At 34.3% G+C, this 576,716-nt stretch overlaps 1 protein-coding gene across 1 annotated transcript; it reads left to right on the top strand.

The window, feature by feature from the left end:
• Positions 1 to 109,224: 109,224 nt before the first annotated feature.
• On the top strand, positions 109,225 to 557,481 carry AOPEP (aminopeptidase O (putative)). Its single transcript, XM_051996910.1, has 16 exons — positions 109,225 to 110,094; positions 129,213 to 129,379; positions 162,293 to 162,446; positions 177,028 to 177,276; positions 300,488 to 300,677; positions 308,914 to 309,020; positions 343,406 to 343,508; positions 344,450 to 344,557; positions 371,650 to 371,693; positions 401,180 to 401,240; positions 444,357 to 444,419; positions 445,100 to 445,174; positions 517,557 to 517,673; positions 550,310 to 550,396; positions 552,534 to 552,678; positions 556,101 to 557,481. Exons 1-15 carry the CDS (start codon positions 109,310 to 109,312, stop codon positions 552,672 to 552,674), a joined length of 2,451 nt encoding a protein of 816 aa, XP_051852870.1. The 5' UTR covers positions 109,225 to 109,309; the 3' UTR covers positions 552,675 to 552,678; positions 556,101 to 557,481.
• Positions 557,482 to 576,716: the final 19,235 nt, after the last annotated feature.

Below are 576,716 nucleotides of genomic sequence, written 5' to 3'. Positions count from 1 at the left end.
AAGTTCTTAGTAAATAGTTACAGTTTTGCAAAATGATACAACACTGTATGTGGTATGTTGGTAAATGTTTAATGACATAAGCATACATACATACATATATGTGTATATGTACATTATAATAAATATAACTATACAAATATATACGACAGTTTTAAATTTAATCTGAATGATTAACATTTTCTCCATCGTTTTCTTAAGTCTAGAGAATCAACAAAATAATAAATCAAATCCTTATTTGTAGTGTTTACAAGTTTTCAAGATTTAAATGCTCACATTGAAAAATTAACAATTAGTCCTCACCAATATGAGCTATTTCCAACATACTCTTGCTTAGCTGCTAACTTTTGAGAATTCCTGGGTACTTTTTCATCAGTAGACCTAAAAGAAGCAAGGAAGTGACTATGCGTACAGCCATATTTCTGATCTGCATAGAGTTCCATCAAAAAAAAAAAGCTTGTTTTGTGTAATCAGCCCTTGTGTTTCATTTTCTGCATCTGTATGGGTTTTTCTACCCAATAAATCCACCATTTTAAAAGGAAGAAGCAAGAGACTATGTCCTGCTCTCACTTATTCAACCTAAATCACAGATTTATGTAAAGTCATTTGTAATGGGAGGTCACATGGTGTTGACTAGAAATCCTCTGCTATTTTCTAATTGAGGCTGTCAGCAAGTCACTTAACTTTTCTGAGGCCCAGTTTTCTCATCTGTCAAATGGAGTTTAAAATAGTTCATATTTATGTGATACACTTTCCTTGCAGATAAGGAAACTTAGAACATGAGGGGCTAGGTAAATAATTCATGGACACACAAAGGAGGGATTTGAAACCAGGTCTTCAGTTGCAAAAAACTTCTGTTCTTTTCAAATTATGTAGGATAATAATTCTTGACCTATCCACTTTACAGGATTGTTATGAAGAAAATGTTGAGAGTTGTATAAATCTTAGCTGTTAAAGAAACACAAAAAATGACAAGCTTCAGTAAAGTGAAAATAGGGTTTTAGATAAGAACTAAGATGATATACATCTTTCATTCTATTTATTGTTGTTTAAGTCTCCTTAAGCCAAATAAGATAAAGCACCAGAGATCCTAATCAATGTTTCTTGGTCTGATAGAGCTTTAAAATAGTAATTTATGGCTCAATTTCTCTATGTATGAGAATTATAATTCTGGTAATCTAACTCTGACTGAGATGTTCATCATACCACTTTGGCTTCTCAGATGGAAATCATTTCATTAACATAAATAACTAAATATGTTATAAACATAGACTCATGTGTTTCATAATCAACACATATTTATTTACACATTCTATAAACATATGTATATAGAGAGACAAAAAGGCTTTTTTAAAAAAAGGAAACCATGAAGGGTTATGGCATCTTGAAATACAATAGTATTTATAGTGTTTACAGATATGACTTTTTTTGCTCAGATGACTAACCAGTTCCATATACAAAAGCCAGCTAGGCAAATGTGTCAAGTTAGCTATGCTCTGCCTCCCTGCTTCCTCCCCAAATTTTGATACAAACTCCTTCCTAACCAATCCACCCTACCTTCATTTTCATTTTCTCTTACCAAAGTCTCTTTTTTTTAGTAGTGATCATCTTTAAGACTTTTCTAATTCATTTTCCATATTAAAATGTATTTTTCCTATCTTCCATTCTTCCATGGCAGAGATAATTATACTAGCATTTATGCAATACTTTAAGATTTGCAAAGTAGTATATAAATATTATCTCATTTTATCCTCAAAACAACCCTAGGCAGATAGATGCTGCTATTATCCACCATTTAACAGATAATGAAATTGAAGCAGATATTAAGGGATTTGCCCAGGATCATAGATTTGAATTCAGGTCTTCCTTAACTTCATGTATTTGAAACTTCTATTTGAAACAATCTGATCCCACCTTCCTCCCTCCCACCCATATCAGCGCCCTCCTCTATCCACGAAAAAACCTAAAATTTTTGGGTCTTATCATTAAGAAAAAAAAACCCAAAAAACCAAATACAGCCCAACCATTTGTATCATAATTTGTCTTAATTGAAGCCATTGGGTCCCAGCCTCCACCTTCACACATAGACACATTCAATTTCCATCTTCCTGCCTGCCCAGAACTTAATTTCCACTTAGTGATCTGAGTTTTTCATAAACCAACATTACACTTGTAAAAGTCATATCTTTGATTTGGAAAATGGGCAAGAAGAATGCTCTATTATTGTCTATGCCAAAGGTTCCCAGAAGGTGGCAGTGTTATACGGATCTCAAAACTCCAACCTCCAAATGGATACTCCTTCAGTGAAAAACATTAACTCTACTCCAGAAAAAAAGAGCATAAATTAGAAAATTGTCAGAGTCATAATTTTGGTTCCTGCAGTAAGAAAAACAAAATACCCTCTTAACTGGGTAAAACTACAGAAAAGACCATTTGTATCAAATTTGTAATTTATGATATTGAAAGACAAAATCAATTGAGTAGGCATGGGAAAACTACTTAAGTTTTTCACTCTCTAAATGTTAATGCTCTGAGGCAAGCTTCTAGTTATACCTCTGAAACCTTGTTAAGGTCCTTTGGGCCAAGAATCTATTTACTACTCAGACAGATATGTTAGTTCATGTGCATATTTTCCTGCTTCACATTTTGATATTATTGAATAGTCTTTGATTCTTATTCAATATAGAAATTTGATCATCTAATCTAGGCTCTTTACTTGAAGGAATACAGATGGGCCTTCATTATTTATCTGTCATTTCCTGTATCTTTTATTCTTTATTTATGGAGGATTTCATTTGGGCATCAAAGATCCATATATTATGTACTTTTTTTTGGGGGGGGGCTGAGACATTTAGGGTTAAGTGACTTGCCCAGGGTCCCACAGCCAGGAAGTGTTAAGTGTCTGAGATCACATTTGAACTCAGGTTCTCCTGACTTCAGGACTGGTGCTCTATCTACTGCACCACCTAGCTGCCCCATATTAAGTACTTTGTAAACTGTAAGATGGCATTTTAAAATATATCTTTATTATGACATTGAGGGGAAGCTAGGAAATATTATATTACACTTAAACTTCTAAGATCTTACTGTTATTATAAAATTAAGATCTTTAGGGGTCTTTTCAATTCTAAGATTATGTGATTCTATGGCATAATGCTGATATTTTCATAGAACTTTGAGGTTTGCAAAGTGCTTAAATGTGTTATATATGTGCATGTATATGTATACATACATGTATAGATAGAATTGTATGTGCATGTATATGTATACATATTCTTATATGTATTCATATAAAATCTCATTTGAATCTCAAAACAACTGTGAATGTATATTGTAGTATTAGTTTCTAATGATTTTTGTATCATAGATTCTTTTGGCAGTCTGGGGAAGTCCATGCACCCCCTTCTCAGGTTTTTAAATGCATAAAATAAAATACATAGAAAAGGAAAGTGATTACATTAGTGTTGGAATATAGGGGAGCTGTGGGAATACATGGGAGCCACCTGACAGTGGCTGCTGGAGATCCAACACAAACATGCAGAATGGAACTCCTCTTGTGAGAGGATGATACAAGGAGGCTGAGAAGCAGTTGCTTTGTCTGACCTCTCTCCTCTTCCTTCTGCCTCCAATTTATTTCATTCCCAGTCCGCAACACCTGTGTCAGCAAAGGCTGCCTTGCAATTCCTTCAGATGTCTATGATCCACAGCTGTGGAGGCTTTCAGAGAATTGATTTGTCTCTTAACATATTAGCATACAACTATTCAAAGTTTTTTTAGTTCAAAAACCTTATATTAAGAATCCCTGGGATTACTCCCACTTTAGATATGAGGGAACTGAGATATTAAAAGGTTAAGTGACTTTCCACATTAATACAACTAGTAAGTGGCTGACTCAGAATTTGAACTCTGGTCTTTTTGTCTTCAAGTCACCACACTGGCTCGAACAACATATACCCCAGAATAGAGAAGAGATTTTTCCAAATTCAGACCCCTAATTCATTCTTGGAGTTATCAGATAGGTTATTTTAATGCAAAAAAATACAGGCCAGCTTCTCACCAGGTTAGAACTTGGTAAAGCCCTTTTACATAGTACCCCATAGTCAAACAATCAAACCTACAATAATTTGTAGGTTGCTCCCTATGTTTAATGGGTTCTTAATATGTCCTAGGGAGTTTATTTCTCATCTTCCTTCCAAGGAATTACACTTCATTCCACTGATTAATAACCCAGTCAATAAGCCTTTATCAGGTACTTACTATGTGTCAGAGTGCTAAGTTCTGGGAAAACAAAAAGAGAGAAAAGACAATCTCTGAAGGGGGTCACAATCTAACTGGGATTGTGGGAGACCATAAGTAAATAAATATGTATAAACAAGCTACCTTTAGAATAAAAGAAAAATAATTAACAGAAGGAATAGAATCAAGAGGAGTTGGGAAAAGTTGAAAAAGTAGGATTTGGGATTTAAAGGAAGCCAGTAGATGGAAATGAATAAGGAAAACATTTTAGGCATGGGGCCAGCATGAAAAAATGCCCAGAGCCCAAAGAACTGGAACCTGACTGGATGCCCATTAGTTGGAGAATGAATGAATAAGTTATAGTATATGAATGTAATGGAATATTATTATTCTATAATAAGGTTGATTTCAGAAAAGCTTGGAAAGATATACATGAACTAATCATGAGTGAAGTGAACAGAATCAAGAGAACAGTGTGCCCAGAAACAAGAAGATCATGTGATGATCAACTGTGTTGGACTAGATTCTTTTCAATAATGTGGTGATTCAAGACAATTCCAATAAACTTGTGATGGAAAGTGCCATCCATAACCAGGGAAAGAACTATGGAGACTGAATGTGGATAGAAGCATAGTGATTTCACCTTTCTTGTTTGTTTGCTTTTTCTTTCTCATGATTTTTTCCCTTTTGATCTGATTTTTCTTGCACAAAATGACAAACGTGGAAATGTGTTTAAAAGGATTGTATATATTTAACCTCTATCAGATTGCTTGCTTTCTTGGGGAGGAACAAGGTAAGGGAAGAAGGGAGAAAAATTACTTAAATGAATGTTGAAAACTATCTTTACATGCATTTAGAAAAATAAAATACTATTGAGATTTTTTTAAAAAGGAAGAAAATGCCCAGATTCAGGCCATTACTGAATGGAAGTATGTATAGCATGGAATAAGGGTAATAAGCATGGAAAGGTCAAAGAGGATTAAATAAGGAAAGGTTTTGAATACCAAACAGGATTCTGTATTTGATCCTGAGGTCAAGAGAGAACCGCTGAAGTTTACTGAATTGTGGGGTGACAGAGTTGCTCCTGTGTTATTAGGAAAATCACTTTGGTGGCTGAATGGAGGATGGAATGGACTGGACAGAGAGTTGAGGTAGACAGACACACTAGCAGGCAATTGTAACAGTCCTTGCATGAGGTGATGAGGTCTGCACTGGAATGGTGGCAGGGTCAGATGAGAGAGAATTATATCTAAGCAATATTGCAAAGGTGAAATCAATAGGTTTGAGCAACAGATTGGATACGGATGGGTAAGATCTGATGAGGAGTCAAGGATAACACCTAAATTATGAGCATGAAGGACTGAGAGAACAGTGTTACCCATTTCAATTAAGGGGAAGGGAAGAGGATTTTTTTTTTGGGGGGAAGGAGAATAATGGGTTTGGCTTTTGACATAGTGAGTTTATATTTCAAAATGTCTAAAAAGCTTATGGACATGAGATTAGAAGTTAAGAGAGAAATTAAGATAGCATGGGAAAATTTGAGAATCATTAGCACAGGATGATAATTAAATCCCTGGGAACTGATGAAATCAATGAAAAAGAGAAGTAGTAGAGAGAGAGAGAGCGGAAAAAAAAAAAAGAACAAAGGTAGAACACTATGGGATAACTATAATTAAAGGATGTTATCTGGATGGGGATCCAATAAAGGAGACAGAGAAAGAGCAATCAGCTAGGTGGGAAGAGAAGCAGAAGGGAGTGCTGTCCCAAAACCTAAAGAGGAGAGACTATCAAGGAGAAGGTGATCAACAGAGTCAACAATTGAAGAGGAAAATATTCTGCTCACTTTTTTTTTTTTTGCTTTTATTGAAAATTCAACTTTTTGCATTGTTTAGATCCATGTAATAGGAACTGTTAAATTTAACCTATTTCAAGTGCTAGTGTGATGAACAGAATTTTCTTTTCTTTTTTGCTTTCTTCTGATGGCAATCTTGAATTTTTTTGAATAATGCTTTGTTGTTTGTGTTGTGAGGTTCTGCACAATTTTTTTTTCCAGTATTATTTCCTATATTATGTTAGTCAATTAAAAACATATTTTTCATGGTCAATAAGTTATATCTGATCATCCTGTTTTCAAAGAGAATCAACCACATTGGTTTGCATTGAAATCATATGTTCTTTACTATTGTGGCTGCTTGCTTTTTTTTCTACCGTATTTTCTTCCACTTCAGTACTTTCATATTTCAGATTTGTTCACCTCTCTTCCACTCCTTTAGATAGATTCTGTTACATATTCAGTTTTTCTTTTTTAATATTAAAGATTTTTATTTATAAAACATATGCATGGGTAATTTTTCAATATTGACCCTTGCAAAACCTTCTGTCCCAAAATTTCCCCTCCCCCCCAATGGCAGGTAGTATAATATATTCAGTTTTTCAAATACTATAAATACATTTTATAATTCTGAGTTAAAGCGCCAAGTTCTGGCTTAGATTCATCCTTACTCTCTTCTTTTTATGGACTTATCTCTCTTTTGAATTATTTTGCAATTTCTTCTCTGCTCTCAAAGTTGTTCTAAGTAGTTTGTTTTTCATCATATTTTAGTTTATGTTCCTTCACATTACAATGCTTATAAAAATGAGTTTCATATATATATATATTTTTTTTTTTTTGCTGAAGCAATTGGGGTTAAGTGACTAGGTCATACTGCTAGAAAGTTTTTAAGTGTTTGAGACCAGATTTGAACTCAAGTCCTCCTGACTTCAGGGCTGGTGCTCTATCCATTGTGCCACCTAGTTGCCCCGAGTTTCATATTTTCTTCGAAGTTCTACTCATAATTACTAGACTTATCATCTCCATTGATTTGTTTTGAATTGGTCTCTTATCAAAGCATTTTTTTTTTGCTTGATAAATGTTGGTGTTTTAAACTTTTTCTTTCCTTATCACTCTCTTTCTGGTTCCCCTCCCTTTGCTGGTGGATAGATTACCAAAGCTGGCCTGTAAGTCTGCCTCAGGATTTTTTTTTTTAATATTCAAATGAAAGTACATTTTTTTGCTTTTTTTTTATTATAACTTTTTATTGACAGAGCATATGCCTGGATAATTTTTTACAACATTATCCCTTGCACTCACTTCTGTTCCAATTTTCCCCTCCCTCCCTCTACCCCCTCCCCTAGATGGCAAGCAGTCCATCTAGGACTAGTGGCATGTTAGATATGCCACAGTATATCCTAGATACAATATATGTGTGCAGAACCAAACAGTTCTCTTGTTGCACAGGGAGAATTGGATTCAGAAGGTAAAAATAATCCGGGAAGAAAAACAAAAATGCAAGCAGTTTATATTCATTTCCCAGTGTTCTTTCTTTGGGTGTAGCTGCTTCTGTCCATCCTTGATCAATTGGAACTGAATTAGATCTTCTCTTTGTCGAAGAAATCCACTTCCATCAGAATACATCCTCAAATAGTATCGTTGTTGCCATGTATAATGATCTCCTGGTTCTGCTCATTTCACTTAGCATCAGTTCATGTAAGTCTCGCCAGTCCTCTCTGTATTCATCCTGCTGATCATTTCTTACAGAACAATAATATTCCATAATATTCATATACCACAATTTACCCAGCCATTCTCCAATTGATGGGCATCCATTCATTTTCCAGTTTCTGGACACTACAAACAGGGCTGCCACAAACATTTTGGCACATACAGGTCCCCTTCCCTTCTTTAGTGTCTCTTTGGGGTATAAGCCCAGTAGAAACACTTCTGGATCAAAGGGTATGCACAGTTTGATAACTTTTGGGCATAATCCAGATTGCTCTCCAGAATGGCTGGATTCGTTCACAACTCCACCAACAACATGTCCCAGTTTTCCCATATCCTCTCCAACATTTGTCACTATCTTTTCCTGTCATTTTAGCCAATCTGACAGGTATGTAGTAGTATCTCAGAGTTGTCTTAATTTACATTTCTTTGATCAATAATGATTTGGAACACCCTTTCATATGAGTAGAAATAATTTCAATTTCATCATCTGAAAATTGTCTGTTCATATCCTTTAACCATTTATCAGTAGGAGAATGGCTTGAATTCTTATAAATCAGAGTCAATTCTCTATATATTTTGGAAATGAGGTCTTTATCAGAACCTTTAACTGTAAAAATGTTTTTCCTAGTTTATTGCTTCCTTTCAAATCTTGTTTGCATTAGTTTTAAAACCTAACAATTCTTAAATGAGCTGATACATGTTGAAGTGAGCAGAACCAGGAGAATGATTTATACAATGAGTAATGTTATTAAAAAACAATGCAATTCCAAAAAAGAAAAAAGAAAGAGAGGAAATATGTTGTCAACAAGGAAGAAAAAAAAGGGGGTGGGGAAGGGTATTCTACTCTTATCAGAATTTAGGGCTGCAAGAGATGTAAAGTACATGTTGGAAGGCTGCAGTTCAAGGATGATTTCTTGTTCACCATTCAAGTCTGTGTTTATTTTTCCCTTAACCCATCTCTCACAAATTCTTCTTTATAAAACATGCTCCTTATGCAGGTATGCAGCGTTTTGGGTTCAGTAATATCTCAGCCAATCAGGAGTCACATATACTGTTTTGAAAGCAACTTTTAGAACACCATAGGGCTGCCCCTAGGGAAAGATATGGGTTTCTTCTTAGAACTATTTTAATTTGATCTGTAGGATACACAAATGGGGTGAGGTGTTAGTAAAATGTAAGTTTTTCACTGGAGTTCAGTGAGAAATAAAAGCTTCATTCTGTTAAATTTTGAGTCAGGTGTAATAGGAAGGTTATTGGAATGTAGCAATAACTATCCTGAGTTATGGGCTACTGACTTGCACTGCATTATCATTATTGGCATGCAGAGTGGCATGTAGCAGACTAATTAAGGAGGAAGAGAGCATTATATTGCTAGTAGTTATAGATTTGCTATTATTTTAAGTCATTTCAGTTTCCTTTGGAAAGCATCTCTAGTTCTAGTTGAGTCTGGGTTTCCAGGATAGTCTGATCATAGTGTAAAGATGCCTGGGAGACTTTCCTAATATGGGTATGTCATTGTATATTCTTCATGGGAAGTATGTATGTCTGTTTCTTTCTTCTTCCTCTGGTAATCTTATGATGGTAACTAGGTTTTATGCTTTCCTATTCAGTGAAAGTCAGTTTTCTATAATTCAGCAAATCAGTGATGATAAAGTTTTATTATTGAGTTAGCCTAAGGTAGTATCAGTGGCATGGCATCTTCTTGAGACTTCATCCCATCAACCTCCGGGATAATAAGAGAGCCCTTGAAGTAGAAACATCATTTTTTGGATCTAGGGAAAAATTTTTTTTATTTCCTTTACAATAAGTTGAATTTCCAAACAAATCTTTGTGAAGATCATGGAATTTGAAGATTGAAGAATTCGGAGCTTAGGGTATCAATATAGATGTCAAAGTCCCCTAGCATAAGGACTAGAGTTAAGGAAAGAAAGGCAGTAATTCAAGGGCTAAACAATTTCTTCTTCTTTTTTTTTGAATGCAGGAGAGATTTATTTTACGTTCTTGCAAGAATGGGTGCCTAGATGAGTAGGCATACCTTTGAAACTCCAAAGGCAGTATTTTATTTCCTATCCTGATTTCTCCCGATTCCCCATTACTTTGAATGTTACAGAAGTTAGTGTGAATCTTCACATCTCATTACCTAGCCAGTCTCTGCCACCAAGGAGTTTAAATTCTAGTAGGGAGAAAATAACAGAGGAGGGCTAAGAGCAGAGAAAAAAAGATTTTTTTCAAATCTCAGGCCACCACCCTTGGTTACAAAAGTTGGTCCCTGCTTCCAAGGAGTTTACATTCTTTTTGGGGAAGACAAATTCCACTCTTAATTATTCCTTGATGTCCTTGTGGATTTCAGTTTTCTAATTTAAGTTTCATTTTTCCAATTTAATTTTCTGTGGAAACCAAATAATGCCCATTCATTTCTCAAACTCCTTCCTTCCTTCCTTCCTTCCTTCCTTCCTTCCTTCCTTCCTTCCTTCCTTCCTTCCTTCCTTCCTTTCTTCCTTCCTTTCTTGCTAATAACCTGTCCTGAGTCATTCTATTTTTCCATTGTGTGGTTCAGAATGATGAGTAACCACCATATAATAAAAAAAAGCTGGAGATATCTCTAGAAGCAAAACGAAAGTTTATTATATATTCTCGTCAGAAATGGCGTCCCTCAAGTCAAAAAAGCAATCAAAAGGAGGAGGCTCTTTGGAGACAGGTTTAACAGTTTAAATAGTCCCTAATGCAAATACCCCTCCCACCACTGATCTTCACCTTCATTGGCTGAGGGTCTTAGATTCTAAACAGCTGCCCATATTTGATTGAGATAGGAAGTGGTAATATGTAAGAATAGCAGGAAGAGGAAGTAGGTATGTCCTTGGGTCAAGGCCCAAGAATTACCTTCAGGCTTACTCCAACTCTGGGGAAAATGAAGCCTTACTGGATTTTCACAACTGTCTTTTAGAGATCTCACTCCATCTCATTCACCATGCCATTCTCCTGGTGGCATTTCACTATTCTGCTCTTCCCTTCACTGTTTCTCTGGTGTAACTTATTCAATAATATTTATTCACCAGAGTAGGAATGACCCAAATCTAGAACTAGATTTCTAGCCTTGAATTCAGCAGTTACTATCCTTTAATTAATTCTTCCTGATTTAATCTTACTTTATTCAGTGAATGCTAGGGTAAAAGGAATAGCCAATTGGATCAATGAACAGGTTTCCACTCAGTTCCTAGGCAAAGTAAGTTTGAGAATGCTGTCTCTACAATGTCACCCAAGGTTTGCTTATACTCATCCCTGAGAAATTGCCAGAGCTATCTTCAGTTACATGGAGCTAAATTTCTTAAGAAAGGAAAATGAATTCCACTATGACTTTTTATTTGAGATTTGAAAAAAATCTTTTGTTCTTTGCTCTTAGCCAATCCTCTTAGCCCTCCTCTGTTATCTTCCCCCTACTAGAATTTAAACTCCTTAGTGTCAGAGACTGGCTATGTAATGAGGTGTGGAGATTCACACTAATTTCTGTAACATTCAAATTAATAGGGAAACAGGAGAAATCAAAATAGGAAATAAAATATTGCCTTTGGAATTTCAAAAGTGTGCCTACTCATCTAGGCACCCATTCTTGCAAGAATGTAAAATAAATCTCTCCAAGGAGAAGGAGAAGGAGAAGGAGAAGGAGAAGGAGATGGAGAAGGAGGAGCCTTGAATTTAGCCCTTGAATTACTGCCTTTCTTTCCTTAACTCTAGTCCTTATGCTAGGGGACTTTGACATCTACATTGATACTCTAATTTTTATACTATTAACTTTAAAGGAAAGGTTGCTGAAAGGTAGTGGCAAAGGGAAGTGTGAAATTGACAGTGGAGAGCAAGGAATATTCCAAATTCCCCTCCAGGACTAATGTGTTTGGGAGGATAAATGAAGATGTTATAGAAGGTGACCAGATGTGGTGTTTTTCTTCTTTAAAATATATAATGGTTCTCTCTGGGAGCAGGTTTCTTGCGGAGGTTTTCTGGAGGCAGCCTCAGTATCAGTTCAGATCAATAATCACTCCAAATGCAGCCCAGGTGATAAAATGCAAACATTTATTTTCTCCTTCCAAAATAGCTCGGTTAGTTTTTCTTAGAGGCCTATCTCTCTGCTTGCTTCTAAGAGCTCTTGCAGTTGTCCTTTGCCTCTGCTTTCTTCAGCCTCCAGCCAGCACAAAGGTGGAAGATGGAATGAATTTTTCTTGCCTCCGAGAGAGGGCTTCTGGCTGAACTCACTTGACACTCCCCTCTCAATCTTTTCAGCTGAACTCCTGACTGAGCCTCTGTCTGCTTCTTATATATGATCTCCTCTGAGAGAGTGGGATTATGGGATCTGAGAGTGGGATTATGGGTTTCCTCCCAGAGTGCTCTCTGGCCCTAAGAGCTTCTTCCTTATATGAGCGCTCTAAAGATGTGAACACAAGCATTGTTTTTATCAGTTCCACTTAGTACCTTGTTTCTTCTGGCCCATAATATTTCCTTGTAAGATCAGATCAATTGTACTGAACCATGCTAAATTAGATAATTATTGTCTCTATCAACTCTAATGACGTAACACTTTGTAAGGATTCCAACCACCAGAGATTCAATGTTTTCTGGGGAAAAGAGGTCGCTGTGAGGGCAAAGAATTATAAGAGAAAGAGGTCCAGAATTAAGGGAAGTTTGTTGACAATGACAATCCAGAGGATACAGTGGAAAGGGTAGGCAGATTTGGAGAAAGATATGGTGAAGATTGAGAAGGATAGGGATGAGAACAAAGAAGGAAGGGTTTGGGGCATTATTTTTTCCTAGGTACCCAGTAATTGAGTATTACAGAAATGAAAAGAGAAATAGATCATGAACATTTATTGGGTAGAGGGATTGTTTGTCCAAAAGATAATTTGTCACATAAGGGTCAAGGGCATAGAGCCCTAGTTGCCATTCTAACCTGTGGCTGTGTACGGTTGGTAACAAAGAGTTAAATAAGTACCACAGAAAGAAGAGAATTGTTCATTTTCCAAGTACATCAGTGTGTACTTATGAGTTTGTATTTTAAGTATTTCTTTACTGATGAAGGAAATAAATAGTTGTTCTATAGCTGATATCTACTACTTTGTAAATTTAGGAACTTTTCTCAAATGTACCCTAATTAATCTCTTTTAAGGAAGTCCCTAAACATAAACTTTAAAAGATTTTTTTTATTTTAAAAGATTTATTTCTAGGACTTTAGGGTAGAAACAAAATGAGCCAGAGAATTCAAGGAAAACCTAAATTTCCTCTATTGGGTAACAGGTTCTCCTAGGACTAAACCTGACCTTATGAGTCCACAACCAAGGCCTTTGTGGAAGAGTGTTCTCTTCTTGGCAGCATGTGACATTAATGTAATGGATATTCTGGATTCACTTTTTCAGAAAGGGGAACTCCACTACCCTCTTAGGATTCTAAGAACACCCCTGAGACATTGGGTGTGTGTGTGTGTGTGTGTGTGTGTGTGTGTGTGTGTGTGTATTTATTTGTATGTGTGTAAAGGGTCTTGGGGAACCTTTAAAGGTTCCCTGTAAAGAGTTGGGAACCTTTTTTCTGCCAAGGGTCATTTGGATATGTACAACATCATTCATAAGCCATAAAAAAATGATCAATTTATGGAATGTAAGCAATGGGAGACTGTTACACCTTTCTTTCAGCTCATTTTACACTGTGGTTGCCTTAGCAAGTTGCCTTAGATTTTGCCTGTGTTATATGGTTTGTGGACTGAAAGTTCCCCACCCCTGTAACAGCATTAGCTCAAGTTTCTATGGGGGACCACAGTAAGATATCTGTGATTAGCAGCCTAGAATCATTTAACCAATTAATATAAATTAGCATTTACAAAAGGATATTTACTTTGAAGATATAGTAAGAACAAAAAAACAAACATTTCTTTCCAATACTTGACAAGTACACTTTTCCCTATACCTTGATTCCTAGGAGAGGAGGCTCAGACTTAACATAATTATCATTGATCCTAATGAGTTTGCATCCAAATGCAGCATTGAGACCGGATGAATTCTTGTCTCAGCTATTGAGGGGCTGGGTCTCAAAGGCTTCTCCTTACTCTCTGGGGACTTGATGATGGAATGACAGCAAAATCCAGTGTGGACTCAATTCATGAACTTCCTGGTGGCTTACTCTCCTAACTTTTTAAAACTTACAAGGTAACAGCCAACTTCAATTTCCTTCTGCTAAAATAAAATAATAGACACCAAGGCAAAAACTGAGGTCCATATTCATATGCCATACATTAGCCTTGGATGGAGAGGGCTGGAGGTTTCCCACCTTAAAAAATTGTCTCTTTTTCTCTCACTAGAACACATGCAGGCTGAAAAGAGTCAGACTAAAAAGGATTTGCTTTGGTTGACTAATCATTTGAATGAGCTCTAGGGCATTCAATAACAATAGTAAAACAAAGAAATTTTATTTTACCCTAAAAATGATGGGAAACCATTGAAACTTCTTGAGCAGAAAAATAGCTTTGATATATCTGGGTTTCAAAAATATGAATTTGGTAGCTGCGTGAAGAACACATAGAAAGTTGGGGAAAGATCAATTTGAAGACTATTGTAACAGTTCAGATGGAAGATGATGAATGTTTGAAATAGAGTAGTTGTGATGTGAGTAGAAAGGAATTGAGGCAAGGGACTGAGGAAGCAGAATCAATGATTTGACAACTGATGGGATAAGAAGAGGCAAGGGAGAATATAGAGTCAGATATGAAATCAGATACCAGAAAAAAATAGTTTCTAAGATCGTATAAGCAACTACAAACCATAAACTGCAATTGCTAGAATTTTATGGGCAATGTAGACACAATGATCTGAATCACATAGTTTATCTCTTCCATTTAGGCTAAGATTTAATAAATCCAAAATTTTCTCTCATTTTATTCAGTCTCTAGTGAGGTGTGGGGAGGGAAGCATTTTGTACAATTTTAAACTTCTGCCTATTTTATCATTATACCACAAACTACTCACTGACATCCTTTATTGTAACACCCCCTACACAAAAGTAATGACAAGCATGAATCATATGGCAGATATGAAATTATAATTTTATATGAAAACATGGAGGATTAAAAACTACACATAAGAGAGAAATTATGTTGAAAATGCATTGGAATAAGTAGAGGGGAGTAAAATCCTCACTATCCTTTGACTGACCTCAAAGAATCTGTCTTAGCCACATATTCCTTCTTAGGAGATTGAATAGGCAGACTAGCAATCAGGAGAGCGGTCCAACTGCATTGGCATCCTAAGTTTTAATGTCCATTCAAAATGACTGCTGAAGCATTTCCATCACCTCAAACTGTTGGGACACAGCTAATAATCACATTGCTGCCACTATAGTTGCATTTCTCAAAACCCAAGCTGAATATTATGCTTAGCCATTTTGGCTTAGTGTTAATTCTTCATTGCTTTCTGATCTTTCACCATCATCTGGAGAGAAGCTCAGACTATCCATCAGAACTACAATTTCCAAAATTTCATATTACCAGATCCCAGAACCTTACCACATGGAAATTCAGTCTCAATGCCCATTCCTCCCTTGATTTTGGTATTTTGGGATCTTTTGCAATATCAACTCTACTACTTTTGATATCTATAATTATGTAGCACAACATCAAAAGAAAAAATCCAAGCCTAATAGAAAAAGAATGATTAACTCATGTTCCTATACAATCAATCACCTTAGAGTTCCATTCCTAACAAATATATTTCAGCAAAACTTGTAATACAACATAATATGTAACACAAGTACAATGCAAAGCATCTCTTGACAGGCTACTTAAGCAACTATAGGTCTAAATTTCATACAGAATATATTATATAGATGTGTCACAATAATCCATGCACATCATATTGCACTGAAGCATATATGAATTATAAGCAAAAATAAAATAATAACAACATATAACAAAACTTGCAACATATACATAAATGGCAGAAATTATGCATAGCACGTTACAAAAGCAAATAGACAAGATAATGAAAACAAAAACATATTCAGTACAACCAGTTATAAGCTGTTAGACTCTGATAATTCCACTAATCAGCAGATTTTTGAAATGGTCTTTGACACCACTCATCACAGACTAGGAATTTTTCCAAGATCTTTCCTGAATTAGCTGGGAGTCAGTGATCTAGACTTGTTCTTTTTACACATCCCACATTACCAATTATGCAAAGAGAACACTCCTGTGTTCTTTCTGAGCTTCTGTCTTTGACCATTCCTACTATTTTTCAGATTCAAGGGAATTCCCAAAGTCAAATTTCTCTGGAACCATTTCCAAAATTGAAGAACCAATGCTCTTTTAATATTTGTGTTCACTGTTTGATCCTATAGTCCAGTAGGGTTGAAAATAAGCTGCATGAAAGAATCACAATCTTTAGATATTAGATCCTAATTTTTTGTTTGTGATTTTATATTAATAATTTAAGTCATCTGGAATTGGTTTCAATTAGAGCTGACAATTAGTTAAAACAGTAAAATTAAGAGTATCCATTTTGCCTCGCTGGTAAACCAGTTTCTTTGGGAAACTGCAAAATCACATCAACTAAGTGTGTTGGTTGGCCACATCAACATATACCAAGTATTGGTGATTTTTGGTCACCTATCCTCCCAAGGCCTTCTAGAGGTTCTTAAAGTATGTTCTTCAAATATCTTATAAAATGTTTGGAATGCATATAGTTGGCTCTTGTGTTTCACTGTTCAGGATAATAGTCCATATTCACAAATTTCAACTCCTTTCCATGGTCAAGCCCAGTGCAAAGATTATTCTACAGTAATAATTTCTTACAGAAAGATAGATGGACATGAAGCTGAGTGATAGCTTAGAGTTATGGGAAAAAGGAACCCAATTTTGCCTGAAAACAGTTAGGGAAAAATCAAAGCAGCCCAGAAACAGTGCAACTGGAAGCTAGGAGGCCCAAGTGGTTCTAGTTACCTGCCAGGAAGGGAATCAATTTCAAGAAAGGCACTGACCTTGTTTTAGATGTGAGGAGACAAATTACCTGGCTCGGTACTACAGATAGCCCAGGTTGGGGCAAACAGTCGTGTAAGGACAATAATAGCAAAAGTAGCTAGAAAGGAGGCAGAAAATGTCATCTGAGGATTGCAGATGGCCAAGAATCAAGAGGAGAGTTTAGGAAACTGAGGAAGTCTCCTGCCATGCTTATCCTCACAGTGGGAATACCCTAGTAACCTTGAAAGGGGAAAATGAGAAACAGAAAGTTCAGATAGTCTCTGAATCTTGAGAGAGTTATATTTCCTAGGGCAAGCAAGGGATCTGAGGATAGATTTCAGAGAGCCTGAGTGTCAATGGGGGGGAGGGGAAGAAAATCACATCTTTTAAGCATTCATGAAATTTTCCTCAATCATTTAAAAACTTTATTCTGAGAAGAGGTTGGTAGGTTTCATCAGACTTCAAAGAGTCCATGATATACACAAAAAGCTAAAGACACCTGGCCTAAAAACCTGTTGAAACTGGGTCTATCCCACCACAGGAGAGGATTGGGGTTCCTGGGGTATAAAACCATTACCTCCCCTTGGCAGCAGAGGGCAGTAGAGGACAACTAGAATGGGGCGCTATTTCTAGGACAGTGCTTGGGGGTCGTATTTGGCCCTTTTGAATGGCCCATTGATGAATAAAATTTCCCTCAGCAGAGAACACCATCTTCCAAAATGAAGCCAGTATCATTTCAGGACCTTCCCCAAGAGTGCTAGCCACAATTAAGGACCAACAGGCTATCCACGCCTCATCTACTAGATTAGTATAGAAAGTTAACTACCACCAAAAACATTTTCTGCTTTTCATGTCCAATATTCTTATTCTCAGTCCATATTCATAACTCTCAAAATCCTCAACACCCTCCAGAGAAAGTCATGCTCCTTGAAAAAATTATTCTATATTTGGAGAATTCTATAGTAGTATATTTTATATTTCTCTATATACAATTCTGTATTTGGAAAAAGAGGGATACTATGAAGTTGATGCTGGAAAGTCAAAGGAATAGACTGCTTGTTGGATATAAAAATATCCTTTGGAGATACTGAATTCTAGGATACCATGGAGAGATATAGGAGAGTGTAAAGTTGGACTATATTTGGACTAAGGTAGATTTGTGGGGACTTGTGAGAATTAGGGCTGACCAACGAAAGGCGCTGGATGACATCCATACTTAATTCAGACATTGTAAATACTGGATAGGGCTTCAGGCCTGGCCAACCAGGCCAGGCAATCTTTCAGTGTTTATTCATTATTCATCTTCTCTTTGTCTGACTTCTTTCTGGTATCAGTGTTTTGGTGAAAGAAGAGAGACTGGGTTGTAAGAGGAGAGGCCTTGGTCCCTTGCCATCCATTGGAGGTCAACATGTATGCTGTGAATACAAATCTTGGTTCTCTTCTTGGTATTTCTTTTATTTTAGATGAAAGGAATGAATCTGAAGACTACAACTTTGTGAGTTTTGAAACGTCAGGAGAGCAAGCTACTCGAGGTCCAGGCATCTGGAAGGCAAACCCATGATGGGTTTTAGACCAGCCTAGCATCGATGCCACAAGGAACAAGAAATAACCTTTGGGACCCAGCCCAATAGATTTACAAAAGTTATATAGTTGGAAGCAAATCTAGATGAAGGAGGTAGAAGTTAATTGAATTTTATTGGTCAAACAAATTTGAGGTACAAGTCATTGGTGACTAAAAATGTGATAAACATTCCCACTGGATATGGGTTGGAGCTTTAGCCAATAGCATTAGAAAAGAGACATACTAACAGGATAACATTAATGTAGCTAAGTGGCACAGTGGATAGAGTGTCACATCTAGCGTTAGGAAAGCCTAAGTTCAAATATGGCCACAAATACCTTCTAGTTGTATGATGCTGGGGAAATCACAACCTCAATTTCTTTCCCTGTTAATAAGGAGACCTACTTTCTAAAGTTATTATGAGTATCAAATAAGATATTATTTCTAAAGGGCTTAGCACAGTGCCTAGCACTTAAGTTCTGCATGCATTTATAAAAATAAACTTATAAATAAATAAAGTACATTTATAAATATAAATTAATTTCAAGGAGAAAGTGCTTAAAATCAAAATACTGACCTATTAGTTTTTTTTTAAAAAAATACTTCATATTTTACTTTACCACCCAAGACAGCATAATAGAAGTTATATATTACTGTTTTATGTTCAAGTCTCTGTCAATGCCTTCCTATGAGTCCCTCATATTTTCAAATCTCTCTTTTTAAATGGAAGAATTATGTAGCTATCCTGTACCAGCTGTATATGGTACTCTGAGTATATTTTTACTCCCTGTTTTTTGTGAATCTCACACCAGAACTAAACCTAAACTTTAAGTGTTTTTCACCAAGCTAGATACTATTAAACCACATAGCTAGAGCATGGAGAACCTGGAGGTAGTCTACCAGCTTTAATAGTAACCACAAAATGTAAAGAGCACTAAAGGAAGGTGATCAATAGCATATAAGATCATCCTTTAGAAGTAATTAGGAGTCAACTGTTACTTAGAGAACTATGTCCTTCACAGTTCATAAACCAAAACCAAAATACAAAGCAATCTTGGGACCACTGCAACATTTGTAAGATTTATAAGATGAAGTATGGTTGTCCATAGTAGAATATGCCCACAATAATTTAATATACTCAGCATTCAGATCAGCCAAGTTCCAGGTCTAACAGAGGTACAGGCTGAATCTCTATTTACTAGATATTCCAGAAATGCAGCAACCATCTGCTTCAGAAACAAGCAAGTAATTGTTTAAATGGTAAAGGGAATCCAGACAATACAGTAAGCTTTTGTTCAATTATAAGAATTGTTTTAGGGCAGATGCTAGATCTGGGGACAAGGTCTAGTATACCACACACATTTACTCTCCCAGTTCCTCAATGAATAACATTTCAGACCTATTATCATCACCAGATAGTTGAATAAGTAATGCTGTATAATAGAGATGTCCAGAGACTGGAAAAAATTATTAATCAATTTTAGAGTTTTTTATTGGAATAAAGATAAAAATAAATAACAAATTAGAGGAATAAAATGGGAAGATAGTGAATAAAACTAACAATTAGATATAGATATACAATTTATTTTATATCATACTATGTGATATTATATTTTATCATGTTATAGTATCACATTTATATATCATGTTATATGTTATAAATTATAATCATGGCATTTATATTTATAATAAAAGTTATATATATACACAAATATATTTTTATAGATGTATATATATACATATACAACTACATTAGTTAGTAAAGTAAGGTGTTAATAAAGTAAGGGTTAAACTTTTTATAAAATTTTATTTGTAATTTATGAAATAAAACAAGCATTTCTATAACATAGTACAATAAAAAAGATGATTGCACATGAGAATGCAAATCTACAATGTACCACTTGCTATTTCTTTCAAATATATAACAAAATCATCATGTGAATGCACTTCCCCCCTTTTTTCCTTCTCTACACCCCCCTTTTCTGTCTTTCCAATCCCATGCTCTAGAATGGCTAGATTTTTAGTTATGAATTCCTATTCTCAGAACAATGTTGTTAAATGTAAAAAATAAAACAGAAGATTACAAAGGAAACCAAGTTTATATTGAACTTGCATTTCAAAAAATCTCCCTATCTTTTTCAGGCAAACTGCTGTCTAATTGGGCTTGCTGCAAATTTTTACCTTTTGTTTTTTATGTTGATAAATTTCCTCTTGCAATTGTTCCCACCCTCACTTCCATACACAAAGAGTCATCCTTTACAATAGTTTTTCCATCATGTATTTGTGGAGATGATTATTTTATCTAAGTGTAAGATTTTACATTTATCACTAATAATTTTCATCTTTTGTTAGATATATCTTAATGTTTTAAATGTGACTTTTTGTGCATCCTGATTTGATCATCAAGTGTTTTAGTTATCTCTCGTACCTTTGTGTCATTTGCAAATTTGTTGAAGGCATGACTGTATCTCAGAGACAAGGGAGGGAATTGTAAGATCTTAGATGCAGAGTTAGAAATGATCTGAAAGTCCCCTTAGTCCAATCCCCTTATTTTAAAGATATATTTTGAAATGAAGGAGTTGTAAAAAAGAAATCAATAAGATTTATTTTTTAAAAAGAATAAGACGGGAAAAAACAATTAAGCAAAACTAACCAGTACGTGAACCAATAATACATGCAATGTTCTGCATCAAAAAGAGTGCTACATCTAAAAAAAAAAAAAAAAAAAAAGAGTGACATATTTATCTCTTCTTCAAAGCTAATCTTGGCCTAATTATGTAGCATTCAGCTTTTTTGTTGTTCTTTTGTTTACAGTATTATATGAATTGTGTATATTATGTCTGTTTCTGCTTACTTTACTTTGCATCAATTCATATGTCTCCCCGCTTTTTATGTATACTTCATCATTTCTTATGTCCATATCCCATCAGTCATGCACCACAATCTATTTAGCCATTCCTCAACTGACAGGCATCCACTTTTACTTTGAGATTTTTGTGACTACTATAGTGCTACTACAAATATTTGACATACATGTTACTTCTTTTTTAATGACCTCCTTTTGTAGTAAGACATCTGGATCAAAGGGTATGAACATTTTAATCTTTCTCTTAGAATAATTTCAAGTTGCCTTTCAGAATTATTGGACTGATTTATAGTTTTACCAACAATGAAATATTTGACATTTGTCTTTTCACAACCCCTCCCATACTGAATAAACTTTGTTATCTTAGACAATTTGCAGTCAGAAAAGGAACTTCTGAATTGTTTGATTTCATAAGTGATCATTTCTCTCAGTTATTTGGAGCAATTTGTCATATACTTGTTAATTGTTTGCAATTTGTTTTTTAAGAGATGTTTATATTCTTTATTCATTGCTTAAATTTAAAGCATTCATTCTTCTTTTATCAAATGGAAAATTGCAAAAGTATACATTATCAAATCCTATCAGTGGCAATGAATTTTTTTTTCACTTAACTTTTAAAGGGAAGAATATTTTTGGCTTGTTAATGTATTTCTAAAAAATATTTCTCTATCAGAACAAATGTTCTTCAAAATTTTGATGGGGGCCGCTAGATGGTTCAGTGGCTAAAAAGGTAGGCTTGGAGTTGAGAAGACCTAAGTTCAAATCCAGCCTCAGATACTTGCTCATGTGTTAGTTCAGACAATTTGTTTAAGCTCTGCTTGCCTAGGAAGTGGCTAGGTGGCTCAGTAAACAGAGTTCTAAACTCAGGGAGCCTTGAGTTCAAATCTGACTTCAGATATTTACTAGCTACATGATCCCGGGGGCAAGTCATTTAACTCTGTTCTCCTAAATCTACTAGAGAAGGAAATGGCAAACTACTTTGGTATTAAACAAAACAAAAACAAAAAATGAAAACAAAAAACTCCACCTTTGAACAGTGGGGTTCATAGGATCAAAGAGAGTTGGACAACACTGAGCAAGAACAACTCATCGCTTTCTTCATATAAATCCTTCACAAGGGCTCTACTTAATATTCTGTGTTCCTTCCTCTACTTCTCTTAACATTTTGTGGTTGCCAATGGAGCAAATGGATTCCCAACCACAGAAGTTCTTAATCTGAGGTTCATGCCTTTATTTTAATAGCTGCATTTCAGTATAATTGGTTTCCTTTGTAATTCTATATATTTTATTTTACATATTAAAAGTTATTTTGAAGGGTCTGGAGAGACTTATAAGAACTGATGCTAAGTGAAGTGAGTAGAACCAAAAGAACATTATACATGGCAACAATGAGGTGATTCAGGCCAGTTCCAATAGACTTGTGATGGAAAGAGCCATCTGCATCCAGAGAGAGGACTATGGAGAGACAGAATGTGTATAGTCATAGTTTTTCATCGTTTTTGTTATTGCTTGCTTGCTTGGTTTTTTCTTTGTCATTTTCCCCCTTTTGATCTGTTTTCTTTTTTTTTAAATTATAGCTTTTTATATACAAAACATATGCATGCTTTGTAATTTTTCAATTTTGACCTTGCCAAAACTTCTGTTTCAATTTTTCCCCTCCTTCCCTCTACCTCCTCCCCTAGATAGCAGGTAGTCCCATACATGTTGGATATGTTAAAGTATATGTTAAATATAATATATGTATACATATTTATACAGTTATCTTGTTGCACAAGAAATATCGGATTTAGAAAAAAGGTAAAAAATAACATGAGAAGAAAAAACAAAAATGCAAGCAAACAATAACAAAAAGAGTGGAAATGTTATGTTGTCGTCCATATTCACTTCCCAATGTTCTTTCTCTAGGTGTAGCTAGTTCTGTTCATTACTGATCAATTGGAACTGATTTGGATCCTCTCATTGTTGAAAAGAACCATGTCCATCAGAATTGATCAAGTGTATAGTGATTTTGATCTGTTTTTTTTTTTCTTGTACAGCACTTCTCTCTCCTTTTTTTTTTTGCTAAGGCAATTGAGGTTAAGTGACTTGCCCAACTGGGGTCACACAGCTAGGGAAGTAGTAAGTATCTGAGGTCAGATTTGAACTCAGGTCCTCCTGACTTGAGGACTGGTGCTTTATCTCCTGCACCATCTAGCTGCCCCTCTCTCCATTGCTTTTTGAGTTATCCCAAAATTTTGATTCCTTGTTGGAATCAACATGTAGTCCCTTGATGTAGTTCTACATATACCACAGAACAGATACTAATGTTAAAAAGGACTTTTGTTTCAGGAAAAAGCTGCAACTTGTCCAAAAAAATCCTCCTCTTATTCAGTTATGGCCCCTGTTTATTGCATATATTTATGATATATGTTCCAGGATGCCTGCTGATGGATCAGCTCTATAGGCTGTCAATCTAAATGTGTATCATAATCTTCACAACAGGTATTTTTTCATCTACTTTGCTTTTTTCCTTGTGAATATTTTAGCCAACAGAAATACTACTTCTAGGTCTATATCCTAAAGAAATAAAAGGAAAAGGACCATATGTACAAAAATATTTATAGAAGCACTTTTTATTGTGTAGCAAAAAATTAGAAACTGAAGGGACACCCATCAATTGAGGAATAGCTGAGCAAATTATGTTATATGAATGTGAAGAATACGATTGTGCTATAAGAAATGATGAAAGGGAGGGTTTCAGAAAAACCTAGGAAGATTATATGAACTGATGCAAAGTGAAGTGAGTAAAACCAGTAGAACAATCTGTATAGTAACAACAATATAGCAATGATAATTAACTGAGAAATACCTTTAATAACTCTGGTCAATACAATGATCCACCACAATTCTAAAGAACTCATGATGAAAAATGTTATTCATCTCAAAATAGAAAAATGATGAACTCAGTGCAGATTGAAATATCTATTTTTCTTTTTTTTAATTGCTTTTTTTTCAGAATATGACTAATAAGGAAATATGATTTGTATGATTATATGACAAAGGATATCGTATTTCATTCTTTTTCAATAGGTGAGGGAGGGAGTGGAGGCAGAGAATTTAGAACTGAAAATAAAAATAAAATTGAAAGAAATTTAGCCAAACTCAAATATAAGCCCCATTAAAGAAGTTCTTCGGTGTTCTAAAGCCTTAGGTAAGCAGCACAATTTCTGTATACAAGAGCCTGTGGAGAACCTTATTCTCATAGGAATTCCTCTTTCATTTGGATTCAGTTTTGCACATACTCCAAACACCTTTGGTGAGGACACATTTCCTTATTTCATTCCTCATTAGCATTAATAATAAGACAAATTTATATATATTATAACACTTTTTAAGGAAATATGATTTGAAATAGATATAAAAAACATATTGTTGCAGGAAAGCCCTTAATAATCTTGATTTTTTTTTAAGTCTGATAACTGTAATATATACAGGAGGCTCTAGGATAGGAATTTTCAAGTATTTGAAGGACTTGCATGTGGATAAAGCATTAGACTTGTTCTTTTCAACTTCACAATGATAAATACCATAAGGAAAGGGTAGAAATCACAAAGAAGCAAAGACAAGTTTGACATAAGGAAACATTTTCTAACAATTAGTACTGACAAGAGTGGGACCACTAGGTGATGCAGTGGATAGAGCATTAGATTTGTAGTCAGGAAGACCTGAATTCAAATCCAACCTCGGATATTGACTGGGTCTGTGAACCTAGGCAAATCCCGTAACTTTCCTTGCCTCAGTTTTCTCATCTATAAAATAAACTGGGGAAAGAAATGGCAACCCCCTCCAGAACCTTTGTCCAGAAAACCCCAAATGGGGTCACAAAGAGTAGGACATGACTGAAATGACTAAACAACAGAAACAATATATAGGCTGAATTTAAGAGGTGTAGAATGCCATATGAATTTTCCAGGCTTCCATACTCTCTCAATTCTGGTAGAGCTGTGAAGTACATATGAGATTTCATTTAAGTACATAGTAACACAACTGAAGAGCTATATAGGACTTCGGCACCCATCTAGACTAATCCATTCCCCAAACCACCTCATTCAATACATCTGTCAAACGGTCATCCAGGCTCTACCTGAAGGTCTACAATAAGGAGACACCAATCACCTGAAACGGCCCATTCTTTTTTGTTGTTTGGGAATTCCTGAAGAACAGCAAGAACAGTTAGCATCTATTTACACATTAACTCACCAGAGGAATATGAAGTAAAGGAGATGCTAGACTACAAACATAAGAACCTAGTATTAGGTGAATGTATGGAAAAGAGCATGGTCCCAAGCATGATCTGATACTAATTAAAAGACAGTGTGGTGCAGTGGCAAAATCAATGAATTTGGAATAAGAGGATGTGCGTTCAAATTTTATCTCCACTTCCTACTTCTTTGCTTCCTTCAAGTCCCAACTAAAACCCTGATTCCCCTGAATGCTAGTCCCTTCCTTCTAAGATTCCCTCTTAGAACATAGTTTTTGCATGAGGTTTCCCCTATTAGATTTTTAGCTCTTTGAGATTAAGGACTATTTTTTGCCTTTTTTTCTATCCCTAACACTTAACACAATGCATGACACATAATGGGTGCTTAATAAATGCTTGTTTACTTGCTCTGCAAATAAGTATCTATGGTTCCATTAACATCAGAAATAGTTATTTCAACTAGTTTTGCAGTTATCTCTTCTACATTACAACTTTCCCCAATGCAGTTTCGATATACTGCAGGTCAGCATAAGAAATTACTGTAAATGGGAATTGGAGGGATTCTGAGGATGCCCAAAGATGATACCGGAAGGCCAACAGAACACAGAAAATGCTTAGAAACCAGAAATGCATAAATATGCCTACAATCAAATACTTAACTCAAATTTTTCAATAAGGCACTGAAAATACTCCTTAAAAGAAAAAAAAAAATCAGGCTTTAGTTCAAAAGAAGGGCCAGAATGTGGATTTTCTAGATTATAGGGTACCAAACGCCTATCTCCCACAATGTGGAAGAGATAATTCTTGCTACTTTCAGTGATGATGAACCCTGCTCAGACCACTGAAACTTCTGTGCAAGTTCCAATGGAGTGTGTGAAAGAGAAACAACAATAACAGTCAGCATTAATGTAGCATATGTAAAGTATTTTACATGTGTCATCTCTTTTGATTCTTACCCTATCTTTGTGAGGTAAGGGCTATCATTAATCTCAGCTTACAAAGAAACTAGGGCTCAGGTACATAATGTACCCAAAGTCACATGACTTAATAATTGTCTAAGAGAGAATTATGAACTGATGTTTTTCTGACTTCAAGTGCAATTTTTTATCCTCTAACCACCTAGCAGTTCAGTAGGGAAAAGGGTATCAGGTGAGTTTCTGAGAAGCTTAAAGAGGCAAATGTGTGTTGGATTGTGTTTTTTCCCTCTTTTCTTCCCAGGTGAAATTCCCAGGACAGCAGTCAGTCCAGATCTTACATAATGTGTGTATTTTTCCCTGTAAGTCTTCCGTGGTATGGTAAGAAAAATAATGACCAGGGTTTCTATCGTGCAGATAGTATTTTTTTTTTCTCTTACGAGGCTAATATCTTTTTGTCTTATAAAGTCAAATAGTCAAAAAAGTCTTTCTAGAGCCTTGAATGATCCAGAAGGCTAAAGGTATGAGTTGTTATTGTAGCTTCCTGGTTACCTAAAGACACAAGGAGCCCATAAGGAGTCCATGCCCCTTAAACATGACAAACATCTCATTGCTATTCAAATCCTCATTGCTTGTTGACCTGAATAATGTCTATATGGAGATGATGGGAATCATATCTACTTGAACATATACTTTCTATACTATGGCTAAATAAACTTTTTTTTGCTACATGTTCAATTGTATGTTCAGTAGTTCAATCGATGTTCAACGGTATCTCATTTCATTCCAGTTTTGAACTCAAACTGTCAGGGTGGCTTTTAAAATATGTGCTTTATGATTAGGTCCTATTACTATTTATGAACCAAGGCACAAAGTATATCCAAGGAAGGATTTAAAGCCATGATAACATATCCTTCAGATTCTGCCTTCTAACTGAATAGAATGAGTCCTTCACAACAGATCTTAATGCCCCATGACTGAGGACGATTAGTTGTAGTCCTCTTCATGACTGACAGCAACAGGAGCTAATTTCTGTCTTGGGAGGAGCAGAAGCTACTGATTCTTGTACACATGGGTACAAGAAGGAATTTTCCTTTGAAATCAGATTAATATAAACATGTGAAATGGCTTTTCCTCAAAGTTCCACAAAGTGAGGCTGATTCATTTTTAGTGTAGTAGAAACAAAAAATTGAAGTCAGTAAAGCTGGGTTTGAATCTCAGCTTTGCTACTGTGTAACCTTAAAATATTTCTTTACCATTCTAGGTTGCAGTTTCTACATCCATATAGTAGGGAAGAAGAGAGAGATGTTAATAGGAGGGGTGCATCCTTGATCAATTTTATGAATTTGAGCCCTAAATTCTTATTTAGGGGATATTTTGAATTCTCTAAGCATTATGATCTCAAAAATCAACCTTTTCCCCAGATGAGAGAGATGTCAGTTAATTTTAGCACTTGCCTTATAGGTAATTCTAAATTTGAGAACTGAGGGATCAGACCTTTTGGAGAGAGAAGAGACTTCCCAAATAAAGCAGCCTCTTTGGAGAAATAGAAAGATTAAATACATATTGAAGTTCTTACTGGAAAGCAAGACCAGTAAACTACTCAGACAATATAAATTACTTGTTCAACAGCCCCAAAGAATATTTACCTTCCAGCAAAAGTCTACAGCTAGGTAGTACGGTGCATAAAGCATAAATGTATATGTAAGGAGACTTAAGACACGAGCAATACCATGGGTATTCTAGGAGATGTTTCTGGAATAATTGGGCACAATAATTCCAAAGAGAGGGAAAGATCAGCTCCTAAATTCAAAGTCAATCATGGAAGCTTAAGAGTATTTAAGGAGCCTGGGCTGCAGGCTATCTCTGCAAAATAAGGCATTGTCTAGGTTATCTAAGATTCCTCCTAGCTCTTAAAGTGTGATTCTATGTTTTGACCACAAAGAGGGATGTATGTTCATATTTAGCATCATGTTACTCTAGATAAAATTTTCCCATTTTGCACAAAAGAGATTATAGCAGTTGATTCAATTTTTCTTTTGTTTTGCTAGGCAAACTTAGGTTTTAGTGAAGCTTAAAGAAGGTACCAAGATCCTTTTAGGCCTAAAAAAGCAAAACAGAAAGGGAATATGTTACCTCCTTCTTTATTAAAAGCTGGAAGGAAATGTCAGAGTCTAGGCTGGTCTTTCAAATGAAGCTGAGACCCAAAGAGTCTATGAATCTTGGTCAAGGTTACACAGCTAATTAATGAGACAAGACTAAAACTTGGATACTCCCAGCCCTATGCTGTTTTCACTATATCATCTGGGGTCATAATTCACTTCAACCTTTGAAAAGCAATCAATTTACATTGTTGAGGCCCTAAAGGGTAAACTGGCCTTTCTTAAATTGTATCAACATTGTTGGGGAAAACTGTTTCCTAGACTATTCAAACAGGCTGTGCTCTCAAACTCACTTAGATTATATTGGGTGGTAGACCCCGAGGCTTTAGTATAAGGGTATATGCAAGGAGTGGAAGGTTGGGAATTCATCTGTTTTTCATCTTTCCACTTCAAAATCAAGCCATTTGAGAGACGCCCCGATAAAACAGACATTAACCACTTAAGGGCCTCAACTCAATGTCCCATTTTAGGGTGCACTAAGATCTATTAACCAGATCTTTTGTGATAACAACCAGGCCTGCCTGTGATGAGTAGTAGCATTTTGCTTGGGAGGCCAGGGAAAAGCAAACGATATCCATCTCTTTCCTACCTACTTATTCAAAAGAGGAAGAACAAATGGAACCATTAAAGAAAGTGAAAATCTCTTACAAAGCTGCTGAAACTTGGTTAAAAATTTTAAGAGAATATTACTGGTTTTGATTTGAACAGTCTCAGTGCAGAAAATGTCTAAAGCAAACTATTTCTTTTACTTAAAATGCTCGGGCTTTAAGAAACTGCAATCTGTCCCTATCACTCAAATTAATTTAGCTAACACTTCATCACTGCACAGAATTTGCAGCACTTGGTATTTGAGCGTGACTGCTCCTTCATGCAGTGTGCTCGGATTTACCAAGGAACTGGGCTAATGAAGCTATATAATTAGAATGATAAAATTTATTCTGTGATTAAGTGTCTAGACATCCCTATTTAGCTGTATTAATGCCCTGCCAGGAGTCACCAAAATAGCAATGATATCTATTTACAAAGTTCTTTACTATTTTTCCCTTGCCATGACTTACTGCCCAAGAGAAATCACAGGTGCAGTCCTGAGCTGGGGAACACTCATTCCACAAGTCTTGTCAAAGAGTGGTGCTGACTGTTGATGTGTCATGAGATGACTATGAAGGGTGACTCAGCTGAAAGCTCTCTTTCTCCAGTGTGAAAAGCAATGTTATAACTCTCCTGTGTTAACAGCAACTAATAGCATCTCCTCTAAGGAGTCCTTGACCTGCTTTTGTTGTACACTTTGTTACCCCAATCTGGGAGGTGTAAGGCTAAGTCCAGTACATAAGATCTATGTTTGGCTGGGATGGGGCATGGTAACATGATTATCATCCCTAATAAGGACAAGGTCATGATGTATTTTTGTAAGGTGAGTGTCACATACACTAAGGCATTTGCTGCTCTGCTTTTCTGGTTGTTATTTAACTTGAAATTCTGTACGCTCCATCTTTTAACCATCCAATTCACATAGAAAATTTAAAAGGAAAGCTATATCAAAATTAGAGATAAGCCTCTTGACCTTATAACATGGTCCTTTAAGCCAGAAAGCATGCACTCTGCAAACAAAACATGCCAAATGCAATGGGAAACTTCACTGAGTGCTTTTCTGGCGTCTTGCCATTTTGTGAATACCTGACCAATTATTCTTTCACTAATATGGTCTTTTCTTGTCCATGATCCAAAACAGATGACTTTGGAATTGGGAAAGATATATGTTAAGTTGCAGTTTTCTTTCACCAATAATATCTTCATTTTCAACTAATGGCAAGCATTTATATTCCTTTAAATATTAATGTTAGTTGCCAGAAAATACAAGATAAATGCAGCACTGAGAGTCCAATCAAATAAGTCAGAACTGCTGAATAGCTACAGGCTAAGGGTGTTTTTCCTCAACTGAATCAATTTATTTTTCTAGAAATGCCCATTCTGGGAGATCATGTGGGCACAAGAGAGAATTAAGTTAGCTTGTCAACAAAGCTAGCTGTCATCCATTTACAATATATTTCAGAAGCTTAGCATGTTTTGAATAATTTCCTATTCTTTATATGGATGTTTTTCACACTTTCTGGAAATCTAAAAGACAACCCAGGTCTTCTACAATTATAGATAATCTTCAATTCCTTCACTCCTTTACTTCTTTATAATTATCATTCAGGATCTATTGAATACTAACTCTATGTAATAAACAGCTATGCAATAAATATAAAAATAATAACTTTTTTGGTTTGATTCATGATTTCATTTGGTATAAGGAGCTCATAGTGAGGAAAATCTCTCTACCAGTGCAGATCGGCAACAGTTTTGCTACTAATAGTCTGAGAAATTTTCCTGGAGCACTAAAAATGTAAGTGACTGGCTCAGATTAAAATAGCTCATGTATATAAGAAATGGAACTTGACCCTAGATGGTCATGACTCTAAAGCCAGTCTTCTCTCTGATATGTTACACTGCCTCTGTAAGAGAACATTATGAAGATTAATATAAAGAAAGATACAGTCCCTATTCTGACAAATTTAGTTTAAATGAGTTTTAAAATGATCCCACCATTGGTTTAACTGATCTATCTAGTGAATTGGATGAATAAACTTTTGGTGTCTCAATGCCCAAGATAGACACATCATGATATTTAAGATTTTAATCAATAAATCAGCAAGTTCTTTTGTGCTCAGCACTGTGCTAGGTACTGAGAGATCAGAGTGATACAGAAGCATAAGATATATTTTTTCCCCTTATGAAGTTTATAATATAGTTGGGAACCAACAATAAATGACCAAAGATGATATAAAAACCATACAAATTATGCATAAAGATAGTTTAATATCTTTTCCCACTGTCTAACTTATTTTATATATCCTTGAGAGAATAAGCACAATAAGATAGATGAGGATGGAGAAGAGTAAATAATGTGATTCAAGTGAAAATAGCAGAAAAGAAAAAAAGTAAAAATAGTCCATGTGAAAGAGAGAGAGAAAAAAAGAGACATGAAGAACCATATTTTTGGAAAAGCAGTTTTTTAATTTCATTTATCTGTGCCAGGAATTCTGTTCTCTATCTCATCTGTTCTCCAGATCCTCCTCTCTTCAAAACTGTAAAGTACAACACAGCTTATAATTGATATAAAAACACTTTTCAAATATTTCAGCATATCAATGATCCATGTTTTAATCAGTGTGGTTATTTTTGTTTATTTGTTTTTACTAGCATAGATTTTTGTTTTTCTGTGTATAGATGGTGTTCAAGAGTTAACTGTATCTGAAAAATTCATTACTGTGTGGCCAACCCAGTGATGTGCCTCTCTAAATTTAGCAACACTGATCTTCATATGATAGAAACATAGTCTGTCACCTGATCCAGCTATACAGACACACGACATTACTATTAATACTATATTACTCCCTTTCCTTTTTCTTTAGCTATTTATAAACATGACAATTAAAACACAATGGTGATTTCAGATGGTAAAATGGGAAAAAACTAGATTACATTTATGAAGGATCTTGCTGAAATCCCAAAACACCAATAGTATTTTTCAATTACTCCAAAAAAAGGAGAATGATCTCAGTAGTTCTAAAGAGAAACTCATTCTCTGAACCAAGAAGTGAGAATTCTTGCAAGAAGATTGAACTCATAGAGTTCACATTTGTTTAACTTCATGGGATAAAAATAATGGTTTCCAAGCAAAACATAAGCTCCTTGAAGACAGGAACTTTTGTTGTTGTATGCCCAGTGCCTAACCTATGTTAGGTGCTCAAAAATAATTTTTAAATTAAATGTTCTTCAGCGTAATTAAGATTAAGAAAATATGCTTGTTTATCAAAGTGTAAATCATGAATTTTACAAATGACACATCTTAATATTATAACTGAAACTACAGTGTTTTGTAGTCACAAAGCACAACACATACATTATTTCATTTGTATCTCAAAACAACCCTGAGATACTCAGAACGTGTATTATCATTTTCATTTAATAGAAAACTGAGAATTCAAAACCTCAAATTATCCAAGGTCACACAGCTAAGGAATAGAACCAATGGATTTAAACTTAGAGCAAGTCCACACTATTTTACTTAGAGCATATCCTTGATTTACCTTTTAGCATTCTAAGACTGATATCTTTGAAGGAGGTTAATAAACCTTTACCAAAGCATTCTGAATAGAGACTTGTCTTTTGTGGCATGTTATTTGCTCTGAACAATAAAATCTGCACTTCATGACCAAACCTTATGATGTGGCTTCAATGTCTGATGTTTCAACTGTTCACTTAATGATTTTTCTGCAAATATGAGACTTGTCCAATTAGACAAAACAATCAGAATGTTCAAAAATGTATCATATAGAGCTCAAATAATGTTCCAGGGAGACAAGCGAAGTGTAAGTAATATTACAAGGAAAGGAAGACCAACGCAGACAGCCACATGTATGTTATGTGAAAGGCACAAGACAATATAGCCCAAAAGCAGCAGCTATTGTACTTAAAACATCTGTAATGCATTTTCTTATTATAAAAAGTAAATCAATGGTCTAAAATATTCTTTATGAGCAGAAAATCTATAGTTAAATAGCATGAGTGATGCTTACAATGTTTTTGGATCTTTACATCTTAAACAATTCATGACATCAAATATCAGAGAAGATTAAGTAACTATTTGTCAAAACACATCAAAATATGATTTTCTCATAGCTTTTGTTTAGCTTTATGGAGTGATGCCATTAAAAGGTCAGACTACAAAATGATAAAAACAGCACATTGCCAGTACACTATGGATATTTCTGGGAATGTATAAGGACAATGCAAACCCTCATAAAATTTTAAAGAGTTACAATAAATTGCCCTGTGTAGACACAACATTCATTTTTACAGTAAAGTGGCAATAGAATAAAAGAAATCAAAAAATAAACTGATGTAGTTCTATTTTGTAAACATGTCCCTTTATTTTATCATATTTTTGTGAACAGGTCCCTTTAGACCAGCAATAATGTAGTAGTGAAGAATAGTTTAATAGATCAGTATTGGATAACACAACAAACCCCAAATTTTGAAGGTGATTCATTTAGAAGGAACAATAGTTATTATTAGTCATCACACAGTAGCCTATAAATGATTCTCCTCAAATATTTACTGTATAAACTTTGGGGATAAGTTGTATGCCCCTAATTTCCCATCTTGATATTGATTTCTTGACTTTCTATATAAATTATATGGCTCTTAGTGATAAAGAATTTATTTTATTTTTAAGAGTTTTTTCTTTTTTTTATTAAAGCCTTTTTATTTTCAAAACATAAGTATGGATAATTTTTCAACATTAACACTTGTAAAACCTTGTATTTCAATTTTCCCCCTTTTCCCCCAACTCCCTCCTCTAGATGTCAAATAATTCAATATATGTTAAACATGGTAAAAATATGTCAAATCCAATAAGTATACATATTTATACAATTATCTTGCTAAACAAATCAAATCAAAAAGGAAAAAAAGTGAGAAAGAAAATAAAATACAAGCAAACAGCAGAAAGAGTGAAAATATTATGTTGTGATCCATACTCAGTTCCTACAGCCTCTCTCTGGGTGCAGATGGCTCTCTTCAAGTGATATAGAATTTAGTAAATGCATCTCTATGCTACATGAAATTTCAGAAATTAAGCATTTTTGTTGTTGCTTGTCCTTTGTTCTTGAAGAGGACCATCACATCATGAAGATGATACTATGACATGCAAATAAATTGGATTTAAGGGAGGGCTGGGCACGATCACCTGCCTCAGTTTCTCCTCTATAGACCTCTAGGCCCAATAGTCAGATACAGATCAGACCTGAAGATGGCTCAAGCATTACTTATAATTTATTAATCAAGTGCAACTTATATCAGGTGAGTTTTTATTTATTCATTTGTTTCTTTGGAATGAGAGACTCTATTAAGAGTTTTCCAGTAAAAGAAAAAAAAATATCTGTACGTGTAGTATGCTTTAGCATTATTCTGAACCCTTTTCAAGATGTAAATATATTTGTAGTATAATTGAGTAATTAGGCATCACTATTATTGCACTTATAAATGCCAAGACACTGGCATGGCTACAGTGGGGAATAGAATGAGTAAAAGACTTCTACCGGCTTAAATACAGAATGAAATCCATGTTGGGAGACAAGACACATATAGTGACCAAATATCAGAATGCAGCTTTATACTTATCAGAGCAGAGTCTCAGAATCAATCTCAGATTAAATATGTCAGTGAAACAATCTTTGAAAAGCCTTTTCATCATCCTCTTGGTCCTTACTAGAAACTGACACTGCTATTCATGGACCATTCCAGGCACTGACACAAGATGTGAAGATACCCAGATAAATGATATATAGATACATACAATTCACTGGGATTTAGCAAAATAATAAGTTAGAATTGGTTAGTGATATAAAATTTCCAAAGCACTATATATATATATATGCATCTATGTCACAAACACATAGATGCATGTAAAAGATTTTTTTAGTGTATATGTGTGTATGCAAATGTGTATAATCTCATTTGATTTTCCCAACAGAACTGTGAGGTAAGTGCTCGTATTATCTCCACTTTGCAAATGAGGAAATTAAGGTTCAGAAAAGCTAATAGACTCCTCCTGGGTCAGTTAGTCAATAAAATTTTACTAAACACTTACTAGGGACCAAGCTGTCTACTGAACTGTGGGTATACAAAGAAACACAAAAAGATGATCCCTGCCCTTGAGGAACTCAAAATGTAATAGGGGAGACAACAATGAAAACAATTATGTACCAACAACCTATGTTCAAGATAAATAGAAATAATCATCAGAATTAAGTCATTATTTAGAGCTTAATATTTATGAATCAATATAATATTGGTTAATTATTTGATAATCAAATTTACTAATTATTAATAATTAAGAAAGTTTTTCTGTATAATTTGAGATTTTTATCTAGAACTTGAAGAAAGCAGGGGAAACAAGGAGGCAGAAATGAGGAAGAAGAGCATTCCAGGCTTGGGGACAATCAGGGAAAATATCTAGAATTGAGAGAGAAGTGTTTCTTTTGAGAAACAGCAAGGAGGCCAGCATCAATGGATCAAATAATAGGGATGGTGTGTATATTGTAAGAAGACTGGAAAGGTAGGAGAGGTACTAGGTTATTAAAAACTTTGAATGCCAAACAAAGGACTTTATATTTGATCCTGGAGATGATGGGGAGCCATTGGAATTTATTTAGTAGCCACTGACATGGCTGGATCTGTGGTTTAGGAATTCATTTCAGCTGCTGAGCTAGTATCTGAGATCAATTGAATCTTAGATGTTTTTCATTCCATTTCTGGCATTCTGTTCACTACATCAGAGATTAAAATTTTTCCACTCATGATTCCTTTTCAACCCAATAAATTTTTACTTGACTCTGGATATACAGGTCTATAAAATAGGTATACAAATCAAACATTTACTGATAATAAAGCATAATTTTTTTTTTTGTCACAGCCACATTCAGTTATGAGACAGTTATGGTCAACAACCACAGTTTAAGAAGCTGGATCATATACTACTTAGCTACCTACCTTTACTAAAGACAAAACACAAAGACATATCCACTTCTTGAGAAACCCAGCCTAAGAAGCTAAGAACTTTCTGTGTTCCACAGGCTAAACTGAACTTACCTTCACATTATAAACAAGTCAATTTATCCAGTAATACAAAGGGTTGGTCAAGCCTAATTAAATCTACTAGCTCCAGTAGTATGATCTTTCTCTTCAAATTTCTATAATAAGTGCCTTCCCTCACCCTCACCAGGTAAAATGAAAAATCATCCAAGAACTTTCAGCTATGCTTCAACCTTTTGTCACAGAACTTTGTTCTCAGCACTGTGTTAACACTAAGCTAAAAAAAATGCTACAAGTATTAATCCACCAAAAGACTGAATTTCTGTCATTCAGGATCCACTAAGCTAAATTTAGCTCAACACTAAAAGGTAACCTATGGTAATGGTTGTCAAACTTTTTTGATCATGCATCTCTATCAGCAAAGAAGTTCTTTATCATGAGCCCATTGCATATATATTATAAATTTATATTACCAAGCTATTATATTATGTAAACAAAAGAGATTAAAACAGTGAGATAAATATTAAACAATATTTGATTGTAGGATCAAAATGGATCCACTGGAGTTTATTGAATAAGGGAGTAATATGGTTAGATCTGTGCTTTAGGAAAACTACTCTGGTAACTATATGAACAATAGATTAGAGTAGAGACACTTAAGATAGGGTGACCAAATTAGAAATGTACTGTAAAAGTCTAGGCAAGAAGTGATAGGGTGATTTCTTTTCTTTTCTTTTCTTTTTTTTTTTTAAGAGCTTTTAATTTCAAAAACATGCATGGGTGATTTTTCAACACTGATCCTTGCAAAACCTTGTGTTTCAAATTTCCCCTCCCTTCCCTCCCACCCTTTCCCCTAGATGGCAAGTAATCCAATATGTTCAACATGTTAAAAATATATGTTGAGGCAGCTAGTTGATACAGTGGATAGAGTACCAGCCCTTTAGTCATGAAGGACTTGAGTTCAAATCTAGTCTCACACTTAACACTTCCTGGCTGTGTGACCCTGGGCAAGTCACTTAATCCCAATTGCCTCAGCAAAAAAAAAAGAAAGAAAAGAAAGAAAAAGAAAAGAAAAGAACCCCACCCCCGCTCACCACACACACACACACACACACACACACATTGCTGAGGCAATCGGAGTTAAGTGACTTGCCCAGGGTCACATAGCCAGGATGTGTTAAGCGTCTGAAGTCACATTTGAACTCAGGTCCTCCTGACTTCAAGGCTGGTGCTTTATCCACTGCACCATCTAGCTGCCCAATATATTTGTGTGTGTGTGTGTGTGTGTGTGTGTGTGTGTGTGTGTGTTAAATCCAATATATGGATACATATTTATAAAATTATCTTGATGCACAAGAAAAATCAGATCAGAAAAAAATGAGAAAGAAAACAAAATGCAAGCAAACAACAACAAAAAGTGAGAATGCTGTGTTGTGATCCACACTCAGTTCCCACAGTCCTCTCTCTGGGTGTAGATGGCTCTCTTCATCACAAGATTATTGGAACTAGGCTGAATCACTTCATTGTTGAAAAGAGCCATGCTCATCAGAATTAATCATCATATAATCTTGCTGTTGCCATTTCAATGATCTCCTGGTTCTGCTCACTTCACTCCAGCATCAATTCATGTAAGTCTCTCCAGGCCTTTCTGAAATCATCCTGCTGATCGTTTCTTACAGAACATAATATTCCATAGCATTCATATACCATAAATAATTCAGCTATTCTCTAACTGATGGGCATCTACTCAGCTTCCAATTTTTTGCCACTACAAAAAAAGCTGCCACAAACATTTTTGCACATGTGGGTCCCTTTCCCTCCTTTAAGACCTCTTTGGAATACAGACCCAATAATGACACTACTGGGTCAAAGGATATGACATTTTGATAACTCTTTGGGTATAGTTCCAAATTGCTTTCCAGAATGGTTAAATCAGCTCACCAACAATGCATCAATGTCCCAGTTTTCCCACATCTCCTCCAACATTTGTCATTATTTTTTCCTGCCAATCTGACAGGTGTGTAGTGGTATCTCAGAGTTGTCTCAATTTGCATTTCTCTGATCAATAATGATTTGGAGCATATTTTCATCTAACTAGAAATGGTTTCAATGTCTTCATCTGAAAATTCTCTGTTCATATCCTTTGACCATTGGAGAATTGCTTGAATTCTTATAAGTTTGAGTAAATTCTCTCCATATTTTAAAAATGAGGCCTTTATTAAAACCATGATAGGGTGATTTCTATGTGAATAAAGAGAAGGGTACAAGAGCAAGAGATGTTGTAGAAATAGAAACTAATTAGATTTGCTGGATGCTGATAAGTAGCAGGTGACAATGGTTCTAAAAGCATGGGTGACTGGATGAATGATAAGTGCTCTTGAAGGTAATAGGGAAAAATATTTGGTGGGAGTGAGAGTAGGGAGCTAAAAGGCATTATGGATAGAGTTAGACCTGACTCATCTGCTTGAATTCAAATTCTGACACTTACTAGCTGTGTGACTGAGCAATTCATGTAAGCCTAGCTGCCTTAGTTTCCTCATCTGTAAAATAAGTTGGAAAAAGAAATAACCACTCCAGTATTTTTGCCAAGAAAACCCCAAATGGGGTCAAAAAAAGTCAAATATGATTGAATGACAAACAAGAGATAGTGTGCAGATGACAGTCCATTTCTGCTCATCTTTTCTGACTCACCATGTCTCACTAAAAGCAGAAATTGGATAACAGGCTTTTTCCATCTGGGTCACTGCCATAAAGCTCAGACCCTACCCTGAAAAGAGTACTTATCAACCACAAGATGGTCTGAGGGTCAGGATATGGGAATTGTGGCATATCTGGGAATTTTTCTTTTTGCTGCTGCTGTAGGTACCTGGGTTGAAGTTAAGTTATATATTTATTACCCTTTAGGGGATGAATATCTATGCCCATAGAAGGCCAGTAGAGATAGAGTGAAATATTAATCAACGATGGTGAAATAGGTGATACACTTGTGTTTAAGACAAATACTACAACTGACTATTCCAAGGTGGGATAGGCTATGATTTAACTTCTCAACTCCCAAATGGTTGATCACATACCTCTTTGGATCATACCATGGTGATCAATTTTTTTCAGCCACAGTAAGTAATGTGGATACATTGCAATATGCTTCAGTAAAAGGTTAGTACACTGTAAACATCATACCTCCTTAAAGAATTGAAATATTATCATTATAATTAACATTTTAAATATTTAGAAGCCAGATGAGTAATAATAAGTGCCATCATAGACAGTCAGATGGAAAAATCATTGTGAACTATGATGATCAAGAAAGATTTCACAAAGGAGAATGCATTCGAAATGGACTTTGAACAACAATGAATAGGATTCAAATAATTAAGGAGAAAAGAAAGGTAAAATCTGATGAGGATTGTAGAATGTATAAAAAGTGTAGAGATAAGTATGTTTGTGAGACATAGAGTAGAATGGTCTAACCAAAATGAGTAATTCAGGTGAGGCAAATAGTAGAATACAAGGTAAGTTGGACACAAATTGTAGAGAGCTTTCAAGTCAGGCTAAGTGGTTAATTTATCCAATAGAAAGTAGGGGGTTATGCTCATAGTCTGAATGTTTTAATTAATTTTATTGGACGAGGAGACAAGATAACAATGTTATATATTGGGCAAGACATACTTAGTAAGACCTCTAATATTATTAGGCTTGCCTCCTCTGATCCCCATTACCTTGAACTTATAGTTATGTAATAAAGCCTGTATCACTAGGCTCTAAAATTGTTTTTGTATCTCTAAGAGCCAAATGGAATGTTGAGGTGGGGGGAAGGAGAGAAAGCTGGTCTGGTAGTTTGAAACTATAGTTGTAAATGCCATTCTACTAAGATTATTTTAGTTTATTAAATAGAAAAAACTGAATAAACTAGAATGGGGGGGGGCTTAAGGCTACTGAATACCTAATGAAAAAGATTTCAATTATATTAATAGGAAAATATTCAAACATTCCCCTGGATTGCTCTAGATCTTAGAATGATAAAATGAAATACGAGAATAATTCAAGTGGCAGATGGACCACATAATTCTTACGTTTTGTCTCCTTGACAGAATACAAGCTCAATGAGGGCAAAAATGGTTACATTTTTGTCTTTGTATTTCCCTTGCCTAGTATAGTGCCTGGAATATAGTGGGTAGATAAATTGATTAATAAGCCACAAGATAAAAAAGCAAGCTAAGAGGCAAATGTAAGACAGCCCTCCTAGATTATACACAGCTTTAAAAAAGTCCTATCCTAGCTCCCATATGGTCTTTGAAATGATTCTTCATACAAAAACAAATCCTAACCTATTCAAGATTAGGGGGAAAAAAACTACATACAAAAGCTGTTAGTCACAGCTAGGAAATAATGAGAAGCTTTGGATTTTGAATTTGCACCATACAGATTCACCAAACAGAAGGAAACCAGTGTCCGGTCTTCTTGAGAGAGAAATGAGATCGGCCCTTAATGAAAACTATGCCGCTTGTCTTCCTTTCTGAGCTGCCAGACTCTGGTCTGGAAGTCCCACAAAAGCAGACTCCTTGTTGTCTTCAATAGGGAGGAGGAAAGCACTGACTTCAGTAGAAGCTTTTGTGTGTTTGTGTGTGTTCCATTTCAGTCCTTGCTGGTCAGAGCTCATTGAGAATGACAAAGATATCAGTGGGCAAATTAGCAAACCTCTGACAGGCCTCCTGCCAGTTGCTTGTTTTCTTCAATGAAGTCACAGCTGTCTGTGGTATCACAGTTCACTGCCATAGAAACAATTGTAAAGGTTTAGTGTCCCAATTGCTCTGAATTCTCTGGGGGTAGGAGACTGTTAGGATTGTCCCCACACCTGGTTTCCCACTTAGGTGGTCTTGCCCTCTCTGGTCCCCTGCACCTGCACTAGTCATTGCCTTTGCAAAGCAGCTCTGCCTCCGAGGGTAGAGGTGGAAGGTGGGGGATGGAAATAAGGAAGACAAGAATAAATTTCTGAATGAATCCTCAGGGAAAAGATAATTGGTTAGAAAGGGGACAATTTGACTGAGTTTGAGTGAGATGTAATTTATAAAGTGCATTTGAGCATGACAGAGATTCTCAACCCCAAGAAGGCCTTTCTTACATTGGAAAGGCTGTTTAAATTCACATTAGTTGACTGTGTTGTAACATCTCTGAAATGGGAAGGGAAAGGCAGTTTTTAGTCAGAAAGGAAAATAAATAGAAAAGCCCACTCTTTCTCCATCAGCCTATGTTTATTTGTATTCAACTGTCAACCAGACCAAAAAGGCTTTATTATAACTTTTCTCTAGCAGTTTCCTCACTTGGAATGATGGAAATTGACTTCAGGCTTAAAACAAAAGTTCAAAGGAGTTACCACCTTCTCTTTCTAATAATAGTCAGTTTGTCCTTCTGGAGTGTGGTGTGATAAAATGCAGAAGCTGATGAATAAATGATCTATTGAGGATGATATTTTATGTTAGGAAATACATTAATATGAATGGGTAATTGATGTGAAAAGGAGTAAATTGCTTAGCTCAGTGTAAACAAATCCTGAATTTAGAAAGAATGACAGAAGCAAGAGAATATGTAGCAATGAAAAAGGTATAATGCATCTGAAACAGCCCAGTAATATATTTGTTCATGTTCCCATAATATATTTCTGGTTCATAGCTACTTGAATTCATTGTCTGAACCCCCATTCCCTCTGAATTTCATCTTCGTGACAAAATGTGATATTAAACACTTGATTATGGTGGTGGTAAAAAAAAGGGGGGGCAATTTTCTTTAGATAATTAATATAAAATCAGGAAAAGATATTAATGGAGTAACAAGTTTATCTCATGGAATATGTAGCAGAACTGTCTTAATGGATCCAGTGGATCTAGGAACAGGTTTAAGATCAGCTTTTAGCTGCTTGAGGCCCTCACAGTGTGAATGACAGAGAAGCTGTTGACGCAGTGGATGCACAAAAGGGACTAAGGAAGACTTCTGTTGTACTTTTTCTTTCTGAATTCAAAATTCATGGAGACTATTTTCCAAGAATCTTCCATCCAGCTTCAATGATCTCCAAGATGTTCTGAGCTGGGATTTGGTCTGGCTGTTTTGTATTTCTTTTCCTGAAGCAATCTCAAAATGAATATGGCTAAAAGGTGACATTTTCAGTGCAAAAGTCCTCATGGTCTGCTAGTGACATGGCCGAATTTATGGTGGAATAGTGGCAGCCTCCACCTTAACAGTCGGTTGTTGCCGTAGCAGAAGCAGGAGTGGTTGAATGAGAGTAGCTGGAGTTGATATTATTATTTGTTGTTCATTTTTTCCCCCAAAGGCAATTGGGGTTAAATGCTTTGCTCAGGGTCACACAGTTAAGTATCTGAGACTGGATTTGATCTCTGATCTTCCTGACTCCAGGACTGGTGCTATATCCATTGTACCATCTAGCTGCCATAATTTAATTTTCTATAATTAAAATAATTTCATTTGCATGGTGACAGGAAGTATGACAAAAAAAGAGCCTAGTTCTTACCAGAGGCAGACTCCCTACAATTAAATTTGCTTTGAGACAGCTCAAGGAAGATCTCAGATCTTCTCATTTCAGATCCTGTAAACTTAGCCTTACTTAACTGCTTGAATTGCTATTCTCAATAGCACAAAACCAAAAAAGCTGCTATCCCTCCACCTCATAAAACAGAAGGTTAAGAATCCAGACTAGTTTTGATTCACCCTAGCCCCATATGACTCCTGAATGTTCAGGGTCTACTTTTAGAGAATAACATATGGTGAATTATTTTCCTGCCCATTAGATGGCCACACCAGTACCCTCAGTGCTGGAAAATTTAGATAGATTGAGTCAGGGAGGTCCTTTCCCTTGACTAAGAGTTTGTTTTTAGTCTGTGTCATCTATAACATTCACTGTAAATGACTTTTTTTCATTTAGTTTTTCATGTGCCAAATTTCTAAATTTTAACAAACCATTTTTGCCTTCTTAAAGTTTAATTTGCCTTCTGTAAAATAGCATTTTGTTGAGCCCTATTCCATCTTCTCCACTCAGTCTTTATTGGTTGCTCCCATGATGCCAACACATTCCATTTCCCCTATTCTCAAAAAAAGCCTCATTTGATCCTTTCACTCCTATTGGCTATCATCCTATAACTCTCTTCCTTTGTGACTAAACTCCTAGAAAAGGTTATCTACAATTGTTGCCTTCATTTCCCCCCTCTTATTCTCTACAGTTTGACTTCTGATCTCATTATTCAATTGAAACTTCTTTCCCCAGTTACTAATGATTTTCCAAATCAAACAGCTTTCTCAATCCTTATTCTTCTGGATCTTTCTGCAGTCTTTAGTATTTTCTTTCTAGGTTGTCATGACTTTTTTTCCTCTTCTTCCCTTTCCCCCTTCTACTTACCTGACTTCTTCTTAGTCTCCTTTTCTGCATCTTCATTCAGGTAGCACCTCTTAATTGTAAGTATCTCCAAAAGGTTCTGACTTGGGCCCTCTTCTCATTTCACTTGAGGATTTCATCATATCCATGAGATATTCTGTTATCATCTCTATGTAACTGATTTTCAGTTCCATTTATCTACCATACTTCTATCCTGACCTCTAATTTCATATTCTACCTGTCTATCAGACATCTTAAACTGGATTGGGTAAATATCTTAAAAGCAACATGTTCAAAACTTACCTCATCATATCCCCTCCCCCAAGCCCTTTCTTCCTCCTAACTTTTCCATTACTGTACGAATACCACCATTTTCCCAGTCACCTAGATTCACCAAATGTTACTCTTCAAATCCAATGTGTTGCCCTTTAAAATCTGTCCCTTGCTAACTTTACAGTCTTTTCTAATGCATTTCAACTATCTGTCCCTCCTGCCTACAATTCTCTTGTACCTCATCTTTTCTCCTGGCTTCCCTGACTGCCTTCAAGTTTCACCTAAAATTTCACCTTCTAGCCTTTCCTTGTCTCCCTTAATAGCAATGTTTTTTCTATTAGATTACCTTCAACTTACTCTATATATTTCACTTTTTTATATATAACTGTATACGTGTTTTCTTCTCCATTAGAATGTCTTTCTGACTGAAAGCCCAGATTGCCCTTTGAACTTTGGGCATTCTTCCAGAATCCAATGACCATTTGTTCTATTACTCAAGTATCTACTAGATTCTTTGGATTATGTGAGTTTGGGAAAGTTGGGGAGATACTTTCTCCTAATTTGGAATCTGGATCTTGGTGTTCTTCAAAGGCCTTCATTACTTCCTAAAGTCCACAGTAGTGCAGCAAGGGGGAATAATACTGTGTCAAAATGGGCCCAATAGGACTTTCACCCAGATCTGATCCAGAAAAAACAACCATATACCCAGTTTTCACATAAGATGGGAATTTACCTCAATGACCCAGTCAACATGGATTTTAAAAATCATCTAAAAATTTTTGCTCAAAATCTCTTGCTTCATTTGTTTAAGGAATTCTAGTTGGATTTTGCCCAAGCTGTTTTGTTTTTGCTTTATTTTTAGACTTTGCTTGTAGATTTTTTTTGATCTTTAGCGTCTCTATCATTATAAGACTCTTTATGAAGGGATTTTATTTTTTGTTTGCTTATTTTTCCAGTCTACTTTTTGACTTTGTTCTTCATGTTACAATCAAACTCTGAACTTCTGGAGGAAAAGACTGGGCTGAACTTGTATCTTCTTTACTCCTGCTATTTTCTCAGGCTATTGAGTTTTGTGTTATTTTGGAAACTCAAGAATGGCTTAGATTAGGGACCTGCAAATTTTCAGTGCTCCCAAAAAGGTCTGTCCCAGGGTAAAGTTTGAATATTGCTCATACTGGCCTAAATTCAAGTTCCTGATCTCATTTTGGAACTGTGTAATATAACTATGGGCTTGTTCCCTATTAGATTGGCAGTTGACAAAAAAAGAAAATGAGAAATTCTGAGGGACTCTGGGTAACATAGTGTACTTTTGGTGCAATTGTCAATTGATGAAGCCATTCTGGAAAGCAATTTGGAACTCTGCCCAAAAAGCTATGAAACTGTGCTTATCTTTGATTCATCAACTCACTAATTAGGGCCATACTACAAAGAAACAAGGAAACTACAAAAATATTTATAACAAATTTTTCTGTTGCATTAAAGAATGGAAAACTGAGAAGGTGATCATCAAATGGGAATGGTTGGACAAGTTATGGTATATGAATGTACTGGAATATTATTGTGCCATAAGAAATGATGAACGGAATAGTTTCAGAGAAACCTGGGAAGACTTGTATGAATCTGATGCAGAGCAAAGTAAGAAGAATCAGGAAAACAAATTTATACAATATTGCAGATAAACAACTTTGAAAGATTTAGTAATTTTGATCAATGCAATGACCAATTACATTTCCAAAAGATAAATGATGAAATCTGCTATTCATCTTCTGATAAAGAGATGATGAACTTAAGAGTACAGATTGGGATATATATTTAATCATAATTATGGAGAGAATTTGTTTTGCTTAACTCTACAGGCTTATAACATCTTAGGTGGAAAACTTTGTAGGTAGGTTCAGAGTAACAAAATTTCAGGTTTTCCTTTTGTCTAGGCTTGTCTTTTTTTTTTTTTTTTTTTCCTGCAGGATTTAGATTGTGCTGGAGACTTTTGAACATGCTCTTTGCTTAGGACACAACCTAGATCCATGACTATTCTTTACTTGAAACACTACATACCTAGAAACCTAAGCATAGGTTCCTTCCTCAATCTATTCTAAATCTATGTCCTGGGACTCTACAATGAACAAGAGAGTTTCAAGTTTGCAGCTCTCAGTTCCTGAGGGTTAGAATGCTCTACTTGGCATGCCAGGGGCCAGAACCTTGTTTTTCTCTTGACTGAGTTCTCAACCTCCTGTACCATGGCTAAATTCATCATCCTAAAGTCTTGGGCCTGCCCCGAAATTCACACTTTGGAATTAGTGCCTCTGCAGTCTCAGTGTGTCTGTGTCTGTCTCTTTGTCTCTTTGTCTCTCTGTCTTTTTCTACCTTCCTCCTTCCCTTTTTAGAATTTCCATTTAAGAAGGGTTCTCAGGCCAGTCATGTTTCATGTCTCTCCAGGCTGCATCCTGGACTTCCTATACCCCATCCCAGTGTTATATAATTTTTTGCCTTTTCCTCATAAAGCTTTTAAAGCTTCCTTTTATGTGTTATCTTCCCTCAACAGTATTTAAGATCTCCCTTCCTAAGATGTCAGGGAGGGTGTGACCACCTTCTTTTTAGGGTGTTTTCACTCCTTTTTTGAGCAGTCAGGGAAGGTGTGATCACCTTCTTTTTGGGGTTCTCACCTCTTTGAGAAGTCAGGGAGGTCATGACCACCTATATTCTAAATCAAAAGGGGGAGATGTTAGAATCCTAGTGTTAACTAAATGGAATTGATACAATGCTTGTGTTCATACCTTTAGAGAGCTCATATAAGCAAGAAGTATTTAAGTACTCATTGGAGTTCCACACGTTTGGGAGATTTCAGGGTTTAGTATGAGATTTCCAAATTCACACCTCCTTTGAAGCTCTTGGGGCCAGAGAGCACTCTGGGAGAAACCCATAATCCCACTCTCTCAGAGGAGATCATATAAAAGAAGCAGAGGCTCTCTCGGGGAGTTCAGCTGAATTAGATTGAGAGAGGAGCACAGAGGGCAAGGACCATCTTTCTTTCTATTGTATTCCCAATGCTTAGTATAGTACCAAGCACCTAGTAATTGCTTAATATGTTCTTGTTGATTAGCTGATTCAGTCCCCAGTATCAGCAGACATGCTGATTTTGGCTAAAAAGATGACTTACTGAGTTATTTTCTTGGATTTCCAGATCAGGAGTTGGTCTGTTTCTAGATCTTTGTGGAAGAGTTATGTTAGAAACTTCAGATGTACTTCTTCCTACTTTTCTATAATCTTGTTCTGCTTTGATCATATCTATCTGGAAGTGTATAAAATATTACATTCTCATAGTTCTGCACATTTTAAGAGGAAAAAGAAATAGTTTCTTAATTCTTCTCTGGCGCCAAGCTTCTTGGTAATTTTGATTACACATCATTGAATTCTGGCCCTTTTCTTTTCCCCATTTATATTGTTAAAATTATTTTGCATATCATTACAAAGATATGTATTATTGTCCTTTTCTAGATAGGAAAATTGAAGCACAAAGTTAAATGACTTAATTAGTATTGTAGAATCAATTAATGCCCGATATGAAACCAATTCTAAACCTTCTGCTTGGGGAGCCTCTTCTTATTATAATTCTAAAGAGTTTTTAAAACTTCTCATTTAGCTGTGATGATGAGCTCCAGGTCTGGGTTTTTTTTTTATGGTTAACATATTTGGTATTTATCTTAGCTATTTGTTGTTTGTTTAATAAGTTTTGTTTGCCTTCCCAGATGTATATTATTTGGCAATACATAATCACATTTTGTCATTGTTTATGGCATTTACCATTTGCTTTCAAGTTTTGCCAAGTACTTATTGTAAACTAGCTGTCTGTAGCAGCTAAACTGTTAGGCTATAAAAGGTCTATTAGGATCTACATAAACAAAATTATATGAAAAATTACCCTCTGTTAAATCAACTAGCAAATAAACAATGCACATCTAGACAGACCACCAGCCCTGTGTAGCAAATGGAATTGTGATATACTAAACAGAATAATAGCCTAGGAATCCAGAGACCTAGCTTCTGCTTCCAATTCTGACTACTTACATGTGATTGTGAGTAACTTACAGAACTCTTAGTTTCTTTCCTCATAAAGCGAGGGAAACTGACTAAATGAATTCTGAGCCATTCAAACCTCAAGTCCTGTGATTTCTATTAATTCCTTTATAGAGGTAGTTGATGAATTAAAAGAACTATATAATTTGCAAATATGAGGAAACAAAAAAAAACCCTTCAATTTGCTATAAAAATTTATATCAAAAGAAGCATTCTTCTAACTTCATAGATTTTAATGTGGCTTGATATGGGAGGCTGACTTCCAAAGAGAAAGTTAAAATACTTGTCTCATTTCTAACATTTTGATTGGGCCCTTATCTTGGAGCCCCAGGGAAAATAAATTAAACTTTAGGTTTGCCTCCTGTCTAGCATCTTCCCCAAATGAAGAAGCATAAAGGTACTAAATATAAAGTGAAGAACAGATATAAGGCAGCTATTTATTTCCTCTACACAAAAGACTCACAAGTATATACTGACAGAAAAGAAAGCAACAATAAAAATATATAACTACTGATATACACTCTTGAGAGGTTGATATTTTTAAAATACTAAAATATGCATTTTACAGGTCTGCTGAATAAGCATTTTACATTTAAACTTGGTTCTATACTGTCTGAGTAATTCTTTCCAGTTTCTTGTCTTCTGACCAACAAGACCAGGAGTTGGGATTATTCTTCTGTTAATAGTCCTCTCCTCCAAAATGCACTGTGATTTATATAAGAAGGTGCCTCCTACAGTACAGCTGTCACTGAATTGAGGACATAAAATTTCTCTATTTCTACAACTTATAAGACGATTTCCAAGGAGGAACATATGCCTATCTCAGTCAGGCGTATGTTTTCATAGTGGATCCCTTATTCTTTGTCATATGGAAGTAGCTGCAATGCTACTGGAATGAAAAAGGAAAACCCCCATCCTAGTCTCCCTTAGGAAGTCATAGAGATATATGATGCCACTTCGGGTAAAGGAAGTGAGTGGGTAAAATTATTTTTTTAAATCCACTAAAAGAGCTACTTTTTTTTTTCTAGGCTCACTGGCTAATCCTCTCTGATATAGTCTGCCTCTTCACCTCTCTGTACCTGAGTTAAGGTACCCAAGGATGACCCAGGGTTTGCCACTCATCCTTTACTACTGAGCCACATGTGTCCCTAAAAGTTGCTGGGAAAACTGAGGCATGAACTGTTTGTGATAACCCTGAAGTCTCATCACTACATATTCTCTATGGGGTTCAAACCCTGATGCAGTTATTAGGCAGACTTTTCACTTCTGAACAGAAATCTACTTTAATTCATTGCTCTGATTAAAAACAAAAACAAAAAAAAGCCAAAAACATGTTACTTATGACGGGAAAGAAGTATTAATATTGCCATGAAAAGTGATGTCATTTCAGGACTAAAATAATTATAATATTAAATAAAGAAATAAAACTACATAGAGACATTTGTATATATAGTATTTATACAATTACATACACATATATAAAATATATAAATATACATGTGTATAGACTATATAAAATAAATATAAAATACAAATATATTCCTGAAATGGTCTATTATTTTTCATGGCAACATTAGTATCTCTTACCCATCATAAAGCAACACTTTTTTATTTTAAATCAGAGCAATGATTTAAAGTAGATTCCTGTTAAGAATTGAAAGGTCTGCCTAATAATTGAATCAGAATTTAAACTCCACAGAGTATGTGTAGTAAATTATAATTTTTTCCCTGATGGAATAATTACTATTTTACAATAAAATACAATTACAATTACAATACAATACCATAACACAGACAGAAGTCAAATCACAGTGACTCCTATATAGTGCTATTGAGAATACTCCATAAGTTTCCAGGTGAGGAACATCTGAATTAAGGACCATTGATGAACACAGCAAAACCTTGACATTTTAGACCTAAGTTTCTTCTGATCAGGGAATACCAAGTATATTGGAAGTTGTTTTTTTTTATATAAAAGTCATCATTTAAAATTCTTTTCCTGAAAAGCCTTCTTGACTCTATTTTAGGTGTAGCTACTCCATCCCTAGTTTCTTAGAATGTATTACTCTAATCCAGGTATGACAAAGATGTAATTCTTAGTTTATTTAGCTTTTATTGGGGATGCAATATTTCTTTCATGGAGTCCTAATCTAAATGCATCTTATTCTACTCTCAGGAGACTGGGACACTGACAGGACTTTGAACATGAGTGAAAATCAAATGCTGATCTAAGAAATTTTCCTCCACAGTTCTCATTATTATTAGACCGATATTATCTAACAGTTTATATAAATTGTGGGCAAAGCTACACTTTCCTCCTTTTTCTTTCTTTCTTTTTTTCTTTCTTTCTTTCTTTTTTTTTTTTTTGAGAAGAGGACCTATAGAACTTTAGGCAACCTAATGATAACTCGGAAGCTAAGAAAAAATAAGAAACACCAAAGCTATAACATTAGAGGACCAATAGATTGTTACTAATAGAAATACTCTGAAATCTACTAGTTGGTTAATGCCCAAGCATATGTCTAAATTGCCACCTGGCATAGAAAGTCCCTGTTTGGTGACAAGTAAATTTTTAAAAATTCTTTTATGCAATATGTTCCATTTTCGTAATTTGCTGTGAATCCCAAGATTTTCTTTGGTTTCCTGGAAAGGACATTAGAGAACCTCTATTTTAGTGGTATCAAACTCAAATAGAAATGAAACCACTAATCTATATATAAGAATCCTTTTAGGCTTCATATTGATTTAATTTAAATATGTAATGTTATCTATTTTTATTTGTTTAAATATGTAATGTTATCTATTTTATTGTATTTTTATTTGTTTTGTTAAATATTTCCTAATTATATATTAATTTGGTTTAAGCTGTACTCAGAAGTGTTGGAATTTGCAGGTCCTATGTTTGATACCTCAAGTCTAATCTAATCCCATCATTTCACATATGAAGAGATATGAAAATCAGAAATGAGCAACTTGCCCAAGATCATACAAGTAGCACTAGGGGTAACAGTACAATTTTGAAACAAGATGTAATATTCTCTCTACTATACAAGTACTCATTTAACTGTTTAATACTTAATGATCTAGTCTCACAAGCCTTACCTCATCAAGGCTTTTCAAGGAGATCAAACATTCAGTTCCTTGAGTTGAAATGTCACTATTTTTGGTGTACACAAAAAGGCAGTCTGGAGAGATCAGAAGAACACACCTGCAGACCTTGACATTAGTAGAAAGGTGAGTTTGAATTGTGCCTCTGACACCAGTTGTGTAACTGTGCATGTCTCCGAGTCTCAGTTTTTTTGTCTGTAAGATGAGATTGATAGAATCTGCTTTACAGAGTTAGTGTGAAAGTCAAATGAGATGATATATGTAAGGTGTTCTGCAAACTCTAAAGTGCTATATAAATGTTATCTATTATTATTAATCTGCTATTATTCATCTTCATGAATTGCTGGGGAAAAATTTTCAACTCCCTTGGTCAGTGGTGATAAATTTTTCTTAATGTTACCAGGCTGAGTGAAACCACTGATATAGACATTCCATTACTTGAGCCTGTACTTTAAGTTTTTTCAACTCAATAAAAATCTTCCAAAGCTTGGTGTTTTGCTAGGGTAGCCCTAGTATGATGAGCCCAATTGAATAAAAGTTCCACAGATATGTATATCCAAGAGCATTAAAACAAAAATGGGTCAAATGATTTACTGTTTTTGGAGAGTTTGTATAGTTTGAGCTAAAGCTATACACTTTAAGGTAACTGAAATCACTCCTACCCATGTCTAAGGAAAAAATAATTTACAAATTAAGGACCTTGAAAAGGAAACTGTCTAGTCTCATTAGAATCAATCTGCTTAGAAATAAAATACAAAATTTATATATATTCTAAAAATTAAATTATATGCCTACCAATCACATAGACTTTCAGGTTAACAATGTAAAATAAAAAGATGCTGTAATTATTTATGAATACAGCTATACATTTGGCAAGGCTTATTTAAAACTTGATAAAACATCCAAGCAATGAGTTATATTCATATCTAATCATGCTAGAATAGGACAATGTCACCCTTGCATGTACATTATTAATTACTACTATTACTAATGCTACTTTCTCTAACTTGAATGCTGATATCAAATATTCTGAAAATAGGATGAGTATAAATATAATAGAAAGGAAAATTTAAGTTGCTTCATCACCACACTCACTCTTAGGGCAAAACTATCACAGCGTTAAAGTTAGACAGGATCTCGATGCCAACATATGGCTTTTCTCTTTTTAAGAGAGGAAAGAAACAGGATGGAGAAAGGGATATATTACAGAAGAAACAAGCACAGAGAGAAACATATAATTTCTCAAAATTTGGATGTGCCAGAAAGAGTATACAAACATAGAGACTAAAGTTGGGGGACTAAGCATCACATGAACCTCACTATTATCTAAACTAGACATAGGGGAGGTGAACACATACACAAATACTCATGGATAGATTTTGTTTTGGAATTACAGTAAACTGGAAAGAAATGGAGATAAGAATAGGAAAAAGAGGTTTCAGGAAGGCAGAGTAGAATAGGAAATAAAAGGAAAACTTTTTTCAACTTTGGAAGGTAGATCATCAAGGGAGGTTAAAATGATAGAAATAAAATATAAAAAACAATGCTAAAGGTCTGGGCTATCTGAAGGTCTGGGCTGGGAGAAGAGAGAAAATGGGAATAGACAATTTAATTCATAGATTATTAGAGTTGATCATAGTCCTTCGTCTTTGTAAAGAGAGGGGACAAAGAAGGGAAAAAAGCAAAATAATATATTATGGGGGGAAATATACAATTAAAAATCATAACTGAAATAAAATGGGATTTTTATCACCAAAACAGAGCAGAATGGATTCACAGAAGAATAGATTATAAAACTTTGAGAATTGATCTATTGCTAGGTTAGTTAATCTCTGGCTAACAAAAATGATTGTTTGACCACCAATTGACCAGTTATATACTGGGAAGTTCCTGTGTAACTTCTAAATTTACACAAGAAATGCAAGGCTCTACTAATCAAAATCATTTTAGCAAACTTCTTATCCATATATGTAAGATTAACACACTTTCCTAATCACAATACCTTTGTGGCTAACAATAAATTGGGAGGGGGAAAATTGAAATCCAAAAAACACACTGATTGACTGCCCCCTAAGATTCTCACCTCGTAACTTAGTCCCTGTGAATGTGCCCCACAATAATCAGATATGAGAGCAGAAACCAAAATTTAGCTTGTTTGAGGTATGCTTCCCACTGTATTCCTGAGTCTACTCATGTGTCCATGGGATTATAGAACTGGAGAGCTTCACATTTACATGCTTATGAGTAAGAAATTGCATGGTTTGTGATCTTTTGAGTATTCTTGTTCCTTCATAGTACCTCACAATCACTGTGGTTCAGTCTCCTCGCAGAAGCACTATCATGACATCAGACAAGACAACAAGAAAAATAGAGATGTTTAGATAAGTAAGAAAACTATTAAATTTTAAAGCATCATAGTTTGTGAAAAAAATATCAACAAGTACGCAAAAATGGAATATCATCTCTGTTGTGAGCTTTTTCTTCTCAAAAAGCAGCCAGGTGATAAAAGTTCAGATCTTTTATTGTTTCCAATATAGCCCGGTTAGCTTAGAGGCCTATCTCTCTGCTTGGTTCCAAGAGCTCCCTCCAAATGTCACCAAATCCAAAGGTCTGGTCCTTCAGCCTCTGCCTCTTTCTTCTACCTCCAGCCAGCTCTACTCTTCATGTCATTCCGCTGAAATCTCGACTTGTAGCGTCTTCCTCTCTGAAGAACACTTCTGCCACCAGCCAGCCAAGTGGAAAATATTCTGCCTTGCCTCGGAGAGAGGGCTTCTGGCGTAACTCTACTGAAATCTGACCGAGAGCTTCTGTCTGTTTCTTTTATCCAAGAGGGAGGAATTGTGGGATACGAGAGAGAGGGATTATGGGTTTTCTCCCATAGTGCTCTCTGGCCCAACGAGCTTCAAGGGAGGTGTGAACTCATTGAACTTAGTTCTACTTAGTACCTTGTTTCAGGTTCTGCCCAAAACATCTTCTTGTAAGATTAGATCAACTCTAATTACTTAGCAGTTAGTAAGGATTCCAACATCTCCCCCTTTCTTTTGTTTTAAAACATAGGGGGTTTCTGAGGGGGTACACATAAATCCATCAATATGGGCCAGAACTTTGTAACAGATATACATGGTATACATAAATCCATCAATATGGGAGGCATTATACATAATTTACAAAAGCACACAGCAATATAACACAGGCTAGTGGTAATGTAACAAATAACATGAATCAACATGAAAATTTAACTACTGCAAAAGTCTCATCAACAATCTTTCATCTCAAGAAATCCAATGATTCTTGCAATTGCTTAAAATACATAAGCACATAGTAATATAACACAGGCTAGTAGTAATGTAACAACATAAATCGACCTGAAAATTTACAAATGTCCATAAGTCCTAGAAATAGTCCATAAGGAATCCATTGTCCATTAGTTCATGCGCCAGGAATCTAATAATTCCTGTAAGCTCTGAAGTATTGCAAAAAGTCTCATCAACAATTTTTCATCTCAGGGAATCCAGTGATTCTTGCTGGTTTTTCAGGAACTGAAAGCTGAAGATTTTAAAGTTCTTTTGACAGTCTCATTGTTAGCCATCTGATTCCTTTTCCACCTGTGGAAATATAAGCAGATCCTCTTCCCCAAGCAGTTAACCTATCTAATTCTCTTCTATTTACCACTTTTGGGATTTCTCCTCATCATCTGGTAATTACATTGGAGCTGTTTGCATTGGATATTGTCTTGTTGTCTTAAAAGGCCTGTATTCTTCCCAACTGTAATCCTGATTGCTTTTCTGTTGGTTGATGACATCAGAGTTCTGAATTTCTAAAGTCTCTCTGGGTGTAACCTCAGCTGCTATTATGCCCCACCTGTCCTTTGATTGATACTTTGGAGCTGGGTCCTGCCTCTCATTCTTCTGGGTCAATATACATTTAGAGGCCCAGTAAAAGCCTTGATTACATTTTGGACATGGAGTTTTGGGTTTTCTCTCACCCTGTCTTCTCGCTCTATCTCCATTTCTACATTGAGCTCTCAAATGTCCAATTTTTCTGCACTGAAAACATCGACGAGTTTCTCTAGAATTCCTCTGCCAAGAAGGACCTTGTCTTTCCATGTTCATCATAGTCTGGGCATAATAAGCATTTGTGCCCACTGTGGCACAGTGTCTTATGATTTCCTCTAAAGGAGCATCTTTGTCTAGCCCCCATATAATTCTTCTGCAAACCTCATTGGCATTTTCCTTAGCCAAATGTCTAGTCATTATTTCTGTTGCTGCATTGTCTCCAATGGTTCTTATTACAGCTGTTTGTAAACGTATCTCCAGTATAGCCCGGTTAGCTTAGAGGCCTATCTCTCTGCTTGGTTCCAAGAGCTCTTTTTCTTCTCAAAGCGCAGCCAGGTGATAAAAGTTCAGATCTTTTGTTTACATTATATGTATTAATTATTGAGTTAGGCCCATTTTTATCATAGAATTGACAAAGATCCTCTCCAACCAATTTCCATTCATTTAAATCTAATTCCTTATCAAGAGAGAAACAAGGACATATATCCTTTACAGTTTGTAAAAGTTCAGTGATTTGCTGTAAACTTATAATTAAACCTTGGCTTTCCATAACTTTGACAATGCTCTCTAAACATTTTCCTTGAACAGAAACAGGCTGTTTTCTAAATATCTGTCCCATCTTAGCTGAAATTCTACTTTAACTCTTTCTAACAAAATTTCTTTGTTGTACTCACTCTAATTTCTGGGTTGAAGAGTCTTTTCCACTGGATCAGGATCAGAGGCTTTTCCACTTGAATCAAGATCGGAGCTTTTCCACTGAAATCCACTGAGGGGTCTGTTAGTCCCACGTTGAGGGCGCCAAAATGTTGTGATTTTTTTCTTCTCAAGACACAGCCAGGTGATAAAAGTTCAGATCTTTTATTGTTTCCAATATAGCCCGGTTAGCTTAGAGGCCTATCTCTCTGCTTGGTTCCAAGAGCTCCCTCCAAATGTCACCAAATCCAAAGGTCTGGTCCTTCAGCCTCTGCCTCTTTCTTCTACCTCCAGCCAGCTCTACTCTTCATGTCATTCCGCTGAAATCTCGACTTGTAGCGTCTTCCTCTCTGAAGAACACTTCTGCCACCAGCCAGCCAAGTGGAAAATATTCTGCCTTGCCTCGGAGAGAGGGCTTCTGGCGTAACTCTACTGAAATCTGACCGAGAGCTTCTGTCTGTTTCTTTTATCCAAGAGGGAGGAATTGTGGGATACGAGAGAGAGGGATTATGGGTTTTCTCCCATAGTGCTCTCTGGCCCAACGAGCTTCAAGGGAGGTGTGAACTCATTGAACTTAGTTCTACTTAGTACCTTGTTTCAGGTTCTGCCCAAAACATCTTCTTGTAAGATTAGATCAACTCTAATTACTTAGCAGTTAGTAAGGATTCCAACAATCTCAGCACTTGAAGTAAAAGTTAATTGAATTATAGGGAGAAATAGAAAGCAAAAGTATCATAACTAGGGTCCTCAGTTGTTCTTTCATACCTAAAAAAATCTAAGAATCAGAAAGAAATTAGGCACCTGAATAAAATTTTAGAAAAGTTAGCTATGCTACATCTGTGGTTGATTGCTGAATATGGTAATTGAGTACACATAATTTTTAGTTTTGTGTGGTATCTTTACAAAAATTAGCCACATTCAAGAGAATTAAAAAACTCAAAACAATTGTGGAAAAGCTGATATGTATAACATAAGATTTACTGATCCCAATACATAAAAATTTATAATAAAAGGCATTTGAAGAAAGAAATTGAATTTATATTTCCTTTTGCTTGCCCCAACCCTGTACTGGTGGTACCATTCTTTCCCAACTCCTCCTTTTAAATATTCTAGTTAACTCCTTTTGCTTTATCCTGCTGGGGAAGGGTTTTCCTTTCAAGATTACTACAGAAAAAAAAATAGGAAAGAAAAAAGTCAACTTCTATACTACCCTACTTGCTTATGGCCTCTTGGTTTGAAAAGTTAAAACTTGTAGCAGCCCTTTTTATAGTGGCAAGGCACTAGAAATTGAGTGAATGTCCATTAGTTGGAAAATGGCTAAGTTAATGTATATAAATGTAATGAAAGTATTCCATAAGAAATGATCAGCAGGATGATTTCAGAAAGGCCTGGAGAGACTTACATGAATTGATGCTAAGTAAAGTGAAGAGTACCAAGAGAATAGTGTACACAGCAACAAGTTTATGTGATGCGATGTTGTATTTTCATTTTTGTTGTATGCTTTCTTGTTTTTCTTTTTTCTTTTTATCTGATTGTTCTTGTGCAGCACAATAAATATGCTTAGAGGAATTGCATGTGGGCACTGAATATGGATCACAATACAGTATTTTCATCTTTTGCTGTTATTGTTTGCTTCCTTGTTTTTCTTTCTCATCTGATTTTTTCTTGTGCAACATGATAAATGTGGAAATATGTTTAGAAGAATTGTACATGTTGTACAAGTGGAAAAGGGAGTGGAGTTGGAAGGAAGATACTCTTTTTGAGAAGTCATAAGAACTGCAGCTGGTAATGACTTGCCCTAGTACTTTGAATACCATATCCCAGAAAGTACACTTAAGCAATCAGCCCTCACGGACTGAAATTCCAAAACTGAAAATATCTTTCAAGGTGAAGATGTTTCTAGAGCATGGCAAAGAAGTCAGGAGAAATGTAACCTAGGGTGTAAAGTCCTTAAAGGCAGGAATCGCTTTTATTCAGTTAAAATGTTTAAAATTAAAATGTTATTGATATCATTTGTTTTTTTCTATCACTTACATTTCCCAATGTAACTCTTCCCTCTATCTTTCCAAGAGAACCAATTCCTTATGTTAAAGAATAAAAATGAAGGGAAAAAAAGGTTCTGAAAATCAACTAATACATTAAAAACTTCTGAAACAATTATTCCACTCCTGCAAACAAATGGGGAAGGTGCTTTCTCATTTCTCTTCTTGGGGCTGTTTAGTTATTATAGTTTTGCAGCATTTTGTTCAATAGCTTTGTTTCAACAATGTTTGCATTTTATTGTGTGATAAGACATATTAGATGGTAAGCCTGAGTCCAAAAGAACTGGATATGAGTCCTGAATCTAACACATAATGGTTATGCAATGTAGGCAATCACAACTTTTCAATACTCCCAGGCAACTGTCTAAGTCTGCGGGGTCCTCAAACTTTTTAAATAGGGGGCCAGTTCACTGTCCCTTAGACTGTTGGAGGGCTGGACTATAGTAAAAACAAAAACTTTGTTTTGTGGGTCTTTAAATAAAGAAACTTCATAGTTTCTTTGTGTGGGGGATAAACGTCCTCAGCTGCTGCATCTGGCCCACGGCCATAGTTTGAGGACCCCTAAATTGTGCAATAGGTGGGATCTCCATTGCTTGAGTTTCTTAACCTGGGATTTCCTTTGCAAATAACATCACAGGTCTGGTTAAAAAAATATAATATATATTGCAAAGCATTGTAGTAGGCCCTGAAGATATCTGCCTTCAAGAAGCTTATATTCTACAGAGGGATATAATATTTAAAATACAAAACTAATTTCCGGAAAGAGAAAGAGCAACTAAGGAATTAGCCCAGTCTTCAAATAAGAGGTAGCACCTATAGTAAATTAGCAATTTTTAAGAGACTGAAATGAAGGAGTACATCCCACACAAAGCAGTTTATACAAAAGCACAGAAATAAGGGATGGAATCTTTATTTTTAGGAATAGCTAGTAGGTCACTTTGACCAAAACACAAAGAGTGGGAAGAGAAATAAATGAAATAAATGTCCATATAAAGGAAATAATCCAAAAATATAAGTCGGTATCAGATATGAAAGACTAGGTAGAAACTTTTGTTTTATCTTAGAGGCAATAAGAAATCATCCAAGATTTTTGACCAGGAGAATAGAGGCAGGTTAAGTGGTTGCAATGAATAAGAACACAGGACTCGGGGGTAAGAAAGGTCAAGTTCAAATCCTGCCTCAGAAACTTACCAGACTTCTTGGTCAAATCTCTTAAGTCAGACTCAGTTTCCTCATCTGTAAAAAAATATAATATGCCGTGTTCTTCTCTGCACCCAGGGAGGCTCTGCTGATATGTGCAACAGCCATCTCCTCTGGTGTAATACTAAATAAGACAAAATCCGGAAAGCTCTTTATGAACTTTGTATGTTACTTATTTCTCTTTTTGCTAAGCCATCTGTAAGCCCTATTCACAAGTATTCGAATAGAGAAGATCCCTAAACTAGAGCAGGCACAGAGCCAGGGAATAGGAGCAGGAGGGAGAACGACGTACCAACTGTAAATGAATGAATCAGGAGGCGGGGAAAGGAGAAGCGTCACGAGCAGTGGGCGGGGCCTAAGCACGAGGCGCTCTCGGATGACGTCAGAGCGACGGAGCCCGTGGGAACCGCGTGAGGAGTCTGCGGCCCCCGGCCCCGGGTAGGGCGCAGGTAATCAGCCGCACCGCCTCCTCGCTGTTGATCCCCAGCCGTCTCCCGCCTTTGCTGTGCCCCTCTCCGCGCCCGGGGCGGGACTGGTGATGTGTGGAAGGAAGCACAGCAGCCCCCTTCTCCCGAGGCTGAATGGGGATCCTCCCTCAGCTGTATTCTTCTCCTCGCAATGTCCGGGGCCGTCTCCCCGGGCTTCCCCCAGCCCAAATCTTCCCTCTCCGAGAGGCGCAAGTTTCCTTGCCTTGGCAAGGTTTGAAAGGATTAGGGTCATCTTTTAGGATAAATGACCCGAAGGAAGGCAGCGGAGGGGGTGATACATTGGAAAACTCCCTCTCAGGCTTCCGAGGGTGGCAATTCAAATCCTGTCCTTAATTCCTTGGGACCTTGGGTAAATTGTGTAGCTTTTCCTCTGTAAAATGAAGGAGATGGACTAGTCAGACTCCATCTAGATCAGGTCCCTTCCATCTCTGTTTTCATATCAAGTTATAAGTGGACCAGCTAGATACTTAAGCACTCGGGTAACCACAACCACTCGCTCCTCACCGTGACAGCTCCCCCGTTCTTACTTGCAACCACTTCTCTTTTATCTTCCCTACAACCACACAGCTCACATCCTCCCTCTCCGCCTCCATCAGGTCTCCCTTCCTCCCCCGTATCCACTGTCTCCAGGTCCTCCCCGTCCTTCCTCCCAACATCAGCTCACCCAGCTGCTTCCCAAGCCCCTTGCAAGCACCTGAGACACCAATGCCTTTAATAATGGAGTGCTTTTCTGCTATCCTTTGTGGACATGCATTTTGTCTTATTGACAATGGGCCTTTAGGTTTGGCGGAGTTCCTAGGATTTCAGTCAATGGTTGTCTTCTGCTGTTTGTTTAGTTTGGAAATCTCAGCTTTAATTCTTAGTAGCGTAATGTTATCATTGAAAAATAGCAGTTTCTGTAGTGTGAGTGCAGGAGACATTTGGGACCAAGATCAGATGCTGAGGTGCTTCAAGCAGCAATTGTAATTTTTAATTAAAATGCCCCTTTTATTGGAGTTTTGTGCCTGGCAGCTTTAGTAATGAATTCCCTTTATAGTAGCTTTATCCTTCCAGTCATTCGCCTTGGTTCCTTACCCTTCCCCCCTCCGCCCCAACCTCCTCTCCGTCCCCCTCCCCCCTTTCCCCCCACCTCTTCCCAAAAAAAGCGAGAAAAACTCGGGACGTGGTAAATTCATAGAATCATAAAAAAGGATCGTAGAAGCAATGGAATCCAGTTTCCTCATTTTACAGATGAGGAAACAGGTTCAGAGAGGTTAAAAGACTTGCCCTGTAAGACCTAACAGTGTGAAATGGTAAGATTTGAACTACGGTGCTCCGACTTCAAGTCCTGTGCTTTATCTGCTATGCCATCTAACAGCTTCTTAAGTAAAGGGAGACATATCTTGTGATATGATTTATAAATATAAATTATGTTCTAGTATTCAGGAATTTATATTAGAGTGGAAAATGCTTTGACTGGAGACAGACGACTTGAGTTCAATCGCTGCCTTTGACATTGCTTGGGGTCACCTTGGGCTTGAAGTCGACCTCCCTGGGTTTTCAGTTTCCTCATACTTAAAATAGAGTATTTGGACTAGATGATCTTTGAAGTCCTTCCCTGTTCTTATACTTTGACTTTAGTGGGTCAAATGACCTAAATGATTGGATGGATATCTTGTATACTAGTAATTACGAATGCTTTTAAACTGTGTCAGTGGAACACAATCTTTGGCAAGTCCTACCAGGTAGAAAAGGCTTACAGCAGGGTAGATATTTGACTATATATATATATATATATATATATATATATATAACATATATTACATATATACATATATACATACATACATATATATATACATATATATATATATATATATATAATATATATATATATATATATATATGTATATATATATATGTATGTATGTATATATATATGTAATGACCGCGTGTTTAAAGTCAGCCGGAGTCAGGAATTCAGGTTAAGGGAAAAATCTTCAATATTTATTGAAGTGAAGAGGTGAATAAAGATTGCTATAGCAAATATAGGCAAGAAAGATTGCGATAGCAAATATAGACAGTTGCGACAGGAAGCCAGCTAAGAGAGAGCGAGGCAAGCCGAGCCAACCGTGGAGCCAACTGTGGAGGCAGCCGTGGCAATGGCCGTCCCAAAAGTCTCTCTTCCCCTTCCTTTTCCACTCCCCTGCCTCCACCCACCAAAATCATCCTTTCCTATACAACACATCAGGACTTGCACAAAGAGTGGGTGGGGGCCATTCTTTCTCCAAGTTTACGTATTAATAGAGTATGGTCCAATTACTATTTAGCCTCATGTGCTTGGGACCTCAGTGCATCAACTCAAGCCTCAGCCCATTACACACACACACACACACACATATATATATATATATATATATATATAAAATTTTTTAATCTAAAGACTAGTCTAGCTAAGCTAATATAGGCTTACTTTCAGTGAAGCCATAAGAGGAGTATTTTTGCTCTATCAGCAATATGATTACTTTCTCTTCCTATTTAATTGCTTGAAGGGCTTCTTGCCCCATACCAAATAATCCCAGTGTTTAGGTTGCCTTTTCTATGCATCTGTTATCAAACTGTTAGCTGCTTTTTCCGGCAACTCTGCCCACCTCTAGTAACTCTCCAGCCTTCTAATTTATTGCTCTTAATCTGCTATGGATTTGGAAACCAAATACTGTAATCAAACTTGTAGAATTGTATGTAAGTATATGGTAGGTAGGAACTAATTTAAGTGCTTGAGGTAGAAAGGCCATCAGACTCGGTGTCAGAGAATTGTAACTAGGACTGAATCCTAGCTTACTAGCTGTGTAATTTGGGGGCATTTTATTTCTCTTTGTGCCTATTTTCCTCTTTTGTAAAGTGAGGGATTTGGGGTAGTCTAAATTGTCTTCAAGCTGTAGGTCCTATAATGTATGGGAGTATTAGTTCTTAAACTTTGTGACGTTTTAATTACACAGAACCCTTTTTTCTTTTCCCTTGTTTTAAAAACAATCTAGGACTTATTTGTATTCTGGTATGTATATTACAGATTCTCATATAGATTCAGTTCTACCTTTTACAGCCTTTTTACCAAGAGTATACTGTTGTGATAAGTCATCTGAACAGATTCAAAGTTATTTAAAGTGTTTTCTAAATCATTAAAGATTAAATTATGTTCAGAAGAATTTTGGTGTTAAATATTTCACTATATTCTCATTTTTTGAAGAATTTTAAATTTGTGTGTGATATAGTATATTAAAATATGTTAATCCTTACTAATATATTTATTTGCATACTGGTATATTTGATTTAATAGAACATCTTATTCCTCAGCCATTGTGGATAAAAGATTTTATTATAGCAAAACTTAAAGGAATCTCGTTTTTGTTGTATGCTTCTTATTTTCACATATAAGGACCCTCTTTAATGTCAAAAATTTTAGCAGATTCCCACAGAATAGCAATTTTATTAGCATCTATTGATTGAGAAAATAACTTCTAAAACTTCTTTGATTTCAGTAACAATTTTGATGGAATTTATTATCAATTTTGATGGAATTTATTATCAATCTAGTGATTGTAAAATTTAAAATAAGTATGTATAAAATATATTATTTACAAGATTGTAGGATCCCTTGAAATACTACTCTGGCCTCTCCAGAAATCAATGATTAGAAACTACTGAAATAAATTTTATTGTGGGAGGTGTGTGGAATGATCCTCAAAAATATGCATATAAAATTATTGAATTTTTATGATTACTTAAAATTTGGGCATTTTATTAAAATGAAATCTAAGTAAGATCTAGAGAGTAATTATTAGGCTACAAATATAAAATTTTTTATTGTTTATGAGGTATATATGTATAGTACATAACATATAGTACCATATTTAGCTTTTTTTTTTTTATCAATTATGGTTGATAAGAAAACATTTTATATGTACCAATGTCATAGTTTAAAAGTAGCAACCATCCATCATCACACATAGCATGGTCATTGCTAAACATGGTAAATACAGTGACAATAGACATACATAGTTATTGCACTACAGAAGCCTATAAAAATTGTACATATCAACAAGTTGAAATTGGATTTCCTATAAAATTTAAAAGCATATGCATATTTAAAGTTTTATTTTCATCTTGTTGTAATGCAAAACTATGTTATAATTATGGAATCCCAGAAAATAAAAAGCTAGAAAGGACCTTAATGACTCTAGTCCAACCTCATCATTTAATAGATGGGGAAATTAAAGGCCAAAGTCACATAGCAAGTAGGTATTTACTCAAGTATTCTGATTCAAAGTCAAGTATTTTCTCTGTCACACTAAGCTGTCTCCTAAAATGACTTCACTGTTATTGATTTCTGCACTTAGCTTCATAATTGGAGATTTCATTGTCTGAAGACATAAAATGAAATATATATTTCTTTTACCCTGGCATTTGAATATAGCGATATTGATATATTTGTTAAAAATTTATTTAGCACTATACCCTGCCCACTTCCTAAATGCATTAAAGGCAGCTAAGTATTGATATGAAAGTTGTCTTTAAATGAATAATCTGTGCAGTTTCTTTGAATGCCCCTGCTTTACTTCTTTGCATATTTGCATAGCACTAGTATAGTGCCTTGTTATACAGAGTCAAGTATTTAATAAAATATTTCTTGATTTGTTCATGAGATTCTAAAGGATGGAATCTAAAACTCTTGAAAGAATTTTCCTGTGGTGTATCATATGTGTGTGTATCCATTGGCATAGCGGACAGAGCTTAAATGGTATTATAACTTCATATTTTTTCCTTCCAACTCTCCCAGGATATTTGTATCATTTCAGTTAACTAAATCCAACTTCAGCAACAACACAAAACATCTAACACCTATTTTTATATGTTTAAGATGCAATAATATAAATTTACTTTTCAAGATTTTGAGACTATGTACACTACTGTTTATTAAGCATGTTAAGCATTTACTATGTGCGGCAGTGTGCTGATTGCTGAATATACAAATATAAGCAAGACAATCTCTAACCTCAAAGAGGCTTACTTCATTGTAGCAGAGAAAGAATAGTCATAGAAGACAGCATGCTAATTTTGCTGAATTGACTGTCTCTATGTTGTTCACATGGTGGTCCTCCAGGGTGGTCTTAGGTCAAGAATCAGGGAGGAGCTACTGTTCCTTGTGGCTTTTTGTAATTGGCAACCAAGAAATAACTTAATAGCTTGAGCCTTTAATAATCTGAGCCAATTAAGTATCAAGGACAGTATTTGTACCTTTCAAGGAAGAAAACTAGTTTAGTTCCTATGGAAGAGGAATCTGATACATTTTTTTCTAATTACACCAATCAGTTCTAAGACTTAGTTGTGGAACACTGATCATTTTTAATTGACAAAGGGAAATTTCTCACTTGAATTTTATACTCCAATAAAATAACAAATCTATATCAACTCCCCCTAAAATATTCTCCTACTTAGCAGATATTTTTATAATTTTTAATTGACTGTAATTTTATTCTTAACTAATTTTGCTTCTTATGCAGTAATTAGCTTCTTTAATATTAATCTGCTTTTGTTCATTTTAAAATTTCTCTAACATTTATAGTAGTGAAAAGTTGGATATTGAAATTGATTAAACATTGAAATTGGTACAGTTTTTCAGAAGTGGAATCATGCCATTTTGTCAAATTAGGTAACATTACTGTTTTCCTTTGCATAAGTGCATATTTCATATATCTGGAGGCACAAACTAATTACACTCTGGTGGTAGGTAATACATTATATTTACAAAGTATTTCATTAAAGGAGCTTCAGGTTTTTTATACTTATTAACTTGATACATTCAACAAATATTAGGTGCTTACTGTATGCAAGATATTGTAATAGCTATTGGAAATACAAAAATACAAAGACAAAAATCAGATATCATTTTAGTCATAAATTAGTAGATACAAAGTAATTTCAAGAGAGAGAGAGAGAGGGAGGGAGGAGGGGAGGGAGAGGAAAGGAGAAAGGAGGGAAGGAAAGAGGGAGGAAGGGAGAAGTAAATAGGGAGGGCGAGAGAATTTTAAAAATTAGTGCATTGGGAAAAGCTTTAGATAGAAAGTAAGATTTGACCTGAGTCAAATCTGAAATTGGAAGAAACCTCAATAAGCCATTTAGTCCCATCCATAAACAACAGAAATCCCCACCTTAGCCAATCCAGATATCCTTTGTAACTTTTGACAGTGCCCATCAACCTTTCCTCATGGATTCTCTCTGTGCATGCCAAAAGGTTGTCCATTTTCTCCTTGAAACACCGTACCCCATTCTACTTTTGGACACTTAGGAAGTTTTTCCTAACATCAAGTGCAAATTTGTCTTTTTGTAACTTCCACACATTGCCACCTGGTTCTGCCCTCTGAGGACAAACAGAACAATTCTAATTCTTCAGCGTGATAGAGTTAGAATACTTGAAGATAGCTAGCATGTCTCCCCGTGAGCCTCTTCTTCTCCAGGATAAACATGTCCAGTCCTTAAACTGATTTTCAGATGATACCAACTTAAACTCTTTTACAATGGTGATTGTCCTCATTTGGACCCTACTTATCAAAGTCCCTCCTAAATTAAGGCCAGGGGGATACACTATTACAGATAATGTCAGACAATTGTAAAATACAGTGGGACTATCACCCCTTTATTCCTGGAAGCTTTGCTTCCCTTAATACATGCTGATGGCCCTAGCTTTTGGATGCCGCAGCATACTGTTGTCTCATGTTGAGTTTGTAGTCCAATAAAATTCTCAGCTCTTACTAAAGAATCATCTTCATAGAGATTGAGTATTATACCCATGGCTATTCTTGACAGTATCAAAGGAAAAGGTTATATGTAGGGAGAACTAAGAAAGTAGAGCCACAAAGGCTAAGGAATAGAGGAAATCTAAAAGAAGGATAGAGTTAATATTGTCAAAAGATATAAAGCATCAAAAGCTACAAATCATAGTTTGATTTCATTTCTGCTGCTTAATACATGTGTAATTTTGACATGTCTAATTGGTGCATTGGATAGTTTGATGCACATGGAGTCAGGCAGACTGTAGTTCAAATCTGACCTGACACTTGAGAGCTTTGTGACCATGGCCAGATTACTTAACCTGCCTCCGTCAAGATTCTTCATCTCTTAAATGGGGACAATAAGTGCTATCACTTACTTCCAGTGACTTTGTGAAGATAAATGAGATATTTGTAAAGCAGTTTGCAAACTTTAAAGTACTATATAAATTCCAATTATTATTATTGTTATAGTTAGTTGTTATCACTCAGTGTCCCAGTTTCTTCATTAGTAAATGAGAAGATTGGACAAGGTTCTTTCCATTTCTGTGATTTTATGAATCAGACCACTATGCTGTCAAGTGTTGGTATATTTCTTTTGCTCTTATGGGGATTTTCAAAACTAGTTATTTGGTGTAAACAAGTTTAACTTTTCACGAGTACATTTTGTAGGCTACTGACTTTAGTATGAAAGATTCTGATGTGTTCTTAAACTTCTGAATTGCAAGGATTTAGTTTTTTTTTTTTAATCTTTCCTATTTTGTTCTAGATTTCCTCTTTATTTAAGGAAAAGTTTAGGGAGCCCCCGTATATCTTTTTTGTTTCAGACAAAGATTGAAAACAAAATGATCTTGGGGGCAAAAATACATTAAACTAAACAGGGAAATTAGTGGGAACAAGGAAAAAGGGAAAAGGGGTGTTTAGGAATGCTAGAGTTGGGGAAAGAATCATGAAAAGCAAAACAAGAAAAATAAAGAATAAAAATCAGAGATCAGATCTGGGTTCAATGAAAAGAAACAGGGCAATAGATTTAGAAGCAGATTACTTTAGTTGTAGATTAATAGCATTATCGAGATTTTTTTTCTTTATGTTCTTTCTTGGGAAAGTGGGCAGGAGGAAAAGAAAAGAATACAAAGGAAATACAAAATTAATGATCATAACCATCATTGTGAATAGGATAGATTCATTTAAATGAGGAGAGTAGCAGAATAGATTAGAATCTATTCCAGTGTTACTTATAGAAATAGTCTTGAAACATAAAAGTTAACACAAAGTTAAAAGGAGACACTATGGCAGAATTTTTCATGTCTCAAATATTTTAAAATTAAAAGTAGCAATTATGGTATCAAACAATGCAATAATAAAAATAGGCATGGTTAAAAGAAAAAAAGGGAAATTTATTATGCTTAAAGCCATGATAACTAATGAAATGACATCATTAATTAACATACATGTCCTAAAAGGCATATTGCCCTACGTTTTTAAAAGAAAAATTGAATTACAAGGAAAAATAGATAGTAAAACTATATTTTAAAGAAATCTCAATGTGTCCCTTTCAGAGCTTGTCAAATCTAACAAGAAACCTCCCCCCCAAAAAAGGAAAGAAAAAAAAGAATGTAAGGATTTAAATAGGATATTACAAAAGTTAGATGTGATAGATCTTTGATAATTCCTGAATGAAAATAGAAGAAAAATAGAGAGATAGAGAGGGAGAGAGTATCTCAGCTATGTGTAGCTTTTTTTTTTTTTTTTTTTTTTTTTTAACAAAAATCAGCCATTTAGCAATACAATTTTTTTTTTCTTAGTAAAGACAGTGGAATGATTTGCCATTTTCTTCTACAGCTCATTTTTACAAATGAAGTAACTAAGGCAAATAATGCTGAATGACTTGCCCAGAACACACAGTTAATAAGTGGCTCAGGCTGAATTTGAGCTCAGGTCTTCTTAAACTTTATCTATGCATAATCCATTTTTGCCTAAGAAATTTTTATATGACTCTGGGCACATTGGTATGTAAAATAGATATAAAAATCAAACATTTAATCATAATAAATCATAATTTCTCAACCTCCACATTCAATTAAAAGACCCCATATGAGTTTATGATGCACAGCTTAACAAACTTTGTCCTATATAAATAATTCTAAAAAAAAAAATCTTTAATGTGTATTTTAAACCACTTACTACAACACAATTAAAAAAATGTATAGGGCATTAAATGAAGTAGTAAAACTTAAATGGTGACTGAATCATTTAATCCTCAAAATATGTGGGACAAGACACAAATTATGTAGGTAATTTTGTCAAAGTAATTAACAACTGATTCAAAATATTTATCAAAACTTTTTATTGTAGCCATAGCATCCCTGAAGAAGAAATTTATATTTATAAATATTTTTATCAGCAGGAAAGAAAAAGAATAGAATGGTGAAATAATCACACAACTAGAAAAATAAATGAAATAAAATAAAATAAAGTTGAACAGTAAAAATCCTACCAAAAACCCATTAACTATTAACTGATCCATAAAACACAGAACTGGATAAAAAAAATTAATAAAATATTTAAACTGTTATTGAGTCTACTAAAAAGAGAGGGAAATCAAACTGTCAATATCAAAATTGAAAAAGGCAAACACAACTAATGAAGAATAAAGGAAATGATTATATATTAAATATATATTCAATTATGAATCAATATAGAAATTTAGTTAAATGGATAGGAAATCACAAAAATATAACATTTAGATTAATAGAAAAATCAGTGGAGAATTTAAATGACTCAATCTCAGAAAAGGTAATGAATTTACACATAGTCTACCATATATTCAAAGAACAGTTAAATCCAATATTATATAAGATATTTACAAATACAGAAGAGAAAAAAAATTCTATCAAATCCATCTATGTTTCAGACATGATCCTGATACTTAAACCAGGTAGAGATAAATTGAACAAAGAAAATTAAAAGAGGAATATCTCCAAAATGCTGCAAAATATTGGATAGAATATCATTAGAGTCTAAAACAGCACTAAAAAGATTTTGACTCAATTGATTTTATACCAGGAATTATATTGTAAATTCAATATTAGAATATGTATATATCATATGATAACCTCAAACAACAAAATTCACACCCTTATATCAATGGATGCAAAAAAACTTTTGATACTATACCTATTTTATTAAAATATTGAAAGGGAGGAATAAATGGGTCTTTACTCAAATTGATAAATAGGATTGATCTAAAACCAAGAGTCTGTATTTTCTGTAATGGAGAATTCTTGAGACCTTTTCAGCAATATCAGAGTAAGATAAGTATGTAACTTATAACTATTGTAAACTAAGCCAATATCCAGAAAATGCAGAGGCCAGTTCTCAAGACCTAATCCCACTTTTTTCTAAAGGAAAGAAAAACTAGAGGAAGAAAATACCTATGAAGTTTAAAAAGGATTTTTATTAAGCAGGGGAGAAACACACACACACACACACACACACACACACACACACACACACGAGAACTGTCCAGCTTATACTGAACAAAACAGCAAGTGATGGATGGAGAGTGTTACATACTTTTTAAACAAAGGAATGTAAAGAATTTTGGGGGAAAGTAGGCTTAAAAAGGAATTGAGTCAGTGAGCCCCATTTCCAGTATTCCAGTTCCCAGTTCAAAGTTTGAGCATAGACAAAGAGATTAGAAGGTGTCTTAAAAACAGAATATGTCTGAGAATCCCATAACCAAAATTAGGGGAGTCTCTGAAAATATGTCTCCAAAACCCATAAAATTGGATATAATCAAGAGTTCAATAATCTTCAAGAAAGTCTTGAGAGAGAAGAATATCTCTTGAAGATTCATAAACTACCAAAGGGCTCAGGGTTTGTTTCAAAGCTAGTATAGTCTTGACTGTCTTCTGCACATCCAGCTGGTTTCACTTTTGATCAATGCAAAGGATTGTTGGTATGTTAAGCCACTCTGTCTTAGATAATATAGTCAGGCCTCATACAGTTCTTTACCTGGATAATTGGGGAGCTTAAGCAAGTCAAGGTAGGTAGTATACTGATTTATAGATGTACTCATATATTATTATTATTTGATATAGTTCTAAAGTTACGGTCAGGTATAGGTAATGATACATCATTTTTTATTTTTGCTTTTTAGGGATGAAATGTTACCTCAATGTTAGAGATTGCACCAAAACTTTATTGAAACTGTCACTTCATTAAAGTAATAGGATAGAAAATAAGTCCTCCAAATTTATCAACTTATCTGTATAGAAACAACAAATCTCAGAAAGAGGGAAAAAATTCCATTCAGAGTAACTACTAAATGTATAAATATCTTTTTACAGTTTTTATCAAGTATTTGGTAGAACCATGATTTTATTTGGGCTTATCTCATTTCCCAAGAACACAAACAGGAATTTTATGAATAATAATACAAAATTCTCTATAGAATAAAGGAGAGAGAGAAATTACCTGTACATGATTGGATTTTGCTAATGTAATAAAAATGCCAATAAATTAATTTATATAATAAAACATAATGCAATAATATAAATATATACATTTAGTATAATTAGTATAAGTCATATATAAAATATAGACATTTAATTCCATACCAATTAAATTATCAAATAGTTACTTTATAGAATTAAACAAATGATATCAAAATCTGTCTGGATAAATGAAGTGCCAAGTATTTCAAGGCAAATGATAAAAAAAATTGTGGAAAGAATTCGAACCTAACAGGATCAAATCTCAAACCATACTGCAAAGCAGTGATCATTAAGACTATTTCATACTGATTAAATAGACAGGAAGTCATCAGTAGAACAAAGTAGTTGCTTAAGATTCAGAAGGAGCCAAACACAAAAGCATTATGATCAGTAAACAAAGAATTACTCAGACAAAACTTGCTATGAAAACTGATGTGCATTTTGGCACAAAATAAATTTAAGGTGAATGGTTTACAGTTATTGACAGGGGTAGAATTCTTTTTTTTTTTAATATTTTATTTTATTTTATAATAACTTTATATTGACAGAATCCATGCCAGGGTAATTTTTTTTTTTTTTTTTTACAACATTATCCCTTGCACTCGCTTCTGTTCCGATTTTCCCCTTCCCTCCCTCCACCCCCTCCCCTAGATGGCAAGCAGTCCTATATATGTTAAATATGTTGCAATATATCCTAGATACAATATATGTGTGCAGAACTGAGCAGTTCTCTTGTTGCACAGGGAGAATTGGATTCAGAAGGTAAAAAACAACTTGGAAAGAAAAACAAAAATGCAAATAGTTCACATTCGTTTCCCAGTGTTCTTTCTTTGGATGTAGCTGCTTCTGTCCATCATTTATCAATTGAAATTGAGTCTTTGTCAAAGAAATCCATTTCCATCAGAATACATCCTCATACAATATCGTTGTCGAAGTGTAAAGTGATCTCCTGGTTCTGCTCATTTCACTTAGCATCAGTTCATGTAAGTCTCTCCAAGTCTCTCTGTATTCATCCTGCTGATCATTTCTTATAGAAAAATAATATTCCATAACGTTCATATACCACAATTTACTCAACCATTCTCCAATTGATGGGCATCCATTCATTTTCCAGCTTCTAGCCACTACAAACAAGGCTGCCACAAACATTTTGGCACATACAAGTCCCTTTCCCTTCTTTAGTATCTCTTTGGGGAGGGGTAGAATTCTTGATCAAGCAATGGATAGAAAAGGTAATGGGATATAAAATGAATAGTTTTTTGACAACATAAAATTGAAAATGTTTCATACAATCAGAATCAATGCAGCTAGATTTAGCAGGATTAGAGTTGAGTGGGAAAATGCATTTATTTCTTATAAAATCTTATATCCAAGATATGTAGGAAATTGGTACAAGTATATAAAACTAGAACTATTCTTTACTAATTAAAATTTTTTTAAAGAATGTGAACAGGTGGTTTTCAAATGAAAGACATGTTATCAACAATCATCTCTGTCTCTGTGAGTATATATATGTATGTATTATACATATGATACACACATATACACACATATATACTCCGTATTACTAATAAAATGTAAATTTTAGCATTGAAAAAGATAAAAAAGGTAAAAATAGTAATTATTGTAGTGGCTATAGGAAGACTAATGTACTAATTTACTGTTGGTGGAACTGTGAATTGGTCTAACCATTCTGGAAAATAGTTTAATAATTTGAAAAATCACCAAACTTAGAAGAAAAGGGCTTATAGGAATGAGATTATATCAATTCTTGTTCTTTTCATAAGGAAATGAAAAAAAAAAAAAACTAGGTCCTCATCATTTGAGAAATAAACACATTTTAAAATATTTTATTAATTTTGTGCCTTTTTACAGTTTTTATCAAGAACCATAATTTTGTTTGGACTTTATTTCTCTTCCCCCTCAACTCTTTACTATTTATGCCACTTCCTTTCAAATATTCCTGCTGACTTTTAATTTGATCATGACATATTAAAAAAAAATCTGTCTTTAAAAAAAAATTGAGAAATAATTGAAAGTACTTCACAAGGTCCTGACATATTTATATTAATGTCCAGCAGCTTTAGAGGATTATAGTTCCTAAAGTCATATCTTTAGATAGAATGCAGATGAAAAAGCATAGCTAAAGATGATTTACCAAGGAGTTGTACTTCAAAGAATTGGCAATATTATTTTCCAGCAGATGCTCTTACAGTAACAGATGGAAGTGTTTTGACGGGATGAAGAAATCAGGAATGACCAATATGAAAGCATATATATCACTGAAATCTAGCCATTGATTCTACAGTGCTCACTTCTGAGCAAATAGGTATTTAAGAACTATCATATAAATATATTTTATGTAGAACTTGATAGAAAGCATTACCTTAGTATTCTTGTATTGTTACAGTTTTAATTTTTTAAATAAGGAAAAATATGAATTATTTTAAGAATAAGATCCTAATTTTAATACTGCTCCATATATTGTAGCATTTAAGCAATCTGTAGCATAAATGCTACATATAAAATGTGCTCAGTTACTTTGTTCCATTTTAATAGCATGCTGTTATTTAGTTCTGTCCAACTCTTAGTGAAGCTATCTTGGTCTTTCTATCAAAGATACTTGACTAGTTTGGCATTTCCTTCTCCAGCTTATTTTATCGATGAGGAAACTAAGACCAATAGAGTTAACTGATTTGCCCAGTGTCGCACAACTATTAAGTGAATGAGGCTGGATTTGAGGAAGAAAAGTCCTCCTGACTCCAGGTCTGGCACTTTATTCACCATATCACCAACATTCATTTTCTAGTTTTAGATACTTTCATGTTAGTGTATATCCTAATCTTAGTACATATATGAAAATAATAAATCTAGACTATAGACTTATACAAAAAGAAATTTCTTAAATTAATTTAAATTGAAATTTAATTAGTTAAAATTTTTTTAAAACTCCTTTCACCTTGGAGTTGAACAATCAATATTGATTATTAATAATCAATGAAAAATAAATGGAAAACAGATTGTATTCATATGGATATATTTTATCTATTTCTGAAAGTAAACAGTAAGTCTAATAATTTTTAACATACTATGTTATTTTACAAGAATAAGATTAACCTAGGCTTTTGTGATTGTATGAATCACAATGTGACTGATTTTTTTTTTTCTACAGAAATGTAACATTAAAAATGGTACAACCAAAAAGTACAACCTTAGCACTCTAAGGGAGTAAGCCACTCATTTGATTTAATTACTCAAATCATTACTTAAACTTACTTAAGTTTAAGTACTTAAAATATTAAAAATGCTTTGCAGGTATTCCTACATATCTTTGAAGTTGAACTTGAATTTTGGAAAGAGTGAAGTTTGCTGATCAGGATAGAAATTTAAATTTGGCAACATGTATATTAAGGACTGCAAAAATGTGACTTCATAATAATGAGATTTGTTTTCTACTAGTCCTTCTTTCTTCTCCATACTTTTCCCATACCAGTTAATTTTTTTATTTTATAATCTAAAAAGGAATTGTTTATAGATGGAGAGCATTCCGACTATGAAGAAATATTAGATCATTTATCTTTATTTAAGACACTACTAGGAGACAACTAGGTGGTTTTGTGGATAAAGCACTGGACCTAAAGTTAGAAATACCTATGTTCAAATTTATTAACTGTGTATTACTAACTTATTAACCCCTGAAAAAGCCATTTGATCTCTGCTTGCCTTTATCCACTGGAAAAGGAAATGGCAAACTACTCCAGTGTCTTTATCAAGAAAACCCAAGGACAGTATAGTTCATAGGATCATGAAAAGTCAGGCATGAATTAATTAAACAATTAAAGCTGTGGGATGTCTTTGTAGTTGAACCCTAAGTACTATTTAAGGTAGTACTTACTACCCTAACTAAAACTAAGTAGTTTTGAAGTGTCTTTACACAAAAGATTAATCTTATCTGTTTTCCATATGTTGAAGAAAGTCCCAAAGATTAAAAAAAATGTTTTTGATTGTTAATAATCCTGGTGGAAGTGACAGCAATTTTAAAAAATGTTATATTTGAAAAATTTTAAAAATACATTTTAAAATTGAATCAAGTTCTTCTAATAAAATATCTATTTAAAGATAACTTTTTGCCTCCTATGTTTCTGAAATAGAATATTGAGGCAAAAGAAGCAAAGTAGCACATTCTGACTTTGACACAGTTTTCCCATTTAATCTGTTCATTTTTTGCATGTAAACGTGTAGAATTAAAATTCTATACAATTAAATAGCTTTATTATAATAAAACATTTTTAAAAAATAACTTTTTATTGACAGAACCCATGCCAGGGTAATTTTTTACTGCATTATCCCTTGCACTCACTTCTGTTCCGATTTTTCCCCTCCCTCCCTCCACCCCCTCCCCCAGATGGCAAGCAATCCTTTACATGTTAAATAGGTTACAGTATATTCTAGGTATAATATATGTGTGCAGAACTGAACAGTTCTCTTGTTGCACAAGAAGAGTTGGATAACTCGGGAAGAAAAACAAAAATGCAAACAGTTTACATTCATTTCCCAGCGTTCTTTCTTTGGTTTTAGCTGCTTCTGCCCATCCTTGATCAATTGAAACTGAATTAGATCTCTTTATTGAAGAGATCCACTTCCATCAGAATACATCCTCATACAGTATTGTTGTCGAAGTGTATAATGATCTTCTGGTTCTGCTCATTTCACTTAGCATCAGTTCATCTAAGTCTTGCCAGTCCTCTCTGTATTCATCCTGCTGGTCATTTCTAACAGAACAATAATATTCCATAACATTCATATACCACAATTTACTCAACCATTCTCCAATTGATGGGCATCCATTCATTTTCCAGCTTCTAGCCACTACAAACAGGGCTGCCACAAACATTTTGGCACATACAGGTCCCTTTCCCTTCTTTAGTATCTCTTTGGGGTATAAGCCCAGTAGTAGCACTGCTGGATCAAAGGGTATGCACAGTTTGATAACTTATAAAACATTTTTTTATCTGATGGAATATCATTTGATATATGGGACAGTATCCTAATAGAAAATAAGAATTCTAAGCAACAGGTTAGAAGAAAGCATCATCTAAACATGGGAGAAATAGAGAGAAATAGTCACAGAGATGGAAATGGAAAGCTGAACATGGGGAATAGCAAGAGCTATGATTTGGTTATTCTATAGCCTGTGTGAAAGTTGAATCATGTATATATTAAAAATCTAGAAAGGTAGATGCAGAATAGAAGAGTATGTATTTGATGCTGAGGTGAGATGAGGATATAAGCTTCTTGAATAGGGAGTAACATGATCAGATCTGTCATATTACTTTGGTACCTCTGGATAGATTGGAGGAAAAAGACATTTAAGGGAGGTCACTTAGGAGATTATTGTAGTTGTCCATAAAAGAGTTTAGGAGAGCCAGAAAGAGATTGGTGATCTTATGAATGGAGATAAAGGAACAAAATATAGGAGAGATGAAGGTGGAATTGACAAAACTTGATTACCAACTTTGTTTTGAGGGCACTACCATTTATTCTAGATAACCAGGTTTATAAGCTTGGAGTGACTCGATGCTTCAGCCTCCCTCCCCCAGCACAGTCCTCAATAGAATGGATTGAGAAGGGTGGCTTTCTGGAAAAAGAGAATGAATTAGTTTAGATCTTTTGAGTGAGATGCCTATAGGACATTGAATTTGAAATGTCTAAATAGTTGGTGTTTGAGATTAGTGCTCAGAACAAAGACTTCTATATTTTGCACGTGTATGTATTTTATGTGTATGCGTATATATAAATATGCATATAAAAACTCAGAGAATAGAGAATGTCCAGAAGGAGAGTGTAAGTAAGAATGTCAAATTCTACATATAGTCCTAGAAAAATGAGGATTCAGAAAAAAGCCTTTGAATAGACAAATAGGAAATCATTAATTACTTTCATGGGAACATTTTTAATTGACTAATCAGACTAAAAGATTTCTTAGGATTGAGAAGTAAATGAGAAATCAAGGAAGTGAGTCGAAATTTTTTTTGTGTGTGTCTATGGAAACGTGGTATATAATAATAGCCTTTAATTTACCCCACAGAAATTGCAGGACTAAAGGTTTATTGGAGCCCATTAATAGACACAAAAATAAAAAGTACTGAAATAACTCATTAGACTGACCTAAAGTCAGCCACACTCTGGAGGCTAACAAATATTCCTTCCCCCACTCCTTTTTAAAGTTTTATTTTTTAGTTAATAGAGAAATCTATTTTTTTTTGTCCTTCATATCTCTCACCCCTTTGGGGAAATGAAAAAAAATTCCTTGTATTAAATATGCATAGTCAAGCAAAACAAATTTCTTTATTGGCCACATTCTACACACACACATACATCATTCTGTACCTTGAATTCATTACCACACTATCAGAAGGTAGTTGCTTGCTTCATTAGTGGATCTTTAGAATCATGAATGGTCTTTGTACCTTTTTGATACAAAGTTCTTTTAAATCTCTTTTAAATCTATTTTGCCATTTCTTATAGCACAATAATTTCTTGTTACATTTACATAGTATAATTTGTTAGCCATTCTCCATTTGATTGAAACCCCCTTAATTTTTCAGTTTTTGGACAGCACAAAATGAACTGTTATATTTTTGTACATTTAGAACTTTTGTATCTTTCTTTGATCTATTTTAGGCATGGGTCTAGCAGTGATATAGTTGAGTCACAGGGTATACATTGATATTCTAGAACTAGAGATGCTTTCTAAAACACTTAAAATAATTGGTTATCCAGCTTCTGCTTGAATACATGGCAATAGGAATCCTACTAACTCTGGATCAAGACCAGTCTATTTCTGAGCAATTCTAAAGTGCAATAATTTTAGGTAGAACAATTCTAGTCCTTGTCCATCTGAGAGGTCTTCAAATACTCTAAGATAATTATCATGTATCCCTTAAGTCCCCTCTTTTTCAGATTAAATACCACAAATTTATGGAGCTGGTAAAAAATATTGAATAGAAAAAGCCCAAAGACTGTTTTCTCCAAGTTGAAATACTTCAGTGAAACTTTGATTTCATTCATTAGTAGTTACTCCCACTAATGGTCAGATTGCAAATCATTTATATCTTTTTATTCTGTGTGCTTTGATTTGTGACCTCCCACAAATCTTCCATAGGTGGACCACTAGTTAAAAATCATCCTCTATGTTTTTTACTATTATGTAGGTATCAAAGAAGCCCTCAAGTAAGTGGCTCAATGGAAAGGGCACTTGGACTTGAAGTCAGCAAGATGTAAGTTCAAATCTGGCCTCAATAATTTACTAGGCATGTAAACCTAGACAATTCACTCAATCCAGTTTGCTTCAGTTTCCTCATCTGCAAAATGAACTAGAGAAGGAAATAGCAAACTATGCTAGTATTCTGCCAAGAAATCCCCAAATGGGGTCACAAAGAATTAGACATGATTGAACAACAACTACAGAAATACTAATGCTATCTAATGTCTGTCATTCTTACTACGAGAATATTTCCTTTTCCTGTCATATATCTATATCTATATCTATATCATAGATGTTATCTTTGATGACTTGTACAAGTAACTCTTGTTAATGTACTGTATCCTTATTATGTCTGCCATATGCTTCATCATATCTCTTTCTTTAGTTCAACTTTTTTCACAAATCACAGTCTAAAGACAATCCCTAAAGGGATTATGGTATTCCATGATTTGCAATCATTATCATCATTAGAAGAATATTTATATTAAAGATACATTTTTTCTTCCAAAAAGCAGTTAACAATATTGAAATCACAACACAGTTTCTTTGAATACAAATATTTTTCTTTTCTTTATCTTGCACCATTTTTGGTCACACTCTTTTCACAACTGTACTTTGTATCTATAATCTCACAGGATTGTTGAGGGGGAATCAATTAGATAAATAAGTGTTAAGTTTAGCCTTGTTCTTTTTTCCCTTTCCTATTATCTGTCTGAAATATTTGCACTGATGGACCAACTCAATGGATTTTTCTATTCATTTGTATATGATAGTCTGAAAAAATTTTATCTGCTTGTATTTTCTTCTATTCTTAACCTATAGTTTTGACTGATTGTGAATCACTTCTAGGAGATTCTATCGTATCACAGTTCAGTAGTAAGCAGTATCACCTATAAACAGATGCAACTTGATAGACCATGCTATTTTAGGAATAGCAACATTTTATTAGCTGTCTTGTTTAAGACTGTATTTTGATTTACTCAAAAGTTTTTTAAAAATAACAATCTTTGGATATTGTATTCTCTGTACCATTTTTTTTTTTGACTGTGAAGATATTAGACTTATAAAAACTTCCTAGTTTTTTTTTCTCATTTTTTTCATCATGAGAATGATGAAGAGTTCCAAAAGAGCAATGTTCTTTATTATTGTCCAGGGGAGCAATGCCTTTGGCAACATTGGATTTTTTTGGGAAAGGTAATGTCACGATTATTTTTTCTAGTTTTTTTATATTCCAATTTCTCATATATCTTGACAACCGATTCTTTTTTTTTAAAAAAATAACTTTTTATTTACAAGTTATATGTATGGGTAACTTTACCCCATTGACAATTGCCAAACCTTTTGTTCCAATTTTTCCCCTCCTTCCTCCCCAGCCTCTCCCCTAGATGGCAGGATAACCAATAGATGTTAAATATATTAAAGTATAAATTAGATACACAATAAGTATACATGACCAAACCGTTATTTTGCTGCACAAAAAGAATTGGACTCTGAAATATTGTACAATTAGCCTCTGAAGGAAATCCAAAAATGCAGGCAAGCAAAAATATAGGGATTGGGAATTCAATGTAATGGTTCTTAGTCATCTCCCAGAGTTCTTTTGCTGGGCGTAGCTGATTCAATTCATTACTGCTCCATTGGAACTGATTTGGTTCATCTCATTGCTGAAGATGGCCAGGTCCATCAGAAGTGATCATCATATAGTATTGTTGGACAACTGATTCTTTAACACACTCAAAACTGTATCACACACACCATGAACCTTTTCTTCATGTGTTTACTCTGATTTAGTTCTTCCTGATTTTTTTTTTTTTTCTTTAAAGCATGAATAGAGAACCTTTTTTTCTGCCCAGGGCCATTTGGATATTTATAATATCATTCACAAGCCATACAAAATTATCAGCTTAATGGAACTCAAGCAGTGGAAGGTTGTTGTAGTTGCTTTCAGCTCATCATTGCTGGTGATTGCCTTAGCAAATGATTTTGTGGGTCTTATACATCCCATGGGCTGGAGGTTCCTTAGCCCTGCTTTAGAGCCATTTTTAATTCTTCATTTAGTACTCTGGGAACTGAAATGGTCAAAGCTGAATGTTTAAGTTATGTTGTCATTGATGAAGAAGAAAGTTTTTTTGCACACAAGTTGAAAAAAATTATTCATTTTTTGCCTGTTTGCTGTCTTCTATTTTGTTTTATGTTTTAATTACTTTGGATTGATCTGGCCTAATTGGGTCTTCTGACATAATTTCTGCAAGCTTGCTTTTTATGAAGTGTTGCTGATTGCTATTTTACCACTCTTCTTGTGAGGTTTTCCAAATTCCAAACACCCAAATTGGTGTTGCCCTTGGCTGCAATGTCTTTTTGCTTGGCAAAGCAATCAAGTGTTTGCTCTCTGAGGCAATTTTTGGGCTCCTCAAGCTTTCTTACAGTGATTATTTTACATTGATTAAGTTTTGGTAGATAAAAATTTTTTAAAAAAATAGTATCTTGTTTTTCCAATTACAAATAAAGATCATTTTTAACACTGATCTTTAAAAGATAGTGAATTCCAAATTTTCTTCCTCCCCTGTGTTTTCCCTAAAAAAAGTAAGAAAGTAGGTTGCATATTTGCAATAATATAAAACATATTTCCATATTAGTCATGTTGTAAAAGAAAAAACAGACTAAAAGGAAAAAAGCTCCCCCACCCCTCCACAAAAGATAAAGAAAGTGAAAATAGTATGTTTTCTATCTGCATTTAGACTATCAGTTCTTTCTCTGGATATAAATAGCATTTCTTATCATGAGTCCTTTAGGATTATTTTAGATCATTGTATTGTGAGTAAAACTAAGTTATTCATAGTTGATTAGTGCATAATGTTGTTGCCATGTACAATATTCTCTTGGTTCTGCTCTCTTCACTTTGTGGCACTTTAATCAGGTTTTTCTGAAATCCTCTTGCTTATCATTTCTTATAGCATTGTAATTTTTCTTACATCTATGTATCATAGCTTGTTCAGCCATACTCCAATTGATTCGGCATCCTCTCAGTTCCAATTCTTTGCCATCACAAAAAGAGCTGCTGCAAATATTTTTGTCCATATAGCTCTCTTTTCCTTTCTTATGATCTCTTTGGGATATAGACCTATTAGTGGTATTGCTGGATCAGAGGATCAGTTTGATTGCCTTTGGGGCTTAATTCCAAATTGCTCTCCAAAATAGTTAGATCAGTTTACAACTCTACCAGCAATGCATTAGTGTCCCAATTTTCCCCACATTCTCTTCAACATTCATCATTTTATTTTTCTGTTATATTAACTAGTCTGATAGGTATAAGGTGGCACCTCAGAGTTGTTTTAATTTGTATTTCTCAGTAGTGAGTTAGAATATTTTTTTTCATATGTTTTGATATGAAAGCTTTGATTTTTTAATCTGAAAACTGCCTTTTCATATCTTTGACCATTTATCAATTGAGGAATGACTTTTATAAATTTGTCTCAGTTCTCTATATATAATTTGAGAGATGAGGCCATTATCAAAAATTTATTTTCCTTTCTCCATTCCACACTTTTCAGTATCAAATAGTTTGTATGGATAAGCCATTTTGAAACTTTTGTGATCCCACATTGTAAGAACTGATCATTATCCTTTCTTCTAGATAGTTAATTTTGATTTTTGTTCTATTGAAATGGTGGTCATGATGCCTATATTTGTTGTCTGATATCCTCTAAGTTGACTTCAAACCAATACTGATTACCTTTTGAGTCTATATTCAGCCAGTACCAAATTCACCTATATGTATGATCATTTAGTACATATCTTTAGCAGATGGAGACAGACTTACTAGATGCCTTGCTGAAATCCTCATGTACTACATTTCTGACATTTCTCTAGTCTATCAATCTCAAAACTTTGTCCAAATGAAAAGAGATGAAAGCATGAATTGTTATTTACCTTTAAAATGAATTTATCTAAAGATAAATTTCCATTTTAAATCTTTGGAAACTCATGATAAAATAAATCATGGGATATGATTTTCTTTAGTTTCCATCTGTCAGCTTAAAAAAAATTAACTGTTTTATTAAATTTTAAAGATAAATCATGATTTAATAAAATTATTACCTTAAAGGAGGATTGAAGAGCTATCAAACCTATTAAGGAACACTAAGCCGAAGTAGTATATTAAAGGCTTTATAAAAATGAAAAGTAAATTTTATTAATTAAGTTTGTGATGTTTCCCTGAGAAATATAAGATGTTTAACTTTTAAAAAGAGGACAGGGATTGAAAATAAATTTTTGTCTGTCCTAATAAATCATCCCTTAAGGAACTATCTAATATGCTAGAGTCTTCCTAGTTCTTTTAATATTGTGAAAGTAATAGTATTTGGGCTGTTTGTATCCTTTGCCCTTTCTACATGAATATTACACCTTTTCTAACAATGCATTTCCTTGGTGTCTTTTAATTCACTGTCAGGTATTATTATGTACTATCATCTATTTAAACCTATCATATCGTACAGTTGAAAGAACAATGAATCTGGACTCAGTTGACTTTGATTCAAATCATGTTTACTATTTATGACCTTTGGCAGTAAGAAGCCTCTAAGTTTCCTCCCAGCTTTAGGTATAAGATCCTATAATCTTGTGATCTTGTTATCTTTTAGGTTATTTGCAATTTTGATTCTTTGAAAATAATAGTTAACATTTATATAGTACTTTAAGATTTGCAAATCACCTTAAATGTATTGTCTCTTTTTATCCTCCAAACCCTGGAAGATAATCACTATTATCATAAACATTTTGTGGAAGAAAAAAATTAAAGTAAACAGCAGTCAAGCAATTTTCCTAGGGTCATACAATCAATAAGCATTTGAAGCCATATTTGAACTGTTTTTCCTTGAGATCCAATTCTCTATCCACTCTACTTCGTGACTATTTATACATGGAAATTTTGCTTTTATATGATTAATAATTATAAAGTATCAGCATGAGAATATTGATGTTAAAAATGAATTTTTGTGCAGGGACTGCTTTGCATCATTTAAAGTGATGCATAGTTTATCAAATGTAGTCCATCCTACTCTTCTATTTAATTCTGGATCCAGTTTATTGTCCTTTTGTATTGCCTTTTCATAATATGTACTGAGTAACCAGGTGTACTAATTGCCTTTTGTAATAAGGATAATTATATTTCTTCATCCTCTTGATTTTTCTTGTGTGAATTCCTAGGTCATTCTCTTCAGTAGCTGTGGATTTTGTTTATGAGACTCAGTAGCATTCTAGGGCACAATGCTGTCTACAAAAAGGAATTCTTAAAGCTCTCATTATCTGTAGGGAATCTTTCTTCTATTTGTTTTCTTTACAGGACTTCCTTCATGGTAGTGGTAAACACAAGGCACAGTGGTAAACAACAATTTAGCAGAGGTCTTTATGTTTTATTCAACATGTATGGTTGCAGATATTAAGGAATTTTTTGTGATTGTAATATAGCATGATTCAAATTTTGTTAGAAGAAAACCTTATAAGTTCAGTTTTTGTCTACTGAATAAAATAAAATACTTTAAAAATAATTAACACAACTAGGCTAATATTCTTTGCTTTTTTTTCCCCCTGTAAATTGTTTGGTTGTAAACATATAGTCTATTCTGGAAAATATTGTGTGAAAGGCTTTTTATTATTGTTTCTTATATTTTTCATCTTATTTGAGAGAAGACTTTCAACAACATTTCAGAGAAATGACAAAGTAAACATATGTCAGTGGTTGCTGATGTCTATTTGATAGCTTTTTTGTGTAATAAAAAGTTTGTAATTTTCCCCATTCATTTGCTGTCTTCTTTCCTTTGAGATATTAAAAATGTTTCATGAATACTTTCAAAATTTTTGTTTCTAACATAATTCTCTTCATAGTTGTGGTAGGATCAAGCCATATTTCTTTGCTTCATCTTCTCAAGTACCATTTCCTCTTCCTTATATAGCAATTAGATATTGAGTTTAAATATGATAGCATTATGGTCTTTTAAAAAAAGTTTTATTGGTGTGCTTTATTGTGTATTACAATAATTTACATATTATCCTTACTCCACGAAGAGTCTGTTTTGTTTTTAATCAAAGAAAAACAAATAAGCAAAACTAATAATGTATTGACCTTGTCTAAAAGAGTGTGTAACATTCCACACCTGTAGCAGCCCCCAGCTTTTCTTTTTAAATTTTACATTAAATTTAAATTAATAGGGGCAGCTAGGTGGTACAATGGTTAGAGCACTAGCCCTGAAGTCAGGAAGACCTGAGTTCAAATGTGATCTCAGACACTTAACACTTCTAGCTGTGTGACCCTAGGCAGTCACTTAATCCCAATTGCCTTAGCAAAAAAAAAAAAAAAAAAAATAATAATAATAATAATAAAATTAAATTAAATTACTAGAAATCTGTTTTTATTCTTTTCACTCTCTAACACTTTGAAAAAAAAAGAAAAAATGAAATTTCTTTTAACAAATATTAATAATCAAGCAAAACAAATTCTCTAATTGGTTGTAAACAAATACATATACACATACACACATACATGGCTCATTCTGTATCACCAAACTATTAGATCCCTGTCAGGATTTGAATAATATGACTCATCATAGATAATTTTGGAATCATGGATAGTAATTGTGTTAATCAAAGCTATAGCTTTTCAAAATTTTTTTGGTCTTTATGGAATTGTTATTTTATGCATTTTCTCCTGACTCTGCTTTTTCCTTCATCAGTTTATTGAAGTCTTCCAAATCACCTATTTTTATAATACTGATGTTGCTGCATAAATTTTTTTTCTGGATCTGCTTACTTTACATCAATTCATACAAGTCTTCCTAGGTTTTTCTGAAACCTCACTCTTCCTTATGTCTTATACTACATTAATATTCTCTACACATTCAAATATCATAACTTATTCAGCTATTCCTCAATTGATGGACAGCTCTTTAGTTTCCATATTTTTTTTTTTTTGCTACTACAAAAAGAATTGCAATAAATATCTTTTTTGCATATATTGGACCTTTTTCTATTTGATCTTTTTTGGTTATAGGCCTATAAGTGGTATAATTGGATAAAAGGGCATACTGAGTATGCTATCATTATTTAGGATGATATAACTGAAAGAATTATGGTAAATCTTTTCTATTTTTCATCTATTATTTCCTCTTTTTATTCTTAGTCCAGTTTTATTTAATATTGTTCTTGGATTATCTGACTTTGCAGGATTTTGTGCCAAGCTTTCTGCAAGATCATTTATCCCTTTTATTATTTTTTTTTCCAATGGACCTGACAATTTTTTGCCATCTTTTTCTGTTATGTTTTGTTACTGTCAATGTATGCTACATGAGTGTTTGCTTAGCTGCCATGTTTCTCTACTTGGCAAGGAGATCAAATGTTTTCCAGGTTCTTTTAACCTCCTCATTATAGTAACTATTTGCAATAGTCAACTTCTTCAATAAATGTGAAAAATCAAAATTGAATGTTTTACTTTTATTCCTTTTCCATTCTCAGAGGTAATAATTTGTTTAAATAGGTTTGATTGCAGCTGTTGTAAAATTATACAGTATCTTTTCATCTTAATCCTTTTTCTTAATTTGATATCAATCTTGACCTTTACTTTTTTTTTTTTTTTTTTTGCTTTTTTTTTTTTTCTGAGGCAATTGGGGCAAAGTGACTTGTCCAGGGTCCATAGCTAGGAAGTGGTAAGTGTCTGAGATCAGATTTGAACTCAGGTCCTCCTAACTTATGGGGTGGTGCTCAATTCACTGTGCCACCTAGCTGCCCTTGACCTTTACTTTTTAAAAATTTCTTAATATTTTATTTTTTCCAATTATGTCAAAATAATTTTCAGCATTCATTTTTATAAGATTTTTGAGTTCCGAATTTTTCTTTCTTCCTCTCTTCCTTGCCTCCTCCCTAAAACAGTAAGTAATCTGATATAGGTTATATGTGTAGAATCATTTTAAACATTTTCATATTAGTCATATTGTGAAAGAAAAATCAGAACTAAGGGAAAAAAACACAAGAAAGAAAAAACAACCAAAAATGTGAAAATAGGATTCTTTGATCTTCGTTCGGACTCCATAGTTATTTCTCTGCATGTGAATGATATTTTCCATCATAAGTCTATTAGAATTGTCTTGAATCACTGTGTTCACTGAGAAGAACTAAGTCTATCATTGTTGATCATCACACAATGTTCTGTGTACAATGTTCTCGTGGTCCTGCTCACTTCATTCAGTATCAGTTCCTGTAATTGATTTTCAGTTTAGTTAGTCAGTGGTCTGCCTATGTATAAATAGCTAACCCTGAAATGATTGCCACTTTCCTTCCATATTAATGTATGGTCAGTTAAATTCTTGTGATTATTTGGAATTTATGCTTTATCTAGTGCCTTTCTACTGTCACCTTGCCTACACATCTTTGACTTTTTTCATTCTTATTCACATACTATATTTTCTAGCATGTTTTTCATCATCATCACTCTCCATGTCTATCTTCACAATGAATTCAAATGTCAAAGAATGTCAAAACTTTGGTTTGGCAGACCTTACCAGTTTTTTTTTTTTAATAGAATTTTTCTACTTTATTGGTTCATTCTAACATTGAGAAGATGTTAAACATTATGAAATATCCTTAAGTCACATGTCAGTTTTTCAAATTAGTGTTAATTAGTTCTTTTAAACAGTTTATCTTTAATAGACTTCATTTGGATAATTGTGTAATATTTTCTGTCTTATAAAATACATTTATAAAGATATGTTCTGTTTTTAATTTGCCTAAATTTGCTTCCATTCTTTCCTCCCCTAATAATTACTGTTTTTTAAAGGTAATTAAAGGAAAAGTACAATCTTAAAAGTAATCAATTCATCAAAAAAAAAAAAAAAAGAATCTGAAAACATGCAGTTTTGTTTACCTGTATACTAATCGCCTCAGCAAAAGAATGTCATAAGTTGTCTTTTCAAATCTCTTCTTTGAGCCTATTCTTGTTCTTTTTAGATTGGCAATGTTAATTTTTTTCAGTTGTTTTGTGGATGTTCTTTATTTCTATTTGCATTTTAGTCTCTGGATATATATATATATATATATACATATATATATACACACACACACACACACACACACATATATATATATATATTTGCTCCATTTTGTTTTGCATCAATTCATATAATATCTTTCCATGATTCTCTGTATTTATCATATTCATCATTTCTTAAAACTTGGTAATAATCCATTGTAAGAATTTACCACAGTTTGTTTAGCCATTCCCCAAATGATGATCATCTACTTTTTAATTCTTTATTGCAAAAAAAATTTCTGCTATATGGGGACCTTTATTTCATCACTAACCTTTTTTTGGCATATGTGCCTAGAAGTAGAATCTTTGAGTTAAAGGGTATGGACATTTTAGTAACTTTTTTTTTTTTTTTTTTTTGCATAAGTCCAAATTGTTTACTATAATGATTATACTAAATCACAATTCTACCAATAATGTGCAGATCTTACAACCTCTCTTACATTTACCAATTTTTTCTTTTGTCATAATTTTCACCAGTTCATTAGGTGTGAGGCAAAACTCATTGCAGTTTTAATTTCTAGTGATTTTTAGTGCATTATTGACGATTTGGAGGATCTTTCATATGTTATTAATTATTTTGAGAACTGCTTTGCTCATTTCTGTTGACCATTTATCTGTTGGGGAATAGCTTTTTGTGTGTGTGTGTGTGTGTGTGTGTGTGTGATCCTGGACAAGTCACTTACTTTCTCTTACCTTCAGTTTGATCTGTAAAATGGGTATAATGTCAACTCAGACCTTTTTTTTTTTTTTGAGAAATATGCTTATAAAGAATGTTATAGTATAAATGTGAAACTTCGTTGTTATAAGAAATCTTTAATTATTGATAACATCAGGGAAAAAAGTAACCAGAAAGATGAGTTAGGGATAGAAAGATTGGGCAGCCATTTAAAGTATAGCAGAGGAAAGTTACCTCTGGACTCTTATAAAATTACTTTAATGTAAGTGGACACATCGTTAATGTTTTTTTTTTTTTAATTTTTTATTTTCTTTAAATAACTTTTTATTGACAGAACATTTTTAATGTTAAAACATTCTTTTCCCCATGAAACTTGAAGAAAAATACAATAAATCAAATTACTATGTAAACAGGAATGAACCAAAACTTTTAGTATATGCTAACAGACAAGAGGTCCAATTTCAGATTTTGTTGAAGGCACAAAAAATGTGTAGCCTAGTTCTCGTCACTAAAATTAATCTTGTAGGAAATAGTTAATGTTAAAATAAAACCTGACACTGTGGCATCATTTTTCAGTATATTGGCTAATTTTTTTTTTTTTACTGATTATAACTTCAAGAACCATAAATAAATATAGAAGTTAAATCTGTTATTTCTCTTAAGAAATAGCAATATCTGTTAGAAATCTTAGCTCAAATAATTTCTTTAAATTGAAATGCAGTTTGATTTTTGCAATCCAACAACTGGTGATTACTGTGAATACTAACATAAATACAAAAGAGAAATGATATCTGTTCAGTAAAATGTAATTGATCTATATAGCCAAATACATACAAACTATTATCAGTTAAAGTGAATTTCATCATAGCAGGGTAATAAGTATTATGTAAATAATTTACAATACTGATACAAATCATTTTCAGATTTAAATTTCTTTCATCTTTAAATATAAATTAGGTTGTAGCTAAATAGGGATTTCTTTTAAATATAAAAATGATCTTTGAATATTACTCTTGACTTATTCAATTGCTTTTTATCACAAACTTGTTTTATAATTTCTGTAGTAACATAAACTATACTTTATTGTGTAATTACTCACAATTGCATATTATACGCATATAGTACACTGTAGCATTCTATAGATAAACAGGTATATAATAGCTTGCATCATGTGATCAGAATTGTTTTAAATAATTAAATTATTCTTCAACCTAGATGAGAGTAAAGTTCTAGCTTTCACCTTAACCCACTTTTTTGTATTCTTTTAATGTTCCGTTTTTATAATATAATTGTTCCCATTTATCTTTTCCTACCCAAGTTTTGTTTTTACCGTCACCCATCATACACAACTTAGCCCCAACCTTTCTTTCAAACTACCTTACTAATGACAATTTTTTTCATATATATATATATATATATATATATATATATATATATATATACACATACACATATATATGTATATGTACATATATGTACAAAATTAATAAACAGTTTTACCTTAATGAGTGAATTATAATTAGATTTCAATGTTTTCTTCATATTTCTTCTGGATCTTTTATTTCAAGTTCTGGTTTTTTTGTTGCAAATTACAACTGAGGTACTATTTAAATTTGTCATAGTCCAAAGTTTTTCTAGGTTAACTTGAACTTGGGATTTAAGTTAATATTAATTGTAGGTAGTTGTCAAAGTGGCTTGTTTTCTTTTAGAGTCTTGGAAAAAGAAATAGGAATGTCCTATCATTGTTATCTTGCATTATTTTCTAGATTATATATGATATTGCCTAGCATGTTTGCATAATGAAAAGACCTTATTTATTATAGTGTGTGTGTGTGTGTGTGTGTGTGTGTGTGTGTGTGTGTGTGTGTATATTTGAGGGTTTTAGAATCATAGTTAATTTTTTTTTAATTTTTAAAATTTTTTTAAATTTTATTTTATTTTATAATAACTTTTTATTGACAGAACCCATGCCAGGGTAATTTTTTACATTATCCCTTGCACTCACTTCTGTTCCGATTTTTCCCCTCCTTCCTCCACCCCCTCCCCTAGATGGCAAGCAGTCCTATATAGGTTAAATATGTTGCAGTATATCCTAGATACAATATATGTTTGCAGAACCGAACAGTTCTCTTGTTGCACAGGGAGAATTGGATTCAGAAGGTAAAAATAACCCGGGAAGAAAACAAAAATGCAAATAGTTTACATTCATTTCCCAGTGTTCTTTCTTTGGGTGTAGCTGCTTCTGTCCATCATTGAGCAATTAAAACTGAGTTAGGTCTCTTTGTCAAAGAAATGCACTTCCATCAGAATACATCCTCATACAGCATTGTTGTTGAAGTGTATAATGATCTCCTGGTTCTGCTCATTTCACTTAGCATCAGTGCATGTAAGTCTCTCCCAGCCTCTCTGTATTCATCCTGCTGGTCATTTCTTACAGAACAATAACATAACATTCATATATCACAATTTACCCAGCCATTCTCCAATTGATGGGCATCCATTCAATTTCCAGTTTCTAGCCACTACAAACAGGGCTGCTACAAACATTTTGGCACATACAGGTCCCTTTCCCTTCTTTAGTATTTCTTTGGGATATAAGCCCAGAAGTAACACTGCTGGATCAAAGGGTATGCACAGTTTGATGACTTTGTGGGCATAATTCTAGATTGCTCTCCACAATGGTTGGATTCGTTCACAACTCCACCAACAATGCATCAGTGTCCCAGTTTTCCCGCATCCCCTCCAACATGTTCATAGTTTCAGTGAGAATTTCTTGGTATTTATAAATACTAACAGGGGTCCTCAAACTTTTTAAATAGGGGGCCAGTTCACTGTCCCTCAGACTGTTGGAGGGCTGGACTATAGTAAACACAAAACTTTGTTTTGTGGGCCTTTAAATAAAGAAACTTCATAGCCCTGGGTGAGGGGGATAAATGTCCTCAGCTGCTGCATCTGGCCTGTGGGCCATAGTTTGAGGCCCCCTGTAACATGTAACTTGATGCTGTTCTAACTCTAAATACATTGTATGCAAATTTCACCTTACCCTCAAAAGCCAAGAAATTAAAATGTTAAATGTGAAATAGAAATATTGAATGAATATAAACTTCTATAAAAAATAATCACGACTCTCTAAAAGACCTCTAATAGATTCAACTAGTACAGAAGGAATAAATTATTGCTCTTTGGAGCTTATGAATTCTTTTAGTTTATTAATTATTTAAGATGAAATAGTTCTCTAATTTGTTCTTGGTTATGTTGTCTCTTTTGAGATAGACTTGAAGAATTTGTTGCTGGAGAAAGCTACTGGTCTCTTTTATGCTTTACTTCTCATGAAAAAATTTTATTGGTTAAGCAACTATAGGAAATCTTGATAGAATCAATATCTTTATTTTATATTTCATTTGCCATAATTCACAGGTTTCTTTAGTTGAAGTCATAATTGCATATAGTGCTGTGTCATCTTTATCTTTCCCCCAATTTGGTGTTATTTCCTTCAGTCAGTCTGTGATTTGACTGCACTTATTGATTTTAACAAAAGCACTTGAACCAGCAAACAAAATATAACCTTGAAGGCTTTTTTAATATAGTGTGTCTCCTACATCTTTAGAAAGAAGACAGATGTGGTTATTTGCTGAGTACTGATATTAGGATGAATGTCAGACAGGGAGTTTTATTTTCATCTAACATGTTTGATTGTTCATGGGTGATTTTCTACATAAAGCAACATTTTTTAAAGCTTTCTGAATGCTATTTGCAATTGATCTGATACTAGATTTAATTTCATTGAAGCTCCATCCATTATTATAAAGTTTTCTCAGAGAAAACCACAGGAATAAAAATAATGTAGATTAACCAAGAAAAAACAAAATGGACAAAAATTGCATGTTGTTTGGGCATACATCAATTGAAGAGTCCATTGTATGTATGTCTTAGATTTGTATCATAGTTGAACAATGGAATGAGTATGGAATTAATTCGGGAAAGGAGTTGGCTTGGCCACATTCAGGACCTTACATGGTATTTTCAGTGATTCCGTGATGTATGTTTTCACAAAAGTCCTTCTCCTTAATACCCATATATTCTTTCAGTAAAATTACATCATTGTGAATATTCCTTTCTCAGAAAAGTTATTATTCCAAATAATCCATAGGGCAATGGAAAGCATAGGAAGAATAAATCATATTCTCAACAATAACTTGCATGTGAAATGTAGGACAGGAGACGTCATTAAATACATTGATGAGTTGAAAAGAAGGTAGATTGGTCAAGAATAATAGATATGATGATAGATTAAGACTTTTTGGGATATCTGCACACATATATTGTATCTAGGATATACTGTAACCTATTCAACATGCAAAGGACTGCTTGCCATCTGGGGGAGGGGTGGAGGGAGGGAGGGGAAAAATCGGAACAGAAGTGAATGCAAGGGATAATGCTGTACAAAATTACCCTGGCATGGGTTCTATCAATAAAAAGTTATTTAAAAAAAAAAGACTTTTGGGATACTCCTACAAATGTAGTAATGAATGAAAGTAGAGAAAATCATATAACCATTCTGAGTCCATTACAAATGTTCATTGCACAGTCTATACTAGGCTCTCAATGCTCCTAGGTAATACTTCTAAACCTTTCTTAATCAATTCACTATCACACTCTCTATAGCAGCTCTTCTATAACATTTCCCCCCATTTTAAAACATTTGATAGTATTTTTTAAGCATTCAGTTTTATAAGATTTTGAGTTCCAAATTTTCTCCCTTCTTCCCTTTCCTTCTTACTAAAATAGTAGGTAATTTGTTATGTTATACATTGCTATCATGTAAAACATATTCCTGTATCAGTCACAGTTGTGAAAGATCAAAAGGAAAAAAAACCTTGAAAAAATTAAGTAAAAAAAATTATGCTTTGATCTGCATTCAGAGTCCACCAGTTTTTTTCTCTGGACGTAGATGGCATTTTCCTTCATTAGTTCTTTGAACTTGTTTTGATTCATTGTATTGTTGATAACAGCTGGGTTATTTATAGTTGATCATAGCACAGTGTTACTGGTATTATGTACAATGGTTTTCTGATTCTGCTCATTTCACTCTGTATCAGTTTTACATCTTTCCAGGTTTTTCTATAATCTGCTTGTTCATCATTTCTTATTGCATGATAATCTTTTTTAAATAAAGCTTTTTATTTTCAAAACACATGCATAGATAGTTTTCAACATTCATTCTTGCATTCCAATTTTTTTTCTCCCTCCCTTCTCTCCCTCCCCTAGACAGCAAGTAATCCAATATGTTAAACATGTGCAATTCTTCTGTACATGTTCCCACAATTATCATGCTACACAAGAAAAATCAGATCAAAGGGGAAAAAATGAGAAAGAAAACAAAATGCAAGTAAACAACAAAAAAAAGTGAAAATGCTATGTTGTGATCCACATTTAGTCCTCACAGTCCTCTCTGGGGATGTAGATGGCTCTCTCCAACACAAGACTATTGGAACTGGCCTAAATCACCTCGCTGTTGAAAACAGTCATGTCCATCAAAACTGATCATCACATAATCTTCTTCTTCCTGTGTGCAATGTTCTCTTGGTTCTACTTACTTCACTTTGAGACTCACATAATTTATGTAAGTCTCTCCAAGCCTTTCTGAAATCATCTTGCTGATTGTTTCTTATAGAACAATAATATTCCATAACATTCAAAAATCATAACTTTGTCAAGCCATTCTCCAACTTATGGGTAGACACTTGATTTCCATTTCTTTGCTACTACAAAACGAGATGCTACAAATATTTTTGCATTTATGGGTCCTTTCTCCTTTTTTATGATCTCTTTGGGATACAGGCCCAGTAGAGACATTGCTGGGTCGAAGGATTTGATAGCCCTTTGGGTATAGTTCCATATTGCTCTCCAGAATGGTTGGATCAGTCACAATTATCTTCCAAATTTTTTCATCTCTCTTCAAATCTCCCATTTACTTCCACTCATTCAGCTGAAAAACCTTCCCTTATTTATTACAGAAAAATATTGAGGTCATTCACTGAGAACTCCCTTTTTTACTTCTTCCTCATTTCATCACTCAGATATCCTTTGCCATTCTTTCCTTCACCCATGTTCCATATGAAGATGTCTCTGCTCCTTTCCATGGCAATGCCTTCTATCTGCAAAATAGCCCCATTCCATCCCATCTTCTCTAGTAGATTATCCCTTCTGTCATCCCCATTTCACTTTTCCCCCAATCTTTTCTACATCCTAATTGCCTGCAGGGAATTCCACTGGCTCTCTCTCCCCTCTAGAATCAAGTATAAAATTTTCTAGTATTTATTGGTATTTAAAGCTCTTCATAATCCGCTTCCTGTTCTCGCTCTCTCTTTGGTCTTCTTGCACTTTATACCCACCTCCCAGGCCCCATATATGCTTTCTTCTAGTGACACTGGCTTCTTTGCCATTCTTCAAATAAGACACCTCATCTCTCAACTTTGAGCATTTTCTCTGTCTTTCCATGCTCTGTCTTCAGTTCTGCCTCTTGACTTCCTTCAAGTCTCAGATAAAATTCCACCTTTTATAGGAAACCTTTTCAAATCCCTCTTAATGTTAGAGCCTTTCCTTTATTAATTATTTCTTATTTGTTCTATAGCTTATTTGTATGTTATTTGTATGCTTGTTTCCTTCATTACATTGTGAACTCCTTGAGAGCAGGGATTATGTTTTGCCTTTTTTTGTAGCCTAGTATTTAGCACAGTTCTTGGCACATAGTAGGCACTTAATAAGTGCTTATTGATTGACTAACTTACCTAATTGTGTTTGATGGTTCCTTCATCTGTAATAGGAATCTTAGGAAGAAGAGAGGGCTTGTTGGGAAATTATAATGAGTTATTGTTTGTACATGTTAAGTTTAAGAGGTCGGTAGGACATGCAGTTAAAATTGTCCAGTGTAAAGTTGGAAATAGGAAACCAAATATCTAGGCAAGGGTCCTCAAACTATGGCCCTCAGGCCAGATTCGGCAGCTGAGGACTATTATTCCCTTCACCCAGGGCTATGAAAGTTTCTTTATTTAAAGATACACAAAACAAAGTTTTTGTTTTTAGTATAGTCTGGCCCTCCAAAAGTCTGAGGGACAGTGAACTGGCCCCCTATTTAAAAAGTTTGAGGACCCCTGAAAGGCTAGATAAAAAGATCTGAGAAATATTAGAATAGAGATGATAATTCAATCCATGGGAATTGAAGAGACCACCAAATAAAATAGCTTAGGGGGAAAAGAGAAGTCACAGGACCGAGCTTTCAGAGATACCCATAGTTAGTGGGTGTAAACGGATGAAAATCCAGGAAAGAAGCCTGAAAATCAGCTGAACCATAAGAGAATTATTCCACAAAAACCTAGAGAAAAGAGATTATCAAGGAGAAAGGGAATGGTTGATTGTACAATGGCTCCATATTACCTGTAGTATCAAATATAAAATTTTGTGTTTAGCAGCAGTGTACAATCCAACTACACTGATTTATTTTCTGTTCTTCAAACACAGCAGTCTATCTTCTAATTCTATTTCTTTTCACTGCCTGTCTTCTATAACTGGAATGGTTGTCATCTGCCTTTCTGCCTCCTGGGTTCCTTGACTTCCTTCAGACCTTAGCTCAGATACCATCTTCTTAAGGGAATGTTTCTCACTACTGGTGTTGTCTCTCTGAGATAACTTTCCATTTATATTATATTTCTCATACATACATAGTTTATTTATCATTGTCTTTTCCATTTGAATATGAGTTCCTTGAGGACAGGGATCTTGTAGTTAATTTTGGGTCACACATTAGATGGTAAGATCTTATCTTTGTATCCCTAGTACTTAGAATTATGCCTGACATGTGTCATACAAAACTGGCAACATAAAACATTACATAATAATTGAATGACCAGCATAAATCCAATACTATGTGAGATACAAGGATAGAATAGAAATCTTTAAAGTACAGATTTATGCACATTGGAGTGAAAACACTAGTAGTATATTTACTCAGAATTATCTACTTCCAACTTACCCATTGGAATAAATTCAATGTTTTTGGTGCTGTAGAGATTATAGAAAGGCAGTTGCAATTTATGGTCTTTATGAACTAAAATATAGTTATTCCATGTATAACTTAATATTTAGATTCTTTTAGTATATTATGCAATACATAGACCTCAGTCTAGTTAAAGAAAATTATAAAATGCCTTTTTGTTAAGGATATTATACTCTTATTGTCTTACATTTTAAAGAATTTAACAGGCTCAAACATAGAAACATGTAAAAAGAATGAAAATTTATATAAAAAATTTATATGTCTCTGTACTCATTAATATACCTGTTGAATTATATACAAAACCAGGATGATACATCATGCAACCTAGTTGGTAATAGGAATAACCATTGTCTCTTAAAAGGCTTACAAGTACAAGTGTCCTTTCATCTCTTACCAAATCATTTCTAGAATTAAGAATTTATAGTCTGCTCATAAAGTGGTGAGTGCTATGCAAAGCATACATAAAGAATCCTTCCCTTCTAAGTACTTAACAGAGAAAAACAGTCAACTAATTTAAAACAGACATCAATGTATACTTTTAAAATATATATATAAAAGTGATGCATGAAAGGAGAAAGAAAGCTATGCCTTTATTATAATCAATAACATTTTATTTAATGTTTGTCAAGCATTGACTTTGTGCTAGAGACTGTAGAATGTATAAAAGACAGAACCTTGGTTTTAGAACAAGTCTCTGTGGTTTGGCAAACATTCTGTGATGCTCTTAAAGGATGAGATTTATATTGCTCATTTATGAAATTTATATATCCACATTACATGCATACTCCCCTGTGATATAAAGCATTGGTGAGGCTATGAATTACAAGATAATTTCTTTCATGTAACATGGATCTGTTTAGTATTACTTTCTACATGACTTTACCCCACTTTCATGTGAAAAAAATTACTGAACATAAAATCTTTTTGAAACCTTTCACAGTGTTGTTGTGCCAATCACTAAAATATTTGAAAAATGAACCATAAAGCAAACTTATTTTGGACTCAGCAATAGGTTATCCTTGAGAATATTAACTAGATGTTTGTTGAGGAGGGGAACGTTGGAAAGAAGGAGCAAAAGAAGAATGAGAAATACATAGATGGCAGTTTGTGTGTGTGTGTGTGTGTGTGTGTGTTGTGTGTGTGTGTGTATGTGTGTGTGTGTGTGTTTTATGGAAGGGGATAGAAAATGAGAAAATTATTCCAAATAATAATTATAATAACAAGCAAATAACTGTGAAAACTGCTGGTTGACATTTTATTCAGAAATATGGATATCATTTATTTTCCATTCATGGGTAGCTTAATACAACCATTTGTAACCAGTGAACTCACTTTTGCTCTGTATGTAAGGTTATAAAAGCATTTGACATCAACAAGAATTATATGTCTCTGTGTGTATACCTTTTATTATGTGAAGGATAATCAGATCATCCGTGACTCCAAAGACAAGTGGGACATACGTATAATAAGTTGCAATGGATATACATAGTGTGCATATTATGGTTTAGGTTGGAAACTAGGTAAAAGTGGCCTAACAATAATTCATCAAGCTCTTTGGGGCTTGCTTAAATACTCTTTCTTTTTCCTGTACTGTCAAAATAAGAAACTATTGCTGTTTTATGTAGCATGACATGGAAACCAAAATAGCATCTAAGTGAATCTTCTGAAAATATATGCTGCTCAGCCCCAGGAAAATAGCTCGAGAAGTATTCTAGACTGCAACCTCTCTCCTGCCCCATCAAAATTCTTAGAAGCAGTAAATTCAGCATGGGAAGAGAAACATTGAAGAAATCCATTATAAGGTCATTGTTACAGAAAAAGTGACTGAAGAGTAGTTTAACAAACTAGTATTCCAGGTCTTTCCTTCCCCATTTCCCAGTACCCCCAGCTCAGGACCATGTTGCCTCTGAGTATCTCTGTCATTAGTGGAGGTTGTAGATTTAGGCACAGACTTCTGAAATTAACCCCCTAAGGGACCTTCTCCTAGGAAAGGTTGAGGCCCTATTTTTCTTGGTTTTTCTCATGCCCCAATCCTATATCCATACTGGCTCAGGGCAGCTCTTTCTTCTCTGTGGTTAGTCACAGACTTTTGCTTTGGCAGTTGGCTAGAGAGCTTGCTTCTAGGGCAGGTTAAGATCCATAAATCAAAGCAACCACAAAGCTCAAGAGGAAGGAAAGTAAGTTGCTGTGGAGTAGTGTGGGGCCTAGATGACAACATAGCAACAGCAGAAGAGGCCCAAAAGGGCAGTGCTATTTACATCTAGAGTAGTGCAGAGGAAGAAACAGGAAACTAGCAAAAAGAGGTAAGTATGGAAAAGAAATCCAATTGCAAAGACATCTTACAGTGCCGCCTCTCCCTTAGCAATGCCCCACATCATCTTTAAGCAAAGATTAGATGACCATCTCTATGTTATCATGGGGATTCCTTAGTGTAGGATTTGGAGGAGTTGGCTGCTCAGGTTACTTCCAGTTCTTAAATTCTATGATTCTATGACCATCCCTCAACTTCCCTTTCTTCTTCCCTCTCTCCCTTTCTTCCTTACTTTTTTCTTCCTTTCTTTTTTTCTCTCTAACTTCCTACCCTTTTCCTCCCTCCTTCTTTTATTTAGGTTTCCCTATCTTTCCTGGAATGGAAGTAGAGAAACTACTCATAGACCCAATTAATATGTTAGTTATGAATTCATATATTAGCTTTGACCAGCTCCATTTCTAACCTGAACAAGTTCATTTCTCCTTGGACAACTTGGTAGACCTGATTCCTAGGGCCTTACCTTTTGATATGTTAACACTTGATTCAGCCCACTGTTTTCAGAACATCTGAGCTCTAGAGGTCTATCAGGTTTGCTCCCTGGTAGCTAAGATCACAGATATACATTGCCTCAGCTTTACTTTTATTGACAAAAATTTTTTTTATCAAAGGGAATTGAATCAAAATCTCCTGAAAGAAGGTGAAAGTATTACAAGACTCATGAAACAGTGCAGCAATCTTTAGAACAATCAAAAAATTAAGTGAAAATGATAAAGATAAATAAAAACAGAAATTAGAAATCTCTACCATAGGGTTGAGGGTTAAGAATAATAATGTGCAGCTGAGAGGGGAGAAAAGGGAAAAGGAGTTGCCAGGAGCTTCTAAAAAATTGGTAGGAGGAAAGTCTTTTGACACCAGGTTTCTCTGCCTCCCAGTGCCTAATAAGATCTTTTCAAGAGATGGTAAAAAGGGAAGGTTTTTAGCAGCCCATATGTGCTAAGGTCCAAAAATCCCAACATGTTTAACAAGAGACTAGAGAACAAAAGACTTTCTATAATGGTAATCTCTCTGAAAAAGAGTAGTAGAATCGGAATGCCAAAAATGCAGAGGAATGAAGAAAATTAATAGAAAAATTTAAAAAACAAGTTTGGAAGAATACTTAATATGATAGAGCTACAAAACAAGAATACTGAACTTGAAGATAAAATGTGAAGAGTTTATAAACCTACCAGAAAAAAGACAAAGAAAATCTGAATATCATATTTTAAGAAAAAAATTTTTCAATAAGTCTTAGATGCAGATAGCAATGTACATCTTTAAGAGACACCACAAAAACACTAATAGAGACAAATCTGAAATTTATCTCCCCAAGAAACATTATAGTCAACTTTTCAAAACTAAAATATCAACATTTTTTAGGGAGGAAAACCCTTTTTCACTTCAAAGAGAACAGATAAGAATAGCACAATTGAAAGTGTCATAATTAGCACAATAATTATAGGAGATTTCAGTATTTCCCTCTCAAATCCAGATAAGTCCAAATACTTTAAAAGAATAATATGAGCCCATAGTTATAGAATTCCCCTGTTGTATTAATTTAATGATTCTGTCAAAATAGAAATTAGAACGTCTGTTATAAACTTCTTGATGAAATCACACTAGCTTTTTTATAAACCCTCTAAACTTTTCTTGATGCCCACTAACTATTCTTTAATAATTCATTCTAGAATTTTCCTAGAAATTAAAGTAAAATATGCTTTTTAGCCTTTTTGAGGTAGGCAGATGTAATGTTCTTAGTTTGGTTTTCTGGAGGTCTTTGGGGCAGCCTTCTTTTCATCAAATTAATCACTCCAAGGATAGCCAGATGTTAAAGTCCAAAAGTCTTTATTGTCTCCTTTGCCTGGTGCTCAGCTAGCTTTCTCCTGGCCTTCAGAGGGAACTTGGTTTCAGTGGAGAAAATGCAGGAGGATAGACTAGCCACCAGGAGCCTGACTAAAGATGGAACTGAATCTCTGAGTTCCCCTGACTTATATGCTCTATTCTAAGTATAAACCAATCATTATATCACTAGGAAACCATTATTTGTTGTAAAATTAAATCAATCATACTGAACTTAGAGAACTATTAATCACCCTGCTAAACTAGATAACCATTGTTTCATCAATTCCACTGACTTGACACCTTGTAAGAATCCTTGTTTCAGAGTTCTGGCCCATAACAAGCAGACCATTCAATAGGCCATTTTAATTATTCAGACATGTGGTAATAAGATCCTGTACCAGGATAATAGCATTCTTAGAGGAGAGAAGTAACCATATGAGAAATCTTAAGAAGATAGAATTGATGGGATTTGACAACAAATTAGACATGGTAGGTTGAGACATAGTGAGGAATCAAGTTATCACACCAACAGTTGACCCCCCCCCCTCCAAGTGATTGGGAAGATGGTAGTATTAGAAGTATCTGGAAAAATGAAGAAGAAAGAAGCTTGGAAACATAATGAGTTCATTTTTGAACATATTGAATGTGTCAAGTGATATGTTAAATACTAAGAAAAGGAATTCAAATAAGGGAATTCAAACAACTCCCCCCACCTTCCTCCCATAATACTACTATACTTAGAATGAAGCCTTAAAGGTGATTTAATTGAAAAAAAGTTCAAAATTTTTGAAAAAATTATATTTTTTCCCAATTGTATGTAAAAACAATTTTTAACATTTGTTTTTAAAATTTTGAGTTCCAAATTTTTCTTTTCTACCCCCTCTTTCCATTGAGTTCTCCCAGTTCTTTCCCTAGTCTTAGTATTTCCCTTAATCATTATCCCCAATTCACAGTATGCATATATATATAACATGCAAACAATTATGTACTATATATATAGTACATAATTGTTTGCATGTTGTCTCCTTTATTGGGTTGTGAACTTCTTAATAGTTTTTTAACCTTTCTTTGTATACACACCACTTAACATTCAGTAATATAGGTTATACATGTGTAGTTATGCAAAACATTTCCATTATAGTCATGTAAAAAATAGACAAAAAACTTCAAAAAATATATAGAATATAAAAAGTATGCTTCAATCTGTATTCAGACACTATCATTTCTTTCTCTGGAGATGGATAGCATTCCTCATCATAAATCCTTCAGAGTTGTCCTGAATTACTGTATTGCTGAGAATATTAAATCATTCACAACTGATTATCCTATAATATTGTTGTTACTTTGTACACTGTATTTTTCACTTTGTATCAGCTCATGTAAGTGTATCCAAGTTTTTTTGAGAGCATGCTGTTCATAATTTCTTATAGCTCAATAATATTCCATTTTAATCATATACCACAGTTTATTCATCCATTCCTCAGTTTATAGGCATCCTCTCAATTTCTAATTCTTTGTGTCAGAAAAGAGCTGCTATAAATGTTTTTATACATATAGGTCCTTTTTCTTTTTGTTTTTGTCTATTTTGGGATGTAGACCTTGTAGTGATATTGCTAGGCCAAAGGGTATGCATAGTTTTATGCCTTTTGGGCATAATTCTAAATTGTTCTACAAAAAGATTAAATCAGTTCACATCTTCACCAACAGAGTATTAATGTCTCATTTTCCCCATATCCCATCTACATTTGTCATTTTCCTTTTCTTGCCTATTAGCCAATCTAATAGATATGAAGTAGTATCTTAGGATTCTTTTAATTTACATTTCTCTGATCAATAGTGAATTACAACTTTATTTCCTATGTCTATAGATAAATTTGATTACTTTATCAAAAAGTGTTAATTTATTTTGATCATTTATCATTTGGGGAGTAGCTTTTATTTTTATAAATTTGACTTTCTATTGTTTTTCTCTTTATCAGAGAAACTTATTTTAAATTTTTTTTCACATTTACTTTTGCTAACTGCATTTTTCTCCATTCTCTTCTCCCCTTTATTCTCTTCTCTTTCCTTTCATGTTGTCCCTCCTCAAAAGTGTTTTGCTTTTCACTACTCCCTCCCCTAATCTGCCCTCTCTTTTATTATTTATCTCCCCATCCCCATCCCTTTCTCCTCCTACTTTCCTATAGAGTAAGATAGATTTTTATACTCAATTGGTGTGTATGTTATTCCCTTTTTGTATAATTCTGATGAGAATAAGATTTACTCACTCCCTCTTCTTCCTCTTGTGTGGGACATAAAAAAAGACCCTTTCCCCAAATGACTACTCAGAGATCACTCAAAGTAGAAAACAGATTGTTTATTATAGCATCTCATGAGAGGCAGGGCAGTCCCACTGAGAGATAGAGACTCACAGTAGGAGGCCCACTCACTTGAGAGTATGCACAGTTTTTATACATTTCAGACAAAGAACCCCAGAAATCCCACCCTCTATATGTTACTATTGGCTACATAAGTCTTTATTCCCTTATTTGGCTAGTAGAATGCAGTAAATGAGATAATGGTATAGCTCCTTCGGCCATGTATACTTTTTTTTTTTTTTAAATAATTGTAACTTTTTTATCGACAGACCCCATGGCTGAGTAATTTTTTCCAACATTATCCCTTGCACTCACTTCTGTTCTGACTTTTCCCCTCCCTCCTTCCACCCCCTCCCCCAGATGGCAAGCAGTCCTATACATATTAAATATGTCACAGTATATCCTAGACATATGTGTGCAGAACCAAACAGTTCTCTTGTTGCACAAGAAGAATTGGATTCAGAAGGTAAAAATAACCCGGGAAGAAAAACAAAAATGCAAATGGTTTACATTCATTTCCCAGTGTTCCTTCTCTGGGTGTAGCTGCTTCTGTCCATCATTGATCAATTGAAACTGAGTTAGATTTTCTCTTTGTCAAAGAAATCCACTTCCATCAGAATACATCCTCAAACAGTATCGTTGTTGAGGTATATAATGATCTCCTGGCTCTGCTCATTTCACTTAGCATCAGTTCATGTAAGTCTCACCAGTCCTCTCTGTATTCATCCTGCTGGTCATTCCTTACAGAACAATAATATTTCATAACATTCATATATCACAATTTACCCAGCCATTCTCCAATTGATGGGCATCCATTCACTTTCCAGTTTCTGGCCACTACAAACAGGGCTGCCACAAACATTTTGGCACACACAGGTCCCTTTCCCTTCTTTAGTATCTCTTTGGGGTATAAGCCCAGAAGTAGCACTGCTGGATCAAAGGGTATGCACAGTTTGATAACTTTTTGGGCATAATTCCAGATTGCTCTCCAGAATGGTTGGATTCGTTCACAACTCCACCAACAATGCATCAGGGCCATGTATACTTTTAATTCCTTCTTTGAACAATGGAATGTAGTGTAGGCCTTATTTAAAATCATATGACTCTGGAGAAGCTGAAACTGAGGCCTCGAGCTAATTTAACAATTACTGATCAATATGTGCTTGAGCTGTAAGTTCTTCACCTTTCCCATACAATCTCCCTTGTTACTTATAAACATATATATATATATATTTTCTCATGAAGAACTAGGATTGTGGTCAAATTCAGTTAACATCTCTACATATTGCTAGTTAATCTCCTCATCCAGATCACCCTCTGCTACTGCTTCCTATCCCTCTTTTTGTAAAATCATCATTTTATTAGCATCCTCTGTATATAATTCTTGACAGTGATCTTTGAAGTATTCTTAACAATGTAATTATACAGGATAAACATAGTGGTGACAGAATAATACCAGTTATTGCAATAAGTCCATACCATAAGAGCTGTTTCCACCAGCTACCATTAAACCAAGACCACCAGCTATTTGTGAAAGGGAGATTTCCAAACTTGTACAGGCACATGAACTATCCTGTGAATGCCCTTAGTAATTTCTTTGACTATTTATCTGTTGTCATCAATTTGCATACAACAAGTGGACATGTTTTGTTTCCCACGGACCCCTCCTTCCCCTGCTAACAGATAATCTAAAACTAATCTATGTTATAAAATAGCTTTCCTTGTTTGGGTGGCTTGATTGCTCAGGCTCTTGATCTATTAGGCAGTTACCTCTAAGACTACTTGCAGTCAAATTAATCTCTTTAAATATATATTGGTGTCTGATATCCCCATCTATCATCTTGGGCCCATGTCACCAGTCCATATTCTTTGATAATCTGTTCTGGGGGCCAGGCATCTCCCCACCCATTAGCATCACCAGTTTGAGTATATTACGGGGTGCTTGACAAGTAGGCTTCTTTCTAAATTCCTTCAAATATTCCTTATTACCCTGTAATGAATACTGGTGGACTCAATTAAGCACCGACTCATCATCACTTGGATAGCATTCCTCATCTTTCTTCTTCAAATACTTTACTTTCTCTTACTTTCTAAAATCATCCAAATCTTTAATTGCTCCTACCAATCAATTCTTCATAAATCTCTTACATTCTCCTCTTATCTGTCCAGGCAGAGCTTTTATGGCCCAACCCCTGAGCTTAATTTGAATTTTATTGTTCTTTTCCTTTAATCCTATTAGCAGGCTGCTTTCTTTCCCCCCTTTACTTACAAATTAGTACATCAGATTAAAAAGTTTAAAATCACAAGCAATTTTTATACTAAGTACAATGGCAACATTGAAATAACCAATCCCCAAATTTCTTAATCATTGTTTTTTTTTTTTTTTTAACACGGAGACTAGGGGCTTTTCCCCAGGAATAGTCTGGAGAGAAGTTTGTTTCAGCTGGAGAGTTTTCCTCCCAGAATCCAAACGGAGGTTCTCTAAACTTCCAAACCCATTTGGTGCATTTCTTTGTCTTCACAGAGAATGCCTAGATATTCCATTCAAACTTCTTTTCTTTAGTAATCCAGGAAAGGGTTAATCACCAATTTTTGCTTTACCTTGAGATTTCCCCCCCTCACCCCCACCCTCCTCTTCCACACCCTGCCCCCTTCCTATAGGATTCCATAAGCCTGAGTTCTGATTACAAAGTTACAGGTCCCTTGCTTACAGGAGTTTTAAAGTGATAGCACACTGCTCTTCTATTTTCTCAAAACTTTCCAAACTTTCAATCTATATTTTTATTTTTCCCCTTCTCTCCCCCTTTCCCACAAAGCTGCTATAATCAGCCTGAGGCAGATGGAGAGAAAGAGTAAAAGATTTTCTTTTCTTGCATAATCCTAATCTCAAGAAGCCCAAAATTAGCTCCCAAATTACCTTACCATGATCAAAGACCAATACATTCTGAGCCACTCTGAATTACTACTCTGAATGAATTCCAATTCCAACAATTCAGCCTGATATCTTTCTAAGTCTGCAACATAGAGGTTGAATTCATATCTCTTACAAGCTTGCTAACTTTTAACATGGAACACAAAATGCAAAGCAAACAAACATACACACAAACACACACAGAACTCTATTTTCACCTTTCACATTTACACCTATTTACATCTATTTATACCTTTACAGATTTAAGTCTGATATAGTCCTGGGAGTATCCTCCCTTTTATATCTGGGAAGTTCATCCCAGTCTTTAAGTCGACTCCCAAGAGGGCTGTTGGCTGGAATTTCCTAGCAAGCACCCTGACACAAATTCTAGGACTGCTTCTATCCCATTTTACAACCTAGTCCCAAACCAGGTATCAGCAGAGATCACCCTCAAGCCTGCAGTCACCCAAGAGCTTCCTCAGAAAGTCCTTTATCACTGGGGTTGATAGCAGTCCCCATCAAAACAAATTTAGGAGGGCTAATCCCTCGGGGTCTCCCTCGCCCCAGCCAATAGACCCCCAGATTCTCAAGAGCTTTACTTCGAGTTATACATGTAAGTCTTTCAGACTACATTGCCGGCCATCAGGACTCTACTTCCTTCAGTCTTCAATTCTGCTTTCTACCGGGTACCTTTGCCTCAGGTTGTTGTCTAAGAGGGAGGGAGGCTGCATACCCAGAGCCAGAGACTATGGAGAGAACTGCTCTGTAGGCACCCCTGTCCCTGTTCAGGGTACACAGCCGTCTTCCCAAAGACCCCATCCCGGACGAGCCCCCAACTGTGTGGGATGTAAAAAAAGACCCTTACCCAAAATGACTACTCAGAGATCACTCAAAGTAAAAAGCAGATTGTTTATTATAGCGTTCAAGAGAGGAGGGACAGTCCCACTGAGAGATCGAGACTCTCAGTAGGAAGCCCGTTCCCGTATGTACAGTTTTTTATATATTTCAGACAAAGAACCCCAGAAATCCCATCCTCTATATATTACTATTGGCTGCATAAGTCTTTATTCTCTTATTTGACTAATAGCAGTAAATGAGATAATGGTATAGCTCCTTCGGCCACGTATACTTTTAATTCCTTCTTTGGACAATGGAATGTAATCTAGGCCTTATCTAAAATCATCTGACTCCGGAGAAGCTGAAATTGAGGCCTCAAGGCTTCAGCTAATTAAACAGTTACAGATCAATTGTGCTTGAGCTGTAAGTTCTTCACTTTTCCCACATACCCTCCATTGTAAAAGCTTTTTTTCTTGGCTATTTTACAAGAAACAATTTACCCCATTTTCCTCTCTGTTTCCCTTTCTCCAAATACATTCCTGTTTTACTCTTTAGTTTTATTTTATGAGAAGTTATCCCTTCATATTCAACTCATACCTGTGCCCTCTGTCTAACTATCCTAATTATGAGAAAATTCTTATGAGTCACAAATATCATCTTCCCATGCAGGGGAATCTTCTTATGTCCCGTATGATTTATCTTGGCTGTTTACTTTTTTATTCTTCTCTTGAATCTTTCATTTAAAAGTCAGATTTTCTATTCAGCTCTGGTCTTTTCATCATATATGCTTGAAAATCCTCCATTTCATCGAATATTCTTCCTCCCCCTCCCCCCCTCAAAGGATTATACTCAGTTTTGTTGGGTAGATGATTCTTGATTGTAATCTAAATTCCTTTGCCCTCCAAAATATCATATCCCAAGCTTTTAATGTAAAAGCTGATAAATTTTGTGTTATCCTGACTATTACTCTACAGTATTTGAATTGTTTCTTTCTGGATGCTTGCAATAGTTTCTTTTTGATCCTAGTAGCTCTGAAATTTGGCTATGATATTCCTGGGAGTTTTCATTTTGGGATCTCTTTCATGAGGAGATTGATAGATTTCATTTATTTATTTGTTAAAAATAATAATAACTTTTATTTACAAGTTATATGCATGGGTAATTTTACAGCATTGACAGTTGCCAAATCTTTTGTTCCAATTTTTCCCCTCTGGAGGCTGAAGAAAGCAGAGGCAGAAGCAAAGGACAAAGTGGCAAGAGCTCTTGGAACCAAGCACAGAGATAGTCCTCTCAGCTAACCGGGCTTTATTGCAGGCAATAAAAGATCTGAACTTTTATCACCTGGCTGCATTTTGGGTGATTATTTACTCTTAACTGAAACTAAAGCTGCCTCCAGAAAACCTCCCTGAGTCTCTCTCCCAGAGAGAACCTTTATATTATTTTAAAGAAGAAAAAGAACACCACATCAGTGCTGTAAAATTACCCATGCATATAACTTGTAAATAAAAAGCTATTAAAAATTTAAAAAAAAACAGTCTTGGTGAAGTTTTAAGCTATTAAAACTTAAAACTGAATTAAGACTTTTAGGACATCTTATGTTATTGAGCAATAAAATCAATTGTGATTCCTGTTATGCATAAAAACTTAAAGTTGATAGCTTTATGAGTTGTCTCAAAGCTAATAAAAATAATCAGATACCTATTATGTCTTTGTAATCAAATAATTTTTAACAGTTGTGATCAAATTGTCAAATATGAAACTTTTTCAAAGTCCATTTTCTTCTAATGTAGCTATATCACTTTAAACAGATGCAAACAGAAATAGTTTTTTTCTTAAAAAAACAAGGAAGTAATAGAATTTGGGGGAGTAATAAAACAAACTCACGCTGATTTTTAGAAATGCAGAAATATACTAACATTATTGATTTCATAACATTTAATTGTTTTGTTGTTGTTGTTGTTGAGACATAAGTTATATTTTCCCTATATTTGGCTAACATAAGATCTAATTATGGCCTGTTGTCAGTATTATTTTTTAGTTTGTACCTATGTTTATTGTTTTTTTTCTTAGAGCTCTCATTTCAGAAGTATACCTAGCATTCTAAAGATAGCCTATATTCTGATCATTACAGGTTTTTTTCATTCATATTGCTTTATTTAATATCATATACATTTTCTCCCTAGATTTCTTATTATTTTCTTCAAAGGAAGAAAAACAACATGATAAAAAAATTACACAAAGAATAAAATACTATCAAATAATTTTTTTGAGTTAGATTGTTACAAAAATATAAAATATGCTTTGAATCAAAATTTTTATGGTGAACTTATACATTTTGTTGTAACAGCTGTTGCTGCATTTTAATTTCTTTTTTCCTATTATAGATATTTGCATATTTTCTTTTCAAAAAAGAAAACCTTTTGTTTGCCATAAGAAAGCTATTATCTGGAATGTTAATGGGTTTTCAGCTATTAAGATGTAATGATATACTTGAGCATTTAACTATAAATATGAAAAATCTCTATGAACAATCTCAAAGGAATACTTAGAATGTACTTCTACTAAATTGGCTCATTTTCTTGTAATATACTAGAATTGTTGATATAAGCTCAGTCCTAATGTGAAAAGTACATTAATCCTTAGAGTTATATTGTATGTATTACATTATTATTCTCAAAGAATAAAATATATGAAGCTACTTAGTCTTTATCCTGATTTGTTACTTAGTATCACAGGAGAAGAACAATCACTTTATTTGATGCACAAAATTAGAAATGATGCATTTAACATTTAAAAAAACTGTGAAATAATCTATTAAGTTTTCTTTTACATAACAGATCTTTAATAAAATAAGAGTTGTTATAGCTAAAAGCAAAATCTTTTGGCCTTATTGCATACCATTTCATTCAATGATGAAGAGAAATACTTATTATATATTCATTAGACCACTTTCTTTTATATTAATAAGATAAATTTGTTTTCCTCCTAGTTAAACTCTCCGTATTGAAAGGAACTATTTATGGACAGTATTTAACTCTTAAAAGTAGCAATTCTAATAGTGACTTGTTTTTAACAATTTCCTCTAATTGTCTTTTTCTTCTTGGTTAAAGGATTGACATTTGTGGAGCTATAATTCCTGCATCAAGGATTTATTAACAAACAAGGATTTGGATGGAAGATTAAAAGGGTGTGAAAGTTGAAATCAGCAGAGCTGCTGCCCAACATAGTAAGACAATGGAGAATGTATTAGACCCTTCCAAAGATGACCTGCCTCTCATGGCCAACACTAACCACATACTTGTAAAGCACTATGTGTTGGATTTGGATGTGGATTTTGAAAGCCATGTCATTGAAGGTGCCATCATCATCTTCCTTGAGCCTGGAAGTGGATGCAAGAAACTGAGTGGTGCTGATGGAGGAGCTGGCCAGTTGGAGTCAAATCAGTCCAACAAAGTTGAGACGTCTCAGCCTTACCACATTCCAGGTGGATTTTCATCCGAAATGGGATCTCAAGATTTTGCTGACTGTGATAAAAGTGAAAAGAACGCTTCTGATAGAAATGGTAACCATAGCAACAGAGAACAAACTTACGGGATTTCTAGTTCAAAGAACTTCTGTGACCCAGGGAATCTTGGAAGTGAGGATTTTTTGCTTATACTGGACTGCTGTGATTTAACTGTGTTAAAGGTCGAGGAGGTAGATGTTGCTGCTGTGCCAGGTATTGAAAGATTTACAAAGTCTACCAAGCAAGCTGATGTTTCTAAGGAGCTTAAAAATCAGATTGTGCATGAACTTGTAACTCTCCCTGCAGATCATTGGAGGGAACAGTTATATTATTATGCTTGTTGCAGCCAAGCTCCTGGCTGTGGAGAACTTCTGTTCACCTCTAGCACCTGGAGCTTAGAAATCAGGAAAATGGGGGTTACGACAGCCACTGACTTTCCTCACATCCTAAGAATATGGTACAAAACAAAGCCTGAGGGGAGATCTGTTACATGGACCACAGACCAGAGTGGCAGGTAGGTTAACTAAGAGTTGTGCAATTGCTTAGAGTAAGAGGCAGGGATTCACAATGATGCTCTGAGTCAAAGGACTAAATCAAGATGCTCATTTTATTCATTCTGTAGACTGTCATTCATACATACGACAAAGAAATAGATTGACTCCTATGTTTGGTAAATACTTGATACTACTGCCTCCCTTAAGCCTAGATGAAAAGATATGTTAACCTTATGCATTATTGAATAAGAACATTGGGATGTAAGCAATATTATTACCTAATATTTAGGTTAGGTTAGGTAGAATTATCTACCTAACATTTCATTTGGAATTTGGTGTTTTTCTTGCAGAGGTGGGTGATATATACTCCTAGGAAGATATTTAAAGTTCTGTGCTATTCCTACTTTGAGATATAAATAGCCATGAAGATTGGTATCTATGATTCCAGGAAAACTTCTGGAAAGTCTCTTGTTATTTGTGAATTTCTTATTAATAATAGCTCCTTGGACTTTATCTATTGCTAGCATTTAGCATGTTAAAAATTATTTTAAAATCTCTTTTTTAAAAATAAATCTTTTATGGTAATGAGATTTGGAATTTGGTTCCCTTTATTTGGTAGCCTTTGACATGAGGAACCTTATGAAAATTAGATACTTTCTCCATTTCCATTTTTTAAAAAATTTAGAATTGTTAAAATAGATTTACAGATTGCTTTTATTTTAAAAATGTTTAGCCATATATTGGCTACATAGGTAATAAAAATAAAAAAAGCTATCTAAATTCCTCTTCTTCATCACCTTTTGACAGCAACTGACAGTTTTGAGGAACTATTCCTGATTAATACTCCCTTCCCTCAGTATCCTATATACCTTGTTATATCTATCTTTTTTCCCTTTCTGATCCTTCTTGATTTTTTTTTATTAGATTAGAACCTTTTGCATAATTAGAGGAAGGGACACCAATAAATGTTGAATTAATTTGAAGTTCATATTTTGAATATAAATTAAATATACTTCTCTTTAATTTTTGATTCCTATGTCACTCTATTTTGCATAGAAATACATTTGAGGTACACTTAAAATTCACAAATGTTATGAACTTTTTAAGAATGCATTTTATTTGTAACATGGGACCACCTTTCTAACCACAACTGGCAGGATAGTTCCCCATAGGGTGATCACTACTTCTCCATCACAGTTGTAGAGTATTCCTGATGAGTGTGTGGGATGTTTTTCTGATGCTGTATATAATTCCCTAACCTCCATTGGTATGTCTCTCCTCATACTATGATTATCAATTGATATGTTTTCATCCAGAAAGATATTTACAAAGATAGATTAAAAGAAAGGCATTGTTTACTAAAGTAAACATAGTGGGTGCTAAACATATCCTAAAAGACTCCCCACTAATTCACAGAGAGTCCAGGGGAAAGTAGATTCATGCTTACAGAGCTGATGTCATCACTCAGATTTTGGAAGTTCTTTTCTAAAGTCCTTAAAATGTTCCTGTTAGGTATAATAAATGTTGCCTTTTTGCTGCTTGTAAAGCCTTGAATCTACTTTTTCTCTTCATACCCAGTCTATTCTGAGCTCCTGATGCAAATATTGTTGAGAATAGTGTAAAGATGACTAATGAAAAAAGCAAACTCCTCCAGTCCTCTGAACTTAAGGAAGTCCTTCTCACATCAAGGGGAAAAGGAGGATCCTAAGACTGAAGCTGAGACATCCCCTTCCCCACAAGTGATTCTTTTATATGAGTGGTCTTCTTTCCCCTTCTTCATCAGATACTTTAATCTTAGGTTTCAAACTAACTTGCTGGTTTCATACAGACTTATAAAGGGCATGATTTAAGAAATTCAGCCTCTGATCAGATTTCTTCTATAAAATTACACTAGTTTATTCAGTGGCTTTCAATGATAACTAAATTGATCAATTTTTTTTTATTTTTAGGCTAAAGCCTGCCATTGATTGATTAGTCCATTCAAAAATGAATGTTCAGGTCTTGTCCACACTTACTGAACGATTTGAAGTATGTTCTTACTTGGTTAAAATATCAGGGTTGCATTGTATCATTTACTTTAATTGGGGAAATGGTAGTTGTCTAGGATAACTACCAACTTTAAATTGCAGTTTTGAATTGTTTTGAGTTTCCACTTTTTTTCTTGAGAGTATAGAGAGAATGGGAAAGAGAATGTTTATTTGTGAGTGTAGGAATAGGAAGTTGGAAATGCATTCCTGGTTATCAAGAGAATACTTGTATTGGTCTGACTATATTCCATACCAACACTACAGACCATATCCCTAAAATGAAACTCTTTGAGAGAAAAATATATAAAGGAATGCTTAAAAAAATCATAAAAAATTACTTAAGTTCTTAATGCTCCTGATCTTGTGGCTGTTCCCTTCTACTGGTGCAGATTCCTATCTAGCCACACTTTTTCATCATGTGTGATTCTTATTTGTGTCCTTCCTTAGGTCTTTTATAATCTAAGGAATATGATGGAAGCCTTCCCCTAGAATCATTTGATATTTCATGGATACCAGTGCAACACTTAAAGATGTGTGTGCTTTTGGCTATTTCTTTCTTACTACTCCTTTTGTGATTATGTATTTCATAGATAGTATTTTATGTATCACTTTGTTGTGTATAAATAATTATTAATTATATGCAGCACTCTACTTATGCTCCCTCTGAATCTCTCAAGTTTCCCTAGTGATCATTTGTAATATTCATTCTTTGGTCACTACAATTTCTGAATTACATGAAATTATTCTATCAACAATTTTTTCATTGGGAAGTTTTTTTTCTTTTTTACATTTCTTTCAATTCAATCAATTAGCAAAATATTAATTGTCTCTTGTGTTCCTCAAGCATGTTGCCAGGCATTGGAGATACAAATATGAAGAATGAGATAATCATTTCTTTAAAGAAGCTTTCATTCAAATAATGTTGTATTCCTCTTCATCACCACTTATTTCTTCACCTTATCTTCCTAGTCTACTTACATTTTACTTTCATCTAGCTAAAATTGCCTACTTGTCACTTTTTTGCAGGTGATACTCAACTCTAACGTCTGTGTCTATTTATTGGATGTCCATTCTTTTATGCATAGAATAGTCTTTTAAAATTTTTGCTTCTTAGTTTCTCTGGATATTTTCACAATTCAGCTCAAATCCCATCTTCTTTGGAATTCCTTTGCTGATCTCCCTAGGAAGGCATTAACCTTCTCCTCTAAGATTACCTTTCCTTCAGCTCTCCCTTCTGACCAGGAACCCCCAAATCCACCTCCTGCAAGTGTCTGCAGCCAGCAACGTTCCGGTGCTCTCCCCACCCCACCAGAGTGTGCTGGTTTCTTTTCACCCAGGGCCTCCGCCCCCCTCCCCCCATCCCCCCCAGCTTCTACAGCACAGCTGGGCCTGATGTCCCTAATTAGCTGAGGTCCCCTGTCTTCTCTGACTCAGACCCACTGTATAGGAGATAAAAGTTTCTGTGGTTTCTGTTGAGGCTCCACAAACCCAGCTAAACCCAGATGTCCCCACTGGGTGTTTCTATAAAGTTAGCCTGGAGGTGTTTGCACTTTACACTGGTTAATCCCCAGTCTGGGGTCTTTTTTTCAGTCTTCTGTTTTGTCCCAGAAGGACCCTTGTTCTGTCCAAGTCTTCTTGATTTTTCTCCAGTCTGTTCACCTTGAGGCACAAATTTGTTCTGTTTGTGGTGGAAATCTGGGGAGCTTGAAATTTACTGACCTATTGCCTTATTTCCTCATTCTCAATCTCTACATCTGTAAAATGGTCAGGTTTGTTTGTTTGTTTAGGCCTAAAAGAGAGAGCATATTCAAAGCAAACTTTAAAGAGTTATATTCTTTTTCTTCTTCTTATTATTATCATCAACAGTAGTAGTCATAATCTTAGTGGCAGTCATTGTAGTTGTAGTATGTCTATTATTGGCGTACTCTCTGATGATCTATGTTAATTAGCCAGAAATCTGAAAGCTAAAGATGTGCATTTAGTATTATATCAGTTGTGTGTTGAAATCAGATAGTAACTGCCAAGCTAATATGAAGTCCTAAAATCTAAGCAGGAGACCATTTCCTTGCATAAAATTGCTGGCAGTCTCCATAGCATCCGTTAAGTAAACTCTAGATTAAAATTTCTAAGGCTTCTATCTAATTCAGTGACTTCAAAGGTAATTTTTATTCCATTTTATTTTTGTTTTCCAAAAATATTTGCCTATGACTTTATGACATCTGTCTTGGTTAGTCCCCCTAAATCTTTTCTATATGGAGGTTGTGATAACAAAAATTCCTTCTTATTTATTTTTTTTAATTTTAAGCTTAGTTAAAATATTTTTTAAAAATAGATCAGAGAAAAAGGAAAGAAAATGACCGATATGGAAAGGGGGAAAAAAAAACTTTAAAAAACCCATAGAAGTACTATAATCAACATCAGATTTACATTAGTGGAAAACAGGATTATACACAATTTAGGCCAAATGGAAATAAAATCTTAAAAAATAATTGAATTCTCTAAAGAATGAGGAAACATGCAAATCCAAATAATGGACTTGGAAGATAGATCATAAAATGCCACCCTAAAGATTAAAAAAAATCTCAGAGAACTTGGAAAGACAAAAGAATCTAGACACAACATTTCTGGAAAGTATCAAATTTCTCTAAATTGGAGAAAACAACCAATGAAGTACAATTAGTCCATAGACCCTTTATAAGAAAGAACCCATGACTTAAATTGAAACATTGGACTAAGGGGTTGAAAACATTAAATGCATAGAAACAAAAAGGCTTTTCCTTAACATGATCAACAGTATTTATCTAAAACAAAGAGCAAGAATTATTTGTGATAGGAGTTAAACCTTTGGAACTATCTTTAAAAACAAACCTAAACACACAATAATTATATTGTGAAACACCATTGATAAATCAGGACAAAATTCTAAAAGCTACCAAGGAACAATAGATAGGATCATAGTGGACTTTTCTTTTTTGAAAAATACCCATAATCACTACTGATACTGTGTTTGAAAATCTGACTATAGCAATTAGAAGAAAAAAGGAAATTGAGGAAATATTGACAAAGAAAAAAAAAGTTGCTTTTTTGTGATGAGAGGGAAATTAGAGAAACCTAGAGAATCAGTTATAAATTAAGGAAAACAAAAATTCTTAGCACAGTTTCAGGATATAAAATAAATCTACACAAATCATCAACATAGCTGTATTTTAAAGACTGCTACTTAAATTAACTGCATAATGTGGCACAATAGATAAAGCATCGACTTAGAGTCTGGAAGACCTGAGTTCGAATCCCAGCCTTAGACATTTACTAGTTGTGTGATTGTAGGCAAGTCACTTAACGTTTGTTTAACTTAGTTTACTCAGTTGGTAAAAGGGGGTAATAATAACACCTATCTCACAGGGTTGTTGTGAGGATCAAATAAGATAATAATTGTAAAAAGAACTTAGTACAGTGCCTAACACATAGTAAGCATTGTATAAATGTTTTCTTGCTCCTCTTTTGCTTTCTTTTGTTCAGATGGGCCTGACACCTTCTAGAATCTCTGGTTACAGATTTGGACCCTCACCCACTTTCTAGTCCAATTAGGAAACTTCTTTACCTGAGTCTGATATCAGTAAATAATATGAGGAATATTCCCCCTACATCTGGATCTGATTAAGAATATTCCCTCCCATATATAGCAAGGAATACCTCCACATAGAGCAGGTATGCAGTGCCAGAACTCAAACTATCCTTCAAAATAGTATTATTCATCAAAAGAATTTTTGTGCTAGTAAAAACAACTCTACTAACAGTGCATAAGAATTTCATTTTCCTCATAGGTTCTCCAAAATTTATCATTGTCCTTTTCTGTCATAGTAGGTAAGCTGATAGATGTGAAATGTGGTACTTTAGAGTTATTTTAATTTGCATTCTCTAGTCAATAAAGATTTAGAATTTTTTTTCATATGACCATTGATAGCTTTAATTTCTTCATCTGAAAACTGCCTCCTTTGATCATTTATCAATTGAAGAATTACTTGTATTCTTATAAATTTGATTCAGTTCTCTATATATAGTTGAGAAATGAGGCCTTTATCAAAAACACTCACTGTAAAAGCTTTGTTTTCCTTCTAATGTTGGATGCATTGGTTTTGTTTGTGCAAACCCTTTTTAATTTAATGAATTAAAATTATCCATTTTATATTTCATAATGCTCCCTATCTCTTGGTTGGTCATCAGTTCTTCCCTTCTCCATAGATCTGACAATAAGCTATTCCTTGCTCTCCTAATTTGCTTATGACACCACCCTTTATGTCTAAATCATGTACCCGTTTTGACCTTATCTTGGTACATAGTGTGAAATGTTGGTCTGTGCCTAGTTTCTTCCATACTGTTTTCTGTTTTCCTTGTATTTCCTTATTAACTAGTGAATTTTTACCCTAGAAACTAGTTTTGGGGTTTATCAGGCAATAGATTACTACTATAGTTATTTACTTTTGTGTCTTGTGTACCCAACCTATTCCACAAATCAGTCATTCTGTTTCTTAGCCAATATCAAGTAGTTTTGATGATTGTCACTTTATAAATAGAATTTTAAATCTGATATGAGTAGGCCATTTTCCTTTGTATTTTTTCTTCATTAATTCCCTTGATATTCTTGACCTTTTCCAGATGAATTTTATTTTTTTCTTTAAAAATTTTTAAAACAATATTTTATTTTTCTAAACACACACAAAGATAGTTTTCACCATTCACTTTTTTTCATTTTTTTAAATTAATATTTTATTTTATTTTATAATAACTTTATATTGACAGAATCCATGCCAGGGTAATTTTTTTTTTACAACATTATCCCTTGCACTCGCTTCTATTCCGATTTTTCCCCTCCCTCCACCCCCTCCCCTAGATGGCAAGCAGTCCTATATATGTTAAATATGTTGCAGTATATCCTAGATACAATATATGTGTGCAGAACTGAGCAGTTCTTTTGTTGCACAGGGAGAATTGGATTCAGAAGGTAAAAAACAACTTGGAAAGAAAAACAAAAATGCAAATAGTTCACATTCGTTTCCCAGTGTTCTTTCTTTGGATGTAGCTGCTTCTGTCCATCATTTATCAATTGAAATTGAGTCTTTGTCAAAGAAATTCACTTCCATCAGAATACATCCTCATACAATATCGTTGTCGAAGTGTATAATGATCTCCTGGTTCTGCTCATCTCACTTAGCATCAGTTCATGTAAGTCTCTCCAAGTCTCTCTGTATTTATCCTGCTGGTCATTCCTTACAGAACAATAATATTCCATAACATTCATATACCACAATTTACCCAACCATTCTCCAATTGATGGGCATCCATTCAATTTCCAGTTTCTAGCCACTACAAACAGGGCTGCCACAAACATTTTAGCACATACATGTCCCTTTCCCTTCTTTAGTATTTCTTTGGGATATAAGCCCAATAGAAACACTGCTGGATCAAAGGGTATGCACAATTTGATAATTTTTTGGGCATAATTCCAGATTGCTCTCCAGAATGGTTGGATTCGTTCACAGTTCCACCAACAATGCATCACTATCCCAGTTTTCTCGCATCCCCTCCAACATTCATCATTATTTTTTCCTGTCATCTTAGCCAATCTGACAGGTGTGTAGTGGTATCTCAGAGTCGTCTTAATTTGCATTTCTCTGATCAATAATGCTTTGGAACACTCTTTCATATGAGTGGTAATAGTTTCAATTTCATCATCTGAAAATTGTCTATTCATATCCTTTGACCATTTATCAATTAGAGAATGGCTTGATTTCTTATAAATTTGAGTCAGTTCTCTATATATTTTGGAAATGAGGCCTTTATCAGAACCTTTAGCTGTGAAGATGTTTTCCCAGTTTGTTGCTTCCCTTCTAATCTTGTTTGCATTAGTTTTGTTTGTACAAAGGCTTTTTAATTTGATCAAAATTTTCTATTTTGTGATCAGTAATGGTCTCTAGTTCATCTTGGTCACAAATTTCTTTCTCCTCCACAAGTCTGAGAGTTAAACTATCCTGTGTTCCTCCAATTTATTTATAATCTCGTTCTTTATGCCTAAGTCATGGACCCATTTCGATCTTATCTTGGTATATGGTGTTAAGTGTGGGTCCATGCCTAATTTCTGCCATACTAATTTCCAGTTATCCCAGCAGTTTTTATCGAATAATGAATTCTTATCCCAAAAGTTAGGATCTTTGGGTTTGTCAAACACTAGATAGCTATAGTTGACTATTCTGTCTTTTCACCATTCACTTTTACAAAATTTTGTATTCCAAATTTTTCTCCCCCTTCCTAAAAAAGCAAACAATCTGATATATATTAAATATGTGCAATTCTTCTAAACATATTTCCATATTCATCATGCTGGGCAAAAAAAAAATCAGGTCAAAAAAATAATGTATCAAATTGAATTCTGGAGTGGAAGAATTAACAAAAAGTTGGGTTGAGTCATTTTCCCAGCCCAAGACAACTTAGGAAATCTGCAAGAAAAGTCTGTGATACTTGGGTTTGGATCAGCTTGAAATTCAGCAACCATAGCATTAGCAATGGGCCTTGTAGTTGATTATAACAGTGCCAGCAGCAGTCTCAGGATATTTCAAATCAGAGAAAAATATAAATTTCCCCAATCAACAGAAGAAGAGAACTTCAAATGCTTAAATAACAGTTTCTTAAGAAATTAAATAAGCTATAAATGAATTTCCTAAGAAAAAATTCCCAGGATCAAATGGATTTAAAGGTGAATTCTGCCAAACATTTAAAGGACAATTAATTCCAATGCCTTATAAAGTAACTAAGAAAAGAGACAAAGGAGTAGTCCTAAAAAATTCCTTTTATGACACAAATATGGTTTTGATGCTTAAAACAGGGATAGCAACAACAAAAAGAAAACCATAACAATATATAACAAAGTCCAAACTCTATGACCAGGTAAAATTTATACTGAGAATGTAGGGCTTGTTCAATGTTAGGAAAATTTTCAGAATAATTCACTATTTCAATAACATAACCAAAAAAAAATCATATAATTATTTTAGTAGATGCAGAACAAACTTTTGACAAGATACAATGCTTATTCATATTAAAAACACTAAAAACCACAGGAATAAATGGAGTATTTCTTCAAATGACAAAGAGTATCTAATCTAAAACTATCAGTGTGCTACAAACCTTCTCAGTAAGATCAGGGGTAAAGTAAGATGTCCATTATCACCACTATTATTCAATTAGCTTTAGCTTTGTTAGCTCTAACAATTACACAAGAAAAAGAAATCAGATGAATTGGAATAGGCAAAATGAAAACACAATATCACTCTTTGCAGATGTCATGGGATACTTAGAGAAATCTTAGAGAAATCAATAAAAATAATTGAAATAATTAACAACTTTAGCAAAGTTGCAAATTATGAAATAAACATACATAAATTATGAGCATTTTTTATGCATTACCATCAAAATCCAGCAGCAAAAGATAGAAGAGAAATCCCATTTATAGTAATTGCATACAATATAAATTAAACCAACTGTGAGTTACTTATCAGATTTATTAACATGATGAAAAAGGAAGAAATTTGGAAAAATTGGGACACCAATGCATTGTTGGTGGAGTTGTAAACTGAGAAACAATTTGGAACTATCCCCAAATGGTATCAACCTGTGCATACCTTTTGATCCAATAATACCACTACTAGGTCTGTATCCCAAAGGTATCAAAGAAAAATAAAAAGGATCTCTATATACAAAAATATTTATAGCATCTCTTTTTGAGTAACAAAGAATTGGAAATTAAGAGGATATCTATCAATTGGGAAATGTCTGATCATTTTTTTTGATCAAAATAATATTCCGAGACAGATCCAAAGGACTCATGATGAAAAATGCTATCCACTTCCACAAAGAAAACTGATGATGTCTGAATGTAGATGGGAAAATAATTTTTTCACTTTTTCCCCAAATTACTAATACAGAACTATGTTTTGCATGATTTTACATGTTTAATTACTATCGCATTTCTTCCCTTCTTGATTGGAGAGGGGAAGGACAAAGGGGAAAATTTTTGAGAATTAAAAAAAAATAAATAAACATTTATTTAAAATAAAAACAGAAGAAGGCACTGAATTAAGATTTATTATGCTTTCAGGAAATTCAACACACAACCCAAAAGAGAGTGACTCAAAAATATCTACAAAAAAATCCTCCAAGAAAAACACATTTTTGCCACAAACTTAATTAGAATTCCTAAAGAGATAAAGCAAAAGTTTGAAAGAGAATTAAATAAATGTCCATTGTTGTTGTTGTTGTTTTACATCAAATGAGAGAACTTAAGCAAAAATTGGAAAAGAAATGAGAGGTGTGGAAAAACTGGAAACCAAATTAATAGTTTGGTACAAAGGATATAAAACTTTGCCCAAACAACAAACTCCCTGGAAATTAAAACGAACCAAATAAAAACCAATGACTTTATGAGACAATAGGAAATAACAAAAGAAAGTCAAAAAGCTTTATAAAGTAGAAGATAAGGTAAGGTATCTCATAGCAGAAAACAAACAAACAACTTACCAGGAAAACAGATTAAAGAGAAAAAAAAAAATAGATGACTGAACTATTTGAATGTCACTACCAACAAAAGAGCCTAAATATCTTATATCAATATCTATCCAAATCTCTTAGAACTTGAGGGCAAAATAGAAATAGAATCTACTGTCATTTTGTGACAGAAACCTCACTATGAAAACTTTCAGAAATATAGCCAAATTCCAGAACTTACAGGTTAAAGAAAAAATATTGGAAGCAGCTAGAAGGAAAACAGTTAAATACTGAGGAACCACAGTCATGATTAGATGGGATTTATCAGCCACCACTGTAAATTAACAAAGAACTTGGAAGTTTATTTCAGATGGTCCTATAGCCAAGAGTGATTTACCCTGTAAAACTGATTATACTAATACTCAAGGTATATTAGTAATACTGAGGACTTCTAAGCATTCTTAATGAAAACAACAGAGCTGTGTAGAAATTTTGAAGTTCAGATAGAGAAATTAAGGGAAACATAAAAAGAGGAATGAATGAATAATAAAGAATAAATGAACAATACAGAAACTAAGCAAAGATAAACTGTTCACATTCAGATATAGGGAGATGATACATTTATTCCATTTCAACTCTGTCATCGGGAGTCGTAGAAGGAATTTAATTAGACAGAAAGCCTGAAGTGGATACACACACGCACACACACAATTTCTTTGAAGAAATAAATTTTATTCATTGGGGAAACAGCAAGGAAAGGGGATTGGTACCAAGCAAAGCAAACTAAGGTTATATAAAAATATTTTTAGCTCTTTTGAAGAGGCAAAGAATGCAAATCCAAGAAGGTATCCATAAATCAGGGAATGCATAAACAAGTTATGGTATATTAATGTAATGATACTGTTATTGCAACAAATGGCAAAGAAGATGGTCTCCATGAAAACTGGAAAGAGTAAAATGAACAAAATCAGAACAGTTTATACAGTGACAACAGTATGGTAAAGTCAAACAGCTGTGAAAAAAAATAGGAACTCAGCATAATGATCAGCCACAATAACAGAGGATTAATGATGAAACATGCTACTCTTCTTATAGAAAAGTGAAGTACTCAGAGTACAGAATGTGACCATTTTAAAGCTTTTTATTTTCAAAACATGATCAATATGGAAATCTGTTTTGATTGACCATATATGTTTGCATGGATTTTATTTTTTTGTTAGTTCTCAATTCAGATGGGGAGTCTCAGATTGTGAGTGAAGAAGACAGATTTTTATTGATAGAAAAAAGCATATATATAATTTTATATAATTTTAAAAACAAATTTATAGGAATGAGGGAGAAATTACCCTCATATCTCTGAATGGGGAAGATTTCATGAACAAAAAATGGATAGAGAGGATCAGAGAAACAATGGACAATTTTAGTAACAAAATTTAAAAGTTTTTGCACAGATTATTGGTGGTAAAGTTATGAAGGAAACAATTAACTTGGGGGTAGGGGAAATCCTTGTAGCATTTTTCTTTTATAAAGATCTCATTTCATAGGAACTAATTCAAATTGGTAAGATTATGAATCATTCTAGAACTGATAAATGATAAATACAAACATGTAGATCCTAGAAAAGAAATCCAAGCCAGCTATAGCCATATAAATAAAATGCTCTGAATCACTAATTCTTAGAAAAAAATATAAATTTAGGCAGCTATGAGATTATATATCTTAAGTTGGCAAAGTTGATGAATATGGGAATTACAACTATGTGGATCTGTACAAAAACAGGAACACTGTTCGGCTATTCTGAAAATTATTTTGGAGCTATACGCAAAATGTTATTAAATTGTGTATGGACTTTTTGTCCAGTATACCATATTACTAGGTTCACACTCAAGAAATCAAAGAAAGAGGAAAAAATCTTATATACATACATACATGTGTGTGTGTGTGTGTGTGTGTGTGTGTGTGTATGAAAGAGGAAAACTTAAATTGTTGTTAATTAAATACAATAAAATTTAATTTAAAAAGAAAACAGAAACAGAGAGGAAAATTAAATTACCTAAATAAAAAATGATTGATGAACTAACAACAAGCAGGGAAGAAATAAAAATAATCATTAAAAACTACTGTACACATTTCTATATCAGTCAACCTAAGAATCCAAAAAAAAAGTAATAAATGTTTATTAAAATCTAAAATACCCAAATTAACAAGTTAAGAAACAGAGATCTAAACCCATCCAATCTTAGAAAGAGAAATTGAGAAATTCACAAATGAATTGACAAAGAAAAAAAAGCCCATGAGCTTAATGGATTTATAAGTTGTTTCTAAATATTTAAAAAGCAGTGGATATCTGTGCTGAATTAGAAATAGAGATAAAAATATAGTCTATCAAACTTCTTTTGTGAACATAATCCTGATTGTCAAACAAGGAAGAGTGAAAACATCAAAAGAGAACTAAAGTTCAATATAACTAATGAATTATAGATGTAAAAAAATTAAGAAGCATATATAACAGTCATATATAATACATTATATAGATATATAACAATATATACAAATTATTCATTATGAGCTTGTTGACTTTATACTAGGAATGCAATGATCCTTTGAAACTAGAAATGTTATTGGCATAATTAATCTCTATAGTAACAAACCTCACAAAATTCAGATGCAGAAAAAAGCCTTTGGAAAAATGGACCTCTCATTTGTTAAAAAAAAAAAATTTAAAAAAGCATAATAATCAAAGGAGCATTCCTTAATATAATCAATATCTAAAACCAAGAACTAGTATTATTTGTGATGGCAAAACATTGGAAGTTATTCTAATAAAATCAGTGTGAAAAAAGGATGAGTACCCATTGTCTCCACTATCATTAGACATCATCAGAATTCTAGCTATAAGTAGCCAAAGAAGGAAATTTGATTAGTAAGTTCAGATAAAGAGGAGGCAAATTATCTCTATTTGTAGATATTATAGTATTTTACTTAGAGAATTCTAGAAAAATGATTCAAAAATGAGATAGTAGATTCAGTATATTTTTATTCAGGATAGGAAATCTACAAAAATCATAACTTCACTACCACAAAAAGCAAATAGATGAAGGATAACAATTTTCCTGATTATGATTTACTGTTGGATGAACAGCCTGTTTTATGGAGGTCCTTCTTCACTACTTCTCTCTTGGACAGGCCCTGCAACCAAGCAGTGATCTGTGCTCAGAATTTAAGAAGATTAAGAAAGCAGGAGCTTTGGGATTATGTTTGGGAAATTATAGTGTTTGTTTGTTTGTTTTTTAAGGATCCTGAGCTTTTCCCTGAAACAAAAGCCTTCTCTTTTAACACCAGCATTCTTTTTATGATTTCTGGCTCTGAGCCATAGAATATACCATAGTCTCCAAAAAATTAAAAGTTGCTTGTCACCAAGTGGGTAATGGAGAAGCTCGTGGTTATCATGAGCAGGTGGTCACATACTAGAAATGAACTGTGTAGAAGAAATGGTAAAAAGATGTCATGAAGTCATTTTCTATAACCAGAAAATAAAGACGTGCTAGTTATAAAACAATACTGATGGACAATTCATATATTCCATTAGTATGTATATGATTGAAAGACGACTACAAGAGAGAAAAGAGGAACTTCTTCATAAGAAGAGGAGCAAAGGGAATTAAAGGAAAATACTTTGTTTTATTAGTTATATCTCTGGAAAACTTTTTTTTTTTTAAATAACTAACAAGCCCGACTTAAAGAAACAAGTTCAAATATATCCTAACAATAAGATCCACATCAAACCACTGATTCTCTAACAGTACTCAAATACATGTTAATGTTCTAAAGAGGCTCCTTCTGAAAGAATTTTAAAAATTTGAAAAAATATAAAAAAATATTTTTTTTGAAAATAACTGATTTTGAGGAAAGAGGTAAAGCTTCATACTTTTCTTCATAAATTGAAACAGAACAAAATCAATGGTAGAATGCTCTCTTCCCTCTCCCTTAAAAAAAATCAGCTAAGGGAAAAATGTTTTCAATTTTCTGTTTTCCTTTCTCCAGAGCTCTCCACTGAAGTAGAATAACAGGTTGTTCGTGTTAGCTGACACCTCACTAGGACTAGTCAGCCTCCTCCCACCCTTACTCCATGAATAATATAAATATTTCACGAGTATCTGATGTAATTGTTGTTCTGACAAGCTCTTCCTAATTTAAAATGGCTTTTAATGCTACAGAGCCATTTTGATGGCAGCAAGCCATGGGCCTGCCCTTGAGCTCTCTTTTTCATCTCTTTTCCATACCCCTTTTTCTCCCTACCTCTCAGCCCCTTTTTATTTTCCCACCACACACAGAACTGGTATAAATTCCCTAAGGAGTTTCATGTGTGAATGAGTCTCCTTGGGGTATGTGAGATGAGCCATCATGAGAAGATTTTTTCCTTTATGTGTTGGAAGGAATTATTTGGTCTGGAAATAATGAAGTTATAAGCATTAAAGAATTGCAGGCTGGTGCCCACACACCCTACTACATACATTCCATTAGCATTTTAGCAATGTGGCTGAGATACAGGGCTGTGCATGTAGAAGTAAACACAGCTGCATATATGTATTTCAGTGATTATACATTCAGATAACTTCCTGATGTGTTTAAAAATATACATAGATTATGGGGTTGGAAGTGAGAAGAAAAAAAAGTCTTCTTTGGGTGGTGGTTTAAAGGTATGATCAGGCCTGTCTTCATTTAGGGATCTACAAAATTCCAATATTTTGCTCTTATGACAACTAATATTTGAGCTTGATTCATTTTGTTTAGGCTTGATCCTTACTAAAATATAAATTTCCCCTGGAAAATTAATCCTATCAGTCATTTACATCTCAGTGTGAATTGGGTGATTTTCTGACTGAATTCAAACTTCGAATACTTTTTTCTTATATTTTTTATAATTCTTGCCTGATCTCCTTCCTCCTCTGACCTCACTCAGTTTAACAATGTACTCCAAATCCCAACAGCTTAGTCCAGAGGCTTCAAACATGCCTGCCTACCCTAACTCTCGCCATCTTTAAAAGACCTTCACTAGACCCAACTATCCCCATAACATATCATTCTATATCTCTCCCCTTTCTCTCAAATTCCTTGAAAAAGCTATCTATTCTTGACTTCTTCTCTCGTTTTTTATATCCTCTGCAATCTGGATTTTAACCTCATCACTCAACTGAAAGTGTCTTTTCCAAAGTTACCAGAGATCTCTTAACTGCCAATAGTGATAATCTTTTCTCAATTCTTATCCTTCCTGAATTCTTTACAGAATTTGACACTGGTGGTCACATTTCCCTCTTGTATATGCTCTCCTTTTTGGGTTTTTATGTATTAGGAACTTTTGGTTGTCCTCTTTGCTTTCTAGCTGCTCCTTTTCAGTTTCCTTTACTGAATTATCATCCAAGACATTTTTACTTTGGGTAAGAGTGCCTCAGGACCCTATTCTGACTCCTCCTCCCATCCCTTAGTACTCTTTCATTTGGTAGCCTTATTAGCTCATATGGGTTTAATTATCATCTCTATGTGATGACTCCCAAACCTCTCTCTCTAGTCTCTCTTAACCTCCAATCCCCCTGGATTTTAAAAAAATTAACAGTTTAAACTCAGCTCTCTGAAAACTGAACTCATTGCCTTTCTTCCCAAACCTACTCCTCTGAATTTTTCTATTTCTCTCAAGGGAAACACCTATATTTACTGTCTTGACTCCTCATTATCCCTCATCCCACACATCTACTCTGTGACTAGATCTTGACTTTTTTATTTCCTCATTTCTTTCATCTTCCTCCTTCTCTTTGGCTTTCTTCTGTCAGAAATCCTGATTCAGGTCCACTTCTCATCTATTATTCTTTTATAATAGTCTCTGAATCAGTTTCATTGTCTCAAATCTTTCCCCTCTCTAATCTCCTCACTCAGTTGTTATAGTGATTATCCTAAAGTCTAAATCTGGTCATATGGCTCCTCTACTCAATAAACTCTTATGGATTCTTATTGATGGTAGGGTCAACTATAAAATCCTCTCTTTGAAATTTAAGGATTTCTATCACCTGCCCACAATCTGCCTTTCAACCTTTATTGCACATTCCCTTTCAATGCCATATGATCCAGTCAAACTAGCCTTATTTTTCCTCATACATGTCTTGCCATATCCTAACTATATGTCTTTTTATTGGCTGTCCTTAAGCCTAAAGGGCCCTTCCTCCTCCCCTCTGCCTTTTAGAATCCTTGTTTTCCTTCAATTCTTAGTTTACGCTGTTTACTACATGAAGCCTTTTCTGATCTCTTAGAAGTTAATGTTAAATCAAGAAGCATTTATTAAGTGCTGGGTACTGTGCTTAGTGCTAGAAATGTAAATGTGAATAAAAAAGAAAGACAAAGACTGTACTTGGAACTTAGTATACAGATACAGAAACAAAATAGTACCTTATCTCAAAGAGCCTTCACTCCATTGGAGGAAATAATAAATACTTTGGAAATTCAAAGGTAAGACCATAAATTTTCTTTAATGTCAAAATTTTAATTCAGAATTAAAACATGAACAAATTGATGTCCAGGGTGGGATTTTTTAAAACAGTTCTAACTGGGATGTCATGTCAGGTTTCTTTGTAGTAAGCAGGGAATTCTAGTTCTTCAGATACAGACTGGATGGTCACTCAACTATGAATTCCAGTGACACAGTACTCTGTTTACTTTTTTCCTTACACCAATGGTATTAAGAAGATGTTCTCTCATTTGGGAAAGAACTAGATTAGAAGGTTAAGAGGATATCAGAATTCTATAAGAACATAAGTCTGGGGATTGTAGTTTATGTTGGGTTGGTCATTGCACATTACCACAAAGAAATTTCAAAGGAAACAGAAGTAGGACCACACTAGGCAAGAGAAATTATAAGCACATAAATGACTTTTTGGAAGAATCCTTGTATTCCTGCAGAAGAAAAAGAAAGCCAAAAGTAGGCTCAAGTAGCAGGAAAAAACAGGTTCAAATATGTTTATGAAGATTATGCTGCAAAGAGATGTTAACTTATAGCCATATCAAATCTTTATGCTCATGGTCTAGTTCCTGATTAGTGAGATTTGGACCAGAACGTGTAACGTGGGAATAGCTGAGAAGATTTTAGAGGCCACAAGAGCTGTCCATTTTCTTTTCCTTCCAGATCTACTTCTGGCTTACCCAACACTCCAAGTTCAGGCAGGGTTAGTGCTGGGTGGTGGTCATCAAGAGCAAATCTGGGAAAAGAGGAATTCTCTCTGCAATGATATTTCAAAAAAGAAAACTAATTTAGTGGAGAGAATCAGAAGACCTCAACTTAAGCTGCAGTGCTGCATTTTCTAATTAGCTAAGTTGGTTGAAATTTTCTCATTTACAAAAATGAAAACAATAATACTCTTGTACTTCTTGCCCCATATGGCAGTTGTGAAGATCAAATGAGAGAATGTATGTTTGGATTTGTAAATCATAAAATGAATACATAAATGTCAGGAATTATTTTGAGCAAACAATATTAAGGAACATTCACAGTAAGTAAAAAGTGAATTAAATAATATAGCCTATGTCCAGAAGGATACATTGTTATACTTATTTTATTTACTAGATATAAAAAATTGTTAAAATAACTCTTTTTTTCATAGCTTCTGGTAACCAAGTAATATAAATATTTCCATATGGTTTTCACAAAATTTAGCCTTGTCTTTTATTCTCCCTTACCAAGAGAATGTACTCCATAATCTTATAGGGCTTCTCTATTTCTGTCAACCATGACTAATCTTTCAAGAGGAGACTGATTATTCCTTCTTTTAACTCTGTAGATATATGCAAAATTCCATGTATGTACTGGTTTTTATTAAAATTAAAACAGAATGAATATATAATATCATGCTATCAGTTTCCTAAACTTGCATTGATTTTTGACAGTACGAATTTCCATTATAATCTATGTATATTCCTACCTCAGTTCTTGGCTCTTGTGCAAGGATTATCTACCCACAAGAGTTCCATTTGGGATAGTGGTTTCTGATGGAACTGTCCTTCTGCAAGCACAGGACTTGAGACCACCAGCTTATTTTTCCAAACATTTAATACTTTAGTGCTCTCTAGACACATTTTTTCCAGAATACTTTCCAGAGGGTTTTAAAGGATGTTTCTAAGCTCTTTAAAAAAATAATAATTGACGCATAGAGGTTGGAGGGGCCAGACTAATATATTAAAAGTTGGCAAACAACTATTTGAAACTTCATCCAAAGGGCATTTTCCCCTTCTAACCAAATATTAATGTGCCACACCTCCTTCCTTTTTCCTCTCTACCCTCACTAAAAATTGATCCAATCCTTTACATATTTAAGCAATTGGTACAATAAAAGATTACCACCTGACTTTCCAAGCACCATTGACATTTTCAGTCATGTGTTCCTTGAAATGTATAATACGCAAAGCTTTTTAATAATCCCTCCCCTACTTACCCCCCACCTCTCCACAAAGCTCAACTTCATTAATATAGTAGTAAAGGAAAGGATACCTCATTTCAAAGATTTTACCTTCACTTTCTTTCTCTTCCTCAGGCCATGTGTTTATACTATGGGATCCCCAATAAACAACAGAGCCCTTTTTCCATGCCAGGAGCCACCAGTTGCCATGTCAACATGGCAGGCTACAGTCCGAGCAGCTGCATCTTTTGTTGTTTTAATGAGTGGGGAAAATTCTGCCAAGCCAACACAGCTTCAGGAAGGTACAGTACATGTGTTCTTTGCTTATTTATGTATTGCAACTAATACTAGACTCAGAAACCCAAAAAGGAATGTTTTTCTAAACTTTAAATAGTTCTTTAGTTAAATTGGAAACCAATTCATTATTAAATAAATTGTCAGATAATGAAATGGGGGACCCCTTGTTACCAGTTAATATTTTATCTAAGTCATTAGTTGGTTCTGTGTCATGTGTTATGAAAAATAAGTTGGTTGTCTCTTGGTTTGATGTGGCAGCCTCATAGGGTACCACATTATAGGAACACCAATATAATACACTTATTTAACTGAGGTTGCCAGAGAAGCAAAGTAGTCTTTTTATATATATATAATATATATGTATATATATTTGAAGATGCAATTTTTGCTAAATAAGCTTTTTCCCATGCCTCAAGAAATGAAGAAATTAATGAATGAAAGAGTAGTTGTTAAATGAATACTGCAGGCACTATTCTTTTTTTTTCTTTAATTTTTTGATTATTATTATTATTATATCTTTTTATTTACAAGACATACACATGGGTAATTTTTCCAACATTGACCCTTGCAAAACCTTTTGTTCCAAATTTTCCCTTCCTTCCCCTCCCCCGCAGCTGACAGGTAGTCCAATACATATTAAATAGGTTAAAATACATTTTAAATCCAATATATGTATACATATTTACATAGTTATCTTGCTGCACAAGAAAAATCAGATCAAGAAGGAAGGAAAAAACTGAGAGAGAAAACAAAATGCAAATAAACAACAAGAGAGAGAGTGAGAATACTATGTTGTGTTCCACACTCTGTTCCCATGCTTCTTTCTCTGGGTGTAGATGCTGTCTTCATCACTGCACAAGTGGAACTGATTTAAATCCTCTCTTTGTTAAAGAGAGCAGCTGCATCTTTTGTGGTTTTAATTTCCCTCCTTTAAGATATTTTTGGGATATAAGTCCAGTAGTAATACTGCTGGATCAAAAAGTATGCATAGTTTCAAACTGCTCTCCAGAATGGTTGGATCCATTCACAATTCCACCAACAATGTATCAGTGTCCCAGTTTTCCCACATGTCCTCCAACATTCATCATTATCTTTTTCTATCATTTTAGCTAATCTGACAGGTGTGTAGTGGTATTTCAGAATTGTCTTAATTTGCATTTCTCTGATCAGTAGTGATTTGGAACACCTCTTCATATCACTACAAATAGTTTCAATTTCATCATCTTAAAATTGTCTGTTTATATCCTTTGACCATTCATCAACTGGAGAATAGTTTGAACTATTCTAAATTTGAGTCAATTCTCTATATTTTGGAAATGAGGCCTTTATCAGATCTTTTGGATATAAAAATGTTTTCTTAGTTTATTGCTTCACTTCTAATCTTGTCTGCTTAATATAATCAAAATTTTCTATTTTGTGATCAATAATGGTCTCTAGTTCTCCTTTGGTCACAAATTCCTTCCTCCTCCACAAATTTGAGAGGTAAACTATCCTATGTTCTTCTAATTTGTTTATAATATCATTCTTTATGTCTAGATCATGAACCCATTTCGACCTTATCTTGGTGTACAGTATTATATGTGGATCTATTAGGCACTATTGTTAATGCTGGGAATACTACTGCCTGTGAGGAACTTGTATTCTAATAGAGGAAGAGACTATCTATGTGGGAGTGATGGCCACAGAATTGAATATTTGGAGTATTTTCTTTTCCTCTGTCTCTGGAGACATCAAGTTTGTGAATGCACAGAATCAGGACTTTAGGCCATCTGGTCTAACCCTCTTAATTTAATATAGGGGATTGTGATTTGCTCAAGATCACAAAGAAAGTAAATGTCAAAGGTAAAGTTTGAATGTATTGACTCCCAAGTCTGCGGGGTTTTTTCTTTTTAAATTGTAATCAACAAATAAACTTTTCAATATACAAAGAAAAAGAATGAAAATTTCACAAGAAACATGAATTGAGGAATGATTGAACAAATTATGGTATACAAATTAAATGGACCATTCTTGTGCTATAAGAAATAATGAAAGAAATGAATTCAGGAACATCTGGGGAAATATGAACTGATTCAGAGGGGAATGACAAGAACCAGGAGAACAATTTACAAAATAATAACATGGTAAAGAAAAACAGCCTTGAAAGACAAGAACTTTAAATCTTTTGATCAGTGAAGTGACCAATCACAGTTTCTGAGTATTGGTGAGGAATTATGCTACCCCCCTCCTCTAGTTGTGGACTCAAGATGCAGAATAAGACATATATTTTCAGATAGGACAATATGTGCATTTGTTTTGTTTATGTATATACATTTAAATAAATTTTTGTGTTTCTCATATTTTCCAGTTTTGCTAAGGGTGAGAGACAAAGCTGTACTAGTGATAGAGTAGCCAAAAGGAAAAAATGAACAAAAATGAAAAGAAGGTTATTGAAGTACTTTTTAAAAAATGCACAGAAAAGAACAGGAAGAAGTCCAGAAGGAATCACAGACAAGTGGGACAGCTTTTAAACTTATTTTTTGAATTTATTATGTCACATAATTTATTATAATCAATATATTATAATTATAATAAAATATAATTTGATTTTTTAAAAAAATAAGCTATATATAATAGAAAATTGCTGTTTCATGTATAATCCTCCATTTCTGTTCTATCACATATATCAAAATGCTCATTTTTATTTGGTATTTATTTCACAAAAAAATTAAAAGTAATTAAAATTTTTTTGAACTTAATACTAGAAAAGCAAAAATTACTAGCAGATTTCTATGTATGATTTCTAGCAGATTACATGTAAAACTACTAAACTCTATTGCTTTTTGTTGGCTTTTAAGAAAACAAGCAAATAATATATTGAACGTGTTAACTTTTAGAACTATCTTACTTATCTCCATTTTCTTCTGAACTTCCTTCTTTTATCTTTTGTGCATTAAAAAAATATTTTCTATGATCTTTTTTTTTCTTTTTTAATATAACCCTATTGTCAACTCTCCAATCCCCTCCACTCGAGGGGAAAACACATCACATATATTTTATAACAAACAAGCATTCAGAACAAATGTATACATTTGCCATGTCCAAAATGTGTATCTCATTCTATACTTTGAGTCTTTCACTCCTGTCAGAATAAATAACATGCTTTATCATTAATCCTCTGGTGATTGCTGTTCATTTGTTTTTCAATTGGATCTGACTCTTCATAATCACATTTTGGGTTTTCTTGGTAGAGATACTGGAGTGGTTTGCGATTTCTTTTTTCAATTCATTTTATAGAGGAGGAAACTGAGGCAAACATGATTAAGTGATTTGCCCAGGGTCACATAGCTCATAAGTATCCGAGGTCAGATTTGAGCTCATGATGATGAGTATTCCTGAATCCAGCTTTGGCACTTTATCAAACTATTTTACTTAGCAGCTTCCAAACAGTCATATTGATTAGAGTTCTGAAATCTTTTGACTTTTTTTTAAAGAGCATTTTCTTTCCTATTTCTGTTCATTAAGTCTCTATCAGTTCATAAAAAATTTTCAGATTACTCATAAACAATATCTTTTGTAATTTAATTGTAATAATGTTACCTTATACTAATATACCATAATTTATTTATCCATTCTTAAATTAATGGATGCCTGAGAAACTTATTCTTTCTCTTAATTGAGATGCCTAAGGATTAGATAGAAGGAATCAACATCTCATGAATTTCATTTTTCTAACTGGACTAAGAAGGATCAAACACCCATGCGCATGTGTATGCGTGGATGCTCACACACACACACACACACACACACACACACGCTTATCTATAAAATAGAAGTACCCAAATTTAGTTGACAGATAAGTGGGGGACTAGGGAAGGGAAAAAAGAAAATATTGAGAGGGAGAATAGAGTCAATAATGTAAGAGATTGAAAAAGAACAGTTTTTTTTAAGAAGAGTTTTTATGAATAGAAAACAAATAGAAATAGTGGAAGCAGATGATTACAATTATATAATTAAGCTTTAACAGCTTAAAACTACAATAAGACTTTGGGAACACCTGTATATTACTGTTAGCATTGATCATATTTCTCCCCTTTCACCATCATCTTCTACTGATATGTAAATAAGAAATAGGAGAGGGGACAAAGGAGAATGGACAAGAATGGAGTAAAATACAATTAACAGCTGTAACTGTAGAAGCAGCTTTTTGGTGCAGTGGATAGAGCCCCAGCCCTAAAGTCAGGAGGACCTGAGTTCAAATCTAGCCTCAGACACGTAATATTTCCTAGCTGTGTGACCTTGGACAAGTCACTTAACCCCAGTTACCTCAGCAATAAACAAGCAAACAAAAAAACAACTGTAACTGTAAATATAAATGGGATTAATCCACCTATAAAACAGAAGATTGTAACAGAATGGATTTGAAAATAGAATCCAATAAGAAAAGCACTTGAAATATAAAGATTTGTACAAAGTTAAAATGAGGGATTGGAACAGAATTTCTCCTACCTCAGTTTAACTTAAAGAAGCCAAAGTAGAAATCATGATTTCACAAAAGGTAAAAGTAAAAATAGATATAGCTAAAATGGAAAAAAAAGGAATTTACATTATGTTTAAAAGTACTATCGATAATGAAATAATATATATATATATAATTTATGCATACACATACATACATACACACTTGCACATAATGAATGATATACCATTGTATCCCCCAAAATATTAACCAAATTATGGAACAGACAAAAAAACCCATAATATTTGGAAGTTTCAACATAATTCTTTTAGGTACAGACAATTCTAACAATAAAATAAAAAGAAAAAATGATGAATAATTTTTTTAGAAAAATAGACATGATTGAATTCTATTAATGTCTGACTAGGGATAAAAGGGCATATGCATATTTCTTGGATTTTCTTTGCATATTTTAAAAACGTCACCATGTTCTGGAGCAGGGCTTCTTAAACTATTTTCTACTCATGACCCCTTTTTGCCTGAGTAATTTTTAACATGGTACCAGATATAGAGATATATAAAATAGGTATTCAAATCAAATATTTATTCATTTAATCATAATTTCATAATCCCCACAGTTATGTGACCCCATATGGGATCCCCCATATTTTAACCCCCATACTTAACTTCCAGTGATTAAGACATTGCATTCTAAAGTATAAAAAACCTCATAAAGAAATGGAAAAAATGGCAATAAATATTAATTGCATCCTTTACTGACCATAATGCAATAAAATTATAATCAACAAAGAGTACTTGAAGAAAGAATTTAGAATTTAATGGATCTAAATTATTTGTACAGAATATATGGGTCAGAAAACAGGTCATAGGAGTAAGAACTCGAAGAAATTGGCCACAATTGACAGATACTGCAGGGAATAAAACACTGGACTTGTAGTTATAAGACCTGAGTTCAGAGTCTGCCTCAGCCACTAACAGTGTGGAGCTGAAGTAAATCAATTAACTTCTCAGCCTCAGTTTCTTCATTATTAACATCATTAAAATGAAAAGATGGAGATAGATTCTATTGTCCCTTACAGCTTTAAATTTATAATTAATATATCAATACTTTTGGAATGCAACACAAGTAGTTTTTATAGGGAAATTTACATCTCTAAACACTTTTTATTAACCAGATAGAAAAAGAACAGACCAATGAATTAGGTGTACAACTAAAATAAAATAGAAAAGTAAAAGATTAAAAATTTCAACCAAGTACAATAGTAGATATCATTAAAATTAATGAACAGATAAGCAAAATTGAAAGCAAAAATTAAAATATTGATAAGTAAATCTAGGAATTTTTTTGTTAAAAAAAAAAAAAACTAACAAAAATGGATTAAATGGATAAGCCAAAAATCTGATCAGAAGAAATGAAGAAAACCAAATTGCCAATGTTGAAAATGAAGATAATTCATAAAATGAGAAGCAAATAAAGCAGATTATTAGAATATAAAACTGAAAAAACTTGGATAACAAAGAGATAAAACATTTATGGCCTTTTCCAAATGGAAACACTAGAGAAAATAAATAATTAGCATCTTATGTCCTTTAAAACAATAGAATGTTGATTAAAGAGCAGAGAAATTACAAATAAATGTTAAAAAGCAGAAATTCTAAACACACACATACCATAATGTAATAATAATTAGGATGATCAAAGTGGGGAGCACAAGCAAAATTCACAAATCTAAATGAAGACTTCATAATAAAGTCACAAGTAATAAATTAGAGAAGAAATCATAGAAATCCTAATAATTTCATGAAATGCAATGATAATCATAAGACAATATATTATAATTTCTGGAAGGCAGTTAATATAGTCCTTAAAGAAAAAAAAATTATGTCCTTAAAAGCTTATATTAACAAATAGACTAAGAGATTTAATGAGATGAATATTTATTTTAAAATAAATAAGTCAACAGATCAACTTAAGGTAATCACAAATATGTAAATGTTAAAATTAGAGAACATCTATTGATTGCTTGAAAATATAGAAAATAAAAAAGAACATAGAATGGATAAACAAAATCAGTGGCTGATTCTTTAAAAAAAAAAGGTTTAAAAATTGATAAGCATTTAGTCAACCTGAATTTAAAGATGAAAGAAAATTGAATTAATACTAAAAACAAAAACAAAAACAAAAAAAACCAACCCAAACAAGACAAAATCACAACAAACATCAAATAACAAAGAGTTATGAAAATGTATTATATATTGTATGACATACAATATGCAGGGCAGCTAGGAGGTAAAATAGACAGAGTACTGGACTTAGAATCAGGAATCAGGAAAACTCATCTTCATGAGTTCAAATTCAGCCTCAAATTCTCACTAGTTTTATGACCTTGGGCAAGTCACTTTGCCTCACTTCTCTGATCTGTAAAATGATAAGAAGAAGGAAATGGCAAATAACTCCATCGTCTATGTCAAGGAAACCCCAAAAGGTATCACAAAGAGTCAGATATAACTGAAACCACTCGATGATAACAACAACTACATATTATTATATGCTAGCTGAGACTGAGAATGCCAAAGAAAGCAATTTTCTACAAAAATATGTAATGTCCAAATTGATTGTCTTATATATTCTATTCTCACTTATTTCATTGTTAGACATCTATTCATCAGATGAGAAAGCAAGTCCTATATCCATCCAAAACAATTATAGCAGTACTTTTGGTAGTAACAAAGATCTACAAACAAAACATATATGCCCATCATTTAGGAAGTTGCTAAACAAATTGTAGTATATGAATATAATTTAATATTTCTCTGCTATAGAAAATGAAGAATAAATGAATTTAAAAGGAAGCACAGGAAGACTTATGTGAACTGATACAAAGTGAAGTAAGCAGAACCAAGAAAACATATAAACAGTGACTACAAAACCAGAAATCAAAACAGTTACAAACACTTGAAATTGAATTGCTTCAAAATTTATAAAAAGATTTGTCCCATAAAAAGATATAAGATCCGCTTCTTTGCAGAATTGAAAGACTATGTATGATTAAAGTCTTTTTTGATATGTTTCTTTGGTGGATTTTTTTTCTTCTACCACTTCTTTTAGTTTTTATTATTGAATAATTTTAGGAGAAAAAGATGTAGTGGGAAATGTAGGCAATATATATAATTTTATAATTTATAATAATTATATAATAAATAATAATATATAAAATTTATTGTTAAAACAGTTATATGAAAATATAAGTAAGATTATGTTGATACCTTGTAAAGGCTCATAGCTGTCACACTCTTCATAGATGAAATCTGGAAGAGATCTGAAGGTGAATATTTTACATCATTTTACAGATTAGGAGATTGAAGTTTTGAGACAGTTAGTGTCCCAAAGTGATATCGGCAGTAAGCAGTAGCATTGGGATTTAAACTTGGCTTCCAAATCCAAACTCAGTGCTTTTTACACCACATTATCATGTTTACTTTATTCTTTACATGCAAAAGCCACTTTGGGGCTCTGGCCTTTGAGTCTGAGAATTTTTACATTGTAAATTCACAGCAAGATTGATTCATCCATTTTAATCCATTATGTTTTCATCATCAGTGCTATGGCATTCCATAATTATGTTTGTTGATAATAATGATAACACTTTTTTTATTCCTTTAGTTTCCATAGCTTTTATATTTTATGAAACTTTTCCCTCATACCAATACTGTGTGAGGTAGGTAATGTAAATATTATTATTCCCCTCTACAGATGAGGAAATTGAGGCTCAGAGAGGTTAAATGACTTGTCTCCACTCACTTTATCAAATAGTAGCATTAGGATTCAAATGCAAGGTGTTCTGAGTTATAGCTAGGGATGAATGGGCTGTTTAACAAGGACTAGTATCTCTGGTATGAGAGCTTGCTGAGCTCTTTTCGAGGCTGCTCATCTACCGTTTGTGTCTATCTAGCATTCAGCTCTCATCTGTGGCTCCAAGAAGCTGTGGCAAGTACAACAGCCATACGTTGGTAAGCTGTCTAGGCTGAAAGGCTAAACCAGGCGGAGGGTAACCAAAAGGCCTGAAATCTGTTGGTGATTTAGGAGTGTATGTACTCAAGCATGTAAAGACTTCACCTGGCAAAATAAGCAGACAAGAACAGTTTGTTTCATGACCATGAAGATAACTGAAGCAGGGACTCTGGAATGCTTGGAACTTGGTCAGATATCAAAGACTCCAAAGTCATCTATTGCATCCTGGGTCATCTCTGGTCCTGACTTTTGTCTTGATACTGGAATTTGATGACTCTGGAAGAGATAATGAGGTTGATGACTTTGTGCAACTCTACCTTGCTTTTAAATCCACTTCACCCATGAGTGAGGACATCACCTGTAGAACTTTCTAAATTCTTGTTACAAAACCATACTACTTTTTTGATCTTTCATCTTTTTTTGATGTTTATGAGATCTGTATTTTACAAATAAGAAGACAAAAAATCCTGCAAATTCTATTATAAATTAACTTAGAGGGAAAGAAAAGGCAAACTTCATGAAATTGGAGCTTTTCAATGCTGTTTTCCTCACTCATTTCTGTGTCTTAGTTTAGTGGTATATATGAACAATTTCTTATTGATCTAGTTATAATTAATTCCCTACAATGAAAATTATACACAATCGTTGTTTTCTGTGATGATCCCTATTCAAGCAAAAGTCACTCTATATACTTTAAATACTTGATTATTAGATATTAGAACTGCAGATATCCTCTTCCCTTCTCTCTGCTCCTGAAACATACCAACCTCTAGAAATAAAAGCTTGTTTATTCAGCTGAATAAAATGTTGAGATCAGTCTGTCTATATATATATATATATATATATATATATATATATATATATATATATGTATATGTATATATAATACTTTTCCCTTACTGATTTCTGTGGATCCTTTACCCTTTACCTGAATACTATAGATGTGATTTGTAGAAAATTCAAAAAGTACAAAATAAAACTTCACTATAACAAAATAATATATAGATCCCAAGGAGTTTGTTATTTAAGATATTGCCTAGATAATACAAATATATGTTTAAAAGTTAGGGTGCGTTTAGAATGTTCTTCATCAGAAGGATATAAGTGACTAGAAAAAATCATTCTTTCTTTAATAGATTGCCAAAGTAGTTCATGACACAAAAAAGTTAAGAACTCCTCTATGTCCCTAACGAAGTTGGTTGAGGTGATTGTCTCACAGTGACCTGAGACCTGAAACCTTAGGTTTTTTGTTTTCATACCTAGCTGGCAGATCTGGATCTGCTTCCCTTACACTGACTCCCTTTGTCAGTCACTGAATATCTCCACTATACTAATGTAAACATTCCCTTCTTTTTTTTTTTTTTAATTTTTTTACAAGTTACATGCATGAGTAATTTTACAGCATTGACAATTGCCAAACCTTTTGTTCCAATTTTCCCCCTCCTTTCCCCATCCCTTCCCCCAGATGGCAGGTTGACCAATATATGTTAAATAAAAAGTATAAATTAAATACTATATAAGTATACATGTTCTAACAGTTATTTTGTTATACAGAAAGAATCAGACTTTGAAATCGTTAAACATTCCCTTCTATTTCTTCCCCTTGCAAACACACACACACACACACACACACACACACACACACACACACACACACACAGCCTATGGTGAATTGTCCTGGTTTGTCATATGTAGGGATGATTCTGAAATTAAGTATAGAATCCTAAAGTACAAAAGTATGGTAAACTAGAATTTAGTTAGGATTTTCTTGTATTTACACCACCTTTGGTTTATGTGGTTTCCCAGAACTAACTTTACAAGTGTCTTTCAAAATATGGGAAAATTGAGCTTGACAAGTATTACTTAACAGTCATTAAATATTCTGTGCCAAATACCATTATTCCTTCTGCATCCAGCAGCAGGTGTTCACCAGACGGACAACCAAGATAATAATATTAGCTTCCTTGCCAGCTTAACCAAAATTTTCATGGGATGGGATAATGTCTATGAATCTCTTTGCACTCCTTAGAGAAAAGCAGTATGCAAATACAATGTGATACATTTCCAAGAAAAAAAATTGTAGATAGATTGTCTCTTTCCATAGGATCTCAACTTTCTCATGGCATGTCTATTGTAAAATAAACTATCCTAGAGATAGCATAAGAAGAAAATTCAGCAGCTCATAATTCTCATTATAGTCACACAGAAGCCCACTGATTCCACATATCCACGCTAGCATGCTACTAGTTTCCATACTATGAGAAAGCAAAGCACTGGGCAGGTTATTAGAAAATAGAATATGCGAGCATCATGATAAATTTAACAGTTCATTGGAAGAAAAAGAACAAACATTGAATCTTGACTAACCTTGACTAAAGAAAAAATCTTGATTAAAAATAAAGACTAAAGGAACTAATTCTTGTCACTTTTTAAAAATTAATTTGATTTTACAGGATAATTATTTGGCCAGTATTTAATCAATTTAATAGGTTATAGCATACTTTCCCCTCTTAGGGCTAAGTTCTGCCACTAGCTTCAAATTGTCTTGTGTAAATAATTTATCATCTTGCTTTGTTCACATAGCTTTATTCATGCAGATTGCAATCTTGCTTTGCACTGTACATAATTATATTGAGGGAAGTGATATCCATGGAAGAAGTATTTAAAATTGCTATTGATAGTTTTAGAAGTGACATCAGTGTTCAGAGTTCCTGGCAGCAACCAGATGGAAGCTTAGTCATCCATGCTGTGCCTTTACCAGCACAATGAAAAAAAATTGAAAAATGATTTTTAAATTGGTAGGGTAATTTTTTTTTCTGAGAATTGTAAGCAATTTTAGCATCTTTTCCCAAAGACATTCAATATATTTCCATCTTTTGGAAAAGGAAAAAAAAACTGCTAGCATTAAGATCAAGAAATAGAATCATAGTACCTAATTTTAGCTCTTTTCAAAATGGAGAAAAATGCATGTGAGAAAAAAAAAAAGGTGTGAAATGGCTGGGTGTTCCTTTCCATGGAATTTTATTACATTTCTCTATGGTAAATAGGAATGTAGACATTACTTCACTTTAAGCAAAATGCTACATTCTGGTGTGCCCAGATATATCAGCTATGTCGTATTCTTTTCTTTTTCCTTTTTTTTTTTTTTTTTTTTTTTTTTGTGGAAAGTTCCAGGGGAAGGACAGAACATTAGAACTGGGATTCCTGATGTGCAATTAGAAGCCAAATTCTTTCCTTTCCTGTTCACTTAAAACAGCAATGCATTCAATTGTTTTCAGAATTTACTCCTAGTAATTATCTAAATTCATATATAAATGGTAAATTAGAAGATATTTAAAAGTATGTAGAAATTTGATGGTTTTGTGACAACTAGTGGACATATAAAGTAGACACTATTTCTTGAAGTAAGGAAACATTATGGTATGACAATGCACATACTAGTTTTCAAGAAACACAATGATACCACAATTTGTGTGTGTGTCCATACACATATATAGCTTGTCTTCTTTGGGGAAACCCTATATGTTATAATCCTTTATAAGCTCTCACAAAGTTGAGCACAGAGTAGGTCCTTGATAATTTTAAAAAATTTCTATTGAACAGAAGCATTATTTTTACTTAATTGCTTCATTTAGCCTTTTGTTCACATCACTTTGTGTATTCTAGACTTTAAAGTTCTGTAAAACAAGGACTAGTTCTATTTCATTTTCTTTATATTCTGCCTAGCCTAATTGCATGAGCAGTGAGGTTCATGATGAATGCTTTCAGTTGGTTATATTATAATTTTTCTGTATAAAATAAAACAAACCTGACTCATCAAATTTGGACATGGACTTAACATTGACATGATAAATAAAAACTATAACAATAATAATAACATATCAGGCCTCCTCTTTCCCTTTCTTTCCTTCCTCTCGATAGCCTTCTCACATTTATTTCATCTTTGGGTGCTCACTGAAACCTGGCTTTTCTCCTGAAGATTCCCTGTCTCTTGTTAGCATTACTAACAATAACATGTTCAGATCCTTGCTGCTGTCACCAGTGGATCTCCAGATTGCTTTTACTCCTTTACTTTCACTCCTTTAAAATTCAATGGTTGGTCAGAGTTGCATCCTTTCCCCCTCATTCCCTTTGATTCCCCTGCCCTCCAAGTGCCCTCAGACTTCCCAGCTCCTATAACCTCTTTGTCTAGGTCCTCTTAACCATGCATAGAAAGTGGTCGTGGTTCTTTAGACATTTCTCTGCCATCCCTCATCCCAGGTGCCAGGGAGCCTAATTCTGACTTGGTTCTGTGAGGTAGGCTTTATTATCCCCATTTCACAGCCAAGGAAATTGAGGCTTCAAAAGTTGAAATGACTTAGCTAACATCACACAACTAGTAAGTTGACTATCCAGGATTCAAATTCAATACTCTACACCCAGTTCTCTTTTCATGATATTACTGTGGTGTTCATGGATTCTATCATAAATGCTAACTAATAATGATAGCAAAACTTTACATAAGCCCTGTGTTTAACTGCTTTGTAAATATTATTTCAGTTGTTCTTTATAACAACCTTGGGAACTTATTATCCCATTTTACACTTGAGGAAAATAAGGCAAAAAGAACATATGAAATATGTGCCAGAAAATATCTGAGACAGGATTTAAACTTAGGTCTTTTTGACTCCAAATTCAGTGATTTGGTGATGAATTGAATTGATTTAAATGGATATAAAATCCACTGACTCATTTCTTATTACAGATTGAAGAATTTGTCTTCTGGTCTGTATCACACAGGAGGAAGTAGTGTCCTTGGTTCAATAGATGGCACTCTTCCACCTGATTGAATGGTGGTCACGCTATTTTGGCTTTCTGTGCTATAACTAATAAGTAGCACAAAAATAGGAGCCTTGGAATAGGGACTCGACAAGCAACAGGATGCAAAAGGAGGTGACGTTAAGCCAGCACTTAGTATTTGTTACAATATTTAGATCCATCCCAACTTTTGAGTGTCTTCTTGTTTCCTTTGTTCTTCTTCCAACATAACCGCTGAGTAGCAGCCAAAAATAACCTAGGAAAGAGAGTCAGATTCAGAGGGATGGCACCAGCTAATGCTTCTTGTGTTTGGAAATTTGGCCCTTAAAACTTAAGCAGGAGAAAAGACTGATATCAGCTAAAAGATATAAATCTCAGAAATAAAAATAAAGAGGGAAAGCATGACCAATCATTGATGTTCTTTCCAACTCTGATGAACTCTCTGTATAATTTTGACTAAGTTAATAATTAATAGTAGTTGTAGTAGTTGAAAGTTATAGAGCTCCTACTTTATGCTAAGCACTTTAAAGTTATTATATCATTTGATCCTCATGACAATCCTGGAAGGTAGGTGCATTTATTATCCATATTTCACAAATAAGGAAATTGAGGCAAACAGAGATTAAATGATTTGCCTTGGGTAAATATCCAAGCTTGTAAATATCCAAAGCTTGATTTGAATTCAAATCTTCTGATTCTAGGCCTGGTGCTCCATCCAAAAATTACTTTCTTGATTTTGAGCCTCAGTTTTTCCAACTGTAAAATTAGAGGATTAGACTAGATGATAGCTAATTATAAATCATAAAGCACTGATTGTGCTTTATGAACCAGGCCAAAATTTAGTGTAAATATGATGAGGTATGATGAACCATAACTATAGAGAGAGAAGATTGAATTTTAGAATCATTTGGGAAGATTACTAAAGAAGAGAAGTATTTGATAATGATAGAAATAAGTGAATATTCAGAAATTAGGAAAAGGATAAAAATAAGGAGTTGTATCAAATTAAATTAAACATGGATCAATCCACTGTTTAGGATTAAGAAATTAAAGAGATTATTTTAATATTAATTTAAAACAAATTTTAAATGCTAAGTGAAAGTATTATATCGTTGAAAAAAACATAAGACCACCCTGAACTAACTAACACTAAAACTAATGTGTGGTTAGGTTATATTATAATAGTAAATTTATCCCCCAAAGCATAATTTGAAGATAGAGACTTTCCATAAGATTTGTAATCCCTATACAGAAATTTTCTTATATAGTTGTAACTTCCCTCTGCCAAATCCTGCTCTTAATGTTCCATCCTGGCATTGAAAAAAGCCCAAGGTTTTTAAAATGTATGTAAGCACAATTCCAGTTCTAGCATGCTGGAAAAGCTTTAAGAATGATCTAGCTTGGCAAAGAGAGGCTTATCACCAGTTGACTTGACATTTGATGATGAATTCTATGATAGGGCAAACTGTGAAGTAAAGAAAAAAATCAAAATGGTTCTTTTCTGTATGCAACCCCCAACTGTATCTATAGTGATAGTGACAAAATGGCAGAAATGGGGACAGAGTATACTAAGAATCACAACTACATGCAAATTTTAACCTATTGGTACTTTTTATGTGAAATCTTTGTCCAGTGACCAACAATTGAACCATATCACATTCTCTCTATAAATAAAATCAACAGTAACAGATAAATGAAAGAGTAGTTCTTAGGTATACTCTGAAGAGAAAAGTGAAAGAAGTTCAGAGTTCATTTTTTTTTTTTTTTGTGCTTCCCAAAATGACAAGAAACATAATTTCATGGGACATTTGGTCCATGTATATTATAGTGTTCATGACAACTAATTATAAAATGGCCACCAATAAAAATTGTAGCTTATGCATAATCATATTTGATATGTTGAAGAGGTAGATACATTTTCTGAAGGACTAGATGAAATCATCTAAACTAAATTAGCATGTACTTAGATATTCAATTGGAAGGTGCTGGCATCACAAGCACCAAAATAGCATTGTAAAAAATTTTTAAAATTACATGTTTATACACAGGAAATGGCTTGTACTGGTAAAGGAATTTACCAATCAGCTGTTTACAGTTAGACCACTTATTTGAAGAAAAATCACAGTACAAAGTTGGAATGAAAATTTTAAGAAAAGATTCTAGGATCATGAATCATAATTTTAGATTTAAAAGGGAATTTAGAAGCCATGATCAGACTTATGCTTTATTAATATCACTTTGGCAGGTATGTAGAAAAAGGTCTGAGGTAGGGAGATTTGGAAACTGTTGCAGTTTTCCAGGTAGCAGATAATGAGGGCCTGAATTATAGTGATAGCTATGTGAGAAGAGAGCAGGGCACATGCTTCTATATGTCTTTATTTTATAAGTAAGAGGTTAATTTCAAACTCAACATGTCCAGGTAGGAACTCACTATTGTCCAAAACCAGCCTTCTTTTGTATTTTCCTATTGTTGTTGAAATCATCACCACCTTCTAGGTTTATGACTTAGGAATAATTTTTAATGCTTCATCCTTCTTAATTCCTTCCCACCTATCTAATCAGTTACCAAATCTTTTTTTTTATTATTATTATTAAACTACAGCATTTCTTGTGTATCTCTATTCACATGGTTGCTACTTTAATTCAGGCCCTCATCATCTGTTGCCTGAATAATTGCAATAATCTCCAAGTAAATCTCCTGCCTCAAGGCTTTCTCCTAATCCTTTCTTTACATACCTACCAAAATGATATTAAAGCACAAGTTTGACCCTGTCACTCCCTTCTGCAAGAAGCTCTAATGCTTCCCTATTGCCTCTAGGAGGAAATACAAAGTTTTTTTTCTCATTTAAAATCTCTCCTAATCTTATTCCAGAGGGTATTTTCAGGTCTATTACACATTACTTTCCTTCATTCATACAGTTGCCCTCTTATTATTCTTCACATATTACACATCCTGTAGACTTTTATCTTGTTTTCTCTGCCAGGGATGCTTTCCCTCTACCTGTCCATCCCAAAGAATCTCTAGTTTCTTTTAAAGTTAATTTCAAGTACCACTTCCTATGTTGGGCCTTTATCTCCCTGTCAGTGCATCCCCCTGAAATTACTGTGTATTTCACTCTTTCTCTGTCTCTCTCTCTCTCTCACTCACAGACATGCACATTATTTTCCCTCATAAAACGTAAGCTTTTTGAAGTAGGGACCGTTTCATTTTTTGTCTTTGTGTCCCCAGTATCTCATGTAGTGACAGGCACATAATACATACTTATTAACTGCTTGCTGATTAAATGAAAGGCTTTAGATATAGACTGCAGTAATTTCAAATGAACATATAACAGATAGAAAATAATTCTCATTGCAAGAAGACCATAAGAACCTAAAAAGTGACTTAATCAAAAAACCCTTAACCTATTTGCCAAACAAACAAATGTCAATCCATAGTAGCACTGGTTGTAAATAAAACTTTTTTGTAAAATCTCACAGAGGATGATAACAGAAGAGCATGAGCAATATATTGCCCCATAAAACAGAAGCAGTGGAGGGTAAACCCATTTTAAAGCAAGCTTGCCAAGAGATCTAACTAAGCAAAGTCCTTCTGACATTATTTAAAGCTGAAGCTGAAAGGAAGACAATAAAGAAAAAATAAAAACAAGATAAAAGTGTGAAAATGTTCAAAGATTTTATAACAATTTTTTTTGGCAGCCCAAGACCACAGTGCCACTATGTTTGGACTCTAATATCAGCGTCCCAGATGTACTTTTAGTGGAATTGTTAGGTAGGAATGAATGAATAAATAAATGAAAAATCACTTATATGCAAACTAAATTCAAGGACTCCTTGAAAAATATGGAATTCTTGGACAGTAAGACAATTTCTTCTCTCAAAGCACCCTAACTAGGAAAACAAAACATACTAGTATTTCAACTGTAAATGGAAAAGCCTCCTGGTCCTTAGGATATAGTGGCAGGTCAGATACCGATACCTTTCCTTTAAAACCACAACTGACACTAAACTCATTTGATAATTGCTGAAGATTTTGAATGGTGAGAGCTTTCTTTTTCATATCTGCAGTACTTGTGTCTGCTGAGAAGGCAGAAGCTGCAGCATCTGAAAAAGCAATTCCCAAGTAGTATCTAGAAAGTTGATTTCTTGTATGATGGCTATGATAGATTGAAATGGAAACAGGAAGGGAGGGAGAGGGAAAGGGGAGAAGGAAAGGGTGTTATTCCCACAGAGCTCCTATCTGGATCCTGTACTCTCTCCATGAGAGTCTGAGAACAAGTGGTTTCAGTGGTCTAAATTGCATGGTGTATGCTGCCTTCTATCTCTTATCAGAGAGAAGTATAATGATGAAAAGGACTGGATTAGACCAAGAAGAGATGTGTGCTGGAAGCAATGCATTTGTGAAAGTATTGAGTTCTACACTGGAAATGAATATAAACTGCTTGCATTTATGTTTTTCCTCCCGGGTTATTTATACCTTCTGAATTCAATTTTCCCTGTGCACAAGAAAACTGTTTGGTTCTGTACACATATATTGTATCTAGGATATACTGCAACCCATTCAACATGTAAAGAACTCTTGCCATCTGGGGGAAGGGGTGGAGGGAGGGAGGGGAAAAATCGGAACAGAAATGAATGCAAGGGATAATGCTGTAAAAAATTACCCTGGCATGCGTTCTATCAATAAAAAAATTATTAAAAAAAAAAGAAAGTATTGAGTTCTATTTACAAGATATCTAAAAGAGTGAAAGTTTACTCAAGAAAAAAATCTTAGACCTAATTAGCATGAAAAAGGCAACAACTACTAACCTATATGTTTACTTTCATACTTCTATATAATTTTCAAGAGATCCTTCTACACACATATTGAAGGCATGTTCATTGATAGTATTAGAAAAGAACAAGTAATGTTCTACAAACAGTATTCCACAATAGATTATATATTTAATCTCATGCAATTGACTGGAAGATGGAAAGAATACAAGATCCCATTATGCAAGGTATTTGTGGACTATTTTAGAAATGCTAGTACAAAATGCTGCCCAAAATATATGTCCTTCAACATAAAGAGAGTTACTTATGCATCAAAATTATTCAAGTTTCCTTGGAAAATATAACAGAAATAGCTTTTTCTGATCATCAGCACCCAACAAGACATATAACAAGAACAAATATTTCAGCACTGTCATGGAGGAACTCTAGCTCAGTCCAAATTAAAGATGGATTTTCTTATAGATGACAAGTGCCTACAGATATTTCTGTTTGCAGATAGTGCTATGCTGATTTTATCAAGTCCAAGAACATTAGAAGTTTCTGGGCACCTAACACCTAACAGAATTTGTTCTTATTATTCACACTTAAAAAACCAAGTGAATGACAAGTGTTTATTGCCCAGATTATGACTTACAAGTAGATGGACAGCCTAAGTTGAACTCAAAATTAAATTGGAAGAAGTGAATGGATCACACTGCCTTCAGTAAATCACAAAGCTCTTCTAGTGATCTCAAACTTTTCCTGGAAACCATACTAATTATATTGTTTTGTGACTCTAAGAGAGTCATAACCTTTGAGGGCTTCAGTTTTTTTTTATCTGCAAAATGATAGGTTTGGACTGGATGACCTCTGAGGTACCTTTTAGCTCAAAATCTAGTGTCCTATGACCTGTCTTTCTGATCCCAATATTTCATGGTGTTATATAGCAGTGAGTCATGGAATTCTACAGTATTTGTTGAATTTAAAATGTGTATCATGCAGAGGACAATGGAATGAAATATGATTGATGTGAGCTAGTTGAACCACACACATATACACCCTCACACTCACACTCACATTCACTCATATATACATATGTGGAGAGACAGAGACAGAAAGAGAAAGGGAAGGAAGAAGGGAGGAAGAGAGGGAGAGAGATTTGAAAATATTTGGGGTAAATAACATTAATCATTCTGTCAATTAACAATTATTTATTAAATGCCTATTATGTGCCTAACAGAAGTGCTAGGTACTGGAGATAAAATCAAAGAAGAAACGTAACCTGACTCCAAGGAGCTTAAAGGGGAGTAAAGGGGAGACTATATATAAAATAGATCATGTTAATTATTTCCCAGAGGGAAGGCAAAACAGCTAGGTAGATCAGGAAAGGTCTCATGTCGAAATAGTGTTTTATCTGAATCTTGAAGGAGACTAGAGATTGTGAAAGTTGAAACTAAGGAGAGAATGCATTTCAAGCACAGAGGACAGTTATCATTAGGATTTAGAGACAAAAGATAGATGTCATCAAAGAAATATATAAATAAAAATGAGAGGCTGTTCATATTCAAAATGAGGAATAACAAGTGTTCCTAGGAGAAGTTCAGGAAGTGCTGTGGCACCTTGCATCGACTCCTTGTGACTAACTTTCGTTTGGAAATGAATGAGTCACATAGAATGAGAGTTCATGGATCAATTGTGATCTTCCTTGGAAATAATATATGAAGCTTAGATTCCAAATTGAAGCTATCATAGATGCATTTTAGTAGTTTGAATTATAACTTTGATGTATTAAAAAGATACTGTTTTAAAAACTAAATAAGAAAATATATTGTGTGTTAGGATGAAAATTTCTCTACTGAATATGAACTGACTTCTGTACCTTCTTTTTTGGTCACCTAATAGTTTTTTTCTGTGTCTATATAAAATAAAATTATCTAATTATTAATAAGTCTTTATTTTAAAACTCTTAGTGGACAAATGTTAAAGTGATTGTATGATTTTTCCATAGGGCTCTTGTCTTTTTTACACTACAGAATATAATATTGTCTTTTGCCATTTGAAAAAAATTACCCGTTTCAGATTCTTATCTTTGTGGAAAAAATAGAATCTTCTTTAAGGTAAATTATACTCCTGTTTCAGGTATTAAAATACCCATTTACATTTTATAGAATCTGCTTTATTTGACTTGACAAACATATAATATGATTTTTTCTTATAATAATAAAAATTTAAGCCTAACTGCATTTTATTTTTCTAAAGATGTTCCAATTTAAGAAAATAACTTAAAAACCTTAGGAAATTATGATCTTTTTTTATTATGATCTATTTTTAAGGAGGTCAGGGGAGCAGACTTCAAGGTAGGTGGCTTAGAAAGGAGAGTAAGTTGGATGACTGCCCAAGCCTGACAAGTTAGGGGGTGTGATTTCCTTTGGGGCTCTCCTCTGTCATGCTAACACTCTGCTGGTTTTTCTAATAAGCCCTGGTGTAACTAAAATGATTCAATAAGATGATGAGCTACTGGCCTTGAGAGAGTAGAAATACCAAGTTTATTTTAAATATAATGTATTCCTCTTACTTTATAGGTAGTGTGGCCAGAATCTAGAACAAGTAAAGAGGGAAAACTAAAGAAATACACTTTGTTCAGTTTTATTAAGGATGACTTATTTAAAACTATTTAAAACAGAGTCCAAATGGCATATTTTCCCTGAAAGTATTCACAGTACACCCTTCATTTTATTTTAAAAAAATACACTTTATTTATGCGTGTGTGTGTGCGCGCGCGCATATATGCATAGCCCACATGTATAGTCTACATCACAATCTTTTGGAGGAATCTTCTCACCCTACCTGCAAGCCCACCCCCAGTTAGGGCCCATCTCTGTGACCAAGGAAAACAATTTTAAAAAATATGCTCCAGTGTGACTGTATCTAACAAGGAATGCAGAATTTTCCTCTGTCTACTTTGCCACCCTTCCTTCTATCATGAGGAGAGTAGTATATTTCATTGTCTTTGGTTTTTCATTTACTCTGATTTCACTACTTTTTGTGATCTTTCATTTCTGTTGCTTGAGTCAATGTATGGTATAGTTATGAACCATTCATAAAATGAAGGGTGTACTGTGAATGCTTTCAGGGAAGCTTATTTCATCCTCAATCAATCCATTGGTTGTCCTGTGAGTTTCTGTTATTCATAATTTTCATTTCTTAATGCACAATAATATTGCCTATTATATTACATTAATATAACATAGTTTCATCAAGCCATTTACCCACTTTGTTTCTGTTCTTTGGGACCAGAAGAATTTATGAGATTTTGGTGTAGAAGGGAAGTTTGTTTTGGTCCTTGACTTACTTGGAGGGTATGCCTACTAATAGGATCTTTGGTCAGAGTCTGAACAGCTTAGTTACATTTTTTTTTTTTTTAATTCTAAATTACATCCAGAGTAACCGGCTCAGTTACACATACTTTATTAGTGTGATTTTAGGTGTGACTGTGAATTTTTCCAACTATTCTGTCATTTCTATTTTCAGTGGATCACTTTATATAGTACTAATGATATATAACTTCAGAACCCTAATCTTGGGCCTACTCAGGCCAGGCTTCAATAAACACATGGCAACCATGTCTTCTATACTCTTGCCTCTGCTTTCAGAAAATTAGCACAAGCAACAAAGAGAGAGTAATGGCAAAGATGTTATCTGTACTTCTTATTTAAGGCAAGTGAAATTAATACTCAGTTTTCTGTATTTGTAGTGAGAAGCAGAGTTATAGATTCAATTAAATTCAAAGAACTTTTAAAAACTTTATTTATTGATTTTTTTGTTTTTATAACACATTCATTTCTGAATATCTTTCCCTTCTTTAATAGAAATTCATATCTTGTGATAAAGATTTTTTAAAATAAAGAACATAAAAAGTACTTCATCAAAACCAAATCATTGGACCACATCTTATGGGACAGCTAGCTAGGTGGTGCGTTGGATAAACTATCAGATCTAGAGTCAGATCTGAGTTCAAATATGCCTTTATTAGTAGTGTGACTCAGGGGCAAGTCATTTAATCTCTGTTTGCCTTGGTTTCCTCAACTGTAAAATGGGAACAATAATAACAGCTACCTTTCTAGACTTGTTGGTAAAAATCAAATGAGACAATAATTGTAACATGTTTAGCACAGTGCTTGGAACAAAGTAAGTTCTATATAAATGTTAGCTATTGTTATTGTCATAATTGTTATTATCATAACAGTTGTATCAAATTCAGATAGAAATGGAGGCCACCAAACTATACATAGAGATCACTATGGGCCATGTATTGACATAGAAACCATACATTAATATTATTTTTTTGTATTTTTATTGAATTTGTCAAATATTACATTTTAATCTGGTTTAGGCTACACACAGGCGTTTTGTAGGCCACATATAGCCTATGAATCATGTGTTTGAGCCTCTGTCTTATAACCTGTGAAATATTCCACACCTGTATTCACCACCTCATCACTGAAGCTAAGAAAGATACATTTTCTCCTTTTCCCTAGGGCCATGCTAGGTCACTATTATTGGCACTGACTTTCACTTTTTTTTTTTTTTAAACATTGTTAGAACCATATATTGTGCTTTCCTGGTTGTTCTCACTTCACTATAAATTAATATATGTCTTTCCATGCTTTTCTGTTTTTTTTATATTTGTTGTATACCACAGTTTGTTCCCTAAAGCCATTAACTTTATTTCTAGGAATTTGCTACCACAAAAGTACTACTACAAATTTTTTGATCTTTCTGTCTTTACCCTTCTTAAGATATATGCCTAGTGAATCATATCTTTGTGTGAAATAGAATGGATTGATGTTGGAATCTTTACAAACTGCTAACTCATTAGAGTTGATAGATTATTGATCTGATCTTACAAGGAGATGTTTTGGGCCAGAACCTGAAACAAGGTACTAAGTAGAACTAATTGATACAGTGCTTGTGTTCACACCTTTACTCATTGGAGTTCACACCTTTGGGAGATTTCAGGGTTTAGTATGAGATTCCGAATTCACACCTCCCTTGAAGCTCTTAGGGCCAGAGAGCACGCTGGGAGATATCCCACAATCCTACTCTCTCATATATAAGAAACAGACAGAGGCTCTCTGGGAGAGTTCAGCTGATTTTAGATTGAGAGGGGAGCATCAAGTGAGTTCAGCCAGAACCCTCTTTGAGTGAGGAGTTTTATTTCGGAACATTGACTGGGGTCGGAGAGGAGCACTCTGGGAGATTGAGAGCCAGAAGCCCTCTCTTGAAAGCAAGAGAGATCCATTCCATTTTTCCAGTTGGCTGGCTGGAGGCTGAAGAAAGCAGAAGCAGAAGCAAAGGACAATCTGCAAGAGCTCTTGGAACCAAGCAGAGAGATAGGCCTCAACTAACCTAGCTATTTTGGAAGGAGAAAATAAACATTTGCATTTTATCACCTGGCTGAGTTTTGAGATGATTATTACTTTCAACTGCAACTAAGGCTGCCTCCAGAAAACTCCCTGAGAAACCTTCTCCCAGAGAGAAGTATTACATTATTTTAAAAGAAAAAAATCACCACATTTTGGCACCCTGAACATGGGACAGACAGGCCCCTCAGTAGATTTCAGTGGACAAGCTCCAATCCTGATTCCAGTGGAAAAGCCTGTGATCCTGATCCAGTGGAAAAGTCTCCTCAACCCAGAAATTAGGGTGAGCACAACAAAGAAATTTTGTTAAAAGAGTTAAAGTAGAATTTCAGCTAAGATGGAACAGATATTTAGAAAACAGCCTTCTGTTTCTGTTCAAGGAAAATGTTTAGAGAGCATTGTCAAAGTTATGGAAAGCCAAGGTTTGATTATAATTTTGCAGCAGATCACTGAAATTTTAGAAACTGTAAAGAACATATGTCCTTGTTTCTCTCTGGAAAAGGAATTGGATCTAGATGAGTGGCAATTAGTAGGAGAGGATCTTTGTCAATTCTATAATAAAAATGGACCTAACTCAATTTCCAAAGACATACTTAATACATATAATTTAATACACTTTAGGAAATTTTATAAGTATTAAAATAAGGAAAAAGAAGAAACAGCAGCAAGGGGAATTGCCAACTATACTAGGTGAAAAGGAGCAATAATCAGATAACAATGGAGTTAAGTACAATTCTGAGTGTGATACTTCACAGCAGGAGGAATTAGATCATTCTACATCTCATGACCCTCCCCCCTCAATTAACCCTTCATGGGTGGAGGAAGAAGTAAGAGGGGAAGAGGAAGTATTGCAATCAGAACCACCTATTGAGGCATCTCCTGTGAAATAGAATATGACAATATTAGAAAAGCCATTAATTAAGGCAAAAAATGAAGGAGAAGATATATCTGATTTTATAAATGCATATCCTGTGATTGAAAAGCTTGACTCTTCAGGTAAAAAAGAGAGAAAATATATTCCTTTTAATTTGGAAAAAATTAAAGATTTGAAAAAGGATTGCACTCTTTATGGGGCTACATCCTCGTATGTGAAGATGTTACTAGATAATTTGCCTTATGAAATCTTAACCCTGAATGACTGGAAATCCATAGCTAGAACATATCTAGAATTGGGACAAAATTTGTTGTGGCTTTCGGAATTTCATGAATTATGTAGGATTCAAGCCCAATGCAATAGGCAAACAGGAGCTATTGGACAAATAACTTTTGACCAACTAGCTGGTCAAGGTCAGTATGCAAAGAGTTCAGAACAGATTTATTATCCCATAACAGTATATGAGCAAATTTCTAAGGCTGCAATAAAAGCTTGGAATTCTCTCCCTGATAGAAAGATGGAAGTAAAGCTTTCATAAAAATAGAGCAAGGTCCCAATGAACCTTTTGCAGATTTTGCGGGATGTTTGCAAACAGCTGTAATAAGAACCATTGGAGATAATGCTGCCATAGAAATAATGACCAGATATCTGGCTAAGGAAAATGCCAATGAGGTTTGCAAAAGAATTATATGGGAACTAGATAAAGATGCTCCTTTAGAGGAGATCATTAGATGCTGTGCCACAGTGGGCACAAATGCTTATTATACCCAACCTATGATGAACATAGAAAGACAGGGTCCCTCTTGGCAAGGGACTTCTAGGGAAACTCATAGATGTTTTCAGTGTGGAAAAGTTGGACATGTGAGAGCCCAATGTAGATACAGAGATAGAGTGAGAAGACAGGGTGAGAGAAAACCCAAAACCCCATGTCCAAAATGCAACTGAGGCTATCATTGGGCCTCTGAATGTAGATTGACCCAGAGAAATGAGAGGCAGGGCCTAGGCTCAAGGTATCAATCAAAAGATAGGTGGGGCATGATAGCAGCTGAGGTTATATCCAGAGAGACTTTAGAAGTTCAGGACTCTGATGTCATCAACCAACAGAAAAGCAATCAGGATTACAGTTGGGGAGAATATAGATTATTTTAACCCAACAAGGCAGTGTCCATTGCAAACAGCTCCAATGTAATTACCAGATGATGAGGAGAAATCCCAAAAGTGGTAAATAGGAGGGAATTAGATAGGTTAACTGCTTGGGGAAGAGGGTTTGCTTGTATTTCCACAGGTGGAGAAGGAATCAGATGGGTGCCAATGAGCTGTATTCGCCTTGTCCATCAGAGAGAAACAGAAAAAGAGAAAAACCTCAAAACAAAGGAGAAGATTTAAGAAACATCTGACACTGAAAGAGCATGGCTGACAATGAGACTGTTAAAAGAACTTTGAAATCTTCAGCTTTCAGTTCCTGAAAAACCAGCAACAATCATTGGATTCCCTGAGATGAAACAGAAAAAGAGAAAAACTTCAAAACAAAGGAGATTTAAGAAACATCTGACACTGAAAGAGCATGGCTGACAATGAGACTGGTAAAAGAACTTTTAAAAATCTTCAGGAATCATTGGATTTCCTAACACAAGATGAGACTGTTTTAGTTCTTGAAAAACCAGCAAGAATCATTGGATTCCTTGAGATGAAAAATTGTTGATGAAACTTTTGCAGTACTTCAGAGCTTACAGGAACTATTGGATTCCTGGCACATGAACTAATGGACAATGGATTCCTTTTGGACTATTTTTAGGACTTATGGACATGTGTAAATTCTCAGGTTGATTCATGTTATTTGTTACGTTACTATTAGCCTGTGTTATATTGCTATGTGCTTATGTAAATTACATGTAATGCCTCTCATATTGATGGATTTATATATATCATGTATATCTGTTTCAAAGTTCTGGCCTTTATTGATGGATTTATGTGTACCTGTTTCAAGTGAGCCCCTTCAGAAACCCGCTGATCTGATTTGACTTCCTATTTCCTTTGGTGTTTTCATCTCCCTTCCTGAGATGTCAGGGAGGGTGTGACCACCTTCTTTTTATGGTGTTTTCACTCCTTTTTTTGAGCAGTCAGGGAAGGAATGATCACCTTTTTTGGGGGGTTCTCACCTCCTTGAGAAGTCAGGGAGGTCATGACCACCCTATCTTCTAAAACAAAAGAAAGCGGGAGATGTTGGAATCTTTACAAACTGCTAACTCATTAGAGTTGATAGATTATTGATCTGATCTTACAAGGAGATGTTTTGGGACAAAACCTGAAACAAGGTACTAAGTAGAACTAATTGATACAATGCTTATGTTCACACCTTTTCTCATTGGAATTCACACGTTTGGGAGATTTCAGGGTTTAGTATGAGATATCCAAATTCACACCTCCCTTGAAGCTCTTAGGGCCAGAGATCACGCTGGGAGATATCCCACAATTCCACTCTCTCATATATAAGAAATAGACAGAGGCTCTCCGGGAGAGTTCAGCTGAATTTAGATTGAGAGGAGAGCATCAAGTGAGTTCAGCCAGAAGCCTTATCTGAGTGAGGAGTTTTATTTCGGAACATTGACTGGGGTCGGAGAGGAGCACTCTGGGAGATTGAGAGTCAGAAGCCCTCTTTACGAGGCAAGAGAGATTCATTCCATTTTCCAGTTGGCTGGCTGGAGGCTGAAGAAAGCAGAAGCAGAAGCAAAGGACAATCTACAAGAGCTCTTGGAACCAAGCAGAGAGATAGGCCTCAACTAACTGGGCTGCCTCCAGAAAACCTCCCTGAGAAACCTTCTCCCAGAGAGAACCATTATATTTTAAAGAAGAAAAAGAACACCACAGATTGCTTTAGTTACTTCCAAACTTTTTTCTAAAATGATTGGACCAAAATGAATGCTAGCAGAAGCATGGCTATTTATCTTACTAAAACCTAATTCTCACAACTTTATATATGAATAGATTCAATAATCCAATAAAATGATAGAGGGGCAGATTGGATAAAAAAACAAAATTCAACAGTCCATTGTTTATAAGAAGTGCATTTTTTTTAAAAAAATCATATAAAGAATAAAAAATGAAGGTCTCAAAAACAATTACTATGCATCAAATCAATAATAAAAAAATCTGAACTTGCAATCATTTTATATGAAATAAAACAAAGTTTTCAAAAACTTAAAAAGGGATAAACAAGAAAACTAGATTATACTGAAAGACACCATAGACAGCCAACCAATAGCACACTCAAATTCTTCAAATTCCTTAGCATCTAAATTCATAAAGGAAATATTAAGTGTGCTACAAGAGTTCATAATAACATGATATCAAGAGGAGATTTCAATGTTTTTCTTTCAGCTTCTGAAAGAATTAAGTCTAATAGAATGATGAAGGGGTAAATGTAGTACTTAAGAAATAACTGTAGAAACCAGAGCTAAAGGACTTAAGGCATGTTCCAAATGGAACGGCTAAAGAATATTTCTTAGCACTATCTGAAACTTGACCATATAATTAATCATGTAATAAACATAATAATATTTTAAACAGTTATATAGTAACAAGTTCAGGAACTACAAACTAAAGTTATAAGCTAACAAAATTGAGAATAGAAGAAATAGAGGAATACCTTTAAAAAATACTCAAAATGAAATACCCCTCCCTCCCTCCCTCTCTCCTTCCTTCCCTTTCTCTCTCTCTCTCTCTCTCTCTCTCTCTCTCTCTCTCTGTCTCTTTCTCTCTCTCTGTTTCTCCCTTCTTCTCTCCCCCCCCCCTCTCTCTCCTCCCCCTGCCTTTCTGTCTGTCTCTGTCTGTCCCTTTCTCTCTCTCTCTCTTTTTGCTGAGGCAATTGGGGTTAAGTAAATTGCTCACAGTCATACAACATAGCTAGGAAGTATTAAGTGTCTGATGCCAGATTTGAACTCAGGTCCTCCTGACTTCAGGGTTGCTGCTCTATCCACTGAACCACCGAGCTGTCCCCTGCATATCTTAAATAATTCAATCTCAGGGGAGTATTGATGGAAGTTGCCTAAGTACTTCATAGTTTCCCTTGGAAACAATGTTCAATCAAATCTCTAAACGTTTCCTGGAGTGACAAAATCTTCCAAAAGGTGGAGCAAAAACAATTTTTCAGCTTTAGACAAATTAGAAAGACTTGAGGAAATGTCTGTCTCAATGAATAAAAGGGGAGCACAACCCAGCACAGGGGCAAGTCAGCAGGAGACTCTTAGCCATAGCACAGATAAGCAAATGAAGCCCTATAATCCTGGTTTAGCAGGCCAGTTGAACAACAGGCTAGTTTAAGGCTTTCAGTCCCAGTGCAGAAGGCAAACTTCTATTCCTAGGACCCCTGGCACAACAAGTGAGAATAGACCCCAGTGCAAGGGAAAAGCCTCTAGCACCTGAGGCCCTAGTGCAGAAAGGCACTGACCAGGCCACTGGCCTGGAGCAGAGATAACCATGATGACAGGGAAGATCAAAACACAAATGCAGAAGAAGACAACAATGTTAAGATACCTACATGGGAAGTCTCAAAAATGAATAAGAATTAGTTTCTAACCCAAAAGACCTTCTTCAAGGTGCTCAAAAAAGGGTTTTAAAAATCAAAGAAGAGAGGTAGAACACAATTACAAAATATTTTTCACACAAATAAAGTCAGATTTAGGCAACTGAAAAAATATTTATTGTTCATTGGTAGACCAAGCTAATAGAACAAAAATGATAATTGTACCTAATTTAAATTAGTTATTCAGTGCCATATCAATTAAATTACCAAAAATTATCTTCTGGAAGGATAAAAGATGTAGAATATCAATGGCATTAATGTAAAAAATGCAAAGGAAAATGGCTTAGCCATACCAGCAACCATCAAAATTATTTGGTATTGGCTAAGAAAGAGAGGTGAATCAGTTAGTTACAGAGGACACAATAAATAAGTGATTATAGTAATCTATTGTTTGACAAACCCAAACACCCAAACACTCCAGCTTCTGGGATAAGAGCTCACTATTTGACAAAAACTACAGGGAAACCTGGGGGGGAAAAAACAAAAAAAATAATATGGCAGAAACTGGGCATTTACCAATATCTCACCAAAATAAGTTCAAAATGGGTATATGATTTAAACATAAAGAATAATAATACAATTAGCAAATTAGGAGAGCATGGAATAGTTTACCTTTCAGATCTATGGCAAAGGAAAAATTTATGGCCAAACAAGAGATAGAGAATATTATGAAATGCAAAATAGATAATTTTGAATGCATTAAATTAAAACAATTTTGCATGAACAAAACCAATGCAATCAAGATTAGAAGGAAAGCAGAAAACTGAGAAACAATTTTTACAACCAGTGTTTCTGATAAGGGCTTAATTTTTCAAATTTACAGAGAATTGGGTCAAATTTATAAAACTGCAAGTCAAACCATTCTCCAATTGATAAATGGTCAAAGGATATGAACAGACAATTCTCAGATGAAGAAATTGAAACTATTTATAGACATATGAAAATATGCTCCAAATCATTATTAATCAGAGAAATGCAAATTAAAACAACTCTGAGATACCACTACACACCTGTCAGATTGGCTAGAATGACAGGGAAAGATAATATGGAATGTTGGAGGGGATGTGGGAAAACTGGGACACTGATACATTGTTGGTGGAATTGTGAACACATCCAGCCATTCTGGAGAGCAATTTGGAACTATGCTCAAAAAGTTATCAAACTGTGCATACCCTTTGACCAAGCAGTGTTTCTACTGGGCTTATACCCCAAAGAGATATTAAAGAAAGGAAAGGGACCTGTATGTGCCAAAATGTTTGTGGCAGCCCTGTTTATAGTGGCTAGAAGCTGGAAAATGAATGGATGCCCATCAATTGGAGAATGGTTGAGTAAATTGTGGTATATGAATGTTATGGAATATTATTGTTCTGTAAGAAATGACCAGCAGGATGAATACAGAGAGGACTGGCGAGACTTACATGAACTGATGCTAAGTGAAACGAGCAGAACCAGGAGATCATTATATACCTCAACAACGATACTCTTTGAGGATGTATTCTGATGGAAGTGGATCTCTTCGATAAAGAGAGCTTTAATTGAGCAAAGATGGACAGAAGCAGCTACACTCAAAGAAAGAACACTGGGAAATGAACATAAACTGCTTGCATTTTTGTTTTTCTTCCCGGGTTATTTATGCCTTCTGTATTCAATTCTCCCTGTGCAACAAGAAAACTGTTCAGTTCTGCACACATATATTGTATCTAGGATATACTGTAATCTATTCAACATGTAAAGGACTGCTTGCCATCTGGGGGAGGGGGTGGAGGGAGGGAGGGGAAAAATCGGAAGTGAATGCAAGGGATAATGCTGTAAAAAATTACCCTGGCATGGGTTCTATCAATAAAAACTTATTAAAAAAAAAACTGCAAGTCATCTCCAGTTGATAAATGGTCAGTGGATATTAACAGGTAGTTTTCAGATGAAGAAATTAAAGCTATTGATAGTCATATAAAAATATTCCAAATCCCCATTGATTAGAGAAATGCAAATTAAAACAATTCATATCTATTAGATTGGCTAATATGACAGAAAAAAAAGATAATTGTTGGAAAAGATGTGAGAAGATTGGAACTCCATTCTGGATCTATCCATTCTGGAGAGCAATTTGGAACTATGCCCAGGGAACTATAAAATTGTGCATCCCCTTTGATCCATCAATACCACTCTTAGGGCTATATCCCAAAGGGATCATAGAAAAGGGGAAAGGACCCACATATACAAAAATATTTATAGCAGCTCTTTTTGTGGTGGCAAACAATTAGAGGGGATGGCCATCAATTGGGGAATTTCTGAACAAGTTGTGATATATGAATGTAATGGAAAACCATTGTGCTATAAAAATGAGCAGGCAGATTCCAGTAGAACATGGAAAGACTTGAACTGAATGGAATCAGGAGAACAGTGTACACACCAATGGCAAAATTGTGCAATGACCAAATTATGATAGATTTAGCTCTCCTAAGCAGTACAATGATCCAAGAAATTAAAAAAGACTTGTTATGAAAAATGCTGTCCATATCCAAAGAAATATGGTGTCTGAATATAGATCAAAGCATATTATTTTCATTTTTTTTGTGTTTTCTTTCTCATGGTTTCCCTTTTGTTCTGATTCTTCTTTCATAGCATGACTAATGTGGAAATCTTGTCAGATTTTTTGTAATGAAACACAAGAGACAAAAGGAAATCACGTTCCAATAACTACTAAATACATAACATCTAGATTGTTTACTCAAATATGAAACAAAAAAATCTTCACAGTACAAGGAAGCAGTTGGATGGGGAAAATTTTTTTAATCAAATTTTTTTAGTAATGATTTGATTTCCAAGGATATGGCATTTGGAGGGGTTCTGGGAATATAACTGGGGCATTTTTGGTGGAGTTGTAAATCAGTACAACCATTCATAGCAATTTAGGATTATGCAAAAGTACAATATTTTGAGCTGAAGATTCCATTCCTGGGCTTGTACGCCAAGGAGGCCACTCATAAGAAGAAAATCATCATGTACACCAAACTAGTTATAACATCACTTTTTGTTTTAGCAAAGTAGATGTAGATGGCTAAATAAAGTATAGTACACTCAATCTAATGGAATTAGGTTGTGCTGTAAGAAATGATGAATGAGATTAATACAGAGAAACATGAAAAGAGATACTAGAACTAATGCAAAGTAAAGTAAGAAGAGCCAAGAAAAAAATAAACATAGTTACTATAACAATTTAAACAGAAAGAATAATCACACACAAAAAAATCAAAAGTGATTTTTCAAAATTATAAAAAAGAAACATAATTTGTAAGAAGAGATTCTAGAAGATATATCCAACTCACCTCTTTCCAGAGATAAGATGTCTGCACATGTTGTTCATTGCATCAATTTTAAATCTGTTATGCAGATTTTCCCTCTTTTTCTTTTTGTATCTTTAAAATGTTATATTATGTGATGACTCTCTGGATGGGCCAATGGAGAAGATACTGGAAAAAAAGCATGCTAATGTACAAAACAAAAGACATTAATGAAAACATTTAAAATGTGAAAAAATGTGAAAGATTTAAGATTTAATAAGTGCAGTGATCAATCATGATTTCAGAAAACCAAGATAAAGTACTCCTGACAGAAAGGTAGTAGACTCGGGATGCAGAATTTGGCAAACATCTTTGACTATGCTCAATGTAAGAATTAGTTTTGCTTGACTATACATATTTCTTAGAAAGGTTTTGTTTTCTTTTTATTCCCAATGGAAATGAAAGGAGGTGGGAGGGAGAAAATAAATATTGTTGATTTAAAAATTAAATTAAGTTTTGAAAAAAAAGAAATGACTTGAGCTTAGGTTTTATCTCTGACATCAAATTGGTAAGCCATATTTCTGAACCCAAAATAACATCCTTAGAGATAAAATAACCTCTATAGGGGTATTTTTGTTGGTTTGTCTTATTCACCTCTTCAGCTATGTTTAATGGAAAAGAAATACAGCTTTAAGATCATTGCTTATGTTTGTATGACCCAGTGTTCACTTTTTGTAGGGTATTTGAGCTGGAATTATTATGTGACCATGCCAATGCCAGCATCTACCTTCACAATTGCAGTTGGATCCTGGAAAGAAGCGAAGCTGGAGCCCTGTTCACTGAATGAACCATCAACTGTGACATCTTTTTCATCTTCTGAGGCAGACTCTAGGTTAGTGCTTGGGTTCTTACTGAATAATACACACTTGAGAAAATAATAGAACCTCTTTTTCTTAAGCCTTTATGAATGTGAGTTATTGTAGCGAAGGAACTCTAATGGAGGTTTGTTTAAAAAGAACAGGATAAAATGCTACTGGAAAAATAGGGAATAAGATTTATTCCTTATGCAGAAATAGATGTATACGGTATGGCCCAAAAGTCTTAGTGCAAGGTTGAGCTTTTGTAATTTAAACTCACACAAGGCCTTTTAGCACACTCAGGATACTCATACATCCATACACACATATCTCCACGGAGTCACATATAGAGCCTACAGAAACAGAAACGCACAGTGGAGAGTCAGCTTCAGGGTCAGGAAGAACTGTGTTCTAGTCTTGCCAGATGCCTGCTAACTTGGTGAAGTTACTTAATCTCTTTGTGCTCCAGGCATCTCTTTAAGACTCTAATTTGCTGGATTTTTGCTGATTTGCTTTGGTAAAGGGAGCTTTCCAGCTAAGAGTTCCCAATACTAGTGAAATTACAAGTCTAGATTAATACTGAGCAAATAACTATGGAGGTAAGCCAGCATTTTTCAAAATTGGAGCATCTAAGACTCTTTCTGAATTTTAACTCTAACCTTACTAGCTGTGTGTCATTGGGCAAGTCACTTAACCCTATCTGCTTTAGTTTCCTTATCTGTATGAGTTGGTGAAGAAAATGACAGACTACTCAAGTATTTGTGCCAAGAAAAATCTCAATTATGGTCACAAAGAGTCATGTAGGACTGAAACTGAAACAACTGAACAGCAACAATAATGAAAATTTCTTTCACCATCCCCTCCTTCCCTGATGTCATTTTGTATCACAAATTTACTTATTGATGAATATGTAGTATCTTTCCAATAGAAGTATAAAAGTATATGCAGGACAAGTTGGAAATATTCAATATAAGGAAAACTGCTTTTTGTGAAAGACTGTGTAGAAGGTGGGACTTTAACTACAATTTTAAAAAAGCCAGGAGGGAAGCCAAGAGGCAGATATGAGAAGGGAGAAAATTAGAAGCCTGGAGAATCACCAGAAAAATGCCCAGAGTCAAGAGATAGGGGGGAAGCAGAAGAAAGGGAACATTGATGCATTATGCATGAGGTATTATGCTAAATATTTTACAGATATTATTTCATTTGATCTTTACAACAATCCTGAAAGAGTTTCTATTATTATTTTCATTGACAGTTGAGAAAACTGAGGCAGACAGGTTAAGTGTTTCACCCAGCATCACTGAACTAGAAAGCATCTGAGAAAGTATCTAGATTTGAACTCACATCCTTTCTGAAACTAAGTCTAGCACTCTACTCACTACTTAACCCAGCTACCTAAGATATATTATGTGAGGAACAGCTGAAAAGGGTAATGTCACTAGATCAAAGACTATGTTTGTGAGGGATAAAAAGTGTAACAAGATTAGTTACAATGGTTATGACAGAGCCAAGTTATGAAGAGCTTTGGATACCAAACAGAATGGTTTTTAATTGAATCTTAAGGTGATAGGAAGCCATCATTAAATGGAGTGTGGAGAAATTGTGACATGGTCAGACCTATGCTTTAGGTACAGCTGAGTGGAGGATGAACTAGAGGAAGGTGAGATTTGTGGCAGGGAGAATTGTAATAGTCTGAGTATGAGCTCTTTCACTAAGCTAGTGGCAATGTCAGAGGAGAAAAGGGAGTATATATGAGAGATATTATGAAGGTAAGTTTGACAGGATTTGACAAAAGATTGAATATAGGAAATGAGGGTGAGGAGTTAATCATGACGCATAGGTTGCTATACCTGATGACTAGAAGGGTGGTGGTGACCTCAAAAGTAATTGGGAATTTAGTAAAAAAAGGAGGACATGGGGAGGAAAGCTATTAAGTTCAGTATTCAACATATTGAGTGTCAGATACCCAATTCAAGCTGTTTACTAAGCAAGTTAGTATGCAAGACTGGAAGTTAAAAGACTGGAAGTTAAACATAAAAGCTGAATAAATATGAGAATTATTAGTGTAGAGATGACAACTGAAAACACAGGAACGGATTGGATCATCAAGTGAAACAATATGAACAGAAAACAGGACTCAAAAACAGAGCCTTAGAGGACATTCACCATTACTGAGTATGACTTGGATGAAGATAGAGCAAAGGGAGACAAGAGAGAGCAGTCAGTTGGGTAGAAAGAGAATCAGAAGAAAGCAGTGTTCCAAAAGAGAAGTGTCAGGAAGAAGAGAATGATCAACAATATCAAAGATTGCAGAAGGGTCAAGAAGAAGGAGGATTGAAAAAGAGCCTTTGAATTTGGGAATAAAGGTACTATTAATAACTTTGGCAAGAGGTGAATAATGAAGATTACCAAAGTAAAGAGTTATAAGAGAGTGAGAGGCAAGGGACTGGAGGCATCAATTGTAGAAAGCCTCCTCAAAAAGTTTAGCTATGAAAAGGTACAACAAGCATAATAGCTATTAAGGATGGATACATCAAGTGAGGTTTTTTTTTGGGGGGGAAGAGGGAATTTTATTTTTTAATTAGTATTTTATTTTCCTCAATAACATAAAAAATCCTGAGATGGTAAAAAAAAAAAAACAACCTGATGTTATATACATATGCAATCATATCAAACATATTTTGCTATTAATCATTTTGTGCAAAAAAATACAAACCAAAAAAAAAAAAAGGAAAGAAAAGAAAGTGAAAACATGCTTTGGTCTTTATTTAGATCATCAGGGTTGGTTTGTTTGCTTTTGAGAAAAAATGAGGAAGAAAAAACAGGCAAGCAAACAACAACTACAAAAGATGAAAATACTAGATTGTGATCTACATTCATTCTCCATAGTTTTATCTCTGGATGCAGATGGCTCTCTTCATCAAAAAATCATTGGAATTACCCTGAATCACCTCAATGTTGAAAAGAGCCACGTTTATCACAGTTGATCATCACATAATCTTGTTGATGTGTACAATATTCTGTGAGTTCTACTCCCTTCAGTTAGCATCAATTCATGTAAGTCTCTCCAAGTCTTTCTGAAATCATCCTGCTGATTATTTCTTATAGAACAATAATATTCCATTATATTCATATGCCATAACTTATTCAGCTATTCTCCAACTGATGGACATTTACTCAGTTTCCAATTCTTTGTCACCACAAAAAAAGATCTACTACAAACATTTTTGTACATGTGGGTCCTTTTCCCTCTTTTATGATCCCTTTGGGATACAGACTCAGTGGAGAACACTTCTGAATCAAAAGATATGCACAGTTTGATAGCCCTCTGGACATACTTCCAAATTGTTCTCCAGAATGGCTGGATCCCTTCATAACTCCACCAACAACATATTAGTAAACCAGTTTTCTCACATTCTCTCCAACATTTATGATTATCTTTTCTTGTCATCTTAGCCAATCTTACAGGTGTGTAGCAGTGCCTTAGAATTGTCTTAATTTGTATTTCTCTAATCAATAGTGATTTAGAGCATTTTTTCATATGACTAGAAATTAGATCCAATTTCTTATGTAATATGTGAATATAAAAAACTCAGCAGAAGTGATAGGAGGAAGGAGAGCTATGAGAGGTTTCAACAGGGATGAAAAGGTTTGGAAAACCATTGTGATAAGTGGGCTATTTAGTCAATTAGGGAGGTGTTAAAGGATTGCCTTGTCATAGGGAGGATCCAGTTGAAATTACATAACATGCCTTTAATATCAGCATGATTTTGAGATTTTTTTCTAGCTTTATTTAGAAGCATGTGAATAGCAACAAAGATGTGAGTAGGGACAAAGATAGTGAGCAGATGATGAGATTAATCCTAGGCAGAAGCTTGGCAAGGCACAAAGTATGAAGTACAAAGGAATCAAAAGAAGAGGACAAAGTAGAGTGAACTTCACTAAGGGGTCAAAATGGGGAAGAGAGAAAGGTATAGTCAGTAAAGTGATATCTCTCACCCTACAATCAGGAAGAGGTCAGGAAATAGTATTCTGCATTTTTTTGTCCATCATGAAGTTCCTTAACTTTAGTGGACCTCAGTTTTCTCAGATGTAAAATTAAATGTGTCAGTGATCCTCAGCCTTTGTGATCCCATTTGGAGTTTTCTTGGCAAAGACACTCGAGTGATTTGCCATTTCCTTCTCTGGCTCATTTTACAGATGTGGAAACTAAGCTAAATGAGGTTAAGTAAGTTGCTCAGGCTCACATAGCTAATATGTGTCTGTGGTTGGAGTTGAACTCAGGAAGATGATGAATCTTTCTGACTCCAAGTATGGTACTTTTTCTACTGTGCCACCTCCCAGCTCTTCTTTTTTTGTGGTGAGGAATTATTTTCAGGCTATTTGAAATAGAAGTAAGAGATTTTTGCTGAAGGGAAAATTGTCTGATTGGTTGGGAGGGGACCATAAAAATGTGTGATTGAATGCCCTTTTCCTGGGCATTTATAGTAGGAAAGTGAACTTTCTGGGTGTGTTCTTCAGCTACACCTCCTATCTCTTCTTCTGAGCTGGATCTTTGATTTGTTGCTCATAGGCCAAAGGGAGAAGTTGTAAGGGCTTTTATCCTCATCCTACTTGCATTTTTTCATTCACTTTGTTTCTTGGTCTAAATGATTGGATTTACCTCTTTCAAATGATTGTATATTTCAATGAGGAGATTTTGTAGCATTTGGGGACTTGATAGAATATTACCTCTATTTTAGATTAGAATTTCAAATATTTTGGGCTACAAAGAAATGTGGATATAGCTAAAAGTGGTAGCCTTATAAGCAAACCTACTTCCTTGGATCTTGATTTACCTTCATTTATCATAGTTAATACAGCCTAGATGATCTCTAAAGTATATTATCTAATTCTGAGAACATGTGACTTGAACCTTCCTTCATTTATTGATCTACCTCTGTTAACCAAAAATGCTCTGATGTAGTTATAATTAACATAGTTTACATTTGCTTAGTCTCATTCATGTTGTATTTCTAGTCTGCTTTTCAAAGTTTTCCTTTAGAAGTTTTAGGGTGATGGCATATTATAATTCACAAAATCCTTGACTCTTTGCTACTTTTTCTAACAAAGGTATCCTTTGGTGCTAAGAGTAGTGGTGTTTCTGATTATGTTCACATCTGGTCTTCTTTGCCTTGCTACTCCCACACTTCACCCTCCCTAAGACCACCAAATCATTTCACATAAATGTAACTTTTACAGGGAGTCTAATATGCTACAGGTTTTCTTTTGCCTAATGTTTTCATCTGGAGTCCAGAAATTTGGCCACAGTATTTATTGGTCACTGAACTTTTGATCATTCTTCATATGGATTAAATTAAAGAAAGAACTTTTTTTCTCCAAGATCAGCTCCATGAAGTATCTCCCCACTCCAGCTGAACATTTTAGTAGATAATCAGTAGTAAGACTGATAAAGTCCAAACCATTTATTTTATTGAACTTTATGAACAGAAATATAATGTGCACTAACCATGAGGAAATTCTTTTACTTACGTTAAGCATTGTGACACTTAAAAAAAAAACCAAAACATTTTCTTTACTTTGGAATCATTGCCCAAAAGTGCATAGGTACTTATATAGAATCCTCTAAAAGGCAGCAAAAAATGATGAAAGTTGGAAAATCCAAATTATGAAAAAGCCTCAAAGGTATTGAAGTTATTGAGTGGGGTTTGGGTTGATCATTAAGGTTATGTCTTGAGAGTAAAGGAACAGTAAGCTCAAAGTGAATGAACAATATAATTCTTATTTTGATTTTAATCTGCATTAATAATATCCAGAAATAGTGAAGCAATAAATACCCCTACTGGACTTTATCCTGATGAAACTATGTCAAAAATATTATACTCAGTTCTGCTGCTGCATTATAGAAAAGACATTAAGTTGGAGACTGTCTAGGGGAAAGCTATTAGAATGGTACATTCATGCCATATTGGGATTGTTTGGAGAAACTAGGAATACTTGGCCTGGACAACAGAAAATTTATAGCCATTTTTAAATACAACTACCCAACTTCCCTTTCCAGTCTTATTCATTATTATAACTTTTCTCATATTCTTTAGTTCAGTCATATTGAGTTTCTTGCTGATCCTCATACATGATCCTCCATTACATATCCAAGCCTTTTACTGGCTAACATCCATCAATCAGTCAGTAATCAGGAAATATTTATTACATGCCTTCACTGTGCTAAATACTGGGGATAGAAATACAAAGAATGTAAAAATCCCTACTCACAAGAAACTTACATATAAAAACATGCACACGCATATATATGTGTCTGTGTGTGTCGACATATATGTGAATATATTCTCCCCTATATGTGTGTGTATGTCACACACATATGAGACAATTAGAAGATTATTATAAATTTGGAGAAAGTTCTTCCAATGGAATGATAAAGTTGGAAGCCTGTCTGCAAAGGGTTTAAAAGGGAAGAAATGGAGACACCTAATATAAATAACTTTTTCAAGGAGTTCAGCGGCAAAGGGGAGGAGAAATTTGGAAGATAGTTAGCAGGGATGGTAAGATCAGATGAGATATTTTTTTAAAGGATGTAGGAGACCTGAGCACATTTGCAGGCGGTTAAAGAGGATATCAGTAGATAGGGAGATATCGAAGATGAGAGAAAGTGAAGGTGATGATAGTGTCAACCTGTTGAAAAAGATGGGAGGTAATGGGATCAGGGGTTTATGCAGAGGGATTTTGGCTTGGCAAGAAGAAGGACCACCATTTTACCAAAGATCAGAGTAAAGAAGAAGATCGTGGGGAGAGATCTTTGAGTGATAGGAGATGAGATGAGAAGCTTGAGTTTTCTTGATAAACAGATCTCAGTTTTTTCAATGAGATGAGGTTCTCAATCAAGAGTGTAAAGAGAGGGGCACTGAGTAGGAATGATATGGATTCGAACATTGTGAATGAGATTGTGAATTGATAAGAAAGAATAGAAAAATTACCTTATTGTAGTGAGGGTCCAAGTGAGATTAAATAATATAATTTTGTAGAAGACTCAGTTTTTAGAAGTTTCTTCATTTCTTCCAACTCCTTTCAGCAATATGTAACTAGGAGTAAAGAAGATAGGTAGTTGGAATAAAATAAAATTGGGGCTTCATTCACTAAAGGTTAAGATAGGAAATAGGGGAGGATAGCCAATGTAGAGGTAATAGCCTAGTAAAGAAATGAGGAAGTATGATGACTTTTGGCACACTTATCTTGTGCCAAAGGAGTCTTGTGCAGTGGTCATAATGGCCTAACTCAAACACCTTTGGAATAGGACCCTTTTAGGATCCTAGCCTGGTATTCCTTTTTCACTTTACTGCATCAACCAATGATACTTCGCAAATCAAAAAACACTCTTGCCTTGGTGAGGATGACTAAGTAATAGGCCCCAGCCATGACTAACATTCTGACTAAAGGTCTAAGAAAATAGTGGACCAGCCTGACCATGTTTTGGATCCTATAAATTATTCCATATGACCAAATCCTTGACACCACTTCTCACCCAAAAATGATTCACCTCGGTGGCTTAGTAGCCCGTGCCTCAGTTCTTCCTGGTCATATGCGTTAAATAAACCTGTTTTCTCTACTTGCATCCAGCCCCAGAACCTCCTACTGAACACCTTATGGGAATTTCCCTACCAAGGCTTGACTCTTAGTTCTGCATCCTGGTTTTCTAGACTTTTAAGCTTTTGACCAATAACTAGATTAAAGGTCCCTGCAGCCTCACTTGTCTCACAATATTCTTAGGGATTTCAGAGAACAATAACTAGAAATGTGAACTCTATGTCCAAAGGGGAGAGACTCTACTTTTACCTAATTGGTGGCTAAACTGGGACTTGGGCTTACTCTGAATATGTCCTTCAGTTTCCCACCTTTCTGACCTTATATAAAGATCCAGCAGTAGCAGACAGGGGTAGAGGGAATGGAGGTCTCACTAAGGATGATGAACCAAGGAGAGAAATAACCATAGGAGAAAATGGAAAGCTAAAGATTTTGATCAGGAAAAGGAATTTGTGAGTTCATGAATATGAAAATATTTGGTGAGTAATGGCAAGATTAAAAGTATTATCATCCCTTTGTGTAGCTGAGGTGATGAGAAGGAATAGATCATGGGCATTCAGTAAATTTAAGAATTAGAAAGTTAGATTATTCAAGGTACTATCAGTAGATATGTTGAAGTCCATTAGTATGAAGGCACGAGTTGAGAAAAGAGTAAGATTGTGAATCAGGCATTGAATTCATTGAGGAAATAAGAATTTCTAGAAGTTTCTAGAAAAAGGCTACCAAAATCTGAATTCGGTGATAAATTAGGATGGACCCTAACAAATAAAAGGTTGCTGGAAGATATGGATAGAGAGAGAGCTCGAAAGTGGCCTTAGATCTTCCTGACTCCAGGGCAGGTGCTTGATACACTGTGCCATCTAACTGCCCTTGAAAGTAGCATTAGGTAGCAAAGAAGTGTTATGACTCCTTAATAATTTAAGTTACTTAGTTTCTCATTAACTTTTGACTGTTGAGATCTACTATTAAATATAATTTTTATTGTATTATGGTCAGTAAAATATTGATTTAATATTTTTTAAACTTGTTAAAATTGTGATATTTTTAATGCCCAAACATCAATGAGATTAAATAAGATAATATTGACAAAAGTGTTTAAAATAGTGCTTGGCAAAGCTAGTAGATGCTATATAAATCCTGCTTTCATGTGGTCAGTTTTTGTAAAGATACCACATATAGCTTAGAAATATGTATACTTCTTTCTCTTCCTATTCAGTAATCTCCAGAGGTCTATCATATTTAACTTTCTTTTTTTTTTAAAAATTTTTTATTTAATAATTACTTTATATTGACACTCGTTTCTGTTCCGATTTTTTTTTCCCCTCCCTCCCTCCACCCCCTCCCCTAGATGGCAAGCAGTCCTTTATGTGTTGGATATGTTGCAGTATATCCTAGATACAATATATGTTTGCAGAACCGAATAGTTCTCTTGTTGCATAGGGAGAATTGGATTCAGAAGGTATAAATAACCCGGGAAGAAAAACGAAAATGCAGATAGTTCACATTCGTTTCCCAGTGTTCTTTCTTTGGGTGTAGCTGCTTTTGTCCGTCATTTATCAATTGAAACTCAGTTAGGTCTCTTTGTCAAAGAAATCCATTCCATCAAAATATGTCCTCATACAATATCGTTGTCGAAGTGTATAATGATCTCCTGGTTCTGCTCATTTCACTTAGCATCAGTTCATGTAAGTCTCGCCAGTCCTCTCTGTATTCATCCTGCTGGTCATTTCTTACAGAACAATAATATTCCATAACATTCCATATTTAACTTTCTTAAAATACTATTCTGATCCTTAACATTTTTCTTGTGTTTTTTAAAAATTATATTTCTATAAGTCTTATAAGAGCAAAATGAGATCCCCATAATTTATTTTAATAATAGTTTTATTGTAATCTTATTTCTAAGTAGAGGAAAGATTAGGATCTTTGCAAGTTGGGAAGGGGAGAATGAACAAGTGCAATTCCCTGAATTCAGGAGGAAAAAAGTGTTTTCCTCCCTGCAAGTGACTGCGTTCAAAAAAACATAAAAGTTATAAGTGTTCGACCAGTATAGGGCCAGTTTTTAAATAAAACAAATGGGTTGCTTGAGATGGATAATTGTGAGAAAATTTCTTGCTTCAGTCTTCAGATTTTATTGTCATACTGTCATATGTTCAGTATACCCTTATTTAAGGGTTAACTCTAAGTACTGGGTACAGGTGGTATAGCTTCTCTATGCAGGATTAGAATCAAACAATATAATAAGATTTTCTGATAATTCCCACAAGTGAATCAAGACAGAAATTGTATTGGACCCATAAATTAATATAAAGGAATCTGAGCTAGCTACAGAATTGAGTCATAAGATGGGATCAGTATGGTCACTGAATTTCCACCTTCACTTGCTACTTCAATCCCCTCATTTCCCTCAGATTCCTCTATTCCATTCTTTGCCTTTTCCCCTTTCGCTATTGTTTCCTTGTTGAATGAAATATATTTTGGCTCCTCAAATTTATCTATTCTTTCCACCTTTGACCAGTTCATATGAGAGTGAGGTTCTTGTGTTACCTACTCCCTTTCCCCTTCTTCATTGTTTTTTAGTCTTCTTTTTGCATATCTGAATTTTGTAAAAATAATTTCTTCTTTTTCTACCTTTCTCCCTTAAACTTTTCTTTTCCCTTTCATTTTAAAACTAATTATATTCCTTATTATTATTATTAGACTCCTTCTATTAACCTGTAATGATGATAGGGTTCTGAGAAGATGCATGTATCATCTCCACATATTAGAATGTAAACAGTTCATCCTTGTATATTCATTTATGATTGCTTGTTCATATTTACTTTTTATGTTTCTTTTGACTCCTGAATTTATATTTCATAGTTTTTATAAAGCTATGGTCTTTTCATCAGGAATACTTCTGTTTCATTATGTCCATTTATGGACTTCTAGATTATACTATTTTAGTGGGTACATTATTCTTGGCTGTAAACCTATATCTTTTGCCTTTGGGAATATATATTCTCCATTTCTTTATGGTGGTGGCTATTATATTTTGTGTGATCCTGACTATGATTCTTTGGTATTGAAATTCTTTTTGGATGCTTGTATTTTTACTTTGACCTGATGGTTTTAGATTCTGGCTTTGAGTTTCTCAAAGTTTTCAATATGTAGTTTCTTTTAGGAGGTGAGTAGTAGATTCCTTCTATTTTTACCTTGGATTCTGTTTCTGAGAGATCTGGATAATTTTCTTTTATAATTTCTTAAAATATGATGTGTAGGCTCTTTTTAATGTTGTTTTTGGTCATGACTTCATGATAGTTCAATATTCTTAAATTATCTCTTCTTGAGCTGTTTTTCAGAGAGGAGGAGAGTGTTAGTAATGTGAATTTATTTTTTATTTATTTACATTTATTATAAATATAATATAATAAATATAATTGATGTTAAATATGAAATTAATGTAATCATTAAAATCTAAAGCCTTTTTAAAATTATTTTGTTTGTCTCATAGAGTCATTAACTTCTATTTTTTCATTCTAATTTTGAAGGAGTATGTTGCTTGGATAAGGTTTTGTACTTCTTGTGCCAAATTTAAATTTTTTTCCAGTTCTTTCTTTATAGCTCTCACTTCTTTTCTCATTTTTCCTCTAACTTTTTTCTTTTATAATTTTTTCCTCTAGTACTCTCATTTCATTTATGAAATTATTTTCACTCCTTTTTAAAAAAAAAAACTCTTTCTTCATCTCTTTCAGGAGTTCTAGCTGAGCTTGACTCAAAACTGTATCTTTCTTTGAAGCTTTGCATGTACAGTTTGGGACCCATTCTCTTCTTCTGAATTTGTGTCTTGAGTCTATTCTTCCAGCTTTACTTTCTGATTTCAGTTTTTGTGTTAGAGTTAGGCTCTGCATATTTTGGGGGGAATACCTGTATTGTACTTGGTCCTGGTTATATGTCCTTTGGGGACTTATTGCTGTTTTCTTAGAGGATTGAGTTGTACATTATTCTGGGGATCTCAGGGACAGTTTGGATTAGGCTCTAGTACCTGAAAGTCTTCATTTCCTCTATATCTCACTCCCCCAGACCCTCAAAGAAATATGATTCATGGCAGAATCTGAGCTCTGTCTTCCTGATCTGAGGTCTTCAAATTTGTGACTTAGGGGTTAGACTGAGCAACACAGTTGTGAACTCCAGCTAGATTCAGTCAGCGTCAGCCCAATGGAAGGCTCTGCAAGTTCAGAATGACAGAACCCTAGGCTCTTCTTTCATCTGGACTTATTATTTTCTAAGTAAATATGTATGGCTGCTGAAAGATGAAATGACCTAAGGAAACAAAGGTTTGAGCTTCTGAGCATTTTGATTTAGTAAGCAATACATGCCAAATGCCAAAACATTTAGGTACTTTTGGCATGAGGCCCCAAATATAGGGGGAGACAGATTTTTATGCATTAAAAACAAGGGAGCAGTAAAACCAGTTAACTAAAAGAAAAAAGTATCAACCAGAATACAAAATTAGTTAATCTGATTTCTAATTGGAGAAAAGATAAGGGACTTTCCAAGTTGGAAAAGAATGAACAGGTGCAATTCCCTGAATTCAAAAGAAAGAGTTTCTGTATTCAGTGAGGTCAGTTTTCAGATAAAACATATTAAGATGTGTAATTGTGAGAAAACTGAGTTTTCAAATCTTACTGGAATTTCTGTTCAGGATACTCTAATTCCTTAAAGAGTCCCTAAGTAGCAGGTTGAGATGGTTCAGCTTCCTGACCATAAAGAACTAGGTTCAAACAATGCAAATAAAGTTTTCTCACAATTTCTGTGACAGAAGTTAAATTAGACCTTTAATTGAATAGAAAGGGAATTAATCACAAGGTGGAGTCAGTTGATTCACTCATTTTCCTCAATTCCCTCAAATGTAGTCACAGCGATCCTTATGGATCATTAGTAGCCAATAGCTATTTGAATTTGATACCTCTGCTTTAGAGATTCCATATACTTCTCTGGTTTTAGTTATCATTTGCATATGGAGCACTGCCAAAACTCCACCTTTAGTTGTGAACTCCAGTTCTAATTTTTCTGCTGCCTACCAGATATTCCTACCTAGATTTCCTGATTACATCTCACACTCAATATATCTAGAGGATCTTCCTTTTTAAAAATTCAAGATCTGCTCATCTTTCCTAGTGATGGTGATCAACAAGTGTTTTTCAAGCGCCTTCTCTATACCAAGCACTATACTGAATGTAGAGGGTAGAAGTACAACAAATAAAGCAATCTCAGTATAGAGAGTAGACTTTTGTTTTTACTAAAAGAACTTTGAGAGGATGAAACTCCCTCCAATATAGGTAGGTCAGCAACTTCTTAGCAATTTATATATGTAGAGACCTCTAATGTACCGAGAGGTAAGTGGCTTTCTTTATGTCACATAGCCAATCTATTATAGCACAAGTGGGACTTATTATTAGCTGTAAGGCTAGTCTTCTCTCTACTATGCCAGACTGCCTCTTATATCCCTCTTACCTCCCCTGTTCTTTTGATGACATTATCATTTGTCCAGTCATACAAAGCTTGAAACTTCAAAAGTTTATCCTTCCTTTTTCCTTCTGTCAGCTCTACATATTTGTCATTTGCTGATTTCTGTGAATTCTGTTTCTACATCTTTCATTTCCATCCCTCCTTTTCTACTTCATCAATCTAGTTTAGGTCCTTATTATCATTTTTTAAAACGTTTTATTTTTGCCTTTGCTTTTATCCATTCGTTCACTAAGCATTTATTAAGGCTTTACCATGTGCCAGATTCTGAGCAGTGAGGATAAGAAGAAAAATTAGATAGATAGATAGATAGATAGATAGATAGATAGATGGATGGATGGATGGATAGATAGACAAAATAAATAAGTATATGCAGGATAGATTTAATTTGAAAATATGTGTTTTTGTGTCATTTTTCCTAAGAGTAATTTATAATATAATCTTTGTGCTTGGATTTAATTTCAATATTTGTTCTTAGATTTTCCCCCTGCTCTCATCCCAGATGAAAGTTTTATGCACCACCATTCTTTGTTTCCCAAGAGTGTAATGTGACTAGAACAGGAAGCTGATTGCCCTTGACCACTTGATTTCACTGATGGGTGAGGCTTATTTATATAGCTGATCTATGAATCTCCTGAGGGCTGGACTTTGGTGGATAAAAGGCATTTCATAAATGCAAGGCTCATTGTAACTCAGCTGAAAACAACCGGTGGTGATCAGATGGTACAGGTTGAGCCCTGATCTGTTTCTTTAAAGTGTTTGCATTGTCAAGCCTTTATTGTAAGTTGATTGAAAATGACTGTGTCAGAAGTGATTCTCATGTTCCTTCTTTGATAGAAATAACATTTAGTGGCTTTTGTAAAGCTCATAGGTTTCTTTTTAATAAAAAGGCTTGTCTTGATTTGAAAAAGACCATAACTGCATTAATTTGGTTAATTGTTACAAATGTCTCCTAAGTCTTTTATTCCAGGAAATTTCAGAATGGCATCTTTAGTTTGCTCTCTACTGTCTCTTTTTCTTTTCTTTTGGGTCACATATTATATGCCACTTCTGAGGAAATTATTTCCATAATGGGAGTTAAAAGTACATCGCTGAAGATAGAATTTGTTCCTGGCTTTTCATTTTTTCCTTTGAATTCATTTTGAGTCCCAGGATTCATTCTCTCTCTCTCTCTCTCTCTCTCTCTCTCTCTCTCTCTCTCTCTCTCTCTCTCTCTCTCTCACACACACACACACACACACACACACACACCATTTATTATCTACAAAATATTGCAACTTTTCACTTAGCTGGAATTGAAGTAACCAAATCAATTCCACTCAAGCACATCAATACTGTTGATACCCTGTATTTTTTTTAAAAGCTATTGTCTTGACATTAAAAAAACAAGACTACAAATGAGATGTCTTCTCTGAAAAATCATCTATATTATTGCCTCTTATGTTTCTTCCAACATAAATATTATCATTATCAGATTTTCTACAAAATTTACTTATTTTATGTCCCACTCAGGTGTCCCAGTTGGGCGTGTGGCCACATGGAATACCCCTGCCACTTCCAGAATCCTGGTGTTGCTTCTCAAGCAATTATTCCTTATCGGGTATTTGCACCAGAATGTCTCCAACACTTCTGTGAAGAGATCCTGCTTCAGCTTATTCCTCGATGCCTCTCAGCAGCACATGCAACCCTGGGAACTCACCCTTTCTCTAGGCTTGATGTGCTAATTGTCCCTGCCAATTTTGCAAGTCTGGGGATGGCCAGGTAATTTACCTTTTTTTTTAAACAAATCTGTTTTTTCTATATGGTTCATGTGATTCTTTCAGTATTTTTATCAGTGCAGGAATCACCGGACCCCCTTTAAAAGATGGAATTAGGTGCTTCTTGTACCTAATTGACATTGGCATCTCTGTCTCTATAGCTTTACAGATACTGTTCATGTAGACTCAGTCACCAATTGTTCTTGTATTTTTAGGCTCTGAAAAGGGCCTAAAATAGGTGATAGTGGAGTCAGTCTGAGCTTCCTTAAACACAAAATAACTCATACAACTTCTAAGATTTTAGAACATATTGTATCTCACAGAAATTTATTCTGTATTATACCAAGTCTTTGATTCAGATAGTTTAGGTGTTTAGAGCATGATAATGGGACTATGGTCATCACTTTAAATTCTGTACATGTTATTTAGCTTTAATATGTTCTATGACTATACTCTTAACCCTGGCCAGCTGTCTCTTAAATTGATGCCATTGTTCACAAAGATAACTATTTGAGAATGTGCTATATTTGAAAGAATATAAGATGGATTGATCTAAATTTATCATCACTCCTGGAAAAACAGCACAGAATGTATGCCTTACTAATGGTGATTCACTAATATCATCTTTGTTTATGAAAGACATCATTATGACACATAAAAACAAGTCATACCAACTAAACTTTGACTAAATTTGTTTATACCTAACTCCATTTAGTAACACCAGTTTCCATTCAGTGGTTGCTGGTTGCGTGACACTCAGCAAATTGGTATTTTAGCAAGGGTTTTTTATTTTATGTGGTTAGGCATCTGTTTGCTGATCATAGACATTAATGGGGCATATGCTTTATTAAGGCTACAAAAAGTAAGCTCATCAAAACATGTAACTATATTTTTGTCCATTACTCAAAAGCAAGGTTCCTTCTTGATGCCAATTAATTTCCATGCCCCTGTGCATCTGTTATTTGCTGTATTTTGACTGAAAAATACTCAGATTCTCAACAAAAACCATGAGTGTTAAAGAACTAATCAAAGATTTATCTTTGAGATTTATTAGATATTTATCCTTTTTTTTTTTTAAATCTGCCTCAAAAGTCTTAATTTCTGAAAAATTTTGGGAAAATTATTTTGTCTTGACTTTTTAATTCTTTCTTTGCTGAAATAATTAATATGTTAAAAAAAACTAGAATAATATACTTTGGTTATGTGCACTTCATAATTGACCTACGTAAATATATTAGGAATTTGGTTTAATCATAATGAGAAAATGTTCATTGATCACTACTCTTCTCATCTCCTTCTGAAGTTTTTGAATTAGAATAAATATTGAAGATGGAAATCTCTTGATTAAATGTCTCCAACTTGTACATTTTGGGAGATAACTTTGCCTGTTTTATATTTTTTGGTACTCATGATAGTTACAGTGGCTCTCAGTACACTTACTAATAGTATTTAAATTCTGACTTTACAAAATTAAAAAAAGATATTAAAAAAGAAAAAGAAAACAGATTGCTTTATTCTATGTAGCTCCTTCTTCTTGCTAAATTTGTCAAAAAACATAATTTGTTGACCTTCAGGCCATGGTACAGAACTTTTTTCTTCATATTAAAGTGTTCAAACATGTAGGCCATGTATCTGCTGCCTTATTTTAAAGGTGTTTTCAGTGATTTAATACTAAACTATATTTTTAAAGTGTGCCTGTGTGTCCTGAGGGCAGATGGCAAGGGTTATAAATGCCAAAAATGTCATGATAATAACTTGGGATAAAAACAGCCTTGTTACAACTAAGAAAGGAAACAATTTTAAGAATTTGTGGTAAATCCCCAAATGTCCTGTCTTGTTTTTCTTTTTAGAGTGTGGAAATTAACTTCATTCTCATCTTGATATTTTTTTGGAATTGTTTCAGTCACTATATTTGAGTCAGGAGTGGTAATTGTGGTATTTTCTATTGGAAGTTATAGAGAACACTTGATTTTTCTTATTTCTGGCTTTTTGAGTTAGTTCCTCTTACTTGTCTTGGCTATTTCAGGACTTGTGTACCTTAGTCCACAGGCAGCCAAAGGGAACTGTGACTGACCTTGCTTTTGAGGGCTAGTTATTTTTTGTTTGTGATGAAAGATGCTACTGTACAGGAAAGTTTGAAGAATAAAGAGTCTTTACCATGTATGGAAGTAAAACAGAGGAAACCCCAGAATGAAGACTATCCTTCCACAAAGACCTTAGGATGTTCCATTGAACTTCGTATTCAACTCTTTATTACAATACTCCTGAGGAATCAAAGAATATTTTTTGATACATGTAACAACTTGTCCCAGAGTATCTGTTACATATAAACATATATGTAATGTTATAAACTCTTTTGCTTCTGTATTTCTTTTGTTGCTAGGCTTTATTTATAGTAAATGTGATTTTCGGACTCCTTTTTGGTAAGCTGAATGAATGTTCCCATGTGAACTAGATAAGGTAAATTATTAATAGTCTTTCAAGGATTTTGCTTTTTTTGGATGTTATCTTCAATGATTTCACTGTATTTAAATCTAAATACCATTTGTTTGTGTAAGCATGAAACTTTTAATTAATCTATTCTTGACTTGATATTTATTTTTTTAAAATAGAAAAAGTTTTCATCTGAAGTATAAGTAAAAACAGTGTCAACATGATTAATAAGATAGTAAACATTATCATGAACAATAGCAAAGTTTCTGAGCTTTTAAAACATTGACAGTGAATTGAACAAATTATGCATTATACCTAAAATGTTGCTTTTGTGGTTTCTTAGTAAAATGATCACTGGCCTATTGACTCATCCTCCTTTTTCTGAATCACTCTCTTAAGAGAAGAGGAATATTTTACTTTGCTTCAATTTTAAACAAAATTTAGTCTTCCAGAGCCTAAAATTCCACTTTGATTCAAATATGTTTGTTTACTAGGTAACAAGCTTTTAAAAATCTTAAATCATGCATATTTAGACTTGATAGAATTAAAGTTTGTTAGATCCATTTATACATAGAACTAAATATATAAATTGGTCTCTGGAGTTTTGAACAACTGCATTCAGTATGGCACCATCATTATTATTATAAAATGCTTATTTTATTTCAGAGACTAATTATTTTTCTCAATTCTATTTTATCCTTGCATTGTATAGATGAAGCAATATGATGGAATAGAAAAATTGAGATTTTAGTACCAACTTCCTTACTTATTTACCTCATGATGTCAACACCTCTATGGGCTTCACTTTTCTGTCAAATGTAGATAAAAGTTTCAGGGTATTTCACAGGGCTTTTGTAAATATCAACCTGAGAAAAGACATGTAAAGTATTTTGTAACCACAAAGTGCTAAACAACAACAACAATAATATCTATTATTTATATAGTGGGTCAGTGAAGTAGTGAAAGGAAGGGTGAAAGATTGCCCTGCTATAATTCTTACTGGCCAGCTGTCTTGGTGGGGAATCTCAAAAACAAAAAATACATGAAAAGGATTCATCAGTCTTACATTGTATGTAGAAATAGCTATAATATTAAAGGAATAATAGGCTACAACTAGATTTATGATTATTGTTTAACATTTCAGTCTTACCTCTGATTTTATTTGTAAGTAAATGCTTTGCTTTACTATTCCTCTGTCATCAGGCACCTTGAATAGTAGGTTTGTGCAATTGCCTAATTAACTATGGATTCATCCAGACAAGTTCTTTTTGCTCTTTCATTCCCGGCCTAAGTATCTCTCCAAGAGAGATCTGATACAAGTGTGGTCTTGTGGGAAGAACACTGAATCAGGAGCCATGGCCTCCACCGTTCTGCCTCCCAGCTGACACACGTCTTGGCGACTTCAGACTGTGGAACTGTGACCTTTGTTGGTAGTAGAGAGGACTTTGACCCGGTAGTGATGGTGATGATTGGATGGCTTACAAATTGGATCTTCCCCATGACCTAACAGCCCTCCTTTTCATCTTTCAGGACGCCCGTTGAAGTTTTCCTAGCATTCTTAACTTGTTAGCTTCTTTATTGAACTTGCTAATGAGGGTAAAGGGTTTCTGTGAATTACAGGGACAAGAAAGCATCTGCAAATCCTTCAAAACCTAAAAAACAAGTTTTAAAGCATTACTTAAGTTAAATCCTTGTTTTTGTGATCCACTATGTACAGAGACAGCCATGTCAATCTATAGTTTTCTTTCCTGTCCTTATATAGCTTCACTAGACCAATAAATGGAATTGATAGACTGGCACGTTCTCCTTAGGTGGCTCCATGTAAGAGGCAGCTCCATCCCAAGAGCACTATAGGTTCTAGAGAACCTCTCACAGTGAGACTTTGCAGGACTCTTCACATAACAAATATTTGCTAAGAGCCATTAATCAGAGAATCCAGCCTACAAATAATGGCTAGCTTCAAAAACCACCTGATAGCCAAGCACATTCATTCCTAAGAAGAATGAGGACTTGTTATAGCCTTCATCATTCATCTCCTGCCTGAATGAGTTTCTCCCATATCCTAAGGAAATAGTTAGAGGCCCTTTGTTTTCCTGTCTCATACTTCACTGGATTTTGAGCCACCCTTACCTGTACCTCTTCATGGATCCTGGCATTTCTTTGTAAAATCTGTCAAGGATGATCTGACTCTTAAGATTATTTTCACTAACAGCCCTCTCTCTATAATGTGAAGGATACAGGATTTGGGAGACAAACAGAGGATCTAAGAATTGCTTGGGATATGCTGAAAAACTGCCCTGAATAGTCTATGCCAACCCTCCCCCAATCCAGGATTTTTGAAGGTCTCTGGGACTCACATTGTCTTCAGCCGTCCCCTATGTGAAGATGAGAAAACTTTTTGCTTTGTGTCCCTTCCAATGGCTGTGAACTCATCCTGAGACCTGCATGTTGTGTAACAAAAGATGAAAAGCTAATGTACCTGTGTGTGTATTTGCTCTCTTTCATTTTCAGGTCTTTTTTCATTTAATAATTCATTCAGAAAGCTACAGCTGCATAATGAAATGAGTAAACAGAGAGCTTTAAAAAATCATTATCACTTACTTAAAGGTCCACAATAGAGGAAAACCATGTCAGCCTGTGATAAATTGCTTGTTTTTCTTTGACCTGATTGCATAACCAGCGGCTTCTAAATGTTGTAGAGGACTCCTGGCTAGTTCCTGTCTATTGCCAGTGCAATTTTCTAAAGTACTTCAATTTGAGGATAAACTGTATTCAGGCACATGCCCAAGGATAAATTTAACCAGCTCCTTACTCTTTCTCCTGGGGTTAACCAGGGTGTTTTACTGTTTATTCTTATCTCCCAGCCTATCTGTAACAGAACAAGCAAATCATTGCATGTTGGTACAAAGAGTCTGTTGTTTTTAGCCTTCTAATTGTACTCCGGTCTGCTGGGAAAGGAAGCAGTCATAAATTTCATTTATTATCTTAAGTATCAAGGCTTCACAGCTTTTAGATTTTGTGTGTGTGTGTTCATTCTTTTTAAGATCACTCTTATTAGGATTTGTAGATCCCAAAGCCTCTCTCTTCCTCTCTTTTCACTCCCTTTTTGTTTTTTTTTAATCAGAAAAAGATGTTGTCCCACAGTCAGTGCAAGATAAAATGATATTGATTCTTTCCTGGAGAAACATAAGTAGTCAAATTAATTGAATTAATTTTTGTGCCTTTCTTTTGTAGTTTCTACCAGCTCCACTATATATTTCCCCTGCTTGTTTGTCAAGTTGATTTGGCAGATTTGTGCATATTTTTTTTTTTATAAAAATTTATAAAAATTCTTATATCTGAACTGTGGTGTGAGTTTTTAGGTGTTGTTGATTTTTTTCAGTGGTTATTATTTAAATTGAGAATGGGAGGAGATATTTTTTTGGTTGTTTGTTTTGTTTTATTCCTTTACTAACATATTCTTTTTCCTTTGAGCTCTGATTTCTCTTTGTAGGTACTCCAATTAATGTCTGTAAAAAGAAAATAATAATAATCAAATAGGATTATAGTTCAATTGAATTGTGCTACAAAACTATCTCTTTATTTCCGTCATATGCTTAACTTCTCAATTTTTTCCTGTTTCTTTCTTTGAATTTAAGTACTCAGTCTATTTCCTCTGAATAATACATAGAAAACTTTTCCCTTTTGAGATAACTTCTAGTTGTTTTTTTCTTTCCAATGATGCCATCTTTTCCTTGAAATAATATCTATTATTCATGAATTAAACTCTCAGGTGCTCCCTATCCTTTCTATTGCTGAAGTGGGTATTGGAGTCCTTAAAGCTTGGTCATTCATCAGAAACACCAAGGTCATCCACTGCATCCTAGACCATTAACAATCCTTTTTCTTGCCACTAGACTTCAGACTCTAAAAGAGAGAATGAGGCTAATGACTTGTACAACTCTGCCTCACTTAAATCCAATTCATGTGCAAGTCAAGAATCACTCTGTGATATAATTGGTCCTCTTCAGAAATGAACAACAGTATCATATGGGGATTGAGATGCATCTAGGAACTGAATTCTGGAAGTCTTTAAATGCAAGGTAAAGGAATTTGTATTTCATCCTATAGGCAATGAACAGCCACTGCAGGCATTTGAGCAGGGGAATGACTTGACCTGACTTGAGACCAGAAGAAGCTTCATGAAGGAAATAGTACCTGAGCTGGGCATTGAAGGAGAGAAAGGATTTTAATCTCTCCCTTCCTCATGTACCTTTCCCTAAGCTTTCCAGCTGTTAGTGTTCTCTTTCCTTTAATATTTCTTAAGGTCCTTTGGTCTTTTGCTCACATAACTCCCTTCCTTGTGTCATTTAGGAGTTTATGATCTGAGAGTTTGTTAGTCCAGTCCTGTGTGTCATCTTCTCTAAAGACTTGACCTATTCATCTGTCTTCCATTCAGACATTAAAAATTCCTACTTCTCCCTTGTCCTTTGTTTTAGAGAAGAGGAAACTAAGATCTTGAGAAATTAAGTGATTTGTCTGAAGTCAACTAAAGACACGAGGATGGGCAAGTCACCCCTAATTCTGTGGGCCCTTCCCTTAGCTGGTTTTCAAGAGCAATCTCAGCTCTAAAATTGTATGATTCTTGGTTTTCAGTTTGTCTTTAGTTTTTATTTTAAATATTAGGAACTCAGTCTTTATCCATTACAAATAATATATGTCTATTTTTGTTTTTGAAATAAAAACTAATCTGATATTAAGTGCCTTGATTTATATTTTCTTTATCCTCATTCTCTTTAATCTTTCTGCAGTTTGCAAAACTGTTGATCACTGTCTTCTCCTTGATATTCCCTTTGCTCCAAATTTTCTGGATTCCATTTTCTTCTTGTTGTTCCCCTACCTATTTGACTGCTCCTTTTTTTCTCCTTTGCTGGAACTTCTTCTAGAACACACTCCCCAAACAAGAGTTCTGCTATGGACCCTCCTTTCTTTTCCCTCTATACTACTTAACTATTTAGTAGCTCCATGGATTTAATTTCCATCTTTATGCTAATGACACTTATATCTACCTATTCTGCCCAAAACTCTGCTGATCTCCAAACTTGTATCTCCAATTGCCTTTCATACATCTCCAACTAAAATGCCTAGTAGATATTTTAAACTCAATATGTCCAGAATGGAACTCATTATCTTTTCCCCTCTCTCACCACCCATCCTATTACTATAGAGGGCAATACTATCTTCCTAGTCTCTTGGGCTCACAACCTAGAAATCATCCTGGATTCCTTACTCTCTATATCCTCCCCCCACTCCTGACTTCCCTATGTAAGCTGTCACCAAGGCCTGTTGATTTCATCTTTGCGACATCTCTCCAATATGTACTCTTCTCTTCTGACAGTGCCATCAGTCTAGTGCAGGCTCTCATCACTTCACATCTTATTTATTGCAGTAGTCTGTTAGCAAGTCTACCTGCCTCAAGTTTCGTCTCATTCACTCACATCCATCCTTCATTCAGCTATTAAAAGTTTTCTTAAACCACACAGGTCCAACCATATCATTCCCTCACTCCCTTCCCAGTAAACATCAATGGCTCCTCCTTGCTTCCAGGTTCAAATACAAAATGCTCCGTTTGGCAACGAAAGGCATCCATGACCTAGCTTCTTCCTTCTTTCTCAGGTTTCTTATATCTTACTTCTGTACTTACTGTCAAGTACTCATCTGCCTAGTGATGCTGGCCTTTTGACTCTTCTACAAACAAGACACTCTCTTTGACTTACTTAATTCTTATCTTGATTTGTATATATTTGTTTTCGTGTTGTCTCCCCTTTTAGATTATAAATTTCTTGAGGACAAGGATTGTCTTTTGCCTCTTTTTTGTGTGCCCAGCACTTAACACAGTGCTTAGCATTTAAAAAGTATTGATTGATTAGTTGATCTGAACTTAGTCTATTTTCTATATACTCATAAATTAAATACCTCACCCTCTCCCCAGCAAAAATTTCAGAAAGATCCTTTTAGTTACTGTTTATTTTATTATTTTAAAGAACTTATCTCCCCTTTTTCACTCTTCTAGAGTGGAAGTATTAGCTACTTATAAACCAAATCCCATTCTTTTTTTTTTTTAATTAAAGCTTTTTATTTTCAAAAACATATGCATGGATAATTCTTCAACATTAACCCTTGCAAAACCTCATATTCCAGTTTTTGAGTCCCTTCCCTCACTCCCTCCCCTAGATGGCAAGTAGTCCAGTATATGTTAAACATGGTAGAAATATATGTTAAATCCAATATACACATACATATTTATACAGTTATTTTGCTGCACAAGAAAAATCAAATCAAACTCAAAAGAAAAATGAGAAAGAAAATAAAATACAAGAAAACAGCAACTATGTTGTGATCCACACTCAGTTCCTACATCCTCTCTCTGGGTGTAGATGACTCTCTTCATCACAACATTATTGGAAATGGTCTGAATCATCTCATTGTTAAAGAGAGCTTCATACATCAGATTTGATCATCATATAATCTTCTTGTTGCCATGTACAATGATCTCCTGGTTCTGCTCACTTCACTCAACATCAGTTCATATAAGTCTCTCTGGGCCTTTCTGAAATCATCCTGCTGCTCATTTCTTATACAACAATAATATTCCATGATATTCATAGACCATGACTTTATTCAGCCATTCTCCAACTCATGGGCATCCAGTTTCCAGTTTCTTGCCACTACAAAAAGGGCTGCCACAAACATTTTTGCACATGTGGATTCCTTTCCCTCCTTTAAGATCTTTTTGGGGCAAATCCCACTCTTGACATGAGACCTTTGACCTTTTTTTTCACCTGGACTGTTTTGCCTTCCTGTATGTAACCTGGTGACTTCTCTTCCCTTCTGTAAAATACCACATTAACAAAGTCCACTAAAGCTCAGAACTCCAGAGCTGGAGATTCAACAACTCCCCATAGCTTACCACAGCTAGGATTACAGGATGGGCCATCATGTCCCACTTTACCTACTGTTAGCAAAAATGAACACATCTTAGAGGCAGTGAAGAGGAAGAGCTCTTTCTTTCCTAATAATTATCCAGCCACCCAGGGCATTCATTGCTATTTCTCCATCAATAAAAATTTTCAGCCGCTATCACATACTCTATTGGTGGTATACTTTTTTAATGACCATATTTCTTCTTTTGCCACAACTTTAGCATTCATACCCCTTCTCCTCACACCCTAAAAGGTAACAACTAGTTCTCCCTCCCCTGTTTTGTCCTTAAGTTATTTCTAATTTCAAACCAATAAGTTGCACCTACATATATTTGAACAGTTGTCAGGCATGTCTGCCTTTTAAACTGTTTTGTTTAACACAAACAATAACAGAGAACCGGGGGGAAGAGGGGTGAACACATTTTACTCATTGCCCCATGCACTGTTGTTTTGACCCTTATAGTCAGTTGTAAATGACCATCAGGCATCTTTGTGTGCTGTTGGTTTCACCCACCTGGAAGACATTACTTGGCCTATAAATTTTGTGCCTCAGCTGGCATTGTGTCCTTGGATTTCCTTTTCGTTGGTTGAGAGCTGGTACTAACACAAAAACATTTTGTTCACAATTATCTCACTAAAAATATTTACTTTACTCTTACCTTTTAAACTCTTTTTTGCAACTTCTTTACACTAGAATGCCACTCTTCTCTGGTATACTCTCTTATTTTCCTATCATCCCTCCCCACTTTTTGCCTTTTTTGATTTTAAATCATTTTTTGTGGCCCTGATTTCTTTGTGCAGAGTAATAAACAATGAAGAGCTATATATTACTTATTGCCTTACACCAAATTTTTGCAAATATTTTTAGGCTCTCTGGAAACAGATCTTCAAGAGAGCTTGATTTGAGTCCTCAGTTTCTCTAGTTACTCCAAATCACTCTTACCAACATAAAAATATACACACTTATCTGAAGGATTGAATAACAGTGGGAAACCACTTCATGTTTTGAAAGAAGGAAGGGCACAGAGGAAGTGACCTTTCTTGCATTATCTAGGGCTACCTTTAGAAGACAAGAAATCCATTTGCTTTATTTTTATTAGTGTCATTTTTCCTGTCTAGTTTAAGCTAGCTAATGGAAATTACTTGAAAATGATACCCAATAAAAAAAGAGTGTGTGTGTGTGTGTGGGGGAGTTGGGATTGGGTGGGTGTGACAGAGAGAGAGGGAGAGAGAGACAGAGACAGAGAGAGGGAGAGAGAGACAGAGAGAAAGAGAGACAGAGACAGAGAAGGAGGGAGAATGTATCTATAAATGATACTTGTGCTAAGTATTGGGCTGGCACAAATATGGAAAAGATAGTAAAGGCTCTTGAGGAGCTTACAGTTTAATATGGGGAGACTACCCAAAAGACAGGTGAAAAACAGAAGAATTGAGGTTGAGGTTGCCTGTGGTAAGCCACAGGTAAGCCTGTGGAGAAATCCAAAGGTGTACAACTGGATGCAAAGTAAAGAGATGACTGGCCTGAGTATCCTTTTTAAGTGACAATTCTGGGAGGAGTTTTCCTGCCTCCAATCAGAAGAATGTTTGTGAGAGAATTGGTTGAATGGGATGAAAAGAGGGGATGGCCAAATGGGAGGAACACATTAAATATGAACACATGAATACCTTTAAATTATTTCAGTATATAAGTTACACATTTTAAGTGGGCTATTGCCACCCACATGGTTTCAGTTTTCCAAATGGTCCAAGAAAATATCTAGTATGAGATTTATTCATACCGAATAAGGAGGAGTAGCTGGAAGGTGTCCAGAAAAAAATATGCAAAATCCATCATTTTTCTAAGACCTTCCATCAGCATTAACCAAATAATAGTATAGTCTTAGAAATTCATTTACTAGCCTAGTGTTCTATTAGCCAATTAGTTGTTCTTTCTTGATATACATGCTGGAATGTTTGCTTGTCTAAAGGGTCATCAAGAGTGAGAATGAGAAATTAGTTCTGCCTTCAGATTCTTGGTTATCATAGGGATATGATATTGACAGATATTTTGAATAATAATGTTAAATTATTCAGTTTTCTTTATCTTTCAAATTGATACTTAATAAAATAAAATTGTCCATGTTAAAAAAAATCATCATCCTTTGTTCTTCTACCTGTCAGCTATAGATAGAGAAACAAGTTGAGGTCTTCTGAGAAAAAGGACTTGAAATGGAATTGCAAAGAACAAAGAAAAGGAATTGCATTTTGGGGGTAGTATAGGATCTTGGAAATCATCAGCTTTAAACTTATCATTTTGCAAGTGAGAAAAGCAAAGCCCATACACTTGAAGCAGTTTGAAGCACTAAATGCATTTGGTAGTATGATTCAGGTAAAAGAACACCAGCTCTGGGTCAGAAGACCTGGATTCACATTTTGGCACTGTTGAAATCTGAGCTAATAATTTAAACTCCCTGGGCTTTGGTTAGATGGCTTGAGGTGCCTTCTATGTTTTGATCTGTGATCCGATATGGTGCCAAGCCTGTGACTGGAAACGGAGTTTCCTGACTGCAAATCCAGTATTCTTTTTGTGATGTTATGCTCCTCTCTTATTCCACTTGATGAGATTTAGAATATTTCTCTATGGCTGACTGGCTAGGTCACATGCCTGGGTCATTCCCATAGTCTTTCCAGTCTAGGATTCAGTTATTAAGAATAGCCTTAGGCGGGGGGTGTCCTTCAAGTGAGCCTTAAAAATTAGATACTTCTAGGATGTAGAGATTTCTTTATAGTGTGAGATGCCAAAATCCCTTTGAGAGTTTAGGGTAAGATTCCAGCTGCCTAGTTTGCCCATGCAGGAGGGGAAATAAATGATTAGTATAGACTTTTCTATAGGGCTGGAGAGATGGGGAGACTAATGGAAGAAAATCTTTGAATCCCCATGTTCAGAGATGGCTCAGGCTCACCCGTTTTGTTTATATGTGTTTTGTTAAGTGAAAAAATAAGCAACTCTCAAAAGCCATGGGGGAGGGGAGTAAAAATGGGAAGGAGACTTCCTTTTATAGCAATCACCTGTCTCCTTAGAGCATTTATTGCTATTTCTCCATCAATTAAAAAAAGAGCAACATTGTCAAATACTGTAGTGGTAGAATGCTATTTCTCTTTAAAATTTAATTTAAAATTTTTTCAGTCAGCAAAAATCTGCCTTCTCTCTTTTCCCCTTTTATTTGAGAAAGAAAGAAAAACAAAATCACTGTTACAAACATGTCAAACAAGACAAATTTCTGCACTGGCCATGCCATGTCCAAAAAAAACCCAACCTCATTCTGCATTCTAAGTCCTTCAGTCCTCTGGAATTATGTTTGGTAATTACATTCATTGAAATTCTCAAGTGTCTCAAGGTTATTTGCTTTTATAATATTGTCACTATTATATAACTTGTTCTCCTAGTTCTGAAGAAACTTCAGAACTTCACTTTTTACCAGTTCATACCACTCTTTCCAGTTTTCTCTGATAGCATTATCTTCATCATTTCTTACAGCACAATAGTATTCCATCACATTTATATGTCATAGACTTGTTCATCTATTCCTCAACTGATAGGAACCCTATAAGTTTCCAATTTTTGCCACTTCAAAAAGAATTAAAATATTTTTTTTAAGTTTGTTTTGCTTAAGAGTATTCCTCCTAGGGGATATGGGAAAACGGGGACACTGATACATTGTTGGTGGAATTGTGAATACATCCAGCCATTCTGGAGAGCAATTTGGAACTATGCTCAAAAAGTTATCAAACTGTGCATACCCTTTGATCAGCAGTGCTACTACTGGGATTATATCCCAATATATATATTAATATATAATACTATATATTAGTATAGTATCCCATACTAAAGAAGGGAAAGGGACCTATATGTGCCAAAATGTTTGTGGCAGCTCTGTTTGTAGTGGCCAAAAACTGGAAACTGAGTGGATGCCCATCAACTGGAGAATGGTTGGGTAAATTGTGGTATATGAATATTATGGAATATTACTATTCTGTAAGAAATGACCAGCAGGAGGAATACAGAGAGAACTGGAGAGATTTACATGACCTGATGCTGAGTGAAATGAGCAGATCATTATATATCTCAACAACAATACTGTATGAGGATGTATTCTGATGGAAGTGAATTTCTTTGACAAAGAGAAGATCTAACTCAGTTTCAATTGATCAATGATGGACAGAAGCAGCTATACCCAAAGAAAGAACACTAGGAAATGAATGTAAACTGCTTGCATTTTTATTTTTCTTCCCGGGTTATTTTTACCTTCTGAATACAATTCTTCCTGTGCAACAAGAGAACTGTTCAGTTCTGCACACATATATTGTATCTAAGATATACTGCAACATATTTAACATATATAGGACTGCTTGCCATCTGGGGGAGGGAGTGGAGGGAAGGAGGGAAAAAGTCAGAACAGAATTGAGTGCAAAGGATAATGTTGTAAAAAATTATCCAGGCATGGGTTCTGTCAATAAAAAGTTATAATTATGAAAAAAAAGAGTATTCCTCCTATTCCCTTTAATTTATCTCTTCTTATTTCTCCCTTCTTCCTTTCCTCCTTTCTCTCCTTTTTTCCTGTTGAGTGAAATGTATTTCCATATATAATTCTGTGAATATGTATTTTTATTTCCTTTGGTAAGTTCAGATCAGAGTGAGGTTTAAGTATCATCCATCCTTCTCTCCCTGACTTCCTTTTTATGTATATAGATTATATTTAAGCACTTTGGCAATATGAGGCTATTTTCCCTAACTTTCCTCTCTCTTTTCTCCCCAAGTTTATTCCTTTTACTCTCCCTTTATATTTTTTCTTCTAAAATCATCCAGGAATAACCACTCCTAGATCTAATTAGACTCCCTCTGTGATCCCTGATGATGATGATAGTGTTCAGAGAGAACATATTTCCTACCTTCCTATTTTAGTATGTAAGCAATTTAATCCCTTATGATTCATCATTATTTTTTTATTTTTTTATTTCTTGAAAATTAAAATGTTTTTAACTCAAAATTTCTATTCTGCTTTGGTTTTTTTTTTTTTAATCATCAGTAATGCTAAGAAGTTCCCTGTTTCATTAGATTCATTTCCCTTCCCTTAGGATTATAATTAGTTTTTCTGGAGAAGCCATTCTTGACTGTAAGTTTATATGCTTTGCTTTCTGAAATATCTTATGCCAAGTTATGCACTCCTTTATGGTACTAGATGCTAAATCTCCTGTGATTCTAATTTTGGTTCCTTGATACCTGAATTCTTTCTTTTTGGACTGTTCCTGAGAGTTTTCATTTGGAGATTTCTTTCTAAAAATGATCATTGAATTCTATTTCCTCTTGGTCCTTTGGTTATGAGAGATCTAGACAACTTTCTTTTAAGATTTCTTTTTCTTTTCTTTTCTTTTTCTTGAGGCAATTAGGGTTAAGTGACTTGCCCAGTCTTTTAAGATTTCTTGAAACATGATGGCTAGAGTGTTTCTTTTGGGCCCATATCCCAAAGAGATCTTAAATGAAGGAAAGGAACCCACATGTGCAAAAAAGTTGTGGCAGCCCTTTTTGTAGTGGCAAGAAACTGGAAACTGAGTGGATGCCCATCAGTTGGAGAATGGCTGAATAAGTTATGGTATATGAACATCATGGAATATTATTATTCTTTAAGAAATGACTAACAGGATCATTTCAGAGAGGCCAGGAGAGATTTACATGAACTGATGCTGAGTGAAATGAGCACATCTAGGAGATCATTGTACATGGCAACAGCAAGATTATATGATAATCAATTCTGATAAATGTGACTCTTTCCAACAATGAGATGATTGGTGTTAGTTTCAATTATCTTGTGATGAAGAGCACCATCTACATGCAGAAAAAACTGTGGGAACTGAATGTAAATCACAACATAACATTCTCATTCTTTTTGTTGTTGTTCACTTGCATTTTGTTTTCTTACTCATATACTTTCTTTTTTTGATCTGATTTCTCTTGTGCAGCAAGAGAATTGTATAAATATGTTTATGCATATTGGATTTAACATATATTTTAACATATTTAATATATATTGAATTGCTTGCCATCTAGGGGAGGGGGTGAGAAGAAAGAGGAGAAAATCTGAAACACAAAACTATGCAAAGGTCAGTGTTGTCAAATGCAAATCTGTACATATGTTTTGAAAATAAAAAGTTTTATTAAAAAAAGAAAAAAGAAAAAAAAACATGATGGCTAGACTTCTTTTTTGGGTCATTACATTCAGGTACTTCAAAGATTTTTAAATTTTTTATCTTTTCTTATACTTTCTATCCTTATCCTGATTTGTTTTCCATATCAGTTATTTTTGTTATGATACTTTACATTTTCTTCTATTTATTCAGCCTTTTGACTTTGTTTCAGTATTTCTTGTTTTGTTATGGAGTTGTTAGCTTCTAGTTGCACCATTTTAATTTTCAAGGAACTTGTTACTTTGGCTACATTTTATACTTTTTGTTTGAAACTTTTAATTCATTTTCCAATTCTTCCACAGCTCTAATTTCTTTTAAAGAAAAATTTCCCTAATGTTCTCATTTCATTGATAAAAACTAAACATTCTTTTTTTTTAATTCTTGCTTTGTCTCTTCTAGGAATGATAGTTGAATTTGTGCTCATGCTATGTTTTTCTTTGAGATTTTGCTTATAAATTTTTTAGAGTTCTCGTCTTTTGAGTTTGTTTCTGTTGCCATAGTAGCTTTTTATGGAGGGATTCTTTTTTATTTTGTTCATCTCATTCTTTCAGTCTGCTTCCTGATTTCAGATTTGATATTAGGGCCAAGCTTTGCACACTTCTGGAAAAAAGCTGCTGTTTTGCTGCTGTTGCTTTCTTATTATGTTATTAAGTGTTATGTTGTTTTTATTCCAGGATTCCAGGGACAGTTTATGCTTAGGACCTGCTTACTTTCAGAGCTACCAGAGAGGCCTGATTTAGGGCAGAATCTGATCACTATCCCCTTGTTTTCAGCTTTGCAAGTTCCTAATCATATTTTGGGTCTAAGCAACAGACCTGTACACTTGCTGCCTTTGTAGTTTCAGTAGACTATAGCTAGACTTAGTCACTATCAGACCTCTGAAAAGCTCTGCAAGCTTTCCTTTGGTCCTTGCCCTGGTCATTCCAATGCAGGACTCAGCCTGGCCTGGGGGCTGAACTGAGACCTCATTCTGCACTTGGAGTCAGAGCCACATAGCTGTTGTTTGCTGCTTGCTCAGTACACAATTAATTGCTGAGCCACACTCGTTCCTTTCTTAGTACACACTCCAGTACCTGTGACCCTTCCTTGCTCCTCAGCCTATAATGTCTTTTCTTAAGGGCAGGATCCTTTTTCAGTTTACTCTGGCTCTGTTATCCAGATTTGGGTCATGGGAATCATAATTTACATAAATTTAGGCCTCTCTGTACTGGTTCTGGGGACTTCTTTTTGCTTTCCCACATCACTTCTCCCTTCCCTGTCACATAACTTTTCCCTGCAGTAGAATGCTCCTTAGATGTGCTCTTGGTCAGACCCAGTCTCCACTATCTATGGACTAAATTTCTGTCTCCCTGGTGCTTGCCTGAACTTAAAATGTTTCATTGTAGCTTATTGCTCCCTCCACTATTTTTGCTGTGTTATTAATATGCTTTTTCAATTACTGTCTTCTTCCTTTTGCCAAATAATTCAATATATATTTTAATTCAAACTCCTTTCTACCTCCTTAAATTGAGGAAAAGGCAGTTTTTTCTTCTGTATTCAAATAGTATCCAGAGTGAAGAGAATAATGGATTCTATATTGGATCAACTATATTTGGAATAGTAATACTAATGTTAACAATATTATTAATAATAACTAACATTTACATAGTATTTAAATGTTTGTAAATTGCTTAATCTTTCATTTGATCTTTATACATCCCATTGAGGTATATTATCATTTCTCCCACTCTATTGATTAAGAAACTATGTGTTGGAGAGAACAGGTGATTTACCTAGAGTCATAGAGTTAGTACATATCAGAGGTAAAGTTTGAATCTCAATCTCTCTGATTCCAAGCACAGTTACCTATCCTCTAAGTTATGTTTCCTCTTATGGGTTCAACTCTATGTGCCTCATTTTAGGAAGGACATTAACAAACTGGGACAAGTCAAGGAGAGGGCTACCAGGATGATGAGATTATTACTGGAAATCTTTAAGTAAAAGCTTGATGATCATTTCTGGAAGATATCAAAGAGTCTCAGAAGTTTAGAGCTAATGAATACATTAGAGATAATCTAATCCAGTCTCTTCATTTTACAGATAAAAATAAACACAGGCATAGAAGTCCATATTTCCTTTTATGTCCTTGTGTGGCTATGCTGCTGTGACATAACAGAATTCTGATCCCTACCTCCCATAGTCAGCAGAGGTAATGATGAGCAGCAGAGCTTTGTTATTGCTGAACAGTTTGCCTACTCTACTCTTTTAATCCTATCTCATTTTGGACAGTGGCTTTTCCAAACCATTTTTTTTTCTTATTCCACAACACATGCCTAACCTCTGTCATTTAAAGAAATGACCATGACTCCTGCTTCACTGATAAGACTGAAAATATTACCCTGACTCCCATCCATCATTCCTTAGACCTTCTCAATATCAATTTTTCTTGTTCTTTCCTCTACTCAAAAGAGTTCTTCCTCCTGCACCAAAAGGCTCAGAGAGCTTCCACTTATAGCCTTCATCCTATTCCCTCAGGATTCCTCTAAGGTTTTTATCCAATTTTTTTCTCATCAACTTCTTTAATCCCCTTGCTATTGGTTCCTTCATATCTACTTACAAACAATCTGAAAAAAAAAAAAACCAAACACAACAAAACAACTTGTCTTTGATCTTTCTAGATAACTATATCTTACTATAATTTTTCTGTTTTTTCTTTCATTGCTAAATTTCTTTAAAATATTTGTGATGAAAAAAAATAAAATAAAATATTTGTGATGACTTGATAAACATGAACATTTAATATCCAAAGAACAAGAAAAAGAAGATTCCATATGAAACCAAAGTCTTAGGCAGCTAGGTGGCACAGTGGATAGGGTGCTAGAAGAAGGAAGGTCTGAGTTCAAATGCTACTTCAGATATTTATGAAATAATCAGGTTGTTTTTGTGTCTTCTTTTAATTGATTTTATTTACGGTTAATTGATTTTGTCATATATGTATCTAAAGTTATGGTTATTTTCTCTGAACTAGTTGACAAATTCAGCTGTTCTGTAATGAATTAAGTTTTGAAACTCAGTTCTCTTGTTATTCACTGTTATAATAAAAAACAAAAAAAATATACAGAGATAATTTTCAACATTCATCTTTGTAAAACCTTATGTTACAATTTTTTTCCTTCCCTTTCTCCCACCTCCTTCCCTAACCAACAAGTAATCCAGTGGATGTTTGTTAAACATGTACAGTTTTTCTATACATATTTCTACAGTTATCATGCTACACAAGAAAAATCAGATCAAAAAGGAAAAAATGAGAAAACAAAATTCAAGCAAACAATAATAAAAAGGTGAAAATACTATGTTGTGATCCATATTCAATTCCCATTGACCTCTCTGGGTGCAGATGGCTCTCTTCATCACAAGTCTATTCAAAGTGGCCTGAATCATCTCACTGCTGAAAAGAGCCACGTCCATCAGAATTGATCATCGTATAGTCTTGTTGTTGAAGTGTATAATGATCTCCTGATTCTGCTCATGTCACTCAACATCAGTTCATGTAAGTCTCTCCAGGCCTCTCTGAAATCATCCTGCTGGTCATTTCTTACAGAACAATAATATTCCATAATATTCATATACCATAATTTATTCAGCCATTCTCCAACTGGTGGACATCTACTCAGTTTCCAGTTTATTGCCACTACAAAAAGGGCTTCTTGTCACAAATATTTTTGCACACATGGGTCCCTTAGAGGAACAAAGTTCTAAGAAACCTCCCAAACCCAGCATAGCTCCTGGGCTTAAGAATTGCATTGACATTAACCAAGAGGGACTTATAACAGTTGATATTCATCATCTATGCCATATTTGGAAATGAACTTTATGGGATGAAGGCTTATGGCAGCTGCTTTAAATTGAAACCCATTATTTCCAGGGACCAGAATTGTATAAGGAGTATGTCCCAAGGTTTTGGGGAGGATATTTGTATTTTTGTCCTTAGTATATCGTCTCTTTCAATTTCCTTTTATCAGAGCTGAATGATGTTAATTGATTAAATGAAACTGGGGCACTATTTATTGATGGTTAACATTGGGAAAAACACACTGAAATCAGCACTCCATCTGGTAGAAAATGCCACTGTCCCTCAGATAAACCCTAGGACTCTGAGGTTTGAGAGAAGTGGCCAGCCCTGCTCTGAGAACCTGATTTTTGTGAGAGGGTTTTGAGATAAGGATCTCCAGAGTTTATGTGGACTACATATGCATCTTTTTTTTCCTTAAGTGTATTATTAAATTTACAATGAGAGTATCCCTCATTTGCCATTTTTCCTATCCCTAGTTTTGAGAGGTATATTCTTCCCTTCTCTCTAATTATTTGTTATGTAATATTATGTAACTAAGCCATATATCCTTTTGGAGTTGTATTTGATGAGATATTTAATATTAATCTAATTTCTGCCAGTTTTACTGTTTGCCAGTTTTTACATCTGTTTTTGTCAATAAATCTTACTCTAGTACCACTTATCTTTGAGTTTATAGAATACTGTGCTGTTATTCTATGTTCTATTATTTCTGAGTGTTGTTTACCTAATCTATTCCATTGATTGATATTTCATCATTACCAAATAGTTGTAATGATTTACACCATTGTTTGATGTTGGAATCTTTACAAACTGTTAAGTCATTAGAGTTGATAGAGACAATAATTATCTAAGTTAGCATGGTTCAGTATCACTGATCTGATCTTACAAGGAGATGGTTTGGGCCAGAACCTGAAACAAGATACTAAGTAGAACTAATTGATACAATGCTTGTGTTCACACTTTTACTCATTGGAGTTCACAAGTATGGGAGATTCACAAAGCAAACTTTATAACTTTGTGAATTTACACCTCCCTTAGTTGTGCCTCCAGAAAGAGGAGTCAACCTTTGGGAGATGATATATAAGAAGCGGACTCAGTCGGGAGTTCAGCTGAATTTAGATTGAGAGGGGAGCGGCAAGTGAGTTCAACCAGAAGCCCGCTCTGAGTGAGGAGTTTTACTTCGGGGAACATTGACTGGGGTCGGAGAGGAGCACTTTGGGAGATTGAGAAACAGAAGCCCTCTCTCAGAGGCAAGACAGATTCACCCTTGTGCTGGCTGGGCTGAAGGACAAACCTTTGGATATGGAGATATTCGGAGGGAGCTCTTGGAACCAAGCAGAGAGATAGGCCTCTAAGCTAACCGGTCTATATTGGAGTCAATAAAAGATCTGAACTTTTATCACCTGGCTATGTTTTGGATGATTATTACTTTCAACTGAAACTAAGGCTGCCTCCAGAAAACCTCCCCGAGAAACCTGCTTTCTCTCAGAGAGAACCATTCTTATATATCATAAAGAAGAAAAACGCCACATTTTGGCACCCTGAACATGGGACTGACAGAATTCAGGACTCTGATGTCATCAACCAACAGAAAAGCAATCAGGATTACAGTTGGGGAGAATACAGGATTTTTAATTCAGAAGAGTAGTGTCCAGTGTGAGCAGCTCCACTATCTTTAGATAATTGCCAGATGATGAGAAATCCCAAAAGTGGTAAATAGAAGGGAATTAGATAGGTTAACTGCTTGGGGAAGAGGGTTTGCTTGTATCTCCACAGGTGGAGAAGGAATCAGATGGGTGCCAATGAGCTGTATTCGCCTTGTCCATCAGAGAGAAACAGAAAAAGAGAAAAACCTCAAAACAAAGGAGAAGATTTAAGAAACATCTGACACTGAAAGAGCATGGCTGACAATGAGACTGTTAAAAGAACTTTGAAATCTTCAGCTTTCAGTTCCTGAAAAACCAGCAACAATCATTGGATTCCCTGAGGTGAACAGAAAAAGAGAAAAACTTCAAAACAAAGGAGATTTAAGAAACATCTGACACTGAAAGAGCATGGCTGACAATGAGACTGGTAAAAGAACTTTTAAAAATCTTCAGGAATCATTGGATTTCCTAACACAAGATGAGACTGTTTTAGTTCTTGAAAAACCAGCAAGAATCATTGGATTCCTTGAGATGAAAAATTGTTGATGAGACTATTGCAGTACTTCAGAGCTTACAGGAACTATTGGATTCCTGGCACATGTACTAATGGACAATGGATTCCTTTTGGACTATTTTTAGGACTTATGGACATGTGTAAATTCTCAGGTTGATTCATGTTATTTGTTATGTTACTATTAGCCTGTGTTATATTGCTATGTGCTTATGTAAATTATGTGTAATGCCTCTCATATTGATGGATTTATGTATACCATGTATATCTGCTTCAAGTTCTGGCCCATATTGATGGATTTATGTGTACCTGTTTCAAGTGAGCCCCTTCAGAAACCCGCTGATCTGATTTGACTTCCTATTTCCTTTGGTGTTTTCATCTCCCTTCCTGAGATGTCAGGGAGGGCATGACCACCCTATGTTCTAAAACAAAAGAAAGCGGGAGATGTTGGAATCTTTACAAACTGCTAACTCATTAGAATTGATAGAGACAATAATTATCTAAGTTAGCATGGTTCAGTATTACTGATTTGATCTTACAAGGAGATGTTTTGGGCCAGAACCTGAAACAAGGTACTAAGTAGAACTAATTGATACAATGCTTGTGTTCACACCTTTACTCACTGGAGTTCACAAGTATGGGAGAGTCACAAAGCAAACTTTGTAACTTTGTGAATTCACACCTCCCTTAGGTGTGCCTCCAGAAAGAGGAGTCAACCTTTGGGAGATGATATATAAGAAGCGGACTCAGTCGGGAGTTCAGCTGAATTTAGATTGAGAGGGGAGCGTCAAATGAGTTCAGCCAGAAGCCCGCTCTGAGTGAGGAGTTTTACTTTAGAACATTGACTGGGGTCGGAGAGGAGCACTCTGGGAGATTGAGAGCCAGAAGCCCTCTCTGGGGCAAGACAGATTCACCTTTGTGCTGGCTGGGCTGAAGAACAAACCTTTGCATTTGGAGACATTCGGAGGGAGCTCTTGGAACCAAGCAGAGAGATAGGCCTCTAAGCTAACCGGGCTATATTGGAGGCAATAAAAGATCTGAACTTTTATCACTTGGCTGCGTTTTGAGGTGATTATTACTTTCAACTGAAACTAAGACTGCCTCCAGAAAACCTCCCCGAGAAACCTGCTCTCACCCAGAGAGAATCATTCTTATATTATATATTATAAAGAAGAAAAACACCACAGTTTGAGATCTGGTACTTCTTTTAGTTTTCATTATTCTTGATATTCTTGAACTTTTCTTCTTCCAAATTAATTTTATTATTATTTTTAGTTCTACAAATCTAGTTTGATTAGCATGATATTGAAATAATAAATTAATTTAGGTAGTGTTTTCATGTTTATGATATAGATAGGACCCAAACATGAGCAATTAATATGCATCTATTACTTTTCTTCTTTTATTTCTCTTGTACTTCATATCAATCGTATGTATCTTCAGAGGCACAATTACATATTCTGTAGTTATTCTGAATGGGATTTCTTCTCCTTTCTTTCTGATGGATTTTTGTGGTAGTATATAGAAAGGCAAGATTTACTGTTTAAACTACTTTACTGAAGTTATGATTTCAATTACAAATTGATATTTCTTCTTTGTCTATGCTTCTATTTTTCTTGCCTTACTTCTATAGCTTTATTGCTATCAAATATATCAAATAATAGTGGTGACAATATACTAACTTGTTTTGTCCCTGATGTTACTAGAAAGACCTTCATTCTCCATTATAGATTATACTAAATATAAATTTTCTATAGATACTGTTTACTATTTTGAGGAAATGTTGGATTCTTCCTATGATTTTTAAAAAATGTTTTGACATAATTGTGTACTTTTTTGTCAAAAACATTAAAATAACTATTGATTTTTATTGGTTTTGTTGCTAATATATTTTATTAAGTTACTTTTCCTAATGCTGACCAGCCTTACATGCCTCATTTAATTCCAACCAGATCCTAGTGTGTATAATCTCTTTAATATGTTTCTTGCTGTTTTGATGGTACTTTATTCAATGCTTTAATAATCCTGTACTTTAGATATATTGGTCTACGACTTTGTTTCTCTGTTTTATGTCTCCTTAGTTTCAGTAATAGGGCTATATTTGTCTCCCAGGAGAAGTTTGGTAGGATGCCTTCTTTCTCATTGTTTGCAAACAGTTTAAGTAACATTGCAGTTATATATTTTTTAAAGATTTTGATGGAATTAGTTTTTAAATCCATCTGGAACTGAAGTATTTTTTCTTTGGGAGTTCAATTATGGCTTATTCAATTTCATGTTCTGAGATTAAGTGTTTTAAATTCTTTTTTGATTAATATGGATGTTTTATATTTTTGTAAATATTTATTTAGTTCACTTGTCAGTCTTGTCAGCATTTAATTAAGCAAAATATTTTCTAATTTCCTTCACATTTTCATCTGTTGTGAATTCTCCATTTTCATTGTTTTTGTTAATTCAATTTTATTTTCTTTTGGGTCCAAATTAGTTCATGTTTTTTCCAATTTCATTAATTTAAAAGAAATAATTCTTTTTTCAGAAATGAATTTTTCCCAAAATTTATAATCTCTTATTTTCAGAATTTCTATTTAATTTTGCTGCATCTACTTCTTTTTTTCTCTCTCTTCATCTTTCTTTTTATTTTATTTTATTTTTTATTATTATAGCTTTTTATTTACAAAACATATGCTTGGGTAATTTTTCAACATTGATCCTTGCAAAACTTTGTGTTCCAATTTTTCCCCTCCTTCCCCCACCCCTCCTCTAGATGGCAGGTAGTCCAATACATGTTAAATATATAAAAGTATATGTTAAATATAATATATGTGTACACATTTATACAGTTATCTTGCTACACAAGAAAAATCGGATCTAGAAAGAAAGAAAAAAAGCTGAGAAGGAAAACAAAAATGTAAGCAAACAAAACAGAAAGAATGGAAATGCTGTGTTGTGGTACACACTCATTTCCTATAGTTCCCCTCTGGGTGTAGCTGACTCTCTTCATTACTGAACAACTAGAACTGGTTTGAATCATCTCATTTGTTGAAGAGAGCCACGTCCGTCTGAATTGATCATCGTATAATTTTGTTGTTACCATGTATAATGATCTCCTGGTTCTGTTAATTTCACTCAGCATCAGTTCATGTAAGTCTCGCCAGTCCTCTCTGTATTCATCCTGCTGGTCATTTCTTACAGAACAATAATATTCCATAACATTCTTATACCACAATTTATTCAGCCATTCTCCAATTGATGGGCATCCACTCAGTTTCCAGTTTCTGGCCACTACAAAGAGGACTGCCACAAACATTTTTGCACACACAGGTCCCTTTCCCTCCTTTAGGATCTCTTTGGGATATAAGCCCAGTAGTAACACTGCTGGATCAAAGGGTATGCACAGTTTGATAATTTTTTGAGCATAGTTCCAAATCGCTCTCCAGAATGGTTGGATGCATTCACAACTCCACCAACAATGTATCAGTGTCCCAGTTTTCCCACATCCCCTCCAATATTCATCGTTATCTTTTCCTGTCATACTAGCCAATCTGACAGGTGTGTAGTGGTATCTCAGAGTTGTCTTAATTTGCATTTCTCTAATCAATAATTATTTGGAACACCTTTTCATATGGCTAGAAATAGTTTCAATTTCTTGGTCTGAAAATTATCTGTTCATATTCTTTCACCATTTATCAATTGGAGAATCAAGCCATATATTCTTAAATTATATTATTTTGTCTCCAACTATATTTAAATACTTTGCTGTATTGATTACAACTTTTGTTGCATTATTATCAATAAAGAACATATTTAATATTTCTGCTTTTTTCATTTGTTTAAATCAGTAATCCACATGTTAGTCTTATGAGTCAATTAAGTTTTAAATACAATTTCAATACTTTATATTGCTAGTATACTACTACTATATTCCCTTAATATGCTCAAAATGCTCTATTCGGTTGAAGATACATTTTTTTCTTTTAGAATTATATTCATCTTGTGGAACAAGTTACTCTTAGTTATAATCTTTTTTCTTTTGCCTTTCATTTAGAAGCCCTAGAGTTTGGCTGTTATATTTGTGAGATTGTTATTGTTATTGTTGTTTTCAATTTGAAATTTCTTTCTGGATAATTTTTTAGATTTTAAAATTACCTTCTAGTTCTAACAGTTCAGAGAAATTTTCTTTCATTATTTCTTGAAAATGGTATCCAGGTTTTTAGCCACCATATTTAAAAAGTCTCATGACTCTTACATTATCTCTCTTCTACCTGTTTCCCAAGTCATTTGATGTGATAGGAGATATTTCCTCTTTTTTTTTTTTTTTGACTTTGTTTTAGAATTTCTTGTTTCATTAGATCATAAAATTTTATTTTACTTTTTTACTCTATTCTAGTTTTCAAAAAGTCCATTAATTGAGTACCTTTTTCCACTATCTATTCTAAACTAGTTATTCTCCTAAATTTTTTCCCTCAAGGACTTTATTTCTTTTTTGTCACTTACTCTATCCATTCTTGTATGAATGACCAAGCCATTCTTTTTTCTATCTTTCTGAAACTTTACTTCTGCTTATTGTGTTCCCTAATAAGTTTACTCCTTGGACTTTGATTAATTTAATATATAGTATTTCTTTATTGTATTTAAATTTTTCTTCTCTTTACTTTTAAGCCACAGTTATTAGATTTGGATATTGTGTTAGGGCAGATTAAAAATATCTCTTGAAATTATGGGTGGTTTGTGCCTGCCTGGTATGGTTTCTTCTTCAGGTTGACTGCTATTCTAGCACTGGCATAGTTCCAGATAGAGTGCATGGTTCCTAGGCTTGGAATTCAGCTTTGGAATCAAGCACTGTTGTATTGTAATCCCTGATTTCCTCCTCTCCCTAGTAATGACCCATTATGGACAATAGTCTCTGCAATATCTTTGCCTTCTAGGGCTTTGTTCCCTGCTAAGATCTTGATAATCCCCAAATGGATTTTGGTGATTTCTGCTAGTTTTAGGCCTCCTAGGGGATACTAGAATTATTCTTTCTCATATCCAGTTTCTCGATGAATTTATATCATCACCAGATACTTAAGAGTTCTCTAGTTTACTTTCTAAGCATTGCACTTCCTGATATAGGCTCCCTAGTCTCTGTGCCTCTCTATGCTCTTAAAGTTATTGGAGATGGTTTTGTTTCTTGTGAGATTTTGAGATATTGTTGGAGATCTGGATGACATTAGGCCTCACAGAAGGTCCTAGATATGCGTGCTCTGTCTTGTCTTGTTCACATTTTAATCTACCCAGAGCTAATTTTATTCCTTGTAGTATCTCTGACAGGCCAGGACCAAAATCATGCTGGTTTTTGTTCCTTCTTGTGTGTCCCTTTTTAGAGTGCCTACAAACTTCTGGATGCCTTCTTGTGTGGTCTTAGCTTAGCTAGATGAGTTTATTGGCATTTTCCTTTAGTTTTATTGCTGGAGATCTGGCAAAGGCAAGAAGTAAGGGGACCAGGAAAGGCCTCTTGTGGAGGTGTGGTATTTGAAGGAAGTTGAGAATTTTTTTTTATTAAAGCTTTATATTTTCAATTATATGCATGGAAAATTTTTCAACATTGATCCTTGCAAAATCTTGTGTTCCAAATTTCCCCCCTCTTCCCTGCACCCTCTTCCCTAGATGGCAAGTAATCCAATATATGTTAAACATGTTAAAAGTATATATTAAATCCAATATATGTATACATAATTATATAATTATCTTGCTGCACAAGAAAATCAGATCAAAAAGAAAAAAAATGAGAAAGAAAAAAAAAACAAGCTAACAAACAACAACAAAAAAGTGAAAATACTATGTTGTAATCCACATTCAGTCCCCATAATCCTCTCTTTGAATGCAGATGGCTTTCTCCATCACAAGATCATTGAAATTGCCCTGAATCATTTCATTGTTGAAAAGAGCCATATCCATCAGAGTTGATCACCATATAATCTTGTTGCCGTGTACAATGATCTCCTGGTTCTGCTCACTTCATTTAGCATCAGTTCATAAAAGTCTCCCCAGGCCTTTCTGAAATCATCCTGCTGATCGTTTCTTATAGAACAATAATATTCCATAGTATTCATATTCAGCCATTCTCCAACTGATAGGTATCCACTCAGTGAAAAATAATTTATTAAGTTTACTATATACAAAGCATTGTGCTAAGCACTGAAATAGAAGAAGATAGTCCCTGTTCCTAAAGAGCTCACATTCTAAAAATGGAGATAACACATGGAAAAGGTTTCAGTTGAAAACCAAATGGAAAGGCTTTATGGATCATTTGTAATGCATCAACTCTAAAACTGTATCCATTTCTGTTTTTGTTTGTTTTTTGCAATTCTTCTACACATTTTCACAGTTATCATGATGCACAAGAAAAATCAGATCAAAAAGGAAAAAATGAGAAAGAAAGCAAAATGCCAACAAACAACAACAAAAAAAGGTGAAAATACTAAGTTGTGATCCACACTCAGTTCCCACAGTTCCCTCTCTGGGTATAGATGGCTCCCTTTATCACAAAATCATTGGAACTGGCCTGAATCACCTCATTGAAAAGAGCCACATATTTCAGAATTTACATTCATTTCTGATTCTGAACTATTTGACTTTGGTGATGAGAATTTTATTTTCTGCTTTATCAGTAGGCATAGCTGCTGAGGAGACTGGGGCTGCTCCACCTGAAGAGGCAGCTACTACATGGTTACTCCACAATGATTGCTAATCCTGCATGGTGGCTGTAGCAGCTGGGAAGGAAGCAGTGCTTGTGGTCTAGGGGTAAGGGGTGTGGGGGGGTACTTTTGGGCTGTGGTACCTGAACTGTTTCCCGGGAGATAGTAGCTGAGGTCCTAGCAGGGTTTTTTACTTGGCTAATACATGCCGTATTCTGTCTTTCCCTTAGCGATCTTTGCTGATTCAGCTGGTTTGCTTTATCTATCTGGAGGTAGAGTGGTGAAATGTGTCATGAGTCTAGGAAAGCTGATGAGAGTCAAATTGTGAAGAAGTTCAGATGCCTAACAGGAGAATTTGTGTTTTCTTCTGGAGATAATAGGAAGTCACCAGGACTTCCTGAGCAGGGAATTCATATTATAAGAGTTGTACTTTAGAAATGTCACTTGGACAGTTATGTGGGAGACAATTGGAAAGAGAAGAGACTAGAGTCAGAAGACCAATTAGGAGGCAGGTGCAGTAGCTCAGGTGCAAGAGGTGAAGGTGTAAACTAAGGCTGTGTGAATGGAGAGAGATAATTGGCAAGACTTGACAACTTATTGGATACAAAGAGTGAAGGAGATTGAAGGGCTCAGGGTGACATCTACATTGGTAACCTGACTGACTGGTGGTTTCTTCTCTACTTAAGTGGCAATGCTTCAAAGCACTATAGCTAAAAGTGGCAGAAGGGAAAAAATCTCCTATTTCTGAAAAGTGATTTTTTTTTCCCCCAGAGTGATTAGACTTTTCTTGAATTTTTAATTCTTACTTGAGCTCACTTCCTGAGCTGGTGAACTCAACTTTTTAAGGTCCATAAAGAGGGTGGCCTGTGTTTGTCTAACTAATTGTGTTAATTGTTCAGACTAGACATGGAAAAATTGTTCTTCCTAAGTAGTCGGATGAAAGGACATTTTTGTACTTTGCTCATATTTTGTACATATCAATAATTACCTTTGTTATCTACCCTTTGTTTTCTATGAGAGCATCAAATTGTGGGGGTAATTGATTAGAAATTAAGTACTCCCACACACATACACACATACACATTTAAAAAAAGAATCAATAAAATGTTTGTTTTAGTGTTTAGAAGGGAAAAAAAGTACAAAAGACAACCAAACAGAGCAGTTTTGTTGCTATAATATTAAAATTCTTACAGATATATAAAAAATAATGTATGTAAAAGAAATTCATTTTTATAGTCTTCTTCCATGTTCTTTGTATCTTTAAATGTTTGTTTGTTGCTTATGTCAAATTCAGAATTAAAATTAATTTTAACTAAGGTTGTAGTCTCCCCAGTTTTTTCCATTATGTGTATATAGATTCAAGAGTCAGATTATGCTAGTAGTCAAATTCTTTTTGCTTCCTTTCCATTCTGTAGAACCCTGAGCTAAAAGTGGCCTAATCTTTAACATATAGTCCCAAAATCCTGATCACAGGTTCCTACAGAACATATTGTTGTCCTATAGTAGCATTATTCTATTGCTGAGGCCCAGAGTTAATAATAATAAAAATGATGATGATAGGTAGCATTTATATAGTATTTTAGAGGTTTCAAAGTACTTTATATTTTATCAATAGGTGATATTAATTGTCCTCATTTTTACAGATGAGCAAACTGAGACTGATTTGCCCAGGATCACACAACCAGTTGAAGAGGGATTTGAACTCAGGTCTTTCTGCAAGCCTAATAATTACCTATTATACCTCCTACCTGCTATTATTGGCTAGTTTGCTAAGACTTCATATCTCCTCCCTACCATGAACTGTCAATCTGTCTAGCACTATGTGTTTTCCTTTGTTCAGTTAAGCATTTTGCTATTTAGTAAAGGAATATTTCAGTAGGTACTGACATTCTGGATCAGGCAATATGGATTTGCTTATCAACTTGAATTAGTAATGGCAAGTGGCTACAAAGTCAGTTGTTTGCTTTTGTCAAGGTATAAAACTATATAGATAGTTTAAGAGAACAAAAGACTGAATGGGAAAAATAAAGCAAAGAAAACTCCTGTGAATTATTTTTATTTTGTTTCCTTTTTTTTGCATGTCACTGCAGTTTTGGGGAAATTTAGTCTTCAGGGTGGAAAATCCTATAACAACAATGAACATCATTGTATTGTGCATCATCATATGAACTAATAGAATCATAGAGTATAATACAGAAGGCAAATGTGACAATTATAATAGTATGCTTTTTAAAAGAAAAAACTTTTTAAAGAAATTCATCTGTGAAATAAAAATGTGACTCATTTAGACATACTGCTCATTTAATTTATTATGTTGGAAGAGCGAAGCCAGATACTTTTTTCCCCAGTAATTTTCCAGTAGTGATATTTAGCTGTTACCAGTTTGCTTTCTAGCTGGCAAGGCTATCTGTAGAGCTAAAGTTTAGAATAAGCTTGAATCATTGGAAGTAATAGAAGTCAATTCATTCTTTTAAAATCATCTTTGAACATTTTCCTTTTCAATTTGACAGATCAAGTAGAATGGGGTTGTTGATGCTATTTACAGTAAAGTAGATCGACCTTAACATTGATCAAATCATGGTAGGATAGGCTTGTGTTTTAGCTTGTAAGAGAAGCAAGCCCCTGAACACACAGGAGCTCAGCTGAATATTTCTATTGGCAGAAATTGGACTAGATCATCAAGGAGTAAAAAGTGGTATAGAAATTTTTTAAAAGTATGATTTGTAAAAAGCATACAGAAAAAAAGTTCTTCTATGCCCAAAGGGCTATAAAACTGTGCATATCCTTTGATCCAGCAGTGTCTCTCCTGGGCTTATATCTCAAAGAGATCATAAAAATGGAAAAGGGACCCATATGTGCAAAAATGTCTGTGGCAGCCCTTTTGTAGTGGCAAGAAACTGAGAACTGAGTGGATGCCCATCAGTTAAAGAATGGCTGAATAAGTTATGGTATATATGATTGTGTGTGTGTGTGTGTGTGTGTGTGTGTGTGTGTGTATGGGTATATAACTATAAGTTATGTAATGTATATAATTGGCATAAGAATATGGTATATGGTATATATCATATGGTATAGGAAATGCAATAGAATGTTATTGTTCTATAAGAAATGATCAGCAGGATGATTTTAGAAAGACCAGGAGAGACTTGCATGAACTGATGCTAAGTGAAGTAAGTAAAACCAAGAGAACATTCTACACAGTAACAACAAAATTATATGATGATCAACTGTGATGGACTTGGCTCTTTTCAACAATGAGGTGATTCAGGGTAATTCCAATGGTCTTGTGATAGCGAGAGCCATCTGCATCCAGAGAGAGAAGTCTGAAGTCTGAATGTGGATCACAGCATAGTATTTTCATCTTATTTGTTGTTTGCTTGCTTGTTTTTTTTCTTTCTAATTTTTCCCTTTTTGATATGATTTTTCTTGTGCAGCTTGATAATTATGGAAATACGTATAGAATAATTGCACATGTTTAACCTATATTGGATTACTTGCTGTCTAGGAGAGGGGGGAGTTGGAGAGGGAGGGAGAAAAAATTTGGAACACAAGTTTTTGCAAAAGTGAATGTTGAAAACTATTTTTGCATGTATTTTGAAAAATAAAAAGTTATTATTATAAAAAAGAAAAAAGTTCTTGAAATACATAATACCAAGGAGGATGATAAAAAGTTATGCTCCTTTTCAGAATAGGAAAAACTTTACCTCAAACAATACCGAGAAGTCAGATACTTCTGTGTTTTTTAATGTAATTTTCTTCATTCTTTAAAAAAAAAAAAAAAAAAAAACTAGCTGCATTCTGTGATGGAGAGTGTTGGATTAGAATCAAAAGTTTTATAGCCTCTGCTTATTATTATTATTACCTGTGTAACTTTTGGCAAACCACTTAGCATTTTGGCAAGCCTAGCATGGTCCTCAGTTTCCTCATTTCTAAAATTATAAGAATTGGACTCAAGTTCTAAGGTCTCTTTCAGCTCTAAATTTCTGATCCTGTGATCTGAAAACCAGAACAAGTAGCACATGGAATGATGAGATGACAGAAAGCCAAGTGGAAAGAATTAGTAATGGATAATGTAAACAAAATGAATGCCTCAAAAACCCCAGATCTTGATATGTTCAGATCTCCAGAATCCATAAAGCATTAACTAAAGTTATTGCAAAGCCACAAACTCATTTTAAAGGACTTGGTTTAAATTTCATAACCTTAGAAAAATACTAAAACATCTTCCAAAAAAAGTGCATTTTAAGCTGTTAGAGAAAAAGATGCTCTTCTGTCATAGTTTTGTATAAAAGAAGTTCTGAGTAGATTAATCCAGTTTCATTATGCAACAAAAATGGCAGGGAAGTGATAGATGTTATTTGCTTAGTATTAAAATTTGCTAAGGATGTTCTCTCCCACATCACACTAAAGAGAAAAAATTTTTAAAAAATAATATAGAACAGCACTTCAAATTATTTAAAAATATTGATAATCTGGGTTCATGTTCCAAGTGGACTTCCAGTAAGGTGACTGAATTGTTATATATAAGTGCATTTTATCTCTTTTGTCACAAAATAAGGAGAAATATGGCAGGTAAAGTAAAACAACAGTAATAAAAAGGGAAAGGAATCAAATACTTTCCAGAAATCTATCACGGGGGGAAGACATCCAGAAGATTAAAGGAAATGAACAAATAAAAAAACTTGAAATTAATAATTAATATCAATTAGAAACAAAGCATAAAAGCTCTAAAATAAGGGAATCATAATGAAATAACTAAATATTTCAGAAATGAGAAAAGAAAGAATTCTGAATAAAAGAATTAAATTAGAATTCTTAAAGAAGAATGCAAATAGAGAAAATCAGTTCTTTAAAATATATGTTTGGGAAATTGTAGTTAAAGCCTTGGACACTGAAGAAAAGCATGGCAGCCATGAAACAAACAAACAAAATACATATATATTGTTATTTTAACAACTTATGGTCTTTCCATATTAAAACAACTCACTGAAGAGTTTGCCATGAAAATTTAAGAATCTTTCTTCTTCCACAAAAAAACCAAACATGAAGAAACAGAGTTTAGAAACAGTATTTCAGTTAATTCTGCAAGAAATTTTCCTGTGTGTGTGTGTGTGTGTAGTAACATAAAGAGGGGACCTATAAAATTAATTATATGTTCGAGAGGAGGTCCAAATTTTATTCATCCCTTATTGTAGTCTCTAAATTCCAGACCCCCAATGTCAAAGAACACTAATAGGACTATTCTTAAATGATGAAAAGTGAAAGAAAAGCCTGGAATATGAAAAACCAAACTGCCAAAGCAGTCAACTTGTGTCCTAGTATAATATCTTGCAAATAATGTAACGTGTACTTATGTGAAAATAGATGGACCCCCAATTAGATCCTTTCAGAAGCAAGTAGAAGTAAGCAAGATGTTTGAAAAGAAAACTTATTGCACCAAAGAACTAATAATGGTAAATATATCCATATAGTATCAAAAGACTAAATGATTCCTTAGGATCCTACCCTTGGAAGTCTCACCTTATCTGAGAGTTTTTGAGGGAACAAAGAAAAGAGTTATGGACTAGTCCCACAGGGGGCAATCTGATAGAAATATGCTAAAGGATGAAAGAAGAACTAGGGAAACAAATATTAGTTTTTCTTGAAATAGGAGCACCACAGTACAACAAAAGAAAGATTGTGGTATTGGAGGTAGGGAAAAGGGAAAGTTTAGTTCCTTAATTACACTTATATAAGCTAGGTTAAAGAAGTATAAAAATAAATTTCTAATTGCATGCAAAAAGGTACAGAATGAAACTAGTAATGCCATAATTACTATATATATATAGATAAGCATTTGTAACATAATATGTCACAATTGCAGCATATATAATAACATAATAAACAAAATAATTAAAAAGCAATAAACTCAGGTAAAATATTAAAAGGTACCAAATTATTAGAATGAAAATATACAGAGTATCCTAGAATTAAAACTGAGAGAGATGTTTTAGGTCATCTCATTTAATCTTTTTATTTTATAGTTGAGGAAACTGAACCTTTCTATTAAAAAAATCAGTAATTTGGAAAAATAGAAAGTGATCCATATTATAGATAATTGACTCAAATTTATAAGAACATAAGACATTCTCCAATTGATAAATGGTCAAAGGAAATGAACAATTTTCAGATGAAGAAATTGAAACTATTTGTAGTCATATGAAAAGATGCTCCAAATCACTATCGATTAGAGAAATGCAAATTAAGACAACTCTGAGATACCACTACACACCTCTCAAACTGGCTAAGAAAAGAGAATGATGAATGTTGGAGGGGTGTGGGAAAACTGGGACACTAATGCTTTATTGGTGGAGTTGTGAACCGATCCATTCTGGAGAGCAATATGGAACTATGACCAAAGGATTATCAAACTGTGCATACCCTTTGTCCCAGCAGTGTTTCTACTGGGCTTCTATCCCAAAGAGATCTTAAAAAAGGGAAAGGGACCCACATGTTTAAAAATGTTTGTGGCAGCCCTTTTTGTAGTGACTAGAAATTGTACACTGAGTGGATGCCCATCAGTTGGAGAATGGCTGAATAAGTTATGGTATATGAATGTTATGGAACATTATTGTTCTGTAAGAAATGACCAGCAGGATGATTTCTGAGGCCAGGAGAGATTTGCATGAACTGATGCTAAGGGAAGTAAGTAGAACCAAGAGAACATTGTACACAACAGCAGCAACATTATGTGGTGATCAATTCTGATAGACATGGCTCTTTTCAACAGAGAGGTGATTCAGACCTCCAATGGTCTTGTGATGGAGAGAATCATCTGCACCCAGAGAGGACTGTGGGGACTGAGTGTGGACTACAATATAGTATTTTCACTATTGTTGTTGTTGTTTTCTAGCATTTTGTTTTCTTTCTAATTTTATCCCTTTTTGATCTATTTTTCTTATGCAGCATGATATTTGCAGAAATATGTATAGAAGAATTGCACGTGCTTAACATATTGTATTGCTTGCTTTCTAGGGGAGGGAGTAAGGGGAAAGGAGGGAGAAAAATTTTGGAAGGCAAGGTTTTGCAAAGGTGAATATTGAAAACTATCTATGTATATTTTTTGAAAATAAAAAGTTTTTAAAAAGAAAAATAAAATGACCCATATTCTGATAGAGTTGCGACTAGTTTATCAAATGGTTTGGCTCAACTGTTTTGAGGGGAAGAGTATTTCCTTTGGAAAAAGTGTTTATTTAGGTGTTTGTTGGGAAGTGTCTGTTATGTCCAAATAAAAACTAAATAACGCACAAAAAATCTACAAACTATAAAACTTTTAATTGTTGTAAAAATATGTATAATCCCTAGCCTTATCAATAGTGAAAGCAAATATTTATACATGCTGAACCTTTAGTTACCATACTAACAGAGCACATATTTCTGTTGCCATTATTATCTGTTTTGTTTTGGTTCTACTGCCAAAATCTTTCTTTTTAAAATTTTTTTATTATAGTTTTTTTATTTACAAGATATATGCATGAGTAATTTTTCAGCATTGACAATTGCAAAACCTTTTGTTCCAACTTTTTCCCTCCTTCTCTCCACCCCCTCCTCCAGATGGCAGGTTGACAATACATGTTAAATATGTTAAAGTATAAATTAAATACAATATATGTATATATGGCCAGTTATTTTGCTGCACAAAAAGAATAAGACTTTGAAATAGTGTACAATTAACCTGTGAAGGAAATCAAAAATACAAGCGGATAAAAATAGAGGGATTGGGAATTCTATGTAGTGGTTCATACTCATTTCCCAGTTCTTTCGCTTGGCATAGCTGGTTCAGTTCATTACTGCTCCATTGGAACTGATTTGCTTCATCTCATTGCTGAAGACGGCAACGTCCATCAGAATTGATCATCATATAGTATTGTTGTTGAAGTATATAATGATGATCTCCTGGCTCTGCTTGTTTCACTCAGCATCAGTTCGTGTAAGTCTCTCCAGGCTTTTCTGAAATCATCCTGCTGGTCATTTCTTACAGAACAGTACTATTCCATAACATTCATATATCACAACTTATTCAGCCACTCTCCAATTTCCATTCAATTTCCAGTTTCTAGCTACTACAAACAGGGCTGCCACAAACATTTGTGCACATACAGATCCCTTTCCCTTCTTTAGTATCTCTTTGGTGTATAAGTCCAGTAGAAACACTGCTGGATCAAAGGGTATGCACAGTTTGATAACTTTTTGAGCATAGTTCCAAATTGCTCTCTAGAATGGTTGGATGTATTCACAATTCTACTAACAATGTATCAGTGTCCCTGTTTTCCCACATCCCCTCCAACATTCTGCATTATCTTTCCCTGTCATTCTAGCCCATGTGACAGGTGTGTAGTGGTATCTCAGAGTTGTCTTAATTTGTATTTCTCTGATTAATAATGACTTGGAGCATCTTTTCATATGGCTAGAAATAGTTTCAATTTCTTCATCTGAGAATTGTCTGTTCATATCCTTTGACCATTTATCAATTGGAGAACGCCAAAATCTTTCTTAAATCTTACCTCTTCTTTCTTCAGAAACAATCACCTCATCACTTCTCATTTGGACTATTGCAGTGCCCTTCTAATTTGTCTTCCAGTCCTGACTTTCTTACTCCTCTAATCTACGTAACTATCAAAGTGATTTTCTTTAAGAATGGATCCTATCATGTCACTTCCTTACTCAGTAAAATGCAGTGACTCTCTGTTGTCTCTAGAATTAAATATCTTTCTTTGCCTTTAAAAGCATGTTACAATTTGGCCTCAGCCTCTCTTCCTAACCTTATTATACATTACTTTCCTTGCCTCAGTCTGCAAATTAAATGTCCTCTGTCTTCACATCCACTGCACAGAATCTTTCACTTCCTTTATGATCATCCACCAAATACCACTTTCTCCATGATGCTCTTCCTAATTCTCCCAACTGCTAGTACCTCCTCAGGGTATATTCAGGGAAAACTAGCACCCCCAGTATGAAGACTTGCTACGCCCTTTTCAAGACTGCTCATCCACCTTTGGTAACCCCCTTCACCCACTGTGACTCCAAGAAAGTAAAGCACATACAGTCACCAAACCACAGTAGAGTCATCTGAGGAGATGGACTAAAGAGTTTGAGGGCAACTGACAACCTCAAGCCTAATGGTGAGTTTGGGGGATGTGCACCCTAAGCACGAGAAGAATTTCCCAGACAGAAAGAATAGGCAGATGAGGACAGTTTGTTCCAGTAACCTTGAAGATGACTGAAACAGACACCACTGGAGTTTGATGGCTCTGGAAGATGGAGTGAAGCTGATGACTGTGTACTCGAGCCAAGCTATCCCATCCCGTGATGTGATCCTCTTCAAAAAGGCAGGATGAACCACAACAATAATAACTACTTTCCTACCACAATGCTACTGTATTTATAACTATTTTTTTTATTGAGTTTAGCATTTATAATGCATATATTTATTCTATAAATGATGGTGATGATAGTTATCATTTATGTAATATCTACTCCATGCCAGGTATTGTGCTATGTGCTTTACACATAATTCATTGGATCTCCACACAAAATCCAGGAGGTAAATGCTGTTTATTATCCCCATTTCACAGATGAGAAAACCAGAGCAAACAGATTAAATGAAAGATCACACAGCGAATAAGTATCTAAAGCCAAATTTGAACTCAGTCTTCCTGACTTCAAGCCTAGTACTCTATCCATTGTACTACTTAGCTGCCTGTAAACATATCTTTTTCAAAAGAAGATAAATTCCTTGAAATCAGAGCCTATTTCATTTTTATTTTTGTATTTCAACACCTAGAATAGTGTAGATGCTTAATAAATGCTTGTTGATTAACTGATATTTCTCCTTGTACACAGAAGCATGCAGACCCAAATGGTCCTTGCCTCCAGTTTTGCCTTCACATTTTTTTGGTTACTTCCTTCTATTGCAGAAATAGTGAGCAGGATAGAGGTAGAGGCAAAAGGAAAATCATCATGGGCCAGGATAGGATAGTTTCATGGTCATTACTCAGTCAATCAGGCATTTCTTAATTGCTTTCTATTTTCCAGACCCTTCAGTAGGTGCTGTGAATATAAAAACCATTCCTGTCCTCAAAGACCTTACGTTCTAATAAGAACAACGAACCACTTCTACTTCCCCACCATACCTCCTGAGACCTTAAGCAAGATCACACAATCTTTTCAAGGAAGTGCATTTGAAAAAGATTGAAAATAAGTAAGAAACTAATTTTTCTTAGACTGGTTTTTGACCAGATGAAAAATACACATAGTTGTGTGGTTTAGACCAAATGGTGTAACTAAGTGCCAGAAAGAATAAAAAGAAAATTCTTTTGTAAAGTTAATCTCTCTTCTGTTACAGCTACAGCTCATTTCATAGAACCACTAATGTTAAACGTTGGAAGAAAAATCATCCAGTCCAATCCTTTTAATTTATAGATGAGGAAAGTAAGACCTAGAAAAGTTATGTGATTCCCCAGAGTTATATAACTATTAAGTCCCAAGGCAAAGAATAGGACTCAGGTTTCCTGTTCATTCAGTATGTTTTTTTCTGTTTCTTATATTTGCTTTTCTTCTATTTTCAGTGCAGCAACAAAACAGCTAAAAGTCATCTGTGATATACACTTTTTTTATTTAATTAAAAATGATTATTAGGTCACCCTTTCCCATCCTCTTCTCTAGATTTCTCTTCCCAATTCCTTGTACTGCTTTCTGTAGTCCATTTTCCAACTCTTTAATCATCTCTGTTGTTTTTTGACCTATCTCCAAGTTTCTGTCTTTACTCATATATTTGGGAAGTCTATAATTGCAGAAAACTGGTAAAGGTCTAGTTACTACTGAATCAAATAAAAAAAATAACCTCATGCTTGCCATACATATCACAGTTTTAAACTGTCTATGAATATGCTTGTATTCTCTATTTTGCTTATCTTTGTTAATTAATTCTACATATTGTTGAATTCAATTTAGAAGAACCAATATCAGAAATGAGTAACATTTGTATGAATGTCAGTAACATTAAAAAAATTTCCTGTATTAGGATATCCAAAATTTAAAATCTGTCATATTCTTCTGAGAGACTTATAATCCTTCAAGGTAAGTTTTTATTACTTTTCATAAATGCACATATTTTTGTGCCAGAAAATTCTGCTGTTCATGATCCATAAGTATTTTGTGATGTCAAGGTGGATATGTTACAGAAATTCAAAGTCTTGGCTGGACAGTACCACAACTGGCTTTATAACAAGGAAAGAAAATAGGTCATATGGAGATTTCTCTTCATCATTCATGAAGAGGGTAGGGGATGAAAAGTTTTTCTAGTTTTCTAATCTTTTCTAGGAAGTATAGATAGTATCTCCCCTCAAACCTTTAGTCTCCACTGTCTGCTGAACCACCTTGTTTAGTTTTTTAAGGCCACCAGGAATATGACTGATCCAATGGTTAGCCACCTTATAACTTTATTAGGTTTAATTGAAGGTCCTCTCATGTTTCCTAAAGGAACAAAAAAGGACAATGCTTATTCTGACACTTCCTTTTAAATCTACGAATGAATTACTCCCAGTTTCAGACCCTTATTGTCAGGAGACTATACACTTAGGGTGTGACCCAATTAAGACTTAATACTCTTTTTTTTTTTTAATTAAAGTTTTTTTATTGTCAAAACATATGTATGGATAATTTTTCAACATTGACCCTTGTAAAACCTTGTGTTCCAAATATCCCCCTTCTTCCTTGCACCCGCTTCCCTAGATGGCAAGTAATCCAATATATGTTAAAACGTATTAAAATATATGTTAAATCCAATATATGTATACATATTTATACAATTGTCTTGCAGCACAAGAAAAATCATTTCAAAAAGGGGACAAAATGCAAGCAAACAACAGCAGAAAGTTAAAATGATATGTTGTGATTCATACTCAGTTCCCACAAGGACTTCATATTCTTGACAAACTGTGAATGCAACCAAGCAAAATATGGGAAGGATGAAATCACAACACCTTATTATCTCTGCTACCTTGTGGATTCAATTGATTAGGGATTTCCTGATCAGGCCTTCCACCACCACCAATAACTTCTCCTGCTTTGTGTATAGGCCACTAACCCTACTCCTAAAAGTAGGTTTTTGAATTTGCAAACTGTGAATGCAACCAAGCAAAATATGGGAAGGATGAAATCACAACACCTTATTATCTCTGCTACCTTGTGGATTCAATTGATTAGGGATTTCCTGATCAGGCCTTCCACCACCACCAATAACTTCTCCTGCTTTGTGTATAGGCCACTAACCCTACTCCTAAAAGTAGGTTTTTGAATTTGCAAACAGCCAATCATTCTCTTTCTCTGAGTATTTATATCTGTTCAACTTAGTTATGATGTATTCTAATTCAGTCCTTCTAGGTACTAGTGTTCCTATTTCAACTTGTTCTCATTTTCAAGCACTGAAAAAAATGCAGTAAATGTAGAACTCCTTTCAGGAGTTCAGGTCAATTAAACATTGCCTCTTCAAATACACTCCATATTTCCCCACAATCCCCATCTGAGTATGTGAAAAGTGTATGTTATGTAACATATTTTCTCTAATTTTAATTTTCTCTTAGTGTTATGAGTTAGATTGAAATCTTAATTATTATCATATTAATTAGACAACTAAAAAACAGAATGGATAGAGCAGTAGACTTGTAGTTTAGAAGACTTGAGTTCAAGATTGACCCCAGATGCTGGCTATATGACTGGGTAAATCCTTTAACTTCTGTTTGCCTCAGTTTCCTCATCTGTAAAACATATTAAAATCACCCACCTCCCCAGGCTACTATGAGAATAGAATGACATAGTTTTTGCAAATTCTTAGCAAACCTTAGAGATGGGAGGGAATATCAAATATTCTCCCCTTATTTTACAGGGAAGGAAAAGAGGCTCAGGATCAACACTATTTATTAAATGCTTATTATGTACCAGGCACTGTGCAAAGTGATGAGCATACAAATAAAAGCAAAAACATAATTACTGTCCTCAAGGGGCTCATATTCTTGTGGGGCAAATATCAATCAAATAACTCTGTATAGATATAGGTTTACAGTGTGTAGTAATCTGGGAGGGAAAGCACTAGCAGTTGAGAGGTAGGGGAGACTAGGAAACATTTCTTACAGAAGGTGACATTTTAACTGAACTATTAAGGAATCTAGGGAATCTAGGAGACAGAGTTGAGGAGAGAGAACTTTCCAGGAATGAAGAGCAGCCAGTCAGTACAAAGATATGGAGAGGGGATAAAACTATTCCTTGAAAGAATGGGGGATCCCTTAGCTGACTTAATGTTAATTATGAAGTATTGGATAAAGAGAGGGAGAACTATTCCCCCATTCCCCATGGAAGAAAAGTGCAGTCCTTTATCAAGGACCTCAGATGAAGCAGACAATTAGTATTAAGTACTTAATATATGTCGACTTGAAGGGGTTTCCAGGTAAGGGGGAGTGGCTATATCAGGGAATACTGAATGGATGCTTTTCAAAGTGAAAGTCAGTCAACTTCTTATTTCCCTTAGTACAGAAACTTTAACCCATGATGAGGATTAGTGACTATACTGAAAATATCAATTTGTGCTGAGGCCCATGTTCCTGGAACTTCTCCCATAAATTATCATTGCTTTACTTTAGGAATCCACCATGAATTTACTGCTACTGCCATTAGATTGTGATCTGTGATATAGTCTGTCTGAGGGAGAAGAAGTGAAACTAGGATTTCTGACTTTGGTTCTTTAGGGGATTGTTCGGTATTTTTTGGTTTACTGTTCTGATATTATCTATACTAGGCTTCTAACATCATTTAGTTCAGAGAAGGCCAGTACTGGTAATTAATGGCCCTAAAGGCACTTAAATAGTAATAGATTATCTGAAAGATCTGTAAGACCTTGTCACCAAGATATGGGATGGGGTAGGAACAATATCTAGTTGGAAATCATGGCAGTAAGACTGGAATGTCCTTGCCATATACACTGATTTTCTCCCATAAAGTCTTTAAAACGTTCTAGAGGACCAAAGTTCAAACTATTGGGGTAGCTTCCTTTTCATTAGTAGTTGGAATTTCTTAATCTTAATGGACTTCCCAGTTTCATGGAAGTTGATATGTCTTTGTGACTTGGCATATACCTTGGCAAATACAGCAGCAAAGGGAGCTGTGCCCAATCAAACCAGTGCTAGATCTTTGCCGAATATCATTCCCAGACCACTGCTGGGCAAACTTTTGTTAAATGATATATGGCAATATCTAATTTAGTTCCAGTCTTGTCTAAATTTCTGGTCAGAGTTGATTCAGAACTTACAGGTTCTCCCAGATCTTTCTCAAACCACCAAAGAGATAATGACCTTGCCTTGCCTTTTTTCTTCATTTATTTCATTAGAATTTCTTTCTTTCCTCACTGTCATCATGGCCTCTTTCCACTTGGATATATCGAAGTGTTGAAACCAGCCAAAGATTTTCTCAAATGAATCCTTTAGAATTATAACTGTAATTATGAGTTGATGTGCACTCTGTTTATTAATTCAGTACCTCTTAGCTGCTGCTGGGAATATTCCCTAATGCCGACTGGAGTCAAAAAAGAAATTGCTACCTATGCAATTACTCTTCTCCACCCGGTTGTCAATTTAAGATCAAAACAAGATTTTGAGTATAGCAAGGCAAAGCGTATTTTTTTTTAAAAAACTAGGTTGTTTAGCTGCTCAGTTAATCTGTAAATCATGAGAATCTGTTCCTGAGAACAGTTGTTATAGGGTGGATCCTGGGGCAATTATCTTATACTACTAGCAAGAAATTATTTAGTTAATTATGGAGTAAAGGAATGAAATTTCTATCACCTGAATTCAGTTGCCTCCTAAATGAAATTATGCAAGTTTGCTTTTACCCAGAAGAGAAAAATAATTTTAGAAATAGAGCAATTTAACTTTTTTTCTTTCAGTTTTACTCTCTAATAATGATAATGACCTCGAATCTTGAAAATACAACTGCTTTCCATTTAGTAAACATCTCCCAGCCCCCAGTCTTTTCATTTGGCACATGTGCTTCTCTGTGTTTTTGATGGCATCAGAATTAACGTGGCTGTTTTTATTTAACAGGAACAACTTCAAGTTTTATATCACATATCCTGCCAAAGAATCCTTGGTTTTACCCTGGCGTCTCCAACAATATTAGTGTGACTCTGAAAATAGTGTTCTTTAACTGCTGTTGCAAAGACAGCAGAGGGAGCATTTAAAAAAAATAGTTCTCACAAAAAGGTCCTGTTTTAAAAATTGTTCATGCCTATTATGGAGATCACTTTACAAATCCTACTGTATATGTTTTTGACCTCTATTTATATTTTCTGTTGAAAGGGTGATCGATGCTTTGGTGGGAGACAAACCATCTGTCTCTTAACTTTTTTCAAACAGAATATAATTTTGTGGATGCCACAACTCTGCCTCCTCAATTCAGGACACCCAAATTGTCAGAAGGCATCTTGCCAAGAGGAATCAGTGTTTTTGGTTGCCAGGATATTGGATTTAGGAAATACACATCATTATCTAGTACAGAGTCTTATGTATATGCTGTAGCATAGAAACTCACTTATTTAGAATAAATACAGAATTATATTGCAACTGATGAACATCCTGATATGTCCTGTAACTTTGAAGAAAGAATTTGAGTTGGAATGTAAAGCATTTTTTCTCTTGATATGAGACTGAAAAAAATGTTATTTCTTAATTTAGTAATTGGATAGTTAATATAATAGAGTTCTTTGTGATGCTACTGTAGAAGAGTGGCTATATTTTATTTAATTCTGAGAATATAATTAAAATGGTGCCCATTGGCATGGTTAGAGTTAAGGCTATCTCAGCTTTTCCAGCATAAAATCATATTTCAGGAGTTTACACCGTGGCTATTAAAAATTTATTTCTAGCTAGAGACTTGACATAGCCAAGGGTAGCCTAGGAATAACACACACACACACACACACACACACACATATATATATGTTTTAAAATTTTTAAAGGATAATGAAAAAAAATTCGGTTTGGCTGTTTATAATCTTTAAATCTCAGGGAAGTTGAGAAAAAATTTTAAAAGCTTCTTTCTTCAGTAAATAGCTGGGATCTATTGTTTTTCAAAAATGTATGTTAGTTACTACTAAAATGCATGTATGTTAGAAAACAACAACAAAATAGGGAAATATGCAGTGCAGAAAGTGCCTTTTCTCAATCGCCTCCCTTATTTTCAACTGTGGAAGCCCAAATAGCTGCTTCAGATTCATTGTAATAAACAAAGCCCATATCAGAAACTGCAACTGCAGCTTTTTGCTGGTATTCTTATTTGTTTGTTTTCACAAATAGTAGAATTGCCACTGCATTGAGCTTACTCTGCCTACCTATGAGATCCAGAAAAGTAAGTCTTTCTCCAGCCCTAACTTCATACTCTTTCTTTTCCTATCTCATAGGGAAGGAAAGACTTTTGCTTATTATATATGGAAATTAAATTCATCCCCTTATGCAACCAATGTCTCTGTACGGGGGTTGCATTTATACAGGCCAGGATATGTACATGACATTGTTTTCACTCATGATTCAAACTCCAAGCTGCTCAAACAAAAGCTCTCTGTTGTTTGTTTTATGCCATGTTGATCAGTTTTTTGTAGTTTTGTTGTTTGTTTGTTTTTCCCAAAAAATTTTTTAGTGATTACTGGAGCAAAATAATAGAACCGTGTTGAATTCTGGTTGGAGAGTCTAAGCTTTGTAGTAGAGCAGTCCCACCTTAGATTAGCTGCAGAGTTTAGGAGGAGCTGGCACCTATCTGCTAACCCCCTGCACAGCTGACCAGACTGAGGACTAGGTTGCCTTCCAAAATCTCATTGGCCAGTCTTGTCATTTTGTGTTGAGTTTGTTTCATTGGTAAAGCTCATAAAATTGCTCAGAGAGTAAAATGTGACTTTTGTGGCAAGCCTAACTGGGAATGAATGCTCTAGGCTTTCTTACCTCATCCAGAATGTAACCACTTGATGCTGGGTGGAGACATATGCAGGTATACTCTGTAACTTTGTTCTTTTATAGGACTTATAGATTTGTAGCTGGGGATAGTGAGTTTTAAGGAATTTCACTAGAACTATAACCAGATAGGGCAAATGGAGCTTTGTACAAGGTGTGGCTGAATTTAGAAGACAGCAAGTTAGCTCTGGATATGTGGCGATAGGGGAGGTATGTTTGCCATAAGGAATCTAATGGAAAGAAGGAAGGAATGGCTGAACTATAAAGGTTTCCCAGAACTTAATTTTATATAAAGGTGTAAAATCCCTAGCTACTGCTGCAAATGCTGTAAGCCAATCCTTCTCTGTTCTGGAAGGTTCAGAGCCTTTCCCCAAACCCTTTCTCCTCATCAGGAGAACAAAATTAGGGCTACGTCTAGACGCCAAGGTTAACTCCATGAGGCCCACGAGAATGGGGCTCCCTACCCCACACTTACATTGGAGGCAAGACTACTTGGGCACATTTCTTTGGCCTTAAGTTGAGTTGGTGGTTTAGCTCTTGATCCTCTTGCTTTTTTGTTTTCAGTGAAAAGTAGATATTTTACAGGAAGTCTTTCTCCATCTCCTTAGTTTTAGGGTTCTCTCCTTACTATGCATTTACTGACTGTTTACAAGCAGTGTCTCTCTTTCTCTGGTAGGATCTAAGCTTCGGAAGAAAACTGCTTTTCAGGGACAGCTAGATGGTGTTGTTGATAGAACACCAGCCCTGAAGTCAGGAGGGTCTGAGTTCAAATTTGGCTTCAGCACTTAACACTTCCCAGCTGTGTGACCCTGGGCAAGTCACTTAACTCCAATTGCCTCAGGGGGAAAAAATAGTGCTTTCCCCATTTCTAGTCATATGAAAAAGTGCTCCAAATCTCCACTGATCAGAGAAATGCAAATTGCAGCAACTCTGAGGTACCACAATATACCTCTCAGAATGGCTAAGATGACAGGAAAAGATAATGATAAATGTTGGAAGGAATATGGGAAAAGTGGGACATTAATACACTGTTGGTGGAGTTGTGAAATGATCCAACCATTCTGGAGAGCAATTTGGAATTGTGCCCAGAGGGCTATCCAACTGTGTATACCTTTTGATTCAACAGTGTTTCTATTGGGCTTGTATCTCAAAGAGATCTTAAAGGAGGGAAAGGGACCCACATGTGCAAAAATGTTGTGGCAGCCCTTTTTGTAGTGTCAAGAAACTGGAAACTAAGTGGATACCCAGCAGTTGGAGAATGGCTGAATAAGTTATGGTATATGAAGGTAATGGAACATTATTGTTCTATAAGAAATGACCAGCAGGATGATTTCAGAGAGACCTGGAGAGACTTACATGAACTGATGCTGAGTGAAATGAGAAGAACCAGGAGCTCATTATACACAGCAACGAGATTATACGATGATCAGTTCTCATGAACATGGCTCTTTTCACCAATGAGATGATTCAGGCCAGTTCCAATGATCTTGTGATGAAGAGAGCCATCTATACCCAGAGAGAGGACTGTGGGAACTGAGTGCAGATCACAACATAGGATTTTCTCTTGTTGTTGTTGTTTGCTTACATTTTATTTTCTTTCTCATTTTCTTTCATTTTTGATCTGATTTTTCTTATGCAGCAAGATAATTGTATGAATATGTATGCATATTCTGGATTTAACATAAAAAAGAATAGTATTTTCCACATAGTAAACATTTAATGAATACTTGTTGGTTTCAAAGCTATCAGTTTGCAGGGTTGATCTATTACTCCTACTTCACATGTCCCGTTTCTGTTTGTCTCCTGACCCCAAACTGAGGGTGCTTTTCCTACCTCTTGGCCTGAATTCAAAAATGCTTTGTTAATAGTTCTGGCTTTAGGGATCACTATAGGAGAATGGAACAATTCAGTGGGTCAAATTATCTTTTTTAGAGCTGAGTTAAAATCTTAAAGTTAATGGGAACTTTGAATCCAGGGATGCTTAAAATTTTTTGTGTGTGTCATGGACCTTTTGACAGTTTGATGGAGCACATGGACCTTTTCTCAGAGTAATAGTTTTAAACATTTAAAGGAACTGCTAAATCTCAGTAAGAGATTAATAAAGATTTATTTTTTGCCTATGTAAATTCACAGATCTCCTCCCCACCCCTCAATCTATTGTAATCCATGTTAAGAAACTCTAATCTGGTCTAAACCTTCTCTTTACAGAGAAGAAAACTGACCTTTCCATCCCTCCAGTGTTTTCACCAAATTGCATTTTATATGCTTTATATATGTGGAATCTTTAAAAAGTCACAGTGTGCTTTTAATATTTTATATCTTAAAAATATAACTTTTGGAACAGCCTGCATTTTGTATTTACTTATATGTGTTCATGTATATAGTCCTTCCCTCTTTCCCTCTCTGTTCAATAGGACTGTTTCATTTTTGCCTTTATATCTCAAATGCTTAACATAGTGCCTGGCTACAAAAACCACTCAATAAATGCTTATTTACTAAGGGAATAAATGAATGATTTAAAGTCATCCTGGTAGTTATTGACAGAGCTAAGAATTAGAACCCAAGCCCAACGTTTGGAATTTTTCCTATACCACTGTCACCATTTTTTCGAGATAATTCTTGTTAGCTTTCCAACCCTTTTTTCAAAATCATTCTATCATGTTCATCTCTTCTTTTTCATTGGATTGGGGAAAGGATTCATAAGACCATGTGAATATTTTTGTTTGTTTTTCCTAAGTCAACATGAGGGCAAAAAATTCTCTCAGACCCTACATATTTCCTTATACTGTTAGTGCACTCATATGACCCTTCTTTAAAATCATGTGGGAAATATTTTAAGACTACTCCCTCATTATTTTAAGCCTGGAACTCTGAAGTGATCCTTTCCTGACCTGGCTGGCCTTAGGCCAGATAGGACATTGGACAAGCCAGAAACTGGTCCCCAATAGAAATAAGCAAGTGGAGATAAATATTTACCTTACACTCTAATGGGACCTCTAGGTTTTCAGGATCAAAAGCCACTTTGTGTGCCTCTTACTTAGATGTTATTGATGGTATGAGTACCGAAAGTGGGTGATCTGTAAACTTTGGATTCTCTAATGTCTAAGTATTTCAGCCTTCATCTACATTTCCTTATGATTCTTTAAAATGGAATGTCTTTAATAAAAGTGACCATTAACTTGAATTCTCTATAAATACCTTACCCTTTAAATTTTCAAAGGAGAGAAAAGGGAAAGTGGAAGAATGGAAACAAGGAATAAGATAAGGAGAAAGATGGAGGCCAACATCCCCTGGGACGCTTTTGCATAGGGCAGCATCTGGGGCAAGGAAGCAGAAAGTGCTTTAGACTTAGTTTTCCATATCCAATCTGGGAGAAAGACTTTCAAGCCAAAAGATTTTTCTCACCATAATAGTATTTTATCCAACCATTAAAAGTTTTTCCGGGGGATACCAAGATGGGAAAATGCAAGTTCAAAGGAATAAAGTTACAGCTAATTTGGGGACACAGAGGTTTGAAGATGGGGATGGGAGAATGAATTAGGTCTTATGAGCACAGAGGAGTAACATAATCAAGTTTTGCATATTGTTGCTGTTCAGGCTTGGTGTGTGTCCAGTGCTTCATAATTCTGTAGGGAGTTTCTTGGCAAAGGTACTGCCATTTCCTGTGGCAAACAGAAGTTAAATGACTTGTCCAGGATCACACAGATAGTGTGTGTCTGAGGCTGGATCTGAACTTGGGTTTTTCTGATTCTAGGCCTAATGCTAAAACCCATTGGTGAGTTAAGAGGATGTTTACCACAAGCATGTGAAGACTTCTCTAACAGAATGGACAGATGAGAACAAATCATTCTAAGAGCCATGAAGCAAACACTGACACTGTGGAACTCTTAGAGTTTAGGCATTGAAGATGTCAAGGTCATTCACTCCATCCTGGGCTATTGCTACTCATATTGATTTTTGTCTTACCACTCGAGTTTAATGACTATAAGAGACAGTAAGGAGGATGATATTTTTTAGCTTTATTTTTTTTATTAAAGCTTTTTATTTTTAAAAACATATGCGTGAACGATTCTTCAACATTAGCCCTTGCAAGTTCTTGTGTTCCAATTTTCCCCCTTTTCCCCCACGCCCTTCCCTAGATGGCAAGTAGTCCAATATGTGTTAAATATGGTAGAAATGTGTTAAATTCAATATATGTATACATATTTATACAATTATTTTGCTGCATCAGAAAAATCAAATCAAACCAGTAAAAAAAAAAAAAAAAAAAGAGAGAGACGCAAAATAAAATGCAAAGAAAAATAACAAAAAGAGTCAAAATGCTATGTTGTGAACCACACTCAGTTCTGACAACTCCTCTGGGTGTAGCTGATTGTCTTCATCTGAACAACTGGAACTGGTTTGAATCCTCTTATTATTGAAGAGAACCACATCCATAAGAATTGATCATTGTATAGTCTTGTTGCCATGTACAATGAGCTCCTGGTTCTGCTCACTTCACTTAGCATCAGTTCATATAAGTCTTTCGAAGCTTCTCTGAAATCATCCTGGTGATCATTTCTTATAGAACAATAATATTCCATAACATTCATATATCACAATTTATTCAGCCATTCTCCAATTCAAGGGCACTACAAAAAAGGGCTGCCACAAACATTTTTTGTACATGTGGGTTCCTTTCCCCTTTTTTATGATCTCTTTGGGATACAGACCCAGTAGAAACACTGCTGGATCAAAAGGTATGCACATTTTGATTACTCTGTGGGCATAATTCAAAACTGTTCTACAGAATGGTTGGACTAGTTCACAATTCCACCAAGAATATAATAGTGTGCCAGTTTTTCCACATCCTCTTCAACATTCGTCATTATCTCTTCCTGTCATCTTAGCCAATCTGAGAAGTGTGTAGTGGTGCCTTAGTCATCTTAATTTGCATATTTCTTATCAATAGTGATTTAGAGCATTTTTTCATATGACTAGAAATGATTTTAATTTCTTCATCTGAAAATTGTTCAAATCCTTTGATCATTTATCAACTGGAGAATATCTTGTGTTCTTATTAATTTGAGTCAATTCTCTATATATTTTAGAAATGAGGCTGATGGTTTTGTGCATCTCTGTTTCATTTAAAACCAATTCACCTGCAATTCAAGATATCACCTATGATGTCATCAATCCTCTTCAAAAATGAAGGGTGAATAACAACAATAGCAAGGGAATGAGATGAATATTAATCTTAAAATATTTCCCATGTGATTTTATTGGGGATAAAATTCAGCAAGTGATTATAAATGTGAGGTGAGATGAGAGTGAAAATCACTCTAAATTTGCAATGCTGAATAACTGGAAGGATGGTATGCCTTTGACAGAGAAATGACAGTTGACCATTTGAGACTAGAAGCTGAGGAAGATGAAGGTTAAATATGTAGATTTAGGAATATCTACATAGAGGTGTTAGCTGAATCCATTGAAGCTTATAAAATTATCTAGTAAGATGGTGGAGAAGAAGAAGAAGAAGAGAGGTCCCAGAACAAAAGCCTTGGGTTATAGGATGTAAATGACAGTTATACCCAAAACACCCAGTCTTTTACAGAATAACAAGAAGATCCCTCTGGTAGGAATTAGTAAAAACAATGACTGAGCAGTTTCCAAGAAAACCTAGAAAAGATAGAGTATCTAAAATGAAGGCGTAATCTACATGTCAAAGATATGGCTCCTAAGTGTTAATGAACTAGATTAAAATGTAATTGGTAAATATTTGACAAAATAAATAAAATTGCAGTAGGACATAAAGTTAATATGCCATTTTCTAGGCCACTGTGCAGCCTGCACCCATTTCTATTTGAGTTTGACACCATTAGTGTATTGTGTCAGACCATGAAGGAAGGGGTCAAGAATAAGGACTAAGGAGGGAAATTGGATTCAGCAATAAAGATATGGATAATCTAAGAATTAAACATGAGGCACCTAAGAAATTACTTAAACTTTTATCAATTTGTTTTTCTGTTTGAATTTTACATGTAGGTATAAAATTTCCAAGGGATGCTGTTATCTCTTTATTTATAGTTATTCCCAACTTTTATTTCAGAATCTGGGTTTAATTGAATCTTAGAGAAACTTTTTTATACATAAGTGTGGTTACTAGTACTTTTATCTTTTCTTGATTTTTCTTTCCCTCATCCATAACAAAAAAGATGTAGAGTTGTTGCCTAAAGGGTTTTAAAGTGGCTGTGCTACCCCTTCCAAAATGATATTTCTGCTGTGTACATTTGATTGCATTTCTTCCATTGTCTGCTTTTTTGTTATTTTTCTAAATGAAGTGTGATTGCCAGGTAATTTAAGAAGAGTGTGATGAACATGTTTCAAATCTGGAAAAATATAGTGAAGTATTTATTATGGGATCAAATTTTGAAGTTCTCCCTCCCCATCAGCCTCACAAAGACTTAGTAAGAAATACAGAAAGAAAAGGAAGCTCAGGAATGAATAGGGAATGAAAAAAACATTTTTTAAATATTTACTATATAAAAACAACTATATCTTAAATATAAGACATGTGGGATATTTAGAACAAAAATGCAACACAGTAAAGAAGAATAACAGTCATTTCAATAAAAGATGTATAGGTTTCATTAAGATCTTCTCATTTTATACCCTTCTCCCTAATTGGGACTTTCCTAAATGTCTATTTAGATGGCTTGAACAGTCATTTAGAATGATATATATGTTGCTTTTGCAAGCCATGGTAGCAGAACTGGGAGAATCATATTTAACAATTTACTACTACCATAATTGATTTCTTAGCTTCCTTGGCTAATGCTATCTTTTATCAATGAATTGTTAGTTAATATAAAACAGATAGAACTTTAATTGAGATTTTTGATGGAGGAGTAATATAGAGGGTCACCTTTCTTCTTGGGTTGTATATTCAGATAGGGCAGAATCTTCCTGACCCTTGTTAAACTCAATGACTACTATCTGTTTCTGATCATTGTGTGGAGACAAATAATATATCACAAGACTGAATCTGGAAAGCACTTCTAGAAATTATGAAATTTTAGGTAGAAATCTGAAGCTCTTAGGGAAATTGTATATTTGCTAGCAGAGCAGCTGATAAATTCTTGGCTTCTTTTAATGATAATTTAATTCTTCAAAAGGTCTGAGGGTAGTAACCACCCCCTATTTGAATTTATGAGAGGGCAAAGGAAATTTGGCATTGTGTGACATGTGCTACATTTGAGTAAAATGAATTTCAAAGAGTTCAAAAAATGGATAAATAGAATTATGACCTAAATTTCTGCAGAGGAAATTGGTCCCAAATTCTATTGCATATGAAACTACTGCATATGGGTAAGAGAAAGTTTTTCTATTTCTACATCTAAAAAAAGGTGTACTTCCAGTATTATTTCAGGCAAAGTTATTGGCTTCTACAACATTTTAAATTACTAAATATGCAAATGAGATATTTGTTAAAAGTGCTTAGCATATGAATTCATTATTGATCAAAGAAATGCAAATTAAGACAGATCTTAGATACTACTACACACCTCTCAGATTGGCTAAGATAACAGGAAAAGATAATGACAAATGTTGGAGGGGATGTGGGAAAACTGGGACATTAATACATTGTTGGTGGAACTGAACAGATTCAGCCATTCTGGAGAGCAGTTTGGAACTATGCTCAAAAAGTTATCAAACTGTGCATACCCTTTGATCCAGCAGTGTTACTACTGGGCTTATATCCCAAAGAGATACTAAAGGAGAGAAAGGGACCTGTATGTGCCAAAATGTTTATGGCAGCCCTGTTTGTAGTGGCTAGAAGCTGGAAAATGAATGGATGCCCATCAATTGGAGAATGGCTGAATAAATTGTGGTATATGAATATTATGGCATATTATTGTTCTGTAAGAAATGACCAGCAGAATGAATACAGAGAAGCTTGGAGAGACTTACATGAACTGATGCTAAGTGAAATGAGCAGAACCAGGAGATCATTATACACAGCAACAACAAGACTATAGGATGATCAATTCTGAAGAACGTGGCTCTCTTCAACAATGAGATAAACCAAATCAGTTCCAATTGTTCAGTAATAAAGAGAACCAGCTACATTCAGCGAAAGAACTATGGGAAATGAGTGTGGACCACAACATAGCATTTCCACAATTTCTGTTATTGTTTGCTTGAATTTTTGTTTTCCTTCTCAGCTTTTTTTCTTTCTTTCCAGATTCGATTTTTCTTGCACAGCAAGATAATTATAAATGTGTATACATATATTGGATTTAATATATATTTTAACATATTTAACATGTGTGGGACTACCTGCAATCTAGGGGAAGGAGTAGGGGGAAGGAGGGGAAAATTTAGAACAGAAGGTTTTGCAAGAATCAATGTTGAAAAATTACCCTTGCATATGTTTCGTAACTAAAATGCTATATTTAAAAAGTGCTTAGAATAGTGCCTAGCACTAAGTATGTATTATATAAATGCCTATTTCTTTCCCTTCCATAGACTCTTAGTACTAGAAGGGAACCTAGAAGGCATCTAGTCCAATTCTTACATGAAACATGAGTTCTCTCAACAACATTTCTGACAAGTGGTCATCTCATCTCTAGTTGAAAATCCATAAGAATCAGTTTGCCAGCTGAGATAGTCCATTCTATTTTTTGATAACTAAATTTGTGGGAAGTTCCTCCTTATATTGATCTTAAATTTTCCCGTTTGTCATTTCCACTTATTCTAGTTCTGATTTCCGAGGTTATCTCTCTTCCACATGATATCCCTTCAAACTTAAGGCATAGAGGAAATATTGATAGTTCAGGCAAGACATAAGAATGACTTGACCCAGGATAGTAGCCATGTGAGTTAAGAGAAAGAGAGAAATGTTAGAAGTTTTAGGATTAAAAATAAAAAGATTTGGCAACTGATAAGCTGTGTTATATGTGAGAGAGTAAAGGATTGAGAAGGACACTTTCCTACCTAAGTGACTTGTAATGATAATGGAACTCTTTAACAAAAATAGATAACCTCTGAAGAGTTTGTGGAGAAGATAATTATCATTTGGGAAAATAATTAATTTTGGGGCATGTTTAGTTTGAGGTGCCTACTATCTACTAAGAAATTTCCTGTAAGTAATTAAAGATGTTGACCTGGAACTTGGGAGAGAGACTAAGGTTAAATATATACATATATCTCTATCTATATGAGACTAAGGTTAAATATAAATAGATATAGATATACCTGGGTTTTATGAGAAAATAATTAAAACCATAGGAGCTGATGGAGTTTTCAAGTGAGAGGGTTTATAGAGAAAGATACAAAGACAATCCAGGGAAAACATTCACATACAGAGGGAGAGAGAGATGGGTGATAAACTGGCAAAAGATAATGAGTCGGAGCAGTCAGACATATTCGTGTCACAAAAACCCAGAGAGGAGACAATAAAAGAAGGCAAGAATTTTCAGCAGTGTCAAATACTGTGTAGCTCAAATTCTTATCCAAAGAAAAGAGTAGATCACAAAAGATAAAACAGGTAATTTTGACTACATGGAATTAAAAAACTTTTTATCAATGAAATCAGTGCAGATTAGAAGCCCAGTTCAATTAAGGGAAAGTCTTTTCATCAAACATTTCTGATAAATGTCTGGTATCCAAAATATAGAGAAAATTAATGTAAATTTATAAAACATAATGATTCATCAATGGATATGTGATTCAAGGATATAAACCAACAGTTCTCAAAAGAAGAATTATAAGCTTTTAATAACCATATAAAAGACTGTCACAAATCACTAATAAGAAGATAAGTGCATACTAAAACAATCCTCTCCCAGCAAACTGGGAAAAATGATGAAAGTCAATTTTGGAAGGCCGATGGGGAGACAGATAAACTAATATGGTTTTGCTAGAACTATAACTTGGTCTAGTCATTCTGTAAAGCAATTTGGAATTATGCATTTAAAAATGTCTATATCCTTTAACTGAGAAATATTTAAGTGAGGAAACTAAGCCTGAATAAGTTAAGTTGCTTATCTAGGATTGCACAATAACTTTCTTGTGTGGGATTTAAACCCATGTTTTCTTGACTTCATGTGTAATACTTTATTTTTTATACTCCATAATTCTAAGTACCAAGTGAAGTATTGATTTCCATAATGACTCTCATGGTCAAAATAACTGACTATCTCTGTGATTTCAGTGTGAAAGACAACTTAAGCATGTAGGTATCCACATAGCTACATTTATTTTCTTTCATGTTCATAGATATTCTGAGGGAATCATTCCTATTATTTATATTGTTGTAATTATACATATTGTCTTCTGTATTCTGCTTACTTCACTCTGCATAAGTTCACATAAGTCTTCCATGTTACTTATAATTTTTCATGTTATTATTTCTATACTTTCATATAACACAACTTGTTTGGTCATTTTCCAGTTGATAGGAAACTGATTTTGTCTCCAATGCTGCCCTGCATTTTTGTATACATATAAAATTAAATTTATGGAGCAATTTAGAGTTTGGTTGTGTGCATATGTGGTTGTGTGCATATGTGTGCGATATAGAGTTTGGTTGGGTATATATGGTTTGTGCCTTTGTGTATGTGTGTGTGTGTGTGTGTGTGTGTGTGTGTGTGTGTGCCATGATAGTCCTTTTGGTATTCTCATCGAAATGTAGCACCAATGAAATTAAGCTAAAATTGTGGAAGTTAGAACCAGGAAAATGAACTAACCTCTGATAAGGCATTATAAGACTTATGGTTAGTATAGTCAAGTGCCCTGACCAGAGCAGAATAAAGCTTAATAAATAATAAAGCATAATAAAGTCCTTGAGAAATAACTTCTTTGAAGGTTTGCTATCCACAGAATGTGCTTTTGCTAGGTAAATTAGAAAGACAAAGGGAATGTCCATCATGTACCCTTGGTAGTTGTTTCCATTTTATTTATTTATTTTTTTAAATAAATCATTACTAAGTGGCAGTCATAAGGTGCTAACTCTTTGTTGCAGTGGATTGTCAGATCTGGCCCAACACAGTGTAGAATCTTTCTTTTTACTTTTGACTTCTTTGGTATAGATTACTTGGCAGTGAGATCTCTGGGTCAAAAAGTTATAGATATCTTCATCATATACATCTTAAAGATGGATGTTAGCATCCATTAATTTCCTTATTTAAATTTAGATTAAAAAATTAAAGATTAAATTTCCTTATTTAAAAAAGAGAGAGAAATGCTTAAAATAGAATGGTTATCACGTGGATGGAGAAAAATGGAGAAATAGATCAAAAGTTGTTGAAATAGAAATGATAAGATTTGGCAAATGATTGTTATGTGAGATAAGGAAGAATGACTGGAAGGATTATGATAACCTTGACAAGAATAGGGAAATTTGGAAGAGAAATGGATTTAGGGGAAAAGATCATTGTCTTTGAGTTTTGACTTGGATACATTGTATTTGAGATCCCCATGGAATATACAGAGGGAAATAGAAAACCGGTATTATAGGGCTGGAGCAAAGGAGATAATCTAAATTGGAAATAGGATAGAACTAAAGTAAGTCTGTATACAGGTGATAATTGAACCCAGCAATGAGAGCAAATGAGATCACTGTATGAGCTCCTTGGAAGAAAGCTGTAAAATGAAGAGATTAGTCCAGATTATTTACTAAATCCACTTCTAGTATATGTTCTTATGATCATACAAAATGGGAATTTTATGCTGAGTAAGGCTTGATGGAATTATGAATACAATCAGGAATTAGTGAAGCCCAAGAAATCATCTGAAACAAAGAATATAATTTTATTGAAAGCCACCAATATCTTTAGTTTTCTGTTTTCTGGGAAAATGGTGAGAAGATTAGTTATAAATGTGTTCACAGATCTATTTATGGTAGGAAATGTCCACTTTGACCTACAATTACAGTTATCTCTTCTACATTGTGGGAGTTGGGGACAAAGCACCTCCACAATCTACAAAATCCACATAAAATTTTTTGGCCTACCCTTTGTACCTGAGAGGAATTCTAATTTTTTTCTTTTTCTTTTATGGGGTATTTACAGTACCTTAATGTAAAATTTAGTTTAAGTTTTTGGTCTTAGTGTCTGTGTCATCTGCTGGCCTTTGTTGTGTCATCTGTGGCTTCCTCAAAACACCCCCCCCAAACTCCCATTTAATTTCTTATGACATTTGCAATATATTGAAACCATGATGGGCCAAGTCCCAATGTGGAAGGGATAACTGTTTGCTAGATATATATTGCTGTTGCTATCCTCTTTGACTGGAATACTTTTACATTGTTTCTCTAACTCTAAAATCCTGCTCATCCTTCAAGGCTTAGTATAAGACCTATAACTTCTCCATGAAGCAGTTTTTGATCACTCCAGATTATGATGATCCCTCCCTTCTCTGGACTTCTCTAATCTGCATTGTACCATTTAGCATATAATTTTATATTGCCTTGTTTTCTTTTATTATCTAACGCCTGCATCTAGATTATACAAATTTGTTTTGATTACATAACTGATCAAGTCTTTACAGGCACAATCACACAGGGTAGAACTGAAGTCCTTTTCATTTTGGTTTGAGGGACCTTTTTTAACAGCCTCACAGAAGGTAGGGTAGTTTTTTTGTTTTTTTTTTCTCTAAGTTTAGCCACTGTGAAAACAGCGTTGATGGACTGTGGCAAATTGGAACTAAATCTTCTGAACTGACCATTCTTGTTAGGGACACTGCCATTGTCAAATGAATTGTTCTGTGTAAAGCCAGCCTTTGCATTATGACCTTGGGCAAATCAAGTACCCTTTCTGAACCTTACTTTCTTTACCTCTTTACCTCAGATCTTTATCCTCTAAAGTTGCTCCTAACTCTAAATCTATTATCTTATCACTCAAAAATACTTCTCAAGCATTTTTTTCAGAGTTTGTAGATTACTTAAATAATTACTTTCATAATCATTCTATTTTGATTTTTCTTTTGGGTTGCACAAGTAAATCTATGACTTTTTAAAAAAGTCTAAAAAAACTTTTAGCTGTTAGCTAAAAGTGAGAACATTGTATTTATATTTTGTTACTGCTTTATTTCATTACATTCCAACAGAATTTGCTAATAGAGAATTTGCTTTGCTCATACATGCACACAGATTTCATTTAGATCTGAAAGTTTTAACATGTTTTTCTCTAAAAGTTTATAGTTGAGTATGTTTATATTAAGGTATTTCTCTCAAGTATGCATTTCATTTATACATTGTAAATGCACATTTTTGGAGCCATTTAAGCGTATTAAAGCCATTAAGAAAAATGCCGTCTACTAATGGTTTATATTTAATAAAGCAACATAATTTATAAAACTCCTAGAATATGTTAATATTTTATAAACCTTTCCTCTGGGAAGGAATTTTTTTTTATTTCTCTGGTAAAAAATTGGGTTATTTAACTTTTATATAAGTACTTTATTTTAGCAAGAAATGTTGCATAGAGCAGTTTTGGTTTCTAACAGTGTTTCATAAAAACAACAACAAAAAAGTGCCACAGTTTATGGAATTGATTTGATAAACTTTTCTGGTCAAATACAGCTAGCACTGGAATTACTTACATTTAAAGAGATGGTTTTTGAATGCTTCATTAACCCTTACTTGAGTAATTTTCCAGTTTCTAATGTTAATTCTCAGCTGTTTTGTTCCATGGGTTATCATTTCTTATATATAGTGAGTCCCGCTACCAGTGGAAAAAGTAAAAAATGTGCCCAGTTTTGGTAGACCTTCGTTTACTGAGTGCTGGAAAATATCTTTAGACTTTAAACTTTAAAACTTTAATCAAGTATTATATAGAGAGACTCCTTTTAAAAATAAACCAGAACTTGATGGTGGTGCTGGTGGTGGTGGGAGGGAAACTAAGAAATCTGACCAAACAACTTTTCCTATTAGAAGGTTTTTCATGTTTTTGTCAAAATCATCACAGCTTGTTTTAATTTTTTTTTATTTCTTTTCCAACATTTGACATTCCATTGCTTTCCAGTTTTATGTACACTATTCATTTAATGAGCATTTTTGGCTTCAAAAGGGTTGAAATCCTACAACAGAGGAACTTTTTAGTTAAGGTAGTCTATAACTTAACTACTAGTGTTTTTAGCCTGTTGGTAAATTGGTATCTTAAATTCTAATTAATATGTATTTCTTTAGATTACTACTTAAACAGCTTGAACAGCAGCAGTCTTAATTGATAATGTATCATTTGTTGGCATTTTGTTGAAGAGTTGTATTTTGCTTAAAATTCTCAGCCTCATTATTATATTTTTTATTTTAAACATGACCCTTTGTTGTCATTATATGCAAGAGACCATTTTCATTTAATCTGAGACAGCTGCATATGTTTATAGACTCTAATCATAGAATCTCACAGAAATCTGACCTAAAATGAACAGATGTTTGAACTCCTATGTAAAGATCTATTCTAAACAGTCTGGGCTACTGCTAGACAAGAATGCCAAACATTTCAAACCACAAATTATGCTTGATAATAACCACCTTGATAGCAGAAAGAAGCAAACTCCCAGTTCTATTATATGATTCAGAAGAAGATATCAAGTCTTTGGTATTCTAGCTTAGATTTGCTATATTTATAAATTAAGTCCATATGTAAATCTCATTATTGTGAAAGTTATGAAAACTGTGGTTCACATATGCAAATTCTGCAGGCACAAAAATTAATTCATTTTTTTCCATTTAACTGTAAGCATTACTATTTTGTTGATAGTAAAACAGAAATTATTACGGTGAAGAATAATTTAAAAACATTAGTATAAGAGGAAAGACAAAAACAATCACATTTATTTTTCCTAGGAAGTACATTATAAAAACTGTTATAATAAATTTATTAATCAATTTCATTTTTTGTAGAGTATTATGGAGTGTGCCTATTTTAAAATGTGATCATTGAAATTTGATATATTTCCTTTAACTAGTTGGTGATATTTGTCATCTTGGAATTTAATTCCATCCTTCAAGGTTTAATCCAATTAACTTTAATAAACAAGAAGAATACCATTCTCCTTTGTAATTTTCACCAGATCCAGTGTCTTAGTTTGACCAAACAATAGAATAACAGAATCACAAATTTGGAGTCATTTAGTGCAACTTTTACCTGAACCATGGACCTACCCTGTTGAAGCTTTGTAGCTAAAGAATAAATATCAGTCATCATTTCAAATGTGAAATTTTCAGGTGGTTTAATCTGTGGAAGATTGAGAAAAAAAAAAGCACATAACAACGAATTCCTAGACTGTTGTTTTTTGTTGTTTTTTAGAAGAAAAATCTTGTGGAAAAAAATCAATACTTTGGTAAGCAACACCATCCAACTTAACTCTGACTTTTGAGCCTCAACTTCACCAAATAGAAATGATCAAGGTTTGAGTATAATCCTGTTGAACTCTACTCTTATTATTGCAATCAGAAACTAAAGCACATTAGTCTATGTTCCATTATTTATCTCTGAAGAAAATAATGCTGTCTTTTTCTCTTTTCAGTGGGGATTAGATTTGGTCAGTAAAGTTTTGATTTGCTAAAAAGCAAATTCTTCCCTTTTTAAAGAATTTAAATATGGAGTTTTTATCTGTTTCCTCAAATTAATTGGGAATTTTAACTATTTTATTCAAACTTTAAATCTATAAATTATTATTTAACCTCTCATTCTGAGAGACTGGATACTTTTCATAAAAAGTCTAATTTTAATAGCTGGTTATTTTGATCTACAAAAACTAGTCATTTAGTTTTATGTAATAATTCCACTGGGATATTTACTTTTAAAAGTCATTTCAGTGTTATCTTCCTTAGTTCACATATGAGTCCATTACATAATTTCATCATTTTTGAAGTTAAAAGAAAGAACTTTATCAAGTTAAATCTTTTCCTTTTCCCCTCCTCAGCTTAAGTTCTTTGTGTGATTTAAAATAGTGATTAAGCTTACCTCTCATTCTTAAGATTAGATTTACTGTCCTATATTTCCCCACCTATTAGTTTCTACACTTAACTGTTTAGCCAGCACATCTAAAGGCCTCATCTGCCAACCTCAGTTTTGAAAGTCCAGTACTTAGCCAGCAGGGGATGCTGCTACAGTGGTCAGTATTGTCTAACCATAGACCTCAAGCAATATCCCAGCTGTGATCATTTCTATTCCAACTCAACAAGGAAGAGACTCCCCTGGTCTTCAGCACTGATACATTCTCTTTCTACTGCTGAGTAATTTGAGCCAGTTTACCTTTCATTTCAACCACGTCAAAGTATTGGGGGAAAAAAAAAAACATCAGAGGAGCCAGGAAAGTGAGAGGGGCTGAGCAGTAATGTGTTTATAATATAAATCCTTCCTGTTTTCTCAACCCTTGGTCTTCTGGCATTTTTCCATCCTGACAGTCAAATGAAAAGTACTCTAGAAGTTTGCTTACAGATGCTGGCCCCATTTTGAAGATTTTTTAAAAAGTATGGCTATTTTATTAGGAAAATTCCAAAGTAGTAAATAAACTTAACAGTGGTTTTAAAAAAAAGTTGATTAAATGCAGCAACCTCTAGGATCATATCAGCCTTAACTGGAACATTTTTGGAAATCCGCAGTATGTCACGCATTCCAAATGAAACAGGTTCAAATTAATGACTTCATCTTTTGTTGTGGCCGAGATTTAATATGACTCACTATTGTTAGAGCTGGAAACAAGAATACCTGGGTAGTTTTCCCAATCTAATGTCTAACCTTGAGGATCTTCTTGTTTTCTGACTTTAGAGAGCATAAGGTAACGATTTTACTTGTTTTTGTAATGGTCACTATCATATATATTTCTTAAAGAGTTTAAGATATTCATAAAATATTTGTAAAGTCTTGTAGAAGGAAGGACTGAATATAAACAAGAAGAAATAAGTTTTAACCATAAGTCAAAAGCTGATTAATCTAAACTTTTGAGAGCAAGCCCTTCATGAGTTCTCATGGGATTGAGGGAACACCTGAGCTGCTTGAACAGAATGGAATGGTTTTTCTCATGCTTACTTTGCTCTTGTATCCTGATCCTATATTGTAATTATTTCAAAGATATAGAGAAACCCACCAAAGCAAAAAGTGATAAAGACTGCTGTTGTTTGGTCAAAAATTTATAAGATCATAGGATTTAGACCTGGAAGGGAATTTAGGGATCATTTAGTACAACCTTTTCATTTTATAGAAGTATAACCCAAGTTAAATGTCTTGTCCAAGGTCAAAAAGGTCATAAGTGGTAGAACTGGTCTTAAAAATCAGATGTGATAATTCCAAATTCATTCCTCTTTCCACTATGTTATTCTGCCCCTGCATTTCCTTTTCCTTGAGCTAAAACTAGATAAAGTTTCTCCACTCAGGAAAAAATGACATTGGGAAGCAAAGGGCTTTCCCTTTTATTCTTTTTAAACCTCCATGGGATATATTTTATATTATTCATTGGAGTTGAGACCTAGTGAACAGTTGATAGAATTTATCTATTAATAATTTTCTTTATTTTATGTATAAAAAGAATACATATATGTCTATTTGTTACTTAGGATTCTTTGAATTGACAATCCAGGAAAAAAAAAAAACTTAATACTTGGATGACAAAAAGTTAAAAATTGCTCTCCTTGCTATCCTTTCTTTGTCCCTCTCCAATATTAGCAATGGTGAGACCTATTTCCTGATTTTTAAGTTGAAGTAAAAAAAAAGTATGACATCAACATGGGCAGATGAGAATGGGAGAAGTTATATATTTATATACATTTTTAAATATATTTTACATTATATTTATTACATTATTTATTTTATAATTATTATTATATTATAATTATTATTATATTATTATAAATAAATATATTATTTAAATATATTATATATTTAATATGTATATATCAAATTGTTAAAAAGTTATGCCATTGAACATCCTCACAATTGAACAAGAATGTTCATTGATATAGGGTCAAGGACAGATTTCTAAGGCTTTCTCTACTGCAGATCTCATCCCAAGTTGACATCAAGTCATCAATGACTACTCTTTGAATCTGGCATTTAATTAGTTACAGGTTTATCAAATGTAGTATCATCTAATCCACATCTTTTCATCTTGTCCACAATAAGAGCATGAGAGATCTTATCAAATGCTTTGCTAAGATTTAGGCGAACTCTATTGCATTACCATGTTCTACGGTAATGTTCTGCCAAAAAAAAGTGTGGGGGCAGTGAGTTTATTTGGGGAAAACTTATTTTTGATGAAGCAATACAGTTTTGTGATCTTGGCTTTCCCTTCTACACGAACACTGAGAATCCTTTTTTTTTTTTTATGACATATGCTAGAATTTAAAAAAAAAATCAGAACATTTACCCTATTCCAATCATATGCTACCTTTCTTGGTTTTTATGATTATTTCAAGGAGCATTGATAGTGGCTCAGCAATCACACAAGAAAGTTCTTTCATTATCTGATAGTACAGTTCATCATAGTACAGTTCTCATATTTATCATATCTGAGATATTCTATTGAATTGATAATTCTATTGAATTGACAATATGAGATATTCTATTTCATATTTTCTAACTCACCACTGGCCATTTTTATTTTGTCCTGTTTGGTCCAAAGATGATTTTCTAGGAAGAAAGCAAAAGAAAAATGATATTTTAGAAGCTGGTCTTTCTCTGTTATTGGTTTGACCAGGATATATCTTCTATAAACTCATTAACACTGTTCTTTCTAGATATAAATTAAGCAATGGCAAGAATTTTGTGATGCTACAAATGTAGGTAAACATATTGTTCCTCCCAACTCCCAGTCTGGTGCTCTATCTACTGCATCATCTAATTGCCTCTTCTTCAGTTACTTTTCAGTGGAGTTTTTTTTTATGTGCAGTTTTATATTTTTTTAATTTAACATTTTTAAACATTTAACGACCAAGAAAGCTGTCCCCAAGACTTGAAAGTCCCTAGTGGCTAAGTTTTATGCTAACTAGCTGTTGATACAGTTTCCTGGTGGTCAAGGGCCATATGACTGTGCCATCCCATGAAGACACCATCCCATTTCAAGTTGGAGCCTTTCCAACTTGGTGGATAGATGTCCCCAGGTATGCATTGCCACATCTAGCCCAGTTAATCAGTCACATTTCTATGCTTCATAGTGATGTCTTTATAAAGTATGAACTTCTTTCTTTGATAGAATTAAGGGGAGTCTCATTGGAAGGCTATAACTTGGACAAACTTTTACAAAGCTTTAAGTGACTGAGTTAGAAGATTTCAGAGAGTTGTGAAAGAAATGAGGAGGGGATTTTTCTCTCCTCTGCTTTAGTCAAATAATCTAACAACACCTTGTTCAGAGGGAAACAAGCCATCTATCAATTCTGTAATTCTAGTCATGACTCATAAGTTGTATGTAGTATTAGGAAAGTATTCACAAAGTATTCCTCCTAAAACATGGAAGTAATAGCTACCTAGGAACTCAATGTGTAATTGTAAGAGCCAGTTGGGGAAATATCTTGAGGATGGAGTGTATTGTACTTCATTTTTTAAAAAAGTGTTTTGTAATTATGTTTATGTAAGTCTTTGAGTGTGTCTTAGTAAATTGTCTTCTAGATATTTTATGTATTTTGTAGTTATTTTGAATGGATTTTCCTTTTCGGTTATTTCTTCTTTTTGTCAATATTCGTGCCTTTAATTTCTTTCTCTTGTCTAGTTATCATTGGTATTTCTTGTCAAATGATACTGGGAAGAGAGGCATCTTTGATTTATTCTTATATTTATATTGATAACTTCCACTGTTTTTCCTCTTATCTGAAATTCTACAAATAGTGAGATCAACTTCATCAAAAACATCCTTTTGCCTCCACTATTTTTAATTGTTACTGTAGCTTCCTTTCTCACCATCTTGCAATCCATTTTTCATGAAGCTGCCAAAAATAATCTTCCTAAGTGAAAAACTTGACCATCCCTCTCCTCTGCACAAGTATGTTCATTGTTTCTCTATACTCACTAGGATTAAATACAAATTTCTGAGTCTGAAATTTAAGGTCCTCAATAGTTTATTTCCACTCTTATCTATCTATCCATTCTATCTTTTCAATCATATTTCACATTACTTAAATCTACCCACTTTGTATTCCAATTAAATTGAATTGATCATTCTTAAGATTCCATCTGCTATCTTGTGAATTCACACAATCTGTCTTTTATGTCTAGAATGCACTTTCTCTTCATTTCCACTTTTCAGATCCCTTATCTTTTGTCAGGTTTCAATTTTGGTCTCTCTGGTTTTCCTAGTTGCCAATGATTGTTTCTTATCAAATTATCTTATAGTAAGCATATCTATGTGCATGTTACATGCCCCCAAGAAAATAAAGTTCTTTAAAGGCAAGGATTGTTTCATTTTTGCTGTTCTTTTGGGGGAGGAAAAGATTTGATGGATAATGCCTAGTGATCTTTGTGAATTCTAAATACCTCTCCTGAGTCAGAAGAGAGAAGGTCACTTAACAATTTTTTTTAAGGCTATGCCTTTGCAGAATTTTAAATAGCTAAGCCTTGGAGGGAGCCTAAACAGATTGGAAAGTCAGAGAGAGAAGTCAGAGTCCAGATATTGGGGGAAAAAACCAATCTTCACTGGTGTTGTAGATCAGTTATGATTGAGGGCAATTAGATGCTTCACTTTTGAAACTGAAATCAAATGAGATACTCATGAATCATCTAACAGTTAACAAATAAAGGCTTATTAGCCCTAGCATAGTATATTTAGCAAGTATGGACAGTTGATTTAGTTGAGAGCATCTTTCCTGTCTTCCCAGAAGAGCATTAGACTTATACTCCCAAAGGCGTGATACAATACCTTACAAGTAGTAGGTGCTCAAAAAAAGTTTAATTAAATTGAAATCTCTCCAGAGATTTAGTCTTGCCCCTCTGTTGTCCATTTTTTATCAGTGATGTCATCAAAGACAAAGATAAATCAAATATGTAGTTGATATATTGTAGGGAACACAAAGCTGGGAGAGGGTAAGATATGATTACAACTGAATGATAAAATCAGGATCTAAAAACAGTTAACAGAAGACAACTCTAAGGGATCACTTCATAAGATAATGATAAATGTTGGAGGGGTGTGGAAAAACTGGGACATTAATGCATTGTTGGTAGAGTTACGAACTGATCCAACCATTCTGGAGAGCAATTTGGAACTAGGCCTAAAGGGCTTTCAAACTGTGCATTTGATTCAGCAGTGTCTCTACTGGGATCTGTAACCCAAAGAGATCATAAAAGAGGGAAAAGAACACACATGTGCAGAAATGTTTGTAGCAGCCTTTTTTGTAGTGACAAGAAATTGGACACTGAGTGAGTGCCCATCAGTTGGAGAATGACTGAATAAATTATGATATATGAATATTATGGAATATTATTGTTCTATAAGAAACAATCAGCAGGATGATTTCAGCGAGACCTGGAAAGACCTACATGAACTGATACTAAGTGAAGTGAGCAGAACCAGGAGATCACTGTACATGGCAACATGTATTTGGAGAAATAAAATATTATTTAAAATACATATATATGCATATATATGTATACATGTATATGTGTACATATGTTTTAAAAAATCCTAACAACAATCTAAAATGATGAGCTGATTCTAATAAGCTAAAATGTAACAGGGATAAATATAAAGAACTTGGATTTAAAAAAAAAAAATCAGTTGTACCAGTATAAGACAGGGAAAGCATGCTTAGAGAACTTAGCATTTAGAAAAAGTCTTAATGGAATTCCTGTTCAACATGAGTTAGTGGCCAAAATGGTTGACTCAATCTTGGGTTACATTAATGGAAACATAGTGCCCAGAACGAAGTAAGTTACAGTTGATTTGGCCCTGGCCAGATTACAAATAGAATGCTGTGTTTGGTTCATAGTTCTGTTATTTTCAAATGAGGCCATTGAAAAGCTATATCTCATTGTGAGGAAGTTAACTAGGTTGGCAATTAGAACTAAAAAATCATGTAGATAGAATGGAGATATTTAGAATAACTAGAAGAAAAGAAAATTAGTATCATGAAGGATGTAAACTATCACATCAACAGTTGTCCTTAGGAGGAGAAGGAAAAAGGGCAAAAATCTGGAACTCAAAAATTTTTAAAAATGTTAAAAACTTTTATGTAAAATTGGAGAAAAAAATGAAATACTAAAAATAGTTGTCTTGAAATAGTTGAAATGCTGTCATATATATGAATGAGGGATTAGGCTTTTTTTCTTGGGCCTCAAAGTACTGAACTAAGAAGAATAAAAAATAAGTTTAGACTATAAGGAAAGATTTTCTTAAGAGAAATGTTAAGGATGGAATAGACTATTCTAGGAGATAGAGAATTTTCAAGCAGATATATTGGTCACTGAGATAGAGATGTCTATTGAGGTATGGGCTAAACCTTTGAGTTATCTTTCAATATCAAATTCTGTCTTTCATATTTTTGTGTTAAGCATTGTGCTTTCCCTGTTTTATCACTAAAATCTCAAAACTCAAGTCAGCTAGCTCAAGTCTCTGACAGCTTGCTTATGATGGTACTGTTGGCTTATCTTTCTGACAGAGTGAAATGAGGATCAGTACTTTGGAGGTAGGGAGAGGAAAGGAGGGGAAAGAGGAAAAAAGCACATAGGAAAAAAATTCACCTCCAAAAAGTGCACAGAAAAGGGAGATTGGGAACCTTAAAAACAAATCTCACCCACTACACAGTTTTTTCAAGGCCAGCCTATCAGTAATTTATTGGTGCTTAGAATTTTGTTTCCATTGTCCTGGTGTACGTTAAAAGTTTTAAAACAATGTTTGCAAGGCAATAAGTACTAGGAAAGATGAGAAAATGAAGGACACTAGTGGTTGTGGGGTTTCTTTCTTTGGAGAGGACCAAAAATATAAAAACAAAGGCCCACTAATGGGTTTCTGTTGGCCGATCTTAAAGAAATACTGCTCAGCTGAATGCCTTTTCAGTGACAAATCCTTGGAGAAATTAGCACCCCCAAAGCTCAGACTTTGGTGTAGCTCATAGGTTATTACCTCAAGTAACTAACTTTTTTTTTTCAATAAAGGAAATATCAGCATGCTCTGTTGAATTAAAGAGATAAGGTTCTATGCTCTATTCATTCCCCTTTCTCTCAGAGTTCCTCAGTGACACCATAGTAGTCACACATAGCAGTCACACCATAGTAGTGCCTAAGTGACAACCCTCTTCCCTGGAAACATTCATGTATTGACTTTCCTATTTACTTTTTACTTTGAAGAGCATTCTGAAAATAGACAGTGAGTGCCTCATTCCAACACCATTTTTCTAAATGGGTCAGTGAACTGTCTTGCAAACTACTATGAAAGGTATATGGGACTTGGGTTCATCTTCGCATATGCATCTTAGCCACAAGAATAGTTGAGGCTAGTCTGGTGATCACTTACTTGATCTACATTTGTATTAGTTCCTTTCTATTTTAAACTTTTCCTTAATTGATCATCCACCTCAGAACTACTGGAGGTTGATCACATAATTTTCAGATTCCCAGTCATCTGCATACAATGCATTCACAGCATTTTTAATGGTGGATGATTTTAATCTTCAAAGTCTCAATAAATTTGACACAAGCAAAAAAATGTCTTTGATATTTTAGCCTTTTCTTTTGCTCTACATAAAGATTACTTAACTTAAGGACATAGCCTTGGTATTTCTATTATCATTACTAATTTGGAGTATCAGACAGGCATTCTAACAAACTTCATTTTAGCTTCATATTTGTCCAGGACAGGGAATTGTGGGTCTAGAATTCTTTCTCACTCTCTGTCTTTCTATATGTATATATAAATACACCTACACCCACACACATATATGTGCATACATGCATATACATATGCATGTATAATTCCAGATTTGATTGATATATTATTAATCTTGTGGATATGTTTTTTTAACCTACTATCTTAGTCTTTGTTTTAAGGATTGTCCTTTTGGAAGGGGGAGGAATATAGAGGACATCCCAAAGTCTTAATCCAGTTTTAGGCTTATTAACACTAAAACTAGACTAAGACTTTTGGGATACTCTGAATTGAGAAATGTAGGTGATGTAAAAACAAAAGAGTTCAACGAGTTTTTTTAAAAGAATATTTTATCATTCAGCTCTCTGTAGATTCCAATACAAATGTATAAAAGACAAGTCAACTGCTCAGCATTTGCTTATTTATATATATTGTGTTTGTTGTTTTTAATTGTATCCAACTCTTCATGATCTCTGGTATTGTGTTGAAAAAGACACTGGAATGATTGGCCATTTTTTTCTCCAGCTCATTTTATAGATGAGGAAACTCAGAGAAATTGGTTAGGTAAGTTGTTAAGTGTCACACAGCTAGTTATTGTTTGAAGCTGTATTTGAACTCAGGAAAATGAGTGCAGGTTCAACATTCTATCCACTGCACCACCTAGCTGCCTTATTTGTTGCATTAAAAGCTAATTAATATATTCATCATCTTGCACTTTATGAAAATTGATAAGGGATATAGTAAAATTAAAAACTGACCAAAACAGGCACTTCAAGGCTCAAAAAGACATTTATAGGCAAATAAAGGTTTTCATGACACTGAAATGAATAGCAGGGGTGTCCATCATGATTTTCCTCCGATGAGCTCACATTGCTTCACATTTATTCTGGCAAATAACACTCTGAACTGAATATGTGCATTAAAAAAACCATATGAAATAGGGACTTTTCCGTAGTCAGGGAGCTTAGTTAAGAGAGAGAGAGACATGTGTTTTTTACATAGACTCAAAATTAGAGATCTGAACTCTCTTTGTCCCTGCTTTGGTGTGGCCGGGATGAGTAAGTGAAAAGAGCATCGGACTTGGGGAAAAGAAATATGGGATCAAATCCCACTTCCATCTCTTCCTGTCTATATAATATTTGTTCACTTTTTTTACTTTACTTCTCTACTAAATCCCAATTTCCTCTTCTGTTTTGCCAGCCTCATAAGAGTGTTATAACATAGAAAGGCACTTTGTCAATGATAAAGCATTCTGTATTGACAGAATAATTGTTATTTGAGATTCGTGCTTATTATAGATACTCTATTACTTATTCTACAAGCACATAGGAAGATAGCTGAAACTTCCATTCCATATAAGTTTCTTCTGATGCTACTATGATCAGATTATAATAGTTGACCACTAATTTAGAAGTCAGTATTTAAGTTCTTATAATTTTTTAGCCATTCCCTAAATGATTCTGCTTCCTGTTTTTGAATCTTATAGAGCTCAAATATCTCAAACTCATTTATTCCAAATCCCATTACCTAAAATTAAGATATACATAATTTTCATGAAATATTCCCTCTTGATTTCTGAAACCATAAATGTCTATATATGGCCCCTTCCTATAAGACACTCAGTCAAAAAGTATTCATTACCTTCTGTATAGACACTGTGAAATACACAGAAGCATAACAAAGTATCCTTAACTTCAGGAAATTATGGTCTAATTGGATAGACATGATTAAAACACATGAAATAATAGCAAATTTTATCATTTGCTGAATGTCATTATATGATAGATTATTCCACCATATTTTAATTTCAAAAGTGTATTACAAGCTAAATATTAAGGTATAGGAATTAGAAGAGATGAGATCAGTGATTTTTGAGTTATGTCAGGGAAAGTTTTGTCAGAGGAGGCCAATTTGGCCCTTGAAGGATAGGAGAAACATGAAGGTGGCAAGAGAACACAGAAGACAACATTGTCAAAGAGGAAGAAAGGGAGCAGAGAAATTCATGGTCTAAAGAATGTATTTGGTAAATGAGTAATAATAACAGGAATGTAAATCAAGGGGATACCAGAAGGTAGTGATCCAGAAGGAAAACATTGAAATGGGTGGAAGAGGGAAAAATGGAAGAAAAAAAATGAATGACTTAATTTAAGGTAGGAGAATTATGGTCAATCGTTTCCAGGATACTACTTCTAGTCCAGTTATCTGTCAAGATACATTGGTTTGGTAGCCAAAGGAAACTTAGAAGAAGAATCCTCCCTACCAAAATATTTTAATGCTTTCCCCAAACCTCTGCTCTTGGTTTTCTAAGTTGAAAGAATATAAAAGGTATAAACATTCTACCTCCAAACCACAAACTAAAGATTCATTTTAGCTTCTAAATTGAAATTTATCATCTTGATATTTTAGGGAGATAATTAACTTTTTCATATTTTAATGCTCTTTAAAAAGTTACTATTACAAGACTAGGGGGTAAAAAGATTCTTTGGGGATGAACTAGGCATTCATTTCTTATGGGGGAAAATGAGGAAAGAAAGAAGGGAGGCCTTTCTCTATTCTATAAATCTGGCAAATTCCACAAGAGTAATTTGCTAACTAGTAAAATATGAGCATTTAAATTTGTCCAAGCAGGAAATTAACTATTTCATTCCACTAGTAATTGTACTATAGTTAGGTATGGTACATTCTGATAGAAATCTTTATCCAGATGAGAAAATTTGCTTTAAAATGGTTTTGTTTTTGATTTTTTGCTTTGTCAGGTTTTTTTTTTTTCTTTCTTTGTTCCTTTTTTTTTTTTTTTTCAAAACTGCTTTTAAAAATATTTAGGCTTTTACTATGATTCTATGAAAGATTCCAGGTAGTAAATGATCTATCTCAATGATAATCCAATCCAATTCATGAACTGGAAGGAACAAAATTATGTGTTAATATATCTTTATTTTCAGAGTCCTGTGAATAAATGTTATTAGCAGTTGATTGAACACATTCTTTCCTGTATGTACCCATAGAAGGCAAATCCCGCTTTCCTTAAAAAGAGAGGTAATCATTAGAAATACATAAAATCCATCAGAATGAATTATATTTGACGTTGTAGTCATAGAGAGGTATAGATTTGTCTTTCTGTAATTGAATAGAAGCCTTCCTGTTTGTGATCATGAAATTCAATTAGAACGCTTTCAAAACTGTATGTTCAAATTGCCCTGTGGAGTATGCAGTGGCCTAAGCAGACTCAAATAATTTTTGCCCTCCTTTTTTTTTTTTTTAACCTAAGAAAAATACTCAGGATTTAAGGGAAAATACTAAAGATTTCATATTAATTTACAAGAGCATCCCATTTTTGGTCGGTTTTATTTTTGTAAGGCAAAGAATTGAGACTAAACAGCAACCAAAAAAACCATTCCTTTAAAAAAAAAAACACAGAAGTAAGTTAATACTTTATACAGATCCGTGGTCTTTCATCTGAGAACTTCTAAGTACTTTTAAAACACTGACTCATCAATTCATGACAGTCTTAGAAGATTGGACAGTAATTCTGCTTTCACTTGGTTTCAAAGAATTCACTGTGCCCTAAGACATGTGTACTTTTTTCCCCCCATTTCTTTTCTTTTTTTGTTAGAAAGGCCAGAGGAAATATGGCTTGGGCCCAGCCCACCAGGAACTAAATATGATGAAGGAGCCATGGAAAAGCTCTACAGATTCCATATAACACATGCTAAGACTTAGAAACCAGAGACAGAAATCTCAGCATATTTTTTCAAGAACTAGAAAGGCATTCAAAAGATGTTGAGCCTAAATTATTCCAAGATACAAAAGACAGACTTGCTGTGATGAATTTACATTATAATGAGTGTTTTCATATTTTTTCATAGGGTAACTGTAATAATAATACAGGAGTAACTATATAAGGATAATACTGCCAAATGTACATTTATGTTTTTCACTTGTGTGGGGAAGAAGAATCTCTGGCTGAAATCTGGAGCTGAGAAGCTTCTGAAACAGGTTGGAATGACCTTGGAAATAAATAATTCCTCCATCTCATCTGTAAAAATACATTGCCTTTAATTATAAAGTTCATGAACCTTTAGTTTTTTGTTAATTGTCCCAGAGCTTGGGCACATTTATCATCCTAATGAACTTTTAGGATCTTTGAACACATGCTTTTGCCTAAGCAAGTTGTTCTTTCTTAGGATGATTTGGATTAAATCAGAATAGTCCCAAGGATCAAGACTAAGCTAAGCGACAAATCTGAATTATCTGTTATCTAATACAGAAAGTTCTTGATAATCAAATATTTAGACTAGTTGAACTCTTATGGATTATTAGTTTTTAAAGAATAAAAAGACTTTCACTAAAATTAAACTTCAATATGTTATCATGATGTAAAGATAACTGTATCTTTGTAAAATATGCCAATGAGGACAGACTTTCTTAAGTCCTATGATGATGTGATGTCTTTTAATATGGGTCTGATAGGAAATTATATCAAAGAGAATTTATTACCCCAAGTCTGGTCACCAAGTTATGGACTCTTTTAGCTATAGCAATTGATTAAATTAAGACATGGTTTTCCAAAGTATGAGACATAAGACCGTATGGGCATGGAGGTCAGTCAATCACTCAGTGAATATCACAAAAACAGGCAACTGCAAATAATACAAAAACAATGGCCAAAATAATTGGTTACATTTTAGTTTTACTTCTACACAAATATGTCCACTTTTTTTTCCTATGAAAACAATATTCAACTCAACATTAACAAAAGCTGGATGAAGACGCTTCACCTGGCAGAAAATATAGCAAGCAATTATTTAATACAATATACACAAAGTCCCATGCTGAATTGAGTTCATGGGCTTATTGTCAATCATAACAGATGAATTGTGGTATCATGCTGCTTGTTGTATTTGAATGTGAAGTATCCAAACTCAGTTAAATTATCTCTGTGTGAAAGTTAAAAGTACCATATAATATCTATTTTATTTTGCAGTGTCATTCATTTTTTTTTAAATTTAAATTTTATTTTATTTAATAATAACTTTGTATTGACAGAATCCATGCCAGGGTAATTTTTTACAACATTATCCCTTGCACTCGCTTATGTTTCGATTTTTTCCCCTCCCTCCCTCCACCCCCCCCCCCCAAGATGGCAAGCAGTCCTATAAATGTTAAATATGTTGCAGTATATCCTAGATACAATACATATTTGCAGAACCAAACAGTTCTCCTGTTGCACAGGGAGAATTGGATTCAGAAGGTAAAAATAACTCGGGAAGAAAATCAAAAATGCAAATAGTTCACATTCGTTTCCCAGTATTCCTTCTTTGGGTGTAGCTGTTTCTGTCCATCATTTATCCATTGAAACTCAGTTAGGTCTCTTTGTCATAGAAATCAACTTCCATCAGAATACATCCTTATACAGTATCGTTGTCGAAGTGTATAATGATCTCCTGGTTCTGCTCATCTCACTTAGCTTCAGTCCATGTAGGTCTCTCCAAGCCTCTCTGTATTCATCCTGCTGGTCATTCCTTACAGAGCAATAATATTCCATAACATTCATATACCACAATTTACCCAGCCATTCTCCAATTGATGGGCATCCATTCATTTTCCAGTTTCTAGCCACTACAAACAGGTCTGCCACAAACATTTTGGCACATACAGGTCCCTTTCCCTTTTTTAGTATCTCTTTGGGGTATAAGCCCAATAGAAACACTGCTGGATCAAAGGGTATGCACAGTTTGGTAATTTTTTGGGCATAATTCCAGATTGCTCTCCAGAATGGTTGGGTTCGTTCACAACTCCACCAGCAATGCATCAGTGTCCCCGTTTTCCCGCATCCCCTCCAACATTCATCATTATTTTTTCCTGTTATCTTAGCCAATCTGACAGGTGTGTAGTGATATCTCAGAGTTGTCTTAATTTGCATTTCTCTGATCAATAGTGATTTGGAACACTCTTTCATGTGAGTGGAAATAGTTTCAATTTCATCATCTGAAAATTGTCTGTTCATATCCTTTGACCATTTATCAATTGGAGAATGGCTTGATTTCTTATAAATTTGAGTCAGTTCTCTATATATTTTGGAAATGAGGCCTTTATCAGAACCTTTAACTGTGAAGATGTTTTCCCAGTTTGTTGCTTCCCTACTAATCTTGTTTGCATTCGTTCTGTTTGTACAAAGGCTTTTTAATTTGATATAATCAAAATTTTCTATTTTGTGATCAGTAATGGTCTCTAGTTCATCTTTGGTCACAAATTTCTTTCTCCTCCACAAGTCTGAGAGATAAACTATCCTATGTTCCTCTAATTTATTTATAATCTCGTTCTTTATGCCTAGGTCATGGACCCATTTTGATCTTATCTTGGTATATGGTGTTAAGTGTGGGTCCTTGCCTAATTTCTGCCATAGTGTCATTCATTTTTGTAAGTGCAATGTAACAATTTCATTTCCAAAAAATTACAACTTTTAAAAAATTGAAATAACTTGAGAATAATTATAGGTAATAGAAATTTTCTACAATTAAATTTGACTTGCATTTTTATTTCCCTAATATTTTAAAAATAAAATAATATCCCTTCCTAATGGGCACAGAGACAATTTAAAGATAAAATTCTACAGGAACAATTAAAACTAATAAAAATAAAAACAAGTAGCCACCTGGTAAGTAGCAAAAATATAGAAACACAAAGTAAAAAGTGCAAATCCAAAAAATATATAAATCCATTATATTATTATTGGATTCACAATTGATGTAGAGGAAAGATCACATATTTGCTTTGTATTGGTGTTTTAATTATAGATAGTATGAAATCTAATGAAATAAAATAATATTTTGAAAATTTACATGCATGATACATTGGTAATGAAAGCATTTTCTCAGAGAATACTAGATGCTTTTAATACGCAGTCTGTCAGGTAATATGTGCTATGTGCCAAGACCTGTGTTAAATACTGGTGATGCAAAGAAAAAAAAGGGAAAGAATACTCCCTACCCTCTCAAGAAACTTATAGTCTTAAGGAGAAGTCAACAGCCTAACAACTGTGTACAAACAAAATATATACAAGATAAATTGGAAAATTATCAGCAGGCACTAAATTTAAAAAGTACTCGGAAGGACTTTTTGTAGAAGGAACTTAAGATGAAACTCGAAGGAAGCCAACAGGCAGCAATGAGGAAGGTGAACATTCTAGGCTTGAGGGACAGCCAGTGAAAAATGCCCACAATCAAAAGATAGAGTTCCTTGTACAAGGGACAGCAAGGAGGTTAGTGTCACTGAATTGCAGAGTCTGTGGAGGAGAATAAGGGAAGGCTGGAAAGATAGGAAGACATCATGTTATGAAGGATTTTGCAAGCCAGAGGATTATCCTGGATATGATAAGGAACCACTTAAAATAAAAGATGGTATAATTTGGTCAGTTATGCATTTTAGGAAAGTCAGTTTGACAGCTGAGAAAAAGGTGTATTGAAGTGGAGAAAGACTTATGTATGGCAAAAACAAACTTTTTAAAAACAATATGACATTGAACAATTATATAAAGTTGCTTCCAGAAGTTCTAATGAATAAGAAGCTTCATTCAGTAGGGAAAAATTGGGGCTACTTAAAGCTATTGATATTGTCAGTGATGCTTGGTGAATCATCCAAAAACTATAAAAAACTACATGAAATGATTCTAATTACAGATAATTCAACAGGAAGGAAAATTACCCAGATGCTGAAAACCTTTGTTTGAAAGGGAAGAGCAATAAATTTTTTTTTATTTTAAAAATTGCAACAGAATGCTATGAAACTATAATGAATAAGCTTAGCCCCAAAGAAAAAAAAACATGAGAAGGCATATCCCCAGTCTTTAAAAGGCAGGTGATTATAGATATAGAATATTGTATGTGATGTCAGACTTTTTCAATGTGTTAGTTTTTCTGAACTTTCTGCTATTTTTCCTTTTTTTACTTTTTATTATAAAGAATTATTCTCTGGAAGAGAAAAGCATATATTGAGAAATAGAAGTGATGTCACAACAAAAAAAATTATTAAATATTTTTAGAAAAGAAAAAAATCCTGAGGCTATGATGCCAGTAAATTTACTATTTTCCCTTTATTGTAAAAATGCTGGCAGGCAGAAAACTTCCCCCCCCCCAACCCCCCTTTATGAGAAGGATGTTAGGAAATCTAAGTACTTTATGAGAGGCTCCACCCTTCATTTACTACTGCCAGTTTGTGTTAGAAAATTGCTTTTTTGGAGCTTATTTTAAAAGGTAACAATGCTATATGTACAACAATGATAAGTCTTTCTTTTTTTTACATAATCATAGATGATTTTTGTATGGTGTTTCTTTTAAAATTGTTTCCCCTTAAAGAAGACAACATTAAAGTTCATAAAAATATTAGATCTGGAAGGAACAATTTTAGAGACCCTGTAGTTCGATACCCTTTTTTTAAACAGATGAAGAAATTGAGCCCCAGAAAAAGGTGACATCCCCCAAAAGGCAGTCATTAGCAAAACAGGGTTTTAATCTTAGGGTCTCTGATGGTAAACTCAATTTTAAGGGCTCTTGCTATGTGTATATAGACCAACATCTCACACTGTTTATATTAAATAAGGTCAAAATGGGTACATGATTTAGACATAAAAGAAGATATTTAGGGGAGCTTTCCTGATTTGTAGATAAGAGAAAAATTTATGATCAAACAAGAGATAGAGAGCATTGAGAAATGTAAAGTGGATAATTTTGAATACATTAAATTAAAAAGATTTTGCACAAAGCCAATGCAGCCAAGAGTAGAAGAAAAGCAGAAAACTGAGGGAAAATATTTACAGCAAATGTCTCTGATGAAGAACTCATTTCTCAAATATATAAAGTCAAAGGATATGAACAAGCAATTTTCAGATAAAATCAAAGCTATCTATAGTCATATAAAAAATGCTCTAAATCACTATTGATTAGAGAAAATAAAATTATAGCAAACCTGAGATACCCACCTCACACCTTTCAGATTACCTAAAATCACAGAAAAAGGAAATGACAGGTATTTGAAGGAAGGAATGTGGAAAAATTGGGACACTAATACAGCGTTGGAGGAGTTGTGAATTGATCCACCCATTTAGAAAAAACGTGCAAAGACTCAAATGAATTGATGCAAAGTAAAGTGAATAGAACCAGAAGAACATTGTACATGGTAATTGATTGTTGTTTGTCTTTCTTTCTTGAAGAGGATCATGACATTGGGAAAGTGACTTATGACTTGCAAGTGAATTGGATTTAAGTGAGGCAGAACTGTGCAAAGTCACCAGCCTCACTCTCACTTCCAGAGCCATCTGGGACTTTTGGCAAGATATATATCAGACCCTCAGAGTTTCTGGCCAAAACAAAAACAATGTAAACAATTGCTATTTGCACTCATCTGAGTCATCAAAGACCAAACAATGACCAAATAAGGCTTGGGCTGGACCTATTGTTGATCAATCCAAGAGAGCCTGAATGATTTGGGTTTTAAGGTATGGATGTTAATAAAGAAATAGTCCATATCTCAAGATATCTTGGGAGATTTTAGCCGTCAAAATTTATATTCCTTTGGACAGAGCATTCACAGATAAAGGTAGTATTCCCTGTGTGAACAGAGGAGAGGTAGACAGAAGGGAAAAGGGGGAGAAAAGAAAGCTAGATGGATGTACATAGTAATGGCAATATTGTGATGACAATTAACTATCATACTTAGCTATTCTCAGCAATATGATGATCTAAGACAATTTTTAAGGACTTATGATAAAAATTGTTATCCATCTCCAGAGAAAGAACTGCCAGAGACTGAATGCAGATTGAAACACAATTTTTTTAAACTTTGTTTTTCTTGTGGGTATTTTTTGGATCTGTGTTTTCTTTTGCAACATATGGAAAAATATTATTTAATTTTCTGTTTTCATTCTTCTAATTTTTTTAATAGTTTAACAATTAATATTAAGGTCATGTACCTGATGAGGTCTTGGATATCCAGGTGAATGTAGCAGAGAAAGGCTCAAGTACAGATAACATTATAATACTCCCTAAGGCAAGGGCACTAATCAGATCATCATAAGTAGGCCTTTCATTCAAGTGGAGTTTCAGTTACAATCCCCAGTGGAGATCTTTGAAAACCCCACTTTACTGTATCCCATCAGGAAATGAAGTTATGATGTCCAACTCCCAGGTTAAGTTTTCCCTATAAATCTGCCCATGACTTATTTCTGCAAAAATCTCTTTTTAGCTGTCATGGCATCTTGCCTCATGATGTCTGTCTTCTCACCCCATCCCTGCCCCCTCCTGTCTTACAAAGACCCAAGAACTTTGTTATAGCTAACTCTTTCAGGATGCTAAATCCCTTTTAGGGTTAACCTGTTAATAGTGTAATCTGCTTCCCTTGCACTAAACTCCTCTATGGATTTAGCCTGCCAGTCAATGGTGTACTCCCAATTCCATGACATATTCCTTTTTACTGGTTAATTGTGAATTCCACTAGAGAACTTGTCTTTTCTATTGTTAATTATTAAAAGCCCTTTCCTTGCTAACTATAATATTCTTTTTGTTACTCTTCCAAATATGTTTCATATTTACCACTCCTGGTATCTCTTTTACCTCTTCATTTTGTCCATAACCTTTTCTCATAAATAAAGGTACCTTTTGGCAAAGAGAAGACCATTATGAAATCTTTAAATATGCCTTGTATCTTGTGCTTCATATTTTGAACTAGAAACTGCTACCCCCATTCCATCACATCTATATGGAATTTTTTTTAGTATGATGTAATTTGTTAGTCTAAGCCTAATTTCTGCCAGACCACTATCCGGTTTTTCTAGCAGTATTTAATTAAATAAGGATTTTTTTCCCTAGTAACTTATGTTTTCTACTTTATGAAACACTGGACTATTGAGTTCCACTGTTTTGACCTCCCTTGTACAATTTGTTTTATTCATCTATTTCTCTATTCTTTAATCAATACTTGATGAAATTGATGGGCTAGCTATTACTTATTTTGGTATTTTTGCTAATTTCTAGTATTGCCCAAGTAAACTACCATATTATCAGCTATCAGGGATAGTTTTTACCCATCTTTATGCCTTTTGTTTTGTCTCTTGATTTATTGCTGTTGCTAACATTTGCAGAACTATGTCAAATGATGGTGGGAAGAGTAAGAATCTTTGCCTCAATCCCTATTTATTGCTACAGGTTTTAGTGTACTCTCATTGCATATGATACTTACTCTTGATTTAGCCTCATTGCATATGATACTTACTCTTGATTTTAAGTAGGTAGTTTCTTAGGATATTAAAAAAGTTTCATTTATCCCTATGCTTTGTAGAGTTTTAAGCATACTCTCCATATTTTTCCACCAGATATGATTAAAAAGTGGTTGTATTTCTCTGGTGTTTTACTTCATCAATCAACAAACATTTATTCAGTGCTTAATATACAAGAGATATTGAACTGAAAGAAATTAAAAGATTTGGCAAGTTGATAGGCTGAGCAGGGTGAATGGAAACGTGATTTTAAGGAGGATACCTATATTAAGAACCTAGGTGACTAGAAGAATGATGATATACTTGATAGTAACTAAGAAGTTTGTAAAAAGGGTGTGTTTGGGGAGATTCTTGTGGAATATCCATTTCCAAGTATTCACTAGATAAATAGGGAAAAGGAAAGACAGAGCTCAGGAGAGAGACTAAAGCTAGATGAATCTGGGAATCATCTGCATAGAGATGATCATTCAACTAATAGGAGCTGATGAGATTAACAAGTTATAGATGTGACTTTAAATTATTTATTAATGTGACTTTTAAAATAATGGTCATTAGGATAATTGAACTGAATGAAGGCAGTATTTTACAGTGAAAAACAACATTGGCTTCAGAGTAAGAGGAGTTGGGTACAAACTTGCCTCTAATCCTATATATCCATAAACAAGCTCTCCAGGCCTCAGTTTTCTTATATGTAAAAATAGGTGAGTTGGACTAGATGACTTCTGAAATACCTTCCAGTTCTATATCTATTATCATATAATACTATGAAATGCTTTTGGTTGTAAGATCACTGCAGTTGCCATGAACAATTTTCACCTCTTTTTCTTTCTCTTCAGTGATTCTGCTTGTCAATAGTATAAAAAAATGAAGTTCCACAGTGATTCAAATCTTCAGTTTTACTTTTAAAACATTATAGTTTCAAGAGAAAAATACTGAAATTTGGTGGTTAGAATTTAATCTAAGTTAACAATAGCTTTGTGATCAGACTGCAGGCAAATTTCACTTAAAAATAAAGAGATTTTCAGTTTCCTCTCTCTAGTCCATGGATGGGTAGCTTTCTCCCTTGAGCAGGAAATATAGGCACATGTTTCTGTCAGAAGTTTGGTCTTGAAGGATGATCTTTAAATCAGGAATGATGGATTGTTCCTTTGCGTCTGGATTTGGGGGGGGGGATTCATATTCTTTTATCTCTTTGCCATTGCATGCATCAAATTGGAAACAGAAGAAGGATGATGTTATCCAATCTATCTTCCTGCTAATTCAGGGTACTATTTACAATGGAGGAACATTTTTTCTGTAACTGTTCAATTGTCACTGTCTATATGACTGGCCTTTGTGATTTATCTTATGTATGAAAAATTGCAATCAAAGGCATAATCATTTTTTTAAGAGTTGCAAGAGAGGAATTATGGTATAGTGAAAAGAGCCCCTGGACCATACATCAGAAGAACTGGTTCAAATTGGCATCTGTCTCTAATTAGCTATGTAACTAGGCAAATCCTGTAATTTTTTAAGTCAGTTTCCTATTTTCCTTATTTGTAATATAGAAGAAAACAAAACTGCTTAGAATCTTGTTTACAAATTATCACACACTATGTGTGAGACCTAGTTTCATTATCCTTCTAACTAAGGGGCAAATGGGGTACTTGACAAGGAATTTCAGGCTAATCATTCATCTTCAAGCAAAAGGAAGAAAGTACACTGTCATAATATGTCACAGGTTCAATTACTTTTTAAAAAGTATTTAAGTGTCTACTATGCTCCTATGCTAGATGTTGGAGTTTCAAGAGAAAATATCAGATAAACCCCCCTGTTAGAGCTTACAATCAGAACATAAGGAATGGGAGAACAGAAAGAGTCTTATATAATTATAATCCTAACAGAAGCCAGGATAAAATTAAATGAGAGGTCTAGATTAGGGCAACCAGGGCATAAGGATAATTGTAAAGAAAATTATAAAAATAGAAAAAACTAGGACGAAACAGAAAAGAGAGTAATATGTTTGGCTTGTTTATTGGTTATATGAAGGAGTGCTAGATGAGGCTAGAATAAAACACTGTAGAAGATCTTGAATGGCAGAATTAGGAATTGTTATTTTGGTTGTTGCATTAATTTCAATAGGGAATCCTGAAGATCTTCAAGTAATCAGATTGGTAAATTAGGTAAGTTAATTGGGCAGTGCTGTGATGCCTGGATTGGAAAAGGTATAGATGAAAGTCAAGAAGATAATAAATGAATCCTTGTCTTACTTTAAAAGTTAGTTCACATATATCCTACATGAAGGTTTTCCAATTCTCCCAATTGTGTGTGCATCCCCTTAAAAATATTTTGTATTTATCATATACATATATGCATGTAAATATATATATATTTGTGTATATTTTATGTTTGAACATATTATCTCCAGTTGTTTTTGTATCTCCAGCTCCTCACACAGGGACTGGCACATAGTAGATACTTAATATGAGCTTGTTGATTGATGATGGATCTAGATGAAAAGAGTCAGAGACTAAACTAGTGTCCATAGGCCCTATCAAGCTATAACTTCTTTGATTATAGGCCCAGTGAGTGGCCTCTACTGTGACTGTGGTCAAACAACCAATCTAATCAACTTTGCAGAGAGAATCGTAATGTTGTTTTAATATATCAGTTCATGAAGATCATCTGCTAAAGGAAAATGATTGTGAAAAATGTTTTAGAGGCAGAGGACAGAATACTGCTGTTGATATGATACTTAGCAATAAGAAAGAAGGAAAACTCAGAGAGAGATTCTTTGGTATATATGTATATATTGATTGATTTAGGTCACTAACCTCTTGGGGTATTTACTTAGAAGTGGTAGTATCTCTGGATCAAAATACATGGTGATTGGAAATACTTGATTTGCACAATTCTAAATTAGTTTCCCGAATTTCTAGACCAAATTAGAGCTCTACTAACAATGCATTGAAGTATCTCTCTTTCCACAACTCCTCTAGCATTGACTATTCCCTTCTCTGAGATTTTGAACTTCAGTGATTAGAAAGATAATGGTACATCAAGAGAATTAAAGAAATTAGGGAGAGAGGCAGATGTTGGTGAGTTGATGGTTTGAGTAAAATTTTAGGCATGTTGAGTTTGAAGTACAAATGAAATTAGTTGGGTATAGGAGACTTAAGTTCTAGGAAAACTTTGTGAGTCATCGGTATAGAGATAATTGAAGCTGTGTGACTATAAAATCAATAAATACTGAATAAACTGGATTTGTAGTCAGAGAACTTGAATGCTGGTTGGGTCATTTAATATTGGCTTGACCTTTGATTCTTATCCTTCTATGAGAGGCTTGAACTAGATTATTTCTAAGCTATAGATAGCTTTATATGATAGTTAACATTTATATAGTACCTTGTTGTTGTCCTTCATTTTTAAAGATGACCAAAATGACATTACTATGTTAGAATTGAGTTCCAGGGTGTCTGACTGTGGCCAGACCAATACAAGTTCAGAGTACTCTGCACAGGTCAGACACACTAGTCTCTATGAACATTTGGAGCAGCTTCTCTAATTTTGCATATTTCATGTTTCCTTTGGGCTAATTCAATTCTGCTTGGCTCATAGAGCACAGCACCTTCTCTGATGAGGGCACACTATGCTGGCTGGTCCTGTGCCAGTCATCCCATGTCATCCAATCAATCCTAAAGTTCTTAACAGATACTCTGAGAGTGTGCTTGTATTGCTTTTTCTGACCACCTTATGAGTGCTTGCCCTGTGTGAGTTCTCCATAAAATAAACTTTTTTGGCAAGCATACATTTGGCATTTGAACAGTGTGGCCGGCCCAATGGAATTTTGCTATTCACAGTAGAGTTGGAATGCTTGGCAGATTCGTTCGAGAAAGGATCTCAGTGTCTGGTATCTTGTCCTGCTGGGCGATCTGCGAAATCTTCTTAAAACAATTCATATGAAGTAGGAAAAAAATGTGTGTGTAGTACCTACTACTGTACTAACTACTTTACAAATATTATCTTGTTTGATCTTTACAACAGTCCTGTGAGGTAGGTACTATTATTATCAGATAAGGAAACAGGCAAACAGGGTTAAAGTGACTTGCCCAACGTCAAACAACTAATAATTATCTGAGGCTGGGTTTGAAGTGAGGTCTTCCTAACTCCAGGTCCAGTGCTCTGTTTATAGACTGTGTCATCTCACTGCCTTAGTGATTCTAGGAGGAAATAGTCAAGGACAGACCCTTGGGAAACATCCAGAAGAGGGTAAGGAGTCAACAACAGAGCCAGAGAAAGAGCAGAGAATTGAGAAGAAAAATCATGTGAATGTCATGGAAGCTATGGAAAGAAATTATAACAAGGAAGAAGAAAAACTGTGTGGTACTACAGACAGATCAAAGAGAATGAGGATAGAAGCAATACCCCTGGCTTTGGCAGTAAGGGAGGGCATCATTAGTGATTTTGAAAAGAACATTTTCAGTAGAACTGTGAAGATCAGAAGACATATTACAAGAGCCCCTTCAAAGGAGAGTTGATTGGCAAGGTCAAATCACTGGCTAAATGAAGCTGTGACCAGGAACTAGAATTTACCACATTCTTGAGGTTATGTGGTAGGATTCCAAAGCTAAGATGTAGTATGAGTTGAGAAGTGGTAAAGCATCCAGTCTAGCATTGTACCTCATGATAATCACTTAAATGTTTAAGTTGAATTTGTTTAGCTGATCAGAAATGGCACAGTTGATGTATTTGATTCTATGCCACTTCAAACTCGTTGTATAATATAATCAATAGATCTTAAGTTTGTGGTTCAGGCAGGAGATAATTATAAACTAGAATAGGTGTCCACAAGTAGTCCAAGGATCTGGATATAGAGATCAGGACAGGGTATTACAACTGCTCCTGAGACCAAGCGAAAAGAATTTGGTTGAAAGCCAGCCAGATTCTGACAATAAATATATTCCTCCACCTCAAGTATGTTTCATGATATATCCTGCTTATCAAGGGAAGCTGATGTCATTAACCTGTTACTGGCAGGATATGTATATTGAGCTAAACTTGGGTTCAAATCCTGCCTCTAATTCTGATTAGCTGTGACCAATACAAATCAGTTAGCTATCTGAGCCTTAGTTTCTTCCTCAGTAAAAGGAGAAGTTTGTGCTAGATGGATTCTAAGGCCCTTTCCAGGCTCAAATCTAAGATCTTGTGATTTTACTGAGATTTTACAGAGTTTGCATTGAGATAGTCCAACAAATAAATAGACATGAAAGAGGATAAGAATATAATCAATAGTCTTGGAAAAATACGCAGTTACTTAATTTATATAGACATTGAGCCTATAATTTTGGCTTCACTAGTACCACCTTTTAACTAAATGATGTTTAAGGGAAATAGAAAAGAATAAGACTACTGTCTATTCTATGACATCTCTCATCATTTCTTCTTTCCTAATATAATAAAGGGTCTTTTTTTCTTTTTTCATTAAAGCAGGGGTGAAGAACATCAAGCCTGAGACCCCTATCATTTGTTAAGGCAACCCCAGGCAATGATAAACTCTCACTGTTTGAGTTCTCTAAGTTTATAATTTTGTATGGCCCCAAGAATGCAGAAAAAAAAGATTCCCCCCTCCTGCTCTAAAGTCATGGTAGAGGTGACCCCACATTCTTTTTTTTTTTTTTTAATAACTTTTTATTGACAGAACCCATGCCAGGGTAATTTTTTACAGCATTATCCCTTGCATTCACTTCTGTTCCGATTTTTCCCCTCCCTCTCTCCACCCCCTCCCCCAGATGGCAAGCAGTCCTTTACATGTTGAATAGGTTACAGTATATCCTAGATACAATATATGTGTGCAGAACTGAACAGTTTTCTTGTTGCATAGGGAGAATTGGATTCAGAAGGTATAAATAACCCGGGAAGAAAAACAAAAATGCAAGCAGTTTATATTCATTTCCCAGTGTTCTTTCTTTGGGTATAGCTGCTTCTGTCCATCTTTGATCAATTGAAACTGAATTAGCTCTCTTTATCGAAGAGATCCACTTCCATCAGAATACATCCTCAAACAGTATCGTTGTTGAGGTATATAATGATCTCCTGGTTCTGCTCATTTCACTTAGCATCAGTTCATGTAAGTCTTGCCAGTCCTCTCTGTATTCATCCTGCTGGTCATTCCTTACAGAACAATAATATTCCATAACATTCATATACCACAATTTATTCAACCATTCTCCAATTGATGGGCATCCATTCACTTTCCAGTTTCTAGCCACTACAAACAGGGCTGCCTAGGTGACCCCACATTCTTAAAGGCTACATTAGCAAAACACAAAATCAGATAGGTCTCCTGAAAGGGAAAGAACTTGCCTTGGTCTGTTGTAAGAGACCCAGCTTAGCTAAGTGTGGAGAGACTCAGGATCAGAAAACTGTTTATACTGGAGGACATTTTTTGGCCATAACCATGGAGACCATCAACTAAGGCATGTTTGTGTTGAGATCAGTGAAATCATAGATCTTTTATAAAATAATATTCTTTTGTTTGTATTTTATGTAAAATCAAATAATGTTGGAGTCAGTAGATACCTTAAAAATTATCCATCCCTTAACTGTATAGTCTCTAAACCAAGGCCACTGCATAAAAAGATAAAAATGATTTGTTCAAAGTAACACATCTAATTCAAATAAAGACTAGAACTCAGATTTGAGATTTTTTTGTAAATAGTATTTTATTTTTTTCCAATTACTTGTAAAGAAGAATGACATTCATTTTTTATAAGATTTTGAGTTTCAATTTTTGTCTCCCTCCCTCCTGCTCTCTCTCCCTAATATCCTTCCCTCTCCAAGAAGGCAAGTAATCTGATATAGGTTATACATGTACAATAATTTGATACATTTTTAAAAGTATTTTTATATCAATTCCCTAGGTTATTTATTGAACACTTACTATTTATTCAGTAATGCACAAGATGTTACATAGAATATAAAAGACATGTTAGATAATTGCTTCATTCAAGGAGCTTTTAAGTCTTACTTGGCAGGTAAGATACTTTAAAAAATTATAACAATGCCGGATACTATAAAGATAAAGTGCCAAAAATGAGTGATATGGATGTTAAGTGCTATAGAAATTTAGAGACAAAAGAGATCTTTACAGAAGTGAATTTCAGTGATTTCATGGAAAGTTTAATAAGGAAGATGAGACACTTGATTCTTGGAGGTAAGATTGAATATTTGAAAAGGAGAAGAAAGGCATTCAAGAAGGAGAATAGAAGATGAACAAAGTTTTTTTGTTTGTTTGTTTTTTGGGTTTTTTCTTTTTTAAATAAACTTTATGCCCTCTTAACTTTTCTGATCTTGATCACCACCATTGGTCAGTTTGAACTGAGTCCTAACATTTTTTGTGCAAGAAAAGAGGAAAACCTCTTTATCTAAGACCACTGATCAACAGGAAAAATAAAATATTAATAAAGGTCTAAATAGAAGAGGAAGGTGTTTCAAGGCAATCCCAATAAACTCTGGATAAAAAAATACCATCTGCATCCAGAAAGAAAACTATGGAGATTAAATATAATTCAGCAAGTGCTATGTTCACTTCTTTTTCTGTTTTTTTTTTCCCTCTCCTGTGTTTTTTTCCCTTTTGTTCTGATTTTTCTTTTCCAACATGATTCATAAAGAAATATATATTTAAAAAGTTAATATACATGCGTAACCAGAAAAAAAAAAAAAAAAAAAGAGGAGCAGCTAGGTGGCGCAATGGATAGAGCACCAGCCCTGAAGTCAGGAGGTCCTGAGTTCAAATTTGACCTCAAACACTTCACACTTCCTAGTTGTGTGACCCTGGCCAAGTCATTTAACCCTAGTTGCCTGGGGGATGGGGGGAGGGAAGAAGGCATGTGATTGTCAATGCACTTATTTTAAACATTTACAATAAGAAACATAAAATATATATTCAATAAGTATGACAAAATGGACTGTGTGTATCTATACAGAGTGTACCTGATGTCTTTTTTAAAAAAAAATTTCCCAGCATTTAAGGACATAACAGGTATCCTGAGATACTTGAGAATATTTCCTGGAAGATTTTGCCTTATGTTTATTCAAAATGACTAAACCTTCAAAGGGATAATCAAGACAAATAAGATTGGAGGACTTTGTCATTTTGGTAGGAGGAGTCTTATTACTGACAGTCTCAAGAAGGGAGTTTAAAATATTCCTGAATACAGACACTGCAATGACAGAATTAATGGCTTAGACAAAGTGGAACAACTGAATCTTTAGATAGGACCATTCCTGAAAATTTCAATTTGACTACTCTTTTGGTTTTACTATTACCAAATGTGATAATTGTCAAATAAGGTAATATTTTGCATACATTAAAATTGTGATTTGGGGCAAATCAAGAACTATTCTTATCCTTATTTTCTTTATCTTTAAAATGGGGAGGTCTGCAAAAGACAAATCTAATGAATGGCCTTTTTTCATTCTTCACCCTTCTTGATCTCTTTGCAACTTACATAATGTTTGTTAGTCACCCTCTTCTTTCAGGGTTTCCATGAAATTACTCCCTTTTGTTCCTCCTCCTATCTGCATGACTGCTGCTTCTTGGTCTCTTTTACTAAAATTTCATCCAGATCATATTCTCCAACAGTGGGATATCCCAAAGGACTCTGTCTAAGAACTTCTGAGCTCTTTTTCCTCTATACTATTTACCTTGGTGATGTTATCAACTCTTATGGTTTCAATTATCATCTCATTCTCAGATTTACTTATCTCTTTTCACCTTTACCAGTTCATACTCCTTGGACTGGGTCCCACCCTACCCAAGTAAGCCACCTCATCAGGAAATTCATCCTTAGAGAATATACCAGCTTTGGTACTGATATTTCATCGCTGCTTTTAGTATCTCTGCCCTTCTGATTGCAAGGTGAAACTAAGAAATCTTCCCAAATCTTTCATTTTGTAATGCCCTCTTCATTCCTCTGACAGAGCCATCACCCTGGTGCAGGCCTTCTTCACCTTACGCCTGCACTATTGCAAAAAATTGAATCTCTATGCTGCAAGACTCTCCTCACTCCAGTCCATCCTCCACTCAGATGTCAAACTGATAATGTTATATTCTGCTTCCCTCCACCCCACCCCATCGTCTAGTACACTCTAGGGGCTCTCTATCATCTCCAAGATCAACTATAAAATCCACTGTTTGGTATTCCAACCCCTTCACAACCTTGCCTCCTACTTTTAGTCTTCTTACCCCTTACTGTCCACCATGTCCTCTACTGTCTCCTGATGCTGGCTGTTCTTACCACAAAACATTATCTTCTCTCTCCCAACATTTTCACTGACTGTTCCCTAGACCTAGACCTCTCTGTTCTGGCTTCTCTGACTTTCTTGAAGTCCCAGTTAAAATCTCATCATCTACAAAAAGCTTTTTCTGCCTTCCCTATATTTATTATCTCTAGTTTATCCTGCAAATTGCTTATTTGTATGTAGTTTGCATATCATCTCTGTCATTTTTTAGACTGTGTTTCCCCTTAAATGGGACTGGTCGGATGAAGTTTTCTCTGTATTGAGACTAGGCCTAAATCACATCATCCCTATACTCAGAGTAGGAAGATGAGATCTTAGGGCTCAGGTTTCAGGAAGTCACATGATCCCTATTCCCAGTCTTGAATCCTGAGTTGCAAGGAGTCACATGGTCTCTAAAGGTTAAACCTTCAAGAAGTAGCGCCCACAAGAAGTGACATGACCTCCAGAAAACAGACAACATTGGTTAAGGATGGTTACTTCCCTTTAGTCTATCCAATGAAAAGGCTTGCGTCTTTTCCTATTTAACCAGGTGTTCTAGTTCAGGCTGGTCAGATGCAGGAACACATGGCAGGAATTGGGGTGGCTCCCAGGTGCGTCTGGGTCTCTCCCTGTAGGGATTAAATAAATGCTTTCTTTTTATGTCTGAAGATGTTTCTGATCAGTTAATTGGGGAAGGAGGGTCTAGCATCTCCCACACACCTTTCTTTGTATCACAGTCTGACACATAGTAAGTGCTTAATAAATGTTTTATTGACTGACTAGGTGACCTTTAAAGTCTCTTTTAAATCTTAATTCAAATGATCTTATAATGCTCAGATAGATGATGAGAAAAGAAACTTAGAAAATCAAGACAAAAACAGGCCCTAGTAAGGAATCATCTAGTGGAGGAAGTAAGTTCTGACAAAAGCTTGACATGTTTAGTGTTTCAGTTTGTGTTACAAGGGTTTGGAACCTTATACAATTGTGGGCAGAGATGTTTAGTATTCTGCTACCAAGACAGGTTATTATAGGGGTAGAATACGAGTTTTTTTTGAATCATTCATTATTGGGCCACATCATTTGAAGCTAAAAAAAGTACTTTATTAAAAAAAAAATGCATACATACAAGCAATTGAAAGCAGTTGGCCAGTAAGCTGCAGAGCCTTATGAATAACAAGGTTCAAGTCCTATGCTTCACACTTCTGGGTTGACTTTGGCCAATTCACTAAAAACTTTTAGTAACTGAGCAATCAAGACTAAAATTGTAGACTTCCTAGTAATTGTTCATTTGAATTGTTAGAGGCAGTTTCCATATTGGATGTTCCCTACATCAACAAAATTATAGATCTAAGTGATAGAAAATAATGGCAGCAGTTTTGTGGTAGCAAAGAACTACAAACAAAATCAGTAATCACTGATTGGCATTGTAAGCAATCTTAAAATAATGTTTGTTGAATTGAGCTATTCTTCTGAATTAAATTTTGCTTTCTTGTTATTTGCAGCAATTGGAAAATGGCAAATTATGGTTTACAAGTATAATGAATATATTATGATGACATAAGAAATGATAAATATAAAGAATTCAGAAAACCTAAGGAAGACTTACACAACCTGGCACAGAGTGAAATAAGCAGGAATAGGAAAACAATATACACAGTGCTTACAACAACATAATGGAAAGAACAAGAAAATTTTACTCAGTGTTATGTAATTATTCTGACCAATGTTGTCCCAGAAAAGAAAATGTACAAGCTCCTTTCACTAGAAAAATAGGAGACTGTGGATGTGCTATGTTGTATACATTATAAAATATGGCTGGTGTTTTGGTGGGTTTTGCTGGATTTTAAAAAATCTTTTTTAAAAGGGAAGCTGCTAATTAGGAATATATTTGGAAACAAATGTAATGTGAAATTAAAAGGCGTTTATAAGAACTTTTTAAAACGAAAAGAAATAACTATGGATAGTATTCACTAGGTAAAATTCAATCACTGACAATTTCAAGCAATCCATCAGTCTCAGTCTAGAGCAGAGATTATAAAGCTTCACTATCATGCAAGGGCCAGTAACTTTATTTCAAGTGGGAACTTGGTAAAGTAGAAAGAGGACTGAACTTGAAGTCAGAAGCCCAATACAAAACCGCAGCCTTGCCATTTGTAATATTCCCTTTAAAAGATCAGGTAAATCATTTAAATTTTCTAAGTTTATAGTTGTAAAATGAAGAGACTAGGTGGTAGGCTCCAAGGAGCTCTTGCTCTCAATCTATGATCTTGAGTTCTTCAAATGCAAATACATTTTGCTTTGTTTTTGGTTGTTAGGAAACCTGTGAGAATTCAAAAGAATGTATCTATATGAGATCTATGGATTCAGATTTACTTGCCATTTAATTATTGAGGAAAATGCTAATAAATGGTATCTGCATGATGCAAATACTGTTTCAGTATTATCCTATTTTTCTTCTTCACTTCTCTCTCTGTATCTCTGTCTCTGCCATTGTCTCTCTGCCCCCATCTGTCTGTCTCTGCTCTATCTCCCCCACCCCCCTTTCATGTCTTTCTCTTTCCTTCAATACAAGATAAGCCAGTTCAAACCAGAGCACATCAAAGCATTTCGGGCTATCTGGATTCTCTAAATACTTTTATTGGAAAGATTTGTGTAATCACTTATCATTTGTTTCAAATATCTCCTTTAATAATGGCCTTGTATTCTTCTGCTTTAAGTCTCCACTATACATTCTCCCTAAAAGTGCTTGAAATATAGTACTTGAAATAATACAATCATCATCTACCCAGCCTTCTTAAAGTATGTAATATGTAAACAGAATAATCTGGGGAGAAAAATTAAAAGTGGAATAGTAGCATACAATGAGAAGCATTATAGTATAGCAAATAGAGAACCATTCCCTCAAATCCAGGAAAGCCAGTTTTAAATCTCACCTCTGACACTGCCTTAAGAGACTCTCCGCTAGTCAATTAACTTCTCAGTGCCTGAGGCAAACCTCTAAGACTAAGTTTCTGTGAAGGGGACTTATAACTATAGGGAGAATTTCCTTACATGGAAGTGAAATTACCTTCTCAGTCCTTATATATCCTTATGGGACTGGTAGAAATAGCAGTCAAGATAGGAATACACTGTAGGAGCTCAGGTTATCCCTTGCTGAGTGCCAGTACAGATTAGGAGTTTGAACATTTCTTGATTGTTTTGGAAATGTTTATTTAATTTCTTCATCTGAATTAGAATTTACTAGGGTAAGGTAAGAAAAAGTGGGTTCAAAAAATAAATTCGAAGATGACTCATTTGGTTGTAACCTGGTTTTGTGCATTCCTATATCATTTAAGGTGAGAAAGCTATCTGGCAAGCATCAGGCACCTGCTTCTGGTAGAAAAGATCATGAGTTCTTCCACCACATAGGTGGGAACAACCCCTTTCCATTAGCTTTATAGACAGAACAGACTGTGCCATTAAAAAATAAAAACAAAAACAAACAAAAAAAATCCAACCCACCAGACAGGGAAATTCTCATTCTCTTTTAACCAGAATCCAGGGATTTATTGTTGTTATTGTTCAATCATGTCTGACTCTTCATGATTCCATTTGTGGTTTGCCTGGCAAAGATACTGGAGTGATTAGCCATTTCTTCCCCCGATCATTTTACAGATGAGAAAACTGAGGCAAACAGAGTCAAGTGACTTGCCCAGGGTTATGTTAGTAAAGTATCAGGCCAGATTTGAACTCAGAAAGGTGAGTTTTCATGACTGGCACTCTTTCCACTGTGCCACCTAACTGCCCAATATCAGGGAATGAAGGTCCTAATCACTTGAAACTTAAGGAACCAGGCACTGAGCTCTACAATAGATGGGGAACATGATTTTTCTTGACTTAACCTTCCCAACATTGCTGTGGCCATCATTTCTATTAGTCTTCAATTTATTGAACACCTATTAGGTACCAGGCACTGTACTAAGTTTTAGTATTATGACAACAAAAACTAAAGCTTTCTCTGCCTCCAAAGAACTTATATTCAGTTGCTAAATGTGACTTATTAGGACACTTCAAGTTAAACTAACCTTTAAAGAGATGACAAGGATTCTGAAATTCTCTAGTTTATAAGAATTTTGCTTGGTTCTTGTTGATCTTATTTTCATTTCATTTAATTTCATTATATTCATTCAACTTGTACTTCAAGTATATTTACTAAAACTAGTAATATAGTATTCTAAAATTTGCAAAATGCTTTATATTATATTATCACCTTTGATCTTCAGACTAGACCTGTAAGATTGATCCTTGTATTAGCTGCTTTAAAGATGAGAAAGACAAGTCTAAATGAAATTAAGTGATTTATCCAATGTCACAAAGATCACGCTGAAGCAGGTTTGGGTATAGCTATTGTTGACTTTAGTTCTGTATCTTTTATGTCATACTGCCTTTTCTAGACAACTAAAACAAATCTAATTTCCAGCAATATGATAAAGATGTCTTCTTCTTCTTCATAAAAAAAAGAGTGTTTTTATAGTACCTTCTACAGTTTATAATAGGTTTGGTGTACTGATAGATTTTCCTTATCTTTTGCTTGAGCTGCTATCCATGCTTCCTAAGGAAAAAGATATTATTCCAGTTTTAGCCATTATAATACAGTTCTGTTTAATATTACATTATCTATGGGTTGCCATAAACTTGTTACAAATTGGAGGGCTGACATAACACCAAAGGAGGCATTTCCTCTGAATGTAGCTTTGTTTTGCTTTGAACAAATTAGTATGTTGACATTTGTTGCTGATGGGTTTCTCTATTTGCTGAAAGGTTTTTAGGGGGTTTGACAGCATGAATGGTTTGTCCTACAGACTTTTGAGAATTGATAAAAGCATCTTTGTTCTTGGTACAAAAGCATAACAGATATCTTATTGAATGACACATACAAAAAGGGACAGCTTGTATAGCTTCAGCACAAAAGCTAAGAAAATAATTTTGAAGCCACTAAGTAATGGCTTTTTTCGTATTATTCTCTAGCTCTATACTTCTAAACACCTTTTTCTTGATTAAAAAATTATGTATCATTAATTATAATAACAATCAGTATTTGATGCTCTTTTAGTAAATTGATGGTTTTCTTTTTATTGTACACCTCTTACATATTATTTGTAGGAATGGATGAAATAACTGCGTGGCATAAGGCTGGAGCTGGAATGAGGAAGACCTGAGTCCAGTGTGGCCTCAGATACTTAACTAGCTATGTGATCCTAGTTAAATCACTTAATCTTTATCTGCCTTAGTTTCCTCATCTGTGGAATTGATCTAATAATAGCATTTACCCTACCTTATAGGGTTATTGTGAAGAACTGGTGAGATAATAATTGTAAAGTTCTTATTCCAGTGCCAGCCACATAATAGGTACTTAATAAATGCTTATTCTTTTCACTTTCTTTGTTCTCCCTTGATTAAAGAAATTACAAAAGCAGATGTTTTATGGTGGCAAGATTAAATTGGTATCTCAAATTTTCAGGTGACAGAGATTAAGATAAAGGCTATTGAATATTTAGAAAATAAACTTTTATACATAGAAAATTGGGGGGAAGGAGGATAGTACCATAACTGAATTGATACTAAACTCACTTTTGGTTTAATATCTGATAGCATGACATTAGTGGGGAAAGGGCAGCGCTGGGAGGTGATACAGTAAAATACCAGGCCTGAAATCAGAAAGACTGAGGTTCAGTTCAAATCCAGCTTCAGATATTTGCTAGCTGAATCATTAGAATTGAGAAGTCACTAAGAGTCAAATTCAAAAACAACAACCAGCCATTATGTACCAAAAGTAGGTCTTCTTGATTCTGTGGTCACCTCTCAAGATCCACTGTTGATGTTAAATCATTTTTCAGTTGTGTCTGATTCTTTGTGATCTCATTTGGCATTTTCTTGGCAAAGATAATAGAATGGTTTGCCATTTTCTTTTCCGGGTCATTTTACAGCTTGAGGAAACTGAGACAAATAGGGTTGAGTGACTTAACAGGTTCACATAGCTTGTAAGTTTATGAGGCCAAATTTGAACTCAGGAAAATGAGTTTTCCTGACTCCGGGCTTGGCAATCCACTGCACTATCTAGCTGCTGTTACTGGCTTTATGATTTTAGGCAAATCATTTAACCACTCTACTAGTCAACTTTCTAAGATTCGATAGCAGAAGTAATGCTAGTATGCACCAGGTAGAGAATGTTCCTTATATCTAATCTTTATTCCAGTTCTAAGCAGATGTCCCTTTGTGATTTCTTTTCCCTCAATCTTTTTTAAAAGTGCTAGACAACTTTCCTAATTGTATTAAAACCTTTTTGTTCAATTAAATTGATCCTTTGTAAATTATTCATTTTATCACACCTTTGCCTCAACACCATTAACATCAGCCATAAAAAGTACTCTGTGACCCAAGGATAACTGTGGCCATAAGTAAGAATCATGATGAAAAGCTATATAGAAATAATGGATTCATCAATAATAAGATATCATTGAATGATCCAGAACAATCTCTTTCATTATTATAATTTTCTTAAGGATATTTTACTTTTTCCCAACTACATGATAATTTTTAGCATTCATTTTTACAAGATTTTGAATTCTAAAGTTTTCTTCTCCCCTTCTTTCCTCTTCCCTCCTCCTAAAATGGTAGGCAATTTTAAATAGGTTATGCATGTGCTATCATTTAAAACATTTTCCCATATTAGTCACAGTTGTGAAAGAAGAAGCAGATCAAAAGGAGGGAAAAACATGAAAAAGAATAAAGTCAGTGGAAAAAAGTATGCTTCAATCTACATTCACAGTCTGTCAGTTCTTTATCTAGATGTGTATAGTGTTTTTCTTTGTGAGTTCCTTTGTATTTGTCTTGGATCATTGTGTTATTGAGAAAGGCTGAATCAAAAAAAAGAGAGAGAGAGAGAGAGAAAGGCTGAATCAGTCATATTTGATCCTCACACAATGTTGCTGATACTGTGTACAATATTTTCCTGGTTTTGCTCATTTCACATTGTATCATTTCATACAAGTCTTTTAAAGGTTGTTTGAAATTTGCTTATTCATCATTTCTCATTACCCAATAGTATTCCATTACATTCATATACCACATCTTGTGTAGCCATTCCCCTATTGATGGTCATCCTGTTAGTTCCCACTATTTTGCTATCATGAAAAGGGCTGCTATTAATATTTTTGCACATGTAGGTCCTTTTCCATTTTTTTTTATGATCTTTTTGGGATATAGACCTAATAGTAATTTTGATAAATAAAAGGATATGCACAGTTTGGTTGTCCTTTGGGTATAGTTCCAACTTGTTCTCCAGAATGATTAGATCAGTTTACAACTCTACCAACAGTGCATTAGTGTTCTAATTTTTACACATCTTCTCCAACATTTATCATTTTCTTTTTTTGTCATATTAGCCAGTCTGATAAGTGTGAGGTGGTATCTTGTTTTTATTTACATTTCTCTAATCAAAAGTGGTTTAGAGCAGGGCTTTTAAAAGTTTTTCCACTTGCCACCTCTTTTTGCCCAAGAAATTTTACATGACTGAGTATATAGGTATATTAAATAAATATACAAGTCAGACATACTCTGATAAAAATAATAATTTCATAATCCTCTACATTCAGTTAGGAGACTCTATATGGAGTTATGATGCACAGTCTAAGAAAGTGGGATTTAAAGCACTTCATATCTATAAATTGCTTTGATTTCTTCATCTAAAAATTGGCTGTTAATATCCTTTTGATGAAGGGAGCCCTGAAACTCTAAAACTCCTTGAAGGATAAATTTTCCTTGAATCCTGCCTCTGTAAAAGACCCTGCCAAGAATAAAGAGCTTCATTCTGTTATCTAGGTGGAATTGGTTGAACCCTGAGTTGGAGATTCTAACCCCATTGAATTGGAGAAACACCCATTCAATTCTAAAATTTTCTATTCAATTCCAGCTCTAGCTGAAACCCAGCCCCACCAAGAACTGCCTTCAGCTTGTAGCCAAAGGCTTCTATTATAAAAGAGCCAATTTTAAACTTACTCCTCGCAGAGGAGCTAATATGCCATGCCAAGGAAACTCTCTCTCTTCCTGGCATAGCAGCCTCTGCCTGATAAAATGATATTCTCTTTCAGAGTTACCCTTTCTTTATCTCCCTCACCTATTTCCCTAATGAGACTTTATATCTTTCTGCCAGAATTTCTCTACTAGAAACTTTACTTCTCTGCCAGGACTCCTCCATTAAGGATTTCAACCTTTCTATTCATGCATAGCAAAGGCTGACTTCCCAATGCCTGAAATAAACTTCTTTTTATCAGTCTAGCTTTTTGAGTTCATAAATTCCTTTATGAAGGACCTCTGTGCCACCAGAAGGGGGTTCCTAAAACTCCTTACCAATGTGCCAAATCCCAAGGGGATTTAGGAGAGCCAAAACTCTTCATTTGGTTCCCTGAACCTTGAATCTGCCACTAACTCCCTGACCACTAGGCACCCTAATCTCATTTTGGTTCCCTGAATCTAAATCTCATCACTTTGACTATTTATCAATCAAACGACTTGTAATACATTTGACATCTCTATATATTTGGAAAATGAGGTTTTTGTCAGAGACACTTACTGCAAAGATTGTTTCCTAATTTTCTACTTTCCTTCTAATTTTGGTTGCATTGGTTTTGTGTAAAAGCTTTTTAATTTCATATAATCAAAATTATCTATTTTATAATTCATAGTGATCTCTATCTCTTATTTGGTCATGAACCTGTAGCTCACTTACGTTTTCCTTTAAGAATTGGGAAGCTAAATTCACTTGGTGCATATTTGTTTAGTTTCGGTATTACTTCATTGTCTATGATTCCTTTTAACAAGATGTAGTTTCTTTTTTAATTTCTTTTATTTAGGTAGTTTTTGCTTTTGCTATGTCTGGGATTAGGATTGCTACCTCTGCTTTTTTTGCTTCAGCTGAAGCATAATAGATTCTGCTCTAGCCCCTTAACCTTTGCTTTGTGTGCATCTCTCTGCTTCAGGTATGTTTCTTATAAACAACATAGTATAGGATTTTCCTTTTTGATCCATTCTGTTATCTGCTTCCATTTTGTGGGAGAATTCATCCCATTCATATTAATAGCTACAATTACTATTTGCCTTCATCCTATTTTCCCTGTTTGTCCTCTCTCTACTTCTACCCTTTTCACTCCTCAACAGTGTTTTGCTTTTGTTTATCCCCATCACCCCTGACCTTCTGCCCTCTCTTCTTTCATCTTCCCTCCTCTACCTTAATTTGTCCTTTTCCTTTCATACTTTACTATCAGGTAAGACTGATTTCTATATTCATTATTCTGTTTTGAATTAATACTGATGAGAGTCAGTACTGATGAGAGTTCCAGCAATGCCCATCCCCCACTCTCCTATTTCCCCCTCTACTGTAATGGGTTTTTCATGCCTCTTTATGTGAAATAAATTACCTCATTCTACTTCCTTCTGTCCTTAGTGTATTCTACTTTCTTATCCTTTATTTATTTATTTATTTTTGGCCATTCCTTCCAATTCACCTTATACCTGTACTCTCTGTTTATGTATATTTCTTCTGACTATACTATTATTGATACAATTTTTGGTAAAAAATTTGGTACTTGGTACAAGTATCATCTTCCTATATCATCTTCCTATGAAGTAGTATAAACAATACAGCTCCACTGAATCTCTTGTTTTATATTCTTTTTTTAGGCTTCTTTTGAATTTTGATATTGGAGATCAGATTTTTGTTTTGTTCTGGTCTTTTTTTTTTAAATCCTTCTATTTCATTAAATGACTTTTTTTTGTCCTTGGAAAATTATGCTAATTTCATCATATAGAAGATTTTTGGTTGTTGTTCTAGTTTCTTTGCTTTCTTGTCCCATGACCTCCAATCCTTTAATATTGCAGCTGCTAAATTCTATGTAATCCTGCTTGTGGCTCCCTGATATTTGAATCGTTTCTGGCCACCTGCAGTATTTTTTCCTTGACCTGATAGTTCTGTAATTTGGCTATCATGTTCCTTGGAACTCTTATTTTGGGCCCTCTTTCCTGATATGATGTTGGATTCTTTCAATGCCTATTTTGTCTCTGGTTACAGAATATCAGAAGAGTTTTCCTTAACAATTTCTTGAAAAATGCTATCTGGGCCCTTCTTATGATTTTTGGCTTTCAGATAAATTTAGTGATTCTGAAATTGTCTCTTCTGGATCTATTTTTCAGGTCAATTGTTTTTCCAAAGAGATATTTTGTGTTTTCTTCCAATATTTCCATTCTCAAAAGAAATTTGATACATTCTTGGTGTCTCATGGAGTCATTATTTTACCCTTGTCCAACTCTGTTAAAGAATTGTTTTCCTCAATTATCTTTATCCTTCTTTTTCCATTTGGCCAATTGTATTATTTTCTTCATTGGATTTTTGTATCTTCTTTTCCTTTTAGTCAGTTCTATTTTTTACAGTTATTTTCTTTTTCTAAGCTGTTGACTCTTTTTTTTCCATAATTCTTTTACATGTCTCATTTCTTTTCCAAATTTGTCTTTTATTCCTCTTATATGGTTTTTAAGCTCCCTTTTGAGCTCTTCCATGAGTTCTTTATGGATTTGAAACCCCTTCCCATTATTCTTTGGGATTTTGTCTATAGAGGTTTTGACATCGTTTTCTCTCCTGAGTATGTGTTTTGTTCATCATAATAATTTTCTATGGTATGATTCTTTTTCTTTTTGGGGGAGTGTTATTTTGCTAACTTTTTTTTTTTTTTGGGACTTTTAAAGTTTCTTTTAAATTTGAGCTCTGCTCCCAGGGTAGAAGGGGCATTCTCTCAAACTTCTAGTGCCTGGGGCTGCAGGCCTTGCCTATTTTACCTGATGCTGCACTGATGTTGCCCTGTGGTTCACAGAGGGACTTTTTTGTCTGATATTACACTGAATGGGGATTGGTAGGCTAATACTGCTGGAGACCAACTGGCAGTTTGCCTGGTTCTGAGCTGGGATCCCATTGCTAGTGTCTCTTGTTTGTCAAAGCTGATGGGGTGTTTCTGTGTTTCCCCAGGGTTATACAGCATAACAGTATTTTATTCTCTTTATCAATTAAGTATAGTTTTCAACATTTATTTTTGTAAGATTTTGAGTTCCAAATTTTTTTCCTCCCTCTCTTCCGTACCTCTTCTTTCCTCAAGACAGCAATCAATTTGATATGTTATATACATACAATCATTTTAAACATACTTTCCATATTAGTCATGTTGTTAAAGGAAAACCAAACAAAAGAGGAAAACCATGAGAAAGAAAAAAAACTCTCCCAAAGTGAAAATAGTATGCTTTGATCTGCATTAAGTCTCCATAGTTCTTTCTCTGGATGCAGATGGCATTTTCCACCCCATCTACTGAAATTGTATTGGATCACTATATTACTGAGCAGAGTTAAGTCTGTCATAGTTGATCATCCACCTTGGTGTTATCATGTGTATTGTTCTCCTGGTTCTGCTCACTTCACTCAGTTCAGATAAGTCTTTCAAGTCTTTTCTGAAATCAGCCTGCTTATCATTTCTTATAAAACAATACATTCCATTATATTCAAATACCATAACTTATTCATCCATTCTCTAATTGATGGGCATCTGCTCAATTTCCAATTCCTTGCTGCTACAAATATTTTTGTACATGTGGGTCCTTTTCCATCTTTTATAATCTCTTTTAGATACAGACCTACTAGTACTGGGACATGCTCAGTTTTATAGCCCTTTGAGCATAGTTCTAAATTGCTATCCAGAATGGTTGGATCAGTTCACAACTCAACCAACAATGCATTATTCATCCAATATTCATCATTATCTTTTCTTGTCATCTTAGCCAATCTGAGAGGTGTGACTTCCTTAGGGGCTACACTGAAGAGCATGGTCATCTGGCCATTGAAGGCTTCTACCCACATTCCAATCATTCAGATATTTTAAGGCAGCCAGCTCCCCAGCTAAGATTTCTCTTCTCCAGGCTAAACACCTCAAAATCCTTTAGACGGTCTTTTCACATCATGAACCTAAGGTCCATTATCTATATTTCCCTTCTCTGAATCCTCTCTAACTTAACAGATTCCTTCAGAAATGAATGTCCAGAACTAAAAATGATACTCTAGATGTGGTCTAATCAAGCAGGGTAATAGGAGAATTGTCATATCCCTATTCCTGAACCCTATACCTTAATGTATAGTAATAAATCACTGGATAGAGAACAGGTTTAATTTCCCTTTCTGCCCTACTCTATCCCATCTCCCTCCAGGGAATAGACTTCCCTAGATTTATATTATCATAATATTGAGTCCCTCCCCTACAAGAAAAAAGCATTAATATTTGCTAAAGAGTTTATTAGGCTTATAGAGTCCATTTTGCTTACAGAAGTGACATTTCCTCCTCCACATTTTGGCTTTGCTATTTTGCAGCTTCAGCCCTCAGGTTGGCTCAGGAACAGTTCCCATCTGAAGCCATTTTATGCTCTCTTTCAAGGGTGACTTCTTTGAACAAGTTCCTGAATTAATTTTTCCCACTATTTCCCACCAGCCTTCTCCATTCCCCCACACACAAAAAAGGAACCTTTAAAGTTTTTTTTGTTTGTTTAACCATACCATCACATTTTTAAAGGAAGATTCCAAAGTTATGCTTTTGTACACATACTTCTACCTAATTTTTTTTCTTACTCTACTCACTATCCTAACTTCTTGAAAGCCCTTTTTTCTCAAGTTAATTAAGATATCAACATATCCTTGGAGCCAGGAAATTTTTCTTCCTTCTATATTTGTGAGAAGCCAAAAAGAGATATTCTTCCTGGATAAACATGAATAAGCTCTCTACTTTTACAGATGAGGAAATGGAGGCTCGTAGAGATACCTTAACAGTCCCAGTTCATCAGAATTAGCTTCCGTGATGGGGGAAATCAGAACCTAGATCTTCTGCTTGAATGTCCATTACTTTCTTTACCATGTTATGTTCCCCTAAATCATATGATTTGGATATGATTTGGAATCCTTTCTTTTTCAGGATTTTATTATTTTAGTCTAAGCCCTGTCTCTTATTAATTATGTGAACTTGGAAAAGTCATTTAATCTTTGTAGGCTTTGTTTTCCATGTGTATAAATTGGACTATATTATCTTTAGGTCTCTTCCAACTTTGAAATGCTATGTTTTTTCAAATTTAAGGTTTCCACTTCTCCAACCAATAGCAGATTGTTTTTCTCATTACTTGTGGGCAAAGAAGTACAGAACATCAGGCCATGTATACGTACCACCAGTGTGGCTACCTTTTGATGGAAAATCGGCTTCCTTCTCAAGTTGCTTGGCATAGCAAGAGCTTCTTGAGAACACAGAAATACAATGTTTTCTTATGGTTTTTTTTGACGTCATTAGCTTAGTGGGTGGGAGTGAGTGGGCTCCTTGCTCCCTTCTTCCTAGTAGAATTTATTGCATAGATTTAAAAAAAAAAAATTAAATCTTGGTGTGGCACACTCACCTAGAGTATAAATTTAATTGAGTACTTTTCCCAACTAAGTAGCAATAGAGAGAACTGAATTTTAGTTTTAACTATTGAATCCTAATTTGTTCATTTATAACTTGAGAACTTCATATTGTCACCTTAAAGGAGTTTTGGAAGAGTAGCTTTTGAATGTTATAAAAACACTTTGGAAAGATAAAATATAACATAAATATGCGATTTCCACTATAGATAATAGTCTCATTTAAATTGTCTGTCTGTTTACATATTTATCTAATTTATAGCCTTGAGCACTTCTAAGCTTAGATAGGAAAATGAAAAACAATAACAACAAAACAAAAAACCAAAAAACCCAAGAAGGTCAGAAAATAATGAGGATGAGAAGTCAGTAAAAAGAATGCAAATCTTAACATTTGTGACCCTGAACAAATCACCTAACCTCAGTAAACTTCAGTTCCCCATCTCCAGAATAAGAAGATTAAACTGGATGGGTCTCCATAATCTTCTCTGATTCTTAATCTATGATCATATATTCTTGTAAACTAATTTAGATGTAAATTTCAACAGAAAAGGAAATTTTTTTGTGTGTCTATACTGGGAAAAGCATGTGTAAATAAAATGTATTAGTATACTTTAAATATTTTTATATGTTTATGTGTTGTATAGTTTTATTAATTTATATTTATTATTTGATATATTGAGTTCATTAACAATATTATCACATAATATTACTTTATATATTTTAAATGTATTTAGTATAACACTCATACTTCTGGATATCAAAGCTTTGCTTGAATAATTACAATGTTAACTATATTCAAAGAGTTTTTTCCTTAAATTAATAAATTAACATCTCCTCTTCAGTACTTTTTAGGCATTTGTAAGGTTTTGTAGATGAGAAATCCAGAGGACCTAAACTTAGTTGCCAAAATAAACATACTTGATTCAGTCTTACTCACTTTGAAGCTTCCATTGGGCTGTGAGTAGCAGTCACAGGAAAATGCATGTATGGAAATCAAACCACATGAAAAACTGTGATTCAGGTCTGTTCTCATAAGGACTGAGGTAATGCCTGTTAATATTTTATTTTAGATAGAAGTATGTTTGCAATAGCAAACACACTGTAGTTAAGGTTACATGCTTTTATGGCTCCATTATAACCCGCTTTTCCCTCATGCCAAACTTGCCAAAAATCTTCTTTCTGAGCTGAATTTTTCCACAGCTGGTTTCTCAACTCAAAGCTTAATGAAGGTTGGGAGGGACATATAAAATATTAGTTATATATATAATGCATATATATAAATATATATATAAACTCAGCCAAACCACTTTAATAACAAAATGTGAGACTTTGAAAAATAATTTCAGATTTGATGTATTTCTTCTTTTCTTTCAGTTGTTTTCTCCCACATTAAAAAAAAAAAAAAGCCCTCCCAAAATGAAGGAACTTTAAGAAATCAAAATTTTCCTTATGTATTTTCCTAACCTCTCTGTAATTCAGAATTAATGAAACAACAGAATGTACATAATTTAAGAACTGAAAATCATCATGGAATCATCTTAATATCACATTTAAGAGGCATTTAAAGAATTGATTATTAATATAATAGAAAAGACTTTTAGATCCATAGTTAACATAAGCAAAGTTAACAACATGATCAAAGACCTTTAGAGGAAGAGATTTTTATATTGTATAATTAACTGTTTATTGGGAATTCTATGAGTGCAGAGACTATATCTTAATTATATTTGTATTTCCCCCAGTGCCCAACCCAGTATTTCACATACTTCTTTAGGTCTGGACCTGGGTTTTCCACAGTGTGGGTAAGTGCTCCTGTAAAAACTGCCTCTATTAATGCATAGCAGCAACTCATCTGTATGAACTGGCTTTAGTCCTGGTATCAGAGGCAGACCTTGACCCAGGTTTTCCTGAATCCAAAGTATATTTTCTATCCTCTATGCCTTGATTGACATAGAAACACAATTTTACAGTAAACAACCAGATAAACAGCTATATGACTGACCAGTATCTACTCTCAATAGTCATTCTTTTCCATGAAAAAGAGAGGGTAGTTGTAGCCTTCCTCTTATCTGAGAATTTGTTTGATTCCCCGAATGTAGTTCACTCTTGAAACTAAAATGTTTAAAATTTGCTTTCTTCTTTGCCTCATTCTTCTTATCTTTGTTTTGAAGCAAGGAATTGTTAGCAGTGGCTATTTATTTCCAAGATAGGGATGCTGAGTGATCAATGGCCTCAGACAATGTGCTCTGTCATATTTTCATTTAAAAAAAGATTAGTTGCAATAAAAAAGCCATTTTGCTAAATAAAAGTAGTGGGTTTTCATTGCAAAGTGGTGTTTCTATCAATGCTGTCATTGCTTCCCTATGATTTCTCAGAGAGGCAACTTGCTTGGAGTAGCTGAATGATGTCATCTTAATCATAATGTAATTTTCCAGCTGCTAGAGAGGGAAAAGAGGTTTATTATTATGGCATATTTTTCATTATGTCTAAAAAGAAGTGAAACAGATCTGACCATTTGACAGTATTAGTTTGTTTTTACAGGTGTGTCTGGAGGATACAATGCACCTTTGACCAGTAACATAAATGAAGCCCTATAACTAAAATGATATAAAAAATTCTGTCATCCATTAGATATTTTTCTAAAGTATAATGAATACTGGGAAAATGGTAGTTAGTCACAGGGCTAGTGGAACTTATTCTTAAATAAGGATACCTGTGTTCAGGTTCAAGATTCATTACTGACTTACTTCATGCTCAGCTTACTTTTTTGCCTCAGTTTCTTCATGGGTAAAATGAAGATATATTTACTTTCCACCCTGTTCCTTTCACAGATGTTTTAAAGATAAGAAATGCTCTTTAAGCTTAATAGAAGTAAAAGTGATATTCCATATTCCTAGTTCAAGTTGCTTATAACATACTTTCCAGATATTGATTTACCCTACAGAATTGAGAGCATAGAGAAGGGAGTGTGGCAGTGTGTATCATGTGCTTTTAAGATCTCAATATAATTATACGTATTATTAGATAAGGCAATGTGGTATGGTAGAATGAGCCCTGCATTTGAAGATGAAAGAGTAAGCTGAAATCCTGGCTCTTCTACTTACTACCTATGTAAATTTAGGTAATTATAATATTTTAAGCTTAAAAAAACACTCTCTTCACAGGAACCTTATGAGATTGGCAGGGCAAGTATCATTGTCCCTTTTTTTTTTTTTTTTTTAGATGAGGGAATTGAGATCTGATTATTTGCCCAGAGAGGTTAATATTGGGCTAGGACTAGAACTTAAACCTTTTAACTCCAAGTAATTCTGTTCCACATCATTGAACCTCCTTGGGCCTCAGTTTCCTCATTTAAAAATTTTAAATATTAAACTAAATTATTTTTAAGGTCTTTTATGTTCTAATCCTATAATCTATGATCTAGTGAGAGACAAGGAAAGTTGGAAGTTTAGTGTAGGGAGATGATGGAGTTGGTTTAAGTAGAATTGGTTATATAGGGGAGTTCATTTTCTTATTTCTTCTCTGGGGCTGTTTGATGATCATATTAAAAGTATTCATGTTTTACATTTCCATTTATATTGTTGCAGTCACATATATTATTTTCTTATTTCTGTTTACCCATGAAAGTTCTTGTTAAATCTTCATGTATTTCTTTGAATTCATCTTATTCACTGTTTCTTCTATTGCAGCAGAATTCCATGACATGAATGTCCACGATATGTTAGCCATATTGTGACTAATGGGTATCTACTTTGTTTCTAAGTCTTTGCTACCACAAAAAGTGCTGCTATGAATATTTTCATGTATATATAACCTTTCTTTTTCTTTAATGGGCTATGTGTCAATTGGAATCCCAGTGAGATCTGTATGTCAAAGGGTGTGGACATTTTAATTGCTTTTTTCACACAATTCCAAGTTCTTTTCCAGACTGGTTGAATCAGATCCTTTGTGAAAATAAAAGTAACTTTAATTGAATGATTTTCTCACACATACATACACACACACAAACATGCCACACACTTCTAAAAATACTATTCTTTTGTCATGTTACTACTTGATACCAATTAAGTCAGAGAAAAAATGTTAGCAAATTATTAATTCTATTTATCAGTAACCCTTATAACGTGCCAGTTGTTTAGCTAACAAATTCTACTTTGACTATATAGACTTTTAGTGTCTCTCTCTCTCTCTCTCTCTCTCTCTCTCTCTCTCTCTCTCTCTCTCTATATATATATATATATATATAAAGCTATTATTAAATAAAGATAATAAACACTAATTGTGTGTTTGAGGTATAACTTGGAGAAAAGTCTTTCTGGGTTGAAGGCTGGCTCACTGTGCATCACGCCTCTCTGTATTGGACTGAATTGAAGTTTTTGCACTCTTTTTGACTCAGTCAATCAGGAAGCATTTATTAAGTACCTGTTATGTGCACACATTAATTGTTAATAAAATTTTGTTGAATGAATGAATATTAAATGAATAGTTGATAAGTATTAAGTTAGAAATTTAATTACAGATAAAAATTCTGTTAAAATATTTCAAAATATATGCTGTAAGATTGGTACCTGACCAGTTAATTCCTTATCCCAATCTTCTTATTGGATCAATTTCTGGTGAAATTTTTACCCTGAACCAGATATGGGAACTTGTTTCAACCATTCTGAATTCCTCTTATGACTCCATCCCTAAAATCTGGTGATTAACTAGTATACACTTGATGGGCTTGCAGAGAGCAAAGAGCAGTTGACTACATCAGCTTATCTAATACTGCCTGATAGTTGTTGATTGCACTCCAGTTCTTCATCCTATCTCATGTTACTAGAATGGTACTTTACAACAATCTAGCTTGATCATATGTAATGGGCTGAGGCTCGAGTTGATGCACTGTGGTCCCAAACACGTGAAGCTTAATTGGACCATACTCTATTAATATATATGCTTGGAGAAAGAATGGCCCTGCCCACTCTTTGTTCAAGTCCTGATGTGTTGTATAGGAAATGACGATTTTGGTGGGTGGAGGCAGGGGAGTGGAAAGGGAAGCCGAAAGAGAGACTGCTGGCTGTTTTCTACACACAGCTGCTCACATTGCTATCGCAACCCCCCTTTCACCTGCAATCCCTCTTCACCTCTGCTGGCTGGCTTCCTGTCGCAGCTGCCCATATTGCTATCGCAATCCCCCTTCATCTCAAAAAGAATAAAGATTGAAGATTTTTCCCTTAACCTGAATTCCTGACTCCGGCTAATTTTAAATACGTGGTCATCACAAATCATAGACCTCATTTTGCCTATTGATTTCCAGACTAGACTAGCAGCAAACCCACACAATATCTTAAAGTCAGATTTCTTAGGGATTTTTCACTCGTCCTATCTGTCATTCTCCCTAGTTATTCTGAATTAATGAGATTTTTATTTGTGTTTGAATTTCATACTCCCAAGATTCCCACATATAGAATGACACTTGGTTAGACAAATGCCAGAGTTTAAGGCATCACTTAGAGTAATTTCTTGTTGAACAGTCATTTTTCAGACATGTCTGACTCTTCATGACCTCATTTGGAGTTTTCTTGGCAAAGATCCTGAAGTTGTTTCCCATTTCTTTCTCCACCTCATTTTACAGATGAGGAAACTGAGGTAAACAAGGTTAAGTGCCTTGCCCAAGATTACAGTCAGTAAATATCTGAGGCTGAATTTGAACTCATGAAGAGGAGTCTTCCTGACTTCTGGTCTGTCACTCTATGCATTGTGTCACCTAGCTGCTCTTAAGGTAATCAGCAAGCATCAATTTAGCAAACAACTACTAAGCATATACTGTGTTGTTAAACATGAACTAGATACTAAATGATGCAAGCCCTGCCCATTAAATAGATTATTATCTAATGTGATAGGAAAAGTATTTGATACTTGACTTTTTCTCTTAGAAGCATAGGATTTAGGTTTGGAAGGAACTTTAGTCCATAGTCTTCACTAAAAGTATTTGTCACACAAAAAAGATTAAGAACCTTTTTGCTTCTCCTCCTTCTCTTCTTTCTTTTCCTCTCTTCCTCCTCTCCCTCCTCCTCTTTCTCTTTCTCCTCCTTCTCTTTCTGCCTTCATCCTTTCCTCTCTCCCTTTCTTTCTTTTCCTCTTCTTGCTCTATATTTCTTTTCTTCTTTATCTTTTTTCTACTCCTCCCATCTTTCCATTTTACTCTTCCTTTATGGGTCTCTGGTGTTTCTTTCTGTCTCATCTTTTCATTTCATCTCCCTTCCTCAATCTAATTTTTTCCCTTTACTTGCTCCTGGTCATCCAAATATGGCTGTGATTATGGGGGTAAAGTATATTTTTAGCATAATGGTTGTGCTTATTGAAAATGTTTTATGTTCCATGTACTTAAAAAACATATATTATGTATATTTTATAATTCTCTTGATTAGTTTACTTTTTGCATGTGACCCTCAGTTTTCTTTCCCCATGACTCAGTAGTACTCAGTAGAAAATGGATTCTCAAAACTAATGCAGATGTTATTAATTTTATGTTCACTGTCACTGATTTTCTGTGTTTATGAGTATAGTTGGAAGATACATCGATGTTAAATAAGTCTCTTTTATCTTAGTTTCACATAAAAAGCTGAGCTTTAGGGCAAGCTTTCAAAGCCAAATGGACATTATTTAAACATACGTATGCATATATGTTTATATATGCTTATATTCATAGTGTCCAATACACAGCAGATACTTAATTACTTATTGATTTTTCTATCTGATTAATTCAGGTTTTTAGATTACCAACGTACATGTAACTAATTCTTAGACATTTAAATTACATTGCAAGAAGTAACTTATACTATATAACAATATAATGTGGCATATTGAACTCTAGAGTGGGAATTAGACAACTTACACTTGAAGGCTCCACTTACTAGCTCTGTCAAATCAGTTCTCACAGCTGTAAAATCAGGGTAATGACACTGACACTACTTATTTGATGGGGGTAAATTGTGAATAATATACTTTGACAACTATAAAGTGTGTTAGTGGGAACCATTTTTATTATTATACCTCTATACCTCATCTGATAATTTTTTTTGAAAGCTTTAACAGCTTTTTCAAGAAAAAATTAGGAAGAATTGGATTTATGATTTTTAAGAAACTAGGTACTGTATTTCAAAGTTAACTATTTATATAGTCATTCTTTTTTATAGTATTTTGGGACCTCCAAAGCAGGTGGAGATGACTAAATAACTATGGCAAATGAATATAATGAAAATTTGTTGCATCATAAGGCCAATAATTATTATGGATTCAGGAAAATGTAGAAAAGATTTATATGAAGAGATACAGAATGAAATCAACAGGACTAGTAGAGTGAGATGTATAACAATCTCCAGTAATAGTATGAAGGAAAAAATTTTGAAAGATTTAAGAATCCTGGTCATTTCATGATGACAAATGACTGATAATGAAAATGATCTTTGGGACTTCTTGGCAGAGAAGATATGATTAGAAGCAGTGAATGAGATCTGCATTTTCAGAAATGGCTAGTGTGATTTGTTTGACTTTGATATATGTAAATACACCTTGTATTTGTATATATTCCTATAGATATATACATATGTGTATATAAATAATTGATTATATACAGAGAGGTATAACAAAAGTCTTAAGTTTTAAGTTTATTTTAAATTATATGGATAAGCATGTATGTGTATGTTATAAAGGAAGGTTTCTTCTTGAGGAATAGGAATAGTTAGCTTAATGAATAATTTAAAAAGCACATCAATAAAACATTTTTAAAAAAATACACAGAAGAAAAGAGCAAAGAAAAGAACACAGTATAATTTTATCACCTTGTTAAACTTTATACATGCATACATATGATACATATATATGAAGATATATATGTATGTATGTGTTTATATGTCTATATGTATGTATGTGTATATATATAAAACAGGAATACTCTGTTTCTTATATAGTTTTCATATTGTTCTTTATAACTTGAAATGTTTGTGTTTGGTAATAATCATTAAGTTCATAATACCAAAAAAAAAAAAAAAGGAAGAGATTTTTTTTTTCTAAAGTCACTTCGCTTTTGAGATGTGTCATGCTATGTTTCCCCATTTTCATTAATGACATGATTGTGGTTGAACAGTTGCATTTAGTGAGAAGTAACCAGAGGAGCTATTAGAATTACAGTGCTATGCTATTTTATTTCTCTTCTGGGAATAAAGCAAATGTATTCTTTTATCAAATAAGACTGGTCCTGTATCTCTGTGGAGACTAATAATATTAGCCCTTTTGTGGGCACAAACAGTGCAGCCCTGGAATATTTTTTTAAATCACATGTTATTTAATGTGCTCAAGCAATTGCTGACAATATGTCTTAATATCTAATTACTAGTCAAAAGGCTCCTGAGCCCATCGGCTCCTGCAGAAAATGGACAGATGTTTATATATCAGTTTCCTCATTTGTAAAATGAGAGGTTTGAATCATCTCTAAACTCCTTTCCAAAATTAAATCCTATGCCTTAAATAATTTGGAAATAGAGCAAGTCCACAGATTTATAAAATTGAAAAATTGTTTTTAAAATAAAATATTTATTGATCACTTTGATCTCTTGTTTTTGCACCACCTACATTTTCTTCTTCCTCTTACTGTCTTTTATAATAACAAAATTTTTTAAAGAGAAAGGGAAAACATACAGCAAAATTAACACATTAAAAAAATCTGACATTGTAAACAGTGTTTCATACCCAAGATCCCCAGCTTTTGCTGAGTAAATGCCTCTCGTGTCTCTTTTTAGAAACTAAATTTAGTCCTAATTTCACAGCATTTTGTTTTGATTTTTATTGTTATCATTATTTCAATTTCCATTGTTGTGCTGTGGCTGAACTTGACTCAAACTGGTACTTTGTTAGTTCAGGTTCAATATTGGAACAAAATGAGTACTCAGAGGTCATTTCACTGTTAACAAAAGGACATTTATTTAGCCATAGCATAGAAAAGATATTCAATTCAATACTTCACCACTTAGCTTGGGTATTTCTCCTCTGCTGCTCCCTCTCATTTATATATGTAAAGAAAGCTGGTCTGGGCAGAATATGGCAACTCCCACAGACTTGGGACATCCAAATCTGAATTACTCATATATGGATTGACATTTTAATGCTCTTATGTGGCCAGGAAGCCAGGTCAGCATAGCATGAGGTTTTTTCCAAAGGAGGAACAACTTGAACCTTAAGCTTGTGGTCCAATCTTGCCTAACATGAAATGGGGGAGGAAGAATCTTGGCAGATAGTGATCCTTTCACATTTCCTATATTATTTTCCTACTTCTGTTTCTCTCACTTTGCATCAGTTCATTTGAGTATTTCTTTATTTCTCTGTATTTATTGTTTTTTTGTTTTTTTACACAAAAAACATTGTTTTTGCACCACCTACATTTTCTTCTTCATACATAATAATCTTACATACATACATAGCATAGTAATCTTACATAAAATTCATATACTATGATTTGTTCAGTGATTTCCCCAGTCAGTGGATATGTATGTATGTGTGTGTGTGTGTGTATACTTTATTTTCAGTTCTTTGTTACTACATACATACACACACACACACACACACACACAAAAGTACTTTATTTTTGGTGTACTTGAAAGTTTTTCCTCCTGTCACTGACCTCCTTAAGGTATTTGCCTAGCAGTAGAATCTCTGGGTCAAAAAATATGGATAATTCAGTCATTCTTTTCAAACAAATCCAAATTGTTTGATGAACTTTTCAATAAAGGGAAAATTAAACATGTCAGTGGCTTCCCAAGCCCATAGTGACCGGAATACTAAGTAACTTCTTTTATTTTTAAACATGAATTTCCTTTGTATTTGTCAATGAGAAACCAGGGGTTCCTAAGGTTGAACATATGATTTAGCATAAAAATAGAAAAAGGAACCTTCAACCACTCCCCTAGGAGATTCTGCAATGGATCATTCATTTAATAAATACTTGTTAAATGCTTACTAATTTCCAGGCACTATTCCAGAATCTGAGGATGCAAATTAAAAAGTAAGAATGTTCCTGTCCTCAACAAGCTTTTATTCTACTGTATTTCCATTTGGAGTTTGTTTCATTTTCATTTTGTTAATTAAATACTATTACTCCAGATTTAATATAACTCTTCAGATAAGAATCAATTATTGATTAGTCCTCAATGCACACCTTTTCTCTAAGTGAATCTTATGCCTTAGTCTTTTCCCTAAGTGAAGCTACCAGACTAAGAAGGTCTTACCTCCAGAAAGAATCTTGGCATCAGTACTGTATCAAAGTGTTTATGAGAAGTGGGGTAGTGGTAGGGAGGAAAGCTGAGAATTGCAATTTGACACTATAGTTATGTAAGTGAGTATCAGGTGAGATTCCTAAAGCTCTCTGTTCTTGGCAAATGGACCAGATTCTATCTTAGGGATTCTTGATAACAGTTCTCTCTGGCTCACGAATCTCTCTTTTGAAGGGATCCTGTATTTCATTCCTACAACTAACCCAAAGTTTTCCAGTTTTTGAACAATGCTTGGAGTCAGAAAGACCTGAGTTCAAAAAATTGTCTCGGGTACTTACTACATATGTGAACCTGGCTAGTCATTTAATCTCTTTCTGCTTGTTTCCTCATCTGTAAAATGGGGATAATAATAGTATCTCTCTCCCAGTGTTGTTGTGAAGATACAATAAGATAATATTGGTAAAGCACTTTGCCAATAAAGTGCTATTTAGATACATGCCATCATCACCATCATTATCGCTGTAGTTCTTGTTATTTATAGAACATAGCAGAATCTAATCACCTAAGTCCTTCAATGAATGTAATAGGAGGTAATTATCAGCTATCAGTACTAATTTTAATCCCTCTTTCCCCACAATGGTTATTATTCATATCTCAAAAAAACTTATAACATCCATGGGGGCGTAGAATGAGAAGTCTTAAAGAGCCTGAGTGCACGATAGCCACAACTTCCCAGTTAGATATAATTGCCACAGGTTCCATCGTTTCTACCCAGTTCTCTTAGCTGTTGTATTACTCCCTCTGCAGCTGTTGCCACCACCTCTGCTGCCTGCAGTCCTGAAGGACTCGAGGACTACCCCACCATTAGCGAGGCTTTTCTACTTTCACAGGCCAGGCCTGACTCAAGCTAGTCCAGTGATTCAAGTGTGGGTTTGGAATGAAATGAGACACTTACAGACTATTTGACAGTAAAAAGTTAACTTGGGGGGCAGCTAGGTAACACAGTGGTTAGAGCACCAGCCCTGAAGTCAGGAGGACCTGAGTTCAACTGTGGCCTCAGACACTTAACACTTCCTAGCTGTGTGACCCTGGGTAAGTCACCTAAGTCCAGTTGCCTCAGGGGGGGAAAAGTTTTCTTGATCATAATATGGAAAAGCAGTTACAATATTTATTCAATTAAAGGTGGCTTCTTTGCCTCAGCATTTCAATCCCCAACCTTCTTTGTCTTCCCTCCAAACACCAGTCCTTCCACTTCTAAGTTCTTTCCTAGGCCATCACTCTTGTACTGGCCACATTCTCCTTCCTTCTCCATCCTGTCCCCTCAAACAACCAGTTCACCTCTATAAGATATTATTCTCTAAAATCCCTTTCTACCTTAACCTAAGGTCTTACACTGTCAAACCTCAGTCCTGGATTACTTTCACCATCTGCTTCCTTCTTCCTACTTGCCTTACTGCAATTAGGGCCCAGTTCAAATAATATAACAAAGCTTGTTTTTCTAAACCTCATTTTCTCCATATTTGTTTAGCATCATCTAATTGTAGCAAGGCAATTTTCTGCCTCCCTAATTTATTTATCACTTACCACAGCAACTTTTCCAAAGTTTTTCATTTCCCCCCACACACTTAATACTCCCATATCTCTTCTTTCCTCCACCTTCTCAGCTAAAAACCTTTTTTTAATGTTTCACTGAACAAAACTAAGGTCATTTGTTGAGAGCTTTCTCTTCTCCTCAATTCATACCCTCCATATGTCTTCTGCCACTACTTCTCCACTTTTGTCTCACATGAAGAATTGGGCCTCTCCTTGTTACTATGTGCACAAGTGATCCCATTCTATTCTATCTTCTCTAGCACTTTTCTCCCTCTATCTTCCCCATTTTCATTAACTTTTTAATTGAAGCTTTTTTTTCAAAACATATGCAAGAATAATTTTTCAACATTGACCCTTGCAAAACCTTGTGTTTCAATTTTCCCTCCTTTCCCCCAACCCCTCCCCTAGATGGCAAGATCCAATATATGTTAAACATGGTAAAAATATATGTAAATCTAACATAGGCATATATATTTATATAATTATCTCATTGTACACAAAATCTGATCATAAAGGAAGAAAAATTAGAAAGAAAATAAAATTCAAGCAAACAACAACAACAAAAAAATAACTTAATGTCTTCCTGTCTACTAGCTATAAATATGCCTATATTTTCCTCATATTCAAAAAGTTTTCACTTGATCAGCCATCTCCATCTATCATCCTATAGGTTTTCTCCATTTTGTGGCTAAGCTTCTTGAGAATGTTGTCAATAGTTAATACCTCCACTTCCTTTTTTTCTTTCTCTCTTCTTAACTCTCTGCAGTCTGGGCTTCCAATATTTCATTAAAATTCTCCAAAGTTACCACTAAACTCTTAATCAACAAATCTACTGGCCTTATTTTTAATCCTCATCCTTCATGCTTTTTGATATTATCAGCCAACTTGTCCTTGTTACTCTCTTTTCTCTAGATTTTCGTTATACACCTCTTTCCTGGTTATCCTACTTATATGATCATTCCTCAGTTCCCCTTACTAGATCTTTATCTAGCTCATACCTACTAACCATGAGTGTCCCACAGAAGTCTACCTTGGAACTTCTTAGTTCTTCTCCTTCTGTATTATTTCTTTAATAATCTCACCAGGTTCTCTGCTTTCAACTCTGATCTCTATGCAGATGGTTCTCAGATCTTTTTGTCTAAATCTAACTTCTCCCCTAACTTTGAGTCTTGCATTTATCTCCAACTCAGACACCTTGAACTAGATGTCTCAAACATGTCTTAACATGTTTAAAACCGAAGTCATTGTTTTTCCCCACTAAATTCTCTACTGTTCCTAACCTGCCCATTACTGGCCAGTCTCACCAGCCTCCTAGTGACCCAGAATTTCAAATTAGATGTTATTCTCATTTCTTCACTCTTCTCATTCTACCCCTACCACCAGTCAATTAGTTGTCAAGTCTTGTAGATTCTACCTTTCTGTATCTCTCTTATATGCCCCCTTCTTTTCTCTAATACTGTCACTATTCTGGTTCAGGACCTTATCACCTAGATTGCCTAGGTATATGCCTAGATTATGCAATAGCCTTCTAGTTGTTTTTCCTGACTTGATCTCTCCACTCAAATCCATTCTCTATTCAGTAGTCTAGCATCTTCAAGTTTTAGCAAAAGTCACCTTTCTCAGTCCTTAATCTAAGTGCTTTCCTTCTGAGATATCCCCATATTCATGGCTATTTGCATGGTGGTTTCCTCATTAGTTTTGAGATTCTCAGAAGTGGTGATTGCTTTATCTGTTTTTGTATCCCCAATATTTAGCATAGTGTCTGGTACATAGTAAGTGGTTAGTAAATGCTTATTGACTGACTATTCTATCAATAGTTAGATTCCAGATAATGGAAATGAAAGAAAATAGCCAATGATTCATTGATCACAATGATGGGAAAGAAAGTGACCTAAAAGACCATATTTCCATTCTCCTACATCAAAACTGATGTTTTTTGTTTTTTTTTTAAATTTGGAATATCCAAGAAAAGAGATTCCAAAGAATTCTTTTATATATATGACCTAACTTTAGACCTTGAAAAGAAATTTTTTATGTTAAATATACTTCTATTTACATCTTATGGACAAAAAAGGGTATTTTTAACATAGAAAAAGATTGGATCGGGGAGGGAGTATTCCAAAAGAAATTGTCCTTTGCTTCAGAAAGTCTCAGAGTAGTGTGACAGCTTTTTGGCTTTCCAAATTAAATCAATGGAAAACTCTTGTACATATAAGTAAAAGTTGCTTTCACTTAATCTGGAAAGTCTTTGAACTGTGTAGTTTAATTCTGAATGGTACTTAGTTTCTTTTTTTTCCTTTGGGTTTCTTTTCCCTTCCCACAGTGGTAAGATATCATTCATCTGATCATGTTGTTGATCAAATTGCAGGAGAATTTTAACTTGGAAGGAGAGTCTGATGAAAATAAAAGCTCTTTTCCAAACATTTTTTGCCAAGTATCTACATGTTGAAGGTGACTTATTAAGTTTGTTCCTTTACAAAAGGGATTGGGATCACCTCCAGGATACTGGGAGGGGTTCTTCTGGGGTTTGGGGTTCTTTTTGTTCTTAATCAAAAGCAATTTCCAAGCCTCTTTATCCCACCCATGCAACCTGCTTTGACCTGCTGTTGAAGTTAAAATCAGGTTGGCCCCATAAGTATTCTGTCATTCCCTAAAGAGTATAAAGAGGCAAATTTTCTGGGGAAGGCAGAAATAAATAAAGCACCAAGTCCACTTTGGGATCTAATGAAAGTCTTTACTTCTACTCTAAATAGAATTTCTTCTGAAGTTTTATAACTACTGAAAACAATCAGGGCACTTCTTCTTCTATTAGAAGCATGTTTTAGGTTTATAGATGCAACACTTTACGCTATGTGGGTGAATTACTTTTCTGTAAAACCTTAAAATTGAAAACCCAATCTTAAGTCAATAATGATATACATAATTTTTAGGGGAAAGAGACATAAACACAGTTCCATTTGTTAGAGCCTTTGTGCAGAGGTTCCACTGTTGTTAGTCTCAGGAAAACAAAGAGGATATGTATATTCCCTGCCCCATTTTTCCATTCTACCTCCACTTTTCCTGTTCTTTTACTGTTCTTTTATTGGAAGGAAGGAATAAAGAAAAGAAGGAAGAGAGAAAGAAAGAGAGGAAAGGAGGCAGGGAGGAAGGGAGAGAAGGAAAGAAGGAAGGAAGGAAGGATAAAAACAGGAAGAAAAAAGAAAGGAAAAATAAGAAATATAGAAACAAAAAAGAAAGGAAGTAAATTATAATTAAGATAGCAGTAAGAGTATGATCTATTTGGGATGGAGTGGGTGTTAAAGAATATAACTTTATTCTTTGTCTCTTGTTTTGGAAAATATTCAGCTAGTACAGAGAATAAATGTAGTATAAAGGTTTCATTAAAATGATTATACTTCCATCCATTGTAAGGACAATGAATAAACAATTTGGCATTTGGAGAGACCCATGGCACAGATCCCTTAAGCAGGCAAAGAAAACCCTGAAATGAGCACTGTTAGTGTGAACAGTGATTGTCTAATCAGGGATTGGCAAACTATGGTCCACAAGGCAAATCTAGCCCTCTGCCTGTTTTCATGCAGACCCACAAAATAAGAAAGATTTTTAAGTTTTCCATATTTAAAAAAATATAATGCAAAAAATATATAAAGTATACATCTTGCTTTTTAGCCAGTCATGTCTCTCTATATATGGATACTTACCATACACAATATAAAAACAAATACAAATGAATTACCTTTCATTTTAACTCAATAGAAAATCTTTAATGTAAACTCATTTCTTTTTCTTTATGTAGTTCTAGTTAATGGATGATATCATACTCTAATTTCTTATTCATTTTTGAATATTTTAATTATGTTTCTGTAAGCCTGTGAAGATTAGGAAAAAGGCCAGTTTGATTGGACCTTAGAGAATAGGAAGGGGAATAATGTATAAGTAAGGCTAGAAAAGTCATTTAGCACCAGGTTTTGAAGGACTTTAAATGCCAAACAGAGAGGTTTGTATTTAATCTTAGGGGTAACAGGGAGCCACTGAAATATAATTTAGAAAAAATAGCTATATATATTTATTTTAGAAAAAATCATTTTGGTACATATGTGGAGGATAAATGGGGAGAGAGATTCATCAGCACAGGAAGCCATCACAATAGTATAGGTGAGAGATGATGAGAGGCTAAAATAGGGTGATGGATGACTATATTAGTGGAGAAAAAGAAATATACATAAGGGATGTTGAGATAATGGAAACGACATTTTCTAACAACTTGGACATGTGAGATTGAATAAAAATGAGGGGTTCAGGATGACACCAAGGTCAGGCTGACAAACCCAGTTACTAGAAGGTGATGCCTTTGGTGAAAATAGGAAAGTTCTGAGGAAAGGTTGATTTGGGAGGAAACAGCAAAATCCTTGTTGAATCTCTCATGCTTATCCATGCCTACTTATCTTATATCCACTTTGCCCTATCCGAAACTAAAAGGAGGGAATGGAGTTCTTACCATTACTTCCCTGTAATTTTGAGCCCATCTTTTATTGGGTACTTGCTGTTACTATGAGATTATTAAATTTTTTCCCAATGGTAGCTATGCAGTTGCTGAAGTAGAATGCCAAAATCAGGCTACTGGATGAAGTGGAATGAAGGAATCTGTGTTGTAATAGGTGAAGGGATGATGTTGATAAAATGACCATATACCTTTCAAATGATTGATTATGCATGTCCTTTGGGATCATATAATAGTCATGGCCTTCACTTTGGAGATCATTGATTCTAGGGCTCCATTAAGACAGTATTTATAATAATATGGCTCAATTTATACCAAATGTCTCAGAACTATTTGTTGAATAAATGTGAGTGACTTTTCCTTTAATTTTCTTGGAATTTACAGCTAAATCATAGAGATTATTTAGTCTGATATCTTTATTTTGCAGCAGAGGACCCTGAGACCTCTTCTGTAAGGTTAAGTGACTTGCCTAAGGTAGCACATTTTGTTACGTAGCAGAGCTGGTATCTAAGAAGTCTTCTGACTCTTTTTCTATCATACTTCTGATATTTTGAGGTAGAAAATTTTGTTCAACTAAGAAATGTCTTTAATTTCAGCATCTCAAAAAATGTTATGTCTCAGCTATGTGTAAAGCACAGGATTTAGGTTATCAGCCATGAAGAACAAGAGTCAACATCAGTTTTTAAAAATCTCATTCCATCTTTTAGTTTGTATGATAAGAAATGCATTTTGCAAAGAGAAATGTAACACCTACAAGTTTATCACATATATTGTGCTAAACATTGGGAAGAAAATATTTGGGAACTGGAGGATTTGAGACATCACTTTCCTCAGAAAGTTTCTATTCCAAAGGAATTCATGAATCTTAAATCCTATCAAAAGAGATATAAGCAAATTTAGAGATCATGTAATCTACCACCCCTGATTTCACAGAAGAGAATACCAAGAAGACCCAGAAAAGTGAGGCTATAATAAACAAACCCAGGATCATTGTGTTTAGAAGAAAAAAGAGATTTGCTACAACAGCTGAGGGTTTGATCTAGTTTCTTCTTGTGGTGGTATTTGGGTGTCCGTGGGTATTTTTGAGGATTTATTAGCGTTTTTAATATTTCAGGTCCTGCCTTAGTTGTTATTGGGCTCATTCATGTGAATATCAAAAAGGAAACAAAGGATCTGAATGGTGCACAAGGTTTTTCTGAATTTATTTAAGTATTTCGATCACTGTATCTAATCCCTCATAAGTTTATTTTCCCCCATGTTCAGTTTTCAAAGAACAATACAAGAACGAATACAACAAAACGTACCTCTTCACCACTGTGATTTCACTCACTAATACATATTGTTTCTCCATAGAAACTCTGTGAGGAGAGGAGCTTTTATTTTTTTCTTTGTGTATATCCATGATTCACCACAGAAGTGGGTATATACTAGATACTTAGTAAATGCTTATTGAATGAATGAGTGAAACTTTAGATAACTTAGATAATTACTGAGGTCCCTTGAAATTCAGGATTTGTGAAGTCCAGGGTTCTGAATCAGACTGAAATGGCAATGCTCTAGCATATTGTTACTAAGAGGTTTAATGGCAAGGAGAAAGAACACCAAGGTTTTCTTAACCTGTTATTTAACCTATCTAAACCTTGTTTTCCTCATTTGTAAAGTGAGTAGAGCTGGTGGAGGGGATTGCTAAATTATGCCTAAGATCCCTTCCAAATCTAAAATTTTATGACTTTTACAAGATGATTTCTATTAAAAAATGTTTTAAAAATTGGAAAATGAAATTACACCCACATAGCTCCAGCTTTGGTACATTCCTTTGGGCACTTGAAGATTTTCATATTTTCACAAACAGGCCTCTCACACATGGTTTTTTTTTTTTTTTTTTTTTTTTTTAATGCTGGGAGGGAAAAAACAGTATAAAGGTCACACTTGAACATTAGGGTGGTGTTTTTTTTTTTTTTTTTAACAAAAAGATGGCAGAGATTTCTTAGTAATTACTATGTATATTGGTATTATATTAAAAATAATAACATAGACATAATATCTTTTGTGTACATTAGGACTGTATATCTGTATGTCTAGTTGATACTTAACAATTCAGGCTCTTTTATAAGTCTGTTTATAAGGCATGAAGTTGCTCATGTTTTGTTTAGCCAAAAGGACAAAATACTGCCAGCAGTATGTCTGGAATGTTATTTACTTGGTGCATTTCTGTGGTTTTCCCTTTTAGCATTGTACATGTCAGAGCTAGGGGTCATTTACTTAAAAATGACCAAAGTGATATACTGGCACTGTACAGTTAAGCTTCTCAACAGAAGTGTTTTTCTCAATAAAAAAGATGGGTCATTTCTCTGCCTCACTTCATTTTCTTTTCTTTTAACTTTTTTCTCTCCTTTTAATCTGCCTTACTTTTGGCAGGATTTGAGGAGGTGCTGTTTATTCTTGCTCCTTTGTCCTTGACTCTCCTCCCTGTACTTTCAGTCATTTCTGGCAAAATCTCCTGTGATCCTAGTTAATTGTGCTTCATTTGCATGCAGGAACTATTATTGTTTCAAATCTGGGCTTACCTATTTTGGCACACCCAACTGTATTTTCCATTGAACGCTCAGATCTGAATGGTTGGACTTCTTGCAAAGGAAATAGAGGTGGGGTTTTCCTTAATCATAAGCAAAGGAGCGAGGGAGAAACTGCCAAACAGTGTTGACTTGGGCAGGGTCTACATGATAGCAAACACATGTCTTCTAAAGGAAATAACCAGTGCACACAGATGTGGGCTTAATTTCTTAACATGGGAATGTATCTAACTGGTTTGTTCTGCTTATTGAGGGGAGATAGTTTAGACCACATGCTTCCTAGGGGGTTGCAAAAGAGTTGTGTGTAAATGAGAATAAAGTTACCCCATTGAAAACAACCCCTGAACCTCTCTCTTCATTTTCTCCTTTCACCCACCCCACCTCTGCTTCCAATCAGGATATTCAGATAAGAGTATAAAACTTGTAAAGGTTGTAACAAACCTGGAAGTTTGGTCCAGGTGTTGGGGCCTCTCTTCCACACTTGTATGGGTTGACACACAGTTTTGCCTGTCTTATCCTTTTTATATCATGTGGATATACATAAACAGATGGGAGAAATATTTTTGGTCAAATGATAGAGTACACTTGGAAATGCTTTCTTTATATAGAACTGGTCTTCATGTGTGCTTTTGGAAAGTTCATATATTCTGGAGCACCTGTTGGTTTGTCAAGTTGATAACTATCCCCAGTGTAAAATGGAAACTTTATTATTTTTTCTTATTTTTCCTTTTGCTCTATAAAACTTCTTTTAAAAAATCAATAACAACAACAAAACGACCTTTTTTTTGGCTCTAGGATCCTTGATTATCCATTTGATAGTCACATATTCACACCTACCTTTCTTTTTACTGTCCAGATTTCAGTGGATGCAAAACTAAATCAACCTTGTAATTTTAAACTGTAAAACTTTGGTTTAGGTTACTTATTATAGGTAATAGTTGTTTGATGACTGATACCACTGCTTGGCAGAAATGTTAGCCTGAATCACTGCCAAGGAGCAAACTGCAGCCTTATTTCTAAAAAAATATCTGAGCTACAAAACTATTTATCATGATCTAACATGCATGTAGTAATAATAGGTTGACAAGGCTAATAAAGCATACATATTTAATATAGACATGAGTTGCAGGTTCTAACAGGAGTGTAATGTATTTTGTCCTTCATTATACACAGCCCACACATCATCTTCCTGTCTCAGAGTGTCTTACCTGGAGGGAGCCATCTCTGTGGAACACGCCTTTGCCATGAAATTGCTCATGCCTGGTTTGGTTTAGCAATTGGGGCTCGAGATTGGACTGAAGAATGGTTAAGTGAAGGGTTTGCCACTCATTTGGAAGACGTATTTTGGACTGAAGCCCAAAAGGTGCGTATGTGTGATACCATCCATCTCAGGAGAAAGTAGCTTTGAGACCATATTTGCATATTAGGGAACTAGATATGCTGAAGAAGAATCAGCAGTGTATACTTTAAGGAATGCCAAGGTAACTCAGTTACTTTAGGATCAGAGATAATCTAGCAAGAGTCCAGAGGAAGAAGTTACAGGTTGAAGTGGTACTCCTTATTGAAGGAGTATTAGCATGGTCTAGCAGTGAGCACTTTACATGGTGTGAAACAGACCTGGGTGCATTTCCCACTTATAGCCTTGCTAGTTGTGTACACTATGGGCATCACTCAACATCTTTAAATTTCAGGAACCTGAGACTTAGGGCAGGGCAAGGGAATTATATATAGTATCTGTCTCACAGTGTTGTAAGACTCAAATGAGATCATGTATATAACAGCAAACTTGAAAATGGTTTTTAACATCAGCTGTTATTATTCCTTGTCAACTTAATAACAATAGAGAGGTATGCTGTGTCAAGACATGACTGGCAACCTCTCAATACTTGTCAGACTAGGTGACTACTATTTCTGGTGATTCATGTGGGTAAAAAATGATATTCCCAGAACAAACCTAAAAAATATTTGCTGAATATTATGATGTCGCAGTTAATAAACTCAGGGTATTAGAAGATACAGGGAGAGTTTTTATTTCTATTGTCAGTCAAAGGTAAGGATTTTAGAAGAGAAAGGCAGATGTAGAAAGGGAAGAAATGGTTAAAAAGATGATGTTGAGAATGATATTTGGGTTTCCAGATCACAGAGATGTACATAACATGAGCTGGTTAGGATGAATTTGCTTGGTGTCTTGCAAATCTATTCAAATGGAATTTCATAGAAAGTAGCCAGTTGCATCACAGAGAGAATAATAGCAGTTGAGATGCCCCCAAATTTACAGAGAACAGTATATAAAAAAGGAACCATAGCAATAATATATTCATACTCTCCAACCTATGTGAAATAAAGTTTTTGTAACATAAAGACCCAGCAGAAGAAATCAAAATCATGTGGGAAAAGATTAGTTATGTATCAACCCTGTTAACCTATCTGCTACTGGAGTTATCCTAAAGTTGCTTGAAGTAAGCCTAGAGGATGAGCATACTTCCTAATACTTTTATTCAATTTCAAAAAGCTGTTGTTTTACCATTTTACACAAACTCACAGAATATTAAACATGAAAGAATACTTGCATGATAACAACTATTTCTATTCAGACAGAAATCTGAATCCTCAAAAAAGAAGAGAGAAAGAAGAAAACAATAATAACAATATAAGCAATTGGTTAACAAATAAGCATCAAAGAAATGGCCAAATCATACGGATTTATGATTGAAATGTAAGAGGTTATGACAGCAATTCAGAATAATCTTCACCAGAAAATGCAGGTAGATTATTATTTTTAAAAGAGCTTCAAATTAGTGATTAGTACAGATTATGCAACTCATCACTATAGCATATAAACATTTAGCACCTATTGAATACCCAGTGAGACAGGATTTGGTAGTAGAATTATGTAGTAGAAGTGCTTTTACAAACTAACTGACAACACATATACTATAAATATCTCTGATAGAATGCAAATTCTTTTGAATTCAGATTCATTCTTCTATATATTCCCAATTTCTGGCATAGTAACTGACCCATAAAAGGTATTTAATAAATGCTTATCCACTGATTGAAATACAGATATCAAAACATCTTTGATCATTCAATATGTAAACTGTGCTATAAAAAGGACATTATCAGAGATATAACTATTGCCAGTAATCACCCGGAGATGACACTGATTTATAAACAAGTAAGAACAATGTTGTGATATATTATGTCTGAGAGATTTCTGCAGTAGTTATATCTGTGTTTATGTCTGTCATATGTCCATGATTATTTTCATTTTGTTGCTATTATTATTATTATTATCTTTAGCTAGTATTTACATAGGGCTTTAAGGTTTATAAGGGGCTTTTATAAACGTTCTCTCATTATATCCTTACAACAATCCTGGGAGTTGGATACTGTTATTATTCCCATTTTTACAGATGAGGAATTTGAAGCAAACAGAAATTCAATGACTTGGCCAGGATCACACAGTGTCTGACAAAGGAATCACGTCCTCCTGACTTCAAGCCCAGCATTCTATCTACTGCTCTATTGGCTGCCCAAGTTATTTGAGATTAGCTCTCCCGATCTCACCCAGAGTAGTATAGTAGCCATTCACAAACCCAACCCCACTATTGATTACCATGGGACCTTTCTGATCTGTGCCAGTTTACCCCATTTTTAGATACCCTGGTGTTCCCAATTCCTGGGAACTTACCATACTGATAAGAGACTTAGTGTATACACCCTATCAGGTTAGCCCACTGCAACTAAGAACTCAAGGCTCAGTAGATCTACTCTCTTTAGTATGCCCAGCAGCACACCTGATCTAGGAGAGTAATATTTTTAATAAATGTCACCATACCAAATATTCATAACCTTAAAACTACATGAAGTAAACAAAAAAAAATTCAAAATATAGAAATCTAACAGAAAAAAAATTTAAAACCTGTAGAAATTTCTTCTATTCTGTATGCACCTGCAATTGACACAACGATACTTTGCCAGAACTGACAAGTGAACCAAAGGCAGTTATTTTATCAACCTGTGCAATAATCTTCATAACACATTCAATATTGTAAAAAAAAAATGAAATACCAGGACAACTTTTCCTAGGACTATTTCTATCTAAACTCTATTGAAAAGAAAGAGAAGAATCAGAGAATGATAATAAATAATAACAATAACTGACATTTAGTGCTTTAAACTTTGTAGTACTTTTTAGCTTTATCATCTCATTCAGTAGGAGCCAAGGCTTCAGCTGTTTCTCCACAAATCCACAAAGTACGATTGGTTAAGTAAGATTTGACCTTCTGGGTATCACTGAGATGAGACCTTTATTTGGAATATATCTCTGCAAGCACATATTTTATTTAAAAAAAAAAGTAGATGGAGAAGGTAAAGTAGCATTGTGTATTAAAAAGATGTATTCATGTGAGGAAATCCAGGAACTAGAAGAAAACATGGTGATAGTGTTTGGCTGAAGAATCAACTGAGGCAAGAACAAAAGTGATATAGCTATCAGAGTTCATTATAGACCACCTGGGCAGAAGGAAAATATAGTCAGTAAATGTAAAGAACAGCTTGCAAGACTGTCACACAGCCTTAACATAAGAGTGAAAGGATTCAGTTATTCAAACATTTACTGGAATTGGCTTTCTGCCAAAATCAGAGCAGCAAATAATTTCTTGTCTTAATTATTCTTCAAAAGTTAGAAGAACCTATAAGGAAAATCACATTTGGTATCTGATTCCTAAGAATAAGGAGAAATTGATTGCTTAAGATGAAGTTATGGGAACCTTCTAAGAGAATGAGAATATATAGTTAATATATATCTATTAAGTGCTTACTACATGACTTGCACTGTGCTTAGTGCTAGAAGTGAGTAGATAGGTAGGAAGAGTACCTGAGAGAATGTTGTCTTAGAAACCTAAAGAATATAAAGGGAAAAGGGATAACCAACAGTGTCAAAGGCTATAGAGAGGTCAGAGAAAATGAAGATTGAGAAAAGGCGATTGAATCTGACAACCAAGAGATTACCAATTTCTTTCTCAGTTTTTTTTCCTTCTTGATTCCATTTTGTGCAGCAATTTAACTATATAAATATGTATACATATATTGGATTTAACATATATTTTAACATATTTAACATGTATTGGATTGCCTGCCATCTAGGGGAGGGGATGTGGGAAGGAGGGGATAATTTGGAACAAAAGGTTTTGCAAGAGTCAATATTGAAGAATTACCCATGTGTATGTTTTGTAAATAAAAAGCTTTAATTTAAAAAAAAGAGAGAGAGAGAGATTATCAGTAGCCTTAGAAAGAACAAATTCAATGGAACAGTGAGATGAGAAGCCAGATTCTAAAGAATAAGTAAAAAGAGAGTGAGAGAAGATAAACACATCAGAAATGGACTTTTCAATGTGGTTAACCACAAAAAGCAGAATACCTAGATATCAGACTATAGTTAGTTGGAATGGAAGAATGAAGTAAGGATGAGAGGAAATAAGGGCATATTTGTAAGCAATAGGAAAAAATCCAGGAGATAAGGAGGGATTGAAGAGAATTGATAAAGTGAGGATAATAAGGGGGAAGGGAAAGAGATGGGTTCAAATAGGATTATTGGGCCAAGTAGTAGGCTTTGCTCTGGCAAGGCTAAGATCACCTCTTCATATGAAAGGTCTGAAGAAGATAAAAGCAGAAGAAATTTGAATATTAGGAGATAAAGAAGAAGAGAAAAGGAGTTCATGAAGGTAGCTTCATTTTTTTTCTATAAAGTATGAACAAGAATCTATCATAGACCTCTTAGAATTTGTGATAAAGAAAACTGCTCATGATGTGGCATATACTGGGAGAAAAGATTTCAGAGGATTCAAATAGAAAAGATATTTTAGATCTAATGAATTAAAATTCTTCAGGCAAAGTTGGCCAAAGAGAGATTAAAAAGGTTTTAAAAATTAATTTCTGAAGATACCTCATGGAATAATGCTTACTGAGGAGAAAAAAATTATGTGAGGGGAGGCAGTAGAGGGGCATCTAAAGATATTGATTTGAATGTTCAGGGGACTCATCAACTTACTTAAAATTTTAAAAGTTATGTACAAAAATTTGAATCAAGAGCATACAATGGAGGATGATGTGGTCATGTAAGATTAGTGTCAGAAACAGTAAAATTCAGAGTGAGCTGAGACCAGTAAAGAAAGTTAAGGTTGACAAAAATGAATTTTATCTTTTATTTTTTAAAGCTACAATAGGAAAAAAAAAGGCTAAGATAATAATAACTGACTGGAGGGGATGTAGAATTGCTTGGTTTTTATTTTACTTCCCTTTTCTTTGCCAAAGTGAAATCTAGTCTTTGGACTAAAAATAACTGATAGAGTTAGAGCAAGCACCTCACCTCCCTTAATTAGTGCAAGTCATCTGGCCAAAAACAACTACATTAGCGTATTGGAAGAACTGACATCTATGATTATTGAATCACTATGATTGATTTTTGAAAGAATATCAGAAAAGTTATGCATCACAGAATTGGAAAGGGGCAAATGCTATCCAAATTTTCACAAAAGGGAAAAAATGAATTCTGCAGAATACAGTTCAAGGGGCTTCAATTTCTGGCAAAACTCTAAAATCTTTTTAAAGGGATACTTTATGAATGTTTAGAAAATGACACAGGAGTCACAGATAGTAAGACTAGCTAAGTCCCAATTAATAAATCCTTTCATGAATCCTTTTAGAAGGTATCATGTATTTGAATTCGAGTTATTTAAAGTTATAATTCTATAAAATATGGTCATTGGTTTCAGCCCAGTGGAATTAAGCAAGACAAATGTAAATAACGCAACCACTTAGGGATTCATTATTTGCACTAACCAGGCCCTAGCTTTACATTAAGGATAATTCTTTTTTGACAGGATTACTGGACTGGTAGATCAAGAGCATGCTACAAATATGGCTTAATTCAGTTTTAGCAGAGAATTTGGCAAAGTCCCTCAGGCTTGTGGGAAAATGGAGCACTGTGAGTTGAACACCAGTACAATTAGGTGGGATTAAGAAGGGGTAGAATGACTATTCGTCATTAATGTTTGGATGTGATCTTAGAAGAGAGTCTCTAGCAGTATTCCTCAGAGATCTATGCTGTTAAATGAATATTTTATGGATATTTATGAATGATTTGAAGAAAGGCATAAGAGATATCCTTATCAAATTTGCAGGTAACACAAAGCTAAATGGGATTGCTAACATATTGGATAACCAAATCAGCATGCAAAATAATCCTATCAGGCTAGTACATTTGGCCAGACCTATGACTATGAGAACAAATTTAAAGTTTTACATCTGAGTTTTGGTTTTGTTTTTTAAATCTAGGATATGGGAAGTGTGGTTAAATAACAGTTCTTCTGAAAAAGATCTGTGGGATTAGTGGACTATAGAGTCAACCTGAATTAACATGGTACCTGTGGTAGCAAAGAATTCCAATTCTCTCTTAATCTGCCATGAATAAAAAAGTGGCTAATGGTCCTCCTGTACTCTGCTTTGGTCAGGTCACATCTGGAGTATGTATTAATTATTGGGCTTCAGATTTTAAGAAAACAATGATAAGCTTTATACTAACTAGAGGAGGGCAGATGGATGGTGAAAGACTGAAAAATGATTCTGTGTACCATTTAACTTAGAAGAAAGAAGACTTAAGGGGTTTAAGGGCATGTGATAGTCTTCAAGTATTTGAATGGCTATAATAGGGAAAGGAAGATTAAATATGTTCTATCAGATCCCTGATAGCTGACCTGAGAGCAAAAGAGGGAAACTTCCTGGCTGCTTTGGAAGGCAGTGATTTCCCTCTCACTAGAGAGCTTTAAGTAAAAGTTGGTTGACCACTATTATTGAGGTGGGGATTCTTTTTCAGGTATTATTTAGATTGGAAGACTTCCAAAACTGGAAAGATGGACTTTTTTGGAATACCAGCAAAGAACTCCCACCATTAGGTTTTGGAGGCCTTCTTGGGATTTATAAGAGAACATTTAACATGGCAAGGCATCTTGAGAATGAAAGGTGCCAATAAGGATTATGGCTTACTGCTAGGCTCAGAAAAAACTACCACAGGAAAACGTGAAGAGACATATTGCCGGATACTTTTAGAGAAAAAGTAAAAATAAACCATTCACTCTCATCCAGACAGGCAAAAGGACAAGAAATCCATAGGGAGACAAGTGCAGAACTATCTCCCAACTGCTTAAGAGATCTTTGATGATGCCATTGGGGTTTAATTTAGAGCTACAAGAGATCATTGTGTCCAACTCCCTTATTTTGCAAATGTGGAAACTGAGTTCTCGAGAGATAGTGTCCCACCCAAGGTCAAAGATGGAGTAAGTGGCAGAGCCAGAATATGAACCCGGTCCTCAGGTTCCCAGATCTAGCACTCTTTCTATTCTGCCCCACCAACATACTCTCTATTTCCCAACTACTATCACAATCCTTTGAGCTCCTCATGAGTGAATGTGTAGAGTGGGTGAGAGAGACAGACAAGAAGTTGTGATGAATAGTCCCCATATAATATATATGGTACCATATAGTATGATCTACTCTGAATTGCAACTGGATCTCATTCCAGGTGGGATAGGACTGTGTACAACTACCTAACTCATTGGCACCAGAACTAAAAGGCACTTCTTCCTTTCTCCTTCCCTCCTTTCCCTTCCCTCTCCCCGTCCTTCTCTCTCTGTCTCTCTCTCTTTCTCTCTCTCTCTCTTCCCCTCTTCCTTTTCTCTCCCTTATTCCTTATTAATCTCTTTTAATTTTACAATTTTACCATCTTTTCTCACTACTGTACTTGAAGTGCCAAATTTGGCAAAAGCAGGATAGAGTTCAGATAACATTGTGTCAAAACTAATGGATAACAAATGCCCATTTTGGAGGGATGGGGAAGCTTTTATTTCCAGAGGTTTATGAAACAATGAGAAAATATTTGTTTCTAAACGTTAGGAATTTTTTTCTTACCAATAGACAATTCTATTACCATCCATTAGCAAGATTATAAGTGTATAGCATAGTGCATCATAATGACTGCTGCAGAGGTTGAAGTAATGGGGCAGGGTGATAGAGCAGCCAGCCTTTTCCCATAATGAATGCAGGCAGTAAAAGTTCTCTGGTTTATATGCAAACAAAATAGTCTGGGTTTCATTAGCCAGTTCCACTGTAAACAGTTCTTCACAAAATGAGATTTAGGAAAGTAGAAAGGAAATGGAAGGGCCCTTCCCCATCCAACACAGGAAGACAAAGAAAGGAAAGGGATGATGGAATCAGGCCACAGATGGCACCTTGGTGTGGATAATGAAGCCACAAAGAGCCAGGTAGTGGATGTCAGGTACTGTGCCACATATTCATCTCACTTATTGCCCATTCCCTGGGGTTTAAGAAAACATTCCTATCTTAATCCTCAGGCACAGGCTCCCTTTTGGCCTGTTATTTTACCTTTCCAATCCACTGCTTTGTTTTGAAACAAAGGGAAATATTCCCTCAAAAAACTATTGACCCAGATTGGGGAGAGGAGAAGGGGAACAGCAAAGAGTGACTGGGTTTTGTTGTTGTTTATGTTATTTGTTTTCTTGTTTTTGTATAATAAACAGCTATCATATGATGAAGCTAAGGAGCAGCAAGAGTTGAAGGCTTTGCTCAGATGGCGCAGACTTCGAGATGAAGTACAGAACTCCTCAGAAGAGATGCAAGTGTTAAGGTAAAAAAAAAAAAAGTTATTGTGTAATTTTTTAATCTTTTTTCCCTTTCCCTCTTTTCCTTCCCCAAAGGATATCTCTAAGTCATCTGATTAAATCTGTTGTTTCCTTTTGAAATTAAATTGAACTGGGTTACTCATCCTCTTTGTGATGTGATTTTTTTTTTTTAAAGGCTTACAATGTGAGGGTTTCATATAAAATTTTCCTAGTGCCTCTGTTCAGGAAATAGTGAGAGGTCACTTCCTGACCAATGATCCTTGTTTGAGGTTCTAATAGTCACTTATGTGGTGGCTAAAGCATGTGAAAGAATAGGTTGTGGGGGACTGGCAGACAGTAATGCTTTGGAACGAAAAGAAAAAAATCTTTAGAAAAACTATTGATTCAAAAATATGTTTAGTAATAACAGATGTTAGTTTCAATGGGGCATTTTGTCTTGGATAACTCCCAGCAGAAATCAGAGTTTAGGCTTCTGCTCACCTCCTGTTTAGTTCAGACCAACAGTATTCCACATCTTTTTCTAGATTGCCCTAGCTTCTTTGATCAGATAAGAATTGTCTCTGCTCTCTTTTTCTTTCTTCTCTAAGTTTTCATTTCCTTCAGTAGAATTAGATGTGGGACAGATAGGCAGTTATCTGAGAGCCTGTGTCTTTGGCTGGAACGGCTAAGAGGTGGCCAAAGACCTTTCTCCCTCTCCTTCTAAGGTGGCTGTGGTTGCCCTAACAGCAAGAACAGCTGACCCAGCTTTCTGGTCCAAGGTTTGTGGGCTGAACTCAATAATTAGGATTTTGTAGAAAGTAGACAGAACCACACAGTTTAATTTTAAACTCTTTTCTGTCCTACAGATTCTCACTGGCATTGGCAAGGCACATTTAGCAAAGGCCTTTTATATTTTCCCCAACACACAGAAGCCACTGCTCTATCATTTTTTTTCCACAAACTTATTCTATTTTCACTTCTATGGCACTCAGTTTGTACTCTAGAAACAAAAGTATTAGAATCTGATGTCTCAGCCCTCTCTGACTTCTGAGATATAATAAAAAGATCAAACTTTGAATTCTGTTGTAGGGTACAGTGAGCTCATGCTTATTCAGACAAAATTTGAAAGAAAATTCAACCCCTCTTGGTTCTTTTAATTGCCATATTTGAGCTTAGGACAGAGCTCTGACTTTTATTAGTCAAGTTGGGCAAAATACTTAAGATGAAGCATCAGGTTCTGGGAGAGGTATTTAGAATGTGAAAAACTCACATATAGGCATTATAGCCACAAGGGGCCCTTTATTTTTGTAAAAAGGCACACTGGTTAATCAAAATGATTAATTAGTGGTTGTGAGTGAAGGGAATCCTGAATAAGGGTGGGATCTTATGAATTAGGGAAAATTCCTAGTGAAGAACAAACTTGTATGCATATTATGTCTACATTAGCAACTGCATGATGGGACAGCAGGAAATAGTGTATACTGATACAGAATAATGAAGATGCTTTAGCCATAAAGGACCAAATTTGTAGGACAAGAATGTGTCTAGTAGGAAAAAAAGGGTCCCTTATCTGATTTGGTGAGTTGAGGAAGCCTTAGTCATGCTGACAAGATAAAAAGCAGTCCTAGGAATTTGGTCTTCCTTTGTTGTGTGATAAGATTGTCAGTGGGAACAGGATTAGAGTTCACATCATTCCTGACAATGGCTATACCACATTACTTAGACTTTTGATTCTTAGTTTCCTCATATGTAAAATGGGGACAATATTTTTAGTACCTGTCTCATGGGGTTTGTAACTGTCAAATGAAATAATGTATGTAAGGTGCTATTCAAAACCTTAAAACTATAAAAATATTAAGTTATTATTATTGCCTGTTCATTTTGAAAATCAGCATGAAAGAATAAAATATCTTTAGACTAGAGAACATAGACCTTTTTAATAGCAAACATAGCTGTTCATTTGTTGACTGAATGTACAGGAATTATTTTTTTTACGAATTTATGCTAATTAATTTTGATGTTCCTGATCCATGGACCATAGTTGTCCATGATGGTTTTTTGGCAAAAGCTCAGTGGGTTTGCCATTTCTTTCTCCAATGGTTCCAGTCATACTTTTGTCAGGCAATCTGAAGTTAAGTGACTTGGCCAGGACCATGGTCAGTGCCCGAGGCAAGACTTGAACACACATCTTATTGATTCCAGACCTAGTGCTCTTTCCATTGAGCTACCAGTTCCCTTTGTGCTAACTAGAATCTAAGCATTTTTTGAAGATTTGATAAGCAGCATCATAAAAAGTATATATATAAGGTAATAATTTTCAGTCAGAAATGGACCTACATTCATCATGGATTTTATGGTCTGCCCTAAGGTAAATCCAACTATTGAGGTTGGGAAGAAGACCCCACAAATTTGGGGTCACAGACCAGTATCACAAGGTGTCTCAAAAGAATTTGCAGGCTTGAACCCATATCCAAGTCAAGAGGCAAAGTTATTGTAATTGTAATGCCATTACACAGCAGATTGAATTTCCAGAAGGAATTAGTAGAGAAACAGAAGTAAGGAGACACATTTATCCAGCTTTTTATGATTGACATGCTAATTCTGTGGCCCATAGGTAGAATGGAGGAGTGGTCTCCAGAATTTGGTTATCATTGACCAACAGATTATCTATCTGACAGTCAGCAATGAACTGAAGAGTGGTCTTTGGAATCAGACACACTGTCAGAACAATAGCATTCCTAGATTGGGGGATGGGGCGCAAAGCCAGAGGACTTTGGAATAAGATAGATTGCCAGAATAGAAGTCCTCCAAGGAGACCCCAGAACCACTGCTATATTTCCCTAGAAGCTATACCATAAGACAACTGTCCGGGCTTCTAAGAGGGCTGCCTTGCAAAGAATCAGGAAGTTGCCAGAAATAAAAGTTAAAAAGCCTCAATTAGTGTCTATATGTGTACATGTACATAGCATGGAAATGGAACAATCCTTCCTCAGCATGCTCCAGATTTGATGTAGTGTTCTAGATTATTGTAGTGATACAAATACAACTTAATCCCCTATACAGCACATCCTTTACTAATAGACCAGGAATTATAAATTAAGTAGCAAAGCTTAATTGGGACAGAATAGCAAGTAACAAAGGAAATCCCTCACCTTATATATAAAGAGTACAGTCTCCTGCAGATCCCCAGAATTTAGAATTTTCCTTGGCTGGAACACCCCTTTATCTGCCATAACTGACTATACCTCCTAGTTCATTCCATCCAAAACAGCTAAGTCTCTGCTCTAAAGTTACCACTTGTGGCCTTTTTTCCCCCCAGAATTGTTACTGCTGTCATTTGCTTCTAAGCGGCCTTTGCACAGAGCTGAAACCCTCAGCCAGAACTGTCTTTGGTTAGGAGGTTTCTTCCTTAAAGGGAACATTATTGCTCTTTTGTGAGACTGCCAGCCTAAAACATTAGCCCAGGGCTAATCAACAAATTTCATCTCTTTTATTAGTCAGACCCATAACTTGGAAAAGAGTCCCTCTGCTCAGGATCTTCCCACCACCCCCATCACCCTCCATTCCCTCCCATCTCTTCCAACTCTCTACCCTCTACTCCTTGGAGAATTCTTGAGGGATCTTTTGATATTTAGATTGGGGTAAGGAAATTCCTTTCTACTCCTACCTGGCTCCTAGCCAGGGTAACATCAATTATCTTAGATTTGCCAGGGTTATGCAAATTATCCTATAACTTGAACCAGCCTTCAAGAGGCAGTTAGCTGTGTTGAAGGGGTCAGTAGATCTTTACATTCCTGTAGTTTTGCCTAGGTTGTGGTCTTCCTTATATACAGATGCATAAATATTCACATGTATATTTTAAACCCTAGGAAAGAATCTCATTGAGAGAGAATACCTTGATCAAGAATACTGCTTTTTCAAAACAAAACCAAAGTTTTAAAGTAACATACCTATGGGGGAAAAATAATTAACTTTTTTGCATATATAGAATTAGTATTTGTTTTAGATCAAAGTCAATGCAAAAACAAATGTAGGAAACAGACTTCTTTGAAAGGCCCAGCCACTCTATTGCTCCCCTTTATTCAATCTAAACCCATTCAGAAAGCATTTATGAGGAACCTACTATGTGTCAGGCACTAAGGGATGCCTCTTGTGTTCTCCCAAATATTTGTTTTTGCATTGATGATGATTAAAAAAAAGTACTTTTTAAATCTTGAAGTGCTTATATAATAAGTGCTACCTATTATTGTTATTATCATATTGAATTCTTCCATTAAGAAGCTGTTCAGTAATTTCAGCTGCCCCTGGCTAATTTTACAGATGAGGAAACTGAGGCAAACCAGGTTAAATTAAGTAACTTGCCCAGGGTCACACAGCTATTGATAAAGTGTCTAAGGCCAGATTCAAACTCAGGAAGAGGAGTCTTTCTAACTCCAGGCCCAGCACTCTATCCACTGAGCCATCTAATCATGTCCTCCTCTTCCCCAATTAAACTTTGTTCTGTTAAAAAAAAAATAAAAACAAAAAACTCAAATGCTTCATGATAGGAATAATAGTAACAATGGATTATGTGTAAAGCATAGCTACCTTGTATGTAGATAGCTTGGGCATTTTAACCCTTTTTTATAGGTAAAGAAACTTTCTGGAGACCACACAGATAATAATGACACAAATAATAAGATAAATAAATAGAAACTTGGTTCTGAGGCTAAATCCAATGGTGTTGTTGTTGGGTTTTTTTTCCTGTCCCATGCTTTTCTCTTGGGTGGCTATACAGAACATGAAATACTTATGTCTACAAATGAGAACAAATAGAGAAAGCCTGGGGCAAAATTATATCAGTGAAGTTTGTTTCAGGATCTCTGGGTTTCCCTTTTTGGTTTACTTATCCCACACCCTTACTCTGAGACATTCTGTACCTTCATGGTTTCTAATCTGCCCCCTCCATTCAAACTAGAAAAGATCTGATAGTGTCGTTTTTTTGGTTGTTTTTTTTTTTTTTTTTACTGGAACTTCTTTCCCATGACTGTGCTAATTCTCCCAATTATGTTATTTTTTAAAAAGCTCTTCATCCCCTATTACAGAATAAAAGATTCGTTGAAGGAATTTTATGTGGAAACTCCCCTTTTCTCCAGGTAGATAGATAATCAAAAGAATCACTTGCCAAAACAGGAAAAGCCAGGTGGAGCAAGGAGTGGGGGACTAGGTGGAGTGCTACTTTAGGATTTTCTTTGTTTGAGGAAGGGAAAAATGGAATTATGGAAGTAGAAAAGCCTATTGCAAATATTTCCACCTGTGAGGCTTAAAGTAGGAGAGTTAAAAGCACAGAAAGTCCAGTTGAAAAGCTGAAATCAGAACCCAGTTATGATGAGTCAACACTGATATGATTAATGAGTAGAGAAAAAACCAAATAAAAAGAGAAAAACTGAAACTCCACTTTAGCTATTTAAAAGTAATATTAATTATAATAATTAAAACAAAATATCCTTTTTATGCCTGATTGCCACATAGCATGATTATACATATCAATTTTTACTTATTTATTTTTCAATACTGGTTTTTTATTTTCAAAATATATACAAAGATAGTTTTCAACATTCATCCTTGCAAAACCTTGTATTCCCAATTTTTCTCCCTTCCTTCTCCTGCCCCCTCCCCTAGACAGCAAATAGTCCAATATATGTTAAACAATTCTTCTATATATATTTCCACATTTATCATGCTGCACAAGAAAAATCAGATCAAAAAGGGAAAAAAAATGAGAAAGAAAGAAAAAAAAAGCAAGCAAACAATAAAAAAAGAGTGAAAATACTATGTTGTGATCTGTATTCAGCCCCCATAGGCCTCTTTCTGGATGCAGATAGTTTTCTCCATCACAAGTCTATTGGAATTGACCTAAATCACCTCAATGCTGAAAAGAGCCACATCTATTAGAACTGATCATCACATAATCTTGTTGTTGCTGTGGATTGTACATATCATTAAATACATATCAGCTTAAGTTTGGTTTTAGTTTTATTTTAGCTACGTTCCTTATAAATGCATACTCAGTTTTTATAGATCATTTAGCATGACCGCCTACTCACAGCTTAAAAATATTAGAGGGAACATTTACTTCTTAATTATTAAAGATGTTTTTTGCCCACATCTTCTTTTTTTTAAGCTTTTTATTTCCAAAACATATGCACGGATAATTTTTCAACATTGACCCTTGCATAGCCTTGTGTTTTAGATTTTTCCCTCCTTCCACTCCCTCCCCCAGAAGGCAAGCAATCCAGTATATGTTATATATGTTAAAATATATGTCAAATTCAATAGATGTAAGCATATTTATGCAATTATCTTGCTGCACAAGAAAAAACAGATCAAAAATGAAAGAAAAATGAGTAAGAAAACAAAATTCAAACAAACAACAATAAAAAGAGTGAAAAGGCTATGTTGTGAACCACACTCAGTTCCCACAGTTCTCTCTCTGAGTGTAGATGGCTCTCTTCATCACAAGGTCATTGAAACTCTTTTGCCCACATCTTAATCCTGGTGTTCTCTCTTATGCATTTCTCATCCACCCTTGCTGCCTGGACAACATCAGAGCAAAATTGTCAAGAAATCAAAGTGTGCCTTGTCTGATTCCCTTCCTTGAATACCAGGCTTAATAGAAATTACTCTGCATTTCATCCTTTTCAGGGTGCTGTTCTCCCAGCTTATCTAACAAACTAATTTTTGTAAATTTAGCGGCTTTTCAGGGGTTAATATACCCTTCCTAGGGGACAAAGTATTGGGATAATGTGTAGACTTATCCTCATGAAAACATCTAGTTTCTGGATTTCAGCCTTTTAACAAACATCTAGAGTTTATCTCTCTGACTTTCTTTTGGTTGCTATTCATATCTTGGGGTTTTCTTGACAAATATACACGAGTGGATTTGCCATTTCCTTCTCCAGCTCATTTTACCTATGAGGAAATTGAGGCTTTTAGTGACTTGCCTAGCTATTAAATGTCCAAAGCCAGATTTCCAGGCCAAGCATTCTATTATCCCCTGTACCACCCAGCTGCCCCCTGAATTTCTTCCTCCCTTCTGTAAGGTCCCAGGGATGAAGTTACTTGATATTCTTCTCCGTACTCCTAATAATCCTGTCCCTTTTCAGTTAGATGAGGAAACTCCCTCTTAGAGTGTTGCCCATAGCACTGAGTGGCTGACTTATGTGATCTGAGTCATAAAGACAATATTTGTGTCTGAGGCAGGAATTGAATCTAAGTCTTTTGGTCTTAGAGACCACCTCTCCTTGTGCTATGTGTCCCATGGCTTCTCCATACTCTTTTTCTCTTTGGGGGCCCCTCTTTGTGTTTTAACTGACACCTTCAAAACCTCAAGGCAGAAGAATGATTATTGGTGGGAATTTCAGACATTATGGCAAATTGATGATATGGGAGAAGGGGAAGCAATCCCTCAACTACATATCTAGGAGGTTACTTACTCATTTTAGGTCAAAACTGTACTTATGATCGTTCTCCTTCATTGTTTATTTTTTTGGCCACTGTTCTAGCTGGAGTTTCTTTGAAATTCTCAACAAGTTCTTTTCACAAAAGACTTGATTAATAGGCATAACAGAGAAAGCACCATGATTCTTCCTGTCACCATTCATGTGTACTTGTCTAGATCTCTCTCTTTCTCTCTCTGCCTCTTTCTCTGTGTCCCTTTCTCTTTCTGTGTGTCTCTCTCTCCCTCTCTCTTACTTTCTCTTTCTCTGGCTCTGTCTCCTCCCTCTCTCTCCCTTTCCCTCTCCCCTCTCTCTTTCTCTGTCACCATCTTTCTCCCTATCTGATTCTCTCTGTCTCTTTTTTCTCTCACTTCTGTGTCTCTTTTTTAACTTCTCTCTGAAGTATATTCTGGCAGGCCCAGCAGGATCTAAGAGCTTACTGCTGCTTATTGTATGGTCTAAAGTAGCTCTCCATTGATTTTATTGTTTATGCCCTATTATCCTTTCCCTTTTCATTCTATATTCATTGTTCAAGTGAAACTCATGCTGAGAAGAGCTTTAAAATATATCATGCTAAAGAGACACTTACAAAGCAAGTATAATATCTGACATATGCTTTCCTCTTTAGATAGCTGCCAGCAATGTTCACATAATTCTTTATAAATGTATCTTTCCCTGCCTTCTAAGAGAATGCCTCATGTACTGACCACGTACATATCAGCTAATAATAGGGGAAGAAAAGCTAATTATTTAACTTTGCCCTTTGGCATAACTATAATACATATTCCAGAGAAGAAACATTGTGTGAAGATATATGATTTTTAAGTTTTGTAAGTTTTATTAAAAATATTGAGCAAAATTGTCATGAAAGCTAGCTGCCAACCTTCCTTGTATATATAGTTTCCATCCCTTAAATATTTTTCACAGATTTCACTTATAACTTTACAGGTCTACATTAGCAGCCTACCCTATTTAAATTTTAATCTATCTGTATTTTTTGTCCATATGTGACAATACACTTCTATGCAGATAGTAAACTTTGTACAGACAGCTAAGTGACATAGTAAATAGCACACAGGACTCAAAGTCATCAGAAGGACCAGTGTTCGAATCCAGCCTCAGATTATTTATGTGATTTTGGGCTAGTCACTTAAGTTGTTTTTGTTTCCTCAGCTATAAAATGTGGATAATAATAATACTTACTTTCCAGCATCATTTTATAATGATAAAATGAAATAATATTTGTAAAAGTATTTTGCAAATCTCAAAGTATTATATAAATGCTAGCTCCTTAGTAATAACAATAACTAACATATATAGCACTTACCGTGTGCCTGACAGTGTGGTAAATACTTTACAATTGTCATCTCAGTTGATCCTCACAACCACCTTAAGAGGTAGGTGCAATTACGATTATCTTATTTTAAAAAAGAAACTGAGGCAAAAAAAAAATATGTGAAATGGCTTGCCCGGGATTACACAGCTAGTAAGTGCTGGGGTTAGGATTGAATTAGGGTCTTCCTTATTCCAAACCTGTGTATTGCATACTACCTAGCTGCCTCATTTCTCATTATAATTATTTTCCTCATCTGAAATATGTACATAATACTATTTTCACTGTCTCTGACACACAGTTGTTGAGAGAAAAATATTTTATAAACCTTATATATAAAATAAATTTATATATAAATCAAAAATTATTGCTTATACACTTAGTATGTGTTCAGTATGGTGATGCTAAGATGTCTTAAGTGAGTTAGGAATGGAGAAGGGAGTAATAATATGTTGATATTACTCAATATGGAAACAATATGAAGGAAGACATAATCAAGGCTTAGGTGGCATAGTACAATACAGAGTGATGATCATGGGTTGGGCTTATTTAGGGAAGACTAAAGGAATTGGGTTTCTTCTGGGAAGAATTGTGAGCTAAGAATTAGTGAAGAGGATAATAATGAATAAAGGCATAATAAAGATGGGGAGGAGCAGGGAGTGGAGATGAGAAAGAATAAGGGGACTGCAGGAGAGGATCCATCTATATCAAGGTATACAGTATAATTAAAAGACAGGATTAGAATAGGGACAGGACCTATGATTTTATTAACTACAGAGAATTCCTCAATGAAGAAACCTTCTCTACCAGTGTTGGTCAGTATACTATACTGCAATTTATAGTTTTAAAGAATTGTCTTGAGCACTGAAAGATTAAGTGGTCAGCCCAAGATCACATACTATGTGTCCATAGCAGGACTTGAATTCAGTCTTCTTAGTTTTGAGTTTAGCTCTCAGTCCCCTATACCTCAATGTCCCTCCAGACCTCCAATTACTTCATATAATAGTAACTGCCTCCCCCCACCATGATATAGTCTCACCTCACAACATAACTTTGTAGAGCTATCTTATGATGTTGTTAGCAAATTTCTTTAGCAACATTAAATTCCAAGCAAGGATGGGTGCATAAATTTCTTAATTGGTTAGATACTGAATAAAGGTACTTGACACCATATCTAGGACTGACACTACTTCAGTTCCTTCAGAGAACCTCCTGCCTTGTCTATTCTACAGGTATGAACCCCTCACTCTGGGCTGCACTATATATTCATTTGTCATTCATTCTGGTCCCAGAAGATCTCATCATAATTCCTGATCTTTGGTTAAAAAAGGCCACTTTTCCTTCAGAATCCCACATATAGCTTGGAGTTAGCTCCTGGGTCCCTCTCAGGAATTTCTATTATTCTGGACCCCCTTCCTTACCTTGTTCCTGACTATTCTTCCCTTCTGACCTGCTTAATCACATTCACTAGACATATGTTAAAGCTGAGTCCACTTTTGGTTGGAAAAATGGTTAGCCATCTGAGGGTGAATTTTCACCACAGTGATTCAAAAAACTATTTTTAAAAAACATAGCAGAGTTGCAATGTATCTATATCCACAACAAAATCACAGATCATGCTCCTCAGATACAATATTCCATTTCCCTTCTCTCTCTGTGCCTGTCCTTTCTTGCCCTCATGGTCTTTTTGTTCTTCTCTACCTTTTAGTTTTCCTGACTTCTAAAAGATTAAATTCAAATCACAATTTCTGCAGAAAGTCCTTCCTGGTCTCCTCCTCTACTTCCCCTTTAAGATAATGTTTCATTTACTCTGCATGTATTTTGTATGTATCTAATGTTTTGCAAGTTATCTTCCCTATTAGAATGTAAGCTCCTATGAGGGTACAAACTATTTTAGCCTTTCTTTGTATACTCAGTGCTTATCACAGTGCCTGGCACATAAGTGCTTAATAAATGCTTTTTGATCGATAGATACTTAATAACAGGAGCTCATTTGTTTTTTATTTTTAATAAAACTATAAATCTCCTAATATAGAGCTTTCTTTTCTTATTTTTAGTAAATAATAAATTCAACATGTAACTTTCAAAGCTGTTTGGTTTATCTGTGCTTGCTTCTGTCCTTCCTTCTTTTCTCTTATCATTTAAGGCAAGATCCAACCCTCCCTCCTTCATTAATATCTCTGATATTAAGGACTAATAATTGCTGACATTTATGTAGTGTTTACTGTGTACTAGGCTTTATGTTAATTGCTTTACAATTACCTTATTTGATCCTTATAACACCTCTGGAGGTGGCTGCTATTATTATCCCCATTTTATAGTTGAGGAAAAAGCATATATTAAATGATTACTAAATGTCAAGCATTGTAAAAAGATTAGGGATACAAGTAATTTTTTTTTACCCTTTTTGTCTCTAAAAGGACTATGAGGTCCCTCCATGACATACAAGAGAACTGGATTTAAGTGAGGAAATGCTACGCAAAGTTACCAACCTCAGTCAAACCCTTTCTTCCGGAAGTTCTCATTTTGTTATTAACAATAACAAACACAGTAAAAAGATAATATTACATGGTTAGTTTTATCCAAGTGTGAAGATTTGAGAAGATTTAGCATACCTAAGACCTACACGGTTTTCTCTGACTTTTGGGGTACTTTTTAGTGATCTTCTCCAATCACCATTTCACCCTCTCCCAAACACAGGTGAACAAATTGAATCTTATGAATTCAATGAAAGGCTGTTTTAATTATTTGAATATTTTCTATTTCATTTTTAAAGCACTTCAAATTGCTTATTTGACACTTTGGATTCATCTACCAGCTGCTTAGAGCACCTTCTTCTCTTCTTTTTCAATTTTTTTTAAACTATAGAAGATTTTCCAAATTCACAGATTTTAAGCATATGGGAAAAACTTAATCAATCTTTGTGGACACATATTATATAACATTTATCCAGTTTTTATATTTCATTTTGTTACCCAATTTGTCACTAGCTACCACCTGCAGTTTGTCATATTTTTCCATTGCTTTGCTAACTCCAAGTATTTCCTTTTATTGGCAGCCTTACCAACTGACAGCAGAATTCTTCTTTCTTTTGTAGATAATTAATCCTTATTTCCTTTTCACAATTAAGGAGAGTGAAAATATCTTTTCAGTTTTCCTTTGGAGTCCATGAGGTGATATCTTATGCTTTCTGAAATAACTTTATTAGTTAAGAAATAAATTCCTTACAGTATAATGGTACTTAATGAAGAAAAACTCTTACTGTGGATACCTATTAAATCTATTTCTAAACGCATGGAGAACGTGATTTTTTTTTAATTTTGATAAAATATTAAGCCATTTATTAAGGGACTTCAAAATATTATCTTCTGAGATGACAGCACAGTTTTATCCAGTTTATTTATGTAGTATTCCTGGTAGGTAGATTATATGCAAGTATTCATTATCCCTATTTTAAAGATGGACAAATTGATGCATTAAAAATAAAGTAATTGTATTAAATGAAATCAGGAGTGGAATTAAGGGAAGAAACCTCTCAATCTTTCATTTCAGCTACTTTGTCTCTTTGTGTTAGGTTATGGCCTGCTAAATTTTCATGATTTCTTTACAGATAGTTGGGTTTATATATGTTCTCTCTTTCTTCCCTCTTCACTCCTTTCTTTCAACATGTAATATATATGTATGTGTTTATATATATGTGTATGTTATATATCATATTATATGTTATGTATACATAATATAAACAGCTCCATCTTATTGGAATTTGGCAACATTAGAAATTTATTGAGTTTGTTTTCATTTTTGTTTTTATTTGGTCAGAGGTGAGGGAGGGAAGCATATTTCAGACTATTTTTAAAAGAATTAGACTCAGATTCAATTATCGAGCACAGGTGTTTCTATTCAGGCACGAGAGACAATTGCTATCTCCATTATTAATAGAAAATAACCAAGAGCCAAACAGCTACTTTTTTTCTATCTGTGTTATCATGCTATTCTGATGAATTGGACACAGGAATTAATACTAGTGTATGAATTAATTCACCCTTAAGCCCTTTCTGAATTGCATATGGAAAATTTATGTTGAACCTTTCTGTATAAACTAAAAATTTTCCTTACATTTGTTTTTCTGCTTAGGAATTAGAATACTGATTATCTGTACTAGCTGTGGATATTACAAAACAGCAAGGATTCAGGAAGAAGAAGACAAATACTTACTGTGTTACAGAGACTATGCTCATTGGTAGAGAAACAAAGCCAAAAATAATATTGTCTTTGCTCTTTAAGGGTTTACATATATCTATATAAGGAAAGAACATGTACATATTTAAGTACAAATAAGATATAAGCAAAAAAATTACAAATAGAGTGATGGATTTGTCAGGGGGTCAAGACAGTTTCTTATTTTGGAACATCATCCATATCCCATCCCATAACTTTTAAGGATACCCCAAGATTCAGTATTAGGCCCCTTTCTTGATATCCTTTTCTCACATGTTTTCTCTTGGTGATCTCATCATTTCCCATGAATTCAATGATCATCTTTATGTAGCTGACTCCCTAAATCTCTCTTTCCTGACTTTCTGTGCCCAGTATCATCAACAATGTATTGGATGTTTTAAAGTAGATACCCTATATGTATCTCAAACTCAATATGTTCAAAACAGAATTCATCATCTTTCTCCCCAAGCCCCCCAAATTCACCAGAGTTCATATCTTCTTTTTTTGTGTAGTGTACCCTCTTCCTTCCAGTCACCAGGTTCATATCATTGGAACCTCAATTCCTCAGTTTCCCTCATCCTCTGTGTCCATTAAATTACCTAGTCTTGTCCATTTGATCTCCATAACATCTTGTACATCCTTTTTTCTATACACATTGCCATCAACCCAGTTCAAATTCATATCACTTCTTGGCTGGGCCATTGCAATTTGTTCCTTACTGGTCACAAGACCACAGCTGTGAACATGTCATACTTCTTCTCAGTCTCAGTAAACAGCAAGGGCTTCTTCATTGCCTCTAGGATGAGATATAAGCTCCTCTTTTGCTTTTAATGATCTTGTAACTTGGACCTACCTTTCCAGGCTAATTATGTATTACTCATCTTCATATACTCTCTGTAGTCTATCTTGATCCATCTAAACTGGCTTTTTTTTTTTTTTTTTTTTTTTCTGAGGCAATTAGGAGTTAAATGACTTGCCAGGGTCACGCAGTTAGGAACTGTTAAGTGTCTGAGGTCAGATTTGAACTCAGATCCTGCTGACTTTAGGGATAGTATACTATCCAGTTCATTCCTGCTTTCGTGCCTATAGTACTCTACTTCCTCACTTCCACTTCTTAGAATTCTTAATCTTGTTCAAATCTTGGTTCAGAAGCTATCTCCCATGTGAAAATGTTCCTGATTTCCATCCGCTGCTGCTACCCGCCCTCCCCCCCCAAATATTTACCTTGTATTTATTTTTTTTATGTAATTATATGTATACATATTATATCCTCCAGTAGAATTTAAACTCCATGAGGGTATTAACAGGTTTTCTTTTCTTAATATTCATACCATTTAGCATAGTGTTTGGCAGATAGCAGGTATTTAATAAGCATTTATTGATTGATTCAGTGATAATCTAGCAAAAGAAATGGAAAAGTATTATTAATCAGATAGCAGGAGAACCAAGAGAAAATGTCACAGAAGTCCAGAGGAGAGAAAGAGTATCCATGGGTGTTCAGCAATTTTGCTTATAAAGAATTAAAAAAACATTAAGATTCATAAAAAGGCCATAGGAATTATAAATTAAGAGATCATCAATAACTTTGATGGAAACTTGCAGTTCAGATGAGTAATGAGGCTAGAAACTAAGGGTTTTTTTTTTTTTTTTTTAAGTGAGAGGAGAGGAAAAGGGAGCAAAGATTGTAGATAATTGTTTTTCTCCCTCCCCTCCCCAGGAATTTGTCTATGAAAAGGAGGTGGAGATAGTATAAGATGACAGTCTAAGGGTATAACAGAATCAAATGAGGAGCTATTCTTAAAGGATGAGTAGGTCTCAGTATGCTTGCGGACATCAGGGGAAGAGCTAGTTTATGAAGAGATTGAAGATTTTAAATGACAGATAACATATGATTGTGGTGGTTACCTTCAAATGGAAAACGATATCAGGAATGTAAGTAGAGGAGTTGGTCTTTGTGAGAAACCTTTTATCAGAAACTAGAGAAAAAAGATAAAAGTTAGGGAGATGATATAAAGAGAATTCAAGTAGCTAGAATGAATTCATGGCAAATGGCCTTTATTTTCTCAAGAATGTGTTAAGGAGACTTGAAATGGTAAGATTTAAAACAGCTGCTATTGGGAGTATGATGATTTTTTTAAAATTAGACCTAAATTTCAGTGGTATAATATAAGAAAATCTTGATTAAGAACCAGTGCAGATCAATACCTTCTTTATAACTTTAAGAGTTTTAGGGAGTTGCCAGTGGGAGGCTAAGATACTTGTTCAGGGTTACCCAATCTGTAATTGTCAGAAACAGGTTTAGAACCATCTCTCTATCCATTACTCCATGATGTCTCTCAATTAAGAGGCATAATCAATTAAGGAAGAGGAAAATTACAGCCTTATTGCACAGCCAAATTCAGATTAGATAACATCAATTTGTTGTTGATATAGCACAATATTGTGACTTCCTCTAGGGCCATTCAGCAGCATGTGAGCAGAACAGAGTAGGCAGATGGTGGAAATAATCCAGGATGCAGGTTGGCAAGATATAAGTAATAATAAGAAAAAGGAACAGAGGATTTGAGAGTAGAATACAGTTAGTGTTGAACTGGCTAACTATAAGTCAAGGTTGGAAAGGCAAAAAGTAGAATCAATAATATAAGAACACTTTCTCCACTGAAATTTTCAAAAAGCAGTACCTTTTATGGTTCTTCTGTAGAAATAGTTTATTCTTTAGGAAGTATGATTGAAAAATCAATTCATCCGGTACCAAAGTTTTCAAACTTTTTATAAGAAAGAAAGGAGGGAAAGTCATGAAGGGAAAACTGATCAGTTAGCCTTATGTGACATTATTAATAGAAGTTACAATTCACTTCAACTCAGTAAACAAAGTAAACAAACTTCGGCACTGTGCTAAGCACTATTTGATACAAATAAAAAAGAAAGATAGTCCCACTCTTAAAGAGACTCCAGTTTTATGTCTAATGGGGTTAGAGGGAGGAAGGGAAGACAATACAGAAAAGGAAACTAGAATGGGGAGTATATCCACACCAGAGGGTACCTGCTGGGACAGGTCAAATCAGCTGTAATGTTCAAATTCTGTCCTCTACAAAGAAGAGCTTTGGGAGGAGTTGAGTGCTCCACCATTCAGCCCTCTAACTAAAAGGGAAAAGCAGTCGAAGGACGTAGAATATAAGTTGGTTACTGTTTTTAAATATCCAAGGCACAATGAAGAAATTTGGCATTATTAGCTTATCCAGGGAGGAATATATTATCCCATGGTTTTGAAATCAAGCAGAGCTACAGATGGAACAGTGGAGGGAATTACAAAAATTACCCAGATTATGCTGATCCAAATAAGTTTTACCTTATATCCTTTCTTATACTCTGAATCTAGTCCTTTGCCCTAATAAGACATAATGACTTGTTCTCTCATACTTGACCTTGCTTACTTATGAATCATTGCTTGGGGCTATTACTTCTTCCTGAAATGCCATGCTCTCTCCTTTCTATCTGCCAAACCATGTTTCTCTTTCTTCCTTTAAAGCTCTCTCATTCTCCTTTTTTCTATCAAGTTTTTTCAGAAGAGTTGCACCTCGCTCCCTGTTCTTTGACCTTTCCTCAAATGCTTAAACATGACAGATGCAGCAGTGGAGTTGATGAGAATGTGACCATGGAAGTATATTTCCCCAATTTCCTTTATTTACTTAATAGCTCTTTCATGGTAGGGAACAGCAGACAAAAAACTTCTCAGAGACTTTCCTTTCATACTCCCCCAAACCTTGTACCTGGTCAGTGCTCTGTTTCAGGTTGTTGATTCACCAATTATTATAAGTGATATTGATGGGGAGTTGGGGTTGAGCTCCAAAAATATGTTGGGATTCTGACTCATGTCTTGAGGTATCTCAAAAGAATTTTTAGACTTAGACCATCTCCAAATCAAGAGGCTAAACTTTGATTAAGCTATTGGCAGTGAGAGTTATTGGCAGGATTGACTCTAATTTATAAGAAATCAAACCATTCTCCAATTGATAAATGATCAAAGGATATGAACAGACAATTCTCAAACGAAGAAATTAAAACTATTTATAGCCATATGAAAATATGCTCCAAATCATTATTAATCAGAGAAATGCAAATTAAGACAACTCTGAGATACCACTACACACCTGTCAGATTGGCTAGAATGACAGGGAAAGAAAATGTGGAATGTTGGAGGGGATGTGGGAAAACAGGGACACAGATACATTGTTGATGGAATTGTGAACACATCCAGCCATTCTGGAGAGAGATTTGGAACTATATTCAAAAAGTTATCAAACTGTGCATACCTTTTGATCCAGCAATGTTACTACTGGGCTTATATCCCAAAGAGATACTAAAGAAGGGAAAGGGACCTGCATGTGCCAAAATGTTTGTGGCAGCCCTTTTTGTAGTGGCTAGAAAATGGAAAATGAATGGATGCCCATCAATTGGAGAATGGTTGAGTAAATTGTGGTATATGAACATTATGGAATATTATTGTTCTGTAAGAAATGACCAGTGGGATGAATACAGAGAGACTTTGAGAGACTTACATGAACTGATGCTGAGTGAAATGAGCAGAACCAGGAGATCATTATATACTTCAACAACGATACTACATGAAGATGTATTCTAATGGAAGTGGATCTCTTCAACAAAGAGAAGATCTAATTCAGTTTCAATTGATCAAGGATGGACAGAAGCAGCTACACCCAAAGAAAGAACACTGGGAAATGAATATAAACTGCTTGCATTTTTGTTTTTTTTCCCGGGTTATTTATATCTTCTGAATCCAATTCTCCCTGTGCAACAAGAGAACTGTTTGGTTCTGCACACATATATTGTATCTAGGATATACTGTGGCATATCTAACATGTATAGGACTGCTTGCCATCTAGGGGAGGAAATGGAGGGAGGGAGGGGGGGGGAAAATCGGAACAGAAGTGAGTGCAAGGGATAAGGTTGTAAAAAATTACCCTGGCATGAGTTCTGTCAATAAAAAGTTATTTTAAAAAATGAAAAATAAACTAGTACTTCAAGGCAAAAAAAAAAAAAAAGTTATTGGCAGGAGATTTACTGATCAACAAAGGGAAGACTCAGGTTAAGTTCCCTAGTAATACCCCTGTTAAGCCTATGAAGGATGTCATAAGGTAGTCTAAGTTTCTAATGAATTAGCCATTGTGATGCTTAGTAAATGGCTAAATTCCTAAAAGGGGTTAACAGAGAAGTTAAATACCAATAGGTTCTTTTACAGGAAAAAATTAACTTCAGGGATTGACATCTACAATTTTGTCTTCTCATTGACTGTGGGGTCATAATACTTTTTTGGACAAGATAATACTGTCAATGTCTCTCCCTACTTGCTTCAGGAAGTAGCTTGGCCTCTTGATTGTATACAGACATCCAGGCCTCTCCTATTCGGTTCATGCCCCTCCATATGGACCACTTAGTTACCAAGGACCTAGGATCTTTTTGCTGGAATCTTATTCACCCTATCAATATAAAAAGGAAGTTTATGGTTTCACTATTCAGGATCTGAGTTCCTTGATCTGTGTAAAAATTAATCCCTTTGATATTTAATTGTGCCTTTAAAGAGGCTACTTTTGCAGCTCCAAACTAACTTTTAAAACTGCCTCCCAAGAGCATAAAATATATCCTGGATTCCATAAACATCAATATAGTTTTTTAAAGTCTTTTTTTAATTTGTAAAGGGTGCAGAACAAAGTAAAAAGAGTGATATGTTCTAGAAGGAAACTTCTCATTCAGAGAAAAAATGACAGCTGCTTTGGTGACTCAAGAAATGGAATATTGCCTTTGGGGGGGAAAGGATTTACATTATATTCCTGATTACTCCCTACCTTGAGTTCTACATCGAAGACTCCAGGGCATGGTTAAATTTAAAAGACAATACTATTTTCCTTGGTGTGACTGAGAAACCTGGTTTGAATTCATGTTGGTTCTGAGAACCCTCCCTACTCTCAAGAATGTGTGTGGTGGGCTTTTCCTCTGTCAGCTAAATATACTGTCATTACTTAAATTAAAAAAAATAAATAACAGTAATAACAAAAAACTTCAAAACTCAGCCACGTGACATCCTAAAGAGGAGGGGAGTAAAGTTGACATTTTTTAACAGTATATAAAATGAAGATAAAAGGGGATTTTCATTCTGACAAGTATGGTCATGTAAGATTGGTAAGTCAGAGCTCAGGTGGAAAAAATGAAACCACATAATCAAATACAATGAAGTTTAGAAGTTTCCCCTGATTTTTCATCCCACTCTAAACATCTCTGCTTTGCCTTTCTTTAAATAATATTTTAGAAGATTGTATTGAGACATTATTAGTGGCTACTTCATCTGTTTGGTTAGTAAGCAGGGTCAATAGGACCAAATTTCAAGTCACATCTATTTTACTCCATGCTGACCACCAACCAATCGTTACCCCCACCAAATTTTTTTTTTCCATTTTTTTCTCAATAGTATTTTTTTCCCCAAATACTCATATAGTCTTCAACATTTACTTTTATAAAACTTTGTGTTCCAAATATTTCTCCTTTCCTCTTTTACCTATCCCCATCCCCAGACAGCAAGCAATCTGGTATAGGTTAAATTTGTGCAATCTTTGTAAACATATTTCCATATTTTTCATGAAAGGGATTTAAACAATTAACAATGGAAAAGACAAGTTTCCTAATGGAATTCACAATAAACCTGGAGAAAGAGCATACCCCTTGAGGTTGGAATATACTCTTAGCTGGCAGGCTAAATTCATAGCATTCTAAAAGAATTAGTTTTAGCTGTAAGAATGAGAAAGATATCATAAGGCAAAGTGGGGTGATGAGAGGAGAGATACCACATGGCATGGAGAAGGGATGAGGGGAAAGGCACCATGAGGCAGAGTGCCCTGGTGGTCTATAACCCAAAAGGGATTCAGCAAAGATGACACAATCCATGGACAGATTTATAAAGGAATTTTTACCTCAGGGGTTTGACATAACTTGAATTTCTGACTGGACCTATCAAGGTGGGGCTATCCAAGACTTCCATAGAGGATGGGACTATAAAATTGAACTGATCCCCATCAATGCCCTTCCCTGCTTTCTTCAGGGAGTAATTTATCAGCATTTGAGGCTTTCTCTGTCAACAACGTTACTCAGGACCTTATTAAATCCACACTCAGTCTCCTAGTTCTCCCTCTGGATGTAAATGGCATTTTCCATCACAAGTCTATTGGAATTGCCTTGAATCATCATATTGCTGAAAAGAGCCAAGTCTATCACAGTTGATTATCACATAATCTTGTTGTTACAATGCACAGTGTTCTCTTGGTTTTGTTGACATCACTCAGCATCAGTCTCTCCAGCTTTTCAGAAATCAACCTGCTCATCATTTCTTATAAAACAATGATATTCCATTACATTCATATACCAGAACTTATTCAGCCATTCTTCAACTGATGGGCATCCACCCAATTTCCAGTTCCTTGCCACTTACAAAAAGAGACGCTACAAACATTTTTGCACACGTGGGTCTTTTTCCCTCTTTTATTGTCTCTTTGGAATACAGACTCAATAGAGACACGGCTGTATCAAAGGGTATGCATAGTTTTATAATTATTTAGGCATAGTTCTAAAATTGCTCTCCAAAATGATTGGTTCAGTTCACAATTCCACCAACAATGTGTTAGTGTCCCAGTTTTCCCATATCCCTTCTAACATTTATAATTATCTTTTCCTCTCATCTTAGCCAATCTGAGAGGTGTGAGCTCACCAAAATTCTTAATAAATGTGGATTAGTTAAATGGGTAGAAGATAAATGTGTTGATAAAATTGTCTATATCCATCAGTACTGACATTCCAAAGATAGCAAAAACAAAACATACTATACATTTGAGGGTTAAAGAATAATGAAAGGAAAACTTTCCTGATATATGCAACAAAAATATGTCTGGGAAATAGACAAGTAGTTTGCAAATAGAAAAGATAGCATAGTTGGAAGCTATAGTTAACTAATAGGTAGCTATTAGTGAGTTGTCAGAAGTTCACTCTATCATGTAAAGTTCTATATGGAAACATCTAGAAACTCCTCTGCCTCTTTGGTATGATGTTATAGAAAGGCCATTGGGTTTGAATCTTATCTTTTAGTCTTAAATAACCATGGACAAATCATTTCACAACTTGAGCCTAAATTTATCTGTGAAAATGAAGACCAGAGGATATCTAAGGTTTAATTAAATTTGATTCAATTTAAAAAATCATTTATTATGTACCATGCACTTTCTGGATGGGAGGAGGGTATAATTCAAAAACAAACATGAAAATGGTTCCTATACTCAAAGGAGCTTACATTCTACTGGGGGCAACATGTGTACAGATTAATAAATATAAAATATATGCAATATAAATATAAACTATGTAAGTCAGAAAAGGCCTCAGGAAGAGTTCCTTCCAACTCTGACATTTCATGGGTCTAAATATTGTGATTTTATTTGGCTTCCTATGAATTGCCAGGGCACATGTGTGCCTTAAGAAAGATTTAATTATGAGAGAATTCTGGGAAGGTGGTGGTATGGGTTAGAAAAGTGCAAGCTCTATAGATTTTCTGTATAAGACAAACTTTCATATAGGAGAAAGAGTCATCCAAGTGAATGCAGAGCAGCAAAAACAGACAAAAATTGGGGTAAAGTAATTGTTCTCTTAAGATACATAGAGATAACCTAAGAAAGAGTTGAATCTCTAGAATAGAGATTTCATCTGATTGAAATGCTCTTCCTCCTGACTGACTCCTCTGCTGAATCAATAAACAACTAGCTTTGGGCCCTTAGTGTCAGGAAATTTCACCACCTAGACTGTGTCTCAGATTCTGGCAGGGGGAAATTGAAAGGCCCTCCCCTGTGCTTATGGGAAGGAGAGTAATTGATTACTAAGTGTAGTAGCAGAAGGGTAGGGACCTTGCTGGCTGTAAACATTTGCAGGAGACCTGACTCCTTGGTTTTGGTTCCAAGACAGAGGAAAGCTGAAGTTCGCAGGCACAGAAGGACCATACTGAGCAAAGTGTTTGTATGTCAGTGTGACTGGAGGCCTTAGCTAGGGTTTAGGATTGAAGAGGAATACTTGTATTGGGCCCTCAATAGAGCTTAGAAAATAACAACAGTAAGAAAGATCTGAGGCAGCAGTTCCCACACCATAAGACTAGAATCTGATTCTAAAAATAAGATGTTAAAACAAAATAAAATAAAATAAAAATAAGTAAGCAAAAGACAAAGAATCTAATTGTAGACAACTACTATGGGATTAGAGAAGAATTCCACATTCAGAGGAAGGTGATAAAGCTAAAAAAGCCATTCCTTCCTATTATACAGAAACATCAAATGAGAACAAGTCCAAAAAAGAGTCCTTGGAAGAGCTTAAAAAAAAACTTCAAAAATCAAATAAGAGAGATTGAAGAATAATTGGGGGGGGGGGGAGGGAACCAAGAGCAATTCAAGAAAATTATGAATAGAAATTCAGCCAATTAGAAAAAGAGATCCAAAAGCTTAAGGAAAAAAATAACTCCTTAAAAACTATAATTGGGCAAGGGGAAGCTAATGACATTATAAGACACCAAGAAATAATAATTTTAAAAGAAATCCAAAAAATGAAAAATTAGAAGAGAATGTAAAACATCTCATTAGGGAAAAAACTGATCTGGAGAATAGATTGAAGAGAGATAACATAAAAATTGTTATACTACCTGAAAGTTATGATCAAAAATAAAAAATCTTGGTATAATATGACTGGAAATTTTTTTTTAGCTTTTTAAAAAAACTTTTTTTTTTTTTTTTTTTTTTACCTTCATTAGCATGATTTATTTATTTATTTATTTTTTGTTTTAAGGCTTTTTAAAATTGTTATTATAGCTTTTTATATACAAAACATGTGCATGGGTAATTTTTCAACACTGACCCTTGGAAACACTTTTGTTCCAACTTTTCCCTTACTTCCCACCCCCTCCCCTAGATGGCAGGCAGTCTCATACATGTTAAACATGTCAAAGTATATCTTAAATACAATATATGTGTACATATTTATACAGTTCTCTTGTTGTACAAGAAAAATCGGATTTAGAAAGGTAAAAATAACCTGGAAAGAAAAACAAAAATGCAAGCAACCAACAGAAAGAGTGTAAATGCTATGTTGTGGTCCACACTCATTTCCCAGTATTCTTTCACTGGGTGTAGCTAGTTCTGTTCATCACTGATCAATTGGAATTGAATTGGATTCTCTTACTGCCAAAGATAGCCACTTCCTTCAGAATTGATCCTCATATAGTATTGTTGTTGCCATGTATAATGATCTGCTCATTTCACTTAGCATCAGTTCATGTAGGTCTCTTCAAGCCTCTCTGTATTCATCCTGCTGGTCGTTTCTTACAGAACAATAATATTCCATAACATTCATATACCACAATTTACCCAACCATTCTCCAATTGATGGGCATCCATTCATTTTCCAGTTTCTAGCCACTATAAAGAGGGCTGCCACAAACATTTTGGCACATACAGGTCCCTTTCCCTTCCTTAATATCTCTTTGGGGTATAAGCCCAGTAGTAGCATTGCTGGATCAAAGGGTATGCACAGTTTGATAACTTTGGGGCATAATTCCAGATTGCTCTCCAGAATGGTTGGCTCCGTTCACAGTTCCACTAACAATGCATCAGTGTCCCAGTTTTCCTACATCCCCTCCAATATTTGTCATTATTTTTTCCTGTCATTAGCCAATATGACAGATATGTAGTGGTATCTCAGAGTTGTCTTAATTTGCATTTCATTGATCAATAATGACTTGGAGCAGCTTTTCATATGAGTACAAATAGTTTCAATTTCATTTTCTGAAAATTGTCTGTTTATATCCTTTGACCGTTCATCGATTGGAGAATGGATTGATTTCTAATAAATTAGAGTTAATTATACATTTTGGAAATGAGGGCTTTATCAGAATCTTTAACAGTAAAAATGTTTCCCCAGTTTATTGTTCATTTTTTTTGATTTTCAAAATACATGCAAAGATAGTTTTCAACATTCACCCTTGCAAAACCCTATGTTCCAAGTTTTTCTCCCTCCCTTCCCCCATTTCCTCCCCTAGACAGCAAGCAATCCAATATATGTTAAATATGTGCAATTCTTCATTCCACATTTATCAAGCTGCACAAGAAAAATCAGATCAAAAAAGGAAAAAATGAGAAAAAAAGCAAGCAAACAACAAAAAAGTACAAATACTATGTTGTGATCCACACTCAGTTCCCACAGTCCTCTTTCTGGATGGAGATAGTTCTCTCCATCACAAGTCCATTGGAATTGGCCTGAATCACCTCATTGTTGAAAAGAGCCACGTCTATCAGTATTGATCATTGTATGTTCTTGTTGTTGCTGTGCACAATGTTCTCTTGGTTCACTCACTTTACTCAGCAGCAGTTCATGTAAGTCTCTCCAGGCTTTTCTGAAGTCATCCTGCTGATCGTTTCTTATAGAACAATAATATTCCATAACATTCATATACCATAACTTATTCAGCTATTCTCCACCTGATGGGCATCCATTCAGTTTCCACTTTCTTGACACTATGAAAAGGGCTGCTACAAACATTTTTGCACATGTGGGTCCTTTTCCCTTTTATTATGATCCTTTTCTGATACCCAGTAGAGACACTGCTAGATCAAATTGTATGCCCAGTTTGATAGCCCTTTGGGCATAGTTCCAAATTGCTCTCTAGTTCACAACTCCATCAACAATGTGTTAATATGACAAGAAATTTTTAAAGAATAATTGCCCTGGAGTTCTACAACAAGAAGTAAAACAGAAATAGAAAAAAATCACCGATTAACACCTAAAACTTACAGGAATATCATAATCAAAATTTAAAACTCCCAGTTTAAGGAAAAAAATATTGCAAGCAACAAGGTAAAAACAATTTTTTTCTCTTCTTTTTATTTTTTTTATTATAACTTTTTACTGGGTAATTTTGATGGAAGTGGATTTCTTCAACAAAGAGAAGATCTAATTCAGTTCCAGTTGATCAGTGATGGACAGAAGCAGCTATACCCAGAGAAGAAACACTGGGAAATGAATGTAAATTGTTTGCATTTTTGTTTTTCTTCCCAGGTTATTTTTACCTTCTGAATACAATTTTTCCTGTACAACAAGAGAACTATTCGGTTCTGCACACATATATATTGTATCTAGGATATACTATAACATATTTATGTTATATGCCTGGGTAATTTTTTTTTTTACAACATTATCCCTTGCACTCACGTCTGTCTGACTTTTCCCTTCCCTTCCTCCACCCCCTCCCCTAGATGGCAAGCAGTCTTATACATGTTAAATATGTTATAGTATATCCTAGATACAATATATGTTTGCAGAACCGAACAGTTCTCTTGTTGTACAGGGAGAATTGGATTCAGAAAGTAAAAATAACCTGGGAAGAAAAACAAAAATACAAACAATTTACATTCATTTCCCAGTGTTTCTTCTCTGGGTATAGGTGCTCCTGTCCATCATTGATCAACTGGAACTGAATTAGATCTTCTCTTTGTTGAAGAAATCCACTTCCATCAGAATACATTCTCATACAGTATTGTTGTTGAAGTATATAATGAGCTTCTGGTTCTGCTCATGTCATTTAATATCAGTTCATGTAAGTCTCTCCAAGCCTTTCTGAAATCATCTTGCTGGTCTTTTCTTACAGAACAATAATATTCCATAACATTCATATACCACAGTTTACCCAATCATTCTCCAATTGATGGGCAATCATTTTCTAGTGTCTAGCCACTACAAAAAGGGCTGCCACAAACATTTTGGCACATACAGGTCCCTTTCCCTTCTTTAGTATCTTTTTGGGGTATAAGCCCAGTAGTAGCACTGCTGGATCAAAGGGTATGCACAGTTTGATAACTTTTGGGGCATAATTCCAGATTGCTCTCCAGAATGGTTGGATTCTTTCACAATTCCACCAACAATGCATCAGTGTCCCAGTTTTCACACATCCCCTCCAACATTTATCATTATTTTAGGAAAAAACAATTTAAATAGCATGGAGCTACAATTGAAAGATTGTAGATCTTGGAATACTATATTTTAAAGAGCAAAAGATCTGGGGTTGTGATCAAAGATAACTTACCCAGCAACATTAAGTATAATCCTGAACAAAAGAGGATTTAACAAATTGAAAAACTTTCAGATATTTGTGACAAAAAGCATAGACTTTAATGGAAAATTTGACATGTAAGATCCAGGAGAAATATAAGGGAGACATTAGAAACCAATTAAAAGGTCAAGTTGTTAACTTTTGAATATGTGAAAATGTTATCAGAATTCTTATGACTGTCATCATTACTTGAGTAATTTGAAAGAAAGGCTTTGGTTTAGCTGAGGATGGTGCCAGTGATTCTAAAAAATAAAATTGGGTATGGAGAGGTTATCTCATACAAATGAGGTATGAAAGTAAGAACTGATACAGGAAAAGGAAGGGTGTGTGTGTGTGGAGAGCTGGTAGTGCTAGAACTTTATTCTCATAGAAAAATGAATTAAAGAGGGAATAAAGCACACATCTAAAAGGGTATAAAAGTCTTCTAGATTTAGAAAGAAATAAGAGGATGAGGAGGTTGCTTAAGGGAGGAACTTTCAGAAGGATATGTAAGTTAAGAATTAGAAGGGTGGAAGAGAGAATAAGAGAAGGACTCCCTTAATCTAAGGAATAGAAAGGCAGGATCAAGCGTAGAAGTCAATTAGACACATGAGGAGAGAGCTAGGGTGAGAAAGATAGTCAGGAAAAATAAGATGGAGGGAAATTCATAATGAGTAATTATAACTTAGAATGTGAGTGGGATGAGTTTACCCATAAAACAGGATTAAAAATCTGAATTTCACAATTTTTTGCTTATAAGAGAAATAATAAAAAAATGAGCGATACAGACAGAATTAAAATAAAGGGCTGGAAGGGAAAGATTCTGGAAAGATGGTAAAGTAATTCTGTAAATTTCAAGCTCTTCAGATTTCCCTCACAAACAGAACAATGTGTGACGAATACAGACTGTTGAACACAAAGGCTTGGGGCAGAATAGGAGTCCTTTTGGTATAACCCAAGAAAATTGAAGAAAAACCTCAGGCCAGGATTAACCAGTATGGAGTGCAAACATCTCTGGGTTAGCTCCACAGAAACCCCCAACTGGGGCTGGTTGGGTTTGGCGGGAGCCTCAGCAGGAATCCCAGAAACTTTCACTTTCCAGACTGCAAGTAAAGTCAGGGGGTAAGTCCAGGAAGACTGAGGGAACCTTAGCTAATTAGGAACAGGCCCCGCTGTGCTTCTGAGACAGCCCTGGGCTGAAAGGAACCAGCACACGAGTGAGTGTGGGTGTGGAACAGGTTGCTGCTGGCTGGTGGAGCTCTTGGTGGGGGTTTTAGGTCAGAGGAGAGAAGTAAAGTGAATCTAGAGGCACCATCTCCCCATCCCACCTCATATTTCTCATTTAAAAAAAAAGAATTGGCAAAGAAGAAAGAAGCTAAGAGACTGGCCTAGGGTCACATAGCTAGGAAGTGTTAAATGTCTGAGGTCAATTTTGAACTCAGGTCCTCCTGACTTTAGGTCTGGTGCTCTATTCACTGCACCATCTAGCTGCCCCCCATAATTTCTTATAGAACAATAATATTCTATTATATTCATATGCTACAACTTAGTCAGTCATTTCCCAACTGATAGGCATCCACTCAATTTCCTGTACCTTGCTACAAACATTCTTGCGCAGGTGGGTCCTTTTCCTTCTTTTATGATCTCTGAGATATAGACCCAGTAATGTCTCTGCCTGATCAAAGGCTAAGCGCAGTTTTATAGCCCTGTGGGCATAGTTTCAAATTGCCCTCCAGAATGACTGGGTCATTTCACAACTCCACCAACAAAGCATTGGTGCCCCAGTTTTCCCACATCTCATCCAACATTTATCATTATCTTTTCCTTTCATCTTAACCAATCTGAGAAGTAATACTTCAGAGTTATCTTAATTTGCATTTCTCTAAATCAACAGTGATTTAACACATTTTTATGAGACTTTAAATAAGTTTAATTTCTTCATCTGAAAATTGTTCATCTCCTCTGACCATTTATCACTTGGGAAATGACTTTCAACAAGTATTTATTAAGCACTTACTATGTTCCAGACACTGTGCTAGGTTGGATTCAACTGGCACAGGATTAAAAAATACAAAGAATTAATAAAATGAATCAATAAGATGCAACAGAAATATATCACAGTATTTGAGAATTGGGAGGGACTTCAGCAGTCACCTAGTCCAATCCACATACAAAAATATGAATCCTCACTATAAACTACTGACAAGTGGTAATCCAGCCTCTCCTTGAAGAAGTTCAAAGAGTAAGAACTCAATACCTTGGTTACAACATTGTTTTACTCTTGTCCACATCCTCTTATAAATTCATTTCAGGGCTTTTGCCCAAAGTATTAAAGCTCTTTCTTACTAGTCTCACAAAAATGACTGTAAGCCCTTGGCCTTATTTGGATACCACTTATTCTTCACCCTTGCCACATGGGTAGCTCATTGTCATTGTCTCTCATGCACTGTTAACATCCTTTACTCCATCTCTTCTTCAGGATTCCTAATTTGTTTTATTTTGAAGCCTGCTCACACATTCACCCCACATTTTTCTATTGTCCTATGTGTGAAACTAATTTTTCATTCCTTAGAGACTGTAATGTTCCATGACTCACAGCTATGTAACAACATTGATGAAAAATTAATATTAAAATGATGAGGCCTTTGTTTCTAGAAGTTTTAAGTTCATGAAAGGAGCTTTTCAAATTTCTAAAAGCAATTCAGTTCTTTTTTTTTCTCATATTTAATTCTGAGTTCAACTCATTATCTATATATGCATGTTCTCTCTCTCTCTCACTGTCTCTCTCTCTGTCTCTATCTCTCTCTCTCTGTCTCTCTTTTCTTCTATCTTACACACACACAGACAGACAGACAAAGAAACAGAGAGAGAGAGAGAGAGAGAGAGAGAGAGAGAGAGAGAGAGAGACACCAAGACAGAGAGAGACACACACAGAGAGAAACAGACACAGATTAATCTGAAGGCACTATTTTGGTCCATTGAATTGAATGTCATAATCCGAACAATAGGTATTCTTCATAGATTTCCCCTCTTCTCCTGTGTATGGTTAGTTTAAACTCTTTTTAGTAGTTATAGGAGCTCTTCCAGAAGTCTCTCCAGGCTTCCAGGTCTTAATGCACAGAACAATGTCATCTACGAACAGGGAGTTCTCTGATGGTCAATATCCACAGAAAATTTCTCTTAATTTTGGACTCTGTGCTGGATTTCCTTCATAATAGTAATATGTCAGACATCTTTGGTAAAATTCATCTCCTTATTTTGATATTTCACTTGATATTTATGATTATAGATTTATTCAGTAAGAGATAATTTTATAGGATTAGATTGTATAGTATATAAAGGGCTAGACATGGATCCAAAAGATCTAAGTTAAAATCCTTCTTCATACATTTCCTCATTGAAGCATTTGACGTTTTTATGCCTCAGTTTCCTCATCTGAACAATGAGATACCTGGCTTTGATGGCTTCTGAGTTTCCTTTTTGCTCTAACTTGATCATGGTATGATTTATGCATGAGAAACACCTTGATGGAGAGACTTTATCCTAGTGTTTTCTTCTGAAAAGAGTGAAATAAGCATAAATCTCTTTTTTGTTATTTAGTATAATGCCACTTCTGCATCCTCTACCAGAACATCTAAAATAGATCTTAAATATGATGGTTCTACTGTCCTTGATGGAGAAAAAAGTTAGTTACAAAATAGCTTGGCATAAGAGGTACAGAATCCTGGCCAAGCAACAAGCTTTCTGAAAATGGACACGGACCAAATAGAAGCTGAGACAAAAAAGAAATATTAAAACAAGAGCCTGAAAAAAATAGGAGAAAGTGTTAGTTATCCATTAACAAAAAACAATTGCTCTGGAAAACAGTTGTAAGGAGATACATACACATACCCACACACAGGATTATTGGATTACCTGAAAACCATAAACAAAAAGGAGCCTAGACATTTTTTTTTTTAAATCATAAAAGGAAAACTGCCCACACCTCTTAGACCCAGAGGTCAATGTGGAAGTAGAATGGATCTACTAGCCACTTTCATAAAGTAACCCCAAAATGAGAACTTCTATGAACACTATAGTCAAAATTAAAATCCTTGGGTCAGTGGGGAAAAAACAACAACAATAACACAATACTGCAACAGCCAGGAAAAAAAAAATTCAAATCCTGAGCAATTGTAATGCACAATTCAGCAGCTACCATTATTAAGAAGAGAAAGCTTGGAATACAATATTCCAGAAAGCAAAGACTATGTTAACAATCAATAATAACTTACCAAACAAAAGTTAATTACAATGCTACAGGGGGAAAAAATGGACTTCTAATAAGATAGACGACTTTCAAGCAATCTTGAGAAGATCAGAAATGCATTGAAACCTTCACGTTCAAACACAGATGTTAAGAAGTTAGATATGAATAAACAACCATAAGGAATTAGATAAGGATAAACTGCTTACATTTTAATATGGTGAAATGATACATGTCAGGGGTCATAGAAGTAGTCTAATTAGAAAGCCTGGGAGTGTTTCTGTTTGGTCTTGATAATTAAAAAAAAAAACTGTAGAAAAGAAATGGGGGAATGGAATGCCCTAGAAGGGAAAAAAAAAGTTAGAGAAAATCATTTCATCTTCTAATGTAATTCAGATAAGGAAGTCAAAGTTTATAAAAGCAATGAGGAAAAAGTGAGGGGGAGAATGGCTGACTTGAATCTTATTCTTACCTGAACTGATTTAAGGAAGAAAGAATATACAGAGTGAGGTACAGAAATATATCCTACTCAGCAGATAATAGAAAGCAAAGAAGAGAAAAGGGAAAGGAAAATTATAGGCACAGTAGATTAAGGGAGGTTTTAGTTCTAAGAAAAACAAATCCTAAGGACATCCTATTTAAAAAATTATTTTTTGAGGTGTAAAAGAATTGGAATCTGAAGGGGTTCCTATCAGTTAGAGAACAAGTTATGCTATATAGTATTATGGAATTATATAATATTATGGAATATTATTGTGCTATAAGAAATAACTAAGGGGATGTTTTCGAGAAATCTTAGAAAACTTGTGTGAACTGATACAGAAAAAAGTGAGCAGATCTATACCAATTTTTATGACAACAATATTGTAACATAAATACCTTGATATGAAACATGCTATCCATATCCTGAAAGAGAGGGGAAAGTCTCAAAATATAAAATAAGACATTTGTGTATATGGGGGTAGGTGAAGGAAGAAACATGGCCAACGAGAAGATTTATTTTGCTTGACTATATGTTTGTAATGGAGGCTTTGTTTTTAATTTCATTTTTGTTTGGTGGGATAGAGAAGGAGAGAAGATAGATTTTTTTGCTAATTCAAAATATATAATTTAATTTTTAAAAATGAACTAGCTTTATTGTGTGCTTCTCTCTGCTTTATGAGACAACATTGCTCATAATTATCTATCATCTTTCTTCATAAGATTTTACAAATGAATTTATATTCTAACCCAGTGTTGCCTTTGACAGTTCAAATTAAGAAGCTGAATCCTATCAATCTTGACATAAAAATTATTAACATAAAGAAAACAGGAAAAAGAAAAAAGTTGTAGCTAAAGAGAATAAATCATAGAAGTTAGACAAACAAAAGAGGCAGAGAATTGAGTTTTATCATATCCTCAAATGCAATAAAAAGATTATATCATGGGATACTTGTTCATCATTTAATGTAGTATTAATTGTAAACATATGCATTTCCCCCTTGAAAATAACTGTAGCTTCTGTGCTAATATTCGTTGCTGAGCATTAATGGTAGAGAAACTCTTATGAAAAATTTGGTAAGATTCTCCAAGTTAATTCAACATATTAGTGCTTGATGATTTCAATGCAAAGCTAGGAAAAGGTAAGAATGGGAGAAATATATGGGAAAGCACATTTTAGGAAGAAGTAATAGGGAAGTTCAAAGCCTTGTATATTATACAAAAACTTTATGCTTCCATGCCATATACAGTTTTTTTAGAAAAGAACATTGGTATGAGTAGGTAAGTACCAAATAATGCCATGAATGACAAACTAGGTTATTTTGAAAGAAAAGAATTGTTATTTGAATTATCCATGAATCAGTTAGACTTTTATCAGCACCACAATCAAAATTATTTTTAAAAAATAAAAAAATCAAGAAGAAATAATGAGAAAAGGATATGGTATATAATTAAAATGACTTAACCTTGAGTTACCTGAATAAGTAATTGAACTCAACAGAAATGACATTGACAGGGACTAATTTTATCCAGCTTAGGATTTTTCAAGAGTTTACATTCTAAAGTGGTATTGCCTTTGGCTGCCATCTTTTTTCCTAATAGTAAGTAATTTTTGGACTTTCTGACTAAGGTACTTTTAAAATTCTTTTGTTTATCTTGTTATGAAAATTTATGTATAAACTATGATTTTCAGTGGTTAAATTTATGAATTATATATAGTCTGCCCTTTATTCAGCTCATTGCCCATTTTTTGTTATCAAAAATTAATTTGAATAGATTAGAACTGACTTATTTTAATAATATGTCTTATTTTTTTCTCATTTTATTCTCTTAGCTTTGTACTGACTTTAATCTTTGTTTTAAAAAGTCAGTGATCTGATTGTACAGAGACAGCTAATTCCTCCATAAGCAATAATTCATTTTCTGTTATAAAGTACAATCAATTTCATTTTTGGTTTATTATTTTCAGTGCCAATTCTTTTCTTTCAGAAAATATTCATGATAGATAGGCATATTACCTTCTGTGGGCATTTGTAATCTGTAATCTGGTCTTTCTCAAAATCTCATTCCTGATCCATGTTTTCCATTTTATTTCCCTTACTTACTCCTCTCTTAGCATTCAAGACAATGAACATCAGTACATATGGTTGTTTAATTTGGAGGATCTTATCAGATTTTTTATAAAATTTCTCTGTTTTCATCCTCTTCAAAGGATACTAGTATATATATGCTGCAATTCTTTCAATGGTAGTTCTTTAGAATATTTGTATCAAAATCAAATAGCAACTAGCCACTTAATTGTATATAATGATCCCTGCAGGCTACATAATTGATTTAAAAAATCATACATATGAACTTTATGCTGTATTTTTATTTATTTTATTAAATATTTTGTAATTATATCTTAATCTGGTTCTAGCTACACTCAGCAGAATTTGCAGGCAAGGTATAAGATACTTCTACCTTAGAAAATATATGAAATGCAGTATGAGATGACTGCATGTCTCATAAAAATGATGTCTTTTTTTTTTTTTTTTTTTTTTTTTACCACTTTTGGGCTCTTTATAAAATGGATGGCAAATTCTCCATTTTCCTGTCCTTGAAGATCCTATTGGCCTATTCTTCCATTTAGTTACATTTCCTGCTTTCTTAAAATTTTATGCATAGTAAGATACAGTCTGCTTCTTCCAGCAGCATATCTCTTTTTCACTGGTCATTGGACAAGGACAGTTAGAGGGCAAAGAGAGACATCAAAATTTCTAACCCATTAAAAAACAAACAAACATAGTTCAATCCTTAATACCCTCTGTTGTGGTAGGGTAGAATAAACATTGGATTTAGAGTCCAGTTTATTAAATGTCTTTATTTGATCAAATCACGTAACCTCTCATCATTTCCTTCATTTGTGAGAAATGGAAGTTAGATTACATGACTTCCATGTCCTTTCTCACTTAAAAATTTTTTTTATTGCTTTCCTGACCCACTGTCTCTTCATTGAAGTATCAAAAGGGGCTACACAGGACTGAAGGCCATCTTGCTTTTTTCTTTATTTCATTGGATATCATAGATGAAGAATTCAGAATCAAATAGTCTGTGTACTGACAGTGATCCTTTCCTTGCTTGATGAGGCTGATCTTAGAAGGAAGTTTTCTGCCAGAATCTTAGTTGAAGCCTTTCTGTTATTATGGGGATTGCCTAGGCTTACAATATGCTGTAAGTTACATATTTGACAACCCAGGTAACCCTGAGAAGCAGAACCTGAGATTCTGGGAGATCTTCTCTAGCTTAAACCTTGATAATTATGTCAAAGAAATAAGCAGAGGTTGCTATTCAAATATGAATCTTTTCTTATCAATGTGTTTTAAAATGTCAAAAATTATTATGAGAAACAGATGAAGACCTTAGTGAGCAAAGTTTTCAAGGAATAAGACCCTGTTTGTGGGGAAAAATAATAAAATGCTTCCCCCCCCTTTCAATTTTAGGCCCAATAGAGATGAAACGGGACAAGTGAGTGAATCAGGAGCTTCAATTGTCAAATATGGACTTAATCCAGAAAAGATCTTCATGCAAGTCCATTATTTGAAGGTAAGGATGTTCAAGTTTAATAATACCAAAATTATTGTATTTTATCAGTATTGCCAACTTTAGATTATATCATGATAAAAGAAATCATTATTTGATAATCCAAAAAAATCACTTCTATTTGAATTTGGAATACTTTTTATTGTAAAGATGGATCTGTTATTACATAGGCTTTGAAACAATTCTTAGTCTACGATGAAACTATCTTATGAAGACCTGACCTTAAAAAAAAAAAAACCCTGGAAAATTGTCCAGTTTCTTCTAGCCCTTTACTGTATTTCTTCCTGCTTCCTATTTATTTCAAGTTTGACCAACATCCCCTTCAGGCTACTATAAAGCAGCAGTCTGGAGACAGGAATAACTGTTGGATTTAATAAGAGCTTCTAGGTTAACTAAACTAATATATGAAGAAAGGATCTTAAATAGCCTTTTCTCCAAAAGCAGACTGAACTATGAGGCTACATAAACAAAAAGAGAAAGGCAGCTTGTATTATTAATAAATAAACAAGACATATAGCAGCTATAACCTAAAGTCTTGCCCCAGCCATACTATTGATACCTCCAGTTTCAAATGTGAGTTAATAGAGGATTAGCCTTGGAATTAGAACACCTGGATTCTAGTACTAACTTTGTCACTGGATAGCTTTGTGAACATGAGCTCTGAGACTATTTTTTATGTGTAAAATGGGAATAATAATATTTTCACTGCATGCCATTTTGTTATGAGGAGTAAATGAGTGTGTAAAGAACTTTGTAATCAAAAAGGGCCTTGCAAATATAAGTTCTTATGGTTAGCATAGGCTCTATATCTAAAGATTCGCCATGGATAAACCAAAACAATAAATTATAATTCATAGGCAGATAGCTTGGAGCCCACTATATAAATATCTTTTTGATGTGATAACCATCAGCATCTTTTTTATTTTTATACTTATTTCTCATAGGGCTATTTTCTTCTGCGGTTTCTAGCCAGTAGGCTTGGAGAAGAAACATTTTTCTCATTTTTAAGAAAATTTGTACACAAATTCCATGGGCAATTGATTCTTTCTCAGGTAAGCTGTTATAACTTATAATTGTTTTTTTCTCTCTACTTCCAAAATATGAAAAATAATTTTTAAAAATATGATTTTTGAAATGCTTAAAATCTCAATAATTTAAAGGAATAAATTCAGCTTGGGAAACAGTACAAAATTTATGCCTCAATAATTTTGTCACAGTACTAGATAATTCTTTAAGAAGTACATATTTAATAAGTATCCACTATGTAACAGACATCATTCTAGGCACTGGAATTGTCAAAACAAAAAGTCAACAATTGTTGCCCTCAGATATCAGGGGAGACAACATACATACATGCATACAAAATTTTCAGGCAACTAAAGGGATCTGGAAAGGATTCATATAGGAGATCTTATGCTCAGCATACAATAAACTTTGAAGGAAACTAAGAATTCTAAAAGCTAAAAGTAAGGAAGAAGTGCTCTACAGACATAGTGGACAGTCTACTTTGTAAAAGCTCAGAGATGGGAGCTGGAGTGTTATACATGGGGAGCAACAAGAATGCCTTTTTGGCTGGAAAGTAGAATATGTGAAGAAGTGGAAGTGTAGAAGTAGTAATTAAAAGAAAGGTATATTGAAGACAGGTTGTAAATGACTTTCATTACCAAATAAAGGAAGATGCATTTGATCCTACAGGTAATAGGGAGCCTCTGCAATTTTTTGACTAGAAGAGTGTTCAGCTGGGCTTTAGGAATATTATTTGGCAATATGGTAGAGAGTTAGAAGGTTTTTGTAATAATCCAAAGAAGAGATGGCCTGAGTTAGGGTGGTAGCCTTGTGTTTGTAGAAAATGGGAGAAGAGTAAAAAGTGTTTTGGAGATAAGAGTTTACATGTTTGGTGACTAATTAAATATATGAAGTAAAGAAGAATGAGGAATTGAGGATGATTTGGTGACTGGAGGATAGTGGTACTCTTGAAATAAATAGGGAAACTGGAAAAGCAGTAGGTTTGAGACATGAGTTTGGGAGAAATCTCAAGATGTCCAATATGAAGTAGGTAATGTGAAACTGGAATTCAAGAAAAGAGACTAGAGTTTGATTTTTGAGTCATCTGCATAGAAGTGATAGTGGAATCATGGAACCTGATGAAGTCACCAAGAGAGTGACTATAGAGAAAGAAATAAAAGGCTGGGGACAGAGCCTTGGGGTACAAACACATTTAGAGGGCATGATATGGATGATAAGGCAGCAAGGAGCTAGAGGTAGTAGGGGAACCAAGAGGGAGCAGGGTCACAAAAAGCCAGAGATGGGATGGGAGAAAGGGTGAAGTATTGTGTCCAGTGTTACACAGAGGTCAAGGATAAGGACTGAAAAAAGATTATTGGGTCCTTGTATTAATTATATTAATACAACATGAATTGTATTAATAATACAATTTAATCAATTAAATTGATATTTAAATAATTTGCTATCATCCTACTTTCCCCAAGAGAAGGGGTACTTACTCCTTTCTCATGAGGAAAGGGAATTTATGAAATACAAATCAAAATACTGTTTGCCATCATTTTTTACTTGCAGTTTTACTTTAGTACCTCTGAAGCTTAATCTATTAATAAATTACTATGTATTTTAGTAGGGATGAAGTGGAATAAAGAATTATAAGAAACAACAGAACACTCTCAAATATGGCTAATATATTGATTTGTTTTGTTTAAGTATACATATTTGTGAAAAGGGAGGTTTTTGACTCAGAAAGGGTTGAAAAGTTAGCTTCTGAGATTAAAGCTAGATGTTTAAAAAAATAAAAGACCACAAACAAAACATTTTTCAAAATACACAGATAAAAAAAGAAATGCAGAAGAGGACATAAATACAGTTCTTTTATTTCCTAATTAAGCTTACAAGTGTGTGTGTGTGTGTGTGTGTGTGTGTGTGTGTGTCATATATATATGTGTGTGTGTGTGTGTATGCATATATAACAAAAGAACAAATTTTCTTATAAAATTTTCTTTCTTGCTTTTTGTATTTTCAGTGTTTGTTCATGATTATTAAATTCATAATAAAAATAATAATTTAAAAATAAACTTTTGCTGAACAGATAGCATGAGACTAGATTATTGTGGATCTTAAAGCCAGACAGAAAAGTTAAGAATTGCTGTAGTAAGGAAGAGAGAACCATTAGAATTCTCTGATTAGGCATATGAAATGTTAAGATCACTATTTAAGGAACTTAAATAAACTTTAGTTTAGCAAACTTTAGTTTGTCACCTAAATGACAGATGGATTGGAGTAGGGACAATTAGGAAACCCAGTCAGGAGGATATTGTAGTGATACCTATATAAGACTATGGCCTAGGGAGATGGCCAGGGGTATAAAAGAAAGAGAAACAAATATAAGACATTTTGAAGAGAAACATTGACTATAATAGGTCATGCACTTCTATTTCACCACTCAACTATACAAGACAGCAAAATCCTTACTCAACATATCTAATAAAGTTCTAGAACTTGGAATTCCTGGGGTAGGGAAGATTAAACCCAAAGGATAAAGAATAAAGTGGATCTAAGAATACTAAAGTTAATATGCCTATGGTATCTACAGAACTTCATGTGATTATTGTGATGCTCAAATGAGAAGAATTTGTTAAATACTTTTAAAACCTTGAAAGATTTTAGAAATATCAATTATATATTACTACTAGTACTGCTAATGCTGCTCCTACTGTTACTGCTACCATCATCAGCAAATATAATAATGATATTAAGGAGGAAACCGTAAGGAATATCATCTTTAAATTTAGATTTGCTATAGAGATGCCATAGAACTCAGCTGGAATAATTCAGAATTTCTAAGAATTCTTCAATTGTGAGCCCAGCATTTTTTTCCATCTTTAAAATTGGTTCTGTTCTAGGTTACAATCTTTGAGATAACAACAACAGTATAGAGCAGGTCCCTGAGTCTGCCTAAAATCTTCCACTATCCTAAGAATCCCAAACCTGTCCTATGATGCAATACAACTTCCTGAATCAAGTAATTCAGCTAAATGGTAGATAGAGTAGAGGTGATTTTGGGTGGTGATGTGTCTTATAAAGAATTATAAAGAGTAGCTTGAGAAATACCATTATACTTACTTATACTTTGACTATTGAGTTGTTTATGTTTGCAATTATAAGAGTTTTTAGTCCAACAACAGTTTAAGGGAAATTATTTCTAATTACTGCTAATCCCACATCTATTAGATGTACTATTGAGATTCTTTTTAGAGGGGTAAGGATGAAAAGGGTAGGAAGCTAAAAATCAGATAATCTAAAATCTATTCATCCAATTTTTCCTTCTCAGTCTTTTGAATACAGATTAATGGGATTTACTAAGTCTTTCCATTGTCAAATTGTGTTTTAATGGATGACATTTTATATCCAATGAGATGGAGCTTTTTTTCCCCTGAATAATGTAACACTCCCCCTTGATATAATGTAATTTATGCCATTTGGAATTCTCTGAATCATCCTTCTATTAACAACTGGCACTCCATAAAAGCAAAATGTTGCACAGCAAACAATCAATAGATCAATTATGAATAAAGTAAGTAGCAGAAATGTAGCAGAGACAGAAGTAGACTGACTTCCTGAGTATGCAATTCTCAAAGAGGAGTGAGCAAAGTCACCTTACAGACTATAAGGTAAAACACAGCTACACATATCATGAGACTATGCAAAAAGTGGTTATTGACTAATAGTGGACACAGGAATTCAGGGTGGAAATGACTAACAATTATCTATTATCCTTTTTTTATTATGCATACTCAAATATAAATATAGTGATGCTAACCTTCAGATGTGAATAAAATATAATTATCCTGTATATATGTGTAATTTTACTATGAATATAACAAATAGAAGTATCTTTGTAAGCCTTAACAGTACTAAACTAAATAAGTACGGTCTGCTATTATTATTATTATTATTCATCTCTATATTTTCTTCCAAGCATATGTGTGTGTATATGTATATATATGAAAAGGCAAAATTCAACATATTAAACAAGTATTTATAAAATTAATTGTGTTCAGCTCTAGGAGAGGTACAAAGTTTAGATAATACTTGCCTGTTCATTCAGGAGCTTGCCATAAGTTTATCCTAGTAAAGGCAGCTAGGTAGCTCAGTGGATAAAGTACTGAGCCTTTCTGACTCATTTTCTTAAGTTCAAATATGGCACTTATTAGGCATATGACTTTGGGCAAATCACTTAACCCTGTTTGCCTCAGTTTCCCTCATCTGTAAAATGAGCTGAAAAAGGAAATAGCAAAACACTCCAGTATCTTTGCCAAAAAAACCCCAAAGACATCATAGAGAATCAGACTTGTCTGAAAAATGACTAAACAACAAAAATGAAGAGGAATATGAGAACTTTTGAGAGTTCTTTGGACAGCAACACTTAAAGAAATTAACTCTATTCATTAGATGGACAAATACTGCAGCTGAAATCTAAATATTTTGCACACACGATGAGAACACCAGAATCATTGGAAAAGATCCTGATGCTGGGAAAGATTAAAGGCAAAAAGAATGAGCCAAGGATGGCAGCTAAAATAAGCTTTTTAAAAAAGCAATATTGGAAAAAAGATGAAGACTAGAGAAGGGACAAGATCACAACTCTTAATAGCCGGGACAATGATAACAAATAATGTAGAGAAGATAGAGCTCTGTGCTTTTTTAAAAAATCATTTATTTACGTATTTCCCTCTGCTTTCTTTGTTAAGAAGAATGCTATTTGGACTAAAAAGGATGGACCAAAATGGCTAATACCAAAGTGATATCCAGGCCAAATGAAGAGATAGTAGGAGAACTCTTAGGGTTTTTACCAGGAACAGATTATGTTAGGTCATCCATCATTTTCTTTTTTGACAGGATTATTGGAATGTTAGGTCAGAAGGTTATTGTAGATACAGTTTGCATATGTTTTAGCAACACTTAAGTAGAGTCTCTTGTGTTACTTTTGTAGACAGCATGGAGATGTTGATTAGATGACAGTATAGTTAAATAGGTTCAAAACTGAATCACCAAGTGGGATGATTAATGAGTTTATATCAATTTAGGAGGTTCCTAGTTGAATTATTACTTGAAAAAAGATTCTAATTGAATTACTTGGTCCTCTGAGGTTTAACATTTTTTTTAAATGATCTGATTAAAAGTATACCTGGCATATTTACCAGATTTGCAGATGACACAGATAACTAACCTGTTTGGGTTATTAACAAGTTGGATGACAGTCAGGATCCAAAATATCTTCAGAGGTTATGTAATTCATTGAGTTGAAACCATGCTTCAGTGCTTTGATTATCACTGATTTCACTGTAATGAATACGTTCAAAAATGTATATCTCACCTCATGTAGTCCTTATAATCCTATATGGTTCTTGTCCATCTCCTCCACTAAGGTCCATCTGAAATATTTGATACTTGTCAAAGACAAACAGGCTAGGGTAGCTAGATGGTGCAGCAGATAGATCATCAGTCCTGGAGGCAGAAAGACCTGAATTCAATTCTGGCTTCAGACACTTAACATTTCCTAGGTGTGTGACCTTGGGCAAGTCACTTAACCCCAATTCCTCCTCCCCTAACCCCCAACATACAAACAGGAACAAAAGGGCTACCTATTCCCTTCCTTGCTATGCTTCTGACTCTCCTAGAGTTTGCTGTCATTATTCAGCTGCCTTCTCAACCTGGAACATCTCCCTTTGGTGAGTTTCTTTCAAGTCCTCCATCTTGGGGATAATTCCAAGATTAACCATTCTTTATTCTCTTCTTCTGACTTTCCAGACATCTCTACCATTCTCCTGTATGATAACTTTTTCTTATCCCCACTTCAACCCTGCTTTTTGTCCTTGTATGTATTATCTTACCCCACTACAAAGTATGCCTGAGAACAAGATATCTCTCTCTCTGTGTTTCTGTCTTTGTCTCCCTATCTGTCCCTCTGTCTGTCTTTCTATCTCCGTCTGTTTGTCTTCTCTGTCTGTCTCCCTTGTACAAGGGATATAATTTGGCTTCTTCATCAGATTTCTAGGGGTAGAGTAAACCTGAAAATACTATAAAAAGGGAATTATTCACTTTCTCTGCATATTAAATTCTCATTAGGTAATATGATTAAACTATTGGACAGTGCTACCCAAATCTAGTCCTTCAAATTTTCTTCAACTTGGACACTTTTCATTCCTTACCATTCTGTACTGCCCCATCCTTCCACATAATCTGGCAACAGCTATAATATTGTAAATTATCGTCCCCTACTAAAAACCTTGTCACTCAATTTCCTTAATCGTTTCCTAGGAAAACCAGGAGACTTTTTTTCAGTTCTCATCTTTTCCATCACCACTCTTCTATTTCTAATAATTTTCTTATTGTATCTCTCCACCAGAATAGAATAATTGTTAATAAAAATGTCCTACCTAAAACTTGAAGTCTACAGAGCTATATGGTTACTTTCTTTTAGTGGATTCAAGTAAATCCCCATGCACCTGCTCTTTATTGAATACTTACACTAAGATTATTAAATGATTACAATCTAGTACTCCTTGAGCATGTAAATATTAGGGAAGTGGGAAATGAAAAGTAGTTTTTCTTGACTGGTATATGAATTCCTTTCTTTACTTAAATGAATTTGTGATCTTATCAATATCTATATTCCATCTCAGGCTACAGATAGAAATTTGATTTTATCTTTTTATCCCCAGGTAATCTTTGTCCATGTTCTCCCTTAGACTCTTCTTAAGGAGTCTTTTAGTACTGATAGCATTCCTCCAAATCTCTTGACATTACCTAAGGTATGTGTATCTATCATCTTTTATCTTTGCTATAGAAAGACCCTCCTCCTTTTCCATTCATAGAGTTTTCTTTTGACAGATTTTTACCACTTTTCTGAAGGAAGTTTCATGACTAATATGTTGTAACCTACCCATTTTCAAAATAGGACTTTCCATTGTCCTTTGGGTGACCAGCAACTTAACTTTTTCAGAGATTGTATCATTCGGGCTCTGCAACCATCCTCAAAAAATATTGGTGTTAGGAAGGTAGACCATTGTGTCAGAGAAAGTTTAGGGTCTTTAAAACACTGTGAAGTTTTCCAAAAAACAATTTAGCTGACTATCCTCTTTATATCTCAGTTCTGGAGTGCATCTGCAGTATGTGACCAAGATGGACGTACTGGCAAACTAACTGCATAAACTGCCCATTCAAAAACATGTCAAATTCTGAAGAACAGGTATTGTTTATATATGTGATATTCCCTATGTGATATTCAGACTGAATTTTTTTGAGTGATGATGGATTCCTTTTAGAAGACTTTGCAGTGTTCTGGGACTAAATGCAATTCACATGATGGAATCTGAAAAATGGAGACCTTATTAGGGAATCCCTTTTCTCTTTGGATTCTATCTTAAACATCTCTCTGTGACAGCAGTAAGTCTCTTTGAATCGCACATCTATCTGACTCATTTAAAATATGAAACAAGTTTCTTTCCATGATTAATATCTTTCAAGAATTCTTTTATGAATTTGACATATGAATAGGTAATTCTTTGCTAAAAGACAACTTTTTAAGGCACCATTTTGCACTTTGAATCAAGTACCATTTTTTAGTCAGCAAACTAGTAGAGTATTGTATTCATTATGTTTCAGTTTTGTGACTATAAAGATGTGGTCTGATACTTACATGAATTGATCCTAAGTGAAATGAGTAGAACCAACATAACATTGCACAAAGCAACAACAAGATTATATGATGATCAATTGTGATGGACATTTTGAAGTCATATTACTTATAATCTTTCACACTCTTCCTTTTTTTTTCTGAGACAATTGGGGTTAAGTGACTTGCCTAGGTGTCACATAGCTAGGAAGTGTTAAGTGCCTGAGATTGAATTTGAACTCAGGTCCTCCTGACTTCAGGGCTGGTCCTCTAACCACTGCATCACGTAACTGCCTCTACCCTCTTCCTTCTTAAGATTTTATGAACAAGGTGTTGATGGTTGTTATAAGCAACTTAATTTCTAGTTTTCCCCCCTTCTTATGGCAATTAATCTATTTCTCTGGAAAATGGTTATAGTCTAGTATTAATCTAGGTCTATGGCAATTTTTTTTAATCCACCTACCTTCTTTTTTACATCAACAGCTTTTAAAATTTTTTAAAGTTAAAAAAATCTCTTTAAAACTTAGAGTTGTCACAGGTGGTACTGGTATGTCTCATATGTCCTCATCGTTAACTGCTTTTTAAATTTGGTATTGATTATCACTTTTATAAATCAGTGGTACTATGGAAAAAAGCTGGTTGGTTATTCATTCTTTTACTCTTTCTCATAGTAGTGTTGTTTGTCCTTCATTTTTAAATAAATAAAAATAAATAAATAAAGCATAATGTTGGAGTAAAATAGTGGGTGATGGGTAATGTCTTGACTTGCTTGTGAACTGGGTTTAAATGAGGCAGAGGAGTCATGAGCCTCTCTTCTAGAGTCTTTGAAGTTCAGTGACAGGACAGTGGCAATGGCCCAGGAAGCAGTAGATAACTCTTGGTGGCTTTGATGTTTGACTAAGCCCTGAGCACTCCACCGACTGTTTCAGCTGCCTTTTTGGCTATTGGAACAAATTGTTCTTATCCACTCATTTTGCCAGGGTAAGTCTTGACATGCCTCAGGTAATCACCCCTTCTCTCCCCAGCTCATTGAAACAGGGTGCGGCTGCTGCACATGCTACAGTCTTTTAGAACCACAATAGAAAGAAGGGGAGGAACTAAATCCTTCCCAGCCATGTCTGTCTTCTCCCAAAGGGCATTTGGAGGTATAATCTTTCTTTTTGTCATCTCCTTTGTCCAATCTCCTCCTCTTCACATTGGAGCCTGGAATTTTAACTAAGGTGCCCATTTTTAAAGAATCTCAATGTGGTTACAGGTAAATCGGCTCCTGATCAATGAGAATCACTCTTTGTTATGCTAAAGAGTTTAAGACAAAAAATTATTAAAATCAGAGTTCTCAGAAACCCAGTTAAGAAAATTCCTAACATTTGAATTCTGATTTGATCTCTATCCTATTTATATTTTTGTGTATTTTCCAGCTAGCAACTGGCTTCTGTGATTTTCACTTACGCGGCAAGGAATAAATATATGCAGTCATGCAATACACATCTGTCACGATTGTTCATGGATTTTTATGTACATAGAGAGCACTTTCAAAGGAACCAATCCAATCAAAAGTTAATGCAAAATTAAGTAACCTAGAGTAAAATTCCTGCCAATTATATTCAGAGATTAAATATACCAAAAACATAGAGAAAAGGGAGAGTTGAAACATTTCACTAACTGTAGCAGCTTTTCAGGAAGAAAAAATTCAGCCACACTCCTTTGGATGATTCCTCCAACTGACAGAGTGGCAAGCAGAAGAAGCTTCAGCTGCATCAACACCCACAATCAGTCTCCAAACCAAATGGTTTTCTCAAAGCAGCTCTATTGCAGACTCACTGACTCCAGCTGTCTTCTGACTCATTGCTCCAACTTCCTTTGCTGTGTTACGGAGTGATTTGAAAGCTCTTGCTGAGAATACTGACCCCTGCTCAAAGACTGATATAATTATAAAATTTCTTCCAGGGCTATGTAAATGTCAACTCCCAGGATTCTTGAGTGGTCAAACCCTTACTCCATCAGAGGGACAATCAGTCTGAGCTCTGGTTACACTTATTTAGTATTAATTAATTATTAATCAAAACAACTTGCCAAATAATGATAAAGAGCAGAAAATAAATAGTAATGTGTTTTCCAATTATCTGTAACCATGATGGGAACTTTACTTATACCAATTAGCCTTGTGCCTGCATAATTCTACTTATAGTAGATCATCAAGCAAAATAATATGGATGAAATTTTCAATATAATAAAAATATTTATCTTAATTCATTGTCAAGATGACCAGAATATGAATTTGATTTTCTAGTGCCTTTGTTTTTGAATGATTTCATACCAATTACAGGAGTTGTAAGTTGTGAGTCCCTGGTATTTTACTGATCACAGAGTTCACAAATGGCCCTAGTATCAATGGAAATTCATGCTGCCCATTATGAGTTCCAAGTTTCTTTCATAAAAGTTATCAACAATATGAAGGGAAGAACTGGGAAGAATAAAAAGATTAAAATGAGGTGGTGAGAGAAGGAAATAATCATCAGCAACACCTTATGTTTTATCATCCCATGAGGAACAAAACAAACTTATCTACTCTTTATGTGGCTATCCAGGGCCATACACAGATGCAAAAAGTCATGGAAACTTCTGTTAGTGATTTAAAGTTAAATACATGAAAGGAACAAGACAGTACCAATTAAGCAATTCCACTGACAAATATGAATCCAGATAGAATTGACTAAATAAGATAATAGAACTCCTTAGTCTGAGCAAAAGACTGAATCTAATCTTTTTTTTAAATTGCCCTGCTTTAGCACAAAGATTAATAAAATTTATTAAGTTATCAGATTACTCAAATGGTGCTGTAGTTTGAAATAATCCATACTTCGATATCCTGGTAAAGTCAGCTATTACTATGCATAGATTTGTACTACTCTACAGAACAGTTTGGTAGCCTATAGCTTGTTGATATTCCTCCTGCTTAGTCACAGATCTAAAACAGTAAGAAATAAAAGCAGCTAGAAGGGTTAAATATTAGGAAACTATTTGATATATATATATATATATTAATTGAAGGACAATTTGAGGACTTTGCATACTTTCTATGAATTTATATATGATTCTGGTACTATATATTCTGTACTCCTGCAAAGAAAGACCTGATTGTAATAGGAAAATGCAAGGGGACAGAATTAAGGTTAACTCTAGTTTCCTGCCTCTCATGCAATTACATTTTCCCTTTGCCATTGCTAATGTAATTTTTGCCCAGCATAATTGAGCATAAATTATGGGGCAAATATGGGATAAACTGATATGGAATATAGAACTGTAATGAAGTAAAATTAGTATGAAGTTATAATTACTGTATTTGGCTTTTTCTTAAGCTTACTAGCTGCCATTAAACTAATCAAAAAATTTTAAAGCAAATACATTGACGCATTAGCAATGAGATTATGAATAATGAATTTCTAAAAACTACTCTTTCGTAGAACAATTGTAAAGATAACCATTTTGAGGAGGAGAAAAAACTAAATGAAAATAATTGTTCTCATTCTGAATACTAGTTTTGTTTCCATGGGTTTTTTTTCCTCAAGATATTCACTGCAGGTGCAAGGAAATGACTTCAGATATGAGGCATTAATCAATTTGGGATCCCTCCTCCCCATTTTCATTGTATAACCTGTACATTTCTAATATTAGATTTTTGTTTATTTTTTATTTGAATTAACAACAGACAAGTAAAGTTTCAAGCATAGAACAAGGTTTTCAACAAAAGGAAACAATTATTCATCCAAACAAGGAGAATTCACTTACTGTGCTTTCAGTGAAATTTCTGCAACAAATGCAATATCATATCACAAATAGAAATAAACTTAGAGATTTTACTCATGTATTAGAACTATTTCACTCTATGAAGGGAAAGAGAACATTTAGACAATGAAGATTGCAGATTTTCATTTCTTTCTGTAATTTTCTGTGTTTCATAACCATCTAACTATCCTTTCTGACTTTTTCAAACCTTCTAAAGTTTGTTTCTGAAGTCTAGCACATAAAAGGTTAAACCTAGCCCATAAAGAATATGCATGTTGACAGCCTTCTGAAAACCTGATTTTTGTCTTGATATATGAAACTTCACTGAGAACTTGATCAGAGAATTTTATACTTGTTTATAGAGAATATGCCAAAGAGGCTTTCTTGAATGTCTCTTCTGTGTCCTCGAAAAATGTTAATCTCTAGATGTTGAAATACAGTTTATGGAGTACCTACAGCTTACATCACTTCTGAACGTGATCTAAAACTAGGTTAAAATGTAATTGGGAAATATTTAACAAAATGAAGAAAAATGCAATAAACATAGATAATAGATTTTTAAACAAAATTGATATGTGACTCACAGGGTCTCCAGTTCTATTTGAGTTTGACACCATTGCTATATACCCTTCACAAATTCTGATTAAAGTGCTTCATCATGTGGAGATGACATTGAATGGATAAATGAAGAAAGTTATAGATAAATGGAAGGATGTCTTTGAGCCAAAGAAAGGAGTTAGCAGAGTGGGTCTTATAATATACCTAGAGATGACAAAAAACATTTGGTCATCACAAATTACAATATTAAAAAAAGTATGTTTTTAAAATCCCCACTATCAAAATTATGGCAGTTTATGCATGAATATTAGTTGTTGAGGATAAAGTGATAGAGAAATTCTGGGAAAAATTAAATATTCAATTGTTCTGAATCAAATTAACATACACTCTGATAGCTGATGATTTTAAATAAAGACATTTTGAAATAGAATCAGCAGCAATATATGAGAATTCATCATTCAGGAAAAAAAAAATAAGAAAAGCCAAAGAGTATAGATTATATAAGGAATATCATATCTCTATATGTCATGAATACTTTCCTTCAAAAACAAAATTGATAGCCACTGGTCATGGTAAGTAACAAATCATACTATGAAGTACAGAGTTAATCCTTCATCATATGTCTTTCTGATTATCTAAGATCACAATTAAGGGTGGAAGGGGAAAGAAAGCATAATAATGAGAAAAAAAGATATGACGCAAAATTGAAATGGTTTTGACACAAAATTATTTAAATAAATAATTGAAAACCAGGGAAGTGGAAAAATATAATAATATCAATAACAAAGATAATAATTTAATCTGAAAGTTTAAATAATATTATTTTATTGATACAACAAAAGAGGCCCAAAAAAAGAGCCCAGAAAGTGCCTTAGTTAGCTAATATCTCACTTGTTAAAATCAGAGAAATGATTGTCAAAGACCATGTTGAGGAACAATGTTATAAACTAATTTATGAAATTTTACAAAGAAAAATGATGAATCATTATGAATAACATCATCTCAAAAAAGCAGAGAGAAATAGTGGAGCATAAAACCAGTTTAAAGAAAATTTGGTAAACTATCTAAATCAACCACAGGCTTTCATAATTGAAAATGGAAGGAATACAAACAGAAGAAAAGTAGAAAATATTTATAAAAACCATTATAATTTTTTTTTCATTGATGACAGTGGAGCTAAGATATTTGGACCTGAATATTATATTCCAAATGTACTCATCTAGGAGTTAAGATTTAACACTAAAGAGAAAAAATGGAAAAACAGCTAAATTGGGCCAAGTATTTATTGAACAGGTATATGTTGGAAATGATATAATAGAAAGGCAATGAGGGACCTTAGAGAATATCTGAAAAAAAGAGAAAGGCATCAAAGATGTGGAAAAATTCTTTGAATACAAGATTTTGTGTTTATCATTTGTTGATGATGAAAAAGCATTTCTTTTGGCAAGAAAAGAAAAATAATAACAACACTTTGGAGGCTCTTTCACATAGATGTCTTCCATTCAGGTATCCATCTCATAGCCACTGAAGGATAAAACAATAGAAATGCACCTATTTAATGACAGTAATAAACAGTAAGTGAAGCAGGAAACAAGAAGATATTTGTCATTGTGGTATAGGCTATTCAGCATAGAGTTTAGGTTGAAGAATGATGATTCTCTTTAGATGGTAAGGTATTTCAGTATACAGATGATGGGCTGACTGCACCAAGTCCCAAAAGATAGTAGAGCTTCCTGGAAGAGATCTGAAATAACTCAAAGGAATTTGACAGAGGAAACACTAAATGGATGAAGAATGTCTAATGTCCAATTGCATTTGGATGGATATCTTGTAGAGGTTGTCTAACAATTTTTATGTCTGGAACAAACAGTACAGATAGACAACAAGGGGAGTCCAGAGTTTAAAAGAGACAGAAAGAAAGTTGGACTGATTTACATTTTGTTAAATTGCAAAATTCTTTTAATGACTCCAAATTTTCCTTGAAAAAAAAAGTTCACTTTGGTATATTAACTTTTCACTGTGTGGCATGCAACTGTCACCAAAGAACTAAAAGATAATTAATACACAGAAGGCAATAAAGAAAAACATTGAAAATGTGAGCAGATTACAGTATCTAATCAACAAGAAACTCCAAAAAAAGAAAAATAGCAAGGGATCTCATAAAGTAATTTATTATAAAAAAGAAAAGATGGTCTGATCACATGGTAAGTGTAAGGGCTAACATATGGACAGCTAGCCAGCATATTTTACTAGTACATGGGATTGTGGCCTGCATTGAAGGGAATGTCAAACTAAGGAGAACATAGATTTTCCCCCTTTCCCCTTTAATACCACATTCAATAAATGATCAGTTGGGACCAGATAAGGTGGCTGTGTGAGAGGAAATAGTGGAGTTCAATTCTTACTTTATTCTAGTAATGATTGAGGAGCACCAGAGCATGTTGTAACTGATGAATCACTTAATTAAGGTGTACATGAAAATAACTATATAAAAATGGAGGAAGAAATAAAAGAGCATGTGTCACTTGAATCTCACTTTCAGATAAACATGGAGAAAGAAAGATAGGACACACACAAAAATATATCAAAAATTATTTGCAAAGCTGTATTCAACTGAAGAGAAAAACAAAAAGGAACTGAAAGAAGAGAGAGGAGGAATAAAGGGAAAGATAGGTTCAGGAGGGATTAGCCAAACTAACTCCTCATCCTCATGAGGGAGGGTTTAAAAGGAGAGAAAAGAGGTAAGAATTTATGATCTGAGTCATGGCGAGGGGAAGAGAAAGAAGGGCAGAAGAACACAAGTCAATTGCAGCATGTATAGATTATTAGACATGTTCCCTATCTCTTACCAACCTTTTATTTTTGGTAAAGAAGAAAAAATATGTTAAAGCATAAGATGAAGGGAATACACAATTAATTAATAGTTATAACCATGAATGTGAAAGGAATAAGGTCACCCATCAAATAGAGAACAGAGTGGATTGGACAGAAGAATCTAATCATTTTTTTATTTATCAGAAACACACTTGAAACAATTTCACAGAGTTAAAATAATGGGTTGGAGCAAAATCTTTGCTGCTTCAGATTAATTAAAAAAGCAAATGTAGCAATTAGGACTATGGACAAGGCAATAGTAAAAGAGACTTGATTAAAAGAGATGCAGGGAAGCTATATTATGCTTAAAGGTAACATAAAATGAATTAATATGAATTTTTAACACATATGAAATGGCATAACATTATGATACTTAAAGGAAAAAATCAAGTTACAAGAAGAAATACATAGCAAAACTATAATAGTTGGGAGTCTTAAGTACCTCCTTTCAGACATCAATAAATACTACTACTTCAACAACAAAAACAAGAAATAAGTGAAGAATCTGAATAGACCTCTAGAAAAATTAGATCATTAAAAGGAAATATGAAAAGTATGCATATTGCTAAGCTATATATGATACCTTTACAAAAACTGGCCATAATGGGATATGGGAAAACTGGGACACAGATCCATTGTTGGTAGAGTTGTGAAATGATCCAATCATTCTGGAGAGCAATTTGGAACTATGTTCAAAGGACTATAAAACTGTTGCATACCCTTTGATTCTACATATCCTAAAGAGATCATAGAAAAGGAAAAGGTAAAAATGTTTGTAGTAGCTTTTTGTGTAGTGGCAAGGAATTGGAAATTGAGTAGATGTCCATTAATTGGGGAATGGCTAAATAAGTTATGGTATATGAATGTAATGGTATATTATTGTTCTATTAGAAATGATGAGCAAGCTGTTTTCAGAAGAATTTGGAAAGATTTACAAGAACTGATTTTGAGTGAAGAAATCAGAACTAGGAGAACATTGTACATAGTAACAGTAAGATAATGTGATGATCCACTATGATAGACTTAGCTCTTCCCAGCAGTAAGATTATCCAAGACAATTCCAATAGACTTGGGATATAAAATGCCATCCTCATTCATAGAGAGAACTATGGAGGTTAAATGTGGATCAAAGCATAGTCATTTTACTTTTTTTCCCATTTGCTTTTTCATTATTTTTCCCCTTTTTTGTCTGATTTTTCTTGTGCAACATGACAAATATGGAAATATGTTTAAAAGTATTATACATGTATAGCCTATATTAGATTGCTTGCTGTTTTAGAGAGGAGGGAGTTAAGAGAGAGAGGGAGAAAAAAGTGGAACACAAAGCCTTGCAAAAATGAATGTTGAAAACTATCTTTACATGTATTTTTGAAAAATAATACTGAGGAAAAAAACCTGGCCATATATATATTAAGACATGAAACTTTAAAAATAAATGTAGGAAAGCAGAAGTATATAATACATCTTTAATGTATTACAATGCAGTAAAATTATAGAAGAAAAGATCTAAACTTAGAGAATAAATAATTTAATATAAAAGAATTATTGGTTAAAAATAAATCATAAAAATTTAAAAATCCATGAACTAAGATGGCAACAATGAGATAACATAACAAGTTTCCTCAACTGTAATATTGGGACAGTAATAGTACGTATCTTATAGGTTGATTTGAGAATAACATAAATATGTAAAGCACTTTGTAGACCTTAAAGCACTATATACGTTCTAGCTATTAGTACTGGTCTAATTCCTTAAAAAAAATATATATATATATATATATTATATATATATATATACACATATATGTACATATGTGTGTGTGTATATATATATATAGATGTATATATATATATATATATATTTCTAAACACTTATGTGAATGAATGAACACATAAAGCTATGTGCATTTATAGTAAGTATAGGTAAGTACTGGGGATACAAATGAAAAAATAAAATGGTCTCTGCTTTCAAGGAGTTCACATTCCTTGAAAGAAGCTTATATGAAAATTTCAATTGCAGGTCAGATAGAAATGATCCATGGTTCTTTATATTGATAAAGTCATATCAGTTTCTGATATTGAACCATTTGATTACCAAGGACTTTGGAGTGAAAAACTTTCTTTTATGGTTCTTTAATAGCTATGGCTATAGTACCAGAAGGAAGCAATGAAAAGATGGTGCAACATAAATTTAATCATAGAATCTTAAACTGAGATTTCAAAAAGCACTTCTTATTTCACTCCCCCCATAAGACCTTGTGGGGATACTTTTTTCAGTTTAGGTGATTTTTAAAAATCTTCTGTTTTTGTTTTGTTTTTTGTTTTCTTTATTTTTCTTGTTATACATTATATTAATTTTTAAAAATACACATTTATTTATGATTCATGTTGGGAGAGAAAAATCAGAACAAAAGGGAAAAACTGTAAGAGAAGAAAAAAAGGAAAAAATGAATTTAGGTGCTATTTTAGTGCTTAAATGATATTCACATTTATGATCAAATCCTTTGATTTCATCCTCTGATGAAAAGTGTCCAAAATGGTTTTTATTTTACTTTATTAAATATAGGCTCATGAAGATATGAATTCATGCCCCCAATTTGCCTGCCTCTGGATGACTTATTTCCACAATCAAAACATTTATTAAGCACTTATTTTGTGAAAGGCACTGAATAACAATGAACATTTTTTTCTCAAAGGACAAAAATTTGGTTGTTTAAGATTTTAGGAAGCTGTAGGCTTGTTTGCTTTTGTGGCAATCACATTTATGATATAGGTAATTTTTAATCTTTATGTGTAACACAAGGTGGAGAGTGATAAGTAAGAATAAAGCCTATTCAAAAAGTGTTAAAACTCAAGTCTTCTGTTACCAAATTTATATGAGTACACAGATGAGACCACCAAGGAGACCATCTACTTCTTCAAACTAGTCATTTTGCCATCACTTGAAATGGACAGGAAATCAAAAGGATTAATAATAATAATACCCTTAAGTATATCTTAATTCTTTTCATACTTGGGGTTTTACAGTTGTTTTCAAATATTTTTCAACCCCCCCAACATTTTTAGGTTTCAGTTCTTTCAGTAGCTATTATCAACACAGCTTCCAGATTCCAGGTAAGAATCCCATTCCTGGCTCTGCCAGGCATTAACCCTGCTATTTGAGCCATATTACCTCTCTGTTGTTTCCTTATTAGAACATGGCACTAATAATTTCTAAGCTCTAACCTAATAGTCATTGGGATGTACCAAGAATCAATGGTTAATTCTGTAAGAATGAAAACCTGATTTTGCTTAGGGCCTAAATTACTTCCTGTTAGTGAGCCAATCACCATAATCTGTATGTTTGCTTGTTTAGGTCCTTGTACTATAAACTAAGAGGAGTTTTTATGTATTCTAAAATGTCTAGACCCAGAATACATCTGATTTCCCTTAGCTCTGTCTAATAGTTATCTTTCTCTTGTTTAAAAGGTCAGATTTAGTGCAATGGAAAATATTCTCTCCTTCCTCAAGTTGTACTGGAGTATTTGTATGGACTTCTCTTTTGTCTCCATTATATTCTGTCTATTAGTATCTGACTATTAATATAGCCTACATCCCATTTTTTCTTAGTAGACTATCAGCTAGATAAAATCAGTAGATTATCACTCACAAAAGACCAACTCAATGATTGGTGAGTCCTTTCCTGTAACCTCTCTGTCAAGGAAAATCCTGTCCTTTTTGCTTACTCTCCATTACTGGCTTATTCTGTAGCCTGAGCTTCCTTCACACCAGCTGTTTGACCCCTTTATGGACCTAATTTAACTTATTCCTCGGTGATAAACACACTTCCCAATACATCATAACTGCCCTATATCAAAAATTCCCCAGCTGTTGTATACAAATCCCATAGTTTTTCACCTGCTGCCCATTTCCTTGTTCCCATCTCCCTCAACCAGACCTCCCTGGTATCCCACTAAAGATCTAGCTAACTGTGGAAGCCCAATTAATATAATAAAGGTAACAATACTATATAACTTAATTTACTTACAAAGTGCCACACCAATCAGACTACCAAAGAATTACTTTATGAACCTGAAAAAAATAATAAAATCCATCTGGAGGAACAAGAGGGAGAGTTATCAAGAGAATTAATGGAAAAGAGTGAGAAGAAAGGAGACTTAGTGATACTATATCTCAAATCATATTACAAACAATAATCATTAAAACAATTTGGTAAAAAATAAAGATGTTGATCAATGGAATAGGTTAGGGACACTTTATATAGAAACAACAAACAAGTATCCCAGTGTTACTAAACCCCCAACTCCTTGCTGTTGTGACAAGAATTCCTATCAACAAAAACTGTTGAGAAAAATGGAATGTAGACAAGCACAAGCTAGAGAGAGACCAACATAGTGTGTCAATCCTGTCCTAAATGTATACATGATTTTAACATAAAGAGTGACATAATAACATAAAAATATTTCAGAGAAACCCTGTTTCCCAGAGCGAAGGCCCAGCAAGCAGGCAGTGCCCTGAGCTTGATATAATAATAATCTTTTGTACTCTAGATGATAATCACCAAGCAAAATGTATTGCTTGGACCATTATCAGGTGTTCACTGAGTTATTTAGCTCCCCTATTTCCTAGGGCCATCCATTACATTTTTACAGTCCCTGTTTCTTGTCATTAACAAATATTGGGCTCTTGTTCCCATCACAGCACTTTGATTCTGGGCCTCACAGGATGGGCCTGACTTGAGATAATACTGTTTCAATAGGGCCTATGAGAACAGTAACTCAAGATCTAAAAATGATTCTATGATAATCTGTTGGAATCCTTACTAACTGCTAAGTAATTAGAGTTGATCTAATCTTACAAGATGTTTTGGCCAGAACCTGAAACAAGGTACTAAGTAGAACTAATTAAGACAAGGCTTGTGTTCACACCTTTACTCACTGGAGTCCACAAGTATGCTAGCTTCACAAAGTACACTTTCTACACCTCCCTTAAAGCTCATTGGGCCAGAGAGCACTATGGGAGAAAACCCATAATCCCTCTCTCTGGAAGGAGCATAAATAGGCCAATGGGCCAGTTGAAGAAGTTCTTCAGAGGAAGACGCTACAAGTAGAGATTTCACTGGAATGACATGAAGAATGGAGCTGGCTGGAGGCTGAAGGACAGAACCTTTGGATTTGGAGATATCCGAAGGGCTCCAAGCCTCTAAACCGGCTGTGCTTTGAGAAGAACAAACTCCAACATTTGAACTCTAACAATGATCCACATATTTCTTGTGGTATATAAGACCTGTCCAATATGGATAAGCCCTCCTACATTATTAGTATAATCATTACACATATAACTATTTATATGAAAATCAAAACTCATTTCACAATAAAAAAGTTTTGATATGTAAAATTAAAATTTTTTATACAAATAAAACCAATACAGCTAAAATTAGGAAAAAAGTGAGCAACTGGAGTGGGGGGAAGGAAATATTTGCAAATTTTCCTGTTAAAGATCTTATTTCTAAGATATACAGAGAAATTAATAAAATTTATAAGAATAAGTCATTCCCCAATTGATAAATGGTCAAAAGTTTCAAATAGGCAGTTTTCAGAGCAAGAGTGAAAAAAAATGCCCTAACTTATTAATAATTAGAAAAGCACAAATTAAATAATTCAGGTTATCAGATTGGCAAAGTTGACCAAAGATGGAAAATAACAAATACTAGAGGGACTATAGGAAGACAGATATAAGATTGCATCATTGGTAGAGTTATAAACTAGTCTAGCCATTCTACAAAAAAATTAGAAATTATTCCTCAAAAGCTCTTAAATTATATATACCCTTTGATCCAATAATACTTCCATTAGGTTGATATTCCAAAGAAAGCAAAAAAAGAAGAAAATGACCCTGTGTACAAAATTATTTAAAATTACTTTTTTTGTAATAGCAAAGAATTGAAAACTGAAGGGGTGACCAATAATTAAGGGATGAATGAACAAGTCAGTGTATATAAAAGTCATTGAATATTGTTGTATTGAAAGAAATGGTGATAAGGGGAGGTTTCTCAGAAACCTGGCAAGACTTATGAAATGGTGCAGCATGAAGTGAGCAGAGAATAACTTATAAAATAGCAACATAGTAAAGATAATCACTGTTGAAAGGAATTGATCAATGAAGGACTAGCAATGGAGAGGTCTTAGATATTTCTTCAAGTTAGACAGACTCAAAGTGCTAATAGAGATGAAGAGGGGTGCGGTTTAGACATGGATATTGTTTTGTATGACTACCTATTTGTAACAGTGTTTTTGTTTAGTAAGCTTTCTCAGTTGGAGGAAAGAGGAGAGAGAGAATAAAGGTCTTCAGAAAAAAATAAAATTGAATTTTAAGATCAATTTTAAAAAATGTTTATTAGAGAAAATATTTATTAGAATGCCTGCCTCATAGGTACCAAAATTGCTTTCTTCTTAAACTTTTTCCTTTCTTACTTGCATTTTATTGTATTCATTGAGACCTGTTTCCTTTCTGATGACACAGTTTCTCAGGCCACCCTTTTTAGAACTGGTTATATTTTCACTTATACTCCAAACCACTTACTAGTTGTGATGGGGCTAGAGGGAGGGGTGTGTGTTGAAATACTTCTTAGTTCCTATCGCCACTCTCAGATTCCCTCTCCACCATTGTCATTCAGTAATCTTTTTATTCTTTAAGGGACATTAAATCCATATTTATCACTCAAACAAGATTCTAGTAGATGTTATACCACCTCCAGGACAATCTCCTTCCTTCCTTCCACATTGAGTTCAATGCCTGATTTAGTTTTTCTTTCCTCCCAAACTCCTGCCTTCATATTAGGGACTTTCAGCATATATATATTGATACTCCCTTAACAATCCTAACTTTTGGGAGGCAGCTAGGTACGGCAGTGGATAGAGCACCAGCGCTGAAGTCAGGAAGCACCTGAGTTCAAATCTGGTCTCAGACACTTAACACTTCCTAGCTATGTGACCCTGGGCAAGTCACTTATCCCCAACTGACTCAGCAAAATTAAAATTAAAAAATTAACAATCCTAACTTGCTAGTTTCTCAGTTTATTCATTTCCCACGAATTATTCTTCCACCCTATCTCAGTTACAGATAGTCATGCCCTTCATCTTGCCTCTAGTGTCCCACTTCCATGTTCAATAACTCTGAAATACCCTCAGGAAAGATAAAAATCTTTTATCATGACTTCTTTTCCACTGTCTTACAATCGTAAATCTTGTTCTCATCATGACCTCTACTCTTAATTCTTTTCCAAGTCATTACTTCTTCATTGCCTATATGCTCTTCCATTCCCCATCTTGACTCCTACTTAACCAATTCAGCTTGTTATCCTTGTCTCTCCAACACTTTGCCCTTTTATTCTGTTACCAATCTTGTTCTGCCAAGCCCAGCCTTGGATTACTCTCTTACCATTGGCTTCTTCACTTTTATTCACATACTTTAAATGAAGCTGGAAAAAATTAATTTCAAGAAGTGAATTATTTTTGCCTTTATTTGTATCCATAATGCAGTAAGTGCTTAAATTTTTTTTTAACATGATGACTTGAAGGAAGGAGATATTTTTCATCTGCTTAGGGTAGTGTTTTGTGCATGGCAAGGGCTTAGGAAATATTTGTTAAATTGAATTGACATGAATTTAGTGTCTCATACATGTTACTCACTGATTCCCCACTACTTTTTGGTAAATAGTTCAATTCAGCCAACAACTCTATTAAAGATTTTGACAAACTACAACACTCATTCTTTATTTAAAAAAAAAACATACTAGAAAGCATAGAAATAACTGGAGCTTTCCATAAAATGATAAGTTGTATCTATCTAAAACCATGAGCAAGAATTATCTATAATGGGGATAAGCTAGAAGCCTTTCCAGTAAGATCAGGGTGAAGCAAGAATGCTCATTATCACCACTATTATTCAATATTATTCTAGAAATGCTAGCTATAGCAATAAGATAAGGAAAAGTAATTGAAGGAATTAGAGTAGGCAATAAGGAAAAACAGCTATCATTTTTTACAACTGATACCATGATATACTTAGAGAATCAATTAAAAATTATTTGAAATAATACTTCAGCAAAGCTTCAGGATATAAAATAAACCTACATAAGTCATTAGCATTTCTAATATTACTAACAAAGCCCAGTAAGATGAGGTAAAAAAAGAAATTCCATTTAAAGTAACTGTAGACAACATAAAATACTTGAGAGTCTACCTATCAAGACAAACCCAGAAATTATATGAATACAATTAGAAAACACTTTTTGCACAAATAAAGTCGGATCTAAACAACTGGAAGGACAGGCCAATATAATAAAGATGATAATCCTGCCTAAATGAATTTACTTATTCACTGTCATACAAATCAGATTACCAAATACATTATTTTATAGTGTTAGGGGAAAAAAACAACAAAATTCATCTAAAAAAACAAACAAAAATTCAAGAATTTCAAGGGAATCAGTGAAAAAAATGTAAAAGATGCTAAGTAGTTTAGCAGTAGATCTCAAACTGTATTACAATGTAGTAATCATCAAAACAATCTGGTATTGGCTAAGAAATAAGTGATATATCAATGGAATAGATTAGGTTCACATACAAAGTAGTAAATAACCATAGTAATTTAATATTTGACAAACACAAAGATCTAAGTTTCAGGGGCAAAAAAACCCATTATTTGATAAAAATTATTAGGAAAACTGGAAAATAGTTTGGCAGAAATTAGGTAAAAGCCATCATCTCATACCATATACCAAAATGGGATCAAAAGGATATATGATTTAGATATAAGGGGAAATATTATATGTAAATTAAAGAAGCATGGAATATTTTACTGCTAGAATTATGGATAAAGAAGTAATTTATGACCAAGCCAGAGATAGGGAACATTACTAGATATAAAATAAATTATTGCATAAACAAAATTAATATAGTTAATATTAGAAGGAAAGTACAAAACTAGCAGGAAAAATCTACAGCATATTTCTCTGGTAGAGGCCTTATTTATAAAATATATAAAAGAATGATATCAAATTTATAACATTTCCTAGTTGTGTTACTTAACCTCAATTGCCTCCCTTCTACCAAAAAAAAAAAAAAAGAATATTAATCATTCTCCAATGGCTAAAGGGTCAGGGGATATTAATAAATAGTTTTAAGAAGAAAAATCAAAGCTATCAATACATTAAAAAAATGCTCTAAGTCACTATTATTTAGAGAATATAAATTAAAATTCTCACACCTATCAGGTTGACTAATATGACCAAAAAGGAAAATAATAAATATTAGAGGAGATGTGGAAATATAGAAACTCTAATGTTCTGCTGGTGGAGTTATGAACTGATCAATTATTGTGGAAAACAATTTGGAAAGGACTATAAAACTGTGTGTAGTGTGTACCCTTTGACCCAACATTACCACTAGTAGGTCTGTAGAGCTTGCTAAGGCAATGAAGATGACAAGATCATCCACTACAATTCATTGCCAGTCATCTTGACTTTTGTTCTGCCACTGGATTTCAATGACTCAGGAAGAGATAGTGAAGTTTATGACTTTTCACAATTTTGCCTCACTTAAATTCAAACTATGCACAAGTCATTACCTGTAACATCTTTGATCCTCTTCAAAAATGAAGAACAACAAGTCCCAAAAGATTAAATAAATAAGAAAAAAGATATATGAATAAAATTATTTATAGAGTTCCCCTTGTGATGGCAAAGAATTGGAAATCAAAGGCATACCCATTAATTGGAGAATAATGAACAAGTTGTATTATATGATTGTGATTGAATACTATTGGGCTATAAGAAATAATGAGCAAGAGAAACTTGGAAAAACATATAAGAACTGATATTTGCATCAGAAATGAATGATGATGAGCCATGATAGACTTAGCCCCGCTCAGCAGTACAATGAAGCAAGATAATTCCAAACCTCTTATAATGAAAAATACAGTCCATCTCCAGAGAAAGAACTGATGGTATTCTAAATGTATACTTTTAAATTTTTCTTTATTCTTATTTTTATTTTGTTGTGGAGAGTTTTTGATCTGCATTATATTTTGTGACATAACTAACATTTTTCATGATTGCACATGTGTTATCTAGGACATAGCTAGATGGCTCAGTGGAAAGAGTGCTAGGTTTGAAGTTCGTAAAACCTGAGTTCAAATCCAGCCTCAGATATTTACTAGCTGTGTGATCTTGAGTAAATTATTTAACCTGTTTGCCTTAATTAATTGGAGGAGGAAATGGAAACCACTTCAGTATTTTTTTCAAGAAAACCCTATGGACACTATGATCCATCTAGTCACAAACAGTTGTATAAGACTGAACAACAACAACACATGTATATTATGTAAAATCTCTTTCTCAAGGATGAGAGAGGGGAGGTAGGGATAAAAAGAATATGGAACTCAAGTTTTTTAAAAAGAAAATTAATTTTTTTCATTTAATTGAGAAAAAATTTAAAATTTAAAAATTGAGAAAAAATATTTTAAAAATAACAAATGACACTTGTAACTTATCACTCTGCTGTATGTTCTCTACTATGCTTAGCATCATGGGAGATACAAAAGAAATGTGTCTAGTTTCTATTTTCAAGTAATTTATAGTCTAATTCATGAAATGACTAAGACAAATAATTAGACAACAATGAAATATTTAAAAGTTATGTATTTTAAATTCTAAGTACAATGAGATTTCAAAGAACACAAAGATTAGTGTGGTCTGAAATAGATAGGAAAGGCTCTGTGGAGGAAATCAAGGGCATGGATTAATGCTTTCTGATTTTAAATGATTTTTAAAAAATTATCAGGTAACTGTTTCTAGTCATATGAAAAAAATGCTCTAAATTACTATTGATCAGAGAAATGTAAATTATGACAACTCTGAGGTACAACTATTACACACCTGTCAGATGGGCTAAGATGATAAATGTTGGAGGGGATGTGAGTAAACCAAGGCACTAATATATTGTTGGTAGAATTGTGAACTGATCCAACCATTCTGCAGAGCAATTTGGAACTATGCCAAAGGACTATCAAAATATGCATACTTTTTGATACACCAATGTCTCTACTGGATCTGTATCCTAAAGATATCATTAAAAAAGGAGAAAGAACCCATATGTGCAAAAATGTTTGTAGCAACATGTTTTTTTCTAGTGGCAAGGAACTAGAAACTAATGGATGCCCATCAGTTGGAGGATGGCTGAATAAGTTATGTTATATGAATGTTAGGGAATATTATTCTATAAGAAACTATCAGCAGGATGATTTCAGAAAGGCCTGGAGCAACTTACATGAACTGATGCTAAATGAAGTGAGCAGAACCAGGAGAACATTATACACTGCAATAGCAAGATTATATGTGATCAGCTCTGATAGATGTGACTCTGTTCAACAAGGCTTGTTCCAATGATCTTGTGATGAAAAGAACCATCTACACCCAGAGAGAAGCCTGTGGGGACTGAGTCTAGATCACAAAATAGTATTTTCACTTTTTTATTGTTTACTTGCATTTTGATTTTTTTTTCTCAATTTGTTTTTCTTTTTTGATCTGATTTTTCTTATGCAGCATGATAATTGTAGAAATATGTATAGAAGAACTGCACACATTTAATATACATTGGATGACTTGCCATCTAGGGGATGATTGAAGGGAAGAGTGAGAGAAAACAATTTGGAACACAAGATTTTTCAGGGGTGAAGGATGAAAACGATATGTATATGTTTTTAAAATAAAAAGCTTTAAAAGGAAAAAATATTTTTATTTATTTAAAATTATCAGGTAGCTTTTTCCTGTTTTTGTTTTAGTAAGAAAATTAGGAACTTGTTGTTAACCTCATTAAGGCTGTCTAATAGGTGAAAAGTTTTTTCACAAAAATGCTTTTAAAGAATATCTGATTAAATTTTTTCAAATTTTACTTGTCTCTATAAATTAAAGATGATAATGATTTTATTCTGATTGAAATAGGTTGTTGAGCTAAGGTAAATAATGAAACACCTTAAATTTTTTATTTGTGATGGTTCTTGCAAAATTGCCTCCTTTAACTGGTTAAATTGGAACACTGAATAAGTGATTGTGTAGTTATACAGGGGATTCCTTATCAGTTATTTATAGTTGCTAGTAAAGCTTTACCAAAAATGAATGTAGCATCAGGATAATTTATTGATAGACATGTTTATTGGTCTGCTTTGTTTGTTCTGCAGGATTTTCTTCATATGCTACTAGAGGATGTCTCAGAAGAAAAACGGTAAGTGAAAATGAGGGTAGGAATGGAAACAGATAAAATTAACTTTTTGAACAGAAGGGTCCTTCTAGGTATATTCACTCAATTTTCTGTCCTTAGGCTTTCAATTATATATAGCAGATATGCTGGGCCATGATATGTAGTGTGAATTCTAGAACATCACAGTGTCAGAATAATTAAAATGATATAAAAGAAAAATAACAACAAAATTCATATGCAATAATAAAAGGTCAAGAATCTCAAGGGAATTAATGAAAAAAAAATCAAATGAAGGTGGCCTAACTGTACCTGATCTAAAACTATATTATAAAGCAGCAGTCACCAAAACCATTTGGTATTTGCTAAGAAATAGATTTGTTGATCAGTGGAATAGGTTAGGTTCACAAGACAGAATAGTCAGCTATAGCAATCTAGTATTTGACAAACCCAAAGATCCTAACTTTTGGGATAAGAATTCATTATTTGACAAAAACTGCTGGGACAACTGGAAATTAGTATGGCAGAAATTAGGCATGGACCCCCACTTAACACCGAATACCAAGATAAGATCAAAATGGGTCCATGATTAAGGCATTAAAAACGAGATTATAAATAAATTAGAGGAACACAGGATAGTTTATCTCTCAGACTTGTGGAGGAGGAAGAAATTTGTGACCAAAGATGAACTAGAGACCATTACTGATCACAAAATAGAAAATTTTGATTACATCAAATTAAAAATCCTTTGTACAAACAAAACTAATGCAAACAAGATTAGAAGGGAAGTAACAAACTGGGAAAACATCTTCACAGTTAAAGGTTCTGATAAAGGCCTCATTTCCAAAATATATAGAGAACTGACTCAAATTTATAAGAAATCAAGCCTTTCTCCAATTTATAAATGGTCAAAGGATATGAACAGACAATTTTCAGATGATGAAATTGAAACTATTTCCACTCATATGAAAGTGTTCCAAATCACTATTGATCAGAGAAATGTAAATTAAGACAATTCTGAGATACCACTACACACCTGTCAGATTGGCTAAGATAACAGGAAAAAATAATGATGAATGTTGGAGGGGATGTGGGAAAACTGGGACACTGATGCATTGTTGGTGGACTTGTGAGCGAATCCAACCATTCTGGAGAGCAATCTGGAATTATGCCCAAAAAGTTATCAAACTGTGCATACCCTTTGATCTAGCAGTGCTACTACTGGCTTATACCCCAAAGAGATACTAAAGAAGAGAAAGGGACCTGTATGTGCCAAAATATTTGTGGCAGCCCTGTTTGTAGTGGCTAGAAGCTGGAAAATGAAAGGATGCCCATCAATTGGAGAATGGTTGGGTAAATTGTGGTATGTGAACGTTATGGAATATTATTGTTCTGTAAGAAATGACCAGCAGGATGAATACAGAGAGGCTTGGAGAGACTTACATGAACTGATGCTAAGTGAAATGAGAGAACCAGGAGATCATTATACACTTCGACAACAATATTGTATGTGGATGTATTCTGATGGAAGTGGATTCCTTTGACAAAGAGACCTAACTCCATTTCAATTGATAAATGATGGACAGAATCAGCTATATTTTGGCAGCAGAACCAGGAAGTCATTGTACACAGTGACAGCAAGATTATACTTTAATTTTTATCTTGTTTCTGTTGGTTTTGTTGTATAAGAACTCTGTGTCCCCCCCCCCCCCCCAGGCAATTGGAGTTAAGTGACTTGCCCAGGGTCACATAGCTAGGCAGTATTAAGGGTCTGAGATCACATTTGAACTCAGGTCCTCCTTTTGAACCAGACTTGAACCAGAATTCAGGACTGGTACTCTATTCACTGCACCACCTAGCTGGCCTTATGCAAGAACTTTTAAATTTAATGTACTCAAAGTTGTTCATTTTGCCTTTCATAATGTTCTCTAGTCCTTCTTTGGGCATAAATTCCTCCCTTCTCCAAAGATCTGATGGGTAATTATATTTTATGCTTTTAATTATTTTTAAATAATAACTATTTTAAAAATATTTAATAAATATTTAAATATTAAAATTATAAATAAAATATTTTAAATAATAAATAGATTTAAATAAATAAATTAAATAATATTTAAATAAATAATATATTTAAATACTATTTTTAAATAAATAACATGTCAAAAAATTTCTTTTTAAAGTTTTGAGTTCTAAATTCTATTTCTCTCTTCCTTCCCTGCCTGAGACAGTAAGTAATCCAATATAGGTTGTACATGTGCAATCATGTAAATTTCTCATTTTGTACAAGAAGATTAATTTTTTTAAAAGAATGAATAAAAGAAAATGAAAAATAGCATATTTTAGTCTGCATTCAGATAATATCAATTTTTTTTTCCTTTCGAAGCAGATAGCATGCTTCATCATGAGTCCTTTGGGATTATTTTGGATTTGCTGAATATTGCTGAGAATAGCTAAATAATTCACAGCTCTTGGTAATACAATATTGCTGTTACTGTGTACAACATTTTCTTGGTTCTGCTTGCTTTACTTTGTATCAATTCCTGTAAGTCTTTCTAGGTTTTTCTGAAATCATCCTGCTTGTCATTTCTTACAGCACAGTAACATTCCATCAAAATATATGCCATAGCTTGTTTGCTATTTCTCAATTGATGGGCAGCTCCTTGATTTCCAAACATGGGATTATATGTTACAAGGAAGGAATCTTATGTTATCTTGACTATTTTCCACATGGGAAAATCAAGGAATAGGAACAACATTCAGCCTGGAATCAAGAAGACCTGAGTTCAAATCTAACCTCTTAATAGTTGAATGACCTCAGAGAAGTCATTTAGCCACTATCTGCCTCAGTTAAAATGGAGATCATATTACCCATCTCCCAGAGTACATGTGAGGATCAAATGAAATAATATTTGTGAAGTTCTTGCACTTCCTTCCTTCCTCTTTTCTTTCTTTCTTTCTTCCTTCCTTTCTCAATAAGCACTAAACAGGATAAAAGCCAAAGAGTTCAAGGAACCATTTACATATGTGCTCCTACTGTAGTGATATAAATCCACTTGTCATTGCATTTACCTGCTCTACTTTGCCCCTATTTCACTCAAGGATAACAGGACTGCAAAAATTTTGTTTTCACTCTTCATAAGGAAGTCTTAAGGTACCTTGTCTCCAAGTGAAATTATGTTAGGGATAGAAACCGAGATGTGCAGTGTTTAAATAAATCCTGAGGGGAAAAGATAATGAATGCCTAGGCAGTTTTTATTCTGGAAACTGGTCAAAGTGAAACTTTGTTGGGCTTCATCAAATTGACTGGGCTGGAATGAAAACCGTTCCAAGAAATCGCCATAGTTCTCAGACTATAAGGATCATTAAAAGGAAAAAAGTGTGTTTTTCTCTCTACTATATATTTTTTCCTGCTAAAGTGCTTTTTAAGGATAAAAGACATTCTTGAAAGCTAGAAAATTTATTGCCGTGAATGCCTACCACCTTATTTAAGTGCCGTCAGTGGGAAGGTGTTATTTATTAAGTGAGATCTCTCATTTCCCCCATCAAAATCAGCACTACATTTCAAACAACAGTCAATTTGTTCTTCAGATAACTTAAATTCTAATCCAAAGGGCAGTATACAAACCTACTGCTTTAAGACCAGTCTTTCCTATTGTTTAAAACTAAACAGCATATGAAAATATCAGAGATAAAGCCTATTTAAAGAAAAGAGGGTGTCATGTACTCCAAAAGTACAAACCCCTGGACAGAAGTTTTTAATCTAGAGTCCCTGAGCTTGTCTTTTGATAAATATCTTTAATAAAATTGATTGCTTTTTAAGTCCTACCTATTTCATTTTATGCATTCAAAAACATGATTTTGTGAGAAAGCATACCTATAGACTTTATCAAACTGCTAAAGGGATCTTGTGATACCTTGTGATACCTTGTGATACACAAAAAGAACCCCTGATGAAGTACTATGGATAAGAAAGCAAAGAAAGTGAGGAAATGACAGAGTAATCAACATTGAGATTTTATTATGATTGACCCAACTTAGCTCCTTTTTACCTAATGAGTAATAGTAAATATCTTGGGGAGGAAAGAGATAAAGGAAGAGAGGGAGAAAAAATTTGAAACACAAAAATCTTACAAAAATAGTTGTTGAAAACTGTCTTTACATGTACTTGGAAAAATTAAATACTATTGAGGAGGCGGGAAAAAAGGAGTAATAGCAAATATCACCATATTTCTCAAAGTTCTCCTTTTTCCATGGTTCTAATTGTTAGGAAATTTTTCCATCTGTGGACCCTAAATCTCCCATATGGAGACATGGCGGTCCTTCCCATATATGAAGATATGAAGTTACATCTACCCAAATAGAGTGGCAGCTAGATGGCACACTTGAGTCTGGAAGATTTGAGTTCAAAATTGGTAGACACTTAGCTGTGTGACCTTGGGCGAATTACTTAAATTCTATGTCCCTTACACCATTTGACCTTGTGGCTTACAACAATTCCTATGCATGTTATTTGACTCTCACAACTCACAGAGTTAAATTCAGCACTTTAGATAAGGTTCTAATACAGTCAGGATACAAAAGCCCTGTAACCTTTCTCAGTCTGGAAGTAAATTTGCTAGTAGCAAAATTTTTGTTTCCAAATGTTACAAGGATGAAACTCTGACGTATTAAATCTTTCTTCGACTTGAAATGTAAAAATGGATTTACCTTTCTTTCTCTTAATCCAAAGTTGAAGCTATGTTTCTTTTAAAAAATGTGTACTAGATTGGCAAATGCACTAAAGCATCTTTTCCTACCTGTATAGCAGATCACATCAATATACTGCCAGATACGTGAATGTTTTTTGTAACTGTTTCACTCATAGGTAATCCAAATTTGAATTTTTATAGGGAGGTTTATGGTTAAATTGTTCTTGAAGTCTTCACTAAATGTCCTTCCCTTTCTTTACTCCACTTCTCAGCTGATGTTATTGTTTCCCTCCTGAAATTTTCCTAATTTACATCTGAGTCCCTTTTGCCTCTATAACATCCCATTTGCTGTATTTACAAATTGCATTCACATATTCTATTATAAGCCCCTTAAGGGTAAGGGTTGTACCATCTTTCATATTTTAATCCGATAAACTTGGTATCATTATTAAACTTTGCTCAGAATCAGGGGATGATTCAATTGAATTATTAGAGTCATATTGCAATAGATGAGGAAAAAGGAGATGAATGAAAAGATGTAATGTTCACTTACATGATGGAAGTGATTTTTTTTCCTTGTTTAGTTTCCTTACTTAGTTCTAATCCTTTTACTTAACAAAAATCTCTAATGGAATTCTAGTTTCAGTAATAACAAGTACTTTTCTTAATGCAGGTGGCAAAAATAATATTAAAACAAGACAGGCTAGTTCATCTCCCTGGAACTAATACAAACAGCTTATTCAGATAAATTGTTTTGTTTCCAGTTTTCCATTTCACCCTCCTAATGTTAAAGGAAATTACATTTCACGAAAAGACTGATATGGGCCTTGGCTATGCGATACCTTTTCAGGAGATTGCTGTAAAAAAGTGTGTGTACTCTTTTGGAATGTCATGGAGCAGGATTTTAGATTTACAGTAGTTGGTTTTCTTAGTTGGTATGTGGATTACTATTTGCCCAATGCCAAACATATCAGGTGGGAAAAGCAGTAGTGAGATCAGGAATTTTTTTATCTGCAAAGGTTTATTTTTTATTTCATACTTGACCCAGATCTTATTCTTGATAGGCCATTGCCCCAGAAGCTATTGGCAAAAAAGTACAAAAGTGGACATGTTTTCTTCCTTCACTGGGACCCAGATCTACTTTTCTGTTATGATTGTTTATTTAGTAGGGAGTATGATACAGGACTTGGAATCTGAAGCAGCAAAGTGTCTTTTCAGTATTAGGAGCTTTTCTTTTTCATTCTTAGCATGTAGTCCATTATTGTCAAAGGTGTTTATAGAAAGTGTAATTTTTCCCAGCTAAAAGAATGACTTAAGGATCATGTTAGAACTTTGGAGTTAAAGGGGACTAGTGACCACCTGACTGCAGGAGAAGAGTTAAGATGCCAGAAATGAATATAATCAAGAGTAGTTTGATCTTTGTGTGGCTCACAGACCCACTTACTGAGTAATCTACTTGGACGAAATTTGTTGTGGCATTGGGAATTGGTGGATTTATCTCATTTCCCACCCCCTCATAGCTACTTGACAAACTAGAATCCCTTATCCCTAGTAATTTTCTTCTTTCTTTAAAATTTGCTTATTTATTGTTTGTACTTTTATAATGAGCTTTGTCTTCTTAAAAAGTAAGTTGATTTTTTTTTTTTTTTGTATTTTGAGCTAGTGTTTCCTATAAATTAGTAGATCACATTATAGAGAAGGATAAAGGGTACCCATGGACCAGTAGCCCTGGACTTAACCCCAAGCCTAAACTTGATCAAAATGCAATCTGAGAGTATTAATTCTTTGTGGAACTTGCTGCTGCTAAGCTGTGGGAACTTTTGAAGATTTTGTCCTTCCCTAAAAAAGAAGAATTAAGAAGGAGGAATCAATGACTCTTAGGCTCCTTAGGGATCCCACGTGGCTGCTTGAACAGTTACAGAAGTGCCCAGTTCTCACACATGTACTCCATCAAAGATCTAAAAAGAATACCAAATTGAACAGCAATCAAGAAACCCAATTAAAAAAACACATTAATGAGCTGTCTTATTTCAGAAAAACCTAGAAAGACTTACATAAACTGATGCTGAGTAAAGTGAGAAGAACCAGGAGAACATTGTACACAGTAACAACAATATTATGTGAGGATTAATTGTGATGGACTTGGCTAATTATGGGATAGAAAATGCCAATCACATCCAGAGGGAGAACTGTGGAAACTGATTCCACTGATTTTGGATTTAAGCATAGTATTTTAACCTTTTTGTTTTTAGGGTTTTTTGGTCTTTTCTTTCTCAGGGTTTTTTTCCCTTTTGGTCTGATTTTTCTTGCAAAAAGTGACAATATGGAAATACTTTTAAAAGTATTGCATATATTTAACTTATATCAGATTTTTTTTGCTATTTTGAGGGGGGAGAGATAAGGGAAGGAGGGAGAAAAAATTAGAACCCAAAGTATTACAAAAATGATATTGAAAACTATCTTTACACATATTTGGAAAAATAAAATGCTATTAAAAAAAAAAAAAGAAAGAAAAGCACATTTATCGAGGTCAGAACTGTTTTAAAAAGACATTTAGAAGAAAAATATCCCATCAGAAAAGTGAGTACCAGCACAGGTAAACAAGCCAGAAGTCTCCTAATTGAGATAAGAGATTCCCTAAGGATGACATTTTTGGTGGGAAAAAGGATTTATACTTTATACACAGACAAGTTAATATAAGATAATTAAAGGGAGCATGACTCACTGATGATTAGAGAATCTTGGAGGCTTGAAGAAGATTGTACCTGATCTGAGCATTGAAAGAATTTTCAATTCAAGAGACTTTTATTAAGTATCTTCTATATGACAGGATTTTTAAAGTCCAAAAGGACTTACATTAAAAACATAGACTGGTTTGTGGAAATATACAGATGGAAAAGAGGATATCACCTTCAAGAAATAGAGTACCCCATTTTGCCTGAAAAAATAGTAAAGTGGATAAAGAAGAGTAATAAGGATTAAAACTAGAAGAAATAATTTATTGAAATAGATTGTGGGGGTTCTAAATGCCAGATTAAATAGTTCACAAGATACAACTGTATCTTGGTGGATACAACTATGATAGATGTTTTAAAAACATTTGCTAATAAATATATTTTTAAAAGATTCTCCAGGACAGCAAGAACAGGTTTCTGTGTACATTTTTAAACAGAGAAATGATTATTAAACATATGCCAACATTCCTCTGTTCTATGGGCACCTAGAAGCCTGTATCACTCCATACTTAATCGCAGAAAGACTGGAGCATTCAGAAGATGTGGTTAGAAATCCAAAGCATTCTGATTACTAACATAGGGCCTAGAACCAGCAGCAACAAATTGAGGAAATTGGTTTCAGCATTTTTCTCTAATGAAATCTGCTATCTAAGCTATATAGGGAATTTATATATATATGAACAAAGGTCATTTCTCAATAAATAGTCAAAAGATAGGGACTGAAACATTTCAAAAAAGAAAAGTAAGCTGTCAACAATGATGAGGAAAAAAATGCTACAAGTTTCTAATGATAATAGATTTGTAAGTTACAGCTCTGAGATTCCACCTCACACTTATAAGTTTGGAAAAGTTGACAAAAAAAGAAAATGATGATTTTTTGGAGAGACTATGGAATGATGGGTATACTAATGCATTGTTGATGGAATTGTGAATTGGTCTAGGCATTCTGGAAAGCAACTATACCCCAAAAGTTATTAAAAGTTGATAATACTAATTGGTATATACCTCAAGAAGATCAAAGATAGAGGAAAAGACCCATAAGTACAAAAATATTTATAACAGTACATTATGTTGTGGCAAAGAATTGGAAACAAAAAGGGTGCCCATTAATTATGGAATAGTTAAATAGATTATAGTATATGAAAATAATAAATATTATTAAGTTTTAAGAAATAAGAAGATGATTGATTAATTTTAAAAAGCTAAAAAAACTGTATGATACATAAGGAAGTAAACAAAGGCTATACTATCATAAAGAAAAAAAAAACTTTTGAAAGATTTCAGAGCTCTAATCAATATAGTGACCACCCAGGACTCCAGAGGACTAATCAGTCCATGAATAATGCTACCTGCCTTCTGACAGAAAGAACAAGACTGCTTTAAATGTAAAGCCCTGAATTTATTATATGCTTTTTAAAAAGATACATTTAATATGGATTTACAATTTTATGTAAAAGTCTCTTTTCTTGTCTCTCAGTTAATTAGCATTTAGTAAAGACCTCTTTTAGGCTTGGCAACATGCCAAGGGCTGAGGATACAAAGAAAGACAATAACAAACAAATAATAATAATAACAAACAAGCTCCCCCAACCACCACCAAAAAAAACAAACAAACAGTGTTTCACAATTTAAAAGGAAAATCAGCATTAGGAAGCCTGAGAAAGGCTTCTTCTAGAAAGTAAGACTTTAACTGTAACTTGAAAGAAGCCAGATATTGTAGGAGGTAAAATGAAGACGGATAGCATTCCAGATGTGTTGGACAGTCAGTGAAAATGCTCAGAGTTGAAAGTCTAGTCTCATTATATCATAAAATACTTGGAGGAGAATAAAGTATAAGAAGACTAGAAAGGTGGGAAGTTATAAAAGGCTTTGAAAACCAAACAAAAGATTTTATATTTGATCCTGGAGGTGATAAGGGGCCACTGGAGTTTATTGAATAAGGAAGATTATATGGCCAACTTGTATTTTAGGAAGATCAGTTTGACAGATCATTTTTGTTATGTTTTATTCTTTATACAGGCACAACATTTATTGGAATTTTAAAGTTTAGAATAACCAAAAAAAATTTTTAAAGGTTTTTTTTTTGTTTGTTTTCTACAGTGTCATGCTTGTTGATATAGCTATACAGAATGCAACTTTTTAAAATTACATTAAATTAAATCTTATAATTACAGAATCTTAAATTGGGAAGGATGTTAGAGGTTCTCCTCTCAGGCTCCATACCCTGAACGAATTACCTCTTACAGCATTAATGCTTATTTCTACTGCAGGGAATTCACTATCTAATAAGAAAATCATTTACATTATTAGAACTCTCATTTTAGAAAATTTGTCCTCATATTATAGGAAGCAGCTAAATGAGGCAATGGATAGAGCTTATAGAGTCTGAAGTCAGGAAGATCTGAGTTCATTTATGACCTTAAAAACTTACTATGTGATTGTGAGCAAGTCACTTAACCTCTATCTTTCTTGGTTTCCTCAACTATAAAATTGGATAATCATACCTACCTCACAGGGTTGTTATGAAAATCAAATGATATATATATCGAGAGATATAGATAAAAACATTTATATCTATATAACACTTAGAACAGTGCCTGGTACCTCATAGGCACTGTATAAATGCTTATTCCTTTTACCTTCACCTATATTGAATTGAATCAAAGAGTAATCAAGATTAAATATGGCTGAAAAGATAATTTAAAATTCATGATGGTTATAAATGGGCTATAGCATTTTAACAACAACTCATATATGTAAAAGGGAAGAAAATACTTTATCAAGGGCATGCATAACTATAAAGAGAAGTGTGAAAATCATGTGGTGAGTGTGCTGGAATAACCAAGTGCTGCAGTCTAGGAATTCCTAGAAATATATTTTTTAACAGCAGAAAAAGATATCATTAGTTTGAACTTCTGTGGACTGGTGGAAGACTTGGATAAGAATCATGTAGGATAAAGAGTTTTACTAGAACCAGTAAAAGAAATACCTATACTAATGGACCACAAATCCATCGAAATATTAAGCCTCCTAGATCTACATAGAACTTCTAATTCCCTTTTTTTTCAGATTCCAGATTCTTCCTTTTTTTCTTTCAGAGTCTTCATTTTATTTATGGCCTCTAGCAAGAATAAATATTTGTCACAGAATAGACCTAGATACATAAGATACCTTATTTAGATTAGTTGCCTTCAATGTGCTTTTGAAATTGGCCCCAGAAGTTGTCATTTCCCAATCTCCTGCCCTATTCCATCAGTTTGTGTTAAACATGTACCTTATCTTTTGAAAGTCAAGGGACATCTTTCCTGATGGTTAATCTCAAAATCTTGTTGGGTCATTAAAAAGAATGTTTACCCTCTTACCTGAGGAACATATTGTACTAATTTTTATCTAAATCCCCAAAGGCCCATATTCACCCCCTAGAGCCTCTAATCTTTGGCCCCTGCTGCAAACTGATTCCTATGCACATCTGTTAGGCATGTGAATAATTCAAATTTGGGAAGGATTTTTCAACTTTGAAACTGATCAGCTCCAGTTCAGTCATGGTGTTGAGGATAAACTCTTCAATTTTCCTTTATACAACTCAGCTATTCTCTTTGGGGCTATTGTTTCATGAGGCCTAATAAAGCTGTTAATATAAGATACAGTTTTTTGTTTTTTTTTTAAGATTTGGATAGTGTATAGATGCTCAAGAGATAAAGCACTGTCCAATTTGGAAGGCAGTGGCTGGGAGAGGGGAGGGGAGGGCTAAATGAAAATGCTGAAAAACTGGTAAATATAATTTGTCTTTATTATTACTGTATTATTTGAAGCAAGAGATTTTCTTTCCTTTGTGCTCTGTCTTCTTTATCTTTAAATAAGGGCATGGAATCATTAATTCATCCAAAATCTTCCATGTAATAACAGATTTACCAACTATTTACTTAAATTACTAAGAAATTATCAGACTCTCATTTGCTGGCTTATTTTTGTTTAAGTTCATGCCAACCACTCTTCTACTCCCACTAATGTTGGTGTATGTGGATAGTAAACAAATGTTATCAGCCTTCTTCCAGACCTACTCATCATAAGAAAATGATTTGCTTTTCACAACAAATTTTTTACAAAATTTATTTTGTGAAAGTCACTACATAAATCTGTGACCATATATATATATATATATATATATATATATATATATATATATATATATATATATATTTAAAAATTTGAATTACATTGCAAAAAGAATATTTTATTTTAGAGGACATCCTGTGCCCCATCCAGAATACTGAAATTTGTACTCCTTGTCTTTTCAGTGTTTTATCAGTTCATTTGTATAATGAGTGCAGGGACTTATAATTTAAGTTAGAGACAATGAAGAGGCTGAATACAAGAATTACAAGTGATAGTGGATATGTCAACACATAAATTTCTCTCTTTTTTTTAAAGTATCAATTTGATGAACACAAATGGCTAGATCCCTCTAAATTTTCTTGGCCCTAAAAAAAAACATATAAAAATATAAGCAATGCTATTTCTCTGCATAGCCCATTTACTCTGAGATTTTTGGATCCTTTTTAAATTAGCAACATACCAATGACGTCCCATATGTTATTGTTTCTGAAATTTAGCTTCACATATATAATTCTGTAACATTTAGGGTTTAATTTATTCTGACCCACTTTAATGCTGCTATCTATCACCTGTAATCAAGTTATAGGGGTGAATAAACCCAAAAAGGAAACTCCCCACTCTGAGGGCAGTCACTCAATGTCCTGAACTGAAAGGTCTCAGACCCATACCTGGGGGCCTCTGAAAACTGATCAGGTTTGGATTTCATAATGAACCAGAAAGAACAGCACTAGCTTGTACAAACATGGAGGGTGTGCTGTCATGGTTCTGTGTACTTGTAGCTATCTGTATAAAATCAATTTCCATAGTGATCAGACATGCAGAAGGGTCATTTCCTGTAAGGCCAGAATCCTGGCTAAGTGGAAATGCTTCTGCCTGTCTGTTGTGATTATTTTAAGCTGCATGATCTAAAAGGAAAGAAATCTACTATTGGCTTGGATTGTGAGCAAAAGTATCTTGCTTTTAAAAGTCAGTTTTTTACTTATTAAATATTGTCATATACAAGGATTCATCCACACTGATTGTTGTCACAATTCCAATAATTTTTTCAGTCTTGCATTAATATATATCTTTTTTCCACAATGAAAATTGCACATTGCTTCAATAGAAACAATATTCTGTCTTTTCAGTATCTCATACAACAGAGATGTCAAACTCTCTGTAAATTGCCTGAAAAACTCCAAGTGGATGTAATCCAAATTAAAATGTAATTGAGAAATATTTAGCAAAATAAAATTTAAAAAATTCAACATAGATGATGTTACTTTGTAATTTTCTGGGTCAGTATGTAGTCCACAGAGATCCTTTTCTATTTAAGTTTGACATTACTACCTCACAACATACTTGGGAAGTAAGAACAATTGCCATGATTTTTTTTTTAAGTCTAGTGAAGTTCACTTATATTTTTAACTTCTTATATCACCTTATCAAAATCCCAGAAGATAGTTGTGCAGTTTGATGCCTTGAGAGTGGCTAGTTAAGAAACATGGGGTCTTCCTCTCAACCTCTCTCTTGGCTTGGTGGATTGCCTTGGTTAAATTAGCTATCCTGCAATTTCTCCATCTGTAAAAAGCCACACAAAAAAATTGACACCCACTTCACAAAGATGTTATGAGGTATGATATGATAATGGTTATAAGATGCTTTGAACTCTCCCATAGGAAAGTGATTTAAAAACACATGTTCTCTTTATCCCTTCTCTTGTGTGTAGAAGAGTATAGTGAGGTACATGCTTAAAAAAATCAGAAAGGTGCCTTTTGTATACACACTGCCATCCTGATTAGCCTTCCTTCCTAAACCTAAAAGAAGGTTAGAGTGGACCTGTCACATCAGAACTAGCCCTTCCACAAGAGAGATTTCCGCGAGAAATTCATTTCAAGTCATCAACACCACTGACATTATCTTTATGTACCCTGAGAAACATCACCACACCTGATGAGACATGAGGAGGGGGACAATCAGGTATCAAAAGCCCTGTTCTCTCACTTCCTCATTGTCCAATACTGATAAACAAGACAATCTTTACTGCTCTCCTGGATGGTCTCTGCTTCACTGGCAATATAGAGAAGGCCGTGTTCATTTAATGAGACTGCTTCACAGTCCCTGTGAATTTTTATGAGTGTTAACTAAAAGAGAGGAAGCCATTTTTATTAAAATCCTACCTAAGTGAAAAAGAATGAATAATAACCAACTCAAGTCATGGAATTTACATAATAATAATTATCTGCAGGTATATTATTGAATTCTTTAACTCTATACATATCTAAATCTATATATTATTATATCCAATTCTCATTTTCATTGGGTCAGAAAAATAAGACTGGAACGGACTAAAGGTGACTGTCTGAATCATATTTCTGCTTCTAAATAACTCAGAAATAGGAGGGTATTTGCTATTGTTATTTTCTTTAGTGACAAAGATCTCTTGACCTCACTCAATAACCCAGTGAAGTACTCAACAGCACTTAATATTGGGTTGTTCTCTTTTCTATTTAACCTAAAGCCCTCCTGGGGAAATTTATGCCCATTTCCTCTTGTTCACTCCTCAGCAGAGATGAACAACAGCTGTTCAGTTCTTCATAAAGTAGCTCTTAAAGACAGCTATTGAATCTCAGCCTCAGCTTCCCCTTCAGAAACAATAATCTGGTCCCTCTGAACTTTTCTTATTGGATTCTATGTACTTTTAACCATCTCTGTAATTCTCCTTTAAGCCCTCTTCTCATTCTTTCTCTTAAAAGGCAGAGGGAAAACCGTAATATCCTAGAAAGAAACTAGCCAGTGAGAAAAAAAGTCACAAAAGGATTCACAGTTCCTGTGGCCAACATCAGTGTGTGGTCTGCTCCTGGTTGAAACTATCTTGAGATATGTTGTTTATCTCAGAACCTTCCAGTACTATTGTAGGTCCTCTCTGCAGGCGATGAATGAAAGAAAATTATAATTCAGAGCAAAAAACTACACTTTCTTCCTTTCAAGTGAGATTATACTAGACATGGGAAGGAAGCTCTTTAGAAGCCTGAGGTTTTCTAAAGAGACATCACCTAACTGTCTATCTCTTGTAAATTCAGCTTGAGAACCAAAAAAAAAAAAAAACAGAAAAGAAAGACCACTCCACAGAGAATGGTAGAAGCCCCAAATAATCCCTTTCAGTGCTACTAAAATGGAGTATATAAGTGACAACTGCTAAAGTTGTAATTTTCTTCTTTTTGCTTTTTTCTTTATTGCTTTTTTTGTGATGTGACCTGTGTAGCTACACTACTACCTACCATCTCCAAGAACATCTAGAATACCTCCAAACAATTTCCAAACCCTTCAGGTATCAACCTATACCCACCCCTTCTCTTGTGTGTAGAAGAGTATAGTGAGGTACATGCATCCACAGTCAATAGAATCCAACTGAATAATATTGCTGAATTGGAGGGACTGTGAGATTTCTCAACCACTCCCACCCCCTCCCAGATGGAAGTATTCTGGTGGGGAAATGCTAATCATTTAAACTAAGGCTGATTTTAGAAAATGAAAGGAAAGCTTTCATACACACATAAAGAAGATACCTTAAACTAACACCTGGTCTTTGATATAAAGCAAGTAATTTGATCAAGTCTAAGAGCTATCATGGATCCAAGGCAATCATAATTTAAAGAGATTTATTTTATTTTTACATCAGAGTCATTTCTGGATGTAGACTCTTCCCCTACCCCCTTTTCATTGACTGAATCTTCCCTCATAAAAAAGACAGATGAGCAAAAATAGCCAACCTAGTGACCATATCTTACAAACATTTCTGCTCTTTCATTTTCTTATTTATCTCTGCCAAAAAGAGAGGTATATTTGATAATCTGTTTTCTGAGACCAAGATCAATTTTTTAGTATCTTGTATGTTGTACTAATGCTTTCATTAATTTTATTGTCACATACACAGATTTTCCCATGTTCCCTCATATTTGTCATTTCTTTCAGCACAATGACATTTCATTACATTCATCCATTACAGTTCAGCTTTTCTCCAATCAGTGGGCACTTACTTTGTTTCTAATTATTTGCTGCCATATTTATTATTTCCAATAGTTTGACTTATATTAGACCTTTTTTGTCTTAAGTCTCCTTAGGGATATATGCATAGTACTGGGTTCCATTAGTTAGTTTTTATGAACAGTCATTTTTATCATATAATTCCAAATAGTTAAAAAAACACAACTGGACTAATTCACAGTTCCAACAATAATTTCTAATTCCCTTCCAATTCTTTTCTCTGTACTTTTGTTTCTTTCTTTCTTTTTTTAATTTCCTGATTCCTTTTTTTCTGGATAGTCATGTAGTACTTGTGGAAAATGTTTTTTTTTTTTTTTCTTTTTAGTTTCTGCATGCAGATATTACAAAATTACCTTCATTGTTCAGGAGATCTCTAGATTTATAGTAAATTTTGATAATGCTTAATGTTTGCTTTGATTTACTTATCTCTCTAGTTTTACTTTCTGATTCGGGGCTTTTTTTTGCAAGTGTCAGGCTCCACCTCCTATTACCCTATTTGGTGAAGTGGTCAGCACTGTCTGAATTTGCTCTATGTCCCTTTGGGTTCTTATGCCATCTCCTCCTTCTGGAATTAGCCTTACCCTCATATCTTTGAGGTACAGAATATTGGATCATCACGGCACTCTTTGGAATCTCAAGTCAATAATTATGTATGTATTAAGGACCTACTATGTGCCAAGCATTGTGCTAAACCCTGGGATACAATGAAAGGCAAAGATAAAACTAGGCCCTGTTCTCAAGAAGCTCATGATCTGCTGAGAGAAATAGCATGTAAATGATTATGAACAAGAAGCTATATATAGAATAAATAGGAGATAATCAAGACTGAAGGCACCAAGATTAGAGAGGAACTGGAAAAAAGTCTTCCTGAAGAAAGTGGAATTTTAACTGGAACTTGAAAAATAAAACCAACAGGAAAGCCAAGAGTCAGAGATGAGGAAATAGAATTCCATGGGGGACAGCCAGTGAAAATGCAAGGAGGGAGTGTCTTGTGCAAGCAATATCAGGGAGACCAGTGACATTAGATTCAGAATCTATGAGAGAGGCTTAGAACTAGGCAGGGTAATGGAAAAAGGGTAGCTGAAAAGTGAAGAATAGGTAAGTATGCCCAAAATAAAACACATGGACAAAATGCTGATTTAAAATAATATATATAGATATAAAGATTTATATCAGCTTTAATTTTAAAAACTCGCAAATTAAACAATTATAAACATAAATATGAATGGATTATATTTTTCAACATTGTGTATATATCATTATTCTTTTTTTGTTTTGTTCTTCTCTTTTAAAAAAATAGTTTATATGCATTTATAGTTCTCTCTCCAACTGCCCTCTTTTCAGTTGTGAACAACTGAAAAAAAAGAAAAGAAAAGAAAACCTTCAAGATAAATATGAGTCCTTTTCCTTTTTCTTTTAATTATCTGGGGTAGTGGTGCTAGACCTGGTGGTGCTAGAGTTGGATCAAAAGCCTTTTGGGTATAGTTCCATATTGCTTTCCAGCATGATTGACCAAGGTAATCTTCACCAACAGTATATTAGTGTACCTGTTTTCCTGTAATTTCTTTAAAAACATTTGTCATTTTCCTCCATTGTTATCTTTACCAATTTAATGGTTATGAGGTAAAATATCAAAGTTGCTTTAATTGCATTTCTCTATTAGTGATTTGTTACATTTTATTATGTGATTATTGATAACTTGTATTTCTTCCTTGGAAAACTGCCTAATCATATTCTTTAGTCATTTATTTATTTATTGGGAAATAACTTTTACTCTTATAAATTTTGATATGTTCATATATATGTACATAAATACATATATATGTCTTGCAAACTTTATCAGAAACACTGCAGATATTGTTTCCTTGTCACTTGTTTCCATTCTGATATTAACATATTAATTTTGTTTGTACAAAGCCTTTTAAAATTTTATGTAATTAAATTGTCTGCTTTATCTTTTCTTCTCCTTTCTGACTCTGTTTTGGCTATGAATTTTTCTCCAATCCATAAATCTTAAAATTGATTTCTTCCTTGTTCTTCTAATTTGTTTATAATATCATTTATGTCCAAGTCATGTATATATTTGGTATTTATCTTGGTATACATTGTTAGATATATTTCTGCCGAATTGCTTTCCAAGTAAGTCCTTATCCTGGTAATTAGAGTATTTAGATTTATCAAATCCTAGGGAGCTGTGTTTGTTTTCTTTTATGTTAGGTACTAATATGTTCTGATGTAATTCTCTATATTGATTATTTTCCTTCCCTCTTTCTAAATTATTACTCTTGACATTCTTTTCTAATTTACTTTTATAATAATAGCTTTTTATTTTTCAAAATGCATGCAAAGATAGTTTACAACATTCACCCTTGCAAAATGTTGTGTTCCAAATTTTTCTCCTTCCCTCCTCACCTCCCTTGTTCCCTAGACAGCAAGTAGTCCAATATAGATTTGTCTAAGTCTGAAAGAAATATATTGATGTCCTTCATTATTACAATTTTACTATCTATTTCTTGCTCTAATTTGATGAACTTTTTGTTTTTTTTTAATGTAATGCTATTTGATGCATAATATGTTAAGTATTCAAATCATTTTGTTATATATGATGCCTTTAAACATGATGCAATTTTCCCACTTCTCTCTTTTTATTATGTCTATGTGGAAATCACAATTTCTACCCATTTTTGACCTTGTCTGAAGCATGATAAATTTAGTTTCAAACCCTCATTTTAACTCTATGTGAATCTTTGTTCAAGTGTCTTTCTTATGTTCTCTAAACCATTCTACTATTCTCTTTCATCTTATGTTAATTCATTTTAGTCTTATAGTTTTTTTATATTTTAAGATATGCATCTTAATTATGTATTGCCCTCTGTCCTGAATTCTTCCTTTTTTTTTTTTCTTTCTTTGCCGTCACACTCTTCTTTATAAATAGGATAATAAGAGGGAATTTGCCTGATACTTGTAGTCTCCAAATGAAATGGAATATTTCTTCTCTCTTGTAGCTCTTTTCTTTTTCCCCACCCTTAATTTTAGGTTTTTAAATTTTTCTTTCTTTTTAATCCTCCCTTGACCTTCCATCCTCATCATTGAAGCCTGTTTACTCCATGCTCCATTGCTCCATGCTCCATTGCTCCAATGAGTACTTGCTTACTAAATCTATCCTACCTTTCCCCAATCTTTGAACCAGTCCTCTCCCTTTTCCCTTTTGAAATCTATTTCTACAATACAATCATTATATGTGTGTTTGTAGACGGGTGGGGGTATGTATCATTGTGTTTTAATCTTCCTTTTTCTGATTCATTCCCTCTATCTTTTCCTTCATATTTAAATACTAATCTTATAAAACTCTGTTATGTGATGATGGTTTTCTTTTCATTTCTCTTCCTTCTTTCTATATTCTATATATAGTATATATATAGTATAGTCCCTTGTTTCTCTCATTTCTGTCTTCTGAGAGCTTCAAAACAGAATAAAACCACCCACAAGCTCTATGTCATTTTCCCTTTTTTTCCTGTGGTCCTTAAAAGGTGCTGAGAAGGCATTTTTTTCTTATCCCCTATTAGCATGTAAACTAATCTTCCACACAAATTCCATTCCAGACATACAAATGTATGTCTTTCCTTTTTATGTTTTATTTGGCTTTTGCATTTTTATTTCGAAATGTACCCAGTTCTGGCCTTTTCATCAGGAATACTTAGAATATTCACTTTCTTTAACAACCCATTTTTTCATCTGTAAGACTATGCTTAGTTTTTCCAGACAGGATATTATTAGTTATACATCTTTAGTACTTGCTTTTTAGAATATCATATTCCAAGCTCTCCACACCTTCATAATGAAGGCTAGCAAGTCTTTTGTGATCCTAACTGTGGTTTCTTGGTACTTGACCTCTTTGTTTTTGGTGGTTTGTGGGTTTTTTTTTTACTTTTTTGTACTGGAAACTCTGAGTTTTGGTTATGACTTTTCTGGGAGTTTTTGTTTTTTGGTTTCTTTGAAAATGTTACTGGTCTATTTTTTATTATCATTTTGTCCTCTGCTCTCATATGGACAGTTTTCATATGTAATTTCTTAAAATATGATATCTGGGCAATTTTTTTTGGTTAAAATTTTCATAATCCTATAATTCTTAGCTTATTGCTTCTTGACCTGTTTCCCAGGTTAGTTGTTTTTGATGTATTTCACACTTTTCCCTTTTTTATTTTAAATTTAATTTTAATACGTATTTTTCCATTCAATTGTTTTGTTCTTTGGCCCATTCTAATTTTCAGGACATTCAGTTCTTGGATAAGATTTTGCACGATCTATTCTAAGAATTCTTCTTATCATTCTTTCTTTCCCATGTCATTAAAAAAAAAGTTTCAGTTCTCACAATTATTTTTGTAATCTTTGTGATTGCTATATTTTTTTCCTCCAAGGCTCTAATTAATCTTGTGGGGTTGTTCTTTTACTTGATAAGCATCTCTTGGCTCAAAGTATTTCCCCACAGGATTTACTTCTCTAGGTTGTTCAAGGAGAGTCTGTGTTGGGGTTCAACTCTGGTCCTCTGCTTTCCAGAATGTGATAGGCAGGCTGTGCTTGGTCCTAATATCTGTGTCCAAGATTAGGACCCTCCTTCTGTAAGAATTGTTTGGCCTTGTCTCTTGCTATGGTTCAGGTTCAAGCTGCCTGGATGCTAAGATGGGCCACAACAGCCTAGGAATTGTTTGTGACCTTTCTTCCACTATTGCCAAGTAGCCCTAATGCTGAGGCCTTTTTCTTATACTATGGAGACTCCTGGAACAACCCTCCCATCAAACACTTTCCAGAACCCCTCTCCTCTTGCCACTGGCTCAGGGTTACTGCCTCGTGGAGTTCATTGTGCCCCTCTCTTCCTTGTGCTTGCTGTGAAGCTTGATTCTTGACACAAAGTTCCAGGTCATCCTTAATTTGGGTAGGCCTGAAGCCTGGAGCCTACCTAGCATATCTCCAACTGCAGTTACTTCTTGGACAAGAATTGAAGGTACTTTTGAAGTTCAAATTGAAGTGGTTTGAAGTCCTAAAGACACTGGAGCTGGAATAAACTGTTTAAAAAATGTGATCCCATTTTTGTTTAGAAACTCTGAGACCACCCTCTTGCTTGGTTCTTGCCTAGGGCCACCTTCTGGCCACTGTGTTAGACTTTGCCTAGAACTTTTTTCCACTGGCCTGCTTCTGTTGGGCTTAGAGCTGTCTCTGTACTGGGGTTCTTCCATGAAACTCCAGGACCGCCCTTAAGCTACTCTTAGGATCTTCTCCTGCTCCTGGGCTTGGACCATTTCTTGAATTCTCAAGCCACCCTTTTCCTGTGCTCCACTGAGAGTTCTCCCCAATTTAACAAGGATTCACAGCACATGTTCCATCTATTTCAGTATATAGGAGTATCTAGAGGATTCCAGTCATTTCTTCTGTGAATCCATGTGCTAGAAAATCCTAGTGATTTTCTTTATTTTTTTTTTTTTAACCAGCAAAGATTTACTAGGGTGTGGGCTCCTCTAGGCCCCAATAGGTTGCCTTCTTAACACATTCCCCAGGGCAACACTTTAATCAGCTTAGCAAACAGTATGGTATTTAGTCCTTGCCTAGGCCATTATCTTTTTAGTTACATATATTTATATATGAGTCTTTTCTAGAAAATTGTGTTTTTATTAAATCCCCCTTTTTGCTTCCCCTTCTAAACTATCTATTCTAGGATATATTCCTACAATATTCTATTCTATTACTGGGAATCTTAATTCTCAATTCAATTGGATACAGTAGAATATGTTCTATAAATTTAATCCAGAGTTCTCAGTCTTTTTTTTTTCCCTTTCCCTTCTTATTTATCTTTTTATCTAACTTTGAATTTATGTCTTTCCCCCTTTCCCCCACTCTAATCTATAGCTCCATGGAGTTCGAACCATTTCCTCTATCTCTAGAGGAAATTAGTACTTAGACACATTTTCTTGCCTTGTAGAAGGTGACATCCTGAAATGTTAAACTTCCTCTCCACTCACCCCAAAATAGAGTTTTAAAAAAGATTTTTGGTCCCATTTCCTCTAATTCTGCTATGGCATCATTTCAGGATGTTATAGAAACATCCCCTTCCTGATAGCTATACCTATTGGGTTCTTTTGAAGGAGTGATTTAAGTCTTCCCCTTTTGCTGAACATAGAACTTTTCTTGATGTTTAGGCTTGTTTTTCCATGATATGTTATTTTTTAGGACCAGCTTAAATTCTTTACCCTTCATAATATTATAGTCCAATTTTTACTTTGATTTTTTAAAATAATAGTGGAATAATCCTGTTATTTGTTATTATACAATATAAAAGATTTTTTTCCTGGTTTCCTACATTTATTCTTTGATGGTATAGTTCTAAAATTTGAATGCAATTTCTCTTGAAGAGTTAAACTTGAAGTTTCTAACCTCAATCTGTACTTTGCTGTCTGTCACCAATAGAATATGGTATGTTTTTAAAAAGACTTACATTGATATAGCTTGTTTTCATTCTATATCCCACAAGAGAACCATTTATTATAATAAAAAAAATTAAAAAGAGGAACAGTTCAGCAAAGCCAAGATATCAGAAATGATCAAACGTATATATGAAATATTATACACTTCTGAAAAGAAGGGGAAGAAATGTCTTATTATGTTTCTTCTTTAAGGTCGTTTGGGCATTAGCATTTCAAAATGTTATTTTGATCATTGTGTAGTTCTTTTTATTTACACTATTTTAATCTTGATATGTATTTTTTTTGGTTCTGCTTACTTCATTTTACATAAATTAATATGCCTTCCCAAGTTTCCTTGGATTCATCATATTTATTATTTTTTACAAGTCTTAATGTCTTAATATATGCGTATATCACAAATTTATTTAGCCATTTTCCAGTCCATGGCCATATTTTTTTCCTAGTTCTTTGCAGCTTAAAACTGTTGCTATAATTATTTTGGAATAATGTGAAACTTTTTTTCAAAATCATTAACCTTCTTGGGATATGTACCTACTGGAGAAATCTCTGGATCAAAAGCTAAAAACATTTAGTCAACTTTCTTTTCATGATTGCAAATTCTTTTCCACAATGGATCAATTTATAACTCTACAAACAGTATTAATGTATTTGACTTTCTACATCCCTTACAAAATTGACTATCTTGTGTCATTTTTTTCCCCAGATTTATTTTATTTTAAAAAACAGAATAATAAAAAAAAAAAGGAATACAAAGCAAAATGAAACAAAACAAAAGAGAACATCATTATATGCCCTTATTTCTTTATAGATTTTAGAGGATAGATTATGGTATATATGTAGTGTTCCCTATTTAATCTATTCCTGATGTTAGTAAGTTTTCAGAACTATAAGCCCTCCTCTCCCCTCTAATGCCTCTGTGTCTATTCTTCCTTTGCACCTCATTTGTGTGGCATAATTATTATTTTTATCTTAATTCTGCCCCAGTCTTTCTTTTGAGTATCATATTGTTGATGTCAGCCTTATACATATACTATACATTTCTCATGTTAAAAAAAAATAAACAATTTATCCATGTTGAGTTCCTTGAAATTGATCTTTGATATTGGCTGTCATATGCCCAATTTTCTATTTAGTTAGAGTTTGAATAATAGAAAGTCCTGAAAATCTGCAAGTTCATTGAATGTCCATTTTTTCTCATTCAATATTATAAATAATTTTGTGATTGTCAGTAGATATGATTCTAGGACCTGAGGTCTTTTATTGTGGCTGCTAATAAGTCCTGTACAATTCTAATTGTAGCTCCAGCATATTTGAATTTTTTTGTTGTTGTTTCTTGCAAAATATTCTCTTTGTTCTGGGGGTTTTAAAATTTGGTGATAATGTTCTTATGTATTTTTCACAAAGGATCTTATCAACGTGGTGATCAATGGATTTCTTCTATTTCTACCTTCTTATGTTCTGTCACTCTAGGACAATTTTCTTAGATTATTTTTTGCATTATTATGTCAAGGAACTTTTTTTTTTTTTGGTCACAACTTTCAGGCAGTCCAATTATTCTTATATTTTCTCTTCTTGATCTCTTCTCCAAATTTGTGATTTTCTTATGTTTCACATTCTGCTCTATTTTTTTTTTAATTTTCTATAATCTTTTTTGTTATTTCTTGGTCTCTCATAGCTTCACTAACTTCCCCTTGCCCAATTCTAATTTTCAGATAATTATATTTGTCTTTGAGACTCTGAATATCCTTTTTTATTAGTTAACTTTCTCTCCCCCTCCCCCCATAATTTTCTTATTTTTCTTGGATGGTTCTTATTTATTTTAGTTTAGTATAGTTTTAGTTTTTCCTCAGTGTCTCTCATTTGATTTTTAAATCCTTTTTTGAGTTCTATAAATTCTCTCTGGGCAGGGATCCATTTACCATTAGTCTTTGGGGCAGTCTTTTTTTTTTTTAAGTGTCCTTCTCTAAAGATGGACCTTGGTCTTCTCTGTTCCCATACTGTGGGACAGTTCATTTTTTTTTTTTTTCCCAATAAGAGGAATTAGTGTAAGCACCTCCAATCCTGGGGTGGGAAAGATGGTGTCTCTGGCTTCCCTTTAGCTCTCCCCTCTGACCAGAAATCCCAAACCAAGAGCTTCTCCCATAGCCAGTAGCATCCCTCCTCCACTGCCTCTGCACTCATACGTACAGGTTCCCTCAGTAGCACAGCTGGGTCTGGGGTTCCTAATCAGCCAATGTTCTTTCAGTCTTCCCCACTCAAACCCGGATTCCACAAACAGTGGGAGGTGAAAGTTTCTGTGGTTCCTATGGAGAGACTCCAACCACCCCCAGCTAGCCTCAGGACTTCCCACTTATTGTTTCTGTGGAGTTAGCCCGGAGGTGTCTGCATGTCACACCAGTTAATCCTGGCCCCCCAGTCTTTCTTCAGATCTTCTGGGATTTTATCTGGAGGACCCTTGTTCTACCCTAAATCTTCTAGAGTTTTCATGTCTGTTTGCCCTGAGGCACAACTTTGTTCTATTTGTGGTGGAAATCGGGAAGGCTTGAAATTTACCAATCTACATCTTCCCAGAGTCCTCCCTCATCTTGTGTCATCTTTGCCAATTTTCTATTTATGGATCTGATTTTCTCTTTTTATTAATGATAAATTATATTTCAGATATCTGTTAATAATTTATAGTTGCTTTGAGAGTTTTTTGTTCACTATTCAGGTTTTTTGGTGGTGTTTTAGGGAAGATCTCTACCTAGATTAATTCTTCATATTCTTTTTTTTTTCATACTTTTTCTTGAAGTGGATTCTTGTTTGGTAATGTTCTTATGTCTTCTACTAATTTTGTTTTGTTTTATTTTATTTTGTTTTATTTTAGCTTTAATCATTTTTCATTCTGCCTCTGCATTTTTGCATTCCATCTTCTAAATTCTCTAGTCTCCCTTATTTCTTAAGGCTACTAATTTCTGTGATAATTTCTTTGCTATTCTCACTTAAATATTTTCATTATTCTTCTGAATCATTCTGGAGAGTTTTTTGTTTTATTTGTTTAATTGGCCTTTTTGTCCTTTTCTTCCTTGGTGGTGGTGGGGGGGGTGGATATTGATTTATTTTCTTTTGTTGCAAAGTACTTGTCCATTGAGATGGATCTTCAGATTTGTACATTTCTTCTCTTTTGACTGCTCTGATCTCTCAACAGAGGAGGAAGATATCTGAATCCTTCAAAGGTTAAGTGTGAGTAGTTGGGACCCATAGAGAGATTCTTAAGAGGCCACTACAATTAAGCCTATTTGGATTCTTCATCTTTTCTACAACTGACTTTATTTCCTTCCCAGGCTTCACCTTGGAGACTAAGCCAGAAAGGGCAGAGCTCTCCCTGCTACAAGGTTCAGAAAATTTTTTCAAAAAACCTTTGCACTTGGTCTCCCTTTTTTTCCCATTCTTTTTGGCTGCATGCTTTTTATCTGGTAAACTGTTAAAAAACAACAACAACAACAACAACATATATATATATATATTATATATATATATATATATATATATATATATATATATATTATATATATATATATATATATAATCCTGTACTACTGTTCTTTTTCCTCCCCATCTATCTCTACCAGACTTCATATGCCCCTTCATTCCCACTCCCTTCCTGCTTCTCTTGCCTCTAGGATACTTAGATTCACTGACCTCAACTCTGAAAGTTAGGTCCTTCAGTTCTTTTAAGGGAATAACTAAACATTGGTGTGTCAAATTGCTGCAGATAGTTAGGAAGGATTGGCTTACTAGGATCACCCCACTCCATTGAGCTAGATGAGATAGAAAGGGAGGAAGGTATAAAGTAATGGGAGCTTTATCTGGCCCGTGGATGGGAAGTTCAGCATAAATCACTGTCAAGGTATTTACTTTCAAAAGAAAGCAAGTCCTTAAAATTGCTGCAGGGCCCCCTCGGGCTGGATGTGAATTGAGGTAGAGAGGAAAGAAGCTGGGGGAGTAATTCATCTAGAGTGGGTTGATGAGTCAGTCTTCAGTTATTTTTTTTCTTTAAGAATTACCCTTTTATGTTTTTTTTCTTTCCATTTTTAGTTTTTATGTAATTGTTGAGTCTTTTGCATTTTGGAGTTTTTACTTATATTGTGGGGGTTAGAGGCCCTAAGAATTGCCTATAAGATAACCCTCATTTTGTCGTCTTCCCAGGATTCTGCAAGTCGGATTTTATCAAAGGAATAAACAATGGAACAATTTGAACCTTGAATATATTGTATACTAATTAATTTTAAGGAGTATTCAAGTCAGCAGTTCATGAAAGCAAAGACCTTTTAGATGATTGGAGATTAAGATATAACAAGTGGGAATGTTCTTTTTGATTCAGAGTCAAAGTAGACAAAATGAGTCATGTGTACAAAATGAACTGTATAGTCACTCCCAACTTTAGAATTTAGTGATTCTAAAATAGGTGCAATGTTAGAACAGAGTCAGTGCAAGTAGGATCTATTTAGTAGTTCTCACATCTGAGTTGGACCTTAAGTGTCATTGTTGTTATTTTTACTTGCTTTAGTCTAAGGACATTTTCAAGTTACACATAAAAGATAGCTCAGGCAATTTTAGTGTTCAACAAATCAGCACTTTTTCATTCTTATAGTACCACCAGTGATTTTTTAAAAGTATCTCTCATTAATTTAGCTGATTTTTTTAAAAATCAAAATAGTCAATGTGAAAGGAACTGTGGAAAGTTAATATATTAAAACATAACAGAATTTTGAATTAGCTGATCATTTCTGGAAAACAATTAGGAATTATGCAAGTAAATTCTATTGCCAAGACTATAATAACCCAAGGAGGTCATTGACAAAAAGAAACTCTCCATAAATAACTAAATGCTTACAGACACACACACACACACACACACACACACACACACACACGCTCCTAGATCACTAAATGGGGTTGTCAGAGACAGTTTGAAGTACTGATAAAATTACTCCCTGAAACAAGCAGAGAAGAGCACTGATGGGGATCAGTTCAACCTTATGATCCTACCCTCTGTGGAGGTCTTGGGGAATCCCATCTTGCTGTGTAGTCAGAAATCCAAGGTATGTCAAACTCCTAAGATTAAATTTCCCCTTTAGATCTGTCCATGGCTCATGCCATCTTTGCTGAACCCTTTTTGGATTAGCCTACCACAGTGCCCTGCCTAATGGAGTCTTTCTCCTTCTTATAGCTAACTAACTCTTTTAGGGTGTTAAATGCCTCTTTGGATTTAACCTGCCAGTCAAAGGAGTACTCCCACCTCATGGCATATTCCTTTAATGGATTCTTCCAAACTTCTTTCCTTGGTATCCCTCTTGCTCTCCCAAATCCATTTCATATTTACCATTCTTGGTATCTATTGTATCTCTTCATTTTGTCTAAAACCTCTTCTTCTAAATAAACCTATTTTTTGTCAAAGAGAATGCCCATTGTGAATTTATCACATGACTGAACCTCAACACTTGGTACCTACATCAATCTCATCATTTGGTGCTATATCCCAAACACATCATACTCTCACACATACAAACACTCCTTTTTGTCCTCATAACAATCTTGGAATGTGGGGGCTACTATTATTCCCATTTTACAGATCAGGAAACGTCATCTGAGGGAGGTAAAATGAATTACCCAAGTCACATATGATTCATAAATATCTAAGACTAGAATCTAAATCTAGTGTGGCATCTACTGTTCCTTTGGCACTTTTCAAGGTATCAAAATACTCAAGAAAAAATAAATACTTACTACCGTGTTTCCCCGATATTAAGACACTGTCTTATTATTTTTTTTTGGACAGAAAAACACCAGAGGGCTTATTTTCAGGGGAGGGCTTATTTTAATGAACATTGACAGCAATTTTAATAAACAGGTAAATGTGAACAAAAAAAAGTACCTTTATTCAATAATGATCATGTCATCTTCAACAACATCGTCATAAGTGTCCATACCCTGAATTCCATCCTAGATGTCTTGCGCCTCTATTTCCTTCAGAAGAAGTGGCCCCAATCTGTCATGTCCAGCAATATAGCTCTCTTTAAATGAACATGTCTTGTCCAGGTAACCTGCTCATAGTGCCTTGGGGACACAGCTGTCAGTAATTTTATCCCATGACTTCTTCACCCAAGTCACGACTTCTTGCAGAGAGGACTTCACAAAGTTTCCACGCTGATTTCTTTCCATTCTATTTTCAATGTAGTCATTGACTTCCATGTGCAAATGGTTCTTGAATGGCTTGTTTATTGCAATATCAAGGGTGTGGAGATAGGCAGTCATTCCTGCAGGAATCATTACTTGATCTATTCTTCTCTCTGCAAGGAAGTTCTTCATTTTTTTAGCGCGGTGAGTGCTGGCTGAGTTCTTCTTTTATCCTCCATCATACCCCTTTTATCCTCCATCATGCCCCCTGAGTTCTTCTTTTATCCTCCATCATGCCCCCTGAGTTCTTTTTTTATCCTCCATCATGCCCCTTTTATCCTCCATCATGCCCCCTCACTCCCACTTACATACCAGGTTTTTATGTTGTCCTGCCTCAGCTCTCCTCCGCGGCACTGCTCTCAATGACGCCAGCAAGCAAATCACTGGGGAAGAACAGGATGACGCGCTCACTGCTGCAGCTCTGATTGGATGCAGCTCTGAGCGGGGGGGGGGGGGGGGAGGGGAGGAGGGGGACGGTGCATACAGAGGGTACTGTAATGTAGCGTGTAGTGCAGGGGATCACCTTCACTACAGCAGCAATCTCAATAGGGCTTATTTTCGGGGGAGGGCTTATTTTAGAGGAATCTTACACAGTAAGGGGAGGGCTTATTTTCGGGATAGGTCTTATTATCGGGGAAACACGGTAGTTGGGTGAATGGCTAATCAAATTGTGGCACAATAGAATGCAGGGGTTATTCATCTAGGGTCCATAAACTTTTTTTCCCCTCCATTATATTTTATAACTATTTTAGTATTCTTGGTTTCCTTTCTAAGAAACTGGTTCCAAAGAATAAATATAAGAATATAGCTCTTCTCATTACTTTGCAAAGATAGGGGTTGGGAGTTTATGGATATAGAACATTGCATGTAACATTTTGTGTGTGTGTGTGTGTGTGTGTGTGTGTGTGTGTGTGTGTTTGTGTGTTCATGTATGCATACTTATATATTAACTTGCTACTCTCTTTTTGTTTCCTAAGCATGAAAATTATTTAAAGGATCAAATATAATATATCTTTAAATGTCTACTTTTACCTCATCTATAGAGATTAATTAAAAAGAACATGGGCTTAATTCAAGTACATTATAAACCTCATCTAGTCGATGGAATTGTTGCTCTTCTTGCCAAAAATACAAATTTCTTTGGAAATTTTCTGGTTTACACTTACTTGACTAGGTGAAAGGGAACTATTTTATGAGAAAGCAAAATGTAATTACTCTTTAATCCTTTTTTTTTATTTTTTTATTTTTTTAAGGCTTGGCTTGTCTGTAGAAGATATTTTTCAAACCTGGCTCGATACTTCTGGAATACCAAAGGTAACTCCCCTAGTTATATGTTCTTGAAAGCATTTGTTTAGTGATTTACAGATTTCTACTTAGTGTATTAGTAGTGTAAGGATGGCAGTAAGTTAAATTTCAGCCTGTCCACTAAACAACAACCTTTTATGTGCTTTCAGCACGGTGGTACAATGTGAGTTACACAACGTGGTATGATACTGTTATTCTTTGCATAGGGATACCAAGTGAACCATTTATGAAGCCCATTGTACTGGAACTCATAATCTAGCTACCAATGCCTTTCCCTCCTCCTGTTTTCCCTATTTCTACCCATTTTTGCCAACATATCCCCAAGTGACAATTCCAGTCACAGGTCATACTCCCTTTTTTCACATACTAGAAATTTCTATTTTCATGCCTTTGTTCACGTAATTTTTATGCTTGGAATTGATTTTTTTCTTCCTTGTTTCTTCCCCTTCTCTCTCCCTTCTTCAGGGCCCAGTGCAGATGTCACCTTCTTCCATGAAATTTTCTCTTATACTCAGTGTTCTTAATTTAAAATGATCTATACTTTAAATATTTTATAGCTTGTGGGAAGGTTTTGTATTACTTTGCATTTTCCATGTTCTTCTTAATATCAAAGATATTTGTATATATTTTTCCACTCTTGATTAGATAGTAAACTCCTTAGATCAGTATCTATTTCACAACTATCTTTATATCCCCAACAGTAACACAGTACCTTGCATAATTATTTAAATTGAATTGAGAAGCCCAAGGAACCACTGTTTCTTCATTGATCATCTACTGACATATGGTCCAGTTTTACTCACTAATAAAGCAGACCCTGAATGCCTCAGAATTTCAGTGCAGTAAGACATTGAGAGTCAGAAGGAGATGCTCTCTTGGACCCTTCTATCCATCCTCTATTCTGCTCTTAGAGGCCTGATCCATTATGATACATGGGCTTGGGGTCTTGTTTTGTCCAATAAATATGGTAGTTTGCTATATAGTAGGAAAAGCGCTAGAATCTGAGTGAGAGGACTTCTTTTGTTCAGGATTTCAGCTTTGCCCCCTGACTACCTTTGTGGTCTTGGGTGTGTAACTTGAACTTCTCTTCAATGTATAATGGAGATAAGATTGTCTCATCCCAACCTTCCTTAAGTCACTTAAGGCCCAAGTGCAATCACACATTGTTAATTGAGATGTTACACCGGTTATAAAAATGCATTTTGGCCAAGAAGGAAGAAATAGCTTCAAATATTATAACCCCACAACTGAAATTTAGCTATGGAAAAGAACAAACCCTGGAAACTTAGTGTGAAGATTCTAGGAAGAGAGAAGGGTCTTCCAAGGTTGGTAATACTAGGAGTTGTGAGTTGCGTTTTCCATATGGGTCTCTTCTACATGTCCCTTACTATTTATTTTTATACTCTAAGTTTGAGCCCACACTTCTCACAAATGTGTTATGCAGTCATGGGAGAGTGTGCCCCAGGTTTATAGGAAGAATGCTATGGACCAATATTCCCACTGTGCAATCTGAATAAAATATCTTTGTTTTAAAACAAAGTCTAGTTGTGTCCTCTGACTGATTCTTAATAGGGAATACACCAGAGGAAACTCATGAGTTGTAGTGTTTGAGATATAGATAATCACAGGATTAATTTAAAATCTCAGTACCCAACCTTTGAGTGCAAATTAGGGGAGTACTCAGTGGGAATATTAAACATAAAATGAAAAGTTTGGGTTCAATGACTTTTAATGTCCCTTCCAACTCTAAATCTATGACCTTATGATCCTAAGCTAGTCCAAGAAACGGGACTTCTTCAGCAGATCACAGGATTTAGAGCTGGAAAAGACCTTATAGCTTATCTGTTCATGCTTGGTTCATTTCACAGATATGGAAACTGAGGTCTACTTATGAACACTGATTTGCCTACTGTCACAGGGCCAGTAACAAGGCCAGAACCTGAACCTAGATTTTCTTTCTTTCAGGATGTTGTATTTTTTTTTTTTTTTTTTTAGTGAAAGCCAGGCTAAATTTATTCATGTATACATTTATTATATTAAGTACCTAATTGTTGAGCTTTTGCATTCTCAAAGGGAATATTTGCTATAAAACCTCCAACACTTAAGTTCTACAAGTGACTGTTTTAAAAAGCTCCCAGGGATTTTTAAGAATTGGAGAGGGGGGATAGCAGGAAGCCAAGAAAGCTAATTTCCATATTTTAGTCTTGTGAACAGCTCAGTTGCTTTTTGGAACAGTTGACCCTGAGGGAAGAGAAAAGAAAGAGTCCTTAATTTTGTTCTTTTAAGCCCAGACACCCAGCATCAGGCTGAAAGCACTCAGACTGACCTTCGATTTAATCTATTCTCAGAAGGGTGGTCTTTGTGTCCCCAGCACTTAGCACAGTGCTTGACATATAGTAAGCATTTACTAAATGTCTTATGGATGATTGATTCATTGTGAGGGGGTAACTGTGATTTACCCTTAAAAGGCTTTGTCCATCACTAAACCTGCAATTTGACTAAGAAAAATTAGAAAAAAAAAATTTAGAGGAAAATTTAGCTCTGTGCAGTATATTTTTTCCCAGCGTTTCAGAGCACTAGTTAATAGCTTCTAGTGTAGACAAATAACTATGTTATCAACTAATGGAGTCCCACTACACAAACATATCCAGATGCAGTGGGGCAGACCCAGCTATAAATTGTCTTTTAGACCAAACTGGTATTTCCTTGGGTGTTTAACTGTTCTGTAAAAACAACAGGATCAGACAGAAAGGATGGTGATTTAGTGTTATTTTTTTCCTTGGAGAATGATCAGACTGCACCTTTTAATTTTTTCCACCCATTTCCTCTGGTTATTTATATTTTTTTGATGATGATTTACCTGCTTTCAGCACTTTTCATGCTCTCCAAGAGCAAGTTTCCACTTCAGTAAAAGAAGCTGCGGATCAGGGAACCCCCTGGTTATAGGAACTGCTTAGTGAATGGGATACCTTGTTCTTTGTTCACTTCATTATAATATAAAGTTACTAATATGCCAGACCAGGACTAACATTACCAGAGCTCCTAAAGTTGCTGAGAAGCCCTTTGTTCTGCCTTTTAATTTTTGTGGCTGAGCAATTGAAGTCATTCATGACAGGACATTCACATTATACTAGTGAAGTTTTCATCCAAATAGATGTTTTTGTGTTCTGCCAAAATGGCATATGCTGTGGTTGGCTGGGGTTATCCTCATCAGCCACACTAAATGAAAACCATAAAAAAAAAAAAAATCTGGAATTAGCTAATATAGCTAAAGAAGCAAAGAAACATAGATCCCAACCTTTGAATGGCAATGCCTATGTATAGAACTTTGATTTATAAACAAATCTGAAACCAGTTGCAAAATCAACATTAGAAATAATGCTTCATGAAAATATAACCTTCTCCTGATGATGCTTTTCTGCAGAGGGATTTTAATTTTTTGATATGCATGAGTTAGAGGGATCCTCACCATTCTTTTTGCATACTTATTTTCACATATATAAGAAATAACTGGGGCCTTTCCTAACTAAGATATGGATTAAATAGAGTCAAATAAGTAATCCAGCATTTATTAAGCACCCACTGTGTATAAGGCATCATGCTAGGGATACAAAGAGAGAGAGAAAAGAAAGCTGAAATAACCAAAACAATTACAATGGGGTTAGGGATACAGAATGAATATATACTCATAAGGAAAACATAAGAACAAAAGAGAAATCTAAGCAAAGTAATTACAAACACATCACCTAGAAGTGTATATTTGTATAGTAGTAGAGGAAGAAGGATTAAGAAAGGATGGAAAAGGTAGCACTTGAATTCAACATTTTAAGAAAGGAGGAAATTCAATTGGTGGAGATCAAGGAGAGAGGGAGACAAAGACAGATAGCCATTCTAGATATGAGCAAGACAAAGTGAAAAAAAGGAACAAAGGATTTGGAAAGAATATAGAGTGTGCAAAACTTATGTATTTGTTTTAGCTTATCGTTATGTTTGGAAATATTCCTTTTTTCCTTCAAGGTTCAGCACAAATGGTATCTTTTTAGCATTATGTTCCCCATTTCCCACCTCACCCCAGTTTTCTATGTTCTCTGCCTCCTCAAATTACCTTGCATTATCTGAGCATACACACACACACACACACACACACACACACACACACACACACATTCTTCTTCCCAGTATAGATAGGATAAATACTTTGTGGATAGGAACCACTTTTTGTATTTGTACTCTTTCTCACCTCTTAGAATAGCACTATGTATACTTTGTTTAGTACGTTATGAAAGGGCAATGAAGAATAATGAAATGTTATGATAAGGGCATCACATCTGGATAATTGATCTGAAAGATAGATTAGAAAGGGAGAAAACTGGAGTCAGAAAGACTAGTAAGTAATAAGGCTGCTTCAGCAGTTTAAGTGAGAAGAGATGACAACCTTAACCAGAGAATTTCATGTCCTAAAAATCTAAAAATATTTTAAGTATAAGTCCAATAATGAATTGTATTTTTTGTCAGAAGACTATGCTATCTTGAGTTCAGAACTGAAAGGACATTTAGGTGGTGTTTTTCTTCTTACCAGAGCAACTCAGACCATCTACAAAAGGAAGAGGTGTGTTTGAGAGTTATTGTAAAAGTAAACTTGACAGAACTTTGTAACTGTTTGGATGTAGAAAGGGTAAAGTAGATGGAGGAGTAAAAGACTGCTCTAAGACTTTGAGAGCATCTTGAATTAAAATTAACCCATTAAATAAAAGAAAAAGAAAAGCTGGAAAGCCATTTTTTGGAACTACCATCACCCCAATCTAGATGCTGATTTGGAGACGCATGGTGTCACATTCTAGTCTTCAGATAATGGTGAAGAATATCCTTTAATAAATCTCCTTTGGTCTTGTATATAGGTTTTCTTTTCTCTTCCCTAGGATGAACACCTGGGTTGTCACATAAGCACTCATTCATAAAAATGTTTGTGGCCAAGTGATGGAATTGAAATGAGTAGGAGCAACTAATTGATGAAATCTCTTCCTAATTTTTAAACTCTGTGTATTGAGGAAGCTCTTATACCAAACTACAATAAGGAATATCCCTAATTTAATACTAGTAATAGAATTATTGGGTTAATGAAAAGGTTTTCATCCCAAGTTTCTTTCACCATTAAGGACAGTAGAGCCTCTACTCTTAGATACCAACCTAGTCCTGATATGCTTACAGAAAGGGAGGAATGGTACAAAAGAGAACAAAGCGGGGAGTAAGTAGTTGGATTAGGCAAAGGAGACTTATACTAGTAAGTGTACAAGATAGTAAAGTTCCAAGGAATCAATTCCAAAAAAGGCATGGAAAAAATTTTGAACCTTACTAGTACTGAAAAAGACAGCTGAGAAAATACCCCAATAACTACTGAACTATTATGCATCTAAATAAAAACTTTTTGAGAGTCATCTGTACATGCTTCAAGGCTATTCTTTGTGAAGATGTTAGTAGGAAACAGACAAACTTTCACAACAATATTTCATATTAGTCCATGTCTTTACCATTATACCATTCACTAAAAAGAACTATAAATGTGGGACAGACTATAAAGCAACAAGTAGATCCAGAACAAAAAAAAGGAGTACAAGTTGAATTGCCCTTAGGAAATTATAAAACTCTTTTCATGGTTCCAACTTCTACAGAAAACAAAAGTTCACCATGTTCATATTAATATTCCACCAATGACATTACTACATCTTGTGGAATACTACAGTTTCTCAGGAATTAAAAATAGGTCTTACAGGAAAGCTAATGGATTAGTGCTTGGTAGACATAAGTAGTCTGCAATATATAAAAAATAATCATTTGCAGGAGTGTGGTAAAGGATTTCATCATGGAATATCTGAGAGAAAATGGCCTACTCATAAGGCAAGAGTTAGAGATGGATAATAGATCAATAGTACTCTATTGACATCACTGCAGTGGTCAGAGATTCTAAGAGGGTCCCCACAATATCAAATGCACTCCCTTTTAGTGAATTTATGGGAGGATAGTCATTGATAAGTTGTGATTTCAAGGAAACAATGAAATCCAAGAGCTCACAGGTCCTTTTGCATTTGATTGCTTAAGAGACAGAAACCAAAGGAGAAGGGAAGTTTTTATATAGTGTTTATGCTTAATGCTTTACAAATATTTCATTTGGTCCTCAAGACAACCCTGTGAGGTAGGTCCTATTGATGAATTCTAGGTTTAAGTTGGTCAGGGAACCAAAATGAAATTAGGGTTCCTGGTGGTCAGGGAGTTAGATGATGAAGTTAGTGGCAGGTTTGGGGTTCAGGGAACCAAATGGAGAGGTTTGGCTTCCCTACACTCTCTTGGGATTTGACGCAAGGGTAGAGAATTTTGAAGAATCCCCTTTCTGGCAGCACAGGGATTCTCTGTAAAGGAATTTACAAACCCAAAAACCTAGATTGGTAAAAGAGGTGTATTGTAGGCATTGGAAAGTCAGCCTTTGCTATGCATGAATAGAAGGGCTAAATTCCTTAGTAGCAAGGTCCCAGCCTGGAAGTATAAAGTTTCTAGCAGAGAAATCCCGACAGAGAGATTTAAAGTCTCATTAGGGAAATAGGTGAGGATAAAGAGAGGGTAACACTGGAAGAGAATGTTATCCCAGTGGGCAGAGGCTTGCTATGCCAGCAAGAGAGATTCCTTGGCATCTTAGGTCCTCTGCAAGGAGAGGGTTTAAGATTGGCTCTTTTATAATAGAAGCTTTGGCTACAAGACAAAGGGGGCTAGTAGGGGATAGTGGGTGAAGTTCCAAGTTGTCTCCTTTTATCTACAAGCTGGGTTTCAGCTAGAGCTAGCTAGCTCCACCTGGAATTGAATAGAAAATCTTAGAAGTGAATGGGTGTTTCTCCAATTCAATGGAATTGGTATCTCCAACTCCAGATTCAGCTAACCCCCCCTAGATTACAGAATGAAGCTGTTTGTCCTCGGCAGGGTCTATACAGTAGCAAGATTCAAGGAGAACTTATCCTTCAAAGTTTTAGAGTTTCGAGGCTCCCCATGATTATCCCTATTTTTACAGTTGAAGAAACTAAAGCAGATAATGGTTACATAACTTGCCCAAAGTCAAAGAGATAGGCTAGGTCTGAATGTGAGTTTTCTTGACTCTTGGTCCAATACTCTTTCCATTGCCTTCAGCCAGAGAAGGAATGACTAGTGATTCCATCAATCAGGAGGGCATAGGATGACCTCAATGTTCCCAGAAGGGCAAAAGAAATATAAATGCATATATAGTTGTGAATACGTTTATAATTATTATAGAATTCACCTAATTTGTATATTTGCCAAAGCACTGAGTTCTTTGCTGAGGTACAGAAATAGACAGTTTTCAGGTAGCCTTCCATTTTATGTGATTCTAAGAGATGAGGAAGATGGATCCAGTATAGATTAGAGCAGCAGATTGGAGTCAGAAAATCTCCAGTTCCCTTATTAGCTGTGTGACTACTTTGAGTAAAGCAATGAACCTCTCCAAACCTTTGTGTTCTCCTCTTTAAAATAAGGGGTTTGGACCAAATGACCTTTCAGATCCCTTCTAGCACCAAATGTATGTGATCATAAGGTCAGAGAATCTGAGAGTAGAAGGGAATTTAGAAATTCAGTTGCAACTTACTATAATCTTCCTCTATATTATTCCTGACATAGGAATTCTTAAGTGATGGGGTACTCATTGTTTCACAAAACATCTCATTTTATTTTTAATAGTTTTAGTTGTTTGTAAGTTCTTTCTTATGAACTTGAATCTGTTCCCCGTAACTTTCACTTAATTAGTCTTGCTTCTACTGTGTAGTGCCATGCAAATTAACCTCTTCTACATAAGAATGTTCATATAAAAGACAAAGTAATTAGCCTCACTTCAGTTATTGATTTGAATCTTCCACAAGGCTATTGTTGGGAATGAAAAACCCAAAAGACAGAATTCCCAGATAATTATTTATTAATTACACTAACTAATAATAAATTGATGATCAGTAATTTCTCTCAGGAACTAAAGGCAAGACTATGAAGATATCAAATGCTTTAAATTTCTTTGGAAATGGGAATGTCCCCAACGGGGTGAAAATCAAACCTGATTGTTGAATAATTAATGAGGAGGTAGGCTAAGGCTTCTGCTCCTCCTGCTAAGAAAATGGCTTGATCATGAGACTCAATCACCTTCAGCAATATGGACAGAAGAATAAATTTTTAACCAGACCATCCTAGTCAGTTTTCTCCTTCATGAATTGGATCACCCTAAACTCCAGTGGAGAGGTACAAGGACATAGGCTTATTACCTAAAGGCAAGAATTCATCTAGATTAGATTCTATTTATACTTCAAAGAGAAGTAATTTTTCTAGTCTAGTGGAATCCTGCCCAAGATCAAGGAGTATGTTTTCCAAGGATTAGGACAAGCTTCTCTATTAGCCATGTCTTTCAGAAACTAGCTGAGTGACCTATAGGGACTGATCCCTTAATGAGGAAATAAAAAGTCTGGATCCTAATTAATAATGGGTTATTCACATAATAGAAAATAATGTCTTTCATCCCTGAGCTACTAAGAGAACTAAGCTGAATGATATGAATTTCATCTAAATGAGAAACTTACTAATAAGCATAGTAAATAAATTCTTAAATAGCCAAAAACTAGGCAGAAGAAATAAAGAGGAAGGGCAAGATGGATAATGGATATACAGAATAATCATTCTTGGATAACCAAGAGTTGACTAGTTCAATTATTCTTATATCCTTTGAATCCCCAAACCGAGGGAACATGATGCTTTTTTTTTTTTTTTTTTCTTGTTAAAACATCACTTTTCATCAAACCCCTTCCCACTTCACTGGGTTGTCAGACCATGAATTTTGAACTAATCTTAAAATGACTGACTGATGAAACTAGGCATTCTGATGGAAGGGTGTAAAGAATGCTGTGAAATTACTTCTCAAATAAACCAACTGGCTTTCTCCAGGTCAAAGGCATAGTGTTCCTGTTATCATGTAAAAAATCTTGGATCATGCTTCACATCTTAGCAAGTTCTCGAAATTTATTTTTCAGTATTTATCATAGGATACATGAAGTTTTCTGTCTTCTACTCACAAAGCCTTTGACAATATTTAATTATCATACTGAAACATCTAGACTCTAAAAAGCAAAGTAGTCTTTATTTTTGTTTCTAACTGATATTATATATTTATTCCACTTGTTAATTCTAATAATCAGATTTTTAAAAATGATTTTTATTCATTGTAACTATTTAAAATTACCTAGGCCAAACAGTACAAACCATTCTAGATAAAAATAAGCTCATCATTTATTTTTAATAAAAATTTTGTTCTCATAATAATATTCATCCTGTATACCACTGCCAAAGAGATTTTCCTTAAGTATAGATCTGTCCATGTTATTCCTCTATTTAATCAATTCCAGGGCCTTCCTCTAGGATAAAATATAAACTCCCTTGTTTAATTTTTAAAACTTTTCACAGCTGAATCCCAGTCTATCTTTCTAGCCACAATATTACCTTCCCCACTCCTGAACACTACAATCCAGCCAAAGTGACCTTCTTTTTGCTCCTAACTTATATTTCATCGCCTTTCTATGTCTTTGCACTAACTAAAATGTATGCCTTCCTCAACTCTACTTTATAGAATCTCTTTTTCCCTTGCATCTTGAAAGGACATTCTACTCAAATTTTTTCCTGATCCTTCCTTCCTCCTCTAACACTAGTGCCCTTCCTTCCATGTTTCCTTATATTTAGCTACTTTATACTTATATTTATTCTTAATATACTTAAATACTTACTTGTTGTCTTTCCCCATTAGAATATAGGGGGCAACTAGATGTTCAGTGGATAGAGAACCAGCCCTGAAGTCAGGACATAAATTCAAATGTGGCATCAGACACAATGCTTACTAGCTGTGTGACCCTAGACAAGTCACTTAATCCCAACTTCCTCACCAAAAAAAGGAAAAAAAAAAAAATAAGTTTTTTGTAAATAGGGATCATTTCATCCTTTGTATCTATATTCTCAGCCCCTAGCAAAATGCAAGGCACATAGCAGATGCCTAATAAATACTGATGAAGGGGAAGGGAACATGCATTTATTAGATATATCTCATTTGATCCTCATAAAACTCTATGAGGTTGATGGCTTTTGCCATTTAATGGATTGTCAATAAACAATCACAATTTAGCAAAACTTACATTAAAACTTGGTTTGTTACATGTGAAATGAACATGCATGTGGAACCCTAAGACAGCACAAAGAGTGCACAATCTAAACAGAAACTTGCATATTTATGAAATTGTTACCAAGAGAGGAGAAGAAACAAGGGAAGAGAAAGCTTGAATAATTAAGATTACTAAACTGGTTGAGAAAACTAAAATAGAGATTAAGTGATTTGCTTTAATAAAGATTGAGATTGGATTTGAAGTCAGTTCTTCCTGACTCAGACCTAGCCTTCTATCCACTGCCCCATAGCTGATTGAATGTGTTGTCATCAATTATTTCGGCTACATTATATGTGAATAAAATTGGGCTTTCACCCCAGTCTGGGGTCCACATGTGGACACTCTGCAGTTTCAAAAGTCTTTTTCTCTTTTCGCTAGAATATTTTTTGTCTTTCTTCTCTATCAAAGAGTCTCTGGAAATATATGTCCTTTTCCCAAGAAACTCTGGCACCAGCTCCACTCTTCGCATACTCTTGGTCATTAAGGAGTCATATCTCCTACATATCAGATAAACACAAAATGCCCCAGTTTTAATTGGAAATCTGGCTGTATAAAAATTAAGAAGCTGTGTGTCAGATGGTCACAGATAAGGAAATATATTTCTTTTACATTATATTAATTAATAATACAGTTTGAATATGAGAGTTCTTATTTGAAATAGGGTTTTGTTATTGATGAGGACATCAAGTTTGATGGTTTCTACCTCTGTAAAGTACAAGTCAGCCACGACTGCTCCTATCCACAGCTGTATCATGGGAAAAATTTATTTTGTAATAATCTATATTTTTTTATCCTTTTTTCTTTTACTATATTACTTCAGGTTTTCAGGATCTTCTGCTATCTTCCTATACCAACATGTTCTCAAGAATCAGATACTCATTCTTAGTAAAAATGTAAATAATTAATGATAGCTTACAAATTCACTCTCAGGGAGTGGCCATGGGAGTGGAGAGTAGAATTTGCTTTCTAACCAGAATCAAAAACATAAATTAAGTTAAAGGACTCAAAAACTATTATAGTAGAATTTTAGGAATTATAGAATAGATGAGAGAGATTAGAGGTAGGGAAAGGGTTAAGGCATCAGGTTACTTGCTACCTTGTCTAACTACATCCATGGATTCAAGAACTATTGTATTCCTCCTATGTGAAACATAAGGCATAAGGACCCTGAGAGCACAAAAATGAAATAGTTGTACTTCCTCTCTATAGGATAATGAAGTACCAAATTCTGGGAGAGCGGTTTGGAATGTGAAAAACTCACATAAAGGCATTATCATACTCACAATGACCTTTTATTGTCATGAAAGGGCTCATGGGTTAATCAGAATGATTAAGTTGCTGGCTGTGAGTGAAGGGGCAATTTAAAGGTCAGAGGGAAGAAGGAGAGGGGAAGTAAAGGCTAGGAATAGAGATTTAGGAAGGGTCCTAATCAAAAGCAAAGTCACATGTGCAATGTCCACATTAGCAACTGCATGCTGGGACAGGAGGAAATAGGGTATGCTAATACAGGATAATGAGGTTGCTTTGGTCTCAAAGGATATTTGTAGGGTGAGAATCTGTCTAGTGTCAGCTCAGCGAAGAAGGATCCCTTATTTTGGTGAGATAGTATGTCCTAATCAGGCTGACAAGATAGTCCCAGTAATTAGGGCTCTTTTTATGTGGGATAAGATTAAATATGGTTAGGATTCACATTATTTCTGACAATGGAAATAGGATGAACTTCATTCCTGACAATGGCTGCACCACATCATTGGGTGTTTATTGTCTAGTAGAGAAAATGACATTTACAACAAGAAGACTTAAAAGGATTACATAACATCTGTACTTAAATATTTGAGATGCTTAAAGAAAATGTATTAGAATAGTTATTTGTGACTTCAGAGGGTAGTTAAGTGGCCACATTTTTACAAATGTCATCTTAGAGTTGATTTTTTTTTTTTAACTGAGAAGTGATTTGCTCAAGGTCATTCAGCCTAAATATGAGACTTAGGCCAAAGTCTTCCTGGCTCTGAGCCCAGTTACCAAAGTAAGGACATAAATCTGGGAGATAGAGTTTCCTCATCCAAGAGTTCTATGTATCAAGAAATCCCAGTTCCAGTCCCTAGCATTATCTAGTAAGTATAACTTCCTATCATTTGGTAGGCTATGTTATAAAAGAAATAGCCCACACATTCCACCCAAGAGTATACTTAATAAATTAACATTTAAATAAACACAAATTAACATAAAACCAATTGTATAGAAGTTATAAAGAATTACCAAAATAAATATAGTTATCCTTTCCTTTTTATGGGTGAGTAGGGGGCATTGCCCCTTCTTCATTTTCTTTATTTAGAACATTCATGCAAAATGTATCCATCTTCCCTTTATTTGAAGTATTATAGTATTAAAAGATAAAATATGTTGATATCATACAATACTATATATACATTTTATATGAGTTTTCTGAGTTTCTAAACTTTTTCTGTGTTGTCTGCCAGCTTTCATGTGTTGTCTGTGGCTTCACAAAATCCCTCTTTTAATTTCTTATGCTAACCTGCAATGTATCAAAAGTGTAATGGGAAAAGCTGAGATGTGGAACAGATAACTGTATTTAGAATGAGAGTAGTATTGCTGCTGGAGATAAGGATTGACTCAACAATTCTAAAAAGATTTTGAAACTGCATACCTTTTGACATAGGGATACTGATAATAGGCCTGTACCCTTAAAGAGAAGAAAGGTAGAGGAAGAGGATAATATATACAACAATAACTATAAAAGCTTTTTTTGTGGTGGCAAAAAACTGGAATCTAAGAAGATGTCCATCAATTAAAAATTTTCTAAATAAATGATGACATATGAATATAATGTAATATTATTGCACTGTAAAACATTATGAAAGATACTATTTCAGAGAAATTGATTTGATGAAGAAATAAGTAGAACCTAAAGCATAATGTATATAACAACAACAATATTGTAAAGAAAAACAACTGAAAGACTCAAAGACTCATTTATAAAATGACTGACCATGATGCCAGAGGACTAGTCATGAAGCATGGTTACCATTTCCTAAAAGAAAAATGATGAACTCGAGATTCAAAATAAGACATAACTTTTTGGCCAGTGGTCAATGGGGGAATTCACCTTCTTTGACTATACATATTTTTCATTAAGGCATCTTGTTTTTTTGTTTTCAATTTATGGTTTGTGTAGAAAGTGGAAGCTGGCAAAGAATAGAGTAACCCAAAGAAAAAGGGGGGAGGGAGAAAAAAAAACAAACAAAAAATAAGAGAGGATCATTGTAGCATTTTTTTTCCTCTAATGCATAGAAGAAAACAGAAAAGACCAAAAAGAATCAAATAGCAATCCAACTTTGAAAGTTACATGTTGTTATATATTTTAAAAGAAAAGGAAGCTAGACATATTAGAGATTTGTAGTTATATGTACATTCCTTTTTTTTTTTTTTTTTTTTTTTTTTTACAATGCAACATCTTTATTTTATGGGTATAGAGGTGAAAACAATCAATGATCAGTAAATGTTAGAATGAAGATTCTAATTTAGATGTCTTGACACATATGCCATCAATGATCCTTCCTCTACACCATATTCTTAAAATGGATTATTTCTTCCTCTTTAGAATGCTACCACATATTTACTTTTTTAAAAAATTTTTTATTATAGCTTTTTATATACAAAACATATGCATGGGTAATTTTTCAACATTCACCCTTGCAAAAATTTCTGTTTCAACTTTTCTCCTCCTTCCCTCCATCCCCTCTCCTAGATGGCAGGCATTCCCATGCATGTACATTCCTATTGTTATGTTCTAGAATATATCTCAAAGTAACTATTTTACTTAGTCTCTCAGGTTAGAATAAAATAATTTTTAAAATTCTGAATTTAATGAACACAAAAAAGAAGGAAAAAATGAATGTTCTTAAAGCAAAATAGAATTGAAAAAGAAGATTTTATATAAAACCACTAATTTCTATTATAATACAATTTGCTTTTAAAAAGTAAGTATATATCTAGGATATATCCACTTCCAAAGCTACCTGGCTTCTTTGTTTTCTTCTGTTCTCTTATATATTTTAAAATGCTTCAATGATGTTCTTTGCTTTTTTCTTTGTCTTTGTCAACACTGTTGCTAATCCTCAAATCCATTACTTACCCCCTGTGGGGCAAAATGTATGTCACTTGCTGCATTCATCATGTATGCATATGCACATACATGTATGCATACTCACACAGAAACACACACATTCATTGTAACAAATAAGCCTAGCCAAGGAAAACTATAAGCAAGTTTTATACATGCGTGTGTGTGTGTGTGTGTGTGTGTGTGTGTATTAGAAATTAACAATCTCATACAATCCTCTTTTTCTGTCCCACCACATATATACAAATTCTCATTTTATTTAGCATTAAGTTGAGAATAAAAATAAAATATAACTCAGGGGAAAAAAAGAAAAAAGGTAAGAAATTATTAGAAACACTAAATAGGATCATTTGACTACTTTTTAGGCCCAGATAAGTCTGGATGTAATCTAGAATCAACATATGCTCAAACAAAAGGAACATAAAATTATCTGCTCCCCCTGAAGAATATCTGTCATTCTAGCATTGTGGCAATTTGTTCAGCTTAGTTGGTGGAAGAATTTCAAGTTGGGTAGTACCATATTCTGACAGGGCCTATGAAAACCAGTTTTTTTCCTATAGAAGTAAAACCTCATTTGGAAGTCTAATTTAGATCATAAAATAGAGTAATCTGGTATTCTGGATGAAAGAAGGCAATCATTAAAAAACTTTGAAACTCACTACCTCCAAATCATAGGACCAAAGAATTATAGAGTTAGAAGAAGCCTTAAAAATTATCTTCCCCTAATTGTGACCTAATCCAGCTACTCTAGAGAAAAGTTTGAAACTATCCCCAAAAGGCAATCAAACTGTGCATCCTCTTTTCCCCAGCAATATCACTATTAGGACTGTATTTCAAAGATACAAAAAAAGGGAAAAGACTTTACAGGTGCAAAAATATTTATAGCAGCTTTTTTATGATGGCAAAGAATTGGAAATCAAGGATGCCTATAAACTGGAGAATGGCTGAACATGCGGTAGTACATGAATGTAATGGAATACTATTGTGTTATATGAAATAATGAGCAGGTAGATTTCAGAAACAGCTAGAAAGATTTACATGAACTGATGTTCAATGAAGTGAGCAGAACTAGAACATAGTACACAATGTCAGCAACATTGTACAATGATCAACTATGATTGACTTAGCTCTTTTCAGCAATACAGTAATCCAAGACAACTCAAAAAGACTCATGGTGAAAAATGCTATCCACATCCAGAGTAAAAACTATGGACTCTGGATGTAGATCAACATTCAATTTTCAGTTTTTGTTATTGTTCAGGGTTTTTTGGGTGTGTATGTATGTGTGGCTTTTCCCTTTTGTTTTGTTTCTTCCCTCACAACATGACTAATGTGGAAAAATGTATACATATTACATATGTATAACCTACATCAAATTGCTGTCCTGGAGAGGGAGAGAAAAAATTGAAACTCAAAATTTTATAAAAATGAATGTTGAAAACTATATTTACATGCAATTGAAGAAAAAATAAAATACTGTTTCAAAAAAAAATAGGAAATTATCTCTCCCCTAATTTTCAGTCTTGTTGACACCTCTAGTCACAGAATTACAAGATTTCAAGATTTAAAAGGACTTATGAGATCTCCCATTTATTATAACATATATCTGACAAGGAGCAACATCTGCATGCTCAAGAACAAGGCAACATCCAATCTTAAAGACTAAGAAACTGTGAGTGTGTACTTATTCTGTTCCTTTTGTATGAAGTGTATATCTTCCAGAACAGAATTTTAGTTATAAGTCCTATTACAATAAATCTCAGTAATGCTTATGATGTCAAATTCACCTCCTTCATTATTGTTTAGATTTTGTATGTTTGGGTATAGACATCTGAGGATGTTGGGTTTTTTTTTTTTTTTTAATGGTTACTTTTCTGGATTTTGTCTCCTGTAATTTGTTGGGTGCATCTGTTACTATTGTTCTTCTTTTGGGGATCATTATTCTCTACACAAAGGGTTCTTAATATGGGATGATAAACTCAGTTCTAAATATTAAAAATGATATAATAATGTTATATATTAAATAAAAATATGATACACATAAATATATGTATACAAGTATAAATACATATACACATGCTCATACAAATAAGTTTACACATACATATATTAGATAAGCATATCTCACTATAGTTGGTTTCCATGCCTTGTGCATTTTATCTTATTTATTTAAAAATATTATTCTGAGAAAAAGTCTAATCTTCAGCAGGCTGCCTATTGGGTCCACAATACACACACAAAAAATTAAGGATCCTTTCTCTAAGATAATGAGATTTGTTGATGTATGTAGGCAATTTTGTCCTTTCCCCTTCCTTTTCACTTCATTTTTTCCCTTCCTTTTCTCTTTAAAGCCCTTCTAATTAGATTTATAAGACTCAGGAAAATTTATTTTTACCAGACCTTGTTAGACGTATTCTGAGCCTGGCCAAGAGCTAATCATTTCAATATTTTAAGTCATGATCCAGAAATCCAAATCTTCTACTATACCACATTTATTGAGTAGCTCTTCACTTCTGAAAATTACCTATGTCTTCTGAAGTCTTTGCATTCTTCAATCAGAAATAATGGTGAAGATACCATCTATTTTCTTAAAATATTGTTTCTTGCTCAAGACTTTAACAACATCTGTATTTTTTCTGGGAGCATCTTTTTTTACCCTGTATGAATCACTACAAGCAGATAATATAATTAGCTTTGACTTAGGAAGATCTTAGGAAGATCTCTGCTATATCACAGATTTATGCTCCAGGAAGAAGATATAGCATGTCTCTCTTGTTAATGCCACATCGACAAATAGCTGCATCAGTAATATTCAACAGGGTATTGTGAGCCATCACCAGTTCTCTTTGTTTCCCTGTGACCCTTTCTGAAATAGGCTTTCTCCTGATAGCTATTAGGATCCATAGCATCAATCATTAAGCATTTATTAAGTGGCTGCCATTGCTAGGCTCTATGATATGTTAGAGATAAAAATACAAATAATGAAACAATCCCGAGGAACTTCTATTCTAATGAGGCACATCGTTATTCCTAGCAGGGCGAATAGCTGTTCTCCCTCTCCTTTGAGTATAGCTTTTCCATCCTGCAGGAAGAGCCATGTTTGCTATGTAGTTCTAAGTGTTCAGTGGTCTTCTTCCTCTGTACATGACATCATTCTACTCTCAACCTCCTGGTATAGGTCAGGATTTCCTTCCTTCTTTTCAGAATCTTTTTTTCTTCTTAGTACCTTAAAGCCTTTTATCAGTTTTTGAAAAGGATAGCCTCATTCTCTGAAAACTTAAAAAATAAAATATTCCTCCAGACATTTTTCCTTCTTTTCTGGGAGAAAGATCTATCTGAACACTGTACCAAAATAGTAGTTATTTAGCAAAGGCAGGAAGACAGACATTGTCCAAGTTATGAGCATTATTACAACATTCCTCTTCTTCCCCATTTCCTTCTTTCCTCTCTTTTAGAAGTGTGGTTCAATGGGCTTAGCTTTCTTTGCAAACTGTCTTTTGGCTTTTATTTGTTCATCCCAATAGAGGTTCCTAATGTAGGAATTATTTATAGGATCCTTTCTGCCATTTCTTGGGAGAGAAGGCTAGCTTACTCACCTGCCTTTGGCAATTCACAACTCTCTGTCAAAAGTTCAATGTGAAAAACAACTGTGTTAAAGGTTATCTAGAATAGTGGTGTCAAACTCAAATAGATATAGGGTCACTAATCTTTATTTATTTTGTTAAATATTTTACCATTACATTTAATTTGGTTTAGGCCACACTTGTTAGTGTTGTGGGCTGTAGGCCCTATATTTGAGACTTCTGATTTAAATCATGGATTCTCAAACTTTTTGGTTTCAAGATCCCTCTATACTCATAAATTATTGAGGACCCCAAAGGGCTTTTGTGTAGATAAGTTATATTTATACTTATTGTATTAGACATTAAAATGATAAAGCATCATTATGAAAATGATGTTGACCATAAGGTCAAAACCCTGAAAGGGTTTTCAGGAACCCCAGAGGTCCCAGGATCCCACTTTGAGAACCACTGATTTAAAACACTTGTCCTTTCCCATCCCAAAGATCATTTTTTAAAAGTCTTGTCCTACTGATACATTGTTAATGGAATTGTGAACACATCGAGCCATTCTGGAGAGCAATTTGGAACCTTGCTCAAAAAGTTATCAAACTTTGATCCCTTTGATCCAGCAGTGTTTCTACTGGGCTTATATCCCAAAGAGATACTAAAGAAGGGAAAGAGACCTGTATGTGCCAAAATGTTTGTGGCAGCCCTGTTTGTAGTGGCTAGAAGCTGGAAAATGAATGGATGCCCATCAATTGGAGAATGGTTGAGTAAATTGTGGTATATGAACGTTATGGAATATTATTGTTCTGTAAGGAATGACCAGCAGGATAAATACAGAGAGGATGGCAAGACTTACATGAACTGATGCTGAGTGAAATGAGCAGAACCAGGAGATCATTATATACCTCAACAACGATACTGTTTGAGGATGTATTCTGATGGAAGTGGATCTCTTCGATAAAGAGAGCTAATTCAGTTTCAATTGATCAAGGATGGACAGAAGCAGCTACACCCAAAGAAAGAACACTGGGAAATGAATATAAACTGCTTGCATTTCTGTTTTTCTTCCCAGGTTATTTATACCTTCTGCATCCAATTCTCCCTGTGCAACAAGAGAACTGTTCGGTTCTGCACACATATATTGTATCTAGGATATACTGTAACCTATTCAACATGTAAAGGACTGTTTGCCATCTGGGGGAGGGGGTGGAGGGAAGGAGGGGAAAAATCAGAACAGAAGTGAGTGCAAGGGATAATGTTGTAAAAAATTACTCTGGCATGGGTTCTGTCAGTAAAAAGTTTAAAAAATTAAAAATAAATAAATAAATAAAAGTCTTGTCCTGACTTTCTTCTTGTCAGATAACATTGTTCACCCTGCCAGAAAGCCTTTACTCAGTCTGGTAAATGGTATCCTCTCTAAACTATACAATAAAGGAGAATTACTTATAATGGAGAAGTCCTAGCACTATTGTTTATTGACTTTTATAGAATCTCAAGCTGAAAAGGGCTTCTTAAACTTTTTCTACTTGTGATCCCTTTTCATATGAGAATTTTTTTTTTGCAATCCTGGGTATATAAGTATATCAAATAGGTATAAAAATCAAATGTTTACTGATAATAAGTCATAATTTTGTGATGCAACCCCATATGGGATGGTGACCCATGGTTTAGAAAGCTTTGATATAAACTTCCTCCTTTTTTTCAGATTAGGAAATGTTTAGTGACTTTCCTTCATCACACAATAATAAATAGCAAAAGTGAGATTAGTAATAATTCTCACTACATCCGCCTTTTATGTGATATAAAGTTGAAGTATACATTGCTTTCTACAGAAAGGAATATAATTTGAGTAGAATTGAATCTGTAGTAAAGTAGCATACATTTTAAAGGGATGATGTAACTATTCTTTACTTAATAAAAATAGCTCCTCAGTGGAATAGAGCTCTGTAAGTACTATGAAAACTGTATCAGGTTCAGAATGTGAACCCCCATCTTAAAAACATTTGGCTGGAAAAAAAAGATCCCTTTTAGTTGGGTATTCTTGTATTAAACTAAATGCATTCTGGTAGTAAAGATCCTCGCAAATCATACTAGATCAAATTTGTATTGTGCACTTATAATATTCAAAGGGCAAAATATGCATTGTGAAAAAAAAAAAGAATTATACCAGAGATGTCAAATTTGAGTCCCTGGCAAAACTCCCTAATAGATAATGTGAATTTGTTCTTTTCCAAATTAATATGTGCCTATGTTTCTATTTGATTTACATATATATGAAAACACATATGTATACACAATCACACAAATTGAACTTTTCTTAAATATGTTGGGATTATAATAATAAAGTCAAGGCTCTGACTACATTCTTCAATTGCTGTTAAATCATCATTGAGAGTGTTCAGGATGTCTTTCAGCCTCCCAGTATAACTCAACTCAGCATATTAGCAGCTTTTCAAGAGCTATATTAAATCAACTTATGGAATAGAGTATCACCTAAGAATGATTTACAAACAGCATAAAAGCAGTGAAGATCCAGGGGAAAGAGAATAGGTTCTAATAGATCAGAACTATACTACTTTTCTTTGTGGTTTTGGACAAGACCCTTCTCTTTTCTGAGCTTTAGTTTCCTTATCTATAAAGTTTTTTCAAGCTCTAAATCTAAGATCCTATTAAATGGGTTTATCTGATTTTTAAAAAATTATTAATATCTTTTGGTTTTATATGGCTTGTATTTCTCCCCTACCTCATCCCTTTTCCTTCTTCTTTCCAGAGAGCCATTCCTTAAAATAAAGTCTTTTTTTTTTTTTAATAACTTTTTATTGACAGAACCCATGCCAGAGTAAGTTTTTACAGCATTATCCCTTACACTCACTTCTGGTCCGATTTTTCTCCTCCCTCTCCCCCAGATGGCAAGCAGTCCTTTACATGTTAAATAGGTTACAGTATATCCTAGATACAATATGTGTGTGCAGAACCGAACCGTTCTCTTGTTGCACAGGGAGAATTGGATTCAGAAGGTAAAAATAACCCGGGAAGAAAAACAAAAATGCAAGCAGTTTATATTCATTTCCCAGTGTTCTCTCTTTGGGTGTAGCTGCTTCTGTCCATCCTTGATCAATTGAAACTGAATTAGCTCTCTTTATTGAAGAGATCCACTTCCATTAAAATACATCCTTATACAGTATTGTTGTTGAGGTATATAATGATCTCCTGGTTCTACTCATTTCACTTAGCATCAGTTTATGTAAGTCTCGCCAGTCCTCTCTGTAGTCATCCTGCTGGTCATTTCTTACAGAACAATAATATTCCATAACGTTCATATACCATAATTTACTTAACCATTTTCCAATTGATGGGCATCCATTCATTTTCCAGCTTCTAGCCACTACAAACAGGGCTGCCACAAACATTTTGGCACATACAGGTCTCTTTCCCTTCTTTAGTATCTCTTTGGGGTAGCCCAAAGCCCAGTAGAAACACTGGGTATGCAAAGGGTATGCACAGTTTGATAACTTTTTGAGCATAGTTCCAAATTGCTCTCCAGAATGGCTGGATGTGTTCACAATTCCACCAACAATGTATCAGTGTCCCTGTTAAAATAAAGTCTTAAAAAAAAGGAAAATAGAAAAAAAATATAGCAAAACTGATCTGCAGTTTTCCATACCCATTTACTACACAGGATTAGGGGGAGGTGCTTCTCATCTCTTCTTTTGAGAGTCAAAGTTATTCTCTGTATTTCTGAAATAATAATTTTTGTTGGGGTCATTGTTCTATTCATATTAGAGTCATTGTTTCCTTAGCTCTGTTTACTTTACTTTGCTTCAGTTCATGTAAATCTCAGTATACATAATGCTCTTTTTTTCCTCACAGTATAGTAATATCTCATCACGTTCATGTAGCGCAATTTGTTTTGCTGATCCCCAATTGTTTGGCATCTATTTTGTTTCCAGTTTTTTACTGCCACAAAAAGTGGTAGCTCTAAATTTTTTGGTGTTTATGGAGCTTTTCTTTTTGTCAATGACCCCCTTGGAATATATACCACAACTAGAATGGAATCTCTGGCTTAAAGGCTATAAAAATTTTAGCCACTTTATTTACAAAGAAATATTTTCACATTTTTAAAACATAATTTCAAAATGCTTCCAGAATCATTGTCCTAATTACATATCTACCAATCAATGTATTTAGTGTGCCTATCTTCTCTGTTGACTATTCTTATCTTTTGATTATTTTTGCCAATTTACAAGATGTAAAGTGAAACTTCAGGATTACTTTAATTTGTAGTTCTCTTAATGCTGATTTTGAGCATTCTTTCCTAGAATGTTAACAGTTTGCAATTCTTATTTTGAGAACTGTTTGATCACATACTTTAACCACTTCTCTTTTGGGGAATGGTTTTTAGCCATATATTTTTGTTAGTTGTCAATATATCTTAGATACCAACACTTACCCAAGAAACTTGATACAAATATTTTCCCCAATTGACTGCTTCCCTTTTTATCTTAGGACTCATCTCCTTTAAAAATCTAGACTTTTTTGCCTTTGCTGGGAAAAAACAAAATTATTAACTCCAAAAAAAGTATAACCTCAATGCTTTATCCTGGCATGAAGGTGACCCTGAGTTCTAAGTGAAATGCCAGTGGAATACAAGTGCAAGCAGGTTTCACACAGCTAGAAAGTTTTCAAGCATGGTTCCTGGAACAAACTGTTTCTATTTCTGAGAATGAGCCAAGCCAATCTAAAAGGAGCATATCATCAAGGCTGACCAGTAGGTAATGAATTCCTTGACCATGTTGTCCCATGGCATTAATTAAAATAAAATATCCCTTTGTTTTGTGTGACTCCCTTCTGCTAGTTGAGGATGTCACAGTGCTCAAATAAAAAGCTGAGGATACTAAGAATGATATTAATTCTTTAGGTTGTTCACAAAGTATTAGTACTCTGTGAGATCTTTGTCCAGTATCTGAATTGCTACACTACTGGAGGAACTGAGCCATATCTACTTGATAGAGCAATATGAATGAAGATAAAAATAAATTGCAGGTTTTCTTCAACTCTCAACTAATTTCTTCCTAATTTCCCTGTTTCTGTCAAGTGTACCAGCATTCTTCCAGTTACTCAGATATACAATCTCAGGATCATCATCCACTTTCCCTCAACTCTCCTATCCAGTCAGCTCCCAAATCTTTCTTTCTTTCTTTTCTTTTTCTAATCTCCACAATTTATCTTGCATCTATCCCCCTTTTTATCACTTACATAAACACTACCTTATTTCAGGTCCTTATCCCTTCTTACTTACACTACATAGCTTTCTAACTGATCTCTCTGCTTCCATTTTCACCTCCCCACTTTAATGCACTCTCCACATAGATGCCAAGTTGTTATTCTGATGTCAGTATATCCTTTCTTGCTCAGGAAGCTTCAGTGGTCTCTTGTTACATCTAATATAAACTACAAATTCTTTTCTTTGGCTTTTAAAATTCTTCACAGACCAATTCCAAACCATTTCTCCAGGCTGATTTCATATTGCTCTCCCTCATAAACTCTGAATTCAGTCAAACTGGTCTAACTGATATTCCTAAGCACAACATGGTGTGTCTCCTGTGCTTTTACAGAGGCTATGTCCCAAACCTGGAATATGCTTCCCTCCTTATCTCCATCCTTTGTAATCTCAAACTCCATTCAAGGCTTAATTCAAGATCTTTCCTGATCCTTTAAAGAAGGATATATGTAATTGTTAACACTTCCTTCTTTTACCCTTCCTCCCTATGAATTAATTTGTCTCTATACATGTTTCTTCCCTCAGTTGAATATAAACTTGAAAGCAAGAATTGTTTTCAATTTTATCTTTCTCCAGTGACTACACATTGCCTAGCACATAGTTGCTGAAGAATAATAATAATGATAACAACAACAATAAGACAGTATTTAAATAACATTAAAATTCATTTAATACTTTACAACTATTCTTCCTTTTAACCTTACAAAATCCTGGGGGGGGGGTAAGTGCTCTTAATATTCCCATTTTATAAGTGAAGAAACTGAGGCATAAAAAAAGGTTAAATGACTTGTGCAGGATCATATAGCTAGTACATGTCTGAAGCTGGATTTTAATTTAGGTCTAAAGGTCTAGCACTTCACTATGTCACTTGGCTTCCTTTATTATCAAATGGTTGTATACTAATAGAACTCATACAATAGAACTAATAGAACTCAAAGATTCTCCTTCAAGAAATGAAAAAAAGGTGGGGCACAGTGGATAGAGCACCAGCCCTGAAGTCAGGAGGACCTGAGTTCAAATCTAGTCTCAGACACTTAACTCTTCCTAGGTGCGTGACCCTGAGCAAGTCACTTAACCCCGATTGCCTCAGGGAAAAAAAGAAATGGAAAAAAAAAAAAAGGAATTGGCTGAATTGCTTGCATTGTGGACACAAAGGCAAAAAGAAACATCATTTCATGAGGCAGTTAATTATATCACATTGCCATGTACATGAATAATGGTGGTCTTTTTGACCACCTTGAAAATAATTGTAGTGACTTCTGATATACCAATATGTATTGCAAAGGATGAAAAAGCAGAAAATTCTTACCAAAAAAGCCATCATATCCTTGATGTTCTGACTTCAGTGCAAAGATAGAGTAGAAGATAATATACATATGTGTTCTATTTATTTATATACATGTGTGTGTCTATATATACATACAGATAGCTATAGAAAGATATCCCTATTTTCTCTTTTCAGTTCTTATCCATCTCTAGCTCCTTCTTGGGTATCTGTGTTTGGATGGTTTCCCCAGTATCTCAATCTCATCTCAATGTGTTCCAAATAGCATAATCATCCTCATCATCTCCACCCTTAAATCTGTTCCTCTCTAAACTTCTCCATTTTTGTGGGGGCCATCACCACCCTCCCAGTCATCCTAGTTCATAACTCTGATTCATCTTTGCCTTTCCCTAATCCAACAATATGAAATCAGATGCTGAGTCAATCCTGCCTCCACAACATCCCTCACAACCATCACTTCCTCTCCATTCACACTGACACAATAATCACCAGGGAAGGAAAGGGAATAAGCATTTCTCTAAGCCTACTATGTGGCAGGCATTGTGCTAAGACCTTTTTTTTTCCTGAAAAGTATTATCTCATCTGATCTTCATAACATTCCTGTGAGGTAGGGGCTATTATTTTCCCTGTTTTATAGTTGAGGAAACAACAAACAGGTTAAGTGACTTGTCCAGGGTCACGAAGCTAGTAAGAATCTGAACTCAAATTTAGACACAGGTTTTTCTGTTTCCAAGCTTGGCATTCTGGACATCTTAGCTACTGAAATGATCTTTCTAACTTTAGTCACTCTTCTCTACAATTTATCCTTCACACATCGACCAAAATCATATTCCTTAGGTTCAAGTCTGACCATAACCCTTCCTGATTTTAAAAAGCTGGCTCCCTGTTGCCTATGTTTTCTTTATTCTGACACTTTAAACTTTCTAAAATGTGGTTCTGATCTATTTCTTAGATCATTTATTTGACATTAGCTCCTTTTTTGCATTCTACATTCTGAGCAAACTGGCATACACATGAGTAATTCCCAGAACTCTAAATGCTATCTTCTATATCCATATAGTCAACCAAACCATCTCCCATACATTCCCTCCTTGCAGGCATATACTATTTTGCTTTTGTCTGTGTATCTCTCTGCCATTGCCCCTTCCTTCCCTCTCTCCCTCAATTTACCATAGCACCTTATACTTATTAGAGGATTAATAAATTCTGATTAAATGTATGTTTTGGAATTAAAAGTAAAAGAAACCAGTAGCTTAAAGATTATTCAGAAACCTCATGTCTATCTATCATGGATATATATTCCTTCTTTAAGGTAATAGGCCCAGCATTTCCTATTAGCACCTAAATAGTACCACAAATGCAATTGAGTTTATATTAATATCCAGGAAATGACTTGTTTTTGAAGTGATCATTTCAGAATCAATCAATAGTGTATGTTCAAATCATCAACTGGTTTACACAAAAGTTAAGAAACACTAAATTAGAAGAAAGGATAAAAATGAAAAGACACTGTGTTCACTTATAACCAATCCAATCTATAAGAACAAACTTATTAACTCAGAAAATAAATGGAAATAGGGAAAGTAAAGACAATGATTCTGATAATCATTTTTTCGTAGGGAAGTTGACTCGACACTGAGCCTGTCATTTCATTAATATAGAGAACTCCTAGACAAGGAAACCTTCTTTACTAATCCAAGTTGACTCTTTGAAAAGTTATGCAGTTTATAAAGAATTACCTAGAATATTGTGTTAATGACTTGTTAGTGACAAGGTAAGAGAGCTATCAAAGGTCACAAAGCCTGGTAAATGTCAGAAGAAGGACTTTCACGTAGTATTTCTCACTCGAAATCTGCCATTTCTCTTCAGCCATTAGCTCACGCTATTTCAGGAAGGTTAATTTATATGAAATAATCATCACAATGAGGATGATGAGAGTTCAAAACCCATTAAAATCAATAAACATTTAAAGTCTTAAACAGAGAATAATACCAGCCAGAGGCAAAACCAGTTTAGTATACAAGCTTATTTGCAAAATATTACAGAGTAGGATGATAGCATATTATGAGCAACATCATTTAACAAAGTGGCCAAAGTGTAATGGAGACACATGGTGGGTATATGTAAACAGGCTACAGTGTATTACTAATGATGGCTTTTGTGCCAAAAAATTCATGACAGACAGTCAAGGACTTGTATTATCAGAAAAGGATGTGGGTTAGTCATATATTAAGACCACTGAATAGCAGGTATTGCCCTTGTATTCATTAAATGTAGGAGGAGACCTATGGTATTCAATGGAATATTTACAGATAAATATAGACAAAAATCTCATAGACTTAAAAGGCATGAATGGATGGCAGTCTGCACCAAGGGAAGGAGTATACACATTAATGAAATCAAGGCTCTAGAGAAATATGGAAATAAATATTTCTCTTGCTACTTGTTTACAAAGAAATAGCTTTCCCTTTTGTCAGATGATATTCAAATGTATTCTGAGTTATATCTGCATTATTGTTTTGAAGTAAACCTGGGAATAGACAATTTTAGATATAATATTTGTCCAAGACCTTTGTTTTGATTTTCCTAAAAATGCTTTGTCACACTCTTTACGAAGTAAATTAGATTTATTTGTGCTAGTGGTAGTGTAATACCAGTACTACCAATACCAATATTATTGTCATTTGTACACATTCCTTTTTCTTTGTCTCTTTACTTATTCTTTTTCCCCATGTATAGAATACCCTCCCCTGTGTGCAACAACTTCTGCCTTTTGAGTTTCTGCCTTTTTTTTTTTCTTTTATAATTCAATACAAATGCTACCTTCACCAGGAAGTCTTTCAACTTTGTGTATGTCTCTCTCCCCCCCCCCCCCCCCCAGACTTGGTAGTGACCTTTGCCTTTCCTGAGACTTCATATAGCATGATTATACATTTATCATGTATTAATTTTATATTATTTTTATTGTTACACTTAATGGCTCTACATGTGCAACATCTAAGCCAGTTTGCACAAATTAGGAGCTTTCAAATGTTTGTTAAATTGAAATAAGAATACTATGCAAAAGCTTCCCTTTCTTGATTTCTAAATTATATCTACTGATTCATAGTCCTTATGTACTCATGCTGAATTTTTTTAAACAAGAAATATCAGTTTAAGTTCATGAAGCATACATTATAGTATATCCTTCATGAACTTAAACTGATATTTACTACAATGTAAACTGATATAGTATAGGTTTTTTGCTTTGGTTTTATTTTGTTTTTTGACATCTGTTAAAGGCTAGAAGGGGGAATAAGGACTTATTTTTATTCATTTTATTTGAGTTTGGAAAAATTGAACTATATTGTTTTTGAACTGGAAGTTAAACTAGATAATTCAGTCTGTAGGAGTAACTATACTGTGCCATCAAAAACAAATGAGCAAAGCCAGTTTGTCGAGCAAAAACCAATTTTTTGTGTCCCATCTAATACTCTGGAGAGATGTTTGCACAGTTCCTCCTATTTGCTTTCAGAAACAATCTCTAGAGTCCCTGACTTTTGCCTTTGTTGTCTGTGGTGATACAATGTCGCTTACGCTACCACAAAGTTAGTGTTTAAGGAGCCCAGACAGATCTTAGAATATCACATGTTACTGGATATGGTTAGTTACAAGCCGACTGACCATATCTGAATGTGCCAAAAAGGAGAATGCTCTTGTTACACACCTGAGTGTGATGGTTATCGGTGACTTATCTAGGTCTGGCCATGAACTTGTGTGGAAGAGAAAGGACTGAGTTCTTCTGTGTCAGTTCCTTGGTACAGGCAGGCACAGCACGTCCGGTGCTTCTATCTGCTCTCAGTCCTGCGTTATTGTAAGAATTTTCTCTGCAAAAGTAAAACGCTGTACTCATGGAAAGAGGCAATATACAAAAGCAGATCTCTGAAACCCTTCCTTTTAGTGCAAAGACTTCAGTTCTGTTTTCCTGGCTGTCCTGGATAGAACTCTGTAAATTAAGGAAGGTGATTGTTCAATAAAAAGTTATTATAAAAGAAAAGAAAAGAAAAAGAAAAAGAAAAAGGAAGGTGATTAAATAATCACTTACACTTTCTTCCTGTTCTCTGTGTATTGAATTTCACTCAGATTTTGAAGTGACCATTAGTTTTGAGAAACTTATTGTATAGCTCATCTCAAACCATGTTTTGTTTCATCAATTATCTATTCATTTCTCTCTCATCCCATAGTGAACCCAAGAACTGATACTTGGGAGATTGTCTAGAGAAATCCTAATTTGTGATTTCCCTGTAAAAGCATCCAAATTGGTTGATTACTGAAGAATAGACATTTCCCACAGTGAAAATCAATTATTTTCTGAATGCTAACTTGTTTGACAAGCAAGTGACGGAAAAATTTTTTTTCAAAGACTTTTTTGCAGTTCCTAAAGATAATAAATAAGTTAGCTGTACCTTTGACATCATAGATTATGACTTTTAGAGCACAGCTTCAGAAATAAAAATAAGTGGTGATTTCTCTTAATGTGGTAACTTATTAGCATTAATGAAAGTATGTTTTCTTTTAGTTATTTTTTTGTTTTGTTTTTGTTGTTTGTTTTTGCTGAGGCAATTGGGGTTCAGTGACTTGCCCAGGGTCACACAGCTAGGGCATGTCTGAGGTCAAATTTGAAGTCAGGTCCTCCCAACTTCAGGGCTGGCACTCTATCCATTTTTTTTTTTTTTTAGTTCTATAACTGTAGAAAGTACAGAAAGGAGAGAGTTGTAGTTCTCTAATTGTAGAAAGATTATTGTGAATCTTTCAAAGATAATGTCATTTTTTTTTCAAGATCTACTTTATAATTAAAGCAACAATATCATAATTACTTTAAGCCAGAGGCAGGGGAACCTTTTTTCACCAATGCCATTTGGATATTTATAACATCACTTTCTCCATGTCTTCTCCATGTGAAGTTTCCCAAATAGAAACTTTTGGGAGTCTATACAGCATCCCAGTCCAAGTTTCAAATTACTTTTTTTGCTATCTATTTTTCTTTTTTTTTTTTAAATACAGAACTTAATTTCTGTATACTTCTTGTTTATCTTCATTTATTTTGTAATTAGAAAATAGACCTGTATTTTATACATTTGATTCTGGTCAAATAAACTGCTAAATTCTCAAAAGAAGAGTCCACAAGTTGTACAATAATCTATCAGATTATGTTTCTTAATTTATTTTTTTTCCTTCAGTTTATGGGATATAAACTTAAATGTGAAAACTTCTCAAATGCATTTTCCCTGTGTTATGGTTTTGGTTCTTAGTGCTGCTGACACCTGGAAATGAGGCACATTAGGAATGGTGTGGCAAATATCAAATTGCAGTTTCTAGTCTTTCTGTGTCAGAGGATTTGTGACATTTTGAGATGGGGCCGGCAAATCAAGTCTCCCTCTTTGTAAAGCAACTAGCCAAAAGAATCTGCTTCATTCATTGTTGGGAAAGTGCCCTTGTCCATGTATTTATTTGAAGAGCTGCAGGTGCCCATTGTCTGCCATTGGTTTGTCCCACACCATAGATTTTGTGTCATTGATGGGTGAAATGTTTTAGTATGAAGTTACAGCTTTGATTATTTGGTGGTCTTTTTAAGTTTACTTACATCCACAGCACCTAAGCTAGTACTGGCTAAAACAATTTCAATCACTATTAAATTTGTGCTTAAACAGTGAGAATAGACTTTTAAATGGTTTTACCAAATGTGTCCAGTGTAATATTACCTTGGTTTCCAATGTTCTTGGACCCCAGGATAAAGAGGAGTAAAAGTAAGAAATACAGTAAAAGTAAGAAATATTAAATAGAAGCATCTTTAGTTTAAAAAAAAATAAGATAAATCATTATACTGGCCATGTGAATTAAATTGCAAAAAGAAAAAAATAATTCATCCCAAAGTATAAACTGGTTTTAAGTGTATCTGCACATAGATTTTTATATTTATGACAAGTGAAACATAGCCTTTGGGTTCTTTTTAAGAATACTATTGAGAACAAAAGTTATGTTATATAGAAAATAGCTTATCCATAGTAGAAAGGAGTTAATGTTTGGTATCTAAAGAACAATAAGAGTTTGCTGCTTGGCTGATCAATGCTGGATCAAGTTCACATTCCCAAGCTCCCACTCTCCCACCTACATATGTTGGGGGTGGAAGTTTAGCAAAGAGAGGGAGGACATCCTGGTCCTTTTTTTCTAAGGAGAGATGTGAGACTGGACTCTCCTAATATGGACACAGCTGGGCTTGCATAGCATTAAACATTGATTTAATCCACTGCTTGAGAAAATACCCTACAAAAAGGAAAGAGATTTGCAGCCAATTAATTCTTGCCCTACCCATTGTTTTCTTTGGCCAACTGTATATACAGAGTTAAATGTTTTATGAATAAACTTTCTGGAAAACATATATGTATATGTGTATATGTAGATAGATACACATATATAAAAGCTTATTATTTATGAAACATTGAACACTATGATTTCAGGCCCTTTCATACGTGTGTGTGTGTGTGTGTGTGTGTGTGTGTGTGTGTGTGTGTGTGTTGTTTCAGGAAACAAGGGTCCATTCCTTTTGCATTGCAGAAGAGTGACTGTAATAGGGACATTTGAGAAACTAAACAGCATCCCAGTCCAAGTTTCAAAGTTTTTAGGAACAAAGATGCCAGGTTTTTAAAAGGCACATAGAATTACATACATATGTTTACTTTCTCATATGTCCTACCTCTTTTAAAAACACACACAGTTTTTTCTTGGAAATATGGGAAAGGTTTTCAATTATAGCTGGAGATAAATTCTTTCTTAAAAAACTAATTTAATTTTAATATGAATATATATGTATATATAGGTACATATATACATTTATATGTTTTATGTACACATATATAGACAGGTACATACACACATGTGCAAATATGTGTGTGCACATGTGTGTGTATATATGTGTATGTGTATATATGTGTGTATACATAAAGACCTATCAATATTAATCACCGACGTAAGGTATTTTGCTAGATGTTGTTGTTTAGTGATGTCTGACTATTCATGACTTTATTTGAGATTTTCTTGGCAAAGATATTGGGGTGATTTGCCATTTCCTTCTTCAATTAATTTTGCAAATGAGGACACTAAGGCAAACAGGACTAAATAATTGTCCAGGATTACACAGTAGCTGGGGTCAGATTTGAATTCAGGAGGATACGTGTTTCTAACTTCAGGCCTGGTTCTCTATCCATCTCACTATCCAAGAGGTTGTTAAAGAACATCTTTCTATATGTGTGTTATCTGGGCTAGTTGTTAAGAATGAACAAGAAAAAGTTCTATGTTTGACTCCTGCATTGATCAGTTTGCTTTGCACCATGTCAGGAAGAGAAAGAAGTGATGGAACAAGAACTGAAAAGAACTACATGGCTATAGAATTTTTAACCTTTGGCTGTTCTGTAGATAAACCTATGTAATTGGGGTGTTATATGATGATGCTAAAAGTATCTTTAAGATATTCATTTCTAAATCTATTTTGAAAAAATTCAATCATCCAAGGACAAATTATCTATTGAGCCTGCTGACTATTTTTAAAGATTTTTGGAAATGAAGATTCCACTATTTTATAGTTTATTCTTCTATTAACTGATAATGTCAAAATATTTTCCCTGTTATATAAATATAAGAAATGATAAATAGGTCATGTAAGTAGACACTTCTATCATAGTAATCTGTATTGGGCAGTAACAAAAAGAAGCATGTTGTCAGACAATGTGTCACTAGCTCAACATAATATTGATTTCAAAAAGTTATAAATTCCCCTTAATTTGTTATCTTTTGTTAAAGTACTAAAATACTTTTTTAATCAAATCGTTTACTTGTTTTCTGTCACATCTAACTCTTTTTGACCACTTTTAGGTTTTAATTTTGTTTTGGCAAAAATATTGAAATGATTTGCTCTTTCCTTCTCTGGCACATTTTTACAAGTGAAGAACTGAGGCAAATAGTGATTTGTTCAAAATCACACAGCTGGGAAGTATCTGAAGCTGGATCAGTCTGAGGCACTCAGATCTTCCTGACTCCAGGCCTGTTGCTCAATCCATTGTTCTACCTGGCTACCCTTATAACAAATTACATGATCCCAACATGCAACTTAGTAGTAAAATAATTTGTTTTGTTTTGCTATATAAAAATACTACAGTGGAAGCCATTAAGTGCTTAAATTGGAGAGACAGGATTTTTTAAAGATAGCTTTTATTTTTCTAAATACATGCAAAGATAGTTTTCAACATTCACCCTTGCAAAACCTTGTGTTTCATATTTTTGTGCTTCCCTCCTCACCTACTCCCTTTCCTAGAAAGTAAGTAATCCAATATAGGTTAAACATGGACAATTCTCTAAACATATTTCCACACTTATCATGCTGCATGAGAAAAATCAGATCAAAAAGAAAAAAAAATCAAGCAAGCAAACAATAACAACAATAAAAGGTGAAAATCCTATGTTGTGATCCACATTCAGTCCCTAATTCCTCTTTCTAGATACAGATGATGTTCTTTATCACAAGTCTATTGGAATTGACCCAAATCACTTCATTTAAAAAAATTTTTATTAAAGCTTTTTTATTTTCAAAACATACATATAGAGAGATATAGATAATTTTCAACATTTACCCTTGCAAAACCTTGTGTTCCAAATTTTTTTCTCCCTTCCTCCCATCCCCTCCCTAGATGGCAAGTAATCCAATATATGTTAAACATGTGTGATTCTTCTATAGATATTTCCACAATTATCATGTTGCATAAGAAAAATCAATGAATCACTTCATTGTTGAAAAGAGCCAAGTCCATCACAGTTGATCATCATATAATCTTGTTGCTATGTACAATGTTCTCTTGGTCCTATTCACTTCACTTAGCATCAGTTCATGTAAGTCTCTCCAAGCCTCTCTGCAATCATCCTGCTGGTCATTTCTTACAGAACAATAATATTCCATAACATTCACATGCCATAAGTTATTCAGCCTTTCTCCTACTGATGGGATCCACTCAGTTTCCAGTTCCTTGCCACTGTGAAAAAGGGCTGCCACAAACATTTTTGCACATGTGGGTCCATTTCCCTTTTTTTATGATGGAGAGACAGAATTATCTCTACTCATCCATTAGAGTTAGCTATAGGGGCATAGAACCAAGAATAGGAAGAGATTTTTGATAGCATCAAGTTCATCAGTTTCATTTTTCAGAAGAGCAAACTGAAGAGGTTAAAGTGACTAGTTGAAAATCTATATTGACCTGGTCAGATCTAGGACATTATTTCAAAGTTACTTAATACAGTTAGACTTGGAGGACATATTTAAATTCTGGAACATAAGAATCTATGATAAAGATAGCTAAATAGAGGCACATATACATATATGTATATGTATATGTGTGTGTGTGTATATGTATTTATATAGAGGGGAAGGGGGGAGGGGAAAAAGGGAAAGAAGCCTAATTTAGAGGCTTAAATTAGACAATCTCTGCGATCATTCCAAGTTTTACCATTCTATGAAATGTGTTTCTACTATTCTCAGTTTTATACTTACCTCAAACTTCTACAAATGCCTCTGTGTTCTAGTATTCTGAAATCTAATTAAAAGTCCATATTTCAGTAATCTAAATTTTTCTAATATTCACTTTTTGAGGTAGTTAAAGCTTATTTTCTTTAGTTTGAGCCCAATGGAAATGAAATATTCAATTAGTGTATTTATTAAAATCGTCCTTTGTGATGTTTGCTATTATCATTTTAAATGAGTATATATAAAATTGATTTTGGTAAATTATTTTCTCCTCTGATACTGTATTTACAATTAAGGTACACTACCACCAGGTGGTGGTAAGGGTCTTGATCATATGATCTGAGCCACCATACTTCGATCTGATACCTTTAGTCAAAAGAATTAGAATTTACTGTTCCATACTTCTCTCCTTTTCGCGGGGGAGGGAGTGAGGAAAGGGAATCAGAAAGAGGAGTAAGAAATAGATATCTGTTTAAACATCATAATACAGTATTTTAAAGGAATACTATTTTCAAAATGACAAGAGAATGCAGTAGACTGAATGGAATTTGATACCTTTCTCCCCTGTCCTTAACTATTAATTATAATTGGTCTGCTAATAACATTCCAACTCTAGTTATCTCCAATCCTGATTAGAAGATTCTTTTCAAACTCACCTGAATCAGAGACAATATTTAGCAATGCAAAATGCACTGAACTTGTAATCAAAGGATCTGAGTTCAAAACCCAGTTTGCTCATTAAGCTGTATTAGCCATATTATGGTTGGCAAAGTCATTTTAACTTCCCTAAGCTTCAGTTTCCAAATATCCAAAATGGGAATATTGTTATATACATATCCTACCTAACAACATTATTGTGAGAAAAAATGCTTTGTATACTGCAAAGCACTATATGAGTACAATATTGTCATCTTGGAATCAGATCCCTCCTGGGGATGATAAGTGCTTCTGGGACCCCAGGCCAACTTGGAATAAAAGCATCCTTTGAGCTTCTCACAGCTGTCAGCCTCTCTCTTTCTTGGCCATAGAAGATCTTTTTACCTGCTTAGGCTGTTCAAGTTAATTAAAGGAATGACCTTATCCTGCCCTTCTGGAATCTTTACCATATAGAAATTTCTGCTACTTCCTCTGACGTCCATGAAATTGCTCCTATCCATGTTTTAGGAGAAAAAAAGAAACCAAAGCACATAACTTCATTCCTTTGCCAATGGAGTGAAACCTGAATGATTTTTTTCCAATCAGAAAAGAATAATTTTATGCTCTATTTTAAAAGAGGGAACATCTCTCCTCCCACCTCCCTTCTCTCAGCTGCAATCTTTGGCTGCTAGCTATTCTACAATGTTGCTTAAAATTTCAATTCAGTGCTCTTCTCTTAGCATTTACAGTTGCTCCTAGCAACCAAAAGGGTTTTTTTTTAAATTGTCGTTATTGATGTTGTTGTTGTTGTTGTTGTTGTTTTTAAATTAACAAACTGGTTTGATGATATAGGGACTGCTTTAGCAAGAGAATTCCTTGGACCCAGTTTCTTTATAACATATCTCTATCAGAATACAGCATTTTATTTTATTTTATTACTTTCATTTATTTATTTATTTATTTTAGAATAAAGCATTTTAAAACAGTAATGTTAACAAAATACATAACATTATTAGATATTTAAAGTGACTTCAATCTACTTGAAAACAGTTAAGTGACCCCACCTTAAAATAAATAATTACAATTAATTTACTCTTTTCTCCTCTAGTTTGTCCACATCCAATCTCCTGAGAAGTCAGTATTAGATAGACTAAATGGGTCTAAAAGATAACAGGAAGAATTTAAATTAGACACAAGGCATAATTTTTCAGCATTTAATGGACAGAACAAAACAGATGCTTGGCTAGTGCTAAGCTTAGTCTTAGACTAATGTTTGAACTTTTAATACTATCTCATTATGACATTTAGTTTCTAGACACTTGTGACAGTTAAAAATGCACTCACTTAATAGAAGTGTGATATGTATTTTAAAAATTGCTAATTACACTCCTTTGAAGGGAAGGGGAAGTGGATCAAAATGACTCCAGTTTAAAGAAAAAAGGTATAAAGGGTTGATCAGCATGTTTTGAGTGAAAAAAATATTTAGAAATAAGTTTGATGAAAATTAATTCCTTTCACTGATGGAGCAAAACAGTTATTGCTGTTTTGGTGGCCAACTACATAATTTCATGAGATAGAGGATGGATTATTGTAGTCTTAAATATGATTTTACTTGGTAGTCTTGGTAGTTATTTGAAGCCATGTACAGGCAATGGTGACTTCATATGTCTTATTTCTAGTCAGCATGATGAATTTTAAAAATTATATAAATTATTTGTAAAAAATTGCTTAATGATTGGAAAATTAAAACTCTTGAGTTTTGTTTCCCCTCCCCCCCTTTGGCAGGGAGGGCAGGGATAGTCATAACCTACTTCAGATACTCACTTGCTGTGTGATCCTAGGTAAGCTGCTTGCTCTCCCTGGTTCTCAGTTTCCTCCTCTATAAAATGAAGGTCTTGTTATTCTTTTAGGTGTCTTTCAGTTCTAAATCCATTATCCAGTCATCCTACTCTGTTCCTAGTTTTCATCTATCTCTCTAATAACCTCCCAAAGATAGCTATGGGAATAATATTGCAAAGTTCTTCAAGAGCTTTGGCAAAAAAGACACAAGTAACAGTCTCTATTTCTATAATGCTCAAGATTTATGAAATGTTATTCTTATACAATCCTGCAAGGTAGGCAGGGCAGACATTTTTATCATTGTGTAGATGAGAAAATAGAGGTGAAATGATCTAGTCAGAATTTAGACCCAGGTCTTTCCAAAATCCTTTTCATTCCACTACAGCCTATTGCCTTTCCTTCCTGTCTGTCTGTCTATCAAATGTAAAACCTTCTGTTAGATATTCAAATCTCTTCATAACCCAAACCCCTCACCCCATCTTTCCAGGCTTCTTATACCTTATTCTCTCCAATCTATTTCTCAATCTTGTGACGCTGACTGTCTTGTTATTCCTTGTACAAAAGACTCCATCTTCATAGACTGTCCCTCAAGCCTAGAATGTTTTCTCTTCTCATTCTACCCCCTGGTTTCCCTGCCTTAATTCAAATGCCAGCTAAAATCCCACCTTCTACAAGAAGCTCTTTCCAATCCCTCTTAATTCTAGTGTTTTCTTTTCATTGATCAGTCCCAATTTATTCTGCATACAGCTTATTTGTACTTACATAGTTATTTACATATTGTTTCCCCCATTAGATTGTGAGCTTCTCGAGAGCAAGAACTGTTTTTTGATCCTCTTTGTATTCCCAGCCTTTAGCTGAGTGCTCTTAATAAATACTTAATGACTGTCTATCCATCTGTTTGTGTATTTGGATAGATGCAAATTATACTTCTTAAGCTCTATACTTCTGGAGCCTTCTAAATACTGTTAGGTCTCTCATAATACTTAGTAAAAAAAAATTAGCACCACAGAAGTTAAAGTTTTCCATCAATTACACAAAGAAATTCTTAGAGCTGAGTCTACAATGTTTCCATCTCAGAACTACATCTCTTATTTAACATTCATCACACAAAAATGTTAGAATGGGATCAAAGGATTAGAGATCACCTAATCCAACTCCCACATTTTACATCATAGTAGTGACTATAACATATTTCCTTTGTTTCTTTCATTTTAAGACACAATCAGTTATTCAAGTTTGGTAAAAAGAGCATGGCCTCCATAGTGGGGGCCTCTGTTCCCCAAGGCTCTGTGGTATGACTGTAAATGGTTGTGTGATAAAACAGTTGGAGAATAGGAAAATGGGTTGCATCCCATCCTCCCATTAATTTGTCAAAGTGCAGTTCTGACCTTATCACTCTCTTGTGAAAAGTAAACTCCAGTGGTTTTGTACTGGCTCCAGGATCAAATCTAAAACCCTCCATTTGGCACTTAAAATCTTTTAGCCTTATTGTACCATATATTCTTACCTAAACTCTTAGGTTCTAACATGCCTTATTGCCGTTCCTCCCATTCATACAAAAAACGTGGCCTAAATGATCCAAACATGAGTAAGAAATTTAGGTATGATACTATCCATAAAGAAGGAGGAATTTATTTCTTCTTTTGAAAACCTGCTGAGCTGGAATCAGAGACATTTCACTTTTGCTTGTTTTCATATTCTGCATGGTGAATGTCTACATAGAGAAACGTGACTCTGAAGAAGCTACTATGTTCATTGATTTATAACCCATATATTTAATATAACCCATATTTTAATTGTATTGTATGTGTTTCAATAAAAATTATTACATAGCTCAAAAAACTGCATTATGTATCTTTCAATCAAAAATTTCTCTAACTATAATCACTAAAATTTATTTTGGTTACCTTAAATTAGTTTTGTGCAAATAAAATCAATGTATCCAAGATTAGAAGGAAAGCAGAAAATTGGGGGAATTTTTTTTTATATATAGATAGTTCCTCAGATAAAGACTTTATATCTCACATATAAAATTTTTTTGTCAAATTTATAAGAATGAGCCATTCTCCAATTGATAAAAGGTCATGTCATATGAACAAGCAGCTTTTGGAGGAAGAAATCAAAGTTATATATAATGATATAAGAAATGCTCTAAATCATTATTTATTAGAGAAATGCAAATTTAAAAAACCTTGAGATATCATCTCATCTATCAGATTGACTAAATAATAAAAGGGGAAAATGATAAATGTTGGATGTGATGTGGAAAAATTGCAACACAAATTCATTGTTGGTGGAACTGTAAATTGATCCAACCATTTTAGAGAGCAATATGAAATTATGCCTAAAGCATTATAAACTATGTATATACCCTTTGAGCCAGCAATACCAGTTAGGTCTATTTCCTAAGATGATTAAGGAAAAAAGAAAGGAACTTATATGCTTCTAAAATATTCATAGCAGCTCTTTGTGGTGTTAAAGAACCAAAATTAAGGAAATGTCCAAATATTCCTGGAATGGTTAAACAAGTTGCAGTGTATGATTACGATGGAATACTACTCTGCTGAAAGATATGATGAGCAGGCTGGTTTTAGAAAAAAACTTGGAAAGACTTGAATGAAATAATGAAGAGTGAAATGAACAGAAATATAGTTGGATATAGTAACAGCAATATTGTTTGAAGAATAACTGAATGACTAAACTATTTTGAATATTCTTAATATTCAAATCAACTGGACCTATGAATCAAAGGATCTATGAAGGAAAGCACTTATCCACCTCCAGAAAAAAAGAACTGATAAATAGAAGTATACACAATATGATTTACATAGATAGATATTTCTGCATCTGTATCAAATGGTCTTCTCTATGCTTAGTGGAGAGGGAGGCAGACAACTTGGAACTTAAAAGTAACAAATAACTAAAATTAATTTAAAAAATAAAAAAATAAAATAAAATTTATCCATATTTTCTCTTTTGGTATGATAGCCCTCTAAGGTAGGTGTTGCTATCCTCATTTTAATTACTAGCAATCATCTGTCTTTTCTGTTCCTCGAGATATTTTAATTTTATTTTTCAAAAATAATAAAGTATTTTCAATTATCTATTTCACTTAAATATGAACAATATCCATCATCATTGTTATTTATTAATAATAATTCTTATTAATTATTAATATTTGAGTGAGGACAAAATGTTTTCATACTACTAATAATTTTAAATGATTGTTTATTTTATCTTTAGTTCATCCTGAATTTTCCACTTTTGCATATGTTTTCTATTTTGAGGATGTACAAACAAAACATTTTGGATGTCATTGAGAGAGGGTGAGCAAAGTAATAATAGAAGATAAGATAAAAAAGTCCAGATCCCAAATTCTAGTTTTCAAAGCCTTTAACAATTTCACTGTTACTCTTTAATACTGCAACTAGCCTTGTCCATATGAATTTGAGTATTATATTTTGAGACTGAAACTAGATTTGGCAAAATACCTGACAAGGAAGGAAAACCCTTCCTCCAATTATTTTTAGAACCAATTGTAAGATTAATTTGCAGAAATTTCTTTGGCTCCTGTTATGCAATTTTTTCTTTTATTCTTTCTGTTTAAAAAATGTTGATGGGCTAAAAGAATGGAACCTTTTAAAATGGAAAATGGGTGTGTTTGTATGGAAGAATCTTAGTGTATCTATATTGAATCATTCAACATTGGAATTCCTATGTTAGCTGAAGTCAGAGAATAAACTTGTAGTGGGTAGAAGGAAAAGTCTGCCAACAATAGATTTCTATTGATCCTGAACTGTCATAAGTAGTCTTAAAAAGTCTGAGTGCTTAAGAGTTTTCTACCTATTTAAAATTAAGTAGTTTTCCAGTTATACAAACATGTTTCTCATTGTTTATAATGTTTTTCTGACCCAAGTGTATGTATTTGGAATGCATACATTTTTGCATTAACTCTTTCTTTCTAGTGGACAAAATAATTCCTATAGTTCAAGAAGGTAATTTTTTTGAAGGCAGGAACAGAATCTTGCCTTTTTAAAGTATTTCCAAATTACATGACTGGACCATACTAAAACACTTAATCAATGTTGATCTAAAGAGTACTAGATTTGTGGTCGGAAGACCAGGGTACTCCTCTAAAGCAAGTAGCCTATGGGACACTGAACAATTTTTCTGACTTTCACTTTCCTAAGCTTACTTCCAGCTCTAACTCTATGGCCCAGTTAACATTAATAAAGTTTATATCTTTTTAAACTATTAGTGTCCTGGGCTAAGCCAGGCTTAGAATCGGGACAACTGAGTTCAAATCTAAGTCTCTAGGTAGTATCACAGAGTAGCTATATATCTTTGGGCAAGTCATTTAACATTTGCCTGGTTTCCTCCATTTTAAAAGGGAGATAGTAATAAGCACTTACCTTATAGGGTCATTGTGAAAATGAAATGAGGTAATGTTTTTTTAAAAATGCTTAGCACAATGCCTGGCATATAGTAGACATATATATGTAATATGTGTGTGTATGCACACACACACATACACACACACATATGCTTGTTCCTTTCCCCTATTACTAGCAATCGAATTGAAAGAATAATATTCCTAAACAATCAAAGTTAAGTGAAGTGGTTAGAAACTATATCATTCTAGAAGCATTTTCGATTTTTTTCTTTTTGAAAACAGAAGCTCTAAGTAAAACACTACCCCTCTGGGCAGGCCTGTTGTATATTTTCATGATAGAAATGCATCATGAATGTACTTTTAAGTAGTCCTGTTGTGAATATGAACTAAAGGGATGAAATAAGATTTTCTACTGTGATGTCTCCATTAAGAAGTTCTTTGTGTAAACTACTTCATGGCAATGTTGCTTCTATTTAAAGCAGGGAGTTTGATCTTGGCTTTGATCTAAGGCTTTTGATCTCGAAAGAAAGATGTTGTAGTAATAAAAAAAAGGAGGGGAGGGTTAAAAGATTTTCTTTGGAGAAATGTGATAAAGTTAAAGGGATACTGTCAAGATTAGAAGGAGAAAATTTGACTTACCTCTTCCTTGCACCCTCATCCCCCTTAGTTAAATACATGTAACTTCTATGGATGACACCATTATATTTCATATATACAGAACTCTAGCACTAATACAACAAAACTCATGGAAGAAATGAAGCAAAACTATTTCATGGTAAGGAAAACAACTAGCATAAGGAAAACTTTTATATACCCAGTGCCAACTTCTTTTTTTAAATATGAAAAAATATACTTTGACTATTCCTTTTACCAGCTACAGTAACCTTGGGGGTCCTCGTTTATGTTGTTTTATAATGTAGACTGTATCCAAATTTGCAGCACCAGTTTAAAAGCTGGGTCACTTTACTGCTCAAATCAAACAGGGCCCATCCTGTTCAACCTGCATTTAACAAATGTCTGGAGTTCATTAAGGACGATTTCTGAGTTGCAATAAGTAATGTAAGCGACCCAGGTGGTAAGCAGAAGGCAAACTGGCTTCTCGGCCTTTAAAAAGCACTTTATCGTTGCCCCTGGGAACTCACCTGCCATTAGTCTGGATTCCTTAGGGGTCAAGGGGCTATAGAAAAAAAGTCTTAAATATTCAACATATTCTAGTTCCTGGAGAAAACTCCGTAAACTAGTTTTTGATCTAAGGATAGACGGATTTCGAGGTGTTTGAGGGTGGTTTGGGGGCTGGTCTGTGAAACCCGGTCTGTGGGACAAACATTAAAGTATTTTAGGCCTAGTAGTTTAGGGGTGAGGTGAGGTGAAGTAGGGAGACTATATGAAAAGGCTAGAGACCCAGAGAAAGCGTCAGGTCCCGGGGCTAGAGAGAACCTGTACTCGGAGGTGGTGGGAGGAGCTGGGAGAGATAAAGAAAAAGACAGGGGTGGGGACACCCCACCAAAGCAGTCTCTATACCTTTAAGGCAAGCTCCTCCCTTGCCTCCTCCCCATCTTCGAGCACCGGGCCCCCCCTCGTCCTCGCCCCCGCCCCAGCCCCTTTAGGTGTTTCATTTCCGAAGGAGCCCCCGCTGCAGCTCAGCGCCGGCCGAGAGGGGGTACGGTCGGCGCCGCTCCGTCCCCGCCTCTGAGACTGTGGACCCAAGGGGAGGGGAAAGAGCCCAGGCGAGCCGATGCCAAGCCCTTCTCCCCGCCTCCATCCACCACCCCCACCACCCCCAAAAAAAAGAAAAAGAAAGAAAGAAAATATCCAACCTACTACAACCCGAACCGCGTGCGCCATGGGCTGCGCGCGGGGTATGGGCTGCACCGGGGCAGCCGCGAGGTAAGGGGCCAGGCGCGCGCGGTGCCCGGGGGGGCTTCGGAGCGCCACAGGAGAAGCTGGGGAGACGCCAACGAGCCCCGAGCCCCGGGGGCTGTAGCTTCCTTACATAGGTTGGGGGAGGGTATACCCGGTGGAAGGAGAGAGAGCCCGAGAAGCAGGCAGATGGTGGGGCTTTGGGAAAAGGGGTGAGGGGCTTAGGAGTGTCAGACCTGGGGATACTCCCGCCCCCGCTCCGCGTAGCTATTACCACCTCAAATAAACTTGCACTTTGTTTTACTTTTTTTTTTTTTTTCTTCTTCCCGTTAGCCATTGCAAGGAGAAACTCAGACTTGGGCGGAGAGTCGGCTTGTTCAGCAAGTAAATGATGAGGTGAGAGGAAAAACTGCCTTCGTGAGCGGCGTCAAGTCGGCTTCCCACGGGCATCCTCTCGCCCTCTTCCCCTGCGTTTTCTCGAATCCCATCCCGCATTTCTAGTACGGCGGGGGTGGCACTCAGAGATGGATACCCCCTCTCTCCCCCCCCCCCCTTCCCCTGCCCCAGGTCTGCTTCTATGTTCCAGGGTTAGCGTAATAAAGATCAGCAGTGATTAAGATGCTGCCTTTTCTTGGGGGAGGGGGACTTAATTGCTCAAGAGCTAGCGAGCACATTAATAAATCTGAGCCTTGGATCAGAAGTCAAAGAGCCCCGGGTCTCCTTTATCTCCCTCGTTCTCCCCGCACTTTGACCAAGTATCCTGAAGCTTCTCTGGAGTTTATAACTTAATGCTGAACTTAAAGTTTCCATTCTTTGGGGGTGGGAAAGATGATTTCTATACTGGGAAAAGATAGGAGAGAAAAGAGACACTGATCAAGTATCTATTCTAAGAGCGTGCCTCTCCAGGCTGGGACTATGAGTGTCCTTCGCTGGTGAAGCAATGGAAAAATGGGGCTCAAAGTCTGTTTATACTTTCTTACTCATGCTGAGCGGTGGCCCTCAGGCCCCGCGTTCCTTTTTTTTTTTTTTTTTTCTTTTTCTTTTTCTTTTAAAGCATTATGGTTTTTGAACTTCAGGTCACAAAATGGATCCGAGTTAATCTGAGAGCCAGGAAACGAAGAAGGAGGGAGAATGAAGAAGTTTTTGAAAAGGTAGGGGTCTTGTATCACAACTGCCTCAGAATAAACCATAATCAGATCTGGCTTCAATTTTCCCCGATGATGGGCACTGCAGGGAAGAAACACTTGACTTAACTAAACTTAAAATGCAGAGTACTTTTAATTTGTGAGGCTACTTTTCTGGGACTTAGTGACTGTGAGTCCTGATAATCATTAATTTCCTGTTTTTAATAGAGTGCTCTAAATGTGTTGGGGGGAGGGGACTGGGAGGAATGTAGCAGTCTTAATGAGGCTATGAAATAATAGCACATAACTTGTTTTCTGCAATCATTTTACACATAATTGTTGGATCTTAAAATGTTGAAATACATTTTGAAGAAGATTCTTAAGAATAAACTCAAGAAGTAGTATATCTAGATTACACCTAGAGTGTGGGTATGAGAACTGTGAAAGTATTGTTGACACTGTGAAGGCATTGTTGACACTGTTAAAGCACACACTTCTGATGTGTGTTTTCAAGAATCCTTCTAGGGCTGAATTTAGGAAAAAGTTAAATACTTTTGTAAACTTTGGGAGCACTAGAGGGAATTTTTCTTATTCTACAGTAAGAAAAAGTTGGCTGTCTTAAAGCAGAAATTAGAACACTATGCAGACAATTAGATTCCCTATTTTGGGGGAAACATCCAATAACTTTTAAGATAATTCTTCATGTCTTAAATTATACATAATAGAAGGTAAGTGATTTATTGGGTTTTGACGTTTTTTCTTTTCAAGAAATACTCAAAATCTTAAAACTTGCATGGTAACTTAAAGTTGAAAATGTTACTCACACATTGGAAATTCATATACAATATATTTTACATTTTCTTATTTTTCCTGGTTTTGATTCCTGATAGAATCAAGGGATTAAAATAGTACTGCATGTTGTTTTGCTCCTTTTAGAATGTATGATGAATCATTGCTGATTCTGTAGCCAAATTCTTGCTGATAACATGGCTGCCAACTTCTATGATGTCTTGCCTTAGTATGGGCATTGTGCGTTCTTGAATGTCCACAAAGCACATTGTTCTGGATGTAATTCCGAAAATTCCAAGGTACTTAAGCGTCAACCTGGCAATTTTCAATTACATTGGAATTGCTGACTTAAAATTCCAGTATTTTGTAGCCACAATACAAGGTGTGAAAAGTAATGCCTTTGTTTTTTCAGGCATAAGGGAGTTAGGTTAGTCTTCGATGATTCAGACAAGTTTTTTTCCTTAGCTAGTAAGAGAAGAAAAAACTGCAGACACAAAGAAACCTTTATATACATGTTTCCAGATTTAATTTTGCGTCTCTACTTTTTGTATACCAAGATAGTTGTTTCTATTAAAAAAAACTTTTTGTTTAGATTTTTTAATGTGATAGATGAGTGTTCAAAATAAAAGCTATGAAGTAAATAGATTTTATAACAGATAAGTGATGGCTTTGTGTTTTTCTATATGATATGAAAATACTTGTCTGAACTCCATTTCTCCCCCCAAAAATGTGTCCAAAATATTTTCCATAAGATAAAATTTCCCCAAATTCATAAAATAATGTTGTAACGGAAAAAGTTTTTTTTTTGGGAGGGGGAGTGTTGGTTTTTTTTTTTGTTTTTGTTTTTGCTTTTGTTTTTTGGAATACCAGATCTACATTTGTTCTGAAATAGAATTAAGAAAATCCGGAACCCTTTTTTTTTTTTTTAATTGTCTCTTTGGAAACTTGTAAGGGTGAGAGTGACCCGAGTTGAGATTTTTTTTTCATTCTAATGTATATGAAGGATTTTATGAGTTTTTGTTTATTTCTTGTTTTTCCCCCTCATCCTTTACAGCTTATGATGTACTTTATAGGTAAAAAAAAATCTCTTTCTGAATGAAATATGGCTGATATTCTTAAACATAACTCTCAAAGCTTTATGAGAAAGGAAGAATGACAGAGAGCTTCCTTCTGGAGGTAAGGGAGTGAAGCACCTTTGAGGGTTAGACACATACAATAGATGATAATAGTTGTAATAAAATATGTTGCATTGAGCCGTTCTTCATGAGTAAACCCAAGTATTTGTATACCATTTTGTCTCAGCATTTTGTCCACTGAAGAATGGGACAGAGGCTATATGTAGCTAAGTTATACCTTTCCAGGGCAAGGTAAAAGTGAAGGAATTTTTGTTGTTATTAATTTTTGTGAAAACATCAAAGGATTTCCTAATGTTCCAGATAGTTTATACACTACTAGTTCTAGGACTGGAAAGGACCCCAGAAGCCATCTAGTTCAACCTCCTCACTTAACAGATGTAGGAAATAAGGGGAAAAGTGTTTAAATGACTTGGGGGGAAATATGCTATTAGAAATGGGATTTGAATCCATGTCCTCCAATTCTAGTCAGCAGTCCAGTATATTCTTATTTGAAGATCTCTTCTGAAATATAGTCTTGCATAGTATATAAAGTTATTTGTATCACATCAAAGTATTGTGTTGCATTTTGACTTAGGTTTTGAACCTATTATGATATCTAGTTACATTAAACTTCATGTTTTGTTCCATAAATAACCTCTAAATAGATACTCTTTGTTACAAGTAAAGTCAACTTATTCTTTTAAAAGCAAAAATAATCTTTCTAGCATTTAAAAATATGGCATTACGCTTTTGTTCATTCCACATAAAGTAAGAAATTAATTATGTTTGTTTTTGAAAGATACTATTTTATATCTGGTTCCTACATCCATTTGTTTAATTACTTTCCTTTCTTATTTTATTTCACCTCCCAAGTGCTTGGCCATTATCTTCAGCTTCCATTGAAGACTGAGTAAGATCAAATCCATTACCTTGTGATTTTTCTTTATTGAGAGAGTCACATTTTCTCTCCCACAGGAGAGTTCTACTATTACTAATTTGTGTGTCACGGCGAATTAACAACTGTTATATATAAATGGGGGGAAAATCCAAGGGACAACTATCCTTTGTATGTGGATATATTTGTGGTTTTTTTTTAAGAATACATAAATGGAAGAATAATATAAATATAGATATTAGGCAAAGAATTATATTAAAAAGAACATAAACTTAAAATTAAAAATAAACTCAAAGATGATAAATGGCAGACATGGATTACTCTTATCATGATATTTGTACTTAGCAAGTTCTCAACATGAAATGCAAAAGGAAAAATTTAGTTTTGAAGTTGCTATGCAAAGCTTAGAGGACTAAAATCGTAAAATGGAGTTTCCTAAGTGAGATACAACTGTTAGGCAAGAATTGAAAAGTTAGTTTATTTTTGTTTTCTTATATTGTCCTTTTCATTTTCCCAATTAACCCATTTCTAGATAAATTAGGTAGATCCATCTGTAGATATATTGTCTATATATGCATGCACATATGGGTAATACATATACATATATATATATATATATATATATATATATATATATATATATATATAAATAACTTTTTTCTTCCATTCCCTGATTTTTCCTCTCTTTTCCTAATAATGTATATGTCTTTCTCTATTATTTTCCAATTTTCTATCTTCTGTTATAGTTTTTCTTCATATTTTTCTTTTCTTTTTCACTACATAAGTTAGAATATTGCACTTTACTTATGTATTGTTTTTAATTCTCTTTCTCTTAGATTTTTATATTCAGGCATTATTTCTTTCTGATATTCTTCCTTTTTTTACTTCTTTAGGATTTCATTTAATTTAAATTACATTTGCTATGGAGAAGAACATAGCAATGAAGATAACAAAATTATTAAGATAAAGATAAAAAATATAATTAAATGTTAAGTGACAGCAGTGATAGCCGTGTTTTATAAACTGTATTCACATGTTTGTTCATTCGATAGTTTTTAGTAAATTGGCTTTGGAAATAAACAGGAGTCCTCATATATAATCAGCATTTAATAATTACAATTTTCCTGTGTTTTTTCCCCCTTCCATTTTTATATCCATTTAAAGATAACAAAATTCTTCACTATAATCAAAGACTGAAACAAAAAAATTGGAGTAAGGCAGTTTTACCTTGAAAGAATGTCACTTATCCAGAATTTCTAAAGATTTTAATTCTAAGGAGTACTTGGAGTATGGTATATCTCCACTTATGCCCTTAGAACATGGGGTGGAATTCACTTTTCTGACTTAAAAATAGCCTTTATCTTTCTTAAACTTGAAATTTTCATAAAAATTATAGTCTTCTCTAGAAAGGATTAGGAATTCTTAAAATAAAAACTAAGCAAGTATACTGTTACTGGCTGTAGCATTTATTGCCTAACATTGAACAGGGTCATTCAATTACCATCTCTAGGCAGGTGACTTCCAGACCCAGTCTCTCCCCTGAGATCCAGTCCATCATTACCAGCTGCTTATCAAGCATTTCTAACTCGATATCTAGTAGACATCTCAAATTCATTATGTCTGAAACAAATCTCATCATTTCTCCACCACAAAACTCCCCTCTTTCAAGCTTCCTTATTTTTATTGAGGGTATTCCCACTTTTCTAATCATTCAGATTCCCAATCTCAAAGTGATATCCTAAGTAGTTCTTGTACATCTGCCTCTGTATTCAGTCAGTTGCTAAAACTTCTTAGTTCTACTTCTATTATATGTTTCTTATTCATCCTCTTCTCCACTCACAGCCGCCATCCTTATTCAAGACCTCATAATCTCTTGGATTATTGAAAATAGCTTTCTAATTTGTCTATGTGCCTCAGTTTTTTTCCCCTCTCTTCTCTAACCCATTGCCCGTGTAACTACCAAAGTAGTGCTCCTAAAGTAATCTGATTATGTCATTCTCTTGCCCAGAAAAGTCCATTGGTTCCCTTTAGTACACAGCAATGAAATGCAAACTTCTCTGGCTTTTTTCAGCCCTTCAAATATAGCTTCAGGCACTCTCCATTTCACCCAGCCTGACTTGCTTTTTGTTCTTTATATGTTTCTCATTTCTGTGCCTTCTCTTGAGCTTTCATTTTCCATTCCTGGAATGTATTTCTTCCTCATTTTCTTAGCTTCCTTCAAAACTGAGCTCATGTGCTATCTCCTATTGGAAGCTTTTCCAGATGTCCTCTAAGTTTTAGTGCCCTGAATTTACTTTTTTGTATATTTGCATAGTTTCCCTCAAATAGAACAAAAGCTTATTGAAGGCTAGGACTGTTATTTGTATTCCCAGTTCCTGGAACACAGTAGGTACTTAATAAATATTTGTTGATTATTCTGTTAATATTGGAAAGGTAAGAATCTCATGTTTAGCTACTTAATATTAACATCAATCTCTTGAATGATATTAATGTTATGTGGTTTATGTTGATAATATGCTTTCCTAATATTGTCTTGATTCTCAGCTCACCATTTTGCCCCATGTTGAAATTAATAAGAACTGTCATTTAGATAGTGCTGTAAAGTTTGCAAAACACTTTACAAAGATTATCTCATTTGATTCTTACCATAATCCTGTGATGTAGGTACCATTATTGTTTCCGTTTTATAGAAGAAGAAACTGAAATAGATACAATTAAGTGATTTGACAAGGGTAACACAGCTAGTAAATAGACATCTAAGGATTTGAACTCAAATCTTGTCTCCATGTCCAGACTTATGAGACAAGTTACAGAATATGCTGTATGTAGATATGTTTCAGCAAATATCCTTTAAAGTAGAACTTTGTTATTTAGTCCCACTAAATACTTGTGAACATTAGCATTGAAGTTTTAAACATGGAGTTAATTTTCCTTGAAATAGCAAAAATCAAAAATGAGAATTCCGAGAGAGGTTGCTATAAAAGTTTGGGAGGCTTGGAGATTCGGTTACAAGATCACCCATCTAGTCTGTACTTTATGATATTTGTCAATCTTTTAACCACTTATTTGGATTGAAAGATAATCTCCCTTCATAGAATTTTAAAGTTAGTTACTTGAAAATATTTACCTGGAGGTGATGGTCCTTTCTAGGTTCTGAAGCATATCAATGTTTTGCCTTTTATTTATCTTCTTTTTATTTTTCCTGTATTCTTTGAATTGTAGTCAGCAATGATTCTCAGTTTCAGGGTAGTCTTAAATAAGACTCTTAAAACTGTATGGGAAAGTTTCTAATTTTAAAAATAAAAATAGCTTGGATTTTGTTTTTTGGTGATACAACCGTTCTTACTTTTATGATTTTGTCCATATAAGAATGAGTACTTTAATAATTATAAAATCTATTCTAAGATTTTAAAAAGTGTATAATGTTATTTTCTTGAAATTTTAAAGTAGATTAACACTGCTTGTGTTTTTATTCTTCTGTGATTTGTTGGTTGGCAAGACTCATTTTGTTCCGTTCGTGATTTCTGAAGACCAGTTTTGGATACTAATTGAAACCACTCTTTCTATTGTATATTTCCTTCCTGAAAACTGGTTTAGTAAGATGAAGTAGCTTACTTAAACCCATAACAGCAAGAAACCATCAACAATCAATAAATCAATCAGCAACCATGAGTTATGGTTAAAACTCTAGAATCATCAGCCAAAAAGCAAAGCAAGAATTCTGAGGATGGACTTCACCTGGTATTGACCAAGTGTCATCAATTTGGAATAATTTGCTACATTTATTGTAGTTTCAAATAGAATCACCAACGATTTTGTGTTTTGTTAATGATGCAGTATCAATGTAAACTTTGTCAGGGATTGGGTGTGGTAATTTCTCTTTGTGAGTGTTACTACTCAGTAAACTTGCCTATCCACTATGTGTGTGTATAGTGCTACCTTACAATAGTTTTATTGATACCAGATTTTCATAGAAATGCTTTTTGGATTCAAATGGGGGGAAAAAAATCCTCTAGTTAGCAATAATTCCTTATTCTCTCTCTATAGTTACTTGTTCTTTCTCTCCCACAGTTGATTGAAAGTTTAAAAATTATAGGAAAACAGCATTTTATAAAAAGAAATTAAAAACAAATATCATATAAGAAATAATTACATATTATTACATAGTTTATAATTACATAGTTTACTGAAAGTAGTGTTTTGCTTTTCCTGTGGTCATTTTATTTTATCTGGTAGTATTCCTCCTCCCACCCCCCAAAAAAGCTATTTTACTTTGTTTTTGATAAGCATTTAATTTTTGCAATTGCTTTTTCTTTTGTACAACAAATTGATAAGTTTATATTTAAGAAATTATTATTTTACCAGGGCTTTAGTTGGATCAGATTTCACATGACCTTTGTTCTGTTATCCTTTTTTAAGCAGGGTCTAGGGAGAATTGCTATGAAATATCAGACCCACTCCCACACTACTAAGAATATATCTTTTCTTATACTATTAAAGTACCAGATGGGGCACAGTTTTAAAAACATATGCTGATCACAATAGGGAACGTACAATCACCAAAATCTACTTTTGAGTCACTCTAAGGAAAACCAAGAGTAGAGTTTTCTCCATATCCATCATGCAAATAAAATATATTTTTATAAAATTCTTTACTTAGAAATGTTGGCTGGCACATTAAACTATGCTCATTAGTAATAACACTATGCTTCAGAATGGCTATTGGATAATCCTTAGATATCAAGGTCAGAGGAGATAAAATTTATTTTCTAGATATTGACAATAAGAAATGCATAAGAATATGATGGCTTCTCCTTATTTCCTTTCATGGACTAACAGTGTAAGATACCCATTTTAAAATTAGAAATGCTTGAAAACAATTGAAATGATGCAGATAATTTTTTTATCACTGTTAATAATAGCAGGTTTGATACCAGCTGCCATCTATTCTATGCAATGAAAGATTAAAGCTTTTTTAAAAAAAAAATATAAAACACAAGAATTCTACAGGAAAAAAAAATGAAACACAAGAATTCTACAGGGGATGAGCAGGAGGATACCAGAAGGTTTTAGTTACTTTAATGAAGTATTTCTTATGTTACTGTGGCAGAAAGCTTTATTTGGCAATTATTCCTATCTGAAGAATTTTCACAAACTGATATTTGTGCTTGTTAGTTGATGGCACTAATAAGGTACTATATTGTAGTATTATCCTCAATGTCACAATAGTTTAGGATTTATTACTACTTCCTATTTATCTCACATTTTTAGGGCAAAGACATTGGGAAACTATTGTTAATCCCAGTGGCATATATCACTTATGCTTGTGTTTATGTGGGACAAATATTTAATGCATGATTTTAAAATGTAATTGCTTTAGCATTCTGACCTCTGGAATTTTGTCTTTTTAAAAAATTTTATGTTCCAAAGGAGAAAAACCTCTAGAAATATGCTTTGCTAATGATGTATGTTCTACATATAATATTTAGTTTAGAACTCAGATGTGGCAATTAAAGTGTTTGATTTCACTATCCAACTTTTAAATATAATCACACTAAATGTGGATTATGCTAAATTATTAGAACCTAAATAAATTATGGAATTACTAGATCCTATTGTCTTAATATTATTTAAGAATTTTTTGCTTTGGCTCAATAAACAGATAGTTAAAATTATAGAATGTCAGCCCTGGAAGGGTCCGATTCAGTCCAAAGCCTTTGTTTTATAAATTAGGAAAGTTGACTTATGCTGATTTATTTTTGGTTAGAATTAAGAAATTTGTTCACATTAAGGCCTTTGGACAAGATCCCATTAGGAAGTACTGACTATCAAAATATATTAATCATTTAGTCCACATAGAGTTTATGAATTACAGAAGTACCATTTAGTAATAAACTGGTACCTAAGCATCCTAAACAGTAATGATTTGAAAATTGTTATACTTTGTTGAATGGCTTCAACAGGAATTTACTTGCCTAGAAAGCTCTGTCCTTTTGCCTTTTGAGAAAAAGTTTGTAAAGTTAAAAGTTAAAAGACTTTGGTTCTTCTGAAGCCAGTACACAGAAAAGTTAAAATAAGTCATCTAATATAGCTAGTAGAGTCCCAAACTCATATCTTCTCAACAACAGTTTAGTAAGTCAACAATATTTATTGAGAATTCTAGGTTTGAAGGTTAAGAGAGATTACTAGAGAAATAGAAGAAACAATTTCTGCTATTTAGAAATTTCTAATCTAGAAGTTGTCTGTCTCTTGATTTCTGTCCCTCTACTCTCCCCTTCTCTTCCCTTTTTCTATCTCTCCCTCCTTCCCCTTATTTTTCTGCCTATTCCTTTCTAAGGTCATGTCCAAGTATAGATGAAGGTAGCAAAAAGAAAATATAAATACTTAGTATTCTTACTCATTAGACTACACCGATCTAATGTTTTCAGTCATAGCCCTTAGTTTCATAAGGTACTCATTTATACAGGAGGACTAGAAATTATGTCAGGAAATTAAGAAATTTAATTATCTGAATCTATTTGCGTACTTTAATGTAATTTATAAGCACAAATACAGGCTTTATCAACATGTTTGAAAACACTGAGTACATGAGACTGGAAATGCATCTTGGAAGTTCTCTTTATGTTAATGATCTAAGATGAGGTATGAGCTAAAGTCATTACAGCCATTTTTAGAAATGCAGGATTCCATATGCTGCTATGCACAACATTATAGTTTTTAATTTTGTTTTTATATTTGTGTCAATGAGAAAGGAAGTCAAGGTTCTCTTTTCATATTTGCCAAAGGAAAGCATGACACAGAGTTCCTATCATGTTTTCATTAATCATCTTAGCCTTGTGTAGAAGGATCTGAATACAATTTATACAACTACTTGTACTTATTCTTATTGTGGATAGTTGCTTGCCAGGTGTAGTTCAGTACCACCATTTTATCAAATTTGAGAACTCCACCATCTTTATTTTCAAGGTTTTGGGAGCATTTGTGTTCTGAAATTTCTTTCTGTGTAATGTAAAATGTAATAAGATTGAAATGAATTATAAAACATAATGTAAAACAAAAATTGGTTGGCAAGCATTTATTAAGCACCATTTGTCAGATACTGTCCTGACCACTGTTGTCAGCAGGTGTAGTACATGCCTTTCCTACTGTAAGTTAAAAAAAAATCACGTATTTACTTATCAGTCTATCCATTTGATTTGTCAATTTATTTATACATGATTTTTTGGGTTTTCTTTTCCTTTCTAGCATTTGAATTTACAGGAAAATAAAAGGAAAAAAATTGAATTTTGAATGAATCAAGGAATTAGGGGCCATTTTGCATATTTCCCTCTGTATTTGGAAGTAAGACAGCTATAAATGTTAATTTCTATGGCAATTTTTCACTGTTAGCATAATGACTTCTTAAGGTAGAGAGGAAGAACAAGATGGGAATAAAAGGCAGAATTTGGAAGAGAGAATATGTTGGATAACTTTTATAATTCCATGTTACATTCATTATCTGTTTTGGTCCCTCTTTTCCAAGTTTTAAATACATTTAGATGTGTTTAGACTTACTTTGATATTGAGAAATAAAAGGCTGTATTGCAAAGTAGTAAAGTACTCCACTCACACTCTATCTAGTTCCAGTCCTAACCACCTCTCACCTAGACCATTCTGGTTTCTCCCCTCCTCAATCTTCCTTCACACATTTGACAATATAATCATCCTCTAGAACAGGTCTGATATCTTCGCTCTACACTATAGTTTTCCTTGTCAGTGATGTTTCTGCCTCTCACCATAATGGCCTTTTTCTAAGCTGTCCCTCATTCCTGGAATGCACCTCTATCTTATCTCTGCATCTTAGAATCCTTCATTTTATTTTGGGGTCATCTGAGGGGCAAAGGAGGGAGATAGGGTGCTGGGTATGGAGTTGGGAGTCACATCTTTTTAAGTTCAAATCTGGCTTCATGCGTTTAGTAACTGTGTCCTGAGCAAATCATTTGTTTGCCTTAGTTTCCTCATCTGTAAAATGAGCTAGAGAAGAATATGTATCTTTAGCAAGGAGAACCTCAAGGGGATCACAAAGACTTAAGACACAGCTGAATGAGTTGCCATTCCTACCTTCTCAAGATCTTTCCTGATTCCTCCCAGTTTTTTCAGGCTCACCCCAACCTCCCAGAAATTACCTTGTATTGGTTCTGTATATACTTTGCCTTGACTAATCTCTGTGTATGCTGGGTCATCCCAGTAAAGTAGAAGCTGTTTGAAAGCAGTGAGGATGTTATTTTAGGTAAAATGCTTGTGGAGCTGCATTGAAGTTGACCATAAAGTTTATTATTCTCAGTAACACTGAGATCTAATAAGTAGAATCCAGATCTTCCCAAATGTTCATTCGTAAATCTTTATTCAAAATTGAACCCTTTAACTAAATTTTTCTCACTTGAAGCTCTTATATTTTTGAGAGGATTTCTAGTCATCTTAGATCAATTAAGGTCAAAAATCACCCTTTGTTACTATTTTGCAGATCAGGAAACAGAAGCCCAGGAAACAGAAAAATCTAAATGACTTTGCCCAAGATGCATAAGTGAGTCACTATACCCTGGAATTTCCACACCCTATTTAGGCTTTAGCAACTAGGTTTTGCTTTGTCTCTTAATTTTTTCGTTTACTGAGAAGTTTTTGTGTCACTGCAGCATTATTTTTGTATGTCCAGGGATAATTTCTTTTTCTAAGTATTTTAAGCTGTCCATTCTAACTCCTGTTAGCATTTAGTATTGTGAAGGCTACTTCTTTTTCTGCTTTAATGCTAGTATTAGATAGATGGTTTTAAAAATAATTTTTCTGATAATTTCATTTCAATCCTCAACTTATCTGAAAGTTCTGTATTGTAATCTGTTTGAATAGACATAAACTATAAGAGTTCTGCATTGTAATCTGTTTAAAGAGTGTTGTCTTAGGCTGTTTTTTTTTTCCTCTCTTTCTTCTTCTTCTTCTTCTTTTTTTTTTTTTAAAGGAGAATGTATGATTCTGATAAAATAGAGGTGGAATAGATTAGTAACATTTTTTCTCCTTTGTCTTCACTTGTCCATTAGAGAGAAGTATCTTTTAGAATTATTTTTATATTTGAGTCAATCTGGTTTTCCTCATATAGCACTTCTTTGGCTAACTGTTGATGTAGTATCAGTTTTATGAGTTTTCTATTTGTGTATTTGTCTTGTAGGATTACTGCTTATTTCAGTATTCTTTACGGCTATTGTTTTAAAAAGGTGTTTACCATCTCTTTCTAGTCTTCAGTCTGAAGTGCACAAACAGTATTCTAGTTTTAGTCCCAGGCACTTTGCCATTTTCCTTCAGCATGCTCAATTCTTATTCATTGGTTGCATTTACTAAGTTATTACTCTTTGCCCAAATTGTTTCTACTTAAAGTTTGCTTTTAGTATATAACACAGTTTAACTCCTAATACTAATTGTACTCAGATTTTTGTCCCATTGGGTCAGACGAAAGCTTCATAGAACTCTGTAATCCTTCTGTTAATTGGGGCTGTACTATATGTGGTTTTTGCGACACGAGGCTCATTTGAGCACAGGCAGTTCACTGTGCAATAACTGTTTTCCTTGAAATGACCATTTTGTGAACCAGCTGAGTGGAAATTTGATCTTGATGTCAAATAGCAACAGTTTTATCTCAAATAGGCAAATTTCAGGTAAACATAGAAGTTATGGGAATTGCAGAAAATTTTGATCAAATTTCATATGTAACTATGTAAAATAGAAATTGTTCAATTAACAAATGGCTGTTGGAAAAAAGCTGAAAATTTTTCAGGCAGGCATATCCCAAGCAATCACTTATCAGCAATAATATCAGATTATTAGTCAACTCTAATAACATTTATTAAGTGTCTACTGCACTCCAGGCAGTGTGCTTTGTATCTGCTGGGGATTCAAAGAGGGGCAAAACTAGTTGCTGCTTTCAAGAAGCTCACAGTCTTAATAGTAGAGACAATTATGTACAAAGCAAGATATCCATGGGAAAAATCAGAGAGAAAAGAGACTAGCATTAAGGGGGTTTGCCGATAGTCTTCTTCAGAAGGTAGAATTTAGCCACAACTGGAAGGAAGCCAGGAGGCAGAGAGGCAGGAGAACATACTGGGCATGGGGGCAGCCAGTGAGAATGTCTGGAGCCTAGAGATGGGAGGGTCTTGGGTGAGAAACAGCAAGAAGTCTCTGTCACTGGATTGAAGTGTATGCACAAGGGGACTGAGATGTAAGAAGACTGCAAGATAGGAGGAAATCTGGTTATGAAGGACTTTAGAAGCCATACCGATGGATTCTATTTGACTCTGGAGATGGTAGGGAACCACTGGAGTTTACTAAGGGGTTAGGTTGATGTAAGCAGCCAGTTAGTGTCAATGCTGGAAGTAGAACCTGAGTGTAATTCCCAGCTAGCTCTTCCCCGCAAACCCTCCTACTATCCAGGTTGTTTGATCTACTCCTTCAGTTATAGCTAAGAGGAAATTCTTTGTTTGAGGCGTTTATTATATTTGTTCCTAAGATGGAGAAACTAGAGGAAGGAGGAGATAAAGAGAATGTGGGGTAAGCTCAAGATAACCTTATGTGGATGTCTGTGACAGCCTAGAAGCTAAGACTGTGAAACTCACTTTTATTCAGACGATTGAGTTTATAATAAACATCTTGACTTAGCTGGTTTTTGAAGAGGGAGGAGGAGTAGATTTGAGGAGTTTTATTGTGTTGGTTCTGAAGAATTAGCAAAAATGGAAGAGAATGGCCCTGCCGTGAGTACCTCTAAGGGTTGAAGCCGAAATTCAGTCTTTCATTTTAAATTAGTGCCCTAAATTAAAAGGCACAAAGTTTTTGTGAAGCATATCACAGTCACAACCAACTGTGACAGAAAAACATTCTCATGTATCTTTTCCTGATCAAGCAATAAATGTGACCCGATTACCAGACATTAATTTTTGGAAGAATTAAAAGGGTTCTCACAGAGGATTGTTCTTTCAGTTTATATTTTTTATTTTTTATAGTATTTTAGTTTTCCAAATACATGCAAAGATAATTCTCGACATTAACTTTTGCAAAACCTTGTGTTTCAAATTTTTCTCCCTCCCTCACTCTCCCCTCCCCAAGAAAGCAAGCAATGAGATACAGGTTAAACATATGCAATTCTACTAAACACGTTTCTATATTTGTCATGCTGTGCAACAAAAATCATATTATAAGGAGAAAAAAAAAAACATGAGAAAGATCAGTCTATATTTTTAAAGAAAAGCAATTGTGTTTCTTATTTAAGGGAACTAAATGGTGCCTTATTTACTAACTGGGTGACTCTGGACAAGTCACTTAACTTACTTGCTTCGTGTTTCTCAGTTGTAAACTGGGATAGCAACATCAACTAGTTTAGGTAATATTTATAAAGTGCTTAGCACAGTGCCTGGCCCATGTAGTAAGTGTCATATAAATGCTTATTTCCTTCTACTCCTTTATTTATTTAATAAATTTCATTCCCTATCAAAACCCTGTTTTTCTTTTCTTCATCACATCTGTACATACTTTGATATGCTTGAATTTTGGAAATGTTTGCTTTTCTATAGTTGTAATTTCCTCTCCTTATGACCTTCCTCCCCACCCCCATGACCCTCTCCAAATACCATATTTATATAACTAATAATACTACCTTGTCTGTGTGAAAGATTTAGTGATGCAGAACTGTATTTATTTTAAAATATAGGCAGGGGGGTGGGGAGAAAGACTGCTTAGGGAAATAGAATATCAATTATTATTTAAATGAGAGCCTGTCTATGTGTCAAAATATATGTCAAAGCACTGATATATAAAGTATTTGAAAGGTTTTCCTTTATGCTTTTTCTCTTTGGCCTCCAGCTCAGAACAATGGATGGAAGTACAAAGAGACAAATTGTGGCTTGGGGCTTGAGGGGAGTATATGGGGTTGAAATGACTTTCTAACTGTTAGAGCAATTCAAAAGTGGGATAAGCTGTTTTGGGAGATAGTAGATTTCCCTCATTGGAGATCTTCAAACAGAGGATAAAAGAAGATAGTTTTTTTTTTTGCTCCCCCCCCCCCCTACTTAGGTTAGAATAGATGTTCCTGAACCTTCAGGATTTATTTATTTACCCTTTATGACATGAGAGGGAGGTGCCAGAGAAAAGAGGGAGGGCAATCCTCTTTTTTACTATGTATATCACACAATCCTATCATGTTCTGGGTCTTTAGAATATCTCGGGGAAGAGAGCAAGTAGCAGCAGTAACAGTAATGGGGTCTAGTCATAACAGTGGCTCTTATTGCTCTGGAGCTTTGAGATTTACAAAAGTATTTTTTTTTTTTTTTTTTTTTGCCCAGCTCTGTGATATAGGTGGTAAAAATGTTATTTTTCCTGTTTCACAGTTTAAGAAAACAGGTTCAGAGGGGTTAAAGGACTTACCTTAAAAATTGTTAGAAAACTGGGATTTGAACCTGTGTCCAAAATTAGGTTTTTCTCTGTAGCATAGAGAAACTATTAAATTTGTTGCCCTTATAAATTATTTTAAACATTTGCTATTTACATGAAGTCTATTGACAGTTGCACTGATAGAAATATCTTCCAAGTACTAATGTGCATAAATATGTATATATATTTCATCATGCATATTTTATGTATATAGCCTTTATGTTGCTATCTGAAGGCATTTGTCAGAAGACAGATGAGAGATCAATGTCTCTGAAAGTATAGATTGCCCTTGGTTTGAGGTTTCAGTCATTATTTCCAAGCCCTAGCCCTGTTTGCATCTCACTGAATCATTTATTTCTGATGCTATTGCCTAGAAAAAATTGCCCCAAATATGTGTAAAGATATTGTCACTATAGACTATCCTAGCAGTAGTATTAGTAGAAAAGCTGAACTAGAACTATGAAGTTAAGCATGACAGGGACCCCTACAAACTATGGCAGAGAACAATTTAATATTTTTTAAAGTCTTGTTTGATTTTGCTTAAATTTAGGCTCATTCTTTTAGGATTGAGCCTTGAAGTGTATTGCTGCAACCTTGATTTAAGTGAGATAACAGCAGAGAGAAAATCTTAACTTGTTTCAACAAGACTGCATTTTTGTGTGTAAATCCTTTGAAAGGGAGCAAAGAAAAAGATAATGATGGTAATTGTGGATTTTGAACATGTAATTCTAGTTATCTAGACTTTTTATTCTTGACCTATTTTGAAATAATAAAATATAGGAATAGGAAAAATGGACACATGAATTTCAAAATAGCTACTATTCTTACCTAATAATTTGTTGTGGAAGGGTGGGGCCACAAATTTATATTTAAGGCTAAGTGCAAAGAAGAGAATTTAACAGGACACATTTGGAGATATCAAGTCTTTTTTTCTCTAAACAGTTTATGTTAGTTAATTTTAAGGTGAGGCTCAAAGGAAAGTGACTTTGATTTCAACACAATCAGATGCAGAGATCATTTTTTATCGCAAGAAAATTTCTACTACGCATTTTGCTAATAAAAGCTATGATGTACAATTAAAATTATAGGATTACATTCATATTCTGATGTGTTATTTTTTTCCTTTCCCTCCCCCAACTCACCAAGAACTATCCCATCAACTACTTATTACGGAGAATTTGGGGAGTACTTTTTTTCCCATCTTACAATTAAACTGTGAATATTAGGGGCCCATATTTTTGCCTACTCCTAATCGATGTGAAATATAAGTTAAAAGTTCTTGGTGGTACGTTTTTATAACTGTTTTTAGTTCTAGTGACTACCTACCTCGGCTATCTCCTTTTTTGTTACTCCCAAAGTGAAGAAATGGCTTCATAGTAAATATGAGCCTAAATTTTATGAAGTTCATGATTGGGGGGAAATATAGTTTCTTTTATGCATGTAGGCATGAGGTTATAACATTACCTTTGAATCTGCAGTCAAGCTGATGTGCCCTTAGCGTTAAGTCAGGCCCAGGCAGCTTTGTTATTTCTGCATGTTGTGTTCTCAGCCCACTCCCTATGGTACAATTGTCTCCCAGGCAGTCAGACTGACTCCGGGAAGCCGGTGGGTGTGGGATGCCCTGCATTGCCACATGCAAATACATGTTGTATTTATTCAATTGAACAATTCCAGGAGACCTGTGCCAAAGGGATTTAACTGAAATCATCGTCCTATATCTTTGATTCGGGCATTCTACTCCTTTGTTAATTAACATTAACCCAATTTGCAGAAGGTCTCCGTAGCCAGTGGCAAAATGCCTGCTGATAACCCCAGGCTTTGTAGAATTCCAGTAAGCTTTCAAAAGTCATCTGTAAGAGTTTCTTTCCCAAAGTGCTTGTGAATTCTGTAGCTCTTTTAATATTAATCATCAACAAAATAGACTTTGCATTATCATAATAATTGACATTTATTTTGCACTTTAAAGTTTGCCAAATGATTTATGTAAATTATCTCATTTGGGCCTTATTGCAGCCCTGCAAGATGGATATTTAAAGGTGTTTTTATCCCCATATAATAGAGAAGAAAGATCAAGCTGAGTCTGAGAAGTCAAGTGACCATAGCAGATAAATAGGATTGTAAAGCTAGAGTCAAAATGTACCCCATTAATAATAAACCCCTTAAATTTAATTTTCTCATTCTGAAAGTCAAAAATTGATATCTACTCAGAAAATTTTCAGGTTACCCGTCATGTTGACAATAAATGTTGTCATAATTTGAACTCAGATCCTCATTCCAGAATCAATACTCTTTCCATTGCTCTGTTACCTTGTTCACAACATCAGAGATGAGTCTTCCTATTTACTCTACTACTGTATTCACTAACTATACAACGTACTTTTAAAGTGAATCAGAACTTGATGCACATTAGCTATTATTTTCTTGCCTCATATAATTTGTGGCCTTATTAATGGGCTTTCTATAAGTATTTGACTTACTACCAAAGTCACTTTGACACTGAGGATAAATTTGCCAGATATTTGTGTTTATTATGAGTAAATTATTATAAATTATTAAGACTTCTTATAATCTCATCAGCATATTCAAATGTTTATATCATCACATCAGTTTTGGTAGAAAAACGATGAATACACATCTAACACTTCCTAACAGTGGCTGTATTTGCTTCTAAAAGTATATAAAGTATAGGATGAAGGATTGTGGTAGATTACTCCCTTATATCTATTCCCACCTCCTATGGGCAGCACCTCATGTTCCCAAATGTGCTTTCCATATGCTTGCTCACTTATCACTTTGTAAGGCATTATAGCATACCGCTCTATTTCAGTATATAGAGGAAGAAGGCTGTCTTGACCCACAGACATCCATTTCTAGAATCTGCTTCTAACTCATTGGCCAAGGAGGAGCTACAATTATTCAGAAGCTCTAACATTAGTTTACAATCAAAAGTATCATATTAATATAAAGAGATCATAAAGTGAAACATTGTGGAATGACATTTATTTCAGATTACTTTATTTCTGGGAATTACCATTCAAAAATGCTGGTAAATTTTGAATATGCTGCAGCTTTTTCCTTTTTAAATAAAGGAATTGTTATGTTTTATGGGGGTTAACTTTTACATCAGAGATTTTGTTCTTCCGCTAGCTTCTAGCATTTATTCAAATTTCTTGATTTTTTTCATAAGGCCCATTCTTTCCCCCTGATATTTAACTCTGAGGCAAGGGACAGAGAAAAAGTGGAGCAGAAACAAAGAAGGAGATTGTGCTGTTGGCCCTGGGCCCACCCCAGCAACTTTCAGTAGTCTTACAACAGTCCTTATTGGAGAGACTGGGTGGTGTAATGGAAGGGGCTTTTGATTTCAAGGTAGGAAAGGTTGGAGATCAAGGTCTAAATTCAGTCCTTATTAGTTATGTGATGTAACTTCTTTGAGCCTCTGTTTTCTCATCTGTAAATGGGGCTGGTACATTTTTACCTTATATTGTTGTTACAAAGAAAGTGTATGTGACCTAGAGACATATGTGATTATAGCTTCATATTTACTTGTACCATCATTACTTAGTTTAGTGACTGGTCTAATAGACCTGCTTCTCCCATCATTGACTGATCTCTTAGCTCCCATACCTGACCTATAAATTGGTATGGACTTTGAGACTCAGGTTACATATAAACCACAAAACCCTATGTGAATATGAAGTTTCTTATTATTCTTTATCCTTACAACTATTTGTTTTTTAATGAAATGTAGTTTCTTAAGAAAAGAAAGTAAGGGACCACTGGCAATGTTAATTAAAATCAAGATCTCAAACATTTCTTCCTTATTCATTCAATAAAGTGCTATAACCTGTACTATTCTATAGATATTACAATTCTTTTTAAGAAGTTTGAGTGTTGAGAGAAATATACATCTCTTTTTTTCATCTATGTATTAAACTCCTCATGAAGGATATTTTTTCCATCATTGTCAATCTGCCTGTATCAGTCTAAGATTAATAATCTTAGAGAGTTTTCTGGGATCTGTATAAGTTGGACTTGAAATTAGATCCTTCTTACTTAAAACAGCCTCTATCTATTAAAATAAGCTACCTCTAATATTATAAATAATGCACAATTTTTGCCATCTTTCATGTATGCTGATTGATCAGCAATTCAGGAAAAGAAAATTAAATTTTTATAATGTGATCCTAAGCATAGAGGCCCACAAGTGTAACTAAAAGTGTGCCATGTTTCAGAAGGTTGCTACAGTTGATTTCAAAATAAGGAGTAGAGAGAAGAATTATGTGGAAAAATTACTTTTCCTTGATTACTTTCCATAAGAGAGGTCAGGTCAGTGAAGAAATTAAGAGAAAAAAAAAGAAAAAGAAAGTAAGTTTTTTAGATTTTTAAACATTAGGTACTTTCCATAATATCCTTGGATTTTACCTAGTAATTTAATCTCAAAGTAATCATAAACCTTTTGCCAGATTGATACTTAGATTTTTTTAAAAAAAAATCTATTTAGAAAATTATGGAAAGCATACATTTGTCTTAAAAGGTCCTTTTTTGTAGAAATAACATATAATACTTCTCCATGATGAAATCTTCAACTGTAACTGGCAAATGGAAAACTTGTCATGATAGTTGGTCAAATCGGCAAGCTAGGAAGCATTTATTAAGTGTGCCAGATACTTCAGGGTTGGGGATGCAAAGAAAAGTAGAAACAGCCCTTGCCTTGAAGAAGCTTGTAATCTAATGGAGATGACAACATGAAACAGCAATATGCAGATATAGATAGCTTATCTCTTCTCTTCCTGACATTTTATACCCATTCTTCCTTCAGAGCATTATTCTGCAAGTATTAAGTACTTATAGTGGATACATTGTGGTCATTCAGAATGTAGGTAGGGTAGTATGCAGAATTTGTATTTATGTGGCATATGCCATTACTCTGGTATATAATGGGAAATAAAGGAAACAGACAGTGGAAGATGTCACTGTGCCATTAAGATTATATCTCTATAAGGGAGGAAGAGAGCACACATTGACATAGCAGTTGCTATAGTTATAGGATGTTTGAATGTTGGTCTGGTATACTCACAAGGATCATAGATTTAGAGTGGAAGAGGGACTATAGAAATCAATTACTCCCCTTCCATCTTCTTTCCTAGCATTTTATAGAAAAAGAAAACAACCCAGAAAAGTCAGAGAAAGTAAACATGATTTCTGCCCAAAAGGCAGAGCCATGATTTTTGAAGTCACATCATTTGACTCAGTTCAGAACTCTTTCCATTGTACTTTGCACTATATACTGTGTTGATAAGAAATGATTTAAAATGTGCTAAGACCAAGTCAGAGGGTCATGGTTAGATTAGCCTATACAAGAATTGGTTTAGTCTTTTTTTTTTCTGGGTGAAAGACTGACACTATTGGTCAATTGTCAAATAATGTAATTGTTCAAGTGTCTGGTTTTTTTGTTTGTTTGTTTCCTCACCTACAATATTTTTTATTGGCAGCAGTAGGTGTGAGTTTTTAGGTGTATAAAGAAAAAGAAGATACTTTGAGGTTTCTTTACTCCCATTTCCTTCCAGTGTAGATAAAAATTTCACTGTCAACATAACCTGTTTTTTCTAGATAGATCCAAATTATAAGGGCTACTCCTAAAAGCTACTTCTAGTATCTTCCCTCGTTCACAGGCATAGTTACAGAATGTGCTGTCAGTGTATATTAATAAGTAAGCTGAACTCAGTTACCCTCTAATAGGACCATTGACCTGGTTTGAACTCCGTGATAAGTAAATGGCAGATTTATTTGTTTTCTTCCTTGGTTTGTTATGATCTTTAAGGAGAAAATTAAATAGTAAAAATCTGCATTCACATAATGCTAATGGTCTGATGTCAGGAAATTTGGAATTAAAATTGAAACACAAATTTAACCCTTTGGGATTGTGTTCTTGATTATGCTGAAGCAGATCAGTAGGCAAATCAGTAACTTTTCTATGTTTTTTTAATTATAAATTATAACATTCTTTACAAATGAAAACAAGCAAAATAATAAATAGTTCAGATGTTATATGGAGGATATTACTTACATTTTACTTAAAGTAAGAGATACATTTTTAAGTTATTTATTTTCTGTCATCTGTGAATTAAAGGGCTTGTTGCTGCTGTTTTTAGGCAATCACTTATTTTATTCACTTTATGAAGGGATCTTCACATGCATCTTTCCATCTTTCTTAGCGTCCTTCATATTTGTTATTTTGGAGTCAGTCATATTTAATTGCATTGGCATGCTATAATCCTCAGTTGTTGGATCCAGAAAAATTTGTTTCCATTTTTTCAGTTAGAATCAAGTGGCCTTTTTATTATTGTTTTAAGGGCTAGGCTTAACCCTTGACTCTTTTAAACTTGTAAAACTACTTATCAAGGAAACTTGGAAATATATTAGTATTACAACAGCTCTCATTACATGTTGCTAACAATTTATTCTCCTATTTATGAGTATGAAGTGTTGGAATTAATGATTTCTAAAGTTCTTTTTAACAATAAATTTTGTTTTCAACATTGAATTCTATTATCCTATGATTGGGATCTATATTTAAGGCATTTTGGTATTTTTTTGGATGCTGTTTCTTCATATTATTCTTGTTGTGTTTATATTCACCAAATAGTAAATTAATTAGTTCTCAATATCATTTGACTTAAAGATTTTTCACTTTTAATATTTTATAGCTTGTTACATTATCATATATACTTTCTGCCCAAAATTGCATGAATACAGTCATTTGTTTTCATATATGTACATCTCTCCTGTATATAGTCAGGTCTGTCAGATGTTAGTTCATAGGACAACTTTAAAGAATAAAACTGTAATAGTAGTTTTGGTTAACTTCTTCTGCATAAGCATTTTCCTTTTCAAAATTTATTTATTTTTATTAAAGCTTTTTTTCCCCAAAAACATATGCATGGATAATTTTTCAACATTGACCCCTGCAAAACCTTGTGTTCCAAATTTTCCCCTCCTCCTTTCCATCCTCTCCTCTAGATGACAAGTAATCTATGTTAAACATGTTTAAAAATATTAAATCCACTATATATATACACACACACACACACGCACACACATATTTATATAATTATATTAGTGCACAAGAAAAATCAGATCAAAAAAGAAAAAAATGAGAAAGAAAACAGAATACAAGTAAACAACAACAAAAAGAGTGAAAATGCTGTGTTGTGACTCAATTCCCACAGTCCTCTCTCTGCTGTGGATGACTCTCTTCATCACAGGATCATTGGGACTGGCCTGAAACATCTCATTAAGACATTCTCTTTTAATTCAGAGGAAATTTCCTATTAAGTACAAACTTAAAAGCAAGCATATGGATATAAGACCAGTATTGGGAGTCACACCTGAATTCAGTTCCTGCTTGTGATCTATACTAATCATAGAACCAGAAATGATCGTTTAATTTCTACATTATCTCCATCCCCACATGCAGCCCCTTCTAAGGTTAATATATATGTTGCTGGACAATTGGAAACTTCACTTGTACTTTGGTGGGGGAGTTTGCAAAATTTGGGTGTTATCAAACCAGTGGCATCACATGTTTGGACCCACCCAAAGGAAAAAAAGCTGTTAGATAAGGATAGTGGTTGCTATAAATTCTTATTACATGACTCGCTTTTCTGTGGCTTTTGATCTTCCTGCTGGACACTTGTGCTCATGATGTCTTTTCCTCTGTCTTTTATTGGCTTCATATCTTATAGGTCTGTATTCAAATGTCTCTTCTTGATCTTTCCAATCTACACAGTCTCATTGGCTATCCCCTCCTGTCATTATGCATAATTTTACATGTGTATTTCCAGTTCTAACCTCTCTTTATGTTACTTTCTCTTGGTAGTGCATTAATATTTTAACGATCCTCTGGCAATTCAAACTCATGTGCCTAAAATCAAGCATATTATCTTTACTCCTAACCTTAATCTCTATTCCTCTTTCTGATTTAAATATTTCTTCTGGCACCACAGTTCATTCTCTACCCTTGTTTGTAATCTTGAGTGGAAGCATCTTTAATTTTTCTCTCTTCCTCACTTCCCATGTGTATTCAATCAGTGATCAAGTCCAATCACTTCACTTTTGCACTATTTTTCTTCCTCTCTATTCCCATTGTGATTGCCAGAGAACAATCATTCCCATCCACCTGGACTGTTGCAATAACGTCATAAAAAAACTGATTTTTTTTCACTGTTCCAATATATATTTACTTTTTTTTTTTAACTTATAATTCTGGCCATAGGACTTACAATTTTTAGTGACTATCTATCACATCACTGATAAAATTTTAATTCCTTTGCCAGACATTTAGAGCCATCTTAAATCTGACACCAATTGATCTCTTCATCATTATCTCATCATATTTTTCCCTTTAAATAAGTTATGCAACCAAATTAGATTATTCTTTGTAACCTAAAGATGTATTTACATTACTTGTTTATACTAAATACTATGCCTGGAATGCTCCCCCCTACCTCCTTTTTCAATTGAAAGTAGCTGTTATTTAAATGCTAGCTCAAATGCCACCTCTTCTCTGAAGCTATCCTCAGTCTGCTTTAGAATGACCTTCTTTAGCCATAATATGGCATTTTATTTAGCAACTCTAATAAGCTTGTAATATCATGAATATCTTAATTCCTCTACTGTAGAATAAAATCCATTAGGGTCAGAAATTCTTATGACTTTTTAATCTATTTCCAAGTCACAAACACAGTGATGTGCTTAACAAATACTTGTCGAAAGCTATTGCTAAATGAAAAAAATAGACTTTTTGCATGTAGTTTTGGGACTTGTACTTGTTTGAAATTATTATTTTCATTTTGGGGTAAGATGATGAATTTCAGAACAGTATCCAACATAAACCCAAAAAGGAAGAGTACATATATTTATGTGTGATGTTAAGGTATAAGTCATAAATGAATTGGATATAGAGTTAGTTATAAAAATCACATAATCCTGTCTCATCTTGTTGATTGGATAAAAATCAGAGATTTCAGTGATTTGTTCAAATTGTCACTAGTAGTATCAGCCAGGACTAGACCTAGGTCCTCTGTCTTTTCAGGTAGACTGTATGTTAAAGGTGGACTATAGAAGGCAGAAAATGCCTATAATTATAACTCGGGGGGGGGGGGCGCAATTGGAGTTAAGTGACTTGTCCAGGGTCGTACAGCTAATAAGTGTCAGAGCAGATTTGAATTCGGTCCTCCTGACTGCAAGTCCAGTGCTCTATCCATTGCACTACTTTAGCTGCCCCAATTATGATCTCATTTTGAATTGACATATGATGGCAAAAAGATATAACACTATTTTTTGGTGACCCCACCATTTTGGGGTAATCTCACAGGTGTAAATATATATTATATGAATGAAAAATTTTTTTGATCTCCATACTTTGATCTACTTAATGCAGTGTTTTCAAGGCTTGTCTGCTGGAGATGTTTAAAGGAAATAACATGCCAATAGCCAAAGCATTTGACCTCCCTGAGCCTCAGTTTCCTTATTTGTAAAACTGGGATCATTTCATCTATATGATACTAAATTGTTTATGTAGATTTGATGTCTGTAAAGTCCTTTGCAAACCTTGAAATGCTATTATGATTACTGGTATATGTATATGTCAGTACCAACATGACATTCCTGTTGTTAATAACATATAATTTATTAACTATTTAGGAATCAGCTTCAAAATCTCATCACTAGCTAGTTTCATTCCTAGATAGTTTTCCTATCATGAATAGGAAAGATATAAGATGGTAAGAGTCTGATAAGCAGCTTAACAGTAGTAGAAAGACACCTGGAATTCCATTAGGAAACTTGGTTTAAAGTCATAACTCTGTGATTTCAGGCAAACCTCTTACTGTCTCTGATGCTTTTTTTCCTCCCATGATAGGGGTATGGGAATAATATTTCTCTCAACCATTCATCAGGATGTTCATGGCTTATTACTTTACACATATGTATGTTGTGTATGTTCTTATAATTCATTGGAATTTTAACCATATCTGTATGTTATTCCTTTTCCTTCTGTTTGTTATATCCAACCAATATGAAAATATTTCTGGACAAGCTGTATGATTTGTCTATTCATCTGATAAAGTTCAGGCAATAAGAATTCATTATTAAGTTTTTGTTTGTTTTTTATTGTTGTGGTTTGATTGAGTCAGTTGCTCATATTTAGGAGGCTAGCTACAGTGATCTGGGCCTTGTGGTATGTATAGTTTGTACATCTCACATTTACTACTTGTATAAATTGCCTTATCAGTCAATCTCGTTTTTTCCTTTTTTGTACATGTATATGTTAGTGGTCATAAGTTTATTTCAAAAGTCTGTTTTCTCAGCCCTATGTAAAGTTACTTGGGATCCTAAAGTTGGAGTTCCATTTCTTTTTTGGACTATGTACTCATCTTGATTCTTGAGCAACTAGGGCCAGCCAGTGAGTGAGCATTTATTAAGTGTCTAAAATAAGACATGCACATTATTAAATGCTAGGGATAAGCAGAAAAAAGAAACAAATACAATTCCTGCTCCAAATTCACAATCTTAATGGGAAAAACAATATGAAAATAACCATATATAGACAAGTTATGTATAGAATTAATTGGATTTAATCAATAGAAGGAAGGCAACAGTATTAAAGAGGATCAGGAAAGGTTTCTTATAGAAGATGAATTATAGAAGAGACTTGAAGGAAGCCAGGGAAGTCAGGAGATGGTAGAGGCAGAAGAGAATTTCAGGCATGGTTGGAACAATCAGAGAAGATGCTCAGAGTCTGAATTTGGATTATCTTGTGTGACAAACAGCAAGGAGGTCAGTGCTGTGGGGAGTAGGGAGGGAGTAATAAAATGTATAGGGTAGGAAGAAGCCAGCTTGGGTAGGAAGAAGCCAGCTTGGGTAGAGCTTTGAATGACAAAAGGATTTTATAATTGTTCCTGGAGGGAATAGGGAGCCACTGGAGTTTATTGAATAGGGAAGGTAATGTGGTCAGATGTGTCCCATTAATTAATCAGGTAGTCAAGAAGAGAAGAGTTTTAAACAATTTTAGGATTTAGTAATATGTTTAAATTGTCAGTTAATACCGTTCCTCTTATTAAAAAAATTTTTTTTCCATAATACCAGCGTCTTCATTTAGAGGTGTAAACAAGGAGGACACAGTCAATTTGCTCAAAAAGACTTGTTTTTTTTTTTTTTAATTTTATTTATTTTTTTTTTTTTTTAATTTAATTTTATTTAATAATAACTTTGTATTGACAGAATCCATGCCAGGATAATTTTTACACAGCATTATCCCCTGCTATCACTTATGTTTCGTTTTTTTTTCTCCCCCCTCCCTCCTCCCCCCCCCAAGATGGCAAGCAGTCCTATATATGTTAAATATGTTGCAGTATATCCTAGATACAATACATATTTGCAGAACCGAACAGTTCTCCCGCTGCACAGGGAGAATTAGATTCAGAAGGTAAAAATAACTCGGGAAGAAAATCAAAAATCAAATAGTTCACATTCATTTCCTAGTATTCCTTCTTTGGGTGTAGCTGTTTCTGTCCATCATTTATCCAATGAAACTCAGTTAAGTCTCTTTGTCAGAGAAATCCACTTCCATCAGAATACATCCTCATACAATATCGTTGTCGAAGTGTATAATGATCTCCTGGTTCTGCTCATCTCACTTAGCATCAGTCCATGTAGGTCTCTCCAAGCCTCTCTATATTCATCCTGCTGGTCATTCCTTACAGAGCAATAATATTCCATAACATTCATATACCACAATTTACCCAGCCATTCTCCAATTGATGGGCATCCATTCATTCAAAAAGACTTGTTGAACGAGATAGGTTGAACTTATTTGGGGATATTTCTAGATATCTTGTACTTACGTTGCCTTAAATCTTCTATTAACATATATTGTGAATGTGAAATCATGTGCCTTTTGACTTTATTGGGATAATCTATCTTTGTGTCTTTAATACCTTTTCTAAAATATGTGCTAGTCCTCAGAGCTAAGTTCAAAATTCATATCAGAAAACTTTATAGAATTCTCAACTTCATGTATTAAAATCTCATTATGAGAACTGAGAAAGTAAAGCTTGAAAAAGTCTGTGTTGTGATGGAAATAACACTGGTATTGTAGTCAGATGACTTAGGTTCAAGTTTGTCATTTACAACTGTGAAATCTTCTTAAATTCTATGAGCATCAGCTTTCTCATTAATACAATTAGGAAAATCATGGTGATCTTCCTTACACAATTGTCCATGAGGATCAAATGTTTTATTTATAAAGCAGTTTATAACTTGTAAAACATTTGTGTATATATTTTTATTGTTGTCGTTATATGTTGAATTGGAGGCATGTTTCTATATAAATTATTTTATTTACTGATTTTACTTTAATTGTTCATTTCAATGTTGTCCCACTGTTTTTAATTAAATTTATAGCACTAATTGTGATCTTGAATATGTGATTTTTCCAAAGATTCCTCAACTGTAAAATAAAGAGGTTATACTAGATCAACTCTAAGATTCTTTCTAGCTTTTCAATTAAACTTAAATAAAATAATTACTGGAAGAGGAGAAAGGAGTAGAATTTCATGTTTTCATTGTAATGACTGTTTTAGGAGTTCAAAAACGGTTCATTCAGGTTTTTAGTTCCTTAATTTTAAATTAATTGATTCAGTTGTTTTGAAATACTGCCTTTGTGAGGGATTAGTTTTTTGCTTTTCATGAAAGAATAGTAATGTGATTAAGTGGAAAGGATTGGAGTTCAGAATCCCAGGATTATATTCCAGGTTCTCCCATTGACACATATTCAACTTGGGTTAAATCATTTTGAAAAGTAGCCCTCCCACTACTCTCTTCCCATCTAATTGAACTTTTATACAGGTAAGAGAGTCAACTTGATCTCCTGTAATGAGCTCAAGACCAAGAGTGAGGATTTGTAGATTAATCCTGTTTCCAGCTTTTATTTTGAGCCTATTGATCTATAAAATAGAAATAATCACACCTGAATTTTTCCCACTCCTTTGAGCCTGATTTATCATGAAACCTATTTCACAATTAGATGGGTACCATTCCAGCTCAGTCTTAAAGAGATAGAATTTTAAAGCTGGAAAAGACCATAGTCCTCATGGAGTCCTTCTCCTCCCATAGACATGTTCATTATGCATTTGTGGAAAATGACATCCAGACAGAGGAAGTCAAAGCAGCTGGTTGATCGCAGATCTAGAACTAGACCCCAGGCCTTTTAACCACCTGTTCAGTGTTCTTTCCATTTACCCCATACTTTGTTATTGATATATTTTCTTTGAGAGCTCAATGTGAATATTATAAGAGCTGATGCCCTGTTTGGTAACACTTTAGCTATTCCTGCTCTACTTTAGATATACAGCATTGAAACTGAAACCCCAAATTATTTCTAAGGCATTTGTGGTGTTACCCAATCCATCTCTTGTTTTCTGGCTTTTATTAAGATGTGAATAGTTTTCACTTCAAAAGAGTTTAATTGAATTTTGAAAAAAGTTTGTAAGTAGGATATTTTCCCTCTTCTGTGGAATTTTAATTTTATTATCTGCTCTGGTTGGCATTTCAAATTGTCTTGTGCTTTTTAAGTTGCTGAAATTCCTCTCCAAGAGGAATTTTACTAATATGTGTTTTATACTAATGTGTTTTATAATCTAAAAACTTAACAGTGTTCATTCAAACTTTTGGTGTGTTTATGTGAATGCACATGTGTACGGTTAATATGAGCATCTCCTTTGCTAGATTTCTTTTATAATTGCTAAATACAAAACATTGATTTAATCGATTTCAGTATTTGCTTCATCAGGTTGAGTCAATACATATCTCCTTCCTACTTTTCCTTCTATTTTATTTTTAAAAGAATGCTGGGAAGCCTGAAAATTGGCTTTCCTTCTTCTTTTAATACCTGGCAGCAAACTATTTTCTTTGGATGTATTCACATATACATGCTAAGGTTTGGTTTCTTTGCTTAGCTCACCATTTGAACTACGAAAGTAGAATCAGGATATGTCGTCCTTAAAGTAATATTTTTTAAATGGAAATGGTACTAAATTGAAATTTCTATATCAATACAGATAACAGTATAGCACCTTACAATTGGTGTGTATTTATTCCCTGAGAGTTGATCACCCCTTTAAACACATGATCAATATGCTGGCTTTGCTTGTAGAAGCCCAAGAACAACATTGTCAGTGCTCTAATTCACAAGTGTTTCAGCTGACATTTTGATTGCATATTAAGGTGTGATTTTTTTTTTTTTGTCGTCTTCAACCTAACTTCTCAGGAGGGGGGAAAACATACACACTCATTTACTTTAAAAATTATATATATATATATATATAGTTTAAAAATTGAGCCTGGATCACATATTTGAGGAAATGAATAACTTAAACATAGAGAACTGTTTTCCTCCCCATATTTTGTTTTGTTCGGAGAGCTCAAGGACCCTTCAGATTGTACCACAGCTTGAGATCTTTGTTGCTTCAGAATTTACAAGATTCATTTTGATTGCTTATGTTTCTGCTAAAGATATATTTTTTCCAGAGTTTGCAGGAGACACAAATGTTTGTTCAGTTTACTGTTGTCTATATATTTTTTCCTAATACCATGCTTACTGTGACATGGAAGGGCAAATGTTCAGAAGATCTGTGCCATATATAGTCAGTCTATGTATAGATGTAAGAGTCATCAAAGAATGGTGAAATATGTGTCCAGGAATAATCTTTGTGTCACATGAAGCCTTCATTTAACTTGAATTGGAGACTAGCTATGTTAGCTATTGATAATATCTTTACTTTTCTGGACTTATGCCATCTGTGCCAAATGGATATCCTGTAAGTTGGAAAAACACATTCTCTAAGAATCTAAGATGATCATCAATGTTGTTCTTAGCTCAGAAGACTTTCTTAAGATTGGAGTGGTTTGACTTTTCAAGGAACTGAGGGCAATTCCCTAGCCACTGTGTTGTGGTATAGTATTAAATAAGGAGTTTGCATTATACTTCTTATTCATTGGAAAAGAAGTAGGCTTTAGTTTTTTTTTTTTATTAAGTTCTGCCATTCAGAACATTTCTATTTTTTTCCTGTATTTATAAGTACTTGGAAACAAACGATAGTTATAGTGTGACTGTAGAATGATAGACATTCACGTATGATATTACTTTGTGTTGATACAGGGTAAAAAGTTGAATAAAAACTTTCTTGAAATACTGATATACAATAACATTTGTCATAGAAGGCAGATCATTTGTTAGTCATCTTTGATGCAAAGCCAGTGATATGGAAGAAGCCCTGATCTTAATGTTTCATAAGCATATGTGGTTTATTTTCTGTAGCCCAAAGCTTTGTTTCCCTGAAATTGAATTGAACTATGCTAATACTGCTTTTTTTTTTTCCCAAGAAGAGTTGGGTTTTAAACTTAAAAATCATTTTTAGTTTTCTCGATTTTTTCAGACAGTAGTAACTTACTGACAGAAGTTTGAGCCTTAAGAGTATTAGTGATTTGTCTTGTGAAAAGGTATTTTATAGCTCTCAATATCTCTTTGATTCTTTAACATTTCCAGTTTCCAATTTCTCTTTTCTTTCTATTGCTAACAAGAAATGTGTGTTCCTCAAATGCACTCTTAAAATCTGAATATGATTGGGCAAGGAATTTTAAAAAATCAACTTTTAGATGTCAATTTGTGGATGCCAACTTTGAAAGGATCAAAAATCTATGTGCTAGAGCCTCAATACCTTGGTTTTTTTTTTCCCCAGGTCATCGCTCTTGCTCTAATTACATTCTTTTCCCTTTACAATCATGACTTCTTAGGGAACTAGCTTAGTACTACATGATTTTCTGTTCATGAATCCCCTACATGAAAAGAATAAATATTTACAAAAGTATAAAATACAAAGATTAACATAACAAGAAATAGAGAATTTAAATAACCTAATTTCAAGATACTTAAACCAGGGAAAGACAAAATAGAGAAAACTATAGATTAATATCTCTAATGATTATAGATTCAGAGTATTATATAAAATCTTATTAGAAAGTATGTAGCAACACATTAATTGATTCAGATGATTCCCAGATTTTTATATCTGGCCTTAGTCTCCTGAGCTTAGTTCTACATTGCAGGTTATGTACTGAAAATTTTGAGCTGGAATATTTCATAGATTTCTCAAAGTTAACATTTTCAAGATCTCTACCTACAACTTAATCTATGCCTCTTGAAAATTTTTCTGTTACTGTACCACCATCCTTCCCATCATCCAGGTTTGCCACTTTGGGGATTATCTTTAACTTCTAAATTTCATGTCATATCCATTCAGTAACTATATTTTGTTTTGTCTATCTATAATATTTTTAGCGTGCACCTAATCTCTCAACTCACAAAGCCAATTAGCTCAGGTTCTAATCAACTCTTACTTCAACTATTGCAATGGCCTTCTAATTTATTTCCCTGCATTGTTTTTCCCCACTCTAATCCATTTTCCATAAAGCTGCCAAAATAATTCAGATTTTGTTATTCCACATAGCCTTACTTCTCATCTTTACTCAGAAAACTCTAAAACTCCAACTCTTACCTTGAGTATTGAATGTAAATCCTTTTATTATTAAAAGCTTTCCTTTCTCCCTCCTTTCTTCTTTTTTTCTCTTCCTCCTTTCCTCCTTCCTCAACCTGGCCCCTTCCTATCTCTTCCATCTTCTTATATAATATTCCTCACTATGTTCTCTATGATTCATCCATGCAGTTCTCTTGCCATTTTTTACACATGATTCTCCCATCTCTGTGACTTGCCATTGGTTGTACCTTCCCTTTATCTCCTCAAAACCTACAATGCTCTCCTTTCATATCTTTGCCTTCTGGAATCCCTGGTTTCCCTCAAGCATTACCTACTGTGGCAGGATTTTTGTGCCTCCTCCAGCTGCTATTAGCCTTTCCTTCCAATTTCGCCTTATATTAGAGTTGCATGTGTATTTATGCCTATAGATTTTTGTGTCCTTTTCTTGTTAGAATGTCAGCTTTTGAGGACAGGGAGTATCCCTTTTTTCTTTGCTTAGCATGATGCTCAATATATAGTATGCAACTTAAATACTTGTTAACTGTTGCCAAATAACTAACTTTTAGTCACTTAAATTTAGTCACCAAGCACTGGCATTTTTTCTCCAGTGTTTAAAATTTCAGATAGGAATATTCTAATTCTCAGTTCATTCACTTCCTTCCGTTCAATTATCCAGACTAATTCTATACGTTTATATTCATCCACTTGCCTTCAGAACCTGCTATTCCCATTTAGACTTTTAGTTGCTCAAGCCTACCCACTTCTTCATTCTTGTTCTGGATTCATTCTTTTTCCTCCTTCATTCTTGACCTTTCTGGTTTCAACAGCAACTTTCCTACATCCTTTATTCATTCTATTTTCTTTATTTCTGACTGTTAATTCCCAAATGAATCACTGTTTTTTTTTCCTGCTTCTGCTAAGCCTCTTAAGTGCTGCTAGAAGAAGCCATGAAATGCTCCTGACCTGATTGACTATAAACTTTTGCAATTGAGCCTCAAGTGGGCTCTTATCACCATATACAGATCTGCTGCTTAGCTTGTACAGCTTCTTGACAACTTAGTTCCAGCCTCTTTCCGGACTCATTGTACATTGTTGTTATTCAGTTGTGTCCAACTCTTATGACTCTATTTGGAGTTTTCTTGGCAAAGATATTGGAGGCATTTGCCATTTCCTTCTCCAGTTCCTTTTATATATGAGGAAACCGAGACAAACAGGGCTAAATGACTTGCTCAGTGACACAGCTAGTGTCTTAAGCTATATTTGATCTCAGGAAGATAAATTTCCTTGATTCCACGCCCAAAACTCTATCCATTTTGTCATCTCACTGCCTCTGATCTTACATGATTACTATTTTTTTCCTGTTTCTCTCACATATATTTCCATTATTTCCTGATCCCCCTCATCTTCTAATATTCCCTCTTCCTAACCACTTTGTATGTATTTGTATTCTTATTATATTTATACTATGTATAGTCGCATATGTAACTATGTCTTAACTATATATATTTGTAACTATTTGTAGCTGTATATTTTGTCTCCTATGTGATGAATGAAAATTCTAACAGGGTTTCTGTTAGTAATTTGTTAATTGGGCTAGCTGATAATTAATAAATTGATGGCCAGTGATTTCTCTCAATAGTGAAAGATACTAAGGGAGACCCTGAAATGCCTTAAACTTCTTCTGACAAGTGAAAGCCAATCTTACCTGATTAGTGGACATTTAATGAGGGGCAGGCTAAACACCTTCAGCTCTTTCTGCAGAAAATTATCTTGATCATGAGATTTAGCAGCCTCAAAGCATCTGGGCAAGGGGAACCATAACTATTTGGACCTCTTCTGCTAGTTTTCTCCTTTATGATCCGAGTACTCTCTAACGAAGGGCATCAAGGGCAGGGGTTTTTTCCCCCAGACAAAGGTTTACCCAGACTGGATTTTGTATATACTCTAAACAGAAAGTGGGCCTCCTAGTTCAGTGTGGTCCCTCCTACTCAGTTAAGGAACATGTGTCTTGGGAGCTAGGAACAAATCTCATCATTCAGCTATGTCCTTCAGAGGCTTATTGACCTTTTCAGGAGTTAGATTTTTAACAAATTAAAGGAAAATGGTGGATCACAAATTAATAATTAGTTACTAATATAGGAGTATAATATTAATTTCTCTCATCTGTTAGAATGTAAATTACTTGTAGATATGGATGATTTCTTTCTGCTTGTATCCACAGTACCTACTGTAGGGCATAGCATAATAGTAGGTTCTTAATAAATGCTTATTAATTGTGCTGTATTCTGTTATCCTGAGACTCTCTGCTTTATGGTCTCAGATATGCTCTATGTGATAAATTCACCTGTTCTTATATGATGCCCTCTGCTAATTTTTTACTCCATTTTTCCAATGAAAGATTCCTTGGTATATGTAGCAATAGGAATGACTCTGACTTTTCTGTTAATTTTAAGCACAGCGTTAACCTAGGAGAAATGTTTATCAAAAGTGCTTGCTACTGCCCTAGAGAATATTCAGTACACAGTCCAAATCGAAGGATTTCCTATAAATGGTGAAGTTCTCTAGATTCTCTTGTTTATGGATGACATCATATTGGTGGCATTAAGCCCTGGAACATTTCAGTGTCTCTAAAATGAGATCTCCAATAACTTAAAAGAGCTTGGCCTGCCTCCACATAGGAAAAATCAAGCAAATCAAGAAAACCTATTTAATTTTTTTTTCACTTTGTACTTAACCATGAACTTTTTTTAAAAGAGCAGGAAAAGAGGAATATATATGAGACACTGAACTTATTAGAGTTTGTTTTTATTAAGCTTATTTTTAACTTAAAATGATAGTAACAAAACTTCCCAACTTTTCTGTGTTTTCTTCTTGAACTTCTAATCTGCTCTCTAATGTTTTTCAAAGTGTATCATTAATTCTTTTCCTTTTTAAAAATTACTCTCTTCCATCTGTTCTCTATGCACCGAAAAATGTACCTCCTCACTTCAAATAGAATTCTTCTCTTATAACAAATAGATAACAAATAAAACAAAGACCACAAATTGACTACTGAAAATGTGTCACATGAAGCTTCATTATCACTTTGTTAGAGACATTATTGATAATGGCATTGAACAGAATTTTTAAGTCTTTCAAAGATATTTTCCTTTACATTATTGTAGTAACTGTGTAAATTGTTCTCTTGATTGTGCTCACTTCATTGCATTATTTCAATCAAGTCTTCTCAAGTTTCTCTGAATCCATTCCTTTCATTAAGAACAATATTATTACTTCACATCCACATACCATAATTTTGTTTAGCTATTTCCTAGTTGAGGAGCACTCACTTTGTTTGCAGTTCTTTACGACATTAAGAAAATAATACTATAAATGTTTTTACACATAGAGGTACTTTTTCTCAGTCTTTGACCTCTTTGAAGTATTTCTGGGTCAATGACAACAGCAGTTGTCATTTTCCTCTTTTGACATCTTTGCTACCTGATGGATTTGAGGAACCTTGGAGCTGCTGCAATGTGCATTATCTTTTTGTTATCACTGATCCTGAAGTCCTTAGTCATCATCCCAGGAAGTGAAGGACCTATGAAGAAAGGACCAATCTGTCACACTCTGACCAGCCAAGCTAACCTAGCTGAAGCTTCAGAGTACTTTTAAGTAGAGATAGGAAGTAGTATTTACCAAGTGAGTCAACCACCTTCACCATTTCTACTCAAACTTTGATGGAGATAGCCCAGGATCTTGAACCCAAGAGCACTGGCAATAGAGATGATTCCAGCCCATTGTCCTTAGTCATCATCCTGGGAAATAATCTCTGAAGAGGTGCAGTCCACAGAATGCTTCCTGTAAACAGAACACCTGCAGGTGTTACTGATGATCCAGAACTGAAAATTCTTGTTTCCCAGTTCTTGGTGCAGTCAAATGGTTCAGCATTAGAAACTGATTATCCATTGAAATGACATTAAAGAAGAAGAGTTATCATCTGCATTGCTGTTCTACCCTAAGGACAACAAGACCTTTCCATAGTGTTGTCTCCCTCACTAGAATATGAGCTCCTTGAGAGCAAGGAATTACTTTTCCATTTGTATTGCCAACACTTACTATAGTGCTTTGCACATTATAATCACTTAATAAATGCTTTATTCATTAGTAGTGATTTGGAGCACTTTTATGGGTTCTGTTTTTTCTATTGAAAATTGTTTTAGTTGTACCTTTGACAGTTTAGCTATGAGGAAATAGCTTTTTGTACATATTTTTGTAACTTTTTTAATGATGTTAGACTTCAGACTTTATCAGAGAAATTTACTACAAAGATTTTTTCCCCATTTAATTACTTCTCTCATTCTAGTTGTGTTGATTTTGTTTCGAATGTCTATTGTCATAAGTCATAAGTCGAATGGACAATCCTTTAGAAATCATCCATTTTATAGATATTTTGTACACATATTCTGTGGATGGGGAACTGAACCTGGACAGACAGTAGCACTATAATGGAGAGAGAAAGTAAATAAACACTTAGATAGTACCTACAATTTGACAGCCGTTGTGCTAAGTACCTTACAAATATCATCTCATTCAGTTCACACAATAACCTTGTAAGGTGGATGCTTTAATTATCTGGTTTTACAGTTGAGGAAACAAAAGCAAACCGGTGAAGTAACTTGCTCAAGGCCATCCAGCTAATAAGTGTATGAGGCTATATTTAAACTCAAGCCTTCTTGACTAGGTCCAAAGCTCTATCCACTGCTTCATTAGCTTTCCAGACCGAACAGACTGGATTGTTTCTAGAAAATTACTATTCTTTTTAATCTCTCTTACTACTATTTAATTACTATTCTTTTTAATTTAATTTAATTGCTACTATTTAATTACTATTCTTTTTAAATTCACCAAGTTTCTGATTGAAATAATGGCTCTTTTTTAAGCATTAGGATTCTTGTGATCTGCATATCATGGAATTCTGCAGTTTTTGAAAAATCAGATTGGGGGAGTGAGGTTACACAATCAGTTTGAGTAAATTGGAACAGATTACAAATGAGAAATTTATGCAGGTGAGTCCGTAAGAGATGTCAGGTGAAGTGAGTAAAACCAAGAGAACATAGTACAAAGCAGCAACAGGGTTACGCATTGATCAGCTGTGTTGGATTTGACTCTTCAACAGTGAAAAGACTCAGGCCAATTCTAATAGATGTGATGGAGAGAACCATCTGCATCCAGAAAGAGAACTATTGGGATTGATTGTGAATCACAATGTTGTATTTTCACTTTTTTTTTTTCATTATTTGCTTACTTTTTGTTTTCTTTCTGATTTTTGTTTTCCTTTTTGATCTGATTTTTTCTTGTACAGCATGATAAATATAGAAATATATACAGAAGACTTGTACATATTTAACATATATTGAATTGCTTGCTGTGTAGGGAAAAGGGATGGAGAAAATTTTGGAATACAGGTTGCAAGGATGAATGTTGAAAAGTTATCTTTGCATATATTTTGGTAATAAAAACTATTATTTTTTTAAAAAAAATTTTAAAAAGGGATGTCATCAGGAAACTGTATATCATTTCCCTTTCTGTTCTCCCCCCCCCCAAAAAAAATGATTTGACCATGTAGTTAGAGTGAAGGATGATGGATAGCCTACATACTCCATTGATGTTCATGCAATATAATGAGAAGTCAAGAAATAACCCCAAAATGTTGATTAAGCCTCCTACTTGCATTTTATAGGAGCTCATGAGAATGAATCACACAGAATGAATAGACATGGATAAGTTTCAGTTTGCATTTTTGGAAGGAGTCCTGTTTCTCTCCCTTCTCTTCCCTTTCCTCCCACCTACATTGCAGTCTTGGAAAATCCCTAGCCATAATGCTCTAACTAAAGGTTTAATGTCTTGAAAAAGCTGCTGTCCTCAATATAGTTTTGGCCTTGGATTCAGAGCTAAATTCAAATCTTACTAAATTCATACACCTGCAATTAGGTCTTGGGCAAATTATTCCCTCATAACAGTACCTACTTTGATCCTGGATTGTTGCAGGGATGAAATGAGAACACATACGCCAAGTGCTTTACAAACTATAACATGCTGTATAAATGGCTTGTTGTTATTGTAATATTATTATTTAAAATACTTTCTTACCAATTAAAGTCATGTGGGAAATGTTTTAAAATGGCTAAGTAGCAATTTGAAATTAAACTCAAAGAGTTATAGACTGTATGTATATACTTTTTGACCTAGCAATACTTCTATTAGGTCTGTTTCCCAATATGATCAGGGAAAAAGGAAAAGAACTTGTATGTCCTAAAGCAGGTCTCTTTGGTAGTGGCAAAGGACTGGAAAATGGGGGGGGGGTTATCTATCAATTGGGGGATGGCTGAATAAATTGTGGTATGTGATGAGCAGGATGGTTTCAGAAAAATATGGGAAGACTTGTATGAATTAATGAAGAGTGAAATAAGCATAACCAAGAGCATGATGTATAAAGTAGTAATAATATTATTGGAAGAGTAGCTACGAATGATTAAACTATTCTGGATTACATGATCATTCAAATCAATTCCAAAGGACTTAGCAAGGAAAATGGTATCCACCTCCAGAGAAAGCATATTTTATATGGTTCTGCCCTCCTCCCTTCCCCCCAGCAACTGTGTCAAATGTTGGCCTTTTCTAAAGCAAAGTTGGCAGGGAGGATATCTAGAGAGACAACTTAGAACTCAAAGTGTAACCAAGAAAAAAAAAATTTAATACCAAAGTAGGATTGATACAAGAATTATTGAATCACAACACTATTTTTTTTTTTTTACACTTGTCTGTTTTTCTTGTGTTTCAAGATAATTGTAAAAGGCAATGTATCCATTCAGGAATTTGATGATTCTTGAGCGGTTGTTACATATACTAAATGTATATATATGTATACACACATATGGTTAAGTAAAAAGAAAGCTAGAACTTTAAATCACTTGTTTTATTCAGTTTTTCAATTCAGACCTGTGACTCCATTTTATTGAGACAAGTGTCAGTGTCTCATGGATGCATATCTATAATGTTTCCATAATTTTAATCTTAAAGAGTTACTTAGGGAGGTGAGGAGTTAAGAATCCTGGTTACAAAGCTAATGTGTGTCAGAAAGGATTTGAATTCATTCTGAAATTAGCACTCTATATCACACTGCCTCTTCTTTAACTCAATAGGGGTCTTAAAATACTTGGTTTGTGATAATTTACTATTTCTTCCCTATTTTTCTGTCATTAGAAATAACATAGTTAAAACTAATATAAGTAAGCAAATTGCTTTTCAAATGACAGATTGGAGAAGTCATTTGTGCTTTATTTTTTCTTTGTCAAAATTTAATTTGGTGTTCTGACATTCATACTACTTAATCTCTGCACCCCATGTTTGAAAGTTATCAGAAAGTGTATTTTTTAAAGCTTAGATTTGAAATTTAACCACATTATCTATTCTTGCTGAAAGTTAATACAATCAAGTCACTTTGTTTTAACTGTTAACATAATTCCTAACACAATTCTTTCTGAGGGGAGATTCCTGAGAAAGAAAAAAATGGTATCAATATGCTCCTGACTTGGAAGTATGCACCCATTCATCTGGGAAGTATAGGATAATGCTCCATTCTTTGTAATCCCTGTCAATATGACAGTCTTAACAGACAAAATTTGTGTCAAGTATCACAGTTACTAGGGTATCAAGGTAATAGAATTTTGATACATTCTCTGTAATAATTGCTATGAAGAGCAGAATTTGAGTTAATATGGAACTTTCATTATAAAGTATTCTTGTTTTTATCCTACACTTTTCACGAATTTTGTTTTATGTACTTTGTCCACGTGTGCATGCATGTATGTTACCAAAATTTCAAGCCATCAACTACAGTCAGCTCAATTTTTTTATAGAGTTCTCATTTACTTTATTATAATATCCAAATGGTGGAGTTCTAAAGTGGTTTTGAATACTGAACTTACCAGAAGCAAATAGCTTCATACTCCAACCAGTGTTAAGTAATATTGTTTCCTAAAAATTTTAATTCATCAGGACCTTTTTGATCATTTTGATTATCATGCCTTACACATAAATAGTAGGATCCCTAGAATGTTGACAGAAATTGAAGGCAATAATTTACCAAATATCTGAAGTGATAAATGATTTGAAATTTGGTTTAGGGAAACAATTGGCACTGAGTATACATCCTCACTCTAGCATTGTCTTATTTGGAGATGCCCAGTCCATAAGTGGAACTGTCCTGTTTCCTATTCCCCCTCCCCAATTATAATTAATTTTATAAACCTCTAACTTATTTGGATTTGAATGGCTTTTACTCCCTTCTTAAACTTAAATCCTACAAGTATTCTAGTCAGCTAATCATTTTCAAATTCTGTAAAGTTGTTCTTGGAAGAATATGCATCATTTTTGAAAAGGGTTCAGGATATAAATAATCTCAGCAATCATCAGTTATATTACAAACTAATAAACACTTTATAACTCCACACAATTTAATGCTGTCCATGAGATGAAGAATGTGTTATTTTGAATATTTAATATCTTAATTGTATAAATTGGAAAGCAGAAATTAGTGAGATTCAACAATATACTATCAGATACTTGTATGTTTAATAGAAAAGAAGTGAAATTCAGAGTTCAATGGAGTGAACTTTCTTTTGAGGAAAAATAAATTTTCCTAAAGTAAATTGGACAATACCTCTTGAAATTATCCTCTTCTAATTTTCTTTTAAAAGCAAAATTTCCTGTTTATGTTGCTCTTTTAGGGGAATTTACATTTATAATAATTGACTGAAATTAAGAGTTTGGAATATTGTAATATATTACAAGACAGTTGAGGATAGTTTGAATACTTAAATACAGTTCTCCAACAGAGCAGTTCTTTGAAACCCTGATAGAATACAGATTTGTATTGGTAATTTGTTATTTTATCATGAATCTTCTTTATACAATATCGTACTATTTATAATTATTTTTTGTACCATCAAATCTGCTGTTGAAAGAAGAATTCTATAAACTACCAATTCAGAAGTCTTTCCTTCTTTGTCCATCTATTGTACTACTACTTTCTTCTCTATAAAATGGAGGTATATAGAACATTTACTATTATCCTAAGAAGACTTTAAATAACTATGTCCAATTGGTTTTGAACTAGACAGAATTTCATATTGTGCTTTTAAAAAAATCTGTCAAGATGTTTGCTGTTTATTTAAAAAGGAAATTTGATTATAAGTATTACAGATTTTATTTTAAATTTTTTTGTTGTATGTTGATGGTCTGTGTACATATGCATTGTACTTTTTTTAAAAGCCTAAACTTAGCTCTAATTGCCTTCAAAGAACTAAAAAGTTATCAATTTTAATTTTATTATTTTCTTTTTAAAGTTTTTTAAAGTACTTCCTGGAATGTGAAAATAAAATATCTGCTGCTTTTTTTTGAATTTATAATTTTATGTAGATAAAATCTGTCCTTCTGATTTTGTTCACTTTTAATCTTAGCATATGATATGACACCTGAATTTTCTATAAATTCCTGAGAGCAATAATTTTTAAAACTATAAAGACCATATATGAAAAAAAGGGGCACTGATTTTATTAACCCATATTAAGAGGTTTTTTGGGGGGAGGATTAATAACTCTTCATTTTATTAGATTTAAAGAAAACTATTCTTTTGAAACATAAATGTAGCCTTGATTTCTTAAGCAGATGTTGAATCCTCAGGACTAAGGATTTTCTTCCTAAGAGGAGAATTGTTTGTTCCAAGTGTTGCCAAGCATGGCATAACTTGGAGATCGAGGGAAAGCTGTAGTCGTGAAAGCAAAGTCTGGTTTCATAGACACAGTGTGTAATGTCACCCTGGTGAGACTATGCCTTTTTATAACCCTCTTTGATCCTGTCTGTCTCTTAGCTTGGCCACAAACATTGCATTTACAGTCATTGCCACATGCATTATCCCCTTGATGATGTGATGGTCATGAAGTAAATCACACACTGTGATAATCACATTATGAATTCTGAATGTACACAGTTTGTTTAAAATCTACTTTAAGGACTAATATGTCATTTCAGGGAAGATTGTTTGGGTTTTTCTGCAACTTGAATATCATAAAACATAGAATGTCTCTAGAAATTATGACAAACTTTCACATTTCAATAGTAGACATGATTTATTTTGCTAAGTATATCTTCTACTTTTCTCACATTATCTTTGTGCTCATGGATGCAGAACTGTAGAAAAGCTTAGAATTTCACATAAAGATGTCAGCATCAATTTGATATAAATTTGTTTCATTAATTAATAACTATTCAGAAATGATAATATCTTGAAATATTTCTTAAGCTTCTGTTTTTTACTAAAATTTTAGATTTTGCTGTACTTTAAGCATTCTTTTGCTTTTACTCATTTATTTTTACAATATATTTTCAAATTTTTTTGCTTTTAAAAGCACTTTAAAGAAATTAATTGCAGAAAATAGTAATAAATAGGAAGTACCAGTAATCCTGAAAATAACATTCTTAAGTTGGTAATACTGACAAATTTACTTTAAAAGGAGATCACTTTAAAAGTGATTTCATCGTTTTAGACTTGGTGGAGTTCAGATGTTTATATATTTTATACTAAAATAAAGACGACAATTAGAATGCTGAAGACTTAAGGTGGGTCTGCTATGGATGTAGCTAGGTAACTGAGCAAGCCAATTACTACTCTAAGGTAATAAAAAATTGTTGCGTGCTTTCCTCTTTGGTTTTGATTGGTTTTTCATGTCTTCTCCCTACCCTCAAATTAGAGGGTTAAATTATGATTCATTAATCTGTCAGGATGATATCCCTAACCTCCTCCCCCACTCAGTTACCTCCCTTATAGGCTGCTGAAGAGCATGGTAAGGAAATCTAGTGAATTTGAAGAGACATTTTAGTCAAATTTAAAGGAAAAATGCTTAATCTTTGTGTAGAATTTGAAATTGCTCTGAGACTCTACTAGAGTAGAAATTAGTTTCTAGGTAGTCCAACAACATCGTGGATAATTTACCTATGTAATCTTGCCCATCTCCCCCTTTTGTTCTAAAAGCATAATATTTAATACATAATAGATGTTTAACAAGTGTTTGTTGACTAAAGTTGTTTCCTCCCACCCTCTCCCCCCAATATGTTCCAAATATTGTGAAGTATGACAAAACTTTGATGTCAGTCGTGGATATATTTTGCAAGTAAATGTGGTCTTAACCACTCCTAACTTGCCTTACTAGTGGAAAGAAGAAGAAAATGTGATATGTTGAAATACCTTGAGGTCTTTGGAAGAAAAAAAAGAGTATATGTATTTAAGCCGTAATTATTATCAAGATTACTGTGATTATTACCTGTCAGAGCAAGTCACCTTAGCCTCCTCTTTCTTTTGTAACTGATTCATATTGAGAGTGTTCAGCTAGACTGCATTCTCCATTCTACCACCTTAGCCCTGGCTTCCAGTATACTTTTGCTAAGCTTCCTGACTCGTCGCCTATTTTTGCAAAAATAAGTACTGTACCATATCCTGGTCCAAGTTTCCTCTGCTTAGGACGTGCTGAAGCTCTGTATTTATAAAGTACTTGGAGATCTTAAGGACAGAATTGCTCAGCGCACGCAGGGCTGCTCTCCCTTCTATGTTATTATACCTGTGAGAGGGTTAGGGTTTTTGCCCAGCACAAAGGGAGTACTTTACCACTTCCCCCTGCATTTCCCAGATCAAAAGCTTCAGTGTCTGACAGAGGGGAGGCAATAGCAGTTTCCTGAAGTACAAAGCACATTCAAACAGGATATTGAAGACACTTTTTGAATTTTTTCCAGTCACATTAAAAGTGCTGGCATAACTAAAACTCCTTGGAAAACTGGATATCTTCTAACTTGAATGTCGGGACACATAAGCAATAAGCTCAGCCCAGACTGTAGTTTGGGGAGCAAGCCAAGTATTTTCTGGCAGCGGGCAACTTTGAATGCATAAAAATCTTAGTTCTTCTGTACTTTGGTTTCTAGGCAATCTGTGTAAATTTTAAAATGGAATATAATGGATAATAGCTCTATAATATAACCCTTCTGTGTAATGGTAGCTAAAGCAAACAAATCCTCAGCATATACCTGGTTGTACAAAAAATCTGGTTGTAGAACCCAGGGACTGAAAGTCTGGAGCCACTAAGTACTTTATTTTCACTATGTTGTTTCAGAGTGGCTAATTTAATTTCAGGTCCCGATAGACTGTTTGTAGTTAGAGGAACATCTTAAAGAAAAGATGCTAATTTTTGTTGGTTTTAATAGCAGTAAAGGGAAGATTTTTTTTAAAAAAATAGCTTTTAATTATGGCAAGAGTTTTAGAAGCCACAGAACCTGTTAACATATAAAGTACTTCCAGACTAGACAGTAGTAGCTGATTATTTGTTCAATGTTGTCTTTTTTACAAAAATTATCTCTAGTCCCTAAATAATGTGACCCATACTGTATCCAAAGAGGTAGGCCTAGCTAGAAAAGGACCAAATTTGGAGGATCCAAGATTTCATATTAACTGGGACCAATTGAGTGAAATTTTATGGAAATTAGCCCAGGAATTGAATTATTTAATACCTTTGTTAGTGACCTGGATGGTACCGTTCTGTGTAGGTTTTTGAGTTTGCTGATGAAGCTAAATTTGATAGTTATTAACTCTTGAAAGATAGACTTCAAAGTGACCTTGATAAACTAGAGAAGTGGCTCACTAAAAGTTGTATATATTATCTAGTAGGTTCAAATTAAAGAAAGACTAACTCATTATACTTAATAAAGAAAAAAATGCATATGGAAGCAAAAATGCCCGGTGCTCTAATTAGAATGAACATAAAACCATTTAACATAATATTGGTACAGGCTGATAATAGGAGAAAACTTGCAAAGTAATTTTTCTGTATACTTGCTATTAGGGCCTTATTTTGACTATTTATTTTTTACAATTTTGGATTCCACCTAGAGGGAGAAAAATTGAGGAGAGGCCAGAGGAGAATAACACATGTACTCAAAAGTACTCAAAATGATTCTCATGAGAAAAAGCTTCTAAATAAATGAATTTTGTTGAATCTAGAAAATAAATGGGGCAGCAACTTTAAAATGTTTGAAAGATTAACATGATATAATGGAAAAGTCTCTAGCTTGGAAATGAAAGTGACTGAATTCTAGTCCAGGTTTTTACCACCCAGTTATAACACAAGTCACTTAGCTTTCCTAAGTTCAGCTTTGTCTCCTATAGATTAGGGCTTGAATTAAATGCTCTACAATGTCCCTCTTGCTGGAGAAATTCTGTCAGAGTTATTTTTAACTTTTTCAGAAAACTAAGGCTTTTTAAATAAAGAAAAAGACAAAGAATAAAAAAAGACAATCTTTAAAAATAGCAAATAAAAAATAGGGATGTGACCAATTTGGAAAAAAGCAGGAAAGAAGACTTGGTAAATTCATTTATTATACTTTTACATTGATGTCTAAACTAATTAAAGCCTCACATCTTAATCAAAGATTTTGGTGCTACCTTCACAATATTTCAGTTGCCTTCTCTCTTTACTCACATGAAAATAATCTCCATGATACAGGCTTTTACCACTTCTTGCCTATGTTCTTACCTTAGCTTCCAATTGGATTATCAGCTTCTAGTCCCTCCTTGGTTCTAATCCATCTTCCTTACATGTGTCAGATAGATCTTCCTGAACATTTCTGAACCTTTCCTATCCAAGAAAACTTCAAGGACTCCTAGAATAAAATACAAAGATAAAGCCCTTTAAACTCGACTTCACCCAACCACTTTGGCTTACTTCGTATTATTTTCCATCATGCATACTTTGTTAATTGACAATTTGGCCTGCTTGGTAGTCCTTCTCCTGATGTATTCTTTCTTTATCTCCACCTCTTACAATCTGTGGCTTCCTCCTAGGCTTAGCTGTTATGCTATCTTCTATCTTTATGATGACTTTCCTGATTCCCTAAATTATTAGTATTGTCTCTCTTTTCAAATAGCCTCCTAAATACTTTTCTCTTTACTACATATCTCTATTCCTACCACAAATAAAATATAAGTACCTTGAGGGGATAAAAACTCTTTCATTTTGTCTTTTTATTTCTGAGCCCCAACCTGGGACTATACTGTGTGTGTGTGTGTGTGTGTGTGTGTGTGTGTGTGTGTGTGTGTGTGTATTAGATAGATATTTCTTGGCTTGATTTGAATGAGAATATTTGTTGAGCCTGAATTCCTGTGTGGTATTCAAGACTTGTAAAATCCCACATAGTCTCATAATCTTAGAGTTTGGAAAAACCTTAAATACTTTTTTGACTAGCTTCTGTACCTCTTAGACCCCCCCCCCACTTCCCAGATTTTCAAAATGAATAAGAGATTTAGGTTAGGGAACCTCTGGGGTTCTTTCTCATTCTGAATCCCAAATCATTTAGTCCAGTTTTAACTTGAAATATGTCCTTAAGTAGAAGTTTGTTTACATAACTGTATGATTCCATAAATTACATTCCATATCTCTATAGCCATAGTAGCAGAGTAATGAATGAATGGATAAATATTAAGTGTTCACAGCATGCAAAGGACTGTGTTAAATGCAAGGGATGTAAATAACAAAAAAAGCAAGAGTTTCTGCTTTTGAGCAGTTCCCATTCTAATAGAAAGACAAAGTCAGATGGAAGGGTGCAGCAGCAATCATGCAATTGGTACTGCCTCTTCTTTAAGAATATTTCTACTAAAAAATTCTATCTAAACATCTCTATTTCTAACATTGAGCTATTTGACAGTGCCAGGAACTTTGGCATGAACTTCCCCCATCCCAGATCTTCACTTGCTTTAGCTATTGTGCCAATTGGGACTCTAGCACTTACAGAAACAGTTGGCTAGGTAGTAACACCACAAGGAAGAATTTCTCTAAATGATGGCTGGAAAAGCTCGGCTGAAAGAGGATCTGGTGGTCTGGGGAATGCTGCTCTTTCTGGGGCTCTTGGGGGCCATCAGGCCTTGAGGGGAGATGGTACTCAAGAGTGGGTGACAATAGTTTGCTTTGACTAGTGCAGGTTGTCCTTTGTCTCTTGCTCAGGTGCCTTTTCTGCCTGTTGGATAGCAGTTAGTTAGCAGTTGGTATAGAGCTGACTGGTGTCTTTTCTACAAGTAGTGCTCCCTTAAGGATGGCTCCAAGAGCTAGGCTAAAAATGGGACCATTATATGAAGAGCACTTTTATGTCCAGGCTGTATTGATAGAGATTTGAGGAAGGGGAGCAGTCAAGGTGATGGTGATTTAATTCATAAGACATGTGCAGACTCTTATGTAGCTTTTAGGATATTCTGCTGCTTTGTCTAGGTCAGTAGCTTACAAAAAATAAGTTAGTGATGAGCCAGATAACTAGACAAGAATGATAGCATATTTTATTTCTTTTGATCAGGAAATAAAATTGATGAGACTTTTAAAGGTTTTTTTTGGTAATGATTTTGTGATTAATCATAATATAGGGTCTAAGTATGTGACTTCATTGATATAGGTAACTTCTGTCTCAGTTCTCTTATTTGTAAAAAGGTAATAATCAAAGTATCTCACAAGATTGTTGTGAAGTTCAAATAAGATGGAAAACACTTTGCTAACCTTAAGGTGTTCCATAAATGCTTATTATTGAAATAAAATGAGGAAAAGGGAAAGATTTGGGTAGAAAATTGTTTTGGGGGGAGTTTCTCTGTTGAACATGTTGTGTTTACCATCTTTTGGCACCATTCTATTGCTTGTGCCCTAAGGGTGATGAGAGAAATCTGTAATAATAATCATTTGCATTTATATAGTATTTTAAAGTATACAAAGAACTTTAAAAATCCTGTTGCATTTTATCCTCCCAGTAACCCCCTGAGGTAAATGCAGCTATTGTCATCTTTTTTTTCCCCTTGAGGCAATTGGGGTTAAAGGACTTGCCCAAGTTCACACAGCTAGGAAGTGTTAAGTGTCTGAGGTCAGATTTGAACTCAGGTCCTCCCGACTTCAGGGCTGTTGTTCCATCCACTGTGCCACCTGGTTGCCCCTATCGCCTTCTTATTAATGAGAAAATTGAGGCAGACAGCTAGAGGTTAAGTAACCTTCCTAGTGTAAATTAGCTAATAAAAAAACAATAAAATTGTTTGAAACCATATTTGAACTCACAACTTCCTAACTCTTGAGTACAATGTTCTGACTTGTTCCACCTTAACTGCTTTGACTGATCTTGGAATTTTCTCCATAGAGATGGTAGTTAAACTGATGATGAGATCTCCAAAAAGAAATCAAGAAGGCCTGGAAAAGGACTGTTAAGGAATGGGAGGTATAGGCGAAAACATAGCAGAGAGTCTGAGAAAGAATAGTCAGAGAAATGTCAGAAAAAAACATTGTCATGAAAACCCAAGAAGGGAGTGAACTGGAAAAGAAGAGGTAATTAGCAGTATTGAATACTGTCCTTCTATCAAGAAGGATGTTAGGACTTCAAGACTATTAGATTTGACAATAAAGAGACATCACTAGTAACCTTGGAGAAAAATTTCATTATGATATCAGTAACTCTAATTGCAAAGTGTTAAGAAGTCAGTGGGAGATGAGAAAGTAGACAGGTAGATATTTTTGTGGGATTTTGCCTGCCAAAGAAAGAAAAGATAGTTTTTTGTTTTGTTTTTATTATTTTTTTTAGGTTAGTACAAGGGAAAGGGAAATGATCAAAGTTTCAAGCTTATGGAGTACTTTGGGAGGAATGAGATCAAGTACACAAAGAAGGATTGGCAGTGGCAAACAGAAGAGCAACCTCTTTCTCTGAGTGACACTGGAGTAGATGATGTTATTAATGTAATTTGAAATTTAAAAAAATTTTGTTCAAATAATGGCTTCAGTTTTTTTTTTCAGTGGATTTGAGTTGAAATTTTTTACTTAGAAGAATGGGAATGGTGACTTGAGAAGAGGGTTGGAACAATGTTGGAGGAAGTAAATTAAGAAAATAAACTGTGAGTAAAAGGATTGGCATATTGTGGCAAGGGCCTCATTGAAATTAAGTGACATATGTAGTAGATTCAGGTACTAGATCTATGTGATTTCTTCTACAGCCACTCAGTTTAGCAATTTAGGTTACTCCCACCATCTTTATTCTCTGCTACCATTTGCATTTCCAAACCTCACTCTAGATTTGGAGTTTGGAAAGGATTTAAAAACATCATTACAAATGATGGCAAGATGCTGCTTCTGCAAATTCACATTCAGATTTCATATGGTCTGGTGCCTATGTGAGTGGTTACTTGAAAACAAGTTAAGTTAAAACCAGAACCCTTTCTTTTTTAATGTTTAAAGCCTTACCTTTTTATTCTGCTTCTCATTTTCCACTTTTGGAATTATATTGCCATTATTGAAAGTTTTTTGGAGAACCAAAGGCAAATGAACACCATGTGATCTTTTGTGTCCTGGTGTGCGAGTTCTACTAATAAAGCACGATAATTGAATGCAAACCCAAGTTTAGTTTCCAGCATTAGAATCTTTGGAAAGCTTCATTTTAATTGCTTTGTGAAGGGAAGGGGGTTGAGGTAGAAGAATAAGGGATAAAAGACAAGAAATTTAAGATTGTCCCCAGCTGCTGCATGCCCTGAAAATTCCCTCAGTTACCACCATTAAAGCTGAGTAGGAAAGGACTGGGAATCTTCCCTTCTAATTCTAAATATATTTGAGATTAGCAGTCATAGGTGATAGAAATTGCTTTACTTAATGACTTAAATACATGCCTTTCCAGGGTCTAAGTTCATAAGATTATAGGAATATCAAATACAAGAAATATGAGAGCTGATGTGATGCTGAACAATACTTTTCCCTTGTCTGCTCCTTTCTTTTTGTGACTACCCTTTTCGATATGTTGTCTTTGAAGCATATACACATGTTTTATATACTGTAGATGTATAGCAGATTATATCTCCAGGTACTTAAAGGCCAAAGATTGGTAAACCAAGTGAATGGTAATTAAGTAAATTCCTTCTTGAATGAAATAAATAACATCTTTAGTGATTTTAGAAGAGTTAATGTATCTCCCTGTGTTTGCTTGATAGGACAAGCTCTTCATTCTTTTGGGTTTTTCCCCCTCCTATTTTCCCTTCTCCTGCTAAAGTTATATATAAAAATATTTTGTTAAAAAATACTTTTTTGTCTTTATATCATAGTCACTTTTTCATATAATATCTTTTTTGTCTTCGTTATCTTTGGTTAGGGACCAGCTGGAATGTAAAATTTTCAATGTTCACATGGATATATACATGCATATGTAATATACACATACATATAACAAATCTGCTAAGACTAGTTGTTTCTCCCATTTTTTTTCCTGTTTCCTATACTGCCCACTCATTTTGCTTTCTCAAATAGTACTCTGGGTTATCACTGTAAAATTGATTTTTCTTTTAGAGGACCTTGCCAGTTAGAAACTGTAAAATAATTATATTTGGGAAGAAAGAAAGACTATCTCCGCTTTTTGATGAGCAATATGAGAGGACTTTTACTTTAGTACTGAGTTTAAATCCTTCCTCCAGGACCTACTATCTCTGTACTTATCAATGCTATGTTTTCAGGGAAAAGGATTTAGAAACTTCCCATGTCTGAATTTCTCATCTGTACAATGAAGATTTTAATAAATCTGAAGCATATATCTCACAGGATTGTTTTAAGAAATGACAAACCTTAAAGTGCCATGTAAATGTCAGCTCTTTTTTAAAAATAGAAAACGTTTATGAAAAGATCAGTTCACAGCAAGAAAACAGGAAAGTAGAAACTTTTTTTTAAGGTTGCCACTTATTAATTGCATAGACAGAAAAATTCTGACATAGGCACATTGTAGTGGCAGCTTTGTAGAGCTGTGTGTGCAGAGTGCTCAAGAAAGCATGACACTAATGTACAAGTCACACAGAGATCTTGCCATATGTGTTGAATTGAGCACAACTTTTCTTCATTTAATGAAAACTTTAGCCTTTAGGGGTAAATAAAACATTACTAAAAAAGGATGGATGGAATTTTTTTTCTTTTCTTTTCTTTTCTTTTTTTTTTTTTTTTTTTTTTACTGTCTGTAATAATTAAATCCATGAAAAAGGTGGTAGGGTTATGTTACATATTAACTTGAATTTCTTTTAGATTTGACATAGACATTGTTGCCTGAGGCATTTCATTTTATTTTTGTGGTTTGTTTTGTTTGTGAATTTTTGCCTTTACTGGCCTTATAATTCTGCTGCAAAGGAACATGATGGGCCAGATTTCTGAAAGGGACTTTCAGGTTGAGCTACCTATCTTTAAAAAATTTTTTTAATTAACATCACACAAAATTTGGGTATAGCTAAGTGCCTACCAGCTCATTGGACTTGGGCCTGGAAATAAAGATATTGGAATAGGCAGGGGAAGACAGAGCCTAAGTGGTCCTAAAATTGAGGATTGAAGGGGCATTTTATTATTATTATTATTATATGCAGGGCCAAACAGTTTAAAACACAGCAACAGTGATTTGGGATCCAGAGATCATTAGTCATTTAAAGAATGGTAAATGCTTGGCAAAAAGAAGGTGTGGTCAAAATGGTGGTTTCTGTTGCAGTGACTTCATTCGGGTGACTCAATGCCTTTGTAATGATAGTGGTTTCGTATGGCTGCTGCTGGGACATATATTCAACTGCCACAAAGTAAGGCAGGAATAGTTATTCATATTTTCTTACTTTAAGTGATGTCTACCTAAGTGATATATTTCACATTTTAATAAATCCTCATTCTCTGTGGCTAACTTTATATGGTATCTTGTAACTTTAATTTGAGGAAAGAGAAGGAACAGTGCAAGACAGAGAAAAACTTTTAGTTACTGCCTAAAATAATGGATTAGATATTGAATACATAAAGACTATGTTATTTGAGTTTGGTGACTAGCAAGAATTCAGGTGAGAATATCCTAAAAGTGAACTTGAATGAGTCACATAACTTCTCTGTTACTCCATTTTACAAACCCAGATTATTTGTGAGTCCAAATGATATATTAAATGTGCAAACACTTTTGAATTTTTTTACAAGAAATTCTGTGTACTTGTGGAAGATCAATTGAGGTCAGTCATATCACACAATTCTATGTTAAACTGTATATAATGCTATATAGTTTTCTATCAGTTTAAGCAATGATACTACCAATTGCTTTGGATTTAAGAATCCTTTCAACATTACATTTTCATGTTGTTGTTTCTGTTTTTTACATATAGTATTATCTCTTAAGGGAAAGATAATGAATGGGTTTCCAGTAAATACAATTGGGTAATGGTATTATTTGGGAGAAAATGTAAACTACTAAGCATCTGCCCTACTATTTCCTTGTGCTTAATCATAGTAATTTTTCACATCACCTATTGTATTATTTTTCTGGGATAAATAAGTTCCCTATTGATGATTTTCTTAATTTGTGAAATTAAGTTTGTATTGTTTTGGAAATATATCTTCCGAAATGTCTTTTGAACATTGAATATTGAACATTGAACATTGAAATATATCTTTTGAAATGTCTCAATTGAATGAATCTTTAAAAATAATTTTTAAAGAGTTGTTTCTAGTCAGTGCTAATAATAATTTAATAAATTTCATTCCTTGTACACCAGTGGCCTCCTTGTATTTTAACAACATGTTATACAAATGCATATCCCTATTTTTAAGAGAAAGTCTTTTGTTGAGAAATAGGTGGGATTTTTTTTTTGGTCTTTATATCCGTTTTTTACCATATACCCCTTTTGGTAGAAAATAATAATCAAAACCCTGATGTAGAAACCTTGTTTGATGATATATATTATTCTGCCCCAGTTGGCCCTAACCTCTCCTTTATGAAAGAGAAGCTGGTTTTCATTATCTCTTCCCTAGAACTTTTAATAGTTTTTCCTTTACTCTTGAGTTCAAGTTTTAATGCTATTTTTGTTATGTTATCATAGTCATTGTTCATATTATTTTATTGGTCCTACTTATATTGTTCTGTATCACTTTTTCCATGTCTAACAAATTCTTAATCTTTGTCATTTCTTTTTACTGTGCAACAATAATCCATTATATTATTATTCTATTATATATTAACATACCATATTTATTTTTGACCTTTCCCTAATCATAAGGTACCCACTTTGTTCTATTCTCTGCTGCCTCTCTTACTAAAATATTCATAGCAGTACTCTTTGTGGCAGATACAATGGAAAGAGTACTGAATTTAGAGTAAGAGAGAAGACTTGAATTCAGACGCTGGCCCTGCCATGTACCAATGTGACATTGGGCAAATTATTTGATTTCTCTGGATCTCAGTTTCGTTTACTGTAAAATGAAGCGATAGGATTAGATTACCTTGAAAGCCCCTTTCAATTCTCAAATTTGAGATCTATAGTGTATATTTGACCTTGGTTTCTGTCTGACATTCTTAGGATATATAATCAATAGTGGGGTTGCTGGATCAAACTCTATGAACAGTTTAACCACTTATTTATGCCATTTTAAATAAATAATAATAGCCCTTTATTTTTCAAAATACATGTAAAGATAATTTTCAACATTCACCCTTGCAAAACCTTATGTTCCAAATTGTTCTCCCTCCCTTCCTATTGCTCCCTCCCTTAGGCAGCAAGTAATTCAATATAGGTTAAACTTGTGCATGTCTTCTAAACATATTTCTGCATTAGTGATGCTGCACAAGAAAAATCAGATCATATAGGAAAAAAATGAGAGAAAAACAAGCAACAAGGTGAAAATACTGTGTATTTTCAGTCCCATTTTAGGTCCCCATAGTCCTCTCTCTGGATGCAGATGATATGCCATTACTTTTAAAGAATGAGTATTGATGGATCATTTTACGGTAATCTCCACTACTGGGAAATCAACAATGTGGTGGCAGAGTTCATCATTAGAAAAGTAAATGGTACCCTGAGAGGCATTGAGCTGTGCATCACAAAGTGATCACTTTCTGTTTCTTACAGGATCATGGGATTTAGGGCTAGAAATGCTTTGATAATGTTAGGGATGATCTAGTGCAGTCTTTTCTCATATCATGTATGAGACACCGAGACAAGCAAGAAGCTGCTAATTTGAACTCAAGTCCTCTGATTCTAAAAGAAGTGCTCTTTCTACTACTATACCATCTTGTTAATTGTGCATATGCTTGTGACTAAAAATTCTGTTCTTCATATTTACTTCCTTTGCTGAATAACTCATAACTGTCCACATGTATCTTTCAAAAACCAGGATTGCTGTCCTCACTCCCACTTTTCCTGCAAACGCATCTTTACTCATCCTTAACTTTAGTCTCTCTCATTCTTTCATCTGCTTGTCGCACACCCCTTTTTAATATATTAATTGGACCTTAATTACCTATTCCACCCTGCCCTAAGACTCAGAATAATCTTTAAGTCATTAAGTTTTCATTAGCTTTTTCTCTTTCCAACATAATTCTTATTATTGCTGTTTTCCATTAACTCCATTGACTAGTTACTATAGTTTTGTGTCTTCCTCTCTTGATTAATCAATAAAAATTTATTAAGTACCTATTGCATGTCAGGCATTGTACTAAGAAGTAGGGATACAAAGAGAGGAAAAAGGATAGGCAAAAGGCAGTCCGTGCCCCTAAAGAGCATTCCTCTGTCTGCCATAGCAAGCCAAACTCTCCCTGGTGTGTGATTACTTCAGTTACTGACGTGTTCCTGATACTTCAGCCTTTATTGGCTGTTATGGCATTAATGATTGGGAGGTGAGTGCACCTAAAATTGTCTCAGTAACACTTTATGATTGATATCTCCAGATAACAGATAATTAATCATAGTTTTTAAGCTCCCATTCGACAATGTGTCCACATAGCTGCATTTTAAAAAAATTTTGAACTCTATTGACTTTAAATATATGTATTACGCATAACTTTTGTCACTAGCCTCATGATAATATTCTCTGTAAGAAAATTTTTTAAGAGATATTCATCTTCAAGAATTTCATTGAGGCCATTTCAGGGCTCACACATTCAAATAGGCAAGAAATTATGAGGATTACTTCATAACTGCCACTTTCTGTGGTATTAGGTGTTTTATGTTTAGCCACTGTACTTGTACAAATTGAGTTGGCTTTGGGTTATTCTTTGCTTTCCACTAAACAGTAGAGCAGCATGCTCCTGAGGCTAATGCTATTTGTGTGATCACGTGAGTGTGTCGCCCTCACCACTAGTCTATAAATATCTATTGAAATTGAAGCAAATAGTGGAATAAAAGAGAAGGGAATTCTTTAAAAAAAAAAATCATGCAGCTATTAAAAAATCATGACTATATTGTCTTGTTGAAATAATAGTCTGAATAGTAAGTGGATGTATATCTGCTGCAGGTCTAACCTACCTTTTGGCAAGTATTTAATGCCAGTGCGTGAATGGTCTTCTTCCAGCGTAGTTGGTCTGGGAGAGGTGATGCTATTTGGCTAATAAGGGGAAAGCGTTTGATCAAATCTATCCTAAAATTTGTTCAGTGTTTCTCAGTTGATTTTTCTCATCTCAAAGTTCTATGAGATAGTTTTCTTTTTTTGTTTGTTTGTTTGTTTGTTTGTTTGTTTTTAATAGTTGAGGAAAATAAACCTTAAATTAAGTGAACTGCCTAAGGTCATGTGATTGGTAAACTGAAATCTAGATCTTCAGATTCCCAAGGGTGATTGGTTTGTTCTCCCCTCCCCCATAGCATACTACCTATAGTAACTAATATGAATATTTTAAAAATGGATCTAATAGGAATCTTAGGAAAGCATCATCGTTTGGCTCAGGCTATCACTAGTGGTGTTGTTGAGATTTTTGGATATTGTCATTTGGGCTTTGTTTCAGTAGTGTTTCTTCATCCTCACTCTCATAATACGAGTCATTTTGGAAAAAATAGCTATGCTGTATTTCTCATAGTGATGGATACTGAGACCTTGTTTTTTAAATACATGATGCCTTTTAATGGTTTTAATAGGCTTTATATGCATTTTAGAAAAACATGAATAAGACAGTAATTTCTTTAGCATTTAAAATTAAACTCTGACTCATATGGAAAAACTCTAAGTGCCTTAGTGGAGACACCAGATTCATTTCTCAATCTTTACTCAGGTGGAGATTTTTTTCAGTAGAACTTGGGAGTTTAAAATATTTGAAAACTTAAGTCAGATTATTTCTATCTTTCCAAGAACATCCTTATTTGTTCTAAATTGCATTACTGCAGAATTCCTATGCCTTGATATATATAAAGTTGTATCTCACTATTAATTTTACCTGTTTCTTGTTTTCTTTTTAGCCTTAAAAAATTAATTTCCTTGTAAATGGATTCTGTTCTTTGGTAGAAATGTTTTCATTGTACTATGAATAGTATAATATCATATGGCATGCGATTACAGTAGGGTCACTAAAAATAACCAAACTTTCAGTTTACATTATAACTACTTGAAAGTATAAATTTGGTGATCTTCTTAGTTAAATTAGGCACTACTCCCATTCCAGTAAGTAAAGCTTGAACTGTAGCTAGCTGAAACATTCCCATCCCTATCCATTTTAACATATATATTAAACCATTTAATGTGCAAGTATTTAAAAATATTTACCATATTAGTTTCATCTGTAACACGGTGCTATTAAATAATTCTTTATTTTTATTTCTCAGATGTCTCATTCTGTCCATTTATGAACCAATTTATAGTTTAAATAGGGTCAAAGAATATCAGCTTTTATTTCTGCAGTTTTAACATTTCAGGTTAAGTAAAATTTTTATTAACATTTGGAAGTATTGAAATTTGACTTTGTCATTTTTCTGCTGTTTTAACTTGAATGTTATTGAAACTCTCATAAGAAAATCCAAATTTGCCTCTCTGGTAAATTGTTTTCAAGTGTTCACCAGATTAAAATATAGATGAAAAAATTTTAACGTGAATCAAAATGATGTGCAAAATTAAAGTACTAAAAGTTGTTACTTATTAATGCTTATGTCAACTTTTTGCTTGATAAAAAATACAATATGAAGAAAAACATTTGATGTTGATTTTTAAATAATCTTTACTTGTTAAGACATATGTAACTATATTATATGTCTGTATATATATAAAATGGGAGAGTTTTGTGAAAAGTTGTTATACCAGTTGATTTGTTAAAAAGTAGACAACCTTAACTTCCAAATTATTAGGTAGCTTTTCTAAGTATAAGCAGACTGCTTTCAAGATCAGACAAGTTCTAGCAAATAAAAATAAGAATGTTTTATTTTATGGGTTGGAATATCTTTCTTTTAAAAATAAAAGAGTTTTATTGATGCCCTTTGTTCTTTATAGCACACTCATTTTCTAGTATACAACCGTCCTCTCCCTCTTTGAAAAACAGTTAAATAAAAACGACTGAAACACAACCATGTCTATCAGTGTAGGGGCGCATTTGGCATTCTTTTTGCAGCTCCCAAACCCTAATTTCTCTGATGGTATACTTCCCTCCTCCTACTATGTCATCCATGATAAAATATTGTTCATTATATTTAGTCTGAGCTCACTTTTTTTCAATGTTTTCATTTCCATTGGTGTAGTTTTTGTGCATGTTGATATCCTAATACTCCTTTGTACGAGTGTTTGTGAATTCTTCATAATCATTAATTCTTATATGTGCAATCTTGAAAATAGAAGGGCTTCTTTAATATGCCCTGTGGATGATAGTAACTGGACTGGGTCATTGTCTACCATATCCATCATTGAAACTTTCCTTGTGCGTGAAAATGACATTTCTGACATGGTACAGTATTACAATGCCAGGTAGACTCATGATTATGTGAATACAAATGCCATTGTGATCAGTTAATGAGTTCTGCCAACTCCAGTTAAAAATCGTACACATTTTTAATAGAAACCCGCTATGTTTTTCTTTGCATGACCTAATGCAAGCTGCATGCCACATGAAAACATTTCTTGCAAAACCTCCCTATGTTGACTTATTACCACGGGTCTTGCAACTTTCCACCTGGTGGTGCCTCAGAAGCTTTCTTGCTTTTAATTACTTACCAAACTTTGAAGTGTAGTATTAGTGAATAATATTTTTCCCTTATTGTAACTGGCATAACCATGGTGTTTTGCACACAAATGTTAATGATGCTTCTCTTGTGAAAAGGTACTTGTGCAAAGTTGACTTTTTTTTTAAATATGATGAGCAATGAGAAGAGATACTTGCATTCCATAAATTAGGAATAAAATTGCTACACCTCTTAATACCTTTGTTCTCTTCCTTATTTAAATTGCAGGCTGTGTTGGAACTGGTTTGTATGTTGTTTAAATGTGGAGATTAAACCTTCTAATTAAGGTAATTACTGGGTAAGAGATGACAGTCCAGAGAGAAAGGAAGAAAGAAACTGCTTTCATAAATGAGGTGTAGGGTGGGAGGAAGGAACTTGATCACTACCAGTCCAGAATATGCAACTTGTAGGGCGGAGCAACCCTGGGTCTCTTTTGGGATTGGTTTAAGAAAGGAAAGAAGGGAGTACATACTTAAGCTTTGTGAAAGATGACCAGAGCACCCAAATACTAATAAGGTGGAAGGACTCTAAGCACCAGCCCGCTGCCTGAAATAAATATTAGTAAGTAAGATTTATTTTTATTTATTTTCCATTTTTTATTTAAGCAATTGTGACAGCCATATAGGAATCCTGTCCCAGGGTTTGTGGCTATCAAATAAGAGGGTTTTCATTTCTTTGTTGACAGAAGGTTTAGGTACTATTAAATTTTCTTTTCTCATCTCCTTTTCTCTCTTAAGAAAATAAGTTTGTTCCATTGTTCATTCTTCCAAATGGTTATCTTCACGAACAACTAACAAATATAAGTATTATGGTGCCCTAGAGTCATTCATTTGTGAGTAGTATTTCTTCTTAGTTCCAAAATTCGCGTGAGATATGGTGGTGCTGACTTCAGATTTATTCAGTAGAGTTAGAGCATTTGTGAGCACAATTTTTTTTAAAACTTGATCAAGCTCATTTAGAAATGTAGGTGCCATTTTTGAGGCTTCTTAAATACATAACAGATAGTGGGAATTTTAGATAAATATGTAACAAGTATTTGAAAGCTAATTATTTTAAAATAATTTGATTCAAATGAATTTTCATTCCAAGAATAAAAATTATAATAAGAGGTAAATTATTCCTGTAAATTCCAATCTTTTATAACCAGTTTGCCGAAGTTTTGCTAAAATTACTCATTCATCTTTTATTCCAGATGTATGCCCCTGCCTATCCAAAACTTCTTTAAAAAACTTCTTGCAAAAATTCATTAGTTGGACTTGAATTTGAATCCTAGTTTTGTTACTACACTTAGAACTTTGGGCAGATCACTTAAACTCTGGAACTTTTCTTAATTACTGAAATTAGGGGCTTGAACCACATCACATCTCTTCCACTTCTAGAACTATGAGCTTGTGATATCCAAAAGAAAATTTTACTTTCTTTATTGTGTATTAAGAACACTTTGGGCATTTCATTAATTATTTCATTTTGAGTATAAAGAAAAGTTTAGATAATCTTGAAGAGATTGACCTTTGTGTTTTTGAAGTATATAACTACTTCAATAATTGTAAAATTCTAAAGGTGAATACTTATACCATTCATTTTAGTTGACCAGCCAGCCTTTTGATTGTGCTAGCACTCTTTATAGTAAAAATTATGATTTTAAATAACTACTCAATGTGGCATCTATAAAATGTTTTCAGTTTTAATTCCTGCCATAAAGTGGTATCCAGTTTTTATTATCATGAATACTGACCACCAGATGCCAGTAGATGGATTTGTTTTGCATAATTGAATGAAGTTTCACTTTTAAGAAAGCATCTATATATAGGCTATGATTGGTCTCACTTTCTTTTATATACTAAAATTGGAAACAAATTCATTTAAATGTGGAAAATAATTGCAAGAATTACTTTTGGAGACAATCTTTCCACCATTCAAATTATGCATGACATTTTCCTTAAAAACTATTTCAGAAAAAAATAATATATAAAACATATGTATCTTTAAAAAAAAATCTCCAAGTTAAATTGTACATTTTAGAAGATTGAGAGGGTAAATTGACTAGAGAGCAACTTCTGATTCTTTTATATTAAGTATTTTAAGTAAAAACAATTTAAACATCCAGAAAAATCACCAATTAGGTAGTATTTTTTGGAATTAAAAATTGCTTAATGCTGTTAAAAATTATTACCATACTCATTAAAATTTGAGTTTTACACACACATATTATTCACTAATAATTTTTTAAATACCACACAATTTATAAATCTTAATTGTCATTTCTTTAAGAGATATATTTATGGTTAAGATTGTAACTGGCTGGGAATTATGGCATACAATGGAAAATACAAGTAGTTTTAACCACACTGTTGCAGATAGCTATAAAAGGAGTATCTTATTTATATTGAAGTTAAGTCCATAATTAGCTACTATTAGTGATGATTCTTTTCACATTTTTTAAAACTTTAATCCATTGAATACATTGTGAAAACTTGATCTGGAATATATTTCTAGGGCAAGGAATAAGGCAAAATTTCAAATTTCCTGGTACTATGTAAGCCCCTGGCTGCTTCACGGTGTAATGAATTTAAGGTGAACCTATTTACAAGTGACTGCACAAATTAGATGTTGGATTATATTGTTTGAATTCTCCTGAATCATTAAATTTTGAGCTTTATCCTTTTCAACATTTTTTTCTAATTTGTGTTAAAGCACATTGTCTCAATCAGTTTTCTCCACTGATAAATAGTTTCTGAATTACAGTGTTTAGTTTTTTAAACTCTTTAATCATTAAGGTATAGAGACTCAACTTTTATTCAATCAAATTCAACTTCTTTGTATTGTCCATATTACTTTGAACACTGTTTCCAAGGGGTGTGTGTGTGTGTGTGTGTGTGTGTGTGTGTGTGTGTGTGTACCAACTTATAGTATTTGCATCCAAGAGCCAGTCTTTTCCCTTGTGTGGTAGATGTTAGGGAGATTTTCTCAGTTGTTATAATTGGACAAAGAAGAAAGTTAGGAAGACATTAAAAGCCTCCCTATTGGTTCTCATATCAATGGAATTCCCAGTCTATATTTACCAGCAAATGTTCACCTTTTTAATACTTTAAAGAAATATGAATTTCTATAAAGTTGCAAGTGTTCTCAGTTAATAGCAATCTGTGTAATGTAAAACTTTTAAAAATTAAAAGCAGGGAGGAATGTATAAAACATCTGGGATGGAATCCATAATTTGAATTAAATATGTTTTCTTTCTCAACTTTAGACATATTGATAATGTTATGAAATAGAAGAGAGACTAAATGGGCTATGTTACATTGGGCAGAAAAATTTGGTATAAATAAAAAATATTTTCCTCCATAAGCAATAATTCTTGTTATTCTTTTTTTCCTTCTCTCCTGCCAATGTACCACTTCCTTCTAACTAACCATAATTAAACACTAAACATTTGAGTTATGTTCCTGTGGAATTCCATAGAACAGAAACTACCTTGCCAGTGAAAGGCATGCATGCAAGATTAGATTTTTAGTTTGACTTTTGTAAGAAAACTTTAGAAATGATACGCTAGAAGCCAGAATCCCATTGATAAAATATTTAGGCTGTATTTTTGAAAGTTAGGGATTATAGAAAAGTTAATGTTTTTATAAGTCTACTGAAAAGACCCAAAAAGAAAAATGATTCCTAAATCAGTTACCTATTTTGTGCCCCAGATTAGACTCATTCATTTCTATTTTTGTGACTCTGTTTACCATTCTTTCCTTTCTCAAACTCCATACAAATGATAGTATTATCATTAAAATATTTTTTCTGGAATGTCCTATATTTTTGCTTCCTTTATGCTCTGGACAATGCAAAAAATGAAATGCTAAAATTTTACATCTAGTTATAATATTGTGATGGTGATAGAAATTAGTGGACAGTTTTTGTGTTGGCATGCATGAGCCAATTGTAATGACTGTGGATTAAGGTTTCTCTTTTACTTGCTTTTTTGCACCTCTAAGAAACAATTATCTTGGTTAAAATGGAAAAATGTTATCTGTTTCCTTTAAAATTTTCCTAGATGATAGTTCACAATTCAGCACTCCAGTTCTTTACAACATATTTTCAGATATTAATTATTAGATATGTGTGCTACTCAAATTTAGAAGAATTTTTTTCTGAGCCAGAATTTGGATGTGTAGGAACATAAGTTAACTTTTTATGGATAAAATACAAAAAAATAACAGCTCCCTGGATATTCTGGAAAAAATGGACAGTAATTATAACAGCACCAACTAATCACATTTAATGTTGAGTAAGATAGGTATTGAAAGCATGAATGTTTTTGAACATCTGAGTTAGAGTAGTTTTGTTTAATACAATTACTCTTTAAAAATAGAGGAGAAAAGGTTCTCTTTTTACACATATGGTACCTAATATTATAATGTCCATAAGGTCTCCAAAAAAACCTTTCTTTAATTATACTTAATGAAACATTCTCTTCAGGGCCTGAATAGTCTTACAGGTGATATTTATCCACATGGACACATTAATTTAGAGGTGTTTTTTAGAGTGAGTCTATTTCCACCATAGGAAGATAGTTCATCATGAAGGCTGGATAAGAAATTAAACTAACTGTACTTCTTTTGAGAAAAAAGGGGGGAGAGTAGTATTTATTGAGTCCCCTTCCCCCCAATGAATACTCTTTCACTGGGAATATAAAGTTTGTTCCATACAATTTAGGATATAGGATTACAATAATGACTTAAATTTACATAGCAGTATAAGATCTTCAAAATCATTTAAAGTTTTTTAATAGCTCTTTTTAAAATCATTGTAGAAAGACATAAAACATTAGTGATCCTGAGAGTTTAAGTACCAAAGATTTTTAAAAATGTAATCCTTAACTACGTTGTCCTTTAAATCTATCTAATATTCTTAGTATTTCATCTGTTTGGAACAAAAATATAATATTAGTAGTAATCCTTTCCTGATGTGTAAATTTTTTTCATCTCATAGTTCTTATTAATACTATCTATATGCTTGTATGAATAGACTTTTGAAGTTGGAACTTTTTAAATTATATATTATTTTTGAAATGCGGTTATGCTCAAGGGTAAAGTTATGATGAAATGTTTCTTTGTGAACACTGGGGCTAGACAAAACCTGACTAAACCTGCATTAGAAGCCACCTGGTGTCCATTTTGCTTGCTCAGCACTTCATTAAAGCATATAGGTTTAATCATTTATGATGTTTCAGTGCACTTAGATTGTATTGCAGATGTTGGACTTTTTCATAAGTGAATCTTCTGTCCATTAAGTAAATTATTGGAAAATATTTTGTAACATGGTTTAATAAAACATGTTTCATCTTATTAATTAATGGCGTCAGTTGTCCTTAAAAACAAAAACAAACCCTCCCCCCAAAAAAGCTAATCCAAACTACCAATGTAAGATAGCTAATAAGAGAAGTGTAAAAATTTTGGTAAGGAGAGTTCACACCTAATTTTATATATATTGCAACTCTCTTCTGATTTGGTTTTATTAATATCTCTTTGATTTTTGAAAAACTATCACTTTACCAAAAAGTCAAAAAGGTGGGTTTTCAAAAATGATTTTAGTGTTTATTCAAGAAAATCATGGTCATAATTAGAGTAAAAAATATATTAACTCATCATAATTATGAAATTTTAAAATGAATTAAAAATTGTATTTGGGGATTATTGAAAAAAATTCACAAACTTTTAAAATAATATATAATACATTAAAGCATGCTGTCATGAGAATTGTAGAAATGACTAGCAATAGGAATTTACATTTGTCTTTTTAAAAGGATTCTTTTCTTATAAAGATATATACTTATAAAGTATTAAACCCATATAAAAATGTATCTTTTCTGGTTACTTTGATTATATAACATATTGCAAAAGAAATTCTTTTTTTAAAAAACATACCACTATCACTGAGGATAAGAAGTTTCTTTTTGACAGAATATTTTTAAAATTCTCAGTGTATAGTAGATTGTGATTAATGACTTTTAAGAAGTAGGAAGATTTATGTCGAATTATATAAAATGTAGATGATAAGGGAGCAGCTAGGTGGCGCTAGGTGGCGCTAGGTGGCACAGTGGAGAGAGCACCAGCCCTGAAGTCAGGAGGGCCTGAGTTCAAATTTGACCTCAGACACTTAACATGTCCTAGCTGTGTGACCCTGGGCAAGTCATTTGGGGGGAAGAGAGGGAGGAGGAATGTAGATAACAAAGAAAAGTTCTAATAGAGGGAAATAACACAGCATTTTATTTTAATCCTGAAATTTTTAAATAAGAGCGCCTATATACTTTTTATGTTAAAAATCATTTCAAATGAGAGAGCTTTTGTTTTTTGCAAAACTTAAAACACTGTATAAATGCTAGCAGTTATCATCATCATCATCATCATCATGTAATTCACGTTAATGACAGCTTTACTATTAAAAGTAGATATCATTGTTTCTTCTAGAAATAGTATTTCCCTTATGGTTTTGGTTTCTATTTGCAGTAGCCTATTTGTGCTCGAATTCTGATGTTAAAATCATTCAGTAGGCCTCATTGTTTTCTATGTGAAATTTAAAATATAAAAATTTCTTAGGATATATCAAACTTGTCTTTCTTTTTAAAAATGGTTTCTTAATGCTTTTAAAAAAAAACACTTCAGTTTATAGTTTACAGATATACCTCAATGTTTGGTGATAATTAAACCATTAGCAACTTGGTAGATAATAAATATCTTATGTTTGCCTGATTGATTTTTAATTGTTATTTATCTGTTTCAATGTCAAAAATAGCATGCATATGATAGACATTTACTAATCCCCCACTGTGTGTGGCTTTTATGTTAAAAGCTGAGTGAGACAGAAAGTTTAGATTAAATGGGTGTCTGTGCCTACATAAAATTTACAGTGTAATAGAGTATTAGTCTAGATAAGAAACAAAAAACATTATAGTCTTAGACTTTATATATCCTTAAACAATATTTTAAAAAATTTAGAGACATTTTGATTTCACCTCAAAGAATTTTCATTTTAGTAGCATTTAGTAGCAGATCAGTACACTGATTTGATTTCTTCTGTCGTTAATATGGGTTTAGATTAAATCTTGAAACACACAGCATTTCAAATGTCCTATCACAGTATCCTACTTAGTAGCAGCTGTTTGTGTGGATGCTTTGTTCATGTTATTTGATAATACTAAAGGGATAAAGCTTTGCTTTCATGTAAAAAACCTCACAATAAAGATGAAAGTGAACAGTATTTTTAAATATTTTTTTAGGTAAAACTTGAAAAGACCTTTCTAGTGTTCTGTTAAGTGGAAGTAAAGATGAAGGGGGATGTATGGTTGCTTATTATATGTATATATTGTCTTATACTTCTGTAACTTTTTGAACATTTGTGAAGAAGGGGTTTTAAGAAAATTGTATCCTATCAAGAGAATCAGTGAAAAAAAATGTGAAAGAAGATAGTCTAGCCAATACAAGTTTCAGACTGTATTATCAAGTGGTAATTAGTCAGAACAATCTGGTACTTGCTAAGAGTTGTGAATAAAGGGAATAGATTAAGTACAAATTATATTATAGTAAATGACCATAGTAATATATATATGATAAACCCAGAGATTCAAGTTTTTGGAATAAAAACTCAGGGAAAACTGGAAAACAGTATGGCAGAAACTAGGTATAGACTGTCTTCTCACATTGTATACCAAAATAAGGTCAAAAGTGGTAGGTGATTTACCCATATAGGATGATACTATAAGCCTATTAAGAGAGCATAGAATAGTTTATATGTTAGATTTTTGGTTAAGGGAAGAATTTAGCACTAAAGAAGATGTAAAGAATATTGCAAAATGTAAAATAGTTTTAATTATACAAAATTACAAAGCTTTTCCACAGAGAAAACCAGTGCAACCAAAATTAAAAGAAAAACAGAAAGCTGGGGGAATTTTTTTTTGTGACAATATTGTGACCTCATTTCTCAAAAATATAGAGAACTGAATCAAATTTATAAAAGTATAAGTCATTCCCAGTTGATAAATGATCAAAAGATATAAATGGGCAATTTTCAGGTGAAAAAATCAAAGCTGTCTTTAGATATAGGGGAAAAAATGGTCTAAATCACTAAGAGAAATGTAAATTAAAATAACTTTGAGATATCACCCTTCATGTATCAGATTGACTAATATAACAAAAAAGGAAAATGTTAGAAAACTGGAACACCACTGTTGGTGGAAATTTTTAACTGATCCAGACATTCTGGAGAGCAATTTGGAACTATGCCCAAAGAGCTAGAAAAACTGTGTTATACCTTTTGATCCAGCAATACCACTGCTAGGTCTATATCCCAGAGATATCCAAAGAAGGGGAAACATTGTTATTTTTATAAAAATATTTATAGCTTCTCTTTTTGTGATGGCTAAGATTTAGAAATTGAAGGAATACCCATCAAGTGGGGAATGGCAAAACAAGCTATGGTATAAGGTTGTAATAGAATATTATTGTATATAAGAACTGACAAGCAGGATGACTTCAGAAAAACCTGAAAAGACTTACATGAACTGATACATAGTTAAATGAATAAAATCAGGAAAACATTGTACACAGCAATAGCAATATTGTAACATACTATCTGCTTCCAGAAAAAGGACTGATCTTGTTTGAATACATACTAAAAAGCATGCTATTTTTCACATTCTTTTTTTTTATGTAAGTCTTATATAAAATGATTAATGTGAAAATGTTTTACATAATTGTACATGTATAGCCTATATCTACTTACTGTTTCAGAGAGGGGAAGAGGAGAGAGGAATAGAATTTGCAACTTTTTGGCAACAATTTAAAAGAAAAATGTTAAAAGATTTTAAAAGAGGAAAAAAAAAACTGTGTCTAATTTTATCTATCAGAAAACAACCCTGAAGGCAGAATGTTCCCGCAGAGACTTATGGTCTTTGAGACTTTAGACTTTCCTTCCTTCCTTCTTTCTTCTTTTGTTTTTGTTTTTGTTGGGGATCAAGATGGTCTTGTTCCTGAATTCTGCCTAGTTACCTGGGCTTTGTCTTCGTTGATGTGGAAAGTATTTGAATGAGACTCATTCTTAAAACTATTTGTCAATGCTGGGGAGAGGAGGGTATATAGATGTTGTGAGGGGAGTCTTGTTTTCCGACAAGGGTGGGAAGGAATTTTTAGACTTTGAGGGAAGTCTTGTAAAAATTAAATGAAAAAAGCATTTTCTGTCTGTGTGATTACCTCTCTAATCCAAGGGGAAAAGGAAAACTACTGGTTTCTATTGTGTCACTGCAACTAAAAGCTCTTCTGTGTATGGTTTTCAAAGGTCATATTGCTTTAATTCTGGTTTGGGCCTTGTTTGTGTTGAATTTCAGCCAGCAAATCTTCAGTATACAAGAGAATTTGAGATCCCCATCCCCCTCCCCGTTTCTTCTGTTTTTGCTCAGTGTAAACAGTTCCTGCCCTAGTAACATAGACAAATATAGCAGAGAACCCTTTTCTGGGAGAAGACTTCTCTCTAAGCATTTTTTAACCATTTTTGGGAAGAATTGATCCATCTATGTTTGTGAGACAGAGAACAATGGAGAGGGAGGCAATAGCTGTAAATTGAAGTGACATCATATGTATTGCTCCCATTGATCCTCTTTTAGTCTCCAGCCAGGATAAAAGGAAACGGCATCAGGGAGGAAGTCTGCCTCATTTAGGCACAGATCCCAGTGTGATAATGGAGTAATAATAGAAATCACTCCGCTGTCAATTGGCTGCTGCATTAGTACGAGGCACATTTCCCCTCTGAGGAGGCTTTCAATGACTTCATTCAAGGGCAGGCTGGAGCAGATAAGATATGCAGCCGACCAGCTGTATTCCTTTACTGGTTTCCACCCTGACTTTGGGGTACAGGGCAGGCAGTGGCAGGCGGCCCATAGTGCCATGTCATGTTTCATGCCTGTGAAAGGTCAGTAGTCGTATATTTCAGTGACATTTTTCTGGGGAAAGAGGGGATCCTGTCATTTGTTGTATTATGCTCATGCAAGCAATAACAGCAACCTCATTTGTGTGGGTGGTCTTCTGGGAGTCAGGTTTGATGACCTGGTAAACATCACTAAGAGTTTTTGAAGCAGCAGAGTTTGTTTTCTTTGTGCTTCTTGCAGGTTGAGATGGGTTTGGAAAATTCTTATTTTCTTTCCAAGGGCCTGTGTAGAAACTCCTCCAAACCATTCAGAGCCTTGTGGTTTTGCTTTACCACTAAGTTGGCTGATGAAAAAAATACAAGACAGACTTTTTTCCTTCTTTCTCATTAATTAGAAACTGTGGCTTTCTCCAAATTTAGAGCAAGAGTAGAAAGCTTTGAAGTGCCAATAAATGGCATTTGTAGTTGGCTGATAGAACTAAGCATTATATATTTTTTTGTTTTTGTCGGACAAGTTTTATGGTTTTATAAGACTCTGTCTTTCAAGTACACACGCAGTGTTGGTGTTCCACAGACTTATTTTGGTTGAGTTTTTGAGTCTGATGACTTTTTAAAGTACTGGCCTGCTCTTCACATGGAAAAAAACCAGTACAGAAAAAAATTCCTTGTTTGTCAAGTAAAGGAAAACAGATTTCTATTCCTGTCACTGTTTAGATATGTTTGTGAACCATAAGGAAAAGGAAAGCAATATTAGTCACGTTTAAGGCAATGGAAGATACTGCTCAGGATACTTAATTTTTTTTTTCTTGATCATTTGGTAACAAAGATGAGGCTGTATCTGCCCCAGCATTGGAATAGCAAAACACAGTTGCCCTAAAGTCTTGTGAAATTAAAGTAATTTGATTTTTACATGATGGAAGTAGAACAGTCTACAAAATATGTCTCCCATTACCATCACACCAGCTGCCAGGGAGAGATTCCCATCACAATACAATATTGTTTTCTGAACATATTTAATAGTATAAGAAATCCTTTGATTGTTTTTAAACATTTTTATTTTTGCCATATTTCTTTTAGTTATGAGGTGCCCTTACATAGTGAACTATTTATGTGACATTTTGCTTTGAAACAGTTCTAGAAAGTCTGAAATTCTTTTTAAAATACCAGGAAGACATTAAAATTAGCATAATTTAAAAACCAAGAAATGTAAAAAAAAAGAATTAATTTAAAGCATTCATTAAGAAATCCTAATTCTATGTTTAACTGTATCCATTTGCTTAGAAAAACACATTTCTCCCTAAATCTAAAAGGGAGTGGGACAGGAGGACACAAACTTTTAAACAATTAAAGGACAGATGGCTACAATTTATTTCTCATGTAGGCTAATTCATACAATTCTACTCCAAGGAGCTGGAAAGAAGAAATCTGCAAACATTAGTATGGAATGTGTTCGTTGTATTTATAAAGTTCCCACATTGAATTTTGCCCATCTTTGAACAAGCTGGATCTTGCATCCAACAGACCTGTTCTCTGTTGCCGAAAAGGGGGAAAAAGTGAAAGGAATGTGTTTATATGAGTGTATGTGTTACCTTTTAGCTTTTTAGTTAAGAACAAAGTTTGAAGTTTTATGCCCACCAACACATTTGTAATTAAAAATCTTCCAATTTCTTTCTCAGCCATCCGAACTTCTAATGGCCTGTTTAGAAGTGTGTGACTTGGTCTTAAATATTTTCTTTTACTGAAATTTATTATGGAAAAATTATTAACAATTATTTTAGATGAAATATTTGTGTGTGTGTGTATGTGTGTGTGTGTGTATGTTTAAATAATGGATAGGACTTAAGTGTTAAAACCCTAGCAAGACTCAGGAACATACTAGAGCTAAAAAGATCTTCAGAAGTCATCTAATCTAATCTTATTTTACGGTAAAGAAAACTGAGTTTTCTATAGTTAACTTGCAAAATGTTCACAATAAGTAGTTGAGCTGGGATTGAGATTCAGATCCTTTGTCTTTTCATACAATCAAGTTTGAAAAAGATGGAAAAATTTTAAAATTGTTTTGGCACAGAAATTCTTGTAACTATATATAATTGAGTTTTGTTGAGCTAACTCAGGGTTTTTTTGCTTTTTATAAATTGAAGTAGATTGTTCTAAATCAGCTCCCAAACTTGACTTAAAACAATAGCTCTTTGTTGGGGCTGCACACAACAATAAGGATGAAGGTAGTGGCTTTTCTTCTTGCCCTTTAATTTTATGAAGTTCTCAGAATTAAGAGATACTAGTTTCTTTTTGTATTTGTTTTCCAGATAAGGGAAGGATTCCTTATAGGTAATTGGTATTTTGCCACAGTATCATGCTTTATAGATCTTGTAAAAGACAGGTTAGCAATTTGCTTGATTTTATCATCATTATATACTATTGCTGGTTTTCCTAGGATCAATGCATGCAGTTTCAATTTGTGTTTTGTAAAATATTTTTGTAAGAGGATTTTCATAGTTTTCAAGGCTGGTCTCAGCTTACTCTTCCAGACATAACTCCCCTAGGTACCAACCAAATCACACCCTTCACCATCTCCTGAACACTGCATTTTCTGCCACTGTACTAATAATCATAGCTGACATTTATATAGTGCTTAACAAAGATTGACAGTATTTTACATACATTTTTATTGGATCCTTATATACTTTCCAAAGTTATAGGTCCCATTAATTTATAAATGTGGGGAAACTAAAGCTCGGAGAGATAAAGCTGTTTATCCATGATCACATAACAAGAAAATATCCAGAGGATTTTTATATCACCTACCGTACACATCATGGGGCCCTGAATGTAGTAGTCACATAAAATTGCTTAAAAAAAGAAGTATTAGAAGAAAGATAAAGTAGTCCTGGGAGTTGGCACCTTAAACACCTCAGATTGTTTCCTTTTTAAAAATCTCATAAAATGTAATTATGGATGTGATAATTCTTTAAAATAACAGCAGTTATGTTGAAATTTTGTGTTTCCAAAGACATTTCATAAACATCAAAAAAGAGTATTTTTGAAAAAAAGGAAAGAAAAGTGCTAGTAATTCTATGAGTCCAAAGAGACAACACTTTTGATGCTATCAGAAAGTTCTAATAATTTTATTACTAGTAGCAGTATCCTTTTGCTTATCCTAACAGCTAATGATAAACTTGTTACCTTTGGATCCAGATCTTTTTATTTTAATTGGGTGGAACATTCTAATATTCAAGTGAATCTTTGATCTCATTGATGTGGCTATTTCTCCAGTATAGGCTGTAACCCATCTATGCTAGCCCATGTTGTCCATAGTTTGACTCTTGCCCATGTTTTTTTAAATAACTTTGCTATATAGGGAATCCACCCAACAAGCTGGTGGTTTTCTTTTAAGTTCTCCTGACATTTCAGGGGATGCCAGTAGAGCTTGTAAACTGACCCATCATTCAACATTTGTTTTCAATTATGACACCAATCCATTTTCTATGTGAAATATATTTCTTTGATAACATGATTCTCCTTTATAATTCCTTATTTGTAATAAACACACACATACACACATATACTATGCCCTTTAGGTGATCCCTAATTTCAGTTCTTAAGAGATTATAGTATTACATGACTCAGAGTTATAAGCAGTTATCAAAAAAAAAAAATTGGTGTTGAAAAGATTATTTCAGGGAGAAATTTGGAATCATTAAAAGAACATTAAAGTTTCCCAAAGGGAATTTTGTTCATTCTTTCTGGTTTGTTTAGCCTACCTCAGAGTCCATTTTTAGCACATACATCCATGCACAACCCAGACACACACATACACATACACACTGCACTAATTCTATGGATTATCTATTCAATTGCCTACCAAAGTGTAGACAATAGGTGTTTTCTAAACCTTGAGTATATTTTAAAGGGGGCTCATCTATGAATAATGTATTTGTTTGTATAATGTTATTGTTAGATTAAGCATTTGAGTACTTATTCTCTTTTGTTCTTAGTATTTTTATTTCCATTGACTTTTATTTTCTTAAATTGTTAAATTTTAAGGTCAGAAATAAACACACGCGCACACACACACACACACACACACACACACACACACACTAGGAAGGTCCTGAGACATAGTGCTTGTATCCCCATGTTTATTAGCATTTTCAGGATCACATGTTTAGAAAAATGAATGACATCCTCTTCCAACTACTTCTGTGCCTAAAATTGGATAGGCTTTTGAAATTATATACTTAAAAAATGTTTTTTTTTTCTGTTTCTTAGTCCTTTCCCAGCAAAATGGCATTATTTAACATAGGCATTCCATAAAGGAAGGGACCTAATAAACCATGATCATGTTTCATTAAGATAAAGATGGTTTTTATAATTTCTAAAAATAGAAATGAAATGAAAAGCCATGGAAAATGAGACTTAATTAGGTCCTAGAATCAAGTCTTTCAGAATACAGACAATATAAATTCAGAGGTTTTACAAAAGTCAACTCTAAAGTCTCCCATATTTTAAACACATACTATAATTATGCAGGTTACTCTAGACTTGTTGTCTTTGCTGTGTTTTCATTTAATTACTCAGTAAACTAAAAGTTCTGTTCTCATGATACATTTTATTTTACTCTTAGCTTCTTCCAGACCAGCTGGTCTTACTTCTGGAGTCTCTGCTAGAGGAGAAGACATTGTGTCCCAGAATTCTGCAGAGTCTAGAGAAAACGTATCACCTCCGGGAGCAGGATGCAGAGGTAATTCATTAACAATCCCACTGAGATATTAAAGAGAGTGTCTTAGCTATTGGCTAGGAATGTTGGCATTCCATTAGAACCCTGGGTATTCAAGGTACTTTTTTTTCATTAGTAAAAGCTGTGTAACTGCTTTATTTGTGAAGAAAGACAAGACATGTATGACTTGTTTCATATGTTTTCTGATTATGTTTGCCTGTGTACCGTATTAACCTCCTTCATGTTACTTTAGACATTATGACATTCTGCTTCATGACGGTTTCACTTATTTAGGCTTTTTGAGGTCCCTAGTCATTTTCATAACTTAAATTATTAACACTCACATGCATGACCTTAGGGAATAATAAGCAGGCAGACACAGAAATGGGAGGAGTCTGTTAACATAGGTACACATCATATCCTGTAATGGTTTTGGATTCTAAAGTTAGGGTGGGGTGTATGTAATCTTTCAGGTTGGCAAAAGAGAGATGCTGTTACACATTAATGAATCTTTGACGGAATTTGTTAGAACTTGTTGTTTGCATTTAGTTAGGACAAGAAGGGGGACCATATGTAAAGGAAATGAAAGCTAAAGCTATCAAAGCCATGTTTGAAAAGCAAGACTGGACATTTGTGAGGAAACAAAATTATTTTAACCCTAAAATTGTTTTTTGTTTAGTATATCATATGTATAAGAAGGGGAGTGAGAATATAATGTAAGCCCTTAGGTGAATACAGTTTGTGATAGTTTAATGTATTTTAGTGAATGTTGCAAGTGTTTAATAATCATAGAAGGAAAATGAAGATTGTAAAAAGAGAAATTTTATGTGAAACAGATTTAAAATGGAATTCCTGCAGCTATGAGGGAAAATGTGCTTATTAAGTGCCATGCCATTTTGAACAATCTAAATTTTCTAGATGAGTGACTAAACCTTCAAAAATTAACTGAGTTTGAATTGTGTCCAATTAAAAACTGCTCTAAATACTGTAGAAAGTCATTGTGCCCAGTTTATCAAATTATAATCAGAATTGTCTGATAATAATTAAAATTGAGACATATTGAAAAAAGTGGCTCATTACTGTTAGATTATAACGGTGAAGTGGACATCAGAGTTCCTCTCAGAATCCCATATATTCAAATGTAATTGAAAAAACTCCAGGGTGCAAGGATATAGCTTTTCCCCAATAAGGACAGACCAACTTCTTAACTGTTGCTATTTATTTCAGCTTTTTTTTTATTTTGTTTATATGAGTTTCCAAATGCCAGACTGTTATTTTTAATTAGTGTTCAAACAGACATTTCTATTTATAGCAGTTAGGCTATATTTTAATCATAGCTGAATACCAGTGAAATGTCAGGATTCTATAATGGGCAGTGGACAAATTAGGGAGGTAGCATCAAAGCTGTCACTGTAGAGTTGCCATTTGATGACAGTGAGTTGTGAGATGGCAGGTCTGATTTTCCCTGCCTTTCTGTAAAGATGTAAAATGAATCCTGATCTTCTCATAATTGCCATTTATTATTCATAAATTTTGAAGTTGTGAAAAACTACTATAGAGTTTTTTAAGTCCCCAAAATAAAATTGGGATGTATGTCCAAAGGCATAGCACCAATCTCCAAATTTTATTTTTCAAGGTGAAACTGAGATCTGAACAGCTCTTTAACAAGTAAATAACTAGAGTATGTTACCATTACAGCTTTCTTTGGGCATCAGTTCATAGCCACCCAGTTCCCTTTTAAGGGAATGTTCACAGAGACATAATCACATACCTGAGCAAAAGTTTTTTACTTGTTTCAGAATGAGTTATTCACTGATATTTCCCTGGAATATCTTGTAGACCTGGAAGAATAATAGCATTTTATTCAACTAGGATATTTACCCAAAACTTTGTTGGTTAAATGTAGTTTTACAGAATTTGCTGGCATTGAATTGTGTTTTCCCTCAGTAGTTATAAAAGTGTTAACATTTTATTGGAGAAAAGCCTGATCCTCTTTGTCATTTGTAAAAAGGTCATTAGAGCTATGACTTTATTTCATTTGTGCCTCCATGGTTCGCTGATAATTAGCATTTTCTTTCTAGTAGATATCCAGTTCCCTCTGTTCTCAGTAATTTTTACATGTAGATAGCAGAAAAAGATGAGGGTGTGTTTCAATTGAAAGAATATTTTTAAATGGCTCTGAAAGTCTTCTACTCATAACACTCTGGTATTCTTTCAGACCACTGCACTGGACAAATTAAGCTAAGGCATTAAAATGAAACTGGGAAAGAAAAATTCTTTCTCCCTCCTCCACTCCTCTCTCCTTCCTAAATTTTAGTATAGAGAAGGAGCGCACACATTTGTGTGTGTGTGTGTGTGTGTGTGTGTGTGTGTGTGTGTGTGAACACACTACTGATTCCTTTAGCTATCTGTGGCTGTTTATTAACTTTTCAAAAAACCAAAGAAGCTTTGATTACTAGTCCTTTTAAATTTCATTTCTCTATTATAGAAAGCATTTTTGGTACCTGAAAGATTCTTTTGACTGTTAACTTGTGAAAAGTTTATCATGATTGTCATTACCATGTATATAAGATATACCAGTCTAGTCTTGGGCTCATTGTCTCAGTATAGCCCCTGTCAGCTCAGTACATTTCAGCAGACTATTATTGGATAACAGTCTACATGGCGATATATCTCCTTGATCCTAGAATTACCACCTTCTGAATTAATGTTGAATAATTTCCCAGTTCTCTAAGATGTTCAATTAGTGGATATGAAATCACCCCAAATTGTCAAGATGATCACTGTGAAAAAATGAATAGTCCAAGCAGAAAGAGCATAAATAGCTGTGTAGTTTTCCTGGTTCCACTTCTCAAAATTCCAGCTCCTTTTAACCTTTCCACTGGACTTTTGTCTTTAGATCTTGGGCTTTCGCCTTTTGCTTTGTTCTAAACTTCCCTGATCACTGAATTCCAGCTCAGAACATATGAGACTTCTGTGCTTTGAGCCCCCTTGTCTTCTAGGCATTCAAGAGATTCACTGTACTTTCCCCATTCTTCAGATGTGGGTACCAGAGCTGAATTTTTTTTTTTTCTGAAGCAATTGGGGTTAAGTGACTTGCCCAGGGTCACACAGCCAGGATGTGTGAAGTGTCTGAGGCCAGATTTGAACTCAGTTCTCCCTGACTTCAGGGCTGGTTCTCTATCCACTGCACCACCTAGCTGTTCCCAGAGTTGGATTTTTGATAGCTGCTCTTTAGAGGTATTCTTCCAGTACCTTTCTCATCACTGTCCAGTAAAGTTCCAATACCATAGGATCTAGTAGATCCTGTGTCCAGAGATGCAGAAGGATCAAAGACAAAAATTGTATTATCTTTTAATAGACAGATAACAAGGTGATAGTCTAGGCTTAGATGCTAACCTAAGAACAGTGAGTGAAGGGATTAACTTACCACAGAAGTAAGAAATAATGATGGAATTGGGGACCCTTCAAAGCTGTGACTGCTAAGCCAGTCAGTGACAACATTGTAGAGAGCAGCTAGATGGCAGATTGCTAGACTTGTCAAAAAGAGTCAAGAAATTGTATCTTCTCAAGTTCAAATCTAGCTCCAAACATTTATTATCTGTGTTATCCTGGACAAATCACTTAACCCTGTTTGCCTCAGTTTCTTCAACTGAGGAACTAATTAGCTGGTTGAATACTATCTCAGCCTAACTCAAATGAACGGAAGAAGGAAATGGCAAGAAACACTCCCTCCCTCCCCCCAAATGAGCTCATGAAGAGTTAGAACAACAAAGATTCCATACTGTAGAAACTATATTTTGCATTTTGTTTCAATTTTCCCTTTTTATCCTTAATGAAGACCTTATTAAAAACCTTGTCTTGTTATATACTAAGGGAAGAAGAGATTTTCCATGCTGAGACGAGGACAACTAAACATCTCATAGGTCCATTAGAGGCTAAGAGTTTGGGCCAGGAGCAAAAGTAATAGTTACAACTCTTCAGATAAATGTGGAACAGCCTGTCAAAGAAGTGGAAACTTGGTGACAATTATAAGCACTTTTCCTTTCCTGGATGCTTATTCTCCCTTAGCATCTATTTCCCTGGATTTTTTGATGTCTGTACTTTAGAAAAGGTCTTTTGTTGTGGTTGTTGTTGTTTGGGAAGGGGAATAGGGTGGGAATGGGTTGACTTAGGTGTTTTTGATGTTTGTAATACATAGGAGAACTTTGTCAATAGGTTTTACTGCCTTTTTTTCATTTTGTTCAATAGTGGGATATAAGATCTGTTGCTCAGGAGTTTTCAGTACATAATTATGGCTCTCTCCTAGAATCATCATCATAATGACATTATTATTATAGCATTGACTTGTCAAGTATTTACTGACCCTATTAGCTGGTTGAATACTGTCCCAGCCCAACTCAATCATTCATTTTCTTTTTTTTTTTTTAATAAACTGTGGTAGGGTCAAATTTTGTTGTCTTTCATTAAAACAGAGATTGCTCTTGGGTAGTGTGAAAGCACTAAGGAGACAGTGTGAAAGCAAATTGAACAATTATATAGTAATTCAGACATCCTGGGATGTTTCTTAAAATATTAGATAACTCCTACTTTGCCCCACATAGATCTTGGGTAGTGTGAAAGCACTAAGGAGACAGTGTGAAAGCAAATTGAACAATTATATAGTAATTCAGACATCCTGGGACATTTCTTAAAATATTAGATAACTCCTACTTTGCCCCACACAGAAAATGAGTTTTTGAATAGAACATTACTTGGATGACCTAATTTTAGTTAATACAGCTTAAAGATAAACTACCAGGGAAAAAACCTATTTTTATTTAATGAATCAAAAAAATTCTTTGATCACTTAGTTGTCCATGTTGACCAAACAGAGCCACAAGGCAATAGGAAAAAAAATCCTTTATAGAAATAACTTCAGTACTGGAGTTTTTTTTGAACAAATGGCCACAGGTGGGAATAATAAAGATTTAAGAGCTATTACGCATCTATTCCTTGGAGCAAGAGAGTATTTTTCAAGATCCTCTTTAACCAAAGTAAAAATTCTTTTCTTCTTATAAACTGTGAAAATAGTTAGCTCGGGATTGAACTTAGATGAAGTTAAGTACCACATTCCTTACTGAGACTTAATAATAGTCTTAATTTTTAGTCTAAGATTCCCACATCTGGCTAAGTATATCCAGGTGGGTACTGATAACTTGCTGACCATAGTTTCAGGAGGTATCAGTCTCTAACCATTAACTCCTTGAAATCTGAAAGTATAAAGCTCACTTAGCTACCTTAAAATATATGATGGAAAGTGGCTAGAATTTTTTTTGTATAGGAAATACATTAATCAAAGTGTTTTCGTATTAAAAGCAAAATGGTTATAGTGATCCAGAAATGGAATTTTCCAGAGAAAGAGAAACTTATTAGTTGCTAAAGTTAGTTACTATCAAATTCCATAGCTCCTTCAAAAATGAGAATGTTTTGCTTGAGAGGTCCTAGTTTCAGGGATGTTTTGGAAATGAGAGAAGTGTCTACATCAAATTACTCTGCTTTACCCAATATGACCTTTGTGAAGCCTTCTCTTCTACTCTGACACCTAACCGTGTTGCCCTACTTTGAGAACTGATCTTCCTCACTACAGGATAAGGAAATTTAAATCTATCGTTCTATTGAAGTGAAATAAAGCAGCTAGAAATCAAAACCAATCCCTATAACTTGGTATTGGCAACAGCAGTAGTCTGGCCCATGTTCACTTCCACTGGTCATTGTAGACTTGACTGGCTATAGAGACAAGCTGACAAGAGAAGTACTGAACTGTGGCCATTAGTATTACTAATTTTTTTTTAAGATGGAATTTTCATATTTGGAGTACTGTTTTTTTTTTAGTTACAAAGAAATATAAATATCTTAAGAATTACTAGGGTACAAATAAAACTATTTTAGTCCACAAATGACTGAACTGCATTAATCATTTAGTGAAGGAACTAAGGTCATGTAGTAATTGCTCTTGGATAGTTTTTGTGTTTAGTAAATTTCTACTCCAGGAGAAAAATTCATTAATTTGTATTCAGATTATTTGGAATAATGCACAATTTTTAAAATAGGCTCAAATATGATAATAGAGAGAGAGAAGATTTCCAAGTACATTGGAAAAATAAAAAGAGCTGGGAGTGTTAACCCTATTTTACAGAATCATAGAATTTCAGAAGCTAGTAAATCCAACTCATACCAGAATAAGAATAAAAGAGAACAATGTTGTAAAGGACTTTTAAACATAAAATTTATATACAATTAACTATATCAGATTCAACTTTGATATATAATGCAAAAAGAAGTGGGCTAGAAGCTAGAAAAATCTGTATTCTGGTTAATAGAATTCAGCCACAACTTAATTACAGGTCAAATCAACCAATCTCATTCTCTATAAATTAGCTTGAAAATTCTAAGATTCTCTTCTCATCTATTTACTACACTATCTCAGAACTTCTAATTAGCAACATCTTAATAATACTTTTTTTAAAGTTTATTACTCTATATACTCGAAAACAATGACATTATTATAGAAACAATTTTTTTTTACCAGTTCTTGCCGTCCTTTTCTCCTATTAGTTTGAATCAGTGATGTTTGACTTATCTTTAAAAAGAACAAAACAAAAAAAAACATCCTTTGTCTCTAATCATCGCATACAGTCACCTCAATCCACATTTTCCAGAGGCTGTCAGGAAGAAACTTCCTTTGAAGGCATGAGCTAAAAATAGAAGGTAAATCCTTAAACTTCTTCCTTCATATTTAGTCCTAAGCTTATCAACTATTAATGGAGCCTTTTTTTCCCTCTGGGGTTCTTGCCTCTAACTTCTTATGAGGAACACGATAAATCAGTCATTCTGTAGTGATCCTGTTGGCAGCCAGTTCACAAACAACCTCATCCCTACTAATTAAGTCTCTGTTACTTAGTTACAGAACCATAGGCATGGAACCAGAAAGTTGGTTGGTCACCTGTAGCACCTATGATGGATAAATGTAAGTCTTTCAGAGGTTTTCTCCTAGTAAAAGAGAGAAGGATGTAACCTTGGAAGATGTGAAAACAAAAATCTACTGTGTGAGCTTTTACCTGCTTTACAAGAAAAGAATGGAAATCTAAGAGAACACATTAGCAAGTAAGGAAAAAACTTATTTACTACTGAATAGTACATTTTACATATTATAGTCCCATCAATAGTATTAGCCTCATTTTGGTTCTTGTAAATATGTTTTCATGCTCACAGAGTCAAAAAAACAACCTTGTGGGTCCTTCCAAAGGGTACTCTGAATTTTTGAGGTAAATCAGTTTATTTCTTATTGGACTTAAAATTCTGGCTCAAGAATCAAGGGTCTGCATCCCAGACCCTTCCATGTCAATAGGAGCCTCACCGATTCATGATTTATTGGAAGGAAAATTCCAAACTAATCAAAATTAGATTAAAAAAAACCTAAAGACCATATACATGGTGTCTCAAAGCAAGGATTATTTTATATTAGCTTTTTCCAAATTTAATTTAGACTGTGACTTGGAATGACAAGTTTTGAGGGTTTTTTAAAATTTGTAAATACTGAAGAATATTAAAAACAAGTAATAATACTATTTATAAGCCTTTATATCTTTTCTGTCCTTTTAAACACTAATTTTATCTTAGAACTTCAGACCTGCTCTTCACATGAGTTATAAAAATAAGTTCAGGATTTCTTTCTAATTATGGGGGACTTGAGGGTGCATAACATGCACTGAAGTAGATTTATGTCATGGATATCAACATTTGGTGAGTTACAATCTTTCTTTTCTTCCTCACCTTGAATCCTCATTTACTATTTGGAAGTATTCTTTCTTCAAAATAGGCAGAATGTAATCCTCAACAGAGTTTTCTTATAGGAAAACTTGAAAAGCAAATAATAATAATTAATTATTTCTTTCTCTTAGTAAAATCAATGCCATAGTTATTAATGTTCAAGGAACAATTCCATTCTCTTCCTCCTCTAATCCTTTACCTTTCCTTCCTCCTCCCTCTCTGTGGATATGGACATGGTAGTGCTGCATGCCCATCATCCCCACTACCAAGGAAGGGGGAAGCAGTTGGATGATTTTTTTAATAATAATTTATTTTATATGTAAAGATAATTTTTAATATTCATTTATGTAAAATTTTGAGTTCCAAATTTTTTTCTCCCTACTTTCCTTACCTTTCCCCTCCCTAAGACAGCAAGCAATTCAATATAGGTTTTATGTATACACACACACATACACACACACACACACACACACACACACACAATCATTTTGAATATGTTTCCATATTAATCATTTTGTGAAAGAAAAATTCAGAACAAAAGGGAAAAACCACGAGAAATAAAAAGCAAATTCAAAAAAGTGAAAATACTGTGCTTTGATCCAGAGTCAGTCTCCATGCTATTTTTTCTGGATCTGTATGGTACTTTCCATCAGAAGTCTATTGGAACTACCTTGAATCACCTCACTGTTGAAAAGAACCAAGTCCATCACAATTGATCATTAATTACATAATTTTACTGTTACTGTGTACAGTGTTCTCTTGGTCCTGCTCACCTCACTCAGCATCAGTTCATGTTAAGTCTTTCCAGGCTTTTCTGAAATCATCCTGCTCATCATTTCTTATAAGACAAAAATATTCCATTATATTCACATACTATAACTTATTCAGCCATTCCCTAGTTGACGAACATCTACTCAATTTTCAATTCCTTTCCACTACAAACTTTTTTTGCACACATGGGTCCTTTCCTCTCTTTTATGATCTTTTTGCCATACAGACCTACTAGCGAGACTGCTGGATCAAAAGATATACACAGTTTTGAAGCCCTTTGGGTTTAGTTCGAAATTGTTTTTCAGGAATGGTCAGATTGTTTCACAACTCCACTGTTTTACTGATTGAGCTCAGGAGTTCTGAGCTATAATAGGACTAGAACATCACCAAGTATATGCACACCAAGTACTGCACCAAAATAGTGAACCCCTGAAACCATGTTGTCTAATCAGAGCCATATTTGAGCCAAGTCAGAAACTAAACTAGTCAAAGCTTCTTTAAAGCCAGTTAAAGCCAGTGAATGGCACTTCCAGACTGAGCTAGGTAAGACTTTTTTTTTTAAGCACTGTACTGAATTTCAAGTAAAAGAAAGCATTACATTTTTTAATGCTTTATACAAAATGTAGATATTGTCATGACCAGTTTTCAACAATGGCTTAATTGCATGTGATTTTTAACTCATGAAACCATGGCCAGACAGTAGTGGTACTTTGGATTATCCACAGAGAAACATTTGCATTCGTGAAAATTGTTCAACAGAGTCCTAAAGATAGGTAGAGTTGTAGCTGGAATTAGCTCTGTGCCAACAATTTTTAATAAATTACAAAGTTGCAGCAAATATACTGATGTTCTACTACTAGAATTAAAGGAGAATGGCTTTTTGTTTCCCATTTCCTTCATGACTGTGTAAATGTGTATATGACATTGTTATACTTTATTATTGAACAGACTTAGCATGTTGTCCCCCAAAATTTTACCCCTTAAAGAAATAAAGTTTTTTAGATGCTACATTGTCAAATTTTACCTAGAAAGGGAGGAGGACTCAAAACTGTGGAGTCTGTCTTTGAATAGAAGAAGCGATTAGTAATTTCTTTTAAGATAAGAATAAGATGTGGCAACTTGGCAATATGGTAAATCTTGAAAGAGGCTGATGCCCTTTGTTTCTTCCATGTGGGACATAGCAAATGTTCATTTTTGTGCTAATTGGCTACAAGTATCTTCCTAAGTCCTTCCCAGGTACAAAGATCTTGTTTATTCAGTCTTCTTGACTGAACTAAAATCAGATTACATGACAGAGATCTGGTGTGCTTTAAGTTAGCTTATTGGAGATGGTTAGATAGGAAGAGGGCACTAGATTAGATTCCATTGGTATAGGGGATTGCCAGATGAATAAACTTCCTCTTCCAATGCAGGTTGGCTGCTTTCTTTGTGATTTATAATTTTAAAGAGTTGGCTGGAGCACTGAGAAATTTCAATGCTTGCCCAGGACCACATAACCAAGTGTGCCAGAAGTGAGACTGGAACCCAGGTTCTTCTGGCTTGAGAGCCAGCTCTCTATCCACTCCTCTAATTTAATTTTAAGGTTAAAACTGGAAAACTACACTTTTGGGGGGGAGGGAAATATATTATGATTTTTCTTTCAGAGCTTTGAAGCAGAAAAGAGTAGATTGGAAAAGGGAAGAAAGAGATTACTCTAATCTTGTTCATTTTCCTCAGGAATGTCTTCCTTTTAAAAATATGTGTCTTGACATATTTGGAGGAAGGAAGTCTTCCTAGATCACATTTTTCTTTGTGGGTTATATATTTAAAGTAAAAAAGCATTGTAGTGTTGTTGCCATTTTGCAGATGAAGATGTTGAAACTAAGATTAAATTTAGGGTCCAGGCAGATTCCATTCCAGGTGTTACAAATCCTTAAATGCTGTGCTCTTCTCTCTATAATATAGTTCCTTTTCGCTCCTGCCTTTGGCTCTGTTTTGTCACTCAGCATTTAATAAATAGTTGGAGAACCTTTTTAATAGGATCCCTATTTATTTTTTGTTTTTTTCCATCATAAAAGACCTTTTTTAATTAAATGGATCAAGAGAAGGCTTGTAGATGTTGTAGTGGAAAAAAGAAGTGTGAGGGAAAGAATTCTACATTTCTGGTTAGTGACTGGTCTTACTCCTTGATCATGTGTTCTTGCCCTTTTCTCCCCTGCGCCCTGACCCAGCTATTCCTTATGATAGTTTGAGATAAAACCTTGAGAAGAAGCACAGTATAATGGATAAAATCCCAAACTTGGAGTCAGACCTTGAATTTGAAATCCCGATAGAAACTTACTAGTTACGTAACCATGGGAAGATCAGTGAATTTTTCTGAGTTTGTACTGCCCATCTGAGAGTTATGAGGAAAATCCTTGGTTTACCTTAAAGTGACATATAAACATGAGCTGGTACTTATTTTAAACAAAAATTTAGCCAGTGGCAGCTCTCCCTCCCCCCCCCCCCCCCCCCCCCCCCCCCCCAAATTCATTGCCTTTAACACAGGGAAAAAATTAAATTATTAACAGACTTGCTTTGTTTTGAACCTAGGTCTAGAGTTTACCAAAGTACCTACAATATTTCCTTCACTAGACATAGACATCATATATAGCTGTAGTGTTCTCAAGCTGCTTTAGCCTTCCGCACCCCCAAGATCAAGATAGCAAAACAGCATTTATTGTAGTTTAACCTCCTTTCCTTGACCCTTTCCTGCCCTCTGGTGGAGGTATTAATAAACAGTTAAAAAAACAAAAGAGAAAAGAAAAAGAAAGCTAAATTGGACTATAGTTAGCACCAGAATACTTAAAATTTAGCTACATAGACAAAATAGTATTTTATACTTATTAGTTTCTAGCTAAATACACTATAGAGTGTACATCACTTTTTAGCGCTTTGGTTTTATTTACTGTAATTAATACTTGAATGTATTTTACAGACTTCTGAAAACATTATGGGAAATGTTATCTTTTTGTCAAGCATTTTTGTCAAGTGTATTTTTGTCAAGTATTAGTTGTCAAGATTCTTCACGGCCCATCTAGTTTCCCAGGGAAGTATTGGAGAGGTTGGAGAAGATATTGCTCTAATGCCATACTGATGAGCATTCCTTACTATGTGGGGATTTTTGTGAAGCTACCCCACTCTTCATTTTCAACTTAATAATGTTTGAAATATTTCTTGAAGGAAATAGGTTGGGATTTTATTTGTGTTTATATGAACCTCAGTCTATTTTGTTACTTTCTATTTGAGGATGTGCAGAAGAAGAGATGCATGTTCAAAAAAAATTGGTGTGGGTTTTTTTTTTTTTAATGATAATTCATTTGTTTCAAAATAGCATACTAAACCACAAATCAAGTTTAAGGTCTATCTTTAATGACCTTTGGTAGACTGCCTAGTACAAAAACCTATGTCCTCCACTTCCCAAGCTGTTCACTGCTCTTCAGATGACATGGTGCTCCCTCTTGTCCTTCAGATACAATATATAAATGTTCTTTTTCTTTGGCATCTAAAATTTTTCACCATCTGGCTCCATGCTACTTTCCCAAATCGTTGAATGTTGTTCTGTGATATGCCATTGATTTTCTCCTCAGATCTCCCACTTATTTCCCGTGAATGACACTTCATGTCTCATTTCTATAACTCTGGGTGAACTGTCCCTCATGCCTGATAAACTTCTTCTTCACTTCTTTGGTAGGATTCCACTCTTCTTTTAAGACTCAGTTGGTTAAGAGCCATTCCCTGCAGAAGGAGTGTTCTGATTCTCCCATTAACAAGTCCTTTCCCACAAAATTACTTTGTGTATGTTTATCTAAACTCACATTGTTTCCCAGAATAAAACGTGGACTTCTTTAGGGCTAGGTCTGTTGTGTGTGGTCTATTAAATGTATATAAGTCTCTTTATCACCAGTTCTTAGCATAGTCCATGGCAAGTAGCAAGCACTTAATAAATGCTTTTTGAATGATTAAGTGATTCATGTTCCCCCAATTGTTTTTTCTTTAGACCAGATGTCCAGTTATATCACTCAGTCTTCACCATTAAAGATCTTCATCATCCTGGTCATCCTTTAGTTTATTGATGTCCTTCCTAAAATCTGATTCCCAGAACTAATGAAAATATGTGTTTTGGATATTGACCTACTGGAGCAAAGAACAGCAGTATTATTATATATTTAGTCCTCAGCAGTACTCATTTAACCTAAGAAGTTCACATTATTTCTTCTTCTCGTTGACTACCATCTCACACTATTGATGCTTTGAGTTTGCAATCAAATAAAACACCCATATCTTTATCAGGTAAATTGCTGTTTTAGTTATATCTCCTATTAGGATTCCTGCTTAGTCCACTTCTTTGTTTTGTCCACAAGAAGAGTATTAAAGATCCATCACATACTTTGCTAATATTCTAGGCTAAGTGTTTCTAAAGAATTCCCTTATTTGCTATTCTAGTAATCCTGTCAAAAATGGAAATGAGGTTATTCTGTTATGACCTATTCTTGATAAAACCATGGATGGCTCTTGGTGGTCACCACTTCCCTTTCTGGTCGTTAGCTAACTATTTAATGATAGATTCTAAAATTATGCAAGGAATTGCAGTCAAACCCAGTGCTATATAAAGATTTGAGAGAGCCATTTTTTCTTCCCTTTTTTGGAAAATCATGATAAAGTTTGCCTTTCTCCAGCTCTGTGGAATGTTTCCCATTCTCTAAGATCTTGGCTCAGTAAATGGCATCTATCAGTTCTTTTGGGATGCTGGGATGTAGTTATTAGAACCTGTGACTTGAATTTGTAAAGGGCAACTTTTTCTTACTTTTTTCCCTTACTTATCCTAGTTCTCAACTGTTGCTTCACCATTTTTGTTTTGTCTTTTCAGGTGCAGAGCTTGTATTTATTTTCAGGGAAAAGAGAAACAAAGAATTGAGCTTAGTGCTGCTTTCTCTTAATGATTAGTTCTTAGCATCTTGTCCATCTGCAATAATGGTGTTGTCTCTTCTTTGATTCTTTTCTGTCCCCCAAATTAACTTCTAAAAAGTTATATCTAAAAGTCTATCATTTTAGAAGAGATAAGAAAAGGACAATCATAGGTAGCTGAATTTGAGAGAGCCCCACTTTGTTCAGTAAACTGTTTCTTCATCTCTCATAGGTATCTGTTCCAAAGTTGTTTTCTGCCTTTTAGGCCTTTGTTATGTATATTTTTATTATTTTATAACACCCTAAGATTTAGGGGTCATGTTAAAGGGACAAAAAAATCCCACTAAGAATGGTAACTAAAAATAGACAAGTTATTTGCTCAGACCATACGAAAGAGCCAAAGATCATTGGCACTCATTACTACTTTTGTGGTCTGGCCCATGAAAGTTTGAAGTGGTTTGTAGATCCCAGATTATTTTCTGGGCAAAGTGTTTTTCTTCCATTTCAATGTCTGTGCTGCTTGCTACCTGAGGGCAGTAAAGGGAAGAAAAATGTATTGCTATAAAAACCTTGGCCTTGGTTTTATAAAAACATCTATAAAGCCCTACCATCTGTATGTATATATACATATATATGATGGTATTTGCATAGCTGTGAGCATGTCGGGGGAATGTAGAATTTAAAACACACATTGGGAAGAAAACTTCAGCAACCTGGAGCAACTTTTTCTGATAACTACAGCTTTGAGACTTTACTGATGTTTGTGTTGGTAGGTACAACTATTTTAATATAATTACAAAGAAAAACATTTCTTTATGGAGACCCACTAAAAATACATTCTCTAAGCTATTATGAACTGCTTGGTCTGCATTTTATTCCACTAGGTTTTGAACTGCAAAGATCTGCTTTTTCCTGGTCCAACTAGCTTTACCCACATGCTGGTCAAATATGATACCCTCTCTGAGTACAGTAATCTCTCAAGGCACCACAGTGAACAAATTGGCTAGAAGCCACCAGCCTTACTTAATTTTTTCTATATTACCTTAGTTACAACATCATAATTTTTCCCTAAGTGTTACAGTGATTAAAATAAATCTTTTTTTGTGTCTCAGTACTCCAAATTTTTGGAGTACACCTTTGGGTTTTATTATAATTTTTTTTTAATTCTTTAGCTCCTAAAGGTAGAATGTTAGGTGAACCATTTATATAGCAAGAAAATATGCTGAATTGGGGAAAATAAAGAGGAACATCTGGTACTCTATCCATTGATCAGTGTTATTTTTGTATTGAATTTCTAGCTTGGTCATCTTTTTCCCCTGGGAGTTTACAGAGGTCTTAACCTCTTAGTATGGCAAAGAAGTTCAGGCTCCATTAACCCTATTTAGATCTTTGCCTTTCATATGAGGTTAGGTATATGTTATGAATATTGTTGGGAAACAGCATTCAGGATTAATTTCTTTTCCTGTTTTCATCCAGAAATTCCTAATATCTTCTTAGCATTTGGTGAATAGAGCAATGTTGATGGAATGAATTATCATTCAACAAAATGAACATGATTTTCTTTGGAAAAAAAGAGAGAGATAGCTCTAACATGCTCTCTTCCTACCCTGCATCCCACGGCTTTGCCCCCTGCTAGTCAGTCTTAGGCAAGCAAGCAAGCCTCAGGCCCCTGATATTCATACTCTAACTCCTTTGTGGGGACTTCCCTAACACCCCATAGACCACATGTGAAACAAAAAGGAAGTTCTTGCACTAGGACTCCTTTTCTCCCTGTTTAGAGTCCTACCAACTTTATTCCAGAGTTTGGCTCTTATATGAGTTATTCCCTTGCTGGGCTGTGTTACATGGATGGCCCAGCTACTGTTTGTGCTCCTCTCAGAATTGTTACTGTTTCTGGTTGTCAGTGGATCCTCTTTGATGGCTCTTTCTGATCACCTGAATCTCCTATCTCAAAGCACTTCACCTAAAACTGTAAAAGAAGAAACTGCAGAAATGGAGGCATTATGTACTGAGGAACACATGGCCAGGCAGCTTCCCCTTCTTGGCAGCTCCTGCCAATTTTTCCTTACTTAAAAATTACCAGACAAGAAAACCATCTACCTGAAACATTTGTTTCCAACTCAGTTTCCAACTCAATAGCCAGGCAAAATGCTTTGTGACACCATCCTATAAATGAACAGTAAGCAATCACAAGATGCATAGGATTTCTCTAAAGTGGTGGTGTAAGATGCCTTTCAGCAGCAAGCTCATCAAGCCTCCACATGGATTAGATTCAGGCAGGACATTCTGTACTTCTCCATTACGCTAAACTTCTAGTCAGCTCCTTAGCCACTTTTCTTCCATTCCAAGTTTTGGAGAAGGCACAAAGAATGCTGGAGGCCTGAAGATGAGTTCAAATCCTAATATCGACACTAGCTGTATGAGCAAGAATGAGCCAGTTAATCTTTCTTTTATTTGTAAAATAGGAATAATTATTCCTATAATACTATATAAATACGTATCTCTTAGAGTTGTGGTGAAATTTCAAGTGAAATTACATACTGTTTTGCAAGTATTGAAGTGCTGTGTGAATCTTAGCTATTTCATTTGGGAATGTTAACCCTTTTTTTCAAGGTGGCAGTTTCAAATGGAAATATTCCTGTCTGAATCCAAACAGCCAGATCCAGTCAGGTGACTCATTGCTTTCCTTCTTTCTAACAAAAACTGGCACTCACATGTGGAAAGATGTAATATCATACCCTTTTGATTCCATATAATTCAAATCTAGTTGGTTTATCAATCAAGAATTATGTTATTAAGAATGTTCTTATCATTTGTTGATGGTTTGGTGCTACCGGTGACCACTGTTGCTAATATCCTTGGTTAAAGATTTGGCTATAGATTGTTTATAGAAAACATGAATGCATTTAATACATGTTCTTGAGGGATAATAGGGATGAAATTATTAAATCAAAATACATGCTTTTGATTCAAATCATCATGTAAGGGACTGCTTCTTTTGATACATAAGAATTTTGGTGGGTAAGGTAATTTTTCTCCCTTTTAGAAAGGAATATAATACACTAAAGTATTTTTTCTTCCCTGATAATTTAATCTTTCCTCTGTTTCACATGAAGTGTAATTAACTAGATTAGCTTATAGCTTCCATCACATCAGTATTTTCTACTTAGTATTGTTTATTCACAAGTATCGTCCCATAGCTTTAGATTTTAGAGCTACAGAATTTTTGTCTATTATTAGAGGGTCAAAGATAGGGAGCTGGAAGAAACTTTGAGAGGTGATCTAGGCCAGCCACCTCATTTTACAAATGAGGAAACAGGTCTAGGTAGATTAAATGATTTAACCTAAGGTCACACAGGTAGCAAGTGTCAGCATGTAATTGTCACACCTTCTTGTTGTTCTTCCCATGTTGCTTTAGCCATAAATTTTTTAACTTTGTTATAAGCCATATTGGGTTGGTAAATCCATGATGCATGAAGGCTTTGAATGTTAGGAGCTTATTTAATAGATTGAAAATAAAATGTTTCAATAAGATGCTCAATTAATAATGTAATTATAATAGTAACCATCTTAACATTTTTCACACGTAAGATGCAGAGAAATTTGAGTCATAAAGAAGTTTACAGATATACTAAAAGTTAAAGTAGCTAATTGAATGTAAGAGTTGCAGTTGCAATCTAGGTAGCATGTACCATACTGCCTGATCAAAAAAATACCAGCAAGATAAATAAAGTCTATCAGCTAACTCACTTCTAATAATTTTTAAGTATAAACTTAATAAAATTACTTTAACAGTATAAACTTAATGATCCAATCAGGGAGATGAATATATAAATTTAAAGTCAACATTTATTGAGCCATGGATACTATTATCGAGTTTGTAGAAAGAATGTTACTTTTAATTATAGGAAATTACTCCCAAAGGTACTTTTATTATTATTATTATTATTATCATCATTATTATTAACATTTTTTTTTGGTTAACTAGATAGACATTTATATGAACATACCCCTGCCTTCTGCCTTCCTCCCCCCCCAAAAAAAGATTTTTCATGAAACTGAATTTTTGCTGTGTACAGTTTGGGTTTTTTTTTTTTTTAAGTGTGCATTAAATATAAAACCAGCCCAAAGAGCCTTCTTTTTATAATATAAAATTAAGGAGTTCTATATCCTTTCCATCTTTTCTTATCATTGTCTCAGCCATAAAGGGCAGTGGATTTTATCCCTTTCTGTAATCTTCTTCTTTTCTCTCAATATAGCTTTAAAAACACTGCTTTTTTTGTTACTTTGAGATTTTCTGTCTCTGAGAATATTCTGAGATTTGTTGGTCCTGAACCTATTCTATCATGATTTTTGCTTCTCTGTCTAATTATTTTGCTTCTCTTTCTGGTACTTCTATTTGCTTCTGACCTCTCTGCATTTTTTAAAATTTCTTTTTGTAGTTATTTTATTCTATCTAAATTTGTGATAATGTATACACATGCCTAAGATAAAGAGATATGCAAAATATCACCGTATCAACATAAAATTAGTGTTATCACTATTTAGCTGAAATAAGATAAACTAACTTAAAAAATACAACATAAATACGTAATTTTGAATTCCAGGTATTCCCCCAAAAATCTTTTAAATTTAAGGAGTTTAAGCAGTTTTAGCATTTTTAAAGAGGTATTTAAAAGCATACACTTTAAAAAATCTAAATTGGTTGGCAAGTTCCTTGTACATCCATGTTATTTTTTCCTTTTGTTCTGCCTTCAGAATTTTGTTCATAATAAATCCCCATCCTTCTTGCGCACAATTCTTCTGTAAATTTTCATTGTATAGTATCTGATGTATCCTTTCTCTCACCCTTTTTAAATCTTTGCCCTAAATACAAGATACAAGTAAGACTACAGCAAGATTTCTTCCATTTTTTTCTATCACAAATTCTAAGATGAAATAGTGTATATCCTTAAAATTCTAATAATTTTTACTCCACCAAACCAATTTTTTTCCTCTCCTTTACTCCCATGCTTTTTTCTTATTAGACCCATGATGGAAATTCCCCTTCCTTTATCTCTTGAAGGATCAAATTATTATTAAAGCAAGTCAAGAAATTATTGCATATTCTGCTTTTAGCAGCAGATGTCTGAATAGGTTAAGTTCATGCCTTTATTCCAAAAGATATTTATAATAAGATATTTATTATCTTATGATCTGTTTCCTAAACTACTCATCTAGTTTTGTTTTGTTTTTTTTCCCTCAGAATTTCCCACCTTCCTGCCCCAAAGTCTCTGATATCTTTAGGGTCAGATCTGCCTCCTTTGCAATCTGTTTTCCATTTTCATCTTGCTATGCTTTGTACACTTGTACATTGACAGTTGAAATTTTGTATTTAATAACTTCTTTCTTGAATATTGTCTTTTATAGACTTAATGATTATACTTATGATTACCCTATAGCTCCTTTTGTGGGATCTAGCCTAATGGATATATAGAGGCATCCATTTCCCTCTATTTGCATCCATTTCTTTTTAGTTAAAAGCCCTTTTAATTAAACTTATAAGATGCTAAGTAAATGCAGTTTCTAGTACCTCAGGAAAGTTTAGCTCCCCCAAGATCTGAATTTGGATTACTGGATTCTAAACACATGCTGTTTGACTTCATAACACAGAATCTTAATTGAGGATTTAGTATTACTTGGTGGATTTTATAATTAATAAAAATATTGAACAAGAAAGCAGAATGTTTCCTCTTACTTTAAAAAGTGTTCTAAAATGTTCAAAACAAATTTATTTTAATTCACTTTAATTTTTAAAGTATGTCTTACACTTTGAGAACAGAACCGGCAAGGAACAACAGGGTCATGAAATTCAACAAATTATTAAAGCTTCAGTCTTAATAGATTAGGAATCATAGCACTCTATCCACACAGTTGGCCTGTTATTATAAACAGTCCTTACATAATTATAACCCTGAAACTAGGTACTTAACTAGGGAATCCTGTTTGCTTTATATACCTCTTTTACAAATGACTTAAGGCTTTAATGCATGCTCTTTTCAACAGCAGTAAATTAACTGTAAAGCAAAATTAAATTTTATCTAGGCACACAAATTTAAAAAGCAGGTTTGTTCATTATGGTGATAGAATTATTAATTTTCATAAGCCATGAGCTTTAAATTTTAGCTTAACATGTATTTTAAATGGGACTCTTAATGAGGTTTAATAGTTGCCCCAGATCAATTCTTCTGGTATATTGTTACCTCTTTTTTTTGTTACATTTAAAAATTAAGTCCTAAAAGAAGAAGTATCCTATTTGCAAACAACAAGAATGGGTATCTAGCTTTCTTAAGAAAACTTTACTAGTTTACTGTGCAATATAATTTCCTAAACTGTGGAAACAATACAAGTAATTCAAAATGAAGAACATTGTGAAGAGGTTAAAAACTGAGTGGGGCAGAGAGGCCCAATTAAGAGTGTTAGACGATCTGGACAAAATGAGAATTTCATCATGTGTAAAATGGGAGATAGGGAAATCTGCTTGGGTGACAGATTCAGGATTTCAAATACTGCCTATTACCTCTCTGGCTCTCTTCCTTTCTCTCCCTTTTTTCTCTTCCCCATTTCAGCTCAGTTCTTTTGTAAACTGCCCTAAACTATTATTAGAGGGACCTTCTATTAGGGATTAAAGACTATTAGCACCTGAGACATTCTTGCTGATATAATTAGCGCAAGTTGATTGGACATTGGGAAAAAGCAAGTTTTGAAGATAAATGAGGCAACGGTGTGAAGTGCTTTAAATTGGGAACAAATATAATTCAATTTCTAAATACACAGAGATCTCTAGCAGAAGAGGTGTCAGTAGATTTGGAGAACTTTGGACTGTGGGATTAATTTCTTTCTCTGGAGGGTATTATGATTCAAGAATTCTAACCAGCTACAGTTTGAAACCCATTAATGGAGGGCAGGTTGTCTTTAGTATCCTGGAGCTAGAAATTTTAGGATATATTTGAACTCTTCTAATGATGTGATGACTACAAAAAGAGCTATAACAGCTCAAGAGAACACTTCCTATGCTATTATGTCTAATCTCTCTTTACCTTATGAGTCTGATGGGATATCAACTTGGCCTGTGAAGATTTCATTTATTTTATAGGATATAATGGTCTCTTAAGACTTGAGGAGGTTAGCTTATGGATGAATGAATGGGCTATTATTGGTAACAGTCTTATTATAGGGATTTTAGTTGCATAGGTTCCAAAGTATATTACAAATTGAGGTGTGTATTGAAAAAAAGGTCAGTATGAGTAGACCCAGGAGAACATTGTACTTAGTAATAGCTTCTCAGATCAAAGCAGTGATCCAAGACAATTCCAAAGAACCCGTGATGAAAAATGCTATATGCTGTCAGAGAAAGAACTGATGAACTCTTAAGTGCTGAGTAAAGCATGCTTTTTAAACTTTATTTTTCTTGGGAGATGTGTATATTTATGGAGATACAAAGACAAAAATGAAATCCCTGCCCACATGGAACTTTCATTTCACTGAGGGAGACAATATGTTCATAAATAAATATATTACATAAGGGCAGCTAGATAGCACAATGTATAGAGCAACAGGCCTGAAGTCAAGAGGACCTCAGTTCAAATGTGACCTCAGACACTTAACACGTCCTATCTGTGTAACCTTGGGCAAGTCACTTAACCCCAATTGCCTCAGCAAAAAACAAAGAAATAAATATACAAATATATAAATAAATAAATTACATAAAAGCAAATGGCAAGGAAGGGAGAAACTGGTGGCAAGAAAACAACTTTGAAAGACTTTATTTCGAAAGACTAAATCTGATCAAGGTAATGATTAGTCATGACTTCAGAAAATGCCAAAACATGCTTCTCATCTCTTGGCAGAGGTGGGGAACTAGAGGTATAGAATGAGGCAAACATTTGCAGTCACAGCTAATGTGAATGTTTGTTTTACTTGCCAATACTTATTTCTGTAAAATGGGAATAATAACACTTTCCTTCTAGTGTTATTGTGAGGATCAAATGAGATAATGTTTGTAAAGCACTTCGCAAAACCTTGAAGTGCAATGGGAATGCTAATTACTACTACTACTACTACTACTGCTGCTGCTGCTAGTTATAAGGAAAGACATTTATTTATGACTGGAAGGAGTTGAAGATGGGGAAATTGGCAAATGGTAATACATATGTAAAAGCAGAAAGAAAGAAAACTAAGCAGAGCATCATTTGAACATAGTTTATTTATTTATTTACTTATTTTTTCCATTACCTGTAAAGACAGTTTTTAACATTCCTTAAATTTTTTTTTCTTTTCCTCTCTCATCTTCCCCCTTCCTGAGACAGTAAATGATTTGATATAGATTATACAAGTTGAATTTTTTTGAAGTAGAAGAAAAGTCAGAAGACACAACAACAATCAGGAAAGTTTTGCTATTACTTTGTTAAATTTATAGATAAGAGAGGACTAGACAATACAAATTGGCCCCATGAGTTTTAGAGAGTTGCCTAGAGTAATAGTATCAAAATCAGACAGAAGAAGGGCTTACTAATACACATCTAAAGATGCTATATTGACCTTGGTTTTAGAAATGTAACATTATGTTGTATTTTTGTATATTTTAAGTATTTTCTCAATTATTTTAACCTGGTTCTGACTTTACTGGGGATTATGTGACACAATTTGACTAAGAAGGCACCAGAAGATTAAATGCTTTGATCAATCACAAAGTCAGGCAGAAATGGGGCTTAAGGCTTTAATGTGGGGAGGAAAATTTCTGAGGGATAAAAGATAAGAAGAGCAGAGTTTTGGTGCCAAATGAGTTGAGATCCTTATGTGAGAGTTTGTAGGAAGAGAAGGGTAGGGGACTGTGGGTGAATTGAGGAGAGGCTTGGAATAGCCCCTATTGGAAAGTAGAGTAGCAAATTGGAGGTGAGTAGAATTGCCTTGCTGCTGTAAGAACTCAGTATCAGATAATACATATTTGTAGTAGACCCAATCAGTGTGGTTTTCTGATTTCTTTAAAAATCTGTTTTATTATGTATGAATAGAAACAAGGAGATAGAAGGTAAGAGTAATCCAGGATTCGAGGTTAGGCAAGACATGATCAGTAATAAGACAAGAGGGCAAGAGATTCATGAATAGAAGCTAGTTTTTTATAGAAACCTGAGCTGATTTAGGAAGGAAATAAGCAAATTCATGTAATATAACTTGGTTCTTCCTTATTTGATGGCTATCAACATTCTCTACAATTATTTGATATTGTGAAAAGTGTTGCTATAAATATTTTGGTGTATATATGCTTTGGGGCCTTTTAAAAAAATATTATTCTTTCTTGGGTTATAGGTCTGACCCATTGGAATCTTTAGATCCTTAAAATAAACACACACATACACACACATTCCACATCTTTTTTTTTTTTTTCCTTTTTCTCCCCATATTCAGTACCAGATCTTAAATCTGGTACGGCTCTTCATCCATAAGCATTCTTATTTCCTTTGAGCCCAGCCCTTTTCTCCTTGTACTATTGGGAAATGACTTTGCTCTTACTGCATAGAGAAATTCTTTTCATTACAGCATTGGTTTTTTTTAATCACCATCTAGAGAGATTTCTGCTTGATTCTTCTTAGCTTCAAGACTTCCATCTGGTTTCCTCCATATCATCTGATTCCTTTCTTCCCACTTCATCATTATAATCTTTTCTCATAGTAATTGGGAAGTATTAGAACAAACACTAGTTCTTGTAGAGTCATTATTCCACTTCTCACTGGGCTTCACTGATATAAATGAAAAACTTTTTTGCTTTTCATTTCTTCCTTTGTCATATGACTCAATCTGTTTTTCTCTAAAACTTTCTAACTGGGACCCAAGTACTTTGTGTATTTTTTGTAGGCTATCACTGGCTAGTTACTGCAAGAAACTACCCACTTTGTTGAGGCCATGCTGCTTTCTGACATGGAATGCCTTCTCTCTGTTTGAATTGTGCTGCTTGAAATCCTATTTCCTCTGAAAATTTTCTCCCTTTTGAAGCATAAAAATGCTGTCAACTTCGAGCAATACAGATTACACTGCGTCGAATTAGTAATGTGCTAATAATCAGAGGAGTAACATATAACAGTCTTCAAGGTTCTCCTGCTGTCACCATAAGCAAGTTAACTCTCTGGATCTCACTTTTATCATCTATAAAATGAAGGGTTTAGACAAGAAGCTTTTTCTAAGGTACCTTCAGGTTTTAAAATTTCCTTAGGTCTAAGTACTCCCCACACCCATGTAGCTTGGACGATGAGTTTGGGCCTCTGGGGGCTTAGGATGATAGTTCTATGAATAGCTAGCCACAATATAGAGTTTGTTTCCTGCTTGTTCTTGTGTCAGGCTGAACTGGGGACTCTTGACGGTCTTTCCAGCCCTAACATCCAGGGGAGCTTTCTGCTTCCATTTGTGCAGTGCCCCAGTCATTCACTCTTACGTTCCTAGCATGCCATACCTGTTAACACTTGTATATAGCCTTGGAAGGATTAATTGTCAGCTCACTTCTATTGATGTCTTGAAGGTTTTTCCCATTGTACATAAAAATACATATTTGAATAGTCACATCAGTGTTATCTCTTTTGGCTTATATCATCCTCAGGTTGTGTGCTTTAACTTGCCTTGATCAGCCTGAAGCTTAGCACTGTGCACATGTTGGTGCAAATACCATATTCCTTGATATTGTTACACTATTGTTCATTTCTTAGAGATTTTGTTTAAACATTTTTGGTGTCACGAACACCTTTGGCAATCTGGAAAACATATGGTTTCCTAGAATATTACTTTTAAATATATAAAAAGATACATGAAGTTAAAAAGGAAACTAATTATATTAAAATAGAGTTATCTGTCTAATATATATGCATATACATGTGTTTTTAAGTTCATATACCTTAGAATAAGAAATCTGGTTTAAATTTAGGCTGCTCCCCATTATCTGATAATTGAGAATCTCTGCTATGGAGCCAGTCTAGCTTTTGAGAGTTGGGGTCTCAGAGTTAGAATTAGAAACTTTCTAACTGGGTTGTGGTCTTAGAGTACTTGTGGTAATTTAGTGATTTGGAAGCTCTGTTATGGGTTAGGCCTTGTGCCCATGTCTTGCTTCCTCAGGAAGGTACGAGCTGCAAGAAACCAGGCTGGGAGGTGGGCAGGGAGTGGAGAAGTAGTCCTTGGGGCTGGATTTTGCTCCTCCTCCTCTAGCTCACTGGCCTAGCATATCCTAGTATCTGTGAGAAGTAGAGCCCAGGATTATTTGAGGTTTTATATTCCCTTCCATTTGCGAGGATCACCAAGCACCGATCGTCAAGATCTAGTTTGTTTATAGCTTCTTTTTTTAATTGGGGGGAAAAGAGAGTGCTAGAGGTCCACTGGGGAATGTCTTTTTCTACTTCACACCTTTTATTCTCCTTATCCCAAACATTCCACTAAAGTGATGAGAAGCATCTTAATTTGTTTCTTTTTTTTTTTTACAAAAAATAATTCAAATAAATATGTAGAACAAAGCACAAATTATTCACCAAACCCCTAGGCTTTTTACAGGATAGAACAAATTATAACTGGGGTGATATTGAGTTCCTTCTACCTATTCACTTGACAGAATTACAGGAGGTAAGGGGCAGATAACAGAGACACTAAGATATGTCTGTGCTCCTTTCAATTCCTTTGAATTTCTCTTTATTCCTTTAATAAATAGGGTCAGTTAGCCTGTGTAGTAGATGAAGCCTTGAGCCTGGAATCAGAAAATCAAAGTTCAAATCCATCCTCAAACACTTAACTAGCTGTGTGATCCTGGCAAACCACTTAACCTCTGCCTGCAGCCATTTCCTCTTACTACAAAATGGAGATGGTAATAGCACCTACCTTTCGTGCTTGTTTTGAGCATCAGAAGAAGTAATATTTGTGAAATGTTTAGCACAATGTCTGGCATACAGTAGGCATTTAATAAATGTTAGTGTTGTGTGACCCTGGGCAAGTCACTTAACCCCAATTGCTTCAGCAATAAATAAATAAAAGTAAATGTTAGTGTTAATGAACAATTTACAATTGTCTGAGATCAGTCAGCCTAGATTTTTAAAAATGGCTAAATTCTGGACACAATCAAGAAGCAAGCCACTCATTAAGAAAGAGCTCAATACTTAAAGAAATTAAAATACTTGGTCTCTATTTTTCCCCTTGTGTTTCTGAGAAATTCAGCAGAGAAGGGGTGCAGGGGTATCTCTCTCTCAAACTACCACCTCGATCAGTAGTAGTGCCTTAAAACAGAGGGCTTGGCAGTATCTAGAGAGAGCAGAATGTAAAGTCAAGAAAGGGAGAGTTCTGGGCTTGCAGCTGAGATCTTACTCAGCAAAAGGGAGGCTCCAGAACCAAGGCTCATGCTGCTCTTAGGGAGTGGTCTCTTGTCCTTTCCACAAGTACATAATGGTACCTGGGCTGGGATATGAGCAAGCCCAAAGCTGGAGATACAATGGTGACTCAGGCCAAGCAGTGAAGCCCAATAGTAGAACTAGGAGCAGTGTGAGGAAGACTGCAACGAAGAAGGCAGGAGTTGCCCCTTACTCTCCTCCCACTGACCTGCCAAGTGCTTGCTGCAGTCCCCAGCACAGTTCATGCTTTTGATATTGCAAGTACCAGGTGCCCCTGATGTCTTCAGACTGTTCCAGTAACCCTGACCTTGCAATCCCTGCTGGACTCCCTGCTGTTGCAGTAGCTTAATCGGTTTTCTTTCTGCCGAACTCAGTTTTTCTGTCCTAAAACAAAAGACCTTTTGCTTCTCTTCTTTCTCTCTTTCTTTATCAGATATTCACTGACTTCCTTCTCTCTTCAAAATAAAACTCAAAGCTATTAATTCAATGTTTGAATTAATTTGCTCTTTTTTAATAAATGACCATTAATATCATATATTTCCTTTTTAATTTAATGTAATCAAAGTTGTCCATTTTGCCTTTCGTAATGTTCTCTAGTTCTTCTTTGATCATACATAAATTCCCCTTCTCCAAAGATCTGATAAGTAATTTGCCCCTTGCTCTTCTAATTTGTTTATGATATCATCCTTTATGCCCAAATCATGTACCTATTTTAGTATGGAGTATGAGATGGAGTGGAGAAATACTATGGTGTTTCCGACATATTATTTTCCAGTTTTCTCAGCAGTTTTTATCAATTGGCAAGTTCTTATTCCAGAAGCTGGAATTGGGGGTTTATCAAATACAGATCTACCACTCTATTTCTTAGCCAGTACCAAATGGTTTTGATGAGTGCTGCATCCAGAAAAAGTACTAAGGAGACTGAATGTAAATCAACACATGTTATGTTCACTTCTTTTTTCTGTTTTTTTTTTTTAATCTTTCTCATAGTTTTTCCCTTTTGCTCTGATTTTTCTCTCCCAACATGTCATAAAGTAATATGCATTAAAAATAAATAAATTTACTAAGAAAAAAATAAATAAAATAAAGCAGATTCATTATATAAGATTAAAATCAATTTTATTCTCATTTAAAAAAAGTTTTCAAAAAATTTATAGATTTCCTTCTTTGTAAATTCTCTTTATGTCCTTTGACCTCAGTTTTTCATGTGGATGTCATCAGTTCCTTCAAATATTTCTTCTTAGAATCTTTTGAACTTTTTACACCACTATTAATAATAGTTGACTTTTAAATAGCACCTTTAGGTTGCAAAGTACTATACATAATTGATCCTTACAACAACTCTGTAACATAACTACTATTATTCTTTCCAGTTGACAGATGAGGAAAGTGAGGCTGAAAGAAATTAACTTCCTCACAATCACATAGTTTTACTGAATGTATCTGAGACAGGATATGGACTAAGTTCTTCCTGACTCCTGATGTCACTCTTAACATTTTCAGTTTGCTGTTGTTTGTTTTTTTGACTTTTTAAAAAAATGTCCTTTCTCCCTATAAATAAGACAATTTTTTTCCTTTTTCTTACAATTAAATAATAATATATTATTAATAATTAAACATTTTAAGTTGCTAATCCAGTTAGTTCACTATTTCACGTCCATGAAGTTCAGAGGTAGAGTTTTTTAAAACCCAAAAACAGCTATCCAGTTTTCCCAGTTTTTGCTGAATGGTGACTCCGTTCCCCATTGTGTCTTGTTTGTTGTTACAATTGCTTTTAATGGGATTTGGAACAGTAAGAATAGGTCACAATGCTGAGCTGATATTCCATCTGAGTATTTGTGCCCTCATTATCACCAGGGCTTTGTTCTCAAGTGATTCAACAACTTGGAAAATCTTATTCAAATAAATTTCCATCCATGGAAATAGAATTTATATATTAAAAATACCACCTGTGTACTAATGACTACACATTACAAATTCCCATAATTTATGAATAGAGAGCTTTGAAAAGCAAATTTATTTTTCTTGGACTGAACAGTAAGTACACAGAGATTCAGGCCCACCCATCATTCAAGATTGAACTTCAATGTGTTTTATTCTAAGATTTGGCTTACAAACAAACTAGAGCTACTGACAGTTATAATAAAAACATAAGAAAATAGAAGGCCTGATTTTTTTTAAATTAATAATAAATCCAAAGTGATGTATTTATGTATAGAATCAAAATGATTTGGTAATTTGTGACCACATAAAGTGTTGAAATTTTTTATATATCTTTTATATTCTATGAATCGTGTCACCTCCCTTATTAAGTTATCCCATGCCATTCTTGAAGAACACTATGTGTTAAGTATTGGCAGAAGTAATTAGTATGGTTTCAAATAATGTCTTAATCTGAGGCTGTATTATTCTAAATATAAAGCAATTATTGTATTATAGAGGAAAATACACTATACTAAGAATGAAGAAAGCTTGTAATGGCCCTCTCCTCTACCTCCTACAACTTAGTTATAGATAAGTTAGTATGTCATTTAACCTATTAGGTGCTTGGCTTCTTTTTCTCTGATAATACCTTCACTAGCTTCATCAGGTTGTGCAAATGGAGAGAAAATGGATGTGAACATATTAAACATTCTTTAAACTTGAAGTATTGTCACCATCATTGTTGCTGTTTTAACTTATTTGATAGATCAGTCAGAGGAAGTAGGGAGTCTTGGTACTAGAGACTTCACTAATTCTTAACAGTATTTATGCCCCCCCCCCCCACATTTCTTTTTCTTTGTTTTCACTTTTCCCTTCTGTTACTTCTATCATTCTCCCCCATTGATTTTCTTCTCTTGCCTCTCATTCTTCCTTTTTTTTCTTAGCTTATTTTTACACTTGATGTCATTAGATCATTGCAAGAATAAATCTAGTAGATAACTTCAGAAAATTTGATAGTATTTTTTTTAATGATTTTAAGTCACAGAAAAGTATTAGATTTTTTAATCAACAAGGTTCTAATGTAGTTAGGCTAGGAAGGGAGAATTCAATGATAAGGATGATATTTTGAAGAAAGAAGTGTTATTTGGAGTAGTTTCTCCTTCTCAATTTGAGTGCAAATATCTAAGTTAAGTGCTAGTTTTACAAATAAGTTCCAGTTTTTCATTGCCCTTTCAGATAGCTGATAGTGAATGGATATAATTCAAAGAACAAATAAATGCAAATTTGTATTCTCACTTTTAAAAATTAATTCTCTTCTGCTTCTTGCCATGTAGTTTTCTGTCACAGGCAGAATATGTGAATAACAGAAGGTCTCTATGCCCGGCTATCTTATGTGTAAAACTGAAGCTCATGATGGTGAAAACTACTTGTTTAGCAGCAAAGAATAATACTTTTCCCTTAATTACTCTCTGGTTAATTTTGCTTTTAGGGTCTCTCTCCACAGCTGAGGGAGGGATAAAGCAACATTGCTAAAGACTATTTAGAAAGAGAGGGGTGTTGTCTTCAGGAGTTCAGGTAGAGGAGGTACTTATATTATCTGCTTTCTGGGTCACCAGCTTTTTAGAATTGAAAAATCCATAAGAGGAACAGTGGGGGATCATTTGGTTTAATAACTGCTCTGTGAAGAACATTCTCTTTTGTGTTACGATATGATAAAGAAATAGGAGGCAGTCTAATGTCCTAAAGGAGCCCATATTTTTCCTGGAGAAATAAAAAGTGCCAAAGAATAGACAGAAAAAGAATACACATGGGAATAGATTAACCCTCATAAATTGAGAAAAGTTGAGTTATGTTAACTTTCAGTTTTAAAAAGGATCTTATGTTGCTGAATTAATTACAAGGAAAGTCACTCAACCCTCCTAGAGCCATAAGATGAAGCAGGAAAACAGAAATAGAGCTGTTTAGGAGCAGAATCTGTGGGCTAGATCTTTATCATTGGTTGGTTGTTATTGTTACCACTACTACAACAACTTTTATTCTTTCTTCAGATTTTTTTCCATTTCTGCTGAAGATAATTGTGCCAAACATTGCCTTAGATGAGAAAATGTTTATATCAAGGGCTTGGTATATAGTACGAACTTAATAAATGCTTCTCTCTTTCTTTCCACAAACTATACTTTTTTAAAATATGAAGGTTGGGTTGTTTAGTTTGTTAAGAAAACTGTCTGTAATCTTATTGGTGAAATTTGGGAAAATGAATGTGATGTGCCAAGAATTTCATTCTTAATAAATTTTGTATATCTTTAATTGATTTATAGAGGTGCAGATTGCTCATTTGGTGGGGAATGACCATTTCAGTTTTTTTGCTGAATTTTTACCAAGGTTTTATCTCAGATATTTGTAAAAGTAGAATACCAAGTATTCAAACAGGAAACATCTAGTAGGCACTCATTGGTCCATATCTCATCCTTGTGGCTTATTTTTAAACATCCTGTCCATAGTACCGCTTTTAGCTTTATGTAGGGATTTTGTTTTTACCTTTCCTGTTGTAATGTGATCTCTTAAGGTGGGAGGAGGGTATATTTTGTCCAGACATTGCACACAATTATTAAAAATAAATTATTTATTAACCACAAATAGAAATCATTTTAATGATCTGAAAAGAGAAAAATATTTCACGTTTGTATGGAAAACCTCCCAAACCTTTCTCATAAACTTCTAGAACCTTCCCCAAGTGAAAAAGATTTGAGTGATAGTTGTTCAGAGACCTGCTACATCTGTACAGTAAGGTTGTCGCACCTTGGTACTTTGACTTCCTTCGAATTTGCCACTCCAGAGGGGCAGGGGAGAAGATGAGGGTCAAAATCTTCATGGCAATTAGAAAAATTCACTGAAAAGCAAACAAAAAGTCTTCGTTCTTTTCAAGTTAAAGCCAGGTAGATCTAGAGACATCCCTTTTCTTCTGTTTCAAATAGCTGTAGGCCAAAATAACAAATCAATCCATCAACAAACATTAATTAAGCCTTTTCTATTTAGTTGATTTGTCTGCAGTATATGTAGATATATAGATACTCCATGAGAAGCTTCCCCCTCTCACTCACCTTCTCTTCCCCCCCTTTTTGTTTTGCAAGATGGTGCTTGATCTTTGAATAAGAGTATAAAAGGTATGTGGGTTGAGTGGAGTAGGTAGAAGTTCTAGCTTCCCTTGAATTAGATATGACTGCCTTTGTGCCCAGGCTGATCATGTGGAAGTTGTGCTCAAACTTTTATTTTAGGAATCATGTCTTTGTTCTCTGTGCCTTAGCTGTTTTTCATTAGTTCTATAGAAGGGGACCATTTGTTAAAGACATAAAGATCTCACTCACATTCCTTGTTTCCCCAAACCAGTCTTCCCTTGTTAAATGATTATAATGAGACTGTCTGTTCATTCACACGACCTTCTGAAATTTTTCCATCAATGTAAATAAAGCTACTAAAGATGGCATCCCTTTCCTGAAAATTCAGAATGTTCTCATGTATAGGAGAGTGCAGAGCACAGAATTCCCATTTATTATCACTGTTGAAAAATTGGACCATGCAGAGAGCCTCAGAGAAAAATGAAACTCTAAAAGATTTTTCTTTTCCTTCATTCTTAATTGTTTGTCCATAAATTTATCTTCAAGAGGAGTTCTTGCTAAAGTAGTAGATAATAATATAATTTGGAGTTGGACTGCCAAAAAATATTGAAACCGCTTACATTTTACTGTTACCACAAAAAGCTGATTATTATAAAGTGCCTCCCACTCTCAAAGGCAGTAAAAGCTAGCTGTAATGTAAGTAGGCTTTTTAATGCACTTAACTACTTCCCCTTTCGAGCTGATGTTGAACCAATAATGGAATATAAAACGTTAGACTGCTCATTGACTATAATTGAGGAAGCTTTGATGCAGTGGGAAATGACACTTAAAGTCACAGCAGTAGATGTTTTGTTTTGTTTTCTTTTTTTCTTTTTAAATTCAAGTAGCCCAAAACATGTAAACATAAAGAATCATTAGTTAGGCCCTATACAGTTCAACCCTGTTGTTTAACCAGAAACACTCTAAGGTGATCTGAAATAATCTTGCCTTATATTTGAATGCTCAAAACACTTTCATTTTATTCTTAGAAAGCAGGCTCCACAGCAATTAAGCTTTTCTGTATTGTTAATAGATTTTAGATTTTTCTTTTGACAAATCTATGCTTGCAAAATTCTACAGAATATCTTTTTTTTGGGGGGGGGGGAGAAAAGCTTAAAATATAAATTTAGCTTTTTAAATACCATTACACACTTTCCATTGTTAAGAGAGCTGTTTTACTCAAATGTTTCTGCTTTTGTTTTTCTCCTCAGTTAGAAACAAAACAATGGGGAATTATAGTATCGTAATGTACTCTTACTTGGGAATATGTAATGCAATAACTTCCTTTTTGTAACACTGTTTATTCTTATAGTCAGTAGCATAGAACTATATTAAGCTGTGATGCAAATTTAAAAAATCATTTTCTGGTTTGAAGAAAACAATTTGTATCAGTCATATCAAGTAGTAAACTTGGTTTGCAAATTGTTGTTTTCCTCTGATTTTATTTTACACTAATATTTTAAAGCATTTAAAGCAACAGTCTGAAATGTGCAGTTACCCTAGCCCACTTAGTTTCATAATATCTTTCACTTATGTTAGCTGATGTTTTTTAATAGGACTATGATTAATTTCTCATTGGGTGACAAATGCTGATTTTAATTCTTTTGAAATATGTGTGCTAAAAATTCTACCTTGAAAACTGCCTTACATTCTAAGAAGTTTCCTTGCCTTGTCCTTTTAGGTTCGACATCGTTGGTGTGAACTTGTTATTAAACACAAATACACTAAAGCATATGAAGATGTTGAAAGATTTCTTCTGGAGGATCAGGCAAGTTACATTTGATAGGTTTGAAGGACAATTAGTTTAGGTTTGTAGGTCTTCTCAAGACCAAAATACTAGAATATGATTACTTTAATACCTATTTTGTGTCTCTCCCTAAGACTTTCAGAGAAGCTCCCCCAAATAAAAACCATTTTATCTCTGAATTTTTGCATGTGCATGCGCACAAAAATACATTTTATTTACACACACACACACACACACACACACACATACACACGTTTTTCCTATTTGGAATAATTCCATTATTGCTAATAAACATAACTCAATCTCAATCAATTCAATCTATTTTTTAGGATATTTCAAGTGAATGCTATCTGTGACTTATCATTATATTTAACAATATTATTTAATGGATTTTATATACAAAACACCAGACAGAATAGATTACTTTGTGGTTACCAACAGCTTTTTATTATTTAGTCTGTTGTGCCCTGGAAAATAAACACAGGTATACTTACAAATGTGTGTCTCCGATATCTAAAAATTTGTAGTTCTGTAAGTTCTCTTTCATTTTTGATAAACATTTTCATGTCCTTTTTGTGTTTCAGATAGCACATTACTACCACTACTTTCATCCCTCCTTGCTGTGACTGTTACAGCATATGTTTTTTGAAGTAGTTGCTCTTCCATACTTCTAATTCAGTATTAAAGAATGACCGTTTCTAATTTTGCAGTGATTAATGTTTTCGATGATGTAAACTTTTGCTTCCTTGATGTGTGTTGGGGTTCAGTGGAATGTAGCTTTTGAACGCGATAGCAAGCATTAAAAAGTTAGACAGAATGTATCCATTTTAAAAGTGAAGAATAAAACAAAAAGACTTTTGATAGCATTCTGAGTGTTTGGGGGCAAGCAGTAAACAAAGACCAATTATCCCCACAAAGAGTACCATACAACTTCTGGCCATTATGAAATGTCACATGTGCCTCACTGGAGTAAGAAGGAGGTGGTTGCAAATACAGTGGGAACACAAGGAGAATAAGATAAAGAAAGAACTTTCTCCTTAAGGTCTATACTAAAAAATAAATTTAACTATTATATATTTAGAATAATGATTTTTTAACCAAATAAAGATGAACATTTTAAAGTCTTTTCTAGGAAAAGAATTTTTGGAAACTATAACTACTAAGTTTTTATCCTACTATCTTTTAGATCCTTTTAATTTGCTCCAGGAGGGTGCAATCTGTGGCATAAATGAGCTTTGGACTAAGATTGCATGTGAAATTAAAGTAGTTCTTAGCTTGTCCAGATCATAATTGACTTGGCTATTTTAAAAGTCTGGGAAAAATGCAAATGTGACTGTTTTCAGCATGTTTGTTGAAACAGAAAAGCCAGTGTTTGCAGCCTTATTTTGGACGCTTACATGGAAAACTATCAGGCTGTAAGGAACCAAAATGCATCTTTCCTAATTGCATCTTGATTATTCTTCCTGGCACTGGCTGCCTCATGATGTCATGTTAGCATCATTATGCGTTAGATAGGAGATTTGTCATTTCTCTAGTATGTAATAGCTTGGAAGAATTAACTTGTGTGTGAACTGGCTGAAATGCATCTGAAATCTTAGTCTCCACCATGAATCATTAATACCAATAGAAGAGTCTTTTTGAAAAAGGAAACCTAAATTACATGACTATGTGCATGTATGTTGCTCTCAACTGAGGCATTTATCCAAGTCAATAAAAGCAAGAACTTGATTATCTTCTATTCAAAAGTAGTATATGTTATGCCTTGCATGATCTTGGGTTCTCTCTGGTGTTCATTTTATCTTTAAGGTAAGTGGATTGAACTGTGATGATTTCCAAAGTCCTTCTTGTCTCTTAAAACTTGACTAAATCCTCACATTCTGTGACTGAAAAACAGCTTAGAATAATTGACAGCTTCTTTTTTCCTTCTTGATGATAAGAAAGGGGAGAAAAACACTGAAATAGAAAATCTATTTTTTAAAATTTCTATATTAGGTACAATTTTTTAGGTAGTTTGTATGAGAGAAGCTTTAGCTCTCTTATCACACACACAAAGACATACATGTTTTATGCATATGCTTATAGATAGTTGTGTTATATATATTTCACCATATCCTCGGTATTTAAGCAATTATTATGTTATATGTATTTTCCTTCACAGGCTATGGGTGTGTATCTCTATGGTGAATTGATGGTGAGTGAGAATGCAAAGCAACAACAACTCGCTCACAAGTGCTTTGAGATGACCAAGGAAGACATGGACAGATCATCAGCCAAGGTGGTAGCAGAAATGTTATTTTAAAGAGGTAATTATTTTCTCCTTTTTCTCTCCTTTGCTTGGTGTAAACATAAAACTGCCACCCAGCTTGTTGGAATAAGGTGTCTAATAAACTAAGAGACAGGAAGGCCTGTCTACTGAACCACAACAGTACCTTTTCATCAAGTTGCTAGAATGGATCAGGAGTTGGGAAGGGCATATGTGACAGAGGATGGCTTTAAGCAGTTTTTTACTATATCTTTCTTTGGTAATTTGGTAAAGCTAAAACATCATGTTTTCCAGTGAAATGGCTTTTATATTTAAAGCTTCAGTAAAATTTGCTTCTGGCCACATTTAAAACTAAATGACTAGAGAGAAGCAATAGAAGTCATATTGAGGAAGGACAAAAACCTAAATGCAAAAAATTACCACACGTAACTTAAGATTTTTTTTTCTCTCAAAAACGTGTGTTATTTTCCACACTGGCGTCCTGAGATTTTTACGTGAAAATATTTTCTCCTTTTAAGTTGTGAAAGTACCTTTGCACCAGCATGCTCAGCACATAACTGATTAGGTTTGGTATGAGAGTCTTTTCCAGCCCAACATACTTCACATTTTTGCTTAATGATATAACTGTCTTGACAGTCTGTTCCTCTTGTTGGATTGTTGGGGGAATAATTTTTAATTTTTTTTCTTTTCACTTCAATTTGTAGGATCAAAATTCAGCCTTCTTAGTTTAGCAAGTGTCTATTATGGCTTGTTTTTAAGAAAAGGATACTAAACCTTCCAAGTTACTTTTTCTTTTAGACAATGTTCAAGTTGTTGGGCTAGCTGGTGATTGTTTTAAAACATCTTATTTAGATCAGAGAGGAGGTATAATACCAAGAATATAAGTTTTTTTTAAACATAGCTCATTGCTAATTGGGTAATAATTACGATTCTTTGGTATACTAAGGATAGTAAATCTTAGACTCTAAAAATATTTAGAACCTTAGAATCTAAAATTCTTAGATCTAAAAAAAAAGTTTACTTAACAGCTCAGCCTTTTCAAATCAGTGCTTTAATAAGGAGCAGTTGAGAAAGTCTCAATTATACTAAGTCCTTTGTTTTTGCTCTAGAGTCATTGGCAAGATCAGATTGCCCCTCTTTGTTTGCACAGAGAATTAATATTTCTTCAAATTCTTTGAGCTACACCAAGGCAAGAACATGGAACCCATTACTTTGTTTTGTTGTTTGACCAGGCTTTTGTGGACCAAAAAATCTTATTGAATCCTTAGGTTGTTAAAGACTCATGATTTAGTCCCACACTTCACTCTCAGAGTTTGGTTCTGAGGACAGATCTGAAAGTATTCATGTTTGCAGATCTGCTCCTTTCTTCCTTTGTAATCTTTATTTTATTTCTATTTTCTTGCCTCTTGACTAAAGCTTTACACAGAGTGAATTCTGGGGTCTGTTTTTTTTTTCTTAATATGAGGTCACATTGGGGGTTGATCGCTGATAATATTAGGGATGGATTTGGGTGAAGTGGATTATTTTTCTCAGGTCAACCTTTCTCAGCTTCCAATAATAAAATTTTCTTCTTGGGCTAGAATAGTATCCCATGGACTAACTACTCATTCTTCTTGGAACTATTTGTTTGAAAAACTAACCGTGCTTCTCAAATGCTAATAAATCCTGTAAATATATCTAGTTGTGCAATTCTGTCAGTGCCCTTGTTTTTTTGTTCCACAGTCACAATGATCTATTTATAACTTACTTGTTTTAAAAAAAAATTAAATGCAAGATCTTCATAGAACATGGACTAACCACCAAGAAAGCAAACAAAAAACCCAAGCCAAACTACTCACCTGTTCGGGTAAATTAACAAGCCCATAAGATGGAGACAGTCCTAGTGGAAACCTTTTGTTGTGAAAGTATGAACTCAAGAGGACACCATGATTTTCTTGAGTGCTCTGGCTGCTTGGGTTCCTGGCATGCTGATTTGTGACTTAAGATTAAAATCACATTGCCAGGGATTACCACGCAGCCATGACGTTGGCTGCTCTTCCAGAAGCCATAGATAATGTCCGTAGACGTGCCGTAGAACTTGCTTGGAAACGCAGAAAGAAGTGACCGCCGAAGATGTTCTCCAGCCCTTTAATAATGCTCAGAGGACGACCTCTCTAACAAGGTGCAGAGCTTAGCTGATTGGTGAACAGTAATTGATTTCCTCTTTGTTCACAGTGGCTAAGTTCTGCACCTGAAGAGAAGGTGAGATGGGAACCTTAAATGAGAACCAACGGGGCTCTGAGATCGCTGGCTGAGCCGCCCCTCTTAGGAAGTGGCCATTGTCTAAGAAATGAAGAGGAGGAAAAAAGACTGGAAACTTACTGAAGAATGTACTTCACCCTGTCAAGAATATGAGGATCTTCTGCAAGTCCTGAGGCTTGTCCACATCTCAGGAACCTGTGCTGATTAGCTTTGTCTGGAAGGTAAAACCTACTTGGGTATAAAGGAACTATTCTTATGAAAACTTGAGCTCGCCAGAAAAGTCATGGAGGTCAGTGAAAGCTGTGTAATGGTGTGTGGGGGTATGTGTACGCCTCTCAGAGGATTGCTTGTCGTCCAATTTGATGGTTTGGCAAAATGTCCTTTCTGTTTATAGCCTCGACTCTTTCTAGTCTTCTCCAGTGATTGGCTGGTTCCCAGCGGAGCTTCCAGGTAGCAGGTAGCGGGGCTGCTGTTCTGAGCTGTGGATTGGACCCGCCCTCCGGTGCCTACTGAGCTGATAACAGTTCTGATTTTACACACTGGCTCAGTTCAGCAGGAACAGGAGTCGAGCCCGAGAGCAAAAAAGACAACGTCCCTTTTGTAAAGGGCACAGATGCTGACCAGAAGCCATACCTGGCAGGGTGAAGATGGCCCCAAGCTCCTACTGCAGCAGCCTGATGGAAATGGCTAGTGATTCACAGAATAAAGGGGACCAAAAAAATTGAATGTTTCTATGAGATACTTTGGTATATGTTGTTTGCAGAATCACAATTATGTGTAGATGTGAAAAGAGTGTATGTAAGCTCCTAAATCATGAATTTGATTAACTTCCAATGATTTTTTTAAAGCAATATATAGACTATATTTCTTTGTCTCCTCTTGCTTATATGCTCTAAAAACCACAAAGACATATACAGGTATTGTTCTATGGTGTTTCTACCAAATGAAACCTTTGCTGTAATTTCTTTCATCCTATAACAAACAGTCCATGGGATGGTCAAGCTCATGTCATGTATTTTGAATGCAAAGCAGTAGGATTGCAAATTCCAGACTTAAGAGTTATGGGCTGTAGACACCATTCTTTTCCTGTGCCCTCCAATGAATCTTTTTTTTCCCAAAGCCAAGTGGCAAGGAATACAAAGACACCTCTTTATTGAGACTCTTTACAAGAATTCCTTCGTTGGGACTGAGTAATAAATTTTATTGCTGTTTCCTTTGCAGGAAAGATCACAGAGAGATTCTTTTAATATATCTACTCCTAAACTCTGGTGGTACTAGGATTTCATTGACCCTGGACATCAAAGGAAGGATTATATGACTGCTAAAACAATCAGCTGACAAGAAACATTTATTTCTTTTTTGCTTATCTCTTCCATAGGCTTCTTTCAACTGAACATATAGGAAAAGAAACTCCACACACAAGTTTACATATATGCTCCCACACAGGATCTCATTGTGAGAGCTCCAGCTTATTCCACACAACATGTCCAGAATTTTTTATGTGCGATTCAGATCTGCCATGACAATCTCTATGCAGACATGCAAGCATCTGGTAAAACCTGCTGAAAAGAGCTGGTTCCTTCAACATGTGGGACTGAATAGATAGAATTCAAAATTTCCAGAAAGAAAGCACATGGTTTCTATCTAGGGGGGCCAGCCAGTGGCCAGATGTATTTGGCGCTGTTCTTCTAAGCCATTTCAGCCAATCATGTCCAATTTGTTTTCTGTGGATATCCATGTTTGGAATTTTGTTCTGAATTTTTCCAGGAATTTTTAAAAGGGCTACTCAGAGATACAGAATAAGTTTAATGTTCTCCAAATAAAATACAACTTACAAAAAACTAAAAATGTTTCACTCTTAAGAGGTTTCTTTACAAACATTTAATTACCTGAATTTTAGGAAATTTTTGATGTTCTTAGAGAACTTTCAAATGAAAAAAACTTAGTGGATTATTTAATATAACTTATATTGAAAAGGAAACAGTTTCTTCTAATTTGATAAGGACTCCAATCGGGTAACAGCACACGTGGATTTATTTCTTCATTTCTGTGGGAAGAGATAAAGACATGATTTTAGACCTTAATGCAGAAGGATCACTTTCCTTCTCTTGCCTAAGGAGAGATAAGCCGACCACACTTGACTTGGGACTGTTGGACAGACTATTGGTGCTTTGAATATGCCACGGGATCTCAGGAATCACCAGCTTGTGATGACTACATCAGAATCCAGCTCTCTCTTGAGCCCCAGAGCAGGAATGGAAAGCTGAACCTTCAAAGGAAAAAAAGTTTTTGTTTTAAGAGGCTAGGATTTGCCAGGGGCCCTTTACTTTCAGTCTTATTATCCAGTTATATATAAATATACTTTATATTTTAGAAGCCCTTTGTGGGTGAAGTATCAGGTCTCAACTAATTTGTCCCTAATACTCAAAAGAAGATTTTCCTCCAAAGATTTGCCTTGTTGAGTTTATAAATAACTACCTGTGTTTACCATATTCAAATCTCTTTAATAATCTTATGTATCACAATGGTAGGGAAAATGGGAAATTTTGGTATATTGTTGGTTTATTTTTTTTTTAAATAAAACAAACCTATTTTTCTAAGATGACAGTAGAATATTTTTTCCTTTAGTACTGTATGTCTGTGAATGACTGATGTGAAATGAGGAAGGGGGTGCACTATGTGTAAGGCAAAGAAAACTTTTATTTAACATCATGTTTCCTTGTCACTTTTTCTATTATTTACTGAACTCAGATTAGCATCTTCCTCCAATGGAATGGTAGAAACTAAACATCCCAGTGTTTCCTTTCCAGAAATCAAAGCCAAACCTTTCTTTTTGCCCCAGTCATTAAGGCAGAGTCCTGCTGATGATTTGGGTAGTTTTGTACACAGGGGTCTTTTTTAATCCCCTTTCTCTTTTATGCCATGCTTTACCAAAGTCCCCAAACTTGCTTTTAATTACCTGGGTTATGGCCAGTCAGCAACTTTAAAGTTCAGTCTTTCAAACTCAGTAAGGATTAGGAGATAGTTCCCTATCCTGCTGAGCCAGCTCCTACACTGGCTACCAAAGTAGTTGTGCCATCAAATGGACTTACAGACTGCTATTCATTAGAGTTTTATGCCCCATTTCACATGTTTTCACAGAGGTTATGTGGAATACAGCTTTTGCTACTTCTCCTTTGTGGAAATAGCAAAAACTTAGAAAATCTTCCAGGTCTAAATACTAGGAAGGAATTCAGAGAGGACACGTATGTGACTGCCTTTATATACTAAGGATTTTCTTGGAAGCAAAATAAAAAACAGGATTTTAAAAATAAAAAACCTTTTCAAAATTAAATCCAGTAGATCGGAATACTTCCTGCCCTTTTTTATTTTACAACTTGTTTTAAAACATTTATTGTCAATAAAAGATATCTGTTCTGGTTTTAAAATTATCCCACACCAACTTTATGATATTACTAGAGAGAGCAACAGGCAAAGGATAACTTTAAAATAAAAATTGATAGCATGGTTTAGAAGTTACCATGGTTCATCCTTTTATCCATGATCCTAAAGCCATCTTGATGAATATGAGTTTTTCATAGGAAGCATTAATGTAATTCTAATTCATACCATGTTTAAAGAGAACTTGGATATCATCTAGTCTCAGAGTTCTTAACTAGTTATTTTTGTGTCATGGACCTCTCTGGTATTCTCATTAAACCTATGCATCCCTTTCATAATTATATTTTTAAATGCACAAAATAATACCTTTTGTAGGAAACCAATATAACATAATATCATAGAATAGAACTGGAAAGAATCTTTAGGGGATAACAAGAGAACCAATGTAGTTTTTTAGATAAAGAATTCCAATTGACCTGGAATATTTTTCTCTTCTTCTGTTTACTACTTTTGTATTTTGTATTTATTGTGGAACAGAATTTGTTTCTTTTACATCAGATAATCTGAGTGAAAGAAGAGCTTCCACACAAATATAAATTTCCACACAAATATAAAAGCACTACATATTACTTTCACTGGAAATTAATTTTTACATTAGGTAGAACTGTACAGAAGTGATGCAGGATTATTAGAAATAATACCATACACAGTTACAGCCTGATGTAAATTCTATTCAGAACAAGAGAGAAGAGTGCACAAAGTAGCTGTCAAAACTTTATTTCCAAAGTCAGCAATAAAGGCAGCAGCATGCAAACGGATATCTTGGAATTAATTACCTTCTTTGGGGGTGGGGGAGAGTGGTGGTGGTGCTGCTGCTGCCAAATTGCATTCTGGGATTTTTATCTTTTAATTTTCAATAATATTTTGTTTTTCCAAATAGATATAAAGAGTTTTCAGTATTCATTTTTGTTCCAAATTTTTCTCCTCCTTCTACTTTATTTCCCCTCTCTTCAATATAGCAAGTAATCTAATATAGATTAAATATATGCAATTATTTTAAAAAACATTTCTGTAATTGTCATGTGCAAGAAACAGACTTAAAGGGAAAAAAATCATGGGAAAGGGGGAAAAAACCCCAAACAACAACAAAATGTAAAAACACTATGCTTCGATCTACACTCAATCTCCCTAGTTCTCTCTCTGGGTGTAGATGGCATTTTCCATCCCAAGTTCATTGGAATTGTCTTGGATCACCACATTGCTGAGAAGAGCCAAGTCCATCACAGGTGATCATCACATAATCTTGTTAATGTGTACCATGTCCTCTTGATTCTGCTCATTTCATTCAGTATCAGTTTATGTGCGTCTTTCCAGGTTTTTCTGAAAATCATCCTGCTAATCGTTTCTTACAGAACAACAATATTCCATCACATTCATGTACCATCACTTATTCAGCCATTCTCCAATTGATGGGCAGCTAGTCAATTTCTAGTTCCTTACCTCTCCAAGAAGGGCTACTACGAACATTTTTGCACGTGTGAGATCTTTTTTTGAGAAGATTGGTGACTTTTAAGGCAATCTCCACTTATATTGATCAACTAAAAAAATTAAATTGATAACTTTATTAGATTAAGCAGGATATGAGATAGAAGATTCAAACTGGTTCATTAGACTAGTAAGGAACCTTTATTAATGGTGTCAAAAGATTTTTAGCCAGAATTACCTTAGAAATGATGCATCTCATCATTTTTATTTCTAGAGCATTTAAGATGTTCTAGAAAAGAGAGAAGAGTACATAAAGTAGCTGTCAGCTCAGTTCAAGACTTTCTTCTCAAACTCAGCAATAAAGCAGAAGCATCTTTTCTAGAGTAAAATGTTGTTGGGAGGACAACACGAATTCTTGAAGGCAAAAAAATGTTAATGGGGAAAAATTAGGAGACAGAAGCATGGGATTTAGGGACTGGTAAGTTCTACTAAAGGAAGTAGTGCTTAGTTGGAGAAAAGACATGAAAGGGATTGAAATTGATAAGCCAGAAGGCAGGCACATTTTGAGAATCAGGGAAACCAAATCAAAAGAGAATTGAGATTTAAAACTTGTCAAAGAAAATAACAAAAGTAGCACACTTGTCCATCTTAGAAAACATGGTCATAGAATATTCAAGCTATAGGGTCGGAAATGGTTAATGCTCTTTACTTGGTGACTGGGCTTACTAGGAATGGCCTGAGAAATAGTTATATATAAAAAAGTATAATCAGAAATATAAAGTTGCTTATTCAGACCCTCAGTGTTTAGAACTAGAGAGGAACCTTAAAGACAGTAGAATCCAATCTCTTCATTTTGCATAGGAGAAAACTGAAGCTCAGATTGAAGGAATTTGACCACAGTTCTTTAAAGGTAATTTCTTGGTAAAAGCAAGATTGAAAACTCATGTCCCTTGGACATGCAGCTCAGATTTAGGGTCTTGTAAAAATGATTCACTATGAAGAAGAAATAGCATTATAAGCATAGAAACATTTCCAGTAGAACAAGCCAATGATGATAACAGTTTGTATTTAAATAGCATTTTTCTAGCAAAGTTATATATACATAATATATGTGGGTGCATACTTGTGTATATTACATATATATATGTACATACACATATATGTTATATACATAAACTAAATAGCATGAAAACTTGGGAAACTTATTAGTAACACTTCTTTTCCCCTCCCAATTACCAGCAAATAAAGAATAGTCCTCAAACCAACCCAATTAATTTTAAAGTAGAGATTCTTTGGATAGATTTCTAGTGGGGCAAGTGTCTGTGAATTTAAATGTGGAAAATATCCTTATTTTCATTAACTTTTTGGTTTCTTTGGTTCTTTTTTTTTTGGCTGAGGCAATTGGGGTTAAGTGACTTTCCCAGGGTCACATAGCTAGGAACTCAAGTCCTCCTGACTTCAGGGCTGGTGCTCTATCCATTGTGCCACCTAGCTGTCCCAGGTTATCCTTTTAAAAAAATTATTAAAGCTTTTTATTTATATATATATGCATGAGTAATTTTTCAGCCTTGACCCTTGCAAAACCTTCTGTTTCAACTTTTCCTTCCCCCACCCCCTCCCCTAGATGGCAGGTAGTCCAATACATGTTAAATATGTTTAAATACATGTTAAATCCAGTATACATATATGTATTTATACAGTTATCTTATTGCACAAGAAAAATTGGAGCAAGAAGAAAAAAAAAACTGAGGAAGAAAACAAAATGCAAGCAAACAACAACAGAAAAAGTGAGATGAGAATGCTATGTTGTGTTCCACACTCAGATCCCACGATCCTCTCTCTAGATTCTCTCTCTTACCACTGAATAATTGGAACTGGTTTGAATCATTTCATTGTTGAAGAGAACCATATTTTGGTAATCTTTTGTATTTCATTTTATGCATTTATGCATTGTTTGAAAGGAATCCTAGGCTTCACCAGACCATCAAAGAGGTTTGTGACACACAAAAAATATAAATCCCTGTTATAAAGAATATGTAGGATGCCTGGAATCTCTTAAGTGACTGAGAAGTTGAATCTGTGTTAGGAAAAAGAAGGGAATAGGAAGTGAATGATCTAAAAGCTGAAATTTAGCTAACATCTACAGGCAAGACCTATTGGATAAATATGGTAAGTTCCCTGTGTTATATAGTTACTTCACTGGTTATGTGTTAAATATCTACAACAAGAGGAAAAAAATATACAAATAATATTTGGGAGAATGAATGGAAGGGATGCAGGGAACATGTTAGGAAAAATTTTAGGAGAGATTTCCTTCTTGAGATGAGATGTATTAGAATGGCTCTCTGGAAGGTTCGGCCTTTGAACTGACTTTTGAATGGTATTTTAGAAATGTGACTAATTGGGGCAATAACTGACCCGGGAAATTATTTTTAATCCATTTTTCTTCACCAAGCAATAACTCCATTCAGAGAATAAAGTTATTGACCACCTCTAATCTGAAAAAAAAAAATTAAGAAAGGATTGAGAAAAATGTTAGCATTGAGGAAGCACCTTCAGCTATTAAATGACATTTTACAGGTGCCACAGAATAAAAAAGTGGAAATATGAAGATTTTTATCATTCTCCAAGTTTGTGCAAAAAAAAGAAAAAGAAAATTGTTTTCAGCTGCTTGCTTTTAGTATGGATACTATCCGGCTTCTTTGTCCAGATGGCCAGGAACTAACTCTTTAAATATATGTTATTCATTTGAAAACATGAAATCCTAATAATAATTAGAAGTAATCATTTCCTTGATCTTTTAAAATACACATAAAAACAAAAACACATAAGAAAGCATAAAATTATTTGAGAGCAGAGTAAGACAAAAGTCCAACATTGGCCAGTTGTAACTACAGTATGCTTACCAATATAATAGGTCAATTACTGATTCAGAGTTTGAAAACAAATTTTTTTTTTCTAAAACCAATAGATCCTTGGAGGAAGAGTTCAGGGGTAAGGACTGCTTTTGAACCGTTAGCCCCAAGGCATAAAGATGAGGAGACAATGTTGTGCAGAGGAAACATCTAATAGGTCACTGCAGCTACAATGTAGATTGCATGAAGAGATTAGTTTGGGGAGTGAACAGCTGGTTAAGAAGGTGGTATCTAAGAATAGGATTTTGGCTTCTGGACCAGAGCTTAAAATATAGGAAGGGAGGACAGATTCCTGGCCAGAGATGAAGTACACCTAACAAAGGCTGGTAGGAATATATTTTTCACTAATCATAGTTCTCATCTACAAGGCTTTTTAACTATGAAAAGATGGGGGTGAGCAGAGGGCAAGCCTGTCTCTGTTAACCCTTGAGCCAGATACCAGAAAGAGTAGCTATACTGAAGAATAGAAGTTGAGACATTCAGAAATTCATAGCAAACAAAAACAAAGAGGATCCAGTAATAAAATTTATTTTAAAAATTGTTATTTTCCCTAAATTTTTATGTCTCTGCAAATGCTCATGTTTAGTGCCCCCCCCAAAACAAAACAAAAACAAAAACCCAACTCCAAACAAATGAAAGAAATTGCAGTTCTTAGATAAAAAAGAAAAATTTGAACTCACAGCTATCAAAGTTGGAGCAGGGTGGGGTATATATTAAGAAGATATTTCATGTAAGAAAATTCAGCAGTCATAGGAGGGATGCATAGTGGAAGGCATATGGATAAAGGTTAGTAGAGATGGAAACAAGCAGTTTTGTCACTGAAGTAAACTACAGACCACCTGTCACCTAGTACAGTGCCTAGCACTGAGCAGATACTTAATAAATGCTGGTTGGTTGATTGAAAAAGGAAATTAGTTTAGGAAACAGATCACAAGTCTGGCACCAGAACATGATATAGTAGTGATGGGGGATTTAATTATCCAGACATCTGCTGGAGTTGTCTGCCAAAATCAGAATAGCTAATAACTCTTACTTGCTTTAATGATAATTTTATTCTTCAAAACATGAAGAAATCAACAAGGGAAAATTCTAATCTGGATCTGATTCTCACTAATGGGAAGTCACTATTGTTGTTGGGGAGTAGAAATGATGGAAAACCTGAAGAGAAGTGACCCTTTTCTTGCAGTACAGCAGAAATCCAAGCATGATCTCATTTTGCATCCTAGATTTCTGGATAGCAAGTCTCAGAAGAATAATAGCATCCCATGGATAAAGCTTACATGGAAAGTCAAAGCAGAAGGAATGGTAGAATGAATGCAACTGATGACAGTCAAAAGGGAAATAATTCTAATTAAGAGGGGAAAATGGGATTGGTTTAAAAAGAATAATGTGAATGCACTGAGAATTGGGTCTAATAATAGTGAATGAATCATGGTTGTGTTCTGAAAAAGTGTTGGGTGCTAAACTTCATAATGAGCCAAGGCTGGCAAGGGAAAGTAAGGAGCCCTCCCTCATCCCCATTCCCCCCTTTTAAAGCTATTATTAAAGGGATAAGAAAAGGATAAATCCTTGTGGTGGATAGAACAATAAACTGAAAACAGTTTTTTGGTTTAGTTTTTTTTATTTTGCTTTTGTTTTCTCTGCTAAAAAGAATGACCTTTTTTTATCCCTGGACATGCCAAAATAAAAATGCAAGCAGGAAAGTATTCTGGGGATAAGAAAGATGATAATAAGTCTCCTGATCTAAATGAAAAAACTGGCAACCATGGTTGCTGAATCATTGTGATATTTGAAAGAGAAATGAGGTACCGCAAGAGTGGAAAAGGAAATTGTCCTGCTTTTAAAAAAACAATCTGACAACTACAGGCTGGTGAAGTTCACCTTAATTCTTGGGAAATTCTGGAATGAGAAGTTGTTATTACAAACAGCAACATGACTTTGTCAAGAATTTATTGTTGTTCTGTTGTTTCATGTCTGACTTTCCATGACCCCATTTGAGGTTTTCTTGGCAGAGATACTGGAGTGGTTTGCCTTTTCCTTCTCTAGTTCATTTTCCAGATAAGGAAACTGAAGCAAACAAGGTAAAGTGATTTGCCCAGGACCACACAGCCAATAAGTGAGGTTATATTTGAATTCAGGTCTTCCTGATTCTAGACCTGACCTTCTCTCCATTCCAACACTTTGCTGCCATGTCAAGAAAAGATCATCCAAACCAATCTTTTCTTTGTTTTTTTTTTAAATCTTTGTTTGTTTATAGAGTAAATGTCAGAAACTCTCCTTAAACTAGTAGATGGGGACAATGATTTAGATATAGTTTACACGGGGAAATGAAGTACACATTTATTAAATGCCAGACACTGAACTAAGTCTTTTTAGTTATTATCATACCCATGTACTAGAAGGAACTTTGATAAAGTATTCTTGTCAAAAAGATTGAGAGATATGGGCTAGCCTTTTGAGTGTACTAGCAAATGTTCATGGCTACTTCTCTGAAGGAATGCATGATACTTTAAGTTTAACAGGGATTACCTAATATTTTCTTCATCACTGTAACTGGATAATCAACAAAATGACAAATTAAACTGATTTGTAGCATGAGCTGAGACGTAAATGCTCACTGAATATTTAACACGGGGCTCTCACAAGCTGATATGAGCTGGATCCAGCATACATGCCCTTCACTAGAAGGATGTACAAATTCAAAAGAACAGCTAGATGGTCTAGTGGAGAGTGCTAAGCCTGAAGCCTGGGCAAGTCATTTAACCCTGTTTGCCTCCGTTTCCCATCAGTAAATTAACTGGAGAAGGACATGACAAAACATTTCAGTATGTCTACCAAGAAAACCCTAAAAAGGGTTCATGAAGAGCCAGACATGACAAACAACAGCTTTAAAGAGTAGTCTGTAATGTATTGAAGTTACTGTGGATAGAAAACTCTATTGGAATGTCCCTGAGAGTGCTTGATCCTTTTTTGTTTAAAATTTTTTTGTTGAATGTTTAACATGTATTGGACTACCTGCCAGCTAGAGGAGAGGGTGGGGGGAAGGAGGGGAAAATTTGGAACAAAAGGTTTTGCAAGGGTCTATGTTGGAAAAATTGCCCATGCATATGCTTTGTAGACAAATAAATAAAATAAAATGTTTGTTGAACTTGGAAAACAGTATGTAGATGGCATAATCAGGCAACTAAACTGGGAAGGATATCTAACCCTTCTCAGTGTTCTACCAGCAGAGGTTGGATGACCATTTTTTTGGACCATGCAATGGTGGTTCCTTTGAGATATACAGACCAGATGGCATCTGAAATTTTCCCAAAACCCAAATTCTGTGATTCTGAATGACAATAAGGATCCAAAAAGATATTAACAGACTAACATGGAACTGCACTTAAGGTAATATTGAGGTAATAATAAAGATAAATGTAAAGTCTTTCTGTTAAGTACAAAAATCAACTTCACAGTTAGAAGAAGAGACATTGTGAGACTTAGAAAAGATCTTGGGATAGAAGCTTAAATTGAGTTATCAATAAGTCAAGTAAGTTAATTTTGGGCTACTTTGAGAGGAATAACTTCCAGAAACAATGATGATCTCTCTGTGCTCTGCCCTTTATCAAACCTCACCTAGAGTACTATGTGCGCTGCTGGGTACCACAATTTAAGAAAGATATTGGTAAATTAGAGAGCATCCAGAATTGTGAAAGTCCTGGAATTCTGGTACCCTGCCCCAAATTATATTGTATTAATTTTGTATATAGTTACATAATGATATAGGACCATTTCAGGGAGGTTGGGGCATTTACTTTTCTAATAAAAGTGGTCCTTGACTTACGACGCACATTGTCCATGTTCAGTTCTAAGGGATCCTGCCCTCTGAAGAGAAGTGTTGAGGTTTTTTCCCCTCAAACTTTGAGCCTTTACAACTTAAATCACATCGCCGAGTAGAGTCTAAAAAAGGGGGATGGAAAAGTACTTAAGGTACTGTGCAGGAGAGGTCTAAAACAGCTATTTCTTTCCTTTTTTCATAATTATAACTTTTTATTGAAGAACCCATGTCTGGGTAATTTCTTACATTATTCTTTGCACTCATTTCTATTCCAACTTTTCCCTTCCCTCCTTCCTCCCTCTCCCTTAGATGGCAGGTATTCTTATACATGTTAAATATGTCACAGTATATCCTAGATACAGTATATGTGTGAAGAACCGAACAGTTCTCTTGTTGCACAGGAAGAATTGGATTCAGAAGGTATAAATAACCCGGGAAGAAAAACAAAAATGCAAGGAGTTTATATTCATTTCCCAGTGTTCTTTCTTTGGGTGTAGTTGCTTCTGTCCATCCTTGCTCAATTGAAACTGAATTAGATCTTCTCTTCGTCAAAGAAATTCACTTCCATCAGAATACACCCTCATACAGTATTGTTGTCGAGGTATATAATGATCTCTGGTTTTACTCATTTCACTTAGCATCAGGTCATGTAAGTCTCGCCAGTCCTCTCTGTGTTCATCCTGCTGGTCATTCCTTACAGAACAATAATATTCCATAACGTTCATATACCACAATTTACCCAGTCATTCTCCAGTTGCTGGGCATCCATTCATTTTCCAGCTTCTAGCCACTACAAATAGGGCTGCCACAAACATTTTGGCACATACAGGTCCCTTTTGATTCTTTAATATCTTTTTGGGGTATAAGCCCAGTAACAGTTATTTCTTTCTTACAAAATAAATGCCTAAAACACAAACATACATTGAGAGGTTTTCTCTCTTCACTTTAAAATGACTGTCTACTCACCACATCTGTCATGGGGGTAGAAGGTGGAGGAGAAGGATGGAGAGAGAGAGCTCTGATTTTTCTATTTCGTCTCAAAGAGCCAAGTATTTCTTTGCTGAGCCAAAACACTTACAGCTTGATTGAAAATGACCCCAAAATCCCACAAATCATGAGGTAGCTGAGGGTGGAGGAAAAGGATCATCATACCAGTTCATACTCATTATATTTAATGTATGTCTGTGCTGTATCCCCTGAGAGAATGTAAGTTAAGGATAGCAGTTTTCTTTTTTTGTCTTTATGAATTTCTAATGTCTAGCAGAGTATCTGGCACATAATAGATGTTTTATAAAAGCTTATTGAGCTATTGAGTTCATATCATATGAGGACTGATTGATTAACCAGAACGTGGAAAGACAATGAACATTTTTTTGATATTTGTGAATGAAAAAGCCATCATTAAATGCTTATTACATTCCCAGCTCTGTGCTAAGCAATAGGTGTATCAAAATTAAGACTCTTCTCTAGAACCTCAGGTTCTAACTGGGGGAGATAATATATAAAATTCAGATGTAAGGCTGCAGGGAATTCCCAGAAAATCTAAGGTTCCAGCACCTTGATAAATGGCAAGACCCAAAGCCTACAGGTTAGATAAATAGCTCAGGAAATGTTGGATGTTTAGCCTGGAGACAATTAAAACTAAGGCGGCACATATCAGTATCTGAGTATTTAAAGAGCTATATGTGAACGATAGACTACATTTGTTCTCGCTGTAAAGGCCAAAACCAGGAGCACAAATGGAATTTGCACAAGCCAATACAATTGATGTCAGGAAAAATTTCCTAATAACCAAGAGTTATCCCAAAGTGGAATGGGTTATTTCAAGAAGTCACGGATCACCCCCTTTTGGGAGGTCTTTTAGCAACAATGATGGCCACTGATCCAGGTATGTTGTTTTGGAAATTTCTGTTCGGGTTAAAGTTATTCTAGATTAGTTACTGAAATCTCTCTTCTCTCCCACAATCTGTGATTCCTTGTGCTTCTTCAAAAGAATTTTAGTTCAGAGGCCCTACCTTTCTTACCTCTCTCCAAAAATTTACTTTTGCATGTTAAATTCCTTTTGTCTAATACACATTCTAAAAGTAATGGAATCGCCATTTCCGTGTTAACTTTTTTTCTCATCATTGGTTGATGGCAGTCAGATCCAGAATTTTCTCTTTGTTATTTCCTCCCCCTCTTGAATTATTGTTAAGTTCAAAAATGATCAGTCTTTTGCCTTTTAGAAGAGAAAGGCAGAGCCCTGACAAATGTCCAAGTAAAGTAATCCTCCCATTACCACTGTATTATGCCTTTGAACTAGTTCTGTGATTGGTTTCCTAAATTCACCTATTTTTTCTCCCTGAGTGCTCTGTAGTATAATCTCATGTTTCTGCTAATAAGGCTATTCACCTAATTGGTGTCCAGTATGGTACTTAGGTTGATTCCTAGATTTACTCAAATGAATAAATGTTATTACATACAGTGCTACTCTGTATGCATCTCATTCCACCAAGTCTCATCGATAAGTGTAAGGTCAGTTGCACCTTTTTCCTTTAGAATCTCTACCTCACTTTGCTTATGACCTAGACTTAATTCATTTGTGCAGGGAAATTTGAGATACTTGCTTTAATTGTTGGCTGCTTTCTTGGATTTTGTTTCCTCTGAATTTTTGTACAACTCTCCTTTGCATTTGAGCTGCTCTCTGTAGTAAGTTTGATAGCTATACATGGGTGATTTTTTTCTCTCTCTCCTTTTCCCACTTCACTTTCAGTTTAAAGCCTTTTTGATTAGGTTTGCAAGGAGAATACATTTTTCCTAGGATCGGCTAGCTATCTTCCATCCTTGATCTGGAGTCTTTCTATTATTGAGCTATGTCTGACCTAATGGGCTCTTTGGGGGATTTTTTTTGGCAAAGATACTGGGATGGTTTGCCATTTCCTTCTTTAGTTCATTTTACAGATAAGGAACCTGAGGCAAACTGGCTAAGTGACTTATGCAAGATCTGAGTAAATGTCTGAGACTAGAGTGGAACTCAGGAAGATAAATCTTCCTGACTCTAACTAAGCATGCTTATCTACTGAACCATTTAGCTGCCCCCAGCCTGAAACCCATATTCCTATATTTTAAGCTCTTCCTATTCCTGTGTTTTCAGCTTTTCTTTACTACCATATTTTTAGCTGTCCGCTCTGAATTGAGGTTTTTTTTTATTTTTTGATGGGGTGGGTGGGAAGGGAGGAAGTAGTTAGAAAATAGTGCTCCAAATTATCCTTTTTTTTTTTTTTTTTTTTAAAGCTTCATGAGTTAATTGAAAATTGAATAGTGCTGTAGCTGAGACTTTTCATCTTCAACTTGGGAAACTAATCCAGTCAAGCAGCAAACAGAATTAAGCAGTGTTTATGGAACTGGTTTTAGCTTTTCTTCTTGATGCTGAAAAATAGACTTGTATTTACCATTCACATGTTATCACTCTATCCCTCAGAATTCATGGCCTGTGAATATGAAACAAACTAAACTTTTAGGCAACAGGAAAAGGAAACTGCAGTAGTTCTTGACTTTATTAAGCCATCATGTGCACATTCTTGGGCCTGCTGTTCTCCCACATGCTTGCAAGGAAGCAGGAGTGGTACTCATTCCCCCACACTTTCTTCTGGCTGCCTCTAATTTGTTTGCCGCTGACCTCCCAATTAATCATCGGAGAAGAACTTATTGCTTGAGCCAACCTGAAATGGAGAGATAGCAATGAGTTCTTGAGGAGACAGCTCCTGTCTACACCCACACACTAGTTAAAACTTATTCACTTGTTTCTTATTTCAATTCTTGGAACAAGAAATATTCCAGAGAAATGTGAGATGCTTCTGGGAACAAGTGTATATAAAGAGCGACAGTATGAAGGAAGGATTCTAAAGAAGGCTAGTAGTGGAGACCCCCACCACTAGCCCCCAGTGTCCATCTCCCGGAAATCCTTTCCTTCCTGCATCCCTGGCGTGACCCTCAATCTGTACTTGGGCTTTGTTTGGGATCCAGCAAAGGAAAGAGTAGTCCTGGAATGACTCACAGAAAGAAAAGGGCAGGAAATGGGTGGGATCGATGAAGGAACTAAGGAGTTCCTCTGTTCTCTACTTCGGTTTGACCTCTATTTTAAGAATTAAAGGATTTAAGGCATTTGTTTTTATAGGAATTTCTTGTTAACACATGAGGGTAAAAAAAGTCAAAAGACCAGTTTGCTTTCTTTTTTTCAATATAGAAATATCCAACATTAGCAAACAAATACAAGAATTAAGAAGAAACTTACTTTAAAGAAAGTTAAATCTTACCTTAAAAAAAATAGAAAATAATATTTCAAATATATTTGTATAACAAACAGGGAGCCAGCCTATTAAGCTCAAAACTGAAGAACATACTTCATATGATCAGCTACTGAGATACAATTCCTACATAGATTTTAGAACCTGTGCAAGCATTATGAAATTGCCTCTGGTCTGAGAACCAGTTGTGATGAGGAGCCTCCTTTTCTGTGGAGCCAGAACTAGAGTGTATTCGGAATGCATTAGGCATTCAGAACTTATTCCTTTCCTATGTGACTAAATTCAGTAGGAGAAATCTTCAGAAAAAATTGGGAAAAATCTCATGCACTCCCCATCCAAGAAAAAAATGTGGCCTAGAAATATGCATATTTGCATTTATTTTTCCTGTGTCTCAGGAAGAGAGATTGAGGTGACTGCAACTTTTTGAACTTAAAAGTCTCAGACCAAGCCATTAGGAGACATGGGGTCCATTACATGTTCAGCTTCGGCCTTTAAGAACAAGGAGCCAGCCCAGCAGTGGCTGAGACAGGATCCATCCAGTGGCCATGCCATACTTAAACATAAATTTAGAACAATACTACATAGAAACTGACCCTCATGGTTTTATATATGAAAACAGGAGGAAATTTTTTGCAACAAGTACTTGTGATAAAGACCTCATCCATTTCTCAAATAGAGAACTGAGTCAAATACAAATCATTCTCCAATTGATAGTCAAAGAATATGAACATGTGTTCAGACAAAGAAATCAAAGTTATCTATAATCATATGAAAAAATACATGAAATCTATTGATTAGAGAAAGGCAAATGGATGCAACTTTGAAAAACTTTCCAAACTGTTGATTAATTCTTACCTTTATTATAACCTATTTATAAATGTAAGGAAAGGTAAAATGCTATCCAATATCTTTTACAAGAGAAATGTATGGATTTTAGACCTAACAAAGATAACAAAAATGAAATTTGTGGATGATTTCCATAAAGAATATAAATGAAAGAAATAAAATTTTAGTCAACAGAATACTATACATCTATAATTCTACCTAGGGGTGTTTGATGCAGAGTATCTTTCAGGTAAATTCAGACTCCCATTGTTCTCTGCTATAGGTTTGTCTCTAATTTTCACTAGTAGAGTTAAAAGGCGGTCTAGTTGTACCAACAGAATAACCTCTGAAATGAGCTCTGGAATAACCTCAGAAATTAGCAGAATTGGAGACATTCATTTTCTAATCATTTTTGCTCCCACCCTGGAGTAAAATTCAGAGAATCTCTTCTCCCATAGGATAGTCTTTTCTCTGAAGCTTGAAATTAAATCTTGTAGATTTAGGTAAAAACACTGAGAGTATGAACAACTTATTAGAAATATCAAGTAAAAAAAAGAAATATCAAATAATATAAAAACAAAGATAAATATTCTGATACCCACCAAGGTTAGGGTATGGGGGAGAAGAGGAATGATCCTGAAGAAACATATGTGATTTAAATTCTAAGGAAGGTGGAGGTGAGGGAGAAGGAAGGAGCTGTGAATTAGCCTTTACTCTTGCCAGCCATCACAAGCATCAGTCATCCTTGTCTCAACTATCACAATCATGATCCCATGTTCCTATTTTCTGTCCATTTCTAGCTCTCACTTCTTTCCTCTCCTGCTTGATTCCTGAAACCAATAAAAATCCCTTCCTCAAAGCTGTTGCATTTCTAAAACCAATTGAGCTCTTCTGAGTACCTGTGCACAATTTAGCACAAGTATTCTCAATCACTAGAGTAAGGTTCTCCCCAAACTCTCTGATCTAGGGTCTTACCAACCCAGAGTTACATTCCTCCCCAAAGCTAAAATGTTGTGGTCTTTGGGAAAAGCAGATAGGGCGTATCAGACATCTGTAAATGTATATTGTAGCCAGCACAATAAATCAGCATAACAGACCATCTCAGTATCACATATCAACTCCACATTAATTTTCATGCATTAGATTCAGCACAACACAAGAATACCTGCCACGTTACTTCAGTGACAAAATGTCTAAAATATATGTAAGGTAAATGAAATATAAACAGTACAATAGTCTGTGCATATCATAGCATGCAAGCAAATAATCATAAATAGCAAAAAACAGCTCTAATAGCAATACTGATGATTGACTTATATAGTAATATATACACATTATTAGTGTACATAAATATAAAATATGCAATAAATCAGATGTAGTTACAGTACGTACAGAACACTAGCAATAATATATACATCAACATGCCATATGCAGTGCATTTCTCATCATAGTTCCTCTGGAATCCTGGGTAATCACTGATGAGAGTTCTTAAGACGTCTATCGTTTTTGTTTTCTTTACAGTGGTAAATATATATAGTAAATATATAAATATATATAAATAAATATAAAGTATTCTGGTTCTGCTCACTTCATTCTGGAACAATTCATGCAAATTTTTCCAGTTTTTTTCTGAAACTGTGCCTTTAATAATTTCTTATGGCACAAGAGTATTCCGTTATATTTATGAGCCATAATTTGTTTGGCCATTTCCTAGTTATTGGGTACCTGCTTAATTTCCAGTTCTTTGTCACTATAAAAAGAACAAGAATAAATATTTTTCTACATATGGTTTCTTTTGGGAGGTATTGTGAAGAAATGGCTGGACAATTCATAGTTCCACCAGTAGCATCTGTTTTCCTAATTTTTTTTCCAATATTTTTTACTTTTCTAGTCTGAGGGGTGTAGAGTATCACTTCAGAGCTGCTTTAATTTTCAATTTTGGTTGTTGGGAAATTTTTTTTTTACATGTAGCTCTCTTGGCTATTGACAGTTTAAGCTCTATAGGTTGTTTCTGTACCCCAGGAGTCTCTCTTTAAGTAGAAAATATGTTTTCTCTGGATTTGGCCCTTAGCTGATGCCTTCATTGGAAGTAAAGTCCCTTTCAGTCCTAGGTAAGACCTTTTCTCTAGCTCAGTCTTTCTACCAGGATTTTCTCTTGACAGTCTGTTTAGCTAATTGTCCATCATTTCTTCTCTTCTATCATTAGACTCTCTCTCCTCTGTGCATAAACAGAGGGGGACCCCATCATTCTCTCATCATTTTGCTTACAGGTTGTCTCCCAGCAACTTGATATGAATTAGCTTTTTACAATCAGCTAACTTCTTTGTTTCCTTTACATGAAAATTTCTCAGTAAAACTATTATTTTGCTGCAGTTATTGTTGATGTACTTAGGCATACAATTTGTACTTATTTCAGTTTTTTGGAACTGAAGTCATAACTACTTAGAGGGCTTTCTTCAGTCTCTTTCTTAACTGAGATTATTGGATTTGAATACTTGTATTTTCTCTATTTTATTTGTAAAGGAAAGAATGCCATTCACCAAATTTCAGCAAGTTTGGTATAAAAAGTATCAGGCCTCTTCTTAATGTGGGATTGAAACATTCAGGCCTCCTTGTGGATGGTAACCTAGTTTTTCACTTTTTGGTCCTGGCTAAATCTTTGTGTAACTTGGTCAAAATGGATCCTTATTGGAACTCCAGAAATAATTAGACTAAGAAATGATTCTCTGACAACACTTTGGCAAAAGTGGAAGTTACTTGGTTCTGTTGATTATTTTTGTGGATTCCTAAAAAACCAAACCAAACAAAAGCTATCTGTCTTCTCTGGGCTGATGCTTATATTTTGTTGAGAAATTATATGACCTAAATATTTGATAGGGGCTTTTCAAAATTGGCATTGGTCAATTGACAGCTTTAGACCAGCTTTCTTTAGCCAATCAATCACTTTTATCAGTTTCTCCTTATTCTTCCATTATATTACTTTTCAAATTCAATTTAAACTTCTCAACATAAGCACCAAATGTAATTTTCACATACTGAGAGTAGAGCATAGAAGACTTATAGAAGAATAATGAATTTCTCTTTCATGCCATTTCTTTTCTGAAAGTATATAATTTCCATACATTACTTTCAAAACTGTCCTGCTTGTCTGTTTCCCTTTGAACTTCTTTGTTCTCTTCATTAAACATTTTTTCCAATGCCCCTTTCTATTTGAGTTATTATTACTCTCTTCTCCCTAACCTTGTCCCTCCTCCCCCCAAAAAAGAAAAATCTCTTAGCACATTAGCATAGCCAGTCAAAATAAATTCACAAAATGGACACACCCAAAACATGTATGGGTTTCTGTACTCTACGTCCATCAATTCTCTGTCAGGAGATGAATATCATGCTTGAGTGATATGTCATTGTACTAATCAAAACTGTTAAGTCTTTCAAGATTGTTTTGAAAATGTTGCTCTATAATTTGTAATCTTGGATGTATTCATGTCACTCTGTATCAGTTCATATTACCCATGATTCTCTAAAATAGTTTCTTTCCTCATCTGTTTTAACACACTAATATTCCATTACATTCATTTATTATGATTCAATAATTTTATTCCTTTTCCCCCATATTTAACAACCCTCTTCCCCATTTATTATTCTGTTGAATTTGGTGCATTTCTACACCAAACTGTTATGTATTGATTTGTCCTTTATCTATCAGATAAAAATGAGCTTCATTTGATACTTCTTCCTATTCACCTCATAAAAAATGGGACATTCTACCCCCTCTTTTCTTTTTCCATTCCACTCTAATGTATTCTTCCCTTTCCTTCTCTTTTCTTTTTTTCTCTTTAAATTCCCCAAACAGAACCATTTCCCCCCACCAGGTCTTTTTTTTTTTTTTTTTTTTTTTTAAGTGTAACTGAAGACATTGATATTCTAAAAGGAATTTCTTTCCCCCCATTAGTCTGTGAATACTATGTTATTACACTCAAATAAATTTGCCTTTATTAATTTCTTTTGACTCTTGTGTTTGTTGTTCCAAGTTCTTAACTCAGCTCTGGTGTTTTTCTCAGAATGCTTTAAAGTGCTCTATTTCATTAAAAGTTCATCTTTTCCTCTCTGGGAATTATACTTAGCTTTTGCAAGGAAGTTATTCTTGGTGACATAGTCCCTAGAATATAGTAAATACTTATTCAATTTGACTTCAAAGCCAATTCTTTCTACTTTTGGAATACTGTGTTCCCAGATATTTTCTCTGGTATATTAGAATCTTGTGAGATCTTGATGGCAGATACTTGCTATTTGAATTCCATTCTGGATATTAGCAGGATCTTTCTTATATTTTTATTCATCTATTCATTCATTCATTTGATGAGAGCTCTGGATTTTTACATTCCTGGGACTTTTCTTTTTTGGGGTACTTTTCATGGAGCTGATAGTGAATTATTTCACTCTCACTGTGTCCTTTATTCCTCCTAGATCTGGGAAATTTTCATTTTTAACTTTTTGAAATGTAGTGTCCAGGCTTTTTTCAGAGAATGCAGTGATTCTTAAATTATCTTTTTGAGTTGTTTTCCAGCATTTTTTAAGCTAATATTTTTTTAAGTTAAATTTTATTAAAAAGAAAAACCACACCCTTCTCCTTTCATTGAGAAAGGAAAACAACTTCAGTTACAAACATGAATAATCAAGCAAAACACATTTTTGCCTTTGCCATGCCAAAAAAAAAAAAAAAAGTCCCATTTTGTACTCTTTTACTTTTCCCCAGGAAGTGGTAGAATTAATATTCTGGATAGTGGCTGGCCAAATTTCCTTAGTAAGTCTTTCAAAGTTGTTTGACTTTATAGTATTGCCTTCTCTTTATAAATTGATCTGATTCACATCACTCCTCATCAGTTCCTACAAGTCTAAGTTTCTCTGGAAATTTATTTTTTTAATAGCACAATAGTATTCTATCACACTAATATTATAATGTGCTCAATCATTAGAGGGCAAGCACACTCAGTTTCTAATTCTAATTCTTTGCTATTACAAAAAAAGCTGTAAATATTTTTGTACATCCTGAAGTTTGTTTTGCTTAGCATTAATCCCTCCCTTAGCTTTCCCTCTCTCTAATCTCTGTCCTCTTTCTCCCTTC

This window comes from Antechinus flavipes, chromosome 1 (genome assembly GCF_016432865.1).
Source record: "Antechinus flavipes isolate AdamAnt ecotype Samford, QLD, Australia chromosome 1, AdamAnt_v2, whole genome shotgun sequence".
In the NCBI taxonomy this organism is placed as follows: domain Eukaryota; kingdom Metazoa; phylum Chordata; class Mammalia; order Dasyuromorphia; family Dasyuridae; genus Antechinus; species Antechinus flavipes.
Note: the sequence above shows the minus strand (reverse complement) of the source record. Positions and strands in the feature narration are given on the sequence as shown.

Coding starts and splice junctions, on each gene's coding strand:
- AOPEP (XM_051996910.1), top strand. CDS start 109,310: ATGGAGAATGTATTAGACCCTTCCAAAGATGACCTGCCTCTCATGGCC. Junction 129,380..162,292: donor GCCAACACAGCTTCAGGAAG/GTACAGTACATG, acceptor CACTTTTTGTAG/GGTATTTGAGCTGGAATTAT. Junction 550,397..552,533: donor GATTTCTTCTGGAGGATCAG/GCAAGTTACATT, acceptor TTTCCTTCACAG/GCTATGGGTGTGTATCTCTA.